The sequence below is a fragment of the Athalia rosae genome, chromosome 4, assembly GCF_917208135.1.
Source record: "Athalia rosae chromosome 4, iyAthRosa1.1, whole genome shotgun sequence".
Lineage (NCBI taxonomy): Eukaryota > Metazoa > Arthropoda > Insecta > Hymenoptera > Athaliidae > Athalia > Athalia rosae.
The window spans coordinates 18,652,425-19,090,858 of NC_064029.1; the positions used below are offsets into that span (position 1 = coordinate 18,652,425).

The window sequence follows — 438,434 nt, forward strand, 5'->3', positions numbered from 1 at the left end:
GATTTGATTTTTCGGGATATCGATAAAATGTGATAAACCTTGTGACGTTTTTTTCTCCATTCGTATTTTCAACGTTATTCAGTTTTTAAACGAGTTACGGAAACGACGAGAATTTCTGTATGAAGAAACAGTTCAATAATTCAGCAAAACGTCTGAGGTAAAATTAAATCAAATAAATGAGTAGCGGGTACATCATCACCTGCAGCTGAATTCCACGTTGCGTTGTTAAAAAACGATGTATAGGAAATAAAAAAAAAAAAAAATAGACGTAGACGAGAAAGAATAGTAACAGAAGAGTGTATATAGCTTGGTATAATTCTGATACACGTACCAGAATACCCCGCACACATATACAGATATAACATTTCCTACCGTAATTTTAAGTTCGTATGGACGTATTAAGCTGCGGACTAGTGAAACAGTACGGCGGTAGTTTTAGACGCTTTATATACGTTTATGGTAATGCCTCGATTGTGCGGCACAGATCTCGCGGCTCGGGGCGCAGCTCAACCGTCACTCTTGATATTATACTGTCAATAGTTCCGTTTTAATGGGCTGATAGAAGAGGCTGATATACCCGCGCGGCTGCACCTGGGAAAGCGAGCTGTACGGCGGGTACTACGGACATGGTTTTTACTCGCGGTGCGAGGCAGGACAGGACACGGCGCGTAGGGTACGTACGGAGAGGATAGGTGTATCGTGCGAGTAGGTATAAGAAAATGCGTGTATGTCCGCCGTCGGCGTCGCGGCGCGTTCAAATTTATGGACCTTTGATCCGTTCGCTTGTGCTGGAGGCGCGGAACGTACGTACGTACGTACGTGGAGAGGTAGGCTACACGGGTAAGCGAACGACGACGCGACCGATCCTGCGCTCTCAAACTGTACGTCGCTTTTCTATGCGCTCGACGACTACTGTTACAGCTAGAATAACAGGAGCCCCGGTAATACGTGTAGCCGTGTAGCGTCGACACAGAAACGTTTTGCGCACAACTCGGAACCAGGGAGGGTTTTGGGTGTGCGGAGGTGATTTCTGCCGTGGAATACACGAGTCGATTCGAACGGTGCGACGCGGCGCATAAAATATGAAAAACTATGACCGCAGAAAGTGCGGTGACCGGATGCAGGGACTCGGCTACTCGGTCCGGTGATCTGCGTCGTTCGGACCCAGCGAATGCAACGAGATGAAAAAATTCAATCTCACCGGAGCGACGCTTAAGCGAATCATCCGCGCTTCGTGAGGTAGATGTATATCTCTATCGGAGGCGATTCAAAAGAACGGATGAGAAGAGACTCGTCTTTTTTTTCATTTTCGTTATACCTATGATGAAAGTAACGTACATCGCAATAAATTGGAGTCACTGCAGCGTTATTTTTGGTACAGTACCAAACACTAGGCGCGTATCACTTGCACTATTTTAATCATTTTCTTGAATACCACATGTATAGTGAAAGCTTTATTGTTTTATCGCAGTTGCGCAATATCCAGTGATAACGGTATGCCCAACAGGCGGTTATGTATGCGAAAAACACACTGTACGTAGGTATAGCGCAAAGCAGTTATGTATATATGTCCCTATAGCGTATAGATATATAAGGCTACGTAATCTGCGGTACAACCGATAATACACATCCGCACATCTAAGGAAATGTGTTATATTATTGAGATTACACGGTGAGTAAGGCACGCATGCACCTACACGGGCATACGCACACAGAGCGAACTTTATTAGCCAATTGATCGGAATCGGAATCTTATCTTGCACGGGTATATAATCGAACGAGTATCGATACATCGCCATATCTTCTTATACCGGTAACACCTGATGTTACATTTTTAGATATGCGTTATACGAAAATTCGATCAGAGTTAGTATACGATTGCGCCATGTTACTCGCTTGCGAATCGAAGGATCAACGCAACGACGATGACGAGAGGGTATATCATTTCTAGAGTTACACCTGTTCTACCGGATGAATCTGACATCAATTCCACATAGTCCTGCACGTACGAAGTCCTTTCTATACAGAGTTCCGTTCGGAATATCGATAATCCAGGGTTGGCTCTGCATAATTCATTCGCAACGTCCTTTTCTACCGCAGAATTATTTCAGATTACCCTGTTCCACTGTAGAATCGACACATGACGGTTCGTTTCTACAGAGTGATACGTTGGGGGCGTTGCACGTGAACATGTACGTTGTATTATAGATTGAATTCACCCACCATTCGGGCCCCCTTATTATCCCGACCGAATTTATTCCACCCCTATGACTGACTAGGGTTGAGATTGCTTGGATGATGTCAGAATGATTCCGTAGAACTAGACTCTGTGGAATAATTATTCCGTAGAACAGGTGTAACTCTGTAGAAGCGAACCTGTAGAACTTTTGCTCTGTAGAAACAGTCCTCTCGCGCGATGACGACTGTCGTGACGCAGATGGGCGGTATTGTATAGACTGATTATCCGGCATTTACCTGTTATATACAGGTGAATCGAAATTAGCGATAGTATCGTCATCGCAGAGTAGGGCCAGAAGCAAGTGTGATCTTTTGTAATGTACTACATTGGAGTACCAGATGTCAAACGTATCAACGCAATCCGCGAGATAACGAACCGTCAATACATGTACGAATACCTGCTTCTCAAATTAATCGAGCGTAATCCAGCTAGTATTCAAAATCCATAACTTGGAACAAGTTTCCGATTCAAAGCACTCTAGATTTCGGTAAAAGTCGTCTTGAGGATCGAAGGTTCATCCTTGAAAAATCATTGAAGCAAACCCTGAAATTGATTTTGATCTACTGTCCTGTGTACCTGATCTACAATAGTGGCAGCGTGCAAAAAAAAAACCGCTGTCTTCAAAGGTCCTCATCGCAAATCAATTCCGAATCGCTGTTCCTGTTCCTTCGATTTCGGCTCGAGTTCCTTTCTACATAATCACATAGCCAATGGTTCGTGTTTCGCACGTAGCGCGCGACTCACGTACGATCCTCGGGTAGAATCGCAATCCATACGATCTACGATTTGGTAGTACGAGCGGAGGTTCCATCAGCGCGGTTCGGGGGTTCCGGTCTCATGCATTTCTCTTAACAAACTTTTGTCGAGTCTGAGGCAATTGCGAGGTATCCGTAAGTCTACTCGCAGGTTGGTTCCCCCTGTTCAGGTTTGCCTGGGGAGTTGGAACGGCTGCCTCCGTATAAAGTAGAATGGTAGGTGGAGCCTGTTCCAAGTGTAGAACTGGTGGGGCACCTGGAGGCTGTCCAACCGACGTTTGCCGCCCCACTTTTCCTGGTTGATATCTGCACCACCAGAGGCTCTGATAACCGTCAAAGCTCCTTCATCTGGTCATTCTCTCACTCCACAACACGGCCCGGGCCGAGTGTGTTCGTTACAGCGCAGCGCGACCCTCGAATACCAACCGTCATAGCACATGCGCGAGCAGCTTTTTAATCAGTGCCGCGAGATGCAGCATCGGCAGTCAAAAATTAGCACGATCGAAAGCTGATGGAATTTTGTCGATTCGTTGAAAAAAAAAAAATTAATTACTTTTTTCCAAAAAAATTGTACACGAACGTGATTGATTAATTGTCGCTCGGTCGCAAGCTCCCATTGACCGTTGAAAAATTGTAGAATCGAGACCATCCTCATCCTCCGCCTGATTCCACCTTACCAAAAACCATATCGACAAATTGACTAAAAAGTGTTCGTCATTATCCGAAGTGGTGCTTGCAAGTGGTGTGCCTTCGACATTAACATATTATAGTGCCGACGGATCTGATTCGATCAGTTTGAAAATTCTTAATTTTAAGACATACAAGAGACAGAACGACTCGTCAAGGGTCTTCCGGAGTGGACTAGACGTTGATCGTTGGCTAGACGTGCGTTTGAGGATTTAAACGTGATCCCGCGGTCGGGAAACGTTCGTATCATTGGGTATGTGAATGTGAATAAAAAAAGAGCGGTGAACGAGTTTGAAATACATGAGACTTCTAGCGCAGCACCTGCTTTTCCAACAGTGCAACGATTCGCCAGAAGTGTTATTAACTACGAGGTGAAGCGAGGAAGAAATTGACTCACCCGTAAGAAGGATAATACCTTTGAGTCGAAAGGACAGTTAGGCCTCTGCCGATTCTTCGACTTTTCGCGGGGTTTTATAATACCGCAAATGTTCATCGAGAAGTAGTACTGACTTTACCTGGTGCCGTCGCGGTTTTACGGCACCCTCGAAAGCTCCGACTTGAGCGACGGGGTGAATCTAAAGTCGCTGGATTAACGATTACTCGAAAAATCAATCGCGACGGTGCGATCGAATCGAAGAGAAAAAAGAGAAGAAAACAAATCTGAGGAAAACTTGGAAAAGTTTCATGAAATCAGCGGCGAAACATGACGAGGACATTGAGAAACAACGTCCAGGACTTTATCTTACAGAGTTCCTTGAACCCTCGATATAAAAAATTATAAAGTTATATATCCGTAGTAGTTAAAAGTTTAATCTAAACCGGAAAACTTGATAATCATATTCCCACCACATCTCGCAGCAATAAAACCCGCCCGACTATCGAATGTTCGAATAATTTATCGGTAAAAGGTCTAACCGATATTAGAGTCCTTGTGAAGGGCAATCGAGGACGCGTGAACAGAGACTGTAGATTAATATATATACATGTAGCAAAGTGTGAAGTGTAAAATATATATTCGAATAGATCGATCTCTTCGTTAAACTCACCAGATCATTCAACCCTTGTAGAAACCTTATTTAACGAAGGGGTGAAAATTTACTGAAAAAATTTCCCTCGAAGGAGTCGATAAGTTGACTACGTCTTAGGGCGGGTTGGACGACGCGCGGCAGACGCCATCTCCGCGTCACCGGCGTCCCTGTCCCCCAGCCCCCTCCCTGCTGCTGTTTCTCGCCCTCAACCCCAAGGCGGGAACCACCCCGCGACAGCAGCAACCCTGATGGGGGTGTATGAGGAGCGCGCCCCTCCGACCACCGGCATGCATTGGGTAAGTCCGAGTCGACATTTTTCCGACTTCGCAAGCTCATTTTTTCCACCCGCACTGACGCGCCGAGTCGCCGAGGGTGCAAAATATCAAGGCAGACTTTCCGAAGCCATCGGAGTAAGAGAATCGCAATGTATCAGATTGTAGGCCAATTGAATTTCGTTTTTGAGTGTTATGTATATTCGTACAATGAATAGTCGGTGATTATGATAATAAGATGGCACACGATCACCTGTTCATTCCTCGTGATCGGACGCCGCATGATATTCAAAAGTGTGAGAGAAAAAAGAAAATTGGAAAAAGAACGAGAGGCGCGATGCGTCCGCACTCTCGGATATGCTCCGCACATTAGCATTAAAATAATCCAAGAATAGGAGAATTAGTGAAATTCATACGGCACCTGAGGTATATTAATCCGCTTAGAGTTTTCCGGGCGCCTTATGGATGCAGCGATGGTTAACGTTGGATTACGTCGCGTTGATTCGCATTAAAAATGTACGGAGAGTTGAACGTCGTTGCGATACGGTAAACGTGTGGCCGACACAATGCCGGATACACGCGTTTTCCAGCGTAATCCAAATCGGTTTTGAGTGACTGTATCCTGGATTCCTGAAAAACTAATGTACGCATATACAGAAGTTTATGAATAGTTATGAGCGACGGCTGAGAACCCTGAAGTAGCTCTATGCGGCCCACTCCCGTTCCTCCCGGACATCGCGTTCGGCTATTCAACGATTACTATCGTTATTATACTCACATCTACCCCGCGTATATTCCTACGGTTCCGGCATCGTAAGGCATGGCAGGGCGCGTATCGTACGGCCAACTTCCAATGGTCTCGTATCAGGTGCACGACGTACTTCTTTCTTCCCCTCGACCGTTCGTATGTATTCCGTGTAACAGCTAAGATTCGAATCATTCCACATTCACGTCGTGTACAGAAATGATTAATCGTAGACAAAGCAGTTCGCTTCACCGCTCCGATAATGGCGGTACAACCGTGTTCATTTATTACAAAGAAAAACGGTCGCGGTTGCACGGTTACTCAAAAACAAATTTCAGAATTCAGAGATCAAGTATAACGAATGATTCGATGACCGTGCGTCTTGTACTCGTTTCTGCTCCGGACCGACGGAATTTCGATGATTTGGAAATGTTGCGATCGACTTATACACCGATCCCACTCGAATCGAAACACCTCACCGCAGGTGGAAATCGCAAGAACTGCGGCTCTCCTTTCGGACGCATTCGGACTTTTAGCTTCATCAAAATTCTGTACGTTAAGGACGTTATGACCAATTGATCGAACGTGTTTCCCGGCTCCCACAGACGTCTTTGACCAGGTATATAAGCGTGTAACGTATAGATATACGCGCTCGCGTCAAGTATAGTTGGGTCGCACGGTCATTTTCTTGGCCAACCTCTTGTTCTCGAATTAATCTAAATTGCCAGGCGTTTATGTCGCGCTCTACGATGTGACTGAAATTAATTGGCGATAAATTATCTCTCGTCCCACCTGTACGGATCACGCATACGTATCAACGCACGACAGACGACATCCTCGCTACCCCGACCCCCGCGCAACGTTCGTTTACCCAAAAAATTGAACGTACCTCTTCGAAATCGGGGAAATATTTGATCGTCGCGAGTGCTGAGAAGTTTTAAATTCCGTCGGAAATATCGTAGAATACTTTTCGTTTCTCCTTTTCATTTTCCATTGTCAATCGGAACACGACGTGTGACGCGTTCGCGAGATTTCTCATTTCGGTATACGGCGCGCGCAAGGTTTGTACTTTGGATCAGTAAATCTTGTTTACCCGTATTTTAAAAATGCTCAATCTTTGCTGTTACTCACCCAACGGCTACGGAGTACTTCTACGGAGAACACGTCGATATCCGCATAAAAGCTATGGCCGGTATAAATCCAGACTACCAGACGTACTCGTCGGGGTTTCCAAAAGGCGACAAGTATAGGAAGTCGTCACCGGCAGGCCTTCGTACCGCTCACTGTTTCCAGCATCTGGTATATCCACCTGTACGCAGAGCCACGTATCGAACCTACGCCCGAATAGAAAGTCATATTTTCACTGATGTATATCACTCGCGAACGGATCAGCTATGACTGGAGACGCACGTAATGCGCGAACCCAAAAGTTGTGCGTTCAAGAATTGAACTAGACGTTGGGAAACTTTCGGTACACCGTTGCGATGAATAAATATTTACGACCCTGCTGAGCATATCGGGACTTCGGTTTTTTTTTTTTTTTTTTTGTTTTGAATCTACAGCTCCACGAAGTATGGAAATCCGATAGCTGGTTCCGCGTGCGATTTCTTCAAACGTATATCGAGTTTTCTGCACCTACGCACACACAACTATTCCTCCCGACCTTTCTATACGTTGTGATATCGCAATATTGCTGCCATATTATCGTCTCTCGCATCCTGCAGCTGACGTAACTGGGGGTTACATATTATTTGATATCGAGCGAGTCCTTCGGACCCGCGTATACCAAGTGCGTATTAATATCGAGGTATTTCCAGAGTTTCATTATGGAGCATGTGGAGTTGGTTTTTTTTTTTTCTTGCGAATTCTTTCATCCGCACAATCTCGTATATGGTACACTTGGTGACAAGATGATGGAAGAAAAAAAAAACATTCGAACAAAACCAAGAAGAAAACTACTTGGCGTGTAATTGATTTTGATTAAGGCTACGCGCTGATGAGATATACTGCGGATACCTGTCGTATATAGTTCGTCCGCAGGTTTCACGAATGAATATATATTCATACGTATATATTATATATATATATATAATAACGTTTGCGTACACGTACGCTACATAGCTTTAATTTACAATACATGATTAGAAAATAATAAAAATCAGATGCGACACACGATACATCCTACACGCTTTCTTATCTCAACTGCTATACGGCTAGGCCACCGCCACATATATATTCATGAGAGAGGTTCGTTCGTTTCATACATAGCGCGAGTATCTCCGGTCCCTCGATCTATTCCGTACGTATACTACGTGGTATACTTGTACGTACGTAAACGTCGGTGTGCAATAAGAGCGTACGTATAATTTGAAACGCGAATAATTATAATTACATTGCGGTCGAGGATCGGTCAGGTGAGAATGGACGAACGAGAGCTTCCTCTCAAAAATGTCCGAAGCGAAGGAGATGAATTGCATGATCATAGAGATGTGAATGAAAATGGGACGAAGGCGTGTGAAAAGATGTATCGAATAGGATACCAAAATCCACGAAGGATTCGGCGTTGGGTATAAAAATCGTTTCTAATCCTCATCGTCGCCGATCCGCATCGCGGTAGACCGGCGAATCGTTCTGGATTTACAACATTTTCGTTTCCACGTTATCAATTCCGTCAGGTTGGCGCCGTTGCGTCTCTGGTAGAAGAGCTTTCGTAAACAATTATCATCGGCAGTCGCGTCTCGGGAGCTGCATGTCACGACATGGGAAGAGAGGGAGAGGGGGCGAGCGGCGCGGAGTGAAAATTACCGCGGCAGGGAAGCGAGATGAGAATTAGAGAGCTTTAAATATACCAAGCAAGTAGGAGTGGAGCGCCGCGCGTTTCATTATCGCGTTATATAGTATTATATTATATTATAACCGAACGGAGAAAGAAGGAATGAGAATTATTATTGTTTTGATGAGATAAGAGCGGGAGACCACATCGCTCCAGCGTGTCTGGTCGCGATAGCCGGGCTGCGGGTCTCAAAACTAATGTATTAATATATCCGTGTAAATACACTTGTACGTGCACCACACACACGCACACACACACACACGTCGTATACATATGCAGTTGGAAACACGATTCACACGGATATAATTTATTATCACATCGTACCTACGTACGGCTACCTATGTACGATCGAATCAGATCATCGTCGATTTGACCCATCGGGTATACCTCCTACTCGCAAATGTCTTTCAGAGTCTCACGCCTTTTTATTTTTGTTCTTTGATTTTTTTTTCTTCTCATCTCAGAAAATTGGATCACGAGTGTGCGATATGGCAGATAGGGAGTTTTTTTTTTTTTTCTTTGCGACGAATCAATTCGTGTACGCGCTAATTATTATTTTTGTACAATATTATATTTACACGCGAATTGCGATACGTTCACATGGAAATCTTCGAAGAGCTACCGTTCCCACCACGTGCAAGATACTATTCGCTCTTCTGGGCAGCGTTGAAATTATTTTTTAACCGCATGGAAACGTTGGAGATCAATTTTTTTTCATTTATCGAAAATTTCAAAGTGTTCTGCTTGATGGACAGACAATCGATCGTAGATATCTCCGAGTTATTTCAATCATTGCTGTAAACTAATTTTTTGATCGTTATAATCTTGAAGCACGTGCGGTTATATTTCTTATCTTTAGCAGTTTTCGCTTATCTCTTTCCATATACGGCTATATGTAATTTTCTTCTTTTTTCTCCTACGTTTTACCCAAAAATGGAACTATAATAGATTCCAATTTTGATTTTTATTTAAAAATAACTCATCTGCTGACTTCAAACTTGTAATTCGAATTTCTCTTCGTATAGTGCAGCCTAGTGAGGATACTCGCAGATTCTCCGGAGTTGGAATAATTTTTTTTTTCTTCGGAAATCATCCCTGCGCTATCTATACACGTTGCCATTTTCTTCAGTTTTTTTTTATCTTTCCCTGCGAGCTGCGAAAAAATTATTCATCAATTATTAAAATATTGAATTTTGTGCCCAGTGTCTCCGCGCCACTCGTACAATCAATGTCCGAAGTTTATAAAAGCGGTCAAAGGTCGATAGCTGCTATATTTCGACGAAAGCGAGCTGCGTGCTACGCGGAGAGCGTCGCGAGACGACGAATAAACCGATGAATGGATCCCCGCTTATATTGTATCGTTGGCAACCGATTGCTCGCGAAATTGAGTCCGAGAATATTCGCAGTCTTCGATCACCGAACGATCGATCCCTGCGATCGTCGAAGAAACGAAACATCCGATCGATTCATCATCCCCTGCATCGGGGGCATTCCGCAGGGTGACGACTCGGGAGTTCGACGCGGGGACGACGACCGACAACGAAATTTGATCTGAATTCGACTCTTCATCCGAGTTCGTCGCATCTGACTGAAAACCGTGTCGTGGGTGACTCCGCGGCAATTGCCACGTGATCGGAGTAATCCGGAGGTCAGGTCGTGCAGCATTGTGACCTCGAAGCTGCTTCAGCTCCACGCGCCGATAGCCACTGTACATTTTACGTCCCCCGGGGTCCATGTGCCGCGCGGCAGCAGCCGCAGACTTTGGTTAATCGTGTTATTAATTTTCACGTACTTTGAAATAACAATATAACGGATTTACCGAAATACATACAGCGTAAAATTGTTGCTTGTTCGTATCTAACGTATTTATCATTGCGAATTGTGTGAATTGTTATTAATATTGTTTATTAATATTTTCTTTCTTAGTTAATGTTCGTTTCTTCAATATACGAGTCAAGTGCGATACACATGTGAATTTTCATAGATTTGCCCTTCGTAATCACGTCGTACTATAAATATACCGTACGAACACAAAATACAAGGTATTCGTATGTGTAATGGTAATTCTTATCGTCCAACATGGACCCTTGATAAAAAAAGTCGATGCGAGATTCCGGGGCAAATGTCAAAGTATGGAATCGGAGTAATTCGTGTAGGTATTTAAATTCGATGAAAAATAAAATTTTGGGTAAAAGAGCGAAAGACAAAAAAAATAAAAAAATCAACCTCCGCCGCGGAATAATCTTCGTCGACAAATTTAGAATGTGAAAACAATTTTAAGTCGGACACGTCGCGCGCTATTACCAGCGAAGCTGTATCGATTCAAAATTACGTGAACCACATCAGCTACCGTTGATGCCGTTTTTATTACACTTTTATTTTTATTCGGCTCACGGTTACAGACGCAATACGTACTTACAAACGATATAAAACGAAAGGAGAAATACGAGATAAAAGTAAAAACAGATCAAACAATCCTCGGTCCAAAAAACAAGGAAAAGTAAAAAACCTGATGTACATGAAAACTGCGGGAATCTGATTCCCAAAAAAAAATTCAACGCACTTCCAACGCGTGCAAGATGCTGCGCGGATTTTTTTTTTCAAAGTTAAGATCGAAAGAAAAAGGATGGAGGTAAGGAAGAGCCGATGTAGAAAAGGTAGGAGATAAAAATTGAAGTACCCGTGCAGGTGCAGGATTTCCATATCTCTCGGACGGGTCGTAGCGAGGATACGGTACGAAGAGTGTCGATGAGTTTATTGGTGGGTACGCGGACGTTGAGAGGGTCGCGGCACGGGACGTTTGTGAGTTTGAACCGCGTGGTATTCGCTGGGTTGGAACGAACGCGATTAGTACAGAGGCTCGCTGAGGACTCTCGAGTCTTAAACACTGTAATAATATCGTAGATTTCACTTCGACCAATGCCAGTCCAGCAGCTGTTGTACAGCCTTCGACAACCTTGCGGTCATGTGCGGTCGCCCGACGACCGGACAACCGCGAACCGTTCGCTACGCCGGGCCGTATTTTACGTGGAGTATTATCGAGCCCCGCAATAAGAGTCGAGAGCCAAAGCCGGAGCTATGCGCGCCGCTGCTCCTCCGGGCTCGACTAACTCCTCCCGCGGCACCTCCGACTCCGAGTCTGGACTGCTACCTACTTCGAAGCAGCAGCACCACCGCCGAACCTGTCTAACATTAAATCGTGTCTCTGCCTCTTCGTTTTAATTACCCCGTCGCCATCGGATTCATAGCCCTGTTCCACATCCAATCTCCTATCCTGTTCCGTCCTAGCTGACGCTACGATCGCCGCTGCTCGTACCCGAAGCTTGCGTTTGTCGTGTTCGTTCGCGATCACGTGTAAATTTCGCATGCGAGGCATTCGCGGTGATATTCTAGCGATGATTTCGCCCGCTCTCTTTGATTACGATATTGGGCCTATCGAATTCCAGAGATTCATCCGCTTCTTTTTCTTCCCTTTAGTTTTTGCGTTGAGAGTCGATCGGTAATCGTTCGTACGCTGCAGGGTAAGTAGTATTCCGTCGTGTATTTTCGTGATTTTTTGCGAGTCGTTTTTTAAGAGATGAAATCTGATACGAGTATAATGTAACGTAGTACGGAAATATCATGAAGTATAGTTTCCTGTGTTTTCTGGTTTTATCGCCGATCTCTTGGAAGTCGAGGAGCTTTATAAATGTTCCGTGCAGCGTTATTTTCTTCGTACATGACACCCTCGTACGCTGACGTTTAAAAATAAAGTCCGAGCCAATTACATTCCGAAGAAAGAATTCGCACGTCCAAATGAGAGAAAAAAGAAAGAGAAAACTTCATTTTCACCGCCCAGGAAATCTATGGACGTGCTTTCGAGTTGAAATTCTCGTTTAAAATCACCTACGTACGATTCCACAGACGTGAAGTTTAGTTACCAATGAAACATCGATCGCTGTTCGGAATCGTGAACAGGAATTGATGACTTTTCTATTTTATACTACAGCAGAGACCGCAGACACAACGTCGACGGGTACCACCTCATAGACCTAGACGATGACTAATTAGTCCTCATCTAATTGCGTCGCGCTTGTTAATACTGGCTGTTCACAGTTATCATTATTCAATAACCGAAAGTGGGATATTTCTGTAGCGATGTACACGTAAAAGTTAATAGGATGTCGAAGGCCAGCAAAAAATGAGATAAAAAATTCGAAAAAAAAAAAGAACGATATCTAGAATTACAAAAGAGGAGAATTGAATGCGAGTAGCGGATCTCGCGGCGTCGAAGGTATCGCGAATTCTTCTCGATAAAAGGCAAAAAGATGCGCGCGGAATGTAGAAAATTTGGGGCTACGTGAATCTCAATTCCCGCGGTCCGGTCGATCTACTATTCGTGGTCCGGTAAAACAATACGGGCTCGCTAGAAAGCAGATAAGAGCTATCGTTGACCGCGTGCCAACTGCCGCCTACGCAGCATCGGCATCAGCAACAGTATTTTACCTATAGGGCGTAACAGCCGGTTGAACATAGAAAGCGCGATAGACGTCCTTCATTTTCTGTGCAGTCGCATGCAAACGGAATCGCGCGGTTCGTTTTTCTCGCTTTTTGCCCCTCGAATAAGCAGCGGGTTTTCACGAGAGGCAGAAGCAGTTTGAGTCCAGTAGGCAGCTATGCAGCACCAAAACTCTGCAGTGTAACGTCGCCTATATAAAGTTTATCGCTGACCGCAGTCACCGACCAAGGAAGCCGATAGCGCGAGCCCCACCAATACTCGTTCTCAAATCGCCGCGAATAGGCTCGAGGTCATTCCGAGATGAAACTCTGCTCCGGACCGTTGCGGAGGACCTTAATTCACCGAACAATATTCCCCGGTTTTCCATCGCAGCCTCCCAGATGCAGTCAGCTGTGGTGGTTAGCTGCCTCGAGAAATCGGCAAATTTTTCAACCGACGTGACTGCAGAAAAAAAAAAAAAATACTTATTATTCAGCGCACATGTCAGGGGAGAAAAATCGTGCATGGAATATATCAGAGAAAATCCAATGGTCGTAAAAACATGATTCGTATAAATGATCGTAGTTCGAATCGAAGAAAAAACGTCACCGCGGTTTTCGGAACGTTATCTCTCCAGAGTGCGTAATATTTATTATGAGTAGTGTATACAGGAAAAGCGATGCGACGTTAAAAGCATAAAAATAAATTCTTCCCTATCTTCCTCCTTCTTTTTTCTCAAAGTGCAAATAACGGTACAGAAAATTTTTTTGAATCATTTATAACAGGATTTTACAAAGATCCCCGAACTCCGCGGTCGATCTACAATTATCTAATCCACGAAGCCAGGGAAATGATCGAGTCGCGGCCCATATTCGAATGACGTGTGTAACGTTGTCACCGAAGTCAATGGGGCTTTGCGGGGCTACGTCAGCGATGGCCTTTACAAAGAGAATTGAAACGAACGCGTCTCCAGGTCCTTCTTAAGGGTAGGGCTTTATTATGCTCGAACATCGTCCGCGTCCGGGAGAACGAATAAAAACCTAGCGCGTGTAGAGGTCCTCCTCAACGGAAAAGAAGATGAAGACAGAAGGAAAAATAAGAAAGGGGAGTCCGGGCACCTCGGTGGGTCATCGTGCGGTGCGGAATAGCCGCTATTGTCCCGCAGCGTGGTAGCGAGGTAGGACGGGCGACAGGTGACCGTGCGAGGCTTTGCTCCAGCGAACAATACAGCCCTGTCAAGCCGGGTCTAAACTGTTTGTAGAGTTTAATACCTTAATCATCGAAAAGCCACTTGAAGAGCTCTCGGCTCCGGCTCTCAGATAGAGTCGGATAGGAGGGAGAGCGTAGCGGGGCTTTGGGAGTCGAGAGTGTCTTTGAGGCGTCATCCTCGCGCTGCGTGTCGTGCACGAGGACCCCTCGAAGATTTTAATTTTTCTTACCTGCGCGACCCGCGTATTCTTACCCCCGTGCAGAGCTCGCGTCTCCGTCCGAATGGCCACGCGAGAGATGAAGGTGATTTACGGGCATACCGTAATTCGCTATGTAAATTGAAACCGGCTTCACCACAACAAATCGCGCGAGAACAAATTGCGGTCAACTTGTCAGATTCGCTCCGGAAGACGTCCGTGGTTTGTCGCTTTTATGCCTTACGTACGTATTATACAACGAGTTTCAGCTGTACGACTCTGTATTTATTTGGTTCTCATCGAAATAAAATGCGAGTTAATTTCGGATCGCGTCGGACGAGATTTCGACGTCTCACGAGTCGCAGTTCTCCCTATTTTGAAATTTTCCGGGGCACGGAGGTGTTCGAATTTGGAAATTGAATTCGGTTCTTCCGCTCGCGCGAATACCGGGTTACATGGTCGGTATAAAACGTGGCACACGATCGCTCTTCTTCGCCGCTCGTGCAGGTATATATCCATCCGCAGGTATTACATGCCATTGGCGGCGAGGAGTTCGGAAACAATAATTTATGTCTCTCGAAGAGCACCGCACGCTGACATTGAAACACGACGGGCGTTCCGATTGGCTGAGACGAGCGCCTTATAGGGTTGCGCACATGCCCTATCCTCAGCGACATCCATCAGCGTCGTCTTGGCTGATCGGCAGCACGCAGGCGGTCGCTGTCACCTCCGATGCAACGACGACTACCGGTAGGATTCAACGGTCGCACAATTCGCCGGGAAACTTTTTAGCCAATCTCCTCGCGATCGTTTGGAAGAACCATTCCGCAACGCGTGGGTATCGTTCGATAAACCACGAGTTCGGTTCCCGCGCTTCGTTTTCAAACGCACTTGAAATCCTGTACGTTTCCTACGATCACTGCCGATCCGAAGCGGGAGAAAAAATGGCAGAGGGAAGAAGAGGAGAAAAAAAAAAAAAAACCGAACAGAGGCAGGCGAGGAGTTCGGAATGACATTTGTCATGGCATATTTATGACGCGGAGGGACGTGCAGCCGGCTTGTAAATTTTTCCCCGCGTCAGCCGCAAGAAAACCTGTACGTAACGTTCGATCGCCACGTAATTAATGGGAACAAACTTTCCATAACTTCAACGATCGCGCACCGAGCGTAAAAACGAGCCTTTATAGTTTACTGAATTTACAGTTTACTTCCACTGCGGCAACTCCTGCTTACTCCGCCTCCAGCAGCTCGTAGCTTTATTCTAGAATTCAATCTATAGCCTCCTCCCGTATAACCGGTAGCCGAGTAAAACAAAATGAAGTATCGAGTTAAATGAAATGAAATGTGATAGCCAAGATTCTCCGTGCGACCGCTCCGGAGTGGGGACTTGAATCAAATGATCCAATACGCTGGTAATAATTATGCAGTAAACACTACGGTTCTCCAACGATGTATATCATCGCACGTAATGAAAAAGAGAAGATACATTTTTATCGATACCAGTGGAAGTAAAACTGGTAATACCTTGGCGTTAAATTCATCGCCAAGAGCAGTTCTCCAAGACCGTTCGTAACGAAACGCCGTTATGTAGCAGGGCTCGTGAAAATTCCGTAGTAGTTCGATAATCCGACTGCGATTCCACAGCGTTCGGCCACCAAACGGAAAAGACAAAAAACCCCCCCCCCCCTGCCAAATCGAGTGATTTGCATCACGTCGCCCAAAACACCCGGAGAAAGTCCGGATCCGGCAATTTTCAGATGTCATTGACACCGCGTCTCTGGTCACTGAGTGTTGCCGGGGGCCCCGTTCAAAAGCCGAGTCGAATGTTCTGAATCGTTGATTGTGTTGGTTTCAGCAGCCTCCAACCTCCCAGGAGCGAGGAAGCGGCTTGGGTCTGGGGTGCCAAAGTGGTCCAGGAGGTACAGCGGGGGGTCCGAATTCGGTGGACCAGGCACGCGACCTTTCCCCCTGCCTTCCCGCGTCGATGGGTGACGCCGCTCGACCGACGACCTTACCTTGCAGTCCTCCGAGCGTCCATCACCACGGTTCCTCCCACCACGCGACGACGACCTCCCTGCATCAGACGCACTGCGGACCGAACAACAATTGCTACGACGGTACCTCGTACAACAACGAATCGTCGAGGGAGTACGCTTCCTCCCCGAGGGGCGAAAGGACCCAGCAGTCCTCCCCCGAAGGTTTCAGAATCAACGCCTATCCCTCGTCCGCCGGATGCGGCGGAGGGGGCGGAGGTCAGGATTATCACAGAAGCGGCTACGAACACCAAACGAACATCTCGATGGCCCCCCACGCCGTTCATCACCACCAACACCAGCTGCAGCACAACCAGTCCCACGATCATCATCACCATCATCATCATCATCACATTCACCAAACACCCGAGCATCTCAGAACAGTGCCAAAACTGGAACCGCCGAGTCCCACGCCTCCCTCGCATTCGGAGGACCCTACGCCACCCGGAATCGTACTTTGCGCCGGTTGCGGCCTCAGGATATCGGACAGGTTTTACCTGCAAGCGGTGGACAGAAGATGGCACGCCGCGTGTCTACAGTGTTCGCATTGTCGGCAAGGACTCGACGGAGAAGTAACATGTTTCAGCAAAGATGGGAATATTTACTGCAAAAAGGACTATCATAGGTGAGTTGAGTTTTTTTTCCACCTTCTACCTTTTCGCAGTCCGTACGGAGGACGAGTCCCGCGTTATCCGGATTGGAGTAAAACATTCGCAGCATGTAGTCCCGGCCTTGTAAGGACGAGATAAACGCTTTGCAAAGACTGTTGCACGATACATTGGACGCCGCAAAAATTAAAAGTCTTATCGGTCCCTCACTTTTGTTATCCGAGTCGTTAAAAAACGTGGCAATAAATTCGGAAGAGGGGTTCCTTTCGCGGTGTATCGAGAGATTCGTTCGAAAAGTACAGGAAAATCCGAGAACGACTACAAGTTATCGAGGAGATTTCGAACACGTAATTGTCGGAAGAGGCTGGGGAAAACATTTAGCGTTGAATATTTCAGCTAGAGTCTCACCCAGAAATAGAACGTCGAAATCAAAATTCTTTCGTTTGATCAGCATCTCGAGGAGAAGCTCAAATACCCAACGAATCGGCATTTCATCCAGATAATTTTCACCCACCGTTCTCAGGATGTGGGATGCTGTTTTTGCAAGTTTCTTTTTTTTTTTTTTTCTTGTTCGTTCTTCGTCGCATGACTGAACGTTCAAACGTTTCGTTGGAACTTCGACGTTGTACCCGTAATCTCTTAATTGAAAAAACTAAAAGTAGTATAGCTGTATAAGAGCGACGATCAAAAGTAAACGTCTTCGGGGTACCACGAGGATCTTCTGTTTTACGACGTCCCGCTACCTCTCGAATCGTAAAGGGAGAGAACGACGACGACGTGGCAAATTCCTCAGAAAAGTTTCGTTGCGTGTGCGTAACCGACGTTCGTACAGACGATTACGGTTGGGAGGATGGACCTGGATCCCCATACCTTATAAGTTGTTGAATTGTTTGTCGAGATATTTCGTCTGCACCAAGCAAATTGCAGGTGGAAACGATCGTACGATTAGAATGCTCGCTGAAATTCATAAATACTTTTTTCCGTTAGATCGTTTTGCGAGTGCGTTGATATTGCGGTAAAAATTTTCCGAGTTGATTTTTTCCTTTTGTTCGACACTTTCTCGTATTACGGTCGGGGAAATGATTAAAAGTTGAGTAAAATCTGATAGGTCTTCGTCCATCTCTTCGCCTCATTCGCTTATCAACGACCGAAGATAAAGGAAAAAAATTTCTTCACTCTTTTTCCTCGACAAACCAAATAAAGAACTATACGACCCGTGGCGACTACTCTGTTCGTCGGAGTGAAATTACGCAATCATAGTCATGGTAAATATGATATAACATTGGAAATGTATGTTCAGAAATTTGCATTGTATATTCAGAGTTGTGTAGTGCAGAATTATAATACGTACGAGAAAATCTAGAGGAAGAACGTCGCCGATTCTCCTCCACATGCGTGCAGTGGAAAGGTATGCAGCTGCGTGATAAAGTAGAAAAAAGATAAATTGAAAATAGAAGAATAATAAGAATCTAAGGTCCAAGGATGGAGTCGAACACGAAAACTACGTGATACCGACCGCGTGTCTACTCGTAGTTATTTTTCCGATCCTCGTGACCCCAATTTCTGTTCGTCTTGCAGATTAGGTTGCGCAACGGTGTTTCTTTTATATTTGTTTTAGTGGTCGATGATAAAGTTATTACACATATCGTGAGCGTTACAGTTAGATTTCTGGTATTTTCGATACCCGCGCGATGTAAAAGCTCCCCGTTACAACTCAATCGAATTCTAATTGTAAGAGGTATAATTAACGATTTGAAACGAATCGAGTTACCCCCGCCCTCGCAGCATCTCCGCTTCAGAGAAGTTTCCAAGTTTGAGATTCTGTATCGCTTCCAAGAAAAATACGATTGTCTGCGAAACAACGACGGTATGACGGCTACTTCGTTGCAGCAATTACTAGTTACGGACAAACGATTACGCCCATGCCTAAAGCAGAAATATCGTGGGTACCTGTTGCCTGTTATCCATTAGTGCACCGGCAACTGCAGCTACTACCGATGCGGAGCAATTTTCCCCAACTTCTTGTACATACTATAAACGAATTTAAACGGTTTAAAGAGTAACAAAAAAAAAAAAAAAAAAAAGGGGGAAAAATAAACCGAACCAATACTTGAAAACTATTTAGCGTACGACGTATATATGTATATACACGTACTTGTTGTTTCTTATTTAATTAATTACTCAATCGTTGCGCCGTGGAGTCTTTGGTTTTTTGTAACCGTAGAATAATAGGATAGTCGGAGGTATAATAATAAGGCAGAAAGCACCCGTTGCACGGCTGCAGATCGCGGCAATGTTGTTTCAGAGGCTCGTCACGGTTTAATTAATCTCTCGATATTTCCCGGTTCTTAATGCATACCTATCCGTAAAGCACGTAATTTATCTCACCTGAGTTAGTTAACGATCACCCCACCGATCGATCACGCTATATGCAGCGGGGATACTTGCATTTTCTCCCGATTTGTTTCTTTGCTTTTTTTCTTCACTTTTTTTCTTGCACCGTCCAATATTATCTTCATTTTTTCTTTTTTTGGTCCTGTACCACATCCACCGGCGTACCGTGATTATCGCAGGCTCGGTTACGTTAATAAGAATTCTCTCACGTTCGGTGCGGCGCGTACAGTTTCCTTTCCGAGAAACAATTGCAAGCGACAGGTAGGTAGGACTTACACGGAAATCACCTGCTCTTACCACTATGGTCTCTTCACTCATTTACCCCCATGTCTCGACGTACCGCCTAGACCTCTTTTTTTATCCCCAACTCCGTAAACGCTTTCAACCTGGTTCGAATAAATCAAACGATTCAACACGTGAGCGTGATTCGCCCTGACGAAATAAAAGGGGGAAAATGTAAGCAGAAGTCGCGGGTTCCTTAGCTCTGCGAAGAAGCGTCGCAAGCAATTAGGCAGTGTAATAATTACAGCGCGGAAGATAGGTTAAAGCTCCGGGTGCATTTGCGAAGGTGCATCTAAAAGACGGGACGTTTCCCGTCACGAAAGAAACAACAACGTCGCGCGATGCGAGGCCGCGACAACGCGTGTTTCGGCGTACAGGTAAATTGTAAAACTTCGTCGAGGAACTGGTGTGCACGCCGGAATAACGAGGAAATTGTAGCTCGCCCGTAGTAGTATTCGCATGCGCGATCATCAACGGGTGCGTTGTCATTAGCAAAGACATCGCGTGTCTGATATTATATTTCGCTCGTTCCTACGGTGCATTTATATTTATCGCACACGGTGCGAGGGGACATCATCTGCCGCCGCCGCACTTCACCCGCCGCCTCGCGCTGCACTTCTCCGGCGGAGATTTCGTCTCTGCTTTTTTTCCCTAGCTCGCGTTATTCCTCCCCCGCTGACACCCACTTGCGCGAATATAGAAGCGAATCTTCGTACACCGACAAGATTATACGGTTTCTTCCGTATCTCTGGACGTCGTTATCGAGATAATCGCGAACGCTCGGGCCACAAGTTGCGACGAAATTCACCTCGACGTCTCAACGAAACGCGCGTGGGACGTTCCCTCATATCCGTTTCATGGTCATACGAGTACGGTGTACGACCTGCCGGAATAGGTGTGCGAATATGAATTCGAAAAGGGTGAGGACAACGCGGATTTGTTATCCGTTATTTGTCTTAAACTAATTTACGTGCAAATGAAGGGCTCGCGGCGATCCGTCGTACGTTAAATTTATTACGAGCTTCGCATTTCGTCTACAGTTCAATCCTGTTGCAACACTGCGGAGTAAGCTTGTCGCGTGACGTCTCGGATCGCCCGGGTGGTTTCGTCGTAAAAATTGCCTGCGCGTAAAGAGGTGGCTGTATTTTCACAGCCCGCTACTTCCGGGATCATTTCTCTCTTTGGTTATTTTTTTTTTTATTTTTATTTTTTTTTTTACCCCTCCTTCCTTTCTTCTTTGATCTCAATTTTACACGCTCGTAATCGCAACAGCAAGTATTATAATATAGTTCGCATGCGTCCGAGGTTCTCAAAATTATTTCGCACGTACCTGAAACGATTGAAAATTTCATTCTCACCAAGGAGTTACCTTTCGGATGGAAAATTTCAAAAAAATGAACAAACGAAACACAACGAAGTATTCGTGTAACACTCGCGATCATGTTGTAAAACATGTGGGTATACGTATATAAATACATGAAACACAAGGCATCCGCGGAGTTGAAACTGCAGAGAGAAACACGCAGTTCAAGGTGGATAGTATAACGTATCGCGTGCTACGGGTAAATTACCGTGTATAACAAAGTATCGAAAAGTACCCACTATCGCGTATCTTTTCTCTGTACTCCTCGCGATATTCAGATGGACCTACATTATTTTTTTTATTTTTTCTCCATTCGCTTCGTACCTGCATGCACGTAGCTGATCTAAACTGCACCACGCGCATCCTGTATTACGTAAACGATTCGTTTAGCAATATCTTGCGTATTTCGATGTGGAGAACGATTCGGAATTCCGACTACCTCCGAGTTCAAAAAGATCCTCTCTTCGAGTGATTCTTGTTTTTTTTTCAAGAGGACCAAGTTGGAAACTGTAAATTATATCTCGGTGAACTTGGGCGATCCATAAGGTCATTCCCGCAGGATCATTCTTCGTGATGTTCTTCATTTTCGCGCACACCGTGTATATCGCGTGACACGCGGATCTGTTGAAGTACGTTCCTTAGAAGAAAGCAGAATAATATATTCTTTGCTTTGGCTTCTGCTGCTACTGCTGCTACAGGCGCAATAATTCCCATATAGATATTATAATCTATATGTAGTGCAGAAGTATAACTCACGCGTACATATGTACCCACGTGCAACGTGCGCACAGTAGGTACAAAAGTAAGATAAATTATGTACGTGAAGTGCATCAGGTTCGAGACTCGGAGAAGGAATCCTGAAGCCGTGCATTTTGCACCTTCGCTACCCACGTGGACTTTGTAATTCCATCGATAAATAACTCGGCCGTTATAATACACAGACGCGCCGTGTATTCGTGAATTTTATTTCGGGAAAATGTTAATTTTCAAAGAACGTGAAAAGGCGAAAATAGAATGGGATAACCTACGCCGTCGTAGATACGAACCGACGCTCCCTTTCCTTCTCGATCTACGCACGTTTCCCTCGAAGCCCGATACGAAGAATTTCGGGATAATTTTAACGCGGCCAAGTTATTTTGTTTCGCTCTGCAGCAGCGACGACATTCGATTCAGAGCGCATCATAATTGGCGTATTTCTTCAGCGACTCGTTCTTTTTTTTCTTTCCGATGATCGCGACCGGTTTCCCCTTCGTCCATTTTTCGTTTGAACTCTAGCTATTAAAATTCTCACTCAAAATCCAATCTCGCATTTTCCAAATTTATCATCCGCTCGGCGACCTTTTCGTACACGTACACGTTACACACGTACCCGATGTACGCATACGTCATTTTGTCATGTTCCAACTTCCACGTTATTCGTTCCACGGTTCTCCCGTACGGGCGACATCGACCGCGAGACGATACCGCGCTGCAGCTGGTTAACGACAAACATACGCTCCTATCTCGGTCCATGACACGGATCCATAACTCATCCGAATATTCCGCTTCGTAAAGTTTAAACGTTTCCGTCGAACGCGAACTGTGCCGCACCGCCGCAATGTGCGGGGGTTTACGCGGAGACTGTGAGAAACGGAAAGTGGAATAAAACAAAAATCCACATCACAAAGTATCGGGAAACTGGAAAACTTCAACCTGACGCAAACGCCTTCCATCATACCTCGAAGCAGGTGTGCGCCATTCCGAGAATTTTTTTGAAAACGCGATTCGATACAATCGTCGGATTTGCTTTGATCGTCTGAGTTACGTCGCACGTACAATCGTCTCCCGGTCGGGGTCGGCGGTTGTCGAAGATCCGATAAAAATCCCTCGCCCAATGATGAGAATAACCGTATCGAGCAAAAATTATCGAGATTCGGATCTTTGAATTTCATACGGCTTGAGCCGTGCGAGTAATTGAGCCGCGCGACGCTTCTGCTGCCGCGTACGACCATCTGCATGCGGGGTAAGAAATATACGCGTACGCCGCTGATGTACCAAGGCTCGTATATTAGCGCAATTAAGACGCTAGAACCGCGAGATCAGCGGCAATGTATGTACGTCTCTTTGCCACACGTCGCGGTCGAACACGCTTATATTTTTTTCCCCCCCGTTGGAACCCGACACTTTGCAACGAGGCACCGCGGGCGTCGCGACGCCCCTCGTGCGAACGCCGACCACTTTATAAACCCCTACGTTTTATCAACTCCCACGCTACGCGAGACTTCGGGTGGACTTCGGGATCCGTATTCGCGAATGATATATTTCGTAGCTTCATCGATACGGGTATTATTTATACACGGCGCGTACGCGATCGGATTATTCTTTATATTTTACATTTATGATTATCAGCGTCATTATCATCGTCATGATTTTTTTTTTTCATACGGGGTGAGCGCGGAGTTGCGCCGGAGAGCCATATAGCTGCTAGTTGCATTTCAGATCGATATCGCGCTTTAATTTGCAATAGCGTATACGCGCACCGCGGCTACCGTACACAACGCTGCACCCAGAGAGAGAGAGAGAGAGAGAGAGAGAAAACGGCACAAGCAATTATAACATTACAAAAGAGATAAGAGATAAGAATTACCGCGATCGTAAAAAAATCCATTATATACGTACTTGTTATAACCTCATCCCGTAAGACAGGTACTTCCTGTGTGTTTCAATTAACGGAATACCTCGCGAATAATAATCCAAAAATTTTATTCTCGATGTTTCGCACACGCGGATAACGAGAAGGGAGAAAAAAATAGAGAATACATATACATTTCTAATAAAATCAATTCACCGAGAGGTCGTGCACCTGTGTAAATACGTGAATATGATTAAGCCGCGGTCTTTACACGCCGGGGTATCCTGCCACGTTTTCCTCCTCTCTCGGATTTTTAGTTTTTTCGTTCTCGGTCGGCAGTCCCCACGCCCAGGGACAAAACTCGAGGATAGTAACATAATACGGCGTGGTAGCGCCCGGGACATGCATCATCGGTAGCCGCCGCAATGTCGCCGTATATCTCGACCCTTATCCCAGATTATGAATTTTGTTCCTTTTCTTCGTTCTTTATTTTTCGTATTTTTTATTTTTACTCTTACGGTTGTAAGTTATGTTTTTTTTCCTCTCTCGCGAACCCGCGCTCTCCGCGCTCCACATCGAAATCGTTTTACGCGGTGCTCCCGCAGAAACGCGAAAATCTCCTCTCGTGGTACGCGACGTCGTTTTACGTATTACCTTTTCTCTGCACAGAAGTAGCGAGCGAGTACGCCTCATTATCGGGGACGGTGCGATTGATCGGGTGGCACGCTTAACCCGTCCTGGGTCGAAGTGATTAGATTCCACTCTGCGGGGGGGGCGTAGAGAAGGTCGCGGTCATACGAAGCGAAGAGGTTCTCTTGGCGGGGTGCCATTGTCCCCCGATCTGATAGCGGATTAGAGGTCGTATCGGATGGGCATGCAGACGAGGTGCGCGGGGTTCGGCTTGGGTAAGGTATCGTTGATATCGCAGCGGCAGCAGAAGCCATCATTTCTATTCCAGGGGGTATGATACATGGTACCTTCGTTGCAGGTGTCGCGGTACAAATGCGTCGCTCTCCTATCTTACAAGATCTACTACATCGAGATATGGGTAGCATCTTTTTGCCCCCCCATAACGCAACCGTATTCCCGAGATATGGCGCCGTTTAATCATCCCCTCGCTCGCCCCCTCCATTTCTGTTCCGAAGCTCCCGTCATATTTCCCATGATAAAAAAAAAAAAAAAACAACTCGAAAAGAAACCAAGCCCGTATATTTCTGGCACGGGAATTTTCACGTCGACTTTGAACGCCGTTCATCGATTGTCGGGTACCTCCGCGCGTGTAAATCTATCGGAGTTTCTCCTCTCGATTATCCGAGTGAAAATATGCGCCCATAATATTCGTGAGGGATGGAAATTCGGCGCGCAGGTTCTTCGCCGCACATGACGCTGACGGTGAGGCACCTCTCCGCGGGGGATCCCGCGCGGCTACTTCGGGTCATACTTGGCCTTAACCTTCCTTCCTTACCGCGATGCTGCTGCTGCTGTTGCTTGGATATCGTACGAGTGTCACCGCATAAACTATTCTTTCGTAACAAAAAATATCAAGTTACCACGAAGCGATGCAACGCCGGGTGGAACGTACGCAAGCCGACGAGAGCCGCACCAAACTGTAGTCAGTTTAACATACCGCTGCCGTCCCTCCCCTACACTCATCTTTGTTACGTTACGTTTTATTTCCTTTTTTGGTTGTTTTAAAACTTTTGCTAGTCGTTTTTGAAAACTTGGAACGAAGAATCGCGTCCGCGAGAAGGTTTCGATGCAATTATGTTTTTCACCGGTGAACGCGCTGCACGAAGAATTTTCAGGAATCGGTTGGACATCTTTATAAATTCTAACTATAAACGCGACTCTGTGCATACAGGGGGGTACATTAATCTAGATCGAATAGGAGATGGGTATCGTATTACCCTAATCTTTTTATTGGAATTCTCGATGTGGATGCAGCGATCCAGATCCTCTACGGAGATTATTAGAACATTTCTCGCTTTTTTTTCCCACTCGGAACGCCGTCGTTACGAGACAATTACGATCTCGGATAACCCGTGTTTGATGCGTGTGAAAAATTTCGATAACCGACGAGTTTCAAAGTCGGATCGAGCGGATGACTGAACACTTGTTTCTCGACCCGCGACTACTTCGCATTTTCACTTGCCGCCCGATAATTCTGACCGAAATATACAACATCCCCGAGGACATTACATCTCTCCTCTCCATTTTTCATCCGGAGTAAGCTGAAACTTCTAGTGGCAAACAATAATTAGACGAGAGTGATGGACCTGCGGAGAGTAAGAAGTTCAGAAATAGAATCTATATATTCTCAGCGGCAACACTGGGTCGTTCGTCATCTCCTAACAGGACGTGATGTATGTGTATCCTATACGTCGTTAACTCGACTCGAGTCGCGAGCAGAGAAGTTGAAATCCTCAATCCTCACCTCGGAGTTTTTTCGTTTCCAAAACTCGCGAATCGTTCGGAGGATCTCCAGACGCCCTTCAGCGTCGATATGATGGAAAATCCGAATATTCCATCACTTTGTGTCAAGAAATTTCACCCTCAAAACCTCCACGATCCGTATAAGCGCATTTAAAAACTTCCGTCGTACCACCGCGTACCCCGTGTGCGGAAAAACGAGTATCAGCGGGTGGTCCTCGTGAGCCGTACATTGAAATTTCATTGTGTGTGCGTAGGCATATTTTTGTTACGTGGTGTAGTATTCTTCCGGGGTTGACGATGGCCTGTGCAGTTGTAGTAAAATGTTGTGGCTACTTTCTCGCTTACGTTCTCATCTCTGACCCCCTTTTTTTCTCGTTCCCTTCGGCCCTTCGAACATCTTCCCCCCCGGATCCAGATTGAAAAATCTCCCGGTGTAACAACGCAAACAGAAACGGGTAACCGGGACCTTAGATACACCTCGGTATACACTAGCGTACAACCTACACCGTAAAACGTACCTTTTTTTTTCTACACCCGATCGCAACTTGTATAACTCTGCGGGATTCCCCGCTGCACAGTCGACGGGCGTCAACGCGCCGAGCCCCCGGAAAAAAAGTGAAAATGAAAAAAAGAATCGAATAAAAAGGAGGGAGAAAAAAAAAAAAAAAATGCTGGAAGGGGAGGGTATAGTCCCATTGTGAGAGCCCGGTCGTTAGCGCGCCCCTGCATGAGCCACGGCACAGGGTAAAGGAAATAGGGGATGTTTTACGCGACCGCCCCTTGTTTGCGAAATTCTAAATTCATCCGGCATCGTTTGCGATGTACCGTCGACCGCACGACTAGGACATAGAGGATATTTTAGATCCGGGTTAGCCGGCTCGGTAGACTAGCTTCGTTACCGCGCGGTCTGCCCTAATAGATCCGATTAGGTGAAAACTTGGCACAGGGTAGCCACGGGGAAGGTGAAGAGGGGCGAGCGTTCGTTCATTGGACAATATGTCCAAAGTCAAGAGGACAGACGTCGAGAGAGTTTACCCTAATCCCGCATCTCCTACGGGCTCAACCCCAACCCTCCTATCTAGTATAAATTCGTTCGGCGAAACGACGATGAGCCCTCCTCCCGTCCTACCTTCGCTGTACGCGTACACCTATTTGGCTAGTCGATACCGACAGCTCGGAGAGCGTTTTTTCGCCCTCTCAAAATCGGATACTGCGGGGAAAATAGAGAGGGATTAACAGCTTAAATCGCACGTGTTATATTCTTTTTTTCGCTGTTGTCGTATTCCGTTGAAATTTTGACGCCGGAAAAAAAAAGATGGATCGAAACCTTCCCTCGTTGTTTCCGGCGAGCCGGGCGTCGATTCTTCGGGTTTTTACCGCGGAGGGGGCTGGGGTACGTTGCGGTTTATAAATAACGCGCCTAATGATCCAATGAGGCCAGACGTGCCGCATTATACGTCACCGGAAGTCGTACGCGTGCTGCGAGAGAACCCCGGTAGCAGCTTACGAAGAGAGGTGCACAAAGACGCGAGTCGCCATTTTCCATCGCCTCGCACATCGCGCAAGTCTAACGACTCGTGCCACCCCTTGTTGCACGGGACAGCGATAGGCGAAAACCACCATTCTTCGACCACGAGATAAAACGAGATATCGCGAAGCGCACGCGTGTGCGTACCTTTCCACGCGTAACACGTGCGTCCGTCAATCGACTAGCTTTTTCAATTCAAAAGCGTGAAATCGATTCGCACGCGGATTAAACGACCGGAGTACATGATCACGTAAACCGTGTAATAATCAGATTTGCATTTCGACAATTTTTCTCTCGCCCGCGTTGGAATGCGAACGTTCAAATGTGACATGATTATCGCCGATGTTTCATCCACTTTCAGATCCCTCGGTGAATTTTGTTTTTTTTCTCCATCCCTAAATCCTTCACCTCTCTCTGCAACGGATACGGGGCGGGGGTGGGTTATCATTCGCCAATGTTCGGCAACATTTCGCGCCTCTATAATTGACGTTGACTATTTTCCCATCTTGTGGTATAAAATTCCTCAATGGGACGTGTATGGCTCGCGGGGCAATAACTCTGGCGCGTATATAGCGATGTGTGTTATACCCGCGATAAGGTGGGTCCGCGCGTAGCGACTGTATACGTACGAGAGACCGTATCCGATCCGACCAATAATCTAATTCCCTCGGGGGTATAAGTTTAACGCGGTGTTCAGGTATAGAGAAAAGGTTACCCGGCAACGCGACTGCGGTGTGCGACGTATCCCTGTGCGACTTACATTCAAAGGTGGCACGACCGAGTCGAGGTGGAGGATATCGCTTAGATAGGTGGATGATGTCGGGTAATGGAGACTGTACAGGCTGCCGCTAATGCAGTAGCGATGTCGTGATCGGCGGTGCGGAGATCGGTTGTATCTATATAGAAAAAGCAACCCGCACCACCACCACCGTCGCCCGCCCCGTCAGCGACACCGAGGACCGGTCCAGAACTCACGAGTCCGACTGGATCCTTTAGCACTTACGCGGGACGTTTCTTCCTCACTTATACCCGTTCTCACGTCGATTACTGCACCCCGTGTCCCATGGCTTTTTAATGAAATTCGATCAGATATCAATGCGTTCGCTCCGTCGCAAATGCGATTCTCCGCGACCGCCTCTCGTCTCCGATGTTTACTGATTCTCTCCCCCTTTTTCAAAAATATTTTTCAGAATGTTCGGCGGCATGAAGCGATGCGCGAGGTGTCAGGCGGCTATCCTCTCGTCGGAGTTGGTGATGAGAGCGCGCGAACTGGTGTTTCACGTGAGGTGTTTCTGCTGCGCGGCCTGCGCTATCCCTCTGACGAAGGGCGATCACTTCGGCATGCGGGACGGCGTCGTGCTGTGCCGACACCACTACGAAATGGGCGCCGATCTTCATCCCGCCCAGAGTCCACCTGTACCGGCTTACCCTCCGGGACCGCATTATCCCAGCCAGCCATTCCCCTCGCCAGAGTTCCTCAATCACCATCCCCACCCCCATCCGGGACACCCCGGACACCCCCATCATTCGATGCACCCGCAACACCCCCATCAGCACCCCCACGCCAGTCCCGTTCCCCTCCAACCCCAAACGCCCTCGGGACCTGACGGAGGATCGCCGCCGAAAGTGCCCTATTTCAACGGCGCCGCTGCGGGAGTCCCACCGCCCAGACAGAAGGGAAGACCGAGGAAACGGAAACCGAAAGATCTGGAAGCGATGACGGCGAGTTTGGGTGAGTTTTCTCAACGTCACGTTATACATATCGAACGGAGTTTTTGACGAGTTGGGAGGAATGACGAGGACGTGGTCCGGAGCTGCTCGGCGAGTCTGAGAAAGGGAAAGCATGTTTCTTCGGATCATCATGTACACGATCTCTGATGATGTTTACACAAAAGAGTGAAGCGTTTCAGTTTTTTGTCGTCTTACCGCGCGCAATCGGTAAAGCCCGTCCGTTCGTGATCCCGCGGTAGAAACTTTTTGCGACCCTGTGAAGTATCGAATCCGTAGAGCGGGACGTAATTTTTTGGTCTAGTGAACCCGGTCGATCGGGCGCTCGGTGGTCGCCGCTAAATAATGCGCGCACACAGCGTTCCAGTGGTCGGGAAATCGAAGTCTTCGCGACACCGGAGACCGGGGGGAATTTATCGTCGTCGACGATCGTCGCCCAGTCGCGTGGCTCGGCAAAAAACTCCGTAGAACTTTTCGAAGCCAAAAAATACGGGGCTTAACGGATAAAAAATGCCACGTCGGACGTGATCCGATCACGCTTCGATCGCTCCGCGTCCGGCCGGACGCACTTTGATAAAATACCGATGCTGCACCGTGAAAAAAGAACAGAGTAAATAAAGGAAAAAAAAAAAAGGAGCTGCAGAGAAAACCGTGGAACGGAATATCGACGCCTCGATCTTCGGTAGTCCGTTACAATATTCGACTCTATCGTATCGCCGCGCGTCTTGCGTTTCCATATTTTCCTCCTTCCCTTTTCTCGAAATCTCTTTCGAACGGACGAGAAACTAACTTTACAATCGACGCGTACGCACGCTCGGATAAGTACATACGAGTTTGATTATGTATTTAAGATCAACGTCTGAGATAAACCCGCTTGATAAAACGTTGTTAACGCGAGGTGGGTACAGCCTGGAAACTGTACGGTCGTATGCGGTTAGAAAGTATAGCTATATACGGTTGTAAACCAATATGTACGTACACGCGTAGCGATCCAAAGAAATCGTTCGGAGATTAGGCTTTTTTTTTTCACCGATCACAATTCCGTTGAAGATATTTTAAGATGTTGCATTACAGACGTACAATAAACTCCCGCCGTTGCTGCTGGACGTGCGTTGCCGCCAACCTTGTACGAGATCTTGTTTACAACAAAGTTGTCTATGTATACCACTTCGTAGTTGAGATTTTCAGGTAGGATTTTATACTGCGGGTACGGACATAAAAGACCGCCTCTTCCTCCTCCTCCTCCTCCTCTCTTTCTTTCTTCGGAGCAATAAAGATCTAAACTTCTCGTGAGAAACTGAATTCACTCCCGCTGCTACGCAAGCCTTTTACAATACGTCTACTCCGGAACGACGAAGACCCTAGCCCCGAATGAATTTAGTGTTCCGAAGAAGGGAGGTTGAAAAATTCCCGAAACCTCGACTCCTCCACCCTGATTTCCCGTACTCCTCGCCTTCGGTTCTCTTCATCCCCTTTTCGAATCGTCGTCGCATCGGCACGAGAACCGCGAAACGCTGAGGGTTTGGGAACGAGGCGTATCGCGACGTGGAAGTGGAAGTGGAAGAGGTGCAGCTCGGCGTTTTCTTTCCATATGCATTGATCACAATCGTCGAGAGGGTACAAGAACCTCTTGGCCAGGAACACCGGTGGTACTACATTTTACGCCGTTGGTCTCCCTGCAGTCCTCGCGTTACCCACGGGTATCGGTCGCAGCACGGCGAGGATCGACTCCGAAGAAGTCGAGTTGTACGAGGAGGACCGGTAAAACCACACGGCCGGTCGCTCCGACGCGCCGCACAGATCGAGTGATTTATCGACGCGTGGGCGTAAGGCGTTTGCCACCGAACCCTGATAAAATTTGTCCCATCGACATAAATTCAAGTATTCAGGCCGGCCACTCAAACGTACATTTCGAGGTGGATAGACGCGTACGCGTACGTCGATCGGTCGGTCGGTCGGTCGGTCGAACAAAACGAGAATTGCGGCAAACGTATATAATATATATACCTATATGTAACTGGGAAAACCGGAAGATTATCAACGAACGCGATCTTTGCGTACGTTTTTAATTATTATTATCGATCGCCCCGCGTCAATGAGACACGGTAGTCGCTTTATACACCTGATCCTACCTACGAGTGGATCTAAAAACGGAGCCTCACAAAAACGCGATACGTTAAAATAAAACTTCGGAGACTCACCTCCGGCTGTACGCAACTCGTGAACCACCCGTGCCGTGTAAATGAATATTCTCGCTCGCATTCGTCGCTTTTTTTTTCAATCTCCTCCTTTTTTTTTTCATCTCATAAGTTTTTGTCTAAACACACGCGCGTGACGAGGACAAGCTGGTTTTTCTCCTTTTTTTTTCGTCATTGTATCGTCGAGGCGCGGTGGTCTCTTCTACGATCGTCGCCCAGGTATTACGATATACCCATATTAATATGGTTTGATCTCCACTTTTTTTCCCCCCATTCTTTTTCACCTGTACGCGTTGTACGGTGTAAATGGCGTGACGTGACTTTCTCGTGGAATATAAAGCGCGACTAAGCTGTGTCATTTAAAGAGAATGGGATCACCGAGCACTTTTGACAAATCCATTACGATCGAACTGAAACGATATTCTCTTTTATTTTTCTCATCGACTCGGTTTTTACACGAGTAAAGCCTACGATTATTATATCTCACGTAAATTGCAATCGATCGATCGGTGGACTCGGTTCCGATGGAGAAAAAATTTCCAATCGACCAAAGATTCGGTGATCCGCATTGCACGCGTACGAGATAATTTAATTACGAGCAAATATTGAAAAAAAAAAAAATCAAGTCATCGACAAAAAACACAGATACCGCTCGTGTGTACACCACATCTGTTCGAAAAGGAGATAAAATTCCGAGTGCGCGTACAACGTGTACATGAAATTACGTGTATGTATAACGGTGATTCTTAATTACTGTAACGCGAGCGGTTTCAAGTTCGACTTTCAAGAGGTCAAGGTCGACGTCGAGTTTTTATCAATGAACGTGGAGTACAGAGGTCGGTTTTATTTCGATGACTTTATTGCCACAGGATCGATTGGCCGAAATATCGAGCTCACCGATAATTATACCATTGCATTCACATGCGCCCATCACCTGTACTTGAAGTTGATTTGGAGGACGATTCGGTCTATAAATAATTTGCGTCGCGATACGACGATCGCCCGTTGACGCCTCATTGTGTAATGCAAAAAATTTCGCGTACGTAATATTACTGGAATTCATTTATCGATTCAATCGACGTTATTTCGTTCCCATTTCAAGGCCCCTTCCAGTCCAGCTGTGCGTCTCCGCTTTAAATTCGACGTATCTGATTCAGTATGCAAATTAATCATGATCGGGGTACGTCGACGTTATACGGATAAAGGGAGGCCCGTATAAGATCGCTCGTTTGAAAATGAATTCCGCACACACGAACTTGATTTTAGTAACAACCGAGAACTCGGTGCATAATCCATTAGCGCGTGTACGTACAACGCTCGACTCCATACACCAAGTGTTATATATATCTTACATAAATCGGTGCAAAAGTGAGCGAGAGAAGGTGATCAGATTCCCCTTTGCGAGCGTACGTACATGAAATTACGTGTACGTAGCTATCGAGCGGGATTGACTCCTCAACTTTTATATTTGCTGAATATATGTTTGTGTACGGTTTTATTAAGAGCTCAATGGCTGTACCCCCTGATGAATATATATCGTACGTGTGTACCTGCACGTCCGCCGTACCCACCACCGTATATCAGCATCCTTGCTCGATGGAGTTATCGCACGTTTAGTAATTACGCGATCTTCTTCTCCGCATCGATATATCGAACGTACGTAATACTTGTACACGTGCACATATATTATTTCGTCTTATAAGAGAGCTAGAGGCGTGCGGCCGCCGAGTTTCAGATGGATTTTTTTTTTTTTTTCCTTTTTTCAACGAGTCGAATCTATACGGGGGATAGTATTGCGGGTCGGTGCGCATGAAGACCGCAACTATACACAGCGAGCAATGCGATACGATGCAATGCAACGCTATGCTCGATGCGTATCACAGCTCATTAGCCCCCGCGCTATAGTGCAAACGAGAGACGCTTGCCTCGCATCGATATCAGCCGCTGTTCGGCACTCGCAACTTCTCTGTAATATATACATACGCGGTACATCCGTATATAACCACGTTCAAAACCGGGTATATCAGGTACTCCCGTATAACGCGGAGTTTCAGATGTACGAACTCGCAATTACAACTCTATACGCGGCGCGGATACGCTTGCTGAACACGATTTTCAAATCTCCATAGATCCCCCCCCTACCCCCGAGCAGGGTGGGGTTCTGAAACGATACGTACGCGATTTTTTTATCGCCTCGATATTCAATTAAAAATTACAACGATTTTTCATTCGCGGTGTTTCGTGTTTTTTTTTTTTTGCAGACCTGAACGCCGATTACCTGGACATGCCTTTCGGACGGGGGGGTCCGGGAACGCCGGGTATGCCGGGATCGAACAGCAGGACGAAACGAATGAGGACGAGCTTCAAACACCATCAGTTGAGAACGATGAAGAGTTATTTCGCGATAAATCACAATCCGGATGCCAAAGATCTCAAACAACTGTCACAGAAGACTGGATTACCGAAGAGGGTACTTCAGGTAAGTCGGACGTTTCATGTGTAATATATAAATACAACGGGGCGAACCGTTCTTCCGTGCCCCCCGTCCCCGTGTGATATTACAAAATTAGTCCTACGGTGCATTGGATTTTTAGGGCCAATTAAAGCGGGGAATCGTGGCGACTCTGACCCTTGTAGTAACCTTAATTAATCGTGGCAATATTTTGAGATACACGTACAATAAGAGATGGAAGAAAACGACGTAGCACGGTAGCAGTAGTCGAAACGAAGCGAGGAGTGTAGCTGCCGCGGCGTAGCGGCGTCCCGAGCGGGGTTCGGAAGATAGATGGGACTTGGAGCTTTTCTTTTCAAAGCGGCACTATAAAAATATTCACATCCCCGTCTCCTAAGTATACTCCTTCCAATTAGTGCGTTCTAGTCGCGGAGGCAAACGTTCGGGATAGAAGAGTCCGCGATATTTCCGTCGACGCCGTATTCAGACGACGACTTATACGCGTGCTGCGGCGGCAACGGCGGCAACGGCAGCGGCTTCGTTTCTCCGTAACCGCGCGTACGACGGTCCCAAAAACGTTTTCGGTTCATCTTCGAGCGAGGGAGCTTCTCGAAACTCGGCGCGCAGGCACACAGCCGCTACCTACACGAAACTCCGTACGATATCTCTCGGTGCGAGTTTCTCGCCCCGCGTGTTTCGCTATCGGACCAGACGTAGAAGCGGTAATTCCGTACGTGTGAAAAACCCCGGTGCACTCCTACGTTACAACGTCGTCTACACGCCTTTTTTTCGGTCATCGGAACGGCAGAGAAGCGGCGGGGCGGCATCCTCGCGGCGAAATGTCTCTGTAGTACGGAGCGCGTTGTACGAGTTTGAACCACGTTCACGACTCTCTTTCTCGCGCGCGACAATTACACGGTACAATACAGACTCTTTTGCTTCTTTGGTGGGGTGAAGAAGAGCGCGCGGATACATCGCACAGCATCCCGTTGTACGGTTCGAGATTTGCGGCGCGCGCGCGCGCGCGCGAGATGCGAGAGGGAAGAGAGAGAAAAAAAAAAAAAGGGAAGAAGGAGAGTCGATCGGCCAAGAGAAAGCTCCGGTTGGCTGCAGATGCGACTCCGTTAACATCGCTACCTACGGTTGAGTTGTTACCAGTTATCTCAGAGATAAGCGGTGGGAGGAGACCGCCATCTTCTCCACTTCCTTCCGCAACGCGTACGTTTCGTAACACGTAACGATGTCGTACAAACTCCACTCTGTACTCCTGGCGAGATCGATTTCGGTTCGTTCTTCTACGGTGAGAGTCGTCGGCGGGACTTGAAATCGGGATAAATGGAAAAAGTACGATTCGCATGCACGAACCGAGGTCTGCAAGAACGTCCGAATCTGCTCAAGGACGTGTACAGCCACTCGGGCTCGATACACGCGATTTAATTACCCCGCAGTGATCGGTCGTGCATGGCGATCGGACTACCGAAATATTCGCTGCACCGAATCGACGGAAAAAAAAAGGTAACGGGTAGCGTGAAAAAAGCAGAGACAGTTTACGTCACTGTTACCGAAACAATCGCCCTCCCCGGAGCGTCGTTGAAAGAGGTCGCGGTATTCTTCTGGTCTCTGTGCGTCGCGAGTTACGAGTTGTGCGACTTCGTTCCCAAGGGGAATACGCATACGTACGCGTGCATATGCGCGATGTATAATGCATATACCTGTACGGGTGTACGCGTACCTATGTGGAAGCATCTTCCGCCGGTCGTTGAGGACATAGCGCATAGCCAGCGGCAGCTGAAGAAGTGGTCGGTCGCGAAGGTGAGCGCGCGAGGGGAGAAGAAGAAGAAGCTATTGTACTCCGAAGCACAGCCGTAGCTCGGTGCCTGGCGCCGCGCCATCTTGCCCGATATTGATCGCGGCCCTCGCCAATACTCTCATTCCTCTTCCCTCTTCCCTCTTCCCTCTTCCCTCTTTGCCATTTCCTCTTTCCCCTTCCCTTGTAGTATAGGGCGCTGCTCGGCCGCCCTTTTTTATTCCTTGCATCGCGCGCACGGGACTCGGTTTCTTCGGGTTCTCTCAAGCTGCATAAACTATATAGGTACGCGCGGGTACCTTTTATATACACCTAGTATATACGTAGGCATATGCACGTACATATGTGTACATGCATATGCCGGGACTCCTCTCCACCGCCGCGTATCCCTATAGGGTTTGCGGGGGAGTAAAGAGAGCAGAGAGGAGAAAGATGGAGACGGAGATGGTGGAGAAGGAGGAGACTATCCTCAAGATGGCGACCTTATGTACGCAAGCGTTACCCTATACCATTTTTCCTTTGCGAATTATGTCATAATATATGTATCTCTCTATGTACGTACTTATATATGTACATAAGTAATCCCTGTGGCTACCGCAGCACGTCCGTTTAAACGCTCGCTGTGCACAGTCGCGTTGTTCAATGTATTACTCGGCGACGACGTCGTTGCGGAGGAACGGTAGGAAACAAAAAATCGACGCACCTGCAAGGGTTGATTCTTCGAAAATAATCGGACACCGAACCTCCGCAAGAACCATAGCGAATCTATTCGTAAAAAAAGAAAAACGGTTCATCTTTGGCATAGATTGTCTCGCGGCAAAGACGTGCCTTCGTGATTCCGTGAAAGGAAAATTGATCTCGGATCCGGTGTGATGAAAGTCTCCCTCTTTTTGTTTCAGGTGTGGTTTCAAAACGCGCGTGCAAAATGGCGACGCATGCTTCAGAAGCAGGAGGGTAAATCCGACAAATGCGGCGGTGGAGTGGACGGTGGTTCTCTGGGTGACCTCGAGCTCTACGGGAGCAGCGGGGGCAGCGGAGGGCCTCCGATGAGTCCTCCGTTCATGCTCGGAGGACCCCACAGTCCGGCATCCTTGGCGTCTCTAGATTGCGCGTGATGAGTGAATATTAAAATTTATTGCGATCTTAAACTTCCGCGTTTCGCGTGTCCGGATATCCCGCTTATTTTCAGTAAGTGACTCGTGGAGTTTTCCGATGTAAAAAGAATGTGGAGAAAATCGAACGAAGGAATGAAAAAAGATGAATAAAACGGATAAAGACTTTTCGACTAGAAAGAACGGTCAGAGATACCATTAATTGTACATATATATATTATATAGATAACGTATTATGTATGCGCGACTGTAAAATATACACAAATGATTCAATTTTTAGATATATATAATTAATATTGTGTATCATCTTCTATATTTTACAGTATCAGCTGCGTTTATATATGAAACGTTTTGTGAATATTTATTATTTAAATATTAAATCTTTCGTATAATAGGCTGGCGGGAAGAGAATTATGTGAGAACAATTATCATGTATAGAAGCGAAACGAAATAAAAAAAAATAATTAATTTGTAACATTATTACCGTTCTAAATATCCTAATCGAAAATAACATACGTACATACATTCAGATGTGTATGGTCGTCTCCTGCACGTGTATCGCTTTAGGATGAGATCTGCGACTAACGACGGATAAATTTTCTTGTATTTTATGACGAACGTAAACGTAAATACCTATGCACAGTGACATATTATATTTATTTAAAACCCTCACGAAATACAGTCAATATCGGTTTGATCGTTGCTCCGCGAACTTTTTTAAAACGGAGGAAAAAACCGAAAAAGAAATAACCGTGAAACAAATCAATTGAGAAGACGATTATATGAAGAGATATGTACGAAAGCCCCGTTTTGGATTCAAGTTATTATTAATATTATTATTACCATTTGTCACGATTATTCTTATTTTATTATTACTTTTATTATTCGCTATTATTGTTATTATTATTAATATTATTAATATCATTATTACCATTATTTAACGAAACCCAATAACGATCCAAGCAATATCAATGAATTGCTCAACGTATGTATATTTAAATATATATAAAAATGAGAACGGAATAGTTCAAAAATAATAAAAAGGCATATAGTTGATGAAAAAATCTACGTTGTGAAATACGTACCGAGCATATGAAAGAAAAAGTGGTTACCGTGGCCCCTGCTGATATACATTTAATGATTCCTTAGATTTTCATTCTTACATAATTTTTTCCGTTTTCTTTATCATCGAACAAAAATTTTATTTCAGAATAAAATCGGGTGAAGCGTGAACAGGCTGAGCTCGAACATGGCGGTAACCAACAATATTCCATTTGAAATTATCGAATGATGATGAAAAATGAATGGAGAAAAAAAAAAAGAAATTTCGTAAGAGTCAACGTACCAGCGATGGGGGTCACGTTACACATTTTCTCCCTTGAAAAATAGAAAAAAGAGAAACTTTTTTCGACGTATTTTGTGTATATAAATATATATTATATATATATACATATAGAAATGATATGTAGGTATAATGAAACGTTCCTGATTTTTCTTAAGCACCGCTAGGCTTTTTACGTAGGTCTGATTTTTATCGTATTACGGATACTAGCATTACTAAAATTAATAACGAACATTAACTATCCTTGTAAATTATTAGAAACATATTATACCTACGTATATAATACACACCCTAATACATACAAAAAACCAGCTATACACGACACAAACACACCGCGGAACGATTGTCTGAATTTACAAGATGATTTTTTTCATTAAATATATTTTACAGTATATATATATATTATCTATGTGGAGATACTGTTTTCATTCGAACCTTTGTGTCAAGCCAAAAACCAAATCCTCAAGTATTTCGAAAAAGGAAACACCCGCGTACGTGATTCTGATGCATATTTAAGATGCATCTACACTACAAGTCTGCAACGACAAAACCTCGAACTCTACCGACGTTCCGCACGCTGGAATTAATTCGATATTGCAATTGAAACGGAATAATATCGGTTGGCAATTTGAATAGCTGGGATTCATTGAATAATATCGTCTAGTATCCAACGTATTCCCCAGCAGCATCGAGAGTTCCCGATACGGTGGAGAGGCTCGCGCGGAATTACGTACGTATGGATATCGTGCATAATGCAAAACGTAGAATGCTGCTTTATTGGGATGCCGAGGTAATTTGCTCTACGTACACGTGCAACGGTCGTGTGTGGAAAAAATTCTATGCATTCGGCATCGTGTATTTTCTACTTACGTATGTCTTACGAAGAGCCAACCTGCAGCCTCCTCTTCGAGTATTATATTCATCGCGCATATCTAAAATTTGCTTTGCGAGTGCTAAGTTGAGAGTCGACGTGCACCGGACTGCGACTACGCAGACTGTAGCTAGACACGCGAAACGCGTTGTGTGGCCAAAAAAAAAAAAGTCCGCGGCATCTATGTCTCACCGAATTCCGACCATCTTAATTACCACGAAGGTAGGTATAGCTCGGAGTGAGTAAGGAAATAAGTAATCGTTGCTCAACACGGAGGTTCACGTTACGATAGAAATAACGAGCGATCGAATCGATTTTCGAATAATTTTTATCCCTGTGCCTCGATCGCCGATTTTCAAGCTCGTTCCTTGACTTCTAGGAGCGTGCAGGTATAGTACGTGAGAAAGAAGAAATGTGGGAAGAAACATCCGCAAGAATTTCAGTTGTAGTAGTTTTCCCACAATCCGAGCATAAATCGACTCTTTATCGTCGACGTGGAGACGGTGGATATGAAATAGTTGAACGCGTGTTACGAGCAAAAATTGCTTTGGATCGGCACGACTGTCCAGAATGCCGTGTTACAAGTAATAAAACGTTGTCTCACGTATCTACCATCCTAGCTGTCATCGTTAATAAAATATCCATGAATTCTACGCGATCGCGTCGATAAATTCGCGAGTCTCTCGTATTATTTTTCGTTTCTTCAATTCCCTGATTTTGACGGAACGAAAAAATAAATATAATCGACAGACTCCGATCGTCAGCTCGCGAGGATCCCAAAAATTCGATTGCGTCATCGCAGGTATATGGGTACATTGAGAAAAAAGTGATAGAAAAATTATGTATCCGTATGTGTATACCTGATAACTTTCTCGAAAGATGAGTCGTCGAGGTATAAAAATAATATTCCTTTGCAACCCCCGGCGCCTCTTGTCGTCGTCGGTTGTCACGAAGGTTGAGGACCAGTCGAGAGGATCGATCATTTTCGTTATCGTCGCGTCCTGCGCAGTTCAATGTCGTCCCGATGATCACCGTGTCCTACAGTGTCCCACAGCTGAGTTTGTTATACGTATATATAATGTATACGGATTATATCGTGGAGTAAAGATCTATATAGATCTCTCACCGCGCCAGTTCGGACACGGCTCATTGGCTACGAGAGTAAACGATCGTTGTATTTGACCGGAGTGGTTTGTTCCGCATCTCTGCAGCGGCAGCCCAGCGATTCCGTACGAAAGATTTCCGAACAGTTCTCGCGTGATCATGATCCACAGATCTATCGACCGGAGATCCTTCCCACTCTACGATCGGATCATCCTCCTCCCTTCCCCGCTTCGTCGACATTTCAGCTATACATACGTATTCCTCGATATATGTTTTCTCATCTCTCCGATTGATTTTTCAGATCCTTTTTTTCTCTCACTTTTCTCCCTGTCCGATCTCCTCTGATAATCCGGGTGGTTTCCACTCGTTGATGTGGTTATTATCATCATTATCGTTATATTGTTATTATATTACTCGAGCTCACGAACTCATCTCACCTTTCACATCATAAATTACGATATTCCACCTATCGACTCGATGGTCTGGAAACTCCGGAGACGAATTTTCTCACGATTTTCAAATTATATCACTCAATTATTTTGTAAGGATAACGTTCGAATTATATCAATATCAAATCGATCCGGATCAATAATTACGTATCGAAATCGGTGTTCTATATGACCAGCATCGCACGCGCGCGCTTCGCGCAGCCCTCATTTGACTTCATTTGACATCGAAATTTTTGGCCCGTGAGTTTTTTCCGATTTCACATCTTTGAATATATTTCTCGGGCATGTTGAGAATTTTTTTCGTTGGCTGTGAATTTTTCTCATCGAGATAACTCAATTTTTCAGCTCCAGAGAGCGAAAAATTGGCGATAAATCAGTCAATTTGGGAGATGAATCAATTTTTCTTTTAGATTCGGATTCCTGAGATCAAAATACGTAAGAAAGCATATTGAACCCAATTAAAAAAATGGTTTATTTTTTGCTCAAGAATCGAATTTTTTTTTGGTTCTTCAAGAGTAATCTCACATATAATCAGGTCCGAAATCCAACTCTAAAAGCCAAAATCATCTACTCATGCAATCGATCGAGTAATCATCAATTATTCGCTGTTGGAGGCAGAAAAATTATAAGACACATCGAGTGGTTTTAGTCGTAGACCCACTTTGCTTCGTCGCATTTATGCATGGAGCGAAATATTCGAATTTCTCAATTCACCAGCAAACCCGAGCTGTGCTGGAGTCAGCGTAGCCCCACGGGCGAGCGGTTTGTTTTGGGGCGTCACCTCTGCTCAGCCCCGAAGGTGACGTCTCACAACAAACCGCTCGGGATATTATCCGTTCTAGCCGGGATATTATCCGTGTTTGAGGATACGGACGGTGTATCGACCAATAGGAGTTCACGGCGAACCCTCGTTTCGGTGTAAATATCGTAATGTTCGGCAAAGTTCAGCAGCCACAATTTCGTCGATGGTAATCAACGTCCATCCCACTCGGTCTCGCTGACAGTGTCGATAGGCAATTTCGACATAAGAATCTCTACGAGAAAATCGTAAGGGGTACCCCTTGGAAAAATCTCAAATTTTGGCTAAAATTTTTAATTTTTTTAGATTGATCGTATGGTACTTTTCTTACGTATTTTGACCTCAGGAATCCAAATCTGAAAGACAAATTGATCTATCTCTGAAATTGAGCGAGTGATCGCCAATTTTCAGCTTTTTGGGGTCAAAAATAAAAAATTGATTTTTTAGTCTATCCTGATGTAATTTGAGCTCAGGAATATGAATCTGGAAGAAAAATTGATCTATCTGCAAAAATGACCGAGTTATCCTCATTTTTTCGCATTTTTTGGCATAAATTTGAGGATATCTCGAAGGGAAAAAATCGTAGCTCAATTTGGACGACGGATTCGTGTTCCTGAGGTCAAAATACATGAGAAAAATGCCATACGATCAATTTTAAAAAATAAAAAATTTTGGCCAAAATTTGAGATTTTTCCAAGGGGTACCCCTTACGATTTTTTCAAATTTTGACCAAAATTTTTTATTTTTAAAAATTGATCGTATGGCACTTTTCTTATGTATTTCGACCTCAGGAACACGAATCCGTCGTCCAAATTGAGCTACGATTTTTTCCCTTCGAGATGTCCTCAAATTTATGCGAAAAAATGCGAAAAAATGGGGATAACTCGGTCATTTTTCAAGATAGATCAATTTTTTCCCCAGATTCAGATTTCTGAGATCAAAATACATAAGAATAGCATATAAAATAGAATATTTTTTTTTGGCCCAAAATTGACAAATTTCAAGGGGTACCCCTTTGTATTTTTTCGATTTTTGGGCCAAAAATGAAGTATCAAAATCGATTGTATGGTACTATACTAACGTATTATGACCTCAGGAACACGAATCCGTTGGTCAAATTGAGCTACGAATTTTTCCTATCGAAAAATCCTTGTTTTTCTACGTTTTGAATCGAAAAATTGGTGATAAACCGATGAATTTCAGTCATCAAGCTTTCAGAACAGGATACAGAAAAAAAAAGGAGAATGAATATTCAAAAATACCAGTAAAAATAATTGAATTGACAAATTGAGTGTGTTGAACCAAAATAAGAAACATCCGTGCATAAATTATCGCGAATGTGTGCGAAAGAAGAGAGCAAAGAAAAAAAAAAAGGATGAGGAAAGATTGAGTCTTTCAAGGGTCACGTGAAAGTAGAGAGGGGGATTGACAAACAGGCGCGAATTCTTGGTCGCAGAAGAGCGCGCATGGAGCGAACCGGATGGGATGCACGGGCTAATTGGTGTTGCGATCTTTACGTTCGGCTCTACGGAGGATCGGAGAACGGAAAAAATAGAATCTATAATAAGAGAGGAAAAAAAAGAAGGAAACGAAATGGGTTGAAAAATAATAGAAATACACACGGTGCGAGGAGGACAAAAAAAAAGGAGACGAAAAAACTCTGGACCATATAGCATGAAAGTTCGAATATTTAAAGTCTACCAGTCGACAGTGAGCGATGCTCCACCTGCTCGGACGAGTCGCTTTAATAGTTCGGTAGTGTCACACGCTGGTCGTTTTCCTTGCGAACAACATTTTAACATACTAGAGATGAACGTGCGCGATCTCTGCGCGAGCAGGTTCCAGATTTTTCAATGTATCGGTTAAACGATAATTCGATGATCGTTTTTCATCCGGTACCGCCGTATGTACGATTATCCAATTTTATCCTTCGTGGCTATGGGTAAGCGGTGGGCTTCTCGTTCGTGAGATTGTCAGTCGATTTTCGACTTCCGAAATTGCGCCAGTTCCGTTCCTAGTTCAATTCTTTTTTTTTTTTTTTTTGATCCAACTTCGTGCCGCCTCCGTTCGTACGTCATCGAAATGAGATCGTGCAGGTGGTATGATAATAGTCCGAGTTGCGTAAAGGAAGAAACGTAATCGTACGTTGCGGCAGGACTCGAATTTTTTCTTCTCTTCGCTATCGTTGTATCTCAACTCTCGAGTAACACGACGACTGAATTTTTTTTTAACCCCCAAGAGTCTTACGAACGTCCAGCGGGACGCGGGTCGACAGATGGCCAACGGATAAGAAACGACCCGCTATCTCCAGCTATGACTCGCATTTTAACCCTGCATTTTATACAGTCCGGTGCTTTACTTCCAACATTTCGCAAGATATCCCGATGGGCGCCGCGTCGCGTCGTCCCGCGGAGGATTTTTTTCCAACTCCGACGAGCGAGATTTACCGTTCCAAAATTATTTGCATGTCGGAATGATTTTGGTAATGATTCGGTAATTTGTTGGTATCCGGTACAAGTTCGCTAAATTCAGGCCGCGGTAATTGATGGGAATGCGATCGTTCGTTCGGAGGGATAATATATAAAGTGTTATCTCGTCGAAATCGGTGACATGCGACGAAACGATTTGACGAGTTTTCTTCTTCGGTATTCGCTTTGAAATTCGAGAAGGAGGAAGAAGTCACGTGCTGGCGTCACACCGTCACGAAAATATCAAATTATAAGGTTGAGCGGCGCGCGCGCGACGGGCAATCAGTTGCGGTGTAATAAAGTTGAAAATTTATAGAAAAATTATGTTTCATTCGTTTCGTTTTTATTGGATTTAAATTTGCCGTGACGCAAGATTTGAATATCGCGGAGGTTTATTTTATCGTGTGATTTTCCTTTCCCTTCTATTTTTCCCCTCTTCCGTTCATTCATTCAATCATTATTATCATATTTATATTTTTCACTTTATTATACTTGTTCGTTTGAGGACGAGTGAGGTGGACAGGCGTTGAGCTTTAATCTTTAGTACGCCTCGTGCCGCGTGCGTGGCAGCCAAAAGTTCTTCGCTGCAGCGGCGGCACCAGCAGCAGCAGCACCGTGACGGTCAATCTTTATTATTTTCTTAGGTTGCAATAAAAAAGCAATGATTTGATCGTAAATTGTTTCGCCCGCGTAATAATTTTATTCATACGAAGGATACCTTCGGATTTAAATATCAAAGAATCCCGCCTGCGGAGTACCGCGGAGAGGCAATCAAACGTGCAAGTGTATCATATAATGTGAAGAGCGATAATACGAATACCAAAAAAACGCCGCCCTCGTATTAAAATGAAACCACCGACTCCGTCCATTCGCTACATCGTAAACGACCCTCTCCCCCCCCCCCTCCCCCCCGTTCCCGATACGCTAATATCCCTTTTCCGCAATAAACGATCAAACCATATAATTACGTAAGTCAAAATTCGCGACGATCTTTAAACTTTTATCTCCGATCTCCTCCTATCTTTTTTCTCCTAATTTTTTCCTCCGCAGCGCATCCATTTTCATAGAATAAAGACGCGACGATATTGCACGATAATGGTGTCAGATGCATAACATGTGACGTAACAATTACACGTTATCTAGCGCCGGTCATTTATCGTTAACGAGCTGCTTATTACCTCTACATCTAATTAATTAACGATAATCACATAACATTATACAGCTGGTAATGGTTTGTCAGTTGTTTAAAATTCTACGCCCATAGAAAACCTGCACTTTACATCCCAGATGAGGTTGCGGCGAGCCAATCCCACCTACGAGAAATCGCGGTGTTCGTGTTATCCGGATTTTTCATCGATCTCCAAAAGATTTTCATTTAGGGGAGAGGCCGAGGGGAGAGAAAGAGAACAATCAAGAGGGGACATCCTCTCTTCGATTTCAACATAAGAGATGCCACTTTCCTCGCTTCGTTGCGCCGTACGTTATGTTTGAAACGTACGGTATAAATAATTGAACCTTCAACGAATTTATCCCTTCGGAATATCCGACTGCAGAACTTCCACCGCGCACGTATGCGATGTGAACTTTAACGAACTGTGCGACAGTACACACGTGCACACGAGCATACACGTACAGAAACGCACATTTATGCCCACGTATATATCAACAGTTGCAATTAAAATTCAATCATTGCTGTTAATTATACCGGGGTGCCACAACACGCTCTGCAGAGGATAAAACAAGGAGGAAAGGACCCCGAGCTCGAGCGATGAATTTAACTTCGTCGTTCGCCTCGATATGCGGCAGTGTGGGGGAAAATATGCCAAAAGTGCCGAGGGGATACGTCGTATACGTGTCGTATACGTGCGTAAAAAAGGACAGAGTGAAAATTGAAAAAAAAAAAAGCTGGCTCGTTATAAATATACACACAAAATAAAAAATGAAAGGAAAATCATAAAAAAAAAAAACAAAGAGTGAAAAGAGAAGATGAATAAAATGTGCATGTGATATTCGTATATAGGTATGTAGTATAATTGAAATCGTCAGTGGTCCGAGATAACAGACCTGATTTTGCCGGATCGCGGACGGAACCTTATGAAACGTCGTTGCAGCAGCGGCAGCAGCATCTGCATCAGGGGCGGGTGGAATCTAAATTAATTGATGGCTGGACCTGGATAAGACTCATCGGCCGTTAATTGGCAGCTTATATAGGCCCGTCCTCGTTAGCAAACGGTGTATCTATATACCGTACCTCTCTACACGTGTTTCCGTGTATTATCATACGGCGCTCGCGTATGAACGCCCATTAGCACAGGTGCGCGTCGCGTCGTAACGCAACGGTGCGACAAGTAGATTCAGAAGTACACGTGTGTGTATGCGTCCTACCCACGTATGCGGGTAACGTAGGTACAGGTGAACGTATACTTACGTACACTAGGTGATCCGGTGTGCGTGTTCGGTGATACGAAACGAATGGTTCACTGAACTGTGAGCCGTTTGATGACATAATCTAGGAGGGTTGAATCGGGTACACATGTATACGTGTACGTGCACGGACCTCGAATATACCTGCTTCAAAGTTTTTACCCCACTAGTAGGTATACCTCGAATGTATATTCGTAATTCATCGCAGACGAATTTGGTCAGGGTGATCAATTCGCAGCTCCATTTCTTTTTTTGAAGACTGTTTGTCACGTTTTTTTTTTTTTTTTTTATACATGAATCGTCGTGCGACGATCAATGAAGATTTCAAATGAGTGCGAATCGTAACCCTGAACCTGCAATCGTTGGTTTCCAGGATATTTTAGAATCCAACAATCGCGGTTCCGTCAGGAATTCGACGATTCAACGAGAAAGTCTGGAATAACATTGAAGTAGATAAACGTAGTTACCCAGTCTGCGGGACCTGATCGAAGTTTAGACATCGGACGGGGTGAATCACCAGCGATCCTGCCGTTCCGTTGGGTGACGTGTCAATCTTTCGGGGTCATCTTTGGCAAAAAAAAGAAAAGGGTATAAATGCGGTGTTTTGTTACTCCCACATTGCCTGCGTGGGCAACGAGACAATTGCCACCCACCAGCCATTATTATCCTACAGCCGGAATGGGATACCTCCGCGAGATCGGAAGATCGACGATTTTTAAACTTCGATCCATAGCCAATTAATCGCGACATTACGACGCTCACTGATTGCAAGCGCACATTAGCCAGAATATAATGACCCGTGAATCCAATCGATTCCATTGAGGAAAAGAAGAGAGAAAACGAAATCTCGCTTAGCTGACAAACGAGGACAGAATTTAGAATCCAAACTCGTGTAGGTATGGAGGAATTTTCGAAAACTCGACGCATCTGGTGACCAGTTCAACGCGTGACCGAAAAAACTTCTGGTCACCACCCGACTTATTTCTGGTTTTTGATTTCTCATTTTCTATTTTTTTTGAGTGGAGTGATATAATAAAGATCCTTTACATAAGTAGCTCGAGAACTAATGACGCTCGGGCACCCTTAGGTTCTGGTCCGTCTGCTAAAAATTTTTCTTCGAACGGTAAAATCCTATAAGTTTATACCATGTGCGGCACAATTGAGATTTCAACAGCTGCAAAGTAGCAAACCGTACGTGTAACTAATACCGGATTCGATGATAATCTACGCGAAGAAAGGGAACCGCTCAACGAACTGCCGGGTAATAACGATCGGAGGCGTTAATTCTATCTTATGGTCGAAAGCTCACGGGGGCCAACTTCGACCGCTACAGGGGGGACCGTGAAACGACCGGTAAACTTTGAGCTAATACGACGTAATCAAACACGTACGCTCAACACAAACCGTTAACGAATAAACTTCTTTATGCACGAGCGGTAATTATCAGCCTTTTTTCTCTTTTTACGAAGGGTCGATTTGCGGCAGCTACAAAAAACCGAAAAATCCATGAGTAATGATTTTACGAATATCGCTCAAGTTTCAGGCAAAGCGGAGAGCGCAGTTTTTGAAATATGAAAACGTACGTTCCGAGAAATCCTTCGGTGCGTTTATTGTACTTAATGATCGTGGGTACCCGGCGAAACCTGAAGAGGATACGACTTTTGTTTCTCTCGTTTTTTCGTACAATAACGTTGCGATAAAGGTATATTATTATAATTACTCGAATATCGCTTTAAACGCGGTACAATGTCCCCGGTGGATATTATCGCGATAGATTATCGGTTGACAAACCTCTGGACGTGGCTATAAGTTCGTTGTATACTTACAAACGGAGGAAGGGTGTCACGCTATCTCCTTGTAACTTCGTCCTGGTAATGTTTCGGTAATGGTAGACCGCCAGACTACTACGCAGCCACTCGATCCGGTCGAGGACTCGCCTGCCGCACAATTGCGTGTGGTCTCTTCTTGGTTCCTTGGTTTTCCTCCTTCCTCCGTCCTCCCGGTTCCCGTTCCCTCCGCCCTTTTTTTTTTTATTCCTCTTTCCTTCATTTTTTTCCTCTTACTTTTCCGTTTTTTCTCTCCTCGTGTATCGCGGTTTCCTTTCCTTTCCTTTCCTTTCCTTTCCTTCCGCACCGCGAGGCGAGGCGATGCGATGCGATGCGATGGGATGCGATGCCGCCCCCGCAACAGAGGTGAACACGTCGGGTTCCCAGCTCCCTCCTCGCGATGATTGATGACTCTTGGGGGTCTCAGGAAGCTGACACGCCGCCGCGTATCGTTGCCTTCCTCGGGGACGGCGACAGTGTGCGATGACTTACCGAGTTTTATACCAGCAGAAGCTGCGCCACAGTCGCGTCGAGAACGACGAGGAAGGGAGGGAGGGGGGCGCGTAAGACGCCGACGAGGACATCGACGCAGCGAACGTTCGAACGGACGTATCGCGTCTAGTCGACAGGCCGGTTTTCATGAATTATGAATGATCAATCGTACGGCTGTATGTAGCACTACGCCGTACACGCCATTGTCCGAGTTTTTGCCCCATACGTTCATTCCATAATTTCGTCGTTCTCTTCCTTTCCACCTCCGCCTTCGCCTTCGCCTCCGCCTCCCGGCGCTGCACATCTCCGCGACTCTTCGCCATGCAGCGAGTTTTGCTTTTCCCCGTATTGTCATTTTATTTTATTTGTTTGTCGTGTTGGCGTGTTTGTTTAATTTTTTTGCTTCTCTTCATTCACCTCCAAGCGTATATCCACACACCGAGGGAAAGTTACGTCGAGTCGCCTTAGACGGAGGAATAATAAACCGGGATGCGATGCCGGATAACTGAGACCACGATCTCGCATAGTATATCGTGCGCACTACATGAAAACCATGACGAAGAATGCAGTCGACGAAGAAACGCTGCTGGTAATACCAAATTCGTTGCGATCAGGAATGAAGTGAAACGAGAAAAATAAACAAGAAATGGCGCGAGTGACCGGCATGACGATAGTAATAATCCCAATTCCCTTGGTAAAAACTCGAACCAAGATTTGAATTTGTATGACAATTTGTCGATCGCGCTTCGCTTTCTATACTCCCTCCCGAGACTGTGCGAACCGCGAATAAGACGCACGACGGGCCTCCGTATACCGTAAGAATCTCAGGAAAGTGAACAACATAGGGAACTCATGAGCGCGAGAGAGAGCTTATGGAAGTTCCGTGAGTGCGAGACAGACAGACTGCCTGCCCCTCCGTTGCCTTTGAGTCCCCACTCCGCCAAATTGTAAACAGACCATCGCTAGAGCTGTGATAGCCTGTTTGAAGAAAATCAATAAAAAAAGTCTGTGATATCAAGAATAATAAGTATTAATAATTGTAATTAGAATCATCAAAGATTTAAATACATTTACATTGACAAAAAAAAAATTATATTTTCATGAGAAAACCTTCATTTTGAATTGGGAACTTCTTTGAAAATTTTTTAATATTTAAAGGAACAAAGTCAATCATATTTATGCTAATGGTTTTTGTTTTATCAATTGTGAGAGAAAAACACTCTCAACCCGAACGCGCTTACTTAGATCACAGCTCTAGCGATGGTCTGTTTACAATTTGGCGGAGTGGGGACTCGAAGGCAACGGAGGGGCAGGCAGTCTGTCTGTCTCGCACTCACGGAACTTCCATAAGCTCTCTCTCGCGCTCATGCGTTCCCTATGTTGTTCACTTTCCTGAGATTCTTACGGTATATGAAACGTGAATATGAGTTTATCACGTCCTATCGGGCGACGATACCCGCGATCCCTGATCCGCGGGTGCGGGGCTATACCTGTACGGATACACTTCACCGCAGGGCGCTTGTTCCACGCCAACTTACAAACCTCCTTACAGATCGTTACTTCTCCGACGTGGGCCACACATAAATCGGTCAGCGACTAAGTTCAGCAGCTATACGCCCGGGAAACTTACGCCTCTCGGCCACCCAGGGGTCAGGGGCCACCGTAAATAAATATACACGTTTACCGGGAGACACCTGCTGCGCGCGACCGAAATCCTCTTCCAGATATACATATAATATCGCCGATACCTGCCCATATCGATCTCCCCGCGAACGATCGGCGATTCTAATTCGATCGCACGCGATATCCCGTCCGTGCTATCGAATCCCCCGCGTCGCGAAGGAATTCGAAAATTTTCTCGCAACGTTTCACGCATAAAACGACCATTATTGAAGAGAGAAAAAAAAAAGAAGAAGAAGGGATAAAACCTGGGAAAAAATTCAAATCTCAATACCGATACGAAACGTGATATTCCGCGAGGCGAGGGAACAGGGATTTACCGGTGGACCAGGTTTTTGTTCAAGATATTTTTTTGTTCTCTCGCTTTCATCTTCCTGACTTTTTTCATCTCGTGTATGTTTCTCATATGTACATTTAATATATACCTTTTTTTTGCTTTATCGGTCTTCTTAATTCACTAATAAAGAATATTATTTACGGTGCGTGCCAAAGGCACGACGGCGCGTCCTCGGGTCAAGGATCAAATCAATTATAGCTCGAGCATAAACAAGTCACAGTATAGTCCACATTGCATCGCCATACATTTATTTTTAGTGTGCCTCGCGTTTTAAATATACACGCATACGTACGCACCTAGTGTATAGACGGAGACGCGCGTTCGCAAGTGGTGCAAATTACCCACACGTTCGTCAGCGTAAAAGACCTGAGGCAAAACTTACAGATGTGAACCGTGACGTGATGAGATCTTCCGACTAAAGTCCAATTCGAGCGATATTAGTGGCTGACGCTGCGCGACTTCCCCGTGCGATCTCATACTCGTTCGCGAATAACGCCGAGTCGGTGCGAATTTGAATTACGTGCGATAAAAAGAGTTAGCTGACCAAGTAGTGGTGAAAAAATTTTCATCACAATTTCCGCCCGAACACGATGTTTTCCTTTCATACATACTTCTCTTCAATTGTCCAGTTATTCTCCACGAGCGTATGAAAATTCAATTTCTCTACGTTGTACGTTATATTTGATATAATCAATGACGATTATGTTTGCCCGGGGAATCGCGTGCCTGGATACACTAATCCGAAGATCCGTGCGAGAGAAGCTCAGCTCGGAAATCACCAAAGTTCTTGGCGCTTTCAGGTTCTGGCCCCATCACCTCCAGGGAGTCGTAACTTAGATAGTAATTAACAAGTTGAGTCAATAGCGGAGGCTAAAAACTTGTTGGCGTTTGGTTCTCGGTCTGGGAATATCTGTGGGCTTGGGCACGTATCAGCTATTTTGGATACCCGTATAAACGTTGTGCAAGACATCTAGAAATTTTTGTTCATTTTTTTTTTTTTTTGTTTTTCGTTTGAAATTTATTTATTTATTATCAATTTTTTGTTCTCATATATACCATAAGTATGCAGGTGGCGTAAAACGGGCGCCTATTTGTTACTTTTATTTATAGTGCGTACGCCGACTCCGATTTAATGTAGAATTCGACCGGTAAATCATTAGCCTCAGATCCCGCCGACCAAACTGGGAAAACACGTGTTCTCCGCTGGAGGTGATCTTCCCCCTTCTTCGTCTTCTTCTTCAAAGTTTCTTTCGCCCGTTTCCCACTCCCCCCACCCCCCGACCCCCCTCCTCTCCCCCGGCCAGAGGTTCTTACTGACGAGGGTCATGATTCATTGCTTAATTTTTAATTTCCAATTCTCTTTTAATTTCCTTCTCTCGAGCCTAACGACCGCGACGCTTCGCCAGAAATCGAAAGAAAATTTAGACACGGCGCGAGCGGGTTCCTATCCAAAATGGACACTGGCAAAGGACCCTCCGTAAAACGATAAAAATTTCATCCTCCTCGATCCGAATGAGCATTTTTCTGTCCTATAAGCTCCGAACACGAATTGAAAGAGAGAAGCGATACGAGAGCGATGTGTTCTTTAGTAAAACGGAGTCTTTGCGTTGCTCGCAAAGAATGAGAGGAGGGCCTCGTTTTTACACGAATTACAAACTCACGTCACGATCCGCATCAGAAACTCCGAACAGGAAAGTTTTAAACGAGCACGAGGTATTCCGACGATCGGAAGAGTTGCGCTAAAAATCCATGAAAAATATCGCGAATATTTCCAGTGAAAATCTCACTCCGATTCCTAATCCCGGTGTCGCAATAGCTAGGAGTAAGTGTAGAGTTCCCATTCCAAATGTTCTGACTGAACGGGTTTGACGTTAAGAGCGACCTAAGCCAACATTACTCGGTGGCGTTCGCGCGTGATATGTTTCCCGTTTGAAATATTAGAGCAGCATGTTTCTGTCGCACGGATGAACTGAAAGGGGCGCTTCTCCGGCCGTAGAATTCCGAAATCGAGGGATGAAATAGCTCGCGTCAAACCGGATGTTGCGGGAGCGCGGACCGCACCGAGGGTGCGGCGTCGAGGGGTAGAAAAAATCATTTCGCCGACGCTTCGAACTTTGGTTGGGATTTCGTACGGATTCTAGAGCGCGAAAAATTCAACGGACGATTTTCCAGAAGCCAGATAACGAAAAAATGATTCGTCGTGGTTTAAGGGGCTCGGCATAACGTAACGTATAATAACGGGGGTGCAGCTCTTAACCTAAATAAGGATCGTCGGGTGTAGTTGAAAATAGGCATGACGCCCCTGTAGGAAGTATAAATCTTTTTCTTGTAAGTTCGGAAGCTCTTAAACGAGCAAAGTTGGTCCCTGGCAACACCTTCTTTTCCACAAGGGGAGCAGCGAAGGAACGGTAATACACGGGATACCTAAAGCCACCTAATTATTTGTTTGCGTTAGCCCGACGTGCGGTGGGCGTTTCTCGCCTCGCGTATACGCGTACCTATACTCCCTCTTAACCACCTTTTGTTTAACGATGATTTACCAACTATAAAGTATAAAAGTGCAGGCGGTGTTCCCGAGAGCATAACGTCCGGTCTGGACCAAGTGAACCGTTGCGAACTATCGGAATATAATCGCATGGTCAGGTCGTACCTCGTGGAAATAAACACCATATTATTCTTTATTGCGCCGAGAATTTTTTCCTCCTTACAAAGGAGGCTCGCTTATACCTCTGTATCCGGTCGTTACGATAAGCGGGCTGGAGAGCCGAAGAAAATCGGACCTCGAATTGTGATACGATTGCGATGAGAAAAAAGAAAAAAAAAAAAAGAAAAAAAGAAACAAGAAATCCGGTTTCCAGCAAATTCACTTGTCAATCTTCGACATTTTTTCTCTCATATAATTAAAGAATCGGCAACGGATATTGTAATTTCGATTCGATGACAGGAACAAATGATCCAGCGGTACAACAACGGAGGTTTTTACCTTACCCTCTGACAACGAGCTGTATAATAACCGCATTTTTTAGTAATCAAAACCGGCGGATTCTTTTTTCTTATTCCTCTCCCATTGGACCGGACTCTTCTTTTTCTCTCGGCATGTTAAACGGTCCGAGATTCCGGTTATATACGTACACCGTACACTCGTGTACCCGATGAATATAGTATGTTTATTTTTCTTCTCGGTTCTATTTGTTCCGTGGCTGATTTACGCGGTCAAATATTATAAGAGGCCAACCGCAAGGTTTGGGCAACTCGAACGCACTCGATATCTACGGGGTGTGAAACACGTGGTGCGTGCGGTTTTGTAAATGTATATACACATATAAAGGCGCAGGAACATTGTCGCGTACGTAACGGAACGGTGTTGACCACGTGGCGTGGTCATTTCGAGCTGAATATCCGAGGGTAATTTTTTCGAAGGACTTTTGCGGAACATTTGGCGGTACTACGTTACACAAGCTGCAGTTAGAATAACTGGAAACTCGCGGTGAACCCGACGCCCTGGCGCCAGGATATGTTACGTGACCCGTCTGAGAGGGCGTCCTTAGGGGGACCCCGTGCGTCCCGCTCCTTCTTCTTCTTCGTCTTCGTCTTCTTCTTCTTCCTCCTCTTCATCTTTTTCTTATTCTCGCCCCCTATGTATATTCTAGAAGCTTTCCTCTATACTTTAACGCGCCGCTTCTCCGATTCCCCAGAGTCTCTCCTACTTCGAGACGTAACCGAGGTAATGGCGCGTGCAGAACACAGATTCCGGGTGACACGGGTGGTCCGAATTCCTGGCATTAAAGCTGCGCGTCTAATTGCGTTTAATTATCGTGATTATACACGCATAGATATATATATGTATTTATAACCATCCAGTTTTTCTCAGACAAAAATCGCCGCGTATCGCAGCTCTTTTTCTCGAATCAGCGTTCTTCGACGTTCGAATCGTCGGTCCATTATCGGGCGTTAATTTCTTCCAATACAATGGTCCAGCGTCAAAGCGGAACACGCCCACCTGATCATATTTCGAGCTGATACTTCCGGCGCACGTTGCCGAGGACATCGTTCGTCTCCCAAAGATTGCATTCCACGTTTGAAGAATGACGTAATACGAAACTTTGCGGCAATTTTTGCGGTCAGAAGAAGGAAAAGCGAAGAAAGAACGGCCGCGGTCGAGGAAAACAGCTCCATCGTTTTCTCCCCCCCTCCCCATGTATCGTGCGTGCGGAAATCTTCGCTGAATCTCGAAGGCGATGAATTTTGAAATCAGCCGATGATATCGAGGATGATACTCCGGGTGTCTGTGCACCGTCTTGTCATATTTTCCACCCCCCCATGCAAATTAAGAGACGTGAAATAATACGTTCGCCTCATTAGCGAAATGCCGGAGGCTTTTCCTCTACGACTGATACGTATCTGTATCTATATTCAGCGAGTGAAGAGCGGAGAACCGACGAAGGCTCCTGTAGCGGCAGCGGCAGCAGCATTATAAGCATCGGGGAAGCGAAGAGAAGAGAAGCTGTTCACTTTTGTGTTCGCGCACCCTTTCAGGGTAACCACGTGGCGGCCGCACCGGAGTTTCTTCCCCGAGTGCAGAAAAAGGGCGAAGGGGAGAGAGAGAGAGGAAAGAGGAAAGAGGTGCTAGATACGAAACCCGGTTTTCGTAACGCGTAGCCGAGGGGATAGGTCGGTACATTACATGCGTTATGTGCCGATAAACGAGCAACGAGAAAATTGTTTGTGATCTCGGTGAAAAAAAAAAAATGAAATGTACTTTTAAGCCCGCGGACTCGTTACTTTTTTCACGAACTGACTCGGATCGGGTCGGAGGATGAGATAAAATTGAATCGAAGATTGATTGAAGCATATCCGGTACTAAATTGAAATATCACAATATTCAATTACCCTCGAGTTTCGTAAGCATTAGACCGCGCATCATTATCGGGCAGAGCTAATCTGTTTGATTAATATCGAATATTCAAACTCGAGTTTTTGGTACACCTTCGGACGTACAATCGGAACGGCTGATTTAGACGTTCCGAAGGCGAACAACAATGAAGGTTACTTCGACTCGACGGGTCCTCGTACGTACCTATAGATTATTCGGCCGGTGATTAATACCTTTTTATTAGCGTCATTCAGCACCAGGTGACTTGTCAGTTTCTTTACCCCATTGAAATTCGGTTCTACAAACACGTTTCATTAGTACCTACGAACTGTATACGTCGTACGAAGTACCTACGTACGCGTTGGATTTTATCGAGCGCACTCCTGTTCCGAGAAGATCCATCGGTTCCGATACGTTTTCATTATTTTCCACGAGTCAGAAGGTAAAAAAAACTTTAGAAATACGTACGCGAAGACGCGGCGGAGCGAAGGGGTGACGCGCGTACCCGGGGGGTTCGGATAAGGGAGATAAAGGGAAGATAAGATACTCGTTACACGGTGAACACGATCGCGTCCCGGCGAGTCGCAGGGAGCCCCCCTCCCCCCAACCCTTCGAAATCACGGAGCGACGTGTGCGATGGAAAGTGGGTATATAATATCGCGTAGCGAATCAGAAATATCAGTTTTGACAAGGCCCTTTAGGAGGACAATGCGCCGAAACACGGACCCTGCAGGCAGGACCCCTAAGAATAATCAACCAACCGATCACGTATCAATGAACTCCATTCAACCCCTCCCCGGGTTTCTTCCCGCTGCAGCAACACCAGTTAATGATTCTACGTTTACCGTGTGTATACATCCCTATTGCGGCGCCAGGTGTATCCTGCGTCCTGAACCGCGTCGGGACCCGGAACAGGATTCGCTCCCTCCTCGTCATTGTTATACTTCGCAATTATATCGCATTGTCGAAGCGCCCAAGCACGGAAACAATTCGAATATAGACACAGAACTACGGATGCCCGGATAATGGATCCGAACGGACGTGTCTTAAAAAAGAGAAATTTATATCTTACAATTGATTTTTTTTTTAAACATATCGTCACGATACCTGTGTAGATCTGAAATCGCGTAGTTCGTGTAATGGATCAATGAATAACGGGAAACAATTTTAATTAATTTTCCATCGGGGCTGATGAGTTTTTTTCGCATGGGTCCATAATCCGTCATTTTTTGATCCAAGCTACGTAAAAGAATAAACTTGGCGTATAATTACGTCCTAAATACCACATGAAACCACAGTATTAAGGCTTACGCGCAGCGGAGGCTTTTCATCCCCTAGGGAGAGTCACGTGTCAGTTTCGAATTTCTATCAAATTGCAAGAGTTCGGTATCCCGAGGGTTACCGGCTGCAGCGAATCAGAATAAAGTATAACTCAACCGCTTGCGTAAGTCCTTGCGGAGTTTACCTCCCGACCCTCGATCCTCCGCAACCCTGTATGGACTATAGGTAGGTGCGACTGCATTATCGCGTCCACACGAACACGGATATGTTGCTTATTTCATACACGGGGTGAGCCTGCCCTCGAAATATCACGTTGAAAAACTCCACCTTAATCTAATGGACAAATTTAAAAAAATAATCCAATTCCGATCCGTAACACCAACACGCAGCCGGCTTGAAATATGGCCGTGGAAAAATGAAAAAAAAAAAAAAATATCCCGACAACCGTGAACCACCCTGTACAGGAAGAGTACACGATCGTAGCGGCTATACATTTTAGGTAGGTAGGTATCTACGTAGGTAGTGAAGGAGACGCGAAACGGACGAGTAGGGGATCCCTCGAGCAGCTCGAGGGGGTGGACTGTACGAGAAGAGGAGGAGTTCTGGAGCAGCGTTTTCGCGTAACGAAGGCAATTTCATTCTTTGGAGACCGGAGTTACGTGTATAGGCACGTGTGTGTGTGTGTTTGTGTGTGTATACGTGTGTACGTACAGCGGGGGGTGGGAAAAGGGAGACAAGATGATAAAGAGAGGTGGGTGACGGCGGTGGGAAGCGGGCGATGGAAGCTCGTAACAACGGCGAAGCTTGCTGCTGCCGCGTCAAGTTTCAGTGGCGGAAAAGTGGATCCGCCGGGCGAAGAGAAAATAACAAAGTACACAGAAAATGGAGAAATACGCGCCCGAAGAGACGGAGGAATACGGAAATCAAAAGACTCGAAATAAAGGAAAAAGAAGAAGAATAAGACGATGACAAATAAAACTTTGTACCTCCCCGATAAACCCATGTAGATACGATGAATTTATACGGAAAGACAAGCATTCTCTCGAAGATTGCGAGTCCTGAGTTACGGAAGAACGCTGAAAACAAATATTAAAAGCGAACAAGAAAAATAAAGAAATTTCTTTCGCTATCCGGCTCAGGATAATTATTACAGCCCCGTTTTTTTTTTATGCCTACAATTTTTTTCCATCAATTTATTTTATCATACTTTTTTTTTTTTCGTTATCTCCGAACCGCGCCGTTGGCCGTCAATTAATAACGACATAAGTTAAGCAAAGGCGCGATCCGTTTGACTGTCAAACATGTGTTCCGGCGGTATATTTTCGCATTTTTATTTATCACGTAACTGACCGTAGTGTTGAACTTGGGCGGGACGAAGGGGGTGGAAAACACAAATTGCGGCGGTGCACAGACGGGTGTGTACCATCTACTAGGCACGTTGCGCGAACGTAACGGTGGCGGCGGCGGGATGGCGAAAGGGTAGCCAACGAGCGTGACAAACAAATACGCGCATTAAGCGATGCTCGTTGCGTTCGCTAATTGATTGATTACGCAGTCAAACATTGCCCTTTAATTTTATCCACGATCCGTGGTACGCCACCCACCCATTTTTCCCCGTATCGCTTCACCGATGCTCATTCCTGCGCTACCTGTGTACAAACTAACGACCGATATCGATGCTCTTGTCTTCGCTGCGCATCCCGACGCGGGGTATCGAAACGTCGAGGACGCGACGACGGGGTAACCGAACCGACACCTGAGTAAAAGTTGCTCTTCTCACGAATCGATTCGAATAATCGAAACTCCGAGGCGCTGGAAAATAGTATTTCGAAAACTATCTGTGATGAACTTTCTGTCGCGTGAAATGCATCTTGCGAACGAATCTTGAACTTGGGAAATTCGTCTGGACCGAATCGCGGGGGGGTGGAGAGGGGGAAACGAGGTGCAAAGTACCTCCCGTGTATAACCATGTAGGTGTATGAATCGCATCAAATACCAAAAGGCAGTGACGTCCCTTAGGTAGTCGGAAAAATTCATATTTCAGAAGGAATCTGCCCATGTAAAACGACGGTGTGCGGATGTAGGTAAATATGTATGACGTGCATACGGATCGGTATTTGTGTAGGTACCACGAGAAAGCAGACACTGGTGTAAACTCGGGACCGTCGACAAGAGAAGCTCGTCGACTTGCCTCCAACCCCCAATTAGTGGAAACTTGGTCTGCTCCGCGCCACCCCCAACCCCTGACGCGGCATCCACCATCCCCGTTATTTCTCCGCGTCCTTCCTCTCTTCCTCTCTTCCTCTCTCCCTCTCTTTCTCACTCTCGACAACGATCCCCAGGTCGAACGGGGTCCTCCGCTCTCCTCCCTACGCCCTCTCCTCTCTCCTCGCTTCTCTCTCCTCGCTCTCGATTCCGCTCTCAAAGCCGACGCTAACGAGCACGTGGAAGTCACGTGGAAGACGCGCGGCGTCAACGCCGCAGGTTTTATTCGCCGGGCGTAGGGTTCGAGAACTCACGTGGATGTGACAGGTGAAAGCGTAACTTTCCTGTCGCACTGCAATGAGCATGTTACGTACATACATTTATACCTGCTCTACGTTCGTACACCTCTTTACCCACACCGACGCACGCGTCCGCGAGTTATACATATATATATATTTATAAATGTACACCTCTCTACCGAACGAGAGGTGCGGTGGCTCGAACAAAACTCGACGAGGTGTTGCTTTATAACTGCGCACGATATTCACTTTTTCTCCATTTTTCATTTTCACTCTCTTCGTTTCTCCACCACCGACGGCGAACAGCGGGTTAGTTTTTCTTCGTCGCTAAAAATATTAAAAATATTCCAACGCCATTCGTCATCGACGAATCCCTACCAATGATTCGCGTTGTTCCCGAGGTTTTTGAGCGGAGGTGAAATTTTCTCGCCGCACGGGAGGACCGTCAAAACGCAGAGGCGTTCGGTTTTTATTTTCGTCCCTTTCTTTCGGTCGGCCGCATCTTCTTCGGTGGCGAACGAATATATATATTAGAAGGAACGAATGCGAGGGGTGACGCCTGGCGTCTAACGAATGATAAGTGTGTAACGTAGGAGCGTCGCGTACCGTACGGAAAGAATCGTAGTCCTACCGGTAGCGCGGTCGAAAGTTGTTTCGGGTATCCCCCTCCGGTATTCCATTGAGAAACACATGTTTCTAATGTCACAGAACAAAAAATAAAGCCGAGAGGTCTAATTTCATAGATTGCACTCTAACGCGCGGTTTCATGCCTACGCGATCACGAAAAATCTAGCGTGACTAATTTCGAAAACGCTGAAAAACCTTGATAGATGCTCACATAGGTATACCCCCGTTTGCGTTCGCGTCGCTTGTTTCCTCTTCCTTCTTTTTTCTCATGGTTTGATTTTATTTTATTTTATTTTTTTTTCGTCATACTTGCGGATGTATCGAAACCGCAAAGGCTGCGGGATGAGAAAAACAGGTTTCGAGCTCTCTGTGTGTATCCATAAACATCCCCATAGGCGTATTTTTTGCGCAGCACCTATACCTAAAATCGCTTCTCCCCCCTAATTCTGTTTATTACAATTAGAGAAAGGAACGTCGGGGCAGAGAACGTTCAATCGAGGGATGAAAAAGAATGAAGACAAAAAAGATATAAACACCCGACGATAAAAGGTGGCGAGAATATTATAATGCGTGCGTATGCGATACCCATAAATTCGATTTTTTGCCTACGACAAAAAAAAGCGCATCATACGCCTGCCTAATTGCGGTGGCGATAAATTCATTTAATGTCTCTATTCCCTCGCAATATGGTTAGACGGTGCGATTGTCGCCTCGTGACGACCGGTGGCACAGGGGAAAAAATCTAAAGGGGTCGATAAAAGGAACCGCTTGTAGTTCATGCCACCAAACAAGGACCCCGCGACATCAGGTTATTACCCACGTCACCAAAAAGTTTTCACTCTCACTTCGCTTCGCAACGATCTTCGACTTACTCGTCTCATTTCCACCGTTTTTTTTTCTTCTGCATTTTTTCCTACGTAACTACGAAAAACCATCGAATAAATTGAGTCTTTTTTCCGGTAGCAAAAAAAACTGGACTTTCCACGTGAAAATTATCATATTTTTCTTTCGGGCAGACACGGTGAAATAATTATCGTTTGTTGCGATTTCAGGGAAGATTAGCTTTATTTATCCATCAGGTTAGGCGTGTCGGTTGTTCTATAGCGGATTGAATGATTGAGACTACAGGGAACATATGCCCGCACCACGGTCCCCGGAGGGTTGCGGGAAAAGTGGCCACCCTCCAATTACCAGCCGGAATATCCTCTACCCGTGTACAGGGTATACCAGCGCGGCACCCTCGATACAAAGTTCACGAGTATAGGTTCGGTCGTCCCTCCCCGTGGCTCCGTTTTCCCGTTTCTACCCGCGGTGATGCGAAGAGGAGCGAGGATCAGGATTTGGCCGGGGTCACCCCTCAAAAACTACTTCATTACGCTGACAACCGTGTTGACTTGTATTGTGCTCTCTGAAGAGCCCCCGATCCCCCTTCCCTTTCCCCGTGAAATAATATCTGCGACGAATCGCTTGCACTTCCTCTTCATGCGCCCTTGAATCTTCTCCCCCCGCCCCGCGATCGCCCTTAAACTCGCCGATGCCTCGAAATTCCCTTTCAAAAAATTTATTCTCCCTTTCGAAAAAACCCACCGGGTTTCGACGAACGAACGACGATCGTCGGCCAGATAAGACCGGACACGTGAAGAACACCTGCGACTAGATGTGCGTTGCGTACACCCCTTCGCATAAGGGATGGATTTATCGCGACCCTTCGCAAATCGCTCATGATTTCTGATCTTCCGGATCAAGGCTTAATATCCTTAATCCGTGTAAACTTATGTTTATAAACTACCTGCCTGCCTCAGCTGCAGGTATATCGTCATATTTTATAATAAGCGAGGTACACCTGAACCCCAACTGACAATTTGAACTATGATTTTTATCAGTACTTGCTATCCTCGGACACGAATTCTTTCTGAAAAGCTGATCGATAGGTCGGGCACACCGGATTGAACTTTGAAGTAACACCGATTACTCGAATCCCGAGGTTTCAATTTTCACTGATCTAGATAATTTGTGGCGGTAACAGGTGTGGGCAGAAGTTACGTGTACGCGTCGTGTGGAGGTCGGTGACTTCGAGTTTTTCATCGAGCGAATCGTTTTAGAAATTGGATTTTCTACGAGGCTCTTCGAACGGTGGACAGCGGTAGATGGATCGTGCGGTAACCGCAGAATTTCATCTCGTTCGATTCGTTTATCCGAGTGGTTCCAGTCACGTTATCTCATTGTCGGAAACGAGAGAGACCGAGCGGGTTAGCAAAAAGCAAATAAGAGTCGGGCTCTTAGCTGCGGGCTGATAAATGTTATTTCTCTTCTAGCGAAGTAGCATCCAGCTAATATGTTACCCGACAACTAGCCAGTTTCACGACTAAGTTCCAAATCAAACAGACGTTTAATCTCTCGAGCAAACAGCAGAGGAGGGATAGTCCGTTCAGAGAATACCTACTCCGTTTGTGTGTTCAAAGAAACAGGAAGGCCCAACGACTCGCTGGCGTTGAGTCAAAACAGGCGTTAATTTTTTCGAATTTTACGAGCTCCTCTCTCCGGTGCTCGACCACGTTTCATTTTTTCCTCTCGGTTTTCGTCACCTGCTCCGCGTCTTATCAACGCTCAACGCGGACACCTACTTTTCATTTCTTGCGGCGCGATTCCGACGAGCACGTTTTTATTTCGCACGATATCAGGGCAGCTCTTCAATATCTCGTCGCAAAAGCTACAACAGGTCAAAGTCCAGGTCAAAAGTCCGTATAAAAAGACTCGTAGACTCGAATCAACGATTGGGTCAACGGGTCAAAACTGCTCTGCATTTTATGTAAGAAAACATCTCCTCTCGGTAGCCAATTGCTCTCTGCGCGACGTGTCACGTACGCGACTGTGGGAGAAAAAAAATATACATGTGTATAGGTATATCTGGTGAATCGACGCGAAAATAAAGAAGACGGGTACGCCCAACCTTCGACTGTACTCGTTCAGCGCCGAGTTACGGGGTCTTTTTTCCTCGCTGCCTTAGCTCCGAGCAAACGATGACCGGCAAACGCGGCTCGGACTTCTCCGAAAATTGTCGTTACGCAGGGATATCGGAAGACCTGGAATCCCCCGATGTTTTTCTCGTGTTTTGACGCTTCGAGAGGCTCTTCTTCATTCTCGAATAAACGACGTCAGGTATGCGCGCTAGGTGGATACGCGTATACTTTTGATTCAATGTCCCGCAGTTCTATCCCAGAGGAGGAGTGCTCGGGAATATAGATAGCCGTACCGCGGGGACGGGCGAGGTATAACGGTGCTGATTAATGATGGACGCCAACAATCAGAGCTCGCCCGGAGATGCGAGAACAGATCATCAAAGCGGTGTTTAGCGTCGCGTATTGCTTAATCATCGCCTCGCTATAAATCAGGCTGAGCTCGGAGCAACGGAATCAACGGCAGCAACGCCGGTGGAAGCTGAGGCCTAAGCTCCCGAGGTACTTTTCGAACCCCAACGAAAATTCAGAGCGAGCACAGCGCGTACGGGGTATTATTCCACTCGACCTTAGGGTTCTTTTTCCGGTGAACGACTACCGAGACTCGTCTTTGAATTCGATCAAAGACCGCCCGGTGTTAAGTAGGAGAACGCGCGCTGAGAATACGTTGCACTTCATAAAAATATCCGTTATTCGCAGACGAAGACGTTATTCGCACATAATTTTTTCACGAAAACCCAATTTTTCCCTCGGAAAATATTTCGGACGAACTCCGGAGAGGAGCGGAAATTTCTTACGGCGGTACGCGGGGACGAGAAAAAAAAAGTCGTAGTCGGACTGCCAGTCATGGTCGTCACCCACCCCACGAGTAGGTGGCTTCGGTCGCGCACACATCCCTCAACGTCCAACAAGAGGAGCTAACGAAGATCGCAGATTCATCGGGCTTCTGTATAAAATCTCACAAACGTCGTCGTCGGCGCGGGACGAGCCACCAACGAAAATTAAGACGCTGGTTAATCGCCCGTCTTTTCGGTCCACCTCATTCTCAACTCGTGGTCAGCATCTCTCAATTTATTCTCACGCGTCCGAGGTATACGTATTATTATACCTGTTACTCCTGCAACCCGCGTATCAATCATCGTCCCTAGGAGACGATAAATTTCTCGAGGCATTTGCGCAATTGTATTCGCCGTGGTAACACTTTTGCGATTAGCCGTGCGCGGGCAAAACGCGCGGTTTCATTCACGAATCGCGGTTCCTTTCAAAGAGACGCTCCCGAATAAACGAACAATTGAGTAGGCATACGCCATTGAATGTATCGTTACGCGCAGCTCGGCGATCCGTAGATAAGATGAGGACAACTACGAGTGTGCGGGTATCGGTCAGTCGGTGAGCATCGCACTACCAAAGGACTCGGGGATCGTTCGACTCGTACACGATATCGAGAGAACAGAGAGCTTATACTTCTCCGCCCAGCAAGCTCCCGTTCGAATCATAAGACTGTATATTCCTCGCGAGCCACCGACAAAGACCTCCGTGCAGTTCACTCGTCATCCCTCGATCGAGAGCACTCGGATCCAAATTTCGTGATCATCGGCCGATGCTTATCGTATCACGAATTCCTCGTCAAGCCGCTCTCCTCGCCCGCGAATCAGAAGATTTCGGAATACCGAAAAATCGCGATATTTTCCGGTCGAAAATCGACTCCGTCAATATTCTGAAGGGACGCGATTCGACCGAGTACGAAACAAAGCACAATGGCACAGTGGCCCGCTATATGCCGAGGCACGCGGAGACTTCCCGGGGCGTAGATACGCGTACGACGAGCACGAGATAAGGGGATAAGTCGTCGGTGTCTTTGATTCGGTACCCGCGGGAGAGCCAAGCCGAGTACCACCGTCGACGTTTTCGGTCCCGTACGATCCGATCGAGTCATGCTTGGTAGCCGAACGAACGTGGACGATCGAGTTCCGAAACGACGCAGATTTCCGTGGCTTCGGAGCGAATCGACGATTTCACTTTCGTCCCCCTTCTCGGCGGAGACATCGGAAGCGAGAGAATAACTCCCGTCGAACGGGAGACCCGAAGATCTTGCGGGATTCGAGGCGAGTCACTCGAGCGTTTTTTAATACTCTCCGCGCACCGGCTCGAAAAGAGACGAAAGGATGCGCGTAAGAAACGAAGAGCGGGCTCGTTGGCGACGTGAAAAGAGAAGCGGAGGACGGAGGATCCGGGAAGGGACTACCTGCCTGGGAGCCGAAGACGTAGTCGAATGTAACAGCATCAATAGCCACCGTTACTCGGCAAATTCCGCGGGATTCTACGAGCGTACCATTCGATGCTGAAGAGCTAGCTGCAACAAGACGGCTAAAGTTGGTTGACGTGACTCAAACCTCGATCGCCGTGCATCTTTTCTATGCGCGCCGCAGCGGAATACGCGCGATCCTTCCGGTCCTTCGGGAGCTCCCGCGATCGACGCAGGGCGAAATGCGAGGACCTTCGACGCTACGGCGTCACCGAAGGACGGAAGGGTTCGGATCGGCCCGCGCTCTTGCTGAATGAAAGGAAGGCAGGCGCATCGTTTACGAGGAAACGCTTAAATTTGTCTTATGGGATATCCGAGAAGGCGGTGCCGGGACACGTAGGGAGTTTGAATGTGGTGGATCGTCGCGTAACACGTAAAAAACAACTGATAATGTATTCAGTGGAAGTGATTATGGGCGGGTCTGCCGGTAATGACCGGACTACACGATCCGCCGCTTACACGGATACCGCGTATGCCATTTATACTTATATAAGTATGTGCCATGCGCACGAATATTTTTTTGGGGAACTTTATCCTCCGTCTTCGTTGGTAAGAAAATTACAAGCGAGGCGAGATTATGGGAAATATGATTCTCGTGACCCATAGCGCAACGGCAATTTTTACGCAACTTCGACCGGAATTTCGATTTCACGTACACGAGTATCGCGGAAAGGAAAGGAAAAATAACTGGAAATAATAAAAATCGTTCGCGGCGTCTTTATTTACGGGGAATCTTTCGCGTGGAACCACTTCGGTATCATTAAAGCGACGGTGGTTTTTCATTATTTCTTGATTTTTTCTCGTCGTTATTATTATTTATTATTATTTTTACTTCATCTCTCCAAGGCCACAATTACCTTCTTTGTCGTGAATCGCGCCACGCTCGGTCCACTTCTCAGGAAACTCTGCCGAGTCGTAAAAAAATAAAGGAACAAAAAACTTGGAACCACTCGTTCCTCGTGCTCCGGGCGTTTTGGAAAAGGCCGAAGCGAAACTCCGACGACGAACACGCAGAGCTAGTTTCCTTTTTTTTTCTCTCTCTCTCTCTCCCATTTTTAACCAGGTATGCGCGTGTACCTGTAGTTGTTACTTATTCCGAAGACGTGTAAACACATAATCCTCCGCAGTGAAGCGGGGAAAAAAAATCCCAGGTGCCAAATTGACGTCCGTATCGAGATCCTTTGTAAATTCTTCGTACCTCCGCTCCGCTGTCGCCTTCCGAACGAAATTTCGAGCGGCCTGTTTGAACATCGCGCGATATAAATTAAGCAAGGGGAGCATTTTTAATCCAAGACTCGTTCGATTGGCCGGCATACGGACAGCCTACGCGTACGTCCCGCCATCAATATCGTTTGCAGACAAGTCGACTAGACCCACTCCCGAAGGTATAAAGGTATTCATGCAATCGACTCCTCTACTTTTCGTCCTGTCAGCAGCCTGCCGAGGTGGAGAATATTTAGTGGTGGTAGCCCGGGGCACCCACGATGCGTGCGCCTCCGCCGTGTATACCGCGGCAGGAAAACGTTCCTCACGGATGCTAACCGACGCCGACTACGGACGCCCCTCCTCTCCTCCTCATCTTATTCCTTTTCTTCCTCGTCCTCATTTTTTACTCCTTCTTCTCATTCTCTCCTCTTAGGACTGACCACCCGACCGACGGACTCGGTGACGTATGGGCTTCGGTAAATAAACTATTAATATTATGGTAATGTCATGCATTCCTATCCATATTGGCTGCTCGCGCGCGAGTTCAACTGGCGCCTCAGCCCTCGAGGTTCGGCACTCCGCGGCACCACCACCGTATGCATATCCACCAACCATTGCCACCATCACCTTGGCTGCTGCCCGCCCTTGAAAACCCCGCTAAAGATTTACAGGCAAGAAGAACAAATACCTAAATTACACCCGCCGACTAATGGAGCCGGTCGGAACCGCGGAGGATATATCCACTCGTTTAAACTCGCACCGCGTACCCGAGGCACCGCGCGAATGTCACCTCGCCGAGTTATTTTCCCTATTCGAAAAAAACTCGCCGATTTTCCGTTCCGAGGCGAACGCCTCTTCTCGACGCGAGGGTTCCAACTTTCCGGAAATTCGGATGTCCTGAAAAATCTCGTATCACCTTGGGGACGTGCAGAGTCGGCATCGGGGGCGCAACGGCATCTTCGGATCGATATTGGCCGGCGGGTCGAAGACGCGAGGCAATCAATGCGCCATCAGCTCGTTTCGATTTACGGCCAGGACGTCGTCTTCGCAGCGAGTCCCTCGCCTACCCAGTGAGAAGCACGAGTTTCAGCAGAGCCCCCGTCTCCGCGTCTTCTACGGGGATTATTTCAATTTACTAACCCCTCCTAGCTATCGGTTCGCCCGTCCCTTCGCTACACACACGTTTCCATCCCTCCTCTCCGCGCTGTCTCGCTCCGACCTCTTATTCCGCGTCCATAACTCATCTATCGCTGATTTATTCGTAATTTAACAATCTTTGTAAAAGTCCCAATGATTTAGTGACGATCCCCGTGAGGAGTGGATATAACGTACGGTCGGGCATCGCTCGAACCAAGCGGTGTATTCCTCGTAACCTGCTACGCGGTGTGCGTGTAACCGCGTCGGACGTACGTACCTAGCTACGCACATTTGTCTGCCCGCGGGTTCCTCCCGAGTCGAGCCCCGAGTCATTTAAAATCATCGATTGATTTTTACTTTTTTTCAAAGAGACGCGAACGGGGTTTCGACACAAGTGCGCGACCGCGAGATATGGAGATGAACTTCTGAGGCCGCGTCTCACGTGTGCGCTACGGACATTGAAGATGTTGGAGTTTGGCGAGTCAACAGTTAGTCGCTTCCATAAAGAACCGCGTCGTCTATATAAACATCAATTTTCAAGTAGCTCGTTTCACTCTTCTTCTTCTTCTTCTTCTCGGGGAACAAAAACCATCTGCGGGGATCATAAAACGTCTGCTAGGATTGGTCAGACTTAGTTATGGTCTATAGACGACCTGACGGAGGTCAGCGCCGGTATAACGGATCGTTCGAGCTCGGGATTCTATTTGCAAAATGTGCTGCTGCGGTCCGAGAACTCCAGCAACGACTTCCAGCGACCGAGATGTCTTAAAAAATCTCGAAATTCACGAAGACGAAGTACGAATTCCGTCCATTCCATCTTTGTCAACCAGCGGACGTTGTTACGGTTTTGAAAAAAAACGCAGCGTCGATCGGCTTCGATTTTTCGCCGACTAAATTCAGGCAAACGCCCGCAGAAGTATGTAACCCAAGTAGCAAAGGGATTAACTTCGGTGAAACGACGCGTACGTTTAAGTCGGCGGCTTTGTTACGCACGGTCTTTGATCATCCGTCAGCGATTCGTAACGCCGAAATATTATTCGCAGCTTTCCTTTATAGGCAAATATAGAAGCGAGCCAAGTTTTGTGTTGCTCCGTAAATCGGCGGTCTGCCCGCACGGATATTACTACCACCACTTTATCGCAACTCGGCAAAGCCGAACGAAAAAGTTCTAACCGGCTAAGCTATCGTGTGACACCGGGAACCCTGAACGACCCCTTCAATGACTACGCTGGCTGCACGTTTCGGAGCCAAGTGTTTTGTTAGCTGTCCCCTTGATGAATGACGTCACGGTCTCGTGCCACCGCCAGGCGCCAAGCCCAAAACTTAACCCGAAGCACAGATTTTACGCACGGATGTAATGCACGCCTGTGTGCACAGGCGACATCGATCGTGGAAGTGCACTTTCGTCGAGTCGATCGGGTCTCGTGACTTTGCGAGGTCATCTCGATGATTCCGGTCTACCTGTATCGCGTCGGGAGTAAAATTGAAGAATTGTACGGCGTGAGGGGAGTGAAAAAAAAAAAAAAAAATCGATAAACGACGGGCACACCGAGCTGAGGGTAAAATTGAATAAGCAGTAAATTGTAACCGCGAATGCGGTGGCCGGTGTGTATGCGAAAACATATTATAATAATATAAATACGGTGCGCAAAAAAAGTTGGTCGTTGAGATAACCGCATCAGCGTTGCAACCTACCGTTCGAACCAGAAGACGATGACGAAGCATAAGTTGCCGGAGGCTGGTCGTACGAAACGAGGAAGGGGGAGTTGGCCGTTAAACTTTTATATCCGAGTTGAATGCGTTTTAATTATCGGACCCAGGCGACCTCCAGCCGCAAGAAATTCACCGCACTGTCTTCTGCTCCTTGACGCTGCGGCGCAAATTTTTATCCCTCTCTTTGTTTGTTTTATTTCCTCCTCTTCGTGATATTATTATTGTTATCCACTCCTCGTCGACGGATCTCAGCTGATACGCGAGATGTGAATTCGCGGAGACGACGAGAGCGGTTGAAATACGTCGACGAGTGACAAAATCACCGTTGAATTATTTCGTCGAAATACGTATCTGGTCGAGATGAGAAGTAGAACGAGGTGCGCGTTGGTGCGCGTGACGGAGGATCACATGAGAAATGAAGTACGTAAGGTGGCCCTGGAAGTCGTATTTAGCTCCTCTAAAGAGTATGATTTACTCTTTGCCGCGGACAGAGACGGCGGTGCGACCGCTAGGCCAACCTGTAATTACAGGAGGTAGTTATTATATTCCGAAGACAGGTAGCCGCTCGGGGCACCACCTATATACGCTCATCGCGTCAGCCTTATATCCCCCGTGTGTATTATATCTATATACCCGTCTGCCCAACTCGATTATTATCCGATACCCCAAGTGTATTTATGACGCTCGGAATCAATTACGACACAATAGCCGTGCTGCGGAGCACCAGGTATATTTTCGACGATGCGCAAAAACGACCGAATGAGACGAAATGAGATAAAAAGAAGAGAGGAAAAAAAAAAAAAAAAAAACAACGTACATTTACACTCGCATCACCCGGTGCGTTTATTATTTGAAAGATCTTTTTTTCTTTTCATTTTAATTGGAAGCGCAATTTTTTTTTCATCCTCTAATTTTTTCAACCGGTCTTTTCTAATTCCAAATAATGATCTTCGGTAATTATTTCCTGATCATCCGGCAATAAGAAACTCGCACGTATGGTAGGGGATAAAAAATAACGGAGGCAACAATCGCGTACGTGATCTAAAATTCGATGACCTATTCGGCGCGTTGAAAGATGGAAAAAAGTTCGATTCTTTTGCCTCGAAGATCTTTCGTTTTTCTATCATTTTTACCCGGTCGTTTCTTCGACATAGAGCGTTGCACAGCTCGTCGTATTGATCGGCTCGAATGATTGTTCGAAATTAGCAGCTACCGTAGTCACAAAGGCGTCATTTTTCTAGTCGTGTATCTAAACTCGCTAAGATAAGTACACCGTCCTCAAAAATAGTTTAAACAAACCCGAGACGTCGGACACTAATTTTTTAAACCAAGAACGCCGTCTCGATTCGATCGCTAACTCGCTCGTCTGTTCCGTAGTATTCAGCGGTAACCGTACACCGAGTTTTCCTCGGTCCTTCGAGCCAAATTCGAGTAGAAGAATAGAGTAAAAAAGCTCGCAAATTATCGGAATTTCGTTGATCATTCGACGAAAAGTTCCTCATTGCAGCCATGACGTTATGGGCGGACGTCTGCGCCGCGTAGCTCCTTCCTGCTTTTTATTTCGTCGTCCTCTCGGTCGATCCTCGTCACGTATTACTCAACAAACTCGGGGACATACGAGGGCCGAAACCAGCGGGGCCCGGCGCGGGAGAGGAGAAAACGGAACGGAGAGACAGCGGCAGCAGGTGAGGATCGCGGCCATCCGTGATCAAACGGTCCCGAGCTCACAGCAAAAACGGGAACAACTGCAAAAGCAGCAGCGAGTCAGGATCGACGTCTCCTGCGAAGAGACAAACCGTCAGGCGTTCGCCAATCCCGGATCACCTCGCGGTACGCGTCACCGGATTCTTCACCTGCGATATTTTTCCGCAAACGCGTTCAAGCATCGTCCGCGAACCCTCGATGTTTTTTCGAGCGGAATTTGCAGATTTCGCTTGCTTCGAATCGAACAACTCGAAGATCCGAGCTCAAAGTGGATTACAGAGACCCGGAAGTAGCCGTATAACCGAAGAGTGGCTATAATTGTCACATTTTAAAGCTAATCGATCGACCTAGCTTTGATTCACCGAGGAATGGATGTATAATTTTTTTCCCACGAGGCTGACAGGTGAGCGACGTCGTATAGGTCCGACTCGAGATACCTGGGTAGAAGGGCTAGCGGCATTCTATTGCAATAGAATTACATAAGACTTTAGTACCTCGAGCAGCGAGATTAGATTAGCCGGTCGCAAGTTTATCGAGCGGCGCAAGATTTAACGACTGTATTACTTCTCGGCGTAGTTTCAAACCTGACGCGGAGTTGTTAAATTGATCCCGTTGCACCGGAACACCGTCGGACGGTGGAAGATTTCGAGTGTCAGTCGGAGGATGAGAAGAAAGGAAGAAGGAATTCCGGAGATTTCAACTCCACGTAAGGTTCGAAGAGGTGTAACGTGAATAAAAATAAAATGTACACCGCACGGGTACCCAGTTATATGAAATACGTTATAGCTCTATAAGGTAATAATACCGGACGAGATTTCTCTTATGGGGTATAATAAATTCGAGCAAAATTGTTCCGAGTTCAACTGCCAACCGCCATCGTCGCCGTCAACGTTTCAGCTAGAGAAATCGAGGTGGAGTGTAGGTATTAAGAGAAGTCAGATCAAAATCGTAAACGAATATAGTCAAGTTTTACGCACGGTAAATTTATAAACGCTTCACTTTTATAATAACGTCCGTGGGTACGTTAATAAAATCGCCATCTTGTCGACGTTACATATATGTATAGTTAGAAAAAAGGTGAAACTATCGCATCGAAGATTATCCCGCCTCGATCGTGAGGCGAAGTAGATTGCTCAGCAGGTGGCGATCTACCCTATGCGGACGATCGAAATGATTACCTCGGTACGGGAGAATCCAAGTTTTAATTTTAATTTTTCCTCGCGTACCTCAATTCTACTTTCAATGCAATTTTCTCTTTCCTTGTAAATTTCATTGCTCGACGTACGGGAGGTGAAATAAAAAAAAAAAAAACAAACTAAAAAAAAAGCGGAGCGAATAAGGACTCCATTCGTATACGGAATTACACCTTGAGCGGCTACGAACCGACGTTTATAATTGCTCAAAGTCGCATATTATCATCTCCGACCCGAAAAGGGGTTGGAAAAAAAGGAAACTGATGAAAGTCGTGAAACCCGCACTTCTCTTTTTCTCTCTGAAAAAGTACGGCTAAAGAAGGATATCAGAAGCCTTAATTACGCAGGGTACGGTACATGTACACACGCGGTATAGGATGTAATGCAGGGTGCGCGGCAATTTGAATGATCGCGCGAGTTGAATAAAGAGTGCGAGTTTTCCTGAAAATTTTCATCGCGGAAGGAACAACTGACCCTTAACACCGACGCGAAACGGAAAATAATAAGAAAAAAAAAAAAGTAACAATAGAGAAGGAGAAAGAAAAAACTTGACCCAAAAACTTAAAACTCCCCCGACTTGTTTTCTTTTGTGAATTTGGAAAAGGGAGAAAAAAAAAAAAAGGAAGTCGAGATCAAGAAGGTAGAAAACCTCAAAGCTCTTTACAGGATACGCTGGCATACCTGTTTGAAAAATAAAAAAATAATCATAATAAGACGGCGTAAAAAAGTTCAACTGCGAGGGGAAAAAAAGAACCTCGACGGAAGCAAAGGAGAAAAATGTACAAAGAAGAAGACGACGCAAATGCTGCACGAAACTTACGTACACCCATACAAATTCACTCGGAAATATATGTACTGTATAATTAGAATATCCTGGGAAGCTGTGTGGAATTTCGGTACGTATATATATATAACCACGCGCATCGGGTGCAGTGGTCGACTTTTGGGATTTCTGTTTTCGAAAATTTATAGTTCTTTTGGTTTTCGGTAAACGTCAAGGCATGTGCGTCAGTTTCGGAGGATATATGGTCGCCCCGGGAGCAGCGGCGGGCCTCCTCGATTCTCCACCGCGACGCGTCTTTTTCACGACCTGCTGCAACTCCAAACGACACGACGTCGGACGATCAGCTCTGACGACGCTCAAGACGTGAACTCGACTGCTGAACTGACGGTTTCGTACGTAGGAGTAATGTATGTATAGGTATATGCGACGCGCGTACCGACATACGGAGCGAAAAGGCACGCCACCCGATCGCGGGACGAACGGGCATGAATGAAGTGGCGCTCGTGCTTTTTGTTAGAGGAAAGAAATGAGGCTATTTATCAATGACCTCCTCCGCAATTCTCCCCAACCAGCGCGAGCAGAAGCAGCAGCGGCGGCAGCAGCTCCTCCGATCTCCCTCTACTTCCATCTCGGCGTTTTCTCTCTTTCTCCATTGAGTTTCACCGTGCACACGCAGCCCGCGTGGTTGGTCGTTTTACCCACAAACCGATTTCCTCCCCAACGGTCCACAATTTCAACCGACTTCGCGAAGTGCATAGAAACGCTAGTTGAAGAGATAAAAAATAAATTCTACCGCGAACGTGTTCATAAATTATCGAGTAGGGTACACGGAGTATGGATATAATTTCGCCACGTCTCTAAGTACGGCGTGAATCGGGGGTTGGGAGAAGAAGAAGGATATTAGAGAGACGCGTTACACAGACCATGGATTGTTGATCTGTTTCGTTAACTCGGTTAGTGAAGCGTTGATCCGTGCGCTGCTTGTTTCGACGCTTTTCTGACATAGGCAATTAATAACGATTCAGTCTTTTCGTTTCGTTTGATATTCAACATTTTTAATCTCAATTTTCCTTTTTTTCATTTAACACCGTGCAATCCGAGTCATTTATTAGCAATGAATTTTCATTAGTGGAATCGTTCGGTCGGAGCGACGCCGCGTCTCCGTCTCCGCAGCTGAATCTCCGTCTCCCTTCGCGCACACACACACCAGCGGATCACTGGTTCCCTTTAATCTCCATACTCTAATCTCGATCTGATTTATAACGGTTTCGAGTGAAACAAAAAAATAATTCCACCCCGCTTTATATCGATCTGATAAACCGAATACCGCCCAATCCCTTGCCGTCGAGAATTCACCCGTAGTGTAAAGGGTGCTACGAGTCGAGTGGAGAGAAAAAAAAACCACCCGGTTTCCGATTCGATTCCCCCGATGATTTTCGGTAACCGATCATCGAATTAATTCGGAATGGATTCGGAAGGATGACAGACCGCGTTGGTCGAACACCTATCACCGCGTAAAAGCTGTACCCCGCGCCTATCAGAAAACGCAGGTGATGCAGGTGCTTTTCAATTCGATCCATTAGAAGATATATAAAACTAGACTCGGAGTTCTCAAAGCAGCGGCATGGGGTCTTATGTTGGTGCGTACGTGTGCGCGCGATAGATAAAGTATAAACGCGTTAACTGCGGTAGTTTACCTGGGAATTACATTCTTACGTGTATGTGTACGCCGCGGGTTAGGTAGGAGCTACGCATTTATATCCCAGGCCACCTATTATGCGGCAAAAGTTGCCCCGCAGAAACTTCTCCAACTCTCACATACAAATCAGGGCAGAATCAACAAGATTTACGATCTCTCCTCTCCCTACAGGCCCTGGACAGACAAGTTTCAAGTTTCTCCAAGTTTATATGTACGGAGGTATGTTTCTATAGCGCAGCTATTGCACGTAGGTTGGTAACGTGGTGCAGCTACTCTTCATTTTTCCAGAATCCACTTGATTACAAATTTATCTCGCTGGCGCGAATGTCGATTCCTCTGCGATCCGTTCGCTCATTTTTATTTATTTATTTTTTCTTTTCCGTTCCAATATCGGGTGAAAACGTACGCGAGCATATACGAGTATAGATTATTATCTACATCTTATTCGTGGAGAAGGATTATTCGGGGTGAGAATAAAAATCAGAGGTAAAAATTAAATCGTGAGAACAGAGATTCGAATAATAATCATCGACTCTGTGAAGAAGCGATAAAAACGACATCATCACCGTGGCCAAAACCGGCGTTCGTTATAACAAGATAGTATTCGTATGCTACCTACACGGACATAGAGGCAATAAAAATAAGTTGTAGTTTTTTTGTTCCAATAATATACTTCTTTTGCTTTCGTTCGTCCTTTTTTGCTTGTTCGCACATCCATTACCGCTTTCAACGTTCGATGTCGTTTCGATCATTAATACTTTTGAGAGGGATTTAATTCGGTAAAAGAAGAGTTAAAAGAAATCCCATTTTTTATCCCCTCACGGTTTCTACTGCGAACTAAAATTATTTCACAATTTCTCATTTTTCGATATCATTTTTTGTTCCACAACACGCAATCTACAAATCGAATGTTCCTGCGGGGATAGGTGCTTTTGAAAAAGTAGAAATTTTCGATACGATAAAAAGAAAAGTACATGAGGTAACTATAATCAGCAACAACCATCGAGATAACAAAGCTGCGGATCCTTTTCTTTCTATAAATTTGAAAATATATTATACAGGGGTGTACATATCCAAAGATGGAAAAAAAAATTAAAAGAGAAATTTAACACAGGTGCAAATGGTTCCCGTTTAAATTAATAACCACGGTTGTAACGTCGATGTTTGTCTCCTGTTTGATTTTTTTCTCCATTTTTTTTCTACCCATAACCGTAGGTGCAGGTAACCCGGTGAGTATGAAACACGGTCTATGCAGCAGTTGCAGGTAAGAAGATGATATTTGAGGAAGAAACAATGTCCCACTGTGTCACGACAGATAATAAAGATAAGCAGCTAGCGATATTCGGTTGAACACGAGAATCGGCCAAGAGTAGGATTGGACGGTCGAAGGCAAAAAAAAAAAGAGAAAAGAGAAAGAGAAGAAGGGCGAGGGTTTAACACGACGAAGTTAGTTTCTTGTTTTAAAGCCCAGTTTTTCCAAGCCCGAAAGATTTTATCTAACGGACAACGAAAATAATGGTTGCACCGTGCATATAAGCTGCTGCTGCTGCTGCTGCCGTTGCTGCTGCTGCTGCTGACGATGACGATAATGATGATGATGATGATGATGATGCAGAGAGGCTACTCGAAACAAGCATAATTTATAGTAGTCATGATAAATTAGACGAGGCGCTACGAAAGAATGTTTCCAAGATTGTGGGAAACCGAAATCTCGGTGTATATATTCGATTCACTCAACGTTTAGCAGTGCACGACGCGATTCGGTCTTTTCGACAAGCGACATCACATCACTTCGTACCGCCTAATTACATCTCCGTAAAAATTATCGAGCCGCGGACAAGGTGGGAAATCTCGGAACCGCGACACACCTGACGGCTAGCGAGTCGAAATACCGAGGGAACGGATTCGAAAAATCGTAAAAAAAATTCGAGTCGTATCGCAGAAGACGAGGCGAGAGAGCGTCGGGAGCTTGCAGGCGTACGCGAGCGAAGCGAACGTTTCGGCAGCAGCAGAAGCAACGGCGGCAGAGGCGGCATCGCCATTACCGTAAAGCCAAGATTTTTATGAGAAGTGTGCCCCCCGTCTGAAACACGGGTAGTCCTACTCCTCGGCAACGAGTCGCGTCGCGGGGTGTATTCCAGGATCATCGGGGGATCCCCGCCGAGTTTCCAGTCGTTATCAAAATTCCGTCAGAGCGGAGCAACGTCACGGACGGTAACGCGGGCCGTCCGTCTTCCTCGTTTATAGGCAAGGACGAGAAGGGAGGACACGCGCGGCGAACAAACAAAAAATAAATAAGGAAAGATTAAAGAGGAAGGCGACCTCTGCGGTGACGATCCTTCCTTTCTCTTCTTTTTCTCGTTCGCAGGATTCACCCGGGTAATCGTTGCGCCGTTTTCCCCGGACTCGACAGGTAGCGAGTAACCCTGTCGGCTCTAATACCCGCCGTCAACGAATCACGCGACAAATAATCGTAAAGTCCCCGTTTTACGTCGCGTCGCGTCGCGTCGCTCCGTTAGGCCCCCGAGGTACAACTTGAGAGGTCCCCGAGGTTCCCAAGTTCTTTCCCTCTTCCCTCTACCCCCCTCCCCCTTCGCCGGAGTCGGGCTAACCGACTCCGGGGTTCAGGAGCAACAGCAATCCCGTATTATACTCAACTTTAAAGAAACAACTCTCGTCGGTGATAATGAAAGTCGGCGTATATATATGTGTGTAAGGCCGTGATACGTCCGCATCGTTTTACTGCGGCAAGAACGAGAAGATCCTAAGGTTATGTGAAAAGCTGGATGAGAAGACGATGGGAGTCGACTCGATTTTCAGTTTTCTCTTTGCTTTATTTTATTTCTCAGTTTTGTTTTTTGGTTTTTTTTTTTTTTTTTTCCTACCCAACCGCGATGCACTCGTCCCTTATCTTTCGCGGTGATCGAAAACTCCGCGTTTCGTTTCTAGGTAGAATAAGATTACGAAAACCGAATAAGAAATACGAAAACACAATCGAACGAGTAACGCGATTCAGAGATATCTTAATGATGCGGCTGAGTGCGCGATGTCCGGGATTATAAATGCGGTATTTTTATCAATTTTTGGAGCAAACAAGTCGAGCGAACGAGGAACCGCATGATTCTTAGGGTTAATGGAGAAACGTTCCCACGGACGATGATTATCAAAATCTATACAGAATTTAGTATAGCGTCGTGGCGTACGTAAGAGCCGACGAAGAGTTATGCCTGCCTACAGCTGTAGATTTTTCGATTTTACTCCCGAGATTGAGAAGGTTATTCTCGCGTGGAAATACGTTTGAAAAACGGCGAAAACCTGTTGTGAACTTTTCTCTTTTTAAATTATTTATTTATATAGGCGTCGATCAGATATAACTCAGAATCGAAGTACCGTAAAGAGGAGCTACCGCTTTTGCCGCTGCAGCAGCAAGTATAATAATTCGATAAAACTTTAATGAGTGCAGAGGAAGATTCAAACGCGGCTCGAGTCGACGATAATAATCAACACCGAAAACTTGCTGTTCACCTGTTTAACCAGATAATCAAACTTATCTTCTGATCGATCTGACCAAACTTGTTTATTGAATCAGCGGAACGACTCGCGAATTATGTACAGTCGAACTACACGTCACACGCTGTAATTCCGCAGCCGATGTACGCGAAGGGGAATTTTTCAATCCGACGCGGAGGATCGATCCGCTTCGATCCTTTAAAAAATTGATATTTGACGCGGTTTGGAACGGTCGTTCGAAACCTTCGCCCTGTCCGAGGAAATCCTCTCCCCTTTCCCGCCTCCCTTCATAAAACGAGAGTGAGCTGAATGAAAGCGAAGTTGGAGGCGTGGGTAAAGGAGTAGTTAATTACCAGAGATAGAGTCATTAAGCAGCAACCAGTCTGAGTCTGCGTGCCCGACGCCCGCCCGCAGCTAGTCGACCGGGTGCCCCACGCCAGGGAGTCTTCTCTCCGCCAACTTTTATTGCTCTTTCCTTCCCTACTTCCTTACTTACTTACTTACTTACTTACTTACTTACTTACTCGCTTACTCGCTACTTGCTCAAACAACGCCACTCTCTGCTTGGAGCAATCGTCGATCGGATTCCCCATTCGATATTCCCGATATTCCTGGCTTCCCTGGACTCCTATGAAATTTCGAGGGAGGTGGGACCCCCTGGAAAGTCCTGGAAACCCGTCCGCGAATCGAGAAGTTCATTTAAAACCGAAGGTTGGTTTCATCTCCGTTATACGTACGGAATCGTTACATCCGATCGGAGAAGGAGCGGTCGTCCTTGTCGCGGGACGCATTTTTCTATCCATCGGATATTACGAGAGAGGGACGTCGAGGATTCCGTCTACATCTAGCTGCTTATATATACATACCTCAGTTTGCGTGTATAAACGTTGGCGGTTGTATCCCCCGGGACAATATTGTTTGAGCAAACACGTTAACAAGAGTGTGGTGCTCCCGGTGTTAACAATGTATACCGAGACATGATGGTTCTTGGCCACGAACCAACGAGCTTTCCGCTACCGTGTATACCCGGTGTCGGTGTTCCCGGAGAACCCTCGGGTGCCGCGCGGCGCGACAGAGAATCAGAGCACACAAAGCGAAGACATCAACCACACCCCGGGTTGTGTCTAGGTAAATAAAGAGCGGGTATAGTGTGGCAAAAGACCAGAAGGGCCGAAACAAACCCGCGCGATGGGAGAGACCGAAAAACCAAGCGATACACAAGCGCGGCTCCTATGATGTCCCGTGCAATAGCTCAAGTTTCAAAGAGGAGCCACTTTACACCTACCCAAATAGAAGAAACTACTCGAGACGTTACACGTACGAAAAACTAACTTCCCTCTCGTCGCACGGGAGTTTCGTCCTGCGATTTCGATTCAACGCCCTTCTCGTTCGTGAAAAATATCGATCGATTCCATCGAACTCTCGTTGGGGGAAGATGGATTCGCCGCGATCCCGTCTTTGATCCGAGCGATCGGCTCCGTGAATTTCATCTCTCGCATAGCGTTGACAAAAGTAAGACCGGATCACGCGTAGGTAGCCGCGTACGCGTACGCGCGCACGCGAAGGTGGCGGGCACCTCGGGATATCCGAAGTTGGTTACGGGGATGGAGGAGACGATTTGATACGGTAGCAAACGCGTAAACAGAGAGGAGCGTCTCTGCCGCGGCTCGTATTTCAGACCTTGTAAACGCAACGCGAACGCGTACTCGAAGTATATTATCGAACCCGTATACGTATTCGACGTCCCAGTGCCCATGTCCCTTGCACACGTACCGACTTACACCGCGGGATAACTTCTCCCCAGATATCGATCGTCCCCCCGCACTCCGTGCGAATATTATACCCTACATAGGCCGCACGACGCGAATACTCGAGGAGACCGAGCGCGAGCGAATTCCAAAAGCGTGAACTCGCGGATCCGATTTACGGCTACATTCGGACTTTGGAAAAAATCATATCTCTGATACAGTAATAACGACGATGACGACGCGATAATAATTCTGGCACATATTCTGTACGATTTAGCAATTGCGCGTGAGCTGACCGCGATCGAGAGAGTTGCTGCAGATTCCTAATCTTAAGTGGTTCTGGTCTATATCCACTCTCTTCCGATCTCCTCGGCGATAACAACGGAAGCTAAAGAAATGACTCGGCAACCGGATGTAGGCCGCGAGTCCCCCCCTCGATCTCCACTTCTTCTTCTTTTTGTTTTCGTTTTATTTCATCTCGTTTTTTTCCGTTTTTTATTTTTTTTCCCCAAGAGCAAATGAGTCGGCCGTCGTGAAACCGATTCGAGAAGCGTGATAGTCGTGCGCGGGACGGGCAATCTACTTTTTCGAATCGCCCGAAAAGGGCCAAGAAACGAGGAGCGGAAAAAACTATTTTCGCAAGAAAACCACGGAGGAGAAACGTGACCCGTTATAATCGACGAATCAAAACGCACAAAGCATAAATCGTCTCAATTGTTTGCCCCGCTCTTATGTTGTATTTTTATTGTTTCAATTCATTTATTTTTACCGGCTTCTCTTCAGAGGCGGGATGGTAAATTGTCGCAGATCCCGCAGGGGGACAGGCCGACGTTGCTGAGCAGGAGAAGTTTTGCGATCGCGCGGTAGCGCGGAATATAAGGTGGAAAAAAGGAAAGAGAGAAAAAAAGAGAAAAACAGGAGAAAAAAAAAAGAGGAATCGACGGGGAGAATACGAAGCGAACGGTGCGAACGCGTATACCGGTCATCCGGAAAAAGACAAATGGCAGGCAAACCAGAATCCATGGACAGGATAGTATAACCATTACTTATTACCGGGTGTCACCTCACCTCGAGCAGCACGCCTTACTTAGAATTGGGTGTATATAGAGCGATGTGCCGTACGTACGTACGTACGCACATATTCCGCGAAAACAAGCACCGTTTAATAAATAAGTGTACCACCTAATTCGCTTGATGTATAGAGTGACTCGCGAAAGTCGACCATTAAACACAGCGTGAAACTTGTAGACGTGTGTAATAATAATACGCGCACTCCGCTCCATTCCCGGATTAATTTCGAACGGGTGATGAATGTCCGCGGAGAATTTAATAAGGATAACAAGTAGATGGATGGATACAAGAACAAAAAAAAAAAAAAACCTCGGCTTCCCTGCGGTTGCTTCATTTTTCAATATCTCGCATGTTCTCTAGAGTTATTCGGGGAGGGGGGATTCGAGTCGCGTCCTTCGATGGGAGCTTTTCACTCCGATTCAAAGTCCTGGGCTTTCGCGAGCTGGAGCTTTTTTCATCCGTCCGCAGGTAGCCACTGGGGTATTTGTGTTACGATGTGTACGTACGGCGAAGTACAGATAGGATAGAGCTAGAATACTACCGGGTGGTTGCAGCGGCACTAATGACACGCGGTTTAGTTTCCCCGCAGTGAGTTAAGATCAAATGCGGCAGATAAATACCCGTAGGTATACGAGGTATATACGTCTATTACCCACAATAGTACTCCGCGGAGTGCAGCGGACATCAGAAGCGCACGTCCGTATCTCGGCGGCAGCGGTAGCTCCAGCAGCGTTTCCAGCCTTTGAAGGATAATCTCACTCCCTCGAAAAATCGTACTCGCGTCAACGGCCCAACGCAGCCGCGAGATCGTTTCTTCTGAATCTTCGCCTTTACGTAGTATAGAGTGAGGAGGAGGAGGAGCGTCGCTGCCGCGGGCATCGAGCGGGATATATTCTTTGGGGTGGTGGGTGCACAGGGGCTACGTCGCGACGCTTATATAGCAACTCGCGACGACCGTCTGACGACGTTCGTCGATGCCGAGCGATAACGTTTCATTCCTCGATTTTTTTGCGTCTCTTCTTTCTATTCTTCTTTCATTTCGACTGGTTTTATTTTTTTCTCTTCGTCGTCAGTTTCCTTTTTCTACGTCCGCTAGGCACGGCAAGAACCGCTCTGCGGAAACTTGGCGAGCTGGGAACTCCGATGGTATCTCTCGCGGCGTTATATAGCCACGGTTAACTCTGATCCAGGTTGGCTTTTAAACCGAAGTCAGCGCAGCGCGGCTCGGCTTCGCGTACGAGTTCGAGATTCGCGGGGCCACCGGCCACGCTTTCCACCGCGAAACCGGAAAGAAAGAAGGAATCGAGAATCGTACGGCATCAGTCCCGCGGTCGTCGCGCTGCCGCTGCTGCTTCTTCTTCTTCTTCTTCTTCGTCGTCTCCTCGTCAACGTCCCAACGGCGTCGCGACGACCCTGCCTCTCCGCGTATACTACCGATGCAACATTGCAGCGTATATCGTCAATGCCGATTATTCCGTAGCGCAGCTGCAGCAGCTTTTGCAACGAGTCTTGAAAGCTCCTGCGGTTTACTACCACTGGCTCACACTCATCAACCTATAGCTGCCTCGACTCTTCTTTATTGCCGATGGCCACATAGCCTTTTCCCTCCGCGCTCCGAGTTCTCGCGGACGCGTGCCCCAGGAATGCAGTTCTCTCGAGCAAAACTCAGCTGCTCCTCCGTGATGCTTCTGCAACGGTCGAGAATAATTTTGTTTTTTTCAATTGTCTTCTTTCCGCGTAGTTTTTCAAGTTGGGCCGTTGCGACGAAAAACTTCTCTCGATATCCTCCGTACGAAACGGTGAACGTCGAACGCGCAAAGCGAGGATTCGAGCCGTCCGCCGGTTCGTTGAATAAGTTTACGGGTTTGGGGTTAACGCGGAGTACCGAAAATTGTGAAATCTCCTTTCGAAAGTAGGTGTATATTATTATAACACGTGTGTGGACGCGAGTACGTTCGGCCGGGCGTGTTCAAGTAGCGAAACGGAGCCCGCGGGCGTGTTGCATTCACACAGTTGTAAAACGTATCGCGGACGTACGTATACGTACGCGAGATCGCGCGGAAGTGTGCGTCAGCCGAGCTCGTTTAATATCAAAGAGATAAGAACGGGTACTCACCCATTTAAGCGACGGGGCATATACATGCCCTTGTTAAACAAGAGATGCATTTTTCACCTCTCCCCGTATTATAAACTTAAGACAATTCGCTGCCGCGGTAATCGCACACCCTGAGAGAGCAGGATGTTCCTCGAACGGGGATATTCGCGACTCGCGATCAGATACCACGTGAAAAGAATCGCGGTGCAACGGTAAAGAGGATACGCGCGCGCGCGCGCGTGTGCGTGTGCGTGTACCCGCGGGAGGAATTAGGATATACAGAGAGAAGAACGGCTGCTGAGGTGAGAAGAAAAATGGAGGAAGAAAAACGTCCGATGCCGAGGGTTTTTAGCGTTAATTTAAATACGCGTACGGCGCGGTGTACGCGAGGATACGGTTTATACCTAGAGGTGTGCGTAAGAAGCGCAGATCAGTATCGCGCGCACTTCCGCTTCTGCACTAACTGCATGCCCGATGCATTCCTGATTAATAGGTTACGAATTGGTCGGACAGCGGTCAACCCGTGAAGTCTTGTTACACACCGATACACCCTACGACCGTACGTGTATACCTTGTCCATCTTATCTTCGTTCTCTGTATACCCAACCTACCTTATTACCTACCGCTCCGATGCTCTTTTACCCGGACGATTCGTCTCTGTCTTTAAAAACGAAAACTCACGCTCACCCCGGATCGTCGGAAGGCCGGAGGAAAGGACGAACGAATGGAGAGAAAAAATATTTTCCGAAGCAATCGATATCGCACAGTCTTCCAGCGTAACTGGAATTCTCGAGTGCGTGAAACAGAAAAACGCATTTACCCACTCTGACTGAACTTGGGATAGGACATCGTGCGGTTATGAGATTAATCCGACTATGCAATCCACTTATTAGTTACAATGTACGTAGTCGGGAGGTACCCAATTAAAACCGTATATAGAACGATTGTCCATATATACCGCGCGAGGCGATCGTTGATTAGATTATGTATTTATAATAAATAAAATATATTAACACACCTGCGCCGCGAGGTAAGTGGACTCAAAACTTCCTCCCCCTATTTATTTATTACCATTACATTTAATTATATATATTTTTTGCTCCTTCCGGATGTGCGTTACGTACTCACCTATACCCGTGTACGCGTATCCAGTTGATTGTGAATTACTGAAATCCTCGCGGTATTTAACCCGTATATAAATTCGCGAAAGTAGTTTTTTTTTTTTCATTTTCTATCATTATGTGTATTTCACTTTGGATATTTATTCAAAATTCAGAACTCGGGATTCAACAGCTGGTTGGTAACTTTAATAATGGGTGAGAAACTAGTGTGTAATAATAAGCAAAAATTGTCGGATCGCGTAACTTCCAGACCATAAAATTAATGCTAACCGACTTTAAATTTGCCAAAAATAAGAGGCGATATGTACACGGATATGCAGAGTAGGTACGCGGTACGTAAACGCCGTGTACATTTTGCCAGGTTGTACACGCAATGTGGGTTAAAAGAAGAGATGTGCATGAAATGAAAAATAGCGATCCTGCAACTCCTTCGCGTTTTGTTGTTTTTTTTTTCTCTGTTTTTCACGGGTGAATTGGAAGAACAAAATTTAATGCATGTACACAGAGGCGTATATCAGGCGTTAATTTATACACGAAGGAAGTAGTAATTCGAAAATAAAACAAATCCTGTTGAACTTTGTGGTTAACAACGGTAACGTAAATGCCGAATAAGAGGTCTCGATTTTTCGGAGAAGAGAAGAGAAGCTGCATGCCACTTGTACGGGTATAATGTACGTACATCATTCATGTTTGTTACTCAATTTGTGTTCGTTAAACACATTACGTAAATATTCGTGTACGCGTTTTTTCACCCTGCATCGAACAGTTTGGCCCGCCGCATTCGATAGAAAATGGAAAAATCAAAGTAGCAACAGGAAAACCTGATCTCAATTATAATGGTCATTCGTGAGACGTCCCGTGGTCGAAATGAAGCAATTATCGCACACCTCGACGAATGGTAAAATTTATTTTACACATTTTCTCTGTGTACCCGTACGTACGGGTATACCTGTACACGCGAGAGAAAAAATTCTTCCGCGTGCGAACTTTGAACCGCATTGTACACGTTTATAAATATCCTCCGAGTGTTACTAACTCGTGCACCGTAGTAGCGGCAGCGGAGCGCCAGGATCGACAAATTAGCGCGTTAATTAAGGAACAACCTACATCAGAGTAGGTATATATCCTTTGACCGGTACGCGCCGCGAGAAGCGCGATACACACATCTAGTAGGTATATGGGTATGTTTGGTATATAGTAGATATACATATAATAGAACACATATTGCGGGGGCGTGAGTTGCGTAAATATTTGTACAATTTATATCGTCAAGTGTGCACGACCGCGACATACATGCGTGTATACGTGTATCACAAATATATCACCCGTGAAAAAGTGACGTAAAAAAGTTAGCTGGCTTAGTTCGCCCTTTTAATTAAGGCGACTCGTGCGGGTACGCACGGGTGCGTGTGTGCGTGCGTCCCGATCTCGAGTGTGTGACGAGTGTGTGCGGGTACACGATTCCTTTTATGATCGGTTTTTTGACCCCCGACAAAAATGAATAATAATAAACACCTTCGAACAATTAACCATCCGGTTTTCCAGAGGTTGCTCGTTGGCCCGGAATTAGGATCATCGAGGCGCGCTAAAACCGCGTCTCCAGGACTTCCGGGGTGAAGCCGAGTGCTATTTATCTTTGTCAAGCCACAGCTCCGTGTAAATTTCCCCTCCTCCAACGCCCCCGCCACCGCCGTGCACACCTCGGCTACATCAAAGTGCAAAAGGTCACAAGAACGAAGCGCGAAGAACGGATTAAATATCGCCGTAATAAATGCTTCTCCGCTGGGGGTCCGCCGCTAATTCCCGCGCAGTTTCTGAAACCGCTATTTCTAATTCATTTCGCAACAACGCGCGTGGCGTCTGGGGGGATACGCACGTCGTATCCTTTGCGCGAGTGAATAGATCTTACGCTACATCCGTGGGGGTGCGGAAGGATGTAACCGCGCGGATACCTACAACCATATTGTATATATATTCTGAAAAGTCTCCCATACGTAGACGCGTGTGCACGCGGAATTAAAACCGTTATAACGGGTTGCAACCAACGAGATAATTATCTCAAGGTTATCTATCACTCCGCATTACGTCACGCAATTATTTACACCAGACTACACACTCCTATTATCCATCCTGCGTCTCGCGCCTCCGTTGGATAACCGACACCGGAGCGGTGTTTTACATATTCAGTACATACGTATGTTAGTACATACTCGTGCTCATAGGTATATGGTATGTGTACTCGAGGAGATTTCCACGATAGAAAATTCCCAACGATCCCCCTGCAAATATTGGAAGAGATAAATTTGTCTCGGAAGAGAAAAAAAAAAATTAAAATTAAAAAAAATTGAGACGATACGGTTCCCGATGACATCGTAATCAAATCTCTCCTCTCCCGACGCGCGTCGTACAAATATTATAATCACGACGATTTTCTGTGGCGAGCCACCAGATGCCTCTTACTCCCGGTGTGTGAATAGCGCGTTTCATCGCTCGCTCCTTGGGATGCTGTGCGCGGTCCAGCGCAGGGAGTCCATTCTGATTCCGTTCCAAGGTGGTGTTGGTAACGGTAGAGGACAGAGGGAGAGACGGAGAGGAAGAGAGAGCATCGTCGCCCTGTCACCGAGACGACAGCGTCGGCCAATGGAACGTTCGCTTGGTCCCCTTCTCGGTTTTTGATTGGTGGAACGCGGTTACGACGATCGACCGGGACGCTGGGAAGCCGCGCCTGGGGGAGGCTGCGTGTCGAGTCGGTTTATAGGTAGTAACGCTCCGCAGGGACTCCCCCTCCAACGGTTTCGGTCGCCGTCACCCCGTGCGCCGCGACGACGCCGCGACGACGCCGCGACGCGCGCGGCACGGCGACCGTCAAACAAGACCGTCAAAATTCAAATAGTGTAACAAGAACTGAAACACGGAGTTTACCCCGCTTCTTTTTCGGTTTTTCTGGGTTTTTTTTTTCCCGTACAACACGCGCTCTCGGCGTATCCGTCTGTATGATCGTGGTAGCAATAACGAAGCACGGTAATTAATTCAGCCGGATAGCCTCTGTCCCGAAACGTCGAGCCGAGTTATCATTATCTCTCCGTGTACGTTACTCTTTTTTTTTTGTTCCTTCGGTCTAGCTACTCCCGGATGACCCCAGTTCCCGGGGGTTAATTGTCCTCATCTGAGAAACTCGCTACCTCGACGACCTCCGCTCGTCTAGGTGACGCAGAAGGTGTTAAAATGTCCCTTTATATTACATCTCGTCTCTCCGGGCTAATTTCGAATGAATTGAGAAACTTGTAATCCACACCGCTGAGGGGCAGGGGTTGAAGAGGACGAAACGACCGTGTCTCGAGTTTTCGTCAAACTCGACCGGGAAATGAATGCGACGCTAACGCCGAAGTATTTAACCGGCGAAATTTCATGTACGGGAATACCGCAAACCAGAGTCAATAGAAAAAAAAAGATAGCGCACGACGTACAAATAATCCAAACGTTACGACGGGCGACGCTCACCGTCGGATATATCAGGCCGACTTTTCCCCGCAACGTTTGCCTCTGCGTGCCTGCGAGCTTTCGAATCGCGCAGTCGCAACGACGTCGCGGTCCCGGCGCACCCGGGCGTACCTACCCCCGTTAGACCCTCCCATAATCCCCAACCCCCTCTCGAAAAAACCCGAGGGGGTTGCGATCCTCGTCTCGTCATCGTTCGCGTCTGCGGGCGCGCCGTTAACGGCGACCCCTCTACTGCGCTGATGCCGAATACCGTCCCAGCTGCTGCTCCCTGAAACGTTGCGCGCGTTACGTCCGTCGGGCGTCGTCGTCGCATCCGGGACACCCACCCGTTTTCACCTATCGGAAAATCTCTCTGGTGGGACTGCGACGGAATTTTCATTTGTTGGCTTGTTTTTTTTTTCATTTTTTCGTTTCACGTTTTCGTTCGGCATAGTAAATTTCACCCCAAATAGAACGTCTCGTCGGTACGAGCGTACGACCGACGTAAGCGTGCCAACGTTTCGTCGGTTTCACCTGCGTTCGGCGCGGCTTAAAGTTTGGCGTCGCCTCGTCGGGCTGCTCGAGCTCTCCTAGCTGTGGTGCTCCTCCTCGCGATACTCCCGGTGCCGTACCGGCAGCTAGCGGCAATCGCGGTATCGTATACGTTTCGCGTCGTCGCGCAACGCGCACCCGATCTAAGAGAGACGCCGCCGCGCAATCTTTTTGTCCGCGTTTCATGTACCTGTACCACCACCTTATACAACGCCCGCTAATTGCTCCCGCGCCCAAGTGACAATTACTTCGGTATTATACATGTATACGTGGTAGAAAATCGTGCGAGTTTTACTTCTGTGCCCGCTGCCCGCGTACACAACCAGCTCCGCCCCGTGTGTTTTGCTGTGTTCACGTACACGTCTGTGCGGTATACATATTTCATTGACACGCCGTAATACACCCCTTCCGCGAGAGAAGGATCGTGCCAAGTTGTTGTTTTTTTTTTTTCTTATTTTTTTTTTTTTTTGGTTTTTCCTTCGCCGGGCTGCTGCGGCGCGAAACGTCTTTTGTTCTCAACTTCCACCTGCGGCGCGCTGTCGCTGAAAGGAACTCACAACCAGCCCCGGAACAATCGTCTGCGTGAATCGAGGATTACGAAGTCTCTTGGAAAAGGAGTCCGCCCGAAGATCACGTGCTGAAAATTATTGGCCGAACGGATCAATTTTCTCTAAATATCGAACCGAGTGCGACCTATGCTCGTTCTACTCCAGCCGACGGCTCGTAGTTCCTTGAAAGTTTGTGGATTGCAAGTGTTGTTTCTACGACCGAATAACGAATCAATGTATCAATCGTCAAATTCTCGTAGTGATACGAAGAACGGTCGGTTTTGAAAGTGACGAGGATTTTGAGGGTGGCGAGTAATCCACCCCGCAGTTTTCGGGGTGAAAAATGAAGACATACCTGTAACGCGTTCAACTGTCGAATTTTTTCGAGTGCGCGTTTTTTCGAGTCTGCATTTCGATGAAAAAAATCGAGGCGACGCATCCTGCGGGTGCCCGTTGAAAAGCGGCTCTCTGTGAAAACCTAATCCCGGAAGGATAAAAACCAATTCAGCGGGGTGCAGGGGCGAGAGCGGGTGCCGAATCTTCAACTCTGTATCCGCAAGCGCGTCACGGTGTCGACGAACGTCAAAAGTCGCGTGTCGAAGAAAAAAAATAAATAAAATGGTGACGAATCGGCGATGCCAAGTATAAAAAGGACTTGCCAAAAGCACGTGCAACGTGTACGGAGATCGTCGGCAGCGTCGCGACGTCCTCAGCAAGTCTGGGTACGGTACCTACTACCGTATACCTCTCAGCTTCCGTGCGGTGGTGCAGTATACAGACATTGATTTATTGTCCTATAAGCAGACCTGACTAATTAGCTCCTATGGCTGATTGGCTGATTCAGAACTGAGTTAACGTAGTAGCGGGAATTCATTCATCACGTTTACAAGGTATGTAGATACACGTATACTCGTATCATTGTGTACGTACGTACAACTTCGTGTATATTATAGTAAAAGTTTCTAATCATTTTCATTCATGAAATATCGTTGCGAACGCCGATACCACCTCGGGGACACCCGAGACTCCCGCTAGTCGTTGCGTCGTTTGTTGAAATTTTCAAGTCCACTTCTTTCGTCCACGTTACAGTTGGAGATATTACGTCGGGTGTACAGCTGGGTACCTAATTGCACCGCGAAGCGAATTTATTTTCATACATTGCCATCGAACCGATCGTTGTACTAATTTAATCCTGTATTCTTTTATTATGAGACGATATATATCTGCGGCGCGCGATGAACACCATGTAGTTAATTACCAATATGAAGGCGTTCGGTTGTGCGAGTATTAAAATTAACCGCTCAACGAAATTACGTATGTAACATACATATATGTTGCATCCTATCTCACGGTCTCGCGATTAATATCTAACTCAATTTTAATTTGTTGCGATCATTATACCCTCTTCATTAGCATCGTATCCTCACGTCGATACGGTATTAATGCAATACGTATCTCGTGCCGCGCATCCCACGCAGAATATAAGTACATACCCCGCGTCTCATACTTGAATATCACGTGTAGGAAAAATGAAATTTTTCATGCATACGTGGATCGAAATTACAACGAGTTTTTGCCTGCGATTTGTGAGATAGTATCGCAATCTCATTTGTATCCGATATTTACGATTCAATCCTCGTCGTAGAAAAGAATTTTCTGCAAATTTCACGCTACACTGTTACATACCTATCGCCATTTGAGCACCGATATGCCACCATATATATAAAATTCGAGTTGAAATAAATTCAAACGTGTGTAATACCAGCTATCGAGTTCCACCGCATAGATCAAGCTTAGCGGTACAACGGCATGACGATCGTCTGCTTCTCTTTATATAGTAACAGGTAATTGTAACCACTTTTGTAACCCCATCGCATCGAGCACGCTGGTATCGAAGCTAAAAAGTATGTGTCAGATGTACGAGATACAGAGGTATACGCGGGAAGTCGTTTTAAGAGCTAGTTTTTAAATAGAGAAAACCATTTTCCCACATTCATTTATAAATATCGACCGCATCGCGACTGCGTTCGGTATCGCTGTCTGCTTGCGGAAAAAAAAAAAAAAAGGTTCTCTTCGAGTACGAAAGAAAATCATCTCGATCGAAAATCGTCATCTCCAAGCATCCTCTCCACCGCTCCGCGTTTTTCTTCCCTATTTATTTTTCGCCTCGTCTAGGTTTCCCAATTATTTTTCGAAGCACGTAGAAAATCTTTACGATTCGTCTGTATCGATTCTCTTTTTTTCTCCTCGTTTCCTCGTGACTCGCCAGGTTCCGTCGGACTCACGAATCGACGATTTCCAGATTCGACGATCCGCCGTGAAGCCCGAGGAGCATAAAATTCCGCATTCTTTGGAGGACGATCGGTCGACGATGAGGTATTCAGGGAGCGATCGTGGCGGTCGGAGATGCTGAAGGAAGTGGGTTGCGGCGTTGGAGCCCCCCTCCCAGGGGATGGTGCCATCGGCGGGTGTCAGGTGGGAACCAGCGACTCGTCGAATAACCCGGAAGGAGGAAGTTTGGGCTGCGGAGGCTGCGGACGCGAAATCGCCGAGCGTTGGTACCTCAGAGCGGCTGACAGAGCCTGGCACTGCGGGTGCCTCAGGTGCTGCCATTGCAGACTACCCCTCGCGGCGGAACTCACTTGCTTCGCCAGAGACGGGAACATTTATTGCAAAGAAGATTATTACAGGTGAGTCGTTCGTCGGGGGAAAGCGATCGGGGGGATGATCCAAGTTTTCGGGGAATATGAGAACGACTTTACTTTTTTTTCTCGTACGTTGGAACGATGTGAGCGAAATTGAAAGGCAGACTCGCACCGGCATATCCGCTTTAGTTTGAAACTGAGGTCTGAGGGTAGTTTTTCCGCTTGTGCACGAGGGCGAAAAAAGGAGACCGAGAGTTGAGGTAGAAGCTGAGGACTGTCGCGCATTGATTCAACTCTCTGGAACGCTCTCTCTAGCTTTCCCTCCGTCCCTCCGTCCCTCTCGCTTTTGCCACCCCTCTCCGTTTCTCTCCCTTCAGAATTCCCTCTCTTCCCTTCTCTTTTCCTCATGGTCTTTGCTCTCACCACGTCCGTCGAGAGTCTTGCCGCTGCTCTTCGTGAATATATTCAACGTCCTTCCATTCCACTTTGGTAGACGCAAGAAGTAGAGGACGCGGAGGCGAGCGATATATTCACAAACTTGTTTCTCCGCTCCGGAGTATGACTCGCGGGTAGTCGACGTTTCCCCCATTTAATACGGACCGACTCCAGCCAAAAAAATACCGAACGAATGATTATCGGTATTTATGCATTATGTATATGTAAAACGCACCCCAGCCATCCTACCCGAGTGTTTCAGTTTCCAGTCTGTCCGGGGTCTTCGTCATTTTTCATGTATTCGAATTTCATTACAATATTCGTTGATTCGGCATGCGAAAATATTTTTACGCCTCTACGTCGAATCGGGAAATCGATTTTTACCCCCCCATCCCTCGTCTGCACTTCGTACCAAATACTTACATACCTACTATGCTTTCTCCCAATTAGTAGGGTAGAGTAATCTTGCAATGATATTTCACGGACGAATTTCATCGGTCATATCCCCAGGGACTCCTCCTTCGTTTCACTTATCGAGCGATACCTCAGCAGTGAGGAGAAAAAAAGAGATTCCTGTTCGAGAAAAAAAAAAGATAGAAAAAAAAAATAGAGTCTCGATAAAAGCTCAGAAAAATGTTTTAAAAAAAAGTGGATCACTTGAGTAAATCATGTAGAGAACAGTTGTACCTTGAACATAGTTTCAGCTGTACCGATGTGCAAGTGATTTTAGACGTCGACGTGTGATTTAGATACTCCACGGATGAATATATCCCGAGTTTGTGTACCAATTTGACACATTAATCGCGAACGTAGTGGCTCAGGGCGTCCATTTCGACGCGGATAATCTCTGTACAAACATAACGTACCCGCCTACGCGAAGCAACGAATACCCTCGGAGTGATAACGGTCACTAATCACGATCGAATGAATAGTCGCAAATGACCAATGATGTAGAACTGCGATAAAGGTATACGTACACCGCCAAGAACGAGGTTCGTAATACACGCCATTGAAATAACGAAATGGCAAGGATATTGCGATTGTACGATGCATTGAATATTTTCACCCGGTATTCGAGAAGTGGATTCGATTGTGCGAGTGGAATGACGAGCATTATAGGTGCAGATAATTATAATCTTAAAACCAATGCAAAAACCATGTTGAATTTTTCTCCCCTTCCATTATTTCGGTATTTTTTTTTTTTTTTTCTCTTCTCTTCGGTTTTACACATCTAGCGTACCTGTATGGGTATGCCCACACTCGGCGGTGTATTTTCGGTCGTCGATACAGCAATACCGCGGCCAGCGAAGCTTTTCAGTATTTATTGAGGTAGTATGAATTTGCATAGAAGCGTCAGTTATATTCCGGTGGACCACACAAAATGTCTACTAATGGCCGTCTGCTCCTCCTCCCCTCCCCCCCCCGTACGTATCTGGGGATCTTAAATTCCACCCGCATTGGGTAACACGCTGGATAAGTCACTGCGGGGTGATTTACAACGGTCTTAGGTGTCGAGGCGTCGAAAGGCGTCGCGTCGCGTCGTTTCCTTCGATGCTGCCGCTGCTGCTGCCGCTGCTACTCCTTCTCCGCCGCAATCTCCTTCATATTTTCAGCTGATACCTGCGAGAAAAACAACGAAATATCATCGACCTGCGAGAACGCCGTGGAAGGAGAAATTTCAAAACTTTAGAATAATTGAAACGACGAAGCTAGGAGTGCACCGCGTTATCCGTTCAATGAACGAACGGATGAATAATGGGGAGAAAATAGGAGAAAATGAATCGCGAAATGAGCCAAGTGTAAATTGGGATCGCCTCTGTACCTTCGTGTCCCCGTACCCTGTAATACTCGTCGAATCTAATCGGAATAAACATAGGCGATAATGAACGACGTCTGGTGCATTGCGACCGGGTGTGCAGTTATCTGGTCGAGTTGATCGTGTTAGCTGGATATTTGAACAACAAAATTAGTTCGCTGCATTACAGATTACATAATGGTATTCGTAGATCGCATACGTATGTGTGTGTGTGTGTGCACAGGTATCAAAACGTTGGAGTTACGGTCGCGTCTGTACCAATGCCACACGGTTATAGGTAGTACTGTCGATGCGAGCTGCTCGATGTCAGCGGCGCGTACGTTATACCCGATATTGTGTACGGGTATGTACGTATAATTACACTATAAATGTAGGGTACAGTTTATATACCTTCGGTATCACAGGTATACGTACGGAGCTGCATAGATTGGATGCGTAATTAATGTGCCGATTGGCGACACCGCGCTACTCGTGTACTTCGAATCGACCAGTCTTATACACAATATACTTACAACCGGCGCTAACGTAGCTGCATCGGTACCTACGAGCGATTACACTATTCCTCTCTCTTTCAACTCCTTAATTATATCCCATCAGCTGACGCATTACGCGTTTGTATTATATCTGTAAGGAATCTGTATGAATTGAAAATATATTCCATTCGAGATGTATCGATAATAATTTTATTTGGTTTTTTTATTTTTAATTTTACGAGTCCGCGACGTGGTAATGCAGCGCTCTCCGGATCGGTGAAAATTTTATAGTCGGTCAGCGAATTACGGTGGCAATGAAAAGGATTTCATGTAATATACATTTTTTGAACTGCATATGATACATAAATATTTAAGTTTACACGTACGCTGTTGTTGCACCTCGGATGGATAATAATGCGATCCTGCGTATAAATTTTAATCGTTGTTGCATATAGAAAATTACAGTAATTTCATATTGTCCTAATGGGTTATTCTCACGCACGGAAAATACGTATGTAACTTATAGTAACACGGGGCAGTTCTCGGCGTAATGGGTAGGCATAATAGTATTGTTAATGCATAAACTTATGAATTTCAATCCGGTAATACGTATAGAAAGATTGCAATCTCCCCTCTCGTTACCTGCGCTTCATATACCGCACATATATATATATATATAAATGTATCGTACCTGCAACATAATTCAATTCGTCGAGAGAAGTTTGCGACTTCGGAAGACGCGATAGATTTCAATCACTCGATCCTCGACACCCTTGAAAATTAATAATATCATTACTACCAACGTTGTCATTATCGTTACACGCGTAGCCCCTAATTTTCACTCCTTCGTTACCGATCTTATTCCATAATTGGCATAACCAGGTACGTACATCCAACATACGAGCGTTGCATGATTTCTCCCGATGAGGTCTCGCTGCCTGTGTCTTGATGAAAATATAATTATTGCACGTACAAACGTCCCGCTGGTTGATATTCGAAGCGTGAAACTTGAATTAAAAGTCACGCTTTTCGTTCTTAGCATTTTATTGTTTCGTACACACGTACCGTACGTAGAGTCCGTGCGGTGCTACCACATACCTATGTACCGTACGCGTACGTAGCAATTATTTGAGTAAAAGTAATTACGGAATTAATTTCGCCACGATTTATCTTCTACCCCTCCGGGCTCCGGGAGCACGCGTGTATTTAATGTGGAGACGTACCTCGGAGTAGGTAATCGTATAGGTGTAACCGCGATACTACTCGCATCTACATACGTCAACGCTCAGGTAGAATGTAAAAAATCATCATCGGGGAATCGTGCGTCGAGTTACGTTGGAAAGTGGATAATTGCACGTTTCGTTGAAAGTGGCAATTAAATGTAATAAAATGCATCACATGCGAAATTGTTTCCATCACGCGTTTTGTCTGCAGGAGTTTTGAATGAAAATCGGAAAAGTGTGTGAAATTGTAAATCCATTCGCATCGTCGGCCGATAAAATCGATTCGAGACGAACGGCGGAGATATTTCGAACAAAGATAGATACTCCGTTTTACAACTTTTCGAAAATTATTCAACAACGAACCTACAAACGTAGAGGCGAATGTGATATGAGATAGATCGCGAGCGATGCAATACGCGGGTACACGTTACAAGGAGGTTGAAAAGTATTAGTTTTGCGAAGGAGAAGGAGAGAGGAAGCGCCTGGCTCGTATCTTTCTGGTTCGTTACTGAGGAAAACAACAAGACACTCCATGCAATATGCAACAATACAATACACCGCGTTGAATCTATAGGTATGTAAGGTATACCTCCGTCCCTCTAGACTCCGCACCCTCTTCTTATTTTTTTATTTTTCTTATTCCTGCTCCCCTCCCTACCTCCCTCGCTCTTCTCGTATTCTCCTTCGAGGCGTACCTATAGCTACGTATACCCATAGAATCCGTATAATACGATCCGCGAGTTTTGCGCCGTTGGTCCCGTCCCGGCATTGTTAAGTATTTTAAAAACGGCGATATAAGACTCTCGCAGACCTGCTGTATTCCTACGGGGAAAGATGCACGGAGTGGGCGACGGCGCGGCGAGCGGGGCGTTTGTACGCGATGCCGGAATTGTGGAATTGTAAGAAACCTCGATATAATGCAAACGGGAGCACGTTATAAACGTGCCTATAACGTGCATCGAGTATGGCTAAAATATATATATAACTTCGTACGTATAAATCTGTTTATCTACCACAATTATATATCTGTACGGCGAACGTTGAAAACTTTCGAGAGAAGAGCTTCTGAATGCGGCGCGGAGCGACGAGGGCGAAACGCAAAAATCTACTGTGAAAAAAAGGAAAAAGAAAAAACGCATGAATACGAAAAGATGTAGGGGACACAGAGGATATGAGGGCAGCATTGTCCGCCATTTCTGGATATCTCGCGTATACCTATATTCGCCGTGGACTCGCGGAACAAATATTATACGTCTCTCGATTGAAATATAAAATGGAAGATGTATTTTCGAATTTCTACCGGTACAGGGTGTATTCGAAAGTGAGGCGTTCGTTTTACCTCCAGCATCCGTTATCTCAGAATAGATCCCTCACTTCCGAATCAGGAGAAATGAGAGTGGACGGAGGGATGAGAGAAATCAAATTTCTTTTTCAGATTATTCGCAGTATCGAGATGCGCGCGTTGCAGGGCCGGTATTTCCGCATCCGAGTTAGTGATGCGAGCTCGAGATCTCGTCTACCACGTAGCCTGTTTCACGTGCGCATCCTGCGGAGTACCTTTGAATAAAGGTGACCACTTCGGTCAACGAGAGGGCCTCGTGTATTGCAGGTAATAAATATTCCCAAGCGATAGATAAATCGCTCGTTCCACTGACTTTTTTCATCAAACAAATACATAATACCTAATAAGGAATTCGTGTATCGATCCATCAATCGATCCACCGCGCGTACCCTACCTTGCGCACGGATAAATAATAAATCAGACGTACTTCCTGTTTCTAATTCCTCTGCGCTCTCCGTATCAGGCCTCACTACGAGCTCATCTGCTGCGCCGCGGATTACAGCAGCGCGGGAGGCAGCGTCGACGATATCGGATCCCCCGGGGTATCGCCGGGTCCGGCTTACTTCAGCGCCGCCGAACAGAGTCCGATTCCCGGCGGAGGAGTCCAGAAGGGAAGACCCAGGAAACGGAAACTATCCGACGCCACGGGATCCGAGCTACCGGTCACCATGCGTCTCGCCGCCGGTGCACTAGGTGAGTCCGAGACGTACCTGCGAAAAAAAGGAAACTGATCGTCAGTTCTTTGTGCAGCACGCTTTGTTTCTACCGCGTGCAAACGAGAACAATTATTTCGCGCGATTTCGAAGCGACGCGAAGTTACGAGGGAGGGGGTAAGGGCTGCGATACCGCGGAGGGTTGTAAAGTGTAATTGGCCGGGTGGCAAGCGTTCCGTTTTTAAAAGTTGAATCTAAACAGAGAAGTAGAGGACCGACGGACCGATCCCTGCAGACCCTCCTGCTGCCGGTACGAAGTGGAAGAATATGTACCGAGTTCCGTGTACAGTTATATATATATACCACCCCGCAGCGCCACTGATTCGACAGATTGAGGGCGCGTGTTATTTGCCCGGCGATGGATCTCCACTCCAATCTTCGAGGCAGAGTAAACATTCGGTTGATATTGTAGTACGTGTACAGCGCGCACACGTACGTATACCTAAATTATACGAAGGTATATATACGTACGTAGGTGGAGAAACGCTGCCCTCCAGAGAAAACGATAAAACATGCAGACTGCCGAGTGACGGAAGAGCGAGAAGGAAACTCGAGAGGGGGTGGAACTTGCGAATTATTAACGCTGGGTAAAGTTTGCCCAGACGCGAAATAAAACCGGGAAAACGAATTCTGAAAGCGGATTTATTTATGCAGTTTATTACCCTTTGTGTCTCGATATCGCGTCGTGTGTACAGGTACCGGAACCTTCGAATTTTTCACTCGTTGAATAGGAAATCGAATTTCCGAGCGATCGGGCGGGACCTTCGAGGAGGAGAAAATTCGCTCCTCGTCGCAACTAAACTTCGACGAACGTCGTCGCGGGGGGAGGAAAAAACGAAAAAAAAAAAACCCCACCCGTGCATTTATCGAGAATATAAGGAAGTGAAAATTACGGTTGTCAAACGTACGTTACTCGCGAGTAAGAAACGGAAAATCAACGTCGTTCGAATTCTGCGTTCCAAAGAAGCGTACGACGTATACGATACAAGTTATATAGGAACTCCCGTAGGAATTCCTGCGCCGATTATTGTGATGATGACGACGACGATGACGATGATCGGATCGCGGTTGACCTCGTCGATTTCTTCGTACGGCCGGGGTAGCTGCGGAGTCGTACAAAAGATCGTCACCGATCCGCGAGCATCTCTGTGATATATCGAGTTGAAACGCCGGTAACACGAAAAATACGAGGACCCGATTCGTCTCGACGACGACGACGTCGAGGACGGAACGGAGCGTCGCCGATCTCTCCTCCCGAAGCAGCACGCGTTTTATTCGCGGCACATACACGATATCCTATATCTATACACATAATTGCACCAGTTTTTTGTATCTCCAGAGATGAACGAACCGCGCGCGGCGCGTTGCGTTGCGTTGCGACGACAGTAGGTACGAAACCGTCCACGTCTCATGGTGCTTCGAAAACAGGAACAACCTCAATAAATATAACATATTATACATCTTACGTGTGTCCGTGTCCACCTCAGTCGGTCGCTTCCCTCACCCCCTTTGTTTTACCGTACTTCTTCCTTTTCCCTTCTCCTTTTGTTCGCGGTCGGAGAGGAGATCGTTCGGATCGCTTCTCTTCCTCGAATCGTTTTATTCGGATCGTTTCGATCAGCTGCGCTGTATAACGGCAAAAATTACCGCTCTCGTTTCACCCTTTTATATTCCGCACATAATCAATCTCCCTCAATCTCCGTACATTGATGTAGCTATGTACCTGGTGTGGGTATGTAACGTCTGTGTGTATATACTCGAAGGTTAACAAGGCGTAACAGATTCGCCAATAAGTTTCAATTAGTCGACGATGATACCTTATAGCGCGCCTAAACTCCGACGGCCGTTACAAATAACGGGAACCGTTCCCCGATCGGTGTAACGTGATGTGGGAGGAAGAGATGGAAAAGAGGGGGAGAACCTCCTCGAACAATTAAGCGCTGGTTAAACGCGCTCACGTATTGCCTGTCACCGATTATCGCGCATTCGGTTCAGGCTACCGAAATCCCTGAAACTCGATCGACCCGAGTCCCGTATCGTAATTTGCGACGAATTTATTGGCTCGAACAATTTCGGATTCCCGATCCGATCGCGGTCGTGTCTATTCTGAAAAATGATGAAAAAATTGTCTAAAAAAAAAAAAAGAGAAAGAAAAGAAAAAAAGACTCAAGTGTAAAAAGCAAAACCGTTTGTGCCGCGGATAATTTAGTCGTGTCTGAAATTTGTCGGGATTAATTTAAGGAGTTATAAGCAGCTACCGGTGCCCCGGAGTAGTCGCCCCGAAGAAAGTCTGTATACCGATCGGTCGCGGGATGCCTTTGGACGGAAGGTTTAGCGGCGCAGCATCCCCCGGGAGAAACTCCCGATCTCGGCAGGGACCGGGCTTCGCGTTCGTGACAGTGACAGATGGGTATCGGCCCGTAGATGCATTGATTGGCCGCTCCTCCGGTAAAAGAATGCTGCACCGACCAATGCGTGCCTTCAGCCCTCGACGGACACAGAATGGCCGCGCGCCGACGACTGAATTCACCTTTTACCTGCGTATATCTATACTCACCTATATCATATATAGATATACATCTCCTCGATCCTCTCCCTCTCGCTCGCAATCAGCCGCGTAACCGCGCTCACTCTCCTCCTCCTCTTCTCCTCTCGTTTTATCGAAAATTTATAATACACCGTCCCTCCCGCACCGCACGCTCCCTACATTTTTCCGAGTGGTAGTGTCGAACACGAACGTAATCATATAAATTTCTACAAGCGTTAAATTGGTGCGGCTTATGTGCACCTGACCAACGATAGGTATATATGTCGTCGGAATCGAAACTGTAAACGGTTTTTCTCAACGCGTACACCTCGATCTTGAGCAGAAGATTTTGTCTCCATTTTTTTGATCTACCTCAGGAAATCGTGCCAGTGACTGAAAAATTTGGATTTCGCATCTCGACGGTTTGCAAGGGTGGAATAAATGAGATACATCCTTATCACCTCATCGCCTCGACGGTATTTCATCGTACGCGCGGCGCTCGTTCTTTTTCTCTTTCTCCGCGTGGGTATTCGTCGATTTATTTTTTCATCGCCACTTATATCGGACACATGCCGATCCGTCGAGACGTGGAACAGGTGTGGTTAAGATATATTATCTGTCCTCATAAAGTGGCATCGTCGAACGCAGGTGTAGGATCATATGTATGCTTTCTGTGTCAAGATAAGAAGAAAGCGAGAGAGATGCTCGCCTAGCGGACGTGCGACAAAACGTTTTGTGTTTTTCGACGCGTCTTGGGGTGGGGCGATCTATTTTTCTAGATTCATTCGGAATCTCGAGTCTCGGGTGTTTCTGAAAAATCTTGAAAAAATTTCAAATTCGCTAAGCGAGACAAATGAGTTGAAACTTTGGAACAGGTGCCGGTATGTAATTGTCTCTGTACTCGAACGGTCAACGTCCGATGATCGGTGGATCGGAGCGCGCGCAAAGCTCGGGGATGAGAAGGGAATAAGAGGGAAGAGTAGGAGGAGCGGAACAACGACTAGCTACCGTGAAACGTGGTGTAAAGAGCTCTCGATCGTAGCGTATACCACCGCCGTATTATACCCCTGGAGGAGGAGATCGTCGCGTTCTCCGATACACGTTTCTATATGTATAAGTCTCGCGACGCGGTGGTAACGGCAGCGTCAGCGGCGGGGTCCGCTCGGTTTTAGTCTTATTCGAAACTTGTTTTCTCAATTGAATTCAATGGTTATCCACTGTCGTGTTATTTATTAGATTGACTCTTCGAGTGCCTCGCGGTACCTGCACTCCGCCGCTACTCCTCCCGCCGCCGCGATGCATTTCATGCCAAGAGACCGCGCTGCATCGTCGTTCCCGTGCTCTCTACTACTCCTATAGGTATTTATATATATACAAACTTTTCTCTTCTCGTCCCTCCGCAGGACTCTGGGTGGTCATCCGACGCTGGCTACCGCACGGACCATGTAAAACCTCGACACGCAACCGCTTGCCAACGACTCCGCTTCCTTTTCCATCCCGGCAGGACTCCCGATACCCGATACACATAGCGCGCCTACGTAATCTGCATACGTACGCAATATCACGCTCCACCTACATAACGCAAAATTAACGTCCTTGTTCAGCGTCGTCTCCACTTTAATTTCAGCCCAAACGTATTCCACGTGTCACGTGCCCCTGCATCCTTGAATTTCATCCCCCTGCGAGCATCGACTTTTACCCCTTCCCTTTTTTCTCAAAGATTGACGGAAAAAATCAATTCTGGTTTGCCCAGAAATATTTATCACTCGCTCGCGTATTGTACGGGCGGTACGCGCTACGTAGAAAATAGATGAAAGAAAAGCAACGACAAAATCCAAAGCGACGAAGGAAGGAACGTAACGTACAGGATTCGAAGGTACCTTAGACAAGACAAAGTGACGGGATACCAGATACGAGTCCACCTTGTTTCAATTGTAAAATATTTGTGTACGTTATGTCTGTATAAAGGTTCAAACGCTTGTGTACATGGGGGGGATTACGCAATCCAGCAGTAATTGGCCGCGTAAGCGTTACGTTTGTTGCGTTGCGTTACGTTGAACGTTACGTTGGTCGCGTAGACCGTGCAACCTGATCAACCGCGGGTTGTGTGCCGCAATGCCACCTGAATTTCGAAAATGAGGAAGTACGAAAAAGAGTCGCGGAATATCATGTGAGTGAACCAAAAAAGCAAAGAAAGATGAAAAACTAAAAAGACAACGGTAAGACAGTTTGAGACAGCTCGTCAAGCTCGGACGTAATTGCGAGTTCGGTTCGATCTATCCGAAGATCATATTGTCGTCGAATATGAACCGCTATCCGATGCACAGGTGGTGGGTGCGACGCGGCAGCTGTTCAAAAAGCTGCATTACTTGTGCAGTTACCCGATCATTACAATTCTAAACTTATTAGGTATACGTAAGATAAAATCACTTCGATCGATCGAGGGGACTCGCGAATTCGTATAATAACCCTGTCCAAGAATCCGGAATAATGGGTGCACCCTGCGCATTCTCCTTCATTCTCAAGCACATTTCGCGTTCTCCTTACCATTCGATCTACACATTATAGAGTAGACGAGTTTGACTTATTCCCACGAAATGATCGATCGTCGCAGTTCCAAAAAATCGACGGTTTTTAATTCCGTCTACCGAACTGACTCGGATCTCGATCATCTTCTTCACCAACCGATCTTCGACGGGCGCACACATATATGTTTGTCTATATCGTCGATTTCAAAAGTCGTGTATCGTTGATCGATCGCATCGGTTACACCGCGTATCGTTCGAACGGCCTACATTTATCCTTTTTTTTGACCACCTGCACCTGTACTTTTTTCTTCCTCGCTCCGTAGATCGTTTTTTCATTTCTCGATCAAGAGGGATCGCGTCGAGTGGGATCGGGCGATCCATCGCCGATCGTAGGATCGAACAATCGGCAGATACGAGGCGTTCGATGGACGATTTTTCTAGATCGGTACCCGGTTTACAACCGTTTCGCAAATGGTTCACGTACCCCGTCAAAGGACGCACTCAGCCATTCCTGAGGAGCAGCTGTTACTTCCATGTTTTATGGAGAACAATTTATTTATTTATGTTTTTTTTTTTCTTCCACCGTTTTTCATTTCCTCCTTTTCTTATTCACCACCATTTCTTCTTTTCTTCGGTGCTTTTTTTTTTTTTTACTCTCGTTGGATTTATTTAAGCTGCAGCACGTGTCTCTTTGTAATTCCACTTTGCAAGCTGCAGCGGCAGCATTCGCGGGTTTGTCCCGCGCCGTGTGTACCGTTCGAGCATTTCAAGTTTCTCCTCGCAATGTCGATCTCCTGGTTCGCGACAGTGTCCCAGAATTCTAAGTATGCTCGATCCATTCTTTCGGTATATCCACCTCTTTCCTTACTCTCGTCTCTTCTTTATCTGCCTCCTTTTATATATTCATGATTTTTTCCACCGGATTCCTTGTCATACGAGCTCACCGAGAGCCGCGATGCGATTCGACGCCAAAAAAGCGCGCATTAGGTTCAAGAGTATCGCGGCGTACGAAATCCGATCACGTTAGATGTTATTCCAAATTTGTCCGTGCAAATTGCTTTTACTTTGTGTAAAATACCTTGGAGTTGATTCGGACGCGCAACTATTGCGGGTCACATATATATTGAGTCACCTGACAGCTCCATGTTTATAAGGAGAGATCGTGCGGTGAAATCAAATGCAATTCGCGCCGCGCGCTTGTGTCGTCGTCGTCGTCGTCGTCGTCGAAAAATAGCGGAAAACATATCGAACGGAAAATACGTCATTGAGATGCAAACGTTCACACGATTACAGAATTGCTTCACCCAAGCGAGCTCTCCTCGTCGATGGAATCGCTGACCGCGTACGACGCATCCGTCGGATCCCCCGGCTCCGTCCACCAGAGTCAAAGGACAAAACGAATGCGCACGAGTTTCAAACATCATCAACTGAGAACGATGAAAAGCTATTTCGCCATCAACCAGAACCCGGACGCAAAGGATCTCAAACAGTTGGCCCAAAAAACAGGACTGTCCAAACGCGTTCTCCAGGTAGAAAGAAACAAAAAAACAACATAATATCTGAATTAGAAGGAGGGGGTGGACGAGATCGAAATTGCAAAAAAAAAGGAGACACTCCTCGGAGCAATGAAAATACGATTAACCGACTTCCTTTTCTTTTTCGCACGATATTAGGTCTGGTTCCAAAACGCCCGGGCAAAATGGCGTCGTAACATAATGCGTCAGGACGGCGGAGGAGGTGGAGGTGGAGGTGGAGGTGGCGGTACCGGCGTAGGATGTCCAGGAACACCAGTTTCCTCGAATCAAGGAGGTCCCCCCAGCGTCGGTCCGAGTTCTAGTCTTTTAGGGGACAGCAACAGCCTCCCCCCTGCCTCGATGGAGGAACTCCACGCTCTTCACCATCTTCATTCCGGCGTTTCCTCTCAAGTATCATTCTCCGATCTTTACTGACGTCGGTTTGAAACGGAGGAGGACAACTTTGGCTCCCTCCCCAACCACCTTGGTTAGATACTTGACTCGATAATTTCATCCAAGATGGTGGCCGAAATCACAAACAGCGAAGAATCGAAATAAGAACACCTGTAAAAGGCTTCGATTTCTATTCATCGATAAATTTATGCAGCATCCGACTGCACGCTTTCGATGCTCGAAGATAGAAAGAAAAGAGACTATAAGATGAAAGATTATCCGCGAAGATTATTTGTCGGGATAAGACCGTACGCGGCACTTACTGCGGTAACTTATATATTAGGATATGTACGCATACCTATACTTATATACCAATTTCGATAGAAACGTGCGTATATCTCTACCCTGATGTATCGCGTGTGATACGTGAATCGAAAAAAGTTGCTCCTAATCTTACAGTTGAATTGTAAAATCGAATCATTGATATTATTCACCGTTTCATTGTACAAACTGCAAATTATAATATATACCATTGTTTTTATGATTTCAATCGATGTTGCTTAGGTATCTAGTATTCTTTGTCTCGTATGATTACCGTTAGTTTCACGTCGCACGATGTAACATGAAAAACAGAAGTGATATCGAAATAGTTCCACGCAGTTTCCGAATTATTCATTAGATTATTATCCAGAATATATATAGATAAGAATAATATATACATATATCTAAATTTATACATATATAGGTGATATACATATATATAATAACGATATTGTGGCAAATACATGAATTCTAACTGATAATCACACGTCTGTATGATATTAATAAAAGTTAACTGCGTCCTATTTATTAGTCGTTATGCGGTGCCGGGTATGTAAAAGTCGAGAGTTTGGTGTTGAATTTGTACTAAGGAAAAAAAATCATGATACTCATAACGATATGGTAAATTGATTACACGAATCGTACTTGTTTAGATTAATAAAATGATATATACGTATTGAAAAGGATATGAAGAGAATTATTATAATACGACAAACTATAAGATCTCGCGCGTCTATATTGGAATAAATTTTGAATGGGATGGTTAATTTATTTCTATGATTGATATATCTGTGCCAAAGTTCACGGGTTTACAGAACTTATCGAATATAGTCAAGATGTGTTCTAATAGGGGTCGAAATTTGATTTTCCAAATATGTCGTTATGGTTTTTTAATTGACTCGAAAATTGCCAAACCCAAAAATGCCGAGATTACAGCTATTCTAATGTATTTTGATCTCAGGAATCCGAAACTGAAAGGTGAATCGATCTATCTATAAAATTTACCAGCAAGCCCGAGCTCTGCTGGAGTCGGCGTAGCAAGCAGCGTAGCGCTTTGTTGTGCGACGTCACCTTCGGGGCTGAGCAGAGGTGACGCCCCAAAACAAACCGCTCGCCCGTGGGGCTACCTGACTCCAGCTAAGCTCGGGTTTGCTGGAGAATTGAGAAATTCGAATATTTCGCTCCATGCATAAATGCGACGAAGCAAAGTGGGTCTACGACTAAAACCACTCGATGTGTCTTACAATTTTTCTGCCCCCAACAGCGAATAATTGATGATTACTCGTTCGATTGCATGAGTAGTTGCATGATTTTGGCTTTCAGATTTGGATTCCTGAGCTGATTATACGTGAGATTACTCTTGAAAAACAAAAAAAAAAATTCGATTTTTGAGCGAAAAATAAGTCATCCTTTTAATTAGGTTTAAGATGCTTTTCTGATGTATTTTGATCTCAGGAATCTGAATCTGAGAGAAAAATTGATCTATCTCTAAAATTGACCGAGTTATCGCCAATTTTTAGCTTTTTGGGGTCAAAAATAAAAAATTGATTTTTTCGTCTATCTTAATGTAATTCGAGCTCAGGAATCCGAATCTGGAAGGAAAATTGATCTATCTGCAAAAATGACCGAGTTATCCCCATTTTTTCGCATTTTTTTGCATAAATTTGAGGATATCTTGAAGGGAAAAAATCGTAGCTCAATTTGGACAGCGGATTCGTGTTCCTGAGGTCAAAATACATAAGAAAAGTGCCATACGATCAATTTTAAAAAATAAAAATTTTTGGTCAAAATTTGAAAAAATCGTAAGGGGTACCCCTTGGAAAAATCTCAAATTTTGGCCAAAAATTTTTATTTTTTAAAATTGATCGTATGGTACTTTTCTTATGTATTTTGACCTCAGGAACACGAATCCGTCGTCCAAATTGAGCTACGATTTTTTCCCTTCGAGATATCCTCAAATTTATGCCAAAAAATGCGAAAAAATAGGGATAACTCGGTCATTTTCTAAGATAGATCAATTTTTCTTTCGGATTCGGATTTCTGAACTCAAATTACATCAAAATAGACTAAAAAATCAATTTTTTATTTCTGACCCCAAAAAGCTGAAAATTGGCGATAACTCGGTGAATTCTAGAGATAGATCAATTTTTCTTCCAGATTCGGATTTCCGAGGTCAAAATACGTAAGAAAAGTGTAATACGATCAATTTTAAAGATACTTTTTTTTGCCTCAAAATCGAGAAAAATCCAACAGGTATTTTTTCGGTTTTATTTTTTTGAAAGGAAGCTGCATGGCATCTGTGATGTATTTTTCACCGTTCACGTCACGGGGCATGGTTATGGAGAATTTCATGGTTGTAATTCCTGAACGACATTGGCAACTTCTAGGTAGACGTGACTAAACTTTCCTGAAGAAACGATCGCAAGTCCGTTTGAGGGGGAGCTCAACCAGCGCGAAAAGTGAGTACTTACGAGGATCATGTGGGGATATACCCGTGCAAGTATGAAATATCGCGTACGTATATGAAATCCACGCTTGCACAAAGCGTTGCGAATATGAGGGGCAATTTTTATCGAGCGAGTGTAGGGGAAAAGTAAAGCAAAGCGAGAAGTGATATACGTACGGGTAGTACGACGACGTTCCGTAGAACCGAATGCTGCTGTTACCGTTTGAGGTGCATACCGTATATTTTGTTCTCGCTCGTATAAGTTAATTTTCAATCTATATGCGGACTGAACGTGCGTTAGTCGCGTTTGTTGAACGGAGAGTTAGGTATTATATGCGCTCTTTCGTTCCTCGAGATCCTTTAGCTGCTCCTTGCTCTCCGCTGTTTCAGAGCTGCTTTAAAGAGAAGTTCCTTCCTTCATACTAGGCATACACTCCTTCTCCTCGGCATACGACTTAGCGTCGTTTGCCGCGACGACGCGCCATCGAAATGAAGAAATTGAGATCCTCGTTAATATTTAATGAGCTCGAGACACAAGGCCCGTTGGGCCCAACGGCCTACCCTACCCTCACCGTATCCTTCTACGCTTATTATACTTTGCATAAACGCGTACTGAAACCACCGGCATATCGCGTGGAGGACTTCTAATAAGGATCCTCGGGAAGCAAACGTTAAATGAAACTTTACTACTGCGGGACCTTCAATGTAGAATATTACCCAGGATAACGGATAAGAGAAAAACGAACCAGCTGTATAAATTTCCGAATGTCCCTTTTTCTGCGAGGCTTCGAAATTCGAAAACTGACGATGTTCGAGTGAAAGATACATTTAATTTCACGGCAGATAATAATAAAACAACCAGATGTATCTCACATCCCTTTCACGGCTGAATTCGCGAACACCGAGAACGTCGATCAAATTTTACTTGGATCAGCCGAGCGGGAGTCAGACCGGACGCGAAGAAATCCTCCCAGATTTTTTTCAAACGACTCTTCAATTTTTCTACTCAAGTCGAAAAACAAAAATGAATGAATCCGATCGGTCGAAAAGAGCTTCGGCTAAAAACACACGCGATAAATAAACATCTCGTGAACGTGGTGGAAGAGAAAAGGGCCCGGAGTAGAGGAGAAACGAAAGAAAGGAAAAGAAATGGTCGCAATTTCTGGAGCGTGATAGACGATTAAAATCGTTTCGTAAATCGACCGAATACCACGAGTGAGTCCCGAGGGTCGCATATCCCGAGGTATCGCAGGACTTCGCGATGTTTTGCGGGGAGCGGGAGAAGACATGGATGAGTCTGAAAAATGAAGGAGCATACATAAGGGGGGGGGGGGGGGGGCGGGTGAGGGGGAGTGAGGGTGAGGGATAGGCGAGAGTGAGAGTATAGCAAACCGCGTCGCGGAATATCATTCGGAGATATATATACGGCGCAAAAGAGGAGGGATTTGAGATTCCTATCCGATCGTATGGGACGCACGCGGATCGAGGATCCCGTGGAGCGCGCGCGGCGTGTTGAAGACCGCGGCGAGGTCGCGGACATATCGGTATTCCCACCATTTCTTCGGAGTCATTAACAACGTTAAAAAGTGGGCCAATTTTCGGTAATTTGTACGCAATGCCGCGGGACGAATCGGCAGTTGGTGCGGCAGTGGTCCGACCCGCTTTTGCGCCAATACGGCAAACGGCGACGTCAGCGGAGACGGCGTAGCCGCGGGATTCGATGTGCGCGTTGACTGACTGACTGACGGAGATGCACGTACGGATCGAGGGACGTGGAATATAAGATAAAGATGAAAAAACGAAGAGATCGGCGGGAGCGAGACGGAAGGAGGGAGGCGGCGGGCGGAAAGAACGAGAAGGAGGAAACGTCGCGGCGTTGCGGTTCGGTCCCGATGGCGTCTTTTGTTCTGTCAAACGTCGGAACGCCAACCGTAGAGAGCTACTGTTCCAGCCGACGCGACATTCACCGTCGCGTTCGTCCCGTTCGCCCGTTTCAAACATTCGCCCGTTCACCACCGGGTCCCGGTCCTCCCCCTACCTTCCGCGAGCGCAACCCGTTCACTCGCCATCTAAAAGTTTTCATTCGTGGGACCCCGTCTGTCGCCGACTCCGAAGGGACCACGGTGCCTTCCTCTCTCTCCCTTTCCCGCTTCTTCTTCTCCTTCTTGGTCTCCTTCTTCTCCTTCTTCTTCTTCTTCTTCTTCTTCTTCCCATCCCCCAGAACGGACCAGCGACTTCTTCTCAAGCAGTGATATAACGTATATTCCTCTACACATAGGACATTTGCTGGGGCCACACCGCAGGAGGAAGAACGAGAAGAAAAAGGGCAGTGCCCAGCTGCTGCACTGGTCAGCCATCGCATTCGCGTTTCACTGCGTTTTGTACACGTTTATGAACATGCCGCCGAAAATGACGTCGCAGGAATTATGAAATTCGATAACGTCTCTTCCGTTCTCAAGACCATTCGACAATCGTTAGCTCGTCTTTGAAGTTCCACCCTCGACGCATTGTGGGGGTGAATTTAAATATGAAATCGGCAATGTCTGATTTCTCCCCCTCGTCGTGGGACGAAGGAGGATGTAATTTGCATTTGAGTTTTTTTATTTTACACAGCCGCTCACACAGGGGATTTCACGCAACACCGATGGCTCCGAATTGGCGAATTCTCGCAAAAAGCAAAGGCGAATAAAACCACGAACTCGAGAAGAAGAACGGATGGGAGAGGAGCGAAAAGACGAATAGTATACGCGGATCTCGGTTATTAGAGACAGTTTACGATAACGTCGATTGGACCGCGGGCGTAAGTGTGAGTGGGAGAGATGCGCGTGCAGCTCCGGTATACTTTCAACGTAGAGGGGGACCGAGGGATACGTTATATCTCCCTATCAATAAATCGGAGAAGAAGCTTCGCGAGCGAGCGTATATCAAGGAATGGGAGAACGTCGAATAAACAGGGTGCACGGCGGGACTCTAAAGGGAGCCGGGGGTTAAAAGACAGATAGCCAAGTTCTGGCTGCAGAAGCTTACGGCGCATTAGAATCCAGGATGCACGATTCTCGTGGAAGAGTTTCTCGCCGTGCAGTTTGAAAAATCGCGTCTCTCGGCAGCGGAGGGTAGGTATAAGGCAGGGTGTACGCGCCGGAGATGCGATATACCTCGGCGTCGAACGGTGTGCGGCTATACAGCGGCAGATGCTGTTGCATATGGAGAACAGAAAAAGAAGGTAAAATGGCTCCTCGGTGGACTGGTCCCCGGCATTGTCCTCCCGAGGCTCCGTTGTAAATAATGTCTCCCGAACGAGTGGTAGGTATAGTATATACCGTAGGTAGGCAGCGAGGCGAACGGGAGGAGAGCGAAGAGGACCCTCGCGCTTTGGTCGGGACCTGGAGCCTCGGGGCCCGGCAGAACCTGTCGCACTACGTTGGTCGCCGTAGCTGCCGCTGCTGCTGCTGCTGCTGCTGCTTTTGCTGCTGATGTAGCTGATGCTGATTCGGCCTCGATGCCCTTTAGTTCTTCGATTCCATTGGCTACGTCGGGGTACGATTATCTTTTGTTCATTTTTCAACACTCGATCTTCCGCGCCCAGCGCAAACTCTCTCGATAACTTTTTACGCCGATCACCTCCCGGAGCAAGCGTACGTGTACAGGTATACCCCTCTACGTACCGAAGGTATATTCGCCGCGTATTCTTGTACGGTATTTTACCTGGTATGGGAGGAGAATCGCCCGCCAACCAACTTCCGGCCTGCTCCATTTTTCAGCGACATCTAAAAGATCACGAAAATGACGAGACGCGATTCGAAATGAGGATACTCTTTGGGCGTTGAGCTCCGCCCGGAAGAATCACAACGCCGTGTGGAAGTATATGAAATTTTGCGCGCGTCGTCGAACGTTTTGATTGAAATTTGACGATTATCTTTTTCGCCGGGCATCATTTTTCTTCTCACCCCCATTTTCGATTTCGATTTTCGTTTCTCCATTCTCATGAATTCCCTCGCTCCGCACGAGATAGATCACATCCAGCGGACGAATCGGTTATTCGTGTATCGACCATTTTTACTTTTCTTTTGTTCATTTATTTTTTCATGCCGTGTTCGCCTCCACCAATACCACGTTCTTTTTCACCTTTTTCGACGCTTCTTATCTTTGTTTTATACGCTTTTTCGCTCCTACGGCAGCAGCGGTTGCTTCTTGCCGTTCGGTGGTGCTGCGGCGGCGGCGGGATCGCGCTATAAGCTATAAGCGCGCCGAGAGATTCTTTGTTTGCGATGGTTCCACGAGAGCACGAGGACACGCGGGGAAAGAACGGTGGCGGAGGGTGAAGTATAAAAGCGAGAAACACGAGAGAACTAACCAGCTGAGGGAATCCGCTGCGAAAGAGTCGGTAGTCTGCTAAAATAATCTCATACACAAGCAAACTCCTACTGCATATGGACGGAAATGCAACCGAGGACCAACGAGCGATCGAGAGTAGCCATTGTGGAAGGTTACATCGTATCCCTTCTGGACAAAGGTCGTCGTGCGGAGCGAATTCAAGCGGACTCTGGAAGCCAAAGGGGAAAGGCAATATATGCAAATTGCGCTCGCTTTATATCAATGCCTCTCCACCACCACCGGACTTATCTTACGTATGCCCCGATCGCATAATACGCCGCTCTCCCATATCCACATACGATATGAGGCTTTTTTTCCTCGATTCTTGTTACTTACCTAGTGCAACAAGTTTTTCGTTCATCTTCTCGATCCAGAAGTTGATCGATCACTTTCCGATCGCTCGATCCCTGCTCGTTTCTATTTTTCGTTTTACGATCGTTCGCGGGGCTTTTCACTCGCGGTGGAACGGATTTCACGGTGCGCTACCAGATTTCTTTAGGACCTTAACATAAAGCGATCGTGATATACAACAGCAACAACAACAACAACGGCAGCAGCAGCAGCAGCAGCAGCACCAGTGCAGGTTCTTTCAATTAAATGAAAATACTATCGGACAGATTTATTCGTGGAGAAGTGAAATTTATTAGTTCCTAGGAGGTTCCGAGTTATTTCGAAGTTAATTTGGTCCTGAGGCTGTCGAATGGGTGGGTCTCTTTGGATTTTCGGGCCTTACCGTTTGTGCTCTTGGAACCGATCGAACGATAGCTGCTGTAGCTGCTGCCGTTGCTGCCGAACGGTGCAGTCCGGTGGCCATGTTTCTGACTTCTATACCTAAAGCCGTATCCGTATACTCGGAGTTCGGACCCTAACGCGGACTGCACAACTCTCCTCCGATCAGGATTCCTACGCGCCAGATATTTCACGCGCTCTTTAAGGATCTTATCATTTTTTATTTCACCTCGTATCATTTTCATCTCATCCAAACGCGACGCTTGTTTTCACCCTCTCTTTATCCCCTTCCGAAGGATACCTTTTTATACGTCCGATGATTCCGGTTGACGATACCGAAGAAGATGGGAGAGAGGATTTCGGGTCGACGGAGATTCGGTTTGAATTGGAAATCCGAGAAATATGACGTCTTCACTTCGATCGCAACGACGGTAACTGCGAGGGTAATTTTTCCGCAGACTCACTTCCTGGGGCGGACTTGCGTTCGGGCGTTATACCTGATTAAAATAATACCTAGAATTTTCTCGGTAATTTCAGGACACAGGAGATAAAAGATCTTTAGACGCGCTCCCGTCCAATTTGCGGGTTTCGAATCCGCCTCCGCCTTCGTTTTCGTTTCTCCCTTTCTTCCCTACGCGGCAGCATCTCGACTTCCTCCCGGCTCCTCTCCTTCTCTGGCAACCTTTACCTCCGTTCGTTCGCTCTCAACTTTGGACCGGCCGTGCACAGAGAACAGATGCATCTCAGTTCGAACGAATATGCCGCGGAAGCAGAAGAAACAGCGGCAGCGGGAGCAGCGGGAGCACCGTTTCGAGCCATTAGAATAATTGTGTTGTTTTAGGGGTCTCGCAAATTGTTGTCCGCCGACTCGTTATACGCGTTTTGTACACAAGAGGAGCGCTTGCTGCACGTCGTTGCAGCACCGCCAGCATCTCTCGAGGCGTGAACGTGCCGGAGAGTTACCGCTCATTTCAGGGATTATCCAATCCGCTAATAAAGATAAGAATCTTTCCCGCCTCCCACCGCCTCATTCTCTTCTTTCTACCCTCTTCTTTCTTTCTCCATCTCCTCCTTCGTTTATACGTTATAATTACCTCGGCTGCCGAGGATCCGAGACGACAATTAGGCGATCGACTAATTAGAACAGGGTGTACAATAAAAAGATCCGACCGAAAAAAAAAAAAAAAAAAAATTTAGGCCGGTATACGTCCGACAACTGCGGATCCGCACATATTTCTGTGCGCACCGCGTACGCGGACGAATCGAGTAAAAAGTGAAGAGAAGAAAAAAAAAAAAAAAGAAATCGTCGCGTGGCCAAATCGGTTGAGTCCTCGTATCGTTTGTTCCCATGCGCGCTTCTATTCGAACGGCATTACTTTTCGACAATGATATTACTCTGGAATTCAGAGGCTATTCGTTATGCCCCGCAGCTGCACAGGTATGTAGAAGAAGCATGCTGCGGATTCCGAGTTGTGTGGGTATACGCGGAGAGGATACTTGCAACGATGAAAATTGCAGGAAGATCGAGAGCGCTCTGGAATATAACGTATACACGCGCGTACGGAGGGCCGTACAGCGTCTACTTCGATAGGCATACTTCGCTGCATCTACCTGCTGCAAGGGCAGAAGCAGGACCTCGTAATCTTTCCATTAGGATGAAAGCGAAAGAGCTTCTTTTACGAAAGCTACGCACCGCCCGATGTTATTATGCGACCAATTACGATACTCTCCTCTCTTTTCGCAGTGCGCGTACAGATACACCGTCTATATCGCGCATTGCGTTTTCTGTTTTTCTTTTACATACGTACACTTTATTTTTTCATCCCCTCATTTTTTTTTTTTAGTTTTTTTTCACTCCGCACTCGAGAAACTGCAACACTGCATGTACTTTCTGTGAATTTATTTCGCGTCCAACATTTTCGAAACATTTTTCGTCGATCCCCCGAGTTTTTTTCTTCGCTTTTTCTGATTTTCTTTTTTTCCAAAGGGCGTTAACGCGGCTGTCCGTTTGGTTTTTAAATTAATATAAATCGTGATTTCGTTTCGGAGGATCGTAAGCGACGGTGGCGTCGAGTCCGAAGTGTTGTCAGCACGTGAGGAACAGATATTGTACAAGATGACTAATGACCGGAGGGTACGGAAGCGAGAGCGGCGCCATCGCGAGATCACGCTAATTAAAGCTTAAACGAATGTTGTGCGTACGATGTGGAGGGGAAAAAAAGATGATAAAAGAGTTGTGGAGGATATGAAGAAAAAACCCTAGGTATTTCCGTACCGTTTTGAATGATCGTCAACTTTGGCGGTGTGAATAGATCGTCGGATGGGATGAACGCGAAAAAAAAAGAGTCGAAACCCCCTCCCTCCCCCCAAAGAAAAAAAAAAACTTTGAGTAAATATAATGTATAAAAAATTTAAAATATCGTTTTTTGACGACAATAAATCAAAAAGGCTTGACCCCTCTTTAGCGCGCGGGTATCGACTTTCTGACCGTTTAAAAATCCCGCGGGTAATTGATTCGGGGCTATCCATTACCTGCGTATACCTCATCGCCAAGAGCCACGCACGGTTCCCTTTTGCTCTCCCTCTCTCCCTCTCTCTCTCTTATCCTGCCTTTTTTTTTTTATATTCCTCTCGAGCTCTTCTCTGATTTGTTTTTTTTTTTGTTTTTATTCTTTGTTTTTCGAATCTTTCTCGCTCGCTCTTTTTCTCGAACCCGCGAGGCGTTTGAGTTAGCCTCCCTTTAGTTTAGGGCGCTATAACTCAATCTTCTGATGAGCTACGGAACCCGCCTACTCCACGCCTTTACCTATAACTTATAGAAGATGCTGCAGGACCAAGGAACGAACGAACGAACGAACGAACGAACCGACTCGCGGTATACGTATACCAAGTGCCGCACTGGCTGTATATAAGCGATCCATTTACCGAACTGTAACTTAAGAACGTGAATATTCCCCGCGTACGTTATGAATAGTAATCGATGCATTATAAAAGCGATCGATACGGATTTTCCGAGGTGATGAGAACTCGAAGATGAAACGCCGTTATCGAATACCCTTTGAAATTACAACGTGCATTTTTATCCTCCTATTCCCGATGTTTATTATCCCCCCCCGAACCCCGGTGATATCCATATACGCGCTCAACACGCATCTTCGCTCGAAGATAGCCGAATAATTAGTGTTGGAGTTTAACGATCGCTGGCCACGATCGTGGAAGTCGATCGACGGAATAGTTTCGGGGGGGTGTGATTTTCGAATACCGTAGAGTCGCGGGACTCGCCCAGAATCTCCTCGAAGACGGGTGTATCCGGAATTGCGGAACGAGAGTCGAGTAATCGCGAGAGTGAAAAAATGGCAAGGGACGAGGGGGGTAAGAAGTTGCAGAAGAGAAAGAAGAAGTGAGGCGAGATGAAGGTTGGCTTGCGTGTGCGGGCGTAGGTTTGTTTTAACAAGCATTTAAAGCGCCCTCAGTAAACATTCGAAGAGAGATATTGGTTGTTTATGGGTCTCTGATTTATCGCCTCGCGTTCGAGAGAGCGCGATGAGAAGAAACTAAAAAAGAGCAACTACTCTTAAGAGAGAAAAGAAGAAAGACCGACGAAAAACAAGAATGAGATAAAGCGAGAGGTAGGAGCGAAAAAGGTAAAAAGGAAGATACGGAGGAGAAAAAGAAGACGAAGGGCAGGAGGAGCGGATGATCTCTGCGTGGGGGTGTTTGCCGGTCGTCTTTGAGCCCGCTGGCCATATCCGTTCCCGTTTACGGACCTCAACAACTGCAACGCGAACCTCGTGCCGAGATTGAACGCCGCTTCGCAATTCGCACATGCTCCAAATAAAAAGCGACCCACCTCACCGTATGAAAAAAAAAAAAATCATACCTCTCGAATCGAAAGTACGTAAATGAAACCACCAGAAAAACAAAAAAAAAAAACAACAAACTTTTCACCGTTCCCGGATGAATTTTTTCAGCGATCGCTGGCACGAGAATCAAAAATGGATAAATAACAAATGGCGTTGGTATAAATCAGTGATACGCCGGTTGCGTTAACGATAATTCATCCGAGGATGGGCGTATAAATAACGATGACGTGACGTCCGTGTATGATGTCGTCGGGTAACCGAATAATTGAAAAGATGTACGATCAATGGACAGCGAGAAGTGCGGGTAAGAGTCAATAAGTTTGCAGGTTTAGCACCGTGGAAGGCTGCGAGACGTTACAAAAGGGCGAGGAGAGGAGTTGCTGCAGCGGCAGCGGTCGAAGGTATATAGTAGGTACATTATACATGTATACACGAACAAACGAAAGGAAAGAACGACCTCCGGGGATTACCAAATCAGCGACTGTTTTTTTTTTTTTCTTTCCCTCGTTTATTTGTCATTTTTTATACCTCCCGCCAATAAATAAGAGTAATTGATCGGGACGGTGTGTATATAGTCGGGCGACGCGTAATTTATATCCCCGTCTCTAAACGGTTGTTTAATAGCAAATTACGCACGCGCTTGTTGCAGTCGTTTCGGCGGCCTCGATAATATCATGCAGCGGAACAATCGACGAGGAACATAAAACACTTTCGATAAAAGGCGTCGCGTTAAATTATACCCGCGGTTACGTCACGGCGCGAAATGTAGGACGCGGCGACACGAGGATAAAGTAGAGAAAAAAAAAAAAAAGAAAAGAAAATGGGAAAAGTGCGAACGTGATTCTTTGGTTTTGGCCAGAATTTTCCCGCGTTCTCGATTTTGATCGCCGAGAAGCAGCCACCCCCGTCTTTTCACCGGTGCGAGGAGATCGCTGGGAAATCGTTGGGGTTTAATAAATTTGTAGGTAATTCGTATGGGTGCGTACGTGTGTACCGATGTTAGGGAGGAGGTGAATTGTGCGTCCTCCGTCTTCCGCCGCTGCGGTGAGGTATAATAAGGGTGTATAAAGGAAGATCGGTAGGACAATTTTGCATGAAGACGCAGAGCAATAAATAACTCGGATAATGATGCTGCGAGCGCGGTTACGGCGTATTCCGTATATTTATATATATATATCTTATCGGATTCAGCAGGGCGCTGCTGACTACTCCGCGAGATCTATTGCCACTCTTTCGCATCGGGAGGATTGTGTCTTTACCATTGAATTGCGACCAAAAGGTCCGATCGCGACAGTAGGACGTCCTTATCTCTCCTACTTGGAGATTATTCAAACAATCCAACGCTATCGTTACCGAACAAAAGAAATCGTCAAAATCAATCGATTCCATCGCATCCCGGATCGCCCTCGCATAAAAAACCTCCACTCCCGTCTTAATCGCTTAATGAACGAAACGGTCACCCTCGACGACTCGATCAACGAGCTTCTTTAATTAATATGAATTCCCCGTAACATTTTATATCGATTGAAGCGCCCGCGTTCTACGAGCGTTTCTATACAAGGTGACCCGTTCCCTGCGGTTCGTTGCAGCGATCGCCTCGGCGGAAGAAGTCACCCTTTGTCGGCTGCGGCAGGTGTTCAACTTTCACACCAAACTTAGCCGTACAAAAAATGACAATAATAAGCTACGCGGCGGTTAGAAGTTGCCCGTTCGGCCTCGCGCGCCTGAGGTACGCCGGTAATCGCGAATTTTTGCGCGCAACGATTTTGTCTCGAAATCGAGCACCGAGGTAACGGAATACATTCGCTGTCCGAGAATCGCAGCGTGGGGATTTTCGGGTTTCGGAATTCCGGCGGGTACGGAATAGAAGTTTAAAGAAGCCGTTCGGCGGCGACAGAAATTTCATAATTAAGCCTAGCCGGGTCTGGTATTCGTTGGTCGAAAGGACCGTCCGTCGACCGGTATCCCTAGGGAAGATATTCGTCGCGTTGTTTCGGAGCGAGGTTGACTCGAGGTGGGCGATAGTATCGCTCACGGGATAGCTACCGTAGAGAATTCTTTCCCGCGCGCAATGACTCGAGGGTTGATTTATTCAGGAGTTAGTTACAAGGTTCGAAATTCTCTGTAGGAGGTCCCGCGGGACTCAGGAGGTCCGTATACGATATGTAAAATGTATACAGTCGCCTGACACTCAATCCGTGATCTGCACAACTCGCGGCTGTTAACAATGGTGGGAGAATTATACACCCGCGTAGAAACCGTACGTATAGCGGCTCTTAAACTTTTAGCAAGAATTCTAGGCATCGATAGTCGTTAAGAAGATGTCCCGAGGAACGAACCGAGCATCGGAACTGACCAGAAGGACGATCGCGAAACCCTTTTTTTTTCTTTTTTTTTTTTTTTTTTCATCGACTAAGACATTCTTAATCTTCATTAGTTCGCTTAGGATTTGCATACCTCCAGAGTTTATCTGATCGAAGAGCGACAACAGGTGAAGGTACACGTACGTGTGTAGGTTGCCGAGGTACACCTATACCCACACTCGCCCGTCCGGATATTCGAACCACTTTTCGAATAACATTATAAATTCGAAGCCTTTTTTATTGGTCAATTTTTACCACCGACGTACTTCTCGTCTCTTTTTATCCTCTTACAGCGTGTCGTTTGCGGAATTTGAGAGCCCGGAGGAGCACCGAAATTCGACGTTCGAAAGTGCGAATAAACGAATGTTCAATGAGAACATATCGTGAGAGAAGTGCAACGACAAAATTAGACCAGATTACGTTGTCGCGACGGATGTCCGAGTAAAAAAATGTCAAGTAGAGCGTTCTGCTGGGCAGACAATGAGTCTGTAACGACGAGAGAGGATCGGCATAATCTGCGGTCAAGTTGAGGCAAGAATAAACGGCCAGGTTGACCGTACATCGGAGGGCTCGGTGGCTTTGTAAGAGCGACGCGGAGTTCCGTTCGTCTTACAAATAAGAAGACTTTGAAAAAACGAGCACACCGTGTACACCGGCGATGGTTATAGAGAGGGCCGTCCACGGGCTGTAGATGAATCAGTATTTAATCGTGACCTAACGTGAGGGGGCAGCGAGAGGAGCAATACCGGCAAGCAGCAAAGTAGGTACGACGAAGATAGTTCGGGGTCAAGTCAAACTCCGCGAGGATGAGGATGAGGATGAGGACGAGGATATGGCCGAGTATAGAAGAAAAAGGAGAAGCCGAAGGATGAAGACGAGGATGAGGAGGTCCGGCAGACTCACCTTATCGCATGAGCTCGTCCGGGTGGCCTACCCGGGCTTAATTGCGCGAGTCCATATCACGATTCAACATGGCCGCCCACAGAGTTTTAGACTCGACGACGACGCCCGGATTCGCGTTCCCCTTCGTTCGACTCTCCGCTTACAGGTATACGTGTACGAGACCCCAGCGCTCTTTTACTTCTCGCTGAGAAATTGTGTTATCGGTTCTTTATTTTTTTTTTGTTGGTTTTTTTTTTTTTTTTTTGCGGAACCGCGTACACGCGTGTACATCCGTATCTACATACGTATTCCTCGAGTCTTCCCCGAGGATCGCCGTTGAGGAATATTAATTACATCGCGAAGCGCGGTATACGTACGATGCATCGTCGATACGGACGGTGTATCCTCGTGAAGCCGATTGTCTACACGTGTGAATTATATACACGAGTTTTTACGCATACACAGGTATAATATTCGTAAGCGTAGGTACGGGAGAAACGAGGGTGACGCGGACTCTGTTCGCGTTGAAAAATGATTCTTGTCTCACGGCTGTTGACCATCGGTGTTCATTTTGTCATCTCCTATCAGCGATCTGTCCCACACCGACTGCGTCTCAATCTCGACAGGTATAAAGGCATCTTCTACAAGTCCCCCGTACCCCGAATGACTCTGTGACTTTCCGATCAACCGTATTCATCGGTATAATACGCGTGTATGTGAATTATGTATATCTATATTGGTACAATATCTACCGGATTTGAATTCGTGGTGGTAGAAAAAGGCCAGGTATACATATACCGTCGCGGAGAGGTGATGCATGCCATCAACATTTTACGAAACGATCATCGCCCGCTTTTATTCTCAGCCATCTCCGTCCCGTACCTGCGGGACGCTGAGTCACGTGTATAATAGTTTATCCTTGAGGACTGCGGTCGACTTCCGTTGAGGTCCGTGTCATTTAGCGCGTAATTTTTCACTGCACGATCTTCTTCCCTCTTCTTTTATTCCCCGTTGTTCTATTTTTTCGTCGTCGTCGTCGCGGTCGTCTTCTCCTTGTTGCTCCTGTCGGCGACGCTGCGCGGTCAAGCGAGGTGATCGGTAAGCACAACGGGATGGGGTCAAGGTCGCGTATAACGGAGGCGCGAGATCGTCGGACTTGAACTAAGTCGAGGAGATATTCGAGTCGCGATCGCGCGTCCGGGTCGTCGAAAATTTCGAGATGGTTGAAAAGACGCGATCGAGAAACGCACCCTGGAGGAGTGGACGACGGGGACAAACTAGCTCGAAGCGTTCGTTCGCGTTCCGTTCCGACTCCTTGGGCCGTCCTTTGGTCTCCTCGCCGGTTGCCCAGTTATGGCCACGCCGGTCCGCTACGCCGTAGCGGTTAACGAGTCTAATTAGCGACGAAATCGAAAACGAGTTTGACCTTTTTTTAGTCGAGCCGGTGCCGCCTGCCGCCTCCTCTTCTTCGGGATCGGCAGAAGAGAAGCACTGCGCGCCGCGGCGCCGGGGAATAAGGGCGTTGAGTGCGAGGAAGAAACACCGCGACGCATTTCGCCGCTAGAAGGACGCTAAGGACACCGCTGAACGATCTACGGGGCGAGGACGAAGAGCACGGATCTCGCTAGGATCGGATTCCGCTCGCGCGCCTGCCCGAGAAATCAGGTTACCGGGCCGTTTGTTCCCCCAAGACCCGAGTGTTCCCCCGAGCTTTTAATTGGCGAATACTCCGTCCTTCTCGCGAGACCCGTTTCCCGTTTCTCGTTTCCGTCACCGATACGTACGTACACGGTACGCATACACGCGTCCATCCCGCAGGGATCAGCGAGGATACGAGGACGTTCGTTCGTGAATCAACTCGACCCATTAATCCCTTCGCGTATCCCAGGTACAACGACAGATCTGGGCATTCGAAAATGACGAAATTTCGGAGGCCTGCCGTCGGGATCGAGGAAGTCGATCGATGATTGACGTCGATCGGCGAGAAGCTATTTCCGTTCGGACAGCGACTTGTAACTTTCGTCGAGGAATACACGGAGGAGATCCGTCCTCCGTGGGTGGTTCATCCCTGCGGTTAGATTTCCGAGTAAATACCTTGTAAATATCGGTAACATTACCCGCTTGTCTCCCGCAGCGAAGTTTGGGGTGATTCTCGAGGTTGTCCCGTTCGAGTCGCTCGGCTCTCGGCTCTGAAAGTCTAAGAGTTTAGAAATAGATGAGAATAAGGTCCCCGCGGATGATGGGTATGACGGACTACGTGCCACGGGCGCGTCTGTGCCCATGTCCGTGCGACGAGAGCCGATCGACGCGTGACCGGGACCCCCAGGTCCCCCGGGACCGCCCGCAATCGACCACACTCGAGGGGCCACAGGTCGACCTGTTAGCCCGACATCGTACGATGCCGGATCGACCGACCGACGAACGAACGGACGAATGAACCAAAGGACGGACGGACGTACGGACGGACTAACGGACGAACAACGTCGGGGCGACTGCAAATGCGGCGCAACGTTGAACCGGAACGTTCACCCGGCGCCGCGCGTTGCACCGATCACCGTACCTCGATACCTCCTGTCCCACTGGCGTCGAGTCGAGGTGGGCGAACGCGGACCTTCTACCTCTACATACTTCCCAGGACTCGATTTACTTTCGGTGCATTGACTCCCCGATATGACGAACTGATCGAGGATTCCTGGGGCGGAATCCTCGCCGTATTTGGAAACGGTATTCCGATGTCCCCGGAAACTGTAAAGGACGGCTTCGTTCGCCAATTTTTTTTCCCTATCCTCTTTCCTTCAACGGACTCGAAAAATATATCCAAGAGAATCGAATAAGTCGAAGGGGAATGAAAATGTTTCGGCGAAATGTCGTCCACCTTTTTCCACCTCAGCAACGTCGAATGAAAATTTTTTCTCACAATTTCGGAGTCTGGAACAAGTCTAGGGCAGCGCGTATCACCAACGAGGGTTGGGCATCCGCACTTTGACGGAGTGTAGATGGTTTTGTTCTAATGACCGAAATCGAGTATTAGACAAAGTTTTTCGCGGCGAGTTCGAGTCTCTGTGACTCAGCAAGCGCTTATAATACCGCAGAGTAGTTTGGACCCCGCATAAGACGAAGCGCCGGTAGTTAGTAGCTGGTTATGTATACATATATATATATAATATATATGGTATATGGTATATTATATTATACCTACGCGCATTTTGTTCCATGAATTTTCCCACGGGATATCCTCCCACGATTTAAACATGACGAGAATTAGCTGGGCGTGCACTTATACACTCGCGATAAAAGGCTAGTTCGCGCTCTGAAAAAAACCATTGTTTCTGCTCCCGCGCAGTCGATTCCCAACGACCGGCAGACAAAAAAGTTCCGGCAATTGAAAATCAACCCCAGAATTCGACCCGGGATTCTTGACTCGCCCAACCCCGTGCGCGGTCACTCGAATCCTCCCCTTCGAACCGCCCGTCCGATTCCGACGAGAGAGTTCTTCGTACGTCGCGGAATTCAGAAACTCCGATCCGACGATACGCGAGTTTCGCCGCAAGTTCCGAATTACAGAGTCACGAGGTTACATCAACATACCGCGGAAAGGTTGCATTATACAAGCGAGCCGTTGCAAATCTACGTTTGAACTGGAAAGAACGTCCCCTATAATTTAGTTGTCGGTTTTGATTCGCGGTCGGAGTCTTGTCCCAATGGTCCCGACGTCTCGACGCCTCCGTGAGCCCAGGAAAGGACCTCTTCAAATCCTCCCCAGTCATCGTCTATTCATCTTACGTCTGTCTACGACCTTACACAGTTTCTTCTCTAAGAAAAGCGTACGCGGGCAAAGTTCATTTTTATTTTTTTATTCGAAAGTAAAGAAGCAATTTTATCCCTCCCTCCCTCTCTCTCTCTCTGTCTCGTCGTTCTTTCTTTTCTCCCTTACAATACAACACAATTCTCCGCAAAGTCAAAGCCCCTACTTCAGAATACGAGCCAATTTCTTACGTGCCCCGCACATGTATTGTACTCTTTGTTCCAAAACTCACAATTTTCCAAACAATGCCAATTGTGATTCTTTCCTAACGTATATTCTTTCCCCCCTCGTTCTTCGAGATACATTCGCCCGCGTCCCACCCTCGACTCACCTGCACATGGCGCCATGCCCCCGTACTACCACCTTTTTTCGTCGAATGAAAAGAAGAGGATAACCAAAAGCCAGACGAAGTGATAGAAACCGAGTAAATAATTATCCGCCGCTGTCCCGTAAACTCCGCTCTATTATCATTAGCAGCGATTCCGCCAATCACTGAAAATAACAAAAGGTTTCGGACCTCAAAGAAGCGTAGGCAATAAAATCGATTCAAATCTGCAATCGGACGTCGAAGGAGAAACGCGGATACGACGGAGTAAGAAGAAGACCGGGAAAAAACGAAAAAGGGGAAATCTAATACGCGTGACGTTACGGCGGGTAAGCTGTTAAGTTAACCCCCGATCGTTGAGCAGCAGTCACGTAGTGCAAATCGTCGACGGGAGGGGCTTCGTTACGCCTCCGTGTGCCCGTACGTAAGTGTACATCCACCGCTGCGTACGTACAAGAACGTGGAAAAAAAAAAAAAACGAACGAGAAATAGAGACGGAAAGTAGAGAGAGAAGGGACGGGAATATCAACGGGGGAGTTTCTGAAAGGGATTGATACGGACACGTGCCTCACGGCAAAGAACCCCGCGTCGACGCTGTTACCGCCGGTTAGACGGGCGGCACGAAAAGCGGACGAGGTGGGGGTCAGGAAAAAAATACACGAAATAAGAGGAAAAAAAAAAGCCCACGGCATAACGGCGATATACTATATACACGCGTATTTGTACAATACCCCGCGCTGCCCGCGCCTCTATTATTACAATACGCTATGGGTTGTTTGTGTATTTTTTCCGCCCTCCAACTCCACCGACCTTTTCTCCTATACCGAGACTCTTACATCGAAGGCCTTCAACCCTATGCCCTCTATGAAATCGACGAGTGCCACCACCTCCCACCCCATCCAACGACCCTCGCATCCCTTGTTTCACACACTTGTCGCCTCGCGAAGCTTGTTGTTGTTGTTATTATTATTATCATCGTCCTCGTTATTATTATTATCGCAAGCGCACACGGACGAGCCGCGAATCGGTGTACGCGCCGCAGCGGCAATCGGCATTATGTACCCTGAGACAATGAAATCGTGAGTCCAAATGATTCAAGAGTTGGTAACTGCTGGTGAATATATATACTTCTGAGCGTACAGGAAACGTGGGAAAAAAAATGAGGATTTTTACGTTCGCTCGTTCTTCGTCGTCCCTGCATTATTTTTCAATATTCGCATCAGTCGTAGACTAACTTAACACATCACATCGGATGCGCATAGTTTTTTAACTTTTTTTTTTCCATCAACTCTCGAAATCTTGGACATTATTTTTCGTCGCCTCTGACCGTAGGGATCATTATTTTCTAAACTGCAGTGAAAGTGGTTATTACATATCCGAATGACTTTCTGCATCCCTCCGCGGGGGGTAGGCTGCCATTGGGATTTTGAATGGAGCGGGGGGTGGTCACGATCGCGTGTACGGGGTGGGAATCGAGAAGCACGGGTTTACGGCCACGTAATACGTGTATAGCGTTGACGAGGCGCTACGACAAACATTTCTGCGGCGACAAATGATGGCAATTTAACACTTGTACGGGCACGTGACCGAGCCGAGCGAGTAGCGCCGTTGCTCGTTGCAGCAGCGAGCGATGTATGGATTTGACTCCGTGAAAACCACCCCATCAACGAGGGGTAGGTACACGCCGTTCCAGTCCGTCCCTCGACCTCGAAAAATCCGCCATACACAATGCGAAACGTGACATTCAGTAGGAGGCTGTGTTAACAACGTCTGCACCATTGATATCCCGATTGTCACATCCCGCGATCGTACGCCTCCACCCCCGGATCGTCACGGTTTGTACCCAACTACCGATTGTGATGTTCGTACTCTACGGTACCTGGGTATACGCGTACCTGTTGTGACCGACCCATTGAGAGGTCGTTGCTAAAGGGATTGCCGTCCAAGAGTAAATCAAACAATCGCCAGAATCGTCCAACGTTTGTTGGTATTTGAAAATGGGTCAATGAGCCGGTTCGTCTCGGGCCACCTTCTATAGTTATAGATCTCCCGCTTATATATCCATATAAAGTTTTCCCAGCTTCAACGGGCCCCGTCGTCATATTTGGCCATAAACCACAAAATAACGCGCCTGTAAAGCTATTACCGGGTCACGCGAGTCGGTCCGAGGATGAAATTTTTTCGGGCCCTTCGGTCTGTCGTTATTTAGAAGTTTGGGGTGGCCCCCCGGTGTGCACAAATTGTCTTTCCGATCTCTTTGGAAAAAGCCGAGGCCCTTCGAAAGTTCGGACCCCGCTACCTGCCCCCCTCCTCAACGACCGCTTCGTCGATCATCCATTGATGGTACCGCGCGCAGCACGTTTTGTTCATAATTTCCCCAAAAAGATATCCCGCACATGAGCAGGGAAGAGGAAAAAAGGAGGTGATATTTGGGAAATATCGTGCATCGCGAAGGACGAACAAAATTCAGATGGATTTTAATCCGAACGCTGCAGGACTTGTGCAGACGGTGAATATCCAAAAAACATCCCTCATATGTAAGGGTCACTGTACCGCAAGACTAGTTTATTTTGCTTCATGGATTCCTTTCAGAAAATCGTGTATTGAAAACCGTTGGGCTTCTGATAGAATCCAGCGATCTATGAGAAAATTCGGAAAATATATTTCGATTGATTTTCCATCCGAAGAAGGAACAGCATCGATACGCGTCCGTTTTCCATTGTATCTAACGAACAGTTTTAACATACAGGGCAAACTAGAATATTTTGAAAAATTAAAACGGTTTTTGATAATCTTTCTGCGCTCTCGGAATAGGTATACTTAGAAATCCTATTTCGCTTCCTTTTCCCTTTCCCGGGGGCAACATTATATCAATAATCTTAGTCCTGATTTCTGACAGCCAATAATTTGCGCACAATTTATGACCTTGTTCACATTTCATGGCTACGAAGCGCAACGACGGTGAATGAATAAATAAAAAGTGTAAATTGTACAAAAAGAAAAAAAGGCAGCCTGAATATTTCGCATTAAACTAAATCTCGTCGTTCCCCGTTGTCCCTGGGGGCTGGCAATTATGATGCCCACATCATTGACACAGATCGGAAAGCCTCGAGGTATAAGAACCTCCGTCTTTATAGTCGGTGGCCGAGACACTCGGTATATATTCGCACCTCGAGTTTAATTCCGTGTCCGTTTACGAGGGCGTGTATTTATTTTCCCGTATGCTCTAAACACGAGGATTTATGGGCCCCACTTGGTTAACGGGGTCCGTATATATACATCGTCTTCTTCTCCCTCTTCTTCGTCTCTTTGAAAAACCGGGCGTTTGATGTCCGCAGCAGCAATGGCATCCATTTCTATGGAAATCTTGCTACGAACGTTTAGCTTTCAGTCCCATCACAGATTCCCCTCATCGGGTTGGTTGTACCTACATCGGACCGCCGTTGCTGCTGCTGCTGCTGCTGCTGCTTCAGGCTGGATACGGACGCAATCTTCTGGGCCTTATAGATACGTTCCACCTTTTATGGTCCAGCCACGCTTATATCCTTCTTCTCTTATGCTCCTGCCTCTTCTAACTCCAACGCGTACATTTCCTTTAACGTCGTTTATAACGTTCACATCATGCAGTTTATACCACTTCGCGGTATATTCCGACCACGGGCTGTACGATGTTACTCTCGAAGGTTCTCGTAGAATACCAAAATTAATGAGTGCTTTACAACCCCCGATCCCACTCCGCTTCATTTATTTAATTATTTCACTTTTTTTCAACTCGAACGGGCGTGAAATATAAAACAAGATGTACCTAATTACAATGAACTTATCGGATCGGGACATTTCTTTTCTCCTTTTTTTTTTTTTTTTTCTCAAGAATTTTCTCGACTCAAGTTGCAATTAATAACAAAAAAGTAACGGAGGGGCAGAGTTCTCTCGAAAGTGAATAAATCAGATTCCGGGCCTCTTCGTCTTTACACACTGCAATCTGTGAAGGTACGTACGATAAACTTTATTACAATTTTCAATTAGTTTCTCAAGTTCAATATAATTTCAAATAATAAAGATTCGTTATAACTTTTCCAAGTACAGAGTATCATCGAAGATAAGATGGTATACATTTAATATTCCCGTCATTTGCATTAGCGTCGTCATTATTCACGCTTCAAGAAATTATTACTATACACATGTAAATGTGTGTGTGCAATTTGGGAAGGTTGTGATATAAAAAACGAAACGAAACCAAAAAAAAGAAGAAAGAATTGCTCTCCAATCGGATACGCTAGTTCTACCGCGGCAGGGAAAAAGAAGAAGGAAAAAACCGAGCGTTAAATGTGATAAGTTACACGTACCTACGTATCGTTATAACCAACGTGGCGACGATGGTTGGCACTCGGTAACTAATTATGTACATTCAATTAATGAAGTTGACAAAGTTGCAACCCTGATGGATCCGAAGGTGGCGGATGACGTTATAATATGGATATAAAATTTTTTTTCAATCCTTTTTCCTCTCTCCCTTATATCCCCGTATTTCATTCTCTCGAGGCTACTCGATTTGACCTTTACGTACCATTAGCCGTAGACATGAGACTCCGAGTTGCATCGCGCGGCGTCTAGTTCCATATTAATACGTGGACATTACAAAGTGTAATTTATTTCTGACATAAGTAACGTTCCCCATAAAATTCTATCGCTTCATTAATAGCCCCGCGCGTAAGTATTCAGCTCCAGCGTTCTCGTTCGGTTGCTACATAAGGTATACCTGTACGTGTACGTGCCACGTGTCGATGTATAAGGCTCGAATACGACGGGACGATTTTATACACGACGAGTTCCATGCGATTCAGGAGGACCTAATCGAGTGCCGCAGGACTCTGCGTTTCTGTGTAACCTCCGCCTTAAAGTCTGCCGCCGACTGCAAGGATATGCACATCATCCGTATCATATAATTACGTTCGAAAAGCGAGGCGTGCATGACCGCGTTGTAAAACGAGAAGGAACAAAAAAAAGAAAACGGTGCATAGGTCAAAGCGAAATAGGGATGCGGGGAATGCGGTCGTCACTGAGGTCGGTAGCCACATTCCCCCTTCGCAAGAGTAATTAATCGACTCACTTGTATTACTTGTATTACCTGGAGTCCGACAGAATAATATTCTTCAAATTCAAATCGATTAATGGTCAAGGATCGTCGGAGGGCAAGGTTTTTGCCGGTACGAACATCGAACAACTCGATACCTTCGCGTAATTATAGATGAATTTCATGTCAGGTAAAAAATAATGTATGCGTATACACGCCTCTTGCAATTTTTATTGCCCTGAATTCCGTTCGTACGGTAGAATTTATTTTCCCCCATTCTTTTTCACCCCGAAGATTGATTCGTCGCGCGGAGCCGATAGAACCGAAAGCAGCGATGCCACGTGACGTTTTTAGAGTATATGTTTTTGTTTGCACTTTACCTGGTTCGCCGATTGACATGTGAAGCTGACATTTGTGGCTGTCAGTTTTCCCCCTGACTGAAGGCGAACCAAGCAAGCGAACGAGTTCAGTCAGTCAGTCAGTCAGTCAGAGTCCCTAAAACCCCCTCGTTTCGTAGCTACACACATACACAGTTACGAATATGTACAGGGTAAACTGTAAACTCGATGAAAACTTCGTGCGTTGACCTCTGCTGGTGTGTGAAACAACATTATGTGAACTGTTACGGGCTTCCGACGTGCGTCAAGTGCTCCGATAATTCGACACTTACTATGTCATTATTACTATTATCGTAGAAAATACGACGACTTTGAAAAAGCTCGGGTACCATTTCAGGTACAGACGTAGAGAAATTCACTATTTACACAGGTCACAAGCATACTGATATTCGAAGAACAATTGTTTCCATCGTCTCCGTAACGTTTGCTTAAAAATGTACAACTCTAATCGATAAAAATGACGATTTCATTTTGGGTTTTCAATTACCGGAGTACGATCTTTCGACGTGACGAAAAAAAACCTACAGCAGCTGTTACGTCGATGAGAAATTTAACGCGAAGCAAGTTCGTTCATTGAGCTCCGGATCGGTCGGCTACCTGATCCAATCGGTATATCTGGATCTCTTTTTCTCTTTCCATCTCACGAAGTTGAACCGAGAAAGGTACGATCTTGAAATTCGGGTTTCGTAAGGGTTGGGTTGTATACCTATATACGTTTTATAGATTCTTCGGAGTGGCGAGTCGAACTTCTGGGTTTGGATCGTTATCGTCGATTGAAAAGTGATCTCGACTATCCCGCGTTGTACCCCGAGGTTTAAAGGAGTCGGTTTATCCCCCGGGAATCCCTATCCAGAAGACAAAACTAGCTGATACGGCGGTATGCGTACGACGGATCAGCAGCAGCGTCAGGGAATCTCGCATACGGTGCTTCGGTGGAAGAGTGAAATGGACGAAAAAAAATAAGAAAAGAAGAGGACGAAGGAGGATATCTAAACTGACCCATAGCGGTCAAATACTCTTCACATCTCAGAGATACCGAGGCACTTCTAATCTACAAAGACAATCGCCCGGACGAAACCAATTTGTGACGTAAGAAACATAAAAACTGCTGCCGTATCGGAATAAAAAAGATGTCGTTGTGTAAGTATGAGTATATATCCCTGGCGAAGAATGCGTCGGTAGCCTCGCGCTTCTTTAAAACTAACCCTATGCAAGACCTTCCCCAAACCTCTTTCACTACTTTGACAAAACTAGCTCTGGTTAAGCTCTTCTCACACTCGATGGACACTCGATTTTTTGCTTTTCGCAAATGTTCGTATCTTATCCTGCGGGATCAAAGTTTGCGCAATGCTCACTCGATTTTCAACGTGTACCAAGAATCGATACGAGTCATTTCGTCGGAACGAAGTATTATTTTTGCTTAAAGGAACTTCTATCGGGGTTTGAATATAGTCGGTCAACTGTTTCCGTGTGACAGGAGCCTTAGGTTTTCTGATCTACCGCATACGCCAAGCGTAGAAGTCTCTAATTAGGAGACGAGGTCCCCGACGCTGAGACCCGGAGGTCCTTTGATCCTTACCCACGCGTCCGGCCGCGCGATCAATCGTCAAAACCCGATACTCCGAAAATCAACGTTTCACCCTCTCCGAAATTGTAGAAAATAATCAACCAGCGTCTCACAGTCTCCGAAAACCGATTCCAACCCGAAAGATTTTAACCGGATAAGCGCTGAAGTCCCATTTCTCGCATACGACGGAACAAACTGCATCCGATTTGCAAGAAAAATTACATTCGATCGTTGAATGAAATTGCCGAACATTTGTTTTCGAAATCCACGTTCGAACGTTATTTGACGGAAAGAATATGTCGCGTGATATCGGCGTACGTAACCCGCGCACACGTTTGTTCCAGATCCGAAGTAGCCTATTAAAATAGCGGAGCCAAAATTTTGTCGAAGAACGGTGAAGTTCCCACCGTTTTGGAAAAAAAAAAGAACTCCTGCAGTTACCCAGAATCTAGATCCGGTGGCAGAGCGCGGTGCGTTTTCGGTTGTTTTTGGGTCCCCTTCGGATCCCCGGTCCCGGGCATAAACGCGCGTTCCCGAAGTGGCAGGGACCAATTTAGAAATACCTTCGAAATCGATCGGTGGCAAAGCGGAGTCAATGCGGTGCAGCTGCGGATGTCTCAACAAATTGGAGAAATAAATTCAATTTGCAGAAGTCGTCGATCCAACACAACGTTGCTACCCTCACGCGTCGTAACCAGCAGCAGCGTGTGGAGGACCATCGCCAAAAGTTTGTTGCGAAGGGAAATAAGAAAAGAATTCTCCTGGGCGTGGATCGTCGGTATATACCGCTAAAAGACCGATCACTTCTCCATCTATCGCGCCTGAAACTGCCGACGTGGAAACGATTTCATCGAAGCGAAGTTGGAACGGCAATTTACCGAATGGCAAATTAGTTCGCCATGCTATTGTAAATAAAAAGTCGGAAATAAAATCAGCTCGGCTCGCATTGTACGCTTCCAGCTTCGTTATCTTCTGGAAATACCACCCCGTCAAAGTTCAACAAACTGTGGAGGCCGATCGATTATTTCGTGCATAAATTTCGCGGTCGCTGGTCCAAGTAATTGAACTGATCTATTTGAATCATGCATTGCCGATGGGGTGGTGGTGGTTGATGATGAAAAAATTAACGGTATTCCGTTTGTTCCGGCTGGACAGTAAAGCCACATCCCCGTTGAATATCGGGCGAATCGAATTTTTGATTTCCAACGATTCGTTTTGCATTACCATTACAAAAATCGTTGGCACGATAGCCTTATACGGCACCAATTTTCAGTCAGAGTTTTTTTTTTTTTACAATTAGTAAGTAGTTCTTAATTGCATAGTTCAAGCTCCCCCTTTTAAGCACCGCAACGCCACCCCTATAAAAAAGCTGGAAACTGCTATCTAAGGGAAAGCGGGAGAACCGAAAGATTACCGACTGTTGAAAAAAGTTTATCCACAAGCTACGGTTATTGATTGTAAGTACAGTTGAGTTATCGACTGTCAATACGCTGTCAAAAATTTCCTGACTCTTTCGTGGGTACTTAATAGCAGAGATAATGCAAAGAAGGCTTTGACCGTGACGATGAAGTGGAACAAAACCCATCTTCGAAAATAATTCACGATTGATTGATCGATATAATCGACTGCCAATGGTTGAAAATGTCAAAACTTGAATTTCCACATCATACAGTTCTCAATTCAAAAAGTATCGACCCTGTATACATAACATGGCTTGCATATGCTGCCGTCCAAGTTACGGCGAGTATGAAGTTTGCGTAACGATCATTGAGGGTAAATATTTGCCTCAAAATGGTAATCCACTGGTTGTCGTAAGGGTTGGTAACCACAAGAAGAAAACTCGCGTGTGCAACAGGACCGATACTCCTTACTACAACGAGGTAACGCCCATGTACTTTGGGACTAATTGTAAGGGTGTATCTATCTTCTGGATAACTGTTCGAACAAACTTTCCCTTCAATTAGTACTTCGTCTTCGATTTTACCTGCGACCTCGACACTCTGCTTCAAAAAAGGATCGCGATATTAGTTTACATGCGAAACTGTTTGAGACAGTCGAAGTTTTACGCGAGTATAATATTCGAAATCGCGACGGTGTGGGACCAGCCAGGTGAAAAATTGCAGATGATTTAAAATCGAAGACAAATAACAAGTATCTCGATCGATTTTCATCTCCCCAGACCGCCAATATTATCACAAATGGGCTATGCTAGTGGATCCGAAAGACATGGCGGCAGGACCGAAGGGATACATAAAATGCAACATTACAGTGAACGTGAAAGGACAGATGCAGAAATCGCACCCCGAGACCGACGGCGAGGAAGATATCGAAGGGTAAATTTACCGACTCGTTCGCATTTTCGGAGGAAGGAAGTCATTCGGTTCTCTGGTTCTCCGATAATCGATCGGTCGCAATTATTCGCAGCTTCCTCTGTGGTTATTTTTATCGCATACGATTATAATAAATTTTCAGAAACTTACTCCTTCCGATCGAGGGAGTGGGAAACAGACGCAGAGCTAGATTTATATTTACGATATACCGCGCCGACGGTCTCCCCGGAATGAATCGTTTCCTCAGCTGTAGCAATCACCCCGAGAACATAAATCCATTCATTCAGATATCATTTTCAACGAGCAAGGTATATTCATTTCGATATACGAAAAATGGAATCATGATTTTCCAGCGACCTTGCCCAGCAGATGAACTAGAAATTTTTATTAATAAAACCACGTCGATACCCTTCATGGACTAATTACGTCATCGGATCACAGTCCTTCGTAAAGGACAGCGATAATCAGACTGATTGAAAATGGATCGATACTCTCGTCTGAGATTACCGAACTGCGTCTGGTCACTCTATATCAAATAAAGATAGCAAAAAAATAACACGGAATAAACATAACTATATATATACGTGAGACTCGAGTTAACTTACAACGAAGTGCATATTACGCGCGGCCGCGCGAAAGGCATTTCATCAGTTAATAGCAGTCACGTAACACCACTTTTCCCGCGGGATCGAAAGGCCATCTGTACGTCAATATAACGTAGATCTCTTCCTAATACCTTCTAGTAGGCGGTAATAAATTAGCGGAAAGCCATACTCTTCATTCTTGAACTCGATACGTACCGCTAAAAATATTAAATATATTCTCACAGACTCAACGATGCGCTAGAACTAAGCGAGTTCGTTGACCTTTCTCCTTCCAATGCCGGCCTTTGTCGAGTCTCAAGGTCTCTGTCATTTTCCGAAACCACACTAAAAACCAATTAGTCGCACCGTTGGCCAATCCATCGATTGCCGATCCGCGGAAATTTCTTTCCCAAAATTTATAAAAATGTAGTTCTTCTTTCAGGGCCGCACGAGCACCCAGCGTAACAATTTCGCTCCACAATTCAACGAGCGAATAATATTTAAGGAAATGTTCCCGCCGTTGTGTCACAGAGTGCGAATAACGATAAAAGATAACGGCAGCAGTGGCTGTCGTAGGAGCGTTGTCGCATTGAATATTTTAAATTTGAGGAACATATCGAGCTTTGGAAATTACGGTGCGAACTACCGATATAATTATCGAAGATATTGTTAATTACCGTTCGATATTGTGCGCAGTATTTCTCCCCACATTCGGGCCATCGTTCGTCCACTTTTACGGTAGTGGAAACGCGAGGGAATGCAGCTGTATCGGAAAGTGTACCGCAACACTACCGGCGCACAGAGGGAGAGTTTTGCTTTCCCTGAGGACGGAAATCGCCGATATCGAAGCCCCCTCAACGCCGCTGGTCGAGGTCGAACCTTGCGCTCCGATAATTGAGGTTCGATTGCGAAAGATTGTCGTTAAAATAAATCCGAGGTCAGAGTCAACGAGTCATTTTTCCATTCGCAACAGAGAACCCTGTGGAAGACCGAGGAGTACCTACTGGTCGGTATTATTTTCGACGTGTCGATGATAAACCGTAAGAAATTTTCCGGCAAGAAGATAAGCTTCGAGATAAGTCTCGGAAACGCTGGTAACAATATGTTATCGTATAGTCAGTGCGTAGAAAGCAGCGGTGACGGACTTTTAGGTAACAGAAAAAAAAATTCACCGGTATACGAGATCCCCGAGATCCAAATGTAAAAATTTGAAATTTTATAGAAAGAGTAACGGCAGAAAAAAGCCCAGATTTTGTAAGTACGACGTGTCCACAGGCGACTAGGTCCATGGATAAGAGATACGATTTCTTACCCTACGAAGACGAAAAGCCTTGCATGTACGTAAAGTCATGGTGGCCGAATGTCGAATGGAGAAGTTTGAACAGAAACTGTCTGGCATGGATCGTGCGATTTCTGGTAAGACTCGAGAGGGCCCGAATACGATATTTCCGTGGTAGCGTTCACGACTCATATTTTCGTAATCAGAGGGTGGAATTGGAGAAAATGGAGCAATTAGCGATCGTAGAGAACGCGAAAATCTATCAGTGGTACAACCGTATGGTGGATGAACTGAACGATCGATGCTCACTGTACTTGAAAATTCTGGATGACGTCGACCTCGAAGAAATGGGCGGCACTACGAAGCTGGACAGGCACAGATACAACCTTTGCCAAGAGAGGGTCGAGTCCGTGATGGAAACTATCAGAATCAACGGTCGTTTACCGGACAACAACTACGTCAGGATAGCGATGATCCACGCGCGCAAATATCTCCACCTCCTCGAGGAGATCACGGAAGACGTGAGCTGTACCGTACCATCCCCTATTACAAGGTCTCCCATGACATCGAGTTTCTTCTCTACTTGCACAGCCACAGGACGCTCTTCCCGACGTTTACATCTGGATGATAGCCGGCTCTAAAAGGGTTGCTTACGCGAGGTTTCCATCGTTCCTTTTAATGTACGAAGAGGATAGGCCAACGCGAGGTAAATGGTGCGGCGAACGTGTAAGTCTCTTCTTCAAGGACCCGTCAGACGAGAGCCGTACAATGGATGAAAGCGCGTGCAGTGCAGAGATATTTCTCTGGCTCGGTAATATGAAGCACGTGAATTCATGCTGGAGCATGATTCCACCGGGCTACGAGGTGGACCACGAAGCAAATCCGGACGAATTTCCACCGGCTCTAAAGTTCACCAAATGCTCGGTAAAAAACAAAATTTGCAAAACGACATCTTTCCTGAAATTTTTGGATAGAAGTGCTTGAAAAACCTGTTTTAGAAATTTCAACTTCGAGCTCATATATTCCAAGGACGTTTCGACCCCGGAATGGATTCTTCGGGACTGTCGGATCCTCTGATCAGAGTGGTCTTTCACGGACACACTTTGGCGACTAGAGTCAGTGACTGGCAAGCGATTTTCAAATATCGGTGTACGAGATTTTATCCAATTGAATCGTTTTCTCGCAGGCGATTCGGCAAACTCTCGCTCCTCTCTGGGACCAGACTCTGATATTCAGACCCATTACCATCTACGGTCTCAGAGAACACATAAAAACGTATCCTCCGAATGTCGTGATCGAAGCATTCGACGAAGATTTTTGCGTAGGTTGATAAATAGAAAAGTCGCTGTTTTATTCTAAGCTTTTGGTGAGCTCGCAATTCTTTCCCAGGGAGGTTTGGAGTTCAGCGGGAGAAGCATAGCTATCCCAGTTGTTAAGCTGAACACGGAGACTTACTCACCACCTGAATTCCCACCCCTTCTCAAATGGTATAAATTCCAAAATCAAAAAGGAGAGAGCGGAGCCGCCCTGGCAGCGTTCGAATTGATCGAGGTAAAAGGAAATAGAAATTGTACGAGGTGTCGTGAAAGTATGGGAGAAAAACTACCGATGTTCAAAAATTAATGTATGATATAGACAGGCGAAGATGATATTACAGATGTCCCGATAAACGAGTCAACCAACGGTAGAATCTACAATTTACCTGACGACATTAGACCGACGATGACGAGCCACCGATTCGAGGTAATATTTTGGGGAGTTCGAGGACTTCGTAAAGTCCATTACATGTCGGTTACGAAACCCATTATAATCCTGGAGTGCAACGGTAATGTGGTAAAGTCAGAGGTGATGGAAAACTGCAGGAAGTTCAGTAACTTCGAAGAGCCACACGCCATAATAGATTTGGTGAGAGAAATGCGAAAAGAAAAATGAAAATTCTTTGCCAAGGTTCATTTTTTACCGTACGTTATCCCTTTGCGCGCAAGGATCTCCCGGATTTAGACGTCTACTATCCATCCCTCACCATAAAAGCGTACGATTCACGGGGTTTTGGCTGCCTGACCTATTTGGGAGTCGCTATAGTACCAACGATATACGGTTTCGTCCGTCAACTCTTACCCGAAGATGATTACTTCGATCAGATCCTCGGAAAAGATTCGTTCAACGGGAAATACGGCGCTGACAAAGTTTCGAAAAAAACCATATGCAAGTTCACGGCTAATATTCGATATTAAAAAAACGGGTTTGCACGTACGTTCAACCCTCGATATTCTATTACAGTACCTCTTCCGAAAAATTACGACCTCGGTGTACCGGAAACCGAGAAATTAATGAGCTTTCGGCAGATGGGTGGTAAAACTACAACTTCGAGATTATCAACGTTCGTAGGAAAAGTGAGAAATGTTTTCCGATTCAGAAAAAAGGGTGAATCGAAGGATGAATTCCTTTACAGTACGGACGACGACGACTCTTACGATTGGTGGAGCAAGTATTACGCTTCTATTCAGGTGCATTTCCTACCAATGTGTGTCAGGTTGCGCAAAGTTCACCCAGATTCACATGATGTTCGGAATTCCAGGAGGAACGAAACGCGGAAATTGGACAATCGACCAAGTACATGTTCGAGAAACAACCGATCGCCACGTTCAAAGTGGGTCCCGAATTACGATCTGCGTGCAGAACCGTTAGAATTCTTAATCATCGAAATATTATGAAACAGATATACACTACGGAACTCGAAATGGTCCCGGAATTCGAGGGGTTCGAAGACAGGTTCACAACATTTCAATTATCCAAGGGAAAGGCGACCGGAAATCCCATAGAGGACGAAAAAAACAATGTCGGAGTTTTCAAGGTTCTGTTACGACATATCCTGACCCATGATCGAGTAAATGGTGCGGTTATTGAATATTCCATCTGTTTTCTTCGGGGTAGGGACACGTGGCTATTTATCACTGGCCCGACCCCTTGGGAAGAACTTTCAGAACCCGAATAGGGAACAATGTGGCCAGAGGACTTTGCGACGATTACCCATCCTCAGAACCGCTGAAAATAACCGTTCGAGTTTACTTGATCAGAGGTGAATTGCGCTCATAGTTGCGACCGTGGCGAAGATTGACTGAATTTTATTTTTTCATGTCCAAGCGATAAATCTTCATCCCAAAGATCCGTTGACGGGAAAATCGGATCCCTATCTACGTGTGAAACTCGGTACCAAAACGATATTCAACGACAGAAAGCAGTACATTCCAAACGAGTTAAATCCCATATTCGGGAAGTGAGTTTTCGAAACGTTATTTCGTATATCGGAACTCTTAAAAAAGCTGAGGGAAATAACGTATCCGTAGACTGGTTGAATTCGACGCGATGTTTCCGAAGGATTACCTGTTAACAATCCAAGTATGGGATTACGACGCGACTTCTGCAGACGATCTGATCGGAGAAACACGGATCGATATCGAAAACCGATACTACAGCAGGCACAGAGCTCACTGCGGAATATCTCGAGTTTACACCGTCGACGGATACAATTCGTGGCGAGATCGGGAGTCTCCCGTCGACATTTTGAACTACCTCTGTTCGAAAAATAATCTCCCCTATCCCGAGTACCTGGATACCGAGGTGAAAATCGGTGGAAAGTCTTTTGCCTTCAACGCGGGTATCGATCCGAACAAAAATCCAGGTAAGGACGTCCGTGGATCAGCGTTAAGATAATTTGAACGACTGACTTTTTTCACTTATCACGGGTCGAATGACTCCACCAAGATTACAAGGAGTGCATGGCTCTGAATATCCTCCACAAATGGCACGAATTCCCGGTATGCGGTTGTTCTTTGGTTCCCGAACACGTCGAGCAACGTCCTTTGTTCAACAGCGAACGCCCCGGTCTTGAACAGGTTCGCATTGGTTGCTTCGCCGGCACGAATTGAAATGTTGAAATTATCCAACCGTGTTTCAGGGCAAACTAGAAATCTGGATAGACATATTCGGTACGAACGATCTCCCTCCGAAAGCAGCGATCGATATCAGACCAAAACCACCTGAGGATTACGAACTCCGCGTCATCATATGGAACACAGAAGACGTACCGCTCGTTGACAACCAATTTCTAACCGGCGAAAAGTGCTCGGACCTTTACGTAAAAGGGTATCAGATTGCCACGTTTATATGCACGTACGTGTGGCGTATATTAATACGAGCTATTCGTTCTATTTTTCTTCACAGATGGCTGAACTACGACGACCATCAGAAGACTGACGTCCACTATAACTCTCTTACGGGCGAAGGAAACTTTAACTGGAGATTCATCTTTCGTTTGACGTATTTGAGAGCGGAACAGATGATGCTGGTAAAAAAGAAACTGTCGCTCTTCTCCAAGGATGCCACAGCCCAGAAATTCCCGTGCAGATTGAACCTGCAGGTCTGGGACAACGATCACTTTTCACCGGATGATTTTCTCGGTATAAATAATGTTCTCAAAAACGATCGGATAGGCTGATGAAAATAACGAAAATTCTCCGTTTTTCTTACGCAGGATCTTTGACGATAGATTTGCCGAAAATTCCAAAAGGAAGTGCCAATTCCAAAAATTGCACGTTAAAATTGATGGATCCAGATGCACCGACGATAAACCTCTTCAAGGCGATGCGAATAAAGGGATGGTGGCCGTTCGTAGCAATAGAAAATCAGAGACACGAACAAGCGGTAATAAGTAAAATTAAGTAGACGACAACCGCAGCAGCGCGATATTCAATACCAGAAATTTTTCCATTTCCATTTCCGAGTCTGAGAATAACTGAACGTAATATATTTGCACAAGGTATAGTTTCGTGTTACGAACTCGATTGGAAAATACAAACCACAATAGATTAAATATAAAGTTGGAAATCTAACAACCGTTATTGCTGAATCCGAATCCCGAATTTATAGAAGAAAATGTGGCAGGATTTTTTTATCGTTCTACCAAATGATGAAACTATTTCAGGGTAAGGTGGAAATGGAATTAATTCTCGTTCCGATCGAAGAAGCGGACGAAAAACCTGTAGGGATCGGTAGGCATCCCCCGGAAGCGATGCCACCCCCAAAGTAAGTCGGCCTAATTTGATTTCTCTACTTCTCTTCTTTTTGTTGATCATACCACAATCACCCCGTAAAACTGATCAGCGAGAATCACAAGGCGAAAGAATAAAACGACAAAGAAAGTAAAAGAGAAACATTCTAAAACATGAAATTCGTCGCGCAATTTGACCACTCTTGAGAATTTTCTTACATTTAATCTTCCTACTTTTAGTTGAACGAGACCTCAACTTCCCGAAACTTCCTGCATGTATAATGTAAATAAAAAGTCCCCCCCCCCCCCTCCTCTCCCTCTCACTCTCGAAGTAATTAAGTTTTCCAGCTTTTTTTTGGCTCGTTACCCGTACGACCCCGCTTAATTTTTCTGGAAGTTTGCACTGAAATATCCTCGGATCCTATCTTAAAAAGTTGATGTCCAACAAGCCACAAAAACAATTGAGATATCTCGATGAGAGAAAGAATTTTTCTATCACATATTCATCAGAACGTATCCGTCGTTTTCACCCCCATCTAAAAATGGATATCGATTCTCGAATCACCGTCGTACGCGTACGCGTATAGAGATGAAGAGCCCGGTGTTTCCCAATTGTTCGCATCTCGCGCTTCTCTCCGAGTTCTTATCCATCATCCTTGCGTCGTTTTATTTTCTCACTCCCTTTGCACAGACCCTTGTAATGTAAGGCGCGCGTCAATCGTTTGGTTTCCCTTTTCCAAACCAGACATGGATACATGTTGGTCTGCCTCAGTATCGGCTAAAATATATCCAACTTTTGTTCAGTTCAACGGCTAATTGTAAGCCGCAATAATTATTTTCTCCCGTATGTTTCCCCTTGCAGCCGACCCGACACATCGTTTTCCTGGTTCCGGAACCCTTGGAAAGCGTGTCGATTCGTGGTGTGTCGTTACTACAAATGGAAGATCATTTTCGCAATGTGTATGATGCTGCTAATGGCTTTAATTGGTTGTGCAATATACGCATTCCCTGGATACCTAGTCAAACGAATTGTTGGGGCTTGACCTGGACTTGATATGCCGCTGCTTCGTCGATAAAAATTACCTCAGCGAAAAGCAGGAACAACGCAATATAAACTATGTAGCTCTTTTTAATGACGGTTTTCACCCATGTATGTGGTCGTCGAGATTAGGATCCTACGATGTGCCTTTTTCCTCTATTATTTTACGTCGCTGTAATTTATAGTTAGTGTTGTACGCAGACGCAAACGTTCTATGAATCTGTAAGTTGTGATCTCGAGAAATAAATTTTATAAAACGAAACGCTGCTAAGTGCGAATCTGTCTTTACTTATTCGTGCTCATCTGTGTATCGCACTCACACGTGTTGTTCCACCAATTAAGGCAGAATACGTTGCGAAGCTATCACAAAAATTCTAAGGTTTCGCTTTTGTCATACTTTTTTCGAATGAATAGCAAACAAAATACAAACATGGATAAGAAAATTTAAAAACAGCCTACATGAACGATGTGAAAAATAAAAGTCCCAAACTTTCTTCACGGTGAAACAATTTTCCGACAATTTATTTATGTCTTCATATCTCTCAACACGTAGCAACGAATAGTCACGTCCGAAGTATTCTTCGTTATTAGGAGCGAAGAAGCTGCAAAATTTATCGCGGTAGAAAGCTCTGGGGAGAAAAAATGAAAAAAGAGAGAAAAAAACGCCGGATGAGATGGATGAAAAAAAAAAAGGCAGAGAGTGCAACGTGTAAAATGCAAACGGAAATAGCTCCGCGTTTGGGGTCGTTTCATTCGACGCTTTACTCCGTTACAAATTTAATCTTCGTACTTTACAATCGTGACTTTCGTGATACAGATTTTCCCGCAGGAGTTGAACCAGCTGACACGAGGAGCTGGGCAAGGTTCATCGCAGGTGAAAAGACGTAGACTCAGGCGCCCTACGGGTCAGTTTCACGCGCGCAACGTTCGCCGCCACAAGTCTACGGGGGCTCAATTTGTCGAGTTCACCGAGAAAGAAGACCGAACGGAGCCATCGCTGCGGCAAGTACGTTCGTGCGTTTAAACACTTTTGCTTAACGGTATCGTTTGCATTCGTGCGCGCCGAATGGCGCTAGAATTGTTCGCGGTGTCCCTCCCGACAGATCACAAAAACTACGTCCACGTACGAGCTTTCGTGCGCGCAAATATTCTCAAGTGTGTAAGCGACTAGAAGCATAAAAAAATGTTCAACCCTAGGGACGATGTGAAAAAAGGAAATTTTCATTCTCGCGTCAATGTGGTCATTTCAATATTCCTTGTTTCTGTGAATTCGGATGATTCGAAAAATAATTTTCTCAATCCGAACACGCAAACGATTCATTGAATAATTATTTTTCGCGTCCCACGAGTGACCAGGTTTTCTTCATCGAAACAAATTCACAGATTCGTATGCTCAAATTAAATTAGCAAAGGTACCAATTTTATCTATTTGATAATGATGCAACGTGCTTTTTATCCATTCCCTCAAATTTTTGGGACTAATTTTTCTCGTCGCATACATGTTATGGAAAAGATTGACGTGTAAAGGTGAGTAACGATGTTGGGAAAATTGTGCAAAACGTGAGGGAAATTTACGCGTGCGACTAGAATAGGATGTACCATAGGAAGTTTCTGCACGGTATGAACTCCTGGTACGGTATGCGACGAGCACACGTGGATCCTGACACGTTCCGTGCTCCACACTCCACACCCGCGACTTGATAGTACGTATGTGGAACAAAAAGCGCATGCGTCCCTCCTCCAAGAAGTGGGAGAAAATTTTTAGTGAGATGTAGAGAAGAGAGAAAGATAAACTGAGGAAGGGAGGAGAAAATTCACCCCTTCGATCTCATCAAACATGACCGCTCGGTTATCTTATAATTCGTACCTATGTAAAGATAATTGACTCGTCATCGACAATTAACGCATGAGCTATAAAAGTGTAAAAATTTTCAGGACGTACGTATCAGTGATTTTGATCGGACGAATGATTTCCCCACATCGTCCAACACATAATCACTATTACGTAATCTATTCTCGAAAATAGATTGCTGAATAATTTTTTGTCGAGAGTGACTTGGTGAATCCTTTCACCGCGTCGTGCTTGACTATTCGAAACGTCTCACACAATTTTTAAACACTAGAAAAAAAAGTCTCTTTCGTTAGAAAGATATCCTGTACACACGGAAAAGAGATAGTGTCGTTTTCCATATTTACCTATGTACTTGTTCCTCTTACACCCCATCCCCATCCCCATTCCTCGACTACCCGCGTACGTGAGAATGACGGAGTTCATCGGCTCGGAATAATTTCAACTTTAAACAAAACCATCCCTCGCGATCTCCTCGGGGGTAGCTAGCTCCCCGATTCGTACACGTATTTATACATCTACGTATACATATGTATACGTACAGAGTATCGCATATATATTATACACACGTGTGACGTACGTGTATACCATATCGCGCAACCGGTAACAGGGTAGCAAAGCCATAAGGTCTGCAAATTATACGACGAACATATCCACGTACAGATATCCTACGAATACCTACATCTTCAGAGGCATTTGACTAGGTACACGAAGGTGGGTTGAAAGACAATTTTTTTTTATTTTCTTAGCATGGAGGCAGAATTTGTACCTTCTAAAAAAAGGAAATTTTTTAAATGTGGAAAAAAAATCTTCCACCTAATGATTACTCGATCGATTGCATGAGTAGATGATTTTAGCGTTCAGATGTGGATTCCTGAGCTGATTATATGTGAGATTACTCTTGAAAAACCAAAAAAAAAAATCGATTTTTGAGCGAAAAATAAATCATTCTTTCAATTGGGTTTAATATGCTTTCCTTACGTATTTTGATCTCAGGAATCCGAATCTGGAAGAAAAATTGTGCTATCTCTAAAATTGATCGAGTTATCGCCAATTTTTAGCTTTTTGGGGTCGAAAATAAAAAATTGATTTATTAGTCTATATTGATGTAATTTGAGCTCAGGAATATGAATCTGAAAGAAAAATTGATCTATCTGCAAAAATGACCGAGTTATCCTCATTTTTTCGCATTTTTTGGCATAAATTTGAGGATATCTCGAAGGGAAAAAATCGTGGCTCAATTTGGACAACGGATTCGTGTTCCTGAGGTCAAAATACGTAAGAAAAGTGCCATACGATCAATTTTTAAAAATAAAAATTTTTGGCCAAAATTTGAAAAAATCGTAAGGGGTACCCCTTGGAAAAATCTCAAATTTTGGCCAAAAATTTTTATTTTTTGAAATCGATCGTATGGCACTTTTCTTACGTATTTTGACCTCAGGAACGCGAATCCGTTGTCCAAATTGAGCCACGATTTTTTCCCATTGAGATATCCTCAAATTTATGCCAAAAAATGCGAAAAAATTAGGATAACTCGGTCATTTTTGCAGATAGATCAATTTCTCTTCCAGATTCATATTCCTGAGCTCAAATTACATTAATATGGACTAAAAACTCAATTTTTCTTTTCTGACCCCAAAAAGCTGAAAATTGGCGATAAGTCGGTCAATTTTAGAGATAGATCAATTTTCCTTTCAGATTTGGATTCCTGAGGTCAAAATACGTAAGAAAAGTACCATACGATCAATCTAAAAAAATTAAAAATTTTAGCCAAAATTTGAGATTTTTCCAAGGGGTACCCCTTACGATTTTCTCGTAGAGATTCTTATGTCGAAATTGCCTATCGACACTGTCAGCGAGACCGAGTGGGATGGACGTTGATTACCATCGACGAAGTTGTGGCTGCTGAACTTTGCCGAACATTATGATATTTACACCGAAACGAGGGTTCGCCGTGAACTCCTATTGGTCGATACACCGTCCGTATCCTCAAACACGGATAATATCCCGGCTCGAACGGATAATATCCCGAGCGGTTTGTTGTGAGACGTCACCTTCGGGGCTGAGCAGAGGTGACGCTCCACAACAAACCGCGCGCCCGTGGGGCTACCTGACTCCAGCTAAGCTCGGGCTCGGGTACAAATTCTGCCTCCATGCTAAGAAAATAAAAAAAAATTTTTTTTTTCAACCGACCCTAAGCTACACAGCTGAACACATGAAATCTATGAATCAACCTCTTCCACTAAATACGATTCCTATAGTCACAGAGAGTTTCCCAAAGTGTAACAAATTATTGAAACCATGTAGAACAATTATATGCAATTCATACCTCACTCAACTCCATAGATGGGATGAGTTCATCAAGTCAGCTATCTGCCAGCTGCAGATCTCTGGCAGGCCGAATCCTTTTGCTCAAACACCTGAAACATTTAGCGATGCCCTAAACATTTTGGTACCTGCTTTCTCTCTGCTCGTTCAAATATCCTCTCATCACTCTGGATATCGGCTTCATCTTTGCACTGTACAGCACGCCACGCACGATCTGCGATGTTTCAGAAATGCGATTCCAGGCAATCGATAACAGCTACCGATTGATGATCCGATGAACTGAAACAAACAAATAATTGATCACAACTCACTACTCGTATTGGATGGCGCTATAGATTTGCAACAGCTAGCTTGACTGCTGCTGTGATTTTCTGCCATTCGAAGCCGCTTTCCAGGTTCCATCGTCATGGTGTCCGCTTTCACGCTTCTAATTCAAACATCCTCGCACCTTGTACCGTCTGCAAATTTGCAGTGATTTACTTGACAGGGTGCATACTTTCAACTGAGCTACTGGATTACGCTGACAACTCTCAACTGTACATGAACAACGATAACGTAGACTGATGCAATTGACTCGATGGTGAAAAAATAATTGAGTTTCATCTCCTAGTTCCACCGAAACTTTTAAGCTATAGGTTCGACTTCTCGAGATTAAGATAGGAGGGTAAATGTACTTGCAAGGTTTTCCACAATTGTTTTTGCCTGGTATCCCCGCCAATTATGATCTGCTTAATTTATCATTCTGAGTGCAAAATGCTTTCGTTTCTCAATACGAAAAATCATTTGTACACGGTTGAAACAAATTCCACGAATATCAGCTTTGGTAAGTAAATCACCGCCATGTATATCAACCTTTGAAAAACGCGCAATTAAGTTCCGCGCCTAATTCCTCCAAGATGTAATAAAATTTTTATTCATATCAGATACAACGGCGTAAAACTAATTAGCGGCTTCGTCCCAATTAATGATAGAATAAAGTCGAACTTATTTCTGCGTCATTTGCAACGGAAATGAAATAAAAGGTGAATAAACGAAACCAGTAAAAAGAGATCAGCCCTCAGATAGAAATAAAAAATAGAAACGGAACTGTATAGTTAATTCCGAGCGTCCACAATATATCTTTTGGGGACATTTATAGCGATACCCTAGGAGAATAAACAAGGTTCATTAATCGGGCAAACTATAAAGGACTCGGTTGACATTGCGGTTGTAGGTAATACGTAAGAAGATTCCGTAAGACAGCGTTAAAGCTCGGAGCATGCAATTTGAGCTTCTCGGATTTAGGTAGAGGATTAGATTAATAAGTCGACCTCAAAATTAACCTACAGCGACTATTCTGTACGTTGCAGGCTACAGTCTGCACGAGGCAATTTTGCGAAATCACCCTACGTCCCTGCAAACCTTTTGGTGAAAATTTTTCCGCCACGGCACGTGAAATACGTAGAAGCAAAATGTTGTACAGGAAGGAGACAATTATCTGTCTTTGATGTTTGCGAAAGCCTCACCCAAGTGAGTCGAATAAATGTCACGTACAGCCTTGGTCAGAAGTCTTAGAGACTCCTGGGAACATTTTTTCAACTCGGTTTCAATTTCTTCCAATCGGCGTCGTTACCGTGATTTTTTACAAAAAAATTAAATAACTTCACGAGAAATAATCGTGAAAATTTTTCGAAAAAATTGACATGAATATTTGCCCCTTTGGAAGCTTAATTGATGAATACCAAAATAAAGCTGAACTCTTCCTCTTCAAAATCTTTTTTTGTTCATTCAACTAGGATTTTTTGAGCAGAGATATCTTACTTTTTCGTCGCTAGCTAAAAATTCGGGGTGTAACAATAAGACTTCTGACCTAGGCTGTATATTTATACCCATGTATAAAGGTATAAAATATACATTGCAGGTGTGGCATAAAAATTTTCGTTCTCTCTGCTTTTTTTTTTTTAACAGAATAACGTGACGTAAGAGTCGTAACACTTTTTTCGCATTATGTGTGAGGAAAATTTCGACTCACTCAAAGAAAAGATACGTAAGAGGAGAAAGAAAAGATAGAAAAAGAAAAAAAAAATGGAAAGAAGCTGTATTTGACAACCAAGAAAGATTTCATCCCACGTATAATACAATTATATTTCGCGAGCTGACTATCTTTCGAGAATTACCTGCAGCGCAGCGATATTTTTACTTCAATAATTAATTGAGAATTGGTTTTATCGATAGGATAATTGGAGCGATTGATCAACAAAGAGGTAAATAACATCGCAGTAAAGAAAACCCTCTAGATGTTATTACCGCGCCATCAAACTGCAGATGAGTGGCTAACGCGTTCAATGGTTTTATCTTTACTTTTATCAGGTATTCCGAATATTTGTTTGCACAGATTCGTAAGTTGATCAAATAATGAGATAAATATAAATCCAAATCTATGTAAGTTGAAAATAAAAATAAATATCGAAAAATAATGAAACGCAGTCTGTGCAACGCTGTATTAGCGTTCAATAATCCCAAGCACACACCGTAGTTTTCATGCCGATAAAATTTCAATCAATTGAAATTCGATTTACAATAGGGTCCTGCAGCCGCTGATTTCCTCAAAGAGTAGTCTTATCGTAATTAAATTTCTTGCTCAATATCGAGACGATAACAATGAGAGCAAAAACTTTTCTCGACTCTCTTTCTTTCCTCTAGCGAAAATCCAATACAGTCAACGAATGACTTTTCCAAACTGTTCTAATACCCGAAAAATCGATCATACTCACGGAACACGCGTAATATATGAACTCTCCTTCCTCTGCTCCTCGTCCACAGTAATCTGAATTCTACGTCGGTCTTCTAGACGACACATGCGACATCAACTGCTAACTTTGTTTTTCAACGCGAAACCTTATAACGGTTACGTCGACCCCCCATCGGCCAGCCAATCTCATACGACTGTGCTGGCGTAAGAAATTTAAGTACGTGTTATTTACGTATGAAATTATCCCGCTCTGTGTGTAACGTGGCCTAATGTGTCGCAGAACGCGGTGAATCATGAACAATTTTTAATTGACCTCATCGAAATCAACGTCAGAGGAGGGGTAGGACGTGACGATTCATGCCAAAAAATGAAAAGGGTATACATTCTTCGAGGTGAACAATTTTTCAGAAAAACGACGCTCACGACTTCAGAGATAACCGAGTATAATGGAAATGATTATTTTTAACATTATCGTTGCATGTTTACCTTAATTGCTGGGGTTCTTCATCAACGACTGCACACATAGCGTCCGCGGTGGTTGCTCTGTATGACGTAATATCAAGGATCGTCCATCCCCGTGGCCGTTTTTACGTCCCTTCACCGACACTCGCTCCTATCCGGTGTGCGTAATAATACCCATATATTGACTACGCGGAGCTTCTCTCGGCCATAGCCGAGTGAGAGTTCTTGACGCGCGTTTATTCAACGGGCGAATCTATATGTGATTACGATATATGTAATCCCGAATCAATTTTCCGCGTACTCGGGAAAAAAAAAAAATCAAAAAAAAATCATAACCACGTCGTATAAAGGGAGTAGGAAAAGCGGAGAAAAAAGAATCGCACGTTTTCAATCTTTGCAGAATTTTTTCAATGAGAGAGGATAAGATTTCATTACTCCTTTTCTTTTCATTCGACTTTGTGCACGCATCGAGTTTGAAATAAGTTTTTCATACGTATATTACATCATATCGGAGTTGACGCAAAAAACTAAGTAACTCTCAGAAGGATTATGTGATCTGGACGATAGACTTTTTTGATCCTGCACGTGTGCCTTATTCGAAGTTTGAATCGAGTGTTTGTATCTCGGAGAACGAGAGCACCTGCTCGCATATTGAATTAAGTTATATAAGTGCGTCGAAAGGATCGCTTTTCGAAAGTGAGCGAGGGTCAAATTTTGAGAAAAAAAAACGACATTACAATTGTGAGTAAAGGTATACTGGCTTATTTTACTACAGGTGAAAAATTCCTGTCGTCGATACACTTTTTTCCATCGAACTTTTCCCCCCCGAATGATGTAATAATACGCAGGTCGAAATCTCGATAATTGACATAATCCCGTTAAATTACATCAAAATCAAAGTGTATTCACCTTCGGAGTTACGTCCACGCGACCTCCAATTTTGAGACCAATTTCAGTGAACATCATCCCCAAGGGATGGAGAAAAAAAGAAAATGATTCATACCGTGTAAAGGACGTGCTAATTCCTGGTAAACATACGTACGTTGTACATGCCCCTCCCCGCCATCCCTTATTACTATCAGTATGATTAATCACCATTGATTATAATTATTCATGACCGTCATGATACGGCGAATTAGTTAATCATTTTCCGAAAGCTCGTTTGCTATTTCAAATCCAGGGTGAACGATAACCCAGTTTCGTAGAAATATGAAAAGGCAAAAGCATGGAGATCAAACGAGGGGTGACAAAAAATAATCGTTATTCTTCGTAGTAATTGAAGTCGCTAAAGATTATCAGGATATCCATCAGGGCCTTTGGCCATATCGCGTTACTCGGTTTTAGTTTGCATTTACTAGCCGGCTTTATGAACCTTTTGAAGACTTTTTTTTCCCTCCGCATTGACACATTATGGGTAAGGGCAGCTGCAGTCCTAGAATACACGGATACCTATACCTACACAATGTATATTCAAATGAAAATTTTACAAACATTTAACCGAAGTATAGAACTTCATTTGATGTTCTACAGACAAAAGATTATCAGATACAATTTTTTTCAACTTTATTCCGAGCGAATGTGTAAGAGAATGATAAACCTGAGCTTGAGCTTTGCTGGATTGTGTGCAGTGTGGTATGAATTCCAGCGCAGCTAAGCTTTCTTTTTCATCTATGGGGTTGCAGCATTCTTATTCTTCTTTTTTCCCGTACCTCTCATCTGGGATATATATAGAATGCTTTTGACGAGCAGAAAAAATTCCACAATTCTCAGCTATTCATAGCAAAATTGTCAAAAGGTCCTTCGCGGATTTTTCTGAATTCTCCGCCAAATTTATCACAACTTTTCTTTTTCTTTCATTTAAACATTTTCTTGGTGAGCATGAAAAGTTCAAGCGATATTTTAACCTTCTGTTGAGCTTGATGTTTCGAATTCATACGGATGAACGCGGTAACGCTGAGCATGTGGACCGAGCTCTTCAATATTCTGATATCCTGTTACAGATAAAGTTTCGATACATCGTCATGCCGAATCCCCTACACTTTCTGCAAAACGTTCGGGCATCTTCAAGGGGTGGAGAAAGTTCGCCGTATATCCATAATAACAACAACAATCGATCGGTAGAAACGACGGGAAACAATCTCGTGAATCTAGGCACCCCAGATCCAGCGGGACCGGTCGTCATCGATGTAGGTCGTCAAGAAAGTACATTTTCTATTTGGGAGGTGAGACGACAATTTGGATAGTTAATTGAAATTTTCTATTTTATCTCGAATTTGATGGATGGACTTTAGAGGTATAGTATCCGATTGCAAACAGATTAAATACGTGACGAAAATTCATTGGCAAACCCGATAATAATCGCGGTGCTTTGCGATAAACTTTATACCACGCGTTAAATAAATGAGGTATACATTTTAATATTCAAATATTTTATCCCTGAGGAGAAATTACCGAGCGATTGTAATATATTTCTATACCTCCATATACTGCGGTAGACATAAAAGAATATAAATGTTACGTATGAGTGAACAAAGACTTCGTGACGATATGGAAAGACAGAAACGATCGGACGCATTTAAAAGTCATAATTAAGTAATTGTTGTTCAGGAATTGTGCGAGTTCAGCATCGATCTTCAGCGAATTAGCCGCACGTAAAACTCGCGCATCCGCCTTTATGGCTCACCATCAAAGGTTGTTAGAATAAAACTCAACTACCCTAATCGCTTTTATTATACCTGCCTCGCTATTATATATTTCTAACTGAGTTATCATCTTAATTAAAATAAATAAGTTTGGTATCCAATAAAAACCTACAAGTCTTGAAAAAGCTCGTGCTAATTATTTTTGACAAATATGAAACAAAAATCTTGAAAAATCTCCAAAACTGGAGGCTTTGTAACCCATTTTTTGTCAAAAAATTAAGCTCGCGTTGAATGAATTTCTTAAGATTTTCAATTCCGCTATAACTTCAATGTCTTCTGGCATCAGCCATCTTTCAAACTTTGAAAAGCACATTTAGCAAAAATAAATGCGGTTAAGACTCACCAACAAGACAGTAAATGATACTTTGAATCTTTTGAGTCTCAAACTTTGAATAAACGTTATCCCTTCACAAGATTATTACCCAACACCGACGAATTCGGAAAAATGGTCATCTATTTAAGCATGCATGCATCTTTTTGAACTTATCAAGTCTAGACACATTAGTCACCTAAAAAGAATACTGCACAGTCATTTCGGTTGTGACTTTTTTCGAGTTAAATTCACCCATGAGATATGATCGCCGAAACTTTCAATCTATTCGTGGAATAATTTCGCGAACGGTGGTCGAAATGATATTATTTTTTTCAAGAACAGACGAAGGACGGGATCAAAAGCTCAATCGCTCAACTCGACTATCGAGTTCCATACTTTTAAATTCACGTATCCGATGTAGATAATTTTTTATAATACAATTCTGTCGTGCCAAGATTGTGAAAGTGTGATAATTTTCACATAATCGATAGGAAGGATCGTAGGATCGTTAGGTTCGGGTGGTTTACATGGTGAAATGTATCAATATGTGGGCTGGTTTTGTGCTTTCTAGTACGTTATTTTAGCGCCACGCGTGAGAGTACATCGCACTAACTGGATCAGTAGGGTGAGCAACCCCAAGTGAAACGGACGCGCATTTAGATATGCCTGTCTCATTCTATCCCCTTTTGAAACCCTTATTCGAGTTGTAATAAGCTCTGGGGGAAGTTCAAAAATAACCGGGAAATACCGTAGCAAAGTAAAATATAAGAGACCGTGATTCGCTGTAACCGATTGAGTGTAGATCGGATTTGCAACTTTTATTCACCGCGTGTCACGGGAAAACTAAGGGGGTGAGTATTAGTTTTGAATTATGTTCGCGAGTACGGAGGCACAAGTAAATGGAACCCACTTCTCACAATCAGAATTACGTCGACGATCACTTTTTCCCTTACCTTTTTTTTATTCATCTTGAGGAGCTCACGGTTGAATGAAACCCCGGCGGATGCTATCGTTTTGAAAATTTTCAACCCCAGTTCGTCGCATCGTTTATTTGCGAACGAATACCGATCGAAATTCAAAATTCAGATTACCATGTAAGGTTTTCACCGTGTTTTTGTATCTCTAGAATTGGGTGAAACGTCGGAGTGTCGGAGATAATTCGAAAGAGGCTCATAATTACATACGAAAAAACGGAGAATTGCAGACAATGTTACCCAAATCGACTTACCGTTTGTCTCGCGGCAAACCGAAGGAACCGCCAGCTGAAAAATTGGCCGAAGTCTGCCTTCTGAGCCACAGCCCCTACCGCATACTAAGGGTGAGTGAATGTCCATACTTCAATTCACAGCTACCTGCACGTGCATCGTTCATATTTATGTGTTATACGTAAATACGCATATACATCTCTTCCTAAGTATATTATACCTATGTATCAGGGTCCATTGAAATGAATTCGGAGTAAGCCGAACCCGGGGGAATTAAAGGCGAAAGCTTCCGTGCCGAATAAAAGCAACAAAAGCGTATATTTCTTCGTTCTAAGATTTCTTCAAAGACTCATTTTCAAGGGCATCGAGGATTAATTGACTCACACCAAGAAAATAAGAGTCATCGCAATGATTTCGCAGTTACATTATTCGGCGGACCGAAATAATGGATGTTTAGGGGAAAAATTGATAAACCAACCGGTGACTAATCATCGCGATTATTCTTCGTAACTTCATTATCTGTGTCTCGTAGTAACGGTTAATATTATAACAGATGGCACTTGTGTTAAGAGATTTATGAGATTAAAAGTCGATTTGCACCGCTTGTTGGATTATAATGAGTGAAAAACATGATGGAAAAATAAGTTAAGCTCATAGGGCTCCGATAAAAAATGCGGGTCGAGTTACTTTTTGAAAATTATCGATTGCTTTCTATCGTCACAGAAAAAGAGTCATGTCATCATTTTTTTTTTTTTCAAACTCACAAACTCCCGGGTGAAATTAATTGTAAAATAAATTTATTTATCGATCGATCGTAACAGAAGGAATTTTAAATAGTCGCGGTATCTACTATCTAGGCATAAACCATCCTATCATACTTGCGCAATTTTAATTGATGGAAAAAAGCTCGATACGAAGTGAAGGGAAGAACAAGCTCATCAGAATATCGCCTCGTTGGGAATACCCCGTCCAATAAACGCGTGTCCGTTTGTCTTCATTAGATAAAGTTACCTGAGTGCTGCTGCACTATCGAGATTACTTTGGTCTAGCTAGATATATGAAGTAAAAACTAAGAGCATACAGAGTCTTGTTTTCCTGGGGATTTTCCAATTTTCCGTCTAGATATAGGATGTCCTAAATATACTTGGAGTGAATAAGAGGGTGGCAAAGTTCAAGAATTCTTCAAAAAGGCGAATGAACTCATAAAAATTCCGGTGGCTATAAAACTTTTATATTTTTCTCGATGAAAACTATTTTTCAAAGTTACAGCAACGAAAAATTAGTAAAATGTCGAGTGCAGGTTGCATTTTGTGCTGGATTTTCATCTGGTATCGTGGTATTAAGTATAATGTAACATTATGCGTTCGGTATAGAAGCGTTTTATACCGCAACGAAAGTACAGTTGAAATATATAATATTAAAAGGTTCTGGAATGTTCAACGCAGCCTGTTTCCACTTCTCTTTTCTCAAATATGTTCGAAATACATCGCCGCATTCTGGGCCGGATATAATCTGAAATTAATTCACGATACATCGTCTTTATGATCTTGAATAATGGGAGCGATTAAATTTTACCAGCCATCACTTGGAAAATTCGGCATGCAATGATTTTCGTACGGAGAAAGCGCGTTCCGAAGCTTCAGATTGAATACTACAATAAAAGCCGTGGGCTCGACTTTGCGATTTCAGATTCTACACCGATGATCAGCCTCGCAAAGAAAACCTTGAATTTATATAACAATTTGCAGATATATCAATAATTTCTCCACTCTGCGAGTTGATTTCCAATTTTCCGAGATACCTTTGTCGATATAAATAACCCAACCAACGAGCATCATAGAGGTATATACACGCGAATGTGAGCATTTATGGAAAGGTGAGAAAACAGTGATATAACTTGAATCGTTTAACGGTTTGAATTACCCAGGAAATAAAGGGAAAATTCACTCAAGGAAATCAGTTTCCGTATTAAATTTCAAGGTTGCGCCGAACTTGATCTCGAATCTTCTCGAATCGAGTGTTCATGTATATCCAAAACGGAGCTCAATTAATCAGTTAATTATAAGCCGCACGAATCTCCTTTCGCGAATACTTTTTTCTTCTGGTCTTTGTACCTAATGCATTCACTTATTTTAAAAAACTAATTTCTATCTTGTCTGTTATGTAATCTATTTACATAATGCTAGTCTTATTTAACTTAAATACCTACTGGTATTATAGACAAGTTAAATGAGGCACGCGATTTTTGGTTTTTCCATCTTGGTCCTTTTTCCCCGGCAGCGTGATCCTCCAATGCGCAGATCTGAAGGTCGCGACGACGTTGGGGCGTCGCGGCATCGTCAGAACTACGTAAACACTCCTTAGCGGTATGTCATGCGTCTTCAACCCTTAAAATCTGAACATTTCAACGTGTTCTACCGGCTAAATCGTATCATCATTTATTACACGGAAACAATTTATATCAATTTTCGCGTTAAAAAAAAAAAAAACCGATTAACGATCAGGAGTCGGCCATCGATTAATTATACCGTGTAATCATCGGAGTGCGTGGATCGTAAACTTTGTTTTTTTCTCCCAACTATTCGGGGTTTTTAAAAATTAAACGATTTAAAGTTTTATAGGAGTTTCGAAAGCTTTTACCGATGTTCTCGTTCTTCGAAACTCTGGGATCTCAATTTGTCGATAATTTTTTCAAATTTCTTCGATTTGTGCCTTGTTAATCAGATGCAAATAACGTGACTTAAAAGTTTTCATGGAGATTTTGATATCCGAATAAAAAGAAAGAATATTGTGCCTGAAAAAATGATTTTATCATCCTCGATGAAAAATGTATTTATCTTACGATATAAATAAAGTATTTACATTAACAGTGATAAAAAATTTCGCAATTATTCGATAACCTAATTATAAAATGAAAGCCGGGAACAAAGGTGTAGGTAACTGGCAGAAAATGGCACGTCGATTGAGAACTGTTTTTATCGGTTTTAAATCCCTAAGAAGATTATCTGCTGACGAATTAATAAAGGTAAGGAATCGACACGTTTGTCCTTTCCTACTAGTATTGGTTCAGTTATCTCGGATTGAACTTCACACCATAATGCAATTATACCTCAGCTCTAAGGTGTTCCTCACCACCGTACCTACACGTATATACAACTAATCCTGAAACAATGACCACGTTATCTCAGTTAATGCAATTTAAACTGAAGAATTACATTAGGTATGCTCTGTATACCCCGGTGCACATTAAAAAACGATAAGGATATAAAAGGCTTTCAAATGTAGTCGTGTCATGTGCACCGGTATAATATCTCTACCTGTAGCGGATCGGAAGTCGGAATTTTCTCCCTTATTTCGTATTCAAGGGAGGAAATTCGAAAGATTAATGTCTGAGCTGGCGTGAGACGCGACAAGAAAATAGGCAACACTTATATTTGAATTCCACTTGCAACAAGGATAACCACGCGAAAGGGTATCTCATGTTCAGGCTAACGTGGTAACCACGAATTTTTTAAACTTGCTAGAAGAATCGATAGCGAATAATATCTCTCCCAATTACAATCATCTCATTCTCATGATCAGCACGTTCACATATACGAATCACAACTATAACGAATAAATAACTAATTTTATTTCTGTGTGAAAAAAAAATAATTTTAATTGAAAAAAAAAAAAAAAAATCAAGGCTGCCGAAAGTGGAAATCTCGAAGAATTTACTCGCCTTTATCAAGCTGATCCTGCACGATTGAACATCCGCGATGGACGAGGGAGGGCCGCGGTACATCAAGCCGCGGCCAGAAACAAAGTCAACATTTTACAATTCATTTACGCTAATGGAGGAGGTAAGTGTAAACCTCAGAAATATTAATAACCGCCAATTAATCAATTCACCTACCTGTTCCTGAATCGGGGGAAATATTCCGGAAACTTGGCGCCACGGCGCCGCGTGACGTGAAGAATTATCTGCGTTTTACGCCATTGCGCAACGATAATATATAACGGGGGGTAGAGAAAAATGAAGTGATCCCTTGAATTGCTTTTCCAAATTCTATATCCGGTGGATGTATACGATTGCTGCAAATTTTCGTTTCTTTGCGAACACAATACGGGGGTAGTTGCGGAGGTTGTAAGTCACGAAAACTGTCCTACTTTTGGGCACACAGAACTTTAGTAGATACCATTCCGTAATCTGGCTGGATGGTCGCCAAATGTAAGGGAGAAAAAACCTACGAGATAAAGTGACCCACGGGATAACAAAATTCAAACGCGATTATTCATCGTATACATAGGATGTTGCTAAAAAAAAGAGGAGAGAACCTGCTCTTTTTGTCCTTTCCTATTGATTCGACCTTTGGATAATCAAAGACATATTCAATATGCGGATTCACGAGGAAAAGTAATCGACGAGAAATAAGTTTTTAATAAATTTGGCTACATAAAAAAGAAACCAGAAATTCAAATGTTCATCATCATCTTCCATTTGTCTCTGAATTAGGAAAAGAATTTCATCGCGTTTGATTTTTTGTAAATCCTAAGTTAATTGATAAATATATAATTTGATTGAAAGCAGAGAATCCATGCATAGTTTCAAGTTCAATTTCTGATCAACGTTTACGTACAGTTTTCGCTTATGCAAGGTACACGTGTGTGCGTACCTATAGGTGAGTTAGCAGGTAGAGAACAGTTGCAGTGTTTAACGTGAGCAAATTGGTTTTCAAATTCAACTGTGGTACCGTCATATTAACTACCTGAAGTGTTTTACTTTATGCGCGGTGTTTCGCCGCTACCTGCACAACTACAATAAAAACATCTACCCCATAAACTGCATGACAATATTAATTCTTGACGAGTCGCACGTGCACGTCTGTCCACGAATTTACATCGTGGTAAATTTATTTGCCTGCCGACAGGCGCTCAGCTCAGGGGTAGCCAACGTTGATGAAATCTTTCTGCTTCACAGCGAAATCGAACGTAAGATTTGATAAAAAATTAGAAATCCAATTATTCGTGATACGAAGCAGGAAAAGAGTATAATGATCAGATATTGTCTAAGAATTCGCTCGACAAGATCGTAGATGGATTTTTTTTTCATTTCGGAAACGAGATGTTTGCAGCAAATCGTTTTCTCGCAACGAACAATGCAATGAACTTCGTTTGTCGAGCTCCAGAAGTGACACGATGATCAATGGAACCCAATTTGTCGATTGTTTTTTCAGAAATGAACGTTCGCGACAGCGCCGGAAACACGCCACTCCACGTGGCCGTCGAGGGTGAATGTGTCGAGGCGGTCGACTTCCTACTCCAAAGGTATACGATATCATATAAGACATATCCCATAACTCGATTCAAACTAATATCTTTCCCCTCGGGGAATTTATTCCCCGTCATTACACTTATAATGGAAACGTAGGCTTGTATTCCCAGTGATGAAATTATCCCAATATATCCGCAAATTAACCGTGTTACATAACTTGTAAAATCGGTACAGTGGGAGCTTCGAAGATAATTCTCGTTAGTTCGGTAATTTTCTTATGGTAAATTTTCGCCCTCTCACTACGACAGGCGATCATACTGTAATATGAATAAATTATACGGCGCAACAGAACAAAGACGAGAGGAAATAGAAATAAAAATTCTTTAGCATATTAATAAAGGATCCTTATCGTCGCTTCAATTTTCAGTAACGTAGACACTGGAATTTTGAATGAAAAGAAACAAGCACCGATCCACATGGCGACTGAATTGAACAAGGTTGAAATTCTAACGACGATGATGAAGTACCGTGATAAAATTGACGTTCAACAAGGTGGCGAACACGGAAGAACGGCCCTACATCTAGCAGCCATGTACGATCACGACGAATGTGCCAGAATTTTAGTGAGTCAAATTTTATACGTAAATCTCAATGGCAATGTCATTTTGTGGCACCAGTTGTATTTGTGGCGAAGCAGCGCGAGAATACATGGAAAAAGAGAACATTAAAGAAAATGATACAAATGCGAGTGCAAAGTACCACCACCATTTCGACCAGCGACGAATAATGCATCCCCTTTATCGGAGCTCTTTTTTCACAGAGAAAAAGCTCTTTGTTCAAAGTCGCAGCGTTCATTCCCGTTGTTAAAACCGCATGCAGAGTAGAAAACGTGAAATGAAAACCGGAACAGATTAATTCCGGTGACGCTATAAGCCTCGGAAAAACGGAAGAATTTTTTTTTTTTGTCATAGAATTTTTACCCTTTTTTACCGCGCCTAATGTTCCAATTTTTGTGGTTGTATGTCTTGGAAACCTCTGAATATTAGTTGAAAAAACTCAAACAAAATCATATTATCCTGGTTCAATTGACGTCAAAGTTGAACAGAGGTATTAGTTAAGTTCTTCTAAATTTATTTTTGTCAATTTTGGGGAACTGTTTATTCTCAGTAACAATATCGAATAAAATTGTTATCGCACAGGTCTTATCATTATCAGGTAAGTGAAAGAAAATCATAAGTATGTCTGTGCATCTAATTAGGCTGTTCAGAACATAAAAAAAAAAACTGAAAACCCTTTCTCATTCTCATCAGAAATATCTTCTTGATCTTATTATTCTACCTCTGAAGGCGTCTGATTATTTTACATATACCTAAATAAAAATCAATGAACGTACGCTCAAATGAACCTTCCGATTTATAAATCTTATCGAAAACTTGCTTGTGCTCAAGGTGAGCTTTTTTTTGTTCGAGCATGCTCCTTAATTTTTACGACCTGTTGGTGGAATAATCGAACGTAGAATTTTGCAAATGAGCCAGATGAGCCTCCAGTTCGACCGTCGCAGGGCGTTCCAATGACTTGCAGCACGTGGCACGACACGTGCCAAACGGCTGGGAAATATTCAAGACGTTGCTCGATGCATCAGTGCCTCACAAATTATAAAACTGTTACGTGAATACCGAAAGTCGCACAGTTCCCCGATTTTTATTCATTTCATTCGTGCATGATAAGAAGAAATTCGCATGGAACTAAAATTACGTCTACATCGAATTTTTTGCCCTTGAATACCGCCTGCGTTAAATTGTCAAATCTACGACCGATTTTATGTCAATCGAATCCAGTCTTGCATGGACATATACCTTTATAAAACTTTCCTTCACAGATGAAAGATCTGAAAGTGTGCCCTCGTAAGACTTGCAACAACGGTTACTACCCAATTCACGAAGCTGCTAAAAATGCCTCTTCGAGAACGATGGAAGTATTTCTTCAGTGGGGCGAATCACAAGGTTGTCCACGAGAATCGATGATTTGCCTTCACGACGCGGAAGGAAATCTACCCCTGCACTCGGCAGTTCACGGTGGTGATATCAAAGTAAATCAAACGGAACGAGAAACAACAAAAGCTCTGTAATTATTCGAGTAAAAATTCGTTCTCGATTTTCCACACAGGCAGTCGAGCTGTGTCTGAAATCAGGCGCGAAAATATCTACCCAGCAGCAAGATTATTCGACACCTGTTCACCTGGCTTGTGCCCAAGGTGCGATCGATATAGTAAAGATGATGTTCGCCCTCCAACCGTCGGAGAAATACGCTTGTTTGACATCGTGTGACGTACAGAAAATGACGCCACTTCATTGTGCAGCGATGTTCGATCACCCTGAAATAGCCGAGTACCTCATACTCGAGGGTGAGTATTACGAGGATCTTGATCGCCGCGAATTAACGGCGAATCTCCGAGTTTGGGTGCTTATTTTTTTCTTACCGGACACGTAGGAGCTGATGTAAACGCTCTGGATAAAGAGAAAAGATCACCTTTACTATTAGCGTCCGCAAGAGGAGGATGGAGAACAGTTCACAGCCTTATTCGTCTCGGAGCTGACATACACGTGAAGGATGTAAACCACAGAAATGTATTGCATTTGATTGTGATGAACGGTGGAAGACTGGAGGATTTCGCCCAGGAAGTTAGCAAGGTATTAGAAATACACATCACACGGGGAATGTCGAGATTTCTCAATTCCGTTTCAACTGATTCGATCCATACTCTTCGCACTCACGAATCGCAATCCCCATAGTCCAAGGTCAGTCTGCTCCAATTATTGAACGAAAAAGACGAAACTGGTTGTTCGCCTCTTCACTACGCCAGTCGAGAAGGTCACATACGGAGCTTGGAGAATTTGATTAGACTGGGAGCTTGTATCAATTTGAAAAACAACAACAACGAAAGTCCGCTGCACTTCGCCGCGAGGTGAGAAAGAGTGTACACACATCTGGTCCCTCGGTCAAATGGATTCTCGAATGAATTACTCAATGAAATTCGTTAAACTTCAGGTACGGTAGATACAACACGGCGCGACAGCTTTTAGATTCCGAAAAAGGAACGTTCATAATAAACGAAAGTGACGGTGAAGGTCTAACGCCATTACACATTGCGTCGCAACAAGGTAGAGAAAAAGAACAGCAACATGCAGAATGATGGGAATAAAACACCGACCACTTTGAATTTATTCATGCCACTGACCGGGGTATTTTACCTTTTACCAGGTCACACGCGACTTGTTCAACTTCTTTTAAACAGAGGGGCACTTTTGCACCGGGATCACAACGGCAGAAATCCTCTCCATCTCGCAGCTATGAGTGGATACACGCAAACGATAGAATTACTCCACAGTGTCCACTCGCAACTTTTGGACCAAATCGATAAGGACGGTAACACGGCTTTGCATATGGCTACAATGGAGAATAAACCGAATGCGATATCGCTGCTACTATCAATGGGGTGTAAACTGCTTTATAATTTCATCGATATGAGTGCCATCGACTATGCTATATACTACAAATTTCCAGAGGCAGCTCTGGCCATGGTAACGCACGAGGAGAGGTGAGGTCTCGTCGTTTTCATTTAGTTCTCTGCTGTTCGGAATTTCACCAAAATTTTTAATGAGAGTTGAATTTTTGACCAAGGGCCCAAGAAATAATGTCGATGAAGTCGGACAAACATCCCTGCGTTACACTTGCTTTGATAGCCTCGATGCCACGCGTTTTTGAAGCGGTCCAGGACAAATGCATCACAAAAGCAGACTGCAAAAAGGATTCAAAATGTTTCTACGTTCGTGAGATTTCGTTATTACTCTATCGCTTGAAACTCTTCTTTATTACCGCTTCCAAATATTCTACTGGCATGTTCCTTAAATACAAGAAAATCTCTCTTAATCATGATACTGGTTTATTTTATTGACACAAATTGAATCATATAGATTTGGTGAAACTTTCCAAAATTCCTCGCTCCAACCACCAAAATTAGGTCTCAAAATCACATGACTGATTTTGTCTTTGTGTCTTCACACAGATCAAGTACTCTTTCGTCTGTCTGCAATGTGCGTCACAGGATGAAAAAATTGGAGACGGTTTAACGGCTACCCGGCCTACTCCCCTTCCTGCACTCAATGTAAGTTTCAAAGTTCTACCATTTCACTAAATCATCCTAGATTACCAATAGATAAAGTATAGATGAAGTGATCGTTTCGCGCGTATCGGTACTCCAAAATTCAAATCCCCGAAAAATGAAAAATCGCGTTAGGCAGAAGGGTGTAGGTTTTCGAAATGCAGACTTCAGGAAAATCGATAGTTGCGGTTGATTCGATTCTGATCCTCAACTTGGGTCAATCAATTAAGAATTTTCTTCTTCATCTTTCAATTTTGATTCCCTTGAATTTCAGGCGATGGTGGTTCACGGACGAGTAGAATTACTTGCTCATCCGTTGAGTCAAAAATATCTTCAAATGAAGTGGAATTCTTATGGGAAATATTTTCACCTAGCAAACTTATTGTTATACGCTATATTCCTCATGTTAGTCACATTGTTCTCATCGTTATTGATGAACATTAATGGCGGTCAGGGGAAGCTAATCGACATGAACAACTTGAACGGATCAACTAACATATCAATGGCGGAAGAAGTAATAATTGTACATTTTTTCCTCAAATTTTTAACAATTTTCATAACGTTACTTGATTCTCTTCCTTCGATTTTCCTACGACCAGATCCGACGACGTCTGTTCGCAACTGCCGACGACTTCGAAATCACTACAACGATGTCAGTGAGCGCAATCGCCATAATGATATACGTTGGTGTCTATGTTCTAAGAGAAATACTTCAGCTATATCAACAACGTTGGACTTATCTAATGGACCCGACGAACTTGGTGTCATGGCTTCTTTACATATCCGCTAGCATAATGGTGGTGCCAATTTTTATCAAAAGACTAGACGAAATACAATTCTCATGTGCATCGATCACGGTCTTTCTCAGCTGGTTCAATTTACTTCTATTACTACAAAGGTAATCTTATTTTCAAAGTCTTCCAAAAAAATTAAAAAAAAATTCTTACAACTTATTCCCGTTATTTTGCAGATTCGATCAAGTTGGCATATACGTGGTGATGTTTCTAGAGATCCTACAGACCTTGATAAAAGTACTTTTGGTATTTTCCATACTTATAATCGCGTTCGGCCTGGCGTTTTATATTCTGTTGTCCAAGGTGAGGGCATATTTTGAATTATAGCATATTATAGTGTGCCGTTTAATTGACGAACAACGAATAAGACGACGTATAATTTTTTTACCGATTTAGGGAAACCACATCTCGTTCAGCAGCGTACCAATGTCACTGATGAGAACCTTTGCAATGATGCTCGGTGAAATTGATTTTCTTGGTACTTACGTGGAGCCTTATTATCACCGGGGTTCTGCCCGTGACGAAGACACGAAAGGACTTCCTTTTCCGCTACCAGCATTTTTAATCCTGAGTATTTTCATGGTTCTGATGCCGATCCTCCTCATGAACCTCCTTATCGGTTTGGCTGTTGGAGACATTGAATCCGTCAGACGAAATGCTCAGCTGAAGAGACTCGCGATGCAGGTCTAATATTAATTTGTATATTCCTCTGTTGAGCACACCTCAGGTTCTCTGCATCAATTAAAATCCTTCAAAAAAATAATTACCATTCACAGGTTGTACTCCACACAGAATTAGAAAGAAAACTACCTCAAATGTTGTTGGAAAAGGTCGACAAGTTGGAGCTTAAAGTCTATCCGAACGAGATGAAATGCAAACTCGGAATTTTAGATTTCGTGTTGAAGAAATGGTTCTGCAATCCATTTATGGACGACGGTATGTAGAAATTACTTTGAACGTGTTACGTAGAATCACATGTAGCGTAAGGAATTCCAATTTTCAACGATGGGGTGGGGGCAATGCCACGAGATTGCCGGCTGTCCGACTAAACTCTACTCTACTTTTAATTACGCAATCGCGAATCGATCAAATTTAGAACACTGAAAAATTCCAACGAAATATCGCAAATTCAATTTACTGGTTGTTGCTTGTGATGTTGAAAAAAAAAAAAAAAATTGAAAAAAATCAATCACTGCCCCTCGATGAAATGGACCCACATCAGCATATCACTTGATACAATATATATCTGGAATGCCTTACACGATTGCATGACTGATAACTGTCCAGCGATTCTAATAGGTATATAAAACGTGACTCACCTAGCCGAACGACCGGATTGATCTCGACGTTGACCAGGCGTTGAAAATCTACTGTAGAATTTTGTAGAAACGTAATTCTAAACACTTATCATTTATTTGAAAAGTTTTACCGTAATGTAATTGATATCCTTTAAAATTAGAACCCATATTTCTATGTATGCACGTAGCGTATGAACTATATTCAGATAATATCGAGAATGAAAATTCATTACCCACAATTATATCGCAGTACGTGGTAAGTTGTATTTAGTTCACTTGATCAGTGTCCTTAGTTAGAAGGAGAATGTGTTTACAGACGGTGCTCCAAGAGCGGCGCCAGAAACTCAACCAGGATCCCCACCAAACAACCGAAATAATGGTAACGCATGTTTATTTCTACATCCTATGAAAAACAGGACGATAATTTGTTACATTCTCACAAATTGTATGCTAGTTTTTTTTTCTAAATTCCAAATGCACCTTGGACAAAACCGTAAAAAGAAAAAATTCAGTACAAAATAAAAATTTTCCAACGATAACATCCGTCCGTGTGAAATGCAGGAAATTGAGAACTGATCGTTATTTGAAAGAAAAGAAAACGGATACGACGGATACTCGTACTTTATCCGCATTGCCTTGCTTTAACGATGAATTGCTTTTTATCAGGTTTGGACATGGTATTAGAAAACAACGAAGATTATGTAACTCAGGAGCTTGATAAGCAAAAAAGACGTTTGAAAGACATGACTCAAACCTTGGAAATTCAACATCAACTTCTACGTCTAATAGTACAGGTATAAAATCCCTATCGGAGTTAATTGTAAAATCAAAATCACAAAATAAATATTCATCAAATTAGCACCAATTCTTAACAAAAAAAAAATTCTCCGTCCATAGAAAATGGAGATAAAAACTGAAGCGGATGACGTAGACGAGGGCGTATCACCGGGTGATTTAAGAGCACTTCCCGGTTTGAGTACCAAATGGAATTCACCTCGAATAAATAAAAAACTTCGTGCCGCTCTAAGTTTCAACAAAGGATCGCAACAGCGGTAGTAATAAAGTAATGTATAATATAATGAATTTTAAGCGCTGTAAAATATTTTTTTATAACACATTTACAAGATATATATATATATTGTGAAACAGATATATAATATATCCACGTTTCGCACACTCTAAGGCCGAATTAACTTTTCATGATGATTTTACAGGTAGGTAGGTGAGAACTGTAACTGACTACTATGAATTTAATGTCTCCATATGAGGCGAATTGTCGAAAGAAAAAAAAAAAGAAAAAAAGAAAAAAAAACCGAAGTATATGTTCGATGTGGTGCATTATAATCGTTTCAGCTAGTCAATAAATTAAATGGGTTTGCCAAGAAGCAGCTGCAGCTAATCTCAATATTGTTGACGATTAATCATTCGAAAATATATCAGACCACGTTGGTATTCATCCAATTATTGAATAATGTGTGCAGCACGCGTTTCTAATGAATAATGTGTCCGAGCCACTTGGGAAATATTCTTGGTTGGAATAGAAAAATAATTACGAATTTAATAATTGCAGCAAATCGATAAATTTATTATACGCAATGCACAATGTGTAATGTACATTCATCTATATTCGAATGATAAGTATATCTGTGTGAATGGGCGGAATGGATACATCGTGGACGATTTTTACCGTGAGTTATGCCTATGTACGAATTTACGTTTTATATAGTAATCGCGTATACAGTATATACCTATAAATACGACACAGTAGATTAGTCATTGGGTGTTTTTACGACAGAGAAATGCATGAGTGCTATTTAATTATTAGACAAAAATAAAAAGAAATGGAATTGCGTCCCGAAAATACGAAAAATGAAAAGAAAATTATAAATATACCTATAGGTATATTATACTGTGGTGATAAAACTACATGAAAATTATTTATTTATACATGAATGATAAATTATTATGAAATAATAATAATATGTGTCGAAAGAGAACTTTAGTTTATATATCGATGTATTGTTCTACAAATAAAAAACTGTTTTCAGTGTATACACGAAATTAGTCAAATGTCATCGGAAAATAAAAACCTCGTGATATAATTTGACTAACTCTCCAGAGAAACCATCAGTTATTATCAATTCAGATTTATCAGAATTTGATAGAAAAATTTACAGCCTTATCTTCGCTTCTCAGATAGCTCCGTATAGCATATTTTATACCATCCCTTAAATTTTTCGTCGGCAGGAGTTCTCTTTAGTAATTGACGAGAAGTGAAAAAAAAGCGATGAAACCTTATTCTCAGATGGTATCATATTTTCTACCCTCTAAGCCTACCTATACGGCTTATCGACTGCAGTTAACAATCTACCCCTAAATGCTATTTTACCAGCAGTGGGGGATTATTAGGTAGCTTACGTCTATACTTGTTGATAACTAACCGACGAATTTCTGAAGCAAATCTCAATTGCAGTAGCGGTGGAAAAATTATCACGCGAGATAGAGCCGACAAGCAAAATTATTACGTGTACACTTATTTCCAAAATGATCCCACATTTTCATGATTGATTGAATGAATATTTTTCAAACGCATATGAGTATGATACAAGTACAGGTGAATTCGGTGGAGAGAAGGATTAAGAACTCGTGACGAAAAACAATAAAATATATTTCTACGTATATAATATAATAATATAATTTACACGTTTATTATACAAAGCGTTTGTTTCATATTTCACATGTTTATTTCTCTTTCAAAGAGTTTCGTTGTCCTCGCTGCGTTGGCGTCGTGCACCTCCAAAAATCATTTATTCCGCGATGGCGTTCTCCTCCTCACAAAAGTAGCTCGTGTGCATCGAATAGAGTCTGTCGATGGGATTAAGCCCGACACCCTGGCCCCCCTGGAGTGGCGAGGAATAAGACAAACCCCTTTCGGGTGCATTGGTGGAATGGTATGTGGGCATTGTCGCGTACGGCATAAGCCTAAGGTGGTTCACCTTTTCATCCACACCTGAAAAAATGAAAAATTTGCTGGGTGGCACAGAGAAAGTATAAATTACATGCTTTCAGAATTAGCTAGTTTCAAAAAACTAGCCGCCGAAAGTTCTTAGAATTTTTTAAACTGCGTTCGGAATCTACCAGGTTGACCAAGAGATTGACATTATTACCTGGATATTCGGGATGGTGTTGTTGATTGAAAAAAACGTCATCGGGGTCGACTTCTTCTTTCACGGGTACGAAATGGTCTTCCGAAGCCCTGAGGTATTCAGCCGTGCTCGTCTCAACGTCACTGCAACTGTCTAAAAGTGCATAATAATTTAATGCACGATGGTTCGTATGATGTGCATGGTACCGAATTTAATCGAGCAAAGTAGCCCTAAAATTTCAGGTATGAGCGTACTGTGTTCTTCTTCTTTCGTAATTTTCTTGTTCGCCGCATCCATTTCCTTGTCCGTTTTTCCCTCTTGTCGCTGTTTTTTTTGTATCTTCTTTATCTTCGCTCTCTGATTTTGGAACCAGACCTAGAATACAACGAAACTGAAAACCCCCCATCGTCATACCTCGAGAGACAAAGTGCGTCTTCCTTAAAAACAATCCTGCATTCCAACAAAAATCGAGGCAACACGCGTCATTCCTCACCTGTACTATTCTCACACTGAGGCCAGTTTCTTTTGCCAAATTTTCGCGCACTTTGCGACAAGGTTTCGGACTGACTTCAAAGGACGCTTTAAAAGCTCTCCTCTGTTGTGTGGTCAGAATAGTTCTCGGACGTTTAGGTCCGCGTCTTCCATCGTGTGATCTCGCAATTGTAGCTAGTTCATCGGACCCGAATTCCCCCACTGAAATCAGGACAACGCCGCGATCAAACGAATGGTACTTGATGAGGAAACGAAAAAAAAAAAAAACCATCGAAATAGATCCGTACGATCTGGACGATTCCGAATCCAAAAACTCACATTGCGTGTATCCTTGCATCATTTCAACTTCCTTTTCGTAATCGGCTCTGCAGAAAAGCTGGCCCTGCTTCAGAACGAACTGATCGCCTTTCTGGAGTCGAGATCCGCAAACTACGCAGACGAAACATCTCAGGTGAAAAGCTCCCTCCTCTCCGGCCCTCATCACCAATTCTTCCGGAGCCACTGTGAGACCACAACCCAGACATTTGTGTCCATAAATTCTGTCGGAACAAGTTAAACAATATCCCGTTATACGCGATTTTCTAACTGTGTCGACTCCTTTTTTTTTTTTTTCTTTCTTTGCCTCGAACAACATTGTGGCTGTTTTTCTGTTTTTCTTTTATCACGATCTAATATACGACGATAGGGCTACCGGACGAGGAGTTGCACCCCTCATGACCAGGGAACAAGATAGGGTACGGTACGTCGGAGCTAGCTAAATAGCTAACAAAAAACTAAACACACTCGCGATAAGTGAAAATCGACTTTTGTCCTCCTAGAGGTTCGACCAGCAGCACGACGTTATCTGGATCTATATACGCTGTGATAACCCCGGACACCTGTAGCCCTCTCATCCGCTATGACCGGTGTTATTGTACGTCCACGCAAGAAATACACGTATGTTACCGTGCCCCCGTCAGTTGCATACAGGGTAATACGACACATCGAGAAAACTGATTATGTCAAATGAAAGCGAACTAGCTATGTTTGCGTCGCAGTCAAAAGTACAGCTCAGCAGATCAGCTGAAACCACCCCGTAAAACTGTAGACATAAGTATACCGTACGTATGTATTGTATTTTACTATAAAGCACCACGTCGATTGTCGTATTCAATAAAGGACTTTGTATCGATGACACGTCGACCGACTAAACTGGGGTGTCCGTCAAACAAAGGGGGCTCTCCCCCGTCTAATAAGCAAGATGCACGTGTCGCGACGGAGGGGGGCCTTCGTGTGGGGCGCATACCGCAGAAAATATTCCCCGATGATATATCAGGGGGTCAAAGAATACCCCCGGTGGTGGAGTATCGGTCTACAAAAAACGGAAATTCTGACAGGCAAAAGCAAAAGAATTCATCGTGATTTTTATCTATTAATTTTTCAGTTTTTCAAGACCTTTGTTTTTCGAATTCTGATCATTGAGAGCCCTATACGTGTAAATACGGAATCTGAAATCGATGGTCCCGTACGGGGCGCCACCCTGCATCCCTTCCGAAGTCCCCTTTTGCTGCTTGAAAATACCGTGAGGTGGAGGAGAGAGAAGAGAAGAGAAAAGAGGGAGGAGCGAGTGTCGCACGTGCTCCGAGCCCTAGAGTAATGTATTAATATATTCCTCATCCCTCCGTCCGACGCTCGCGGGGAAACCCCGTATAAGGGGTGTCGTATTTATATCAATTTATTGGACATTAGGCTTCCGTACGCCTTCAACTCCCGCGGGGAGCATTGCGGCGGCTATGCGGTGACGAGGAACCCGCGACGTATAACTGTGATATATATATATATATAAGGTATATACCGGAAAAACGATCGTTCCTTGGGAATTTGTCGGTGGTATTGGAAAACAATTTTCAGGATTTCCTGACAATGCGATTTCTATACACGCACTAAACCCCAACGCACACTTCATGATACGATTCCGATATCGAACCAGCCCGCTCTTATCGTTGGTAACATTTTTTTTTCTTCCTTGTTTCTTGAACTCCATTTTAGAACGTTAATGGTAATGTTAAGAATACATTATGGATCGTCGGGGGAAACGTTGAGAGTCAAGAATGATCCGTAGATCGTTTCACAAAGGATTGAACGCAGAATACCACCCCCTATCTTATAAGTATTGTTCTCAAAAACTCGGTTCATCTATTTCTGAATTTCTGCTTTCATTTTATTTCGATACACGAATCGTTGTATTATACCTGTCGTAATCCGCCCTGCAGTAAAGTTTGTGATCTCTTGTGAAACACGAGATGGCCAAAGGTGATGCGCAGGCGGCACAGGAAAGACAGTCCTCGTGGTAACTCCTATCGACTACTCTCATCACGTAACGGTCAGCGATACCACGACCACAAGCCGCACAAATCGCCATTGCTCCCATAGCTAGACCTGAAGTTTCCAGTAAGGCCATCCACTTCGTGCTGAAATTCGAAATGTCGTTTTAAGACAATTAAAATACATAACCGACTTGGACCATCGGGTGGATCACTATCTGCAAGACCATGATGGAATGTCCCATCGCCTGATGGGTACAACAAAATGTGAATTGTCCACACAGTCTGTGACCTTTTTTTTCGTAGGGATCATCGACCTGATCGGGATCTCAAGAATGATCGAATGACAAGGACGAGAAATTATTTGAGAAACTTCTGTCACGGTGAAAGGGTGTACTTTTCTCCTTTGAATTCTCTCTACATTTTGAGCCAAAGAACTGTTCCTGACAATTTTCACTCCTCGAGCGATCAAAAAAGTAATCCAGAAAAGTGCAGCACGACTTCTTCACTCTACCCCCCATCGTTTTCCCTTTCTTTTACTCCCTCTTTCTCAATATGATCGCGACAAGCTGACGCCTCACCGCGAGTAGAGGAGTTTCCTAGCCAGGCTACCGTCGTCATCTTGAAGGGGTGCGAGCGTAGGTGGTATTGGTCCGCACGCCACCCCAGATTATAGAGATCGGTCGTCCCGTAGAAGGTCGTGGAGCGTTATTGTGCTAGCAGCCGGTGTCCGCTAACAGCTGCCCGTCCTCCCCGATCACCCTGACGACCCCAACCCACCCGAGTGCGGCGAAACGAACCCCAAGGATCTCCCGGACGGAGTCCTGCTCCTGCATAGCGTGCAGGGCATTCGGGGGCCCGCAAAAACGAGGCGAAGTCGTTGTCTGGATTAATTGTTCCGCACCCCGATCCCCGTCCCTCGAACACCGAACCTCCCCCTTCCCCGTAGTCACAGATCTTGTTTGGGTGGCATTGAAAGCCGATTACATGGAGCGATTATGAAATCGAGATCGGCACCGGCGCGGACGAGGATTTTCCACGGGGTGTCGACCCCCGCAGTAGATATGATCCACGTAACTTATTACTCGGATCGGGAGATCCTTGAACTTCACATTAACATACGTTCTGTACACCTCGAATAACCATCTACTCGCCAGCTCTGTGAACCAACCAACACCCATCGATTCGAAGTGTGCGAAGTGTAACAGGTTGATTTCCATAGCCGACCGTTATCGTCGCACATCGAGGTCGAGTCCAGGATGATCGAAGTTCCGTTAGAACTTATACCTGTATGCACGCGTTGTAACAATGGGGTCAGATTAAATCCAGTCTAGTTGTATCCCGAGGGATGTTGAATCGTCAGGTGAAATCCTACGTGTCGGTACAAAAGCGTACGAAGTATGGAGCGTTAGGGGGGAAAAACTGTTGCGCACAAAATTGATCTACGGAAATCACGAACACTATAGGGGCATAAATTGTCGACTCGGCGGACTCTTGAGGCGTCTGGCCGTGCAATAAAGAGTGTGAAAACTCAACTGACATTTGAGAACACAAGGCTATTTTTGAAAAGGAAAAATCTGGTTTAGAGCGTCGACATCGTCGCAGTTGTTACAACAGCGTCCGTCGGCAGGTCGTGAAAGGCGAGAGAAAATAAGGAAAAATAGGGTAGAGGGTGGGAGTATAGGAAGTGGATTATAAGATGTACAACCCGCTCTCTCCTGACACCGATACGGTGCATGCACATTTACATCCCTGGGGATCCGTAATTTATGGGGTGGCGACGTATCGGCAATTGAAAAACGAATTACGCTCTACCGGTTCCGTTTTTCGAGTCTGCATGTGCCTAGCAGCCGCCAAAAGCTACGGACTATTATCCCCCTGCCTTTGAAACCGGTTTCCAGAAAATCTGAAGAAAAATACTCCACTGATTTACCATACGTTAGAAAAATAAACACCGGTAGTCGGTGTGACGAATTATCGTTGACGTATCGCGCAGTTTGGGGATTAGAGATCCAACCCTTCGATAGAAAAGAAAGTAGAGAAATTTGTACAGACTTTTGGAGATGAAGTTTTAATTCCGAATCACAGATAATTACGTGGACATGCATTTTTTTTTGAAGATCCCTGCGTTAATTTATTCGGAACAGAGGACTGGTCCTCGATATGGTGTCGAATTTTCGCTTGAAATGTGATTACGCAAAGTTGAAAATATGAAAAAGTCCCGAGCTTACAAATTCCATCAAATAATACCAGTGCCGAACGCGTTGCGTAATATTTCGTTGGTAAAAAGTGGCTTCTTGCAGATAGTGATTGATTTCTGATATATCTACGCAAAGCTATACATTGATTCGATTGAATGAAAATTTTTCAACATATTTTGAATACGATCGAACATATCGACATTCTTTGATTGTGTCTTATTACCTGAACAGCTTATCCAAAAAGGGGTGATCAGATTCGTTGGATGTCGTTGACACGTGCGAACGCCATATTCCCACAAATCGTCGTCAATATATCCCGTCGAGTGAAGAGTAGAGTGCAGAAAACTGTTCCACGGTATCGATGAATTTTTTGTAGGGCGATAAGGAGATAGAAACCGTTTACAAAATCGCGAAGAATTCTTGATGAGGAGATACAAGAGGAATAGTTGAATTAAACAAAACTGGCATAATACTAGTCTTATTGAGCTGAAAAATCGCGGGTGTTATTGGTAATATTTTTAGGGGTTGAAGGTACGCGACTATAACTGGTAAACTGGTTTGAAATTTGTCTGCGCCTTTCAGAAACCGCGGAGATCAACCGTTCAGGGCAGAGGCGAGTAAGGCGAGCAAGGCTTGGTCGTGGCGGTTATTGTTCCAGGAGGAGAGGTCGCCGATGGAGCCATGCGAGAAGACCTGAGAGCTCCGCCTCCGCAGACACCCTCGCGATTCGCGGACAGGCGCGGTGCACACTCCCCGAGAGGGGTTCTCAAACCGATGAGATATCATGAACGACTATGAAAATCCGTTTACCGTGCAATAGCTCGCTCATCCTTCATTACAAGCATCGCAAGCGATAGTCTGAAACTCTGCGAAAATACGTTGTCCGGTGCGTTTCTTTTTTTTATCTGTTTCGTAAGTTCTATTTTTTTTTTTTTTTCAATCGAGTTTATCAGAGAGGGCGAGCTGTATTTTAGAATTCGTATTTGAATGAGGATTTTGAGTTTTTTTTTTTGATTCATGATTCGTCAAACTGAGAAATTCTCTTTCGTGAAAAAAAATACCATGTGGAAATGTGCTTGCGATTCAGGTGATTGATTTTTTCGAACGAAATACGAGAAAACAAATATATTTGACGCAAGTATGCAGCACATGTTTCGAAAATTGATTGAAAACGAGATCAACAAATCGCTGAACCATTCTGAGTCATCTAGTTATTAATAATTAACGTTAGAATAACGATTTTGAAATTATATCGACTCGAACGCTCGAAAGTTGTGCATTCCAGCGTTTGAAAAACATGGAAATATATAAATGGAATATTCATGTAAGACGAATGCTCCAGGTGGGGTCCATAATCCGAGATATTTCAGGTTGATCAATCTTTGAGATATGAAGAACTTTCCGTTATGAAGTCTCATCTGCATTGCCAGGTTGGAAAAATTCAATTATCTCTAAAGACAAAGATCGAAAAATGCTACCAGCATGTGAATAACCGCGGTATAAATAAAAGTCACCCCTAACTGAAACTTATACATCACGCATTATTCGACGAGTGTAGCAATTTTTTTTTCCTGTGGTTTATCAAAACTTTCTCTCAATTTCGTAGTTATGCGGAAGAGGGTAGTCGCATTCATGATTCCGGTTGCTCGTTATCTAAGAATAAATCAAAGGGTGTAATCGGGGACGAAAGAATTTGTCTTTTCCATGTTTAGGGACATTTGGAGCGTTGGATACAGCGGCGATCCTTATGACTCGGTATGACGGTATTTCGACAGCAGCACCCTTCTTTTATGCAAATATATCGCAACGAGCTGAGCAAGAGTTGTACTCGCCTTTGAATCTGTAAACATTACTTTCAAATCCAAATATACTTATTATGCCATTATCAGATATTTACACTGAATACAAATTTTTCAAATTAAATATTAAAACTCCACTCGCAGCTGCACGGCACCGCGAACCGAATATCCATAATAAGCTGCTCGAAAACTCTCGCGGAAAATAGATTCCAATCAACGAAATTGCAATTTAGCGGATTGCGGGGGGAAAAGAGTGACGAAAAATTATCCCACGTCCTGATACGCCTCAAACTGCAAACAAGGACAAATGAGAATTGAATCAATATTCAATCCGAGAAACAGATGAGCCTTCGATACATCTGCAACTTTCCTGAAATTCTGGAATTTTTACCCTCATTGTAATTATATTACACGTGAAAACCGTAGACTTTAAACTTTAACTCGGTCCGCTCAACGTGTAATACTATAATAGTTACACGTGTATCTGTGTACTTACCGAGCGTATGTGTGTAACCATGAACTAGATTCATATCACCCCATAATACGATAGGGGTTAGCGAGTTCGAAGCGTCAGGCGACATACATCATATGCCTTTGAAAATAGAGGAGAAAGAGAGGGGTAAAGAAATATATCTCTCGCGATTGATTGAACAAAAATTAATGACTGTCTGTCTACAAAATAATGTATTTTGACCTCAGGAATCCGATTCTGAAAGAAAAATTGATCTATCTCTGAAATTGACCGAGTGATCGCCAATTTCCAGCTTTTCGGGATCGAAAATAAAAACATCATTTTATCGTCTGTTTCAATGTAGTTCGTACCCGGGAATTTGAATCTGAGAGAATAAGAATTGATCGTATGGCACTTTTCCCATGTATTTCGACCTCAGGAACACGAATCCGTTGTCCAAATTGAGCTACGATTTTTTCCCTGCGAGATATCCTCAAATTTGAGCCAAAAAATGCGAAAAAATTGGGATAACTCGGTCAATTTCAGAGATAGATCAATTTGGCTTTCGGATTCGAATTTCTGAGATCGAAATACATGAGAATAGCATGGGAAACCCAAGAAAATAAAATGTTTATTTTCGACCCAAAAATCGATAAATTTGCGCGGGTTCAAATCCCCTTGGGGATTTTTGGGCCAATTTTTTTTTTTCTTGCGAATTGATCGTACGACACTCTTCTCATGTATTTTGACCTCAGGAATCCGATTCTGAAAGAAAAATTGATCCATCTCTGAAATTGACCGAGTGATCGCCAATTTTCAGCTTCTCGGGATCAAGAATAAAAACATCATTTTATCGTCTATTTCAATGTAGTTCGTACCCGGGAATTTGAATCTGAGAGTATAAGAATTGATCGTATGGCACTTTTCCCATGTATTTCGACCTCAGGAACACGAATCCGTTGTCCAAATTGAGCTACGATTTTTTCCCTGCGAGATATCCTCAAATTTGAGCCAAAAAATGCGAAAAAATTGGGATAACTCGGTCAATTTCAGAGATAGATCAATTTGGCTTTCGGATTCGAATTTCTGAGATCGAAATACATGAGAATAGCATGGGAAACCCAAGAAAATAAAATGTTTATTTTCGACCCAAAAATCGATAAATTTGCGCGGGTTCAAATCCCCTTGGGGATTTTTGGGCCAATTTTTTTTTTTCTTGCGAATTGATCGTACGACACTCTTCTCATGTATTTTGACCTCAGGAATCCGATTCTGAAAGAAAAATTGATCCATCTCTGAAATTGACCGAGTGATCGCCAATTTTCAGCTTCTCGGGATCAAGAATAAAAACATCATTTTATCGTCTATTTCAATGTAGTTCGTACCCGGGAATTTGAATCTGAGAGTATAAGAATTGATCGTATGGCACTTTTCCCATGTATTTCGACCTCAGGAACACGAATCCGTTGTCCAAATTGAGCTACGATTTTTTCCCTGCGAGATATCCTCAAATTTGAGCCAAAAAATGCGAAAAAATTGGGATAACTCGGTCAATTTCAGAGATAGATCAATTTGGCTTTCGGATTCGAATTTCTGAGATCGAAATACATGAGAATAGCATGGGAAACCCAAGAAAATAAAATGTTTATTTTCGACCCAAAAATCGATAAATTTGCGCGGGTTCAAATCCCCTTGGGGATTTTTGGGCCAATTTTTTTTTTTCTTGCGAATTGATCGTACGACACTCTTCTCATGTATTTTGACCTCAGGAATCCGATTCTGAAAGAAAAATTGATCCATCTCTGAAATTGACCGAGTGATCGCCAATTTTCAGCTTCTCGGGATCAAGAATAAAAACATCATTTTATCGTCTATTTCAATGTAGTTCGTACCCGGGAATTTGAATCTGAGAGTATAAGAATTGATCGTATGGCACTTTTCCCATGTATTTCGACCTCAGGAACACGAATCCGTTGTCCAAATTGAGCTACGATTTTTTCCCTGCGAGATATCCTCAAATTTGAGCCAAAAAATGCGAAAAAATTGGGATAACTCGGTCAATTTCAGAGATAGATCAATTTGGCTTTCGGATTCGAATTTCTGAGATCGAAATACATGAGAATAGCATGGGAAACCCAAGAAAATAAAATGTTTATTTTCGACCCAAAAATCGATAAATTTGCGCGGGTTCAAATCCCCTTGGGGATTTTTGGGCCAATTTTTTTTTTTCTTGCGAATTGATCGTACGACACTCTTCTCATGTATTTTGACCTCAGGAATCCGATTCTGAAAGAAAAATTGATCCATCTCTGAAATTGACCGAGTGATCGCCAATTTTCAGCTTCTCGGGATCAAGAATAAAAACATCATTTTATCGTCTATTTCAATGTAGTTCGTACCCGGGAATTTGAATCTGAGAGGATAAGAATTGATCGTATGGCACTATTCCCATGTATTTCGACCTCAGGAACACGAATCCGTTGTCCAAATTGAGCTACGATTTTTTCCCTGCGAGATATCCTCAAATTTGAGCCAAAAAATGCGAAAAAATTGGGATAACTCGGTCAATTTCAGAGATAGATCAATTTGGCTTTCGGATTCGAATTTCTGAGATCGAAATACATGAGAATAGCATGGGAAACCCAAGAAAATAAAATGTTTATTTTCGACCCAAAAATCGATAAATTTGCGCGGGTTCAAATCCCCTTGGGGATTTTTGGGCCAATTTTTTTTTTTCTTGCGAATTGATCGTACGACACTCTTCTCATGTATTTTGACCTCAGGAATCCGATTCTGAAAGAAAAATTGATCCATCTCTGAAATTGACCGAGTGATCGCCAATTTTCAGCTTCTCGGGATCAAGAATAAAAACATCATTTTATCGTCTATTTCAATGTAGTTCCTACCCGGGAATTTGAATCTGAGAGGATAAGAATTGATCGTATGGCACTTTTCCCATGTATTTCGACCTCAGGAACACGAATCCGTTGTCCAAATTGAGCTACGATTTTTTCCCTGCGAGATATCCTCAAATTTGAGCCAAAAAATGCGAAAAAATTGGGATAACTCGGTCAATTTCAGAGATAGATCAATTTGGCTTTCGAATTCGAATTTCTGAGATCGAAATACATGAGAATAGCATGGGAAACCCAAGAAAATAAAATGTTTATTTTCGACCCAAAAATCGATAAATTTGCGCGGGTTCAAATCCCCTTGGGGATTTTTGGGCCAATTTTTTTTTTTCTTGCGAATTGATCGTACGACACTCTTCTCATGTATTTTGACCTCAGGAATCCGATTCTGAAAGCCAAATTGATCTATCTCTGAAATTGACCGAGTGATCGCCAATTTTCAGCTTCGCGGGATCAAGAATAAAAACATCATTTTATCGTCTATTTCAATGTAGTTCGTACCCAGGAATTTGAATCTGAGAGGATGAGAATTGATCGTATGGCACTTTTCCCATGTATTTTGACCTCAGGAACACGAATCTGTCTGTCATTCTACCGTAAATTTTCCACGGATTTTGGATAAGCAGATGACTGAAACATTGACTTGTGTATCAACTCGTAAACTGAACCTGCGACGTTCAGGTCGTCAGGGCTGAGCCTATATTGCTACACTCTAGTGTACAAAGGTAGCGGAGTATTATATGTACGTATTCCACTAGACGAGATATGCCAATAAAGGTGAGGGGGTGTATTTGTGCGTATGCCTATGTAGGTATGTATAAGGTATGTACTCGAGTATGTGGATGGGCAGGAGGATCCAGACTCGCGATCCCACCGGATGACGATGCCCATTGTACCGTAACTGGTACGGCCTACCCGTCGTTCGACGTTCGGAGCAGATATTGCGAGGCCATATTCCGACCCAACCAGCTCTCGCAATATTCCGAACCGTGCTCAAGAAAAACCTACCGACCCCCTATACCTATAGGACAGGTATCTATATGCGTGCATAAAGATCTGGTGTATAACACCACCTATTCCGGGAAACGTTAGGATCCGGTAGGACATCCTTCGATCCTCCCCTGCAGGTCTGGCGCCAACCGAGCGACCGAGGTTCCGTGATTCCGAAATCGTGTCGGTATATTGATGAAAAAAACGTCCCCGACAGGGTCTGCAAGTTTCATTCAAACGAGGAGACTGCCGCTGCTTTCTTACTGGAAAAAATATTCGCCCCTTCGTTGCGCAGGATTCGATCAAATATATTCAAATGGATCCCTCAACTTGAAATTTGTATTGAATTCATGCAGTCGAGTTTTACTTTGAAACTTATAAGCCTAACGAATTTCTCATTCCAGTGTTTAGAAATCGCGAACTTTGGGATCTGAGTTATACGAGGACTTATGAATTTGGATGTCCACCAAGAATTTGAAAGTATTTCAAACAATCTTTTACGATGGAGATTGTAAAAAATCAAAGAATGAGCCAATATCCTCTTCGTTGATCTTTTTTTGTACGTGTATCACGATTTTTCGAAATAACTCACTCGTACGTTCAATCTACGGCCCATAGCAGCAAAGAGCAGGTCCGTCCTTCGAAGTTCAGCGATGCGGAATCCGGCGATCTCTGGGTCCAACTAAAGTCCATCGCATTATTCACGCGACTGACGCCGAGGCTGGTATCTCGTATACGTGTGTCCATAGGAGGATGCGAGATTCGCGGGATACGTAGACCGGGATGAGCCGAAGAACGAGTAATGAAAGTAGGATTCGCTACCAGGGGTGTAAGGTAGGAAAGTAGACGTATACGTACCGTATCCCAACTATACCCACTACGGCGTAGAACGTCAGCAGCGCGGATGGGTTCTGAAGTGTGCCTACACACAAAGTGTTTGCATACACGAGTGATCTGCCATTTCTAGCATTCGATTGTCGATTGCGGCCGCCTCTATATTTGACCACAAACCGTTTTAATCCGTCCATTGCTGTTATTTGTGTTCTCGGAACGTTGAACATCGCTTACAAGAATAAAGAGATATGTGTTCCCGTGATCGCGGGGGTTGAACGGAGACAAAAATATATCGAAACGGGTTTAGCCCGCCGCAGATGGGCACCGATGAGTCTTAACTTTGCTCTTATCCTTTATATTTATTTTTTTCATTTCGTTTTTTTTTTTTCATTGACAGCTGGAGTTCCATCCAACCGGGCGCGATCAAACACTCGATGACTGAATAACGATCTACAAATCGGGCCAATTAACGCCCCGAGGGGTCCCTCGATGCAGAAGCCTACTTGAGATTCTTTAAAGTCACACATCGTAGAGATCCTCTGGTAAGAGAGGCGAACGGCAAAATAAGGGAGGATCTGCGGAAAATTCCAGCGCGGTTGCCGATGATCGTCTCATCGACGGACGTTCGTCATTTTTCAAAGATTAAACTTTTAAAAGGAGGGGAGAGCGAGAGAAATTTGAAGAGTCCAAGAAGAATCTTAGCAAATTCTAATAGGTGTACATATTTTGGAGTAGCCGATTCATCCCCCGCACTTGTTCCGCGTTACTATTTACAGGACGATCGAAATTCCCAGACCTCTCGCGTGGATGATTTCGTGTATTTTGATGAGGGAAGAAGTTCGCCGGAGGCTGTATACGCGTGTATACCTCTATACCTAACGGTCTAGGTATACGGTTGCGTGGGATTTGCCTGGTCCGCTCGGTGTTTGGTAAAGCCTGTACCGCCAATCTGATAGAGTCCTTCGATCCCGCGAGGTGCTTTTCACCCTCAGGATCTTTACTCGGCCAATATCTTCGGAGACCCATCCCTTCCGCACTCCCTTCGTCCCCGTTTTTGCTTCCTCCTCCTCTCTCTCCTCCTCTTCACCCTCGTCCTGGTCCTCGCCCTCTGGGCGACGAGCGGTCGTCGTCATGGTGGGGGAAGTTTTATTAAAACTCCCGTCAATAGCCGGGGGGGGTAAAAGAGGGGTTGCACTACAGTGTGAGCTTCGTGCTATGTAGCTCGCTATACATATATATATATATACGTACATAGAATACAGATATAGGTATATCCGTACACATTTACCTATACAGTGCGGTAAGGAGGCTCTGCATGAACAGCTAGATCGCACGAGTCGAAAACTTCCCTCCAAGATGGCTGCAGTAGACGACGGGAGTTCATCAACTATCGGTAATATCTCACCCCTCCTCCCGCTCCCATCCCCTAAAAACTTCATGCCCGCCATTCCCCGACTTCGATAACTCCTTTCGTTCATCGCATACGACCGCACGCATAGTTTATGTGCCGTAATATACAGCAGAATTCGAAACAGCACCTCGCAAACGATGTCAAAAAAAATGTCAAAAGACTCCGGAAAAAATGATTAATTCGAATCCGCCCAGCGTCCTCAGGATTTCAAATCGATGGGATTTTTTGAAATCAGAAATTCTCGGCCGATTCGCATAACGAAAGATGAAATTATCAAATGTTGCACAGATATTATGAAATATTCACATACCTGTTACATACTCGTGCATTTCGGAATGAAAATGTTGAGGTCGCGCACTTGTAACTCGGAAAAAAAACGCGACACACTTCTGGCTGGAGAACGGCCACGCTACTCTTGCCAGAAAGTGGGTAATTTTTATTCCAAAAAAATCAGGGACAAAATGGGGCTAGCGTTCTGCTGCATGACCCGAAGTGATTTCATCTCCGCAGTACAGAGTACAAGACCGCTCGTATAGATGCAACTCCGAAAAAAAGGCGCTAGAGCAAAGATCATTGTGTGGATACACATACCTATGTACATATAGATAGGTAGGTTTGTAGATGTGATGTAGATAGAGGTATGTACGTATATACGTTGGTATATATAGACCCCATCGCGGCGTAGGGATCAACATGGGCTTAGCGTAGGGTGCCAATATACCTACCCCTGCGGAGCCAAGCAGTCAAGCTCTGGTATTAAACATGGCGTGCGTGTGCTATATGCGAATATAGTATAAAGGTATACAGTAGGTGTGTATACGTATGATAGGAACGCACACAGAGTCACTGTATAATATTATGGAAGATCACAAGTCCTACCCGTCGAGGACTGATTTTCTTGACACGCAAAAAAAGGAGGTACATACATATACGCGTGTACGTGTAGAATAATTTCACCGGTATACGCGGTATAATGGCGGTTTGTCTGATATTGAATTTATTTTATGTACTTCGTGAGGGAAAGAAAATAAAAAATGGCCAAACGAAAGAGGCAAACTAAGACGGTCGCGTATGTCGAGGTATAAATGACATCAGCTCAAGTCCAGCGCATACTCAGATATAGGTAACATTTTTTTGGTTTTTGCATGCATACATTCATTTTATTTGATGCCTGAAATAAGGGTGCAGAAGCAATTACAGCATTAAAATAACGGAGATAAAAGCACAAAAATTTATCTTTACAATAAACCTTCAATATCAGAATTTACCAAAACTTTAATTGAAAAATTATTTATACTCTTATGATAAATTCAAAAATAATACATGACACGTTACTGGCATTTGAGTGGAATAATCCATACATGATTATAAATTGATTGATTATCTTTAACTAGCAACAACAAACACAAAAAAATCAAAGTAGAACGGAATCACCCGTATGATTCTTCTAATATTCTAATTTTGTGTCGAAATTTCTTATTATATTACAATCCCTTTCATCGTACAACGGAGATGGAAAATAATCCGACACGGTGAGAATTTATTATTTAAATTTCGGTGCTGAAAGCTTAATTAAATTTAAATCGAAATTGAAAGCTCGAATATTTGTGGCGCGGGTGATTTGCTAAAAAAAATTGTATTCGTAGATGGTGGAGAGATTTTTGGCTGAATATTAAAAAACAATGACAGTTTAATGCGTGAATGAATTATCACAGAATATCACGCGGCTTTTGACTAATTGTTAGATGATATTGTTATAATTAATTGTAATCGTAACATTTCCAGAAATTGTTTTATTCGTTTTTGGACGCCTCGCGCGCGAGACAGGCAGGTAATCCGTGAGATTCCGATCCACGTTTCAATTCTCACGCGTTATCAATTTGATAGTACAAATCTATTTGTATTTGCTTTGCTACGGTCTAGTGTATAGCAGCCTCTTGAAATTTTTCATTAATGTTTTATTAATCTTGAACGATATTGCACCAAACACGACAGCGATGACGAGGAACAACATATGCTGCTGCTGCTGCCGCGGTAGTTTAAGAATAACAATTCGTGTACATGTATATGGATGATTTATCGCACAGGTAGGTACAGTGATATTGTTTCATTTCATTTCCTGAGAACCTAACCGCCTGTATGTATTTACGCGAGTTCTTATCTACGATACTCAAAGTGTCCGCAGCATTCGATATCGGGAATCCGGATTATGTCAATTAATCAGTTGCACCACTTCGGTCATTTGTAACGTCGAACCTGAAATCGATAATCCAACGAAGCCAGGCGGCGTTTCGTATTCACCTGCGGGAATAAATTCGTACGAGATGAAAGGATAAAATGTTGGATCGATTAATTTCCAGTTGATTGTCCACCGGAAAAGGACGATAAGGTACGCAAAGGTGGAAATCTGTTGAGAATAATTTTCGGATTACTTTTGCGCTAATCTCAACTTCCGTTCTACGTCGCAGGGGTTGTACGAGTCTTGCGGAAAATTCGAGCTCAGCAAACCGGAAGACAAAAAAATGTGGATCGTTCTCGTTGGTTAATTTGAATGAAAATAAAATCGGATTACGGGCATTTTGTTTTATACATATCTGTACATAATACGTACAATTGTGCGCGAAAACAGGTTTAATTGTATTATACACGCGTATTACAACCCTTCGTGACCACCCCATCGGGTCATACACGATATACATATTATATCCGAACGTACAAATTTTAAGGGTGAATCGCAAAGCGAAGTTTTATTGTTTTATTGTTATTGTCTTTATTATTATTTTTTTATTATTTACAGCTCCGATGGGCTGCGATATTGCGGACCATTTCGCGGATCGAAATACGATTAAGGGTCGGTGTTTATGGGGAAACCGATATATACGATACGACTCTGCGCCGTGCAAAGAGGGTGCGGAAGCTATCGCTGCTGCTGGTACATAACGTCGGAAAAGTTTCAGCGGGAAATATACAAAAAATATGTTTCCAATTAGCGGTGGAGTCCATGCAGCGAAAGAATAAAAAAAAAAAAAAAAAATATATCGACGTGCCCCTTTGAACGGAAATAAATATATATCCGCGTACACGTGTATGCTACCTGAGTTTCGTGCACAGCGAACAAGAAGGGTGAAATATAAAAAATAATAATTGCAAACATCCCCTGATTCCTACAAATTTTTTACCTCTGGAAAATAAGTCACCAAAATCAACCCTTGAATCAATGACTTTCATTTTCGTTGAATTCGAATTGAAAAAATAATGAATAAATGAATCGATAAAAGGGCTCCTCCGATATTGTATATTCACATATTATACGGTGAGAGTATAATTCCATGATGGACGAATGATGCGAGTTAATATTCAGCGGAGTTCTTTCAGTGGATGTGTGAAAATCAAATAGTGATGTTTCGCCCTCGTATACTCGTGGGTATAACAGTTATAGCGTCGGGGTGAGACGCGGGGTAGTTGGGCTAGCTAACTGCAGAAGTGCAGTGCCGGTATACCTATGTTACAGCCGTACGCATATACACAGCTATACCATGTACTTATAGTAACTTATTCATGGGCGGTGAGCTGCGAATCTGGCGATGTTTACCGAGCAAGATATTAACTGTATCTATATACGGTGGCCAGTGGGTTCTGGATATTATTATCGGTCCCGGGGCTGGGTCACAATTAGTAATCTCCAACACGCGACCGACACGCGACCGGTGCGCCTCCTCGGGCTTCGAAACGCCGTCACATTCGGTTTCTCCGCTCTCGCTGCACCGGGATCGTAAAAGGACCCTATGCGAAAACCGGCTAGGCACCCCCGCCCCGCCCTCCGGACACCCCTTCTTCTTCATCCCCCCCGTTCACGTTGATATTTATAAACGTCTCTAAATTTATAATCGAAGTAACCGCCTCATTTCGGGCGTTAGGATATGATAAAAAAATCATCATCCTTATGTAATAAAAGACAAGCCAATCGTCGAATCGGATTCGGTGATACTCGAAACTCTACGCCAGCTTTCTGCCGATTCCACTGCACGAGAAACGCTGCAGTTTCGCATCGTACGAATTCTATACGGACGCAGGCAAAAACGATGGGATGAAATATCGCTCGTGCTAAATATTTCACGCCCTGCATTTCGAGTCGAAGGTCTTCTGACGAGCCATTAGAACTCGAATAACATTAATTTGCATACAAGATATTCGTTGATTAGCATAATTGTGAATAGCCAAACGCGTAGTAACGTGCGGTGTGTGGAGAACCGATAAAATTCTATGCGTGGCGTGGCGTACCGCAAAGCGACCGGGCGACACGCGGCTAAATCTCGCTTCAAACAAATATAAAGATATAACTTATGACATTCGAATGAATATATATATGCGTGTAGCGGGTGTCCCGACGTACATTATTTCAAATGATCATTGTTATAATAGCTCGCCACGTATCCCGCAGGACGACGCCCACCTTCATTACTCATTTGAAATCATTTAGTTCGGGGTGAATGTGTGTCGAATTCAAAAGTTCCCATGAATCTCACGTGGAGGCGTATAAGAATCTGACGCATCCGTTCAAAAAGCGAACGTCGCGAATATATTTCTGAAAATTGATTCGCCCGAGCGAAAAAATTTCCCCCGATTTCAAGGGGTAGGAAAAACTGTAGCTTCATCTTTCGTTCGTTCGAATAAAATCATACGAGATGCTCATTCGGCGGTCATTCGAAATCGTTGTTTCTCTTTGATCCGAGCGATCGGAATTCTCGATTCAATATTATTCGTTTACAGGCGAACAACCGAACCAACCCCCTCGCCTTTGTTGGTAACGTATGTTATCCTGCAGATAGATAGGTGAATATATACTAGTGCAATACGCCTATACTGTAATATACTGGTCGCAGTTTTTCCCAGGCGAAATTCGCGGCGACGGGGCTCATGGCGCCACGTGCCCTCTGTCAATATGCTACCCGTCGGTGCAGCGGCGTAAGGTTTACTACCCCCTAAAGCCATTCGCCGCACCGCGCCCTGCGATCCAGGATGGTATTGGTGTCTCCAAAATGACGTATAGGACCCGCGCTCCCGATACACTCCGGTACCGAAACTCGAGCAAATTCTGCAGCAGCAGCGACTGTGCGTACAGCGGTATATACCTATGTAGGCATTATATGTACAGCACACGTAGTATTGACTCCATGTGCACCAATAGCAGACGCTGGAGCAGCAAACTCCGGGGAAATAATATAAATAGAGTATATATTTGCGAAACAAGGGAATTTCTGGATAGCGTAAAATGAATCTGAGTCAATCGGTGTGAAGAAAACAAAGTGGCGTCAGGAACAGCCTGGGAACCATTTCCCAGTGTAAATAGAGGAGAAACTCGCAAGAGAAGCAGCCTTTATCCTGTTCTCCGGGAAAAGCACAATGCGAGGGATTTGTGATGAAAGCGGTACGTAGAATTTGGAAAATTTGCAGAAATGGGTATTAGGAATTTTGAAAAATTTCATTTCTAATCGAGAAAACTCGGAACAGCTACGTTGACCTATGACGATACAGAGCTGGGTAATACGATGCGATTGAAGAGGAATGTTCGTGATATCCAGCCTCCCATCTTCGGTCTTAAATCGCGGCGATTTCACAGTGTGACAAATATAAGAGCGGATGACATCGCATGACGTGTGTAGCCTACAATACCAGCGTTAAATTCAACGGAAAGAAAAGTTTTGCGCGTCTAATGGGGAAATGTCACACGAAAGATCGTCGATCGATCGGCCTCGCGGGGCGCATCCGAAGACCACTGGGCAGCAGCGATCCGCGATGGGATAACGACGATTGAAGGGGGTCACACCGTCACTCGGTGTTTCAATTTCCATTATTTCCCACCTCCGCGGGCGTATCCAGCATCCAGCGGTACCACGTGGCAGTGCAACGGGGAATCTATGATGCCGAAGTAGTTGCCGCGAACAATCAAGTGACGCCACGCGTCGTCACGTGCCTCGGAGTTTAAGCGGGTGGAAAATCGTTCTTTGAAGTTTTCTAATCGCGAGTCGAACGTTTAGCCGAATCTACCAGCGACACCGGGATGTACCCTCCGTATTACCTATACACGGATCCACACCGGCCGCTTCATGGCGTCAAGCTGTACGGGGTGTGCTCCTGAACCCCCGCCCCCTGAGCCCATGTAACTCTCGTCTTATCGCGATGTTGTTCAACTATTGTTGGGAAGATAACCCCCGCCGGTGAGAATCGAAGTGGGATACGAAACTCGGCCAACTAACAAGTGACGAAATAATCGATCAAGTGTCCCCGATAAAATTTAGGTATAGATATCGAAGCAGGGGGAGTTGAACGGGATAGTCCGTGCCCCGATACCGATTCTGGAAATTGTCAACTCATTTTCGAAAAATATGATTTTGCGTATAGTAGCAAAGCAACATCTCAATGGCGGTGAACTAAGTTTCATTATCATTTTGGTTTGAATTTTTTTGGGACGATTTAATTTTTCGAAACTTTTTCGTTTGGCGAACGAACATCATCGGAATCGAATGAAAATCATTCTTACAACGGAGCTGAACTAGAAACAGAGAATTTGGCCGTTATTCGTGTACCTCGGGAAGAGGAGCTACAACAAAGAGAGTCGAGGACGTTCCATTTTAAAGATCTCCTCCAGCGTCAGCAGGAGCGGAAGGAGAGACTCTGAAGAGCCTCATCCCGCAGGTAATATTTTCCGAGAGTTTTCGCCTTGCGCGTGTTGGTAGCAGTTGGAAGGAGGGGCGGGGGGGAGAGCTATAGAGCGAACAATGAACTGCCAATAAGTTTCGCATTTCTTGAATAATATCTCTTTCCTTCGGGTTATCGTCGGTTCCTCCCTTCGCCGCGACGCCGCTTTCCTTTGTCAGAGTTATACGGAGAGGAGAAGCTAGGAGATTATCCGGCACAATAGGGACGGGTGTAAAAGGCAATAACATGTTCTCTGCGTCGCTTCGCGTATCCGAACTTGCGAGCTACCGGGGTGCTTCCAAAACTCCCGCCCGCTCTTCCTTCTTCTCCACTCTTTTCCCTCCTCTCGTCTCTTTTCGCCATACCTACGACGACGCGTATATAAAGACCCTGCAGGATAACAAGAACGCGAGGGCTGCAGGAAACGAGAAAGAGGACGTCGATTGCGTCCCAGGAATGCGTGATGACTACTTTGTTGGGAATGCAGCGCAGTGCGGAGCAACGGGGTGGAAGGGTAGCCACTCCCATCCCCTAACCCTAGAAATTCCACCCGGCGCACGATCCCTGCACCAAAACTCCAACGGGAATACTGGAGCTTTCGCGGGATTCTTCCGCTATTTTTCTCCCTAAAAACCTCCAGCTGATACGCCGACGTTATACACGTATACTCGAACGGGATGTATCCCGATGGGTAGGCATTGAAGTCTGCAAAGACCGCGAAGAACGATTCCGGAATTTTCAGTCTCGTTAACTCTGTAAGATTCTAATTACATCCAACGGTACGGATCTGACTCGGAGGATCTCCGGACCCCTTGAATTCGTCGAGGTGAAAAAAGTCGAGTGTAACGTTTGAAAATTTCAACGAAAGCTACAAAATTAAAAAAAAAACCCCGTATGAGTTGGAGTTTGTTTTTATCCACGGAGTTTCGAAGCCTCGAATATCAGCGTTTGATCGTTCAAACGGAGCTTACTATTACGTAATAAAGCGAAAGCATCCCCTCGCCCCGTTTGGGCGTGATCGACGTATCAAATTCGCATCCGCATATAAAAGCGAAACGAAACTTGCGAAAGGCGCGCCCGGCTATCTGGCCCCTGTTGTTAACTTGGTCGTGACACAAATAAAACTTTTCCTGGTCAAGTTCCACTCGCCCCCGTGTACGGCATCGGCGGTCAGGTGCAGACGTCGCGACACGTTGACGGCATACATATAAGTACGACGGTGTCACGCCGATCACACCCGGGTGTCGTTCGTATTTTTTTTCATCCCCCATATCCCGAACTGTGACCAAAGGGTATAACCAGGGGTGCTGCCTTTCGCTCGCCACCGACCATTTAATGCCCTACAGTATGTACCCACCGTTATACGTGCGGCATATAATTACACGGACAAAATCAGCGTCACGTACATTCGTGATATCGGGGAAGAGCTCCGCGCTGCACCCTCGGCTATACCGCGTGCACCTGCATCGAACCATATTTTATACGTCCACCGAATGCAGAACACGTCTATACACACTGTACCGACGCGACAGATCCGTCCGTCACGATCTCGCTCCCGTACAAAAGCCGGTGTTTTCACCGAGATCGTGGTACGTATATTTTCCAGGGGTCGGACGAGGGTGAGATACAGATCGGGGGCGCTTTTTTACGCGTTCCTTAATCCGATAATTATATAATTGCCCTAAACGTCCGGGATTTATAGTGGAAGTTTTGGCCGAAACCGGCTATTTGTAGAGGAGAGAAGGGTGCTGTTGACCCACCCTCGAACTGAAAAATATCTATATGTATATATATGCTCAGTTCATTGACGAGACGACACTCGAAATTTAGAGTGAAATCTCTCGTTCTCGTTGCCGATATCCAGCGATTTTATTTCTATTCTGTCGCTGCGACCGCCGTCGCAATCGCCACGTTACTCCAATATGAATAAACAAACACGAACGATACATGATCCGAATTCACCCCGTCGCACGTTCTTCGAATCGTTCGAAACGTTGTTCGTGAAGATCGCTAGTAAAATGTAGAAATTACACAGCCTGTAACACATGACATTCCCGTATACACTCGAGTCCGAACTATTTTCTATTTTCCTCTATCCCCTTCTACCTTCGACGAACCCTTTTCCGCTTTGAAAAATTACCGAGCTGAAATGCGACGGTGTGGTATAGAGAAGAGACCGCACTTGAAAAATCGTTGAGCGTGCGAGTGATCATCGGAGAGAAACTGCTTCTGCTACGCTGCTGCTCCTCCAAGGGATGGAAAAATAGGAGCGGTGGCGATAGGTGAATACAAAATGAATCGAATAATGCATGGCACGCATGAACGTGTACGCGCGTATCTCTCGTTGCGTTGCAGCGAGGGCAGCGACTGGCGCGGCAAATCGTACTCCTCTCTCATTGTACGAGTCCTCCTTACTGCAGTCTCCGTTGTGTTTACCAAACAAAACCCCATTCCCATTTACTTGCTCCCTCAATGACACGGCTAGTTGGGCATGAAACTTTGGCAATGACCTACAGCTCTGCTGACGCTATACGTACGCTTACACTCCGTACACCGTTCGCCTTCTGTACGTGGGGGTTGCGTGGCCCCCGCTCTGAAACTATAGGCATAGCCGACAAACTACGCAAGTAGGTATACCTTATACATGGTAGGTGTACTCATACTTACGTATGTATACATAAAATACTATTCAGGGGGGGGGCACGAATGCACGTGCTTTGCTTCACGGTTCCTCTACACACATCATGTAGTGCAGGGAGATGCGCCTGCAAAAAGGACCAAGATAGATTCTGCGCCCAGGATACGCCTGGTTAGCTCTACACTTTTAATGTCTGCGTACATCGTTAATTTGGCACCATCATCCCTCAGCTATTCGTACCCAATATACAGGGCCATTTAGCCCTACGATGGTTGCTCTGTACGCACATACCAAACTGACGGAGAACATTATTTAACGGTGAAGAAACAACGCGAAATTTGCCAGGGGAGTTACTTATCGCGCGTCCTTAAATTTCGTCAGACTTTTTCGAATCATCTGCAGGCAGCGAAAAGTTAGCGATATTTTTTTCTCCAAGATTCCAGTGAAAATCGAGTCTAACTTTTCGGTGAATTAATCCAGTAGAGTTGCAACGTGTGCATGATTGAGATCGACGAGCTTTTCCAGATCGGCTGCATATTACGTTTATTTTCATCGAAGTCTGTGCTTCCGTTCGTCAAAGCCATCGGGCCTTTTATTTCCGACGTGATGACGCGACGTACGAGACGAGGTGCTCGGTATAAATTCTGATCGTTGGAGCTGTTGGATGTAAATTATTTGACGTACGTGACAGTAATCTGTATACCAGAATTTGCCGAGTCCCAATTCTAACTATACACTTTGACAGCGAAACGAATTCGTGAGTCGTGTCTGTGTACGTTGAGTTGGCGACGGTGTTCGTGTCGGCGATGCAGAAGGAGATTCGCGGAATATATTGATCCGTATTTCAACACTGGGGTTGAGAACCCCGGGATTCCACCCCCGTCCGAATAAACTAGGAGGCAGTCCCTCCGGAGGACCAATGAGCGTGGAACCTTTGAGCTTTGGATCGGGCTACGCCTACCTACAAAGTTACTCGGGGGTTGGGGATGATTTTCGTGTCCGGCAGACGCAGGACGCACATGCTCCCGTCTGTCAAAAAATTGTCACCGCGCAGCGAAGTCACCACGCGACGGACGCGTCGAACTCTAACCCGACGGATAAGGTCGTGGAGATTATATAAAAAAATCGCGATCACGCGCGCGTTTCGATTGCCAAGTTTAAGGGAAATCGGTGAACCGCGGTATTGGGAAGTCAATTGAAAGTTCAAAATAAAATAACAAAAATTTACCAAGTTCAAGTTATCGACCATTGCACCACGTGCGACGATCCCGACGTATTACACTAAATCGGTTTATTCAAAGTTGAAAATCAACTGAAGGAGTGAACTACACTTACAGAGGATGATTACTATACGTATTACGATGTGCATTTTCTACTGGTTTCATCAAAGTGATGTATGATAAGAAAAAGGAACCGAATTGAAGTAATCGGTTACTTGAATCGAAACTCATTTAATACTCGTAACTGTTTGTTACATTCAATGTGCGAAATATAGTCGACAATTTTTTTTTTACGAAGATCCTGTTAAGATAGTGTCGAAGTCAGTACCTGGTCGATTTAAGAATAAGGACACAGAGGATATCCATCGATTGATTGACGCAATTTGATCCGAGAGATATCACGCCTTATAATAGCTGTTGTCATAAGACCCGTTCAAATAATAAACTCTATCGTTTAACAAGTGGATTTGAAGAGACATAAAAGAGTGACTTTCCCAAATTACGAAATCTCGCCAAATTTCGAAGATGTTGGAATTTTATCCGTCGGCACCTGGTCCCAATAATCATCCAGGGGAACCGGGGCAACCTTTACTACAGACTCCACCGATGCCTTTTCCTCAACAAATGAACAACAACAATTCAGGTATGGACAGCGATCGCAAATTTTCAATTCCATACAATTAAGTCTCAGGTCTCTGGCATTCAGGTTTCCTTACAGCAATTTTCATGATGCGTGGCCGCTCTTATTAATTTCCGATGAAGAAACTCACCTGTTATTTGAACTGAAATATAATTTTCACGATTCAATTCCTAGATAAAAAAATAGTAGCCAGCTGGTTATTAGAATTGAAGGTGCAATTAGGGATGTAGGCACCGGCCTGCTGCAGGTACATCCAGGAGGATATAATGCTCGTGCGCCTATGTGTATCTGTACTCGTATGTAGTATATGTACATCATACGTATATATTTGCACAGCGATCCATATAGAAAGTTATGTGCAGAGTGCCTTTATTAGCACTCGAAGTGGCGTTTGAATGACGTATCTCTCCTCAAATACTCGAATTCTTTCCCGTGGCTCAACTCTGCAGAGCGCCGCAACAGATGTCGATCTTTTGATCGCTTTAAGCGGTGAAGACTCCTGCCGAGCTATTCGAGCACCGCGCTCTTTACTTTATACTTTTTTTTATGATACCGAAAAATAAAAACTAAAATTAATAGTCCACGAAGTGCACTGCCAACGAAAATTCGGCAGTGGTTGTAATAACTGCATGGATTTGCAGAAGCCTCCGCAAAATCTTTAAAAGAATTTTACCATTGAAGAAAATACTGTTCTTCCTTCTCCTTCTATTTTCATATCTCGATAACGTTCTTTAACAATTATTCGATCATTCTCGTTCTGTTATTTCAGAGCCTCCAGTGTCTGTGAAAACGGAAGCTGGTCTTCTGGAGGCGATTTGCGCGGCCTGCGGTCGAGGAATCGCTGACCGATACGTTATGCGGGTTGGCGAGAAGAGCTACCACGAAGATTGTCTTTCGTGCGCGGTATGCGCCTCCCCGTTAGTCCACACCTGTTTCACTCGTGATCACAAGCTTTACTGCAGAGTCGACTACGAGAGGATATTTGCAGTGAAATGCGGTAGATGCATGGAAAAAATTCGGTGCTCGGATCTCGTAATGAGAGTTCCTGGATTCTTTTTTCACGTTGAATGCTTCGCTTGCTGTATGTGCGGACAAAATTTACCTCGAGGAGCACAATTTATTTTAAGACAGGGACAGCCCATCTGCAAGAGGGATTTCGACCATGAACATTACCTCAACAGTCCTCACGGTAAGCTTGTGAAGAAAAATTCGCAGACGCCTCATTTTTTTTTGCACGATCAGTTGGAACCGGGATTTAATTTTTCAGATGACGACCTCTTGGATGAAAATCGTCCCAGAGACGGTCGTCGAGGTCCCAAGAGACCGAGGACTATCCTGACGTCGGCACAGAGACGACAGTTCAAAGCTTCTTTTGAAGTTTCACCAAAACCTTGTCGAAAAGTACGCGAAGCTCTCGCAAAAGACACCGGACTCAGCGTACGGGTGGTGCAAGTATGGTTCCAAAATCAGAGAGCGAAAATGAAGAAACTTCAGAGGAAGGCAAAAACAGAACCAGGCGCAGAAAAAGAATCGAAAGAGGAAAGAACCGGAGAAAGCCCTCACAGTGATCACAGTGAGTTGAAATTATCATGGAGCAAACTTTTTGGAACATTAGAACTTCCTTATTTGTTTTTTGACCCCGTATCCAAAAAGCAGCTTATCTGCGACATCGCGAAAACCCTTGCAGTCGGTCGTTCAACTTTTGTTACCATCCCTGCGACTCGGAGTCTCTGTGGCAAGTCACAGATCGATTCCCGAACCGCCAGCAACAAACATAGACTCCCTAACAAACATACGAAAGGTAAAATCTAATAGCGTCGCGCGCCCGTTAGGATCGAAAGAGAAGTTTTTTATTTTGCTTTTCGCTCCTTTCTCATATATTTTTCCATCGTTCTCTCATTCTCTGTTTTTTCCGTATTTTCCCTACCCATTTTCATTCTTTATACTCCCTTACGTGACAGTCGAAAACGTAAATCTCGAGCAAGCAAACGGATATTGCAAGGCATGTGTCTCGGGGGTGACGGCTACTAAATTCCCGAGAAGACGAGCCAGCGAGATCTTCTAAATACGACCCCCCTTCAGGCAAGATTTCCCACCCCTGACCCCTGATCCTGACGTCAGTTTTATATGAGTACCAGGCGAAGGTTTTCCTCCTGAAGGAAAAGAGACAGAAAGAGCATAATCACGTCTCTCTTTTCCCTTTAATGTTACTATGGGTTCGTCGGATTGTCACCTTTCTCTCCCGTCTCGTTCACAGGTCATTACTTGAACGCGCTGAGCATGCGTGACGGGGATTCCTCTAGCTTCCCTTCAGCCACGCAGCCGCTCAACCCCAACAACCCTTACTCACCCGACGGTAAGTTGTCAACTTCACCGATTCGCGGATGCAACCAATCGCCCCAAAACGCCCCCATTTTAAATTTAACGTAAGACGTCTTTCGCTTTCATCCCCTGGACAAAATTAATTGAGTTATTTATTCTTCAATTCCAGTTACAGTAGTTTCACATCTTCTTACCTTCTCCTCCTCCTGCGTCAGTTTCTGTATCCTCAACAGATCTGCAATTAGCTGTCTAATATTGCGTCAATACAATTTTGCCCTTGTTTGCCTATAAAACATATCGTCCCCTTTCTACGTCAACCTGGTACCCACATTTTTTAAAAAATTGAGATGATTCGCTAGAAATCCTGTAAAGTGCTTGTGTAATGCAAAACCCAATCCCAAAGATCAATATCGCAAACAGAATTTTTTTAAAAGACTCATCATTCCTCTCGTATCCAGATTAGGGTGCTTTTATTTTCCAACTATTCTTTTTTTCGGTCTCCACTTGAAATTTCAATACATCGCAAAAGGATTTTCCTGCAAGTTTCAGCCCTTAATATTAAGTTTAAGTACATTCCCCCAGGGTGGAAAAATTTTCCATTTGAAATACACGTGAATTGAATTGCTTTTTTTTCAAACTCCTATAACTCTGTTCGGGTGAAAATTTTGGCTGAAAATCAACTTTACTGACTCGTATCATCTCACCAGTCTAGGTTGCACTTTTGTGGTCTCATACACTTTTGAACATCGTTCAATTCTGCATCAATTAAGACCAAAACCAATATGATATCATAAAATGCCGCAAAGTTATAGGAGTTTGAAAAAAATGCAATTCAATTCACGTGTATTTCAAATGGAAAATCTTTCCACCCGGTGGGAAAGTACTTAAACTTAATATTAAGGGCTGAAACTTGCAGGCAGATTCTTTTGCGATGTATTAAACCAAATTTCAGGTGGGGACTTGAAAAAAAAGTCGCAAAAAAAGCACCCTAATCTACATAGATTGCATGCAGTATGTACAAAAACCAAGCGTCTACTGTAAAGTTTTGTCGATTTTTCAAATTTTCCATGCTTCTGATTACTGGCAGCTTCTGAATAAATTAATAAATTAATATTAGCTATCATAATTCCATTGGTTTTCAGTTCTACGATTTTCGCGGTAAAATGTTTTTCTCGTTTTCTATAAAATTGAATGTTTGCAATTACGTACTTAACGCAGAAAGGGGAGGATATACTCATGTTTCTAATGCACATTAAAATCTCCACAATTCTCTTATAGTACATTTTTTTGCAGACGCTTACCCGGGACATTCTGGGGAGAGTTTCTGCAGCAGTGATCTTTCCCTGGACGGTACCGAGGCCGGTTTCGATATCGGCGATGGAGATAATGGAGGCCCGGATGGAAGTCACCCCGGTGGGCCGCACCCCCATCATGGGCCACCACCCCACGAGGCACCAACACTTTCGCAAAGCTTACATGCCGCAATGCACAACCCAATTGACAAACTTTTTATGATGCAGACAAATTATTTCAGTGGTGAACATGCGTAAAGAGTCGAGCCTCAAAGAGAATAACGAAATGAAGTTGTAAGACTCTTTCGAGTTTTTAGAACTCCGTTTGCATGAGTACACTGATAAATATACCAATCAATAACGTGCGTACAGAATAGAATGCGGAGTCTCGTTTCGCGATCATTCAAGTTCTATTTTGATTTGATTCGTAAATGTTATGGAAGGTCATGTGTACTGAACTTCACACTGTTACAAAAACCCAAATAAACATAAGCCTTACGTCGCGACCTTTTTTTCAGCCACTGAAAATAGATCATTGTAACGCGAGTCGCCTGAATTGGTTGTCCTAAGAGCGCTACCAAAGAGAAATATAGGGATATTTAGAATTAAGTGTAAAAATATGAGTGTCCTTCAATATATTATAATAATAAAACGTTATCAAACCGAAATCTGTCTACTAAAAATCAACCTAACTAAAAATCACCTGTCTGCTGATCTGATTTCTCTTCTGCCTGGGATTATACTGACCAGTGACCGAATAATTTTCAAATAACGTGACGTAAAAATAGCCAGTTGATACTGAACTTATTGTTGGTTCCCGAATTCGCACTACTATGTGCAGAGGAAAGTAGTAAAATGTCTTTCTGGGATCATTAATAATTTGTACAAAATAATCTTTATTGTGGACTCTTACAATTATGTCTTACCCTATTGTTTATATTTCGAAAAAATACAGGGCGTAATTGTTCATCAATTAAAGCGTAATGAACTCCTATTCAGAGCTTACACTAGAATAAATTAAACCTCTGCAATCAATTCATCGTGGGAAAACTGAAATCGACATTATGTACTTCAAACATCACTGGATCATTGCGTGTGATGCACATTGTCCTTAATTCAGTCACTGCATTGTTATCGAGTTTGAACAGCTGCTTCCTTCCGTGCAGCATCTTGCAGCAACTGTGTGTCAACTTCATCTCCAGGAAGCTGAACATACCTCACAACTGAACCACGGATGAAACAGTTCTTTACTGACAACTGAAAGAGGTAATTTAATATTCAATTATTGATTGAACCTGATCGTAGTTAAATCATGGAATGCCTTCATGAATTGTCATCTCTCAAAAATCGATGTGAGAATGAAACACAGATAGATGGTTATTTTCATACACTACTTTCAGTTATCCTGTCAAGCTTCAGTTTCATTAAATTAGGAGACGATTGCTCAACGGATTACATGTTGCCTATAGATTAAAAACCAATACCAACCATATGAGGATATTTGTCTGGATCCGTTACACTGATGTCTGTGAGTTTGATATTCAGATACTGATCCACGGAGTGAAGGGTCCCGCATATACTATTAAGAGAACATCGATATCAAATGAAAATTGGCAAGTAATACAGTGATCTACATTTTACATTTGGATCAATGACCATAGATTGGGTCTATACTGATCATTTGCGTCTTGCCATTTTTTTACTATCCCTGTATTTGTTTATTGAAGCATCAAAATTACCTCAAATCATTCTTCAACTCCACCACAACGTCTTTGCCGACAAGCGATTTGAAAAACGAGTAGAATAACTGTGGAATAAATGTAGAACATTAAATTACATGTACTACAAAATTTGTACCAATAAGTAAATAGAAATCTACCATTTCTTCCCTGTATGAAGAATATTAATCCCAAAGAGATGGAGACTGACGTTTTTAACTGTTATTTTTGAATAATATTTTTGAGGTTACATCGACTGTCAACCACACAACCTTGTATTGGAATTCGATAGACAGCTAGCGACATTCGACAGCTGTTTCGACCTGTCGAAAGGAAACACCGGCGACAATCGACATGCTCAGTGAGCGCGGGACGCATGAGCAGAATAGTACTCGTAGACACCCTGTGCGGACAAAGTAACGCCTATGACTAGACAAAATTCAATGAAACGTTGAATGAAAGTGCTGAATAAGAGAAAAGTATGGCTGGCATATTCAGGAGCTGCGCCAAGCTATTTGCGTATCATACGATGCGTAATTTTCTGCATACGGGTCGCCGTATCGCAATGCTTCGTTCTAAGGTATACATGCCTGACATGAGTCGGGATAAAAGTAGACATTCAACAGAGGAGAATAGGATAAATGAGGTTTATATAATTCAAAAGAAGATATAGACATATTGTTAATGCGCCTCATTCCAGTCGAACAGCCTAGAACGAGGAAGGAAGAACAGGAATGCATCCGAGAAACCAAGAGAGCTGAAAGCATAGGGAATGGAATAGCATGGCTTAGAGATGGAGAGAGATAGGAAGGTGAAGATAGTGGGGGTGAACCACATGGTTCCCAACATTAGTCGCTGTTCGGTTGTAGGCAAACATCGCAATTTTCAGAGAACCAGTGCAAAAACATACTCCAATCGAACGTATAGTTGTCAAGATTGCAAGGATTCTACTACGCGTTTGGTTGTAGGGATAAGAGATTCACGCAGTTTCAATCATCGTTTTACTTTTTTTCCATCTCTCTCATTTCTTAACAAAGACACACGTCAAAGAGCAAAATAGAAAAGGGAGATAATTTCAAGCTCGTAGTAGATCGAAGGTAGAAAAGAGACGCAGAGAACAGAATACAGAACGAGACCACAACAAAGTGGGGGTGTGTGCTGCTGACTGCTGGTGACTGTCGCAAAAATTTCGTTGTCACGCGCTAAAAATAATACTACGGTACAATTCTTTGAACTGCCATGCTCTTTAAAAACAATAACTAATACTGATCGATAGTATAGGGAGCAGTGGTCTAATAAAAGACATGGATAAATTAACCAACATTGCTTATTATTTTCGTTGGAGATTGTTAAAGGGGAAGGAGCAAAATGTCCCCGAAAATCTCGACAGAAATTCATCGTCCGAAAATAATACAGGAGACGTAAAATGTGACGACGATATGCAATTCAAGACATCGAATAAATTTTTAACAATTCTGGAGAGTGTTTTGCTATGGGAGAATTCGGTCAACAGTATCTCTGTCGTAATCGTCTTCAATTTGTTGTTTTGGTGAGTTTTAAACAACTACGCACGTCCCATCTATCTATATTTGTTTTAAATCTATCTCATGTATTATTCACACGATTATCGTAGGCGTATCAATAGAAAGTGCCAATTCATGTGTTCAAGGATTAACGCTAGTATACTCTGGTAAAATCTAATCAAAACTCAAGGTGACAGGGGATCCTCCTTCTAATCTGCCTAATGAACACGTTCTATATTCTTTAAGGCCTCTTTTGAATGTAAAGCAAAATTACCAAGCATTGAGATAGAAAAAATGGGTTAAAATTCATATAATCTGCTAAAACTTTCTTGCCAGTCAGTTAATTGAATACAGCGAGACATAAATTGAATTACAAACAGCTGTTGATAAAAACTTGATTTGGTTTCTGTGCTGTTACAAAGAAATAACATTGAAAAAATTAAGCATGAGTTCATTGCTCATGAGAAAAACAATTTTTTTATTTCCATTTTAAGTGTGTCAATCATCAGCTGTTCAGAGCTTTACTGATATCAAAAGGTTTAACTCGATTATATGCTGTGATTATAAGTATACAAATAATGACAGAGATGTCATGTATTATATATCTCTTGGCCGTGAATGACTGTACAATCAGTTATTTTCCTCTGATATGGAAATGGGATCATATACGATTCTGCTCGAGCAAATGTTATATCATAAATGATATAAAGTTGACATACATCCTACAGGATATGATGTTCAAAGATAGCTGAGATCTTATCGCTAGTTTTTCAGTGAAATCTATCTATCTAAATGAAACCAAGAAATAGTTAACATTCTGATTCATGCCATTTTACTAAAAGTTTAGTCCATTGAAGTCATTGACTTTTTTTTTTTTTTTTACTGTATAAATATCCCACACAGGTTTAACGAATGCTGACATTTTAAAGATAATTTGAATTTCTTCATACTCACCCATTCACAGGGGAATTATTGTATTGGAGGTTCGCGGTTTTGCGGCAGCCAGCAGTGCTGCGCTTGTCGTGGTCCTCTGCTACAGCACCCTGGAGGCACAAGCCCAAAAGGATAACAAACCACCTAGTACAACAATGTAAGTTCTTTGATAAAAGATTTAGATAGCATATTCAGAAATGTCAGAAGATTCGTCAATTCTTCATCATGAAATTACGTAACAGTGAAGAGTTATAGAATCATTGTTTTGTTCGATGACCCAGAATCAAAGACATTGGACATTAACAGTAGGTAGTCCAAGTGTAATGAGTTAGTTGATTTGATTATGTCCAACATTCGATTACAGATCACAAGTCAAATCAGAACAGCTAAACAAAATTGTTCATCAACTAAAATCTGGTGTACAGAGCCTTAAACAATTGCGCAAACAACAACCAGGAGTGGTGAGCTGCTATTGAATAACATACTGTGCTGTATTTTTTATATCTACCTATATTTTATAGCTTGAATTATAATAAGGTAGTTCGTAAAACCAATTGATTGCATCAGAAGTTTTTTTGGTATGAGAACTAATAAAACATGAATCAAATAATAACGTTTTTTAATGCCCCCAGTTCTGCGCTTCTATTTGCGCAGTTTCATTGGGTCTATGGCTTACGGGTCGAACCATCTCAGGAACATTTCTGGCGTATACAATTTTCATGAGCATATTGGTTGGACCTGGATTACTGTTGCATATACCATGCAGAGTTCTGAACTCCAAAGGTAAATAGTTTCTTTGCATGGGTGCACATAATCCTAATCGCTTCTATAAAATGAGAAGAGATTTGGACGAGTATTCGTTGTTATTTTTCCCAAGTGCAAAACCAACATTAAATTGAAATCTCATACCTCTTAATAGAATGGGACAGTGAGATAGAAGAATTTTTGCCTGCTGTTACTGAAGATAACTTACAAGTGCTAAAGCGAGCAGGAGAAAGCGGAGATCATAGCCTTACGCCGACCAGTTTGTCAGCGGAAAACAATATTGGTATTAATTTTTCTCTTTCATGATAAAAACAGTAGATCAAGGCAAGTAGGAATTTTTCCACTTTTAGCAAAAGGATAGTGAAGTACGTGGTAGTGAGAAAATGGGCTCATATTTTGCATAGAACGAATTTGTCAAGGCAATGGCATATATTTTACAAAAAATCCCAATATCTATTTACAGATAAGAGGTACAAATTTTCTATCAATATTAACACTCCTAGTATAGCTCATACTTCAATTTAAACTCACAGATCCTCTAAATGACGAAGAACTGGTCGGTCTAAGAATGCCTTCTCATGAAGATGGTAGCACAGATGGCCTAGAATTGTCCGAACTGGAATTGAGTACGGAGGATGTGGAGGTAGATGGGATTAAGTTCCAGAGCGGTCATTTCGAGAGAGGTTCATCATCTGAGGAAGAAGCTGAACTTGAACCACAGAAAATATCTCAGCGCAGCGATGACAGTGACAGCGACTTTGAAATAATTGACACTCACGAAGTAGCAAATGTCAAGAACGCTTAAAGGTTTGACATTTACAAGTTTTATGTAATATATATATCATGATAAACGTCACGCATCTAAATAAATTACACCATTTTCGTTATTTGGCTGTGAAAAAAATTAGCACTGCGTTTTATTTCAATAATGATAATAATTATAGTGAGTAGTCAATAAAGATGAACAGAAATTTACTTGGCACAAAATATTTGATTCTCATAATCACGTATTATTACGTGATACAATTATGAAATTAATTTGTTTGTCAAAAAAAAAAGTGCGACCGCATACCTTTGTTGGAATAGGGTAACCGTATCTTGGCAATATGAAAATGGTGTGATTATTATTGGACAAGTGGAGCTAGATTTTGAACAAATAGATATAATAATTTTGATATAATTATAATTATGTAAACAGCAATCAGGTTTTAGGTCCAGATCATGCTTCTTTGTGACAGAAATCGCTATGATATTGAATAATAGATTGGGTTAATAAGTTTTTGTGATCGCGATTTTCATTTCAAATCTGAGATTAGCTTTGAAAAATAATTACCCTCCGAGCGAACTGTGACAAATATTTTCGAGTATAGATCAAAATCAGTTGATTTGAAAGTTCAGATTTCATAGTCTGAAATAGACTACGTGAAGAACATTATTTTGAAAATCAGATATGAATGTAAAAAATATACAGATATAAGATTTAAAACTCCCAATTGGTGAAGCTGGCAGGATGTATCTTACAATTAGTGAAACTATCGACTATATTTTGCGACAACTATAATGAAATAAACACCTTTTAAAACTAATTCAGTTTATATTGGTATTATTTCACATAGAAAAAAGATTTTCATGAGTAGGTCTGCGGTAACTTTTAACAGAATGAAATGCAAGATATGCCCTATATATGTTTGACTATCCAGTAGGTGCATAAAACTTTTACGTTTCAAGATAGGTTTCGTTTCGACCCACATGGCTCAACCTCAATTACAGTTTTAATTAGATTTCTACACCCTAATGATCATAAGCTTTATCAATATCGTGTGACTCTTTGATACAGTATCATGAAATAATGGATTATCAATATGTTGACGATCGTACAGACCGTCCAAACCAAGTTTTGTTATCACTATTTTGATTTTAACTTGCGTTTGGCCTGTGCAGTTACAAAACATAAATAGGTAAAATTTATTTATTTACGTAGGTATGTGCTTATCATGATAAGTAGCTGAATCATAATTTTAAAGCAAAAAAGAAATTATGTATGTTTCTCACTCCTTTAAAGTAATAAACACATATCCTAATACAATACGCTTACAACGTTAATTGAGAGAAGTAAGACGATCAGAGACATTCATTAGCATTTTTTCCCCCATCACATGAACCAACAAATCATTGCGTACCTGAATTAATGTTATCTTCATCAACTTTGCCTTAGTCTCTCGTGAAGTCCACATCTATCTCAACATTTTCTCTTTTTCCTCAAACTATGGACAGCCGTTTTTCATAAATAATGCGTCTTTGTATAATTCCATAGTCCTGTGTTAATTAAGATTCTAATTGCCATCTCCTTGACAAATTTTTCGTTTCCTTAATGTTTGTCAAGCTCAATAGTTTCATTTATATCACTTTTGCTGATATCTGTCAAACTATCAAGGGCACTATTTGTAGTTTTGGATACAGGTTGAGCATTTTTTCTTTCTGGTAGAACTTGCAAGAATGCTTCTTGCCAAGTTTTACCCTCGGTAACTTTAAGAAGTATTTCAAATACTGAAAATATCAATCATAGATTATCATCCAATATCCAAGCTGCAAAATGAGAGGATGGCAGTTGAAATTTTTCGTTCTACCCACCATGATCAACCGTTAGAACTTTTCTTGCTTTCATATGCAAAAACTTTGTGATTGGTAATCGACCATGCTTTATGCCCTCTTTTACAGCAAGATTATGACAATGTCCCTGTATAACAGGTTTAATGATATCTTTTGTTTCATATTTTGAATCCAAATTTAGAAATCCTAAATGGATTCTCATGTTAAGAATGCCATTACCTTTTGAGAATTATGGTCAACAAGGCCACCTATAACATAGATGCACTCAGGCTCCAAGTTTTCTATGACATTTTCGGACTCACTTGTAAGGTAAACTATCTTGTCCCTTGGATATCTTGCCAAATATGACTCTGCATAAAATTGAACCTGTAATTGAGTGTACATAAATCAATCAACAACTGCGCAGCATCATAGGTATTATCTCACAAATGTTTGCTACATACATCCCAATGTTCATATCCATTGTGCTTGGCCATTTCTTGCTTTGACTTTCCATTGAAACTGGTTAGTGAGAATTGCATTGGAGCTGAAGCTCTCCTATTTAAAGTGTAGCATCTCAATATTTGTTTAATAAGTTTAGCTATATCCTTGTCTATCATAAGATCATCAAAAGACAAATCAATGGTAACTGTAAGTTTGCAGCTACTATCGGCCATCGTAGACTTTTTCAGAGCTTTTCTCGAAGGCCCCAAGTCTATATTATTAGCTTTTGCAATAGCTCGCCGCTTCTTTGCCTTGGCTCGTTCGTTTAATCTAAACAATAAACCGACGATTCAATTAATCAATATAGCTATCATGACTACTTTGTCCTCAGAGTACCACACCTCTTTTCTGGTCTCCGCTCTAGCCATTTGTTCTTTTTGTGAATCCTTTTCAACTGGTTTTTACTTAATCCTAAATCGTGCACCATTTTTTGGTCATTTGCTACATCACTTTTCTCAGCATTTAATATCTTATCACACGATTCGATATCATGTTCTCCATGTTTTGATCCAATTTCACTCGCGTTTTCTCCACCTTCCATCCTCGCGTACGTTGCTTATAGTTTTCAAAATTCAACCCAATTCGGGCCATGCCAAATGTTTAAAGAGGTTAATGTTAAAAGTATACCTCCCTGTATACACTAAATTTTGATTTGGATCTCGGACCTCGCCGGCATCCACTGGACCTTTGCGAAGTTCACCGGCCAAAATGGATTTTCGAAGTTTCTTTTACCCAACCGATTGTTGGACGTTTGTTCGTGATTGTTGGAACAAGCAAAACGTTTGTCAAAGCGTTTACAATAGGTATGTTAAAAGCTGAGTAGATATACTTATGCTCGTAGGCATATATGATTTGCTCTAAGGTTGAAAGTCAAACGATCTTATGACTTTTAACCACTGAACTATACCTCGTATAGTTCAGTGCTTTTAACATATGTTTAGTGAGAATTCTGAGTTAATGGGGGTTGGTCGGTAAATCAACATTGGTCGGTTATAAAACATTTTGGTAACCTCATGTAGTTCCGACCCAGAACCCATGATGACGTTGACATCAGTCAATCCTTGTGAGTCTAAGTCAAATTTAATCCAGATTTTTTTACACTACCAAGTATAATTAGCGCAGTGCGTATTTGCTTATCCAATAAAATAATTACAGCTCTACAAAGTAGTTCGATTAATCTTCTGGTAATTCCAAATAATTTTCATCGCCAAATGATAAAAGCTTTGAAAAATAATCTGATACCAATCATCAGTCTCAACAGTCACAGCAACGTACGTCAACGATAATGATGTTGAGTAACATTGCATGAACTTATGGTCGCCAATTATACTGATGACATTCCGAGTCAACGTATTCTGCATTTGACTGAAAAATGAAGAGTAAGTGTAAGTCGGCATTTCAGCGTTTAGCAGTCATACGTACTATTGCCGAAAATGTTATACAACTCCACAATGCCCTCATGACACTGATATATTTGTTATCAGAAATTGAAAGAAGCAGCTCAAGAATACTCGAGTATATTCATGTATAGAGTATACTGCTAATCATGTTATCATAGGTAATTATCTGGGTTTTCGTTGATAGATAAGTTTCATCATCCAAGGAATATCTGGGTCAAATGTCAACTGCAACTTTCAAAATATACCGTTTTTCAAATAAGCGATTGGAGTGACGAACGGTAAAACGCTTTGGGCATAAGTCATGAATACGTGCCACGTTCCTGTTGGACAAGAAGGTTGCTGGGACAGAAAAAGGAAATAAAAACCCAAAGTGATTGTCTTGGCTCTTTAACTCAGTACAGTCTGTTGAAAAATAGGAGATGAGGATAGAATCAACGATGACGTTCCCATATAGCTTCGAAACTATTTTTTTTTCCTCGCGAGTCAGGAATTTTGACAGCATTCCGATAATGAGAAGTAGCCACTCTTTACCAAAACGATGTATCGTCTTCTAAAAGTTCTATGCCACTCGAAAGCATCAGTACGGAAAGAGTATTACGAATCATTTTTTCGAAGCAAAGATATTCTATGTAATTTCACACGTGATATTTTGTCCGATATTGTACCGCGCCATCGAAACGCATGCGCTACAGAACTGCCGTGATTTGTTACTATCTCTCTCTTTTTGGTTTTCATAATCCTCCTATGCGTTAAGGAAAACTGACTGGTCATATTATTCCACACCATCATCTATTTCGCGCGCATTTCTGGATCTACTGGATAGAATAAATAAATGACAACTGTTGCAGCTAAGCACATTCTTCATAGCGGGATATTTCATCCGCTGTTAAGAGAATGGCAGTCACCGAATGTAGAAATTACTTCAAAAAACTTGATGTATCCGATTTTTGTATTGTAAGTACAAACTTTATCTGATCTCAACAGTTGAAATTGTGAATTGTAACATAGCTATTCAAGGGTCCCTAGTTATTGAAACCGGTAACTGCAAAAGATGAATGAATACTGATCCAGAATTACATGTTTAACCTGTTGTAGTCCAAACAAAACTTCCTTCACACAACTCATCATTTGTTCTAGAGACGATGCAGATGCCAAGGATCCAATCGCGAGCATGCCTGGGATCTATCGATATGGAATAAATAGCCTAAAGCCAATGCTGGAACCATTGATAGCCAAGGGCTTACAATCTGTTTTATTATTTGGTGTTCCAAACCACTTGGCTAAGGTAATGGAGTTCTTGTACAGATGTAATGTAGATTTTACTGAGTGTTTTTACCTATGACTTTGCTATAACAGGACAAAGTTGGTACAAATGCCGACTCTAGTAGAAATCCAGTTATTCAAGCTCTGAAGCTGCTTCGGGTATGGTTTCCTAACTTATTGATTGCTTGTGACGTCTGTCTCTGTCCCTACACTGATCATGGACATTGTGGAATCTTGCGCCCCAATGGGCACATTGACAATGAAGCTTCCATTAAACGTATCAGTGAAATCGCAGTGAAGTATGCTCAGGCTGGTAAGAATACGATGCCCTTAAAGATTGCACTAGTTATTACACTTTGACTACGAAATATGCGAGAATTCTACTTTCTACTTTTGTTACAGGTGCTCAGATGATAGCACCTTCAGATATGATGGATGGTAGGATTGGAGCAATAAAGAAAGCATTGGAAGCTGCTAATATGTCCAACCAAGTTGCAGTTTTGTCGTATGCAGTAAAATTTGCATCTGGCCTTTATGGACCTTTCAGAGATGCTTCAAAGTCTGCTCCTCAATTTGGGGATAGAAAATGTTACCAGCTTCCACCGGGCAGTAACGGCCTGGCAACACGAGCAGCGGTATTATGATTTTCAGAACAACGAGCGTGATTTTGACCATTGAAACATAATTGAATTGTTTAACGTTTTTTGAAGGCCAGAGACATAGCTGAGGGGGCTGATATGCTAATGGTGAAACCAGGCTTAGCGTATTTGGACGTGGTTCGGCACACCAAAGATACACATCCAGAATATCCGTTATTTGTTTATCAAGTGTCTGGTGAATACGCAATGCTCTATCATGGAGCCAAAAATGGAGCGATCAATTTAGAAATCGTACTGGATGAAGTATTATTGTCAATGAGAAGAGCAGGTGCTGATTGTATCATAACTTATTTTACGCCTCTCATATTAGATATGCTCCATCCGAAGAGTAAATATTAACCAATTTCCATTGCAGTTTAATTTATGGTCAATGTGTGTGAAAAATATAAATTATATTGCATTCTGTGTACACGTTTATGTGTGTGTCGAGTATGATTTATTGCAATTGACAGTCAGATAATTGCTATTATTCAACAATTAATGAAATAAAAGTTGTATGGGCAAGGTTGTTGTTAAAATAAAAATATAAAATATATATGCATAACATTGTACATACCAAGGACCTTGTGCAATAAATGTCAACTATATCGTTTGTACTTAACACAAATTTACCTTGTTACTCATTCCAAAATCTAAATCTCTAGTTCTTTCTGAAGATACTTTGAATAGTATTAGCATTTCCGTTTAAATGATACACAATATCATTGTTGCACAACTCGTACGTGGTGATGCCAACTATATGGAAAATATACTAAGAATTGTTGATATGAAAGTGAAAAGTTTGAACTTAATTTATACACAAATAGTCCCATTAGATAAAGTACAGAAAATTTGCTCTGAAAATATTAACGTTCAATTGGCCAGCTAATACATCGTTGCGTTGCGATGGTTACCGATTAGCTACCTATCTTCAAGTCACGCATTTCGTAACCCTACATAGTAAAATAGTAATGACTTACCATACAAGTTTTGAACAAACTTAGATTTCAAATCTCAACTCTTCATTTTTACGTTTTTTCGACTTGTAACCGGTGTTGCACCCAGATATAAAACACGACATTTTTCAAATCGAAAAATGAACACACACTTGGCGCGAACAGCAAACTAACACCCCATCCTCTTTGCACGCCACCACGTCACCAACTGAACCCGGTCGGAACACTTGCACTGCGAATATCACAATACGGTACTACCAAAGAGCCGCGCATACCGATAGAGGTTTCGTCGAAGCTTTAGGTATATGATGAATGTCAAATGGAGGTCAACAGATGGCAGGATACATCAAGAGTAAAAAAATGTTGATTTAAAAAATCAACAAATTATTAAAAATAAATTATCTGCTGATATAGAATATTATTCGAATGCGAAAATTCGAAGTCCTTGGGGGACCACTTACAATTAGCATTAAGCTTCAGCTTTTGCGAGAATTTCTTTTTATTTATTTACAGACATTTGAGCTGTAGGGAGCAACTAAATTAAAAAATGACCCGAATAAAGACCACCCTAATGTATATACGTTAACTCAATATTAATTCGATATTTGGAAATATCCTTACCATAACTGATCCTTTGGTTCACCCGGAATTGCATGATATTCTCTTGTACCATTACGAATACTTATTTTTCTGTTAATACATGAAATATTATCAAATAAAATCAAGTTCATAATGCTCGAGTGAATGCTGTTTTTATTCATGTACCTAAAAACACAATTTGTACAATTCAAATAAAAGTTTTGTCGGTGATGAATTCCTACATCCATTTTGAGATTATAACATAGTTGAATTTGTACAAACGATTGATTTTCATTAGAAAATACCGATATGAATGCAAACGGCGGAATTTCATTGAATCAATATTTTTTCCTCAAAAAATCAATCCCTGAGTAAGCATTTTATTTATGAGCATTTGGATACAAGAATCATATTGGGGATACGCAGATTTTTCAAACTGATACTACTGCATCCATGCAACGAAATCATCCATTCGCAATTTAAACCATCTGTGCATAAGATTGTTTGTTATTAGATTCGATGTAAAATACCATTCTTGTAAAAAACAAATTGTGCGCGATTAAAATTCTGCCACTTTCCATTTTTTCATCGTCAAAATTTACAGAACCTGACCAAGAAATAATGCAACAAAAACAACAAATGACTAAAAAAGTACATAATAATATAAACCGATTCCACAGCGTGACTAAATTGATGTCATTTATCCGGCCCACTTATTTTGAGTTCATTCAGAATGGCCGATTTCTCGTTGAAAGTACGAACAAAATCACATGAGGGGCACGATTTATATTGAAAGTTTATTGAAGCTCCTGAAAGAGCTGTATTGAAGGAATTCGCGATCGGTGGTAGTTAATTGGTATTCAACGACATATACATTTTTCAAGTACTGCTTACAACAGATCAAATCACATAACACTAATTTTGAACGAGTGTACAAAATATAATAGAAGGGTCTCATCTTAACACAGGGAGAGTTCAGTTGATAGTAGTGCAGTGTCAAAATATAAATTTTCGAGTCTGAAAATAAGGTGATATGATGATAGTGGTGTTCAATTGCCATAGCGCTTAAAGGCTATAGGATATACTATAAGATAAAATGGGTGAAATCAGCAGTGTAGATTCTAAACAGCAATTTACAAAATCTACTTCCCAAGTGTAGTACTCTTTATATTGTATCGTATATTACGTCTCGCCGTAGTACTATAGGTATGAATAGATTTATGCAGAGTAATTAACATCTGAAATCATGTGGCGCGGATACCTGTAGCTGTATTTTGATGTATACGTATAATATAGTTATCATTAATTATTGGTAATAATGAAAATAATCTAGCAAATGTGATGTATTTGTATAGCTTATATACTATGTCACTTGTTATAACAATATTTCGTTTTAAATTCCATGTAATGTACACAGTAAATTCATTATACATAATAGTTATATTTGAACTGCAGATAAAAGTTATTTTGTCTTTTGAATTTGATTTATTTGTAATGCTGGGTAGATCAGTATTTCCTATGATTGGATTATCCGAATGTTGATGCATAATGAAACCGTCAGATGGATTTTTGAAGAAAATATCTCCTGTTGGGACGAGACCCAACCGCAGACTTTTTATTACATTATTGAAAAACTCGTGCGTATTCAATTCTGGTATGTCATACAGTCAAACTCCTAAAATTTATTGAGAAACCTACCAATTGTTCTTATTGTTAGAAATCAAACTACAGGAGTTTCCACATCAACTCACAATGTAAAAAGGAAGATAATATTTGTGTCTTTTTCTCTCTAGTGCAAAGAGAGGGGATTCTATAGATCACGAGCCAGAGTTCAGATTATAGGAGGTCGACTGTACTTGATATATTTTACTTAAAATCATGATGATGGTTATCGTAGGTAAGAAATTAGTGTGAGATCTATATGGTACGGTGCTGTAGCATTTTTGGTGACCAGTAATACCGGGTAATAATTGAAAAATAGCCGCATCGTGTACCTCTTATTGTAAGCATAGATGTACAGTAATTAAAGACACTTCTAATTAACTCATGTATAGGTATACTTTGGTCGCTATGGACTTTAAAGCTTGTACCATTGGTAACGTCTCCTAACCCAACCCTAAAACCATTATTACTATAGTAATATATTTATATATAGTACTATTATACTTTCAAAACCGACCACTAAAAATTACTCTCAAAGAATTTTTATTTCTGGTAGCGAGTTACTATTCTATTTCAAGCTAAACGGTAACATTGTATCAACATACAATGCATACGATGTATGTACTCATGCTTCTAAAAAAATTTTTATTTCATTTGAATCCTCCTTTTTCCGAAGCAGTTCAAAAAATAATTTACCTACTTCTTGGTATTACATTATGTTAGTTGTTGCTTTACACCTATACCTTCTATCATTATAGTTATATCTCAATACAAATTACAGTAAGGGATTCCATAGCAGCCAAAAACCATCGTCGTATTATTTATTGTTAGTTGTGATTGGAATGAAGTGAAATTAGAATTCAGCAACCTTTGATTGACAGTCATTCGTGTTTTCAAAAATTTTGAGGCCTTCAATGATAAATTTTATCTGCCACTGACAATGAGAATTGAAAGGTTTTTGGTAGCATGTAACAATCATACATGTAATGCTTCTGAGAAATTTCAACGGATAGTTTTTATTTATGGATATACGTGTGCTTTAATTTGATTGACTGCGTGGCAATTGAGATGATATTAACACAACTTAATTGAAAAAAGCACAGGGCGAATCGCCATATTATTGCGTATAATCAATCCTCAGAATCATGCGATTATTTGCATTACCCGCAAGATGCGTCAAAAGTATTATCACTAAATGCTATTGAAATTTCACAGAAATTCATCAATTCACAATCTATACAAGGTTATAATCGTTAAGTATTGTGAGCGTCCATTCATTTATTATTTAAGCGTCTTTCTTGTGCCCTAAGTATTAGTTTATTGTATAGATTTTGTTTTTCATATATTTATAACAGTTTAAGACCCTATATTCCTTAGGCGTATGTGTAATAACTAAACATTTCTTTATTTATCTATATAATTTCTTGATTTAAGATCTATTTGTCCAAAATTGTTTCCACACCTACAATATTTATATATATGAGTTTCATATATTCAATACTGTGATCATCTTATTTAATAAAGCATACGTCCCGCTCCAGCAAAGATTATTATAATCATCCCTTGGACCAAAATTTGATTTCTACCAAATCTCAACGTTTTGAAGTCCAGAGAATCATCTTCGACTGTTATCAGAATTTTCAATCTAATCAGGTCAGTACTTCATGAGGTATTCAGATACCTAGATTTCTGTTTTTCCTTCTCTTCTACAGATGACATTCCCGATTAATCTTTATTGAATCAATATATGATTAGATTTATCTCGAATATGATTAATTTCTTAAATTAATCCATTCGGTAGCTCTTCATAGGAATTAGGAACGAGATATTTTATGTGCACTTAGAATTAGGTTCACCGGACTTAGTTATGGATGGGTATTCATCGGGCCGCCTGATTGTAAAGATTGAGTCGAATGCCAGAATGAAGAAAATTCGAACTTGGTTTGAGGGATTCCAGACGAATAATCAATGCTGCTTTGCCACAGGAGCCTATTAAAGTTAATTATTTGAAAAATCATCTTTACAGCGAATAAAAGCTACGAATTATATTTATTTCGATATCGTGATGCGTTTCTTATATTGAATCGTTAACAACTTTAGCAAAGCCGAATGTCGTTGTAGTACCTATAACAACGGTTATACAGCCAAGTTACATATATTCGATAAAAATGGACCGAATTTAATGATTCAATTTCGTTTGAATCAATCGTAAAAATTCTTTGTTCATGCCAAAATTGAATTGGTCGAAATGAGTAATATACTCGGGTGTGAACTTTTTATGATGGGATGAAGCAGCTAATCCATACGAACTGAAAATACATGAAAAAGACCAGACCGATGCTGATGACTTTCGTTTGAAAGTTTTTTTGATAACTCTTTTAATTTTGCGAAATATTCGACTGAGTCTTGAAAAATATCCATCGTGTGTAATTATAGTGTATATGATTGGTACGAAGGAACTCTGCAGTAGGCCAATATACTGTGTAAACTTCTGATTTGAAATTGGTGTTACCTACAACTTTATGCTACAATTGTGTCTTTCAAACTCAACGGTATAGAAATAACTGTGCAATAAGATGGTTCCAGAGCACTTTAAAAATTCCAGGTTTGAGTTTATAGAATTTTAACATTGCCAAGTTGGAGGACCACTGTGTACTGATACGAAGTATAGCGAGTTGACAGTTTGATCAGGGTCATCCACCTAGGATAGGCTTTGTTTCACAAACTTGTGCACAGTTAAAATCAAACCAAATTGGGATGAAATCGTGTCTTACAAATGGGCCCTAAAGAACGTGTGACTTGGAAACAACCGCTGTACATATCTATAACTATGTATAAATTTATTCTTTTAAAATCCGTTTTCTAGAATGTAATCGATAAATATAATATAAATTCTATTAATTTTTTTTCTGGTGCTGAAGCCTTCGTCCTTGGGGAGGGGTTAGTACGAAAAGGTTACGAGTGGAAAACTTTTTAAATTTGTTCATAGTTTATTTCCTAGGCATAAAAAAAGATTACTTTTTGGGAAAACCGTATTCCAAAGGGATGACGAAAAATGCACTTATATCTTTTTTGCACTAACCTACTCAATTTTGTAATTTCGGTGTTGGAAATTTCTTCAAATTCCGATGTCTAAAGATCAATGGAAACCGTCCCTTGATCGAAGAATAATAAAGCTAAAATCTCATTGGATTCGAGTGATCGTAGCTTTTCTTACGTTCATTAATCGAGAGTCAGCGACGAATGAAGTTTCGACGCTGTATCATAGATAGCTGTATGCAATACAAATAACATCAAAGCGTACAAATTAAATGATCGTTTCATAATTTGGTTCTTAATCTTTAATTCATTGGTCGATGATCATAAAAAAGTGCTATGCCTTCGAGTCTTCGAGAATCCCTTTTTCAGCGGTAATCATGAGCTTAAGATTGACCGTTTTCCAACTCTCCGGTCGACGATATCTTTGACTCAAATTTTCATTGTATGAATAATCTAGGTGGAGATTCTGACCACTATTAATAGCCTACGGATTCTAAATTTTGAGTGCCTGTATATTGCTTTCAAAATTATGAACTAATATCAGGCTACAGGTAAAGAAGTAGTTACAGGACTTTGCAGGGTGCAATTATTTTCAAACTTGGAACAGTACATAAAGAAGAAAATAGCGCTAAGCTTTTCCTAGCAGTCAGACTGCGGATGTGGCGTTAACAGATCCCTCGAACTTGGCTGATGAAGATGCGCTAGGTCCAGAGTACTGTGGCCGGGACTTAAGCTCGGGGTGACGATTATTTGCGTTCTGGCTGCTCCTAGCAACGCCGTATTTTCACAAGAAGTTTCGTCCTCGTCTGAGACGAACAGATTCTCTGGATCACTCTCAACTGCAACAGCTGATCAACACCAATGAATAACCATGTCAGGATTCGAAGTCGTAGATCACCAGTGCATATAGATCAGGGCTGAAGATCAGGAAGGCCTAACGTACAAAAAAACTATGGATCCAATCGGAAATGCGTATCCCGCGAAAGTGAGCATCATGAAAAATCATGAAAATTACGGTGTATCTGAAATTACGGTGTATTTCCCGGGGCAGTTGTGCAACGAGTAAATGTGCGTTGAGCATTCGTCCCGCAAAGCAAAACTTAGATGGGCAAGTGTACCGCAAGCAATCCTAGCAAGAGTAAGTATGACTCGGATTGAAATTTCTATTGACAAACGTGCCATGTGCCAAGTAAGTAATTTATCCTGTGCAATCGTGCTGTCAGCAAAAGTGCCGTGTGGTAAAATATCCGAAGGCAAATGTGCTGTGTGAGAATATCACTCTTTCACCAAGAGCGAAATGGTATATTTCTCTAAACACGTTCCGAAGTCTAGAAAATTTCTAAGGACATAACTGAGGCCTACAATTTTAGTGGGATAAGCCGTGTATGGGATAAAATAGAAAACTTCAGGAACGTTCTCACGATGCAACATCATAATGATTATTTTCGACATTCTAGATAACTTCTGAGACACTCACTTTTCGATTGAATCTCGTTATAACGAAGTTGAGGATGAACAATCGTGGAGTGAGGCTGAAAATTTATTGCATACCTTTGAATGTTAAATGATGATGTTGTAATGACTGATACTCTCGTGTGTAGTGCGTTGACGAAGGAAGGAAATCAATCAAAAATTATGCAAACTAAGAAAAATAATTAAAACTAACGGAAAGCAAAAAAATGGTACTATTCTAACTCGGACGAATTCCAGCAAAGTTAGCCTTTCCGTCAATTACTTTTTGAGGAATTCATCGAAGGCAGTTGTTCAATGAAATCGCAGACGACAAGTATACCTTTGGCCCAAAAAATCCGTCAAGTCCCATTACCTCCACGGAGTCTCTTGATTTGACCGAAAGGCTAACCCCATTGGGGATCGGGGGCGTCGCATTATTTATGATGATGAGTTTTGGATAATTCGAACAATAGCGATGACATTATCTTCAGACACCCCGCACTGCAACTAATCTGCCTGTAGCACATTAGGCAGCTTCAATTTCTTTCAGGACATGATCCAATAAGATCTTACCTCAGGTGAAAAAAAAATCGAATTCCGACATTATAAGTTAAAAAGTCAACAATAGTCAACCACAATGAAATCAGTTTGTAAAAAAACTAAACTATACCCTCGGATTCGGGGATATAATCTCACGAGTGGAGTCATCATAGTATTGCTTTGAGGGATGAATTCCAAGCCGCTTTACACAGGTTGTGAACCTTTATTATACAGTACACTAGGGTGGGTTGAAAAAAAAATTTTTCTTTATTTTCTTAGCTCTGCTCAGCCCCCAAGGTGACGACTCACAATAAAGCGCTACGCTGCTGGCTACGTTGACTCCAGCTAACAAGCTGGAGTAAGCTCGGGTTTGCTGGAGAATTGAGAAATTCGGATATTTCGCTCCATGCATAGATGCGACGAAGCAAAGTGGGTCTACGACTAAAACCACTCGATGTGTCTTATAATTTTTCTGCTCCCAACAGCGAATAATTGATGATTACTCGATCGATTGCATGAGTAGATGATTTTGGCATTCAGATTTGGATTTTCAAGCTGATCATACGTGAGATTCCTCTTAAAGAACCAAAAAAAAATTCTATTTTTTAGCAAAAAATAAATCACTGTTTTAATTGGGTTTAATATGCTTTTCCGACGTATTTTGATCTCAGGAATCCGAATCTGGAAGAAAAATTGATCTATCTCCAAAATTGACCGAGTTATCGCTAATTTTCAGCTTTTTGGGGTCAAAAATAAAAAATTGATTTTTTAGACTATTTTAATGTAATCTGAACTCAGGAATCAGAATCTGGAAGAAAAATTGATCTATCTGCAAAAATGACCGAGTTATCCTCATTTTTTCGCATTTTTTGGCATAAATTTGAGGATATCTCAAAGGGAAAAAATCGTGGCTCAATTTGGACAACGGATTCGCGTTCCTGAGGTCAAAATACATAAGAAAAGTGCCATACGATTAATTTTTAAAAATAAAAATTTTTGGCCAAAATTTGAGATTTTTCCAAGGGGTACCCCTTACGATTTTTTCAAATTTTGGCCAAAAATTTTTATTTTTTAAAATTGATCGTATGGCACTTTTCTTACGTATTTTGACCTCAGGAACACGAATCCGTTGTCCAAATTGAGCTACGATTTTTTCCCTTCGAGATATCCTCAAATTTATGCCAAAAAATGCGAAAAAATGAGGATAACTCGGTCATTTTTGCAGATAGATCAATTTTTCTTCCAGATTCATATTCCTGAGTTCAAATTACATTAATATGGACTAAAAACTCAATTTTTTTTTTCTGGCCCCAAAAAGCTGAAAATTGGCGATAAGTCGGTCAATTTTAGAGATAGATCAATTTTCCTTTCAGATTTGGATTTCTGAGGTCAAAATACGTAAGAAAAGTACCATACGATCAATCTAAAAAAATTAAAAATTTTAGCCAAAATTTGAGATTTTTCCAAGGGGTACCCCTTACGATTTTCTCGTAGAGATTCTTATGTCGAAATTGCCTATCGACACTGTCAGCGAGACCGAGTGGGGCGGACGTTGAATACCATCGACGAAGTTGTGGCTGCTGAACTTTGCCGAACATTATGATATTTCTACCGAAACGAGGGTTCGCCGTGAACTCCTATTGGTCGATACACCGTCCGTATCCTCAAACACGGATAATATCCCGGCTCGAACGGATAATATCCCGAGCGGTTTGTTGTGAGACGTCACCTTCGGGGCTGAGCAGAGGTGACGCCCCAAAACAAACCGCTCGCCCGTGGGGCTACCTGACTCCAGCTAAGCTCGGGTTTGCTGGAGAATTGAGAAATTCGAATATTTCGCTCCATGCATAGATGCGACGAAGCAAAGTGGGTCTACGACTAAAACCACTCGATATGTCTTCTAACTCAACTTCAATTTTAAGTCAAAAAAAGAGCATGTCATTTTTTGATTTTATACTTGAATTATAAAAATAACAAAAAAAACAATTTTGAACAATGAACGAGTAAAAAACACTTATAATCGACAATTTTCATCAAATATGAGGACAAAAAGAAATTATGGACCTGGTCGAAAATAGTGAGCAAAATTATTGGTCAAGTTCGCGTGAAAAGCTTTAAGTGTCAGCACGTTATTGGAAGCTCTGTGTTGCTTTCAACCCCAATGTGCTTTATTGTGTTTCGCTCTGCTCCCGAGAATATAACATAAAAGTGGCAAGTACTGGAAGAATGACAGATTTCATGTGTAATTACAATATCATGAGCTGGGAATAAAATCTTTCACAATCAGTTAAAGTAACACATGAGCGGAGGTCAATCCATACGAGGAACCAATCGACATGAAATTCAGGGTAGATTTTTATGAATCGACAATTATTCTTCTCCAATTCAAACTTCCACACAAAAACTTGGCTTGAAGCAGATGATTTCAATGAGACCCTCATTCGCACCCCTAACAAAATGAGCCGGAGGAATTTTTTGCAATCAGCTCGTTATGTACACGGAAATACAAAATTTCTAACAGTGTTTGCATTCGATTAAACTCAACTCACTGGTAGACTCTTTGGGACTCGGAACAGCCTCGTAGACTCTAAGGCTTCTGCTCTCGAGTTCGATCGCTGTCTCCTGCGGAGAAGGCACCACAATAACGACTTCATCGCTTCTAGAGGTCACTGAGGAGGTTTCCGCTGATCCAAGAGCGATGACAGAAGCCGCTTCTATGGGATGGCTCAAGTGTGACGGTATGGAACTGTCAGAGATAAGATTTCACACTTGGCATACGTTATGCAGAGCTGGTCTTTTACTGAACTTTTATCGAGGAGAAAGGTCATAAGTATTCAAAATTTTCGGGGGAAGCTCACCTTAATGTCACCCTTTTCTTCTGCACGCGACTGCTCAAATCCGAATGACCTCTGTGTATCTGCCGGGGGCGAGGTTTTTCCGAGAAAGTTTTCGACGTCGGTGAACTCGGTTCGGATAACTGTTTGTCGATCAAAATCGGCTTCAAGATCTGCGAAACGACACCCCCTGTCCCTGTCCCTCCGCCAGGTCCTCCACCTCCACCTGTTTGGACCGGAATAGCTTCTGACGCTGGTAACGGAAGTGCCAGTAATCGTTTTCTGTCCTCCATGTAAAGCTCTATTAAGTGGTCAAGTTTTACTTCGATCTCGTCAACCTAGGAAGGTCAATAGTGAAGTTTTTATTGTTTGTTTGAAACGCCAATTCTGTGGTGGAATCCACGAAGACCATCAAGACTTTGCTGAGATCATGAAGATTTTTTCCATCCATGTTTAAGATTTTTCGGATTGAATGAATTATTTGACGATTAAGCAATGAATGAAATTAGTGGATGACTTTGAGGGATGAAGTTACATAGGTGAATTTTGCGTCTCCGAAAAACGAATTCGGAATTCGGCACTGTGTGGCTAAGTAAGCGTATTTCGATTCTGAGCTTTTGCGATTGAAGAATGTGGGTATTATTCGAATTACTAATTAATAACTGTTTCGGAAATTCATTGGGTCGATTTTTTTTATTCCTAAGAATATCGTATTGAGCTCACCTGTCGTTCGACGTTGACAACTCTCGATGCAAGACTGATTTTCGACGCGTATACGTCTTTGGCTTTCGATCCCTGCTTACCTAGAATTTGATCTAACCTACGAAATACAAAAAATTGTTTTGAAAATATTTATTTTTTGTCGTGCAGTAAAATTTTCCGGTTCTAACAAGCAAAGCCAGACGAAAAACTGTGGATTTGACAAAACGGCATGCAGCACAGATGACAAAATATATGATGCAAATTCCGAGGAGTTTATGTTAACACGCCTCTATATTACTACTTACAATTAGTTACTAAAAACTGGTGCACTATACGACGTCACATCACACAAGATAAGTTATAACATGATGTCTACATTCGACTTATTGTTAGCCAACTATTCCATTCTTCTGAAGCGAGTATTATTGGAGCGACGCAGAATTTTTACATATCACATCGTTAGTTGCCTCTCAATTTTCCGCTGAAGAATGTTAGTTCATGAATATAGAGTTTAGTGAACGATCAGATTGACAGTACTAAAATAAGAAAAGCAATCCTCGTTCTTCACCTCGACCTCTCGAGGACTGTTTTTCCTAGTTCTATTGGCGAAATGTTTTATTGCTCTCCAAACTCATTTCAGTGAAAATCACTGAAGTGAAGCCTAATCGCTTATGATTAGAGTGAGCACTAATTATGAGATTCAATAGCATATCTTTGAATGAAGTCGAGATTTACTCATCAAATCGGTGATACTCGGCAATCGAATCAATCGATTACTGAGAGGAATTACGATGAGTCAAACATTGATCTATTGATTTGGCACTGAATGTTTGGAAATTCACTGTTTCGTTAATGAATTAGTCAGAACTAATGCATAACTTGGTGAAAATTTCACTACATGAATTAGTTTAGAGCTCAGTTTAGAGTTGCAACAATGAGTGGAAATAACGACCTTGAAAAAACTATGTCTTGAACGACTGGAAACAAACGAAATGACCAAGTATTTTTTAACCATTGAATAAAAGGCAGTAAATTTTTCAGCATCGCTCCATCATTCACAGTTGGAGGTAGATAGTGAACATTTTTTATGGGGGCAAACTCAAAGCCATTTCTATCTCTGAATCTTCCGGCGATGCTACAATTGTACAGAGTGCTAAATCTTGAGAATCATCAGTATTTCGAGATCTATTTTTCCAAACGTTGCTGCAGGGAATTTCAAGTTTGTTTCCTAAATTTGTACCTGAACTGGAGATTTTTAACGCGATTCAGCAGATCTGCATGGCCTGAGCTGTACTGCTCGATAACATCCTTGACATCGTAGGGTTTCAAAGCCTCCCTGAACTGCTTCCGGGCCACGAAGTATTTTATCTTTTGTCAAATATGATACACATTTACACTACAAGATCTCAATTGTTTCGTCAAAATTACATGCATTACACATGGTACAATGTGTCAAGAACTTTTGTGTCGTCTTTCCACCAGACGGTTCTCTAGCTTCGTATTGGTGAAGATCTATGAAATCTTGCAGCCACAAAATTGACCTTGTCCTTGAAATTCGGGGTTCAAAGTTTTGACCAGCATAAAAAATCTACTTGTCGAGTAGTCATCAATCTTGGAACAAAATATAGTGCATGGCACGAGGGCGGAAATATTTTTCACCCGGCTGCACTGGTACAATTATTTTAGCACTCGTCTTCGACTACGTACCGTTATGCCCCAGTTTTTGATGATTGTGATTTCTGATCACATTAAAGGGTTCATTCGTGACACTGTCATCTTGATTTTCTCAGGGAATAAACTTTTCTGGTTGAGTGACAAATTGTCAAGGCCATTCTCAATTTCTCAGTTACAGGTTTACATGAATTTTCACTGACTTCAAGTTTAAGAACCATCTGGTCCGGCAATGACACAATGATTACACACCCTGTCTTTACATACTACCGATAATATCAAGGCCGTACATCATGAATGACTTACATTTAGAATATACAGGTATATGTAGGGAAAATAGTGTGAAATAGTCCCACCTCAAAATAAAATAGACATTGGAAGATGAACGTATTTTTCTAATTTTAATTGTCCTATAGAAAATGTATTTCACGCCGTTTGGCGAAATTCACTTAATAAATTTTCAGGTGGTCCATTCAATCCTTCTTCCGTGTAATTACACGTGATACTTAACAAATCACGATACTCCAATATTCACATATTATAGGCAGGTGTTGAGAGGATAAGCTAGTGTCGAGTGTTTTACTTGACAATAATGACCACTGACAATGAGTAAAATATCTCGTTGGTTCAACATTAAATTTGCATCACGCCGTGTAAATTCATGCAACACAATAATACCTATAACAAGTTGAGGAAAAAAACAACTTGCAGTTGAAAAAGATAGTCGAAACAATAAATAAATACGAACATCGAGATAGTGGGAAATTGTAGGAATGGTGTTTGGTTGCTTCGTTATCTTACGTGATCCGTCTAGTTTCAGTTTTAGGTATATGAATTACAATACACAAATTAGATTTGCATATGCAATGAGAAGACACGACGGATATGCCAGTCTTCGATTAGGGTCGAATGAATCTCTTGACGTATGTATGAAAGCACGATTACGGTAGGATGGATATCTACCATTTAATATCGAAGAACGGTAGGAGTCAGCCATTATTATGAAAATCGATCTAGGCAAGTTCTTTCAGTACTACCCGATATAAGTTTCAAACTTATAGCGAGTTAATAATACTCAATCACTGAACGACTAGTGTTCAGTGAAAGACGCTTTTAATATTTGCCACGCAATCCATGTCCAGATTTCGAAAGCTCGGTTGAATTTCACGTCAAAGCGGAAAATCTCCGGCGATGATTTAGTTACCAGAATCCATGAGATACGTTTTATCGTATTTTGTCGATTGCAATTTATGTAGATCTCGTAGAGTATCTTAATGGGGAGAATTTGTATTCTCAAGTTGTTTTGCGGCATAAAAGTGTCTAGCTTTTTTTTGTATACGTGGAATTCCCTGAGTGAGCAAAATCTACTTATTGTTACATGATTTTGGAGATGAAAGAGACCTGTGAATGCGAGCAATTTTCTCATAATTTCGACCCGTCTATGAGCTACACTTTCACCAGGAAAACCTTCGATCCTTCAGCAGTTTGCGATAGATACTTTCACTTCCAATTGCTTTTGTCGTGAGAATCCTCGCTGCTAATTACTCCGATGAGAGGAGTCGTTACGCTGGGTAATAAATTACGTGGATTTCATCTTGAAAAAACTAATAAATGTACCTACATATGAGGCGCACTGACGCTATACTTATGAGTTAGATCAATGAAATGAATGCTGGATAATGAGAAAACTGGAATGTTGTAGATTTGAAAAAGGATTGCGTCTCAGAAAACCACCGCTTGATCCGAATGTTCCTTGTGGTTGCAAGAGTTGCTCTCTGGTCTTTTCGACTATGTGCTTTGGACAAAAGAGTTTTTCGAACAATATAACGTGCAGCAAGTACAGAATAGTTGCCCGAAACTGTGTATGACGACACTTACAATTAGAGCAAAACATTTTTTCACAGGGTATGTAATATCCTCGGAATTGAGGGAAAAATCGACGAAGCTTATTGCACAACGATTATCGATTTCTTCTCATTCAGAAAAAAATTTTAACAACGGAAAAACCAATTCGTTTATGTTCAATTACTGTTTTTTTCTATTCTTGTGGGACGAAGTGTATGACCAAATAGATAAATATAATGAACAACAAAAAATGAGCGTCAACTATTCAGTAATTTATTTGTTCTAGATAGTCATATCGCAACAAATGAGTTGTACAGGTGATTGGTTTGACAAAAATCAAAAACCATTGCTCACGCAATAAATCATTCCTTGCATAAAGAGAAAGAGAAATACTCCCAAGTGGCGTTATAATTTTCGTCGATCTTACCCTATTTGGTGGTAAGAAATATGTACATATACACGAAGAACAACCAGAAAGTTACAATTTTCACAAGCATAGACGTATAACAATTAGATTCGGTTGCGGGGTGGCTGGTTTTAATCAAAATACGACCATATCTAATGTAAGATACTACAAGGGATACAAAAATATATCTTCTACAAAAGTTATTGCTCTCAGAACAGAACTAAACTTGCCGGTATCAACATTTTCAAATAACCCCGATTATGGCCAATTCGCATTTCGATCGATTGGAAAAATGAAAATCACTTCCAGATGAAATTACTTGCACTGCCCTCATCTATGCAATTATCAACTTGACAACGAGTCGAAGAAGTGCAAACGCTTTTCATGCAGATTTTCCGCTGTATCCAATTATGGTATGGAAATTATAGTGGTCTATTAACGAAAAAAAAAAATAAACAATTGACCTTGATTCCATCTTGGTAAAATTATGAGAAACAATTTCCGTAGTGCTAAACCCATCGCCCCCTTCCATCGGATAACCACAACTTTTGTAGAAAAAATATTTCCACGCCACCCATACCTATAGTTTTCCAGATATATCGCAGTTTTTCGATTAAAATGGGCTACCCTGTTTGTATACCTATACGGAGATGCACGATGCGGAGAAAAAATGAGAGACAGAGAAAAATCAATGAACAAATATGCTAGCTAGAGGACGTGGTAGGTTTTTGGTGTAATTTTGTAAAAAACAGCTTGCCGGTTGAGGTTTTTAGCAATTTTCATACTTTCTTTGCTTTTGGATTATTAACTGGAAGTGTTACTAATTGTAAAATTTATATCGAAATTTCTCATGGTAAAAACATGATGTAACGTAATGCCGATGAATCGCAGGAATGTTTAATCATAAAGTTTCCTCATCAAGTTAAAAAAAAGACATCAAATTTTGTAATACGTATTGCATATTCTAGCAATGAATTGTGAACGTCTTGAAATTCGTTTGGTTAAGAACATACGATTCAACTATATGAAAGCTACGTGCCTAGGATAACGAAATGATAAAAATAACGGGTCAAAAATATTTTGGTAACGATTGAATAAAAAATTTCCATGATGTGATGAAAATTTATTCAACAGCGGTACTGCATAAGTGGCTTGCAAATATATAAACCGAGAGTTATTCACTAATTTTCGTGCGGCGCAGTATTAATTGCCACCTAGTTATTATTCTAACGAGGGCATATTATACATTTTTTTCAATACTCTTCATATCACATTATGTATGAATAACCTAATTCTGAAGTTCATCACTTTTGCTCGTTTTTGTGGGGCGCACTGTTATGTAGCGGTATCTACAGTTTTCGTCACTTACGCCTCTCTGGTATTTAGCACTCGATATGTATAGTATAGACTAAAAAGTAATTAGAAATTGGTCACGTCATTTCGAAAGTCTCTAGCTTAAAAACTAATATAGTTCAATTTTTTACATTCAAATATACATTGAGGTGTGTCCGTAAATTTTTCCCTAGAAATTCATGTATTCGAAGCACCGTTAACGTCGCTGACATAAAATATTCCTCATGCGGTAACGATTCGCAGTTCCCAAGATTCAAGTCCGTTAATCTGAAACATAAAATTCATACGGATCCTTAAGAAATAATGCATCAAGTGATTTTCATCGAGAGATTTTTTTCTTGTATTTTCTACTGAAGTGGCGACTTTTCAAACTCGACATTTGTTTCTCAACCGTTTTTTCCAACCCCTGAATAATTAAAAATTGAATCGAGAGATCAGAAAAATTTCCCGGAGGAAACCAAAGAAGTTATTCAAAAAATTCTTCGAGAATTCAAATCAGTTCAAACCGTTTCCGAGATACCCTGGGAACCGACTTCGAGAAGTATGCGATTTTAAGATAATCGGACTCGCTTCTCAGCATGAAAACGATCAGCAATCTACTGTGCCCCTTCCCCCATACCGTTGAACCAAAAAGGTGGTAAATTTGTCACAAAGAACGAATGTTAGTTGGAACAGTCGCCTCTTTGGTGAAAAATTGAAGAAGAACCTCCCGATGAAAATCACCATGTGTATCAGATTTTTGAGGAATCCGTTGTTTAAATTTCATGTTCCAGTTCAGTGGACTGCCCGAAATTTCGGAAACCACGAACCGTGTCCGCGAGTAACACGTTTCAGACTGGCCACGATAATCGCTCACTGTATAGTGAGCCGTGCTCTGAGTCACATATTACCTATTCTCTATGAAAAATATCTGAACACCTATTGGGATAGGATAATAAGAGATAATCGTTGGAATTATATTTTTTAGCACGACTGCTACTCTACCTTATCAATGAAATCGTTTCTATGAAGATAGCTCATTGAAATATGACCGACTGTCTTGAATCAAGGAATTGAAATGCCAAACGAAACTAGGACAATGGCTGTTCAATTTCACATTTGAATTCATGTTTGGGAAGTTATCGTGAACTAAAAAGTTACAATTGCTAACTGCAAACACTTCATGTGATCTGTATTCGCGAAGAAAGTATTCTAATATCATTACCAACTCGTTCGATTCAAAAATTGAACCAAATCCGTTGAACGTTCGGTCGACAACTTTGACAGACGGAAATCAGTAGTCAGTGGATTCGAGAGAATTGATTATCTGTTACCAATATCCAATGTTGTCCGTTCGTTCTACATATCAGATAAATTCAAACACCGTTTCTCTAAATCTGGTCATTGCATCGATACTGCGTCGAGTGGAATCTGCATTTGAATTCAGGATTCTTTCTGTCAAAACTATATTTGTTACTTCAGAAATTGAACAACATATGTATATATTCATTTCTATTCGCTACCCTTTGATTCCGACGTCGAACGGATTCAATGGTTCAGTTTTTGATCACCTCAATCGGCACTGCATGCGTCAAAAGTTGCTATCGCAAAGGGAATGGTGGGCAAATATCACAAACGTAACATGACTCTGTGAAATCTCCGTTTGTGACGTTTCCGTTGTCTGCGATACCCTGCAAAATGCGTATGTGTACACGATAGATAGAGAAAGTGCCAGAAGATCTCAGACCCGTCCTCTACTCTCCATTTGAATCCGGAGTCCGTTACAAAGGGAGGTTTCGTTCGTCAAGTAGGTAGCGATGTGCGGTTGGATAGGAGGGTTGGGTTACCTAGTTTGAACATTTTTCACGCGGCCAAGCAGATCGACGTGCCCGGCGCTGTACTGCTCGATCACATCCTTAACGTCGTAGGGCTTCAGCGCTTCCTTAAATTTTCGCCTTGCCACGAAATACTTCATCTGACATTGAAAATTTTATATCACAAACGTTGAATATCTATGAATATACGTGCGGAGATTGGGATGTCATCAAGTTTAATATGTAGATCGAACTCGGTGACTTTTCGTTGACAGAATTAATAGATCCGACAGCGATTTCGAAAATGGCTAGACTGATTCTTGTCACCTCAAAGGATAGGACTATTTTGATTGAATGAACTTATGCTTAGCGAAGATGAAGTTAGTCGGCGATAGAAGGCATTCGTTAAACAAATAACACTTTCCTTCGCAGGAAAGTTACGGAAAGTAGACTGTGGGACATCTGCGGAAAAGGGATGTCTGACTCGTGTGAAGTCTTCCGCACTTTTGATATACACGAGCTAGAGTATAACGCCTGACAAACTTTACACTTGTCAGTTATCACCTATCATTCATACTTATCATATATTATGCTATTGCTATCAAACAATGTAATACATATCGCGCAAAGGTTTATGCAGTCCTAATTGAGACGACGGATCAGAATCTTTGTTTATGATCAAACGCCCCTGAACCAGAAAATCAATTAATGGTCAATAATTAGGATACGTGAATTTAGGATCGCTCCTGAATGCCTTGACTCACCTTTCTTATGGCCCGGATAGCACCTTTGTGTTGATTCGTCAACTGAATACATCGAGGCTCTTCATCTTCGTCTGTGAAAAACAAAATATCGGAGAAGTTCAGACGAAGCACGACTCTTTACGTAATATTCTTCATGACTGATTGTTTGCTTACAGATTGCAAAGAATTGACTGTTGAAAATGTTTTATCTTCACGAATCAATTTAATGAATTAGGAGGGCCTTTTACTCGAGTCGAGAAAAAGTTGGAATCACCTAAAAGGTGAATACTTGATACGATTTTTTGTTTCAGTCAAACATTGTCAAAGTCACTTCCGTTTCTTTGTACATAAAATGTGACTAATTATCTACCGAATAACATGCGGAAAATGATTCACATGCAGCTAACAGTCATTACCGCAAGCGAACTTTGTTAGCAAATAAGAACTCTGTAAATAAAAACTCACCCTTTTGTCGCGATGACCACATGCAAAGTACCTATACCTACTATTATATGCGGGTGCTAATATATTTATAATAGATGTCATCAGCGTGACATGTAAAGCTGAGTTCGTGTTCTACGTATTTGATCAGATATTTTAACATTCCGTTTTGCAGAGGGCACCAACCATAATGAGCACGAAATGTATCGTGAGTTCCAAGGTGAGTTCGGTAAAATAGAGTAAAAAGGCAGACAAATGAATTCTCTCCGTGTTTGTGACATTTTAATGCTAGACTATTCGCAGGTCAGTTAATTGGCGCACGTACACACCTATGGTGGGACACGGAGGTATTTTTTTCTGTGTTGGTTCCTAGTCCTTTGGGAATAAAATGCCACCGCCGTTGAGTATCCTTTTTACTCTTCAACTTCTTTCCTGTGTACGGTTGCGAACTTTTTCCGAATGTTTTTTCTCATCAATCATTCATAACATGTGCATCCCTATTGATTTAAATTGTTCTCGCTGAGCCAAAAACCGGATAGGCCTACATACGTTACTTTGGCGTTCGATGCAATGCCTACGAAGTTCTATTGTAGCTATAACTTTGCAGTTGCCATATTAGGACCCTTTGTATCATACAACGTTATTAGCGCACATCGAACTTGAGGTGCAAAGTTTTTTTAGGGCATTCTTGAAATTAGCTGCGTTAACCTTTTGGCATCCGACTTTTTACGCATTTATTGTTAGTATCGTCAATGTGATTGTGGTTTTCATATCACGACGTGCAGATTACGACGTGCAGATCTGCTACCGAGAGAACAGTCACCATTATTTACATGGAATGGGATTTGAACCAACGAAACTGTGGAAATAAATTAGGAAAACTGGGAAATATAAGGATGGAGGTGGAATCATACTAATGAACGGAAAAAAAGCTCAATGTGAACGTGACAATTACCGAAAAATTATCGTCAAACTAAAAATGCGAGTGCGCACGGGCGTAGTTTGTCGGATCTGTTCTACACTCGAGTCAAAATGTGAATGCTTGTTCAGCTCTCTGGGTCCTAGATACCTTTGACCTTACTTCACCTTAGAATTAGGTTTGCCGCCTGGATAATAAGTTCAGTTCAATTCTATTATGTTTCGTGCGAGGATCAGTAGATCCAAATCCAGCAATAGACCTACGATTTTGTCCATCCGCTTTGATGCAGCATTTCATTCAGGCAGTTGGCAAAAGTTGGAAGTAAATTGCCACACTATCGCCAGAAATATCAAATCTCCACCTGAACCAAATGGACAAGGTGTATTTTATGGAAATATACGAGGACATCATATTCTGAATCAATGCAATAATACCTAGCGATGATCACAGGTATTACGTATGTTTTTGATCAACTGTAGAAGATGGGGGCTACACTACAGGTAGTATTTATAAAGTGTGTCGCTTAAAAAATCTAACACGAAGGACTTCGCTCTTGCGCACTCGGATTTATTGTGTATTCCTAGGAATCATACTCGACGAGCCAAGTGAAACAGAACCTGTGCTCAAAATATGAGTGAAATAATGGCTAAATGAAAAAAAATTAGAGCCTACACTTTTCGGAGTTCGGAGATATTGTCGGTGAGAATGGAAGTACTGGTACCACTCTGGTTACGTGGGGCATTAGCCCAGCCAAGGCGAGCGGCAATGTCGAAGTTTCCCCTAAACGCCCGACCAGCCCGTCCAGACCTAAAGCCCGGAGATCCACTGTCGAAGAAGATCGTCCCAGTCGGACATTCGCTGTGCGAAAATGGAATTCAAATTTCATACAATAATGCGTCCTTCGGTATTCTTCGCTTGATTTCTATTTTGCTGTAACCTTCAGCACCCTATCAGGGCTTCAAGGTACAATCCTACGGGTAGGGGAAGTAGGGTGATGTTAGTCGGGCGAGCGACATGTTAACAGAGAGTGTCGTTCGAGCAGAAAACCAGAAATATTTGGTCAATAGTTATTCAGATATTCGTTTCTCAAATCCCCCATTTTGCTGCGGGGTATTTCGTTCTGTCCATTTTTTTTTCTTCGGTATTTTTCAGGCCCCACATCATGCCCCGGTTTTTTTTTTTAAATATATCAGTTTGGACAATGTTTTCGCTTCAACCGAAGGTACTTTAGCTACTTTAGATACCCAATCTAACTGATTATATTGGTTTTGAAAGAACCGCAGTATTTGAAAAAATTTTGGGACCGAAATTGGGTTGGTATTCATAGTCACGATACATGTTCAAGACCTGGCCTACGAAGTCAAGTCAGTACATCTGCTGACTTGCAACCACGATAAACTTATTCCTGACCATGAATATCGGAATTCAAATCACAAACGAGTCATCAAACCTACCAGTACATCGCTGTAGAGATTTGGATTGTAGGTACTATACTTCCGGAACCCTGGTTTTAGAGAAAGTTCGGTTTAAAATTTACATTCTCGTTGTTGTTCACCAACATCAAGCTAAATATTAACCAGCAATAATATTTTACTTGCAAAATATAATTATGCAATACAAGAAAGCTTCTGCCATTCATAAGTTCACTATGTAGCCAATATTCAGGCATTCCAAACACTGTTGCCCTCGACTCGATTCAACTTTTCATCAGAATTTCTCAAATATGATCTTGGAAACGTCCACATCCGACGTCCACTGTAGGCAATTTTAATGGTAGCATTAATTACTACGCTCGACGTAGTTGGAATACCTTCATAAATTCAAGGCGCTTATTATAACTCCAATCACAAAAATAATAGCATGTTAACAAAGACGAGTTTTGAAAATGATCATTGCACAAAAATGCTCTTAAATAGATCTGGACATGATACACTTCAATGTTTTCCTATTTCTGTTGCACTTACTGAAATATTCATGACCCACAGAGTTATGTATGAGAAAACTAACCATTAATTTCAAAAGCACGAACGTTTCCAAATGAAAAGAAAATAAATCAATATCCCCGCTCGTTCTACGGGGGGATGAATGCAGTTCAAATGAAAGAATAAGCGTCGAAAATGTAATACGTAATAGCAATCTTGGACGTACCGATAGATATTGATTATGAGTAATTCGGTACAAACACATACATACCTATGAACATTAGTGGGCTTACCATCAGAGTTTTTTTTAGACAAGGCTGTCTCAGTGACCGAATCTTCCGAATGACTCGCGTTCAGTTGTCTGCCGCCATTGGTACTGACGCCTCCTGTGAGAAGTCGAGAATATTTGGTTGATGAGAAGGAAATGTAATTCTTTCCTTTCAGATAATGATCACAGAAAGAAAAAAATAAAAGCAATGCATGGATTGGATACCGACCCAAGTTCTCTGCTGACGCGTTCATATCTGCAAATGACCTTGTCGCGTTGCCTCGGTGACTTTGATGTCCAGGTTTGTGTAGACTGGGGCTGTGCAGAGATGTACTCTTGTGCCTACGAATGGTTGGTAATCTGCTGACGAATGATGCGTTGTGTTTGAAGCTAGAAGACACCCGACTGTCAACAAATCCAGTAGAAGATACTCGTCAGTTTCAGGGATTAACTTACGCTGGATTCTCTCAAGTTAAATTGAGCAATACGCTTTCATACATAAATTCAAGCATTCTAATTTGAAATAATTCAGCGAGTATTTGAAGCAAATTACTTCGCGATAGTATTTGTCTTTCGTTTGTCGCTTGAGACCGAACGAATCAACGCCACGAAAAAAATTGCAAAAGTATGCAAAAAAAGAGCGAATGGCTCTTTTCGATGGTTATTCGGATTTTGTCGAACAAATTGAATGAAAAAACTTGACCAGAACTATCTGATTATTTCGTGACATGTTTTTTTTTTTTTAAGATATACCATCATGTTTGCTCGTAGCGAAAAGATACCGTTACAGAATCACCAACTCCTGCAAAATTTGAGAAACGCGAAGGAACAATTAATTTGTGGGTTTAACCGATTGAGCATACCTAGACTTGTATGCCCAAACTTTGCAAATAATTGAAGTTGGAATATCTTTATGTAACATTTAATGTAGTTTTTTCCATGTCAAGGCCTTGGTTCGCGACGTCTTCGTCAGCAGGTAATAATAACGCTCGATGAATTACGAAACAGTCTGTCTTTTCACCCTGTTAAAGTCAAGAACAGTGGTTGATTGTTTGAACTGAGGTATAATCTCATATGATACGTAGTTGTTTTTATTCATAAACGTGCAAATCGCGATCAGTCACGTGGAACTTTCTTTCGTTATTTGAAAAGTAGACCTGCCTCCACGAGCCAATTTACATTGAAACGCTCTCAGCGGCAATTTATGAATTTGTTTTCTTTCCTCTCAAACGTACGCGAGCCCAGGATTCCATCTCCGCCCCCCACTCCCTTTCCTTTTACCAGGTTTTCCCATTCCTGAGTTTTCCCATGATTGTTTTTTTTATTTAGCCCTGAGTTTGTGTCACCCCTAAGGTCTTCTCATCCCCGAAACTTTAGCTATTCTAGGATTTTTTTAAAAGCTCTACATTTTTCCAAAACTAGACTCGCGAGGTCTTAGTTTTCCTACCTTGTAGGATTTTTCATGGGCCTCTTCGTCATTTCTAACGTGTCATCACTTTTCCATTTGTTAGTTTTCATTAAGTGAAAACCAATTTGCATCATCATCATCATCAGCTGGTGACCCAGGCAGCTGGTATTTCATTGTCAGGACTAACGGTGTGGTTTATGGTTTCACATCCGTAGTTTCAGAAAGTTACTCCCTTCGAGTTCTGAGGAACGCGTTTGTCAGCTCACTTTTCCCTCAAGATTGATGACTACGGCTTTATACGTTAGACGAGTATTTTTAGTTGACGGATTTATTGGGATTACGAATCGTTGAAACATTATAAATTTTATCGTTACTACCACGCCCCGGTACATGTAATCCTAACTTTCATTCCGCATTATAGATATTCGCAAATGAATTGAAACTCTCCTATGAGTTTCGATTCCACCTGTTGCCTGTATAAATTTGTTTTGGCATTCAGATCCAATCAAATCTTTAAAACTACTGCGATCCCAATCATCCCGAGTATATCAGTAATGCGGTTATGCATCCGCACAGTTGGGTAATAACCCAGAGATTCCCTACGGCCAGACGCTCGGGAGTAAGTTTCTCGATTAGATTATGCTACTTGCACGTCCGAGAACTCGTGATCCGCGACCGCGAGTAACAGGTAGAACTCAATCCACTCTAAAGAAACAAATCCATGAGAAGATATTTCTCATCAATAGCAAGTATAAGTCTACCGAAGAAGTGAGATTCACTCAAAAGCACCGCGGGTGCAAAGAAAAAAAATTCGCCAAGTATCTACAGAGCGAAATTACCATGAAAAGACTATGCCTAATTTAAAAAAACAATCCTCTTATCAACTTTGAGAAATAAATCACACTAAAAACATGAAACAAAAAATACCTACCTGCTATGGCTGTTGTATATTTATTGCGTCAGATTTTCTAATGAGATACAAAATTTTGCGATTGCCTACATTCTAGAGTGAGCTACGGATGCGGTAAGCTATGGGAAAAGCACAGTGTTTTAGATGCAAATAATGAGGTCAAGTGTAAGATTGTGTGATTCAGGGACTGTGTTTGTAATGAATAATATCGAATAAGATCATACGCAGGAAAGAAGAGATCATAGACTCACATGGCGGCCGCGGGGAGGACTTGGCGTACACCTCCTCCGCCTTCCTCTTTGGCGGCCCCACTGCGTGCGGTGCAGCAAAAGGCAGGTAATGAGAAGAGAAAAAAATTTGGGTGCACATTTCACAGATAGTAGAAGAATTCGGACGTACGACTAGTAATAATGAAAATAGACTAACGTCAGAAATCGAGTATAGGTATTATTATGTTAAGCAAATAGCGACGAGGAGGAAAAAAGGCCAAGGTTAACCACCCCGCGTAATCACGTCCCCCGTATAAGACTTGAAGAATGAAGAATTTGAAAAAAAAAGTCGCTCATTCGAAGAACTTCAAATAACATTGAATGGAGCAAACTCTGGATGACTTCTAATTACTCATCGCAAGTTCTCACAGAAGTTCAAGTAAAATAACATGAACTTTATCGATACTTTGTGTTATTCTGAATAACTTACAAGAAAGGGAAACAACCGCACGAATTGATATAAAATTCATATACCAAGACGTACATCTGGTTTTGAAGATGGTTAACCCATTCTTTGTGGCAAGGTCAGAAAATTAATAATTTTTCGATCATTTCATCTGTATGAGAGGTTCGAGATCGAGAACAGAAAAAAATCTTAAAAAACTCAACTATGTATTTGTGTATGTGTGGAAAAATATTTCTATATTAGATTCATGGTTGCCACAGATATAATTTTCAGCGAGTCTGTAAAATACGAGACGAAAAATCCTAACATAAAGAAGACCGACATCACTGCACATACAGGGAATGATATTGTGTTTGGCTCGGTTGCGATCATTCCATACATTTTATGCAGCACATTGTATAATCCTACTGATATTGAGGTCGAGTTTTTTTTCAAGATCAGTTGGACGCATCATGTTATTAAAATTGTACATTCAATTCTCAACGATCGAATACAACCATACGGCAGTGCATCATAATCGTCTAGACATCCTCTCGAGCTCTAGCTACGAGTCCGGTATCAACATTTTTCGACATCGAAATTCGTCTACGACATTTCAGTTGAACAGAAAACAGAACAGACGAAAAGAATATTGAGGGTCGAACTTATACTCGTCGGTATACACATACGATAGGACAACCACAAATAGAAATGCACATCGTAAGTTACTCTCATAAAATTTTCTATGGTGGACAATTTGGACGGAGACCGTATATTCGACACACAAAAATAATCGAATGGATAAATGAACAATGAAAAAATGAGAAGCGAAAATGAATAAGAAGTTCTGAAACTAACCTGGGGGGACTAGGAAGTGGAATCTGGTGAATCTTCCACGTTGCTACGCTCATACTGTGCTCGTCAGCTGCATAACAACGCCATAGAGCTTGGATAAGGTTTGCAGCTGGTTGTCGCCTTCGGATCATGTGCTTTTGTCGCTGTTGCTGCTGAACCTTTAATGCAAACCCAGACCCTAGGATGCCCTGCAACAAGTTTTTCCATTATTCTGCTGACTGGTAACGTTGGTCGTCTGTTGAGGATTTTAACCAGATGTACGAGCAGTGTTTTTGTCATTGTTATAAAAATAGAAGTCCAAATAGAGTTATATAAGGATTCTTTTACGTTCACTGCATTATTGAACAGGATGGATTTTTTTAGAAATTTTCAGCTCTTTCCGGTTCACTTGATCCGAGCCATTTCCGAGATCGTCTTTTTGCACTTTTCTGCACTCAGGCGCCAGGTTTTGTAAGATCTTTAAATTTTTCAACGTGATCATACACTCCGAGGAGTATTGGTTGATTTTTTCAAATTTTTGTTCCACCCTCTCAACGATCGACGACATTCCGAAGTTCGTCGCTTACTATCGGTACCGAAAAAATAGGTTTCTGAATCTTGCGGGAGCTGTCATTGCAATTTTCGAAAGAAGCAAAAATCATTAGACGAGGAAAACTCTGAGCTTAGAGATTCTTTTTGCTTTTTTGCATTATTTTTCGCGACATCAGAATAAGAATAACTCGTACGTAGAAGTAGCAAACAGTCTTGCGGATGGTATAAAGCTTGACGCCTAATCTGTTACGAGTATATAGCTATAGCTGGGTTACTGAACAATAGCCTAGATACAAGCTACTGCAGTTCAACTGTACACGTTTCTTCATGTGTGTTTTAACTCGTCCAGTAGAAGTGGGCTATTAATCTAACGATAACTACACCCGTGGAGCTTTAACGTAGCTTAAAACGGTTAAATTAATAGCGCGTACCCATCTCGAAACGCCCGAGAGTCCCGCGACCTGAGAATGTTCGTAAAGGTAGGTATATTGTCTTGCCACCATGAGCATATTACATGTGACCGTGTGATACTGCGGTGGAATGTGAGCAACTAGGATCTTAGACAAATTTGATTCGATGTCAAAAGTATCCAAAAATCATATTCTTGATACTGGAGGAAAACGGGAAAACTATCGTGACTCCAAGAATTGACATTATCAGCTGCATCATCATGAACTAGTTCTATGATAGATTCACTTTTTCTTTCAATATTTTTTATTCGAAGCCCCCGCCCGGCTCCTTTTCCACGATCATTCGAAGATTGATTTTCCACCGCTTAGTTATATCGGCGAAACTTCTCTGGGTTAGATCACGATAGGTGTGAGATGAAAAATTTCTTCGGGTTTAGGACCCGTGTCAGCTGACCGAAGAATGGCGAGATCCTAAGTTCATGTCTGCTGAGAAAAAAAAGCGCTGATTAAGGATAGCCGAAAGGTTGATAGTGTCACTTTTCGTCCAACGATACACGTCTGCACATCATAACAGAAGCGTCTTACTGGAAATTCATTTTTCACCGGACCCTGGTCAGTGATAAATCGCAGGGGAAAATAGCTCATGCAGAATACGGATCGATAGAAGCGATATCCGTACGGACTCGTGAACTACCTCCCGGTGAAAAGTTATAATCTGTCTCTGGAAAATTCGACAACTGTACATCTATAATCCAAAAAAATATTTGTCATATCTGATGAAAATTAAATCTACCAACGCTGAAAATTTTTTTATGTGAAAAGGTTCCACAAATAAATTATTCACGGTAAGCTTCGAGGACCTTGTTGCAGAGCAGGGAAAAAGCATATCACAATTTCAGTGGTATCTACAGCCGTTGTGAACGAAACTTTCGAAGATAATAATAATCTTGATAATGTAGGTTTGAATTCACCTTCCTCAGTTGGGCATAGGTGTGATCATGCGAATTGTGGGTGTCACTTGTGACAGGAGTGTCGGAAGTGGAGATTCATCGAGTCAATAACGTGGATGGCTTTCTGATTAGCTGTTGCCATAACGGCAAAAGAACAACGGCGAAAAAAAAAACAAAAAATCACCCTGGCTCGTCGTTGTCGAGAGATCTTTACGCTCGGATTACATCGGAGGCTCTGAGAGTCTTCACCTTTGCACCCTCGATATCCGTATCACATCCTAAAAGGGTAAAAATCCATAGATTACAAGAACACTCACTGCTGGTAGGGCGAAGAATGAGATCCCAAGTAGGGCGCAAAAGGAGGCGATCACTTTGCCCTGCCACGTTTTTGGCACCGCATCCCCGTATCCCACCGTACATAGCGTTACCTGCGGAAGAAACAAGGGAAGAAAAATTGGTAAATGTGTGTCCCGATGAGATTCGGCGTTGGCAGGTTCGGCTGTAGAGATTTCGTTCTAACTGACACAACAGCAGCCGTATCTTACGTTTGATCGAAGAAGAGGACTATCTATTTCTTGGAGTTCGCCAACCTGTCCAACGTCCGTGAAATATTGGGTATGCTATGTAAAGATATTCATGCCTTAGCCTCTGCTAACCGCCAACCGTTCGCATGTTAATGTTGAATCACCAAGGTTTGCCAGTAACTCTATTTTGTCAGTTCCGGCCGTGTCTCGCTTGCATTACTTATATGGTATGGGGCCCATGGCGGTTATACTATAGCTGTAGTTGCAATTCAAATCGTATCTCGTTGCTTTGTGGCTGCGTTTCCGAATATGTATAATGGCATCGAAATTTTGAAATCCAAAATCATGGATAGAATTGGAGTGCCATGGAAATTTGATAATGGGAATCCTAATAATTCACTAGTTACCCTTTGTCATCTGAATTTTTGTAAATGAATGAAATCTTCAACAGCGATGGATTCCATGCTATAAAAATTACTATTCCAATGAAAGAACATGAAAATTACTGAAAGTTATTATCCTAGAACTTGAATGGTTCGTGCATCAAAGGTCAACCTACCTATATTCCGCATTATATACGCAAGTGTGTTGTCACTAGTTGATTGAAGGTATATTAGAACACATGCCAAAAATAAATAATCCGTGTCATTGAGACCTTTTTTTAATCCGTTCCACATGAAATCCATCATGTGTTACGTCAGGTCTAGACCTTCTATCTGAGCGTTTCATTCGATTCTACACTACCTATTCATTTATCCATCGATCATAACCAATCATTCATCCAAAAGTAACTCGACACTTTTCCTCCTGTCGTGTGATTACCTACCACCCGCCACCTGTCAATACCCAGGCCTATTTTTAACATGATCGACAAGTCGGTCAACCCTTAACACTACTATTGTCAGCGCCGCATGGCCTTCCACTTTACTTTATTCAAAGATCCATGTTCTAAATTACTTCTGTACTTATTACCAATGGTCCAATATCTCAGGCGAGAAAAGTACGATTCTGAAGCAACTCTGGACAGTCCAACAACAAGTAACTGAGTTTTTATTTCTCTAAAAAATCCCTTTCCAAAATGCCCATGAAAAAAATTAATACCACATATTCGAGGAAAAGAGAAAAGTGCGACTAATTGTAAGCATTTGATTGAATCATATCTCCGTAGGAGAAACTTCAATTCTCTACTCACCACGCCCCACCACAAAGCCTTGGCGAAATTGTTGAAATGTTCGTCTTCCTTTTCTGCTAAGTAGACCAAAAAGCTGGCGAATATAAGGCCCAGGAATCCGATGTATAGGGTGGTGATCAGTTCCTGTAACAATGCGAAAATGTCGCATCGCAAGTTTGTAGATAGCATTACGAATATGTCGAATAAATCTCGATAAGTATTCGAAATCGTGAATGATGTTCTTGTATTTTGTGAATGGTTGAAACGGGGGAGTTTTTCCTCGGGGATATTATTCGTAGCCCGGTGGCAGGACCCTAATTTCCGTTTTGGACGATTGCGTTCCAAATAAAGTTGGATAAAAAGGTGTAGCTGTTGATTTGCCGTCTCGGAATATTGTGCAAAGTTGATGTTTGAGTTGACTGATAGTAAAAAGAAATTCTCGAGGTTATCCCCCCTATATCCTCTCTTTCTCTTGAGGTGAACTGGCATTTACTTGGAACGTCGATTGTGCCGGATTTCGCATTATGTGTGATAGAGACCGTCTTTCGTAGCGAGGCAAATAACTGTTGGTATAATAACATTTGCACTACATTATCATCCTGAGATTGATGGACTGTAAGTTTTATTTTATTCATTAAACAAAAATATCATCTATTTTCAATGTTTCAAAGTTAGACGGCACACCGACTCGCAGCTGCCTGGGCAACGTTGCTGTTGGTATACTCTGCCACCCTCTGCGACTTTCGTGATAAATGAATTCAATAAAATTTTGTCGCAAACTCAAATATACTATCACAGCATACTTGTCTACAGTTTGATAAATGTAGAATAACTATATCTTAGTTGAAAACAACCCCTCAAAAATGATTAATTTTTCAGATCTAAATGTGCGGATGTCACTACTCAATTAACAAAATATGTTGGTAGTATGCACGAAGTTGAACTGATGAAAAAACAATTAATTTTACAAAAAGATTGATGTGAATCTCATATATGCTCGATACAGATCTTATCGTTCGCGATAACATTATTTGATGAGTTTATATGGATGATAAAAGGTCTAATATTCGACAGTCACGAGTGATCGAATTTTACTCTATCTCATAGAATTCAGCCAAAGTGCCACAGACAATTAGGGATGGGTCATCGAGGATGAAATCTGGCCCAGATCCCCCACAGTGGCAGACTGTGGATCTTGCCAAGAATCAAATCAAGCGATTGCCGGTATTGACCTTTTGATCGACTTGTATACTCAGATACGGGTGTAACATGCCTCAGGAAATGTGTGCCTATACAAGCACACACGCTTGATTCATCTATTTTTGAACGGTCGTCCTTTTTCCGCACGAGTTTCCTACGCGTGTAGGCATCCCAAGGATCGATCGAGGCGTGTCACTGTATGGATATTCACACCCAAATGCATTATGCACCGCTTCGTCAATAGATCGTATCATTGTTCAAATACATTTGCGCTCAACTAGATATTTATCATAATATTAAACGCGATATTACGTACCACGTACATATTCCACAGAATTTGTTTCATGCAGGTGATATGGGCGGACATAAACAACTGTAATTTATTCGCGAAAACCAAGCAGTTAACCATCGTTGAAACGACGTGAATACATTCAATTGCAAGAATTTATATCGAGCGCTGAAGAACCGCTTGAATTCGTTCCAAGTCAAAAGAATTGATCGATGATCATCGATCTCCAGCATCTCGATCAATCCATATAATATTCGCGGTAGAGAAAGAATGTTGAAAACTTACTTGTCGATGGGCGTAGACGACGCTACCTAGAAGTTTCCACGTTCCACCGCGACGGTCCATGCGGACCATCCTGAGGATTTGGAAGAACCGTAAGCCCCGAAGAGCACTCGCAGCGAAGACTTGGCCACTGCTTCCGACACCGAGGACCACGATGCTCGACACGATTGTGACGACGTCTGAAACGATTGAAATGCCGGTCGATCTACGAATTTCGGAAAATACATTTGCTTGTACAGGACTGTCTGCGGATACCTCATGAGATACTGATGCAAAATAAAAATCGTAGAGTCAGGAATTTTGCAGCGATTGTTCTCATGTAACAGCAGTCGAATCGGAGAGAAAGATGGAAAGTGGTCAAATTTTTACACAGAAAGGCGAATGAATTCACGGCACCTCAGTGATAATATATGAGCGTGAAAATGGGGAGAAAGTGAAAAAGAAAGGAAAAACATGGAGTGAAAACGACAGGAACGCACAGGGAAGTCATGAAATTCAACGCTAACAAGCGGTCTGGCAATAAAAGGCTTTTACTTTCGCTGTTTTAACGAAGGTAAGTTGCGTTTGGGTCCGCGAACTCTCCTGTCACGGCGATATACATTTCCCAATTCATAAACCTGTCTAAAAATGATAAGGATTGGCACTCGCTGACGACGTCGTCGTCGTCCAGACAGCACGGGGAAATGTGAGACATGAGGGCACGCTATTTGTTAACTCAAAAAGAGTATCGTGTGACGAGATTGTTTGTAGATTTGCTGATGTATTATGGAACGACACCGGCACTCTGACCACCCCCCCCTAGTTTCGAGATGCAGCTTCGAGAATACCTTATACCTCCCGCCCGCGGTTATGAGCGATCGTTTCCCACCAAACCCCATTCTTTCGGACCTCCAAGTGGAGTAGACCGTGTGAAGAGAAGACATTTCAGGGACAAAAGCTTGCGCCATTTTCCGAAGAAAGATGAAAATGTCCAGCTTTCTCTCGTTTTCGGAAGAATAAAACTTTGATCGTTTCTTCTGATCAATTATTCGACATGTTCTGTACAAGGTTGAAATAATGCTTCCCGCCTAGCTCGAAGATTGGACAAGCGCTCTTCGATTTCATACTCATTATTGAGTTATGTATCGAATAATGAGCTTGATAAACTGACTTTGCTGTCAGGGGGTGATTAGTGTTGAAAAAATACACAAGGGTTGAAGACAGTTCCGGACCCCCGTGTAGTAGTAGTAGCAAAAAAATAATGGAAATACCTTTCCGTACGCAGGTATTGCAAAAATATCATAAAAACCTCCAATGCTCGTCATTATTCGCAAAAATTCCTGGTAGTTATACGTACAATAAATATTAACTGGACTAATTGAACTTCAATGATACAAAGCCAATGGTAAATGAAGAGAAATGAACGCAATCAAAGTTCAATCCGACCTGTTTGGTATATGAGAAATTCAATGGGGATATCATGAAAAAAAATTGGAATATTAAATAAGCTCGAGTGAAATTGACTGAGGTAATGAATTGATAATGTCACTGATGGAGAGCGAAGCAAATAATAGAAATGAATTCAAAATACATATCGAAATAATTGAAGCACCCCTGTTACTCACCCTTAGAGTGTTGTCATGCGTATGCATTCATGATAATGAGATGAATTTTGCCAATGTATTTGAAGTTTTCAATCGAAAAGCCGCTACGGGCGAGTTTTGCTAGTTCATACTATCGCGATCATGCCCGGTCAGGTACTGCGGCAAACCTTCTGCGCCGCATCCCTACGCCGGCGCCAAGTTTGAATAGTCATATACGTGCTTTCGAACCCCCGATGAACCTTCGGAGCAACGTTCAGAGAATCCTCTGTAGACCATACAACCCCCTGAAGTTATTTTGTGCAACGCGGAAGTATCAATTACTCATTCAATAATCATTTCTGACGGTCAATCCTCCATTACCCGTTCGACGATATCCCTCATAGCATCAAAGATAATAACTCATCGAAACAAACATCATTCGACTTGATAGGAAGACGCAGGAAGGATAGGAATCGCACCGACGATGAGAAATCGTTGTTGTGGATTCGTGAATTTTTAGAAACCTCTGTGAAATAGTCTCCAACTTCACAACGATTGCCAGTCAAAAAACAGTTGTGCATGGATTATGAAATTTCATTTGCAACACATCCCGCGTGTTCGTGTATTCGCGGGTTCGAAGATCACTTTTTTAAACATTAACGAGACCCCGTTGTTAGCTCTGCATTCCTTTGCACGGGTGGGCGCCTCCACTCAGTTCTAAAGAATTCTCGAGAGGCCATAGAGCTTTTTTGATAGAATGCTGGCGCGGGCACGGGAAGAAATGAGAAAGGAAAAAGATTGAGACACGCAAATTACTTCATACATATCGTAGTGGGCGATATGTGAAAATGAGACGGACTATTTTTTTCCTCTCTAAACTTTTTTTTTGTCTACCCTACACCGCATCTAACCCTCCTCGTACGGCAACATTCATTTCTAGCCACCTGAATAATATCTCGCTTGACGTTCACGAGCAAAACATGTGGGTAGGCCAAACCCACTAAAGTCAGCATGTATATTGCGAGTGTATACCTACGATATAAAGTGGCAATCTCCGAAAGAGAACCGCTAATCTTTAGATTGCTCATGAACCATTTGCCGCTAGCCCTTTCGCTTTGACTTCGTCATTTCAATCCGGTTATGGATGGTCGAATTACCCCAAAATTACTATCGGCGAACGAAAGGCCGATGAATTACGTTCATGTATGGCGATGCTTGGTAAGAGCTGATCGATGAATGGATCAAAGATATTTGCTCGAGCATCTCATCATCAGTGGGAAACTATGCCATTTCAGATTCCGGCTGACCATACCGTATCACCTTTGTTTCTCGCCAGAATTTCTGTGTTAGAATTTGACTGGAGAATATGTTATCTCAAAAATTTGAAAAACTAATGCTGTCTCGCGAATAAAATATAGGTGTAGACTGTTTTTTCGTCTTCGTCTTTTAGCATGTGCGAGGAATGGACGATGGACTTTGAGTGCAAGACAACATGTAACGCAAATCAGAGAAGATGAACGAAAAAATGAATGAATCGTTTCGAAATTTCCGACTTGTGTTGATGCTTTACTTTCTGTCATCGATTTGACAGTGATTTTACATATTCAAGCTTTGAACAACCTTTACATACTCCATGCGGATGGCACAGATGATTTTTCAGTTACATACTCACCTATAATGCAGAATGGCCTGCGAAGGAATTTCAGACGCCCGATGGCCGCCTGATACCTGGAACAACATCCCGATGACCATAGCCTGGAACAGAGGAATCGATCGATGTTTCGTGTTTTGAATGAAATGATGTATTAGGTATCGTCGCTATATTTGCAGGTAATCATCGATTGCACTCCTATCTGATCTACGTTGATCGTCTATCGCTATTCAGACACACGAATAGAAATTGATACATGACAGAGATATGACCTCCGTGTAGTTCAAACAAATGTTTAACTCTCGATCACATCTTATGCATCGGGTCACATTAAGTATCTTCGATTTTGAATTTTTTTTTATCAAATAGGTGTTCAATATCAATGATCATATTACTATTTTTGTCTCATTTCCTGAAACTTTGTCCTAATCCTAGGAAGTATACCGATCGCAAAGGAAACCTGCTCCTATTGGGTTCGAGGTGAAGAATCTATTTCACAGTTCTTCTGAATTATTTGGAAAAGGTCTGCAGGGTAGTGTATAAGAAACTTTCCGATCTCCAAGTAAGGACGACTTGGACTGTCGGATATACGTCGGTATGAATGTGTCGGTACTCATGCGTTATAAAATCATGAAATGTACCGGGGATTGAATATTCCCTTGCCACGTGATGTGGGGGAGGGTCAGCTCACGCAAATCTTGCGTGGCACGCATATGTTAAGCATTTGGGATTCGACTGTCGCTTCCGGTGTATCAAATTGCTTGAGACTTGACGTAGTTTTATCGTATAACTTTCGAGGAGTTTCGAGTATTCTTTCTCATGGCATGATGTAATTTGCAACGGCTGTCACGCTTGACCTATGAGTGTTGCTATATTGATGTGAATATAATTCTTTTTTTATTTTGCGCTGTTCATGTATTCGTTTCCTGAGCTATCGATAACGCAATATCTGCTGATCATTCGCGTGCCGCAACCGCTGCACGATCGTCCGATCGTTCGGTGCACATTGGGAGACGTCATGCACGAGTTGTCTGTGTGCATACCCATTAATTAACTTTGGACATACAAGATGCTCCGAATTGAAGTGCACTAACAACGATCCTCTAGTTATAGGGATACTGGAACGAATGGCACGTTGTCGTTAACGGTTACGCCACAATGACCAAAGTAGGAGCTATCGATCGATTATTATTAACGGTCTCTGATGATATCTGAAACGCTTCTGAGTTTCTTAAAATTGTTTTGCTCGTGTTGGATTACCGGTATGTACTGTATCTCAAAAATTAAGCACCGTACAAATTGTGCGCCGGTGTCACAACATTTATTATTATATGATATAAGAGTTTGAAAAGATTAAAATCTGCATAATCCAGAGAAATAATTGCTGCTGACGTAAGAGTGATTAATATTTGCATCAGAAATTACTGATGCGGCATCAAGTAGTTCAGAGGTGGTAATTGAATTTCTGAGTGCTGAGGGTAATTTCGTTAGAATAAATATTGTACGTAAACCACAGGCACACCTTGAAGCAATTGGGTGTGGAAAACAGAATCTCTGACGATATGCGGGAAGAGATGCATTTTCAACATCTTCAACCGAACTTGATTATGAAAATGTATGATGAGAATTGTAAACTAGATATCATTCAACATACCTGAGGCAGAATTCTAAGGTAAACCAAACGACGACCACCATTTCCATATAAAATAGTAAAATCCCCGCCTCTTTTTCATATTCCTCTATTGTGCTGAAAACTGATAGTACGAAGCATGTGAAAACCATGCAGATCCTGAAACAGAAAATGATGGAAAATTCATAACATCGAAATATATACGTAACATCGGAAAATTATTGGTTGTATGGACGTAAGGAAGTGTTCTACGATTTACAAAATTCTGCCCTGCAGTGTACACAAAACTTCCCAGGAGTTCTATAAAAATCGATGGCTGTGGAATTTAAACCCGTTTTCGGTTTTGGGCTTCGTATGCAGAAATTAATCTTTTACTGATTTTCCGATCACGAACTTGCTTCTTAACCACGTAACATATCGAGCGCTTTTCTCTTGTGGCTGCACTTCGGGATCGGTGGCACCCGCAACAGGTTTCACGTTCTATTTTACGTTGTCGTTAAATTGCAAACTCCGGTAAAACGCCTACTCGAAAAACGTTACACGTTCTTCATGCCATTTATAGCGTTTGCTCTTATAAATTTGTCTACCTATTTGGATTCCTTTAATTTTTTATTACAAGTATTCGTGTTTTCGAATGTAGAGCACTTTCCGCACGTCTTCGTCCATCCACCTCTCTCCTCTCATCTCAAGCCTTTTCTGAAATAGCGTTCGTGTGGTAAACGAGCCCGAGGGATTCCCTGAATCCTGAGCCACGTCGGAATTTATGAATTCCTGATGATACCCACTGTATTTCCAGTGTAGTCTCACGCCTGCTAGCGATGCATCGAACTATAGGTATATCAGCAGATGCGGCCAGGGACCTGCTAGGCTTTACGACCTGGCAAGAACTGAGATCCCAGAGGAATCCTCGAGGTCTCGGATAAGACATGGCCTGCATTTCTTGGACGTCTTGTATTTTTCAAAGGGCATCGGGATACTGCAGTAGCAACGTAACATCCGAACAAAACCTAATCAACGTGGAAAGTCTAAAATGCGAATATTCTGGGTATAAGATTTGCGACATCGAATTTTCACGGAGGTCTCCCGGACCATGAACGAGAAAATTCGTTCATATCTTTCGATGAATTTCAGCTTTTTTGTTCGTCAGCTTTTCTTTCGAAGTACATGCGAAATAACATGATACGTCCTACAGCACGAATGTTGTTCATGGGTAAGCTCTTTTATGTGGGTCCTGGGCAGTTGCATAATACGGCGATACTTATTCTACATGTAAAAAGATCCGTGCCCTTGGTTAAGTGAAACTTTCTGCATATATTACGTCCATATTTGGTACGAAAAACGCAATAGAACACAGGGGTCTAGCAGACGTGCTTGAAAACGGGCGTAAAGGAGACGTGAAAGCTGCTTGCATAGTCAACATTTCTATTATGTCGGATTGATACATAAGAATTACGAAATCCTGTTGCTTTTGTTTAATTCATTATTCTCAAGTGCATTTTTTTGCATAACCCACCGAGTTCCACTATTTTTATGTTTATTTAGCTGTCTTTGTATTTTTCATTTCATTACAACATTTTATTTCACCGTCTACTTTGCGAGTGTCTGCATTGATTATTCCTTGTTTTAATTTTTTTGCGATTTACGTATTCAGCGCCGGAAGACAAAATAATTTATGACAAAAGGAGATCACATTTTTTTTACTACTAAAATGTACGTTGTGCAATATCCTGTCACACGTGATCCCCTGCAGAAAATTTGATGCTTGGCTGAAAAATTTCTCGATAAGTGGGCTTAACCCCCCCCTGTGACGCATACATCAAATTCGTCATACCACAATATCGTGGGCATCGATGTTTTTTTAATACCACCTGCGCCCGCGGATGTATTGATCAGAGAAGAGAGACGATATTTAGGGGGGATGGTTAAATATATATATTGGTAACCCAGCACTTTTTATCCAGCTTTGTTTCGCGGAAATTTTTATTTTTTGCGATGCATCTGTTTAGTGTACGAAGCAAGATTATTTCGAGAATTATATTCAGGTTGGATGTTATACGAAGCACCTGAAATTTTGTCACGATTCAATAATAGAAAAAATGTTCTTTTGGTTTGGTCATGATGTATAGTGGCATGCGCTGCGCAGAAGAATAACAATCAGATGATTCGGTAGAATAAGTTTTTGAAATATGAAGGGAATGCAAAGGGAAGTGGGATGAATCGGCAATTATTGAATCCCGCAAATTGTTGATTAATTAATTTATAGGTTGATTGAATTTTTCACAGCGAAGTTCGGTAATCGAGTTATCCGTATGTCTGAATTACTAATAACGCTTCCGCCTGGCATTTAACTCGAATTTATTCAATTAAATTCCATGCGATTCGCGAACCCTCTTCAGGAACTCATATGTGCCACAGTTCAACCGTACGCGCTGCTTTATACGCGGATGAAACGAGAAATTTTCACTCTAAACTTAATTCACCTACGCAAAACTAGATTATCATCGTATAAACACTATGATACACGTACGTATGTATTCCGTAATCTATATTGTGTTGAACACGGATTTTAATCAACTGAAAGGCTGTCGTTTAGTTAAAACGTATGTACATATATACAAGTACATTATTCGGTAAAATTAAAACTAACTCTCATTAAACAAATTAAACTCACTTCGCTGATGAAAAAGAAGCTCGATCTCCTGCCCCTTTGAAACCGAAAGACTGTTCGTTTCACTTTAGAAATTCTACTAAATTATCCAAGTTTGAAACGATTGGACAATATTTAGATATCCATTGTGTGTCCCAATTGAGATAATCAGAGGACGGAGATCGTCGGCAAGCAGGTATTCATGATTCTCATTATGATTCTTAATGTTAAAGTTGACCAAATACGGTAATAGCTTTCCGATAAACAGGAAATGAGAAGAAGATGAAGGAACTTGTATTTTTCGATCAGTTCCTCTTCATTGTCGGTAAAAGTCTGAAAAGTCGACCGACCGCTTCAGATCTTGAGAAAGAGAGGCGGTAATAGCCAGCGTCGGTTCAATTTATAATGGATGACTATTATAGATAACATTCAGGAACTTGGCATAAATCCAGCATATACATCACATCGTGGGCTATGAACCTGAATGGAGTAACCTTCTTCTGGTTAGTTTTGATCAATTATTCAGCATAAGGCGGGGTGCCCTACGAGAGCGAACGAAATGACAAGACGCATCAGAATCGGTATAGGATAATTTGATTCACAATCTAGAAATCAAAACCTACACAGAGAGAAAAAAAGTTTTCGAGTCGTCTGATTTATTTCTCTCAATACAGTGGCGAGTGCACATCCCATTGCTACGAGGAATATTTTAAATTATTATATAGTATACTACTTATTGACTATATGACCGGCAGCGCCTTTGATTTGATCGATTAGTACTCAAATCGTTTAGCCAACAAAGCCCATTCATTAATGTCAGTCACTAGCACTTCGGCGCCCTTAAAATATCGATTTTCTAATTATCATTAAACCCATCAACAGCAGGGTATCGAGTATTCAATCTAACACTTAGAAAGTATAGCTATGTCTTTGAAATATGCCCTCAAATCACGAAGTCGAGTCAACAGATTATGCAATTTATTTTCTAATTGTCGTATCCATCGCGACTAAGAAATCTTCTAATTACTTTTAAAGATTGATGAAGGTTTATAGACGAGAGAAAACAGTTGATTAAGAAAATCGAAATTAATGATATCACTTGTCTGGCAATATTCATGATTCATTCGATAACTCGTCTATTATGGTAGCTCAGAGGTCAAATTGGCTATGAAAATTCAAAAGTTTCAATAGTCCGAATTCCGCTGCAGGTATATCGAAAAAAGGCAAATACTTTATTTTTACTACTAATGAAAAGTTTTGGAAAAATTCAGTGGAAATCATCACAAATGATTTCATACGTTCCATTTTCTCTGTGAAATTGAAAATTTACAAGTTTGCAGAAAACGGGTAGGAAAGATATTTTTATAGAGGCAAGGCTGCAATTTTTTAAATTTCAGAGCTTTCACCTATGACGAAGATGTGAAGGTTACAAATCGGAATCTTCGTACAGAAGCCATGAGGGTTATGGAAAGAGCGAAGACTAGGTGAAATATCGCAGCTGGTGTTATAAATTTTGGTAGTGGGACGTTGAAATATGGCAGGTGTTATACGCGCTCATTTTCATGCGTGTAATATGCTATAAATGCGTGGATTATTTGTGAAAAAGTTGCAATAACAATAAGGGGGACAATTTAAGGTGAAAACTCTCAATTGTATTTCGCGTGTCGATGGAAATTTTGCAAATTTTCACGCTTCGTACCGTAATATCTCCCGCAGAAGAACATCATTGAGTAGTTGGATGAACTACAACTGTTGACACGACTATGTGTGATCAAAACAGTGTAATCGATACGTGCGTATTGGAGAGGATAGACGAGGAAGAATGTTTGAGAAATCAATCATGTCGTCTGTAATATATGTACATATTTGTTCGGTTCGAATATTAAAATGAAAGTAAAAATGTCTCAGGTACCTTGGAATAGAAGAATTTTCAGACTTTGCGATGGGATAATCTCAGTTGGAGCCCGTGGGAGTTTACTTTCACTCAATTGGCTCTAGTTTTGGTAGCTTCATGTCGCAGTCAATCTCGTTAAATCTCAACGATGTGCTTAGCGAGCAAAAATCCCTCATCTCGAGTGCCACGAAATTCGACCGATGTCAGCACTATATCCAAGATAAATCATATTGAGAATTGGATACGGTCGGTTATACCGAACGATGGGCAAACAGATCCTCCGCTTTACATTTCAAAGCCGCTTATCAAAACGTATTACGAGGGCTACGATTATCACGGGTATTCGTAAATTCGCCATACCCAGAGCAGAAATTGGATTTGGGCGCTAGTTTACTTATCTGGAATTTGACAAATCGCTGTTTGAAAAATCTTTCTGACTCGAAAGCCCGAAGCTTCTACGTACCTTACGTCACACTCGTGCCCTCATATTATCTTGTGAACTTCACGCTTTACACTACTCCACAATCTAACATTTGATAGTCGAATATACATGAAAATATATAGAGATATTTCATCTGATACTATGATCGGAATACACCGGAGAACGTTATGATTGTCTTTCCTCATAAACGTTGGAAGAGATATTGAGTCAATATTGTGATGAACCCTGAAGATAGATGACAGGCATTTTGTAAATTGGGTAGATTAATGAAATTACAGCGAAATGAAGAAAATTTAACGATATTGGTTTCACAAAAGATATCTAGGAGCCTGGTACAGCCTTATGATTTCACCCTGGGTGTTTACCATTATGGCGACCGACAGACACTTGCTGTTTTTATTACATCTACTGGCTCATTGCGGGGAGGCTAAGAAAGAGGATATGGCTCATGTTTATTACCGATTCATCGATAGAGTGTATAGCAGTAATTAATTGACACCGGCAATTCATCTGGATAATGAAATGTTACACTTCCACGGAACACTGATCAAAATGGAGCAGAAATCGATTCAAATTATTCGTCTTATGAGCTGATAACTACGATCATCGCTTCGAGAATTCTTTCGCGAATTTTTTTCCCTCCTCACGGAGTAGTATATCAAGTAATCGAAATCAAGAAATCTTCGTGGGGCCGAGTGAAAAAAATTTGACCTTTACCTACGGTAAGAAATAAACTCTGCAGGTAGCTGTGAATATGGGGCAAGGTGGGAGATACGTGCCAGGGTATACGTAAGCGGGGGGCAATGTTTGTCCACCTAATGTATTTACCCTTGGCAGAGTGGGTGCATTTATTAACTCGCGTTTCCCCCCCTTGTTCTGTCCCGCTACAACCGCCCAACCTACCCATGCGTACAGACCGCGTGTTCACTTGAGCTTCGTTCTCGCATGTAGGTTTCGAGCATACATTGTTTCCACATTAATGAAGAGTTTGGCCACCGGGTTAAACATCTAGGACACGGGATCGGCGTTTGCAAACTCACTCGTCGAAGGACGAGCCTAATTCAGCCTGGTCGCGCGTGAGTTGGATAACCCGAAATCAGGACTAGTTTCTCATTGATATAACTCGATTTTTCTGCTCCAAAAAGCGAAAAATTGGCGACGACTCTGTCAATTTTATAGATGAATGAAATTGGCTCTCAAATTTGGATTCCTGAGTTCATAATATCCTAGAACGGCACAGCGAAAACCCTGAACAAAAATGTCGAATCCAGCCCCGATATTGAGAAAAGTTCATCACTTTTATTGTTGCAAGACCTTTTTCGATCCCAAAAAATTTCGCTAATTACGATTATAAAGTTCTTCGTTTGGAAAGAAAGAATCACACAAGTAGATTGGTTTCTATAAAGATTCAACTTAGTCATTATACAATCATCTTAATGAATTACTCTCGTTGTCAGAATCTCTCGATGAAAATGTAACGTGGCAACACACTTTGGCAACAACGTCCCAATTCACGATTTAAGCATGCTACAAATATTTTCCAAGTTACAATCAGCGGTACAAGTGCGCTACGTTTGAAAATCCGAGCTTTTTGTGGGCAGCTTCGTGGTATTGCTTTGAGGTCCGTGAAAGCGACCCGGGGGCTCATGAAAACGTTGCGCATGCGAGCAGGTGCAGGTCACGTTGCCGAGTGAAACACTCGGCGTACCCTTTGAGTCTGCAATGCACTCATTTACCAACTCTAATGCTGGATTTTGCGAATGGTATGCGACTCGAAAATTAATTCTCGACAATTCTCTTCTCGCGATGAATTTTTGGGTAACCGGACACAGAATTAAATCCTCCTCTGTCGTTCTTCGCATATCCGTCAGAACGTGCGGTAGATTTCAGCAAAGAGAAACAATTGACTACGTAGAGTCGGGGAAACAGCATTCTGTAATATATTGGAAACTTCAATATTGTCTTTCATTAATTACAAATATTTTTGTTCAAGGGGGGAACAGGAATCTAATTTCAGTAGTATCGAAATGAAAATTCGCGGGGTATCGATTTCCAGGTGTTCTGTTACCCCAAATGGAAAATCTCATTAAATTTCATTTTGACGATTCACGCGATTTCAATTACATTCATTTCGAAACCAATCCTAATTCATCACGTCGCTGCGATAAATACAAACAAATGTAGCCCCCCTTTTTTACTTTTTTGTATTATTATCAGGCTTTTCTTTCACTTATCTCAAAACTCACGTGAAGTATAATGTATTCGACCTATCCCAGCATCGACTTAAGATTATTTAGGGTCAAGTCACGCGAGCCAATGTGCGGTCCAAATAGTAGAATATGATTGAGCAAAAGGTGATTACAACATTACTGATCATTTGTCGCCAGATGAACTTTGTTGATTTATGCACTAAGGTAGTTGTCTATTTCATGCTTCAGATCCGACATAACCGAGCTTTTTCCTGTATTTGACAGCAACGACTGAATTACATCTTTCCAGCTTATCATTTTCCTGCGTCTCGTTACAATCGCGTGCCAGGCGAGGCATTATTTTTTCAAGGTGATGGGGTCATGTCCACCCTAAACTACCCTGGAGCTACCGATTCCGGTGAGCGTAACCCAACTGGTACAATACAAACGATAGCTCGGTCAAACGAGGGAAGGTTGAAGAACTCGCGAGAGTTTGTTTTCATCCCGAAATTATCAAACAAAAAGAAAACGAATCACGAAGGGAGGCCGGAGGCGAACGATGTCAAGCGACGTCAAAATATTTTTCGACTATTTTTCTCCGGTTTCTCCCTCGTTTTCGTTGTTATTTTTTTTTTGCTTTGTTCGCAAAACCGTCCCTTTCGACCCACCAGTTTTCTGTACATCACGAAATTTGGGGCAATCGTGGAAGGCCTTGCGGTTCCGAGTCAGAGTGAAGCAGTGATTATTACGTTCGTGATTCTGATCTTTATGCCTGCGATAGAATTGTCCTCTCATCTTGTATTTCGCGATTTTGATTGACAATTTGTTTTGTCCTATGTCAGGATTGGTTCGATGGTAATTATGTTACATGATTTCTAAGTTTCAATGGGATCGTTAGTTCTCACGTGGTGATGGCGGTGAAAAAATAGGCGAGGTAATGACATCCATGTCTGAACGGTGGTGGGCTTATTTCAAGGTGTGACGTGGAAGAGTCGTAGATAACTTTTGTCACGACGTGTGTAGGTTTGAAAAATGTATTCGTGTCACGCCATGGAAAAGAATTTCTTACCGCAAAATCAATTTTTCAACCTAAACGCGTTGAGTGCCTGGGTACCCCAGACACGAATCAATTGATCACACAATCCAAGTTTCTGTTGATAAAGTCGTACGAAATCGAGGGTTGTTTGCAAAAGTTCGTTTCTCTAGAATCACCTGTCTGCTCGTCCTTTTTTTTCAGATCTTGTCAATTTATTTTTTGTTCGAGGACTTTCATCATCCTCATTATCCTCAAAATGTGCATCGTTTGCCGGTACCATCCAATCATTTACACAAGTCGTTCACATCCAGGACGTATTAGAGACATCTACGTTTTGGTAGGTATAGGTAATACCTAACTAAGCTTACTTACACGACCATGTGATAGGAGATGTCAAGGGCACCGCGAGGCCTCTCCAGGAAGTTGTAAATGCGACCCTGAAGACGACGGTAGCGACCATCTCGTCGCGCCACCCGGTAGCTGACCGGTCGCCCAAGCAGTGACATCCGCGGCGCTGCCAGGCGCCCTCCTGCACCGCTCCTGAAATAATAAAAAAAAAAACCACGATTTTTTAAGAACTATCAAGATACACATGTTTTCATGACGCATGTATGAAGTGAAAGCCAAAGGTATAAATAGGAGTACCTCGATGTGGTATGATGGTAAAATTATTGATATATTTATTGCATTTTCGCTGATTGCTTTTCTTTTGTACCACCATCGTTGGATATATTGCCGAAAAAGTAATCGCTTGTTTCCATGCTATCTACCACACTGGAAGAAATAGAGGCGAAAAATATAATCGCGTGTCATACAATCGCGATCAGAAGCAAGGAGGAGGTTGTTTGCCTCCAATTGAGTGGGCATGTCTCTATGCTGCACACCCTTTTCGCCTGGCACTCAATTTTTCGGTGCACAAGCTTTTTTGCCATTTGCCGAAGCATACGGAATTCACGCTCCAACAAACGCAATACTTGCGTCCGTCACAACAAGGAAACAAAAAGAACGGTGAATAACGCACCTTTTTCTTCAGCTTCAGTTCTCTGTACGCAAACATCCGTCGACAAACAAACCAATCTCTCGACTATAATTTTCCCTGCTTTATATATCTTAGATAAAGAAGAAGGAAATCAGATGAAGAACATTCCACTTATATATCGCAAAACTTCTCTTTAAAATGGAAAATCAAATTTGCATCGATTTTCAACATATCTGCGGTAGAGAATATGCAAGAGAGAAGGAAAAACTAGGAATCTTGATTCTTTGAACCATGTATATCCTGTAGTATTTTCACTCAAGAAATTCTACTCGTCAACCTTTCAAAATCACCCAAAATTTGGCAACTACAAGTTTCCATAAATCTTTATCAATTTCGTAGTAAAGAATCACTTGGTAGATCTTATGACACATCATTCTTATAGACCCCGTACCAGATGTGCCGCACCTATACGAAGCGCTGTCGTGGGTTATAATTCATTTATGTTATTTCTGAGAGGCCAAATATTGACCCAAATGCGTCAATTCAATGAGCTACTGCAATGCTTTACTTGACGTAATAATAAATGAGATCATAGAAATGCGGTAAACTGTTTGCCACAATAATTACCGCATCAGCGATGAAGAGTGCAGTAGCTTTGTTGGTAAGTAGCCAAATATTATCGAATACTCTGAAATTTGGAAAGCACGATACTTGCGCTCTAGCATGTGGCCGTAAAGCAACCGATTTAGATTGTTTGAAATATCGAAAAGAAAAATTTTATCACACTATTCGAGGCCTTGGCCATAATCAATGGGCAGTAAGTAAGCAGTAAATCAATCTTCAGTATCGGTGTATAATTTCCAAGTCGCAGGATCGAACGCCACTTACGCTTATTTCAGGTATTGTACGATCCTTCATGACATTACGGAATTTCAGGGTAGATCGAGAACTCTGTGCTCAGCTACTGCCGCCCGGTATTTTTTGAGCATATGCATGTCACACATGAAGTCTAAAAAATAGGATCGCGTGTCCAAGAACCATCTAATCATTCGGGGTCTCCGGTCAAGTGTTCCCGGTAGTAGCAGAAGTCGTGCTCCGGTTCTTTCGAGCGTGTCCTTCCTGACTATGATCCGTAAAAAAGTGGAAACCTTCGGTGTGTCCGTGTAACCGGTTTTGCAAGTGACAGCCGGTTGCGAAACAATTGGATTATTAATTTGCGCACCAGTCATTGGTACCCTGCCACCGAGAGCGTGATTCTAGATAATCCACGAAATATTCAAAGACAGGCTAAGGGTGATGCGATGCTTTTTCGAAGCGTCATCGTATTTTTGTGACAAAATGTATCCCTGGCGTTGAAGTAGATTAACTTTCGAAACGTCTTGAGTGCCGAAACTTATTTTATTCGGTGTACACAACTTTTGTACGAGCTAAAAACACGTTCCGCAGAATAGCTCGCTATGCTACCGATCGGTCCTATATTTACCTTCCTCCCCATCCACACCGATAAATTTATTATCCGTTTAAAATGATATTCGTTAACGAAGTGCGCTGAGAAATAATTGAAAACGCTGCAGAATGGTCAGAGCTAGCTAACACGCGCTATTCAATTGAATCGATTCGTGCTCACACAAACCGTGCATGGTACTATACCCGCGCGTTACGTGTAAGCCGTTAAGATGATTGAGAGTTATATGACCGTTTACGATATAGCTGCAGCCATTATATCTACTCAAAATCTGATCCGGGTTTCAAATTTGATGTGAAGGATATAATTCATGCAGCTTGTGTTCCGTACGCGCGTTTCTTGGCTTTGTAACGCTGAAGTGATTTCTTGTTTCGACACTGCGGCTATGAGCTGAAAATAGATTTTAGTAGAACATGAACCATTTCAGGTACAGAATAGTGGCGAATTGAAAAAGTCCTACTATTTTTCAAAGATCATGTTCATTGATAAATAGATTCCTCCGTACTAATGGACTCATTTTTTTTTTTTGATGGAAAACTAGAAGTCGTAAGGTCGTTGCAGTCTGTTTTCTGATTTGAAATTTACTGAATTATCATCATTGAACATCGAATGACATCGAATGACATCGATGAAAATCTTTCAAAAAAAAAGAATCTCAAAATGAAAATCCTAGGCTCACTCCACGTAGAATACACTTTAAATCCGTGTGAAGCAAATCTCATAGAAATCCGATACAAAAGACTCTACAAAGAACATTCTTCGAAAAATGTATCTTCAAGAAATATCCAATGAAGCCCTTGTAAAGAATTCTATAAGAGCGTACAACAACCCAAGTTCGTTCCCGCCCAACTTCACTCTTATAGTAGCGAATCAATCAGAATCGTGGAAAAGCGATAACATCGTGATACTTTGTCCTTTTCAAGTCTGGATATTGCACTTGCCTATCCACTGCAAGGTGTCTACATTAAGCCTCCCATCTAGTCTCTTCGCTATATTCAATCGGCACAATCGAAATATCCTTGAGCGATGAAATTTACTTTTCTTCCGCAAATGTATAGATTGCCGCCCTGATCGAATGCGGAAGGTGATTTGCAATGAATTCATTTTCTAAAATAAACCAGCTGCGTAACTGAGGATTTCCAATCTCTGATCCCGTAAAATCGAGATGAGAAATCAAAAACAAAGGAGCAGAAGTAATGTACGATTGTTCAAAAAAGTTTTCCGGAACTGTTGTCCGTTACTCAACGTTCGCACCGGAGGGTAGATAAAGGGATTTCCATGCCACTCAACATAGTTAGATTTTCAGGCTTTCGAATCTTTCTGTTTTATCGTGCTTCGAGCTCTCACTGCATTGTTGGACGATGTAAATTTTTTGGTAACTCAAGGTTACTACGTTTTACTTTGCGAGCTGACGAAATTCTGTTGGATCAATTCACTGATTGCGAAATTTGAGATTCAAAATTTATCGATACATCGAGTCTTCGTATTGATTTTGCGATGGACTGCTAAAAGCTTTTACGATGAGAGGAGATTTTCACGGTGGGAAGTAGTGGCCACACAATACCGAGTTCAAAGGGTGACTCGTTGCTACTCTCCATTTTTTTTTTTTTTTTCCACTCTTTCGGCAAGGGACTATTAAACGTCAGGTATGACGCGTGTTGCGTTAAGCATCGTCAAAAGTCGGCGTACGCGGGAGAAGCTGCCCTGTTGAAAGTTGAATATTTATAGCTCGCGAGCGAGAGTGTAAGCGGCGTGAGAAGAAGAGGAGAAATGAGAGGAGCAGAACTCGGAGGGTAAAAAATATGCATCTACTCGGCACATTATCAGGAAACGGAAATGTGGACATAAAGCCACACGGTGGAGCGTCAAAATAGGTGGCGAAGTATGGGGCCGAATCCGTGTATTTTGAGATTTATCTCCGTCGAATGAGGTTCAAAAATAACTGGTAACGGGTTTTCAATTGTTCGGAATACCTACGTCAGATAAACGACTTGCACTTGGGTATACAGTGAGGTGTAAAATAAATGATCATTTTTGTGCTTTACGACCAATTGAGTTTAGGTATACGGTTTCGATAGCCCTGGAACAGACATTTGGTATAAGAAGATATTTGAAGGTCGTGTAGAACGATTGGATTAGTTTTGATTCCAGTAAAAATCGATGTTTTTACTGATTGTAAACGTGAACCAGGTGAAAAAGGTCAGCACAAGATACTGATCGCGAAAGGAGCTCCAAAAATGGCTATGAAGTGAATCACTCTTGGAAAAACGTTCTTGAGGGTTTTTAATTGATCAACTGATTAGTTGAATACCTCTGATTGGCCAAGTCCCCCACGTACCATCACTGACCCCCACCACTGTGGGCAACCGATTAAAACCAAGATAGAGGTACTCAAGGACCTCATCCAACGCAGGTTGCTCAGCATCGGAGCAACCTCGCCCTCCAGATGCAAACTGATCCATCCATCCAGAAGCTATGTAGATAACTATTATGTGATACCGCGAAGCTTGAGTATTCAGTGCAGAACTCTCTGAATAATTTTCATATTCAAATGTGGCTTAGAATTTCAACCGCATATCTTCTATCGCCGAAACACAAATGTTTCCTATAATTGCCCATCATTTGCCGAATTTCCTGTTCGATGAAAGAATACAGTATATAATGAAAAAAAAAAAAAAACAAGTCCACCTTGATCCGACCCTGTCAGGTGAATTGAAAGAAGATTGATGGCGGAATCCCACAACTTTCGACCGAAACATTTTCTCTCATCGCCGATAGTTTTGGAAAAAAAAAACAACTTGTAACACTTCAGCTGCTCTGCCCAGTATATCGGCGAATTTTTTTTCGATGCTGCCCGCGGTTCCCATCTGCAATGTGGGTATTGAATATATCATGCGATCACTGTGGCTATGTACGACTTAATTGAAATTCCACGTGAAGATGGATTCACGCCAAAAAAGTCTTTGACGAGATTGCGATTTGTGGCTCCGGCCCAGCCTGGTGCGGATCCATCGACATAGTCACTAACCTACTAACGACCGCAAGTTCTGATGGATCATTATAGTCATTGATCACTCACAGACTCTCTTCGCAATCGTTTCTGGTAGCTGTCCTCGCTTTTTTTAAAGGGTATAAACGTAACCGTGAGGGTGAGAATTATGAAATGCTAAAGTTTTTTTCAACGCGATGGACGATTAATTTCTGGCTTGCTTTGGCAAGGATTACAGTTTTGCGAATTTTTCAGAGCTTTTGATCAAATATCATGATGCCGAGGATGTAGGTAAGTCGCCTTTCTATTCAGCTGTACTATGAAGTTATATCCTAAGACCAGAGTTCAAGCTTTTTCTTCCCTTATTTATGAATGCGGTCATACAGCGGTCTCAATTATTGACTAGGTCTTTCTTTGCCTTGTACAACCATGCCACGAAGGGGAAGCTCTATCTCTATTATGCACTGATATGCTGATGCTAAATGTTGAAGGAACGTTGGGTAAATGCACATCAAACATTGGAGAATGAAAAAATTGTAACCAAACCCTTCCGTACTTTATTCATACTTTATCAATGCGACTCGTATTGATTCTTCGAAGAAGAAAACACATACCTGTCACGATTGTTTGTCACACTGATGAGAACAATGTCAAACACCATGTAAGAAAAAAAATCGCGCTATTATAGTATTCGTAAGTTAGTTGAAATTAATGCACAATCAGATCCGCCCTATTTTGCATCAAGGGCGTACGAAAACAGGTGACAAAAAAATCATTACAGAATGAGATAAGTGCATCTCTACGGATTACGCCCTACTGGTTTTCAACCCTTGATGATGTTCGAATAATAAATATCTGTTTCTACCGTAAAAAAATATTAATTTGGATGCAAATTAAATCAGAATTTTTCAGCTACATTTTTTCACATAGTTTCAGAGAGTCCGAGCTGAAGAATCATTCCTCGAAGCTGCGACTGAACTTTCACGCGTTCAGCGTTCACTGGAAATTAGAAGTTCACGACCGTTGCAAGAAATTGAATTTCAAAAGTTCCTCGAAACGCTCGTGATTCCAATAGAACGCATAGCTCCGGTATCTCCTCAATCCGATAATCCATTGGGAGCTATCGCTCCGTCTTAGTGGAAATCGACAAATTCTTTCCGCACAGGATGAGCTGGGGTTAAATTACGTACCAGTTGAGCCCCAGTCGGGACAAATCATGACGTCAACGGCCGCGTCGAAACGCTCGATCGGCGCCTGTTCGCTCGTTATGACGTAACTACTGGGGCGCAGCGGTGACGTCAAAGCCGACGGTTATACATACGAATGGAGAGGTAGTGACTTTTTCCTTTTATATTTGCGTGCTCGACGTATACGGTGATATCGTGGAATGCTAGTATACGCGAATGTTCGCCAATATGATTATCGAACGTGCCAGTCTCTACGAAGAATAAAAAAACATTTAGATTCTTCGATCGAGAAACGGGTGGGATTGCGAACATTCGATTCTCAAATCTATACGTTATATTTTTAGACCGACGAATTACGCGAATCGCGACGTTTTTTACAGGGGCAATTACCCGCGGTACGTTTATAAACGCGTGGGCGGATGTCAACGTAATTTCGGTGATCGCGTCGATCGTTTGTCCCCTGTTTTATGGAGTACACGCCGTTATTTATAAATCGATATAAAAAAAGAATTTATAGATCTTCTATTGAATACCTATTCATTTCCTATCACGAGCCCCAAGAGATTTTCCTGGATGTCGCGCGAGCTGAAATTATATGTATATTTGCATATTCCTTCAGCTGCGTGATTCTCGGGAGAGCTGTGAATCCGTGTTTGATAGGTCTGCCCGGTAAATCAATAACAGTTGCGAAATTTGTTCGGAAAATTTGTGAATGATCAATGAATTTAAAAAACTATCATCATTCACATGTAGTTTCAAGCGATTCGCTTATATCCGCTGGCGTCTATTTGAGAATTTCGAATCGCATCTGTCATCAAACGTTGATACGATTTTTCTGAAAAAAGCTGCGATACTGGTACAGCATTTTTGCGGGTATGAAAACAGCTATTGAAGGTAAAAGACAAAATCAAACACGACAATAATATCCAATAAGATCATTATATTGAGTTTGTTCAGCGATTGTAACGGCGGAGAAGGGACATTGGATGAGTTCGAATTTCGCATTAGACGACGCACTATGCTATTAATGTCACAGGAGTAAGGCCGATAATTAATCGGAGCGCGGATCAAGCCCCGAGACATCGTTTCCGTTGATGCTCTTCGACAGAAATTAATCTTCCGCTTCGATAACAAGCGTCCTCAACGCTAAGTCAGATAGCGACCAGCGATAGGAGAGGGAATAAAATGGAAAGATGAACCACGAGTATCCTCCGGATAGTCTAAAGACGAAGCTCTGAGATCAGCTCCGGGATTGTGCCTATAACTTCGCTATACGAATTTCTTACCGATCGAGGCCCAGATTTCTTTCTCATCTCCTTTATTTCCACCTCAATATAATCACGTTACATGGTTTTATTACGTTCCTTCGTCAATTTAGATCCGATGGCATGAAGAAAGAAAAAACAAAATGAGTAAATAAAGATGAAATTCTGGTTGTCAGAGATCGGTGAAACCGTGAAGATAATTGTCTTGCCGTTGGTTGGCATTATCACGCTCACCAGGTAGTTGGAATTTAAGATTAGTTGCGTCAAAGATTTAAAATGAAAACCATTTCACACTCGTAAAGACGAAATCTTTAGGTGTAGAAGCCGCAGTTTCCCTTTCATCTGCTATACATACTTCACGCGGACATGAGTGTGGATTTCGCACGGGCGCGGGTACGACGGATGAGCCACACCGCGGAGCTTACTACTGAAACGAGCCCGTTCGTTATAATAAGGACTAGCAGCGGTCATCATCTCTCAGGTCTCCGACCATCGATCTTATCGGATTTGAGCTTCAATTCCCGGGATTTATGTCCCCGAGGTGAATCCAACTTTTCCGGAATAAAAAAACTATATTTATCGTCGCGATAATGGACCAAGAAATAGTGAGAGAAATGAACGGATGATCTTTTGCGGTCCAGGATGACCCGGAAGAGATAAAATTCATGTCGAGGAAAACGAAATCGCCGACGTAACGAGTCGACGATGGGATGTATTTGCAGGATCGTTATTGGAAGTTTTGAAAAACTGCGCTTTTCGAATTTCCATCTATACTATCTACATGATTCTCAGCGGAAGGAAACTATTGCCATATCCTTTCCGCGGAGCAGATAGGTTACTGTTAAGATGAGTATATGTTTTTTCCTTTTCGCATAAATATTACGAAAGGTTTTCTTTACAAGATGACTTTTGATTAATTGCTCTGGTTTGGTTTTCTCCATTTCTAAATAGTGACATAGAAAAAAATGCTGTTGCTGTTGCTGTTGTTTCTTCAGTAAACTATTTGCGAGAAATACTCATGGTGTAAAAAGTCATTAAAGATTAAAATGGCATAGTACAGTGCAATCCCATGCAATCAGTAGATTATCATGTATATTTTACAAACATATTGGATGTTCTTACCAATTCCAAAAACCCGTCAGCAACCGCTTTGCATTGGCTGCGCAACAGTGCGCGACTCGCATTCAGCCAACAACCCTTGGAACTGCATCTACCTATAGTCCAACGTTCTTTGCCAAATTCAAGTCTTCTTCTATTTCTCACACACTGCACCAGCTGTCTCCGATCACTCGCGCTTCCGTTTTTTTTCAATTCGTTGTTTCTTCTTCTCAAGTTCTTCTTTTTTTTTGGTTTAAGATTTTGATTTTGTTCTATTTTCGTCAATACAGTTCAGTGACAAAAACAAAATCACGTGGAGTGAACGCTGCATCACGTCTATAGAGTTTCAGGCGATTTTTTTTATACGTGTATCGAATACCTGGGGAAACGGGTGAATATCCTGATGATAATCAAGTCCTAGAATTTACTTGCTGATGTATCGTAACTATTGATATCCGTACTATTTTTCTATTAAAACTCGTTATGATTAATAATTGCACTATTTCTCGTACATAAATTTTTAAGATCGTTGTTGACTAACTAAGCAGGAAAACGCACCCCAGTTCACGCCTCTAGAATTAATTTATATTCTTGCTGGGTCAATCTAGAAGAGTTAGCGAAATTTCGTGGTAAATAAGTTAGGCCATTCTTACCATTCCACCATGACCTGGATTCCGTGTAATTGGAGTGAAATATAAGCGAACATTCGGAGAAACCCACAATCCAAATGACCCCTAATTTGGTCGAACGTAATAAATGCACATTATCATATAATTCGAGCGAATGTTTATACCCTTGAAATTGTTTAATTGTAACAACATGCAAGTACTTCTGGATTTAATGTTGCCTTTCTAACTTTCAAATATCAAAATCCAGGTGTGTAAATACTGAGTATAGGTGATACGTACAAACACCCTGGGATTCTAATATGCGGGGTGGTCCGAGTGGACGTTAACAGAGTTTTCGATCATTGTACGAGGCAATAATTTTTCCGAAACAACTTTCGAGGATTACTTTTTTAAGAAAAGAAATTTTTCATCGGTTGTCTAAAAACGGTTGCGTCTTTTTAAATTCGAACGGAAATGGGATTTCACGAAAGATTCTGAGGGATATCTTGTTGTTCGGTGTCTTACAAATACAGCTTTCTAAAAGGGCTGAAGCTATCCGGAAAAATTCTGGGCAGAATAGGGGTGGAAAAAAGTTTCCCAAGCCACGAAATTATTAAGTAGAAGGAATAAACTGAATAAATCAGATCCCGTTACGCCCATTTTCGTCTTGAAATTGTCATTTACAACGGATCCGTGTGAATTGGTTCGAAATCGAAAACATGATTTTCCATAAAATGCTCCGCAAACATATTTAGCAAAAGTGAAAGATGATGAAAATTTACGACAGAAAGTTTTCTCCTGTTTGATCTTGATTCAAAATTATTACCATCTCATAAAGGACCTGATGTTCTGCTAGGAATTTGTGTTAGCTACCGGTTGATTAATATTCTTAAAAAACTTCCCTGAAACCCCCGGAAATTCGTTCCGGGAAACAATGCGTGAATACTTAACCGTACGTTTTCCATTGTACGTACCCCGTGGTTGGAAGACGGAGCGAAATTAAGAAGTATAAATGTGAAAAGCATATAGAAAAAAAAAAAGAATAAAATTGGAGGAATAAAAGAAAGAAGTTCAAGAAGAGCATTTGCATTGTTCCTCCAGGTCCGAGTGCTTCCCGTTTCTGTTGCTGTATGGGTAGATGTAATACTGTATATCGCTGCGCAAAGCTGTACGTATGTATGAGGAGAACGTAGGGTGATGGGACACCGCGCGACCAAGGGAGAAGAACAAACGAGGGTGAGGAGAATGAAAGAAATAAAATAAAAATAAAACAACATATCAAAAGGGGTTGGAGAAGTATGAATAGGTGTGTGTAACGTTCGAACGTGTATCGTGTGTCTAGATCTTCGCGCCTATAAAAAGAAATGTAGTCTGCGAAGCAAGAAACTTGTGTATCTGGACGACACATCTATACCTACTGCAAACGTCAGGGTAAAATTCAATCAATGTGGAAAAGGGGCGGATTTCACATCGTCTGCTATGCGTCCGGGGGATTGAAAAGGGAGAAGAAGTGAGCAGGCAGGTACCTACGTATAAGTGGGGAAGAGGGATCTTCATAAAACATAGAGTATAATAAGGGAATCGATCTTGTCTTGGCTGACTGCCCCGGGAGAGGTTGGTGCTCCTAATTAAGAGGTACACTGCAATTAGTCGGGGTTAATGAGTCACTTTGAAGGAAAAGTAGGTGGTGGTTTGGCTCTGTGTACTCTTAGGAGAGATATTTCGCACTGGAGTTTCTCGTGATAATTTACTACGATACTCCAGGAGGCTAAGCTAATGAATGTTAGAAGGTGCTTCGAGCCCCATGCTCAAAATACTTGCGAAGGTGGAATATTTGAAATGGCTAATCACCGTTACATCGCGTTGCCTTTTTATAATTCACTCGCCAAGCACGACGTCTACGGGGCCGGATCTTCCACCCTCCCGTACCACCTGCATATTTACCTTGCCACAGAAACTGCGTCAATGACATATCAATGACACGTTCGTTTGACGTGCGTTTGAAAATATGTAGAATCAATTTTTGACATTTCTACTCTATTTCGTTTTCATTTCGAATTGATTTTTGATTGCCTACGTATGTACGTGGTATTTATTTATTTTTTCAACTCTGTCCTCCGTACACGATAAACACATTTACCTAAGATCAACAAAAATGATATCGTCGGCTCATTCGCATCTGCACGCGACACAAAAACGTGACAGAATTGAAATATGAAAAAAAAATCGATACCTACATTATTTAGGAGGTTTTCAAAGTGAAAAGTAAACTACTGACCGACCATTGGGGATTGGATATGCATGTCATGGATGAAATAATCTGCACGAAGTCTCCTGATACGTGGTTTTTTAAAACATTATTTGTGTAGATTTGAAAAATGCGGAGATAAACAAATATTTTTGCGATCGAGACCACCACTCTGACTTTCACGGATTTCCGGTAATGAACAGAAAACGAAAGAATTATGGCGCCCTTTGATAACAGATTTCATCTCGTCAATATGTAATTCCACCCATAAAAGTTACCTCACATCGCAAAGTTTGATTCGTCTACAACACGTTAGACGATCGTCAAAATCGACGAGCGATACTTCGTGCAAGTTGCTTGTTGGAAATAAGATCGCGTCTCGGCTACCTGATCATTCGGGGCTTTGGCCTGAGTGGGTTGTTTCTTTTAGTGACGAGAATCACGCTCTGATTTTTTCGAGTATGCACTTCGTGACAATGATACCGTGTAAAAAAGTGGACGCGCTCTGCCAGGTCGGTGTCGACTCGATTGTGCGAATGACATTTGGTCGCAAAAACCATTCGGTTATTTATTCGTCTTTGGTGCCTCCAGAGCGTGTTTCCAGATACTTCAAGTAACATTCAGACGCGAGCCTCAAATAATTCGATGCAATCCCTGCACGGCAAAGACACTGCAAAAAACGAGCAAAAAAAAAAAAGCATCCCTGTCGCTCAGATAGATTCGCCTTAAGCATATCTCAAGAATTTTATGATATGTGAAGTTCAATATCTCATGAATTGTGTATTTTGATTCGAATCACTGGTAACTTACGGCGTCAAGTGTACGGTGCTAAAGTTACACAACTTTCGGTGAATAAATAATCATTGCGTATTTCTGCCACGCAATATTCATGAGTGAACCCAATCGAGCGAGTAATTGTTAATAGATTTTTTCGTATATTAATCCGAGTTTGAAGCTGTTTTGATGCGATGGCAAATGAGACGCATTTCAGTCACATCTTTCGATTCATTCACGAAAGCGTCTACCCAATGAATCGGAATTGGGAATCGTCATTGGACGAGGTTTCTAGAGGATCAGTCTAGATACAAGAGTCGACAGATCGGCGAAAATTTCACTATTTATAGACGTGCATGAGTCAAAATATTCGAATTTCTCGGGCTACGAGGGGGTCCGAGCTTTGCTGGACTCAGGCAGACGCGGGCGCGCGGGTTTGTTGTGGGGCGTCACCTCTGCTCAGCCCCGAAGGTGACGTCTCACAACAAAGCGCTACGCTGCTGGCTACGCTGACTCCAGCTAAGCTCGGGTTTGCTGGAGAATTGAGAAATTCGAATATTTCGCTCCATGCATAGATGCGACGAAGCAAAGTGGGTCTACGACTAAAACCACTCGATGTGTCTTATAATTTTTCTGCTCCAACAGCGAATAATTGATGATTACTCGATCGATTGCATGAGTAGATGATTTTGGCATTCAGATTTGGATTTTCAAGCTGATCATACGTGAGATTCCTCTTAAAGAACCAAAAAAAAATTCTATTTTTTAGCAAAAAATAAATCATTGTTTTAATTGGATTTAATATGCTTTTCTAACGTATTTTGATCTCAGGAATCCGAATCTGGAAGAAAAATTGATCTATCTCTAAAATTGACCGAGTTATCGCCAATTTTCAGCTTTTTGGGGCCAAAAATAAATATTTTATTTTATATGCTATTCTTATGTATTTTGATGTAAGAAAACCGAATCTGGAAGAAAAATTGATCTATCTGCAAAAATGACCGAGTTATCCCCATTTTTTCGCATTTTTTGGCATAAATTTGAGGATATCTCGAAGGGAAAAAATCGTAGCTCAATTTGGACGACGGATTCGTGTTCCTGAGGTCAAAATACATAAGAAAAGTGCCATACGATCAATTTTAAAAAATAAAAATTTTTGGCCAAAATTTGAAAAAATCGTAAGGGGTACCCCTTGGAAAAATCTCAAATTTTGGCCAAAAATTTTTATTTTTTAAAATTGATCGTATGGCACTTTTCTAATGTATTTTGACCTCAGGAACACGAATCCGTCGTCCAAATTGAGCTACGATTTTTTTCCTTCGAGATATCCTCAAATTTATGCCAAAAAATGCGAAAAAATGGGGATAACTCGATAATTTTTCAAGATAGATCAATTTTTCTTCCAGATTCGGATTCCTGAGCTCAAATTATATTAAAATAGACTGAAAAATCAATTTTTTATTTTTGACCCCAAAAAGCTGAAAATTGGCGATAACTCGGTCAATTTTAGAGATAGATCAATTTTTCTCCCAGATTCGGATTCCTGAGATCAAAATACGTTAGAAAAGCATATTAAACTCAATTAAAACAATGATTTATTTTTTCCTCAAAAATAGAATTTTTTTTTGGTTCTTTAAGAGGAATCTCACGTATGTTCAGCTTGAAAATCCAAATCTGAATGCCAAAATCATCTACTTATGCAATCGATCGAGTAATCATAAGGTGGAAAAATTGTTTTTGCTGGAAGTACCCCACTTGATTAATTATTTATTTAAAAAACGAGTGGGCTACCTCAAAATATCAAGTAAAAAATTTTTTCCACATTCGAAAAAGTTTCTTTTTTCATCAGGTGAAAATCCTGCCTCCACGCTAAGAAAATAAAAAAAAAAATGTTTCTCAACCCACCCTAGTAATGAGGTACCTTTGAACAGTATAATCATTTCGGCGAATTAATAATCGCCCTGTCCACGCCGGATGACGTGAAGTAACGTCGCTCGTCCTAACGATGAAAAATGAATACCTTTTCAACGATTTCCTATGAGAACTGAACCACGAATTATTGTACCGTGATGGAGAGTCACACATTCCAAAGCCTATTTAAACTGGAGTACGTATCGGTACGATAGGTGAAAATTCCTTATAAAATTCAAACCCATTCGTCTTTCGAATTTACGGGGATAAGTTTATCAAAGTCTTTCCTCGTAATAGACTTTCGAAGTCCGATGAGTATATCGCAAAATTTTAATGATCGAAATTAAAAAATGCCGCGATAAATCTGGTTTACAAGACATCTTTCATAGGTATATCTGACAATAAGAGGTTTTCAAACACGCAATGCCGTTTTCGTTCCGTGAGCAACCTATACCTATAATCATATACCGGAGAGTAATTGCGTCTGGTTCGCGGGGAATCTCAACATCTATTCTTTTATCGTTTTTCATCCATTTTCGCAGACGTTTTTATTACCCCGAGAAAGAGCGCTACGACCAAATACGCGATTGCCGAACCTTGTACACCGCGTACATAAATTCTTCGATGAAGGTTTCGTTCACGCGAGAAGACGTGAAAAATGCACGACTGACTACTATTTGGTATTACGATCGTTGATTACGCGATATTATTGGAATAATTATGATGTAGGCAAACGGCTGGTGTCCTCGGTTAGTTCAGCTGTTTAAATAAAGTAGTACGAAGTTTCAATCGAAACCTGTTGTAAAACGCGAATTCGACGTCTTCGATATCAATTACCTTCTTCACCTTCACACTTCGTCGATATTCACTTTTCCCCGATACACTGCAGTTACAACACAATGGCCGATATTCGTTTATTATTCAAACTATCGTTGTCCAGTCAGTCGAACGCGGATAAACGCTCCGATTCAAAAGTAACCCACATCGTACAGTGTCTCATAAATATTTTCTTACACGTGTTCCTCCGAACCCATTCAATAGATGAGCCAGATTCATTTCACGAGTCTCTCTCATACGGACTTGAACGATGTAACTTTCGTCGTGACGTGTCCAACTCTCGTACCTGTATAATCTTTTCATGAACTAGTATAACGTAGGATAGTCACGATGCGTCACGACATGCGCTCAGAACTTTTCGATGCAACAAACCACCACAATATGTTATATTGAGCTCCGGATCTAAATGCCAAAGTTCAATTTTGTACCTGCGACACTACACACCGACGAATATCGTGTAAGAAAACAAAAATTGGAACTCGAGGTCTGCTTCTGTACGGAAAACAAAAGGGATTCAAAGATACGATCAACTAAATGTATCAAACAAACAGTTCGAACAACTTCCCCTTTTTCGAGTACAGTTTGTAAGGGATGAAAAAAATACACTTTGTCATAATTTTTGTACAATTATTCACCAGTTGACAAACACATTTGTTAACAAAGTGAAAGTTCGATTTTCCAATTACGATTTGGACGATCGGAATGAAGGGCGAGAAACGCAAGCGGTTGGAAATTCAGAGGTCATTGCGGTAGCAATGACAACAATAACAACGACAACAACAACAAGGGAGAAGACGGCAGAGCAGAGCGACCATGTGGCTGGTGCTGGGGAACGTCGGAGTCAAACTCGGGACGGTGGCGGTGGAGCAAGCCAACCTTTGGCACCTTGCGCGGCCACGCGCACTAACAGCGTTCCCCGAGACGCCGAACAAATCTCCGAGGTTCGTCATTCGTCGCACCACTCGTCGCACCGCACGTCCTTCGCTTTTGTTTGCACGTTAAAATGAAAAATGTTACACCTCGCCGAAATAACTTAAACACCAGCGATTGTTTGGCGAGTAAAAATGAACAAAAAAAAAAAAAGAATTCCCCTCAACATCTGAGGAGAAACAAGAGTTTGAGCATAGATGTATTGAACTATCTATGGTTCGAGCATGCTAGAAACTTTTTTTTATTTTGCAATGCTGTTACAGGAAAGCAACAAAAAAAAAAAATAGAAAAACTATCATCATCGGGTGAAAATATCTCATTCTTCCCCTCCTAAGGGTACGCCATTTTTATGCAAATCCCTTGGGATGTGAAAAAATTTGAACAATGCCGAGGCGTTAACCTTCGCCAGATGATAATGGTCAGTGTCAAGGTATTCAAATGGGGTAGGGAGAACTATTCTCGTAGAAAGACTCGCGCTGTATATCCAGTTGCGCGCATCAACCCGCTACAATTAAAGACTGTGGAACACGATTATCAGTTTTGGAATTTCTAATGAGAAAGATTAGAACGTATAGGGGTTTTTTTCCTACCCCTTTTTCATAATGCATGTCCGCGAGGCGAGGCGTGTCAGCTCGTAACCCTTTGTATCAGCATACAAATCACGTACTCTAATTTTATTTCACAAATAGACAGTTCACGAGCTGTTGTTGAACGGTGCGCTTCAAAATAGCACGTCCTGTTTTTAATCGAGCACTTACAATTTATTTATCCTACTCCAGTTATTTTGACAACCGAACGTTCCGGTGAGTTTACACGTCGTGCGTACGTGTCGAAGATTATGATTCCGCCCTGATGGTTCCCACTGGCAGTGAACGTGACGCAAAAATCGCACAAGAATCAGGTGTTTTCAGATTCGTGGTACCGATGACACATTTTCCAACTCTACGATCAGCCTTTATTTTCGTATCATTCGTTATAAGAATGAGATCCATTCCGACGCGTCGCGCTGTGCTCCACACCTGGAATTCGTGAAACCGCTCATTACATGTTAGGCCCAAGCTGACTCGAGAATAGCGTTTGAATAGAAATAACGACGCGATCAAGCTAACGGTGTAAGAATATTTTCCGGGTGTGTCAGATCGAATCTAGGGGTTACCTGGTAATGAAACCTGCTGAAGCTAATGACATTGAAATCGTTACAGGTACCCCTGATCCAGGGCTCACTCTTTTCCAAGGTAGTAGCGAAAAAGAATCGGCCTGATTGTGACCCGATCGGAACAAGAACGATCGGCGGTGGTAGGGGAATATGCCTACTGCTCGTCCGTCAGACGTCGTATTCTAGCATGCTGAATGAATAACAATTTGTACTACCAAGGGGTAGCGAAGACCTGCGATTAACTTGCGGATAATTCATAAGTTTCTTTGATAGAACTATGATAACGGATGTATCGTCACAAAATCGGATTACTCCATCAGCCCTGTTAATCCGTGGTTGCATCACCTGAATAAACACGTGCCACGAAGCTAGATGCTTTTAATGAATATTTCACCATAAATATAGAGTACACGTGCACACCCATGAGTGAAAATGTACGTCGAATGTAATGTGCGCCGATAATAATATTTGGTGCGGTATTATTACGTGCGTTGTGTAGATCGCTCGTTTGCGGTACGTAAATTGAGCGAGATTGTGTTTAATGTTAGCGTGCCAAGAAAGAAAGCTTCTATTATACGTAGCAGCTCGGAAACCCCGCTCATCGTCAGTTAAAAACGTGAGTAAAAGTTTAACGAAAGTAATTAGATACAGCGATACCAGAAGCCCGGATACGATTCAATATTCTTCAGGCCACACGCGTGTCGTATGAATCGCTCGAACTTTGGCGAAGCAACTTTCAGTTTTTTTTTCCAGAATTGAAAAAAAAAAGAACTCAAATTCCATTAGTTTAATTTCGTACGTATCGATGTGATTTCAGTTTAAAATACATGGTCAAAGTTTACTCAGGGTATACATTCTGGCATTATTAATGTAAACGGGAATCCATAAGTGACGTCGAAAGTTCACCACAGGCGTGACGACAAAATACTAGTTTCAGAGGTCGTGTAAGGGCGTGAAGCAGGGCGTGCCATTGGTTGTTCGTGATACCATTCGTGCGTGTACGGGCATACCAGCTCTTACAAAATTCGAGGCGCGATAGCTATTCCAAAATTTTTCCACATACTTATCGGGGGTGGTTACGAGAAAATAAAAAAAAATTCAAGAAAAGGGGAGAAGGGCTGCGACGAGAACGGATCGAGCTTTCCAAGGAAAACTTGTGTGCGCTGCGAAGGTATCAACAGACGCGTTTCCTCTCAATCGTGAATGTATACTTTCTGCCTTGAAACTCAATTCTGACAACGACGCGAACGGTCGTCTGCACTCGATTCTATTTGAGATGATCGTTACAACAAAGGATTCCGCGTGATAAAAAATTGCGCCAACTCTCTGACGATTTTTTTACTCGACCAACCTTGGCCTCAACGATTAGAAAACGTGGAAAAACATCTCTTGAAATGCTACAAAGATGGAAGTTTGATTCTCGCGTGCCTGGCACACCGTTTCGTTGAAGCAGGAATGTTCCTTCGCGAAGTTCGGAACTTTACTACTGACGTTGAAAACGAAATATATTCCAATTCACCGGTAAATTCCGAAATATTATAAATAATAATTTGCGGTGTACCTTCCCCAGTCTCGTATATCTTCCGTTTATCTTATCTTTTTTTGAATGCTCAGGAATCGAATTCCTAGAATATGCTTTTCGACTCGGCTCTGTTCATGTAAATTACTTATAGAACGAGCGGAGACTGCGTGTAGCGGTGCTCTCGATCAGCCGACGCCGACGGGTGTCCTATGAATACCATCGTTCATAAAATATATAAAACTTATGGCATCTCGGAGATGAAGAATTTGGAAAACCAATTATTCTGGGCAATTCGAATCCGGAGATCGACCCGAATTCCGCGTTCGAAAACCTTCCTCTTCTCCTTCTCATGTAAATTCCGCGGTTCGATTCCATCCGCTGTCTTCCACTTTCTCGCACCCCCTATGAATAATTTCTCCGTTTCGCGAATTCATTAATCGGCGTCACTCCACTTTTTCCCCCCCCAACGTTCCACCGAGAATCACGCGAATGTAACGTAAATGCTCACAAATTACAGAAATAAATTTTGCCGAACCACGACGGGTACGATTTTGTAACGTATTCAATATCCCGGCAATATTCATGGCCCTGTCAACTTTCGAGCTGAATTCACCCCTGAACGCCTGAAGACAGTTAACGCCGGAGTTTCAGATATCATCTATGCTCAACACTGACTATCAAAGTAACGCGAATCTGTGCCTATCCGCAATGCCCTTTGATCCGAGAGCAAAAGCCGTTTAGTACTTTCCTGCTCTTCTAGTAAACTCCCGTTTTTCTCGATCCCCTACTGCTAAGAGGCTTCGCTCGGTGAAGCTCACCAAAATCTCATCTAACAGGGGTAGCGGAGCCATCTTCTCGTTTCACCGACACAAGGAAATTAATATTACCTCGCTTACCTCGGCAGCAGGGTTTATTACACGACCTAAAAGTAACGCATTGTTATTATTTACCTTAAATTCTGTTTATTGATCGTTATTCAATCTACAGCCTTAAAAATACCACCGCGTCAAAAATAAGGACGTATCACGATAAGTCAGTCATTCGGAACTAGTTTTTCGAAATTGAGTAGACCACTCGCTGATCATCGCATCGAAAATTTCCAGTACATCTGAATTATGAAAGAAGGCGGATACGCACCGCGACACAAAGACAGCACTGAGGTCTTTACGTCATTTTCTGACCTCGAATAGCTTTGTTCTGGTTCATTGTTACCTCAACGCTTGCAAATGTTCCATCTGCAATCGATGACGGCGACATCGAGTCAACTGAAAACCTTGACACGGTATGATCGATTCGGTACATCATAATCTCGAGAATAAACCACGATGTGCATCGCAAACATTGCGGAGTCATGCATTTTTTGCAGCTGGTTGAATAACGAACGGGGTATAAGTAGGTGCACGAGTGACTCGTGTCAGATAAGAAGTTGTTTCTGTCTTCACAGATGAACAATTTGAAAAGTTACTTTCATATCTGTACCTGTATTCACTGGCGTGTAGTTCGATCGCACCTAGTCACAGGGACTAATTTATAAACAAAATTTCAGTATCGCAATACTCCACGAGGACAAAGTCTTAATTGCAGATTTCAACTTTCGTTCGACAACCTTTCACCACGGAAGAAGAAACTAAAGAAAAAAATTAAGAAGCTATTTCGCTGGAATAGCCGGCTCGCTAATTTAAATCCGACATTTCCGCCTCGAAATGGGCATCCAGGTCAAGTCAGCGGTAAGCGACGTACTCGGCATAACGCGATATGGGGTATTCTCACTCGACCGGGACAAGTTTACCGACCATGAGTCATCGATTCTGGTGTCACGCGAGATTTTTTTTCATGAGCAACCCTCAACGATAAACTTAAAGCCATTCATTCTTGTGTCGAATGGCTCAGAAGTTCTTCAAATTAAAAATTATGAAAGAATCACCGTTTCGGTGGACCAGGTGATCTTCGAGTGTATCGTTGATTATGTTAATGGAAAAACTTTTTTTTCGCCAATGCTTCTGACGAAAAAAAAAACTTTCATCCTTGACACCATGGAAGCGAATATTTCAGAATCATTATTTTCTGCCCAGGATGTACGTCCAAGGTTTAAGATTTCCTTTGAGTGGTTGTTGGTTGTTCGCAGAGCCAAAATCTCATATGTGATCAAAATCGATAACCCTCAAACGCAGAAACTTGTCGCGGTTGATCGAGAACTCCTCGGAGAAAAAAAAAATTGATGCGAGCGAGTTGCCGAGCACCGGATGGTGCGAGTGGTGCAATTACGGATAAAACTAAATCACGACCAAAGTCGATTGTAGGGGTGATTCAGAATAAGCTACCGTACTTCCAAGTTTATTACCTTGATAGTTAGAATCGATTACATTAGTACTGTATTCGCGACGTGGTGGACAAAAAATTCAACCCTTTTTTTTTTCTGTTTGAAAACATTTTTTCTGATGCTTAATTTGCCGAACTTTGTGTTGCGTGAATGTATGTGTCTACACGGTTCGACCCAATTACCCTCAGAATTGAACAAGGAATGCGTGTTTGACACGTAGGCAATTGAGCCTCGCGTATATGATACCTTGAACTGATTAAATCAATCTTACATTTATATAACTACGGTAAATCCCAAGGTAAATCCCATGTGCGCTATCTTGATGGATAGAATGTTAAGTCTCCTTCGAAGACGGTTAATCAAATTTTAAAATCGTTCGATGGAAATGACGTGTTAAGAATGAAAGCTCGGAGTAACGAAACCACGCATTGGTCATCGGGATATGTTACTCTGGACAGAAATGAGGACAGACGGAAGAGAGAGACCAGGGAAGAGTCGAGAATTAGGATATTGATCCAGACTCTCTTCGGACTGGATACTAAAAATTGAATGTCTGATTGGTCCCTGTGGGCGCCAGTGCGCTGTAAGTTTTCTTGACGTTCGGTATTACCAGATTAGGACACAAGCAAATTCGACCAATCATTGTCAGCAACTTTTTGATTGCATCTTCTTCAGACGTAGTCTTTTTGTTTTTTTGGCATCTACACAAAAGTCTATGTTTCGCACGAAGATTAAAACAGTTAATTTCGACTGCTGAAATTAATAGCGGACTTGAGTTATTTTCGTGCTTTGTACTTCGGTTCACCGCGAGTTATAGATGAAGTTGAAAAACCTAGTTGTTGTCCATGATTTGTGGTGGTCTTTCTCATCCGGTGCACCGCATCAGTGACGGTGTTTTTACGCTTATCTTCCTCCTCTACACTGTTAGTGTTTCGCTGGAACGATTTATATCCATTACTGTACTGACTTTTTATGAATCTTTTTTCACTCTCTCCAATCATAATTTCTCTGCAACCTTTGCTCGCGCCACCCTTGTTATTCAGTCAACTTTTTTTTTCCATCCAACTTTTCTACGTCACTTCGCTATCCTTTTCAGAGACGATCATTGGTAAGCGGAACTCTATATGGATACCTCATCAATGGCAGTGGGCAGAGAAAGATCTGATCCATCCGAGCTGGTTGTCTCACTCCGTGATGAAATGATAAGTATTTAATATGTACAATATTAAACAAGGTGTGAAACTGAATCATCGCTCGTTTATGATATAACCTTGTTATCGCTACACGCAAGGAGCGGGGTTTATGTATCCCAGGTGTTCAAAGTTCAAAAGGTAAAGTACACCCCTCAGGCTGTGAAGTCGAGAGACACATCGTGCAGGGTCTTATAATGTAACGCTATATCTCAATGTCAGCTAGTGGCTAGATAATTCAATCAAGCTTCAGGGTGAACGCATGGAAGTGCATCGAGAGAAGTGCAGAACACGAGGTTGAGGCGTTTCTCCGAATTAGAATACCATACGTGAAAATTATATTTTCAAATATGCACCAAGCTGATTATATTCTCATCCCGAGTGATTAATTTCTTCGTGATTTAATCATCGGTAATAAAGAATTGAAAAATTTCTCGATGCTCCGTAAACGCAGGAGGATCAATGATAAGTTCGAAATAATGTTCCAGTCTTCGAATACCGCGAGTATGAACTTTGTGGAGTTTTTGTTACGTACATTTCGCGAGTCTCGTCCAAGTGTGATTCAGATTTCGAGTCGCAGTGGGGATCAGACCGTGGCAAAAACGCTTACTTTGATCGCTTCACATTTTCAGGGTGGTTCATCTGCTTCGCAGTTGCCCTTTATAACGCTGTCATTTTTCCTCGAATCCCTATGATCCGAGGCGATAAACTCTCCATTCGCGCTTTATCCTCCTAAACGTAGTTACTTGAAAGGTTCTCGGCCCTTCTCGCAAGGACATTGTATTATATCGCACGTACCTTATAGTAGGAAGTTGGAATACCTTATCACGAAATGGCTTGTCATAGGGACACCGACGAGACATTCCCTTCTATATTATGATATGATACCCACGTCTAAAATAGTATAATGGGAACGGTATTCGAAGAAGAACCACGCAGGCTGCAAAATACCCGGGTATACCGATAGGGCCGATTGTCCCCGGTTCTTTGCCTCGAGTCGACGCTCATGATCGTGGACATCGGCAACTCATTAATTGCGAATATGAAAATTGACGAGCAATGAAATATACGTTTGACGAGCTCATACGTCTATCTGACTGACATTTGATAATGAGAAACAACGAGGCCGGACAGAAGATGTTTTCGACACGATGCCTCGACAATAGACGGCATGCCATGCCGCGGGACTCGTGAAATGAGCGAGCTGAGAACACCGGTTGACATCGTACTCTTCCGTTTCGCTATTCACCGGGATTGAAGGCTAATTAAAAGCCTCGACATGCTGGCTGACTGTGTACAGGGCTGCGAAAAACAAACGGCCGATCTTAAAATATGAACGTAGAAAGCTGAAAGTGCGAACAAATCCTATCATACTCTTGTTCTACGAAGACTGAAGGAATTCGGATTTCGTCTGAATTTCTCAACAAGCCTGATTCGTGGCTAAAAGACATTGAGAAGCAAATGAGATTGCCGAAAAAGCCGAATAGAAACGAATATTAGCAAACATTCATCCCTCGACTCGCTAGGATTCCAAGCGAATAAATTATAACGAACCCGGCTCCCAATTCCTTTGTGTACCATACAGGGGACTAGGAGAGGAGTTATAGCTGCGTCTAGTTTAGTCTTCGGGCTACGAGGGTCGATGTCGATGAAATATTCCGTAGGGTTATGAGATTATCAAATGAATCATGAAATGTAATAAATATAGGGCTAATTCGCCAGGTTCATTCGGTTGCCCGATATTATTTTTCTTTGTTTTTTCTCGCTCCCCGCCGTCCATCGCACCAACTTGATGCATAACCTTGGAACGGTACACCTGGGTCGTTCTACGATTATACAGTTAAAACTGTTGTGTGTCCGAATTAAGCTCACTTCTTGCTTCATATGATACGTAGCTAAAAGTTCAAAAGATCACAACGTCTCTAGAGAGAGTAAAATTTTTTACGTGATGCAAATCAATTTTTTTTCAGATATTGCACGCCCTAGTGTGCTCCTGTGAAATACAATTTCGAGTGTTTTTGCCTCGATTTATCCACTGGAGAATAGAAAGGAAGCAAACAAATAAAGAGATCGTATGAAAATTCAGTGATCCGTGATAGTTCGATCCGTATTCATAGTCTGAGATCGAATCTCATATGCACTCATACGCATCTATGGGATCGCGATTCCTACGTCTACGTTTCCTCGGGGCAGATTTGCGCCCCGTGCGTGAAGGTCGAAATCAGATGACCTCTGGCCGTGACGCAGACTCAAGCGGTAGAAAGCTCGACAATCTTTTATCCGAGACTCAAATAGTCTAGAACTCTTATCGCGTTACGAGAAAAACAACGAATCCTTTCTACAATACGCACGTTCGAAATATAATTCAGCGACGCGCAAACTTATTTACTGCAAATTTATGGGAGTTTAGGGAAAAACAACTGGAAAAAAAAACAATCAGACAGAGAGTAAAACTAATTCAGTCTTTTCTACTCGCGAAAAAACCTATAAGCTTAGATATCGAGCGGTCCCTTTTTACTTTGTTTTCTCACCCAATTTCCATCACTTTTAGTGATATTAGAAAAATAGTATATTTGAAATAGCGAACCGGATTTGCGAACAATTATGTCATTAATATGACAGTTGACCATGTTCTCGAATGTGCAGGGGTCAGTGAATCGGGGATCAAATTCAAATTAGACTTGTTGAACACAATTAACAACTTTACCCTGTTACCAAACTTTTAATAAATAGAAACCTACGTTGGAAAACCGTTTCATGCAACAAAGTAAAGACTAGATTTCAATCATACACTTCATGGTGGATTTCACTTAATTTGAATACATTGCTCGCAAAATGAAAAAATACCGTGGAAAAAAAAAGTTTTTCCGGTATATCGAATTTCTCTCGCTTTTTTCATTATTATTATCCTCGTACAACTGTGACTAGCACGATTTGTGGGAAATTCTTGAATAGGAAAATGCGTAATAATTACACACACTTCAACTCTAATTGCACCGGTGCTGCAGCCGGTCGCAAGCAGGGACTTTCGTTTCACTCAAAAACTTCTTCCCCTTTTCAAAGTTGGCGTAGTGCTAAAGTACGAAATTAATTAAACAAAGGTCTCGCTTATTTACCTCATTGTTTTATAATTCTCTCGAAATGAATCATTATTTTTATGCTAAGACGACGATGAAGGTTTAGTAACCGAGCGAAAACCAGGCGTGACAAGTGGACAGCATGTTGCAAAGCGCAATTCAAATCGGTTTTGTTCGATACTTTTTTTTTTTTTTTACATTTTTGTGGGGAGAAAGTAGAGTAATACGAAGAGCGTTTCCTCGCTCACTCAGTCGTAATGGAAAAGTTTATTCATTGAGATTCGTTGAAATAATCGTAAATTTTCGATGAAGGAAAACTTCCATTGTCAATGATTAAATTCACGAAGTTTCAGACTCGCTTGATTGACTAATGAAATAACAATTACATATTGCAAAGTTCACACATAATTTACACATTCTGAAAGTTTCATAACCGCTGAAACTCGCTGAATACTTGATAAATTGTTTACCGTTACAAAAAGGAGACGTTACCGCAGCAACGCTTCCGAAACATCGAGATTCGAAATCAAATCCTCTATTCCGATCGCCCCGCGGCTTCTAAGTTTCTCGGGCGTATCCTGTGCGTGCGAATTTTTGCAAAAACTCCTTTATAAAGTGTCTCTGTTCTTCCTCGAGCAAAAGAAATATCTCGCATCGTCGATGGTTACATACCCTGAAATACCCTGTCGAACAGATAAAATTTCGTCGTTAAATTCATAACTCTGTTAACCACGTTGGCTTTGTCCAAACCTCGCGATTTTCTTTGAACGATTCCTCGTTCCCCCTTAGCCGACGCCCGTCTGACGCTGCTCGACGTTGGCGCGCGTTGAATATTAATGGAGATGTCAGAGAAACGGGCGACAGGTACATATGCTAGATGGATCTACGTAGGGATACCTATACCACGGTACACATAGAGCAGGTACGGAGAGACTTACCGAGGAGCTTTGTGATCCATTTCCAGTGCGTGAAATCGGACGCCAGGTACGCTGTTTGGAGGGGATTGTGCAAGGGTTGAAGTTGGGGTACAGGATTCGGACGTCTGACGTAAATTTCCGGATCTCGTCCGGGTCGATGACGTCAACAGCGGCCTGTGGAGCAGCGCTGGACTATCAGCCGTCGACGACGTCTCAGACGTCATTATCACTGAAAATCATGTCACCCATTTGAAGAATTGAACCCGTTGGAAACCTTGATCACGAGAAAACGATCAATAAATCGATGAAATGTGCACTGACAAGTAGAATTCAGTCGGGGGTACGTAGAGTTATGAAACGTACACTAGACAAATCTTGTACCACAGCAAAACGTACAGCTATTTTATGCATTGTGAACATCAAAGTTCAATTGAGAACCGTTCCATGAATCGATAATAAACTCATGGTAAATCATGATAAATAATTGCTGTGGTACAAAAGGAGCAAATTGGCTTTTGAAATTTTCTTATAAAGTACTCGAATAAACTTGTCTCGTTATCGATGTATAATAACCACGTATGAGAACGAAGGGCATATTGAACCAACCAGTAAATTGGACCGTTCTATGAGAAAATATAGGGAAAGCTAGGTCCTATGAAAAGGTCCAATCCATCCGGCAATTAAATACACCCTACTTCTCAATATTTGTTCCATTTAAATATTCTTCTTAATAGAAAGTAACGTGAGGCATGAACAACTCACCACTCGTATGTCAGCTGGGCGATTCCGTTTGGCAACAATTTGACATGCCTCTAGAGAATTTCAACACCTTTTCCTCGTTTCACACATCTGAAACGATAAAGACGAAAGTAAAATGAACAGACGTCAGGAATGATCTATTCGCAGTAAGAGTAAGATTACTCGGTAAGTTTTATTATACGTAGTGAAATCGATTCGACGGTAGCAGCAGCTGCGAAAGTTTGATGCTATTACATCAAGTATTGTCGAATCTGATTTCATCGGAGAAAAATATATGGTATGCAGAATATCCTGAGCTTGTTAAAAATTATTCCTACGACACGAACAAGTTCAACTGGATAAAATTGAAATGGTCGAATGCCTACAGGGGTACGTAGTTGCACATAGTCTGCACTGTTACAAAAATCGATAAATGTGTAGTGGACGTATTCCGGGTACGAAAATTATTGCCTAAAGTGGAAGGTAATCTTAGCCCTGAGGGAAGCGACGGACGGTCTCGGAATATGGGTAGGAGTATCTCGAGCAAGAAATTTCACTTGTTGGTAGTAAAAGTAGCGTCGGGGGAAATCGATTTCGCATCGCAGGCCAACGCCAGGCCGCATTTATAGAAAGGTGAATACCTTCGCGTATGGAAACTTCACCGACGCTTATTCATGCCGATTAAGGAACTGAGGAAATTTTGATAGGGCGGACAAATCAAGAAGATCGATGTTGTCGAATCCTATCCTACGGTCGCTTATCCTAACGCTTTTATCAAATAGCCTGGTGACCTATACAAAAAACTGCGGGTGCCGTATTCGAGATGTACCAACGTGGACGCGTCTACTAAGTTCGACGTGCACCGAATTTCGTACAAACGCTATTCTCTCATCATCTACGCGACAGCGTAACAAACGAATCGTGCGAATCGACGGATTTGTTGTTTTAAGCGATAGCGGTCCCCGAAAAGCGTCTGCGTTGAAAAGGGCAAGCCGTGTAGGGGTCGAACAGCAAAGTCAATAGATGTGTCGCGTAGTTGACCTAGAAGAGTGTCGAACCTTTTCCCCAAACCCTCGCCGACCGCGCATTTGCGTCCATCGTCCACACCGAAGGCGCATAAATGCGCCCACACCAGTCAAAGGGTGTAGGATATCGGATAGAGGTTGGCATGGAGCTTGGCCTGCATTGTCCGATGAAAAAGGCTCCTCGTTAATAAGATCGGTGTTCGATCTACAGAAAGCTTCGGGTCTGAAGTCGACGATGCACAAGCATCGGATGGGTACTTGTAAAGCTAATGTCATGAACCGTGCATGTAGAGGTGGTCGAAGAGGAAATTTGATTCGGTCACACGGCCGCGACGCTTTGCGTCTGTGCGATGCGTAATATCATGCAAATGTAGACACGTGTACTACGGGTAGTGTACGGGCGGGCAGTCAGGTATGATATGCCTTCAAGCCCTCCTACTAGATGATATACGTAAACACGCGAGGTGATATTAATACATCTCGCCCTAATTATACTCGTACATCGAATTCCACTCATCCAATTAGATGACGCGGCTTGTCTTTCGGAAAAAAAACTACGCTTCACGTTTTCGCTATTGTTCATATTCGTAGCATTTCTCTATGATCAATCGAGCGGCTCAACTGAAACTTTGCTTTCAAGTAATTCAAGTTTCCGAAGATCAAATTTCGAAAATAGTTGTGAATTTTTTTTGGCGTCAAAACGTGCCTCCTAGGTGGTTTCATTCAAGAGAGTGCCTTGAGAGCTCAGGTAAATCGTTGGTTTTTTCGACCTACACTCACCTTTCGCTAGCGAGGGAATATTTCAGAATATGAGAGGAATATCCCGAGCTATCATAAGCCTGGTGTGACGATAGTATGTCACTCGCAAAAAACCAGTCGACTGAACTTCAAGTAAAGAAGCGAGCGATATCCGTCGGACTTTTTACTTGAGGGGGTTGAAATTGAGGAAATGGAATAGTGGATACCAAGGTCGGAGGTCAGAGCAATATATCGACCCGAGAAATACACCTCATTCCTGCACCGCGATACGTTTAAGTATAGGGTAACATTTCATATCGTGAACCTTTGGTCATTCTATTACGGTAGCAGCGATTCTCCGATTCGACGGGACACTCCCCGATTTCGCCACGAGGTTATCGCACAAAGTCAAAGAATTCGACTGCGTTTCGGTGGGAAGACAAGTCGAGTCAGTGACATTACGATCACGTCAAATACCTTTCAGCGACACACCTTGAGTCAACAGAAGAACAGCGAGCGTCTAATTGTAAGCGCATCCGACGAGTTTCATTCGTCCCGGATGCACTGACAAAAATGATGTCTCATTTCTGACGCTACTTGGCATCGGAGAATGAAAAAGGAAAACAGGCGATCGCCGTCGATCCGACCTCCTCGGTCGATTCGACGATGTTGGTACAGGGCGACCAAACGAGAACCCAATGGAATCCGTTGGCAACTTGATAACCGATCCGTTCCTAATGCGTTCTATTTTTAAACGCGCAACCAGCGAGAAAATAATGACAGAAATAAATTACGCCGGGTGACGCTTGAAAATGGAATTTCATAGTATTCCGAAGCGTCCGTTGAAATTCGTATCGCTTATATTTCGGCATTATTATCTCAAGACTCGCTTTTCGTTCCATGCCGCAATGAATCTTTTCAAAATGATAACTCGATAATTTTTCAAGCCTCGCACAAGAACGTGCCCCGGAGACTCGTGGATACACGTAAATGAAATACGAGAAATGAAAAATTGTTGAAATTGAAAGCAGATAGGAAACTGCCACTACAGAAGACTGCCGTAACGAGGCTGAAGGCGTGGGCAACCGGGCCGCACGCTACTCCATAAATTAGCTGGCTCGTGGCCAATACGCAGTTTTCAACCCTTAACGAAATTTTATACCGACTGTTCAATTAAACTTGAAGAAACGATGTTGCGGCAGAGCCTGAGTTTCAGTGTAGCGAAAAATAATTCACGGAGCCTTCCCACTATAATGCACGTACGTACGTACCTACCTACCTACCTACTTCTACTATCGGTGAATTAATTTTTACCGTTCTGCACGACGTGTTGCCGCATAAATTCAAAACCTCTCGTCCAAAGATATAAGCATTGATATGGAACCGAATGGACGTATATTCGTATTCAAATACATTCAACTGCGAAATACTAAAACGGAAAAATTGCTCCTCCTAATGGTTGGTGGAATCTCCTATTGGTATTTTACGGAGTCCATCTGGGACAACATGTTTCCGATTGCTATGCATAAAAAGAGATTTCATTTTATGCGGCAAATAAGGATGACGAATAATTATAGGTCGTGACCCAAATATTTGTTGTCTGATTCAAAAAAATGTCTACTTTTTCTTATATCGATTATATCAAATTGTTGATTGAATAGAATTATATTTATTTAGGAAAATGATTTCAATTAGGCCAAATCAGTTCAAGAAGAATAATTTTTCTCTCTTCTCAAGGATGACATTTTTTCGGAAAACGAATTTTCTTGGATTACAATCAATGTGAGCCTAAAATTATCATTTCAAGGACGAATTATTTCATTACCCACGTTGCGCATGGAACTGTTAACTTGAAGTGTTGAGAGTCTGCTTGAACTTTAAGGAAAAGTCGTGGCTAATGGCAAATGAAGATGCGGCCAAATTGGAGGGCATGAAATTAAAAATGTAGACAAATTGAATTATCTCACGAGCTTTCGGATGATTTTACTTCTATCTCTAGGGCGCGCTTTGCACACAAATTCCAACCGAGAGAATGGATTCTGCTTAATCGACCGTTCGTGAACAGCACATCCTTGGAACTTTTCCAGTTGTCCTTACGCCGATAAGAAGGATTTTCCGCCAGTAATGTTCATCGTGGAATCGATTTCTACGGTGTTACCTTACGAGCTTGCAGTCTTTTGTACAGATTTGTAAATATCGGCGGCAGAATTTATTCGAAATTCAAAATTTAACAAATCTTCCCGCTGTTTAGCCGAGGGAATGAATTATGTGAAACGGTGTTATAAAATTGAGATAAATTATCAACGCGATGGTATCAAGTGCTCCTTTGGTCAATAAATAGACTGTTTTAACAGGTAATAATTTTTTTCTTTGTTTTATTTGCGTCCGGTATACGGCCTCGGATGATCACACATTGAGCATGTTATAAAAGCTCCATAAACGGCGACTGCAGAAATCGATGCGGAAAAATTTTTATCCTACAATAATAAAACCGAATCGACGATTTATGGAAGCCAGCCGTTGGTGTTACTGAAATCGCGGAATCGGGGTTCCGGAGTTATAGCGATTCAAAAGATGCCCGTAAACCAAAAGTCCATAAAACCGGTAGTCTACACTCGATGGTTTTATTGTTACTCGGTGTTGTGCGGATTCCATATCTGGCTTCGAACCGGAGCAGTGAACCAAAACTATAACAACTTTCGTACTTTGCGTTGCGGTAAACCTGACCTTTATTTCGCTATTCGTTCTCTGGTATTTCCGAGAGTTTCCAAGCTCCCGCTCTCGCGTCACACGTACCACTTGACCCTGCACCTTTCATTGCCTCAATTATCAACCAGCAATGCCACGTCTCGGGATCTTCTGAGAAAAAAGACCTCGCGAAGAGGAGACGCTGGTTCGAAGCAACAGCTTCATCAATTGACCAAGTCGCAAGCTGGATGAAATTTTATTCAAAAATTAATTCCACTCCACCGTTCGTCATTTCGATGTACCGACAATTAACGTTTTTCAACCATCTGGAAAATTATATGGCAAAGGTTCAGATACGCATACATATTATAATTAGAATTCAAACAGATTCAATATAAAGCTCCGTCCCTCGCTCCACCCCGTTAGAAGAAATTCAATGACGCGGGAAGGTATTATAATTTGAGTGTATTCGATCAGCGAATGCATGCGAATGCTGTATATAAATTTTGTCGGGGGGTTCCGATAACGTGATCTGCAATTTTAATCAACTTTGTACATACGGCACCAGCAGCGCTGTTGATCCATCCGAGGAGGGTGAGGAAGACTCCGAATCTCATTTCCGGGAAAGTACGTACAAATATTGGATGAATTCTAAAAATTTGTCATGCTGGAAAATAATTTACCGCATCTCGTCGTTTTTTTTCTTTTTTCCTCTCTCTCTCTTATTATCCAGTCAACATCGAACGATCTCATTCTCCCGTGTCTCTCCGCATCATTTTAATTATATTTCCCGGCGCGTCATCGCCGTTCGACCGCGAAGCGTAGGACATATAGGAGGTGCGGAAGTATCGTTGGCAGAGGGTGAACTTTTTTCTATGTACATCCATAGGTATATCTGCACTTGTGGAAGAAAATTTTTACGATCGATTTTTCTCAAGACTAGCTCTCATCGTCGAGAGCCGCTCTGCAGGGTGTGCGGTGCTTGTCCTGCCAGAGTCACTTTTCCGTGTTAAGCCTGACGGAAGAACAAATAATTCTTCATGCTCCTACTATATTTGCTCACCACTAACAAACCTCCGATTACATCAAGCGTCCATTCAACCATCTTATCAAGAGTACGATGTAACACAATGAAGAACGGTAGGACGAGTTATCCGAAAGGTTTTTTTTTTTTCTTCCAATTCTGGTTTTTACACTGCACAGGCGCGCTATATATTCACTGTATATTTTGATTCGACGTTTTATACAAACATTTTAAAATGGAAGACCTGATTATGATGGCGAGCTGATCATAATGATACTAACCATAGCCGATAAGTCAAGGGTAAATTGCCTTCCGATACGTAACTTTTCCACTACTTTCGGAGTTTAGTTCACAATAACTTATGGCTGCAGGGGGCTGCCGAAATCACTGTATACTTCGCCGAGTATAGGGTACACCATTTTTTTGAACGTAGTTCGTTCACTTTCCCCACAAATCACAGTAGTTGGCTGCTCCACACACAAATGTGGAGTGAAAAAAGGAGAAATGTGATAAAACGACGCTACCGTGAAAACGATTGCCTGCTTTATCCGAACGGTATTACTGCCTCGAGATTATTTAAAGTGAAGATAATTTCAACGGACGATTCGGTGTTATTGTGGGAACATTAAATTGCAGTTGATGGTAGTCGAGACCTGCGGGCGCAATAACTTGCGAGGTACTAGTTTGCGGGCAAGTTTTGTCAATTAATTTATTCACTCTATGGATAAACATTTTGTACTATCAAACATGAACTAAATTTCGAATAAAAAGCTTCTGTAGGATCATTAAATTGAACGAACTTACCTAAGTAAACTTCGGACCTAATTGGGTCCCTTCCTCATGATAATCTGCTAGATGTTTCGAGTCAGGACGACTTTCCATTTAAGATGTAGATATGATAAAATGAATTCAAAACCAATTCACAACCATTTCATTCAGATTAAATCACAAATTAACATTCTTAATCAATCAACAGTGATCAACTGATATTTGTGAGTCAATCAACTCCCGAATGGAAATCAACAAGAAATAAACTGCAAATTGAAATGAATCACTTTTTAGAGATGAACTGCACGTTCGAGGGTTATTTATTTGAACCGCACTTTGTGCAAATAACGTATCCCAACGGTCGATCGATCAATTGACAACAAATCGTTTGAAAGTTATAAATTTCCCAGAAACACCTAAATTTGCGTACCATCAACCCACTTACGGGCGAAATTTGGGAGGCCAATCCCCAAATGCATTTCATAGTTCTCCCATGTATACGTGTATCACGTTTATGCGCCTACACTTTCACGTCGAACGTCGGTGCGCGCGCCCATCCCTCGTGCACTTATTGCCAGTGAGTCCGGTTCAAGCTGCGAAGGTCAAAGGTCAGAGTGGGATTTCAGTCCGAAGCCGACGGTAATTGAGCTTCGAATTGAACATTTAAATTTAGATCCCAAAAGGTCGATCCAGTTTAGCCCGGACCAACGTCTGCCGGATTTCATTTTCGGTAAACGTGACCGCCGTATAAAATCCCTATACAACCACACGAGGGACTTTGAAACAGGGGGTTCATAATATGCGAATTGCAACAATTTTCCTCGGCTCGGATGATTCATGTCTTCCAGATAAAAAAACCTAGACCCTCTGATTTCATCGATATCACAAAAGCTCTAAACATTTCGAATTCGCAAACTAACAATAAGATTATTAGTTGTGTTAAAAATGATCGCTTTCGCGGTCGGACGTAAAAAATATCACACCGCAGTTGATAAATCAAGGTAAACTCGACGCAAAATCCAACCGGTAATCCATCTGGCGATGTAATTGGATAGGGCACATATACCTCGGGATACGGAAAAAGTAGTGTGATAAAAAGTACCATTTATAAGTGTCCGACGTTTCTTTCAAGCCATGGATATCGGAAATACCTGTATCTAATTCTAAATGCAAGTTGGTTCGGCTTCGTACGCGGGCTGCTTCCGATAATTACTTCGATCGGATACTCCGGATTACGTTCAATGTTGAATTGAATCTTACGTGAGTGAAAAATTTAATCCAACTCCTGAACAATTTTCCGCCTTTTTACGAACATCTCCGACTCTCCCGATACTCGAATCTCTCGAATGATCCTTTGGCGTCCTGGTTACCACATCAGACGAATTCATAAGCTTCCATAACTAAGAGAACTCGAAACTCAATATGACCGACTTCGATCTGTATACGATTATACCGACTCATGTGGTTAACGTGAGATGTGTACGAAACCATAATGAGCAATATTCAGGAAGTCGTCCTCTGTTAACAAAATACGTTTCAGAAATGAAAGCTCAAGGATTAAAAATCAGCGACAGACAGTGGCCAGTGCAGCTCGTCAGAATTTCACCTTATTCGCCTTGCACAAGTTGGAGATCTGTAATCAAAATGTTTGCGAAACTTGCCAGCTTTTTATTAACTCTGCGAAATATGATGTCAGCAGATGGCAAGTACCGACGTTTAATCCCCCATTTAGTTTCCTGACTAAACTACGAACAATAGGTAAACTATGGTACACAAACAGACGTTATGTGCACAACACTGCAAGTGCTTCAAGTGTGCGATCAAATGTTTCTACGTGTAGGCAATCGCAAACAATGCTTCTGTTGTTCATATAGATGTATAACTTCCGACGGCGATATTGCCTCTCACATTTTGCGCACGTATGCACCTATAACTAGCGAATGCAACAGTCGAGACAATGTACACACAACTGCCTGGCAGTGCTCTTGTGCAGCTGTCTCTTACTTTCGAGCTGATATTTTTTTTTTCCCTAAAAATCGTCTTGTAGCAGAAAGAATTTGAAACAATGAAGTTCCGGACAAAATTCCTAGGGAATACGATAACGCTCGTACTCGGTTGAAGACCTATGAAAATTCGATATTGTAGATGATATTATCCAAGTACATACACTTGGTTTATTGGTAAGGGTCATCGTCAATTTCCTAGATATCAAAAGTGAAGAACCGCATTAAAAAATTGCTCGGGACTTCTTCGTACTCTTGGAAACGTATACAACACCATAAAGATTTATTGTAAATTGAAATGATACCAGGTTTCAAGGGGCGAACGATACTTTTGTTAACATCGCTAGCTGCCACACCGTTACAATTATACGCCAGTCAGTCGTTGTCAGAGGTGCCCATATTGATTAATTATTGTCGTCGCGAAAGGGCCAGGAGCTTCGGGGCGTTCGCGTAGGTGTAAAGAAGTGGAATATATAGATGCAGAGACGAAGTGGTTTCCAGTGATGGGTAAAAGAGAAAAGCGAGACAAATGAAAGACGTATGAGAGACCAATATGGAGGGTTGTAAATCCCAAAGCGAGATTGACGGCTTTCCAGTATCCCTGTACCGCTCTCCTCTTTTGCCCTCTTGTTCTTACAGACCCTACGGGCGTGATGCCACTCTGACGAAAATCGAGGGAATTCGATCGGCTCCAAGGCCTGCGGAGAAAAAGTTATGGGTATATCTATATAAGCAGAATATACGTCCACTTGAACCGTAGGGATCAGGGAGAAGGTAGGATTCCAAGGGTCTACCGGGACACCGGCGCCCACATCATCCGCCGAAAGTCTCACGCCAACTTTCTGTGGTACTCGACAAAACAACCTTGGCAGATTTATACTATTAAAATTCAGAGAGTTCACATGCTCTATCTTTCCCAATGAATAGGTGTGTATTTCTTTGAATAACTGTAGCAACGTTATCGTATCAAAAACTCCATTTCACCGAACACACGTGAGGGTGAATGGAACTAGGCGTGTCGAACTGTTCGAGTTCACTGAATTCGAACGTGATATCATAGTTTTGGATCTCGCAGTGGTGAAAGAATAAATCTGCGTGTTGACTGGCAATGAGTAGGTATGCCAAAAAAAGTAACGGAACTTTTACAGTTCATTGCGTGGAAAGATTCCTACAATCGATACAACTTTCGCGACTCTTGATAGAATGATTTGAAGTGCATGGGCCCTTATTTGTTTCATCTTGTTGTTAACGCTGGCCAAATTCAGCTCGACAGTACAAAGGACATTGTAGTGTAGCAGAGACCGGTCCTTCGAGATTTGGATTCGTTTTGTGCTTGCCCTAGCAAATATTTTTGTCTACCCTTTACGCAGTCGACGACAAACGGGGACCAGGCCGTAAGCACTTCTACTCAAACGTTCGGATCTGCAAAAATAGAATCAACTCGATAGAAGTTCACGCCTGTCTAGAGGTCGATATTGGTTCATCCCATAGATTCCCTGGAGCAACGTGCTAAAGGTCAAAGGCGTATTCCAAAGGAAAAAACAGAGCGCACAATTTGAGGGGTACGAGACCCTAACGTTTCAAATAAATGGGGTTGCTTCGGATGCGATTATGGGGAAAAAGCGCTTGAGAGATGTATTTCTTTTGCGCGTATAGGAACTTTGGGTTCTTACGCGTCTCAAAGACCTAAATGCCAACGAGTCACGGGTAAAAAGGATTCGAAATATCACGTATGCCTGTGAATATACATTCCATGAAAATAGAGTTACATAGATTACCTTGAAGATTCACCTCAAATAAATTTGTAACGACACTCAAGTATACCTATATTCTAGTTTTCACGCACATCAACCTATTCTCATATTCACCGCCAGTTTGTTGCAGTTCGTTCGGAGCATCGATTCAGTTTCCGTGAAATAAATTTCTTGGCATGGAGCCACTGCGACACGGAAGGAGACTCGGGTACAATAATTTCCGGTTCGACGAAAGTTGACGCTACTTTTACCGAACCTTACTGCATGTTTCCGGAGTCACCCAACCGCGGTCAAAGTCGCCCAACCATCCCAGCCTTCCTCAAGAATGGAGTAAAGTGAAAAAAAATGTAAGGCGATAATCACTGAACCATAGAATCTACCGATGTTGGACATGAAGCAGTTTTCTCCACTTGGACCACGATTTAACGGACAACAATTTCTGCAAACAGGTCGGAGTTGGAAGTCCAGGAGACCTCGAATCTATCATATCTGCCACTATAGTCTTTCGTGTATTCTTCCCCAAAAATATCGCGAATACTGAAGTTGTGTAGGACTATGATCTCGAATAAACAGGAGAAGATATATAAACGTCTTCTACACAAATAAATGAAATTGAGACGTAACTGAATTATTGCGGAATGAGAAAAAATAATACTGAAACCAAAGGATGATAAAACCTGCACACCGCTGTTCAAAAAGATCCAACTCGTTTTTTCTGACATGGTGAAATCTTGAATGAATTCAACTGACATTTATCATAATTTTCAAAGGTATATAATATTCCTTTTCTATTATTATACCATCATTTTTACACAAGTTTTTTTGTCTGCTGCGATTCTAGGGGACGAAAATAATTATCGGGTTCTACTTGAAACAGTCAATGTGACATTAATATCTCCTCGACACTTTTATCACCTATAAGTCTTAGATTGCACTATCATTTTTCTTTCTCCGGTCGCTGCTGCAGATTTCATCTGAAACGTTTTTCACGATTTCCAATAGGTTCTGAGGTACCAGCTTGCAACACTTTAAGAAACTCAACTTGTACAAAATCAATTTCAACGTAAAATGTTTGGAAAAAAGTATATTACCAGAAACTCTATTTGCTACGCCATTCCGCCAATATGACGTGACGAGTTGCAAAATTACGAGGATAGTGAAATGAAAATTTGAAATGAACACCTCCCGAGAAATCCAAACTCTCTGAAAACTTCCCCGCTTTTTACTCTAAACGACCGAACTCATAAGTTAAGCCTGGTGAATTTGTCCCCGGGATGTCGATGGACAAAAATCATCATTTTTCTTGCCCGAGCCAGAAGTTGATGTCCAATTCACCAACGGCGATGAAAATCATAGGTATATTCGAAAACATTTGTTCGGCTCAGTCAGTAGGGACTTTGAGCAAGGCGTAAAAAAAGCAGACCGGCGAGGGTTGCTTTGAGAAACGGGATGGGAAATTCGATCTGCCCCGTGGACATTCACTTAAATTAGACGGTGATCGCATCTAACGAAGATTGCTTCAGACCCCCAGGATGACGTCTTATGTGAAATACGTCCGGAAATCCGTCGCAAAAACCTTCGCAGTCAGACCGTCGCGGAACAGAAAACAGTTTCCTCGATTTATATGGACTAGCATTACAAGCGCATGCTTCACTCGCGCTGCCTTTGATTTCGTTCGCCGTTTAAAGTTTAGTTCCGTGATTTCTTTTCTAATTTCACATTTTTATACTTCACACACATGTCAAGAATTTTTTTTGTCGATCTACGAATTTTTCTCATCGAGATATCTCAGGTTTTCTGCTCCAAAACGCGAGAAATTGGTAATAGCTCCATCAATTTTTTAAATAGATCAATTTAAATTGTCGAATCGGATTCCCTAAATTGAAATACATAAGAATAGCATGGAAAATCCAAGTAAAAAAATTTGGCGATTTTTGACCTCAAAATCGAAAAAACTCCATGGGGTACCTGGCAACTTATCAAACACTCTATTCATTCACAGTTCGTTTCATGGAGACTTGTTTCGCAAAATCAAGTAAATTACATTCAAGGTTCGCAGTTCATAAAACGCGATTGGTTGTGTGATAAATTTTTTAACTCGTAAAAATTGTCGAAATTAACAAGTCGCTAACACAAAGGACGTTTTTTTTCGCTTTTCCAATCGGATAGAATCAGGGGGTGACAGAGTCAAAAAAAAAAAAAATCAGCCGGGGGCACTAATTCCGATCAAAGCTACTGAAATTGGAAAAATTGGTCTACGGTACCTTCGAAAAGCAAATCAACGATAGTTATTTCATCGATCGATTCAATCACATAAAAACGTCTATCAGAATTAGTGTGAATTTCGATGCAACTGAGAGTGTAGGGAAGATTCCTCTGATCTACTAACGAAGCTAGAGGATATTTTCGAACGACGAATTCTTCGCGAACGAATTACCGAGTCAAATCGAAGTTCAAGTAATCCAATTTCAAATACGTGCCGTCGTAAATAAGGTCAATATTAGGACAAGTCATCGAAATTGATCTTCATCAACACGATTAATTTTCCTCAAGTCCCGGGAGTTCAAAATTAGAAATTATCGAACGCAAACCTTCCGAAAAAACCGACGCCCATCTATAAAAGGTAGGGGGAGATGTTCTTACGTCGTCGCACGTCACGCCAGCGGTCACATACATATCAACAAGTATCTATGAACTGCTGTCATCGACTGATTTTGACCGATCGTTTTGGACCGCGACGCATTCACCCTCAAAGCACGTGAGCGGTGTGTCCTTAACAGAATTATAGTCACGTGGATCCGACGTACGTACGTTTGTACGCACATTGTGTGGCCACAGCCTTTCCGCTAACGTCTGTACGAAGACCCGTGTCTCTGATTTATTGTACCGTGAAAATGCAGGAGTGGCAAAGAGTTCGGAGAATCTTTTGCTCGAAATAATTCTCCCTTAAAAAGTCGATATTCTCGGCCGACTCAAAGAGTTAATCCTGCCAGAAAGTTTGATTGAGTTTTGAAACCCTAGAATTCTTGGCGAACAAATTATTGATCCGGTGAGCAAACAGTGAGCAAACTGCATAAAATTACTCAAATTTCATGCTCCGACCGCGATTAAGAGGTTTAAGACCCTCGAGAATCAAGGATTCCGATTAGCACTTCGAATACGTAATTTTCGGGCGTTAAAAAGGGTGAAACTCTAATATAACCATAATACTGACGCACAATTCTGATTATACTTGTAAAGTGGGAATATTTTCACCCAAATTAACATGTCCATCGGCGAAGACAAGTAGTACATCGTCACTCTTCCGTCGAGTGACAAACTGTCTTTCAAAGTTATGAAAAATGGAACTAACGCGGCGAGGGGTAAGAATATGGAAGATATAGCGTAATGCCTTCATTGTGATTTTTTTTTTATATCAAATAAGAATAAATATTTCTCGATCGATGCACAGCTCTACTTGTTGTTAGCTTTGTTCCGTACATAAAGTTAATGTAATACTGTATTCATGAAGTCGCTAATCTTTTTCCACGTGAACTATAACGCTTATTTCCCAGAGGAGGTGACGCTGTCAATTTTAGGGTCTCAATCCGGCCATGGCCACTACTGCTAAAGCAGAAGCATGCATAATAATTCATGCATGAATTACAAATCGTCAGGGTCCCTAAGTTGGAAACCAAATTACTGAACCAATCTAAAAGCCTCATGTCTCGTTTATTTGAAGATTTTTACTGCTGCGTAAGTTTCGCACACGAATAATATACTCAAAGCTCACCGGAGATAATAACTGTCACAAAAGTAATGTGCAAGCGAAGAGAAAAGTGAACAAAACATCACCTCAATGTGATGTGATGCTCCGTCGTCTGCCCACCTCATATCAAGCATGTTCCGAAACGTTTCCTACGCATGTTTCATCCCTTCACCTATTTCACGATTCGCAGTTCCAAACCAAGTGGAAAATGTTACAAGTATAATAATCTCGAAATATAGAGCTTGGACCGGAAAAATAGAAGCGTCCGGTTTCCACCCTGGTCGGGTCTACGCGTCGCGCGATGAGGTGGGAATGTTTTGTGAAATTGGAACAAGGCGTCGTTTCACCCTGACGATTTATTCCGTCCCTTCGTTTGGGATACGCCAGTTGGAACAGGTCAGAAAAAGGGACGCTGACGTGTTACCGAGGTGTCGGAAGACCTTGCGGCAGGTGCTCTAGAAATTCTGAACGGCGGAACTATTTTGGAAAACCGCACACGAGCGACACGCCATGTAATTATCACCCCAGCTGTGCGCGCAGCATACTTATCGCAAATGATTTTGACGGAATGTTGTACGTACCTTCGACCCACAAACCAGATAACCACTGGTGCACCTCTTCGCTGTATTACTCAAAATATCCCCATGTATTTTTCACGTGTTGTAATATAAGTTATTTAGATATTTCCTGTTCTCCAGAGCGGAAGAGAGCAGTGTGGATCGGTAGATTAATTTTCGTAAGAACGAATAGCGAGGAAGTAGAAGAAAGAAAAAGTAAGCAGGTTGTGGAGTTTCCCAGGAAGAGACCACCTGCGTTTCGGGAACATTCGCACACTTCTAAATTCTCTCGTCACAGTCGTATTAACTTACTCTTGAATAATCAAACGGCCCTCCGTCGTGAATATCTTACAGCATCAGCTACATTGACGAAGATGCCATCCCGAATAGATTCTCGGCGCGTTGCAGAGTATCGCCATCTGCCTCGCGATGAGATGTTCATCAGTTTTTTATGACCCTAAACCTTTTCTGGTAAGAAATTTTCACGGTCGGAGTCTACGTAAAAGATCAATGGTATCTGTAGCTATGTGAATCTGCAACCTAGGGATTTATGGGGATTTCCTTAGAGACTTGAGCGTGGACGGCATACAGAAGCTGGTGGTCTCTGGACAGTAAAGCCGTCGTAAAGATAGCCCACGCAACGTGAATTACGCTGCCTCGGAGTGACCCTAGATCTTCCAAAACCAAGAGGGTTTTCTTTCGGTTGAAATCCTAAAATGTTTTTGCGGTACATACTAAATTAGATAGTCCGCCAGCGGCTACGAATCCCGCATCATGAACCTGAATGTTCGTGATCAGCCACCAGACGGGTGTATAGACACCCGTAAAGTTTGACATAATTACCGATTGTCCTGAAAAATCAAGTCCGATATCTCACAAGTTACCAGGCTGAATGTGTAACTGGTAACGCAACTAAACGTAGGATCAGCCAACCAAGAGAATTAACAACGTTCTTTTTAAAAGAAAAACCAACGCGAAGTTTGAGTTTATTGGATGTAGGAGTCGAATTTGTTTGTCTTGAAAGCTTTAATTGGAAATTAATTATCATTTCAACAAAAAATTTAAATAAACTTTAGTTAAATATTATAAAACTTTCATACTTGATATTATACATTGTGTACATCAGTGGTTAACACCCAACCCGCAAATGTTAAACAAAACTCGACCGAGAACGCTGCTTCTTTCTCCGAGGAAACGATAAAAGTTTTTGGGAAGACTCCCTGTTAGCGAGATTAGGCTTGAACATGGTTATGAGGTTGTTTAATTGAATTAGGCGATAACGATAACTGTCTCAACGGCCTAAATTGGACGCTAGAGACTAGGTACACGCTGTTTTTGTGTTACCAACTTTGTTAATATTTCGTTGGGCAGTATCAGAACATAAGGTAATCCGGTGTGGTGGAAATAATGTACTGGATTTTTCTAACAAAATATACGTAATGCACACAAAAGTGAACACGGTCATTTTCGGGATAGTCTGAAAGTTTTTACATTTTCTGTTATAAAACTGTACTTTGGTGATTTTCATATCAGGCGTTGTTCAAGTAAACTTTTATAGTTCACTTGCAGTTCCTCATTTAGCGACTATAATTAGCTCAGGGGGGACAAGCCACAATTTCTTCACCGTTCCAATTTCACAGGCCCCCGAATTAATTAGATCCGCTCTTATATCCATGGGATAAGGTGTACGTAAGGAGGACTTGGCGAAACTTCGGGAGTGTCGTAAGGCAGTTGAAAAAGAGGGTTCTTAAACTTCGCTTCCGCTTATCCCTAAGATCGCTGCTTCGTCCCTCCATCGCTCCCTTCGTACTTATCTTTCCAGATGTGAATATATTATTTTCATTTTCACTCTTTAATCTCATTACCCTAGACAATTTCGGTTGTCTGCAATCCTCGCGGTCGGTTAGCTGCCATTTTTAACGTCAGAATTACAGCCCTAACAAATGGGGAGTTGTCTTACTCTTCTAAAAGACAAGAGTTACAATACAGCTGAACCATCAGCAACGTTCATTAGTCTTTCCACTCAATGTCCTGCTTTTTATACATTTTTTTTTTTCAATTTGAAAATGGAATCCTTTTCCTCTGAAGCTACTTCCATAAAATGGTGATTACCTATATAAACTCAATTTCTTCACTCTCAAGGCTCGATTTTTTATATTCTTTCGAGATTTCTTAATTTTCCACACCTGTATAACTGTGAATTGCTGATTGATTTTTTTTTCTCTGAGCCCGGAATTGCATGCTCTCGAGAAATACAATAATGAAATGGATAGCCAGCTACCTCAGTGCGTTACCGAGTTACAAAATGTTACCATATATCTATGCTATCATCACAATGACCTCCTAGAGGTGTAGGTACATCGTACATATACATCTATACTTTGATTTCGGTTCACTTGTAAGAATTTGCAGCAGTCTTGTATAACAACGGTATGCTCTTGCGGCTTCTCAGAGGTAAAGTTTGGTCGTGTGGTATGAGTTATAAGTTATGTGAGTTCCGATCGGCAGGTTCAACTCACTGAACTTCAACAGCGTACAGGTAAAAAACCAATAAATTATTGGGTTCGTTTAGCCGGAAGTTTTACCCATTTCATATATTTACCAGAAGTTTTAATGTAGAAAATCAAATCATACTTGTTATCATTTTCACACAGCTGTAGCGGAGTAATAGAAAACGGAAGACACACGATCGAATGCTGGATTCATAATCTTTAGGCAATTCGTAGGATACTGTATACATTGCACACAATGTTGACTCGCATTTCAAGAACGCTACTATTTGGTTTGATGAATAACTGGTTCTTACTGTTTTATTTGTTTGTAATATTTATTTTTCGCTATCGATATTTTCTGTGACTTCACCGCAAATCTTGGCAGTATAAGCTCGGGTTTGCTCAACAAAGATTACCTGAAGGATAGATTCTATTACATCGGCACACATTTATATTTACATAGTATACACAAGGCAGTATACTTGGCCAGAAAAATCTGGCCAAACCTGAAATGTGATTAAATTTGAGCGCATGAACGAAAGTTGAAAATCCTCTATTCACCGAAATCGAGACAAATTCTCAATTTTCGTCGCTTTTATCGTCCACGTCGTCATGACGAGAGGCCATTGTTAATTTACGCATTGTCACACATGATCCGTCGGTTACTTTCGCAAATATATTACATTCGAACATTGGATTGTGTCGATCGCTTGTCCGGATTACCGTTAAAAACCCCCAAGCGTGAAAATCCGGAGAAATAACGCCTTGACATTACCATCCACAATCGGAGCACTTAATTTTTCGAAATACCTTCAAGCGCGTGTTATTCAATAGATTGGAATTTTCTCAAATTTCAAAGAAGAAATAGAAGCTTGATTTCGCTCGTTCCTATGAAAACAACGTGTGACAGGATTCGTCCACGTAATCCAGCTTTTATTCAGGCTTCAAAATTGGTCGATTTTCTCGTCAGGCACCCTGTACATATGTATGTAAATGAATACGTGCGGCGTACTTTCAATGAGTTTATCTCGTGTTTGCCCTACCATATATGTATAGCTTAGGCCCATAATCTGAATTTTCACGGGCAATTATGCGGAGCCGAATTACGGCATCAGGAGGAATGACTTGCTACACCATTATAATCTATTGTGACTCACAATACACACATCGTACCGTATTGTATTTGATATACCATTCGGTTCAGGTGATGTTATAGGTGGCTAACGGGGCTAGATCCAGATATACCAGGTTCAGGTTTTATTCCGTCGCGAACAACGAATCTCTGGTTTTGTATGGGACTTCCAGGTGCAACGGAAAAGACTTATAAAGGTGATCGAAGCCATAGGAGGTTGGAGATCTGCATACCTTCCTTTCACGTTGACGATATGCCTTCTTGGTGTTAGATTTAAACTTATTTCCACATCGCGAATCGTTTTGTGCCCTAGTATAGTTTCGATGTTTTATTGACCGTGATCAACGTCGTTTCAATGCTGGTTAACTTGGACGTCACAGGCTATCCACTCTGTTCATAAACTATACAAGCTATACATACATATAACTTAGGAGTTGAATGAGGGCGGACATCTACCTACAGACTGCAGACCGTTCCCTACACTTTGAACCTTCTTCATTCGCATACGGGTTTCTAAAGGCCCCTAATTATTTCATTCGAAGTTTTCGCATTACAAAAGAAGAATAACACCATCAAAGTGGAAGACCAGACATCATTACCGGAGGTGTTGATTCGAAGACAAGGCAATCAATATAGGACCTCGCCTTATTACGTGTCAACACCCTCTACGATGGTGAAAAAAGCTGCTCACTTCAGAGGGGGACGCATTACGGCTGGCAGCGACGTGCGATTGATGGATGGCATCGTATTGAATTCCCTCTTTCTTCCAACAAAATCTCTAATCATCAACCAGAAAACTCAGTTTTTCAATTTTTAATTCTCCATTTTTTCATTTTCAAATATTTTCATTCGATCGTGCGTACGACCGTTAAAATCTATTCGAAACGAAATTTTCAAAGGTTACAGCCTGTGATAGACAGGTGTTTTCGATAACTTGTCGCTTGCAGGTAGACATTTATTCTCGAGAGCATAAAAAGAACCACTTCCCTAGCATCAGCTGGACATAAATTGAGAAACGACCTGTTTGAAGCCTCGACATTATGGCATTAAAAGAGAAGCTATCCAGGAATCGATGAAACAATTGTATAAAGAAGAAATATCCCGACGAACGGACCGAAAATCCATTCGAAAAATCGTGATTTGATCGGATGAAACATGCTTATGGTTAAGGGGTTAGCAGACCATTCAACTGCGAGAAAGATACGTCGTCGTGTTGTTCCAAATTAGAAATCCACCTCCATCGAGGTACAAGCGAGTCGAGGGTAGTTGGATGTTTGGATAGGTCTACTGCAGTCACTGGGAACACGGTATAAGGTATGGAAAAAAAAAACCAAATATCTGTTTCTGAAAGCTGAGCATTCGTCGGCACGAAAACGCTCAACTGCAGGGGATCTCCGTGTCTAAATAATTCAGGGGCGATACTCGAATGAAAACAAGCGTACACACCGTAACGAGCTCGCCCGACCGCTCGGGAAAATGCGACCAGGTTGAAGCTTTACAAACAGGTTCCCAAATTAAAAAAGCAAAGATTTTAAATATTAATGGAACAACCTGAATGCTGAGCGCTGAACACTTTTAGGTATCAGTCTGAGATTCCAAAATCTAAACCTACGAATCAAACCCGGAACTCAAAGATGACGTAATCTGGAATATAGCTAGTAATGCATCAGCTGTACATGATTAATCGGCGAGTGGTGGCGCCCGTTTGTCAAAATTCAACTCTCTGGGTGCTACTCTTCGCATAGTTTTCATCGAGGGGTCGCTATCTTCTCCATAAATTTCAGCATAAATTTTCGCCATCCATCAAGCTTTCTCCATCCAAGAAACTTCACTTTTATTTTGGTAACCGTGAATTGTGGTAGCGCTTCTCTCATGTTACTCATTATCAGAAGGTTGAATATAATAATACGGAGTCGCGGATATTCCTCATCTTGCGTGGCGACGTTCACTTTGATTGTTATTTTTTAATTCTGGATTCGGATTCTGTATACCTGCGGTCGCCGGATTAATGCAAATATATAAGAACAAAATAACACGAATGAATTACAGGTTCCTGAACAATTAGTCTGGACCGTTAGAAAAAAATCTCTGCCTCTAAAGTCACACCCATCTGACGATAAGATCCAAGTCCGCGAAAGTCAATATTTGATCATTACTTTAATTAGAAATCAAAAGGGTCAGGGTCTGCTGATAATACCGGTGGGATTCTGGATCATACAAGACATTGTTATCCTTTGTACGTACGTAATATGATCACGACGAAGCTGGCCGCCGTATCTGAAGCCTTAGAATGAAAAAGATTCGTCCATTTTTTACATGCGGCTAGCTGTTGTAACGCGTGCACCAGATTCAACTCCTGTTGCGTTTTCTGTCCAGGAGAACCGACACGGCGATCTTTTTGCTGTCATGGCGCGATACAACTCTAAGTATATTCAGTTTCCTTTCAAAAGGTGGGTCATAACTCTTACGCAGCATAAACCTCAGTTAGATTTTGTTCCACACGTTTTTTTCGGTAAGTTTTTTCCAGGGTCACGGCTTTTATTCAAAAACAAGACATTTTCGAGAAGAATTATCATTAATTCTGAATGTCAGCAATGTTTAAGAGCATAACTTCAACTTTGAAACACCTTCAAACTTCTTTCAACGAAAGATTCGTGAAAGCATGTAGGTAATATTAATATTACGTTTACGTTTTCGACATGAGTTGAATCAGAAGAGTATAACTAATAAACCAAACAACGCAATCTAAATAAATCAAGCGCATTTAATAGGTGAAGCTTCAAGCTTCAAAATGCTTTTTTTTGCAACCCTCTACCCCAATTTGTCGAGCAGTTACGACGCTTCGAAATCGGACATTTTTCGGAGCGAAAAGGGGGCAGACATAGCAATTCGCAGACATATCATAACAAAGGGGTGCCGCCGAGTCGGTGGATCAAAGGATTGATCAAGTGTGAAGCGGATCTTTATCAGGTGTTGACGGATTGCCCGACACCTACTAACAATTAAAGTATTTAAATCCACCAAGGGTCTGGCACTACTTCCTGACCACCTGCTAAAAGGTCAAAGATTATGTTTACATTCATAGACGAGCCGGCAGATAATTTGCCTGAAGCACATGTAAACATAGGGTATTGGAAAAAGCGACGTGGATTCGCCTTGGCACGACTGAGCTTATGCTCGCTGCCGATGACCTCAGCGAGAGCGTGGGTCTTATACGTTCCGAATGTAGTGTCTATAGCGAGAGAGGCCGCGAGGCGGTACGCCGCGCAACGATGGAAATACGAACAAGGTCGAGAGAGGGGGAGCGCGGCCCGCCAAAGTATGAAATCTCGAGCTACTGAATCGGCGCCACGTTTTCCGTCATATCTTGGGAGCGAATGATCGGAATTTGATGATGAAATTGAGATTGTCAAGACCTGTTTCCATGTTATGGATCTTGGACCCCTTGGATTATTTTCGATTGTGGGGTCACCAAGATTTTTTTAAATTAAGGTTTATTTGCTACTCTTATGTATTTTGATGTAAGGAATCCGAGTTCCTGAGTTGAATTGATCTATCTATAAAATTGATCGAGTTATTACCAATTTTTCACCGTTTGGAGCAGAAAAGTTGAGATATCTCGATGAGAAAAATTCGTATGTGTGAAATATAGTGATGTGAAATTAAAAAAATTACGAGATAAAAATTTAAACAACGAATGAAATCAAATGCGGGGCTCGCGGTAGGTCTCATTGCGTTTCTCAGTTTCTACAAATTTTTCCAACAGCTGGTATTAAATAATAGTACGGCCATGTGTATTTTTCACGATGATTCTCTGTAGTGTACTGGAAGCGAGAGCAAATTGTGGTTGAAAAAAAGTTGTACATATGGCAAATATTCTATAAACTATACTAAGTCAATGAGGTGAAATGTATTTTCCACAAGAAACGACAAAAATATGTAGACAGTTTGCGCACGCGTTTACTTCTCCCTGCCAGCGAACACTGACCAGATTCGTTGTGGGTTTGTAATCTAAATATATCCATAGCTTCGAGAGTGAGGAGTAGAGTTAGGTATATATGAGGCTTAAAATGAAATGCTTCGGAAATTACTCGAAACTCAGCGCTACCCTCAGCTGAAATTAATATCAAGAGGCCCAATTCGTTACAGAATCTGTTTCCTCGCGTAATTATATCCATGAATTTGGCTTGATACGAGAATATCGCATCATCATTGCAAAAATTGTCTTCTTATAATCCGCAGAGTAGCTCTCATACGCATACCTACATATTTACACATACGGTGAAAATGCATTTCCATCAGAGTGTAAAGTATAATTAATTGATGAAGTTAATATTCCCTCTCGATTCCTCTCACTCTCATCTGTAAAATAATGCGTACTGTAGAACTTGTTCCGAATTAAATTAATCGTGAATTACACAATCGAAATTGGCAAACGGATGGCATAAACGGACCACCACCACCGTATTATGGAATGAATTCCCTTTGCAATGGCGGCTTGAAATTCCTCCATTTACAGAGAACTATACGTGCACATGACACGTTTGATTTTATTCACTTGTGGTTGCTTTCATTTCATTTATCCATTGAATTTTTTTTTTTATTTCTGAATCAATAGCTGTAATACTCATCAGACAATCGCTGTAATTCGATTTTCCTACGGGAATCAGTACAACCGATCAATTTCTATTTCTCGACAGTCGTTAAACCCGCATAGCAGTGTAGACTGCCGGCAATCGTTAAAACACCCGTATAGCCGTGTGAAAATACGTAGCATAGTTATTGTTTTAGTCGTAACAAATCATCGCAGTCTTGTTAAAGTACGACTTTTGTTGCCGCGGGATAACAATCTATCACTTTTCGCAAACGTCTCGAAAATATAATACACAAATCTGTCTGCGTGCAGATCGCGTGTATCGTTAGCATCAATTAAGAAAAATCGAAAAAGCTAGAACTTCTGAAGAAAGAAAAATAAAATATTTATTCACACGATTGAAGATGATGATCAATGAGCCCATTCGGAGCTGTCGCTGCAGACAGCTCCGCAATTTTTTCTGCACGAATTCACAGATTAATGTTGAATAAACTTCATAAAATTATTCAACTGAAAAATTCCGCCTGCAGGATTTAACGGATACTTTAATATGATATCGGAGTTATTAATTAAAAATTGTTAATTAAATTACCATTCGGATACAAATGTAACAAGTCAAGTTATACCTACATACATATATTGTGTGAATGAATGCATGTGTGGATGTACGAGGCAAGTAGGTATAACATTTACTAATCTGGAATTGAAATTCAGAGCTATCGAAAATCTATCAGAATCCCATCCTCCCTTCCTCTATCCTTTCGTATAATTAAATCCAATTTGTCCCATTCCGCATCGTTTTGACTGAACCCGGATGTATTTCCAAACGCCCGAGATCTAGAGTTCTTGTTCCTAATTAATTGTTCGCTCAACTTGGCGCCCAACTCTATACATTCTCTGAGTCAGAAATAAACTAGAAAAACTACAGAAATAACGGAAATAAATTCTGCCATAAAATACGGAGATCGGGTATTTGTTGTTTTATGAAACCATCCAGCCGAATATCGATATTCGCCGAAAAAAAGATACCGAGATATTTTCTACGTGGAAATAAAATTTCGATGATATTGTAACATTGTCGATATTACCTAATTATAAGTCTTATTAGTGATTATGAGTCATCTTCCGAACGGGGTGAATATACCAGTCCGCATAAGTGCCTTTCATTCAAGAGTAAATTTCTGCATGCAGTTCCGATGGCGTCTCGCGGAAGGGGTAGATGTAATAAAAAGTTGATGAAAATACGCGCGGGTCTTGGGGCAAATAAATTTGTAAATTTATGGGCGCAACACCTGCGGACTCTCTTGCTTGGCGAATATATTCACCTGTAATTTTACAGTTTCCCTATAGTATCTAACCTACCTGCACAGGTGACTTTGAGCGAAGCCGAAAAAATTAATATACATTATATACGTATTTCATGAATAATATAGCAACGGGAAACTTTGTACGAAGCCAGCTCGGCACTTCTTAAAACAATTATTTCAAAAAATTTCGCTGAATTATGCTGGGCTTGTGCAAACTTATATTCAGTTTTTCCAAAAAGCCAAAAATATCGAAAAAGCTGGATGTAGCACAGTTTAAAAAATGTATAGATATCTTGAACAGAACTGGGCCACGTTCCAAAAAATGTTTTTCCCAATTTGTTGATTTTCTTTGAAATCTAACACAGCACCATGTTAGTATACAAACTAGCGCAATTCGGTCAGTTTTCGGAATGCCGATATCTCAAAAGTGCTGGGATGATTATTTCCTTGAAATTTTCGAGATTTATCGATAACAGTTTAATTTTGGAGCGCCACTTTAGCAGCTCAAGCTAGCATTTAAGTCTAACCCAATCGCAGTTGATAGTAAATTCATTTTCGATAATAGAAAATTTTCATGAATTATCATTTATAGATGCTGAAAGAATTTTTAGACCAAAGTTCATTTAATTAATCACTTACCTATACAAACTTGGATATAGAGTAGATTTTTTCACCGTATAGTTCTAATTGTAAGATGTCTCTTTTCGAAGTAAGTACAATACGAATAACTTTCCCGTTATAGTTAATTCACCACAATCAAATCGACATACCCACATCACTATAATATGACAGCAATTATTATCCACCAATTATGAGATTATCTCGATTCAACTTTATAACACTCTAATGATCATCATACCATGTTTTTTACTGTACAGCTGCAACGAACATTGCCAATGTTGGCATTATTATAAACATAAAAACTGAGTGAAATAGAAAAAAGTACCGGAAGAAATGATCGCCCATACACAATGTGCCAACCACTATCATTTCGCGTGTACTCGTTTTGGATATTCAACAAGGGTAGAAGCTGAAAAGTAAACAAGGAACAAGAATAATTGCACTGAGGAAATTTACTTTTCGATTACATCACATCGATATGTGTTCGAAGGGTATAGTAACGTTGCTAGTACCACGGAATCGAGGACCAAAATAGAGAATCGAAACGCACCGATGCAGTCGAAGCGGTGCAATGTGCAACCTGTAATTGGATATAAATTTCTGATTACTTCGCTTTCAAACAGTTTGCACTCAGGGATCACGTACGACAATAGTCTCTAGCCACGAATAGTTGATGCACGTAGGTACATTTCAGCGTTGCCTCTGTAATTATGTGTTACGTTTTCGCGTTTTTCTCTGATGTATTCGTTAATTCGAAATCACAGCAGCTATCGTTTCGAATGTTTTCTATATCCAGAAAATTGTACCGATCGATGATTCAGTAACGAGTTATGTATCATTTGATTATTTTGTCAGTTATTTTGTGCTGCTGTTACAGGTACAACGGCAACATTCAACCACCCCGCTATTTTTCTTACTGCAGTTCATTTAACTCCTCTGAAAGAACAAGGTACCGTGTGTGGGACACGAATGAACGAACATAAAATAGAAGAGGGGAAGAAAAAAAGATCTCAATGTCAGTTAGTCGCACATGCATTTTGTTGCACTCGAATTTTTATTGTTGAAAATAATAATTCGTCAGGATCGTTTTCATCCACTTTTGTACTTTGAATATCGCTCGAAAATTTTCGGATGCTTTAATCAGCGATAACGCGATTTCGCATGGCCAATTAAACACTCGCGTTATTCACCGATCGATCCGCAATCCGCGTCATCGTTATTGTTCCCATAGTGACTTTTCCGGGTTCACGAACTCTTCCTGTTTTCCGACAGCGTTTTCCCATAGCGGAACCGTCGCTGTTGTTACCGTTGCGTTCTCTGTCTCCGTTCACCGGCGACTGGCTGTTTTCCTCCGAGCTGACGGCGAGCTTGCCGTCAGCCCCGATCCCCTCCGCATCGATTTCGACTAACGATAAGTAGATATGGTCCAGAGTTAGTCAGACGCCGAGAAAAGGGCCCCCCAAGGCAGTTCGACTGACAACCCCTTCCGCAAGAAGTTTTTTATATGCGTAGAAATTGGAAAATACTCACCGATGTGGTTTGATGCAAACAGAAGATTACGCACGTTCCTCGGCGCTGCGTACAACACCCTCGCAAAAACCTCTCCATGAATTCCAGTCGTGCAGTGTGCTTTGTAAGAAAATGTATTGAAAATTCAAGTTTGGAACCATCTCTTGCCGAACAGTCTCATTGAGGCAGACGTTGGGCTTTTACTTTTTACTATCACTGTTTTCGTTTTCTATACTATACGGAAACTTAGCAGTATATGTTGCTGAAAAATCTAAAACAGACAAGATCTCGGCAGAATAATTTTCGGCCATCTGTGAGAAATGTGTGATGGTGCATTTGGGTGACGTGGAGTACTAAAATTGACAAAGATTTCAAACGGAGAATTTCCCTACTCTGAATACCACACTGCTCATCCAGCCATCTTTGGAAGGCCCTATATTTTGATAGGCAGCATATTTTAAAAACGCCCTAGTTCTTTTGACGATTTTTGAAAAACCTGAATCTGAAAGAAAAAACGATAAAACTAAATGAAAACCACAATTGTTAATCCGGCGGGGTTAGCCTACATCAGTTAGTCAGTTTCTCACTTTTTATCATACTTAAGCCAGCTCTTATTTTAAGAGCTACGTTACGGACTGATGTACTTTGTCTCTGATAATCCAATAATTCAGTAAACGTAAACCTCGTTAAGTACGTGACGAACCGAGAGTTGAAAATTGTCGTTTGGGACACTTGAAGTGCAAGGCAATCACGAAGCTATACAAATATTTCAATCTGCCTTAAAAGTCCGACTTTGATCCGTGTCATCCATGACATAAAAATACATCGATCCACATGGTGTTGAAAACATGTCATAATCGATCGCATCCAATCCGTAAATAAATCATTTTTCACAAATGAAAAATTTGGATTTGCCATCATTTGAGACGCCTTAAACATAATTTGCTATTCGACCATTCGTAGTTGAATATAATCAAATATCATCAAGATGTCAAAATCTATCGGATAATTCTCGAGATACCGTGGACCATTTACAAGTTTTATCAGACACGCACATATATCCAACCAAAACTAGTCGGGGTTGATTGTTCAAACCTCGGAACGTGCAAGAGATTTACAGTTGACTCAACTTTACATCTTTGGGTGATTGCAAAAACTTCTTTTTACTTCATATATGGAGCGGAAAGTTTAAAATTGATTGAGAGACCTCGAAATCATGTTGAGCCACAAACTGCCTTAACCGCCGCGCTGGCAAGATTATTATCTTTTATGACTAGAAGTAAAGTTTACAGTAAATCCGTTCAAGGAAATAAAAAAGTTTTCTTCTCCGTGCCTGCACCCTATTTTCAGCAACTATAATTCTGATCCCGTCGTCTAATACAATAACGATCATCTCCCATTTTGTACAAGAGTTTTCGGTGCAACGGTGCTCGCAATATTACTCGATTAAAATAACACGTCCAGCTGCAACGTCGACGTACCCCTCTGGCGATTAAATTATAATTGAAAAACACCTCGCTTCACCACACGGGAAAATGTTGATCCTTATTCGTTTCTTTTTGGTATTTTCGTTTATTTGTTTATTCATTTATTTATTTACTTTAGAAACGGAGAAATAAAATCTCAAATTTCTCGTTAAATTATCCGTAGGGTGAATACGTTGCAATAAAGCGTGTTAGTCAAATCGTCGGTGACGCCAAACGGTAGGGTTCCTTTTTTTTACAACCTAACGATGCCCATTTACCAAAGGTACGAATTTTGCTGGCCTTTGCAGGTAAACTGTCGACGGATGCGAGCATATTCTTTGTCGATGGTTAATGAAAGAGATGCAAAGTGGCGGTGTTCAAAAGAGAGGCGTGGATATCGAGAGCGACTGCGAATTCAAAGAATGAATTACGCTCGTCGCGCAACAACACGATTATTTTCAGCAGATCGAAAAGTTACAAGCTCCTTCAAGTTCTGATTGCTGCATAGATGACGGAACAACGATATTCAAAAACTATTTCAGAAGACTTTTGGACAGGCGAATGAGAATTCGATGGTTTTCCAAAATTAAATCCGAGGTAAATCCACCGAATGAACTTCATTATGTGTATCTCCGAATCAAGGACTTGGTAAAAGCCTGGACCCTGGGAATAAGTTTTGTTTTTGTTGGTCAGGGTCACATGAGAAGGGGTTTTCAGACGTTGATGAGAGGTTGGTTGAGGATAATTAGAAACTAAATTACGGAAAATTTCAAAGCCCCGATAACCAAACTCCAGGCATTATTGATCACTAGAATCATCAAAAGATTGCCCACCCTTGTCGTGTTGAATTTAGGTTGCCCACTCCCCATGTTCCCATCATTCTACATATTATGTACGTGACCTATGGGACTGTGGGACTACCTATACATTCTGAAATAAAACTGTCTACTACGCGTCGTACAAATTATGAAAAAGAGGGGAAAAATTTCGAATATATAGCCCGGGGTTCAATTTGAATTCCCGGCCGCAATAAAACGTGCATACTTCCGACTGGGTAACACATCGTGCCCGAAGTTTGAAAACAACTTCAATACCGCACCGTGTTTCATGAACTCCAGCTGAATTTTATGTATACTACACGGGGTAGGTATCGGAAGAATCTCAAAATCAATAAAGATCTGGAAAAACAAGCATCGGCATAAATAATCCTGACCTTGTTGAAATTCAACGTCAAACTTTTCTCCGGTTGTTCAAAAACTTCTACTCGACGAGAAGAACAAAAGACTCAATGAGACAATTTCAAAAGTAATCGGTTGTCGCAATTTGAATTCCGACATTTGAAAGTATATTTAAAAATTTGACAGTAACAAGAAGAGGGCATTGGGGAAAACTATGAATGTGTGTTTGATCTCCCGATGGACGCTAATTACGTTTTGATCCGTTCAGGGTTTGAAGTGATTGGATAGGGTGGAAAGTGGGGCAGGTATAAGCCCGAATGTTGTACGTACTCAATGGAGGCGCACACGAGGCTCGATATCCTTTAGTGAAATATACTGACCTTTACTTGCCGATATCAACCTTCCGGGTATTTAAACCCAACCAAGTTCCAGACATTCTTTGGGTGGTTGGAGTTTGAAATTTCGAAAGAATTTTCATTTAGATGGAATTCTCAAATGTTATGTATCGATTGCTCTACTTATATTTTCCATCGTCCACTCGAAATTGGTCCACAGGATAGATATTCTCGAGGATAAATTGGTGTTCATTATTTAAAAAATTCACGTTGATTTTAGAGTTGAAACTGACCATAAACTCATGTTCAACTAATTAGAAAATATAAACGTGGCCTGTGTTATTTGTCATTTCGGTTATCAAACCACGATATTCGTCTAATTTTATCAGATCCTGATCGGGCATTTTTGTGCGAGAGTATACCTCGAGGCTTCCGGATAATACATAAAGCTCACTACTGCGTGTAATAGCGTTTAAATAAGTGGAATTAATTTGATCCTCAAAATTAGCGTTCTCATTATCAATGCCGGCGAGTTGATCGATACGCCCGAATGAATACTTCATTCATGTCAAAACCATCAATTTAGAATTACCATAGATAATAAATTCTCACCAAGATTTTTTGGTTAAAACAAAATTCAAGTTTTGACGCAGTGTGGAATGTTTTAAAAAATCGACTAGGTGTACACCGTGTCCTCGTTCACCGTCACGCGAGTTCTTATATCATCCTAATTACCGGATTTCCCATTTCACTTTTTTCCCTGCCCCCAGCTCTTCTCTAATTCCTCCTCTTTCCTTTTCCCCTTTATATCTCCCCTACGGGCTCAAGTCCTACCCATTTCCCTCTGAGGACAATTTTACATCAAGCCGACCTACTCGTGTCAAAATTAAGGTGCGTTGCCAAGCTTCCGCCTCCATCTCGACCAAAACCTCATCCACAGCTCTCCGACAATGCGTACGTATTTCAAATTCAAGGTATTTTGGAAGTGGAATATGAACTCCGGGCTGGGCCACTGTTAGCTGGTGATCGGTAATCGCATGTGTGTCACACATGAAGTGTCACCTCGAGTCCTACGAATGGGATTACATCTTGAAAAATCACCTTATCATTCATGGTATTCGTCTGACTTGTGAGTGTTCCTTTTAGTGGCGAGAATCGCGCTCTGGTCCTTCGAAGAATATATTTCACGACTATGGATTCGTTGCAAAGCGAATATCTTCCGCGTCGCCGGTGTGTCCGGGGTCGGGTGAGTGATTGCTGGTCGCAGAATCATTTGCCCTGCCTACCAAAGCTTGACTTTGGATATTCGAAGAACAGTGAGTGAGTCAGAAGCAAGCCCGGGGTAATTCGATGTTTTTCGGAGATATAATCTTATTACGAAATAACGTAACTCTGTCGGTGAGGCAGACCCATTTCCAAATTGATTCGTGTCCGAAAAATTGTGTTTCCACCAACTTCTTCGCCAAAGTGAGCGGTACGAACACGGCGAGTGCGGCAAACGCAACGCACCAATTGATGACTTGAGACGAAATACATATCTTTCCTAGTCAATATCAACAATTGTTCATTTCGAATAGCGACAATTCAACACCTCCTGGTCAGTCGCGCACTTTTCCCCTACGAAAAACTTTCCAGCTTCTAAACGAAAAAAAGCCATCCAACCAAGCCTTTTCTTATATACTACATACATATCATGACAAAAAAATAACCAACCTGATGAAAGTGAGAGTGGTGAAGCTTTTTAAGACGCCCTTAAATTCGCCGAACCTCGCCAACTCCATCTCCCCTTATGCCTCCCATATCTCTTCGTTGACGTAATTCATTCGCTACATCCTTCTTTTTCCCCAGCCCTGAATCATCCACCCCCGCATGGACCAACATCCTTCCACTATATAGCTGTCGGCCATTTTCGTTCGATCCAACTCCCTATAACTTTGATAATTCCGTCTTGGCTAACCCTGCGGAAGATTTTTTTTTCTCTTATTATTTGTTTTTCTTCCCCTGAAATGACAGTTGAAATTCAATTATTGCAGCTGGAAAAAATTCTGACGAGAAAACCCCGAGATAAAGGAATCATTGCAGGCCGGTGCATTGAACATTTGACACCAACTGCGAAGAACGGTTCCTTCGCCCCGTATTTATTTTTCAGACCTTACGAGAATTGCCTGAAATAACCGGAATCAAAGTTCAAAAAAGATGCGCAAAAAAACTTGCGAGATAAACAATGTTGCAAATTGCTATCGCAATCACTGCTAGCAGATAACCTTCCTGACTACAATTCGAAGATGTCTCCGCGACGAGAGCTTTCTTTTAATCCACGCACCCGATGGTAAACGGTATCGTTGATCATCATTCATTCGCACGTGCAGGGTGCTCGTTTTCAGTACGCATGAATAATGCTTTTCGGTGCAAATCGAATTGAATAAACTCCCAGTTTCAGGAATAAAAGCTACGGAATTCCAACTGAATAACCGAAGTCGACCTTTGCCTGACCTTGTGAACGCTAATTACGTGAAATTGAGCTTTATCGCTTTTGTTTTTTAACCACATAACTTCGGTGTCAAACTTTGTTTTTTATCTCTTCCGATTCACGAGAAATCTTCCTGGGGAGATTAAGGTAAATCACCCTGCTTATCAAGAGTTTACATGGCTCATACTATCGACGAATGCGTCAAACGATGACGATCCCTATTAGGTTGCGTTGCATTCTGCATTTTATACCTAGAATTAATTGTTGATCTATAAAATGAACAAATTCGATTTGTTACTTTCAGTAATTACCGAACATAATCGGTATGAAAATCCTAGGTCACTCGAAAAGGTTCAAAGAGGACCATAAGAGTAGTTTTCAACCACAACTTGTAGTTTTCAAGAAAAACGTCGCTTGATTCCCGCCTGACATAACAGAGTTTTTGCATCTCTGTACTCTGCCGTATGCAGGGAATAATGTTTTAACATTCGTTTTATCTTATTCGCGCACGTCAAATTTTGATACCAATGAAATCACGACAGCGGCGTTAGGTCACTAGCTTTTGATAAATAAGCAAGGTATACGTGAAGAATAAAATATCTTACGAGAGCCTAACATCATATTCTCACTCTTTCCGACAACGTCCCGACCATTCGATGTGTATCAAGTGAAGAAGGTTTCAAACAATTCCATAAAGTGACCATGTAATATTACTCCTATTTTTCTCCACACGATAACTCTGTACTTTGACAATGCATTCGATAGAGAATAATTATAGTTTTCGACGAAAACAATCCGCTTGAAGTTGCAACAACAGATTAATAAAAACGAAAGATACATACTATATGTACACATGTATAAATTACTTACAAACTCGACAGTACATTGATTAGAAAATTGATGGTATTTTTACAACACAGCATTCATTTTGGTAAATATAAAAACAAATTTGGAAAATTCACCTTATTTCAACTTGCTAAGTTATATCAAATCTAATCTTCCAACGACGATGAAAACCAAGTGAAAATACCTCTCACTGTTCGTTACATTGACTGACATCAGGAATTCCTTGATTGAGATTGGAGACCAGTGACAGTCTCACATCCAGTAGTTGTCGTCGATTGTGGATTTTGTTACGAAATCGAATAACTCTGCATTAAACCCTTGATTGTTGAGAATATTCGTTTTTCCAACAGATGTGTAGTTATTGTTATTCATCGATATGCGGAGAAGAGATTGAGGAATATGTATGTACAAGCTGATGACTCGAAGACGCTCTCAGGGTTATCAAGGTGGGATTCATTCTGGTAGCCGGCAATAAGCTGACGAGTATATAAAAGGGAACTCTGTACAGTGGAGGCACTAGTCTTTCGACATGAGGCTACCGCTCCAACTGCAGGTCTTCGGTGAGTAAGAAATCGCGTCGAACGTATCCGCCAATCGTCTAAGACCAGAACAATCTGTTTCACCGTGTTTATTTGTCTCCTGACGGCTACACGGCTTATCGCCTATTGCCAGACACCGAGATTGAGGAAAATCACGAAGGCTGTAATCTCTCATAACATTTTGCAATCCGAGAGATAATCGCTACACGTTTTGAAATAAATTTTTATAACGTAGTTCGACGTAAAAATTTATTTACAAAGTCCACGTCTTTGAGGTCACCGTGATTTTTTGTTTCTAGGGCTTCTTGCCTGCCTCGCTTTCGCGAGTGCATCGCCGGGACTATTTCCCCGGAATAAAATCGTGGTTTACAAGTATTATGCGGACACGAAAGCAGGAAACATCGAGCCCGCTCCCTTCGCTTCCCAATTCGTGATCACCGGTTTGATGCATGTGACACCGGAATTGCGTGATCCAACTTTGAAAAACGCCTTCCATATTAATCTTAATGTTACGCATGGTATGCGAAATGGCGAAATTCAACACTTTGAAAAAATCGAGGGAAACACGCTCCCAATCCCTGAAGCCGCGAAGGCATTGACAGATCCTTTCGTTGCTTTCTACGATGACAATGGGAAGGTTGGTATCTGAGGAGATTCAAATCGAGATTCAAATCATCTTTTTCACTGCTGCTCTGAATTCATGTGCATGTGCTATTTTCATCTCTAGGTGAAAGGGATAATAGTTCATAAGGATGAGCCTGGCTGGTCCCGAAATATGAAGCAATCGATAGCGTCGATGATGCAATTAGACCTGTTATCGATGAATTTGGAGTGGCCCTTGAAACCGCACGCCTTTTTGACCAAAGAGGTAGGTAACAATTTTAGGGAACACATCTGTTTCCGCTGGAATTAATTGTAATTGTTCTCTTTGGTTGTTACTACCAGAATACCATATATGGCGAGTGCCTTGTTGCCTATAACGTTCAACGCGAAGAGTCCCTCGGAAACAAGTTCTTCAAAGTCACGAAAAATATGGAGCCGATGAAGTGTAATAAATTCGATCAGCAGACCTTCGATTCTCAAGAAGCTGATACCTGCTTAGTCGAAGAAGAGGTGATTTGATCAACAGATTATCCTTAAAAATCTGTAGGACATGTTGAAGTGAAAGACGACTCTACTACTTTCTCATTTCAGGACGATATGACTACCGCTAGTCGAAGAATTGTCGAGATCGAACATTTGGGAGAAGACCTTCTGATGCACAAAATATCGGCTCACGCTGTCATCAACTATTTCCCATGGAGAGCTCAATCCGAAGCACACTACATTTTAGCCAAGTAGGTGCAGAACTGCATGTAATGTCGATTAGGTGACACTAATTCTCGATTCATTTCTGCAGCCAAAGCATCTTGTTCTCGTCCATGGAACCATTGGACAGTATTACCATTCCTAGATTGGATATGAAAGAATCAGTGAGAGTGGACGACGTTACTTACCAAAAATCGCAGGCCCATTACGCTCCTCATGCGGGTGTGGACCTGACCCATGGACGCCATGTCGTGAATCTTGAAGTTCTGACCGCTAAACTCATAAAAATGCTGGGTGAAGCTGCTGACTATGTAAAAGAGAATCATTTGGATATGACGTCCCCTGAAATGAAACACGGTCAGACGATAAACCGGATATTACAAGCCATGACTTTCATGGATCTTCCGTCTCTGGAACACATTTTTAACACCATCTCGGAAGGAACTTCGCCTAGAGAAGTTAGAATTGTGTACGTAAACACCAAGATCAATTTCACTAAACTTCTGTTTACATCAGAAGGAATGAATTTCATTATCAGCCAACGAATTAATTCAGCAATCTCAATTAGCTGAACATTACATAAAAGTAGAACGCAATTAATTTAACGAAAAACCAATACTTAACAGGAACTTCTTCCTGCACACGATGCCGTTCGTCGGGACGAACGCGACCAGCTTATTCATTCGTAATACCATCCGCAAAAACAAAATAGAGACAAATCTGGCGACCTTAATGCTGTTCAGACTACCTTATAATGTTCGAATATTATCGCAAGAGCTACTGATCGAGATGGAACCCTTGATGAATCTTGGGAATGACGTTTCTCCGCATATCCGTAAGGCCGGTATACTTTGCTTTGCGACACTGATATACAAAACTCAGGGTACCGATGAATCCCAAGGAAAAATTCAATCAGAACTGCTGAAGAAATACATCAAACTCTACTTCGATGGCATGATGAGTAAGTATCGAGAAGTCGGGAATGATTCAATATCTCCTTCAGCATTGTTGGATGGAAATTCTTCAATGCCCCTCATTGTAAAACAAGGCCGCAACCATGAGAAGGTTTCTAAGCTCTGAAAAATTACCCTCACAGGTGAACCTTCCTACGAAATGAAATTGGTCTACCTAGAAGCTCTGAAGAACATCCAAGTTGGCGGGGTGCATAAGCTCTTGGAACCCATTATTCGCGGTGACATCAAGGTTTCGGAAAAACCCGATCACCTACGTATTCACGCGATGATGGTGACTTTCAAAGCTTCTCATGATCCCGAATACATTCACAATCTATTCTGGCCAATCCTTTCCAATACCAAATTGGATCTGGAACTGAGGGTTACAGCCTATAACATTCTCGTGCGTCAACCGCCCAGACTCGATCGTTTGATGAATCTATACTGGTTCATGGTATACGAGCCAAATGAGCACCTGTATAACTTTCATTACACGATGATGAAAAGTATGGCCAACTCGAAGAATTCATGCATGGGACCGATGAGAGATATGGCTCGCAAAATCCTGCGGTTCATCAGAGTAAGGCCACAAGGTGCTGAGCTCTTGACCGGTAGTTGGACAGTCGATTATGAAAACAACAAATTCGGCTTCGGAGATTCTATTTCCTACATGACGACTGCGAACCAAGTAACCGGAATGCCTAGCATCATGTCAATCGATTACACTTCACTCAACAAACGCAAGCCTGTGAATCACGCGACGGTAAGTAAAAACGCCGCCTTCTCATGGCGAATCTCGGTTGATACGTAATTTTGAGTGATCCCAATATTTTGATTTCATGAAGTTATGGCTTCGAATGGAAGGAATGGACAAACTCCTCAATCAGTTTGTCAAACTAGACCCAAAAGCGATTCCGGAGAGCCATGAAATTTCTGTGGAAAGTGTAATAAAGTTGCTGAAAAAGGCTAGCGAAGATATGCCTCGTGTACAGCCGGTTCACTTCGAGTTGACAGTCATGATTCAAGGGCGCACTGTAATGACCGCATATTTTGACGAAAAAACGCTGCCTGATTTGATGGAGTCCACAAAGGCATTCATCACCCTTAAAGAAGCAGCTTCACTCGCTTGGCAAGACGTCGAGTTCGATGAACTCTACAGTAAGCAAGTACCGACCGATCTCGGGCTAACGTCGATGTTGTACAACAAGATTCCTAGCGTAAGAACCATCAATGGAAATCGTATGACGCCTCAGCCTCCGCAGTCAGGACTGTACGGCATAACTTTGGAAATGAACGCGAGACTTTGGCGTCACGGATATCACTTGATGGGCGCTTACAATCCGATAGTAGACACCTGGCACTCCGTACGAAGAATGACGGCCTTTGACGCTAGCCTCCCCATAGCGATGAGCATCGGATACAACGCTGAAGCTAAAAGTCTCAAAGTGACCTTGCCAAGACTTCCGTTTACCGAATATTCAATCTCCGGAGTTCGATCCTACGCCAAAAACTACGTGATGGTCACGGGCGCGGAAGAAGGCGTTCTAGAAAAACATTGCACTAATTGTAATCCTACAGAACCCGTCACGTTGGGTCCAAAATATCGAAAGAACACCACTATGTTGAATCTCGACTCAAAGGACACCGGATTGCACTACAGCGCGCACATTTACGACTGTGAGCGGATGTTTTCGCCTGTTACCCGTTTGAACATTCTCGGCGAGATTGCAGATAAAACGAATAAGTGGACGTGGTAAGTTTGTTGGACATGTCGTTTTCGAGATTCGATAATCACGGCATACGATAAAGGGTCTGTCTAATTGAAATATCTTCTGTTCAGGGACGATCCCACCGTGTACGGATTAATGAGCTTGAGAGAGGCATTCCTTTACGGACGCCTAAATCCTGAATTTGGAACATGCGGTTATATTGCCAAGATAGAGCCGAGTATCATGTATCCAACTTCGCAAGTAAGTAGGACTGAAAATTTTCTTTGTGCTGGATCGGTTTTTAAAAGCTTCATCAGATTTTCGAAATTCAGAGGACGTCGCAATATCTAGCTGTTTGTTTCTCTGATAGTTATGAAGACTGAAAACTTCAGCAGCATTATTGAAAATCAGAAAATGCGATACGGTGTATCCTAGGTTCACAGAGTGATTGTTTCAGGTGGTCATCAACATACGTACAAACGTGGAAGAAACAACAAAGATGTTGAACTTCTTCCCAGGGACAAAGATCAACATCCGTGCGACGGTTGAGGCGAAGGCTGCAGCTACCGATATTTCTGTACAATCTTGGACCGTAAACGCCAACATTGGTCTTAATCCAGGTCATATAAATAACCAGTTTCAAATGCAGATTACGAGAGCTACGCCAGGGCAAAAGGATCTGAAGGTACATGCGATGATGTTCAAGTTCGAACATGGCCTTCTGCCTACCCCTTATAAGTCCATACACGTCAGTCGTAACACGCGATTCTGGTTCAAAGTTACCACGGATGACGTCACCTCGTGTTTCCGAAATTTTATACGATTGCATTATCAAGTAGAATCTTTATGCCAGTTCATGGTGGGGTAGAAAAGCTGACTTTTTTTACGTTGGAGAAGATCGCGAGAGTTTCATTTTTGATCGCTAACTTTTTACGAGAGCTCTCCTTACCGGAGTCTTAGCTTGATTCTGACTTGAAGCACTGCACATGTTTTAATCGCACAACAAATGACTTGTCGCTAAAGGATGTATATTGAAAGTATATTAAACGCCTGATGATTACCAGGCTCAGGATTTCATTTCCCCCTGGACTGTATCCGGTTCCCGATGGAATAGAATCGACCACTAAATCAGCATCATGATCCGATCAAGAATTTGCATGAACTTGAAACATACAATGAATTTCAGATTTGTATCGAAGGTAACAAAATATACCCGCCGACTGAGATTGATCCTCTTAACCGAGTGATCGCAACAAAGCAAGAAACGCTCGCAAAACTGACAATGACCATGGGAGAAACGGAAGAAGCAGTTTGCGTTCGTGATGGTATGTCGGTGGTGATTACCATGAAGGGACAAATGTCCGACGAGCAAAAAGTGGCGGTCCAGAACGAAATGATCAACGGAAAATGTCAGAAGGATGTGGAAAACCCGATTTATCTATTCGCTGAAAGCTCTATAGTGCCCAGGACACCGGCTTGTCTCAGCGAGGCCATCCTTCGTACCACCCTGAGAAAATATACCTACACCATTCTTTACAAGAACGTGAGTTTACGGTTATTCATATTTTGCGAAATTGATCGGCTCCGCCTGCAAGGGGGTAACTTTTTTATTCGCAGATCCCTGAAAACATTATGAATAAAATACATTCGGCGACTGACACTACTCACGCCATTGTGCTTCCATGGCTCACATATCTACCGGCTCACACCGAACCAGGCATAGTAAAAGGTTCAATCGAATTCCCCATGACGAATAACGTGGTGAACATGAATATTCGAACCCCGATCCACGAACAAGTATTGACAGGCTTTCCATTGATGGGCAGTGAATCACTGACACCTCTCATGGATAACACTCGGTTCTCCTGGAACTTTTTACAAAACTTGAAAGACAAGGGAATCAGTAAGTCAATTTCGTTCGCTGCCAAGCGTTCCCAGACGTTTGGAAAATATTAACAATATTCTTCAATCGCAGAACTCTGTGTGATTTATCCCGAAATCCTCATGAACACCGACGGTGCTGTCATGCCCTTCAAGGTTCCTGCCCAGTGGACACTGCTTACGGCTGATCATTCTACACACGTATTCTCCGTTTTCGTTAAACGTATCGAGCCACAGAAACTCGGCCTTCTGATGCTCGTCGCTGACCACGTGATAGAAATTATACCCTCCGTAACTAATCCGAAGGTTACCGTTGACGGTAACGTCATCGATTACGTCGACGGGATCATCGTGCCCCCAGAGACGAAAGCCTACGCTCTACGGTAAGTAAAACTCATCGTCAGATCAAAAAAATCATTCGTGAAACTTTCTGTGCATCGTATCCTGCGTCATTATTAGCCCACGTCGGAGAGAGTTTGAGAAAAAATTCATTCACGAATTAATAACGTCTCAAGCGTTTTTGAATTCATTTTTTCGGGTACAGAACTCGACTTCGGTGGATCTTATCCCCGAGATTTTTAATGAATATCTTTCGAAAATCTTGGCGATTCCAACACTTATAATGATTGTAACGAAAATTCCAGAGCCACTTGGAGCCACGGTCGAATGATCATCCAATCATCTCTGACCGAGTTTGTCCTCGAGTGGACCGAACGATCGGTCGGATTGGCGATGAGCGTCTTTCTTCAAGGTAAAACGATGGGTCTTTGTGGTCACCTTGATGGTACGCACGCGAATCGGATGACGAATGTTTATTCGCTTGACCAGTAAAAGGGCAAGAATTGTATTATTGGAGGCACTATCGAATTTTAATGCTGACCACTGAATTGATTTTTGTAACATCCGTATAATATGTATTTATCATTCAATTGTTAAGAAAATTAGTGCTAGGAAAAAAATGTTAATAAATTACTAGTAAAAAAATAATCAACGCACAACTCCTGCATTGTCTATCTGTTTTTTGATACCAAGATGAATTACTTGGGAAGGGAAATGATGTACAGCTCGTATAACAATATTTAGAGGGACTTTGGGTGTGTTATATTCGAGATGATCGAACTTTTGTAGAGCGTTCAATTTTCTACAAAAATATCTCTTGATAGAATCTGCACATCATTTCGTTGACGAGTAAGAAAATTCGAAAGTGACAAACAACAGTTTTTTTAAAATATAAAATATAATATAAAAATATTCTAACTATAAATACACCAATTAATGGTACTTTTTGGATCGTCATTTTTTGTTTTTGAAAGGTATCGAAAAATGTTTCGAACAAAAGTTGTGGATAATAGTTTTTCCTTCTACACTGAGGAAGAAAAATTCAAATCCGACCATTAGGAGCCGAGAGTATTAGGTGTTTTTCGAAATGGCCATCCATTTTACCATTTCGGTTTAATTTTACTAGATTATAGCGGTCACCTAGCGGTCACCAGTCACTAGGGCCATCTGTGCATACAACGATGCACTTATGCACCCAATTCAGACTGGCTCAATGAAGGGGTTAACAAGTGGATAAAGAAGGTATTCATTGGCATTTTATCACGTGAATTCATTCGATCGGAGTTTGATGGCTCGGTGTATCATCACCGTCAGCAGCATATTGACTGAGGATTTTTATCTTCAGACAGTCGTTGACTGAACATTGGTATGGTGCCTGGCTGTGCAGCTTGTGGTAAATAATACAACGATGCCTCTAATATTAGTAAGAATATATCCTTCCACAAGTGATTGTACGTTACCCAGCCAGACCAGTTACCCAGTAAGTTAAGTTACCTATCGAAGAGAGTTATCCAGCAAGTGAGCTCACTATTAGAGCTTTTGCCTTAGTAGTTTTTTAATTATTCGTTATAATTGAACCACTTGAGTTAGATGGCGTTGGGTCTTCGGGGTGAACGGGGCGGGTAGAATTCCTGTAAAACATTTTATTGAGACCCTGGGGATGGTAATGATCTACCGAAACAAAACGTGTAGTGTGAGTGGTTCTTTATTATTTTCAAGGTCATTACTGAAGTGTCATGTACACTGATATATAGTATAATTGACATTATCTATCAGTGGTAATGCAATGGTATATCGATCTACAGTTACACATAAACTGATAAACATATGAGAGGTGGATAAATGATTACACGGCCTCGTCAATAGGAAAAATAGGCGCCTTTTGGTTTGTGAGGATTGAAAATGTACAATATCGTTATTCGTGATTCGGTAACATAATTATTTGAACCTGTGGTTGAGGGCAGAGCGATCGAGACGCCGCCACCGAGTTGAGGTCAGAGCAAAGAGCTAGGGGTCTCCGCTGACTGAAATTTCAATATGGCAACCGTTGTAATGTCTGCATGAGTTTGTGTGTTGAAAATGTTTTGAATATCGTAACGTAATCGTGACAACCGGTCGACGTATCGTGCATAGGTTAGTAGGTTCTATGCGTCGCCCAAGTCGAACCCCGTTTTCGGCAAATCGTGCCAATGATCTACTCCTCATCACTGAATACCAGAGATTGCTCGATGATCTCTTGCCATTGCCAAATTCCCCGCTCTCGGGGGTAGAATCGTTATCGCTGCTTCGTCAAGATTTACCACCAATATTTCGTTCCCCGATCCCCGTGCGCACAATGTGAACCCCTCGTTACATCACCGATTTACTTGTTATTTTTAGCCAAATTAATCCCTTCTACTATTCGTCGAAATAACCGAAGGATGGATGGAACGCATGTTTTGTTATTGTATGTAGAATGTCTGTCAGTTGTCTCTGCGAGGATGTGAGAATATTAAAATGATGAAATAGGTATGTGTGGGCATCAAGAGAGAAGAAAATCGGCTGTCAGCGGTCCCTCTTCGTGGGATCATCCTCCTCCCCTGGGGTTCCTCGTGCGTTGAAAAATCAACCCTGCGAAAAAGTGATCAAGTGTGCAATATATCTGAACTGTCAGAGACTGTCGGTGATGTGCTTCCGATATGGTTTATTCCCGATCGTCAACACACGGTCAACAAATTCCACCAAAAAGTATCCGTCCCCCTTGGTGAGTAAAAAATTATTCAATCGATACAAGATACTTGTAAAAAAGATAGCACTCGTCCCCGTAGATTGTAGGTTATGTGTATCTCTTAATTTCCATATGGATGGTATAAGGAATAACGTCGCAACCGATATTTTTGAGAAGAAAATTGTGCTATCGATATATTTTCATAATGTGGGAGGCGCTTCACGTTTTGGCAATAGTTTGAAAAAAGGTTTTTTGCTGGTTGGAACCTTTTTGCTTATCCCCGTTTATATAGACGCTCTTTTGCTCTTATCAACTGTCACGGATGCATCATGTTATCTAACAATTTTTCCTATTTTCAATATTCAGTCTAGACGATCCATTCCGTTCAACATTACATTCATACAAATGATCCTCCTTCTCGCCCTGGTCCCGTCTTTTCTCTTCACCCTGCCTATTTTTTAGTCTCTGCCACAGTGCCACTTACATCCTCAAAACGTTGCGAACTTTTCGCAATTGGTCATTATTTTTTCGCTCAGATTTCCTTGTCAAATTGTTTCCCTCTCCAGTTATCCACATACACGAGGAAGTTCCTTTCTACACTACTCTACATGTACGCGATTATCGCCTACAGTATCGACTTGTTCAAATAATGACCAAAGTGTAAACTCTTCCATTGTGTGTATTGAACCTTATCAAATTAATTGGCTGAGGTTTATCAGGCCTATATAGCGAGCGCGCGTTCTCGCGATACATAGTTCCGATTTGGAAGCCGCACAATGTTACGTTTTATTCGGGTTTGAGTTGAAAGGATACGTTTTAGAAAATGGGCACAAGGATGAAAATCACGCTCGTCCGTCTGGTGTGGGAAAATTCAGCCACAACGCCCCTGACCTTTTCTAAGTTCTTCAGTCAAAAAATGCAACGTTCCATTTTTGCTTTTCGCTCATTCGCCACATAATTATGTCCCTCTCATCCGGCACATGAATCTTGCATGCAATTTTACGCTTACACGCATACCGACTTAACGCGTACGAATGACGTCATAATTGAAATCAACCTACCCATACGTATGTTTTGTTAACAGAGACGGTTTGGTCAGCTGTATATTTTTTCATCCATGAACACCACGCAGGATGTGCTTTATACGGTGCGTGTACGGCGAACTCATGTATACACCTGTACATACTTCTTGTACGCCACACGAATCCGTATCTCTCTCTCTCTCCCCCTCTCTCTTTATGGTTGATTTTATGTTATTGTTAATGTTTAATTTTAGTTTTAATTTTACTTGTTAATTTGTGCTTTTGTTAATCATTGTTTTTCTTGTTTTTATTTTTGAGTTTGCATTGAGTTTTCCTTTGTAAAATATATGTCTGTAGATATACTTAGGGAGCTTGCTCCAATGCTGAATAAATCTGCTTTTCACTTTATCTCTCTCTCTCTCTCTCTCCCTCCCTCCCGCCCTCCTTCTTTCCCTCTCTAACCCATCGTCAAACTGATAACTCGAACTCGACTCTCTCGGGGCCGATTCTCTGCCTCCCTACCTATTCTGTGTCTTATTGTAAGTATGCAGCGTAAACTTTTATCCAGGTATTCGCATACGCATTAGATTTATCACGCAATGAGATCCAGATTTCGTCACGTTGTTGAATACACGTGTATTCCTTCGAGGCAGACTTCCGAAGACGGGCCAATGAGTTTGGTAATGAATTTGTCGAAAATTAGAGCATACCTGCACCTCAAGTTTCATCTGGTCGACTATAATACTTATTCGTTACCAAAAAGGTAACGGCGGTCAATTATGCGCTATTGAGAAATGTGATTAATCCCTACCGGATTTATACTCGTCAATACCCGCTGCAAATACGCAAATCTGCAGTTCAGCGAGGTGATGTTACCCTTCGGCAATATAGATTGGGATGTATTATTAGTCGAAAGCGTCGCGAGCACGCCTACTAATGTAACATTTTCCCGTTCAGCCGAGTCATATTGTAGTAGGTGGCCAAGGCAGGGCTGCCCAGATGATAGGCTGGCGGAAGATCGCGGGGCTAGCCTTCGGTCTATAATTACTATTATTATCCTATAGGAGGTGGCATAAAATTAACGTCCCCGTATACGCGTCTCGAACGAAACCTACATCGGTCAGTCGTCGGTTCAACGTGTGGGTCGCTCGCTTTGCGATACATTATTTCGCCAACAAGTGGCATTGGTATGCTCTCTCTCTCTCTGTAGAGACTATACATGTACCACGTAGATGATACACCGTGCATTGTTCAATCGGGCAACAGTACTACTCGGTTCCGATTCCTTCTTTTCTCAACGTGCGTGAGCGTCCATGTGAGCGATGGGTGATCCTTCCTTTTTATCGTACATTAGGGTGGTCTATGAAAAAAAATTTCCGTCTCCCGACTCAAAAGTTACTTTCAGGCATGAAACGAACACTCCCCAAAGCGTAGCTCGATATCTCAACACTCCACGCCGAGCAAAGACTTTTCATTTTGAGCACTTGCAGCCAACTTACATCCGACCAGACCTCATTTATCCACTAGGATTACGAGAAAACTATGTCAATGCTTTTTTGTAGAGAATTGAATTTCCTGTACAAGAATATGTACATCGACATTGAAAAAAAATTTCTTCCCACCTTCGAACGGTAAAAACGGAGAAGAAAAAATTCCACTTGCTATTTAGATGGGAAAATGAAATGTCTTTGCGCGTCTCTTAGAGCATAGGTACATGGCACGGAGGCAGCATGTCCTGACCACCGCAATATTGAAATCCCGTACTAAGCAAGTGCCTATAATGATACAGCGAGCGATGAATTCCTACCATCCCTATCTCTTTCCGGTGTATTCCTATATCGGTTGCAAGCCGAAAGAGACGGGGATGATCGAAGTTTATATTTCTCTGTCCTGGTTGCTCGTCACACTTTTCAGCCATTGGACTCCCTTCGTGCCATGTATGCCCTAAGGTGCGGATCGATCGTTGTCTCGTCGCTCTGCCTTTCTCCCCGTAGAGAAGGCGCTGGCAACGAATTCAGACTCGAATTCGATGGCAGTGGCTTGCGCGCCAAGAGTTCCGGTCACAGAGTGAATTCGTCGGTAAGGTCGGTGGAACTACCCCCGCTACGAGCTGTGCACGGTAAGGTCATAGAGAAACCCCATTGCAACGCGGAGCGAACAATCCCGTGGTGGACTATATGTACCGACAGCTTGCGGTTTGACCGGCTCGCTGAAAATCTGCTGCCGAGCTTGCGAGACTTGTGCAAGCTTTGGTACAAGTTTCAGGGATCAATACTATACAAGAAGAGGCTAAAGTCTTCGAATATTCAGTCGAATGGACGTTGCCCCGAGACGAGAACCGCTTATACGGAAAAATTCAGAATTGTCGTCGTTATCATCATCTTTTTCGACGTCTTTCGCATGCTCGTCATACACCGCATGTTTGTCATCGTTGTCGTCGTCATTCTCATCACCAATAATTTTGAATCTAACGTTTCACACCTGGCGAAGAATCGTTTCTCGAGAAAAAGGAAAATCCCCGCTATGCTATGTCGAATACATATCGTGTATTGCGCAATTTAGAAAGAACCAGTTGATCCGAGACCTCGTGGCTACATCCGTTTTAGTATCGAGCCGTTCGGAGGGGGCGAGGGAGGAGCTCTCATCATTCTCTCGTCATCATTTGCCTTTCTTTCGAGCCGTTGATCGAATGTCACCCATATATCGAGGTTCCAATGAGAGGTTCAGCTCGCTCTCCGGTGGTTGAGTCTAGGCCAGTTAATGGTTCACTGACCGCCACGTAAAAGCACTTGGCACCCACCATTTTGTTTGCTGTGTGTTCCCGTCTTTTTCTCATTATCAATAACGTGCCGTATATCAATTATCAGCGCTCATTATCAATTCCCGTGGTGGAATACCTCTCATTATATGTTATAGATCTCCAAATACAGACTTGTAAATTTTATGTTTCGTCTAATAATTCATTGATTACTATGCAATGAATGAAATGATCGAAGAAATTGCCGTAACGTTAGAATAGTTGAAATTCTTTGTAAAGACTTGAAGAAGTAATCGTGTGCTTTGAATGATACATATACATATCCAAATAGGTATACCGGCGTATAGGCTTACGTTTCGTTTCGTTGGATTTTTTTGGGGACAAGACTTGGAACTTCTTCATACGAACAATAGAAGTATTAAACATACATCAGATTTGTACACAGAGTCACCGGCCCTCTGCAGAACGATCTAAAGGGGTAGAAATTCAAAGCGTGCTCGGTAGCTGGTCTCCCATTTATTTCCATGCTGGTTTTTCCTACATCACGTAGTTTGCATGGAACACTACTTCATAGTAGGGACGTATATTATACCGGTATATACAGGCGAAAGCGATATGACCTCTTACCGCAGGAGCTGAGATTAAAAAAAAAAGTTCATATCGGGTGGTCGCGTGTTAATCTGTGTTCCACAGGAACGTATAAGTAGGGGAATCAGATGCTCGATAAGAAAAATCGATTTTCCCTCAAACATTACCATGTAAATGCCGTTTTTTCTATAGAGGCTATGGATCGAGCGTGCTTGAGTTTAATAATTGTTCAGAGCGTGGCTGCGAATTTCACCCTATACTCGACTCGTCAAGGCGTTATGGTAATTGCGGATACTTTTGAGTGATTCAAGATCCGTGTATTCGTCACCGGGAGAGATCGTATAACGTCGCGTTGACGACTGATACCCAGTCGCATTCTCTGTTACCCGTTTTGCGTTACTTTCGCTGATCGAACGAAGGTTGCATGACCCTCCCGTGCACGAGTACGTATGCAGGTCACACGTGAACAGCGCGATGCACTTAAGATAGCGCAAAAGCCTCAGATCTCCCGAGTCAACCGATGCGATCGCGAGCGAAATTAAAAAAAATTCTTCAGCTCACATCCATCCTTCTTCGCTCTCAACTCCTGGCGCCTCTTTCTTTGATTCCGTTCGAACAAAACGAGCTATTTCCATAATCAAGCCGAGGTTAGTTTCAAGGCTAATACGATTCGTCATTAATTCTATCTTTTCTTTTACCATTGTAACCGTGTATTGTGTCGAAGGTATACAGAGTTCGTACGCCGTTGTCACTTCCAGTTTTGAACCGTTCAAGGTTTTGAAATTTTTTTTTGTCCAAGCCGATGGAGTGTCCTCGGATATAACGAGCGAAAAGTCACGCGCTGCCTTATGCTTTCGTACTACATATTCGTCGTTCGACCTTGTAGTAGCTTGCAAGAAAAGCACTTCAGTGTCAACCGAAGGCTGTTCTCTCGGTGCTCTGGAAAAAATCCCACTTTCGTTTATCGACCACGTAAATCGTAAATATTCTATGCTACGCGTGTGACTTCACCTTGTACGTCACTTTCGCCCGATCTTAATATCCCTTATTTTTCTTCTCCGAAATTCAGGCAGATAACATTCTCGTATCAGGCGTACGTACACGTTCGCGATGACTTACCTCCCCATCCCCCCCGTGAGCAACGCTTCCGTTTTCCAGTGACGCAGCCGCTTTACGTAGACACGAGGGTGTACGTACCTCGGTCCGTCATGCGGTGAACTTACAATTATCGTAGCTACGATTATACGTACAATGCGGCTTCAGGTATCGCGAGTGGCACGCATTGCCATGATTGAACCATAGTAATGCGAGGAGATTTCTTCAATCTATGTAGGCCATCGAATTACAACCGATTGTGAACGTAAGTTCACATTTTGCGGTCTCGGGTGGGCAGCATGCCATGGTAGCTGTAGTGACGCACGTGCAACGATGATCGGATCGTAGCAACGCCTGACTCGTTCGACTTTGCCCGTGAGATTTCATCTCCGATCTGAATTTGGAGACTCTTGATCAGAATTCGATATTGCTTGCAAAAAAATGTGCGAAAAAGTATCCGGATATTATAAAATTCGGCTCGCAAGTGTTTCGTGCGTAATTTTGTACAAGACTTGAAATTACCGGTATAGCAAAGAAGATTGAACATTCGCACGATGGACCGTACGACAGATATGCGATCACGGTGATATCCTTGGTTCGTTTCACGTTATTTTTTTTAAATTCCCCTGCGGTACGCCTCGCCCCGTGATAGTATCGCACTGGTCACGAAATTCAGCGAGATTTTGACCACTTTCTCATAGCTAAATTCAAGTGATCCTTCGATCACCTTGCGCAGTGTATAACAATTCGGAACCTTGCCAAGGTCATGTGTACGGTTTCGAACGAATATAACATCAGACCCCGGAATCAACTTGCTCGGATCACTCGGTATCCAATGTCCTCGAATATAAGTCGCACTTGTCCCATTTTCGACGTAGATCCGTTCGTATACCTCTATTTTCACCAAGCATTATTACCGAGTGATCAGCCGCTGGAGAATCCTGAGGTCCTCGCGGTATCTCGTCGTCCTTCACTCCGTCATTTTTAACGACCCCTTAGCGCGTAGGGGCGTTCAGGCTTTCGCTTCGTGCTTATTGCGGGCGATACGTCGAATCATGACCCGAACCAGGACCAGAGCCGGTACACGTAGCGGGCGTTCATGTCGGTGTCGTAATTACGCGCGCCTCTAAAGTCCCGCGGATCGATTTTCTTTCGCCGCGTGCCAGTTGCAAACTGCAGACTCTCAGGTTCCTCCTATCCACCCACCCAACAGCTCCGCCGGTTATTAATTCGACGTTCGTTGTAGCGGTGCGGAGCCGAGGTGGTGAGACGTATTCGCGTGTATGAAATAACTTGCAATAATTTTAATGGCAACTGCCACCGGTGATTATTACATCCTTTCAATTATACTTCCGCGCGGGGATATCGGCGCGCGGGTTCCTTCTGCCGTATCGATTTTTTTCATACCCAAGCTTTTATTTTGAAATGTAAAACGGATGCGAGGGGTTCAGGTATAGAAATAATCAAAAATCACCGGATACGTCTACCAATACCTCGACGTTGAAAATATCCGTACCATAGACACAGTATCGCCGATCGAGGTCTAAATAAACTAGTCTCGCAAATATTTCGGTCAAATTGCGCCGTGCCTTTGCCATACTCGAGAATTTCCGCAAATATCGAACCGCAGACCTCCCGACAGAGCTGTTTATCATTGCAGCTCGAAGAGATTCGACTCGTATCGCATTTCCAATACGAATCGGTCTGCGGACTCGAAGTCATTCGAAATTTTCCGTAACAATAGCAAAATAATAAGTCCGTTCTCGCGGGTATTCTCTAAACGCAGGCTCTCTTCGGTATTTCGGCGGTGAGAAAAATTGGAGAGGCTGCGTACCGATACATTTCAACCCTCACGGCGACAATGATGCGACACTATACTTTTCAGAGGGAGAAACTTCGCCGATATGTCGAAGCGTTGGTTACTTTTTATATCCGTCGCGATTCGGTTCTCTTCGGGGTACGTTGCGGGAAACATAAAAATCTTTCAAGCTCGACAGCGTCGAATGAGGTTTCGTTCAGCGGATATCGTCGTCGTTCCTCGGTAATCGACGGTGTTCTCTTCTCGAATCTTGAATAGGATCGTTCGACATCGCGGCGCGGTCACGTAACGATATGCCGTTCCCGCTGCGGTATTCAAATTTTACCGAGTTGTCATTCCATTTCAATGCGCTGCAACGTCGCGTCGTTGAAGTATGTACCGCCATATCAAACTCCAAAATCAACGCGATGACGAAACGCCTACTTTATAGTCAAGAAGAATGTACGTCTCGCCCGTACCGTGGATATCTACGTTGGATTCGCAACTATAAAAATACGAACGAGCCTCCGTTAGGACAAAAATATTTCACGGGGGCAAGGGGTGTTCGCCGGGGGCGCAACAATGCGCAATGCCGTTGTACGAGACTTTCCTTTTCCCAGTTGACCCACGTCAGGCGGTCAGGGGGTGTTTCTCCTGCCGCCGCCGCTATTGCTCATCCTCTGGCGTTTCCACCGTCTCCCTCCTCGCCGCATTCTCTCCTCGTACTCTTCCTCGCTCCTCCGGCCGAGGGTGGCTCGACCCGCGGAGGTCTCCCGCAGGTGGGCGGCGATCGATAACTCGACGCCGACCCAGCTGTACCCGAGGAGGAATCGGGCCTGGAAATACCGTCGTTCCGTTTTTGCAGTCTTGCGTTGCGGCACCGCGAGAAATAATATTTCTCTTCGACTAAATTATGTTGCGTAGAGTAGGCTGACGGGGCCGCCGTTTCTCTTTTCCATTTTAATCCCCATTCATTTTCAATTCCTCGATCGCCGGGGCGAGAGGGAGAGGGGTGAACAGGTAGATGGTTTCGGAGCAACGGCGTGCAGAGTTGAAGGTGAGGAACAAAAATTAGCGAAGGTCCTGAGCAGGAAATATTCATATCGCTCGTATCCCTGGGTGTCTTCCCTTTGCCGAATTGTCGAAATTTACAGGAAGACGAAGAAGTGCCTGCCACCAAAAATTGCGCTACCTGTACCTCGATAATTCCTCTTTTTCGATGCTTTGATCCGATGCTACTTCTGAACAGAAGCAGCTCGTGAGTTTATCAGCTGTTGGATTCAACCTTGTAAGTCTTTCCGTATCTGGGTATCGAACGTTCGAACGTATACCACAGGTAAATAGTTCAGCTTGCATTTTCTCTGGGCTTGTTGCCCCGTGGCAACCTTATGCGACTTTCTCCTCGTACCGGGTCAACCAGATACATATTAACGGAATCGCGCACGAGACGAAACTCGCGATCATTCCACAGCTACAGCATGCGTAGCGACTTAATCGTAGAGAGTTGGCGGAATTATCCTGCGCTTGGGGTGCTCAATGGAAGCGGCGTATGATACTGCTGGGAAATCAGGTATACCTATGCTCGGTCAGTTGAACCGCGGTTGAACACCAGACGTGTCTCGCATACTCGATATTAAAGAGCACCTGGCTCGTTCCCTATGTATATTTCGTGGGTGGAATTTCATAATTAGTGAAATGCAAGAAATAAACGACTCGTTTTTAGTTGAATCGCGTGCTCAATCATTGACTACGTTCGTCATCGGCGCGTCGCAAGGTGTGGTTAGATCAAACAAAGTTGACTTTAAATTGCGGATCGATTTTCATACCTTCCAACCTTCCTGTTGTATCATACGCTGGATCGCAGTGGGTCAGATGACGCTTATTATCTGTAAATTTATACAGAGATTGGATGATTTGTTTTTTTTCTCCTTTTTTTTTTTTAAATTCGCATGGCAAACGGTACGAAGTGATTATCGATGCACCGGTGTGAGTATAATTGACACGTAACGAACAATCGGTACCTACCTGCCGACTATTACTGATTCAAATCTGAGGGTTGCGCGCTACGTGCGTAGTCCGGGGACAAATATATTCCGCAACGTTTTAATGGTTCGATACCAACGCGATTCATCGATCGATTTACCGTTTGATTGACGCAGGTATTGCCCCGAATAGTTGATTTCACTATTTTTCCATAAACTGGAGAAATAAGAGTAGACCGGCGCTTCGTTCGCTTACACGGCGATCAGCAACAATGGATTTCATTTGCGAGCAATTCAAACCGTTCTACAACGTTCTCTTTAATTTTAAGATGGACATTGGACACGAAACTGTCATTTCGGAACCATTTACGCGTCGTTCGCATGGTTTATTGTACAATTAGTACGGAGGCGTTTACGGTGGCGTCAGCGGCATGTTGAACCGCTGAATATTGCGGGACACGACGCTCTTCGAGACAACGTCGTCAGCAATTCGTTATCTGCGGGCTAATTAAGAGCTCCGCTCTCCAAATATCTTTCTCATCCAATCACGTTCCTATAGCATCGCCAGTATTGGCGTAGAAGTTCCGCTAACATTCCTGTTCATTTCGCTATCGATAGGGCGAGAGAATAAAGTAGTTTACTTTCGAAGGGGACCAAATGTAAAAGAGCGATCGACCGATACGACGTATCGAGATCGAATTGACGGTCGAACGACGCTCGTCGCAAGTCCAACGTACCAAATATATTATTCACGGGTATGAAAACATTTCATCGCGAGATCATTGCAATTCGCTTATCACCGGTCATCCCAGCGTTGATGTACGGTGTTGTCGCACAGGCGACATCATATCTTCTATGACCAGTTCTTCTCGCACGTTGCGATTCAACCCTTTCCGCGAGGGTACAGGGTGCCGGGATTGTCGCTGTAGTGTTGGATGCTTACTTTGAGAAATCTGATTCGTTTTTATCGGAAAAATGTTTGAAAAAATTTCATTCGGAGCCGCTTCGCATGATACACGGCGAGTATAATTTTATTTATTCGTCAATTTCATCCGCTTTTCAACCATCTCCTGTGGTTTAATTTTCTCAGTTGTCTCCGTCCGCATAACCGTTATCTAATCTTCATCCTGAACTGCTGATATTTATGGTCGTATTGCGGTCATTTATTCCTGGAACAGAGACAGTGCTATGCGGTTGACATTTTTCCCACCTAACAATATCAAGGCGATTGTACACGAATACAGGTGGAAATTCGTTTCATTGTCGGTGACATTACCATGTTACGTCACGTAAGGAATTGATTTCGTTCACCAACCTCTCCGCGATTACACCGCTCCCGCACATATCGGCTTTTCATTCACACGGTGATAATATGCACAGAATCAGCGTACCGCCGTTGCAGTCGCATAATAATTACCGAATCTACGACAATCGGACAATACAGCGAAGCGAATCGTTGAAATTGGTCCGCACTTTTGTCGACCACACCTAAAACATTTCTGTGATTCGAAATCGTAAAAGCATACGCCTCGCCGTTACGAGCTCTTATCGTCTATCGTTATACGATGCACGCTCCAGTTTGTCACCTCTTTGATCAAGATTAGTTATTATTTTGTCTGCGATTACGAACTCTATACTTCTGTTTCCGACTATGAAACATTTTTTCGTTAATCGCGGCTACGGCTCACCCCTGTAGTCCTCTTTTCGTATCTGCTTCTATTTTCGTACAAGGTATCAGCAGGAAAAGTTCTTTCGATTAGTAGAAAGGTCAAAGATGAGGAAGCGAATTCGGGGCAGCAGCGGGTAGCGGTTCTGATAATATCTGAGGATCTATCCAACTGAGCGTGTATCGAACATCCAAAGCTGGGCAGAATCTTTTTGCTTAGCGGATAAGTTTGACGTGATCGAAGATTATTCGCTCATATTACGATTGTGAATAGGGAGGGGTCATTCCGCGGCCACTCCGTTCCAGAAACTATTTCAATATCGTCGAACAGGATACGGTAGCTATACGTCGGAACGATAGAGGAGTCGGTGATTCTGCCGTGAAAAAATCGAATCAGATCAAATGACGAGCAATAGATAGAAAACGAGAAACTGAAACTTGCAGTAACCCAGTTGCGCCAGTGGCCTCAGATCCAGGGCGCACACGCATTTTGAATAACGGTCCTTCTGTAAATAATCATCTTCGAAGGATGCAAAAATAATCAATTTATTTTTTTGGTACTCGTAATAACAGGAACATTCGCTCGCGATGCTGTACGGAAAGTCTTTCCTCGCGACTTTGTCAATTCCCCCCCCTGTTCGTCTCACAATCAGTCGGGAACCAGCTTCTTTACGGCCTCGAGCAAGCAGCGTTAGGAAGCAAGGGAAGGACGGTCTCGAACAAACCGGACAGCGGAAGGGCACCCCACTATCTCCGGATCACAGACGCTCAGACGCGCAGCTTTTTGAAGTAGATTATCGTTCGCACAATGACGACGTACGATGTCGGGGATCCTATTTCCGATAGAGTTGATCTCTTAGGAATTGAAAACCTGACCGATTCTTCGCTTCGCAGCCGCTTCTCGGCGTTCGCTCGTCAAACTTAATCTCCACTTCCCCGTCATAATCTCTGTCCACGGATTTTCGTGCGTACCCGTGCCGCTTCCTTCCACTCCCGGGTGCTCCGCGTTCGGGGGTTGAAATAAAGTCGAGGCGAGGCCTCGCCTTCCATGCCTCCTGTCTCATGGCTGGTTTCGCAAGCTCGCGTGCCTCGGAGCTTCGCGGTATTCAGCACGCAGGATCCGTGCCTCCGGTGACGGCGAGCCGGGCGCGCGCGACCCTGGAGATACTCGGCGGGGACACAACGGGGAGTCGGCGTCACACCGTTGCGATGCTAGTAGCCCGCTTGCTCTCGTACGAACGGAACACAGCGTCGCTATATCGCCTCCAGCCTCAGTTTTAACAATCAATGCGAAATCGACTAATTTCAACAACGGGGTAATTAAAATTCAGGAGTCCGGTAGTCGGGTGTTGGAACAAGTGAATCGATAATTAACGGTTGGAGAAATTGTCGAATGAAGGATTTCAAACGTCGGCTATCAATGGCACGTCCGGACAACGGAACTAGTGGAATCGTCGTCAGCCGAGGTGTAGCGAGAGCGTGATACGAATCTATTGAGATAAGTTTGCAGAAATCCGACTAGTGGATGTTGGCATTGCATCGAGGATAACTTCGTTTTATAGTGGTAAAACCATTTCCCCGTTACCTTCGAGAAGATCGAATTTCGGCTGCGCTATTTCCTACCCAGGGATCAGTGTTCATTTGCAACGTGTGTAAAGTGTACGTTATAATTACTGGAGCTTAAACTATTCGACAACGTTCGTCGTATTGTATGGTATTCGGCGTGAGGTACTAGTGCGCGAAGCTAGGAGGTGGGCTCCGGGACATAATCTCGGGGAACTTGTTTCATCGGTGGTCCTGCCACAAGTACGTACGAGCCAAGCTGTTTTCCACTGCCATAGGTAATTGAAACATATCCGTCCGTGTCCGTCCCAGCCCCACGATCGAGGAGCGATGATCAACCCAGTTCAGTTTCCGTTGCATTCGAAAAATTTGCTCGCCAAACGAACGTATCGTTACGCAGTTGCAACTGATTCGTTATCGAACAAAAATGAATAGCCAAACCCTAGAAATATGAACCGCGAATCGCTCGATAGGTCAGACAAACCCGGTCCTCTTTCACTTCTCTCTTATCCCGAAGTCTGCAGCTGGCGTGCCCAACTGCATCAAAGTGCAGACACAATTCCATCAGCGTTTCGATCAACCCATGGAATAAGTCCCGGCAATCCTGATCATTCATTCCTTGAAATCTGGCCATTTTCGAATGACGAGGGACCGAATATCGCTTCATCATTCTATTCAACGAATTTTGGTTCGAATGGAAGGCATCGGCGACACGTATGCGGCGCGTGAAATCAGATGCCTCGAAATATTAAGGAGAGTCTACGAAAGTCCGAGCTCTGCACGTTATCAGACGATTTACGAACGAACCAAGTGCCACAAATTTTTCACACAAATGCCTGTTCGATCGTTCCGGCTCGGATTAGCTCGTCGATGACTTCACTTGTTGGACGGGATGTTGATTCCGATGGCAAGGCAGTAGGTATTGGCCGATGGTCGTTAATCGCAATATTCATCGTTGGAAGTAATTTAAACAATGTTTCCGCTATGTGCTAGCGTGTTACTTGTACTGGTAAAGAAAAGAAGTAAGACAGAACACATTGAATAAAATGGAACAAAGCAAACAACCGCGTTATCCTTCATGACGGTCGACCTTCACCGAGGAGGTTGCAGTTGTGAGGCAGCTTTACTCTAGATAAACTCAACTGTGGAAACGTGTGCAGTCTATAGGTTTGGTCGCATAGCATGGCTGCTCAAAATATGACTTAATAAAGTTTTTCCGCAACTCCCGAAACTCCGTACAGAATTGAAGAGATATCGAATCGGTCGTCTCGTTGGTACAGGTGTTTCAGAACGATGCTCTTACTATTACCGATTTTGTGTCAACGAGGTAAAATCGGTATCGTAAAAGCTACGATTGGTTTCCTCACTTTCTTATGCAGGGGTAATCGTGCATGCCCAAATCCCGAACGACGGTTTATACTATTTCTCGTGAAACTTGCGTCGATGCTCAGAGCGCAATACAACATACTACGAATTCGGGTTGCCTGTCCTTCTCCGTTCGGAGTCGTATCAGAGGAAACTCTAGATTCAGCATTTCATTCAACATCGATCGTTATCAAAGAAATTCACGGTCGAAAATCATTCCGAAACCATTACATAACGTTTACGTGGCTCTATCACTCACTTTTTTTATCTCTATCCACGTTAATATTCAAACGTGCGGAAGCGTGAGCGATGAAAGCGAAAAAAAAAGTCCGAATGACAAATATTCGATATCCCCCTATCGATCCTGAACCTGCTCCAGATTACAAGTGCGCCAGTCTCGACTTACGCGTATTCAATTCGACCGACGAAGGCGAAGCGGGATTTTAAAGTTGGCGAGGATATCCATTCATCGTAGAAAATGAGCGATAGAAGAACGATCGCTGTCGGAATATTTTAACCTGCTGCACCGTGCCGGGTGGTCTTGTTTTCGTGAATAAAACTCTTTGTCTTTTGAAATTGGTATTTAAAGCAGAGTTGAAGGTACGCTGACGCTCACGTCTAGACAGCTAGTTCGTTTTTCATCTCTCTCTCTCTCATCTCTCCGTCACTTCATCACATAGTCCTATAAATCTATTTTTCAACGGACGAAAAGGAGTGGGTGCGAGAGGAAAGAACCTGTTTAACCGGGTACGGATTTTCATCTTTCGGTAGTAAAGCGAATTCAATGAATTCTATATTTCGTTGAGTTCGCGACACCTCTTATAAATTTGCACAACTGCCGGACGGATTAATCTCAACTCCTCCATCTGTCACCCGAGCTTTCGATAAGCGTTTCCATGGCATTTTCATAATCGGTTCAAGAATCTTGTCGCAGGCGGAACAATGGAAGGATAAAAAAAGAAATCAGAATCGGAGAAAGTTTTATCGTGCCAGACTAAACTTTCACCGTTGCGCTCTGGGACTTATTTCATCAATCAGCGTGTCCCGGTAGTTGACGTACACGTACGTACCTTACATCGTCGAGTGTACGGGGCACGTATTAGGGTCGAATATCGAATATTCAGGTAACACCAAAGGTAGAATCGTTAAACCGCTATTATAAAAAATTTATAGAATCTTCAAAGTGCGTCACGGTGCGAGGGGACAACCGGAGTTATTCTGGATTATGGAGGTGACTAAGTATTCTTACGACGTTGCTATACGAGCGCTGGTTTCACAACCGACGGTGTGATTGTTTGACGGTTTTCATCCCATTATTTGTCGTTACCGCTAGCGATGCTGGTGCTGTTAACAACTACTCGGTATCTGCCTCGTTGTCACGCTTCAAATTTCGACGAGCATCTAAAAGTACAAATGTTCTCATCCCCGTTCTGTTCAGGTCCGAAATTTCGACGGGAATTTATGGTCTCATATTTTTTCTCAATTCTTCAACCCTCTTGCCCGATATTTTCGGAAATAGGAACGTCAGGTATGCGTGTTGTCGATAATGTCCCTCGAGTGCTGCTTGAAATTCGCCGGTATTCCTACGAGTATGGCTCTGCGTTTGGTTCAATATTTGGAGAGTACTTTTCACGGAGAGGACTTTAACGACAACTCATTTGTAATGTGTACTGACCCGTATTTATATCACCTTATTATTTCTCGCATTTCCGTTACACTTGTATAAGACATGTTGATGTTCCAACTTTCGATATCAACATGGCCTTAAAAATGGGTCTGGATCACGAGTACGAAGATTGCAACGTTACACTACCGCGGACGTAATGATTCGGGTGAGATATAATTGCGACTCGACGCATTCGATGACGTCTTAACTCCCCCGATCGATTTACCTTTACTGCGATGCAACATCGGTGTACGTATGGTTATAAATGTATGGCACGTATACACTCGCTTGGAAATCTGATAAAAAAAGCTAATTATTTCCATCGTTGGATCCATTGTCCCCGGAAATTTGACTACGTAAGTGGATGGCTGGTGAAATGTACTTTCAATAATTCATGACCAAGCTTCTTATTGGCGCATTATTTTTTGCCCAATGTTCACCCACGCAACCGCGATGAAGTTTTGCGAATAAAAATCGAATACGAAATGGGAAGAACCTTTGAACTTTTGACGTGAGGCGGGATCGGTGTGATGGATTTTTTAGTCGAGCGAAATTATTTCTGCCGTTTGACGGACAATGTCACCGTTTATTTTCCGCGTCGGAAAATTAAGGGCTGCAATTTGGCAGGCCTTTTTTTTTCATATATATTTTGGACCGATTTAAGACTATCGTCAAAAAAAATTCAAACATACCCAGAATAAGGAACACCCTGATATACACCTGGTTGCTTTCTGCAAATATTAACATTTGCGCTATTTAACTGAGGTTCAAATTTTACGCAATGCCCAAATAAAATGAGAGGTACCGCAGGCAAATAAGTATCCAAGGTAGCCGTTCTCCCGACGAAGTAGTTCGAAAACTATTTTGCTTTATCTCTAGCTTAAATCTGTCAGACCCTTGTGACTCAAGGATCTCTTGTTTTCCAGTTTGAAAAATGGGGTGCTTCGGAAGCAAAGATAAACTGAGTAAAGAGGACATGGATTTCCTCCAGTCACACACGAGGTACGACGAGGCCACTATCAAGGAATGGTACAAAGGATTTAAGGTCAGTGTAAAATGTGTTATAAATTCTTTGATTCCCGAGAATAGTGTCTCGGTGAAACGGCGCCGTTTGCCGTTCCGTGACAGCAGGTATATAAACTCGGAGCGAGCTTGTCGGGGTTGTTCGACGGAGAAGGAATATTTTGACGGGCTCGTTACCTCCGGTGATCGGGTGAAGGGGCTCGCCTTCGTGTGCAGCGGCGACTTATTCTCACAATCGCTACGTCAAATGACTTCGTGTTACCGGCGGTCTAATTGTCTGCTGTTTTTTTTTCGTTGTCAGCCGAAACCTCCGCGTTTTATCGCCGGAGAACCAAAAGCGTAACGTAATTTCGCAGTTCGTCAATCGACTGGTACCTCGGGCTTCGCAACGACCCATGAATCCTCGAAATTACTCGCGAGCTTTCCCTGCGCGTAGAGAGAAGATTTTCAGTGCCGAATGGGTCGGCAGAGATCGTCGTACGTACAGCGGATAGGAGTGAGGTTTTTTGCACTTTCAACTGAATCCGTATTACGATACCAGACTTCCTCCGGCGCGATGTTACAGATTCAATGAGCAGCCTCTGCATATCTATAGCGTCTACCGCGGAGCGTAGACCGCATGCCGATTAAGTTATTTTCGTAAACCAAATTCCGTCGAAGAACCCTGACGAGTGGCGTTGCAAAATCGATTCATATCCGAAGCAGAAGTTCGTCATTTGTATACGCAGAGATTATAAAGTTTGCAAAAAAATGCAGCGACTGCGAGTGGAAGTTTGTGAAGTTGAATTTCTTTCGCGTATTGTATGTACGTAATACTCGGAGCGATGCGCACATCTGAATACCCACGATGCGATCTATGTTACACCATTGAATCGACCAAGAAAAGACGGAGTTAGCAATCCGTCGTTTCATTTCGTTCGAAACTCGTTGGCGCATTTTCTTTCTAAACTTTCGACTCAACACGCAACATTCTTCCGCCGCTGTGAATCGACGCTGATTTTTGGAGGAGAAAAGTTGAAATATCTCGGTCGGTTTTAGTCGTAGCTTAATACAATCGATGGATTCGTGTTTTTGATACGAGAATGTGTTGAAATACGTCGATCCTTATCTGGATGTATTTTATGCTCAAGAGCCCGAATTCGCTGTTGAAATTGATGCAAGGCTCACGTCGCAATGTGAATGAATAGGAAATGGCATTATTTGACGTTATAAAACCAGAATTGTCGATGTACGTACGTACAAAAGTCTCGCATGCGAGTTCTAGTGAACATCTTTTTAATAGAGAACATCGTTTTTGTTCAAATAATCAACGAGTCGCTTCCATAAAATAAACATGACACGTTGCGGCTTAAAAATATCCCAGTTACCATCCGATCGTTAAGAATATCTATTATTTCCCAGGATCCGAAGATGCGAGCCAACTGTTCAAATATCAAAATTGAACTACAATAACTCGCTGCATGATATTATATGATATGTACATTCATCTGCATCTTCATATACGCACTAGTCATTCGGCGGCTCTTTCTCTTCGTCACATCCCGTTCCAGGTGCTCTCCAGGTATTCAGTCTCGGTTCATTTTTAAAATCACATAGTCGAGCCCCTCGGCGGAAAGTATTTGGCTTTATTTTTTTTCCCAATACCGATGTTCGTATCGCATCTTTAATTCTCATTTATAGCATTATCCAGTTTATTTTAGCGGGGTTGACTTTAGTGAGAGATGAAAGTGAGCCTTGGACCGACTCGCGGGTATTCCGCGTCGGAGTTCAGAGCATTTTCACGATTCTCGAACCGTGGGATTGGACACATTTGACATACGAACATATGAATATACTCTATTTGCATAACTCAGTGTTTGTTGTTTTTTTTTTTGTTCACAGCAAGATTGTCCCAACGGGAGGTTGACACCGGCCAAGTTCGTCGACATGTACAAAATGTTTTTCCCCTCGGGTAACGCCGAAGAATTCTGCGATCACGTCTTCCGCACATTCGACATGGACAAGAATGGCTACATCGATTTCAAAGTGAGTCAATCGCCATATCCGAGTTCATGCGAGACATCACCTAATGATGCCACTCTTTCATTGATATTATTTTCGTACTATCGCGCGAAACAATATCCCCCATCTGACTACTTCGCAACTGTCTTTGCGGTGGCTATAATGGCCGTTGTTCGATTAGTTTTCATTGCCCCTAGTTCACGATGATCATTGCCGGTTGACGAGTGACTATACGCGTAGGGTATCCTCGGATTGTACAAGTTCCGGACAACCGTCTAAAACTTCTTGACTAAAACTTTCGTGCAAAAATGATAAAGCTCATCGAAACAGAGAACGAGCTTTTCCCCACCGCGAAGGCCGTGTGCAATTTATTGTTAGTTTAAAAATTATTACGTCAACCTTTGCCGCAATGGAATCGTCGATGTTTTGAACAAACGGCGCGCACCACGTCCCTCCCTGATTCTACTAGTTAGATTTCCTGACATTTGACGTCGGTGTATACGCGTTCGATACTCTTAACAGCTAGTCTCTTCGCTTTTGTGCCCGGAAGGGACGTCGTCGGAAACACGGAAGCGAAACAAAAGAGACTATTCGCCTCGCCAGCGAGGTCGTCCGATTCGCGATTCGTGTCAAGTTGGCTGGGGACACGTTTTATAGATTCAATTATTATAGTTTTTTTTTTTTTGCGTCACTGTTTCCTCCTGCGGCAATAATCGAACGTTTGGCTCGGCTGCGAAGACCACTGCTGCAGATCGAACAGCGTGGCTATTGCTTCGATAATAGACACGTCGCACGAATTAACGCTTCCAACGGTCGAATACCAACCGATTGCAGAATAAAATTATCGGCGTTGCGAGAAGCTCACGTTTCTAATAACACATTGTTACCGCCTGCAAGGACAGAAACTCATTCGAGTTATAATATAATTGCAGACGTTCGAACGTACGTCTCGCTCGTCTCGTGCCCGCTCGAAGTGTGTCTTGCATCAAAACACTGTATTGCATAGAGTCGAGCGCGTGACCCGAGTCAAGAGTCGAAAAAATGTACGGAAAGGCAAATGGACAAACGGATGCTTCCAACGTATTCAGTTGCCGGAGTAATCGTGGGGACGCGACAGCGATAACATCGATTCGTTCGTTATGCTACATTCCTTTTCCCCCTTTTTGGTCCTTCTTATTTTTACCTTCCGTTCATCAGTCGAGCCGCACTCCCAAACCCATTACCTTCTGATATACCGCATACGGCGGTGATGCGATAGCGCGAAATATGGATAGTCCATATATTTATAAGTAGGGAACCGATAAGTCGGACGTCGGAAGGGAGAACAGCCCTCAATCTTCGATTCCCTCCACTTGGTGAACACGACGTCGCCCGACGTCGAGATTACCATCGATCGCCGCTCCTCAGCTCTCTATCTCATAATGTTCGTTTCAATCTTCAACGCTAATTGAAAGTTCTTCTCACGTAATCGGAATGAGGATTCATTCGGGTTCATCGTTCGCTTTTCTCTCGAATGGAAATTCGTCGCTCAAAATCTCTATCGCCACGTCAGACTTCGACGTCTGGATTAGTACCGGTTGATACATCAGCGCAGCATCGGTATCCCGCATAGCTCGAGAAGACAAAGTCAGCTTCCAAACGACAGAAGCACGAATCGATTTACATTACGTTGTAGATATAGCGACATGGACTTCACTTGAAATTTAGTACACAACGCCTTGTATTACATTCGATTAACCACGTACTCCGCCCTGCCAGATCTCAGCAAATATTATTCAGCGATTCGTGACTGCTAATATCAACAGATATGAACGTTGGTTCTGCAGCACGCCAAGGAGCGCAGGTATAGAGAAATTTAACCCGCTGAGCTACCGGAGAACACCGGATGAGCGATAATGGGGTAACTGCGCTGGAACTTTAATAATTTTATCGTTGAAGCCGGGAAACCTTTCCCGAATCCGTTATTCACCACCGATTGCGAACGCTTTTCGACACACGCGAGCGGCGAACCTTCCGCTCGGGGTTCTCGTTACTCGATCGAGTTTTCCTGAGATTATTTCCACGAGATTTCGTCCCCACCTACGCCCGAGAACGGTCGTCTGATAATCATAATTATCCCGCTTCATCCAAGTTCGTAATTTTTTCCTCACAATTAGGTATGAATTTCTCATACAGCGCTGTTATCGGCTGGGTTGAATCAAATCTCATTTAACCCCGTGATTAATCTGTATCGCTTTATTTATTACCCTGTACGTTGTAATGTGAATTGTGATTGTGAATTTTGGCATTCTTTAGTCGCACCGTCACGCAAAGTTTCAAGTCCCCAAATTTCTGTACGGTAATTGACTTTTGCCGCTGTGAACTTGTTAATTTATCGATTTCGCACCAGAGGTATTTTAGAAAAATCTGCTTCATGATTATTTATCGCTGAAGCGACGAATGTGCTTTTCCCGCAGTCTCGCGAATTTAAAATAAAATCATTTGAATCATTCCGAGCGCAAGTGGAGAGACTAGAGATACCTTCCACGAAATTCTCCTGACTACGCCAGTTTTGTTCGCTATTATTTCTGAATTTTCCATTTTTCGCAAGTAAGAGAAAAAGAAGAAAAGGAGAAAAAAAAAACATAGTTCCATAGACGACGAGTCTTATCTCTCTCGTTAAAAATTACAGTCCGCGGTCCTTCGAAGTTTGATTCTTTTTATTCGACTTACCCGCAACGACGAAACGCATGCTCAGCAGAGTCCGCAGCCAGAAGTCACTGGCGAGGAATCAATGCAGCGATATAGTTTGGCAAGAGGTTGGTTACGTGAATACCGCGGTAATACCCCGAGCACGATCCGCGGTACCTCTCTCAGGCTCTGGCTCTGCCGATTGTATTTCACATCGATTAACTCGTGGAAAACTTTAATAGCGTCTGAATTCGTTTACGTATATGCGCATAAAAATTTCGGGGACTAACGAATCGTCGCGAACGCTGTCGAGAACTAATCGTCCCGTCTCGACAACAACGAACCGGATTACAACCCGGTGACCCTAACGTGACCCTAACGTGATACAAAGTCAGCGTTACAGTCACCGTACTAACTTCGTCGGACACGTTAGACCGTTTATTTACTATGGCTGACTCGAACCGAAATGACCCCTGTGAAGGTCCGCTGTACGAGATGCTAAAAATAACAGAAATAACAAGCTGCGTACGACCCGACAATTCCTCAATCCCTCGTACGTTGTTAGTTCCGAAATGAGAAAATTGAATTCGCACGAATTGTTGGCATGAAGTTTTTTTTTCATTTGTTTGCGGTAATATTTAACGTAGATCTAGACAACCACCGTGGTCCACGTATGCATGTACGTACGTGCTCGCAAGCAACAAGGGCTGTTATTCCCTCCCTTGACTCTTTTCTCCAACTCATGTTATAATGACAGAAATGGGACAGTCTCGAGGATATAGGGCTGAAACACGCGATACAACATTTATCCGTTGCTATATATTTCGAGGTCAATTAGATTCCCAGATCTGCCCTCCGATAGTCCCACCGTCGAGTGCAGTTTGATGCGATCCGCCCCCTAATTAATTTGCGCTCGAAATTTCTTTGAGGCAACCAATTGGACCGGAAAATTCGGGAAACCTTGGTCTTTCGCGCAGGGTTGTACCGAATCGCCGCGAGGGTCCTCCCTTTTCACCGGCCTTGCTTCACATTCGCGGAGCAATCGATATCGAGACGAGTTAATGGAAAAATATCAGTTGATCGAGAAGCAGATACAATCGTGCAATCGAATCAATCGTCCTCGCACCAGCGGTAGTTGTATCGCCGGACTGCAGAAGGTTCTCTTTTCTGCGTGTAAGTAGGTAGCCGGTGCCGGACCTCCTTGGTGCGGCCGTCGTTGACGTACGTACAACCACCGCCGCGGGATACGAGCTCGTCGACCGTGAATTATTAATTATTGCACGTCGCGCTGCGCAGAATGTGATCTCGACCTAAATCTGAATAAGGTATGAAGTTACGCACCGTATCACTCCAACGGCGCGTTTTCACTCGTCTTACCATCATTTCTAAATATATATCACGTATTCACGATTCGTGCGATATTCACCCTATATAGAATCGCGCCGTCTCGATGTACGTTACAAGTATAAGTTCTCCCTTGCGCTTGGAAACCGTCGCGAGCCTCGATAGTGATTGCGTATCCTTCCGGGTTCAAGTTTTCTTTTTCTTTTTTTTTCAATAATTGTTAAACGTCGAACAAAAGGAGACAACGCGTCGATACGACGGAGGCTGCACTGCGACACGGTCGCTCGCTCGAGAACGACGGATCTCATCATCGTGGTATTGTGGTGTTGCACGCGCCCTACATAGTACATGGCTCCTCGGTCGGCTTGTACGTACGTGCATGTAACTTCTCGTCTTCGTGAGTATCATCAAAATAAGAGCGTAGCGAGCTTCGTACCCGGGGCTGCGACCGAAGCTAAGGATCGCAATGCGGACGAAGTATAGCCAGGGTACAGGATTGGTAGGGTCAATATGAAGTGAGACCCTCCAGGGGTCACGTGGACCAGTAAAGAGGTAGAGCGCACCTCCACCTCCGCCGCACTTCTTCCCTTCTATTTGTACATCTATCTACCTGAGGCGTCGACCGACCTAGTTCGACCGCCTTAGCTTCTATACGCTGCTTTTAGCTAGGCTGGGCAAAACTCGGCGGATGCTGCCCGCGAAATATCGTACCCATCTCATCGTCCACCCCGAATCTCGCATCCGATCCGCGATCGGCCTGCGCTGCGTACAATTATGCATAATGAAATTCGTTCGGTTTGGAATTCAAGTACCCGACTATAATCGATCCGCAGTTATCGCCTGGAAATCCGGTAGTATGATATGGTAGTATCTGCGAGTTCGAATGGACTCTGATTTCTAGGTTCAAGTTCCGCAAAATAATCCCGAACAAGCCTTAATGGCGATCTGTTGCTACATTTTTCCAAGCGTAACGCATCGTTGTGTTACAGGAGTTCTTGCTGGCGATCGACGTAACATCCAGCGGGACGCCGGAAGAAAAATTGAAGTGGGCCTTCCGAATGTACGATGTTGACGGTAACGGTGTCATCGACATCCAGGAAATGACGAAGATTGTACAGGTAACGATATTTTGCTCCTCCCGTTCAGCCGTGTGGCGAGAGTCCAGACTCGTCAGATACAATCGAAAGAAATCGGCAATAACAAGATTGTCCTGGTCGTACCACGGGACTCCTTCTTTCTTTTGGCTTTCTTCCTTACGGACCAAGTCAGAAACTCGGCCGTCTAGGCACCTCGCTCATCTATGGAACGACCTTTTTCACTTCGCGAGACCAATGCGCGAAACCCCGTTGTAATCGATAAATATAAAGGCAAGTGCGGGTATAGCTGACATGACTCCCGAACGTCTGGACACGTACCAATTTCCGTCTTAGAATTCGGTACTGGGAGCCTTGCACTGTCGCCAGGGCGAAATTGGGTCGAGGAACTTGACTAAATCATTTCATTCGTTCTACTCGAAAGTGCCAGAAAAAAAATTCGTCCACTAGTAGATAATACGTTCGAAAATATTCAAAAGCAAGTTACAGCTCGGTCCAACGTTGGTCATCGCTACAATTCGCTGTGAAATACGATTACTATTCGCCGATCGATCGAACCACGTTGAATTTCAACGGACACCATACCGCACCGCACGTCAAATCGATAATAGAACGGACAGCTAAAAATTATGGCGATTAAACCGGCTCGGTCGCGATCCGTGGTTTTGTAAATCGAGTCACCGAATAATCGGTGTACGACGAATGATCATCCGGTTGGGCATACCGCTAACTATCTGTGCTCTAACGTTCCACCCCAACATCACGAGTCACAAATATGGTAAAGTTCTCGTGGTCTTCACATGCGCAACATGGTCACAGAAAAATTTCGGGAGCATCGAATAGCGCTGCGGGATTGTTACGTTGTAATAAAATGTCCGGGGCTCGGGGCTTCCGGTCGACCTCGCCCAGAAACGGTGCAAACTTTTGTTGACCCGTATGTTTCAGGCAATTTACGACATGCTCGGAGCGTGCTCGAGCAACCGACCGGCTGACAGTGCGGAGGAACGAGCGAAGAATATATTCGCAAAAATGGACGAAAACAATGACGGACAGCTAACGCAAGAAGAATTCTTGAAGGGGTGTCTCCAGGACGAAGAGCTCTCCAAGATGCTGGCCCCTTAATCACGTTCCGCATCAACGAGATAAGATAAAGCGCTCCACAATATAATTCCAATAATATTTCAATTTCATAAGTCGCTACGTACGAGGCTTGAATTCAGGCGTACACACGTGTAGGGTGATTATTTTTTTTTGGGGAGGGGGTGGGGTGATGGGGGGGGGGGGGGTGGGGGCGGGAGCCGATACTTGAAATCTGACTATTTGTACAAGTGATAGATTTTTCAACAACTGTGCTGTGCTCACGACAGCCGAAATTACCTCAATGTCTCAGCTCTTGTGAGTGAATTTAAAAAAATTGGTCTACTTTCCTTGTCCCTTCCCCGGAATTACCTTGTACGTTAGAAATTCATCAACGATCAGATCCGACGACGTGCTCTGTTCGGACGATGCAAAATTGTTCATTTGTTCGTATTTATGTTGGAGAATTTTTCGCAAGGTTGCTCGCGATTAAACGAATGGGCAATGAAAATTTGAACAACGGAGAGGCAGGACGGGTTGATAAAAAATAACACGTACGTTAACGTCAACGATGGATGGACGCGAATGAATATTCCAACTATCCGACCGCGGATGATGAGATATCGAAGGTTGTGGGGGACGTTGCCACGTGCCATTTGTTGTACAAAATACTCTTAAGCTAGACACGCGTCGTATTCTATCTGAATCCATTGATCGGTCGATGTATAATATTTATCGATAGCAAAAGTAGAGTCGATCAATTGCGAATTATTCGACGATCGTTCATTATCTTGTAAGATCGCATTTGTTTCCAGCCTCCAAGCTGCTGAATTCACGTATAAAACTCTCTACGTAAGTACGTACATGCAACTGCATTTACGAGGACACGGATCATGGTGTTCACTATATCATAAGGCTTTGACAATTACATCGATTCCAGTCGATTACTTAGTAAACCTAATTGAAATATATTACACTTAAAGGTACATTCCATAGATTGGCGAATGGATAATTAACGCGGGGATATATTCTGCGAACGACTAGCGACCGAAGCGATTTTGTACAACTCGTTCGCAAGCGGTGCTTCGTGAAAATGAAAATTCGTGGGTCAACGGATTTTTTTGTATCAGAAATCAATCGGTGTTTATTAACCTTACGCGATAATTAAATGATTCAAACGTGAAATGGGATCTCCGTTTCGACCATTAATTTTACGATCGAAAAATATTTCAACTCCCCAAATTCGATATGGAATTTCGCCGCGTCGCAGCAATCAATTCTAAATAAAGGCCCCCGACCTCGGTCACTTTTCACGTAGGTATTCTCGATCTTCATTCTTAACCAGCATTCGAATCTGATAGATATCACATTCGTCCTCATCGTACCTCTACGCGATCTGTAGCTTTTTCATTTTCACCTTAGTGGAAACGAGTCACCGGGGTGGCATTTTCGACGCTCCGCAGTTGTCGCATAATATACCCTCGGTCGTACTTAATAATATCTCGATGTCAAGCACAAAGCTTCTCGCGCTTGCAAAATTTCTTGATATCATTCGATTGTTAGATTCAGAAGTTTTGCAATAAATATAATATGATACCAATAAAGTGACGAAGGAGGAAAATATATGCCAGCCGAATATTAACGGCTTCGGTATACAGGGTTATTCAATTCAATCGACGAGGCCCGATTTTGTTGGAAACAAAGAACGATGCGAAAAAAGTTCCATACAAAAGTAACCGGGTTGAAAAAAGAGGTGAAAAGTTTTGATACCGAAATTGATTCAGGTGCAGGCGTCGTCAAGATCAGGCAAAGATGACTTCAATGTTTGAAGTGGGACTCCATATTTTTTCTCTCGCCGTCTGACTGACCAATAAATTTGGAGTCAACAGAGTACCGAAGTACGAGTGACCTTGAATAACCCGGCTGCTACCACCGTATCAACATTGAGCGGTCGAGCGCCACGATATCACGTTCTACGTCGCTGACTCCTCGCATGTCGATTCAAAGTCACTTGTTCTTCGGTTCTTTTTATTCAAAATGAATCGGTCCCTCGGACGTCGGAATAAAAAATACGGAGCACTGTTTCAAATACCGAAGTTGCCCTTTGCCTGGCCCTGGCACCGCCACCAGGATCAATTTCCGTATCAGAACTTTCTCCCCCTCTTCGAATCCGCTAACTTTCGTATGAAACTTTCTTTTTTCCGTCGTTTTTCGTTTTCGAGGAGTCGGGTCTGATCGATTGAAAAATGAATAATGTTGTATACGTATGTATATTATAAGATTCAACCAAACATAATATTATGTAAGGGGGATACGATATCTGCACACCAGCTAGCATTTATATGTTATTACGTATGGTAAATAATAATTAAGTACAGTATCATATACGCATTAATATAGTACGGTAATTATTGAAATATAATGTTATTGATCAACTGACGATGGCATATGCGAAGTGCATGTGACAACGAAAAAGAAGTTTGTCAGTTCTAACGATAAGTAGAAAGACGCACTTCACACGCATGCAATTTTCACGTAATTTGATAAAGAGAGTTTCACGTGGGCGTGCGACCGCGGAAGGCGACGATTATTCGACAGGCAGTCGAGTTACCGAGTGCCAAGAGCTTCGAACCCGACCGTCGCTTTCGAAAGTCTGGTCGAAATCATCAGAGCCGCGGAACATTTGCTCGCCCACAATTATTTTATTAGGCGCTAACGGCCATGGTTTCCTCGAAAACGAACACTTTTTGTAGCTGGTGAAATTTTCGACTCACTCTACAGTCTACACACTGTACTTGTAATATTAAATTTTACTTCCTAATCACTGTAGAGCGGATAAAATTATCAAAGCTCACGTCATCTGAAATTCTTAGAATCTAGACAAGCATAAGCAAAAACATAGACTAGTGTCTATTGTAGTGATAGCATTCGACCAATTGCATGTTCTGATTAGGAGAGAAGAAACTAGATGAAGCAAAAGATTTGCGATGCAACGCGAGTTGTCGTCGCCGATCTCACGACAATCGATCATCGTGCTATTAATTATTAAACGACACGTACCGCGTATTCGCACGTTGTCCGTGCGCTGGTGATCCTATATGATGTTTCGAACCGGATATGTCAAAGTAGCACATTAACTAGCGCAACTACATATCATATCGAATTGTATTCATACCGAAGTGTATCTTCTAACCGACGACTAATGTTTTCTTTTTCGCAAGCTAATTTTACCGTACGATACGGACGACCGAGTAAATTTCAACGGAAACCCGTACGTATGTGAGTACATCGCATCTATGATTCCATCCGCCTGGGTCATGAACTCTCCGGGTCTTTGGTTGCATCTCCGGTACACTACCTTCGATCATTCCTCTTTACAGCTCTTTCACGGCACTGATACGTTTTTCGAGTTAGAAATATATTCAATCAAGCCTCGTTTAGCCGATTAGTTTTCAGAGTTGTAATTAATTGTCGCGCACGCTTCTCTTCAGTCTTGTGAAATTCTCTGCCAAGTTTTGCTATTCGCACCTGTAATCAATATCGTCGTGGCAATGAATTACCATAAATATCGCGTCGACTTAATTCAGGCGAGATCGGAACTCAAAAAACTGACGCCGAGAAAAGTGGGTCCCGATTCATAGAGAGGGTCGAATCTCATCCTTTCTGCGAACGTTGTCGGAGGATGAGACAAAGTGCAAGGTTGGATGGACGACGATTCCTATGAGGCTTGATGGTCTGGTAGCGTGAGGCGGACGGGCAACACGCGGGAAATTTGGCCAAGTTTCCATTCGACGTGATAAAATATTTCATAACTGTAACACGTGTCGCAACGGACGTGATTATACAGAGTCTCCCGAATCAAAGGTCGCGCACAAGCTTTCGCGAATTACGCATCTTTTGTACACTATACGTTGTAAATAATGTCACACGATATAACGTCGGTAGCGTTCACGAGGCGATAGCCGATGGTTATCGTAACCATGACCGAGTACAACACGAAATTGCTAACGTAACAACGTACGTTGGTAAGAAATTTCACAACTTGAAATCAATGAGAAACTTTCCCAACGGATATCACTCGGCACACCTACCTATCTGATAGGGTTGCGCGTCTGATCAGCGGCCGCAGGACGGCTGCGGGGTCATCAAATCGGGAAATTGTAAATAAGTCTTGCCACTTTATCGATCAGAGGTGCAACCCTACAAGATTCGGCTTTCAGAAATCATTTGGGATTTGTCATTCTGGTCAGTATGTGCGGGAAGTTGCATTGGTTTTGAAATTTACGTGCGCTGTAAATGTGCAAAAGCAACAAAGTGGGAGAATCGTATAACGACTGCTACGCTCGGGGGTTTTCCATGATTTCAGACTACTCTTGATCTAATCCGAACGAAAATCGGAAAGTACATAGGTATACCGACGAATAACAAATAAAATGTCAACGGAACACAAACTAGGGATTATGAGAATTTGATTCGATTAAGCAATGAATATTATACACTCGCATATAAATTTTATATGCTTAATATAATAACATGTATGAATTCTGTACTACCATGTCATCGTAACGATTAATGAGAAATATACAGAATTATTGTACTCATATGGACAGCGATGGCCAGCTTTACATGCGTTCGTATTCTTTGCCATTGACATGCTTGCATATATACAAATATATGTATAGAAACTATACGTACACAGACGCACACTCACACAATATATAAATACATACACGATACACACATGTATATACGTTTATGTTGTTTATATATGTTTATACAAATACTTTTCGCATTTGAATATGCGTATACTCCTGTATACACGTCACTGTCACTGTCACTGTCACCGTTATCATCGTCATCGTCATCGTCATCGTCACCAGCATCATTATTAAAATAAATCCTTCTATGCTCTACGAATGGAACATCATTAACCCTGGCTCGATTTTTTTTCTGTTTCAGGCAATGCGAACGAAATATAGCTGTGTGTGATTTGTTTTGCCACCGTGGTGAGATTGTGCCGAGTGATTGTGAACGTAAATGTGTGCGACGAATAGCGACGGAGTGTGTGTCTTCTTGGCGGGGATAGCAATTTTAACAAGTTGAAAAATTTGAGTACACCCGCGGTCGGAGCAAAAGATCAAAATTCCGAATTGTATTCGGTCGACCGTGGGGGTAGACAGTCGCGTTTCCGTTTGATTCCTCGTCGATTTACTCGAGGCCGTAACGAGATCAAATCGACGCCCCCCGATCCGACAATTATAATCCTTGATCAAACAAAGATAATGAATACCGGCCCTCCGACAACTACGATCCAATCGTAATTTAGCGCAATCCGGTATCTTTCTCATTTGTAATGGAATTTTTGCTTTTTTTCTAGGCCTGACTGGTGTGGGTTGCCAGTCACCGCGCCGCCAGCGCTGAACTTTGCCAGTAGGGTAGTAAATTAGCTAATAGGTATTCGAACGCAATCGACGATCCTGCGACATTAGGCGGGCTTAGAGGCCATCGACGATGGGAAAACAAAACAGCAAACTCAAGCCGGAAGTGTTGGAAGACCTCAGACAAAACACCGAGTTCTCGGGTGAGGTGTACAACCTACTTTTCTTGATAATTTTTAACGGTGCCGATAGTTTCGTTGACTGCATATCGATTGTCTACCTGCATTCTCGATAGATGCCGAGATCCAAGAATGGTACAAAGGTTTCTTCAAGGATTGTCCGAGCGGCCACTTGAGTGTGGAGGAGTTCAAGAAAATTTACGGCAACTTCTTTCCGTACGGCGACGCATCGAAGGTATTACTTGAAAATATTGTTATCGCATAGAAATAACGAATATAACGAATTGCGAAGGGAATCAATCAATGGTCATACAAGCTTGCGTAATTTGTCACGCGTGACGAACGACTTTACAAAAGATCGAGCCGTTGTTCGTAGCTGCAGCGGCGGCCGTAGTGACTCCTTGTATTCGTCCATTTACGGCTACAATCTAAGGATTCGAATGGTGTATGATCAGTTTGCAGAACACGTGTTTAGGACGTTCGACGCGAACGGGGATGGAACTATCGATTTTCGGGAGTTTCTTTGCGCCCTGAGCGTCACATCCCGTGGTAAACTTGAACAGAAACTCAAATGGGCATTCGGCATGTACGACCTGGACGGTAACGGATACATCTCGCGGCAAGAGATGCTGGAAATAGTGACGGTAAGATATTAAAAACGTGAGAACGGAATGAAAGAGGGGTGTCATTCGCCGCGGAATTCGTCACCGCGATCGCATAGCGAAATGCTCGATTAACGCGTTGTTCGTGTTGTGATTTCAGGCGATCTACAAGATGGTAGGCACCGTAATGAAGATGCCGGAGGACGAATCGACGCCGGAAAAAAGAACGGACAAGATTTTCCGGCAAATGGATAAAAACAAAGACGGGAAACTTTCGTTAGACGAATTCATCGAGGGAGCGAAGAGCGATCCGTCCATAGTACGGCTGTTGCAGTGCGATCCGCAGGCCCAGTGAGTGCTCGGGCCCGACAAGATCGTGCGGCTGACCGCGACACGCGTCCGGAGCCAGGCCCAGTGGCACCCGGTCATCCCGATAAGTTGAAACCAACGCAGCGGAGGGGTAAGAACCCGTGCCTCCTGCCCTAACTTCTCCTTCTTGTTCTCGATATTCTTCTATAATTCTATTCCATCTACGTTTTCGCATTTCCCTCCGGAAATTTGAAAACCTTGAGCGGCGTTGTTTGGTACGCACAGAAAACGATTTCGCTGGTGAGCGCATCATAATTTTTGTAAAATGGCTTCCGGATAAAAATATTAAAAAAATATGATATCCACGTGTCACCGGTACATCTCCACATCTCTAATTCAATCCTTACACGTTATGAATAAATTTTATGGACAAGAAAACTAACGATAGTTAGCGATCAAAATTATTTTCTCGCTTCCAAATGCTGATCTTCCAAGTTCCTCGAACGGCAATTGTTCAATGATATATGAATTGTGAAAGATAATCGTGTCTTTGTGTCGCTTATTTTCAAAACTTACCTTCCTCTTCTTGCATCTCTCTATAACTTGTTACTTTGACTTGTCGGGTCGCCGTTCCCGCATAGGTACGTACAAATGTCTGTCGCAGTTGGGTCGGGCCCGACCATCCGGGAGGACTTCCGGGCCCACGACGCATGCACTGACCGCTAGCTATAGATGGTTCAAGTCCCGCTCTGACGAGAAGCAAAATAATCTCGATAAACACGAATTGACAAAACGGGGTATTACGTATTGCGAGGAGAGTTCCGCAGCATGCAATGTCAAAAGTATCGACCGGGGTTCGGATAATGTAAATTTAAAAGAATATTTTTCATCCAATCATGGATCCAAATGGTGCCTATGTTTCTCGATCGCGAAGCTACACCTGTGAATTTACCCGATGACGTAACCGCCGATATTCCGTGTGGCTTTCGGTCGTTGCTTCGCAACATGCAGCGGTAATTCACCACCGACGAGAGACTAGCTTATCGTTAGTTTTCAAATGATACCAGCGAGCTTTTCAGGCACCCCGTCGCCCACCAAATCCATGCCTCTCGAGAAGCTGGATGCCCGAAGCGGTGTTGTTTCCGAGTAGGAAATCCGCAGTGATTTTTTATGGCCAGAGGATACACGTATAATTATATGTAAAATTAACCGATCGGGACGAAGAGGACCGCGAATCCTTTCCACTTAAATTCATTTAGGAATTCCTCGACCGAACCGACTACGGGTCATCGGCTCATTGTTTTTGTGTCGGATATCTTCTGTACTCAAATTCACAGATGTACTTCAGGCTAATCGCAAGTGAAAACGATCATCCCCGTAAACGTGAAGTGAAAAGTGGAATTTCATTTTATCTCCATGTTCCGATCAACGTTTAAAGTTATCCTAACTCGAGACGAGATGAATCAAATTTTTCCAACATTACAGAATTTTCCGTAACAATTCCAATAAAGAAATGTGATAACACTTGGTCTTGCAATGGGATCCCGAGCTGCTCGCTCGCATCAGCTGATAGTTATATCAACTACAATTTCCATATTTCCTCCTGGGTGATGACGATCACCCACTGTCGCTTATTGCGAGAATTATACACATAGAGGATGATGAAAATCATGAATCATTTTCCAATAGAAATCACGTTATGAAAATATTAGCGAGTCCTGGTGGGTGTCACAAAAAAAAGTATGCAGAACGACAAGGAGATCGTCACACACGTCGCAGTTGACGATTTATTTTTTGTTGCGTGCGACAGATGAAAGAATACCGATAAAGATTATTACGTGAATATAAATACTGACCTAAAGAACCTGAGCCGTTGTCATTTGTGTAGCGCTGATTATTAACTGTAAAAATACTAAAAGTGCGTTGCCAACAAATATGTGAAAAGTTAGCAATGTACAGTTATTATAATTAATACTTTCATCGTCGTCATCATCATCATCACCATCATCATGATCATCGTCGTCGTCGTCATCATCGTTATTATCATCTTCAGAATAAATAGGCGGTTATTATTTTTCGGAATATTGTCATAGTTTATGCCGTATCTTGAGAGCGTTACGCCTTATACCAGGTAAAATAATACGATTGATAGGTACTACATACTAAGATTGTAGGATAAAAAAAAATTTGGGCGTAAGTTTGACTTTGTTTTGTCGTTGCTCTTACACATTTTCTCGTTACCACTTGACTCTTATTAAATCACTATCTAACCTTTGTAAAACCTATTCTGATATAACTATATAAACTTACGCTGTCCAGGCGTCGTGAGATGACCAAATTAACGCTCATTATTACCGCGCCAATCCTTTTCGGCTGTACCTAGTTAATTAGAGCACTTACACATACATGAATATTACAGTATATTGTACTATATTATATTATATCGTATATGATATCATATATGTATATCTCCTTTCATAACCGATACATTTGTTCATTTCTTGCTCATTATTGAATAATTGATCTACCAAATTATATTATACTCTACTACTTGATGAATCATTGAGGATATTAGATGATAACAATAAAGAAATTCAATCGCTAAAGCAAATTTGATGTGAGTTATTATTATAAACTAATGTATTAGACATATTACATAGATGTGACGAAAACAAAATAATAAAAAGAAAAAAAACGAACAAATTGTGATTTGGCCTGTATGCCTGTATAATTACGTCAAGCTAAAAAAAAAAAAAAAAAGATACATTATATATATCATTCATAATATATCATACTTACAAGAATATTGTTATATCGATACGAGATACGAAGGGTACCGGGTGTTATATGAAGGAACAATTTTGAAGCAATAAATACATTCAAAAAATGAATAAACGAACAAATAACTCGCAAACACAATACCTCAAGATATGCGAACTGACCAAGTTCGATGCCGGAATTCAACACTTACCATTTCTTCGCAAGTAAGTGGTGTTACCTTCCGCCAGTGGCCATCGACGTTATTCTTCCAATGATGTTTTATGCCCTCGACACACCGTGTCAGATTTACGTTCAACGGATTTGATAAAATTACCGTACTTCTACAAGTTTACCCATGCTTGCGACATGTGAGAAACAACATCTTGTACGTGTTCTCCGAACAGCATTACCCATACGGTGCGGCGTATACGGCATATATCGTATATTTCGAGTTGCACACCTGCGGCTAATGTATTCAATTAGTTTCGTTAATATTTCACAAATTTGACGCAGAAACGTGGTTTGTAACGATGTTACCATGTACAACCCACGAATATTTTACCTCGATACATAAAACGCGCAATAATGAGATCATCTATCATTAATTTCCCACGTACAGGTATATTGTACACTATAATGTTGTTACCGTCATTGTCGGTGCTGTGCTTTGATCTCCCCATCGGTACACCGCGCGGCGTGGCTTGAGTTGGGATTGATAACTTAATCTGAACTCAAACTGCTGTTTATTCTCTGTAATTATTTATAAATACGATTGTTATTGCAGGTAAGATTATTTGTGCGCGTGACGATCATAAAAAACTTCGTAAGTTTATCACGGTTGCTCTGAGTCTGTTCAACGTATATTTGTCACGTAATGGTTACAACGAACATCGATCAATTATTATATACGCAGATCTATGCATCTACTGACAAAACAAAAAAAAAGAAAAAAATAATTTTTGTGTTGAATCACGTTTAATTCAAGTGTTGACATTATCACAACCGTTAAAATTGACAATATTTATACCGGGGTATTTTTCAACGTCCTCGAGGGGTAAAAACGAACATAAACTCTCGCATGTAACAATTAAGTATTTTATTAACATAAGTATTTCTTTATAATATTCAGCGGAGGATAACGCATTATCCAGCGACTGTGGGAAAGGTGACAATCAGTTCGGTTTCCACAAATTTTTTGCGAATCTATTCACTACTACATATTCACGCTGACTGATAATTGGAATCAATTGACACGAGTTGTGTGTATTTTGAAATCGACAGACGAATGCTGCCACTTGGTTTGCGTTAATACTTTTCTCGAGGAAAACATTTGGCAAACGAATATTCCCTATGAACGGGTATAAGGCAGAACGACGACTGCCCACCCACGCGTCCGAGGACCTCGACATTTTCACTCGGTGCTAAATGTTATATACGGTGCAATATCTCGCATTGTTGTTGATTTTTTTTTTTTTTTTTCTCTCATGAATAACTTTTACAAAACTATCGAAAAACCGGAGATGGACGAATAACGAATTATCTGGGAGCAGAGAGGTTCCTGTTGTACCAATGTTGCGTGTGCATCCCCGCGTGGGCGACAGTGATACACAAATATCACAAAATCATCCTAAAGGATCTTCTGATACTTGAGACTATAGTAGGCGCGAGTGTGGTAGCTGTAGTGCCTCGAGGGTTCGGCAAATTTGGTCATCCAATAGTGCATGTCAGCCGAGTGCTTGGGGCTCTTTGGATAAATCTTTGAATAATAGGTTCGCAGGGCTCGTTCCGACCATTCCTGAGCTCGGGGGGTTTCGCGCCAAATTCCCCTCTGTCTCTTGTCCAAGTAGTCGATCACATCGTCGTAATAATTTTTTCTTCAACGAGAACGACAAATCGAATGAGTCGTTGGCTTGCGAAAACCAAACTATCCGGTACTCACCTGTAATCGTGAAGATAGTCGTACCAGAGTATCAACGGTCGTACCCAGTGTAAGGTATAGTGCGGCTTGGGTGCCTTCTCGCGATCTGCCAGCAAAATGACCGGTACGGGCTCAGTCGCAGCTTCCCCATCAGCTCCCGCAGTCGTCCCGTCGGCCGCAGGGGTGTCGTCGTCGACTCCCCACGCTGGTGGCTCGTCATCCCACATTTTGGTGGTTCCTGAAATTCATTCGTTCCCTTGAAGATAATACAGTTCAGATCGAAGAATCCCGATCACATCTTAAAATTGCCCAGGGACGATTGCACCCGAGGGGTGCGTTAACAATTTATTTTGAACCGCGATCGACAACCGTTCGAGATCCTTGCGTTGTTCGTCGCGGTATCGTTCGGAGGTCTATTGTTTTCGAGAAATTCCATCGAACGGTATATCGTACTTTGGTTACTTTTTCTTTATCCCGTCAACGACTACTCGATAGCTCGAGTCCATGGAACGCGTCACGGTGATGACTTTACGTCGCGATCGCCGAGTGTCAGCCACAAAGCAACGGAGGCGTGGGACAGCCATCGTTTTGATCTTTTTCCTTGAGATCGAGGGTAGCTTTCGTTAATTTTGAGGCGTCAGCGATTCTGCAGGATGCTACCGTCTCTCGGCCCTGGAACCTGAGTGGCCCTCGGATAGACCCGTTCGAACGACTAGCCGGTGCCGAGCGAGGTTGAAAATAGATGACATCGATGATGGACGAACCAGCAACTAGGCTGAGCTAAGGTATGTTTTCTTTAATTAAACCTTGCCACTCATCAGCGGACTAACAGTAAGTGAAAATCAACGTTACGCTCAGACACAAGCACCAGAATTCTATGTGTACAACCAGCGGGCACCAGAGAGTTCTGTACGGTCGAAGGATAAATGGCTTGATTTTCGAAGCGACGATCGCGAGACTTGCGAATTTCAACTAATCTCAAATCCCTCATTCGTAGCACCATCACGACGGAATCCAACGAGTTCGTAACTTCTATCGTTTGGGAGCCAGGACTGCTGTTATGGCAAAATTAAATCGGACTACCGCGGATTCCCGACACACGAGTAAGGGGGTTTGCACCGTTTTACCCTGAACCGACGTTGTCGCGATATCTCTATTTTTTAGCCCATAGATGCGGCGCGTTAAAGTTGATCGACGGTACGAATAATGTGCGGCGATCGATGAACCAAAGATCCTCGTTACCTGTAGTTTATTTCCGACCGTACGAAACACCTGTGTAGACCGTCTAGCGAGAAACACTCTGTCGCTTCGACTTCTCGTCGACCACTTGCCGATACCACTACTCCCTCGTCCTTCCTCTCCTACGCTTTTATTTTAGCTTACAACGATTCACTCACCCCCTTCCCATCTCCCATCCCCTCTTAAACGCCCCGTGAAAGAACGGCCCGCATGCTTCGGGCGACTGTCTTCGCAAAAATTCGCGGGGGTTGGGGGTGTAGAATGGTCTGGCACGCACAACTTGCTGTAATCATTACCGCCACACTTGGCAGACTTGGATCGATCAATACACGTACATCGATCAACTGTGACGAATACGTGCCTCGAACGATCGACGAACACTCATCCCCGGATTTATTCTCGGAGAAGTATACGTTCCTCCGTAATTATCGGAACGCGATTGGTATTGTTGAGGCACCTGCGGTCTGCGTTCTTCGTTTCAAACGTATGCAAATTGAGGTGAAGGCGATGTCATTACCGATGTTTCATTACTGTTCGCACAATACCGATAGCCCGGCAACAAAGCCGCGCCCTTCCTGTACCTTCAACGAGAATGTGACGAGAAAAATCAGCGATGAATCGAGAAGTGGTCGCCGCTTGATGAGATTATTTTTTCGACGTGACCATTTTCCTCGTTCTTCTGCGGCTTTCCTTCTCTCGGCAACCTACGAATTATCGCGATCAAATTCTCTAGCGACGAATCGACTTTCACGCTATCCGTGGAATCCCATGTCGCAAATTACCATCGCCGCGTTCATTGTAGAAAACTTTTGCACGTTCGGACGCTGGCAACGGAGGACCTGGCGCAACATTCGATCAACATTTCGATCACTGTTTCGAAACTTGACCGGCGTTGACGACTAGATCTGGTTCATCGATCCGCAATTAATTTTGACCACGATTTTTGACCTAACGTGTAGTTCAAGGTTAAGGGTAGGTATATAATGACTGCCAATAGAATCGAACACATCCAAGGAGGTTTCTTTACTTTTTATTATTTGAATCGCAATCTTTGGCTGACAATGAGCGAATAGTAGCGATGCTAACAAACCTACGCAATATACATTTTTGGTTGAATTTTCTCGAACGAAACAGTTTCCACTGCAGCTGCTCACGTTTGAAACGGCGATGAAGATTCGCACGTCGAAAGGGCAGAGAGCGCAGAGCGAGTGTTCGATGAGGGTGAAATCGATTAGTTTACCATTGGATTTTTCATAAATGGACAACGAACGGGCATGAACGATAAATTTCCCTTTTTCACATCTCTGCGTACATTCGCTAAAACGAGACGCTCTTCTTTCTCTTGTCACCTTTCTCCATCGACCTTCCTATGACTCTGAGATCCCTAGTTTCGGAAGGGGGATCGGCGGCCGTCATCTCGCTTACCAGCGAATTGATCCTAGCTTTTCTAGCCCTTACGGACATGAGGGGTATATCATCGTCGGCTTGACAGACCTGCGACCACTTGAACGGACCGCTGGGTTTTTGCTTCACTTCTACCTCTGCGTCCGTCATTTTTCTACTCCGGTTGAATTTGTCCGTCATCGTCGTTTCGCCGGGGTCCTCGTTGTCGAACTTGGTGGCATGACGTTGAAAGGCGCAGTCAGCTGCCTCCAAAGTAGATTTCGCTCGTTCTATCTCTGCATCTATATCGATCATATCGAACATTTTTTCCTGCGAATAGAAAATTAAACTTGACTCGTTACGAAGTAGCTGCGACCGGATACCTTCCAAGATGCGTTTACTCGTCACAAAGTTCGTGGTTACCTGCAAGTCCTTTCGTTTGCGCCGGAGTTCCGCCAGGTCGGAATCGAATGCAGCTGCGGCTCGTTCCTTGAATCGTCTATGCGTCCCGACAAAATCATCCTCGAAATTATCCCCGGGGACGGGGCGACCGCACTTGTCATAAACCAGGTCCAGGTCATCGAACGAGTTATCGCGGGACTCTGCTAAGCCCCGTGTTCCTGAAATGTTAGTAAAAGCGCGTTTGTCAGCGGTAAGCGAATCGTTAGGCGAAATTCACAGCAGCGACAGCCAAAGCAATAGATCAAGTATTTGATATCCACTTGGTTACAAACAGGTAGCGTCGACGGTGCGACGACCAATCGACGGAATGGTTGGAGTCGGTGGGTGAGTATCGTCGAGATTAACCGCTGGAAAAAAGTACCACGGATCTGTGAACGGTTCCGGTTACATCGAACGGACGGGAAGAGGTGGGTAGTATACTTTGGCAGCGGTAATTGAATATTCCGGTGAACAGAGTAACGGTAATTTATTCACAGTTGGCATAATGAATGGTACATTCGAGAAAAGAGATAAGAATTACACGTAAACATTGAGAGAAACGACACAGCGACCGGAGGTGCAGGGATTCTCGGTATGCTTGGTGATGATATTGCGGGAAGGAAATATGGTAGAAACTGGCATGCAATTTGTTCCAGATGTTTATTTATCATTGATATCCCACAAGATCGATCGTGCTTACAGATAGATCGAAAGGACTCGTGGAGCCTGCACGGTACAAGCCGGCGATTCGAAATGTTACGACGAAATAACGCGTTTTTCAAAAAGAAACGTGTTTATCGGACCTATCGGCCCTCTCGGAGCGAACGGAGACCTTCTTGATATTGAAGGAGGCAACGTTTTCACTCGCGGCCGCATTCTCGTTAACAAACGCTCGTAAAGCAGCGCTACGCTGCTCGCGCTTCGCTTGCCTGTCGGCAATTTCCTCCATCTCCGTCTCGAGGTCATTCAGCCTTGCCCTTGTTTGTTTAGCTCGGTTGGCGGCTGCGCTGGGGAGGTCATCCTCGATTCCCGACAACTTGGACCACTTGGTCATCGCCGGCCTTTCCTCGGTAACTTCCTCGCCGGCGAACCTCGATCGACGTTTAAATGCGGACTCTGCGTCTTCGATCGCCGACCTGGCCCTCTCCGTTTCCGACTTGATAGTCGCGCCGAAGGAATCGAATAGCTTGGCGCCGGGCTCGTATTTAGGGCGCACGTTGTTTTCCAGGTCCTCGTCGTAACCGAGGGCGGCAACGCGAGCCTTGAAACGACGAGTCGTGGCTTGGACCTCGTTTGCGAAATTATCGCCGGTGGTGGAGCGACGTGACCTCTGTCCATGACTGTCGAACACGGTGTCTTCGTCTTCGGCAAAGAAGTCGTTCGAGGGTCGGGCCCGGGGACGAAATTCGGTATCAAGGTCAACGTCGCGTCCGAAGGTGTCGCTGCAGGAACCAGCAAGGTCGCGAGAACCTGCAACCGATCGAAACAAATTGAGTGCGACGTAGATTCCGTCGGAGAGGAAGCTCGCTGGAATGAAGCTCGAATAAGCGACAGGACTGTGTCCGATGTGCCTCTACCTATATTTAGCTTGAAAATGGAAAGTAATCGCGATCACCGGCGTTGTTTCGTACATAAGTCTCGTGTCCATCGGTATCCGATCGTGGATCGTTGCAATATGAGTCTACGGCTATTTTGAATTAGGTCAAGGCCACAAGGCAACGTTTTTACTCCGAATTGTGACATTTCGTCTTTGAGATGGTGAGATTCCGTGGCAAGTAGCCATTATGCTGCGAACTCGAAGTCTGCAGACCGAAACCATTCCTTCACGGTAGATCCGCGCGGGGGTGATGAAGTTTTTTTTAATCTCCATGGACAGAAGGAATCTCCCATTTTGAGGCTTGGACTCGGGCATTCAACTAATCGCAGACGTACGCTAGAATCCCACACAGTCCAGCGGTGCGGTCAGCAGTGGCGAAAGAAGCATAGTCCCCAACATAATCAGCTTCCAAGTACTCGTTTCGGTGTCGTGTCCAGTCGATGACGGTCTGGAGCAGAATTTCACTCGGCTCTGTTTCGAGAGAGTAAAGAAACTTAGAGTTCGCCAATCTCAGCAGATCCCTGTATAGCCGTAACCGATTATTTGTATCTGATTGTGAGCAAATCTACGTACAGTAAATCCTCGCTTGGAGTACTGGGAAACTCCTCTAGTTTTAGAGCGATTTTTAAACCACGTTTACAGAAATGCCGTTACTGTGACAAAACTTAAGAATGGTCTACCTACAGGCTACATAGCTGTATAAAACTAAGGCATAAGGTCAACGGTTCTAGGTACATCGAGTTAACGAGTGTGGCATGCGACGTCAAAATCAAATTGGACTCTAGTCAATTTAAAGTCATTTGTTCCGAAACCAAAAATTTATTAAACAACAATTGGATGATAATACAATGATTATGGACAACGGTATAGATTATACAACACAACAAACGATACATATATACATTCAGAAAAAGCGTGATCCAGCGGACGAGAGATTAAGATGAGACCAGGGGGGACACCCTTGTCGGGGCGGATCGTGATTCGGAAATCTACCGCTTTGCAAGTGAGCGAACATCTCGGTAACGATCGGATGAATTGCATTCTCATCTCAATCTACCCTGTCGCAACGGGTTCTGGAGTCACGATTTCCGTTACATTGATCTAAGTGCGAAGCACTGTGACTAAGTTTGTGGCGAAATTGGTGCGACGGTGGAGATTAATATAGAAATAGTAGACGTAAAAAAGAGAACAGAGATGAATCGGAGGTGGGGGAAAAACGAGAGAAAAAAAAAAACGAAAAATACGAAAAAAAAGCACGAGGACACGGCCAGGCTGGGTGGTGACGATAACATCGATACGAGGGTGTAGGAAGTATAGTCGGGGTAGGCTGGACACGTGTGTGTTCTTTTCTAGAAGTTTGTGCAAGGGCACATGCCGACGTACGGGATTGTGTTGTGAAATGCAACGTCACACAAATTCAAGAAAAATTGCGTGTCACTGCTCAAAACCATTTTGGAAAACGACTGAAGCTGTTACCGATGTCGCTTCGGCGCGCGGCGATCTCATCTGCGAGAGAAGACCTTGCTTCGGAGAAAAGGGGTCGTCCGCTGTATTTCCGATCGAGGTGGTCGACCATTGGCTTGTAGTATGACTCCCCCTTGTCATAGTTGCATCCGTAGACGCGGGTACGCGGCCTGCTCAAAATCGGCCTGGACATCTTCGCTGTCGAGTTTGGTGTTTATTTTTCTGTAAATAGGAAAATCGAGGTGACATTGGAACGCCGAATTGGTTCGAGCGGTTCAGCGGAGCGTACGAAACACGTTCTCTAGGGCACATATTTACATGCAGTGAGACAAGCAACTATTTTAAGCAACAACTCTTGTAGAAATCTGAAGACTTTTCGAGTTCAGCTTTAATTCCGACGTAGTTTGGGTTTGGTACGTTTCCATCGTCCGGCATCCGGCGAGAGTGACGCCTGTTCGTATCCCACTGAATTTTCCTACTTATCCGACAATTTTCACCATCCAAAATATGAATCGAGGGGGAGGGACAAAAGAGACGAAGCCTCTGTTTGTAAAAGCCAATACCCGAGCGATTTTTGGGCCACTAGTTGTAAAATGGAACACTCTTCTATAATGTCCCTCGGTCGGAAATAGATCGAATCTAATTTGGCGCCCGTGAACCAGCAACTAGCCTAGCGTGGCTCAGCTGAACAGCCAACGTCACGTCTAGAGTCCCTAGCCACGTCGATTCGGACTAGGCCACGAACGAAATCGACAAGTCCTGCTTGGTGGATGCTGCCGTCAATTTGAAAAAATATCCACCGCCTTTAAAATACACACGAAGAGACAACTCCGCCCACACGCATGGAACACACGTGCGCGGCGAGCAGGTAACAGAATTTCTCATACGTAATCAGCCGCCCGGTGATAACGGGTGACTGACTACTCGGCAGTTGACCAAAGTTCATGTTCCCAGGGATCGGATGCACGTCGATGTTGACCGCGCTCCCGTCGAACAACAACTCGAGTGCGTGCGATGGAGTGACGTAGGGTAAGATAGGTAAAATCATCGGGAATTCGGTAGGTCGGGTGGATGTTCGATTCGAGGATTCATCATCGATGTACGATATCATACCTAATAAAAGGCAGGGTATACGACAATGCGGAGTTGGCGATTGCGAGGTGTTTGTCGCCGATGTGCTAGAATCCGAGCTACGGAGTATTTTTGTCTTTTGGCAGCTGCAATAGTATTTAATAATCGGTGCGATCGTTAGTTGAAAAATTAAGCTTCCCCTCTTCGACGGTCCACGGTTTTGATTTGCTATCGACAACGAGGATTTTCTCCGCATTCATTCCAGGTATTGACGTTATCTCAGGAAGCGCGTACCCGAAGCGGAATTGGACTTGTGCGGATGTCCACCACGACCACGATCAACTCGTAACTCTTCGCACATTGAGCGGGATCAACGCATCATTGGAATTATGAGAGATCAATTCTAGCATCCAATTAATTAGCACAAACTCGCCGCGATCGGTACATATATTTCAATTGCATGTCGTTTCACAACCAGTTGGCGAACCGGCCGCTCTTCACGTACGTCGCCCACGTGCCTCTCGTCTGGCATAGGAATACATCAGACGACCGAAATAGCAGCTAATAACTTATGACGTTTATAACTTAACTATCGACTCGTAGGCCCGGACTTCAGAACCGTATGGAGTCGACGCGGTTAAAAGCACAGTGTACCCGAATCCACTGGATGTTTACGTAGCCACGAGGGTTAATTTAACCGCGCCCCTTTCGAAGTTGCTACGATAACGAATAATGACATCGACGTCTCCCTTGTTCCGTCCGTTTTCGCAAAGGCTCCGTACGTCCCGAGAGATGCGGAGGGGTGCGTGCATGCGCTCGTGTTTCACGAATGGTTCGACGGTATGCGTCGCCTTCAACTTTACCAACATACGCAGAGTATCAAAATATCCACAGCTTGGGGCGTCCGGTGGTGTCTTCTTCGTTTAAGAGACGCGATGCTAAAACTTGTTTTCGCACTGACTCGAGCTTAACCGGGTTGGGCTTTGTCCCCGGTTATTGGTGATGCGGATGTAAGCGGGTCAAAAATGTTGAGAAAGCGGGGTAAAGCGACGAGAGGGGAGTGCGAAAATCGCGTAGGTTTTCAAAAATATCGCCGACTTCCTTTCCGCGCGCGGGATGCAGAGATATCTCGGTACAGGTAATCGGATGTATATGCACCCATGTTCCGAAACGAGTTCCCGAAATGGTCTTCTCGATGAGATCCTCAACTTGCGTGAAGCGTGACTTATCACTAAAAATAGATGCCAACTATTTACACAACCGCGTCCGTATCTCTTTTTATTTCCACCGAACTCTCAAGCCTTGCCTTGCCTACCGTCCATCGCTAACGGATATTCTATCGCTGGCATCGAACTTGTACTATTAATACCTCGCTATAGGGGGTGATTCTTGAAATAATAATTTCGAGGTGCGATACTCTTCCAGCCCCTGACCACCTGTCCTTGTGATTGTTCTCTTCGACGACATCGCGCAGCGACAATATGTCCGTTGTCGGTAGCGAATAGTACGTGGAATGTTGTACAATCGGGCAACGATGATCGAAGGAAATTCGGAATCTGGTCGATCGCCGATTGTAAAATAAGAAAAAGTAACGCGAGATGTTTCGGTTACATAACCCGCGTATAGGAACTCGATGTATTGCAAGCGACGGGCGAAAAGATCAGAAGTCGAGACGAGAAGGGAAGAGAAGAGAAGAGAAGAGAAGAGAAGAGGAAGAGCCAGGCGCCAAATTTAGACCTCAGACATTGTTTTAGATTGACGATATCGATTACAAAATCTCATTACCTAATGTACCAAACTATTTACTCTACTCATTGGAAAGTCGCCAATGACACGTTTTCATTTATACGTGCAGCCACGCTTACCCGTTATTCGCGACTGTGCGTTATGGAAAAAATGAGAAAAATCCAAAGTAATCGGATCGAATGCCGTTTGAGAATCAGAGGAGAAAAGGTCAAGCGGTCCAGGTGAAACCGAATAATTATGACTCTGAAGAAGAAATGATAATTCGGTACCCGCGTATAACAAAGTCGATATTTTCGTTTCCCTAACACTCGTACATCTTCTTGAAATTTCCAAAGGAATCAATGCGACGATGGAATCAATGACTCCCTACCCCGATTTCTAGAATTTACGGTACTCTGGCAGTATCTGTTCGTTCGTACGTACGCTTTATTTATGTCCCATTGGATTGGGATAAAAATGGCTGGTAATAAGCTTCTGTCGATTTGTCGATTGTAAAGTTGGTGGAAAGAAAAAAAAAAAAAAAACAACAAAAAACAGAAGCGCAACCAGATACAAATGAGCGAGTCGTCGGAGGGATGGACGGAGTCTCGGTACGTCAATCATCGAAATTGGCGAAGTAACCTAGTTGCTCTCTATCCTGAATCTCTCGACTATATTAGATTTCGGTGTCAAGGGTTAGTGTGTTCGGTCAACGAAGCCAAATCAGTCGGAGCTGGCAGCTAGTGAATTAAATTTCAACAGACAGTGAGGAGGTGGATGGTTATTACGAGGACGAAATATCTACGTAATGATCATACCTAAGTAAATTTTCGGGATATTCCTCAAGGTGCGACGTCTTCAGAGGTACCGGCACGACTCAATCTGGCATCGCGACGCCCGACGTTTCTCACTTCCCTCGAGGTTTCCCCTACTTCCTTGCGTTGCCGCAGCTATACGCGATTCTAGGTAATTTGTTATTCCGGCGTGGTAGAGGTTTGTTGACTTCCATGCCGAGAGAAAGATCGTAATATAATTTGGAATAATTGTATGGCTACCTCACTGACCAGAAATCATATTGGTATAATGATAACTGCAGTTTCTCCGCATAAACTTGAGGCGTTCCATGTCAAAACGATGGCCTTTCAATTTACTGGTCTCCAATCGCCTTCAAACTCTTTTGAACATAGCTTTTAAATCTGTACGGAAGGGCTTTCAGGTCAGATGGGCCACTATTTCATGATGTTTTTTGAACTCGATGAAATTTTTTCGACTACTTGAGGACTCTCAGAAGCCATGCCCAGACCACTTGTTCACGCCAATTGTCGAAATGTTTAAAAGCTGCGATTAGAATATCCATAAACGCGCAAACGGGTAATGAAAATCTCGATTCAATCATCGAATTTCGATCATTGGTTCCCGAGATACGATGGAAAACGTGGCGGCGATTCAGTAGCTCGAGATTTCATACTTTGGCGGGCCGCGCTCCCCCTCTCTCGATCTTGTTGGTATTTCCACCGTTGCGCGGCGTACCGCCTCGCGGCCTCTCTCGCTACAGACACTACGTTCGGAACGTATAAGACCCACGCTCTCGCTGAGGTCACCGGTAGCGGTCTCCCGCTCAGTCGTAAAAAGGCGAATCCTCGTCGCTTTTTCCAATATCCTATGTTTACATGTGCTTTCAGGCAAATTCATGGCCGGCACGTCTATGAATGTAAACATAATCTTTGACCTTATAGCAGGTGGTTAGGAAGTAGTATCAGACCTTTGGTGGATGTCAATACTCCTACTATTAGTAAGTGTCGGGCAATCCGTCAACACCTGATTAGGATCCACTTCACACTTGATCAATCCTTTGATCCATCGACTCGGCGGCATCCCTTTGTTATGATATGTCTGCGAATTGCTATGTCTGCCCCCCCTTCGCTCCGAAATACGTCCGATTTCGAAGCGTCGTAACTGCTCGAAAAATTGGGGTAGAGAGTTGCAAAAAAAAGCATTTTGAAGCTTGAAGCTTCACCTATCAAATGCGTTTAATTAATTCAAATTGCGTTTCATGGTCCACTAGTTATACCCTTTGAATTGAACTCATGTCGAAAACGCAAATTTTGAGTTGGAGAAGGACGAACAGCCTCAGGAAGCCCGAAAGGCAAAAAACAAACCATATTTTTGTCGGAGGTGGGAACTGGATCAGCAGATACAGCATAAAAGACTGCCTGCTTGATAAAGGTATTCGTCGATCTAAATTTTCAGGTCAAACAAAGTCTGGAGGTATGTCCAGGCTCCCTTTCAAACAAAATGAGTGTTAAAATAATATCACCGGTAAACTCTTGTTACATATATATATATATACACTCTAACATGAATTACACATAATACAGACACACATCGTAATAGGTTTGCGAAAGCGATGACCGGATTTGAAATTCAATTTAACGTTGCCTCGATACAAAGTCGAGAGGTGAATGAAAATCGCCGTCATTCCCACCAGGGTCCTCCCTGTTACCTTGAGACTCCTCGATGTTTGGGCTCCTATCGTCCTCGTCACTGTCCGGCGACGACTCCTGGGGCAGGTCAATTCCCTGCGTTAGAAGGCTTGTAATTCTTTCCACGTCAACGGTATCGTCCTGCTCGTGAATTTTTCGCAACGCATTGGAAACTATGCAGAGATCACCTCGAAGCTCGCTGACTAGGGCCGTGATTTTCTGTGCATCCGTCAAAACTTCTACCGATTGAGTGTAAGGATTGTAACGTAAACCGAAGGGGCGTTGTATCTGATTTGCGAAGGCTCTAAAAAATTAGACAATCTCGTAATCTCCTAATATTCATTCGAACCGAGGGGTGATCTGAACGCACCGCATTTTTTCCTTGGCCTCTTCCAGACTTTCTGTGTAGTAATAGGCATTCTGGAAGGCCGTTATGATGCACTCCTGCTTGCAAGTGACGTCAGGTTCGAATCTGAAGGTCTTCTCAGGTGTACCGATGGCGTGCTTCAGCTCGGCAACTGAGGACAAGAGACCTGCGCCATAGACACGCAGAGCACCGTCTTGTTTGCAAAGACCAAACTCCACCGTGAAAAAGTACAGCTGCAAACGGGAAGCGAGAAGGAAACGATTTGTGACCGCTTACAACCCTCTATTTTTGGAGTTGTACGTATGAACGGTAACTCGTTCGAAAAGGCGAAGATTAGAAAAATAGACCGGGCAAATTGGAAAATCGAGCCGCTTACCGTAGCTAACTTGTCGATGTCCTCGTCGGCAGCTCCGAGTGAAGCCAGACCCAGTTCCTGAGAAAATTGAGCAAAGCTCGGGTTAGCGAGCAGAGGCATGTGTCCCAGTAGCTCGTGGCAGCAATCGCTAGAACGAAGAGACCGGCGAATCAGTCGTGATTACCGATCGGGTAGATCGTTTCTGGGTATTTCTTTCGTTCTTACGGCTCAGGAGTGTAAAAGGGATCCGAGGAATGCCTGATGTACTGGGTGCAATGAAACACCCGAAAAGCAAGGCCCGCTAAAAAATCTCGTGGCGAAAGATAACCGGCAACCGGTCGCAGTTGAAAGCCAGTCATTCCTGAAATTTGTATTAACTTTGTTCAAACCACCGCCCCATCGTGTCGCGACACAGACGATTGGACGTCTCCGTTATAAATAGGCATGGCCGACTCACGTTTCAGAAATAGGGCGATATCCTGTAGCTGCGGTATGTTGTCCTCTCTGTATGAGATAATAAACAAATATGATAAGCATTATGGGGCGAGATTTGTTTGGTGCGTTAATCGTTCAACCGACGGCTACCTGTATCCGCAATATTTGACCAATTTCGGCCAGTTTTCGAGATACTCTTTGCAGGCGTGTTTCAAGTAGAGTTGATGCAACTCGCGAAAGATCGTGCCCCTGAAAAAAGGAAATCCGTTCGGTGAACCAAACTCAACACTCGTTAATGTTGTATCTTGAGCGGGAATTAGCGAAAATTCGAGCGGTCGTTGTAAAAGTCGACTTGAAGGATGCCCCAATAGCCGAGGGATGTACGTAAGATGGACCGGATGGCTAATTCCATTAAACAATAATCAAAGCCAAGCATTCGTATACGAGAGAAACGCATTTACGGAGTCGCGGGGATTCGAGCCGAGCCGTATTCTCCGTTACTCGTTGATTGAAAGCACGAACGGAAACGGGGCAATTAAGGAAGTATTCACTGCGAACTCGAACTTGTTGCGAAAGTGTGCTTTCCAAATCTAATTCCGTTTACTTCCCACTCGATGAACGAACGGTAGTGTAGGGACGAGACACCGATTGACTCGACTCATTGAGCTAACCCAGGCGTGTCTTAAACGGGTGATAACTTCCCCGACATCCTGCCGTGGCGCTCGAGAAAAAAACTCTGTGCGAAGACGAAGGTGGAGAAGATACAGGTAAGTAAGAGTGTGACTGGGCGGAGAGATGAGTGGGAGCTTTGATTGGTCTCGTTGCGCGAAAAACACGAACCTACATCGATAACTCGGAGTTTCAATCGCGCGTATATCGCGTACATCGAAGCGGCCAAGCCTCGGAGGGCGTATAGCGTTCCATAAAGAATCATTTTCTCTTCGCGTTTGGAACAAAAAGTCTCGCTTTTGGAGCAGAAGTAGAGTGACAAAAAATTATCGACCTACCAAGTCTTCACCTCCTCTGTAGTGTATTGTATCTTGGGGATCGGCTGTCCACTGAAAATAGAAATAAAACCGTACAGGCAGTGAGACTTTGATCGTACTCTAATGAAAATGGGATCATTCGGAACAAAGGATGAATACAGGATAATGTGTCACTTGGATATGACAAAAAACACTCACTGCCTGTAGTTATTAGCGATCTCTGCGAATGTTCCTCGACGTTTCCGGTAGACCGGATCTTTGAATCCCTGACAGCATGGAATTCAGAATAATCGGCATAAGAAAATTCAGTCGTGTATGAGTTACGCGGAGTTTATCTTTCGGACAGTGTGACTCGCTTTGGAGTTTTATGCCTGCAGTCTACGGTCATTCGTCGAGTTCTCGGCGCGTCATGGTGATACTCGAATGATTCGATAACGGAGAAAGTGTGGTCTATCATGTTGCGTAACGTTAGAGCACAACCTATGGAAGTTTTATAACGGTTTAATTCGATTGGTGGGGAAAACTCACGGGGTGATCCGCGTCCAGTTCGGAGCCGTACATCAGCACCTTCTGAGCCTGGTCGAGATCCGCAATTTTTCGAGGAAACCATGGCATGTCCACTTCACTGAAATCTAGATTTGTTCTTGATAATTATCGCTACAAACTTCCGAATTGGATAGATCGTGATCTTTGAATCTCGGCATCGGAACTTGTCCTCAGCCTTTCATCGTTCAGGTCTATCGCGCGTTCCGTTCAAGGGAAACACTCGTCACCTCTCGAAAGCTATACTCGTTATCCCGCCATTTTCGCAAAGAAACTTAACTAACCGAAGCTAGGAGCGGCCGAGAGAGTCGGTGGCTGAGGGATGTTTCCGGTTTGCTCGAATTGCGCCAAATTTATCGCTGCCACCTCACGACTTAGCATCCTCATCAGCTGCTCCATCCTCTTGCCGTCGCACTCCACGTCGACCAGAATTTCGTACTCCGAACCACGCTGAGCCGATTGGCGTGATTCTATGTGTACCACGTTCACGCCCAAGTCCTGCGATGCGAAAGTGAAAGTCAACTATTTTGCAATCGTCGTTATAAGATCGCCGAGTCTCGCGGACGATGGTCGGGACATAGACCGACGCGATCTATAACGTATGGGCGGCGTCACGGTATGGAAATTCGTTATCTTGTTCCGAAAGTCATTGGACGAGAACGCTTCGAAGCTTTTACAGTCCAACGTCAAGGATGGTCCGCGGCAATCTTACCCGTCACAAAGTCAACGAGATTATCACACTGTTTGCGATCATTCTTCGCGGTCTCAGATCAACCTGGAGGAGTGTGGAATAGAATACGCAGACCTACGTGCCCTGCCGAATTTCCGGTCTGATTTTCAACAACTATGAGTAGGTCCGAGTGATCGCAATCCTCGTTATCAAATATGTCGTCCGCGCGTAGCCCTGTGTTAGATCCGTGGAACGAGGAAGAACGCTGTTATTCCTTTTTACCGAATTAAGTTCTTACCTGGAAGACTTGCAAGGCACGCGCCAAGCCGCCGACTTGATTCTTCAGGGAGAAGACTACGGAGTTCTTGTTTCCTTCGCTCGGCTCGCGCTCGGTCATCGGGACCTGAACTTAGGTGCGACAGCGATTTTATTTCACCGCTATTTTATTCAGACGGAATGACTTTTACTCACGTCACGAGACTTGTGCATCGGGCTTCCCTCCTTGATCGCCCATTCTTTACCTCTTCTGTAGAGCCACATGCCCAGGAGTCCCTTTCCCGAACCACTCATGATAGAATCGGTTCTATTCAATTACCGGAATTTATTGGAATCAAGATACGAAGGGACCTCCGAAGAATACGAATGAGATACACCTGGTACGATAGCGAGGGAAACAAGAGAAAGAACGAACCACCCGTTTCACTCGGCGGATCCGACGATGTTCGTTCCTCGACCGATTCCGGTCTTCTTAAGCTTTCTACCCCTCCGCAGAGGCATTTGAGCGCCCTGTCTTCGTCCGGCATAGGCTCCCGATTGGTCCCTACCGAAGGTGATAACAGCTCACCATTGGCGGAGAATGCTCCTGATAGCGACCGGGGGGATGTTGGGGTGGTTCGTTCTCGGTACCAAGCTTCACCCCGTTCCCCCGCTTTTCTCTAACTGATACACTGAATATTCCGTGACGTCGCTCGGTTCTGGCTCCAGGCTCTCGCTTATATCTACCTCTTGACAAGCTCCCGGCAGAATCGTGGAAACGGTTCTAAGCTGAATTGTTTGCAAAACTAAAGCCGGAATATCAGATTCGGACGGGCGTCCGACTATTCGTAGATTCGACGTATCGTTACTCGACGCCGTAGAGCCAGAATGAAGGTGTACCTTCGTCTAATCGAAGCTTTCACGCGAATGAAATAATCACCGTTCTGCCACTGTGCCGGGGGAAAGATTGCAGGTGGGTTATGCATAGAGATACCAATAATTAATCGATTATCAAACCAGACATTCGCATTGTCGTCAATTCCCAGAGCTCACCCTCGTGATCACGAGTATGAAGCAGATACTTCACGTTGCACCATTGTTTACGGTTGTACTGCCACGGACCGTTAGATATCCCCCTACCCCCGCGCTCCATGTCAATGGAAACGCAAACTTTCATAAGTATCCAGATCCGAGAGCGGACGATAATGACAAAAGGACAATTAATCACTGCATTACGGTATAGTCCATGATATCCGAGACGTGTCTACCCACGTGTACTTACATCACCACATCGTGGAGTTGGCAGCAGCTTCTACAAATCACAAGACTCCACCTAATCGATATTCTTTGCCGGAAAATAGGAAAATGGACTATTTGCATCCGTCTTCGTTGACTCTACCCCGCGAATCGTCGTTCGAAGGTTGAGCCATGGTATGATATAACGCGCACGAAGATCGGGAGTTTGTTCTTCTGTGAAAATCTATGTTTGGTTTGGAAAAAGCTGGAAACGAAGAACGAGAGAAGGGCAAAGACGGTCCGAGAAGGACGATGCTTAATAAGAGCTCGAAGCTATAGAACGTGTCTGCTCATGAGTAGTCCTCTCGGCTCCCTCCACTCTCCGCAAAGTAGATGCAGCACATTATCCAGCCCATCACTTACCACTATCAGCTATACTTGCCAACGAAACGCTGACTTATACCGGGTGCTTCGCTCTCTACTCGACGAAAGAAAAGTAAACCAGCCGTTTCTTCCCTGTTTCCCGGACCTATCGTAGTTTTGTATTTCATACTTCCATCGAATTTCAGATCAGATCTCCGCACGACAGTCCAGGTGAAAAACAGCTGTCGCCTTACGAAACTCCCTGAACTGTTGTGCGACGAGACTCGGCAAAAGTTGATCATACAGCATCGCTTATCGGCTCAAATATAAATCTACATTGTACACACACCTACGCGGAATGAGTGGAAAAACGAATGATACGGAGATGTGTCTGGACCGCAATCGGGAAAATTGATCCTATCAAGGTCCGGTATCTGCGGTACCATGCCACGAGGGTACACTGCGTATATCTCAGGAATTGTCTGTTTCACGTGGTTTCAATTACTTACCGCCCGCATCGGGCGTCCCCGGTTCACCGAGTGAACTCTGAGAGAATAGCAACCCGGTCCGGATGAGCGAAGGTGCTGGGGGGAATCCACACACCGCTTTTGCGAATGGCAGAGGCCGTGAACCATTTTTTTGCACATGCAACTCCGACGGTGAACCGTTCAACAAGTCGGTAGGAATAGCGACGTCCGAAGTATCTTATCTAGTTTTCCGACCACCTCTGCTCTATACTCTATATAATTCCTGTCTGTGGGGGCGGTTTCATTCAGGAAATAAAAGTTCAGTTTACTCGCGGTGCAAAGAGCGCTTTGTCGGGAAGTAGTGCCCGCGGTAAAGCCGACGGGAGGCAAATGGTAAGGCACGTATAGCGATGGGTATTCAACGTCGGTAAACACTAAGATCCTCCCGAGGATGGTCCGAGGCACGAACGAATGGTCCTTGGTACACCGCGACACTTGTTCGCAAGCCACCCGAAAATTAAAAAACCCTCAAGTACCGTAGGAGCTTTTAATTCAGCGGCTTTTCGCCGTGGGCAAATGAGTATCGTATTCTTTGCACGTGGATCACGATTTACCACGCACTCGTCTCTGGGGCGTACAAAATCGTTGTGATATCAATCACGGGAATACCTGTTCAATGAAATTGATCATCGTTCAGGTATCAATAACGAGATTTGTCATTTCTATCCATAGGATAGGAGTTGCAAGTCTCATTTCCCACAGGCGAAGTGTTAATTGAGCAGAGTTCTGCATTTTCTTTGGACCCTCCAGCCCCATTTCATTTTCGTTTGTAAACTCGGAATCCGTGGATAGGCGGTTGCGCGCGTCACCTTCGACTTTTCGAAATCAATAGCGTGGCGACGCGTGCGCTGCTTTTACCCGGTCAGGTCGCATCCTCCGTGGGCCGTCTGCAAGGACCGACGATTCAAGAATGGCTGATACAGAGTTCGAAGAATTTCGCCACTACTTCGATAGACTACCGCAACATCTCAAGGCACCGATATCCAATTACACGTGAGTAATATTCCATCAAAACGCTGCACAACCCGAAATAATATCTCATTTATTCGCCACCTTCTCGCCGCGCGGCAAGATGCACTTGTCATGCACCATCCTGATCTTTGGAGACGTACCCGTTGATATCGCGAGAAAGGATGTCGCAGAGATAATGTTGTCGGAATTCTCATTTATCATTGTCGTGTGGTCGGTATGGACGATTTTACTCGAATCGTGTAACGAAGAAGCCTGATAATCGTGCGAATGACAACAGCAATAGTGCGGTACGACGGATTCTTATGATTACGGTAACTCTGAACTCCCGAGAAGCTGTTCAGTTTGGACGGCGAGAGGTTGACTCGGTGTATTTCGGATGGACGCTCTATTTCGCATTGGTCGCGAAGTCGGAATTAATATCTACTTAGCTTCGATGTTCTTATCGCTGGGGTACAAAGATATAGGCACGGTTCGAACGACGGTCTACCTACCCAAGAGTTTCAATCGATATCAGAAGCAAAGCGTATTCGAAACGGAACCAATCGAACTCCATACGTGCCTGCAACCTTATTGAATGGCGAAATGAGCGAAACGACTCAAACGGATGAAGCTCTCTCAACACTTCTTACCTCGTGGATTCGATACACATCGCGTATGCCTACAAGTTCTGGTCGTTTCAGCGGGTAACATTAGGAAGATCCAACCGAGAGTTGGCAAACTTATGCGGCACCATTAGAATTTTCATCATTTCGTCTTGTTCGCAGACTCGTTCACGATGTCATGGTCGACGATTCACCGTCGTCCTCGCAGGACAGCGACGGGGACGTTGGTCGGATTGGGACCGGTGGGGATTCGGAAGACGACGAGGTAGTGGCACTGATTCACCGTAACGGTCCCCACAGCGAGCAGAGTTCGTGCGACGATGACGAGGATTTGGATCATCACTGTTCCATCCTAGTGGACAGCGACTTCAGGTATACCTAAGTCAGAGAAACGTTTGCGAGTCTCGCCCGTATAAATTTTGTTTTACCCTACGGTTCAACTGGTAGTCGATTATTCGTACCCGACGAGTAGAGTTCACGCCCGACTGGTATCGGGCTGGTAATGAGAAGCTAACAAACTTCCATAGCATGTGAGTAGAATAGTGACAACGGCACTACGTTGGGTGACATTAGCTTGTTCGATGGACTGGACAGTAGGAAACGGTCGATCTGCGGGAGTTTCGGATCCGGGGGTGGCGGAGGTCTTGGCGGATCGGGAGAAGGAGGAGGAGGAGGAGGAGAAGGAGGAGGTAGCTGCGGGAGAGAGAGCGTCATCAGCGACGTCGGGGACTCCTGCTCGAGTCTGAGCCCGTGGCCGACACCGGAACATGTTTCGGGAAATCGAAACACCGCGAGCGGAAGCACCGCGAGCGGGGAACGCAGAAGGAGAAGGCTACCGGAAATTCCCAAGTCCAAGAAATGTGAGTAGCAAACATGATACGCGAGCGATCCATGAGCAACCGGTGCGTGACGACGATCACCCCGTGAACACGTGAAACTTTAGCCGTTTAGATCGGAGAATCGTACGCTCCCTCCCTCCCCCCTTTCCCCCGGCCGCAACTCGTATGTATGTTTACGTATCCTTGGCTGCAAAACAGGCTAGAAGAGTAAACCGCAGAAGAGGACCGAGGAGAAAAGTTATATCGATATCGCTTGTGAATCAGTTGTATCTTATCGATCTCATGGTCGGACAATTTCCACCTTATACGGTGCGATGTTGCGATTGATCACGATTTGGTTTGCACTCGTGAATCCTGTCTGGACTATAATACTCGTTTGGGGACTTGATACCGAGTTGACCGCATCATGCGCTTAAGAATTTTCACGGAAATCTAGTTGATGGTTCTTTGTACTTGGAATTTCTCTATTTCTATTTCCATCGGTTGTAGGGTTGTACAGGTGAATGTTCGTTGAAGATTCTAATTTGACCCGTCGCATTATCCCAAGTGCCTGAAGTGGTATTTCGGTACAGAGTGACCCCGGTTTGCTTCAAAATTTGTTAAGACTCAGTTTGAAAAAATGGGAGAAATTCGTGGAGGTACGTAAGAAGTTACCGATATTTCACATTAACTCCTTTTTTCGTCCTGCGATACAGGGATAAAAAAAATGTCAACAATTATTGCGACGTAATATTATTCTTCGTCGAGTGTTTCATAGCTCTAGGTATAGGCATAGCCCGAGATACCCCTCAAATTTCAATACTGGGCTCAATTTTGTCGGTTAATTTTGCGCCGAAATTTGAAAGAACGATTTTTAACATTGGTCAGTCGCGTTGCGCGTTGACAACCGGTTTTTTCACGGGGTTTTCATCAGCTTTTCGCGACAGTACCCCGACGTATACCCGAGGGCGGGTCGAGGTATGAACCCTTGTCATCCAAGACCCCTGGAAGTAATAACCGTGACGTTTTGTTTCAAGATCGATACCGTTATCTTCAATTAATTATGATCGACGTACCTTCCTCCAGCGATAACGATGTGCCATTCGTCGTTTCACTCGTCTCCTTCGCTCGCCGACGAGCTGGGGGCAGCTACTTCTGCGGCGGGAAGGCCATATCTTGTCCTGAGGAAGTGTCATCCGAGACTTCGTCACGAGGATAGCTCACCGGACAGCGAGCGGATGACCACCGACAGTGGTCACTCCACGGCGCATTCACCGGACAATGGACCAAAAAGCGTGTCCCCGATCCCTTGCAGTGCCATGCAGAACACCAACTCCGTGTCGCCGAGCAGTACGCCAGGTGAACACGAATGGCTGAAATTTCATTGTCAGTACGATTGTACTTTTCCCCTCCGGTACGTACGTACATTCGTCGTGGAATGCACGCGCGTTACTCGAGAGGGGAGTTGAATGCAACGGGACAGCGATTTCGAGCCTTGTAGCCCGACGAGGATACAGGTCCGGAGTGAAACTTTTGATTCGTATTCAACAGGTAGCAGCGGCGTTCCCTTCACGCAACTGGAATTGCTGGAGGCGACGCATCGTGGGTTGCACAAATTCGTACCACGGCATCACGATGAAATTGACTTGGAGATCGGAGATCCTATCTATGTGCAGAAGGAGGCCGACGATCTCTGGTGCGAAGGTAAAGGGAACGGAACTGAATCGGGAGTGAATCTTGATTCGAATTGTCTCTGCACACATCGTCTCGTTTCAGGTGTGAATCTGAGAACCGGTCGGCAAGGCATTTTTCCATCGGCATACGCGGTGGACATGGACTACAGTGATTTCGACCCGTCAGCGCCAAAGGTGAAACGGGAACGATACCTCCTGGGGTATCTCGGCTCGGTGGAAACCCTCGCTCACAAGGGGACGGGGGTCGTGTGCCAAGCGGTGCGCAGAATAGTCGGTAGTCCCAACCAGCAACCACCGGTTTCGCAGAGCTGCATCCTGGAAGTTTCTGATCAGGGTCTGCGGATGGTCGATCGAAGCAAACCTCGGGTAACTATGATGGAACGCTGTATCGACGCCGTGGGAGGAAAGCGCAAAATTCCTAATCGTTTCAATTCGTCAGAAAAACAGGGGTCCGTGCCACGACTATTTTTACTCGCTGAAAAATGTCTCCTTCTGCGCCTTTCATCCCCGGGATCATCGCTACCTTGGCTTCATCACGAAGCACCCAACGTTCCAGAGGTTCGCCTGTCACGTCTTCATAGGTCAAGAGTCTACGAGGCCCGTCGCCGAAGCTGTTGGGTATGTGTTATCAATTTTCATTATCAGCGGCGAAATTTTCGCGTCGAATGCGAGCTCGCTAAACGAATTCATCGAACTATTTTCAGGAGAGCATTTCACCGGTTCTACACGAAATTCATCGAGACTGCTTTCCCCATAGAGGACATTTATATAGAATAAAAATCCGGACTATACATATAACAAGCGCTGAATAATTTCGCCCTCTTGTATATACTGTATTCTCTCCCGGCTTAACGATAAGAGATTCTAGAGACGTGTTCAGCCGCCGCAGAAGATTTCATGCGCCGGTACGCCAAAGCAATTTGCTGATATTATGTTTGTATTAATTCCACGGTGGCTAAGCACCCCGTCTAGATCGAGGAGCAACGGATATGGAAAATTCAAATTTCACGGTGGACGATAATTATTTCGAGTTTTTGTTCGAACCGGTGGGTCTTCACGCGAGCTCAGCTTCACGCATAGTGTATCATGTTAATCGCTAAGATCGAGCTTATTGAATTTTCACGACTGGCCTCTCTCGATGGAATATCTCTCGCGCACGTCGAGGGTCTCGAATGATTCCGACCAGCGCTGATGACGTTAATGACACAGTATAGTTGACGCGACGAAGAGAAAACAATGAAGCCTTAACGATACCGCCACGGACGTATCGAGTGGACGAGTGATATATGTTATACTTCTGACGCATACCTCATTACATATCGTTTCATTAATTTCTTTGAGCGACAGCACAGGCCTGCTGACGAGTTGTTTTCATTTCAGAACAAACGTGACTTTTCGCATATTGATTTCAGCAGGAGTCGGGAAGAGATCGAATTAATTTTTTTCAACAAGAAATCGCGACGTCCTCGAGGAAAAAGGACGTGCGGATGATTTTTGAATTTCGGCTACGCTACACAGACTACGTGTAAAGATGTCTTCTTAAATTTGCAGGCCTGTGCAATTCATCGTCGGATTCACACAACATTTTCTAGTATAACGTGATTATGTATCGTTACCTTGACATTTTCCCTCAGTTCTTAAGAGTAAAATATGGATTGAATTATTAACGAACATACTTATGCGGACTTGTGAAACAAATTTTTCTAATTTTTTATAACCATATATATATATTGTATGATCATCAAAAATATGCATCCAACGTACTTCAATCATGCAGCGATCCGTTGGCGCAACAGGTGGGATATTTTTGGGGATCGATGAGACGTTCTGAGTTTGCCGAATGGGGTACACCCGAATCTACTTTTTGTCGATTTACTCGAATTAAAATCAGTGACTATTGACCATTGAATAATACAATTAAAGAAATGTGCCCGAACTTATCCATGTATTGCCGCGACTAAGATGTAAATGTATATGTCAAGCAGCAATCTAATAATTGTATACAGTGAGTGGGATGTAACCATGACGTGCATCTGTGGAATAAAATTACTTAACAAGTATCACGTTCGTTTTTTTCCTATCGGCGTTACGAAGACACAGATTCCTGGAATATTGGTATATTGGACGGTACGAATTATTTTCACTCGTGACCTTTATTGAACCTCATTTAACAAAAATGACATCGTACATAGTTGGAACTTAAGAATAATTATTTTGCAAACGCTCGTGATTGATGGAGCTTTGAGCTATCGTAGATACTGTATGACTATATCTGCCTCTTCAACCCAGCTGTAAAGTCGAAAAGTTGCGGATTTTTGAACTCTCCTTTAATATCGAGGAGATAATGCATCCAATCCCCCTTGACCTTAATCGGAATGTGAACCGTCGCCTTCTCTCTACTCTGTTTGGAAGTCACCTGAAAAATACCCCGTATATCAGTCTCCTCTACGCTTAGAATATCTTGTACGGATAACAGCTGGTTCGATTATCAACCTTGTCCAAGGTGACAGTTCTCATCCTGTTCTCCCCGAACGGAGCGTAAGTCACCAAGGTAATTTCTCTTCCTCCCTTCCTGAGAACCAGGTACCTCACGGACTTCAAAATGTACATCCAAGAAAGACAAAAGAGGCTGCATCCTGTAGAAATTTTGGATAAGATATACAATCAGAACATCGCATGCCGCTGGACTACGAATGACGAATAGCGTACCGACAAACCAAACGATAAAAGTTAATATCTTCCGGTTACTCGCTTCACCGAAATTGACGCGCTGCCACCACTGTTGATCTTCCTTACTCACTTCTACGACGGGAGCATCTCTTAGCTCTGTGTAAACAAACTGGGCAATGTAAGTCCAGAGTAATAATTGGGAAATCGCGAAAATATTCAGCCGCTTAAAGTATTTGGGGTTGTCGTACTTGAAGAGTATAACGTCCTTGGGCAAATTGGTTTCAATGTCGTACGGTCTCGTATGGGCCCCCCGTATTTGAATAGGCGCGCTATAAAATGAAGTCGGAAAAGGCATGCGCACGGTGCCGCTACTTTTTGGTCGAAATAGAATCCCAAAACGTCGGGGGCTCTGCTTGACTACTTGACTCCGAACAAGGGTCGACCCACCGGTGAGGTTTGCCCTTGCCAAACTCCATTGCCGCGCCACAAACTGCACTCGGAAAAAAGTTGTTTGGCTCGCGAACAGACCGTCTGCGATTGCACATCCGAGCATCGTTGCCGCTGGAGCTTGCGGGAATGGGAGGGACACGTGCGTAGTAATCACTGATGTCGACGTAGTAATATCCCCTTATCCCTCCTGCCCCACGTGAGATCACCTTGGATGGCGGTAGCGTAAAACCGCATGCGCAGTAATAGCCGGTACATATGTATGTTGAACATTTAGAAACATGCATTTCGAAAAGAGTGAGGGTTGTTAGGACAGAAATCGTTGGGACAGAATTCACTCGGAGTCATTTGTACGGAAAACTTCTGCCGAGGGATCGTTGGGATAGAACTACGAGTGAGGGTCGTTGGGACAGAATTCCTACTTCTGTCCTAACGATCCTCAGGCAGTTTATTCGGACAGAAGTAGGAATTCTGTCCTAAGGATCCTCAGGCAGTTTGTTCGGACAGAAGTAGGAATTCTGTCCTAAGGATCCTCAGGCAGTTTGTTCGGACAGAAGTAGGAATTCTGTCCTAAGGATCCTCAGGCAGTTTGTTCGGACAGAAGTAGGAATTCTGTCCTAAGGATCCTCAGGCAGTTTGTTCGGACAGAAGTAGGAATTCTGTCCTAAGGATCCTCAGGCAGTTTGTTCGGACAGAAGTAGGAATTCTGTCCCAACGATCCGTCGGCAGAAGTTTTCCGTAGAAACGACTCCGAGTGAATTCTGTCCTAACGATTTCTGTCCTAACGATCCACTCCCAAGTAAATTCACATGATATCAACTTGCACGACGAACGATAGGTGACGTCGTGTTACGGTGTGAGAATTAGTCGTATCAAATCGAATAATTAGACAAGTCGCGTAATCAGCATTATGATTATTGAAAAAAACAGAAACAAAATATTGTTTTATTTATACAACTTTGTACATAAAAAACATATGTCCAGTGCTCTCATAGTTCTTCGGTGCTTTATAAAAGCACATCGCATCAAAATTAGAATAATCCATAGTTATTTCAATTTGCTTAATTGAACCGTAGGATATTGTACGACTATTAGATGGATATTATTACGCTCGCGTATGCCTGTTAAGTTACGGGTACACAATGGGTGTACGCGTATAATGTACAGAACTGTGGGTTTTGATGGAGTCTACAATTACATCGGTAATATAATTTTTAAATAGTGGTGCATCATGCTCCGTGTGCCTAATACTCTAATGAAAATTGGTTGAATAATCGATTTTGTATGAACAGATACTTATATGATAGGTAATGACTTGAATTTGTCATGACTTTCATAATGTTATACACATATTGGTATATGTTTACAGAGGAAGAACACTGAACACAGACAGTTTGGATTTGTATTTTGTACTCAACATTTTGGGGGGAGGGCGGTAATATACTTGGTGGTGTAATATGTATCTTTAAATACATATATTACATGTATGTATATGTATAGTACATAATATGTCTATTTTAGTATTTTACAATCTTATAGTAGACGACATTAACGCGGTATCTAGAGAATTTCCGTAGTATGCAAACTGAAATTCTGTAGACTGATGAAATGATAGTTCGCGAATAGCCAACTTTTTGCAAACGTATTTAGCAATGTGGGATCGAACTGCGAAAAATGATAAAAATGATAGAATAAAATAACGGGTACGTGACAATTCATGGTGAAACTCAATCATGGAAACAACTCTGTTTCCTCCTTTCTCTTGTTTATGTCTGAAAGAAATTGACTGAAGATAAAATTTTTACTTGCTATGGAGAAAAGTGAAGTAGGTAATCAGAACTGATATAAATAGAAATAAAATCATCGACAATGAGAAGCAAAGATCAAGAATTTCGTCGCGGGGATATTGATTGAGCAATCCCGATCGATTGAAGTTGAGGATGAAAAGTTCCAAACGCAAGAAGAATTTACGAAGAAAAAAGTAAGAAATAAAAGAGAAAAAGAATTCAATGAAGAGATACTCGGCATTGCCGATCAATCGTACATTGACGGACAAAGTGAACTGCATGCTGCGATAAACCAACGTTGATTTACGATGATTATCTAGTTCTATGTAAGTATTGGTACACCATACTTCGGAACTAGGTTCCTTTGTTTTTTTAATACATTAATTTTTCTAAATATGGTAGGTAAACATCCTGCAGATAGCTTTCAGAACTTGTGAACAATTTAGCGTACGATGAAAGTACGCCTGGCGAAATCGATCGACTCATTTTTCAATACAAAGTAGTAAGACTTTAAGTCAGAATTGAGTTCGCTTGACATACACCGTACTCACAATCAGATCTCGTCTTTATTTTAGGTTTTCTTTTCTGCTTTCACCTTTATTTCAACTTTTTTCCATGACAAGTCACTCTACAAACTTTAATGTCATTTATTTTTGCTCTTCTTTGCCGGATTTCATCAGCCGACTAACGACAAGCAAGATACCTACTTCGTCGAAAAAATAAGATTTGTTATAGTGCTAAAAAAATCAACGCGTACTACCTGAGGGCTATCTGGGAATTACGAATCGCTTATAGAATCATTTGATAAGTAATAATATTTAGAATTAGTTCAAGAACGGTAATTGCGATAATGATTAACAGTCACTAATAATAATAAGAATACGAATAAAATAGGTTTACCTATAATAATGGTAAATATAATTGTATTATTAATGATACTAATAAAGATATTGTTAGTAATAATAATATTTGAAATAACAAGAAGAACAATAGTACTAATAATAGTTATAATGATAATTTCAACAACAACAACAACAATAATCGTAATAATAATCGTAATAATAATCGTACTAATAATAATAATAATAATAATCGTACTAATAATAATAATAATGATAAGAATAATGATAATAATAATAATAATAATAATAATAATAATAATAATAATAATAATAATAATAATAATAATAATAATAATAATAATAATAATAATAATAATAATAATATCATTTACAATTATAATATTAGCAATAATGACGATGAGGGTGACGATGATGACGATGATGATGATTATAATAATTACGTGTTATATTAACGTCGCAGTCTTACAGTGAGCCAATAAAGTCGATGGCAGCGATCTATCATTTCGATAATATAGATGTTAATTTTTGAAGTTTTTTATTTTAAAGATTATTAAACGTATATTTGTTATATTCCCTATTGCCAGATACTTGTCAAACTATGTACAAATAAGATATCATAAAATATGTATGGAAATCGCCAACTAGGGAATGGTAATCTTTATATTCGGAGTTGATGTAGGTACACGAGGTGGGGGGTCATACGGAAAACATATTTATACACGAATCCATTTTGTACGTTGAGATTGGTTTGATGAAATTATGGACTGTTGTAATTTTTGGAAGTCGATTCATTCTTAACACTGTAGTTCATACATGTAGATTATATTAGACTCATTCCATCAAATGACGCGTTTGTATTTTTTATGTTCAGTGTCCCAAAGATTGGATTCCTTTTTTATTCTATAATAATTGGATTCTGATACCAAAATTGAATGACTTGATTATTACGTCTATCAAAAATTTCGCGAAAAACCGTACTAAAATAAAAATAGTACGTATAGCCTAGGGTTGTCCCTAACAGGGTTGTTTTCGAATTTCGATGCTCCCTGGGACTTGAACGCTTCCAAATAAATTCAAAGAAATTCCCTGAAAATCTGAGCTTTTAATATCAACTCTAAGATAGCCCGCATTGTCACCGAAGTTTCTCATGGAAATAACATGAGAATAACATGTTTTTTTCTTTGAAAATTCATAGGTCCTTGACAAATATATTGAAAATTATGGAAATTTATATTTCAATAGACAACTTAACGCTCTACAAAAAAAGCCTCTTATGGTTTTTTGCTAAATCGACTGTTTCAAAAGTTATTCTAATGATAATTTTGTATAAATTGAACTTTGACCTCGAATTCAACTTTCAAACCAGTGAATTCAGCGAAAAATCATAGGAGATTTTTTTGTAGTCGGTTAAATTTTTTCTCGAAACACTAGGGGCTTCGATTTTTTTTGTAGACCGTTAAATTTTTCATTGAAATACGAATGAGGACCACCCTAGTATAGCCGTACTATTGAGTGGACAATGACGACATTGTCGTTGAATTATATTATTTCCTATTTCCAGAGATGTTTCATGACAGAATTCGGAAGCGAGTTTAAAAAATGTACAACCGGTCAATCGTGAGGTTAAATCAACACACGCCTAAAGATGCGAATTATTCTCTTTAGCGCAACCTTCCGTTGGCCCGGACTTCTTTCTCTTCGATCATCTACTTTTTTGTCCACATTTTGTTCAATGTTTATTATGTTCCTTATGTTTTCTATATGTTTACTTATTGTTTCAAGTTTTACCTATTTATCCTTGAGTCAGGGGCACGTCATGGCAATTCTTCGTTCACTTCCAACACGAGTCCTTTTTCGAGGAGTTCGGAGTTTATTTCAGGTTTCCAAGTATAGATACCATAGGGCTGCACGGATCGTCGTTACATCTTTACAATCGTTCATACCCCGATGTTGTGCTGCACGTTTGCCTGAATGTTCAAATGATCCTGCTGCAGAGTCTTCAGTATCTGCTTCTCTTTGTTGTGCTCGGCCTGAAACAGGGGTGAAGTAATATTGACAAGGTAAAGTTCAACGTATTCTGTGAATTTACCTCTAACTCTACGCGCTTTGCCTGCAAGGCAGGATTATCTCGTTTCGTCTGCAGAGCGGGATTATCCAGGTTACGCTTCAGCACATTGAATTGCGATTCTCTCAACGCCATGCATTTCTCAAGTTGAAATTGCGTTCTTCGTATCCCTTCGCTAACAGCTTGCTGGAACATTTGATAAAAGCGTTGCAAAAAATCAGAGAAAAGAGGAGGAATTCAATTTAAATACGTAATTGAATTTCATCTCCTGATCTTATCTACGTTTATGTGGCGAGTTCGGGGAGTCAAGTTAAGAAAACGGTACTAATAGGTGCGGTGGTAATGCTATGCCATGCGAATTAACGTGAAAGCGATACTCACATCGCTTGCTGTAAATTGGTCAACGTTTGCCTCGTCAATGGGTTCTGAAACAACAAATTTCGAGAATTTTCTAAACAAGAACTGATGCTATCGTGAGGTTTGACTCGAAGAATCTGTCGGGCATTTTTAATATAGTCACAGCTCTGCAACGAGTTGACACAGTGTTCAGTGATAATAACGTCATTCTTTCTGTCGTGTCGGCGAACGTATTCATTAGGAGTTGATAAATATCGTGAAATACATCAAACTTACTTCCGATATACATCACCGACTGTAGGTCTCCTAATTTCTTCATAAGATCTACAAACATGCCAGATAGAATACGGGTTAGCGGTTGCCATCATCTCTCGATTATCATTATTAATTTTGTTTCGTTTTTTTTTTCATTTGCTCGTTTTTATTTGCGGTAAATCCCTCTGTTTTTATATCAATTATCGATTACTGGGTTAATTGAATTTTTTGAAACATCGCAACATTTTAGAGAAGATAGGTAAGAACCGATACTATATGTATGTATATCCGAATGGTTTCAGGTATATATTCGCTTCAGGTACAACGGACGGTAAAATTAAAGATAGTTTTGTTTGTTTTTGGTTGGTGGTAGGAACATAATTGATTAGAGATTGGTGCTACAGTGAGGTGTACGTGCGGTCGTATTCTGTTCTCGGTTTTGATTTTGATTTCGATTTCGTATTCGCATTTATCTGTTTAGGTGACACTACTGCGGTACCTGGGTCAGCATCCAGGCTCGGGCTCAGCATATCTTCCTCAAGATCTTCGAGCTCGACATTTTCTTGAACACGATCCGAGGAGTCCAATAAACTGGGATTCAAATGTTGGTAAGCATCGGTAAACTCCAATTCCATCGGCGTCTCGGCGAGCCTATCGACTTCCAGTATCTGAGTAATCTCACTCCCGATCAAAGTCGGTGCATCCATTTCATCGATACCAGTTATTGAACCGATGTCGCCGAAACCGAGCATCGGACGGTCATTGACGTTGACGTTCAGGTTCACGCTCATCTTCGAATTTTGCTTAGCCTCGGGATTCGCACCGGCGGGAAAAATCATGTCACCCTCATCCTGAGGGCAATTCTGGATTCTAGCGGCGACGTTTGCTTTTCTCTTGGAAACTATCGCGGTCTCGCTGCTTCTTGATCTCTTCCGAGTGTACCTCGTCGCCTTGTTGGTCGAACTATCTTGATCGGAGTTTCGCAAATAGTCCGCTATGGGGATTTGAGAAGTTGGATTGCCACTGTTCATCTCTTTCTGAATTATAAAATTCGTAGGCGCTACACGCTGGACCACTTTGCACGTTGACGTTACCACCGAATCGATTCGGGGCGCGACGCTTTTCTGCGAACCAAAGTCAGAACCAGAGAATATCGGTGGGATTTTCTTACGGATGTTTTGCTGCTTCGTTTTCCCCGTTGCTCGGATGTCACCACCCTGGGTATCCCGTTTACGGGGTGCCCGTCTCTCCTGTGAATTATCAGCCGAAGCCTTGAACACGGATGCAGCGTTGGTCCCAAAGTTATGCAACGAGCGAGCAATACCGTGATCTGAAATCGTTGTAGAATCGGACACAAATATAGCTTGGGAAATGTTCGTGTCCACCAAAGTTTCGCCACTAAAACACTCGTCAGTCGGAGGCCGATCCTCGTGGACTTCCGTTAATGTTTCGTCATCTTGTACGTGAACCGCGATCTTCGAGTCGTTGGCCAATCTTTCGGCGGATAATTCTCTCACGGGGGATGCGACTCTTTGACTCGGCCGCGCAAACGACGGTCCAGCAATTGCGATCTCCTCGTTTTCGAGGAGGTCCGTCGGCCCTGCCTCATCAATCAGGGTTACCGACTCCCTCCTTTTCTGACCCTCAATTTTACATCGTTGCGAACTCTTGTCCGAGGGTGACTTGTGATTAATCGTCTTGATTCCGATTTTGTGAGCCTGTATCGAAGCGGGTGGTAGACCTCGGGAATATATCGCAGCTTTGTAAAATTGATTATTCGGCAACGGGGAAGGTGAGAGACGATCTTCGGACACCGATGGGGAGGGAAGATCGCTGATTAAATGAGTTATCGCATCCTCGAGTTGCAGCGGGTCTTCGACCGTCGCTCTTGTATCCGAGCGCTGCGAATCAGAAGCCTGGGAAACACGTCGTGAAATTGAATATGGGACTCGAAGAGAATCTCGTATGGTTCTCTCGATAGCAGTAAAAATAGAAACGAACGCGCACTCACCTGGGAAAGTGTTGAGCTTGACGAGGGTGTGATCATGGCTTTCGCCGGACCGGTAATGGTCGCTGAAAATCTGTCTTTCATTTCCTTGACCAGTTCTTCGCCCTCTTTTTCTCTATATTGTGTGTGTTTTTTTTTTTTTTATTTTTACCGGGATAAACGCATTGAGTACAACCGTTGGACGGTTGTTATTTTTCATTTTTATCTCTTATAGAATGATAGATTTGTTTTTGTTATCAATACCAATATACTTACGCGACCAGAGTGTTGACGCAAACGAATGACTCCACTGTTTGAGTAGTTTTGTCGAATTCGAGGTATCCGTGGGTACGCAGATAGATGAATTGTCCAGTTTTTGACAAGAGCCTGTAACACGAAGTACCGAATCCCTCGCAACGGTCGTACACTGAGGAAATAAAGGAAACTTTTTTTCAACCGGAACGCGAGTGTTCGTTGTTCTCTGATTTCGGCCAATGGCAACCAGTGGCGAATAAGCGCAAGAATATATTATACATTTCTGTCCGAGCGAAAGAATCCTTGACTCACTTTGCCGAAGGGCTATCATCGTCCATCTGACGTCCTCTTTGTGCATGAATTTGAAGGCGCTCAGTCCCGAGACCTCTTCCGCCATGTAACCCGCCACGACGGATATTCTGTGATCGCAGAAAATGATTCTTCCGTCAACGAGATGCCTGGTGACATACTCGTCCTTGGTCGCTTCGAGTAGCGACAGTTCGGTGATGGTTCGTCTCTTGAGCAGTCTTGCGATCCCCACGAAAACGATGTCGTTGCTGGTCGAGTTGATTTCTAAGGAAATGCAAGTTTGACCGTTGAACATAAACGGGTAGGCAGCGAGTGGAGTGGTACGCACTCGTCAGGATGACGGGCGAATCGTATATCCAAAGGTCGTCAAATGATTTCGCGTGGGTAATAGAAATTTTTAAGTGGCCCGCTGAGCCTAATCGGGTGTTGTACCTCGATGCCTCGATCGGATGCCGGGGATGGTGGTTCCCTGATTCGTACACGCGTCCGCCAGCCTCAGCTGACCGGATATGTGCAGACACTCGTACTGTCTATGATCCCTCTTGTTCACCGTCCTCTGCGACATCCTTATATTAAAGCTCCGCCGCTGTACCGTGAACTTTTTCTCTTCCTTCGGAGAGGCCAGGTCTTCCGATGAATTCGAATTGTCGTCGTTCGTCAACTTGACCGCATTCGACGTATTCGTCAGCCCGGACTGCATCTCGTCCGGCGTAAGATTTCGCGTCAACTCCTCGTAATCTTCAGCGCAGACGAAATTGTACAGCGATTGACCCAGCAGTTCGTTCTGAAATTTGAATTCAAAGGGTCGATCATCCGTGTACCAGATGTTCAGGATGCCGGACCAGGTATTCGTCCCTTCGGTTCGTACGAGTCGGGAAAAGGATAGATTGGAATGGTTCGCGTGAGCGTCGAAGCCAAGGCACGTGCTGCCGGGCGTCGTGTACCGCGTCGGCGACATACGCCCATTTACTCGACGGGGAACCTCTTGCACCCACAATACAACCTGATTGTGCTAAAAAAACAGCACAAACAAGCCGCCTACTCTGTCGGACAGCTTCCTTCCACCTCATTGTGAGAAGAGAAGATTTACCGGGTTCTCGATTACACTTACTCACAAGCTGTCCGCTCGTGCCGTCAAGGACTGTTTGGTTTTGAAGTCCGATCGATAGGCGAAAGATTTGAGATCGATTGACCGCGGAATAACTATGTCCACGTAAGCGTGTGACGTACCGAAGAGTTACACGGTGGTATAAGCTCCAACGAAAAAAAAATGATAACGTTGACCGAGGTCCGCGTTTTCTTTCTTTCCCGGCACCTGATTCGATCGAATATTTCATCGAAGTATTCGTGGATGCATATCTATAGAGATGTAGGACCGCGAAAACGCGGGAACATCCGATTATTCGTAAGCTAAGTTCTAGAGAGGTCGAGGGATTCAGGAGCTGCGTCAATTACATCACCTGCGTATCCATTGTTCTGCCTACAAATGAAGTATGAAACCTATTGGAAACGTAGAGGGAGGGAGGGGGGGAGAAGGAGAGGATCGGATTTAGAGGACAGAGGTAGAAATAAATTTGAATTCTTTATTTTCTGAAAAAAAAAGGTAGCTCGTTTCTTTGGCTACTCTGGTTAAAACAAGTTTCTTTATTGTTTTTCGGATATGATAGTTTGAAACGATTTTTACACCTTCTCGAGAGGGAGACTCGAGAGGGTAGTCGGAGTTACCTCAAGATCGTACACCGTATAACGTGTGACGAGGTATAGCGGGAGGAAATGCAAGGCTGGCAGTAGATAGAGCAACGTTGCTATGGGAACACCAGCCATCGCAATTCAACGCGTACACCTGATCGATACTATTTTTTTCCTATTATGCCTCTTTTCGTGAAGCCCGTATACGTCCCGCGTATATCCAACAGCGTTTACCGATCAACTGTTCGATCCAGTGGACAAGGTTATTAACACGGCGAAAGGTTACTCCGTCATCCGTCATCCGTCGATGAAATATAAATCCCTGTACAATGTATTATACTTTGAAGATTTCCGATTGCGACCCCTTTATCGCCGGGTGATCTCTCGAGTTCGGATACGCGAACGAATGGCCTTTCGCGGGCAGATATCGGAGAAGATCGCGACCCGGTAGGCGCATACCGTCGATCTACTCATCCATCGTTTGCGTGCATAACCGTCAAGGATTGTTAGGAATTAAGATTTAATTAATGACATAAAAAAGATCACCTGAGCGTGGCCCAGCTGGTGCTCAACGTGTCGGCTGATGTAGACGATTTTTCCTGACGTTGTTACCACGAGAAAGAAGCCCGCGTTGGCGACCAAGTTCTGTTGATGGAAAATTATTTGAAAATCGTGAAGAGTGATTGTGCAGGGAACAGGCGAAAGGAAGAGAATCTCACGTACTCGTAGCTCGGTATAATGTAAACTTAATTTGGTTACAACAACGAGCGAATACGGGCTTGGCGATTAATTGATAATCAAGGGCGAGTAAAAACTCACTTCGATTATGTACTGCTCGAGATCGAAGTCGTTATATTTTTGAGGAAGAAACGAAGCCGGTCCTGAGCCCAATGCTGCAACAAAAGGAGATCGCTCATTACCTTGAAAGGTTGCGGCCCATCTACGAAATTCACAATTTGCAAATGTTCTTTATTTCCCACTCGATCGACTTTGGCGAAATAACAGTGTGCCGATCGCGACCGTATAATCGGTAGTATGTGTTGCAGAGTTCAACGTCGTTCAATGTAAACATTTGTCGTCTCGGTCTGTCCGTACAAATCAACGTACGGTGGCGGGTACGGGCAAAGTTTATTCCCTGATGCACCGAAGATGTTGAAACCACCTGCGAATACTTATAATATCTACTTTCAGGTCAGATCAATTCAGATCGAATTGTCTGTTATCATGTCGGCGGTGACATTTTCAATTCCTTTTTTCGAACGCGTGGATTTCGGAAGTGCGGGAACAAGGTCTTTCAAAAATTTTGAAATCCCACAAAAGTTTCTTCCGCTTCTGAGGTCAATGCGTTGAGCTTTTATTCAAATTTCCGAATCGGAGGATTAGTTTGAAAACTAATTGTAAGTTTGCGGAGCAAAGTGATTTTTCATCGAGTCTTTGAGAGGACCGACTTTTTAGACATAGACAGGGCACGTGTAACGCAGTAGACGAACTTTATTCGATAAAGCGCGCGTGTCTCGTTACGATGCGATCGAGTTCTCTGAGTTGAGTATCGCAGCTATTGCCACGATGACAACCAAGAGTTTCAATTACTCGCAAGGATATTTTCACTCCTGCTAGGAGTTGACCCGATAGTTGGGAAAATACTCATCCACGTGTATGAGGAACACCGAGGAATTCCTCCGAGCACTCTAACGTCATAGCGAAAAACATGCATATCTGCGGATCTCACTGTATTGGGTTCGAAGGAAGGCTGCCGATAACCGAAGAATCGATATCTTGTCCATTCGCCTCGAACTCCCGGCCACAGCTGGCACCAGGGCGGCCATCGTCGAGATGTTCGTGTTCAGGTTATCTCGACGCTGTTTTTCCGCCATGTTGCGAGATGCTCTGGGATTGCTGAAACAGAGAAAAAACAACTCGCTGTCGTACAATGTTCTTGGGAAATTGAATCTCGGTGGAATGATATCGACGGAATCTCTCTCGTCAAATTTATCATCGCGCGATCGTGGGAATCCAGCCACTTCGTGACAAAGATCACGCCGTTTATCGCAGCCTCTCGAAAACGATCCGATTTCAACATCGTCGTCGATTCAAATGGTACTTTCGAACCTTCCGCGTCTCGTAAGGTACGGACGGCGTCGAGTTTTCCGCCTCTTCGCAAATTCATAAAGGCGAAGAGGACTTCGGTAGTTCCGTAGCGAGTCTTCCATCGCCTCGGCATGGTCGAGTTCAAGTTTGCCTTGCATCTAGGTGAACGCGTGAGTCAACAACTAACTCTGCCAGTCCTAAGTTTCAGCCGCGACAAAAATAATCTGGTGGCGTAGGTCGCAAAGACGACGAATATATTTAAGTATCGCGCGGTATGTGTATTACGTGGCGTATGCGTATACCAAAAGAGAAACTCCGACTCGATCTGAACTTGGACGGAATATAGCGAATCGTCGGGTACGAGGGTACGCGTTCTACGATTGATTATGTTAGTCGACGAGGGCTCTTGATAACTGTACGTGAGAATATCAGGTAATTCAACCGCATTATGGTCATCGGCTGATCGCGATGCTAAAACTGTATGTAGGTCACTGGGCGATGTCGAGTCACGATCGCGAAAATCGTTGATTTATCGCCACGGATTTAGCCTCCGGCTGCAGAGGCTAGTTTTTCTGTCTTGCGCGAAGTATCGACCTTACGGAAATACCCGGCCGATCCACCGCGACCGTTGAAACGATGCGAATTGAAATATACGAAATTGGAAGTGAATGCAGCGGGTACGCGAAAGGGAGTTGAGAACCGGGCTTGGTGCGGTTGCGGATCTCCTGCAAATTCATAGAGAGAGCTGGTTCCTGACGCCCGAGTGGTTGCGGGTCATCTGCACGATACACTCAACCGATACGATACGGTAATTGCCGAAGGCAGAATTACGAGCAGATGGAAACTCCGCAACAGGGTGTCCGTTGGCTCGCGTTCTTCGATTTTCCACAGACGGATACCTCCCCAGCTATTTCTACGAAAAGCCCAAGGTCACCTCGACACGCACAACCCCGCGGTATATCGCCTTTCATCGATATCCCCGCTACATTCATTGCCCCCTTCTCCAGAAACTCCACTTCTCCCCTCGCCTATCTCTCGCCCCCATCTCCCGAAGAGAGGGTATGACGCGAAGACGTCGGGTAGGTTGTGGTCCGGCCCGAACCGTTCAAGCTACCAGACTGTACGAGATGCCTTCTATCCGGCGCTCGAGACTCTCCGCCCGTCCTCTCGTCCCCATTTCCATTTCACCGCCTGCCAACATTCCATCTCGCTCGCCTCCAGTTCCAAGGACTCGGCGAGGGATCGAAGGGCGAACCGAAAAAGGGGTGCGGGTGGAAGCGAGGGCGGCGGAGCTGACTGGATACCCGGAGAATACAACCAACGGTCGATATTTAACCGTACTTCGCCCAGCGGGAGTTCAAGGTCAGACGGTCAGGACTCCGGCTGCGTCTCGCACCGTTCGAGCGTGTCTGCGTTTTCGTGCGTACCGATTTTGCGCGGGCCCCTTTGTTGACACAACGTTACGAAGCTGAAGTACACCGCTCGGAAGGTGGAAGATTCGATTGCAAACGCCGGGCTCACAATTGATGAACAATTGTACCCAACAATTGCCAATACCCAACAACGTCGTGATGTGTCAACCGACGACACGACTTCAGCAGCGGAATAGCACAGTTTTTTCAGCTCAACCATCGCCGTTGGCATGTTCTTGGAGGATCTCGCCAGGGTCTATAATCGCAGCGAAAGATCGCCGAGCGTCTCGGTTCTATGGCTCGATAATTTTGAATTACGGTCCTACCAGCGAAAACCATGGACACGAACGACGAGGTCTCTGCATCTGATATACCTACGCGTACGAAGAAGCTTGCAGGCGCAAGCAGCGAAATAGGCAGGAGTGGAATTATCGATTTCTACCAGCGCAACATCAAGATGGCCACGGTTCGAGACACGCCGAGGGCTACGTCAATATTGTTCAAATAATCTCCCGACTTTCATTCCTCGCTATTCCGACTCGTGTTCAGATTTTCAGTATTCGGTCTATGGGAGGAACGCGAGCGGCGTCTGGCTCCGTTCGACGAATTCGACCGATTGAAGAGTAAATTCTTCGTCAGACTTTGGGTTCGCACGTTTGGGAACCCCTGCCGATTCCGGGCAGCATCGATAAGGCCTGCCTCACTGCCGAACCGAGTGAGTCTTTCATATCCCTAACCCGAAGGTCATCGCCCTCCCACTCCGCCGTAGCCAAAACACCCAGCGCCATTCTCTTCGTCTCTCCTCATCCTCCTCCTCCTCCTTCGCTCCGTTAGTCCCTGTGCCGCTGTTCGCCCTCCGATTCCCGAGACACGGACGTTGCGTAAGCTGCGCCGACGCTGAAACCGGAGGAACCTTTCTTAAGGGTTGCGAAAGGTGACCTTCATACCCTGCTTTATTTGCGTTGCGTTGGCTGCGAGCAGTCGCTACAGCACATCTATCGCGTATATACGTACACATTGGCAGACATATGTACATGGGTTCATACATATATACAAATATATATGATTGTATACGGTAGCCACACCTTCGAGCGTCTCGAGTTTCGAGTCGTACCTCTGTCGCACCGTATGCCTTTGCACGTATGCGTAGAGACCTAGGAAAAGGCTGTGAGGCAACGGAGCAGATTCGGTTCAATTTGTTATGTACAAACATAGGTATATTTATCCACACATGGGCGTACACATATTCATATTACGTACGTCTAATATCGCAATTATTCCAGCCGTCTGTAACAACCGATGCGAATTGCAGTAGCCCACGACGTAGAGGGGAAATGATCGTCGTGCGAGGCTTGATTCTTTTTTTTTCTTCTCTTCTTCTTCTTCTTGTTACGAGACTGCGGTGATTTCGGAAGCATGACGGAAGCTGCCAAATTTCGGAGCAAGTAATCGGGTATATTTGGAAAAGCGGAGTGAACGTCAATGAAAATCACGGAATTCGAGTTAGCGTGCGGACGATGTTTGGAAACCGCGATTGCGGTCCTCCATGCGAGATGTCGCAATCGTCCAATTAGCATTCTCGACGTCGCGTCATTTCTTGTGTCATAAATCCCCAACATAAGAAGCCTGGTCGTCGTCGCATACGACGCGATGCCGATGAGTCACGTCTGTCAATCGTGGCACATTTCGACCGCGGTGTTGTGTCGGATAAGCGACGAGCGTCGACCGGCGGAATTGTATACCAAAACTCGAGCACACACCTATGCGACACAATATGATATCGAGGGTGATTGCGAGGATAAAATTAGGCGACCCGACGTGGATCGTCGGAGATGTTCCGGCTGGTTGTCGTACATGGGTTATCGTACGTACGGGGATCGTCGTGTCAAGAGGATCGTAGACCGTAAACATTTTCATTACGTGGGTATTTGCGTTCGGTCTCGCGAATGTACCGAGCCGATTCATTTAGCGTCGTTCCTACCAGGCCTTCGTGCAGGTCGAGCGATCGTTGAGAGGCAAAGAGTATCCCTCCCAGACAGCGGTGGTGTCACCCACACGCGCGTTCTATCTGTGATCGTTACACGTACAGCGTTATGGGAGTACCGGTGCCGCGGGTACCTCGATCCTGAGATCGCGCGGAGTCGTTTACCGGTAGATCGCAACGCTGCCAATCGATGTATGTTACGTACGTACACATTCGCACGTACATGTATAACATAGCCACGTATCGGACGAACTCCTCTTCTCTCTGAACCGGCGCGAGTCTTTTCGGGCGGCCGTTTTTTTTCTCCCCCCACCACGGTTCGCCGCTAATACATCGAATCGAGAAACAAATTTTCGGAGTCTCGGAATCATAAAAATTCTGCCGACAGCCTTCGCCCTGCACAATACTCTGCCTATGGTATACACTCTCGTCCGTAGTGAATCTATTTTAGGCCTTTGTGAGATTGACAAAAGATTATTTTCGTATTTATTACATACCATACGCAGCCAAGGTCGATGCTGACAAATGCCGAGTCTACCTATCTCACGATACGCTCGTTTACGCGATGTAACACCGGTACGCGACCACGTCTCCGCCAGGCATCCTACTCCTTCCGTACTTTGCTGAACTAATCGCCGTACGGCTGTATCCTCTGTCCGCAGACTGACCCGTGTCAAAGTGTGAAATGCGCCTGCACACGGGGGAGAATTTATGCGAGGACGTCTGGTCACTTTGGAATAATTAAGAGTCGCTCGGTAAAAAAAACCCTGCCCTAGCCTAATCGCGCGGGTCATCCAGTTCGCGAGTGCGCTCGATGACGTTATCGTCGCTCTACGCATCGAGTATTAATTTATCGCCGACGAAATACCGTCGGGGTGATCGGAGTATCGGGTTTGCAGTAGCGGAAAATTTATCTCCTTCTATCAGACTCTTAGATAACGGCGTACAATGTCAGCGAGAATTCCCTATCTATGAGAACGTACCGTTGAACGTACGCGGGCCGCGATCATTACCTACGCACGTATCGCGGGCGCACGATTTTTAATTATCCCTCTCCGACTCTCTTCGAAAGCTACGAGCGACCGATTTGCCGTGGTGCGATCGAAAGTCGGTGGTTTCTAGGCGATATTTCGAGATGGTCGATTTTTTTAGACAAAATCGTCGGTAGGTTCGATGTCGGAACAGGGCGGCGAACGGAAGAAAGGATTGCGCATCGCAGCGAAATACGTGTAACAGTAGGCACGTAGAATCCTAGCGTGGTCCGACAATTTTTCCGTCACCTTGATATATATCTCACCTTCGGCGAGAGCCAGACGTTAAACGATATCCCCGCCTGCAGTCGACAACAAGTCACACGTGCAGAAACTGAACCAGAAGCAGAACTTAAGATCGCGACCTGATATGTTCGGAGACGCGACGACGTGCCTGCACACGTATTCATACAACCATACGATATATTATATTCGTACACACACGGGTATCGGGTTCATGCCTATACCGGGTATCTATTATGCATACGAATTCACCGAGTGCGTGTAGGAAATGAAATTCCAAATACCGGGATAAGTCCGATCGCACGATATTACGCAGAGATCGATCGGAACCTTTTGCATCGTCTACGCTTCGGGTGTAGTTCTCGAATTTTCCCGGGTCCTCGCATTCGCATATTTTCACCAAGAAGGACGATTATTCGTGCGATATTGTCGACTGTTGTACGACGCGCCTTGCAAGTAGTTTTGAAACTCCATTCCCGCCGTGGAGCATATTTATCGAGCCCGTGTGGCTGCTTCCGGTTTTGAGGTACGCCGCTATTTTTACAACGTATATCTTCGGTTTGGATCGGGCTAGCGCGAGAACTCCCTTGTGTACAACGATGGATAAAATAGTTGGGTAATGTATTAAACGGCAAGGTCGCGAGCGTTGTCGAACGCCTACGCGAATAGCGATGAGCTTATGGCTCATGAGACTCAATTACTTTCATTTCCGACGACTCGTTTTATGTACAATAGGACAAGGTCAGGGGTCCTCAGACTGGTTTCGTTTATTTATTTATTTTGTTCTGTTTCCTCGATGCAATTTCCAAAATGCCCGTCAACTGTGCAGAAAATGGCGATGGAGACGGGGAGGGACTGTACGTGAGACATCGCGAGAATCGCTGATTGCGGCAAGTCGAGCGGCTTCTGTCGAGGAACACAATTAAAATTCTCAGGGATATCCGGGAGTCGCAAATATCGTTACCCGATGCCATTTCCCCGAATCCCTGAAGTGCTTGGTCCTGTCCGGTCAACGTACGACGTAACTCCTGACGTAATGATCAGCGGTTCGTTATTTACAGAATTTCCGAAACGCAGCGCGATGTTGAAAATCGAATTTTTCGATGAGCGAAGCGCCTATTTTACTTGTCATTTTTTTTCCAACTCTTCTTCTACGAAGTGTCGGATTTTCGTGTGAGAAAAGAGAAAAAGAAATATCCGTTAAAAGTGAAACACCCTAACGTACATGTGTCCGAACGAATTGCGTAAGATATTCCAACCGCGACTGTGCGATTAGCGCAACGCGAATGCGATGACGAAGACTATGACTAATGGCGGTGTGTATCGTATCGTTGGTACAGCAGATGACGTTGGTTTCCATCGCACTCGAATATTCGCAGAGCTTGACGATGCTACGTACGATACGTACTCGTGCTCATTGACAATTGCACCTCGCAGCAGCTACAGACGACAGCTAACGATTCGAAACAGCGGGGCAACCTTCCGATTAGATTCGCGACAGTCCCTCTCAACGGCGTTGACAGGAAAACAGAAATGACACGTAGAACCGTTAACAAAACCCGGACAAACGCCGCCGTGCCAGAGGCAGCGACGAAAGATAATTAGTTTTCAATAAACTTTGCAATCTCCGTGTAATTGTATCGACCACTTTGAGGCTGACCGTTTCTATGCATGCCGGTGAGGTGAGGCGGTTTAGAAATATTTCCACGGCTTGTATTCCGCACCTCCGAAGGAAATGCGCACGAAGTGTGGTCCGATCGTCTTTCGATGGAAAAATAGTATCGCGATACACGGGCGAATGCGTGTATTTTCACCTTCGCCCTGTCCGATCCGTACTCGGAGCTCGAGATGCGGATACCATTCGCGGGTGGTCTGACGTAATCGAGGAATTGGAAGATGAAGCGTGAAGTGCGGTTTTCCGCCGGTCTTGTTCTCCCACTCCGTTGTAACGGCAGGTCCATTCATATTTAAAAGTTCCATCGACGACGTGGGAGATGGGAGACGAGGAGATCCCAGGGCCGAGTCGGTCGGGCAACTGGGATGATCGGCAACGACGACCAATGAATCGAGTATAATACCGTTCCTACGTACGATTCCACGGTTATTCCGAGAAATGCGAACGACCAGCGGTTGAAAAATAATCATCCCGCGCACCTGCGATCCCGACGAATTTAGAAGAGGCCAGCCGAAGCGAATTTCAGGAGAATCAGGTGCCCGTAAACCTGTTTACATCGAATTGGAAACCAAACTTGTTCGCCGATGTAAACGTACAACGTTGTTTTTTCCACAAGTTCGCAATCCTCATTTCGCTCATCGTTGATAAACGATCGTACCGTCTCCCACCTGAGAACAAACAATGTTCCAGATCCTTTGGCATTTTCGCCTTCTCTCCAGGCTCGGTACGACGATATCCGAACGCACCGGTGACAGTCGACGGATCCGTTACGTTGCAATCGTCGCAGCGCGAATCGGTGGATCATCGCTCTCGGCTGTGCATGCTTGACTCGGCCCGACTCGACTCACCTCGTCAGGCCGCTCTGCCGGTCCTTGTCTCCGCCGAACATCGATTACTATACGTACTACGTGCCGCGTTCCTTCGTAGATGGAACGATTCGTTGGTCGACGTCGAGCCACGGTCGTGACATAATGAAAAGTGATATCGCCAACAGCTCTCCGTACGATAAATTTGCTGCACTCGAGCTAGCTAATTGCACGTGTGCGCGTTAGTTATTCACCTGTGCCTGTACACCCTAATCGCATCCCATCCTGCTATTTCTCATTCAGGCACAACGAAAGCTGAGCATCGTTTGTCCGCGATACCGCGCGTTGGCGCTCACTTCTTCTTTCGGTCTCTTCTTCTCATACCTAGTCCGATTCCTTTCACCTGTACGGATCAGGTTAGTTTCGCGTCTTTGAAAGACATTGCCACCGTCGTCTGTCCCGAGTCGGCCTGAAAATTTATACAAGAGTTTGTCGGCGTAGCTTTCACGACCCGTTCGTTGCAGGACACAAACGAGTCGATGGTTATCGTTGAAAATTTATTAACGGAGTCAAATACAATTTCCAATTCTATACATTTATCTTCCAAGGATTGTGAGGAGAAGAATCGGCAGGTCTTCCGGTTTTCGGGCTTTTGCGATATCCCGCCCAGTGTAGGCATGCATAACTCAATCTCCGATATCTGGATATTACATCACGTCTGACGTTCGCTCCTCTGAGAAAATGAAGTCCTCCTCCGACCCAACATAATCGCTCTACTTTTATCATCGGCGTCATTTTCTATTGGACTCAAATCAACCACCGAGTTAAACTCCTCAACTCTGGAAAATCAACTTGTATTCTCAAGTCGATTATTCGATTTATGCTCTGAAATTATTCGTTCCTCGAGTTGGATACTTTAGAAATCCGCTCTCGATTCGGTTAATTAAAATCGAATTAAACACTATAATCACGGACGTGTGTATAGCTGCAATGAACATCCGATCTAAAAGTGCGCATATGTATGTTTACGTTGCGTGAGACGAATTTGAATTAGCGAATGGCGAATTTGTACCCCGTGGCGGTTCCCCGATCTCCGGTCTTTCCATCTACGTTCAGTCGCCAACTTGTCTGGTATATTAACTGTATTTTACCAACTGGATTCAACGCGTCAAGTATTTCGAGTATAGATTCAACCATACTGAAACCTGCGGACGTGCACCAGGCGAGAAGTGAGCGGCGCGGCACTCCGATCTTTTCCCCTGTCTTACCACCTCCGCTCTACAATTTTTCATCGTACAACAGAGGCAGGGCCGAAATGAAAATAGTGAAAGGTCGCGCGAATAAGTGAATAAATTAATGCAAGCGTAACAACTGCGTTAATTTCACTTGTTCGCGATGGCTGCCGAAGGCGCACAAGAATAGGTATACCTACGGTCGCCTCGTCGGGTGTCACTCCCATCGCTAATTATACCCACAGTTTCCCCACGGGCATCGATATTTTCTCTTGCGTTCCGCGCTACCTGGCCACTCGTCGCAATTTCGTTCGCGGTGCACGTGGACTGAAAATTGCCGAGAAAATCCAGACGAGAAGAGAACGAAAAAGAAAGAAAGAAAGAAGGTGAAAACAATTGGGCCGCGTTTCGGTGTACGCAAAGTTTTCCCACCCCGTGACGGACAGATGAATTTCTCGACAGAGCGACGACCGGTTTTACCAGGCCGGCTGGCGGGGGAGTCGGACTAACCTTGGCACGGGCAGTTCCATGACCCCGTGATGGCGATGGTGATGGTAATGCGGCTGATGCTGGTCGTGGTTGTGTTGGAGCACGCGGTTATCCATGCGCTGCTGTTGTAGCGGGTGCGCCTCCAGCCGATGCAATCTATTCGGGGAAGGGGGATGACAGCGAGAGTGTTGCTGTTGCGGGGGAATCGTCCCCGTGAATTGTTGCTGATTTTGCGACCACATGCTATACTCGTTGCCATTATACATTTAAACGGAGGCTTCAAAGATCGCGGGGTACCGCGCTACCACGTCATCGGACTCCGGGGCACTCGCGCGTTCCTCGTATTCGCTGAAATTCTCGAACCGCGAGTCTCAACGACGATCGTCCGACGCGAGGCGTACAGCACCGGTGTACCGGTATACCGAGTCAGCTGTGCATCTGCAATAGTCACTTTTCACATCAGACGCCGGAGCTCGTACCGAACTCGGTCGAGTCTTTGTCGCAAAGTTTGTGTCTCTCCGCGAGTGTCGCAATCGCTGTGCGATCCCGGGCAAAGTCGGCGCCGGTGCCGGTGACGACGCCGGTGGTATAACGCCGATCTCCCGCGCTCGTCGATTACGTTACGTCGTCGCCTTTGTCGCAGCTGATAAGGTTCCCTCCGTTCACCTCCGCTTCTTGTTTACTTTATATGCAGTCGCCGAACGATATTTCACAGTTGATCGTGCACCAAATAATCGTCGTACGATTGACGACGAGCTTTTCGAGATTGTCCCAATATCAAATCATCGCTCTCTCTTCTCCTCGTGGATAAATATCGCCGCACGTACGCCCGCACATGTATTCGTGCGCACGACCACACACGAATGTATATCTCCCGTAGTCGTACACCGAGGCACACCCACACACATACCTCAGCCAGAACGAATATTCCGAGGCGACGTAGGCTCGGTGTTATCGGTTGACTTTCAGCTAATTTTAATGCGGCGTCACAGCACCGTTATTGTCAAGGTTGATCGGACGCAGCTGATGTATCGTTCACTGGTTTGCGTTGGAGATAAATATTTCTCCAACAGCTGGACGAGTTACTGTGTAAATATTGTTTACCGATGTTTTGCGAAAGAATATCTCATATCATCTTCTTTGCACATCACCACCTCCCGCCCGCTCTCGCCACTGCAAATGCAGACGAAAAACTGACAACTGGAAACCCACTGCGGTACACGCACGCGTACGTACGTAACTACGCAAGTGTGGAATTCCGGAGGGATCTTGCGAGGGTCGATTTTTCAGCGGCGATCGAATTACGACAAAATGAAGAGGGTGGGGGGGGAAGAATAGTAAAAAACTGTTTCCTCGGGCATTCGCGTTGTCACCGTCGAAGCTCGTTGCGAACGTAGAGCCTTGGTACAGCTCATCGATAAACTAACAAGTGCGACGCAACGTCGACGTCGACGTCGTGCGGCCTGATCACCGGAGTCGGCGAAGCTTCACCAAAAGATTTCTTAGCGTCCCGAAGCCAAGAAGCATCGAGCTCGTCCCCGGTCTCTCGCCTGGTCTCTTCCGTGTCTCTCGGAAAATCTTATTCACCGGTGCAATCCGCTATTCGTAACCCACTGTTCCATCTCCGTTCGTCGGATTCAAATCGCATCGCGTGGATCACGCTGCGTTTCTTCATCATCCGTGGACCGTTCTTCCCTAGTTTAATATCTCCGGACGGTATTCTCGCAGAATATCATCGCAGCTGCGACGTTCGCACCTCTGCACCGTAACAGGTGTAGCCGTGTACGACGTTGTTCAGAACAGCGGTCGTCGCACAATCGGACGATACGCGAACACCGTACCTACATACGACATCGAATCCAACAAGGAACGAAACAAATCGGATCGACGACGGTCGTTGATCAACGATCCATCGTCGGTTGCCAAAGCAGCGATATCTTCCTCGCCAAATACTACGGACAGGTCTCGCGTAACGTTGCCCGACTGTGAGGCACGAAATTCCTCTGGTCGCGCTTATTTGGTGAACAAAATAAAACCAATTGCACGGTTATCGGAGCGTGGACTATCGCTGTAGAACCGAGCCAACGTGGATAAGGAACAATGGATATCCAGCCACTCTGGAGAACGTTCGTCGCCGACAGTCCCTCTGCGGTACGCGAAACCTCGGATCTCGTGGTCTCTACAAAACCGTCGATGAGACGGGATGGAGAACCATCGGAAGCTCGCGGGATCGCCGGTATGCGCGCTACGCCGCCTTGGCCGCTGAATGCTGACTGTCTACTAACAGCGGATCAGTCCCGCGCCAGACGGTTCGCCCCCTCGCCCAATATACCTCCGCGCCGCGGACCAACCGCACATACCGCCCGCACACCCCGTGTAGCTTACACATAGGTACCCGTAACCGCGACGATATCGTGCGCCTGTGTGCTCGCTGCCGATAACGAGTACGCCTGTGTACGCTACTGAAATTGCACTCGGGAGCCGGCAGTTTGGATGTCGGTCCCACTGACGGACGAGACGCGCGAACGTCGCCGCTTTGCGATACGCCGAATAATTGTTGTTACACCATTCGGTGTTACGTGCGCACGTTACAGGCAAGAACAGCTATCAGCTGACCGGCTCCTCGTACTTCCAAGTAGCGTAAAACCTTGACGAACAGAAACATCGGCCATCGAGGTGCGGGAGGTATCGATCCGTTGGCGACGATCGCACGAGGCCCACCGACGAACAATATATGAATCGCGGTTGATACCGCGGCGGAGGGGCGAACCTCTGATATCGCGATCTCATAGATTTACACGAAACATGAACTTGGAGAGAAAAATAATAACATGATCCAATTGTAAGGAAGAGTTTTCAAATATCAGTCCGTTCAACAGTTGGAAAATATCGTCTTTCAGATACGTCGTTTTCATTTCTCTCGACATTGGATTCGTGGTTTCCAGGGGTTCTGGGGGGAAACCACCGTTCACAACGAGATCGGTACGAAAATCCGTAGATCCTCGGTACAACGCACGGTTTACCGATGTAACAACTGTTACGCCGGTATGTTTATCCGTTACGTTTCCCGTGTAATTTTCACCAAATAACCGCCACCAAATTGTCAAAGGGCATCAGGCCTGGTCACCATACTTGGGAGTTATCGGAATGTCCAGTGCGATTAACGACCGTCCAAAGATAAAAAATATACGTGTCCACGCTTTTCGAGGTCATACGGGGCTCAGTGGAAATGATTTCCCGGTTGATCGACTTGGGCAATGTAAATGTCACTCGAAATACCTGTACGAGGGCGTCGTGCTCTCTGGAATACTCCCGAAGGAACTGGCTCCAGGTTCGTCATCCTCCAGTTCGTCCTTCATAGCGTTCAAGATCAAAAGTCTGCAACAGAATTAGAACAAGAATAACGACACGATCAATGACTCCCTTGCATTTGCCGATTATTGTTTCCCCGTTAATTCGTCAACGAGTCGCGAACCGTGTCGGCCAGTGTTCCAGGCGTTTTATACTCCTCTCTCGATACGGACGTACAAACGCCTGAAATCACTGCGCGGGGGTGCCGATCCCCGATCGGATTACCAGGTGGGAACAACTTTTCTCAGGTGTCGTTCAGTCGTTTCGCACCTTTTGACGATGGGACGGAAAAAAGATGTCAACCCCTCGTCATCTGTCGGGAAGCCCCAAATTATCATCACGATTGAGCGACATGTCGAGCACGTGGCGCAAAACCAAAGACGCGAATGATCTAAGGGCACGCAACTGGGTGGGTGAGCGGAAGCTCGCGACTGTTAGATCCGTCGAGCGTCCGGCATACGAGTCTCACGAACATTTTCGCGATTGCGAGAAAGTCATGAGAAAGTTTAGCGAGCTGCGCAGCGCGATGGCGGAAATTGAACTAACGAGCGAGCGAGAGATCGGGCGCGGTTCGCTCGAAGCACGAAATTCTCCGTTGATTCAACTTGCGTCGGTTACGTTTTCAATCATATCGAACGATCGGAGTTGAGGCAGTGTTTCATTCGTGTCAACGAATAACGAGTGTTGCGTCCTTCCCAAAAGCGCAGTAGGGTTGCGAATACCACCGACGACATATGGAGCCGAAGTAACGACACACGTGACAAAGTGCAATGCTGGTAAGTGCGCAACGCGTACAACGTATGTCGTCTGTCCGCTGTCCGTTCACCGTAATAACTTCTGCTGAACTTTTCCATGCACAAAGAGGATTCCAACTCCCGAACGTTTTCCGTGCTACGTGTAGCAATCAGGAGCGTCTAGACTCGCAGCGAAGTCGTAGGCTACGAGGAAAAGTGGATAATTTTCAGCTATTTCTTCCTTTTGTCTAAACGGACGAAGCAGTGGGTGTCGCGAGTCTCCAGCGGGCACATCGGTAAAGTGGTGCCTAAGTCGAGCCCACGCGATGAGATTCGGAAGGTCGAGACCCTGAATTACGCAGGGTGATCGACATCGCGTTAGCACCCCGACGACGTCTCGGTGCACGTGCGACCGCCCGTCGCCCCGACACCGACATATAGCCAACCGTATCCAAAGACCGTTGGATGTGCCGTACCTACGTACGTACGTACGTCGACGTCCGTGGGCAACGCGATTGTGCGCGTGTAGCTCTAACTCGCGAACTACAGGCACACGGGCGAATACCGAACATCGTCTTATTCGAGCCGAGGCGATATCGTTGGCCGCCGATTTTATCCGGTCTTGCGTTCATTTCAAATCCAAAATGCACGGACAGAGTGCATGCACGTTGTATTCAAATTCGCGAGCCATCTCTCCCGCAGATCGCAGGATCTCGAACGAAGACGGCGCTGATCCGTGCGAGTCGGACACGTGGCGGGTCCTGGTTCAGAGAAAGCACGTATTGGATGACGAACCGGTTGTTCTGCATGAGCCCGCGACGCCCGGAGTGCTCCCAGGGACGTGCGGGTGACATCGCCGGTTCGTCGTTCCGTTCAAATTACCTCGCTATTGTTCCGGCGACGTAACCGAGAGTGGAAACGCGTGCCACCGTAAGGTTAGCGATCCTTCGGAACCGGCGTGTGTTCGATGCGACGTCTGTTACGAGCAGCATCTATGGAAATACCTTCAATCTGTTTCAATCCGGCGTCTATTCAGCTAGGAGATGCGCGCACACATGTACAGATACGATATTCGCGTTATAAAATATATTCCTTCTATTTTCCCCATCTCTCTTTCGATGTTTTTCAGATAATGAGAGATGTGTACGCGTAATACAGGCACACCCACGGTTACTCAGGGAAAATGGGCACGCTCAACCATAATGACGTCGATTGTCCGTTAACCGTATCTGCGGGCAACAAGCGATTCGAGTTTTCGTCGCATATAAACGAACCACCGGGATATAGGGCGATTTGGATGAGATTTGCGAGTCGCGCGTATGCTCGGTAAAAGCTACCGCCTGCCCCTGTCATCGGATGGCTCTTTTGTACCAGCGATCTACGGTGGATTTAGAATTCGACGAACGAACTGAAATTACACGGATCCCCGCGGTGACGAGTAATTGGCATAAGCGCGGATGAGGTACGCACGCGGTGCGTCTTTCGCCGTAATGCGGTGGCAGACGATAACGATGCGACGTCGGTTCGGAGTCTCGACTCACGAGCTTTGCGATACGGGTTACATCGACGGGGAGCTACTCAATGCCGTATAGTTGGACAAATGAAGCTAACGCACCGCAGGACTAGGTATGTCGGGATCGAGTAGATGTTTCGCATATACTGTCGACGTTTGGACAGCTTCTGCGCGTTCCGTAGGTATGCGTCGCTAATCACGTCGTGGGACGCCCCATGGTTTCACCGATATTCAAAAGGGGATCGTTCAATCGTACGGAACGTCATCGCCGTCGATGACGGGACAGTCGCAGGTCGCAGAATCAATCTTCGTATTCAAGAATCGCGACGCAACGAGAAGTCAAGCCTGTCGACGGTCAAGAGGTGTTGAAATTCCGTTAACTTTTTCGACGATTGAATGGTAACGACGACCGAACGAGTACCTCGCACCTCGAACGATAACGATATTTCTATCCGGACGCAAACGCAGCGGCGTACAAGCGAATTACGGGCAAGAAAGAGTCCGTATACATCGGTAAACGCGTAGACGAAACTAGGTAAATGATATCGGGACAGATGTGCATGATCGTTGCGTCATTAGCATCATCTTGAAACCAGTCTGGCGTCTGTTGCGGCGACTGGTGCACCTGGCGCAGGTGCATGTCGCTAACGGCCAGATATCGAAGATGAGTATAAGCCAGCCGAACGAACCAATCGGGGGGGATGGCGAACGCAAGTGAACTCCGGTGAAGTGAAACGATATCCGTGCAGTGAATCGAACGCGACACGGATGACGCGCGATTATTCAGCCCAGAAAAGCTCGGGACGAGACAAAGTCCGGAGGTAGATGGAGTTTTAGTACAGGTTTGGCTGCAATCGAAAGAACGTCACGACACTTAGCGATCGTCTGAAAATTCATACTCGCTATAATTAGCCAAGATCGACGGTAAAACTTCCAACGATGTTCTAGCGGGTGTTTCTCCTCCCGCTCATCCGCGCTGGACGATCGCCAGATATTATTAACCAAGCGTCAGATGCAACTTAATGTTTCCTCCGACTTGACTTTGCTTCTGGCTTGCATCGTTCGTCAAACGTTGTATCCACTCATCTGCGGCAACGCTAGTTATGACATGTGTACACTTTGCGTACATGCACTTTTACCTAATTTGTTTACCGCCAGAAAATACCCAGCTGGCATCTGCGTCGCGGCGCATCGGCGTTCGCCTTGCTAGCAGCATACATAATGCGAGACAGCCGTGCGGAATGGAATGCGATTTCAATACATCACCGATCGAGTTATATCGGCGAACGAAAAACGCCGACGTGCATTACACCGGAATACAATTACCACGACGATGGCGTGACATAAATAAACGAGTTGAGGAATTTTCCCCCGGCACTGTACAACGTAGCGAATATCCGCGCTGGGTTCTCATCTCCGGCGTGTGTGTAATCGGTATTGAACGGACCTCACTAGGAAACTTCGGAAAGATCGACAATTGGTCACCGTTACCGAGGAGACGACCGGGTATACGCCAGAGCGGGATCCTCGAACGACCCGTGCGTGGATCCGTTCGATTCGGAAGTCGGATACGCGATCTTCCGAAGACGCCTGGCGAACTTTTTCGCCGAATAATTTACGTTCGATCGCCGAGTATACATACGTTACGTACGTACGTATGGCCGATGTAGTTGCTCGTAGTTGCGTTAACCGCATTCAATCTATCGGGTGATAGCAGCGTCGGTTCTCATGCGAGTTGAAAGGTCAACGGGACGTGATCGGTTCGGTGATTCGCTGATGCTGATAACCGCGGTGCGCGGCTACATACGTAACGGATCATTCCTTCGTCTCTGGAAGGCAGCGACGTTGGCGAATGAAAAATTATGACACGACCGTAAGCTACTCCGGGCATAGGTTACGCGGTATTAACATTTTCCGCGCGATGTGTACAACGTATGAGTCAGGTCAAAATTTTTGAACAATGCGAAACGATAAAATAGCCAATAACAACAATTAATTGCGATGCCGAGCATCGATTGGAATCGATCGTTGTTGCAGCTAACCAGCTTCGAATGGCAAAGTGCGAATTACTCGGATACCGAAATTCTCGCGCAATGGCAGGCGTTTCCCACTCTTGTCGCACGAACGCTGAGCACGAAGCCGGCGTATTGGACGAATGTTTTCCCGAAGTGAACGAAATGAATAAAAGAAAGGACAGGAAGTGGGTTCTGGCTTACTAATTAATTTCTACGATTCACCCACGCTCGGTACGCGTATATATCGCCACTTGTAAGTTCATCTGGTACAATGGCGAGCGCGTACGCGATGTATATATTCCCCACCACACCAAACCGTTTCTTCGAACGCTTCGAGTTATCGCGGTTAACTCGTTAAATTGTCGAGCGTACACCTCTACTGCAACGGACGTCCCATACAAGCAGAAACCGCCGCTTGGCAATGGTGCGTTGACGGCGATGGGAGGATTTGGTGTTGAGATAAGTTGCCGATTCGCTACCAAAATTCAAATTTTGGTTACCGGGAACTACGAGGTATGCCGAGTTATCCGAGTCCCTGGAAAGACGACTCGGGTACATCCGAAGACCCGAGCTGTCGCTCGTGCAGCCGAGAAACGCCGCACAGGCATCGGCGACGTTATCCCGTCGCTTCGAAGGAAATGAAATTGCGGCGTGACGAGTCGACGAATTCTCTCGAATAGTGCAGCGAACAACCGCTGTACCAGAATTGCCAAGGTAATGGCGAATAGCGTGCGTGCGGCCGGCGAATCGGCGGACGAAGGTGTGCGTGTGCGGTGCGGTGCCATTACGTACACATCGGGGGGAGGCTGGTGAACCCACCGGCAACTGGTGAATATTTCAACGAGTTAGCTAACCCTGACTGCCGCTCCGACTTATATTTAAACCAAGAGTGAGAACTCCGATGGCAAATGAGCCACGGCGACCTTGAACCCTCCAGAGGTTTATTTGGTGATTCGATTCGCACGCAACTCGCGACGTTTGCCTCATCGCCGTGGTGGACCTTCGCTACTCTACGCCGTTCCTCGATCTACGACTACAATCTCCGAGGTCCCTCCTCTTCGTCTCCACGTACGACTCGTCTGAAAAATCCTCCTACCCTAGTCGATTTCGTTTCAAGTCGTACCGCGGAAAATACACTCGATTACGAGAAGCCTTGTATATCCGAGCTGCAGAGGGTGGTACGACGTTAAACGAAGATAACGAACAACTTGGCTCGAGAACGGTGTCGGCCGTTGTCATCGTTATCGTCGTCATTACCGTTATTAACAAGTTTTTCCAATCGACGGAGCAGATTATTCGTTTCCGCGGGTCGGCGCATCGCATATCCGCGCGTATACATCACGGCCGTTGCCGGAATGAATAACCACCGGCTCATCGAGGATACGATCTCGTTTCGATCGCCTTGCGAATGATCGGAAAATTTCGAACGATCCCGCTCGGCGGAGCGTGTTCAGGTGTGCGTGTCGCGTCGTGCGTTCGTTCCTCTCGTACACCCGCCTGAGGTTTTACGGTGGGATCCGATGGAGGAGCGGCAAACCGAGGCGAATATTCCGGAAGAGGTCCGAGTTTGTGAAAAAAAAAGCCAAGAAAAAATCTGTGCCCCGGACGGCGTAGCACGAAATGCGCGTGCACGCATGTAGTGTCATCTAGCGATAGAACAGGTGTGGGCAACGAGATATCAATTCGAGGCGAAGGGAGCCTTTTCTATCGACTTGGGAGGAGTGCGGTTGGGCCAATGACTCGGGCGTCGAGCGGTGTACCTGACCTATATTCATCCTACTCGGGTCTAGGCCCAGCCGTCGTTCCGAGCCCCGATCGTCTCCTACTCCCGTAGAACTTCCTTCGGCCCGGGAAGTTGCGCCATATGGAAGCCGGGTACGTTCCGGCCGCACGACGATGCTCGAGGCGATCGTTTTCGCATCGATGATACGGTCTCCGAGAAGTCAGAACGGAGCGATGGAGGAATGGAAACGAGCTTTCTCCGTTCGACAGACGTAGATTCGAATGTAACGAGAAGGAACCGAGACGCGGGGCGTATCTGTCAGGGGTCCAGATCGGAGCAATCGCGAAGCCATATGTACCAAGCGATTTCGCCGTGCCGCAGGTCAGGTCCGAGGTGCGCGACGCGATGCTCGCCACGGAGTTCAGCCAGAGAATATACTGACCGCGTACAATAATATTCACTTCCTGCGATAACCGCGAAACGGCATTGTCGTTGAAGGTGTACAAATCGCAGCCATCGTTCCGCGGTAGTTCGCAATGATCGAATCCCCTTGGTGGTATTATAGTCGTCTGCTGTTCTTTAACGTGTAAATCGTCGGGTGACCGATCAGAGAGCCCACGTAGATCCGTTTAGCTTGAACCGTTCCCGAAATCACCACTTTGTACTTTGGTGCATTTGGGCGCCATGTTTTTCGAATTTTCCGAAATTTTCCAACGGGGTTATCTCAAGAAATCTTCCACGCACCTCTCTGATTTTTTTCAAATTTTTTGAACGGTTTTCTAACGAATGGCAACCCTCTAAAGTTAACCTACTTCGGTCTAACTCAACCCGACCTGTCCGTTTCCGAGATCACCACTTTGTACTTTGGTGCATTTGGGCGCCATGTTTTTCGAATTTTCCGAAATTTTCCAACGGGGTTATCTCAAGAAATCTTCCACGCACCTCTCTGATTTTTTTCAAATTTTTTGAACGGTTTTCTAACGAATGGCAACCCTCTAAAGTTAACCTACTTCGGTCTAATTCAACCCGACCTGTCCGTTTCCGAGATCACCACTTTGTACTTTGGTGCATTTGTGCGCCATGTTTTTCGAATTTTCCGAAATTTTCCAACGGGGTTATCTCAAGAAATCTTCCACGCACCTCTCTGATTTTTTTTCAAATTTTTTGAACGGTTTTCTAACGAATGGCAACCCTCTAAAGTTAACCTACTTCGGTCAACTCCTAGAAAACCACGTTTCTTGACCTTTCGATGGTCATAACTGTCGCTGTGGTTTTTTCTCGATATTCGAAAATGAGTCAGCAGACGCGGAATACTCCAAGCTTTCGAACCTTTTTCGAATTTCTGCTTCATCATTTTTTTCTTCGTAGTTATAAACTTCCAAACTGAGGGTTTCAACCCTTACGGCCCGACAGTAAACGATATGATTCAGGTTGGCGCAAAATATCCCAAGTGGAATTCAAGTACGATGGATGCGGGTCGAGCGGCGCCCGATCCCCGCACCTTCGCCGTTGCGCTTCTGTTAATTGCCCCAGGGATATTTGGCGTCGACCTAAATCATATCGCGTAGTGTCTAACTGCGCCAGTTACGACTGAGGTTCGTGTACATCGGCACGCGTTATCTGGCAGCTAATGCCCTCGTTGCAGCCCGAGCTGCGGGTATCCATACCAGCACGGGATTGCCCGGCAGAGAGAGGATCGCACGCACGACGCGTTATACGTAGGTCACAGTCGTCGCTGTCGCCTCGTATACCCACACTCGGGTAATTCACGGAATGAATAATGTATCTCGTCGATGGAAAAAAGTCGATTCGCGAGGAATATGACTACGTGCAGCTTTGAATTTGTATCGCCACATAAATACATCTGTTTAAATTTCAATTCGCACCGCGGGCGGCGCTTCGGTGAGAATCGACTTTGGATCTGTACACGCAGTGAGGCGATGCAGGTTCCAAAATGATACTTCGGGTCATATTCGGGTGGATACTCGATCGATCGGTGAGATACTCGCGACCGACACCGCCGAAGGCACTACTCGGTTCGGAATTGTTTTTTAATGGCAGCGCACCGATTCCCATTCCCGGTCAGATCCGAAGAACGGCTCAAATGTAACTATCCGTTGGAAAGTTGGAAACGGAGCGAGCAACCCGATGGCAAAGTTGGAGAACAACTGAAATATGAAGAGAATTTGTCCCTGCTGTTCGTTCTTTCTTCTCTTCTCCGCGAATGAATCGCCCCCGATGGTCGAGATCCCTGTAAAAACTGAGCGGTGAGCTCGCAACTCCGTGAAGGGTGCGCTGACGTTAGGGTCTGCGGGTTCGAAAGGACGAAAGGCAACGAGGGTAGCGGTGAGGAATGGAAACGAGAAGCGGACGGCGGCCCGGTAGTGCCGTAGGTAGGAAGGGGTAGGAAGGCGCCGAAGGAAGGGAGATGAGGAGAAAAAGGAAGGGCATGTGGTGGGGGTACGCTTCGGAGTCAATGCCCTGTAGATGACAACACGGAACACACCCGCGACCTTCCATACGCTCGATTGGGACAAAAAGTAACTGGGATTAGCCAGATCGATATGAGGGCGAACCATGTTCACGGGACTACGCACTTCCACGCACGTCCAATCGCGAAGCGTGCGAGGCCTTTTAATTTTCTTGGAATTTCTAAGTTTAAAGGGAAACGAGTGGAGCGCTGTTTAGAAAATACGCACCAAATGAACTAATGTCGTAGTGTCCTCGGTCTTTTACCACACCACTGTAACTTGTTATATCGTTATCCACGGTATCGTATAAGACCACGCTGAGCGCGGGTTATATTCGTCATAAGAAAACGCACATATCTGTAGAAATTAGCACACTTCGACGGTTGCACTTCACATTTGGAAACACGAGAATTACCAAAGGCAACTCAAAGACCTTTATTCACAGACCTTCGCCGCACTTGACGTTGCGGCGCAATGCCGCCATATTCCCCCTGTTGTCTCCCTCAGTTTCCGGATCTATCCGGATCGCACTCGATCCACCATCTGGTGGATGGCTCAACGTACCAAGGGAATGTACGTCCGACTCGGTTCAATCGTCTATAAACAGATGGCACCCGAATCCAACGAATTAACAACGGTCATTGTTACTAACAATTGCCAAATTCCATTTCTATTGTCGAACAACGAGATCCAGCCGTTCGCCAATCGTGCCAGTTTTCGCGATGAGCCCTTTTCCCATCCTTCGCATAGCCCTCGAACCGCTCGCTCATCCCTGGCTGCGACCGGGTTCGTCGTTTCGACGATTGGATTTGAAAATCCGACGATCTCTCCGAATTCCATCGTTGATCGCCATTAGTAAGGACACGATCGCACCATCCACCGCGTCGCCTAGAAATCGCGAGGTGGTTTCATTCGAATACGAATGAGCTTAGCGCCTCCGTTGGCGTTATTTGAACAGGTGCTGCGAGCGCCAAATTACACGTCCCAAGTTTGAGCATTTGGAAGGAAAGCAAAATGAGCCAAACTCCACGCTGCGAATCCATTGGAAAGCGATGGCAGTTTCTCGACACTTTTTCTCTCATATTCGTCAGACGTCCTCTTATTGTTCATGATCCCGGAGTCGGGGTGGGTCACTCCAAGTGTGGACAATAGGAGGGACTCGACAGGCACGAGGCCCTGCTCCAAGAGCCGCTGAACAACCTTCTTTCCTATACCACATTCTACATGTTTGTAAGAATTTCGTAAGAAGAAGCCAAATTCTTCTAGTTTTCAATTGCCTGAATCGGCGAGGCCTCGTGCCTCCTATTGTCCACACTTGAAGCGACCCACTCTGTATACACCCCACCTTTCTCGTGATAAAGATGTCTTGACGAATTACGAATAGAGAGAAATTAATTACAGAGGATAAAGAAGTAAGGTCGAATTGCAAGGGAATCCGCTTAGATGTCATCTCCTCTCCTGAATTTCTCTCTCACGAGTCGCGCAGTTCCACTCCAGGTCTCCTTAGGGAGACACGCGCATCTGTTTCAGGATTAGCCCCCCGCCCAGCCTCGTTTTCCCGATCCCTTTCCGTACTTTGCACGAGTTCGATAAAATATCTTACGTCGCAGTTCCGACTCGATGGAACAATTTTCATCACCCGTGCATCACTCTGCAAAATCGACAATCTTGGCTCATTCATACGGCACAAGAAGCCTTTGCCTCAAGCGGTATATAGAGCTGATCGATTCGAGCATCATTCGCGTTATTCAAATATTGCAACGAGCGTGTAATACGCACCGCTAATCAACAGGGAAATCGCGACGGCCTTCGCGATGTTATGCTTACCATCGAGAATCGTAATTGTTTTTGTGAGGTAACATTTCTGATCGGTTATCGTTACGATAGGCCTCCGTAGAGCCTCACATATATTTTGTCGTGTTTACGAACGACGCACGCAGTTTATATTTGCATCGTCGATTTCCTCGATTAAAGAACAACGACGCGATTCCGATCCTTTCGACCCGATCACAGTGCGACTGCAGATTCCATGAGAACTAACAAATATAAGTGGATAATATTTCGACGTCGTGGCTAAAGGGGATCTTCTCGAACTTCGGTTGTGGCAAAGCTTTATCCGCAAAAGAATAGAGAACGAAGCCCAGCGGCGCCCGGTAATCGTATACGTGCCCAACGGAGAAAAAAGTAAATGGACAGAATTCGCGAGATTCTCGCGCCGCAAAGCGTTGAGCACAATGAGCAATTTCGAGAAAAACAATTTTAAAAAGCTCGCTGCGTACTGAGCTCATTGTGCACGAGCCATTGTCGCGAACGAAGTACTCGAACGGTGCACCCCAATGGAGGTGACGGAAGTGGATCGAGAAACAATGAAAGTCCCGCCTTCGAAGGAACGAGCTGAGACTGATTGCGAGTCGCGAATAAGCTACGAATTAAAGGCTCCCCCTTCCGCCCAAGTCCCATCAGCCGACCCCGACGCTGTAACTCGAGGGACCGGGGATTATGCGCCAGACGCTTCCCGATAAGAAACATTCAATTTCTGTTCGCTCTAGTTACGATGCGAATAATTCGTCAATGCTTTGCAGCTCGTTATGCGCGGGATACGTTATGGCGCGCGATAACTGCCGGAAAATTTAAGAGATGAAGAATCGAGAATCGCGACCACTTACCGTGAATATTCTGGTGACGGGAGGAGATCGCGGAAAATTCATTTTCATCGCGGAGGTGGACGATCGCGCGCTTGTACACGGACGGATTTTCAAAGGGTACCGGAAATCCGCGTGTACGCGGCATCCCTTGGTGAAAAATACAGTCTAAAAATATCCAGAGCTCTTATAGCCCGACCGACCAACAATAAATTACCGCCACGCACTCAGGCTGCTATATCTACATCTAGGATATTACGTCACAATGATGGATGCTTTTAAAACCATATTCTTGTTCCACCACGGAGGCGTATGGCGCGGGGAGACATAGAACGAGTGACACGATTAAAATGACACGAAACGTGAAAAATCAGAAAGGAAATATTGCCACGTCGTTACATCCATCGATTTAATTAACGCGCAAGGCACAGCTAGCTAGTAAACGCATCGGTCCGGTGACAGCCGCCGGCCGGTTTCATTGGACGCGACAGCGTACGCCGATGAATGAAATCGACGGAACTCCCGCGGGAATCCGAGGGGTCAGAATCCTCGAAAATCTGTAAGTAAAGCATTCGGCAGGTGGTCCACGAGCGCCGCGCGTACACGAGGTGGTCATACCTTACCGGCTCTGCGAGTCGCCAGTTTGCTCCGGTTTACGTGATATCCGAGTCTCGGTTCGTATGAAAATAGTATGCAAATCGGACGGCGTTGTCGAAGCCGTTGCTGAGAGGGTGTGGTTGTATCGCGCGCGCACACGATATTCGAGATTTTCCACATAAGTTGGAATATTTAAATGCAAGATTGAAATCTGGCCTTGGTCCCGGAGGTGTGGCGATCTTTGTCGTTGTTATTCCAAGTATATCGATATCGATACATGCATATTCGATCGACTCGACGGAGAGGCACTACCTTACGAAGCATGCAGCTAATAACACGATACCTGTTGATTACCCGCTAATCACACGTGTTATCGAATTAGCCCGACGCACGGTCCGTTACGTTCATTAGACGCGACCGGCGTACCGTGCACCACCTGCGGAGTGTTCTCTGAGGTCGACAGCTTTTCTTTTTCTACTCCTGTGCTTCCGAATTCGGTGATGGTATTGATCACGAAACGCGCACCGACAACTTGGAACTGGAATGATTCGAATTTGCGGACGTGGTGAAGAAAAAAAAATAAATAAATAAACAATCGGAAGAAATCGTCAATTGTCAGACAATCGGTAGGTAGGTTTACGAAGTCCTTCGCGATATGGCGATAATCGTCACGCGTTACGGTAATTCGAGCGCTCAATTTTTCGCTACCTAGGATTTTACGGGTAAAATATACCGGTGGCGCAACGTCGACGATATGCCCTTGTACTATTTTATTACCGCTTACCACTACGGCCACGCGCACAGACAAAGCCGAGCCGGTAAATCACCGCGCCAATTTAGGCTGCGAGCGTTCATGGATACGTGGAAAATATTCTGACGAATTGAATCGGCGAATAAATTACCGAATGATCAAACAAGTAACACGTAACAAACGTCGAAATTCTTTCCGCCGCTGGATTCCGATCCTTCGCCACTTTTCTCCCGCGCAGGTACAGTCGGTCGTATACGATCGCGATTCGCCCACGTCCGAAAATCGTAACGAATCAAGAACTCTCCGATCGTCCAGGCATCCGGCGGAGGAAGGGGGATTACCGATTCCCCGTAGGACGCATCCGCGGTTATCCGATGCCGATCGGCGACACGGCGAGGAGCACCGAAATACGGCCAAGTAAGCGGGAGATCCTTCCGCGCGTGCCGGAGATGCGTCGAAATCGACGAAGAGGGAAGTCCAGGAGTACGCGAGCGCGACGACGCTCGGCGCGGGATATCGAAAGGACGAGTGGAGTGCACGTGGGCGAGCAACGATCGGCTGAAACCAGTCATTTCGATAAATTGGAGCACCTCGCGTGTGAGATAGCTGCGGAGCTGCTCGCGTCAAGGTCATAAATGCGCGACACACGTCAACGTCAATCGGTCGCTTGTAAGACGCAACAAATCGCGAATGTTGTCAGCGGTATTACGCAGTCGACCGTTGACGCGCGCTGCAGCGAATAAATTACATCCGATCGGCCGTGTAGCGTCACGAGCTGCGCGGGACCCCGTCGATCGTCGCGAATCTCGGCGATTTGCCGCGGTGCGGGTTACCCTCCCGAGTCGCCGAGGGGCCTCTTCGCGGCAGATATTGGGAACAATCGCGATCGCACAGGTGTTACGATATCACCCTCCTCAACGGCACGGGTGGAGAATCGGCTCTGCGGCGCGCATTAGCTCGTGCTGGTCGATGATCGCGTAGCGGACTCTGTCACGGCCTAGTTCGCTCTATCGCCTTAATTCCACTTGGAATAATTACCGCAGCCTTCGATACACACCGGGTCGTTATGCTACCGCGGAGTCGGTGATCCAGAGCCGCTGCTTCTCGCATCGCATCCAGTAATCTGGACACCGTTGCACGTCGTCCGAATGCCGGCGTGCACCTTGCGCTAACCGTAGGCTGTCCCACATATCACGTGCCGATCTAGTTTTGCATGCACACCCGTGCAAACACCTGCTCGACGTTGGAGAATTGACCTTGACGGGGCTTATCGCGTAGCACGATGCAACTCCGCATTGTAGAATTGTGACGTACGCGAAGTCGTGGGCGTTGATGGATCGACCCTCCCCGTTCCTCGTTAGGGTGGATCTCCGAGTCGAAAAGTCGAATATATGTGTCCAAGATGATGTGGCGAGCGGTCGCAGGTGGGATCGCCGCGACGGTCGTTGTACGGAGGAGAGAGGGAGGTGAGCTTGCACCTCGTTGCTCGGTGGACGTACATTTCGCAGCTTTCGCTCGCAGCGGACGTTATGATATCGCGTGAAACGCGCGTCGCCGCGTACGACAAAGCTCCAAGTTGTCCGTGCGCTGAGGCGATCGCTTCGTCTCTTTGTCGATCGACCCATCCACCTGCGGAATATTTTCTTCATACAACTGAGAAATGTGATTTCAGACGCGGTGGAAAGGGTACGAAAGATAGCTGCTAGATCGGAGGCGCTCTCGTCCACATGGCTTCGTCGATGGTTCGGTATAAATAAAAGGTGGCATTGACTAAATCGACTGAATGACCTCGAAGATCTTGCGTTACACATGTATAATTACATCTATGTATACACGTTCGCGTACACGTATAGGTAGCGTGTATATGTATTATGTAGATTATATCACTGCAATGGTATACAATTGGTTGAACATAACCGATCCAGAGGGAGTCCGCGCCTCCGATCTATAGGTACGTATTCAGGTTTTCGATGATCGTGATATAATAATAACAATTGTTTTCAAATAATTACATTTCTTCCTTCGTTCTGTACGAGGCGCTAGTTACCGATACTCTCTGACCGGACCGATAATCGTGGGCTCCACCGGTCGTCGAAGGCGCGGATATTGTTCGCGGAATGTCGTTAATCCGAATGGTTATTCTTGATCGGCGGCCGATACATTTCGGTTCTAAATTTAGCTTCGTCAGAGATAATCTCGGTCCGATTATTTTGCACCTTGAGCACGACCAACACAACCGCCCACAGCGAATAGATTCGAAACCGATTATCCAAAGATCACTTTCGTACGTGACCAACCGAACGCACGTTCGCGATCGATCGATCGGCATGCGTCGATGGCGAAACACATCGACGGAACGCTCGAAGGTGTACCGGTTCGCATCTCGAGTTTATTGAAAAAAGCGGAAAGGTTTAGCATAATCGATCGAACGGTGTCATCGAAGGGTTCGACAAACCCTCGAACTGACCTCGCCGTTCGAAGTTAACAACCTTTGGGATTTTATTGCCGCAGGTTTGCCTCGATTTCGCAACTAATCGAAGAATTCTCGAATTGGCTATACCGTTCGAAAACCGGGACGCATCGTGACACGTATATTATGCAAAATTACATCGCGAAACGTCGAAAACCATGGATGAAAAACCAATTGCTGACTCGATCTATCGCGACGATACTCCCCGTAGTTGGAGGAACAACGTCAACGTCTCACCAAAGGCGTTCCGAGCTAAACGCAATTGTCTTTTACTCTTTAGCCACTCGAGCGCTTCCCTCGAACGCGATGGTAGAGTTCCCGTCACGCTCACGCCGTATCCTTAGCAAGTGATCGATCTACGATGAGTGCGATGTGCCCGAAAAATCGGTTCACGGCAACGCTTCGGGTACGATATATCCATCAGACCTATAGGAGAACGGTTATCGAATATCGCGGGGGGTGCGACGGCGGAATAAACGTACAGGATACACATTCTCGTTCGCCGGGTGTGCGGATGTAGGCGTTGAGGAGGACGCGGTGGCGGAGGTGGAGACAAAGGTGGAGGTGGAGAGCCAAGGCCACGTGCTCTAGAAAGCAAGCACCGCAATTTTTTCGCGGTACGCTTTTTTATTTTTCCAATCATTTATTTACTCGTTCGCGCTTTGTCGAAGCGTACACGACTCGCGTGTGTGCGACAATGCGCGAACTCCGTCCACGGAATAATCCGCCGAGTGCGGAGTAAATAATCCACGAGTACCCGGGGAGCGTACGACGTCTCGCAATTTCCACTTGGTCCTCCGCATACCCGCGAGATGAACAGCGAACAATCAGGATCTGCCGCGTACCCGCGGCGGCCTGTACTTTGTCGGGTAAAACCCACGACGGCTGACCGGGAGGAGCGTCGCTAATTGCGGTACGCCTTTTCAATTCTCCGATACACCGTGATTTTGTTTTCATATCCACCTTTATGTCTGTGCTCCTCACCGGCGATAAATCAGTTCGGTATAAATAGATGGCATACCAACGGGACACGAAACGCCGGCAAAAAACTCGCACACCACTCAAGGTCCCTGGACTACTTGGTTCGCCGGAGACCGTCGCTGTACCCGTATCCGTTGGTTCGTATCACGAATACTGTAAATACCGTACACGAGTAAAGTCTAATGCGCCTCGTGTTACATGCAGGCATACCGCGTACGTATCTACCCGAGTTCCTCGATCGAGTTCGTGAGTCGTGGCTTCGCCTTACCGCAGCTACTCTTTTAGACTCACCACCTGCGATCGCCGAGTGCCGAGAAATCGCCGTATAAAACCGAAACCGCGACGAAGGATATCGAGCACTGCCCAACTGACCGCAGAATCATTATTGCTCGGTGGTTCCTCGTTGGCGCGTAATCGCGACCGTATCATAGCGTAATTACGTTATTCGCCCCTCGCAAATTAACAAGGACTTACCGTTTGCACCCATCTCCCGTAGATAGATGGAACATCCGGCAAACGATATCGTTTAAAATGACAAGTACGCGGAGCCAATTCTTCAATCGCCCATTCTTCGATCAACCTTGACCCCTGATCTTGTCCCTGAGACCGACGTGGATCGCGAGCAACTTTGCGACATATTTCTTACCTCAACCCGCGATATTAGCAAAAACTGTTGACCAAATTTCGTCCCAACGTATGGGCGCAGTGTCATCCACCCAGTCTTAATAGAGTATGGCGAGTACGTGCAACGCACACCTCTAGATAGAATTTGAAGGCGATCGAATCTCCGGGGAAGACGGATCCATAGATTGGAACAGGGGGGAAGGAAACTAATCGTGAGAAATTAGCCAGAGCTCGAAAAGGGGAATAATTGATGTCACGCCTGGATATTCGTGTCAGTGGTATGAATTTAATCACGGAGGTAAGCGTAGTCGCGCACAGATTATTATACGCAGGCGGTGTAACGAGTAACGAGTAAGCGAGATATCGCGATATAATCGGGTAATTAAAAAAGATCCGTTCAGCTCGAACATGTTGTGCAACGAATAAATGTACATGTTGAATTAGACGTGGAGATAGCGGGGATTGCCATTGAGCCTGATCGAGTATCCTGCATCTACGGCGCAGAACTACCGACTGAAGCAATAAACGCTCACGATAAGTCGCTGACAATGAGAACGACGACGCACAAGTCGATTCGGTGGACCGATCGTCGATTGCGGCAAAGGCGTTCAAGAGCAGAAGCTGCAGTGTCAACGCTCCTGATTGTCGGTTGGACCGTTCGCAAGATATAGACCGGCGATTTTGAATGGCGGGTCCGGGTAGAAAATACTTACCGATATCCAGTCGTCGAAAGGGACGGAGGACCCTGCAGCGACGAGAAGACCGAGAACTACGCGGCCTTTCTCGCAAGGCCCGAAATATGAGGACGGAGAGAAAAAAGAGCTTTGAAAATTTTTGCAGATTGCGAGGCGAGTCGCCAAGTTTGGCCGAAGAGTTGAGAAAAAAGAATAATAAATTGGTGAATCGGTCCAGGGACTGAGATTTCGAGAGATAATTAACGAGGGAAACGTCTCTGATTTCTAGATTCCTTATTTGCGTTTAGCACCTGATACGTTGAACCTGACTGAAAGAGGTCGAGGTTGTCCCTGCAGTTGCGGTTTCTCTTCGTACGCGTACTTGATGTGCATTCGCGGCGAACAACAAACGTCAAACTCGCCGTTATACAACCAGTGTTGTTCCGTCGAATGAGGTCATTCCGTGAAAACGTCTCGTTCGCTAGTTTGGATTCTTCTAGACAAACGCAATGAATTGCTTCCGAATTTTCGAACGCCTATCAACTACGTCCAGCTTCGACACACTCGCTCGGGTGTTGAAAACCGGCGGATACCTCGGACTAATTATTCGCATCGAAGTTTTCTGCGTTGCCGTGGCAAAGAAACTGCGTTGTCGATATTGCCAAAGGAAATCCTCATCTAATATAAATCATAATCATGTAACCTCGACGTCGATCGCAACGGGAATCACAGTCCATGGCTCCGAAAATCATCTCGTTACCGAAAATCGGATACACGACGTGTTTCCAATAGTTCCATTCGAATATTTAATAACATGCAATCCGTGCGAATTGCGGTGATTTTTGACGATATTTTTTTCCACTCGTAAATGTCATCGTGGAATTGCTGTGTCGTTTCCCTATGGATATCGAAGCATCGATATCCTTGCTGTAATTATCGGTCGTATATACTTCCCCTATTAATTTTTTTTCACCGCTTATTTTCACGAGTTAAGCGAATAATTGAAGGGTATCCGCGGTACAGCCGTAACGCGTGACGTGCTTTTCAGTTTATTAAAAAAAGATGAAGGAAACGTTTATACATAAATTCTCAGTATTATTTGATCGTGTTTGTTTCGATTCCATCAACTGGAACAAACGACTGGTCTTGCGTAATCTGTCATGCGCTGTCATTGCAGCGACTATGTATAAGTTCGATCATGTAACGACGACGTCTTTACCTTTGAGCGCGTTACATGCTTTATCTTTTTCTCTTCCACTTCGTTATTCCTTCATTCGCGTCGACTGGGCCAAATTCTGGTGAGATGTCTCACAAAGGATCGTGGCCGTGATCTTCTCTCTCTTTGTCGAAATGACACGACAATTAACTATAGCCTCCGTTGACGAACAGCGATACCGTACAACAGACTTTGTATCGTTGTGAATCGAACGAATTGCTAATTCCAACGTAATCGACTACCTTCGACATTTTGTCCTCGGACACGTTTATGTAGCATTTGGTACCGAGCAATCGAGTTAGAATTATCCCACACCTGTTCGTGTAGGGTACAAAGTGCGTCGGAGATTACGATTCGATACACAACGGCGAAAACGAGACGCGCTGTCAAGCGAACCAAGTTATTGACAACGGGAAGCTCGGCCCTCGGTTTCTTCGCGAGTCTCGTGTTGACGGTGTCGATCGTAACGTTTCGCCGTGTTGTCTTCGGTGCGAGTCTTCTCTCAGGTGTTCCCGTCACGGTCGGTCCTTCTACCGCATGTCCGAAATTCGCTATCGGTGAGCCAAAAATTCAGAAGATAAATCGAACATCGATCGACGCCGCACCACACATACATGGTTACCATAGCATTTGGCGCGGTTGCCGTCGGGGTTTTTTCTGCAGTCTGCGCTATACCGATCGGCTGCTTTTTGTCCCGCAAAATGAGAAAACGAGGTAAGTGAAATTTCCTGCTGGGCTTCGCAAGATCCTCGATCGCGTCTCGCCCGTCCGGAATACCGCTCCTATACTTCAACACGGATATCGTTTCCGCAGAGCCAAGTACGCCGCATGCCGCGAACGAGGAATCATCGGCGAGTCGCTACGCATCCCGACTCTCGGACCCGGTGGAAATATCAAATGCTAGTGAACGTGGAAGTGGAGGCGCGAAATCGCTGCCTGCTCGCAGCGAGAGAGGGCCGAGGATCCAAGTGAGAGTTTTCTTTTCGGATGACTCGCAAGACTCACCGGTCGGCTCCACGGACGTCGATAGTTTGGGGTATGTCTCCGCTCCCGTCTCGTCTGATCTCTCGTCGGGAGCACGTCGTAGGGTTTCAGGCGCAGCGATCGCAGGAGCCGAGGTGAAGAGGATGTCCCTGCGGCATCGGAGGTCCGAAAGAGCCACAAAGGCTGCACCGTCGAGACATTGTTCGCTGCCTGTAACGGTGACGACGCCGCACGCCCCTTCGCACGAGTTGGAACCGGCGTGTCAGGGGGTGCAAAAGGACGACTCGACCGTACTGGAGATTTCGATATGCGGAAGTTTCGCGAGAGGTGCGAGCACGCGGTTCGTCGAGTTCAGAGATGACGTGCCCGATTCGTCGACGCCCGAGTCGCGCAGATCCGATTCCGGAGCCGTACCCAACATCGACGAGTCCATGAATTCCATCACGTGCTACAGAGATCCACCGGTAACCCGAACGCATGGGTTTTGGCGACGAGCTTTTTTCGGTCGCGCGAAATCGCGACAAATATTCACCGCAGAGGAAGATATGGAGGCCGTAGACGCGCTGGACGAATCTCGCAACGACGGGTGCGAATCGCGTCGTGATTCGATCCCTTCGCCGCAGTTGGTCGGGAACGTCGAAGAAATGGTGCCGGTAGAAGAACAAAGTCATCGGAGAAACGACGGCGGGTCGTCGTCGAAGACCGCGGGGTCGTCGAGAGACGACGGGGGAGCTTACGGTCGCTCCGCATGGGGAATACCGAGACGATTTTTCGAAACGCTCAAAGAAGCACGTAACTTTGCGACGATCTGATTGACGGACGATCGAAAATCACCGCCACCTTCAACGGTCGTTTGATTAACATTTCTTTACGCGCGTGGATGTTACACGTTAGTTGGAGTTGTTGCTTTTTACAGAGTTGATTGGACGAGCAATTGAAGCCCTGTCTAAAATTTTTTACCGCACCAAGCTCCATCTAGCTCGACTCGATTTCGAGTTCGAATTCTAGATTCTAATCGATACGACTCGATTATCTTTTTTTCGTTTTATCCCGTAGACTACCGCATGTTAGATCGATCAAACTGCTTGGAATGAAATTAACCAGGCGCTAAGTATCGGCGTGCCGCTATCCAGGATCCTGAGAATTCCAGCTCCTTCATTTTTTAGTTTAAGCCATTACTATAATTGTAAGTGAAAGTTCTTATGTGATCGAATGTTATTACGTTACAGAGGGTACCAGCAGTTTTCTCGAGAGTTGTAATAAATTGGAAATACCGCAGATTCGCAACAATTGTGCATTTTCTTCGGTTGTTCGATCGATCGACTTGTCCGTATGAAATGAATAAACGAGATTTATCGCTGTGAGCTATTACGGAGCCTGATCACCCAACTCACCTTGTTAAAATTGTTGGAATCGGTCGCTGTCCCGAAGAACAAAAAAATCACGTACCCGCGGGCTCCTTGAATCGATATAAAAAATGAACGGTATCCATAACCGGATATCCCGGTAAGCGAACAAGTTTCGGATCGCCATAGCCGTACAATTGATCGGAAAACTATCGTATCGCGATACCGGACTTACAATTAAGATCTCCGGGAGCGATACAACGACGACGCCTGAATCCTGTTATCCCGAGGTGTCGAACATTTTGTTTTTTCCAATACCCCGGGGCCTGTAGTTCGTCGTGAGAATTTGAAATTTCTACGATTCGCCGTTTGGGCATCGACATTAACACACTACGTTTCATTTGCCATCGTTCGGCGCAACAGAGCCGAGCAACGACCAGGAGAAAAAGGACGCGGTGTGCATTTCAATAAACGTTTCCGAGAACATGAAAGTATTCGAAGGGGAATCCTCGTTGACGTTTTAGATTCGTCAATAACCGGGAGCCGGTCACCGGTACCGAGCGCAATGAAATTCTCCAGAGCAGGCAAGGATGACATTACACGTAAGTCTGTATCGTGACATCGCCTCATCGCCTCATCGCCTCATGCTCACCCTCTCTTCGAATGACGATTTTTATCAAGGTCGAGATTTTGGGGAGCCGATCAACGACACGACGTGCTCACAACAGAGATATAGGAATCTTGGGTAGCTTTCGGGTGTACACGAAGATTTCCCCGAATCATTTCCACGAAGTTGTCTTCACGTCGGTTGTCTTCGTCGCCGGTGAACGGGGGTCGACGACTCAAGACCGTATGTATTTTCGAGAACTGACGAGCTAACCGTACAGGCGAGAGAAAAAAAGCGACACGTTCGAAGCGAACGTAGCACGTTCTACGACGAGCGGAGAATAAAGAGATTTCGAGCGGCGGGTATTCCCTTGGTCGGTGTCCAGTTGCAGTTGCTTTAATCGACGAGATCCGCCGAGTCACGAGTCCGAGCAGGGCTTAAGATCAAGGTGAAATTGAGGACGCGTAAGTAGCCGAGGTCGGGTTGTAGTCGTGTGCGACGCACGTGTGGAGGAGAGGTACGCATACGCGGGCGACGTGTACGCAAGTTCCTATTTTCGGGCACCGAGGAATCAATTTGCTCGGGGATTCCAGGCGCATACGCTTATGTAATTTCGACATCGTGGGCTATTTGCATACACCTCTTACCTGTTTCGTTTACGCACCGTTTCTTTTTTTTCATTCGGTCGCGGTCGAACGTGAAATGTTATATTTAGGTAAACCCGCCGCCTAGAACTTCGTTCACCCGCTGGAACGACGGAGATCAGATGAGAAACGTGGGTCGCAAAGATCGTCTTAGGTCAGCTGGCATCTGACGAGTAATATTTTCCGCGTTCCAGCGCAATTTTGTACCTACGGGTACACAATTCCTCTACACGACGAGTTATATCGAACGGCAATTAGCCGCAAGCCTGAACGATCGGCGTACAATGTCCAATTGAATTTGTACAAAGCCTTGTCTGGAATCGTCCGACACTATGCAGGTATTTTAAGCGTGATCGCGGACGGAGAATAATAGCTAATCATCATGTTTCGTTTTAATGGCTCGTACGGCAATGCGCGCTGTTTGCCTCGGAGTTATGACTTTACTCGCGAAGAATTCGTGTAATTGTAGATTCGGTAATAATCGATCTTGGTGCGATCGATTACAGGAATTAGACTCACCGATCACGCGTCTTCGGAGATACGCGATGACGATCGGGAACGACGATGTAAATAAGATCGGAGAAAAAGAAATGAGAAGAGCAATGAAAAATCATGAACACGTTCACCGGTTCGCAAGGTGTCGGCATTGATCACGGAAGGTATCTCCGATAATCGATGTACTCACGCCGGTACTCTTTTCTGTTCTTTTTTCTCCAATTCCATGCACGTGCTACTTGTTTCGATCAACAAAATCGGTTCGCCAACTCGATCGAATCGCTGTCGGCGCTTGTCCATATCTCCGTCGATGAGGTGCATCGTCGCGAAATTGGAATCGACGGTGGGTGGTCGGGCAATTATCATCGCAAATCATACAAGCGCTTCGTGCCGAAGCAGCATGCACCTGTGATCGAGGCGAATCGTAAGAGCTAATCGCCATTGTAATACCGCGATAGCATTCCGATCTCGATGGTTGGACAACCGAAGCACCTGCGCAATTAAAATAGTTCTCGTGCATAGTTTCTCCCTACGTTCCATCGTGCGGGTAGACTTTCCGATCGTTGGAAAAGAAACTTGATTATTACGAAGAAAAATTCTATGAAAATTCCTCGGCAGAGCTGGTAAACAGAATCTACAAATGTTATCCGGTAGAATTGATGCGGAATCTGGGTAACGTCTCGAGTGTAATAAATGTATGGGGTATGCAGAAGGGTCGCTGCTCAATTACAAGCGTTCATAATGCACCTGTATTCATGAATATTCGCCTCCTGAGCAATTCGAAAGATCTTAACGTCGGTCTATTCGTCCAAATATCATTCGGTCGAGTTTGACGTTTCTTTGCGATATCGAACCTTCGTCCCCTCATTTTTTATAACTCAATTCCAAGGATTTACGGTGCCTCAAAGGTACAGCTCCGAAACTATAGGATCCAAATGTCGCGGGGATCGCTAAAACCTCGTGCGAGAGTAAGACCACCTCAGGACCCGGTTTGACCATCGTCAAAATTGTTACGTCGAAGTGTGGACGCATAACATGTGATCCCTCCGATCTTTGGAGCGAATAATTTATCGTTTTTTTTTGCTACGCTACTGAATTATTTCCTAATTTTATCCGCATTGCGATCGGCTTGGCGTCACAGAAAAACGTGCCCGTAAGAACGTACGCGTATTGGCCGGACGCGAACGGCTCGTGTGGATCAATCAGCGATCTCACAATAAGCAAGCCCCCCGAAGCCAAGAATTCCACCGAGCTAATGAAAGGTTGGCCGACCACTCGTCCTTGAACTTACGGATTAATTGAGACGTTATTTCGGTCGTTTGCCGGTCCGGAAAGAGCATCGCGATCGGAGACAATCCGTCGCAACTCGATATTCTCTTCCATTCTTTTGGTTTTCACCGAATGCGGTCGGCCCGCTTGATTTTCTCATTGTCGGCGAGATTCGTTCGACGGATAAAATTACAATAGAGCCGATGCGGTTGGGACATACCCGATCATCGTGGAAATAACCGAGATTCGCGAACGGCAGATCCTTCGATCGATAGATTTGGGGCTCAGATCGCGATTAGAGATAGGGCTTTTTCACCTTGCCAATCGCTAATCCTTTCACCTCGGTCAAGGCGACCGAAGAATGGAGCACCGGTCACGCCATCAAGGATTTTGGCTTCTAGGACTCTATCGGGAACGGGCCACCTTCGCATATCGCTGAGGTTCATCGACAAGGAAAAGCGCATAAATTATTCGATCGTAGTAATTCGCGGAATGCCTCGCGCTGCGTAGGTGATGAATTTTTTTTTGGATCGAATCCGGTACCGGCAGCCCGTTCGTTCGGTAATACGTCGGCGTTCGTCGCTATTTTGCATTTCTGCCGATAATTTCCGCCGAGGAAAAAGAATTTCGAAATAACTCTTGTTCGCGGAACGGCGGGATAATGTGTGAGACCGTGTTACAACGGACGGTGATTCATGCTGCTCCGATTAATGTATCGGCGATACGTGGTAGCGATACATAGTTAAAGACGAGAGCGGGCATTCAATGATAATTGTGACTCCGGGCGTTGTGTTTTACCAGGCTCCGTTCCGAGCGATGATTATTATCGGTGACAGCTGGCGTATTATGACGTTATCTCGGTCGCTGCTGAATCGGCATGCCGGCCCGAATTGCCCGAAGATTTATGGGATTCACCTCGATCATCGGACAGATTCACGCGATTCACCTCGCTCGTCGTATGGATCTCGATCACGGCGGCTTATGAAATGACCGTTTCATTTAACGATCGATCGGAACCTTCCGACCGTATCCTACGGAACCACCGATTCTCATTTGAAAATCAATAATCGACGACCGAGCCATTTCCAATGGCCACGAGAAGCGACAACGCCACGGTCTCGAGTGGTACACGCGGTACCATTGGATTTATCGTTGAATCGTGGATACGTGCAGATCCAATAGCTCCCCGCTGCTCATCTCGCATCTCACGGTCTGTTTCATCTCGCGGCGACACGCGGATTGTCTAACATTGTGTAACAAGGTGACGAATTTCAGTCGATAGGAATCGTTGCCGCGCGTCAATCTCGCCTCGCTCTGACGTACTACGCTGCTAGCCGTGGACATCGACCGGTTTGGTCCTTCTCCGTGCGGGAGCACCGCTCGATCGCGAGTTCATCACACGAACCTTGAAGATCGGTGATCGAGATAAGAGACATGAGATCGGAGATACGCCGGCGGAAGGAGAGACGTTGACCAGTAGCGAGCGATCGACGAGTCGCCGGATGGAGTCTTACGTCGAGTCGTCGGGATCCCTCCATTCCGCGAACAAACAATCCTCGGATCCGCGAGATATGAAACAGAGAGAGAGAGACTTCTCGAGATCCGAGGAATCGAGTGTTGCGCGGTATTGCGTCGTAGGGTACACGTCGAAAAGGAAAAAAGAAACGAACCCCGGTGCATTTTCACGGAAACGCGAACTCGTCCAAATTCGTTATCGATCCGTCGCCGAGTCGGTCGGAGCTCTGGAGAATTTTCGAGTCGAACCAACGCGTTTACGTTTTTCGATTAATTACAATATATAATTGGCTGGTGATTTGCATTTCTTTGTCCCTTTGTCTCTGCCTGGTCTAGGCAAGGTCACCCGGCATATGCCCGTCACGTGTTATTATATCACAGATCCGATGTGATTTGTAAGTTGAGAATTCCGACTCCAGTTCGTGAGCCGCGATATCTCAGCTGAACGCGACAATTCGGTATCCGATACACGTTTATCCGCGTTAAGTTTTTACCCCCGAATCGCGTCGCCCGAGGGAGGTGAAATCAAGCAAAGGGCGAATCTATGCGCTCAATCGGAGGGGCCTAGCGAGTCGAACGCACAAAGGGGACCGCGTCGATGTATATTCGACGATCGTACGGCACGGCGGTGGCGATGTAGCGATGACCTTTCTCCGTATCCTCGCGAGATCCTATTATCGATTTTATCACCGATACAAATCTTATCGCAGATCTCTGCTTCCAATGCTTCGCCGCGCGGTGTATACGACACCGATAATCTGACGTATGAATATATTACGACTCTAATCGTAAGCCCATCATTAGGCGATCGGTAGTTCGATCCAGAAGTACCCCCGCTACTCCTACAACATCGCGATGCCGGCCACTTCTAATCCATTATTCATAGATCGAACGCCAATTATTCAATTATCTGATTAACACCACTACGAGACACGCACACCCCCCGGCTGGTTTTCGCCCTTGAATAAGTCCTCGCTTCCGCCTCCGTCCGTGCGGCAGGGATAAACAGCGACAATCGACCAACCGACCGTTCAACGGTGTAATTGTCGTCGATGCAACCGGCGATAGGATTCAACTCGGACGTGTCGCGTACGTAACCGGCATCACGATGTTATTTTTAGAGCGATACATGCGACGCGGCTTCGAGAGCATCGCGACGGAGGAGGAGACGGAAATATCGAGAAAATTGTGGATTTCTATTGGCAACGAAGAGTTATATCCGCGAAATGGAATCACGGGCACGTAGCAAGGATCGGATCGGTGCTCCCGACCCCGCGACACGCTCGCCGATTCGAAGAATTCCCAATTGTTTCTCATGTTTTATATAGCAGTATGTACAATCTCCGACTTCGAAAACGGGGGACGGAGCAGAGTTCGGCTATCCCACGTCGACTTACGGACGATTCGACGACACGCCGAAAGTTATCTCCGTAATCGCCCCGACAGAGCCCCGTACTCCGTCGCTCGAGCGGCTCTTGCCGCTGTTGACGAGCTGAAACGAATAATGAAAACGAGGGTGAAGAGATCAGCCCCAATGGACACTCGGTGCTCGAGCGGTTACCCCGCGATTGGATTATTTCGCGAAATTTTCGAGACGCTGAGTAGAATACCTTCGTGGCAACGATATCGTGCGACGTGCGTTCTTTTAAAGGTCAAATGTATATCTCTCGAATCGTCGCGAAGGTGACCAACATACTTTAATACATCGACGTAGCGAATGTTTACTTTTTTACTATTATTTTGTCATCAATCAACACTCCTCGGAACGGAATGACTTTAGCCCCCGATACGCCACATCGGAGCGATTCGTTCTCGCTGCGAGGCTCCGCTCGTTATACTTGCGGAGTTTCGGTGCGACGCGTCGCGTGCGTTTCTATGATTTCTATCCGGGACTACTTGACGATTGAATTTTTCGAGCGCATCGACGACGTACCAGGAAGGCAACGAAGCTCGTTCGAGTTGATATTTGCACAGGTGAAAGGTCGCCACCTTTCTATAAATACCAAACATCGTCCATTAGATGCATTTCGCGATGCGGTCAATTATATCGTGATCGGTTTCCATTGGATATCGTACACTCACCTCGTGCAACGCCTACGTACACGGAAAGAAGTACTTTCGCCAAGGAGGTGAAACTAATTTCCCTCTATCGGCTTCAATGTTTCGCGGCGAGCGAAATCGATAAGAGTAGCAAAAATCTTCACCTGCAGGTCGGTTCAACGTGGTTCAAGTGCAGCCGGGGGAATATTGGGGAAGCGATTGTTTGGGTGATATTCAATCGCTGAGAACCGACGGCCCGCTCGAGCCACGGTCCGATCGAAGGCCGGGATTAAAGGTGATTCGCGGAGAAGGACTTTACGGTCGAACAACTTCATCTGTCTATATAGTGTCGCCGCACTTGACTAATTCCGAGGAGTGTGACCGAATCGTCTATCGCGCTTTTGTGTAGATTCGGCTTTTTGTCGTCGAGCAATGACAAAGATCGCGCGATTTGCTCCGTACAGGGACCGTTTCAATACTATTTATTCCATTTCATCGGCGATCCGCACCGTATTCTGAAAATCATGCATCCGTCCGACGCTGGCCGAGTCTATCGGGCTTGAGTTTCGCGGCGCGAGGCTACGATGGCCACCTGTAACCGAGAAAGGACGGCCGATCACCTGTCCCATGAGTGGTTTTGGCAGTCAGTTGTCAAGCAAATGAGGTTTACCCTCAAGGTTCACAAATCATGTCGACCTTAAAAAAGTTTTCAGAATTCATGAGAGCGTGTCAAAATCAGTAGCTCATGTGTGCACGGTTATCTGGATCGGCGAGTCCGATGACTAGGCGTGTGACTTTTTTTTTTTATTTCAGTCTATTTACTCGACTCGTTCCGGTCAACCAAATAACATCGATCGGGTCGAACGAATCACAAACATATCGAAACGACTGGGTATCGCTCGATCATTGCCCAGTATAAGCGAACTAGTCGGCGCAGCGAATAAAGAAACGATTGCATCAGCGACGAGTCAGTTACCGGTGTAATGATTATCAGCGCGAAAGATTCGCATCCAGTTTTCGACACATCCGAGCGGGCCTTGCTTATAGATATCCGTTACCACCGTGAGCTTGGTGCACCAAAGCAAATACAAACAATACATGTCCGATTGTTTACCACCGACAAGTTTCACTAGGCCAGGGTCCGATCAAACAGAGCATGACTTCTTCATTTACGCAACAGTTTGGAAACAACCGCGTTTCCATTAATTACCGATAAACACATTGTTCGCAGCCGATCGATCTCCGACTTTTCAAGTTTTACTCCAGAATAGTTTTATTTGCGACAAATTCTCATCCGCATCCGAGTACAGGTGAACGAAATGGTATTGCTGAAACAAGCCATGCGAGGATTTTGCACCGGTGGAATTATTTTGTAAAGCATCGCTCATGAAATTGATGCATCGCTCATGAATTAATAACGATACTCTATTTCGTTGATTACAGTTCTGGTGGTGATATGAACCACGAGTGACATCGATGTACGATTTTAGAATGCAGCGTGACGAGTCATCGTCTCCCGTCATCCGCTTCAAACAGCCGGTGTCAAACTCCATCCTTGGCATGCACTTACCATCAATTAGCTTTCCAGCTCGCGCGCTTCGAAAAATTAAATCAAGAACGAAACTCTCCCGCGACGAAATGGAACCATAATTCACCCTCGCTATCTAATTATACCCACAATCAGTCGTGACGGTCCGAGTGTTTGCACTCGCAGAGGTGAGCGAAGTACCGGATTTATTCGAATTCGGTCAGCGATATGGTGTAACGAGAAAGAGATGCAAAAAATGTCTCAAAAATTTACCGCGCCACAATAACGCGACAGAAAGTGAATGAACTTCCATCGCTTCCGGAATTCGCAACGTCTTCCTTATAAGTATATCGCTTAACGTGCGTCACAACGCGTTCGCATTTCATTCATTCACAAAACTGCTTCGTTCGATCTAGAGATACGAGTTTTTTGATGCGCCATTCTCGAGTGCGGCTTTTCATTGTCACCCCGGCGATTATTCGTCGGACTTGTTAACTCCGAGCGAGGAATTACATAATTACCGTTCGAATGACGCGAAACTTGCATTATCTGCTCTCGATGTTGCAAGTGGGTAGTCCTACGATTCGATATCTGTAATTCCACTCGCCTCTCTTCTTCGCATTCCTACCGTTTTCTTCGCTCTCTTATCATCAGCTTCTCGCTACTTTGAATGCATTTGCTGGGACTGGGTACCTCGGATGAAGTCCATTAACTCCTCGTACCGTTCACCCTATACCCCTCTGTTAAGTAAATTGAACAGAAATGAGTCGCTTTGTTCGCTGGCCAATTGCTTAGAAACGGTCGTCGTCGAGGAAACCGGTGAAAAAAAGAGAAGACGTGACGTCAGTGCTCGCGAGGACACGTCGACTATATCGAGAGTTTTTAATGTAAACTGCTTGCAGCAGGAAAATGAGTGCAGGGAAACGAGTTGCAACAGAAGCGACGGGCAAACCCCGTGGACTTTCCTTAACCGATCTCAACGTCGGGATGTATCCATTTCATTAAGCGGCATTGCGATCGATGACGCAGTACTGGCCGGCTTGTCCAGGCAAGTCTTCCTACGCGGTTGCAATGCGACGGTACGAGCCAGCCGACGATTCGCGGCAGGCTTTCGATGAACTCCACTTGCGTCCGATTCCTACGAAGTGCAGTTTATAAATTCAGGGAAAATTCCATGTCGGAAATTTATCCGATGATCGATTCGGTCCTGTTTTATTGTTGGTCAAAGATCGCAGCTGCTACGTTGCACGAATGGGTATGTAACGCACTCGGTAGCACTGGTAGCGGGACGTCGTGACGAATATCGACATCTACTACCGAAGATCGCGAATGTTTCGAGCTTTTCATTATCCATTTCAGGGAATATAGCTGCGAGCTTCGATTCCGTCTATCGAAGGTGAATCTGAAGTACCTTCCGCGTGGGCATGTGGCGATAATTTAAAATCCTTCCGGCTGATTGACCGAGTGTTCTTCGCGTCACCGCCACGCAAACGTGCGGGTGCCGAAAGCTCGACGCGAACAATCCGCACAAGTGCCTCGCAAAATTCTGAGCAGACAACGGGGTACGCTACGGATACCTCGGAGGCACCTCGTCGAGATGACAGTGAAGGGTCGTCACCTGCGATGTTTGTAAAATTCTTACAAGATTCACCTTTTCGTGTGGCATTTCGAAATCGAGAAGAATCGTACGTTACAGTAGGTACCCGGCCTCGTCCGATCTCTGCGCGGTCTCAAAGATCACGAGATTCCATCGGCTCTTGGGAAGAGGATCGGGTGGTTTCCCGTCCAACGATCGACGGTCTCGTCGATTTCCTTTGCAATTTATTCTCAGACCTTCAGATTTGATCGTCGCTCATCGAAAGCCTATGGCCCGAGCGATACCCTGCAGCTGGGTATTGATCCGTAGCAGCGCACCCGTGCAATCCGCGGTTCAGTTCGAAACAAACGGTAGAAATTTCTACCGACAGCTTCAAGCTCATGACCGAAAAATATGTCGGGCTGGCGATTTACGACCCTTGTGTAGATCGGGACTCATCACCTCCGATCGGAGCCGGAATCCCTTCGTTACAAGCGAACGAGTACCTCGATCGAATGTACCGCGAAGCGGATACGTACGGACTCGCGTAGATTCGAGGAACCTTCCCACCCGCTTTTTCTCGATTCACCGCAGTCCGTGTGCACAAGCGAAAATAGTTGGATGCGACTGGGAAATTATGAGAAGATCATTTTCATTGCACCTGAGCGTCGATATCGGAGTAATTCGAATCACCTGATACTATTTAGGCGTACGAGTAAACGGTGCACGCAACTGAGAATCGAGTTTGCGCCGGGAATCGGCTGCTTCCCCGTTACCGATACCGCAATTAAACAATGAATAAAGTATTTCGAGTATTTACCATCGCGCTAACCGCCATTGCGTGATTCGTACGTTCGTCGTACAATTAAATAACCATTTTTATATACCTTCGGTTTATTGCGGAATAATTAACGTATTCCAGGCGTTCTGCTCACAATTGAGATCCTCATGTTCAAGGTTTCGGTGCGCGCTTGATTTATGTCGAGGAAATAATTATATGCTATTGCGTTACGCTGTTCGTAGAATATCTCCAAATGACTCCAAATTCGATTTCGCTGCTTGTGTGACACGACTAGGAATAAATCATTTCCATCGCTTGTTTCGCTGCCACGAGTTCGACAATTCGATACTCGTTGGCGACCTTTATTTACCGTACTTCCGTGATCGTTCTCCGAGCAATTAGTGTCATGAAATCGCAAAAGCGCGTCATCGCCTCGCCTCGACGGTTAACAAAGTTCTGCGATATCTGAAAACTCAGAAAGTAAGGTCATCGGAGGTGTGGAGCAGAAACCGCAGGTGGAATGACAATACCGAGCAACCGGTCCCCGGCACAGCTTCTGAGCAGTTCCTCGGATCTCACGCGAGATTGTTATTATTCCAGTGGTCAAACCTCCCAGCGAGGATTAAAATTATTCAGACACTCCTCCGATTGTAGGGATCGACGAGCAATTCTAGTACAACGAGTTTATTTATAAACAGAATTCGTAAGCCCGTTTGTAAGCGAGTTCTGTAACGGCACGTGACTTCACCGGACCAGTAGACCCGCTCCGCTGACGGATGTTCGAAAAATTATCGAGCCGCTCGCGAAATCGCCGTAATCCGATCTATTGCCGTACCCTGCACATACGCACCGCGGCGATGTGGAATTTTATAAGAGCAGGTGCGAGTGGGAGGGACGATCCAAAGTTTCGATTTCCCGAGTAACGAGCCGCCGATGCAGCGACAAAACTTGACTCACAACGATCGGCAGAAGCCGGAAGTCAGTCAGATTTTCGATACCTTGACATGCCCCGATACGTTGTAGCGTAAAAGTCTACGCCGATCGAGATAAGGTAATGAATCGTGGCGTCGGAATTTCCTCCACATTGTCGGCGTGACGCGAAGCAAGTGCCACTCAGTCTCGGCTCCCGGCAAATCGGGCCGCAGACTGGAAGTGGCAAGAGCGAAAGACCTTGATACCTGAAAGGATACAGATCTGTTGTCCGGACTCCGCAGGCGTTTAGCCGCCGTCTTTACTCTCACCTCGTTTGACCATACGATAAAACATGGTACCATATCACGTCGTGTCCCACCACGCCGTACCTCCACATCCTATGTCTGAAAATTACCGGGATAATTGGCTGTACCTATGCTTTATTGATAATCAACGAGGATACCTCACATCGCGCGCCCCGAGGATAGCCTTAGCTCCGTGATCTGAAAATGCCTCCATTTTACGCACATGGGATATTCGTTGTTGCACGGACCCGTGTCATTTTCAGAGTACGGAGGTTTCGGCGAGCCGACCATGGCACGATCCAAGTGAGCGGTTGACCATCGTAGCGATGTCAAAAGAGACATCGTACCTTTCGGACCGAACTCGCGATCAGATTTACGCTGGGGGTCGTTCAGTCATGAGAAACAATGACTGCGATTAACTTTGGGATATCACTCCGTACCGTTCTGTTGTTAGCCAACGCTTCGAATGATCGCGATCGATCGAAATGTCCGGAAGCTGCGGTAATGGCTGCTTCGAAAAACGGAAAAACGAGGAAAACTCTGCACACGATTCAAATTGCACGTAATCTCGCGAGATCGTACACATCTATCATCGATAGATACGCATATCGCATTCATAGGCGTACGAGTGACTTTGAGTCTCCTGTAATCGGTCTGGGTATCTACGCGAAAATAGCCTGGAGCACGAGGCATAGCTTTCATCGCGTGTAACACCGAATCGATGTTAGTTTTACAACGGCGATCGGAGAGAAAAAATTTTCGTCTGTCAACCGTGACTGTTGATGTTATCCGAACGATTTGAATAAACAGACCCATGGGTAAGCGATATGTAGAGAAACCCCAAGGTTAGAGGCTTTTTAGCACTTTATCGATGGTGTTTGAGGAGGAAATAGATGATCGCGGATATCGATTCCTCTCCCATTTATTTTCAATTGTGCGCTCGGCAATTAAAACGCCTTGACACTCTTAA

General features: G+C 43.8%; 23 protein-coding genes and 2 long non-coding RNA genes across 59 annotated transcripts; 14 read left to right on the forward strand and 11 right to left on the reverse strand.

Annotated features, from left to right (window-relative positions):
* Positions 1-3,350: 3,350 nt before the first annotated feature.
* On the forward strand, positions 3,351-38,734 carry LOC105693597 (protein apterous-like). 2 transcript variants are annotated; one of them, XM_020856707.2, is made up of 5 exons: positions 3,351-5,005; positions 16,298-17,100; positions 28,885-29,426; positions 33,882-34,099; positions 36,779-38,734. In XM_020856707.2, the coding sequence occupies exons 1-5, from the start codon at positions 4,958-4,960 to the stop codon at positions 36,992-36,994; spliced, it is 1,827 nt and encodes a 608-aa protein (XP_020712366.2). In that variant the 5' UTR covers positions 3,351-4,957; the 3' UTR covers positions 36,995-38,734. The 2 variants fall into 2 exon arrangements, with proteins under 2 accessions (XP_020712366.2, XP_012269049.2); XM_012413626.3 differs by having other exon boundaries at positions 3,352-5,005; positions 16,301-17,100.
* Positions 38,735-87,137: 48,403 nt separating this feature from the next.
* LOC105693603 (LIM/homeobox protein Lhx9-like) lies at positions 87,138-105,578 on the forward strand. The gene is made up of 6 exons (XM_048653594.1): positions 87,138-89,781; positions 91,194-91,581; positions 96,919-97,092; positions 97,289-97,518; positions 103,887-104,122; positions 104,267-105,578. The coding sequence occupies exons 2-6, from the start codon at positions 91,298-91,300 to the stop codon at positions 104,540-104,542; spliced, it is 1,200 nt and encodes a 399-aa protein (XP_048509551.1). The 5' UTR covers positions 87,138-89,781; positions 91,194-91,297; the 3' UTR covers positions 104,543-105,578.
* Positions 105,579-132,356: 26,778 nt separating this feature from the next.
* On the forward strand, positions 132,357-139,097 carry LOC125500697 (otoferlin-like). Its single transcript, XM_048654313.1, has 24 exons — positions 132,357-132,527; positions 132,612-132,756; positions 132,827-132,980; positions 133,120-133,285; positions 134,004-134,196; positions 134,258-134,460; positions 134,535-134,712; positions 134,784-134,977; positions 135,047-135,361; positions 135,432-135,764; positions 135,839-135,955; positions 136,027-136,161; positions 136,230-136,391; positions 136,476-136,745; positions 136,826-137,045; positions 137,121-137,347; positions 137,419-137,490; positions 137,560-137,727; positions 137,775-137,919; positions 137,985-138,117; positions 138,188-138,522; positions 138,606-138,736; positions 138,799-138,978; positions 139,065-139,097. The coding sequence occupies exons 1-24, from the start codon at positions 132,357-132,359 to the stop codon at positions 139,095-139,097; spliced, it is 4,380 nt and encodes a 1,459-aa protein (XP_048510270.1).
* On the forward strand, positions 136,080-141,119 carry LOC125500561 (otoferlin-like). The gene is made up of 5 exons (XM_048653595.1): positions 136,080-138,986; positions 139,065-139,300; positions 139,375-139,544; positions 139,825-139,925; positions 140,753-141,119. The coding sequence occupies exons 2-5, from the start codon at positions 139,180-139,182 to the stop codon at positions 140,931-140,933; spliced, it is 573 nt and encodes a 190-aa protein (XP_048509552.1). The 5' UTR covers positions 136,080-138,986; positions 139,065-139,179; the 3' UTR covers positions 140,934-141,119.
* A 7,353-nt stretch (positions 141,120-148,472) lies between these two features.
* Positions 148,473-166,094, forward strand: LOC125500563 (transient receptor potential cation channel subfamily A member 1). Of its 2 annotated transcripts, XM_048653597.1 has the most exons (22): positions 148,473-149,040; positions 150,300-150,521; positions 152,441-152,632; positions 156,205-156,361; positions 157,736-157,826; positions 158,201-158,396; positions 159,653-159,862; positions 159,940-160,177; positions 160,264-160,463; positions 160,566-160,738; positions 160,822-160,934; positions 161,035-161,371; positions 161,455-161,599; positions 161,840-161,938; positions 162,210-162,449; positions 162,535-162,833; positions 162,906-163,032; positions 163,126-163,413; positions 163,506-163,665; positions 164,344-164,406; positions 164,694-164,821; positions 164,925-166,094. In XM_048653597.1, exons 2-22 carry the CDS (start codon positions 150,321-150,323, stop codon positions 165,081-165,083), a joined length of 3,816 nt encoding a protein of 1,271 aa, XP_048509554.1. In that variant the 5' UTR covers positions 148,473-149,040; positions 150,300-150,320; the 3' UTR covers positions 165,084-166,094. The 2 variants fall into 2 exon arrangements, with proteins under 2 accessions (XP_048509554.1, XP_048509555.1); XM_048653598.1 differs by lacking the exon at positions 164,344-164,406.
* Positions 166,095-166,734: 640 nt separating this feature from the next.
* LOC105693589 (LIM homeobox transcription factor 1-alpha) lies at positions 166,735-172,915 on the reverse strand. The gene is made up of 7 exons (XM_048654838.1): positions 172,393-172,915; positions 169,897-170,115; positions 167,984-168,204; positions 167,667-167,866; positions 167,428-167,548; positions 167,195-167,326; positions 166,735-167,037 (listed from the first exon to the last, which is right to left on the reverse strand). The coding sequence occupies exons 2-7, from the start codon at positions 170,103-170,105 to the stop codon at positions 166,835-166,837; spliced, it is 1,086 nt and encodes a 361-aa protein (XP_048510795.1). The 5' UTR covers positions 170,106-170,115; positions 172,393-172,915; the 3' UTR covers positions 166,735-166,834.
* Positions 172,916-182,705: 9,790 nt separating this feature from the next.
* On the forward strand, positions 182,706-183,717 carry LOC125500792. The gene is made up of 2 exons (XR_007278264.1): positions 182,706-182,955; positions 183,364-183,717. It is a non-coding gene; the product is annotated as an uncharacterized LOC125500792 (long non-coding RNA).
* A 7,214-nt stretch (positions 183,718-190,931) lies between these two features.
* On the forward strand, positions 190,932-196,037 carry LOC105693605 (LIM homeobox transcription factor 1-beta). Of its 2 annotated transcripts, XM_012413638.2 has the most exons (5): positions 190,932-191,766; positions 192,533-192,952; positions 193,031-193,336; positions 194,021-194,119; positions 195,379-196,037. In XM_012413638.2, exons 1-5 carry the CDS (start codon positions 191,649-191,651, stop codon positions 195,633-195,635), a joined length of 1,200 nt encoding a protein of 399 aa, XP_012269061.1. In that variant the 5' UTR covers positions 190,932-191,648; the 3' UTR covers positions 195,636-196,037. The 2 variants fall into 2 exon arrangements, with proteins under 2 accessions (XP_012269061.1, XP_048510721.1); XM_048654764.1 differs by lacking the exon at positions 194,021-194,119.
* Positions 196,038-196,253: 216 nt separating this feature from the next.
* LOC105693601 (U6 snRNA-associated Sm-like protein LSm2) lies at positions 196,254-197,773 on the reverse strand. Its single transcript, XM_012413633.4, has 4 exons — positions 197,257-197,773; positions 197,117-197,184; positions 196,866-196,956; positions 196,254-196,634 (listed from the first exon to the last, which is right to left on the reverse strand). Exons 1-4 carry the CDS (start codon positions 197,257-197,259, stop codon positions 196,509-196,511), a joined length of 288 nt encoding a protein of 95 aa, XP_012269056.1. The 5' UTR covers positions 197,260-197,773; the 3' UTR covers positions 196,254-196,508.
* Positions 197,774-197,994: 221 nt separating this feature from the next.
* On the forward strand, positions 197,995-202,402 carry LOC105693623. The gene is made up of 6 exons (XM_012413673.4): positions 197,995-198,644; positions 199,583-199,708; positions 199,916-200,012; positions 200,184-200,334; positions 200,471-200,599; positions 200,850-202,402. The coding sequence occupies exons 1-6, from the start codon at positions 198,400-198,402 to the stop codon at positions 201,119-201,121; spliced, it is 1,020 nt and encodes a 339-aa protein (XP_012269096.2). The 5' UTR covers positions 197,995-198,399; the 3' UTR covers positions 201,122-202,402.
* On the reverse strand, positions 200,727-204,322 carry LOC105693625 (tRNA methyltransferase 10 homolog A). Its single transcript, XM_012413675.4, has 6 exons — positions 203,751-204,322; positions 203,370-203,679; positions 203,146-203,292; positions 202,948-203,053; positions 202,497-202,863; positions 200,727-201,008 (listed from the first exon to the last, which is right to left on the reverse strand). Exons 1-5 carry the CDS (start codon positions 203,948-203,950, stop codon positions 202,685-202,687), a joined length of 942 nt encoding a protein of 313 aa, XP_012269098.2. The 5' UTR covers positions 203,951-204,322; the 3' UTR covers positions 200,727-201,008; positions 202,497-202,684.
* A 52-nt stretch (positions 204,323-204,374) lies between these two features.
* On the forward strand, positions 204,375-207,338 carry LOC105693624 (delta-aminolevulinic acid dehydratase). Of its 4 annotated transcripts, none has more exons than XM_048654661.1 (7): positions 204,375-204,472; positions 204,565-204,794; positions 205,658-205,763; positions 205,947-206,094; positions 206,166-206,385; positions 206,475-206,707; positions 206,783-207,338. In XM_048654661.1, exons 2-7 carry the CDS (start codon positions 204,782-204,784, stop codon positions 207,068-207,070), a joined length of 1,008 nt encoding a protein of 335 aa, XP_048510618.1. In that variant the 5' UTR covers positions 204,375-204,472; positions 204,565-204,781; the 3' UTR covers positions 207,071-207,338. The 4 variants fall into 4 exon arrangements, with proteins under 4 accessions (XP_048510618.1, XP_048510619.1, XP_048510620.1 ...); XM_048654663.1 differs by adding an exon at positions 204,994-205,179 and having other exon boundaries at positions 204,408-204,788; XM_048654662.1 differs by having other exon boundaries at positions 204,401-204,788.
* Positions 207,339-208,402: 1,064 nt separating this feature from the next.
* Positions 208,403-304,542, reverse strand: LOC105693588 (potassium voltage-gated channel subfamily KQT member 1-like). 17 transcript variants are annotated; one of them, XM_048654655.1, is made up of 20 exons: positions 303,751-304,540; positions 279,306-279,392; positions 278,565-278,772; positions 252,443-252,610; positions 243,887-244,021; positions 242,254-242,336; positions 239,023-239,198; positions 237,270-237,392; positions 235,871-235,981; positions 233,666-233,850; positions 230,065-230,240; positions 229,861-229,953; positions 228,318-228,503; positions 226,307-226,377; positions 219,715-219,842; positions 218,496-218,592; positions 217,797-218,110; positions 217,488-217,684; positions 214,424-214,478; positions 213,665-213,794 (listed from the first exon to the last, which is right to left on the reverse strand). In XM_048654655.1, exons 3-19 carry the CDS (start codon positions 278,765-278,767, stop codon positions 214,441-214,443), a joined length of 2,484 nt encoding a protein of 827 aa, XP_048510612.1. In that variant the 5' UTR covers positions 278,768-278,772; positions 279,306-279,392; positions 303,751-304,540; the 3' UTR covers positions 213,665-213,794; positions 214,424-214,440. The 17 variants fall into 17 exon arrangements, with proteins under 17 accessions (XP_048510602.1, XP_048510601.1, XP_048510613.1 ...); XM_048654645.1 differs by lacking the exons at positions 214,424-214,478; positions 219,715-219,842 and adding an exon at positions 225,576-225,703 and having other exon boundaries at positions 208,403-213,794; positions 303,751-304,541; XM_048654644.1 differs by lacking the exon at positions 214,424-214,478 and having other exon boundaries at positions 208,403-213,794.
* A 206-nt stretch (positions 304,543-304,748) lies between these two features.
* On the reverse strand, positions 304,749-306,414 carry LOC125500748. The gene is made up of 2 exons (XR_007278208.1): positions 305,263-306,414; positions 304,749-305,137 (listed from the first exon to the last, which is right to left on the reverse strand). It is a non-coding gene; the product is annotated as an uncharacterized LOC125500748 (long non-coding RNA).
* Positions 306,415-311,968: 5,554 nt separating this feature from the next.
* LOC105693631 lies at positions 311,969-318,913 on the forward strand. Its single transcript, XM_012413684.2, has 15 exons — positions 311,969-312,096; positions 312,375-312,712; positions 312,803-312,943; positions 313,021-313,188; positions 313,270-313,412; positions 313,475-313,852; positions 314,010-314,344; positions 314,480-315,099; positions 315,182-316,089; positions 316,177-316,306; positions 316,503-316,730; positions 317,232-317,588; positions 317,663-317,948; positions 318,021-318,309; positions 318,571-318,913. Exons 1-15 carry the CDS (start codon positions 312,066-312,068, stop codon positions 318,755-318,757), a joined length of 4,539 nt encoding a protein of 1,512 aa, XP_012269107.2. The 5' UTR covers positions 311,969-312,065; the 3' UTR covers positions 318,758-318,913.
* A 1,020-nt stretch (positions 318,914-319,933) lies between these two features.
* On the forward strand, positions 319,934-354,937 carry LOC105693618 (neurocalcin homolog). 2 transcript variants are annotated; one of them, XM_048654778.1, is made up of 5 exons: positions 319,934-319,958; positions 351,062-351,265; positions 351,358-351,476; positions 351,697-351,885; positions 352,004-354,937. In XM_048654778.1, the coding sequence occupies exons 2-5, from the start codon at positions 351,196-351,198 to the stop codon at positions 352,196-352,198; spliced, it is 573 nt and encodes a 190-aa protein (XP_048510735.1). In that variant the 5' UTR covers positions 319,934-319,958; positions 351,062-351,195; the 3' UTR covers positions 352,199-354,937. The 2 variants fall into 2 exon arrangements, with proteins under 2 accessions (XP_048510735.1, XP_012269084.1); XM_012413661.3 differs by lacking the exon at positions 319,934-319,958 and adding an exon at positions 320,246-320,398.
* LOC105693619 (neuronal calcium sensor 2) lies at positions 320,411-350,597 on the forward strand. Of its 5 annotated transcripts, none has more exons than XM_012413664.3 (5): positions 320,411-321,008; positions 337,402-337,520; positions 339,380-339,523; positions 344,503-344,631; positions 345,553-350,597. In XM_012413664.3, exons 2-5 carry the CDS (start codon positions 337,410-337,412, stop codon positions 345,727-345,729), a joined length of 561 nt encoding a protein of 186 aa, XP_012269087.1. In that variant the 5' UTR covers positions 320,411-321,008; positions 337,402-337,409; the 3' UTR covers positions 345,730-350,597. The 5 variants fall into 5 exon arrangements, with proteins under 5 accessions (XP_012269087.1, XP_012269088.1, XP_012269086.1 ...); XM_012413665.3 differs by lacking the exon at positions 320,411-321,008 and adding an exon at positions 332,971-333,687; XM_012413663.3 differs by lacking the exon at positions 320,411-321,008 and adding an exon at positions 332,973-333,722.
* Positions 354,938-355,993: 1,056 nt separating the features above from the next.
* LOC105693599 (flightin) lies at positions 355,994-358,226 on the reverse strand. Its single transcript, XM_012413631.2, has 3 exons — positions 358,073-358,226; positions 356,852-357,068; positions 355,994-356,786 (listed from the first exon to the last, which is right to left on the reverse strand). The coding sequence occupies exons 2-3, from the start codon at positions 357,055-357,057 to the stop codon at positions 356,540-356,542; spliced, it is 453 nt and encodes a 150-aa protein (XP_012269054.2). The 5' UTR covers positions 357,058-357,068; positions 358,073-358,226; the 3' UTR covers positions 355,994-356,539.
* Positions 358,227-359,089: 863 nt separating this feature from the next.
* LOC105693604 lies at positions 359,090-360,230 on the reverse strand. The gene is made up of 2 exons (XM_012413636.4): positions 359,876-360,230; positions 359,090-359,782 (listed from the first exon to the last, which is right to left on the reverse strand). The coding sequence occupies exon 2, from the start codon at positions 359,774-359,776 to the stop codon at positions 359,387-359,389; it is 390 nt and encodes a 129-aa protein (XP_012269059.4). The 5' UTR covers positions 359,777-359,782; positions 359,876-360,230; the 3' UTR covers positions 359,090-359,386.
* Positions 360,231-360,363: 133 nt separating this feature from the next.
* On the reverse strand, positions 360,364-366,719 carry LOC105693629. Of its 2 annotated transcripts, none has more exons than XM_012413680.2 (3): positions 366,569-366,719; positions 362,967-363,176; positions 360,364-361,363 (listed from the first exon to the last, which is right to left on the reverse strand). In XM_012413680.2, exons 2-3 carry the CDS (start codon positions 363,145-363,147, stop codon positions 360,672-360,674), a joined length of 873 nt encoding a protein of 290 aa, XP_012269103.1. In that variant the 5' UTR covers positions 363,148-363,176; positions 366,569-366,719; the 3' UTR covers positions 360,364-360,671. The 2 variants fall into 2 exon arrangements, with proteins under 2 accessions (XP_012269103.1, XP_048509466.1); XM_048653509.1 differs by lacking the exon at positions 366,569-366,719 and adding an exon at positions 363,273-363,297.
* A 1,356-nt stretch (positions 366,720-368,075) lies between these two features.
* Positions 368,076-374,457, reverse strand: LOC105693587 (tryptophan 5-hydroxylase 1). The gene is made up of 12 exons (XM_048653478.1): positions 372,061-374,457; positions 371,888-371,992; positions 371,204-371,417; positions 370,905-371,008; positions 370,575-370,642; positions 370,398-370,448; positions 369,541-369,639; positions 369,413-369,459; positions 369,181-369,316; positions 368,977-369,103; positions 368,604-368,833; positions 368,076-368,537 (listed from the first exon to the last, which is right to left on the reverse strand). The coding sequence occupies exons 1-12, from the start codon at positions 372,157-372,159 to the stop codon at positions 368,180-368,182; spliced, it is 1,638 nt and encodes a 545-aa protein (XP_048509435.1). The 5' UTR covers positions 372,160-374,457; the 3' UTR covers positions 368,076-368,179.
* Positions 374,458-374,712: 255 nt separating this feature from the next.
* LOC105693600 (JNK-interacting protein 1) lies at positions 374,713-380,116 on the forward strand. 3 transcript variants are annotated; one of them, XM_020856722.2, is made up of 8 exons: positions 374,713-374,963; positions 375,707-375,916; positions 376,118-376,404; positions 377,449-377,721; positions 377,914-378,066; positions 378,139-378,422; positions 378,496-378,674; positions 378,761-380,116. In XM_020856722.2, the coding sequence occupies exons 1-8, from the start codon at positions 374,881-374,883 to the stop codon at positions 378,831-378,833; spliced, it is 1,542 nt and encodes a 513-aa protein (XP_020712381.2). In that variant the 5' UTR covers positions 374,713-374,880; the 3' UTR covers positions 378,834-380,116. The 3 variants fall into 3 exon arrangements, with proteins under 3 accessions (XP_020712381.2, XP_012269055.2, XP_020712382.2); XM_012413632.3 differs by having other exon boundaries at positions 376,139-376,404; XM_020856723.2 differs by having other exon boundaries at positions 376,142-376,404.
* Positions 380,117-380,190: 74 nt separating this feature from the next.
* LOC105693602 (transmembrane protein 223) lies at positions 380,191-381,372 on the reverse strand. The gene is made up of 3 exons (XM_012413634.3): positions 380,766-381,372; positions 380,550-380,692; positions 380,191-380,472 (listed from the first exon to the last, which is right to left on the reverse strand). The coding sequence occupies exons 1-3, from the start codon at positions 381,277-381,279 to the stop codon at positions 380,323-380,325; spliced, it is 807 nt and encodes a 268-aa protein (XP_012269057.2). The 5' UTR covers positions 381,280-381,372; the 3' UTR covers positions 380,191-380,322.
* Positions 381,373-384,486: 3,114 nt separating this feature from the next.
* On the reverse strand, positions 384,487-413,999 carry LOC105693620 (neuronal PAS domain-containing protein 2-like). Of its 4 annotated transcripts, XM_012413668.3 has the most exons (14): positions 413,736-413,999; positions 404,980-405,078; positions 392,470-392,636; positions 391,560-391,633; positions 391,287-391,385; positions 389,484-389,835; positions 389,055-389,315; positions 388,764-388,914; positions 388,512-388,623; positions 387,000-388,416; positions 386,522-386,569; positions 386,270-386,313; positions 385,913-386,074; positions 384,487-385,853 (listed from the first exon to the last, which is right to left on the reverse strand). In XM_012413668.3, exons 2-14 carry the CDS (start codon positions 405,057-405,059, stop codon positions 385,761-385,763), a joined length of 3,060 nt encoding a protein of 1,019 aa, XP_012269091.2. In that variant the 5' UTR covers positions 405,060-405,078; positions 413,736-413,999; the 3' UTR covers positions 384,487-385,760. The 4 variants fall into 4 exon arrangements, with proteins under 4 accessions (XP_012269091.2, XP_012269089.2, XP_012269090.2 ...); XM_012413666.3 differs by lacking the exons at positions 404,980-405,078; positions 413,736-413,999 and adding an exon at positions 401,722-403,982; XM_012413667.3 differs by lacking the exons at positions 386,522-386,569; positions 404,980-405,078; positions 413,736-413,999 and adding an exon at positions 401,722-403,982.
* Positions 414,000-419,414: 5,415 nt separating this feature from the next.
* Positions 419,415-425,726, forward strand: LOC105693586. Of its 2 annotated transcripts, XM_020856732.2 has the most exons (3): positions 419,415-421,085; positions 421,153-424,176; positions 424,276-425,726. In XM_020856732.2, exons 2-3 carry the CDS (start codon positions 424,077-424,079, stop codon positions 425,256-425,258), a joined length of 1,083 nt encoding a protein of 360 aa, XP_020712391.2. In that variant the 5' UTR covers positions 419,415-421,085; positions 421,153-424,076; the 3' UTR covers positions 425,259-425,726. The 2 variants fall into 2 exon arrangements, with proteins under 2 accessions (XP_020712391.2, XP_048509559.1); XM_048653602.1 differs by having other exon boundaries at positions 419,415-424,176.
* The last annotated feature ends 12,708 nt before the right edge of the window (positions 425,727-438,434 follow it).

Bases quoted from the DNA above. Each gene is read 5' to 3' on its own strand.
- LOC105693597 (XM_020856707.2), top strand. From the start codon at position 4,958: ATGGGGGTGTATGAGGAGCGCGCCCCTCCGACCACCGGCATGCATTGG. The intron at 5,006-16,297 runs GTAAGTCCGAGT...TGTTGGTTTCAG, and splicing joins CGACCACCGGCATGCATTGG to CAGCCTCCAACCTCCCAGGA. The intron at 17,101-28,884 runs GTGAGTTGAGTT...AATATTTTTCAG, and splicing joins TGCAAAAAGGACTATCATAG to AATGTTCGGCGGCATGAAGC.
- LOC105693603 (XM_048653594.1), top strand. From the start codon at position 91,298: ATGCTGAAGGAAGTGGGTTGCGGCGTTGGAGCCCCCCTCCCAGGGGAT. The intron at 97,519-103,886 runs GTGAGTCCGAGA...ACACGATTACAG, and splicing joins TCTCGCCGCCGGTGCACTAG to AATTGCTTCACCCAAGCGAG. The intron at 104,123-104,266 runs GTAGAAAGAAAC...GCACGATATTAG, and splicing joins TGTCCAAACGCGTTCTCCAG to GTCTGGTTCCAAAACGCCCG.
- LOC125500697 (XM_048654313.1), top strand. From the start codon at position 132,357: ATGGCTTGCATATGCTGCCGTCCAAGTTACGGCGAGTATGAAGTTTGC. The intron at 134,978-135,046 runs GTAAGACTCGAG...TTTCGTAATCAG, and splicing joins CATGGATCGTGCGATTTCTG to AGGGTGGAATTGGAGAAAAT. The intron at 138,118-138,187 runs GTGAGTTTTCGA...ACGTATCCGTAG, and splicing joins TTAAATCCCATATTCGGGAA to ACTGGTTGAATTCGACGCGA.
- LOC125500561 (XM_048653595.1), top strand. From the start codon at position 139,180: ATGATGCTGGTAAAAAAGAAACTGTCGCTCTTCTCCAAGGATGCCACA. The intron at 139,301-139,374 runs GTATAAATAATG...TTTCTTACGCAG, and splicing joins TTCACCGGATGATTTTCTCG to GATCTTTGACGATAGATTTG. The intron at 139,926-140,752 runs GTAAGTCGGCCT...TTCCCCTTGCAG, and splicing joins GAAGCGATGCCACCCCCAAA to CCGACCCGACACATCGTTTT.
- LOC125500563 (XM_048653597.1), top strand. From the start codon at position 150,321: ATGCCGAATCCCCTACACTTTCTGCAAAACGTTCGGGCATCTTCAAGG. The intron at 160,739-160,821 runs GTGAGAAAGAGT...GTTAAACTTCAG, and splicing joins CCGCTGCACTTCGCCGCGAG to GTACGGTAGATACAACACGG. The intron at 161,372-161,454 runs GTGAGGTCTCGT...TTTTTGACCAAG, and splicing joins ATGGTAACGCACGAGGAGAG to GGCCCAAGAAATAATGTCGA.
- LOC105693589 (XM_048654838.1), bottom strand. From the start codon at position 170,105: ATGGCCTTACTGGAAACTTCAGGTCTAGCTATGGGAGCAATGGCGATT. The intron at 168,205-169,896 runs GTATAATACAAC...TTGTTCCGACAG, and splicing joins TGCAGGGCGGATTACGACAG to AATTTATGGACACAAATGTC. The intron at 167,038-167,194 runs GTAATAATGTCA...TCATTTTTTCAG, and splicing joins ACACCATCCCGAATATCCAG to GTGTGGATGAAAAGGTGAAC.
- LOC105693605 (XM_012413638.2), top strand. From the start codon at position 191,649: ATGTTGGAATTTTATCCGTCGGCACCTGGTCCCAATAATCATCCAGGG. The intron at 193,337-194,020 runs GTGAGTTGAAAT...TCTCGTTCACAG, and splicing joins AAGCCCTCACAGTGATCACA to GTCATTACTTGAACGCGCTG. The intron at 194,120-195,378 runs GTAAGTTGTCAA...ATTTTTTTGCAG, and splicing joins CAACCCTTACTCACCCGACG to ACGCTTACCCGGGACATTCT.
- LOC105693601 (XM_012413633.4), bottom strand. The intron at 196,957-197,116 runs GTAATTTTGATG...TTCTCTTAATAG, and splicing joins GAGTTGAAGAATGATTTGAG to TATATGCGGGACCCTTCACT. The intron at 196,635-196,865 runs GTTGGTATTGGT...TACCTCTTTCAG, and splicing joins CAGACAAATATCCTCATATG to TTGTCAGTAAAGAACTGTTT.
- LOC105693623 (XM_012413673.4), top strand. From the start codon at position 198,400: ATGGATAAATTAACCAACATTGCTTATTATTTTCGTTGGAGATTGTTA. The intron at 200,013-200,183 runs GTGAGCTGCTAT...TAATGCCCCCAG, and splicing joins GCAAACAACAACCAGGAGTG to TTCTGCGCTTCTATTTGCGC. The intron at 200,600-200,849 runs GTATTAATTTTT...TTAAACTCACAG, and splicing joins GTCAGCGGAAAACAATATTG to ATCCTCTAAATGACGAAGAA.
- LOC105693625 (XM_012413675.4), bottom strand. From the start codon at position 203,950: ATGGAAGGTGGAGAAAACGCGAGTGAAATTGGATCAAAACATGGAGAA. The intron at 203,293-203,369 runs GTATGTAGCAAA...ACTCAATTACAG, and splicing joins ATGGATATGAACATTGGGAT to GTTCAATTTTATGCAGAGTC. The intron at 203,054-203,145 runs GTAATGGCATTC...CCTGTTATACAG, and splicing joins TTGACCATAATTCTCAAAAG to GGACATTGTCATAATCTTGC.
- LOC105693624 (XM_012413674.4), top strand. From the start codon at position 205,642: ATGACAACTGTTGCAGCTAAGCACATTCTTCATAGCGGGATATTTCAT. The intron at 205,764-205,946 runs GTAAGTACAAAC...CATTTGTTCTAG, and splicing joins ATGTATCCGATTTTTGTATT to AGACGATGCAGATGCCAAGG. The intron at 206,095-206,165 runs GTAATGGAGTTC...TTGCTATAACAG, and splicing joins TTCCAAACCACTTGGCTAAG to GACAAAGTTGGTACAAATGC.
- LOC105693588 (XM_048654645.1), bottom strand. From the start codon at position 278,767: ATGACGTCTGAGACGTCGTCGACGGCTGATAGTCCAGCGCTGCTCCAC. The intron at 244,022-252,442 runs GTAAGTAAGCTT...TTTCTGTTTCAG, and splicing joins ATCTCCTATCACATGGTCGT to GATCTGCATGGTTTTCACAT. The intron at 225,704-226,306 runs GTGAGTCAAGGC...TTTCAATGTCAG, and splicing joins CTATCCGGGCCATAAGAAAG to ATGAAGTATTTCGTGGCAAG.
- LOC105693631 (XM_012413684.2), top strand. From the start codon at position 312,066: ATGAGGCTACCGCTCCAACTGCAGGTCTTCG. The intron at 317,949-318,020 runs GTAAGTCAATTT...CTTCAATCGCAG, and splicing joins CTTGAAAGACAAGGGAATCA to AACTCTGTGTGATTTATCCC. The intron at 318,310-318,570 runs GTAAGTAAAACT...CGAAAATTCCAG, and splicing joins ACGAAAGCCTACGCTCTACG to AGCCACTTGGAGCCACGGTC.
- LOC105693619 (XM_012413664.3), top strand. From the start codon at position 337,410: ATGGGGTGCTTCGGAAGCAAAGATAAACTGAGTAAAGAGGACATGGAT. The intron at 339,524-344,502 runs GTGAGTCAATCG...GTTGTGTTACAG, and splicing joins ATGGCTACATCGATTTCAAA to GAGTTCTTGCTGGCGATCGA. The intron at 344,632-345,552 runs GTAACGATATTT...CGTATGTTTCAG, and splicing joins AAATGACGAAGATTGTACAG to GCAATTTACGACATGCTCGG.
- LOC105693618 (XM_048654778.1), top strand. From the start codon at position 351,196: ATGGGAAAACAAAACAGCAAACTCAAGCCGGAAGTGTTGGAAGACCTC. The intron at 351,477-351,696 runs GTATTACTTGAA...GTGTATGATCAG, and splicing joins CGTACGGCGACGCATCGAAG to TTTGCAGAACACGTGTTTAG. The intron at 351,886-352,003 runs GTAAGATATTAA...TTGTGATTTCAG, and splicing joins AGATGCTGGAAATAGTGACG to GCGATCTACAAGATGGTAGG.
- LOC105693599 (XM_012413631.2), bottom strand. From the start codon at position 357,057: ATGTGGGATGACGAGCCACCAGCGTGGGGAGTCGACGACGACACCCCT. The intron at 356,787-356,851 runs GTGAGTACCGGA...TTCTCGTTGAAG, and splicing joins GACTATCTTCACGATTACAG to AAAAAATTATTACGACGATG.
- LOC105693604 (XM_012413636.4), bottom strand. From the start codon at position 359,776: ATGTTCGATATGATCGATATAGATGCAGAGATAGAACGAGCGAAATCT.
- LOC105693629 (XM_012413680.2), bottom strand. From the start codon at position 363,147: ATGTCCAGGCCGATTTTGAGCAGGCCGCGTACCCGCGTCTACGGATGC. The intron at 361,364-362,966 runs GTAACAGCTTCA...GATCGGTTGCAG, and splicing joins CGCGCGCCGAAGCGACATCG to GTTCTCGCGACCTTGCTGGT.
- LOC105693587 (XM_048653478.1), bottom strand. From the start codon at position 372,159: ATGAGTGGTTCGGGAAAGGGACTCCTGGGCATGTGGCTCTACAGAAGA. The intron at 371,418-371,887 runs GTAAGAACTTAA...TTCGCATCGCAG, and splicing joins GTGCCTTGCAAGTCTTCCAG to GACTTGGGCGTGAACGTGGT. The intron at 369,104-369,180 runs GTAAGAACGAAA...TCTTCGTTCTAG, and splicing joins CCCTTTTACACTCCTGAGCC to CGATTGCTGCCACGAGCTAC.
- LOC105693600 (XM_020856722.2), top strand. From the start codon at position 374,881: ATGGCTGATACAGAGTTCGAAGAATTTCGCCACTACTTCGATAGACTA. The intron at 377,722-377,913 runs GTGAACACGAAT...CGTATTCAACAG, and splicing joins GTCGCCGAGCAGTACGCCAG to GTAGCAGCGGCGTTCCCTTC. The intron at 378,423-378,495 runs GTAACTATGATG...TCAATTCGTCAG, and splicing joins TCGATCGAAGCAAACCTCGG to AAAAACAGGGGTCCGTGCCA.
- LOC105693602 (XM_012413634.3), bottom strand. From the start codon at position 381,279: ATGCTCGGATGTGCAATCGCAGACGGTCTGTTCGCGAGCCAAACAACT. The intron at 380,693-380,765 runs GTACGCTATTCG...AAATTTCTACAG, and splicing joins TTTTATCGTTTGGTTTGTCG to GATGCAGCCTCTTTTGTCTT. The intron at 380,473-380,549 runs GTTGATAATCGA...GGTATTTTTCAG, and splicing joins GAACTGTCACCTTGGACAAG to GTGACTTCCAAACAGAGTAG.
- LOC105693620 (XM_012413666.3), bottom strand. From the start codon at position 401,966: ATGTATAATGGCAACGAGTATAGCATGTGGTCGCAAAATCAGCAACAA. The intron at 392,637-401,721 runs GTTAGTCCGACT...TCTCTGTTTCAG, and splicing joins ATGGAACTGCCCGTGCCAAG to CAATCCCAGAGCATCTCGCA. The intron at 388,915-389,054 runs GTGAGTCAAGGA...TTATTTCCTCAG, and splicing joins GATGATAGCCCTTCGGCAAA to TGTACGACCGTTGCGAGGGA.
- LOC105693586 (XM_048653602.1), top strand. From the start codon at position 424,077: ATGGTTACCATAGCATTTGGCGCGGTTGCCGTCGGGGTTTTTTCTGCA. The intron at 424,177-424,275 runs GTAAGTGAAATT...TCGTTTCCGCAG, and splicing joins CCGCAAAATGAGAAAACGAG to AGCCAAGTACGCCGCATGCC.